This window comes from Lissotriton helveticus, chromosome 3_2, assembly GCF_964261635.1.
Source record: "Lissotriton helveticus chromosome 3_2, aLisHel1.1, whole genome shotgun sequence".
In the NCBI taxonomy this organism is placed as follows: domain Eukaryota; kingdom Metazoa; phylum Chordata; class Amphibia; order Caudata; family Salamandridae; genus Lissotriton; species Lissotriton helveticus.
Window position 1 is genome coordinate 466,208,722 of NC_136062.1, and position 576,716 is coordinate 466,785,437.

Sequence of the window (576,716 nt, forward strand, 5' to 3'; positions counted from 1 at the left end):
AAGAATAATGTTCAGTAGAGTAACCCAATTAGTAAATACAATTCATGGCTGGTACCTGAGTAGCTTCTGTGGTAAATTTGTGGTTAGCTTGGCCTGTTTTTGCTGCAGTTCTAAATCTTCCAGAAAGCATTCTTAAATGAAAAACATAATACAGTACCACGCAATACAATACCACATACCAGAACTGAACACACCTTAGCACACCAAAGCATTTATTTTGCACGCCTCAACTTACCAAAGGTGTAGGTAGCCTGGAAGCCTTTCTTCTGAACTGAACTATCACTGTGGAACTGGAGCAGCAATGAGTTCCCACTGGACACCACTGATTGAACTGGACCGGATCCACAATATCGTCCAATCAGTGGGTCCTTGTTTGTGAGGCCATTGTAGATGATAAGCTTGTCTGAGCGGCAGATGGGCATACTGGGCTCCAAATCAAAGTCAGTGAACTCCAATGTAATCTACAATATGAGACACAGTAGAAAAGAGGAGTCTTATTCAGGAGCAATGTTATGTACTCACAATCTTCTACCACTTGATGTGGTATCATAGTCTCTTCCAGTGCAATAGTAAAGAGTGTGTTATGCTACTGACCTTCATCCCTGATGGGGCCGAGATGTAGTACCCACAGTCCAAACTGGCTGGGTAGTTCTCAGGATAGTTTTCTGAAGTGACAGTCCCTGGGGAAGTGCTGTATGATTGGGCACAAACAACTAGAAAGCAAAGAGAGAGACACTGTCAAAAATACGGAAACCTCTACTTGCAATCACAAACTAGGGTCCAGGAGCACTGGTTTGTTCCAAACACTTTAGCAATATGCAGCGATGATTCACTAATGCTTGTAAGAAGTGCAATTATTAATTCATCCATTCATTTCTTTCAAACCTTATTTTCAACAGGACTACAGGCTGCACAGTGCTGTTTGGTGACAGCAGTGACAGGCATTGGCATCTCACAATAAGGGTAGCATGCCAGAATATCATTGACAAAACTACTGTCTGACTTTTTTATTGTGCCTTGAATATTGTTTACAAACAGTTCATCCAATTGAGTGAAGTCTTCTATTATGAACTCAATGTGGCAATATTTTAAGTCATAGTATTTATGTCAGACGATATTCTGGGAGAGATACTCTGGTATCAGGCCCATGATCAGTAGCATACACATAAAAATTCCATACATGTAAATTGCATCATGTCTCTCAATGATCCCTTATTCCTGGATGGGCACTTTGCCTAGGTGATCATTTCACTTCTCTCCCTTAGTGCTTTTGACCTCTGTCCACTTACGTAGTGTCACACCTGCTTTTAAGTCCCAGTGGCCCATTTCAGGAAGATTTAGGTGCTAGTTTTATATTACATGGATCTTTTCATTCAATGTAAACATTTTTCGTAGCTATAGAACATGCCAATGCTATCACAATGTGTCTTAAAGTGATTCAAATACTATTTATGAAGGTGGTATAAGCTAATTTGCCATTCAAACGCTCAACAACCTAGTGACTATGAGATAAGAAACAGAAAGTCTCCTACTGTTCTGGTAGTAGGCGTTAAACCCGCTGGCAGAGTTGGCTCCATTGGTAACAAACTGCAGCAGCATCACATTTCTTGAAGACACCACTGGGGGCACACTTCCTCTCCCACAGGCTTTGTCCAGTAAGACCGGGGAGTCTTTGGTCATCCCATCATAAACCATGACATAATCAGACTCACAGTTTGGAGAGGATTCAATATCGAAGGCGGTAAATGTGAGCAAAATCTGGAAGAGAAGGTAGAGAAGTACCTTGGCATCAGGACACTGTCCTTGAGTCTTTAATATCAAGGGAGACTTTCATATGAAAGGTGCAATCCACTGCCTGAAAACTTAATGGGCAAGCACTCTTAACCAACAATAAACTTTCTGCAGACTTACCTTTGCGATATTAGCTCGAATCAGGTAAGAACAGTCAGTATTGCTTGGGTACTGTGAAGGGCAATTGGTAGAGCTCAGAAATCCGAAGCCTACCCTTGAGATTGTGCTGTACATATCTGAAAGGGAAATGAAGAAAAGGTACCTTTAATGAACAGGTCTGTTTAGGCGTTATTACTACTGGAAGTTGCAGTAAAGCACGTTGGATTTGAACATTTACATTTTCCGGATGTAGGTATTTTAGATAGAACCCATGACAACACTATCATCAATAACAAGGCAGCAGGAGCACCTACTCTCTGTAGCAACACTGAAGAAGCTCTAATAAAAGTCCTAAGTTGGGGGACGCAGCACTTGCAGCTGTTACAGGAGAGAGTGTTGACCTCACACAGACTGGACATTGATGCGATCAAGTAGTAGGAGAGAATGCTGAGATCACAAGAAGCACATCGCGATAAATCTTATGATAAAAGAGAATACTGCGATAAAATGGAAGGAGAAAATGTTTAGATTACATGAGCAGAGAAAATTATTGGAAACGATTGAGGCATGTATGCTGGGGTAATGTTCAGAGAGGGATGTTGGGATCACCTGGTGAGAAGGATCCTGAGATCACAAGCAGGAGATGGTGCTGGGATAACACAGAGACCAGAAATAACATACATGGTGCTTAGATCACACGTCAAAGAGGATGTTAAGAACACATGAAGACCAGGAAGCTGGAATCACATGAAGGAGAGGAGGTTGGGATCACATGTAGGATGGTAGAAAGGATGCTGGGATCACATGTATAGTGGAATCACAGGGTGGGAAAGATGCTGGGATCAAATGTAGAGCATGATGCTGAGAGGAGAATTTACTGAGGCCACTTAATGAACAATCTGCTGGGATCACTTGGAGGACAGGATAGTGCAATCACATGGAGGAGATGATGCACATTTCATGTGGTGCACAAGGAGAAGAGGCTACTGGAATCACATGGGGAAAGTTTTCTGAAGTAACATTGAAAGGAGGTAGGAGAAGGTGCAAGGATCACTAGAGAAGAGATAACTGTCACTGCTGGGAAGAACGACTGCAAGGATTACACAAGAAGAGAGGAAGGTTAGTTCATGAGGATGGGGGAATGTTAGGGTCAAGTGGAGTGAAGGGTACTGAAATTAGATTATGGGATCACATGGCGTAAAGTTTGCTCACATGACACATTTAAAGAACAGCATGATGTGATTCCACAAAAGAGAGGACAGGCAAAGAGAATTCCTTGATAAAGAGACATCACATGAAGCAGAGGATGCTGGAACCATACATACGGTACAAAAGGGGGTGGTGATGAACGGAGCATCTGAATCAATCAAACACTCACACCCAGTCAAAAGATCTGGGTTTAATCCATCACCGTTCTTTAGCCCACTCTGCCACCCCAGTTCAGACATGGCTATATGCAAATCAGTCTGACCCTGTGCCTCATGGGAACAGCCCAGCCCGAACTGCCAAGCCATGCCTTCCCTGGACCAGAAACAAGCTTCCGAGGACCGGTTTCTGGCATTACAGCCGTCTTCAGCCCGGCTTGCTTGAATCCAGTGGCAAAGTGAGCAAGGGACTCGCGTCTGAGTATACCCTGCCACACTTATGGTGGCCAAAAGCGGTACAAAAGGGGGTGGTAATGGACGGAGCATCTGAACCAATCAAACACTCACACCCAGTCCAAAGATCTGTCCATCAACTTTGTTTTTTGCAATTTTCACCCCTAGTGGGCTGGGTATGCTCAGACGTGAGTCCCAGGCTCTCCACACCACTGAAGTCAAGCTATCCAGGCTGATGAAGGCTGATAGCCAGAAACCGGTCTTTGGATGCTTGATTCCGGTCTGGGAAAGACATGGCTTGGTAGTTCGGACTGAACTGTTCCCATGAGGCACAGGGTCAGAGCTGATTTGCATATAGCCAGTGTCTAACCCAGGGTGGTGTGGAGTGCAAAAAAACGATGGATTTAGGCCCAGATCCTTGTACCGGGGTGAATGTATGACATTGTTCTACATTCTGTCCATCAACTGTGTTTTTTGGAACCATACATACAGCACATCAAGCAGAATGTGTTGGCAGCACTACAACAATGGAATGCTGGGATTGCTCAAAGAATAGAGAATATAGAGGTAATTCACGGAGGAAGTCGGATCATATAAAGGAGGATTCTGCGATCACGTGAAAGGATGTGATGCTAGATCGACTAGAGGAGCGGATGATGAGATCAGATGACAGGATGGGATGCCGAAGCTCCATGAGAGAAGAGGATAATAACCTCACATCGATGACTGAGTACATGATCACATTAAGTGAGAGAATGCTGGGATCACATGAAGTGAGAGGATGCTATGATCGCATGAATGAGAGAATACAGAATCACATGAAAGAAGAGGATGCTAAAATCACATGAAAGAGAATTCTGGGATCACATGAAAGTACAGGATGCTATGGTCACATGAACGAGAAAATATGGGATCATATGAAGTTAGAGGATTCTATGGACACATAAATGAAAGAATGCTGGGATCACATGAAGGGAGAGGATGCTATGATCACATGATTGAGAAAATGCTGGGTTTACATAAATGAGAGAATGCTGGGATCACATGAAGAGAGAGTATTCCAAGACCACGTGAATGAGAGGATGCTGAGATCACATGAAGCAAGAGGATGCTATGATCACATGAATGAGAGAATACTGGGTTCACGTAAAGGGACGGAATGCTTTAATCACGTGAAAGAGAGAATGCTGGGATCACATGAAGGGACAGAATGCTATGATCACATGAACGAGAAAATGCTGAAATCACATGAAGGGAGAGGATGCTTTGATCACATTAATACGTCTATGATGGGATCTTGTGAAGGAGTAGATGCAAGTAAAAGATTCTGATATAAAGTGGGGAAAGTCATACTGGGTTCACCTTGGAGAGGAAATTGTGGACCTACAGGCAAAGACTATATTGGGATCACATGAAAAAGAGGAATTTGGATCACATAGAGGAAGATTCTGCGTTCTCATGAAAGGAAGTGATATTAGATCACATGCAGGAAAGGATGATGAGTTCAGATGAGAGGGCATAGAGAATTTTTAGATAAAGTGTGTTCACAAAGAAGAGAAGATACAGAAATCACATAAAGGTAATGATGCTGATATATGATAGGAATTGTGCAAAGTAAATGAGAATACTGGTATGTATTTAATTGGATCACATGAAAAGAATGCTGGGAACACAAGAAGGGAGGGAATGCTATGATCACAATAATGAGAGAAAACTGTGATTACATGAAAGGAGAGGATAATATGATCACATTAACAAGAGAATGCTGGGAACACATGAAGAGAGACAATGCTACTATCACATGAATGACTCGATGCTGCGAACTTGTGAAGGAGTCAATGCAAGTAAAATATTCTGAAATAAAGTGGAGATGGTGATACTATTTTCACCTTGGAGAGAATAATGTGGACAGACAGGCAAAGAGGAAATAGATGAAGTTGGGATCACATAAAGGAAGATTCTGCGATCAAATGGAAGGAAGACATATTAGATCACATGCGGGAGAGGATAATGAGATCAGAGGAGAGGGCATACAGAATTTTAAGATATAGTTTGATCACAAAGAGGAGAGGATACAGAAATCACATCAATTGAAAGATACTGATCTATGATGGGAGTGCTGCATAGTAAATGAGAATGCTGGTATTTATTTAATCTCCGGGATTGGTGGATGCCACCTCGTAGCAGAAGAAATGACCCTGGGATGCCATAGCAGAGGAGGAATATTGAGCAAATCACAAATATCCAAATTATTCATCGAAAACTGCTACTTACCACAGTTATATAGGTGGTTGATTTTAGCAAGATCCAAGTTGCTGAGACCAACTGTTTGCCCAATTTCTGCATCAGGATTTTTTATGGGGACAATTGTTGCCTGTCCAGTGGTCTTAGTGAATGCATACCTGGGGGGAATAAGGTCACATTCAATATACCTTCAGCATCACATTTCGTAGATTCAGTATGCATGCTGGTGCTCTGCTATAGACTTGAGTCTGGTTTATTGTAATTTATTTAGAAAAATAATAAAATGTAAAATCTTCAATTCTTTACTGACTTGACCACATCCAACCTCACATTCGTCCACTGCCCCTATTGCCCTTCTTGTGTTAGACCATTTTGTTTGAAAAGTGTGGTAGTTATATGTACCTCAGATACTTTGAAACTTAAGTGCCTTACAACAATCCAAAAATCTAACTAATAAAAATGTAATCCTACACTTGTTGTCCTCTTCCTCTCGAGCCCTGGAGTCTGGACCTAATATCCCCTAATAGATCAGTCTTCAAGAAATCCTTGTTCAAAGAAAAACAGATCTGAACTTTCTACCTTTCAATAAATTGGTGCAGAATCTATGGCTCCAACTATCCCAAGTTGTCAAAGGTTTTTATATCACCATATATATTGAGCCTTTGTAAAATACAGAACATTTATAGATAATCCATGTTTCAACAACGTTACTGTTGGGGTGTTTTTACCCTAAACATTGTCTTTTTCACAAATACATTGATTCGGGACATTCATGGATAGCACACAGTCATTTGGCTTCATAGATAGTTGAGTTCACAAACCTGGATTCACTTTAATGTCTGTAAGGTGCTCCATAGACTAATATTTCTTCTACAAATATTTGAATGTGACTCAGAAAAGTTCTCATTGCCCACTGGGGCTGAATTGTTTTGATAATACCATGTCCTTTCTTAAAATGGAGTAACAACTACGTAGGTAGATTTACCATGAATGTACACTATTCAATGTCATGACTCTTTGCAAGGACTTGTCTTGTTGCCCATACATACATCATGGCAATAGTGCACCAGGAGTGTCTCATGTTGGCTTACTTGCACATGATGTCGGCGTTTTTCACTCTATATAAAAGGATAATTTACATTATGTTTTATCAAATGCATTTCCTGTAACATGTGTATGTACTATAACTTTATTGACACACACGAGGGCGACCAGCTGAAGTATGTTTTTCATGTGTATTATTATGCACACGTAATCAGCACTTGTTTATTTAAAAGAAAGTGAAAATGCCCTGAACCCTGCCCATGAGAAAGGAGTGACGCAACTCCGAAACGCGTCGGGACCTAGTGTTGCAATGAACATGTTTTCTTAATTGAGGCCAAGACTCAGGTGTTTTTCTTGCCAAAAGAACCACTTCACTGGATCAGTGTGGATATTTTAGGGGTGGCTACCCTGCCGTGTTGCCCGCCGTGAGAGGAGGCTTGGGTACAGCCGAATGAGGATTGTATATATATATATATATATATGTGTATATATATATTTATACATTTACATATCACCTCCAATCCCCTACCTGCAATAAATAAGACAGCCGGGCACTGACTCACATACATGCTGCGCTTTCAATTAACCTTATTATACATCTCTAAAGTACTTGATAGCTTAAAAACTACAACAACTATGGACATAAAGGAAAGACTAATGTCTCTGTCAGATCAAAAATCATCTTGTGAACTTGCATTATAATTTACTTTATAAAAATGTTTCTATAAATATCATGTACTTGATGAAAGTAGACCAATTAGTCTATATTAAAATACTAATATCCAGTCATTGTTTGTGCAAAAGAATCATCATCTCTTAATATATAGAACATTAATTACCAATTAGATCAACTACATTTTATTTCAGCATTGGTATGGTATATCTGCTAGATAACACTAAATCATAACTTGTATACATTGGATTCAATCTTCCAGTAGGTACCATGTCTCATAATATATCAGATGGTCAACTTAATTGAGCCCTTAGTGGGCTTACTATCCAATGTGTTAGCATTCTCTTCTGTCTATAACTAGTTGGACGGGAAAAATATTGCACATGCTATACTGGATACCACTGTGAACCTGCTATCAAATGACTATATACCGACAGTGTATAAATACAATACATCCAAAATAACAAAAATTACCTGTATACATCAAATGCACATCAATATTACATTCCATAAATATCCACACTGTCAATACTTGATTAAAAGTGCCTAGTGTTTAGAGTGCTTCATTTCAAAGTGCAAGTGCAAAGATCAATAAGCAGCTATTACTGTACATACTCTAGATATTATAAGCAAATCGTTTTTTAAGTATCCAAAGTATTTTATGATGTTAACATCCATTCATTGTTCACGTGATATTTTAGAGTAAAAGACCTATACAACTATAAATAAAACCCATGATGATTATAAAAAGTTGTGCAAATCTTTGCTGGTATTAAGACCATTTGGAGTTTTAGAATCTAGATCTAAAATGTTACTAGTCTCCAACTGGTGCAATATTTTTTCTCGATTGCCACCTCTTCTTAAGACTGGAACAGCATCTATAACAAAATACTTCAAACAATTTAAATGGCGTGTACTAGTTTGAAGTGACGAGGTACTGGATAAGCAAGATCAGATTTTGCAATAGCCCTCAAGTTTTAGAGTATTCTTACGTGCACTTGTAGCTTGGCTTTCCCACATACCTAAGCCCACATGTGCACTCCTCCAGCACGTAAACGGCATATTCTGCTCTACAAGTGTGCAACTTTTCTAAATCCACTGGTCTAGATTTGAATGTTATATCAAATGTGGTTGTCTTAACCCCAAATCAACATGCCCTACAGGAACTGCACTTATAAAATCCCTTTCTAGCCACCCAAGTGGTGGTTGTTGTTACTTCAGAGCTGCTTTTAACAAGTGCATCCTTCATCGAATATGCTTGATGAAACAAAATGTCAGTTTGTTTAGTTAAAATGGAACCTGAAGTAGAAACAGTTAATATTATTGGCCAATGTTTTTTGATGATAGATCGTATCCATTTTTCTTGTTTGCTAAGGGTAGTAATAAGTCGAACTTTCACTTCCTTTTTCTCAAAGACATTTTGGAGATCCTGTTCATGCTTTGTGTCTGTCATTTCCTCAAACAGTATAGATTCTCCAGACTTTTCATTCACTTTTTCAGGTGCTCTATTGATATTTCTCTCCCTATAGTCTCACTCTCTGATTTGTTGTTTAGCCTCTGATTGGCATTGAGCCAAATCTGAGCAACATATTCTACGTAATTGTAACATCTCCCCACAGGGGATGCTCTCAATTAAATGTTTGGGGTGAAAACTGAATGCATAGATGGCGGCTCCCCGGGTCCGGGCTCTCCGGAGGATTTAGCACACCGAGCGATGAGGTGAGACCCGATCTGCGCAGCGCTAGCAGCGAATACCAGGGCATGCCAAGAAGCAGTTAATAAAGTACATTGAATTAAAGCCTCCAGGTCCAATATTAGAAACATCTGGATGCTTGACCCCAAAATGGCGGCCACTCGGCACTAGGCATACCGGAGGAAACGTCCCAACGAGTGCAGTGGCTTAGCCTGATCTGCTCAATACAAGCAGCAGCCACAGAAGGCTCCAATGTATGCCAAGAGACAGGGAACCTAGGAAAAGAATTAACGCCTCGAGCCCCAACAAAAAAATCCTGGATGCCTGACTCCATAATGGCGGCTTCCCGAGCCCAGGCAGACAGTTGATAACGTCCATTTTATCGCTAAGGAGCAGCCTAATCAGACCAGCGCGGGCAGCGGCCACCTTAGGCACCATTGCAGACAAAGATACTGAGATGCAAATGGAAAGAAGTTAACACCCTAAACTTTAAAAACAATACCATGAGAACCTGACCACTAAATGGTGGCGCCCTAAGATCAGGCAATACGGTGGAACAATCTGGGTAGCGCAGACACCAACCACTCAGTACACCTTACATACCTGTACCTCACAGTCCAAAGAAATCATGATCGCTTTCAATTGCAATGAAGAGGGCAGCTAAAGCATTTCTCCAGACATGGAATGCTCTTCTCTAGACCCACACTACAGATTGGAATAAACTAAGGACCGCTTCCAACAGCCAGTGTATCAAAGTCCCCAAGCAAAAGGAAGTAATGCGGGCCCACAGGGGACATATTCTTAGTACCGAACACTAAGCTGGAGGTCAACAAGAACGCAAATCTAGTTGTTTAGCTAACCCCGAGCTCAAGAAACGGATATCATGTTGCTCAGGGAGGTCCGTCACCCAAGGCATCAACCCCCAAAGTTAACTCTAGGAAGATGAGGGGAAGAAAGCACTCTAGAAAGTTAGCATCTGCCTCAGAAGGCACCTACTAATGCTGACTCCCAGCCTTTATCCAAATAACAAGGCACCTACATATCAGAATCAAAATGACACAGGCCAATCTAACCTCCCACCGAGCCCACACAGCGAACGGCTTAAAACCCCATGGCCCGAACTCCTATTCCATCATCTTCCCGACCAACCTCTCACCCAAAGCTAAAAGAAATTTTAAGCACAGGCTGGTAAGACAACACCAGGAAACACTTTTCGCAGACATATACTACTGTTCCGCTAAAGGCCAACAGAAAATGGATCTAATTTTCCACACCTAAAGTCTTGCGGAATGAACACCATTCTCAGATCCCACCTCCACATCTCTAAAACAACTAGCACCCTCTCAGCTGCAAACTAACGTTCCTAATATCAAACCACCAAACATGTAATGGCAAGACCTTTGCGACCATCTATAGCAATGGCACAGTCCTAATCCAAGCCAACAACGACAACCTGGATGCATTTGACTCCCTCTTTCCTGCACTACGCAACGCCTTCACTCTTTTACACCACTCCCACCCAAAGGAAACCCTATCTTCGAGCCAATCGACCCTCCTGGATAACTCCGATCGAAACTATCTCACGACCCAAACCCAAAGCTACACCCTATCCACCTCCAACCCCAACCTCCCCACCGCCTAAAACCCCACCACAAATTCGCACAACACATTCCCCTCAGCCACTTCAAACACAAGACACGCCCCAGAAGAGACACTACAGTCCCCGCCCAGCCCCCTCCTCTCTCACCCCCCCACTCATCGCTAATCCCAGCAAGAGACAAAGGAAACAGACCCACAGACAACAGCTCCGAACTCCCTCCACGCACCAAAGCCAGGGAAGCCGCTGCCCAATTCCCAGAGCAATCCGTCTCAACACACCCCAACAACTCTCAACAAGAACCACTTAGGCATCAGAAACACGGAGAGCCACACCTATACTGACACGCTCTCTCCACCCATAGACACAAACATCAGCAACTCTATGAGCCATTCCTCCTCAGAAAAGCCCCCCATCCACACACTGCCCTACTCAGGCTATCCTGTTAACAAACTCCCCCACTCCGCCCTCTATGAGCACAACCCAAAGACTGGCACGGCTGGAATTCCAGCTAGAAATCGTAATACAGGGCATTAATAAAATCTTATCAAACCGCACAACTCCCTGGGACCCTACATAACGCCCACCCCCCACACACAAAGGAACTTTCAATAAGCACCCAAACCCCCACAAGGCCCAACGACCCAGATGGAACACAACCCCCTTCAGGAACCAACCGCATAGACCCAAAAGAACAAGCGCTGCAATGTCCATGGAAGAGGCGAAAAATCTTGCTGAATCCTATAAAGCATCTTCAGATATCCTCCCCAGCTCCATGACCCAGGTAATCACTGGATTTGGTAGAGACCATATTGTACCGAGAACATTTAGACCTCCAGCCTACTTAACCAATATCCCTATGGCTTCCCCGAATGAGAAACAGAGCATCAAAAGGGTGGCCAACTGCATGCTCACAGACTGCAGATCTGCAACCAAACACGCAACCGAACTGACAGAAACCATCTTAATCCATGACATAAACATCACGTTCATCACAGAAACCTGGTTGAATGAATCCTTGCCCCCCATCATTGATCTGCTTGTACCCCCCGGGTTCTCAATCATCAATAAAGACAGAAAGAACCAGCGAGGTGGGGGACCGCTATCATCCACAAAAGTAACACCTCTATAACAGAAACAAACTCCTTCAAATACAACTCATTTGAATACCTAACTGCTACCATAAAGACGACAGACAACAAACAGCTTTATTGTCACCTCTTCTACCATCCACCAAGAAACATCCCCCCATTTGTAGAACAACTCTCCGACTTGATAACAGACTGATCATTCTCAGACCTGAGGAACCTAATATTAGGTGACAAAAACCTACACTGGATTGATGAAATCAACCCCCTGATCCAATCTTTGAATGAGCTCCTCCGCAATATAATTTGACTTAACACTGCACCGAGCGAACCCACAACAAAGGCGCAATCCTGGATGCCATCATAGCACACGAAGGATCAATCACCATCAACCTTACCCTACCCGTTGACTGGTCAGACCACCATATCATTCTATTTCTTTTTTTTTTAAATATTTTTTATTGTCAACACAAAAGTAGGACATCAAAAGAACCAAATAAAAAAAAAACAAGCAATATATATATAAAAACGAATTCATAATAATTGATACTTATACATTCCGAAAACGAAAAGCAATCCATTAATTAATTGAATTATCTACTCATAAAGAGAAATAAAGTAACAGAACCATATACATTTCAAATATCAGGAATAAATATTTAGAAAAGTGAACCCCAAATCATATTAAATTTACGCATAGATTGAGTACCCTTCGACTTTGCTAGTGTTCCTCCATATCATATATTTGTCTGACTAATATCCACCAATCCATTACTGTGGGAGGTTTCGGTGAAATCCAGACCGGAGCTATTGTCGATGTTGCACAAACGAGCAAGATAGTTAAGAGATCTTCAATATAAGATCTTGTATTTCTTTTTCCAATTAATATTTCCATAATCGTTAAAGGTCTTTTGATTTCTAATTTTTGTGATAAGATTTGTGTCACTTTCTGCCAAAATAAAGAGAGTTCTGAACTTGTGACGAACATATGTTTTATGTCCGCCGCATGCATAACACACCTTGGGCATTTTGTCCGGGTCATTAGCCTGATTGTTAGGTGACCACTTTGCTATTCGATCCGCCGTATAATATAGTAAACAAATTGTACGAAATTGTTGCATTCGTAGATTAGATGAATGTACTGCTCTAACTATTGTGCTGAGTGCATATGATATATTCTTAGCCAAGACTGGCGCCCCCATAACTCCAGTCTAGCGTTCCACTATTCTTGAGCAGTCATCCAACCTGTGAGCACAGAGGCTTTTATAGGCTTTACTAATCGAAGATTTTTCATTAGTATCGGGCAAGCAATCCCATATATCTGAATCAGATATGTTCATCAGATTTAGTTGCTTAATAAAATAGTCACAAATCTGCATATATTTAAATTGCATATTATTTGCTAAATTATACAAAGACTGCATTTTCCCAAAAGTGATGAAATCATTGTGATCGTAAAGATCACCTAAACACGTTACCCTGTGTGTGATGCAGCATTTACCTAAAGGATCATGGAAAATCTCTGGCAGCCCTGGACTATACCAGAGAGGAAATTTGTCATACATTAGTGGCACCTCATATTTAAGTGAAATAGCACGCCATACAATAAAATCTCCCATCACCAGCCATTCCCCCTCCCAATTTAGTAGTTCCAACGTCACTGCCTCTATTGTGGTGGGATCATCTGTGTTAGGGCCATACAGTAAACAAAAGACGTATTTTTTAATCCTCTATCTTCATCTGAGCAATAGCCCATCTACCCTCATTATCAGACAACATCCTACATGTTTCTGCTCTAAACCGCCTATTTTTTAGGATAGCAACTCCTCGAATCGACGCAGTTTGTGCTGAACATACTACCACTTCAAATCCTAGCTGTCTTAAGAAACCTCTGTCTTTATATGAGATGCGTGTTTCAGATTGCATAGCTAACTGAGGAGTGTACATTTTTTATTTTTCAGCTTCCAACCGTCTCTTGATCCTACTGTTGAGACCAGCCACATTCCAAGCTAAACATTTAATCGCCCCCATCTAGATGATGTTTTTCTACTACCTTTCCTAGAATTTGACTAATTGATCTTTTGATTACTTACCTGATTGTACCTGTTCCTTTTATCCCTACAGTTGTGTTGACTTTTTTCCCCTTTTACCCGCCCCCCCTGACCCCGCCACCGCCTACACCATATAGCAATAGCATCTCGGGCTGTCTTAAATTTGACCCTTTTAAAGTAGTCCGGGTCATTAATTCTGAACAAAAACTGACTACTCTCTTCACCCAACATAAATTTATGAAAATAGGTACTTCTCTCAGGGTTAATAAAACAGCATAAACTACGGAAAAATGCAGACCAAAAATAAATTTTAATATCCGGGAAAATCAAGACCGCCTTGAATAAAGGGAAGTTTTAGTAGTGCCAATGCTTTTCTCGCATTCTTATAGCCCCAGATGAAGCTACTAAAGATCCTGTCTAAGCGTTTAAAAAAAGAAAAGGTCACTCGCAGCAGGATAGACCTGAACAAATAAAGACATTTTGGTAGGATCTTCATTTTTATATTTATCCGCCCAATTATGGCTATAGGTAACTTGTGCCAGCTCTTAAGCAGTTTAGCTGCATCTTTCAGCAACGTTTCCTACTTTAGAGATTGTTCTTTCAATTTGTGAAGCCATCTTAACTCCGAGGTATGTAGCAGTCGAGGAAACCCCTTGTATTGTTAGAGTTAATTTAAAATGCAGAAGAACCTGGGTTTTATTTTATATTTAGTTTATATCCGGAAATTAACCTGAACTCTTGTACTTCCTTTGTTATAGTTTGTAGCGCACCTCAAGGATCCGTTGAGAACACTGCTATTTCATCGGCGTATGTGATGACTTTATAAGAATTATCCCCTAACAGAAGGGGGCGAATTAGCTGTTGATTCTGGAGAGTTGAGATAAAAGGCTCTATATAAAGAGCAAATAAAACTGGTGATAAGCGGCACCCTTGCCTAGTGCCCCGAAGAATCGGAAAGATGGCAGACTGTAACCCCGCATACATAATTCAAGCACTAGGTTTATCGTACAAGGCTTTTATCCAAGTTACATATTGACCTTTAATGCTAAAAGCTTCTTATATGGCCCACAAAAAGTCCCACCCCACTCGGTCGAATGCCTTCTCAGCATCTAATAGAATCTTACCGAGTGGGGTCGAACGAACCTTCGCCACATCAAAAGCAGTAACAGGCATCTTCACGTGTGCAGTCGTGTCTCTCCCTTGTATAAAGCCATGTTGTTAAGGCGACACCAAACTGGGTAGCATAGGCGATAAACGATTCGCCAGAATTTTCGCAAAGATTTTTACGTCAGTGATATTGGTTGATACGACATGCACTCATCCTCCAGTTTGCTTTTTTAAGAAAAAAATTTATTTGTGTTACTTTCCATGATTCAGGAGCCTTACCTTCTTCACCAATGAGTCTTATAACCTGATTAAATGGTGTCAGCAAATGCCTCAAGGAAGATCTTATAAAATTCTAAAGGGACTGTATCATCTCCTGCTGCTTTGCCCGCTGGTAAAGAGCTAATTGCCAATTGTATCTCTTCAGCTGTGATATCTATTGCTAGAGAGTTAGATATCTCATCCTCCACCAGTATCAGAGGATTTCCTTGTATATAATTAGATATTTCCTCCTGTTGAAGTTAATTTTCTGGGCTGTACAGTTCTTGATAGTAAGCCACAAACTGTTCGAGAATCTGATTTGGACGTTCATATAATTTATTATCGGCCCCTCTGATCCTCTTCATAGTGGTCTTAGCCCTATCGTCTGCTACTTTAAAAGCTAGGATTTTACCTATTTTCTCACCATTCTAATACTGTAAGAGTGCCACTCACTAGCTCACTTGCTAAAAACTTTGTTGCTGGGACTTACGGAGGACCAGGAATCCTGTTGGTTCTGTTGTTGCTGGGGCTGAGAAAGGACGCCTACAAGCGCCGCACTCGCTCTCCCGGAGTGCCGCTGATTGCTGCTCTACCGCTGCGGGACTGCGAGGCATTAGAAACAGCTGTAGCCTCTTCCCACAGCGGCCACGCCCCCTAGCCTGCCGAGCCCATAACCTTTCGCGGCACCCGCTTCGCGGGTGCCACTCACTAGCTCACTTGCTAAAAACTTTGTTGCTGGGACTTACGGAGGACCAGGAATCCTGTTGGTTCTGTTGTTGCTGGGGCTGAGAAAGGACGCCTACAAGCGCCGCACTCGCTCTCCCGGAGTGCCGCTGATTGCTGCTCTACCGCTGCGGGACTGCGAGGCATTAGAAACAGCTGTAGCCTCTTCCCGCCGCGGCCATGCCCCCTAGCCTGCCGAGCCCATAACCTTTCGCGGCACCCGCTTCGCGGGTGCCACTCACTAGCTCACTTGCTAAAAACTTTGTTGCTGGGACTTACGGAGGACCAGGAATCCTGTTGGTTCTGTTGTTGCTGAGGCTGAGAAAGGACTACTACAAGTGCCGCACTCGCTCTCCCGGAGTGCCGCTGATTGCTGCTCTACCGCTGCGTGACTGCGAGGCATTAGAAACAGCTGTAGCCTCTTCCCACAGCGGCCACGCCCCCTAGCCTGCCGAGCCCATAACCTTTCGCGGCACCCGCTTCGCGGGTGCCACTCACTAGCTCACTTGCTAAAAACTTTGTTGCTGGGACTTGCGGAGGACCAGGAATACTGTTGGTTCTGTTGTTGCTGGGGCTGAGAAAGGACGCCTACAAGCGCCGCACTCGCTCTCCCGGAGTGCCGCTGATTGCTGCTCTACCGCTGCGGGACTGCGAGGCATTAGAAACAGCTGTAGCCTCTTCCCGCCGCGGCCATGCCCCCTAGCCTGCCGAGCCCATAACCTTTCGCGGCACCCGCTTCGCGGGTGCCACTCACTAGCTCACTTGCTAAAAACTTTGTTGCTGGGACTTACGGAGGACCAGGAATCCTGTTGGTTCTGTTGTTGCTGAGGCTGAGAAAGGATGCCTACAAGTGCCGCACTCGCTCTCCCGGAGTGCCGCTGATTGCTGCTCTACCGCTGCGTGACTGCGAGGCATTAGAAACAGCTGCAGCCTCTTCCAGCAGCGGCCACGCCCCCTTGCTTGCTGAGGGCTACAAGAGCAGTCTAGGCTCTCCGCGAATCGGGACGCGTGCGGGACGAGGCACGGGACGAAGCCCGGACAAAGGGCGGACAGTCTTAGACAGTCCGAGACTGGCTGTGACTGGACTGGGCCGACCACTCTGCTATTATCACGTTTGAAGCATCCTCATTTCGTAAGACTATTTTATTTACTCCTATTAATCTACACAAGAGGATTGTCGATCTGCTCGCCCCTCTCCCTTCCCATTTAAGTACTGTTTGTCTGAGGGCATAATACCCCCTATATTCCTGTGGGTGCTAACTAGTAACTGTGTAACATGCCAAAAAAACTAGCTCCAATCGCGTCAAATATGATGGATAATTATATGGTCCAAGTAGTATCTAAAATAAACAGCGAAAGGCGTCAGTCATTAGGACTAAGCCAATCGCCAGTACTCCTTCCTATAAGTCCGTCCCAGCTATTCACTGTGGCCGATACATCTTTACAGGCTGCTGGTAGCGATGCCCCTGAGACCGATCTCCATGCCAGAGGCATGTATGATCAAAGCACACTCCCAGCGGTCGATCTAGAAATTGACCCTGAGGTTATTTTGGAAAGTGATGATGATTTTGATCCAGAGATACATGTTCAGGCCTTAGAAGATGATCTTTCCTCTGTAGAGCAGGAAGCTAGGACAGACAGAAAATGTAAAAAGACCCTACCCAAGCGTGGTGGGTTACGCTCAGGGTTAAGGAAGAAAAGGGCTTCACCTCCTCGGAAAACTAAGGATAAGATTACGGACGCTGGGGAGGCCAGTGCCAAGCACACTATGGATGAGGAGCTATTCCTTAGGATAGCAGACATGATTGAGTGTAAAATTAAAGCCATTATAAAACCAATGGTGGCCAAAATTGATAAGCTCACTGCAGAGGTGAAAAAACTTGGTGGGGTCCAGAATAAGGTAAATGGGGAGGTTGGCAATATAGTGACCCTGGTTTCAAACTTAACAGGTACACCTGGGGAGAATGGTTTGACTGTGGTAGAGGTAGAGAGGAGTATGACAGCAACCATTCCACCTGGTCAGGTGCCAGCAAATGTAGACATTCACACAATAGTAAGAGAGGAGGTTTTGCCAACATCCACCGCTCAACCAGTATTTTGCCATGAAACAGGATCTCCTCAATTCATGGTAGAAGCTTCACCTCTGGTATTGGTATTGGCAAACGTTCCACCGCTGGCACCTGGGCAACCAGAATCCCCAACATCCCTCTCTAGTAAGGCGTTGCACTGGCTGTCAGGTAATATGCAGATGGCCCATGGAAGGAAACAGCAGCTAGCAGGCGAGATTACGTTGGTCAGAAGAACAGCCTGGATAGGGAGCAAACCGAAAAAGGTTAAAGGGGATTGTGTGGTGGTGAACTTTTCCCATTCGGCTGTTCTCCCCAATGTTTTGTCAAATATACTCCCCCTCAACGTAGGAGTGGCACTATTGTTCCCCTCACCTTAAAATTCTTTTATGGTGAGCGGCAAAATGTAACGTATCCCAAAACTCCAAGGCCAAGGTGGGATACCTTGATGAATAGGTGGGGAGTAGGTGCCCAATCTAACAAATGGGGGATTAGTTTAGGAAATAGGTTTGGTATTCTGTCAGGGCTAAATGACTGCGATTGACTCCAGGGGGTCCGTAACACTATATGTATTAAACTACCTCAGGTCTGTGCAACGGATGATATTCTAGCTCATAGTCCCACTCACACAAGTGATACTTGTTTGCCCCGGTCTATCATAGAGGGCATATGTAATACCTTAGAGGTTTTCGAAGGGACCAAGGGCCCAAATCAACGAAATGACTGCATGGTATTAAATACTTTTCAAAATAATATCGATTCGAATCAGGAGGTATTGGACAACAGTCTAGACGGGGGTTTATCACTCAACCAAGGCAGGGGTAGCGCTGACCCTCATCCCAGAGCTGATGGTATGAGTTTTCCTGCTTTATCAACTCTGGTGTCATGGAATGTGGCTGGGCTGAGGAGTAAGGTAACATCTCTGGACTGGCAAGCCTTTTTGGATAATAAGGATATAATCCTCCTTCAGGAAACATGGCAGGTAACTCCGGAATACAAGCAAGGATATTTAAATTTCTATACCTCTGCCATCCCAAGCTTAAGGGGAAGACCGAAGGGTGGCTTGCTGACATGGGTTAAGCAGGACAGTAGATATTCTGTCACTCAGCTGGTCACAAACAGCCCAGACATTTTGTTAGTTAAACTTAAATGTTCAGACTATAAGGATCTCCTTATTTTTAATATTTACTCAAGGGGACTCTCTGGTGGTAAACCTACTGAAGCAGTTGATCAGTTAGATAGTCTCCTTGAGCGATATCGCTTAATAGGTAGTAATATTATTGTGTCAGGAGATTTCAACTGCTGCTTTGAACCGCTAGACAATCATGATATGGATCTCACAGTGGAAGAGGATTATATTTGGAAGATCCCTCAGCTGACAATATCACCTATTAAGAAATGGTCAGAGGCAGCACTACAACTCAAAGTCCTCAGTGTGGAGCATGGTCTACGTGCCACAAATGGAAGAATGGGTTCTGATAAGCAGGGCGCCTCCACTTTTAATAATGGTATATCACATAGTCGTATCGATTACATCCTGACGAATAAGGAAAATTGGTCTACTATGGATGATATGCGGATAGAAGAACGGGTGGAGAGTGATCACAACCCATTAGTCCTTACATTCAGATTATTTGATTTACCAAAATGTGAGGGCCCTGGTGATTGTGTGGAAATAGCCCTCTCAAATAACCTTAGACGGATCAGATGGGCAAACTGTGTTACGAATGAAGAGGGTCTAGCTGCCATGAGGGACCTAACAGTTCAGGCCATAGTAGACCCAAGGAATAATTCCACTGTTGAGGCAATGGTGCTAAATGCCAGTCGGATCCATGATACTCTTTTTACTCAATTGAGACCTTTTTTTATTAAAAAGGTGCCTAAAAAACAGAGTAGGCCAGCTAGGAAGGAGGATCAATGGTATGGAAAATCCTGTAGGGTTGCATACAGGGCCCTATCAGATGCAGTAAAGACCAAAGAGACAGCTAAGATTAAGACTGCCGGAGTCATGTATAAAAAAACACAACTTAAGGTAAAAAGTGACTGGGATAACGAATATTGGAAGGAGCTCCTGAGTGCCAGTAAAGAAAGATCTATGTGCTCTTTTTGGGATATGGTCAAATGGGGTAGGGGGATTAAAAGGGGCGATCCAACCAACTACGTCTCACCAAATGCTTGGGTCGCTTACTTTGCGTCCCAGTTTGCCGCTGTAGACGCAGCGGGAGTAGAGAGCGAGGCTCTTTCAAAAGCAATAGAGGGCACTAACCACCTATCCTTTACTAACGCTGATACTATCAACATTTTGGACAACATCCCTAAAGCCAGGGCACCAGGCATGGACTCCGTCCCAGCAGATCTTTTTATGCATGACAAGGACCTTTGGGCTTCCTACATTCATTGGATAGCTAACGGCATTGCGATGGGCTCACCAATACCTGAGTCCTGGAAGGGAGCCGAGATTATTCCCATCTTTAAAAAGGGGGAGTGCACGGACCCCGGGAACTACAGGCCAATTAGCCTGATTGCCTGTATACAAAAGGTAGTGGCAAGGCTCTTACTGCAGCATATTCAGGGCTGGATAGAGGAAAAGGATATTCTGTCGCCCCTACAGGCAGGGTTTCTTAGTCATACCAGTACCATTGATCAAGTTTTTAGATTTGTTTTAATATATTGGCGTGTAGTGTTATTAGGGGGGGGCATGCTTTTTGCAGTCTTCGTTGATCTTAAATCAGCGTTTGACCTGGTGCCTCGCACTAAGTTGTGGGCAGCCCTACAAGAGCAGGGTATCCCACTTGATATTTTGTCACTTTTAATTAGACTGCATGAAAATAATTATGCCCGGGTACGCTGGAATCAGCAGGGAAGCGTAACAGATACATTCCCTATTGCTAGGGGGGTACGCCAAGGGTGTGTACTCGCCCCTACTCTCTTCTCACTATACATCAACAGGGTGATCGGATATTTTGAGCGGCAACCAACTGATGCCCCTAAGTTGGATGGCAAGCCGATCCCCCTGTTGATGTTTGCTGACGATACGTTATTAATTTCGAGAACACAGCAGGGCCTTCAAAAGGCTTTGAGGTTTTTTGCAAGGAGCATGGTCTTGTCATTAATACATCAAAGACAAAGTTCATGATCCTACATAAAAATAAAATCGTCAGAGGGAAGATGGTTATGGATGGGGTCCAACTGGAGCAGACCCAAGTATTCAATTACCTGGGCATAACCCTATCATCTAAACTAGATTGGAAACAGCATACCAACCAGCTTCTCACAAAACATGCACAATTGACAGGAGCTCTCACTAAGGAGTTTTACTTATCCCACACTAGGCCAATTACCCCGGTTCTAAAGATTTATGACGCCAAAGTAGGTGCATCAGTTCTGTATGGGGCAGAACTGTGGGGATTTAGTAATCTGAAAAGACTGACGGGGGCGAAAAATAAATTTTTCCGTAACATCACAGGCCTACCGGCCTCCACTCCACTAATCCCTCTCCATTATGACCTAGGGTCTCATAGCCTCGAGGATATGGCCAGATATAGATCGGCTGCCTACTGGAGGAGATTATGGGTTACTCCAGAACTCTCCCAGTATGCACGGGCCTTCATCGAGGTAAGAGACCTTGATAAGGCCCATAAAATAGTATGGTTGAGGGAGGTGAAGGCTATCTACAAGGCTATGGGGTTATCTACATTGTGGGATGACCCAGAAGGCAATCTCTTCCCACCAAGGAAAACTTTTCGAGACCTGTACTGGAGTATGCTCGAGACAAAAAGATTTGGCCGCTGTACTGAACCATCTTTTACGGCAGATTTTCTAGAACTCAAGCATTCTCCGGCCTTTGAGGCATATTGGGATTGGATTACCATCCCAGGGGACAGGAAGAAATACCATCAGTTTAGGGTGGGGACATTACCCTTAAATGCTTTTACCGCCAAATGGCGAGGGGGTCAGGGACTGGCCTGTCCCTTTTGTCCTGATCAGCGGGAAGTTATTGGGCATGTCCTCTTTGCCTGTCCTGAGTATAAGGTTCCTAGGAGATCTTGGCTAAAACCAATTTGTCTCCAGCTAGGTCTCAAAACGGGTAGTGAGGCAGTCAGAATTCTACGCTCTGACAATTCTGAAGCTGTAGTTATAGCCACAGCAAAATTTCTTCACTGGATGTGGATAATTCGGGCCCGTAAAATGAGCCTACAGTAATTTTGATTAAACAATATTTGAAACTGTAAAATGTACCTAGTGAATAATGTTCCTGGTGATGAATTCTATTTATTCTGATTTTTTTTATAATTATTGATGTTTTTTTTTAATACAACTTATTTATTGATTGTAATGTATGGATTTTATGTTTGTTAGCTGGCCAATAATAATTGATTATGGAGAGACGAAGGGATGAATTGCGGATTTCACTAGCTATAAATGAGCTTTTTTTCTCCTTTTTTAAACTGTTAAATTCTTGAAAATGTTAAATGTACTGTCTTTTATGATTGAAAAAAATCGAAATAAAGACTTTGAATTGAAAATTGTAGAAGTCGATACTTGTTAAGTTTTGTTATGCTTCTCTCCCTAAATGTCCTCTTCAGCTCTGACCTTAAATTCACTAGAGTATAACCTAGGTATACGATATTTGGGAGATCTCTGGTAACTGCCTCAATATGCTGGGTTGCTGTTGTACGTATGGCTGCTATAGTTGCTTCCATTACCTTTTTCCGCTCTTTATTTTGCCCCCAGATACATTGCTGGGTAAAGCCCCTAGTTACTGCCTTAAATCTATCCCGTACTACTAATGGGGAGGCTGTCCCTATGTTTTTTTTTAAAAATCCTTAAGAAATACCCTAGTTTGAGTCAGAAAGCCATCTTCTGTCATTAAATATCTAGGGAAAGAAAAAGATTGTGGGCTTTTATACTCAGAAGACATCTTGAATGAGAGGAGTATGGGATTATGGTCTGAGGTAACCATTGGGCAAATTTCTATAGTGTTAGACTGTAGAATAAGCCCAGGCCATGTCAATTCTTGAGTGAAGTTTATGAGGATCAGAATAGAACGTATAGCCTGCTACATTAGAGTGAAGGGTCCTCCAGACATCCTTAATTATGTGTAGCCGTCCCATCCCCCCTATTGCTGCCTGTGTCCTCCGCATTCTCTGAAAAGCCACTCTCCTGGTAGTGTCAATCCTATAGTCCATTATACAATTAAAATCTCTCATCACCAGCCGTTCCCCCTCCCAATTTAGTAGTTCCATTGTCACTGCCTCTATTGTGGTGGGATCATCTGTGTTAGGGCCATACAGTGAACAAAAGACATATTTTTTATCCTCTATCTTCATCTGAGCAGTAGCCCATCTACCTCCATTATTAGACAACGTCCTACATGTTTCTGCTCTAAACCACTTATTTTTTTAATATAGCTACTCCTCAAATAGACACAGTTTGCGCTGAAAATACTACCTCTTCAAATCCTAGTTGTTTTAAGAAACCTATGTCTTTATATGAGCTTAGTGTTTCAGATAGCATAGCTATCTGAAGTTTGTACATTTTTAATTCTTCAGCTACCAACCGTCTATTGACCCTGCTGTTCAGACCAGCCACGTTCCAAGCTAAACATTTAATCTCCCCCATCTAGATGATGTTTTTCCACTACCTTTCCTAGAAATTGACTCATTTATCTTTTGATTACTTCCCTGATTGTACCTGTTGCTTTTATCCCTACAGTTGTGTTGACTTTTTCCCCTTTTACCCGCCCCTTCTGACCCCCGCCACCGCCACCGCCTACGCCTACGCCCCTAAACCCCCAACCCACCCACCCGTAATCTAAATCTAAAGGAGGAATCATCCCCTTCTTACTGCTGCTGATGGAATGGCAGCTATCTGGAAGCCTGCAACCACAGTGGCCACCGAGTTATCCCAACCCCCATAATAATTACCAGAGACTAGTTTGCAAATAGGGGAGAGAAAAAGCCCTGTTAAACAGCTATATTTTTCAATCAAAAATTACATATTTAGCACAGAAGGAATGAGTTAGATTGAAAGCCGTGACTGTAAAAGGACATCCCGTTCTCTCTAGCCTATTTAAAGTCCTGACTCAGAAACTCCTAATTTCTTCTCTGCCTTAAACAGTCCCGTCTTTCTGCCATTTTAATAGTGTTCCCTTTGCCTCTAATTCAGAAAAAAAAGAATACGTTTGGCCAGCCCTTATAATCTTCAAGCTAGCTGGTTCCTGTAAGAAAGCTTGTTCCCCAGCAGCTTTTAAAGGGTCGATTAGCTGTTTCAGCAACCATCTACTGTCCATAGTCACCTTACTATAGTCAGAGCAGAGAAAAATTGAAAAAGACCCCAAGGCAACCAGTGTTTGTTGGCCCGCTTTTAGAGAAACTGCTTGTCTCAGCAAAAAGTTCCCAAAGTAGATCAGGAACGGCCTCGGGTATCGATCATCCTTCCGACGTTGCACCAAGGGAAGTCTGTGAGCCCTCTGAATCTGGCGGTCCCAGTCTACCAGGTCCGGGAAGGCCTTCTGCATCAATTGCACAATTAATGTTCTAGAGTCCGATCCCTCTTGCCCTTCAGGGATTCCGAATAATTTTAGATTTTGTCTCCTCTTCCAATTTTCCAATTCTTCGAGTTTAAGTTGCACACTTGCTATCTGATCATCATGCTGATGTGTTAGATTTGCCACTTTAGCAGTAACCTACTCAGTTGTAACCACTCTTTGCTGCAATTCTGTGATCTCACCAGTCATTTCCCCAACTTTCCCTGTTGCCTCTTTCAGGGAATGCTGGATACTATGATTGTCTTCCCTAATTTGAGCAAAGAGTTCTTGTGTCCTTTCTCTCAGCTCTTTTAAGGCTTGCATTATCAGGAAAGTATTGGGGTATCTTTTTCTTCAGAGAATCTTCTTTGCGAATCCTCCCCCGCACTTGACAAACAAGATACTTGAAGAGAGTTGAATGAGGCCATGGGTAATCCATTTTGATCTCTTTGGTGTTATACATGACTCTGACTCTGGGTCAGTTTCTTAGCAGCTTGCCCCCGTACAGTTGCAGCATTCTCAGCGGTGCTAGTGGCAATTGTAGCTTTATCCGTCAGCCCTACATCAGATAGTCTGGACATAACCGTTTTTAGCCCTCCTTTTGATTGAACCCATATCTGCATAGGGCTGTTAGCAGACACTTGTAGCTTCTTCTTACTAAGAGACCCTACCCTACATATACTCAGACTCTTCCTTTTATCTTTGGCGTTTATAATTTTCGGGCTTTTCTTTTTCTTTTTTGATGTTACCGGGAGGCAATTAGGTCTTCCCTTATTTTTGCCTGCAGTTGCTGCTCCGTTCATGTGTCAGCTGGGGCCTGATTTTGAGCTTGGCCTTTCTCTTGAAATGTAGCAGCAATTGTGGCAATTGTAGTGTTAGCAGCATCAGTAATGATAGCTCCTTCTTCCAATTTTTGCATTAAATATATGCTGCTCCAGAGCCATACGCTCTGTATATGGTGTATTGCCAGCGCGCGCCTCATCAAACTGCTTCCCCTTCTCGCTCTTGTTCTCATTCCTTTTATCATGCTGACTGGTTATGGTGAGATGCCCTTTTAAGACAGGATATGAATCTGAGGGCGAGGGAATTTTTTGTGTCTCTGCAGGCTTTACTTTTGTTTAGCGTTTTGCCTGTCACATGGAGGTTATTCATCTTAATAATTTGATCTGTATTATTGCTTGTGGTTCCCCCTATAACTCCTGAAGCGGCCGCACTGTTCATAATTTCAGCCCCCCCAGCTTCAGTCTCATCAGTCTCATCAGACATTATCAAATCCGTAGACCCAGCTGCATTTTGAGGTAGCTCTTCTTTATTAACACCCTTGAGAACTTTATCAGTGTTAACTTGTTCGAAGCCAATTGAATTAATGATTATTTCAACTAGTTTGTTACTAGCCGCACTTTCTGTGTCTATATCAGCCTCTAGTAGCTCCACTGACTTCTTTGATTGCAGATATTGGAGCACCGGCTTGCCGAGACCCCCAGCCTGTTTAGCTCTGTCTGTTCTTATCGCGTCAGACTTCCCAGGTACCCGCTCTCCTCCCGGTGTCTCTGCACTCACCGGCAAGCGGCTTGTGGCTCGAGTCCTTCGAGGCGGGTTCTTCTGCGGGGCCATTCCCAACAGCAAAGTAGACGCCTGTGTCCGCGAGGCTAATCCAGAGCTGAGGCAATTAGAAGAACGTTGGGCTGCAACGTAGGTAAGCAGGAGCTTTGATAAGCACCTGCGTCCAGTTCTTGTTAGCTCCTGCATCCAGCGCCTTGATTGCTAGCGAAGCCGCCGTCAGATGAGTCAGGTGAGCTGGTCATTCAGAGATGTATACCATACCCCGGATAACGGAATCTGCAGCACTCTCTCCTCCAGGATTCTGCTTGTCACTTTACCGCTGCGTCCCCCTCATCCCTCTAGCGTTTTCTCTCCATTAGGCACGCTACTGACAAGAGGCACAGGAGTTACGAGCTCTCGGCAGCTACACCATGCTGCAGCTTCTCAGTGGTGTGTCAGTCCGCCATCTTGCTCCTCCCCCATATCATTCTATTTCATATCAACCAAATAACACAACGACTTCCTCACACCAATGAACTCTTTCACTGGATGAGAAACTTAAGCCAGATCCAACTCGCAGAACTAGAAGAAAAGATAAACACACTCCTCCCCTCCATCACATGCGATAATTCCACAACAGAACTTACCTCACATTACAATGCAACTATGACCTCCATACCTGACCAAATAGCTCCCCTGAAACAAAAAAAAGTCAAGCACATTCCATCGAGATCGCTGTTCAACACAGACTTGAACTTGGAGAGAAGACACCTAAGAGCTGCTGAAAGATGCTGGCATAACAACCCTTCGACAATCCACCTTGAGCAACTCAGAGAGGAATGCAGGAAATAAATACAAAACTACATCAAAATTGAAAAATCCACCTTAAATGTGGTGCACTAAACAATGCTAAAAATCGCCCCAAAGAACTCTTTAATTTCATCAGATAACAAACTTCCGAACCCCCACCCCCCTTCTGCAATTCCAGCTTCGAAAGACTTATGTGACAACTTTTCCAAATTCTTAATGAGAAAATCTCAAACATCGAGCTCTCACTGGTGGACCACCTCCGCCCACCCGATGAAAGCGCGCCCCCCTACAAAGAAACCAATAACCCACCAAGGCAATCCTCAAATAACTGGAAATCATTCAAACCCATCTCTGAAACAGAAATTATGGAGTTGTCTACCGGAACTAAGCCCTCGTCACACATCGAAGACCCCCTCCGTGCGAAACTGGCAAAAAAACTCAAACTATCCCTAGACCCACTCTCGACAAAGATTATTAATAGCTCACTGAAAACTGGAATCATGCCTGATTGCCTCAAAATCGGCCAGGTAACACCACTAATGAAAAAAGCGGGCATCGACCCAAATGATCTCAATAACATCAGGCCTGCCTCCAATCTCCCATTCTTAGCCAAGCTGCTGGAAAAATGTGTTCTCCGTCAACTTACCCAACACATGGACAACAATGATTTTCTAGACCCTCACTAATCAGGCTTTAGAAAAGGCTGCAGCACAGAAACAGCTATCCTGAATGTCATTAATGACGTCCATAATTCACTCGACAAGGACAGCTGCTGTCTACTTATACTCCTGGACCTATCGGCGGCCCTCGACATGGTTGACCACAAGCTACTCATCAATGCACTTCGTGAAAGGGTAGGAGCAGAAGACGTGGTCCTACAGAGGTTCACCTCATTCCTGCAAAAACACTCACAAAGAATACAAATTAGAAACTTCACGTTGGACCTATGCCCAATAGGCAGAGGCGTTCCCCAAGGATCAGTTCTCACTCCCACACTGTTTAACATCTACATGGAGCCCCTCACCACCATACTCAAAAAAGCCAACATACCCTTCCACCTCTATGCTGACGACACCCAGATCTACATATAAACCTCCACCAGGGCTGACATGCAAAGACTTAATGACACCCTAATAGTCCAACAATGGCTCTCCCAAAACCATCTGAAACTCAGCCAGGATAAAACTGAAATCCTCCTCATAGCCAAGAAAGAGCAGGCCCCCAGAATCACAGAATGGCTAAAATCTATTGACGCTATCAACTGCACTCTCATACCGGCCGACTCCGTGAAATCACTGGGAATCACTCTGGATCCTAACCTAGACATGGTCAAACACATCAAGAACACATCATGGTGTGCTTTCTTTAATTTAAAACTATTCAGCAAAATCAAACCCTTCATCCCCCCCAAAAGACCTCAGGCAAGCCACGCTATCTCTTGTGCTATCCAGATTAGATTACGGGAACGTGACCCTCACAGGCACGGCAAAATCACACCTTGCTCCTCTCAGAGCGACCCTAAATGCGGCAGCCAGAATGGTGAACGGAGTAAAGAAATTCGAACACTTCTCCCCACTCTCAGAGAGCTAAACTGGCTCCCAATAGAAATTCACGCCAACTTCAGAACTGCCTGCCTCACCCACAAAGCTCTGCACACTGGCAAACCCACCTATCCCTCTATTGCTCATCCCTCCAAAAACCCGCAAACAAAGAACCTTATCACCCTTCTTCTCTGGAAACGCACCCAAAATTTGGAACAACATCCCTGTCCATATCAGGACTAACCATTCCTTCAAAAAATTCTAAATCCAGCTCAAAACCCTATTCCTCAATCGAACCCTTATGAAGTGAAAGCGGTCACACAAGATGGAATTGCGCCCACCTGAGCATCCAATCACTGTGACAAGAATAACTTCTTACAGCATCTACCTCTTGACGCACACCTATGTCCCCCCCACTGAACAAGACCCGCCACAATTCATTGTGCTTACCAACACTACTCTAAGTACTCGACTGCTACCTGGCAAATCCTGAACATTGACCCCTCAAGAATCACTGTATTTATTATTACTACTCTTTGTACTCAATTGCAACTTTACAAATGTTGTAAAGTGCTCCAATACCCTCTGGTCTGGCCAGCACTATATAAAACGCCAAAATAAAATAAATAAATACATTTGAATAACAACGTTTTGTGCACTTTTTCTGTAGAAGAGAGCAAAGACTGATTTTGCTACTGAAAAACAGCAATGCAATATGCAAAAAGAAGAATATTACACCATCACCATATGTCATATGGTGTTAAATAATACTGTTTATGCAAGGTATATATATATTGTCAGTGAAAATAAATCTGCGCGCTAACACGAGTTATTTAAGACAACTGAGCAAATAAACTTTAATTTTTGGCATTTACTCCGACAGTGCAATACTCAAATTCAAGGTTCATTTGACATTACCACTCCGTCCTACAGTTATGTGTATAGCCCCATATCCCATACATACATTTTCCATACATATATATGTATGTTTGTCACTTATAACAAAGGTTATAGTTTGGGAAGGTAATAAGATTTTATCTGACATTTAAAAAAAAACTAGAAATTCATTGAAAAAAAACCAACCAGTTAAAGTGGCATTATAACTAGGTGTTTTTATATTATAGACTCTAACGTTAATGTTTGGCTGACAATATTGAATAATATCAAGAACATAACTGGGCAGGAGCTGCCTAACACACCACTGGTGGCGCTGCTGGGGGTTGTTCAAGAGGCTTTACCACAGTCGAGACAGTTCATTGTAATGCTACTGCTACTGGCAAAGAGACAAGTAGCCTTGCACTGGGGTGCCGTTTCCCACCGACCACGCGAGAATGGGTCAAAGACGTCACATACTGTAGAGACCAATTGTCTTACTATTGGGAATTATTACCAACACCATACCGCCCCAGGGACATATGGGGCCCATTTACAAGTTAGCTAGGGTCTGCCGCTGTGGATGACCCCTGACACAATAGGTACTGGAAAATGGGCCTTGGTCCGCACTGGGTAGAAGTATGTTGTTAAGACTGCCGGTGCCAAAATGCGATAATGATATGACCTGCATGTCAAGGTGTAAGGGTGCGCACAACTAGACTGTATTTTACCCCTTGAACTGTGGTTGCATTCTAATGTTATATGGAATATGTTCTGTCTCCCTGGCTGGACGCTTGTCCTGGTAGCTAAGTAATGTATTGCAATATTGTGTTATTGTTTAATTTCTTTTGTACGAAATGCCAATAAAAACAATACAAAAAAAACCATCAGGTTTAATTAGAAAAAAATCACTGAAATTCACCACTCATTGTTTACTGAGCCAACTATAACTTGCACTCACCATACACTGCTTCTGACTTCAAATGTTACGTCAATCATGACATGCTAAATGAAATAATTGATGAAATCACTAATGACTTCTCAAATTACATCAAGTCCCACAAGAGTAGCAGGGGACACAAGGCACAAAAACAAAATGGCACCTGGGGGTGGGTGTGAGGAGTTTCCTCTGAGTCCCCTTAGAAGTTCCAGGGGGTGAGGGTGACTCTACCCTGCTCCATCTCTTCCATGCCCTACCTTCTTTTTTTACGCAGTTCAGGACAACGGCACTGAATCCCTGTGTCCCGTAAAGGTGGCTGCAATGTTATTCTTCATCTTCCCTTTCTGCCACATTGCTCTGTTCTGTGGCACTTGTACCGGTCCTGAGAGACCGAAAAGAGCACCAGGAAAAAAAAAATCTTAACCAATCAGATCACTCTGTTTTTCAATGTGGGATTTTATTTTGTAAGTGAGCATGTAGGACCCCTTGGTAAAGCTCACATGGTGTCTTGAACCACTATCTGGCAGTCCAAATTGTGAGACAGTGAACATGCACTACATTTGTAAGGTTGAAAAGTAGGAGGAGACAACCAGCTGACCCTTCCTTTACTGCTAGCAAAAACATCTCCGGCTCCCTTGCAGCTGTCAGCAGTGATATCTCAGACTCACCTTCCGTAGTGCATGATAGAGGAGTAGTCATATTCCAGGCCCAGGTTATTGGTGTTTTCTTTGTTAAAGTTGGCCAGATTTCCTACAGTGAGGAAGAGATAAAAAGAGACAGGGCTGACAAACACAGTACTCCTGCATGCAAGACCACTGAATCACATTTAAAGAGGGCCAACAACCATCTATCCTTAGTGTGTAATACACATCACTTCTGTCTCACTGCTAGGGAAACAGATCCCTAACTTTCTTGCAAAATTTCGTCTCTGAGAACCAGACGGTTTCCTTATCACTTCAGCACTCTGCTTATGCACCCCTCCTCCCCACTCATGTGATCTAACTTGACTCTTTTACCCCAACATCTGCTACAGAACCAGTCTGCAAACTCCAGCCCCAAGGCGTTTAGTGTTGTTATCGGTCTTTCCATACTCTGTAACCATCCCCTCTTCTATGGGCCCTAAGCAGAATAATTTAAATATTTGGTTATTCTATCTCCTCTAAAATCGCCAACACTTGATGCCAACAGCAACCCTTATTTTATCGATAAAACCCTGAGTGACTACCTTGTCTCAGCCATTACCTCTTGTTTTCAACACTGCGTATTACATTGTCCCCTGCTTTCATGAAATTTGCTCCATTGAAACAGCCCTTACACATGTTTCTAACTTCCTTACTTCTCACCATCACAAACACTTTTCCTCCACCCTCATTCTCTTAGTCTTCTCTGCAGTGTTTTACCTGGTCAGCCAGCAATCTTGCTTGTGTACCTATCCCACCTAGGCACCATGGGTATTTACACTGAAATGTGATCTTCCTATTTATGGTTGTTCTCAGTCTCCTGGTGATGTTAGTGTCGCCGCTCTGATCAGTCAGTCTATCTGCATACCCCAAGGTTCAGTCTCTGGACATCTTTTTCCCCTCCATTTGAAATATTATTCTCATACCACTGATATGCTGGTGATGTACACATCTTTAAAAATAGTTGTTAACCCTTTGGGTGCTGGTGACGGAACCACTTCGTCACCAGCCACGGACGAGCTGTGCTAATGACGGAGTGGTTCTGTCACGGCCACGCCTGCGATTTCGCGCCTGCGCTGAGCGTTCTATTGAGCGGGCGGGGCCGTGACGGAACCACTCCATCACAAGCACAGCGCGCCCGAGGCTCGTGACGGAGTGGTTCTGTCACGAGCATGGCGGTGCCACGCGGCCCCCCTTCACCCCTAGCGCTGCGGCAGAATTACCGCCGCAGCCAAGGGGTTAATGTCACAGAGTGTCTCCACAAACTGTAGCACAACTAACAGACCATGGATGCTCTCTACAAATTATCCCTTAATTTACGCTTGATTCAGTCAGAACTTGAGTTCCGCAAGTCTCTCAAAACCTGGATATTTAGCCGACATGATTAGTCGCTGCAATGTCATATGCCTCGCTCCCTGTCTGCTGTAGCGCCGGGACACCCCGTTGGGGTATCTGTGCGCTTAATAATTTCCTTATTATTATTTTTAAATTTCAATTCCTGGCTCATCGGCACCCTTAACGCTCTCCTCTCCTTTCTTCCTGGCTTCCAGAAACCTTTGCACCTTCCCACTTCACCACTGTGTCACTGGAGCATTTTGCTACTTCCAAAACCACAGTGGCTTGGGTTCAGCCCTTCCATATCATAAATATCCACCACCACCTTCCTTTCCAGCCGCTTATGCACAAGTCATTGTGCTGGTTACAAGTAGCTTGGAGAAATGTGAGAGATTATTGCGGAGACTCCTTTAAAGGCTTGAATACAGAAAGATGCAGTTAGGAGCACCAGCATATTCTAATTGATTTGTCACTGTGTATATATACATTTCACAAAACTCTTGATGGAGAAACTATCTTACAATTATCATATCCATTGCACCTGTATCATGGATCTTCTATTATTGATATGCACATCGTGTTTTAACTTGTTTAAAATTGTGAAAAACCAGAATGCTGGGCAATTCTGCTAATCATTTGCATATAGAATGGGGGAATCTTTTGTTTGGTAGCATCCAGTTTTTTCTTTTTAAGAATACCAAGAGGCGCCATTTTGAGCAGTGCTCTCTCTAGTCCCTCAACTCTGGTGCTTAAGGAGAGGTGCTCTGCGGACTCAGTAAAGTCTCCCTGCCTTTTCTCTGCTAAAATCTTTGTTCGTTTCATGCTTGTTTAACTTGTTTTTCAAAACTATGAAGAAATAGAATGCTGGGCACTTCTGCTGATCATTTGCACATAGAGCGGTATTGAATTGAATTTCATGGTATTGGGAGACTTTAAAATTCACATGGATAAACTGGCAGAACCTGAGGAATCTTTCATTACAGATACGATTTCCTTGCTTGGATGTATGCAACAAGTTTTTAAACCCACACATCTGGCTGGCCATACACTAGATAAATTTTTTTCTAATATGATAACTGTAACAAATGACTCACTTCCAATGGGCTGGACTGATCACTACTTCATCAAGTTCAGTTGGCGGAAACTCAAGTATAACCAGCCTTGCTCAAAAGCAACAAAAACTATGAATAGAACCTTTCACAAAATTTCACTGGTAGATTTCCACAATGCTCTAGAAGCAACCCCCCCTGCTTTGTCTGGACATCCAGAATCAGATAAACAGGGCATCGAGGACCGGATTTGCAACCATATAAATGACTTAGTACCCAACACCACCACATCATCCTCTCGAGCCAAACAGTCGGTCCCCTGATTCAGTGAGAGCCTGAGGTCTTGCAAAAAACACTGTAAATGCCTTTAATGGACGAGGTGAAAAAATTATAAAGTGTCGGATAAGCACACCTATAGACAAGCATTAAAGGAATACTATCTCCAGGTACAAATAGAGAAAAATACATTCTTTGGAAGGAAAACTTTACAGTCAGGAAATAAATCCAAAGAAATTATTTCTAAATCTAGAGACGATAAACAATAACCAATCATCTACACGCTTCCGGCGAATGGTGTAACCAGCTGGCAGTGTATTTACATGAGAAAATAAGTCCAATACAAGCTGATCGGCTAAACACCAATCAGCTAGCAGATAGCAGCATCATAGTGGCAGATTCACAAAAATCAGGAAAACTTAGATGACGCCCACGATAGCCACTCTCCCTCCCATTTCGATAGAGGAATCTTTGAGAACCATTAAGAGACTCAAGTCAGGGTCTCCTGTGGATCCGTGCCATCCCACCCTTCTGCCTGAAGTAGCTCTGACCATTAACCCAGTAATTAACAAAGTTTTAAATGAGGCATTAGAGATCGGCACAAAGCCTGCAAGATGGAAACATGCAAAAATTCTTCCCCTACTGAGAAAAGCCCAAGGCTGACCCTAAACTTCATACCAACTATAGGCCGATCTCACTTCTTCCAGTATTCTCTAAAATCTTAGAGAAGCACGGTAACTCACACATTTCGAGTTACCTAGAGAATTATAATCTCCTCCACCCAAGTCAGTTGGTTTTTAGAGCTAACTGTAGCACAGAAACAATCTTACTAGAAATAACTGAACACATTAATGACCGCTAGACAAGAAGGGAAAGGCCGCCCTGATAAAGCTGGATTTATGCACACCTTTCGATACCGTGCCACATGGAAGACTACTGGCCCGCCTTCAAGATATATGAATCGATGGTCTAGTCTTGAAGTGGCTTACCTAATTCCTAAACAACAGGTATGAAGAAGTATGGATCCCTCCATATGCTGCCACTATTCGAGAACTATCTGTAGGAGTGCCTCACGGATCGGCACTGAATCCCACATTATTTTACACATATCTAACTCAATGAGCTGTTCTGGCAGAAGCTCTATGGTTGAAAGTAATATCATATAAAGACCAACTTCAGCTACTTTTTTACCTGTGGATAGGGGAAGGAATTTGATTGAAAGGCCATTAAATACTGTATTTCCAATGTGTTCAACTAGTTATCAGTTCAGCAACTTAAATGTAATCACATTAAAACTGAGATCCTGTTCTTCTGGGACTTCCCCAAAATATGGAGAATGTGCTGGCCACATGATACTCCTCCCCCTGTACACAACAAAAGTAAGTAAATAATTTAGAAATCAACTAGATTGTGCCCTTTCTTTCCAACCACACATCTAGGCATTGGTGAGCTCCTGTTTCGAGATCCTACGCCCCTAAAAAAATGCTTCCCTTTTCTGTCATTTGATACTAGGAAAACAGTGAATCAAGCTCTGATAACCTTGAGGCTTGATTATGGAAAAACTCTCTACTTAGACCTTCCAGATTGTTTGCTCAGTCGTTTTCAAACGGTACAAGATATAGCATCTAGATTGATTCCTAATTTGGCTCCAAGAACTTGTATGACTCCTCAGTTGAAGGCACTACACTGGTTGCCGGTCAAGAAGAGGATTCTTTTCATGACTCTGGTCCTGGCACAGAAAGCTCTTCATGGGAAAGGGGCGGTTTATCTGAGGAGGAGGATATGTGCTTATGGCCCCCTCAGAGAACAGCGTTGCTCACACAGCTTTTTAACCAGGATTCCTAATATTTGGCGGGCAGAACAGATGCAAGATCATTCTCCTTCCTTGGCCCGAAGACCTAGAATAAACTCCCAGAACAAATGTGGCTGTTTCTTCAAAATGAATAACACAATTACTTTTTAAGCAGATGGCATGTTTCCTTTACATGACCAGTGCCGAGACACTCCACGCTATACAAATGCCTTTTTCATTTTCTATTAAAATTTCTTATCAAGATTAATCCAGGGAACTATAAATCGATAATGAATATTGTCGGAATTTGAAGCCCTGCAGATTCCTCATGATGCAATCCATGTTAGCCGTGAAACAAGTGTTGGCATTCCTTCGTTTTAAACATAATGTCGGCCTGTAGGGAGAGTGAACAAGTTCCTTATTGATAGGTAATTTGATAAAACTTCCTCAGGACTTTCATCAGGTGAGCTGCAGCATGTGGGTTGCTTTTCAGGTGAGCCAGTGTGGAGTTGGAGTAACCTCTGAGTAGGGTCTTGCCTCTATCAACGTGGGATACAACATACAAGTAGTATTTATAGTGTTGACTCGATTTTCATTAAAGGTAAGTAGAGTTCCCTTTTATCAGGAGTGAATGCTAATTCCACACTATCCTGGTTTTCTTGGTAATGCATTCATTTAAAGAGAGGTCACTGCCAATGATGAGTTCTAGAGTTTTCCCATCAGCTGTCAGCCGGGGAGGATCTGTCAAGTTTCATCTCTGTTAGCCAGGATTGAACTAGACTTCAGCCTTTGGTTGCTGTCATAGTTGGGGTGACTTCTGGGTAGGTGATGAACATCCTGTTTTCTCAATGAGCTTGAATCAAGATCTGAGTCTTTGCATGTTATCCTGTGATGAGATTATAAAGGAGAGGTTGTGTCATTCAGATGGTTCATTGAGGTTGGGGAGGTAGGGGATGAACCATTGCAATATTGTATTAGTAAAAACCATGTGTGTCTTGAGAGGTGTGAATATTGGTATTAACTTTGCATTGTAGCAGTTTCTGTGCTGAAACAAGATCTGAATCTGGATTAGAAACACTCTAAGAGTCTGTTATTGGTGGTATGCTCTTGAAGTTGGAGGGTGACACCTTTCTGGATGGTCTTTCCAATAAAACAGAAGTGATCCATAGGAAGTATATGGTAAGGTTATGTGGGTCTAGGGTGGGCTTGTTTAGCAGTGCGAGGATGCTTCCTAGTATGAAATTGTCTGGGAAAGTTTATTAGCTGAGGGAGGCATTAACTGTGTTGAGAAGAGGTATGAGGACATCTCGCCGAAGGGATGTTGTCTTCATAGAAGTAGTCTTGAGTGCGCTGAGGTTGTCAGTTAGACTGGCGATCAAGAAGAGATTGAAAGCTTTGCCCTTGGGAATAGAGCAGTATGGGATAGCGGGAGTCATTCATGTCTTTTTTGTATTATTGATCTGGCTTTTCTTATTTTTTCACAGAAAAAGTGGTCTTTGCTGCTGCATTTGATACACTGGCTCCCAACATGTCATTCAGCAAACAGAGATGCACAGAAATCACACTAGCATCTGACACACCATGCAGCAAACAGAAATTCTCAGAGATTACTCAGGTTTGTGGGAGACTCATTTATAGCTTTGGACGACACACACATAGGAGTCAAATACTGCTGATTAGCATACATAGATGTACTTCTATCTCACTGTTGTCGGCCAGTAAATCTAAAAACCCAGTAGTCAGGTTGGTGCCTGATATTCTATTCAAACATTACCGATGCACAGAGTTCACACTGTTGCCTCTTATGCCTTTGTGCTCACACAGATACACAGGAGTGGCCTTGGTTTCGGAGATGCACGTCAGTAAATGCACAAGACCCACACTGGGTGCAAAGGACACTGATTCTTGGGTGTGTTCTGAGATAATAGAGTGCAAACTACACCTCCCCACTCTGCTATGCCATGTACTAAGCAGTCTTCTTTACAGTCATTGAACTCTACGTGAGTTAGGCCAATAATGTCATAATTTCTTAATGTAGGAGAATTGTACTATGTGGTTGGGAGGCATATAGAGCACGGAGGCTCCTGATAAGAGCAAGTACACCAGCCTCACCTTCCCCTTTTACTTTGTTGGCTGTTTGTGATCCTTGCATCACTCTCTAACTGCAAATCATTGTTAATAACAAGATTCAATCAACAACAGAAAACAGTTCTCTCTGGTCAGTAGCAGTGATTGGTCAAAGTGGAGGGTTACTTTACCATCTGAAATATTCTCTGTCATGATCATCACGTACTCATCGCGGTCACTGCGGCTCTGCTCATGGTGAAAGCCCAAGGCATGGTTGAGCTCATGCTGGATGCTACCTCTCGATAGGCAACCACCTATCAATGATAATGGCTGGGGTCCGCCTGCCCTTCCCATGAAAGACCAGCAGCTGTGACAGACATGGAGTAAAAGAGAGACAGTTCTGAGAACACTTGAAACCTGAAAACAGTGACCTCATTAAGAGCAGCCTCAGCAAGACAGAATACTAGATACACCTGAGACAACAGTATCAGAAGAAGGATGAAGTCAGACCCACCACAACAGTTGTGCAATTTCTCGTAGTTTTTTCTTTTGCCCAAAAATATCCCCTGCCTTTTTGTTTATTTGGCACGCTATGAGGTTCCTTAGGGCCTGTCACGATCGCGCTGCGACCGCACTACACTTCCCTGTAGGCCAAGAGCTAAGAACTACCACTCCCATGAGCCTCCACGACGCGACCGGGATCTCGCGAGAGGAAGCATAAATGGAAGTTCCAGCCCAGGCTCGGCGTCGGGACTTCCAGTCCGAACGCCAGGATTGCCTGCTTCACAGATTCGTTTCATCCCCGCGGTGCGGTAAGGGTGCTCTGCACCGATTGGAGTTCTCAGCAGGATCGCTGAGTTTTGATGATCCTGCACCAAGTCTAGGTTGCAAGTTGAACCTTACGCTTGGGGGTTAGTTACTTACAGTTGTTTGATGCTGACTCGGTCGGTATTGCTTGCCGACGGGGAAGTGGATGTTTTGAGATCCACAAGGGCAATTCCCCTATTGTTTTGATATTCGTACTGTCCACAGACACGCCTTGTCTTGCCTCTTTCACCCTGGGAACTACACCTGCCTATATAAGACGTATTATATCGGATTCCATGATCCCTGATCTTTTGGTGTATCTCCTATGAAATATTTACTTTGCACATATCCAGTATTGATGTGACAGTGGTACAGTAGCTTGTGTGTTTTGTGTATTAACCTTCTGTCTATGACTCCTTTATTTAACAGGGGTTCCTCTTGAGTGGTAATGGCTACACTCTACCCCTGTGATTCGATTAGGAGTTTAGACATGGGTATGTTCAATGCTACATAGGGTGATTCTCTCGGGACCTTGTTGTGTCTTGTATGTGTGTAGATATTTATGCTTACATATTGCATTCCTTTTGTATTTATGCAATGATACATCAGAAATCCACAGCACTGTCAGGCAGCTCTGCTCATCAGCAAATACGTATATTCCTTTACAGGTATAAGGAACTTGATAGGTACAATATATGGTGTAAGGAAATGTCTGATGCATATCAAGTGAGTTAGTGTTCTCATAGTCTACTATTTCTTTGTGTCTTTCAGATCTCCCTCCCCGCTGTTCCCTTCCTTTCCTTCTCCTCTGCATTCCTTCTTCCCCCGCTTGATCATCCCAACGCTCTGTGCTATCACGGCAATCCAGGCGTTGGTTAGATCTAGAGGTGGACATACTAATCAACAAACCGATCCTGAGGACAGACTCTTAACAGGGCCACCCTTTGGCATACTCTGACATGAGGAATTCATCTCTCCATTAGTCTCAGCATACTGTATCTTTGCCTTCTCTGTGCATGATCTGGCAAATGTGGGTGCTGTCTCTTCGTTTTGGGGGGCACAGTTCTTCGCAGATTAGCAATCTATTGGTCTCACTGTGTAAAGTAAGTCAAGGGGCTAAGGCTTGAGACTTTTTTTAAGTGTGTGAACATTATGGATATAACTTGTTATAATGATGACTGATCATTGGAATGTGTGAGCCCAGTAAATATTTCACAAACACCACTTGGGCAGCTATAGGTGGGGTGACCCATAGCGATCCACAAATATTTATATTTTAAGAACGTTAGTTTTAACATTGAACCTCACATTCGTACACAGAGGACTCCATCCCAAACTTTCACTTCTTCTTCTTCCTCTGCTGCTCTATATTTAAGAGACTGAAGAGAAATCACAAAGTTTCCCACTAGAGCAGCCCCATGTAAAGTGCAGCAGCCCCCCCACATCTGCGCCTAAACAGTGACCTATACAATGCAGTGTGAGATGATGCCCTTTCCAGACTCCTCTGTTGAACTTTGACCCCCACCTAATTGGCTCGCAGCTTGAACTTGCAAAGATTCACTGTACTGACAAAGACTGTCAGTGGATCTTACTGTGAACAAAAGCCGAAGCTGTCCAGCAGCCCCCGGGACACTTTGTGGACATGGATCCTAGTGGACCTGTATGGTCCTTGCAGATGTGGGTGGAGCTGAGTGTGGCCACCTTCCTCTTGGATGTGTAAAAGTCAGAAGGCCCTGCTGAAGATTTTAACTTCCATGTGGCTGCTGATCTTGCATTCATGGAATGCTATGTATGGAAAAGCAACACTGCTTTCCTCTGTGTGTAAACCTATGGATGTAGGGCAATATTTATGTTCAAGACACGCAGTGCAGTGCAGAAGGTCACCTTGCTGTGCAGCATTGACTGATAGGGAAAGGGCAGGAAGGCATAGTGTTTAAGTTAATATAGCACATTCCCACCTTTTCTCCGGCACTTGCATCCTTTTGAGTGCCTGGCACCAACACAGCAACCATTGTACCGTGGTGCAAGGGTGTCTGTTTTTTAAGGAGGATTGTTTTTGGAAGAAAGGCTTACCTTTTTCAACAAAAACAATCCCCTGAGGCTTTTTCCTCTTTCTATGTGTGATGAGAATGCATATCTACATAGTTCTCCTTGTTACGCCTCAGCTGGGGAGGCATGGTTTTCGGCGCATTCCTGGGTTTACAACTTCTAGTAAAAAGTGTAATGCTTTAAAATCCATGGACGTTGTGTGGGAACACCCTTGCAATGCCCATGGTAACGCCTCCCTCGCACACAGTAATGCAGCACAACAATTTGTTCTGCATTACATTACGTAAGATTTATGAAGTCACCCAGGGCCACGCAAGGTAACATTGCATAGCATCATAAACTTCATTTTTATATAACATCTCTCCTGCACCACACTGCATAGGGCAAGTACGATGAAAAGGGGCCCATAAATATGCCCTCTATACTTTTTTCAAGAATACACACACAAGTGCGCAGGAGTCCGTGTCTTTTTCTTTTTAGAATTACCTGTGACTACCTATTCTCTTTGATATGTATATCAAGAAACATCAATCTAAGCTAGTTACTCCAGAGTTACACCACAGCTTATCCTAAAGACACAGGGTTTGTCATCATGCCGCTGCTTGCTTTGGTGGACCCATAAGAAAACAAGTTACTTACCTGTAACAGTAGTTCTCCTGTATTGGAAGCTTTCATTGATTCACATGCCTGAATCATTCCCCGTCATCGAGACGGGACTCTCCGGGACATAAAAAAGCGATGCTTAGTAGTATAGTAAACTGAAAAGAGGCCCATTAACCTTTTGCAACCCATGACCCTTGTTATGTAAAAGAGACCAAACTTTTCCCTGAACCAATCAGAGCTCCTCACCCTCTAGAACCCTCCTGAGAGAACCTTCTGCTCCACGGACTTTCTACCGCACATTGTGCTAGGGAGTCTCCTTGGAGCTCTGCTCAAACTCTTCAGTATATTTCATTGATATTGGACCGGAGTGTTTTTTCCTTCCCCAGATTTAATTATTTGGAACACTTCGCCGAGGCACCCATGGGTGTTTGCACGCTCAATAAATCTCCCAAATAGATAAACAAACTTCAGACTATTTCTCCTTGCTATTTAGAGCTTGTGCCACCTGCTCTAAGAAAAGGCTCTATACAGACGACCCTCATAAGGACTGCATCTACTGCCTTTATCCAGACCATCAGGCAAAGGATTGAAAGGTATGTCGTACCTTTCCTAATAAAACTTTGAGGGACCGTGAAGGAAGGATTCTACTCTGGCTTCAAAAGGCGAAAGCTAGGAAGGAGATCTTAGCCAGTGACAGTGAGGAGGAGTCCTCTTCTTCCAGGAGATCTTAGAAAAGGAGCAGATCTCCTCAGGCTCATACCTCAGGGGAAAGACCTGAGAAGGCCCTTAAAAAGACCGCCCCAGGGTCTTCAGGGCATAGTCCCTCAAAATCTCCTTCAGGCAAAGAGAAAGAGAAGAAGGGTCATGCTACGGGGGTTAAACATACCAAGAAAACTAGTTCAGAGCCCTCAAAATCTCCCCCCAAGGTCAAGATTTCTGTCAAGAAACAATCCTCTACACCTTCTGAGGAGAAAGTGGAGAAATCTGCGTCGTCGAGGAAAATAACGTCATCATCGCAGAAACCTGAGGTAAAAGCTGTTTCAAGAGCTTAATCGCCGTCGATGACAGTGTCGACACCGAGATCGGCGACGACGGCGACGATGACGATGGAGTCGATGGCTACGAATACAACCACGTAGTCGATGGGATGATCGACGCCAGTGATGACGGGATCGTCGACGGCAACAACGACGATGGTAACGGCAACGTCGACGACGATAATATCGTCTACGGTTTTGACGGCGATCTCGTCGACGGGCTCGTCGACGAGGGAAAAAACCCCAGAAAAGATGTTTTTGGCAAGGAAAAGGACAATTACGCCAGAACTTACCTCTCCACGTAAGGTGTCACCTCTGGTACCATCTCACCTTCTGGAGGAAGAGGATTCGGAAGGGGACGAAGATGATAGCGGCCCTTTTGATTATGCTAGTAGCCCGTCTCAGTTGCCGGTGAAGTACCAAGAGGAGGATTAAGGTGATTATGAAGATAAAGAGCGTCCTCAGCCGCAATACCGCCAGGAACAGCAGGAAGAGATGACGAGTGTACCATCTTCCTTGTTAAAATATCTACAATTCATGATAGAGGATTATAGGAGGAGATATCCTGTACCTCAAGCCTCAAGGGAAATTCCTGAGGCTACGCCTCAACCACGCTCTATACCAAGTACACCAGTGTTTAGGGGGGACATCTTACCAGAACCCCTCCCAAGATCTCCACCACCGAGATCTGGTCAAGACCCAAAGACCACAGATGAGGAGGAAGAAGGAGAGATCACGGACCTTAGCAGAGGTTGGGACAATTATCTCATTCCGTCACCTTCTGCTCCGTCTCCGAAGCCTGTTGATTCTCCACCGGAGGACATAGGTGGGTTTCATAATTTAATGGAGAGAGCCACTAAAAGATTTACACTTACCATGGCAGAGGATAAGGTGGAATGTTTCTTGTATGACTTCAAGGAACCATATCGTAGGACAGTTCGATCCTTACCGATTGTAAGTCATCTTTGGGAGGAAGGCCTGAAGGTCATGGAAGCACTAGCTACAGTGACTCCAGTTCTCGCCAGGTTGGACAAAAAATATAAGGCTCCTTCAGATGCTCCAGCTTGTCTTTTAGGTCATCCTAAGCCAGACTCAGTTATTACCCAAGCAGCTCAGCAAAAATCAAGAAATCCGTCAGCTCCTATTACGGCACCTCCGGACAGGGAGGGTAGAAGGCTGGACAATGCAGGGAAGAGATTTTTCTCTATGTCAGCTCTGTTAGTGAAAGCTGCGAATGCCCTGGCCATTCTAGGGAGGTGCGATAGGCAAATGTAGTGCGACATTTCACCTTACATAGACCATATACCAGAGACGGAGAGACAAGAAGCCTGAAAAATTCTGCAATGAGGGGAGAGGACTTTGGCCAAACTCATAGATTGCGCTATGGACATAGCAACCACGGCATTCAGATCTCTGGGAGGAGCTGCGGTACTAAGCAGGCAAGGATGGTTGAGGGCAACAGCATTTAGACCGGAAGTCCAGAATAAAATCTTGGACCTTCCTTTCAACGGTGAAGATCTATTTGGCAAGCATATAGATGATGCACTACAGAGTATCAAAAAAGATACGGATACGGCTAAGTCATTGGGAACTCTACAATACAGGAAAGCTCCTTTTTGAGGCTCTAGAGGTAGAGGTCAATCATCTTACAAGGAAGGATACCAACAGGGTCTTACTCCACCTCATCTCAGCCCTACCATCAGCAGTATACACAGCGCCAGACAGGAGGCTACACAAAATCGACTCCGAGAGGTAAAGGAGGTCATCAGGGGAAAGACAACACCTGACGACAATGACAACCTTCTAATTCCGGCTACACCGATCCCTCTGAGATCACATGTCCCCTTGGGTGGAAAGATTGCTCATTATTTTCAAAATTGCCAACAGATAACCACGGACCAATGGGTCCTCAACAATATTCAATTCGGTCACACTCTAGAATTTCTACAGAAACCCCCTTGTATGCCGCCGATACATCAGAAGGTCAAGCATTTACATCAAATGCAGGAGGAGATTCGGGCAATGCTCCAAAAGGGAGCAATAGAACCGGTACCGAACTCCGAGAGGGGAAGGGGGTTTTACTCTCGCTTTTTTCTCATCAAGAAAAACATCCTTCAATGGCGGCCAATTCTGGACCTCAGATTCCTAAACACCTATCTCAAAAAGCAATCTTTCAGGGTGGTTTTTCTGCAAGACATCCTTCTACTGTTGAACCCAGGAGACCATATGACCACACTAGACCTACAGGATGCTTACTTTCATATCCCCATCCATCCTTCACACAGGCAGTACCTTCGGTTCATGGTGGCCGGAGAACATTACCAATTCCAGGTACTGCCCTTCGGCCTGTAATCAGCCCCAAGAAATGCCTGGCTCCTGTGGCTGCAATTCTAAGAAGACAGAAACACCAAGTTTTTCCCTACCTCGACGACTGGCTAGTCAAGGCACCATCAGCAGCTTTAGGCCGAACATCAACAGAGGCTTGCGTGGAGTTGTTTGCCAGGCTAGGTCTGCAATGGCGTCAAGCGAAGGGATCCTTCGAGGATGTTGTCCAAGTCACGCCCGTCATGGATCAAGCCGCAGCATGGTGGACCCGAAAACGAAATGTCTTGCAGGGTTTTTTATTTCTCACAATTCCAGCCCCATTGGTAGTGACAACAGATGCATCCCAAGAAGGATGGGGAACGTTCCTTCAAGTCCTTCAAGTCAGCGGTCACTGGAAGTTGCACGAGCAACAACTACACATAAACTTACTAGAACTCAAAGCGGTCCGCTTCGCATTGCTAGCTTTCCTGCCAAGGATAAGAGTATCATCTGTGTTGATAAGAATGGACAACACAACTGCAATGCACTACTTAAACAAGCAGGGAGGAACAAGATCACTCTCCCTCTCTTAGGAAGCCCAGGACATATGGGAATGGGCGCTACGGCACATGATATCCATAACAGCAGAACATCTCCCAGGGGATCAAAACATCAAGGCGGATACTCTCAGCAGGCTCAAATCGTCCTGCCACGAGTGGGAGTTGAACCAAGGAGTCCTGAACAACATTTTTCAAAGATGGGGAGAACCGACAGTAGACCTCTTTGCAACAGCGGAGAACAGGAAATGCCGGTTCTTCGCAAGCTGGCTTCCCCAACGGGGATCTTGGGGGATTGCGTTTTTGATGGCATTGTCAGGCGTCTTTGCCTACGCCTTTCCCCCAATTCCCCTGCTGCCGCGAGTACTTGTGAAGATCAAGAAAGAACCGTGCGGACTAATCCTGATATCCCCATGGTGGCCCAGACAACACTGGTTCACAGAGCTTCTGCTGCTTTCGTAGGTCCATCCGATTCTCCTCCAACCAATGCCATAGCTTCTGGCGATGTCCCAGGGACAAGTGCTCCATCCGGACCCGAGATCCTTGCGCTTGATGGCCTATCTCCTGAGCACTGTGAATTTCAGCATCTAAGCATCTCAGAAGAATGTAAAGATATCCTCTCCAAGGTCAGGGCGGATAGTATGAATAAGACCTACAGAGTGAAGTGGATGAGATGTTGTCTCTGGTGTCAAAGAAGTAACGTTTATCCTTTGAATTCAGCACCTCATGAAATTATTCCATACATCTTGCTTTTAGCTAAGTTGGGTTTGACTCAGGCATCTATAAAAGTACCTTTAGCTGCAATATCAAGCTACAGAAGGACTGCTTCAGGACCATCCTTATGGTCGGCAAGAATTGTTAAACAATTCATGAAGGGATTATTCAGAGTTTTTCCTCCAATAAAGCCTCCTCTACCTCTTTTGCTTTTGATCATAGTCATTTCATAATTAATGAAGCAACCCTTAAAACCTATACACAGGGCAGATCTCAAATTCCTATTGTGGAAGGTGGTGCTTCTCATCGCTCTAACTTCGGCCAGAAGAGTGGGGGAATTGCAGGCTCTCACAATTTAAGACCCTTTTCTACAATTTAAAGAAAACAGGATGATTCTCTGAACTAATCCGAAATGTATTCCAAAAGTACCAACTGACTTTCATTTGAATGAGCCATTCATTTTTAAAACGCTTCTTTCCACAACCGACAACATCAGCGGAAAGCGTTCTACATTCGCTGGACGTCCAGCGATGTCTCAAATTCTATTTGCAAGAGACTAAACACTTTTGCAAGTCTTCACAGCTTTTTGTCGCTTTCAGCGCACCCAGGAAGGGCTTCCCTTTATCGAAACGTGGGATTGCCAGATGGATTTATAGTATATTGTCACCAAGCTGCTGGGAAACCTCAGAACGCACAAATTCGTGCTCATTCAACGAGAGCAGTGTCCACCTCCACTGCGTTATTTGCAGGAGTGCCGATCCAGGATATCTGCAGGGCAGCGACCTGGAGTTCTACGCACACCTTCACCAGGCACTACTGCTTGGAAGCAGCTGCAGAGACAGATGTGGCGGTGGGAGAAGCGGTGCTGAGAAACATTATTCAATAATGGTGAGCCCTCTTGGCATCCCTCCATCCTTTTGTCTTTGTTACAAATGCACATTTTTTCTATTATTATGTTTAGTTACAGTGATTGCAATATTAATATGCTAAATTCTAAAGTAGCTATGTACAGAATGATGCTGTATTCAGTGACTATATGAAAAAAAGAAAAATGTGCTTCATGCTACTGCACGCTATTCTGATTCAGGCATGTGAATCTATGAAAGCTCCAATACTGGAGTAAGAAAACAAGTTACTTACCTGTAACTAGTTCTCCAGTATTGGAAGCTTTCATAGATTCACATGCAATCCACCCTCCTCCGGTGAGAGTCTCACCTTGGATTTAGCACTAAGAGTGTTTTTATTCACAACTGTGCGAAAATCTGAGGCGCAGAAGGTTCTCTAAGGAGGGTTCTAGAGGGTGAGGAGCTCTGATTAGTTCAGGGAAAAGTTTGGTCTCGTTTACATAACGAGGGTTATGGGTTGCAGAAGGGAAATGGGCCTAGGCCTCTTTTCAGTTTGTTATACTACTAAGCATTGCTTTTTTATGTACCGGAGACTCCCGTCTCGACGACGGGGAATGGTTCAGGCATGTGAATCTATGTAGGTTCCAATACTGGAGAACTACAGTTACAGGTAAGTAACTTGTTTTCTTATGGGTCCACCAAAGCAAGCAGAGGCATGATGACCAACCCTGTGTCTATAGGATAAGCTGTGGTGTCAATATCTACCTCCTCACCTATCACTCCTAAACAGCTCACCAACCTAGTTTTGGACCTGCAGACACTGCAAATCTATCCTAGGAACCAGGGCTTGTTTCTATCTGCACTGCTTTCCAGACCTATGTCAATGACTATTCAGTGTATCAATTCTTCGAAGGGCAGTGATAGGATGCAGACATTGGACATTAATGTGAGGGTGGAACGGCAGTGACTTGGGACTTGTGGCATGTGAAAAACACTGCGCTATAACAAGAGTTTGTTGTGAAGAGTGTTTGATTGTGTATGTCCAGGATCACACACTGGTGCCTGCTGGACCAAGGACCCACCACCATCGATTATAATATTGAACATTCATTTTACAGAACATATAGCAACCATGTTAGATTACAGGACAGAGTGCACTGGCTCCACCAAGAGAGGCAAAGGCTACAAACTGATGATGTATTCATGGGGGTGACCCAGAAGCAAGTCCTGTCTTTACCCATCTCCCGGTGCAATCTGGAGGTAGTCCGTTTCCGTGGTGCGGTCCACAAAGCGGATGCAGGTCAATCCTGCAAATTCTGAGATAGCATCAGTGATGCTAGCAACTTCGCTGTCACCTGTAGAAGAATGGAGAGTTTGTAAGAAGGTAGAAATGAGGGCAGATAGATAAAGCAGTTGAACTACTTCTTCCAGGTGCAACCTCCACCACCACATCAGATACTCACTGTAACCGCTGAGAGTGTAGGGAACATTAACCGTCCCTTCACTGGATTTGGGCCAAAAGCAGCTGTCGTCCTTACATATCATGGCACTGCGGCCAAGTTTCACAGCGATGTCTCCACCTTGCAGGAGCTTTTTGCTTTCTGGAATGAGAGTAGATGCACTGAGTGAATGAATTAAAGCTCCTCTAGTTACATCTAGAAGAAGGAAAGAGGTACAGGGCAAGTGGGATGAAGGAAGCTGCAGCCTTCTGGAGAGCAAGTCATCATGCAATAGCAAACAATCTACAGTGAAACAACACACACTGCCTTCCGTGAGTGAAGCATTAGTGCAGCAGGTACAGTGTCATTGGAGCCCGGGGCCTGAGCGGCCCACTATGCTGTAGTTACTGCTATCTTTCACTATGTCACTAGTGCCTTTGTATGGGCCCGCAACTATTTTCCTCAAAAGACTTTGATCCAGAGCAAGAGAGAGAAAAACACAAAAAGGGGAAAGAAGCATGAAGAGAAAGACATAAAAATCAGTTAAAAATAGGAAAGCAGTGATGTTTGTCACTTAAAGAAGGAGGTAAAGAGGTAGAGCGCATATGGAGGGTGGAAGAAAGTCATGAGGTGTAATCAAGACTATGCCTTGGTTTCCTGCACATTGAAATTTGAAGGCGCAAGTGGTGGGCACTGAGCAAATCTTTGGACTCAGGCACTTATTGCCCACAATACCCTTGGCTCAAACCCCTTCCTCCCATTCACCAAAGAACACGTAGTGGTGAGGGCTTTATACAGGGCCCGATTGACAACTATGAGCTACTTGTATGTTGAGCGGAATTTTCTCACATTAGACTAATACACTATCTAGGAAAGTATTCCAAGGTTCTTTGAGGAACAGCTGCAATTCAGACCATTCACCTGGGTAATCAGATCCCAAGATTCCACAACATGGGTTTCTGAATTATACATAATGTTCACAGCAGCTAGAAAATATGGCTCCACTCACATCATACAGGCCTGGGAAGCAGACATCTAAATGGTGCTGAATAATGCAAAATGGAAATATTGTTGGATGCAAACCAAGAAGGTCTCCCAGAATGATAGGCATAAGCAGCTTCCTGTTTGCATCATAAATAATTTACACCTGATCCAGCAGGACACCATACCTGCCTGTGGAGCCAGGCAGTTCATGTAGGGTGTATTCACATGGCCAGGTCCCAAACCCATATCTTGGTATAAGGGTGTAGGATCATGTGAACCTTCTTATCTGTTCTATGAGCCTGTGTTACACTGATTCCACACTGGGCTAAATGATTTACTGTGATTGCTCCATTACTGTCTGAATGCAGAATTGTAGCGAATTGCTATGGGGCACCATTACCAAAGTAGACAACTGGAAGAAAGATGTAGCCACAGGCAGTGATAGAATGAAAACATATGCTTCACTGCACCCTCTAACTCTAGACCCAGAGATGTACGTGTCACACTCAGGGCACAGCTAGTGGAGGACGAGTGAGAGACTCTGCTTGTCTAGGGAGCAGAATCAAACAGAGACAGGCGGTATCCCTGGAGCATAATTGAAAATCTAACCCACTAGACATTCATACACTCACACAGGCACCTGCCCCATACCACAAGCCCTAATAATGAAGGGCAGAAGGGATCTAGCCAATAGTCAGAGCTACGTCTTCAGCGTAATATACACTTACAGGCCTAAATGATGTATGGGAGGGTTAAAGTACTCTCTGGGTACTCATGAAATGTTATGCTAAATGATCACGGGTGTGAAATTTCTATTTGGCTGCCTTTTTTCCTCTCCTTCTCTTGGGAGACCTGGGGCTGCATTTCCCATAGTGACCCTGGAACGGAATGTGCACCCTCATTTTGCACCTCCGGCACAATTGTATTACAGAAGGGGTCGCAGATATCTTTAATACTTATCCCACTGGTCCCTCAGGGCAGTATTAGTTTGCAGCGGCCCCGGGAGCAGCACGTTCATTGTCCTAGGACACAGTGCCCCTGTTTGCATCTGGCACGCCTGCTTCTTTAAGCAGGCGTGCCACCCGTGGTACAAACGCGGATATTATGAGCTATATGTAATACGGGCTGAAGATTAGAGGTGACTGCTGCTGGGATGCAATGTTTTTCTGCTTTTATACATTACTCGAACCCCTCTGACCAAATGGAATTGGTATTGTTATTTTTAAATATCAATTCTGAAAAAGGAGAAGCTTCACTCATGTGGTGTACAGTTAATGGAAGAACCCTTCGAGCACAGTAAAGTTACACTAGGATAGAGGGGATTTTGAACAGTTGTTATTATTGTAAAGAAAGTAGTTCATCAAAAAACGGATGGCCCACAGCAACAGCCAATCATGCTTTAGCATAAACTTCCTAAGCCTAGAGATGTCACGCTTTAAAGTAATGTAGACATTATGTCAGTCACTCGCTTGAACAAACATGAGAATGTAGCACCTGCGTCCTGATTTGATTTTGATTTGATTTATGCGTAGATTGCATGCAGCTACCTCTGTGGCTATTCGATATGGTCCAAGTGGTGAAAAAACTGGGTCTATCCCCTCAACTGAAGGTGTCCGCCAGCGCTGTATCCTAGCCCCTTTTCTGTTTTTAGTATACACAAATGGTTTAGAACAATTTTTATTGTAACAAGGTTTGGACTTTCCTAAAATAAATGGCAAACACATACCTTTATTGTCTTATGCGAACGATACTGTGTTAATGACCCTAACAGCAAATAGTATGCAAAAATGTTTGAATGCTTTTAATGAGTTTATGTTGGGATTAGACCAAAAGGGTAACTTTACTAAATCATTCACAATGGTTTGCGGCCCAAATAGAACTAAAACTTGTACATTTATTGTGGACAACATGGTCATTGAGAAAGTCCCAAATTTTAATTACTTGAGAAATCTTTTTAATAAAACACTGAATTGGGACCCTTTACTAATAACCCGGGCCCAAAAGACAAGTAGATCGATAGAGGCCCTTTTCCGCTTTGCAAGCAAATTAGGTCAAAAACCAATAGCGGAACTCAAGACGCTGTATAAATCTAAATGTTTGCCAGTAGCGACTTATGAGGCAGGGGTATGGGGATACCATAAAAGTGTACAAATACAAATTATGGAGAACACATTTTTAAAACGCCTTTTATCTATTCCAAATAGTTCTCCAAATATTTTCTGTCAATCCAAGGTGGGTTTAAACTTCGTGAGTGATAGAATTAATGTGTCCCCCCTGCTCCTATGGGGGAAAATATGGTCTTCAGAAGGTCTGCTGTTTTCAAAAGAAATTTTAAAAGATTGTGTGAATGTTGATAAGGCCATGCTGATTCCATGGTTGCGTTATGTAAGGGAACCCTTTCATAAAATAGGTCTTGAAAATTTTTATGAAAATCCTGACCCTATTAAATCAGACATGAAAATGGTCATTAGGAATGCATATTATACTACCCTAGGTCTGTCCAGACAAGATAAACATACACCAAACCAAGCGGTTATATCACAGCAACAGTTCTATTTATCTTTTACTACACATACACCATGGCGTTTTTATCTGACTAGATTCCGGTTAAAAGCACTGCACTTTTTAGTTGCCTTTCCTAAGCAAGGAGTCTGGTGTGAGAGGCTACCCCCTTGCCCATGTGATAATGTAGCTCAACAATGCACAATGAACTTTGTGCTTTTTTGTACACTTTATAAAGCCCCAAGAGATTGTTTTATTGTAGCCTTTAGTTGGGGCTGACAGTTGGTGAGACAGGCCGCTGAGGCTCTGTGCGTCTATTAGAAATTTTAAAAACCTTATCTGTGTCATTGTAGTCTGATCGCCGCTTTTCGGCGCAACGCGTAATTTGTTGTGCTTTTAAAAACTATTGTATCTTTCTTGAACGCCGCTCCTCGGCGCAACGTTTTATTATTTGCCAGATACTCACTCTCGCTCTAGGCACCGATCCGCCACGGCTTGTGCCGTTTGTAGCGGCGGGACCACACGAGCGCTACTTCCTGCATCCGGCCCAATTATCCTCACTTCCGCCCTGCTGGTCAATCTTCAGGTTAGCGGTCTAGTGAGTTTCTCTCCATCTTGTACTTAATGAAGCAGTGGCGGAAGCGCAGCGGACGAGCGCAGCGGGAGCGCCGACTTTGCGCCGAAGTCGTGCCAAAGTCCTGCCCGTCTGCGCCCGTCCGCGACAGGACGGGACCAGGGGCCACTTCCTTTGCTCCCGTTCACATAACATACTCCCGCACTGCCTTATTGAGTCTGCAGCCGCCTTCCTGCACTTTTGTTCCCGCACTTCGTTGTCAAGATGCGCCGCTGAGATGTCCAAATTGTGCTCTTACCCTTGATTCTGTCACTCCTGAGGTATGCATTACCTCATCCACATTTTGGGATACTCCCACTGTCACACATTATTCATCTATGGCTTACAAAACTTGCCCTGATTTGTGTTTTATCAGTTTAAACTGCCGGTCTCTCTCCAAACATAAGAGAGACATTTTTGACCTCCTTATGTCTGCAAGCCCTGCAGCCATGTTTGTGACGGAAACATGGCTAAATGAGAGTTCTGGCCCGGACATCGCCATGGCTCTCCCTAATAATTACACCTTTTTGGGGAGAAACCGAGCTCACAAGGAGGGTGGTGGTATTGCTATAATTTTTAAAAGGGATTATTCCTGTAAATGGGAAGATCTTGATTTCCCCAATTGTGAAGCCGGTCTTTTTAAACTTTTACTCTCTCCTAATTTTACTTTGACTGGAACTTTGATTTATCGTCCCCCAGGCTCGGCCTGCGCATGGGCATCCTCCTTTCCAGAGCTCATTGCCCCTTTAATGTTACAATCGACCAACTTTCTAATAGTGGGTGATTTAAATATTCACTTTAACCTCTTATCCTGCCCTATTAGTACTCGTTTGCTACAGGATTTGGCCGCCTTGGACTTACATTTGCATAATTCTGGCCCCACCCATAAAGCTGGTAACTTACTGGACCCCATTTTTTCTAATCTTAATATCATTACTTGCTTTCCCCCTCAGCCTATCGTTTGGTCCGATCATTTCATCATAAATTTTTCTCTAAACATATCGGATTACCACAAACTTTCCACTAGTTTACATCCACATAAAGCCAGTAGAAATTGGAAACGTTTAGATAATGGTAAACTCAACATCTGCCTTGAGAATTCTAGGCCCACGTTTCCCACTATCACTACTAGAGATGTGTCATCTATTAACTCTTGGCTGATATCAGCTTTAGATTCCTGCCTTCCAGCTCAGAGGAATAAGCCTCATATCCATCATCCACCAGCTCCCTGGTTTAATGATTCACTTCGACAAGAAAAATCTCGTTGCAAGAAACTGGAACGCATTTGGCGTTCCAATTATTGCATCAATAATAAAAAAAAATACAAGACTGCTCTTCAAGCATACCATTCCGCCTGCGACACTGCTAGAGCCAATCATGCCAATATCACTATACTTAATGCCCAAAATCGACCTAAGGCACTTTTTAAAGTTGTAAAAGATCTATCAGGCATGTCCTCTGTACCTAAAGACCCATGTCTTGATACAGAACAATGCAATGCTCTTGCCAATTTCTTTCATGAGAAAATAGATAAAATGTATGTAAACTTTAGCTCCTCTTCTGGGGATGCATCTAGCTCTGATCCACAAACATCCAATTCTTGTTCTGTTGCAGCATCTACTATCACTCCCCATGCCCCTCAACTTCACTCCTAGGATCTGATTTCTTTCTCGCTTTTTCGCACATACCTAGCTGAAATAAAATCTGGCTCTCCCCTTGACCCCTTGCCCCCGCAAATACTTGGTACCCTGGACTCATCTACACTTCAGATTATTTTAGATCTTCTGAATGCTTCATTGATTGAAGCCATGGTTCCTAAAGCATGGAAGCATGCGATGGTGGTCCCGTTGATAAAAAAGGCCAATGCTGACCCAAATAATCCATCTAATTTCCGGCCCATCTCTCTGCTTTCATGCTTTTCCAAAATTTTGGAAAAGCACGTTAACTGTCTTCTGACTTCCTACGTTGAATCTTCACACTTTCTTCACCCTTCACAATCCGGGTTCAGGGCTGGCTTCTCCACTGAGACCACTCTTCTTGGAGTATCAGAGACCATCAGACGACAGGTGGACAATGGGGAGACAGTGGCACTCATTCTGTTAGATTTGAGTGCCGCATTTGACACTGTCTCCCATACCATCCTTTTGTCCACCCTGAAATCTATTGGCATTGATGGCCTTGCCCTGGCCTGGATTGATAGCTTTCTTTCTGACCGCACTTTTCAAGTTTTCTCCTCCACTTCTGTCTCCTCAACTCATGTTTCTTCTCACGGTGTTCCCCAGGGTTCTATCCTTAGTCCCCTCTTTTTTAATCTTTATGTGAGACCTCTAGCTTTCCTAGCTGAGCAAGCTGGTCTCACTATTTATTCTTATGCCGACGATACTCAAATCGTCTATTCGCTTTCAACTAATAAGCATTTTCCCACGTCTTCCCTCCGGTCTGGTCTGGAACAAATTTCTAGCTGGATGCACAGACATAAATTAAAACTTAATGGAGATAAAACGGAGCTGCTTCTGTTTGGCCCGAATCCATCGCTCTGGGGCCCACAACATTGGCCTCAGCAGATGGGCCCTATTCCCACCCCTTCAGTAACAGCTCGTAACCTGGGGGTCCTCTTTGACAACCAGTTGTCAATGAAGCAACATGTGGTAAAAGTCTCAGCCACCTGTATTACCATCATCAAGTGGCTGACAAAGATCACGTGGATGCTTCCAGCAGACACCCAGAGGACTGTAGTCCAGGCCCTTGTTACATCACGGATGGACTCTGGGAACATCCTTCTTCTGGGTGCCTGCAAGGAGGTCACCAAGAAATTACAGGTGGTTCAAAATATGGCAGTTCGCCTCATCTGTAATCTGCCCGCTAGGTCCTCGGTCTCAATCCATCTACGCAATTTGCACTGGCTGCGTATTGAGAGCCGAGTGAAATTTAAAGCTCTCTGTTTAATGCAACCATATTAAAACTGGCAAAGCCCCGAAATATTTGTCCTCTTTGGCTCAGCATTATGTACATTGAGATCCTCTACGCAAAATAAGTTTCAGATCCCACGCTTTAATAAAGTCAAAATGGGCGGTCGCTCGTTTGCGTTCCTGGCACCCTCTCTATGGAACTCTATGCCTCAACCCCTGCGATCCGAAATCTGCTACCTTAAATTTCGGAGGGGAATCAAGACCTGGCTTTTTAATGTCTAAATCTATTGCTTAGTCCTTTTTAGCTTATTTCACCTTCTGTTTGTTTACTAGCGCCGGGAAACCTCCGGGTAGCTGTGCGCTCAATAAATGTAATAATAATAATAATAATAATAAGGGATATTCGACCTTGTACATATGAGAAAGGTTTCGAGTATTTGAGATCATTATCAACTGCTGCTATATGTAGTTCCATGCTTAGTTTTATTAGATCTGCTTTTTTAATCAGGAATCACTATGAACTATGAATATGTTCTATTGATTTTATGCTTTTGATATGATATATTGGGTAGTGCACATTACGTTTTCCTGCTCGCTGTATATGGTTCCATGAGAAGTTTCTAAACTTCTCTTGAGGGATATTTGACCTTGAATAATATAAGGAACTTTTTAAGCATTTGAGACTGTTATTAACTGTTCCCATATGTAGTTTTATGTTCAGTTCTATCAGACTCGTTTTTATTTAGGAATCATTATGTATTAATATAATGTTTTATTGATTTTAAGCTTTTGATATACTGTGTATTGTGTTCTTGTGTTCTTGCTTCTGAACCTTTGAATATGAAATACCATTTGTGAATTTGTATGTATGAAATTTTTTCAATTGTATACTTTTATGATTCTTCTGAATCGAATAAAGGTATTTTGATGATGATGAGATTTTGTTTTATATTTGGATAGCGCTGCGTATACCCTAAGGTGTCTTGGCGCTGTGTCCGCTATTCTTACAAATTGGAAAAGACCACATCAGCAGTACAGGAATTGTTTTGGTTCTAAAGAATGAAAGCAGCGTTACCAAAACGCCCGCCTTCCCAGGACGCTCTACGGATCTCAGGAGCAGCCATGGTTTCAGAGTAGATAGAATGCAGGTTTCTTCTGGGGGTATACCATGATATTTTTTCCCTCAGATAGGCCGGGCTCGCTCCATGGAGGGATTTGTGCGCCATAAAGAGTGCTTAAAAAACCACCTTGCTCTATTTCGGCTACTTGTGTGGCTCCTTGAGCAACTTAGCTACAGATTCCTGTGCCTCTCTCGTGGCCTAAGACATCACCTCCTTTATCACATAACTGAAAATTACCTTTATCAAAGCTAATTTTAATTAATTAATTAATTAATTAAAACATTCAACCGAAACTGCTTTAATTGAACTGACCGACACCATCAAAACGCTGCAAGATCAAAGGAAGAAGGCCATTCTGATCCTTCTTGACCTCACGGCAGCATTCGACACCATATCCCATTCCATTCTGATCGACAGATTAAGGGATATCGGAATCTCAGACTCAGCCCTATCATGGTTCAGATCGTTTCTCTGTGACAGGTCCCAAATTGTTGCCCTGGGCCCCTTTCAATCTAAAGAGAAAACAGTCTCCTCCGGAGTGCCCCAAGGGTCCATCCTTAGTCCCCTTCTTTTCAATGTTTATCTCATCCCTCTCCTCACCCTGATTGAATCATTCGGCATAACTGTCACCTCATACGCCGATGATACTCAGTTGATCATCCCCCTAGACGACAACTCCAACATTGCAGAGCTCAATCTTAAACATTGCCTAACTGCTGTATTCCAATGGATGGACTCCAACCACCTCCGCTGTAACTCAAATAAAACAGAGATCCTCCCCATCGGAAAGAACGCCTCTTTCTGTCCTGCTCTCTGGTGGCCTGAAAATTCTGCCGCCCCCCCCCAGACCGTCTCTACTGCTAGAAACCTCGGGGTATTCTTCGACTCTGATCTTTCATTTGACCATCATGTCACGACCGTGGCCGGCAGATGCTTCGGCATAATCAAATCCCTCAGAAAGTTTTTTGACTTTCTCCCCTTAGATTCTAGAAAAACTGTAACAGTAGCCCTCATTCTTTCGCGCGTGGACTACTGCAACGGCCTCCTGGCAGGGACCAAGAAGTCCACCCTCTCCAAACTCCAAAGTGTTCTACATACTGCTGCCCGGCTGGTCTTAAAATTACCTCGCAAATCTTCAATCTCTGCAGCCCTTAAGACCTTGGACTGGCTCCCCCTGCACAAGAGAATACTTTTCAAAATTCTCATTGTTGCCTTTCGGGCCTACAACAAAACAGGCCCTGTTTACCTCACTAGACGCTTCCCACACTACAACCCGAGTCGTTCCCTCCGCTCTGCCCAAGAAAATCTCATGGTCTCTACCAGGTTTAACCTGAAGTCTAAAGGAGGTAAAACCCTAAGCTCCCTGGCTATAAAAGCCTGGAACAGCATGCCCAGACACCTAAGACATCAGACTCTCGAGAAACCGTTTAGAAAACTTCTCAAAACATGGATTTTCAATCTCCCCGACGAATGGTCCAAAGCTTCCATTTAGCCTCCCCCCTTACCCTCTGCGACCTGGCCTCAAGGATTACTCAGCGCCATGATGCTCCTTTCGGAGCGAACGCAGCGCTTTATAAATACCCCTCCAAATATCCAAATAATTCTATACTCCATGAATCTCACTACTATTCTCCCTACACTTCTCTCCAGCCACCCCTCGATGCTCCACTTGATATTCCTTTTTTCCTGCTAATGTCGTTGCCTGTTTCTATTGACACTCATTCATTCCATAAAGCATTTTGAATCAAAACCCTATCCATAGGTGCACAGAAACTGCCCGATTTTGAGAAGATCGCCCAGTCCCAGTGGCCGCAGAAGACAACAAAGAGGTATGTTTGAGCATCAGTTGCAGGATTTGGGGTGGAGGGGGAAGCACGTATCTGCAGATCCTGCAGCACAGGGTGGCCCCCAACCTTTCAAGGGGCCCCCAAACTTTCAGGGGCCACTATTCATCTTAAAGCATATGAATATCTGTGAGATACTGAAGACTCAGAGGCCCCTCATAACGTTCTGTAGGGGCCCCATGATTTTGTGCTATTTCACTATGCAGGATGGGTGGACTATTAGGCTGTGGCTGGGTCAGTAGGAGGCAGCCGCAAGTTGTCTTCCTGACCAAGATACCACTGAGTGGCAGGGGTAGTCGATAGATTTCAAAGGAAGACAGCATTAGGATGGTCCCCTATAAGTTTCAATGCCTATTGCAAAGAGTTTGACCAGAGGTCCAGCTGATTTAAAGTTGGAGGGTCTTCCAGGAGTATGGATCCAGAAGTTACGAGAAATCAAAGACGGAAGTTACAGTAGCCCTTGTGGGGGGAGAGTTTGTGAAGTGTCAGCATTATGACCATGAAGGTGTGGTTATGTCACTTAGGTGAAGAGACACATACATGCCTGCAGGATACTTAGGAAGGACATTGTGACCCTCAGTGAGGCAGCCATGGTGGTTCCAGCAGCAAGAGGGAACAATGGCTCTGAGGAGGTTAAAAGGGTTTAGACTGGGGAGGCTGCAGAACACATGAGGGAATTAGAAGGAGCACCAGGAGAAAGATGATAGCTTTATAAAGCTGATGAGCTTACTCAGCAGCATAGAGTTGAGGACATTGTTCGATACATGGCATGCAAACCTAGATTCGTCTCTACTATTCTGCTGTACCTCTGGCTGAGTGTGTTTGCAGCACTGTACATTTGTGTGGCAAATGTGTGTGTCCTAAGGCTCATTTCGAGCTGGCATCATGTGCATGTATCTCCTACCCTGGCTCCGAGACGGCCCTGTTTTTATCTTACCCACATTCTCTTTGCAGATGATCTCAAAGACATCCAAGCTCTCAGCTGCAAAGACATCCAAGCTCTCAGCTGCAGGTGGGCGGTCCGCATCTGGAAGGCAAGGCACATTTACTTCCCCCATCAGTACTGAACCTGTTGGCCATGTACACTTTTCATACGCAGTAATGAGGAATAAAATGTTACTTACCATAATCTGTCTCTGGATTTTCAAATAATACCTGCAGAACAAAAGGTTTAAAAAATGTATTTTTAGGATATGTTCCAATAATTTCTTGGATGTATCAGAAACAAATCTTCCTTCATCTAATAACTTATATTAATGATCCTAAGCATGTTAGACATTGGGATACTGATTGACTGGGGAGTGAGCCCTGGTCAAGCAGCAAGGACAGTGCTAGTCAAGGTAAGGAACGTGCAAACCTCAAATTAATCTATGCGTATCCCCCTGGCAGCTTGGCACAAAGCAGTCAGGCTTAATTTAGATGCAATGTATTTGTCCCACACTTCAAATAGTAAAATAGTAAAAACACCACATGAAAGGTGTAAGTGGGGCTGTGCCCAGCTCCTCCCTCACATCCTGCCAGTGATGGCCCATCCGGTCACACCTAGTTTCCATTGTGTGTGGCTAATTAGGAGGAATGCACAAGACTCAACTGTTATCCCCATTCATGTGACCCAGAGACACGTTGCAGGTACCAAATGGCTAAGGCAAGAAAATGACAATAAGGTAGCATTTTCAGAATTGTAATTTAAAATATGACTTTCCCATGAGTTAGGATTTTCAATTGTGAGACCCCAAAAATGAACTGTTTATCTCTTCCCATTTGGAAATTACACTAATAAAATGTAAAAAGGCAACTCCAATGTTTTCTAATAGGAGAGATCGGCCGTGCAGTAGTGAAAAACAAATGTAGAAGTTTTTCACTACCATGACATATCACACAAAAAAATACATGCCCTACTTTTTAAATGCTCTGCACCATGCCCTCTGGGCTGTGCTGGGCCTACCCTAGTGTAGGGAGAATAGTAGTGAGATTCATGGAGTATAGCATTATCTTTGATAAAGGTAATTTTCAGTTCTGTGGTAAAGGAGGTGAAGTCTTAGGATGGTTTGGGCCTAACAACAGCTTTAAACCTTTAATGCAACAGCAGGCCTGAAACATGGTTCAAGTGCTACTTAAGTGGGTGGCACCACAAGTGCTTAAGGCCACTATTAGTATTTAATTTACAAGCCCTGGACACACGTAGGGCCACTTTACTATAAGCATGGGCGTAAAATCCGTTCCGTTCACGGAATTTGCGAATTTTCTGCAATTTCGCGGTCCGTGAATCTCGCGAAATTGCAGAAAAATCCGCAAAATCGTGTGCGGGACGGATTTTCAAAAACTGAAGTACATGAAGCACTTACAGGGTTACAGCAGGTGCCGAAGTTGAAGCTAATTTCTTTGTAACCATTTACAAAATGGTTACAAAGAAATTAACTTCAACTTGGGCACCTGCTGTAACCCTGTGTGTGCTTCCTGAGCGGCGCCTCCAGAGTTGTTGCCTACTTGCAACTATTCTCTGACACTGCTCTGACCCTCGAAGCAGGGTCAGAGAATAGTTACAAGTATGGCACAATGCTCCATGCTGTCACAAAAATTAAACCACAACAGGAAGTACTTACAGATAAGGAAGCAGGTGCTGGACTTGAAGCTCAAATTCAGTAACAGATTAACCAGCCCCCGGTTGAGGCTGGGCAGGTGTGCTTTCTCCCCATAATCTACAGTGGTGAATCTGAGGGTGCTGTGATGAACCAGAAGCTGCAGTTGTGAACCAGAGGGTGCTGTGATGAACCTGAGGGTGGCAGTGGTGAACCAGAGGGTGGCAGTGGTGAACCAGAGGGTGCTGTGATGAACCAGAGGGTGGCAGTGATGAACCAGAGGGTGGCAGTGATGAACCAGAGGGTGACAGTGATGAACCAGAGGGTGGCAGTGGTGAACCAGAGGGTGGCAGTGAAAAACCAGAGGGTGGCAGTGGTGAACCAGAGGGTGTCAGTGGTAAACCAGAGGGTGGCAGTGGTGAACCAGAGGGTGCTGTGATGAAACAGAGGGTGGCAGTGATGAACCAGAGAGTGACAGTGATGAACCAGAGGGTGGCAGTGGTGAATCAGAGGGTGACAGTGATGAACCAGAGGGTGGCAGTGGTGAACCAGAGGGTGGCAGTGATGAACCAGAGGGTGGCAGTGGTGAACCAGAGTGTGGCAGTGATGAACCAGAGGGTGGCAGTGATGAACCAGATGGTGGCAGGGGTGAACCAGAGGGTGGCAGGGGTGAACCAGAGGGTGGCAGTGGTGAACCAGAGGGTGCTGTGATGAACCAGAGGGAGGCAGGGGTGAACCAGAGGGTGGCAGTGGTGAACCAGAGGGTGGCAGTGATGAACCAGAGGGTGGCAGTGATGAACCAGAGGGTGACAGGGGTAAACCAGAGGGTGCTGTGATGAATCAGAGGGTGGCAGTGGTGAACCAGAGGGTGGCAGTGATGAACCAGAGGGTGGCAGTGATGAACCAGAGGGTGACAGGGGTAAACCAGAGGGTGCTGTGATGAACCAGAGGGTGGCAGTGGTGAACCAGAGGGTGGCAGTGATGAACCAGAGGGTGACAGTGATGATCCAGAGAGTGGCAGTGGTGAACCAGAGTGTGGCAGTGATGAACCGGAGGGTGGCACTGGTGAACCAGAGGGTGCTGTGATGAACCAGAGGGTGGCAGTGATGAACCAGAGGGGGACAGTGATGATCCAGAGGGTGGCAGTGGCGAACCAGAGGGTGGCAGTGATGATCCAGAGGGTGGCAGTGGCGAACCAGAGGGTGGCAGTGATGAACCAGAGGGTGGCAGTGATGAACCAGAGGGTGGCAGTGGTGAACCAGAGGGTGGCAGTGGTGAACCAGAGGGTGACAGTGATGAACCAGAGGGTGGAAGTGATGAACCATATGGTGGCAGTGATGAACCAGAGGGTGGCAGTGGTGAACCAGAGGGTGGCAGTGATGAACCAGAGGGTGGCAGTGGTGAACCAGAGGGTGCTGTGATGAACCAGAGGGTGGCAGTGATGAACCAGAGGGTGGCAGTGGTGAACCAGAGGGTGGCAGTGAAAAACAGAGGGTGGCAGTGGTGAACCAGAGGGTGTCAGTGGTAAACCAGAGGGTGGCAGTGGTGAACCAGAGGGTGCTGTGATGAAACAGAGGGTGGCAGTGATGAACCAGAGGGTGACAGTGATGAACCAGAGGGTGGCAGTGGTGAACCAGAGGAGGGCAGTGATGAACCAGAGGGTGGCAGTGGTGAATCAGAGGGTGACAGTGATGAACCAGAGGGTGGCAGTGGTGAACCAGAGGGCGGCAGTGATGAACCAGAGGGTGGCAGTGGTGAACCAGAGTGTGGCAGTGATGAACCAGAGGGTGGCAGTGATGGACCAGATGGTGGCAGGGGTGAACCAGAGGGTGCTGTGATGAACCAGAGGGTGGCAGGGGTGAACCAGAGGGTGGCAGTGGTGAACCAGAGGGTGGCAGTGATGAACCAGAGGGTGGCAGTGATGAACCAGAGGGTGGCAGTGGTGAACCAGAGGGTGCTGTGATGAATCAGAGGGTGGCAGTGGTGAACAAGAGGGTGGCAGTGGTGAACCAGAGGGTGGCAGTGATGAACCAGAGGGTGGCAGTGATGAACCAGAGGGTGACAGGGGTAAACCAGAGGGTGCTGTGATGAATCAGAGGGTGGCAGTGGTGAACCAGAGGGTGGCAGTGATGAACCAGAGGGTGGCAGTGATGAACCAGAGGGTGACAGGGGTAAACCAGAGGGTGCTGTAATGAACCAGAGGTTGGCAGTGGTGAACCAGAGGGTGGCAGTGATGAACCAGAGGGTGGCAGTGGTGAACCAGAGGGTGGCAGTGGTGAACCAGAGGGTGACAGTGATGAACCAGAGGGTGGAAGTGATGAACCATATGGTGGCAGTGATGAACCAGAGGGTGGCAGTGGTGAACCAGAGGGTGGCAGTGATGAACCAGAGGTTGGCAGTGGTGAACCAGAGGGTGCTGTGATGAACCAGAGGGTGGCAGTGATGAACCAGAGGGTGACAGTGATGAACCAGAGGCTGGCAGTGGTGAACCAGAAGGTGCTGTGATGAACCAGAGGGTGGCAGTGATGAACCAGAGGGTGACAGTGATGAACCAGAGGGTGACAGTGTTGAACCACAGGGTGGCAGTGGTGAACCAGAGGGTGGCAGTGATGAACCAGAGTGTGGCAGTGGTGAACAAGAGGGTGGCAGTGGTAAACCAGAGGGTGGCAGTGATGAACCAGAGGGTGACAGTGATGAACCAGAGGCTGGCAGTGGTGAACCAGAAGGTGCTGTGATGAACCAGAGGGTGGCAGTGATGAACCAGAGGGTGACAGTGATGAACCAGAGGGTGACAGTGTTGAACCACAGGGTGGCAGTGGTGAACCAGAGGGTGGCAGTGATGAACCAGAGGGTGGTAGTGGTGAACAAGAGGGTGGCAGTGGTGAACCAGAGGGTGGCAGTGATGAACCAGAGGGTGGCAGTGATGAACCAGAGGGTGACAGGGGTAAACCAGAGGGTGCTGTGATGAATCAGAGGGTGGCAGTGGTGAACCAGAGGGTGGCAGTGAGGAACCAGAGGGTGGCAGTGATGAACCAGAGGGTGACAGGGGTAAACCAGAGGGTGCTGTAATGAACCAGAGGGTGGCAGTGGTGAACCAGAGGGTGGCAGTGATGAACCAGAGGGTGGCAGTGGTGAACCAGAGGGTGGCAGTGGTGAACCAGAGGGTGACAGTGATGAACCAGAGGGTGGAAGTGATGAACCATATGGTGGCAGTGATGAACCAGAGGGTGGCAGTGATGAACCAGAGGGTGGCAGTGGTGAACCAGAGGGTGCTGTGATGAACCAGAGGGTGGCAGTGATGAACCAGAGGGTGACAGTGATGAACCAGAGGCTGGCAGTGGTGAACCAGAAGGTGCTGTGATGAACCAGAGGGTGGCAGTGATGAACCAGAGGGTGACAGTGATGAACCAGAGGGTGACAGTGTTGAACCACAGGGTGGCAGTGGTGAACCAGAGGGTGGCAGTGATGAACCAGAGGGTGGCAGTGGTGAACAAGAGGGTGGCAGTGGTGAACCAGAGGGTGGCAGTGATGAACCAGAGGGTGGCAGTGATGAACCATAGGGTGACAGGGGTAAACCAGAGGGTGCTGTGATGAATCAGAGGGTGGCAGTGGTGAACCAGAGGGTGGCAGTGAGGAACCAGAGGGTGGCAGTGATGAACCAGAGGGTGACAGGGGTAAACCAGAGGGTGCTGTAATGAACCAGAGGGTGGCAGTGGTGAACCAGAGGGTGGCAGTGATGAACCAGAGGGTGGCAGTGGTGAACCAGAGGGTGGCAGTGGTGAACCAGAGGGTGACAGTGATGAACCAGAGGGTGGAAGTGATGAACCATATGGTGGCAGTGATGAACCAGAGGGTGGCAGTGATGAACCAGAGGGTGGCAGTGATGAACCAGAGGGTGGCAGTGGTGAACCAGAGGGTGCTGTGATGAACCAGAGGGTGGCAGTGATGAACCAGAGGGTGACAGTGATGAACCAGAGGCTGGCAGTGGTGAACCAGAAGGTGCTGTGATGAACCAGAGGGTGGCAGTGATGAACCAAAGGGTGACAGTGATGAACCAGAGGGTGACAGTGTTGAACCACAGGGTGGCAGTGGTGAACCAGAGGGTGGCAGTGATGAACCAGAGGGTGGCAGTGGTGAACCAGGGGTGGCAGTGATGAACCAGAGGGTGGCGCTGCTAAACTGCCCAGGAGCCCTGTGGGTGTGAGCCCCCGCGCTGCTGAGCTGCCCAGGGGTTGTGAGCCCACGTGCTACTGAACTGCCCTGGGGCCCAGTGGGTGTAAGCCTCCGTGCTGTTGAACTGCCCCGGAGCCCTCTCAGTGTGAAAATCATTTGTGCGCAATTGTCTGGGAGCCCTCTGGGTGTGAGCACACATTGTGCTAAGTGCCCCCCTCCCCCAGTACGTATATACCCGTACCGCACAGCACCTTTATGCTCTTGCACCATGAAGTCTGGTGCCTGGATGCTCCTGATCCGTGTAGGTGGTACCACCATCTGGTGCAGTCAAAATGTAAAGTCATAACTTGCTACACAGCACCAATAAACACACTGTCCCCCCTGGCACCTGTATGCGCATGTACCAGGCGTGGAGCACCCACATGCCACTGCACCCAACTGCCCAGCGCCAACATATGCCTGTACGGGAGAGTTTAGTATGAGATGGGACATTGTCCAGCAGCAGCAGCTGCATGCACCTAAACCCACTGAGCAGGATCAGAATGGCTTTGTACCAACACGCGCAGAAGAGCTATCTTGGACATCTGAAGGATTCTGAGGTCCTGTGCCAAACGTATTTTTGCATCCATGAGTTTCCCGAGCGCCATCCCCGTGTAGCTCCTGTGACCAGGAGGCTGCTTTCTCCTCATCTGCTGCTCTGCTCGGTCTCTGACCCTTTATAAACAAGATGCATGTGAACTCGCATAGAAGCCCCGCCCTTTTGGCCCCGTCCACCACACACTAGCGGTGTGAAACATCTTCCCGCCCGTCTCCACTATAATGGCCAGCTCGCTCAAGGGACCTCGGCGCCTTTTGGCGCGCTGGAAAAGTTACAGGCACACGTGGTCACATATTTGTGCAAATGGCACATAAATCCGCGAGTTCGCGGGAAAATTAGCGATCTCGCGGATTTATTTTGCCATTTCGCACTAATTCGCGGACTGCGAATTCGTAAATTTCGCCCATACTTACTTTACCAGTGACGTACAAGTAAATTAAAAATGCTGATTCATTATAAGCCAATACTACCATGTTTTAGGGAAAGAGCCCAAGAAAAACTGGAGGTCTGCAAGCAAAAATGTTCGGGGGAAACCGTGCCAACGATGCGAGGTCTAACAAAGCATATAAAACGTTAATGCACCTTTTCTATCCACATACTATACAGAATATGTATTTACATATGCACAGTGTAAACAGGTCATTCAATGTGTAAATTCACCAAAACTATCTCCACATTATACACAGATAGTAAGTGCACCAGCACCATCTGCAAACTAAGAAACATGTGTTGACATTAATACACACTGTGCAGAATATGTAACTGCACTTGTGCCACACTGAAGCTACAAGGACAGTTTAACTCTGTATAGTTTCAGTCATTTTGCCCATTCCAGGACACACCAGGTGAACATAGATGTGATTTCCCCCCTGTCTAGAACTCCATCACTGCCACCCTCTTCAACCAAGATGTGTTGCAGGGCTATATAATACAGTTGTTGCACCTCTCACCTGTACACATTGTTATACATGCATGAGAGTATTAATATGTTACATGTCTCCATAAACAGCTACTGTCCCTCACCAGTACAGGTGAACTCACAGTGCAGCTATCCTGAAAGGCTTTACCTGCACACAGACTTATATAATAATATTAATGAGTCTCTCACCTTGAGCCCCTTCTCTCACCTGTATAAGTACACTCACAGTGACGCACTCCTGAGATGTTTTAGCTGTGTCCAGTTCTATAACACACTGAACTACAGTGGTCACCTCTACAGGTGCACACGTAGTGATGCACATCTTGGATTCTTTAACATCACACAGGTATACATAACTCTGTTTAACTTGGTCTCACCTATACAGATGAACAGAGCTCTAAATAACAGCATCACTGCACCTCCCACCTGTACCGGTGTACAGGTCTATATAACACTGATAGTTCACCTCTCACCCATCCAGGTGCATTCACAGTACTAGACACCTGAGAGACTGCACTTGAATACAGGTGAATATGACACTGTTCCCTCCCTTCTCCCCTGTATAAGTGTTCTCACAGAGCAACACACCTGGAAGCCTGCACTTGTACACAGATTAATATAACACTGTTACTTCCCTTCTCATCTATCCCGGTGCATTCCCCAAAAATAGACAAATGAGAGTCTGTGCATGAGCACAGATGAATATAACACTGTTACTTCCATTCTCACCTGCACAGGTGCACTCACAGAGATACACACCTGAGACCCTGCACTCGCGTAAAGGCAAATATAACAATGTGAGTTCCACTCTCACCAGTATAGGTGCGCTCACAGAGATATGGACCTGGGAGTCTGCACTTGACTGTGTGTTCCCTTCTCACCCGCACAAGTGCACACACAGAGATACACACCTGAGAGCCTGCACTTACAAACAGGTGTAAATAACACTGTTCCTTCCCTTCTCATCTGTCCAGGTGCATTCCCAAAAACTAGACATATGAGAGTCTATGCATAAGCACAGATGAATATAACACTGTTACTTCCCTTCTCACCTGCACATATGTACTCATACAGATACACACCTGGGAACCCGAACATGCATGGGGGAGAATAAAATACTGCTACTTTCACTCTTACCTGTACAGGTGCACTCTCAGAGAAATACACCCAGGAGTCTGCACTTGTACAAAGATTAATATAACACTGTTACTTCCCTTCTCGTCTGTCCAAGTGCATTTCCAAAAACTAGACATATGAGAGTCTGTGCATAAACACATGTGAATATAACACTGTTACTTACCTTCTCACCTACACAGGTGCACTCACAGAGATACACACCTGAGAGCCTGCACTTGCATGTGGGTGAGTATAACTCTGCGTTTTCCCTTCTCACCTGTTAAGATGCATTCACAGTGATACACACCTGAGAGTCTGCACTCACACACAGGTTAAAATAAAACTGTTACTTCCCTACTCACCTGCACAGGTGTACTCACGGAGATACACACCTGGGAGGCTGCACTAACACACAGGTGAATATATAACACTGTTGGAGGGGGCGTGGCCAAGTGGTCCGTAAGATGGTGGCAGGTCTTTGAGGCTCCAAACGGCACAAGAGACATGTCTTAGCTGCGGAATCCGGTGTTCGGTGTTGAAGTGTCCACTGCAACGGAATTGGTGCGCGAGCGCCGAGAGACAAGGTATTTTTCATTTTTTGGCTATTTTCTAGCCATTTACCTTGTCATTGCTCCCTCTCGTCACGCACCTCAGAATCGGCCATTGCAGGCGCAATTTTGTCTAATTCAGAGCGCGATGGAGCCAGCTTCGTGTGCCGGGTTGCGTTAGGATACATACGGCTCCCGATGTTAAAATAGAAGCAGGGAAGCCATGGAAATACAATCTTAACATTTATTTGCTGCTTTTAAAGGGACAGTACTGTAATGTGGCATGACAGGTGTACATTACATTCATGGCATTTTCTACAGCTCCTGTTTATTGAAATATTCTAGAGAAAGACATTTTTGACTGCAAGCCTCTCGGAAAACACTGCAATTTCAGAGAAAGCTGATATGCCAGCAATCTAATTATCTAATACACAGGTGGGCACACAGTTTGGATGTTCTTCACAATAATTTATTCGGCTTAGCCTTCAACTATTAGGTGACACACATGATACTTTGAAACAACGCTTACTCTTTAGATAGTCCTCTTCGTGTGGCATTGGGTCTTCTTCACAGCCTTTTTTAAATAATTTTTTGCATGCTTATGGAGTTCTCTCCCCTCTCCAGTCTGAAAGCTGTTACCTCATCTACCATCAAGCCCACTGCTCGCAAAGTCTCAAACGCTCCAAACTAGCGGCAGAAAAAAGACCCTGTTTCTTCTACTAAATCTCCTCTATCTTTGACTTTGGAAGGCCTTATGAAGGAGATCAAACATTTGAAACCCTTTTTCATGGAGACTCATTTTATACTTCAACGTATTGAGGAAAAGTGGTCTACACTTGAGTCATGGGTGTCAAGTGTCGAACAACGGATTAGTGAAGTGCAGGACGTGGCTGTCAAAATTGATGGTATGGCTAAGGAGATAGCGCTCTTGAAGCAACAGACAAAAGATTTAAAAAAACGGAACAGGCATACAATCTTTGAATATATGGTATTCCGGAATGAACGGAGGGGTAGACATGCTTGCTTATCTTGGGATACATATTCCCAAGCTGGTGGGCCTTAAAGAAGGAACTCATCTCAATTTACAATGTGCTTACCGTATTGGCCGTAAATCTGCAAGTGCTTCAAGCTCTGGCCGTCTTAGAGGAATAATAGTTCTCTTTCCAGAGTATACCGAGCTGCTTATGGTGCTAACGGCTGCTAAGCAAAGGAAGCAAATGTTATGGTCTGGTCAGAGGGTCTTTATTTTCCAAGATGGAGCACATAGAACTGCCACTCGTTGGAATTAAGTTTTATCTTTCCAGCCAACTCTACGATTTATGAATGCAAGATATGGACTTGTGCATGCATGCTTCTTCACATATAAGGACCAAACTTTTTCATTTGTCTGTCCTGAAGACCTAAAGGAATGTATTCTCCAACATAAGGGCAAAGCAATGGATCTCGGAAAGTTTGAACTTTTTGTTTGAATGGCACCTCACCTGTCATAGACTTTTTCCTTTGACCCTTGTCTCTGAAATGAATACACATCGTATTTTGTATGACTAATTATATCGTCATTAGTGATACCATGTTCAATTGTTATGGTGTTTGTTATGGTTGTTGTCCTTACCCAATTGGTCTGTTTGGTTAACCTTCTTATTTATTTATTACTCCTTACAGTTGTCTATTGTCTAATCTGGACTCCCTTCTTTGATGTTTTTGTTCCCCACGCACCTTCCTCCTAGACCCACTGTTTCCATACTACCTTCGTGTTTGGTAAGTTGTATTCATAGAACATCTAAGTACTATTCATTCCTATCGCTAATTTATTCGTCTTGTTATCTTACGGGCCATAGTTACGTGGATTGTTGCAGTGCTTTTATCTCCTTTTTCCTTTTATTTTTTCCTTCTCTCTTCATATTCTGTTTCTTCTCCATTATGATGATTGTCTCCATCACTATTGCCATGCAATCTAAATGGACTTTTGCCTGCTTTTCGTCTTTGGTCTTGCGCTTTTCTACCCCTCCATCATATTCTTCTTACTTTGAATGTGTCTTACATTTTTCAAGAATAAAGCTTTTTGTTATCTTTATTGTCTGTATTGTCTCTATCAGAATTACTGTTCCTCTTCCTATTTTCATCTCCTCTACCTCTTTAACTTTCCTTTCTCTTTTTTTACATATTTTCTTTTTTTGGTCTCATTACACATTATAGTTCTTTGTTGAAGCCCTCTTCAAGAGGGTGGCAATACAGTTGGAAATGGAAGGAGTCCCCAGGGGACCGCTTACCCTTTGCAAATGCCAGAGAAAATATTTTCTAGGGGCAGGCAGTGGTCCCATGGACCTGCCCTTACAAAATGAAACAAAAACGTCTCCATTTTTTAAATGCATCCCATTTTCCTTTAAGGAAAACGACAGCTTTATATAAAAGCAGTCCTAGACATGGACGTCTGCTGAGTCCTCATTAATATGCATGAGGCATGCAATTTGCGACCCCATTGGTAATTGCAATCAGTGTCACAGACAGTGTTGTACATACCAATTTGCAACTCACAAATTGCGAGTCGCTATTGAGACGCAATTTGTGAGTTGCAAATTCCTTTGTCATAAATCTGGCCCTAAAAGTGTTTTTTGGTCAATTTTGCTGTGAGTTCACAGTGAACCTGCAAATCTGGCAAAATTTTGAAAAAAATACATACGGTCTTAATGAGGAGGCCCCTCTGTGGGCTAAATCCTGGGGCCATGGCAAAATTATAATTAACTAAAGGAGGGGGATTCATGGGGCCCCCCTCCTATGGTATTTATATATCCAGGAGGCCAGTACTTATTTTACTATAGGGGGCTGTGTGGACCCTCATTAAACAGCAACTTCCATAGGGCCAATTTGTAAAAAATAGTGAGGCTTCATGACCCTCCCAGGACCCAAGAACACCACCTCCCTTGGTCCCTTTTAAATGAATTTGGGGGGCCAAATAGGCCGCCCCTTTCCCTTGCGGATCACCACCTCCTCGGGGCTAAATAACAAAATGGAAGAGGGGCCACTGGGTCACCCCTCCCATGTCTTCAGGGCCCTAAGGGACCACCAGCTCGGTGTGCAGACAGAATATTGAATACAAAATATCGAGTTGCACAAATATTGAGTAAAAAATATAGTGGTTCAGAAATATCGACAGCAATAATATCATGGTCAAGAATATCGACTTAAGGTAAGTAATATCAACTTTAAAAATAAGTGTTTATTATCTTCTGCAAAAATATATTAGGTAAAAATATCGTTTTTTTAATTTATGTTATGTATTTTAGTATATATTTTATATGTATGTGTTGTATGCTTTTTGTATATGAATTGTTAGTATTTTTAATGTGTGTTACATTTTTAGTAGTTATTACTTTTTTTATTTGAATTCTGCGTTTTTAGTTCCATAGAGGGTTGTGGGTTTATAGGGGAATAGGGTGGGAAGTAATTTAATTATATTAAATTAATTGATTCATTTTTATTTATTAATATTAGTTTAATTGCGATTTTATAGTTTTAAATGTTTAAAGTAATTTATTACTAAATAAGGAATACTTGGTTGTTAATTAATTTTAATAAATTAATTGGTATTTAATTATGGTAATTGGGTACTTAGTTTTAGGTGTGTGTTTTGGGGTTCATAGGAGTAAAGGGTGTTAAGTAGTGTATTCATGTTTTATTATTAATTTTTTGTTAATTGATAATAATTAAATTAAATTAAATTATATTATGGTAATTGTTTAATTAATTTTAGGTGTGGGTTGTGGTGTTTATAGAAGTAAAGGGTGGGAAGTAATTTGTGTTTAATTAATATATAGTTCCTAATTAATTTTAATTATTTGATATTTATTTTGAGTAATTGTTTATTTTTTGTGTGTAAAGGGATAAAGTGTGGGTTTTAAATACATTACTTTATTATTAGTTGTTAATAGTAATAGTTTTTAATTGACATATAACTTTTAATTGTGTTTTATTATCTTATTGTTTAGTGTGTGTGGTGTATATCTACACTACTATTATAAAGGAAGAACTTTGAACCTTTGAGGCGGGTAAACTCGGGAACCACAGCGCCAATCCACACACCCGATACATTATTGTAATCGTCAGGGTGTGCAGATGGACATAGGCTATATAAAGTAAAAAAATATACGTTATTTAAAAAATGTAGCGAAAAAAAAGTAGTCCCGTGGAAGAAGCGCCGGCCGCGACCTGCGTGCTGACGTCAGGAGCGCGGGGAGGAGCGGCGCCCAGTAGCGCGAGGAGGAGCGGCGGACAAGCGGGGAGGAGCGGCGGACAGGCGGTAAGGTATGGCGGACAGGCGGGGAGGAGCGGTGACGAGCGGCGAGGAGCGGTGAACTGAGGAGCACGGGGGAGGAGCGGCGGCTGAGGTAAGGCTCCGGGGGACCCACGGACAATGTCGGGGCAGGCGGGGGTCGGGGCAGGCGGGTGTCGGGGCAGGCGGGGGTCAGGGCAGGCAGGGGACGGGGCGGGCGGGGGCCCTGAACACTCATGGCGGGGGGCGGGCGGGAGCCCTGAACACTCATTTCGGGACGGGCTGCTATGTCGGGGCGGGCGGGGGTCGGGGAAGCCTGATTGCTCCCGGACAAGGTCGGGGCGGGCTGCTATTTATAGTAATAAAGTGTGTGGTCAATTAATGTTTATTCATTTTTTTATTACTGATTTTTTTTAATTGTTTATTAATTATTTTAATTATGGAAGTAAATGTAATTTACAATGTTTTGTTTTTGGTGTGGTGTTATATGGTAGGAAAAAAAATAAATACACATATGCATAGATTATTTTTGTTCGTAAATATTTTCTAGTATAAAAGAATTTTACTCATTTAAAATGTTATATAATATTTGTAGGTTGTTATATGTAATTAATATCATAATAGGATTTCTTTTTATATATTTAATATATTATATTTTTCTTTTTTTAAATATTGTTTTATTTATTTATTTTTTAATATTTATTTTTAACTCTTGGTGGTATATGATAATGTCGGACGGATACCCCCATGAGGGCGGTGGCGATCCGCCCGACATTATCTCCCACCCGCCTCCCATTTCCGCAGGCATATTAGGATGGCAGGGGTACCGCGGCGGATGGGAAGATCGTCCGCCGCTCTCCCGCCCGGTCGACGAGGCGACCAGGTAGGAAAAGGGTTGAATATGGTCGGGGTGTCTGCAAAACACCGCCGTCCATATTACTATGCAGGCGGAAAGCAGCCTTTCCGTGGCGGTGAAAGGCATGCAGTGATCGAAGTTGGGGGCCCGTTGTGTGCCCCCAGGATGTTGGGGTGGTGGGGGTGCAAATGGGGCTACCTATGGTACCCCCCTGCATTTGCATGCACAACATGGCAGGCACCGCGCGGAGACCTGCCACGTTGTGCATGCAAAAGCACAATGTGCAGCCACAGCATTGAGGCAGGCGGTGCAGTGTGCACTGCCTGCCACAATGATGTGGATGGGGATGCCACCGTGGCGGGGGCATCCTAATCACCGGTGCGAGACTGCCGCACCACTGGCGTCTGGTCCCAGCACCGCTAGGGTGGCGGGCGGACGTAAGTCTACCCGCTATCCTAATAGGCCCCTTTGAGTGTGAATAGTAATTTTTGTCTCTCTGCTATCCCACACCTTCCTTAATGTTGCACTCACTGGAGTAAGAACAGTAATTGTAACCTCTCCGCTATCCAGCTTTTTCCCTATTGTTGCAATTACTGGATGGGAATAATAAGTTTTATCCCTCCGCAATACAACACTTTTCCTACTGTTGCACTCACTGCAGTTGGAATAATACATTTTAATCATCCACTATCCAACACTTTCCCTACTGTTGCACTCACTGGAGTGGGAATAGTAATTTTTACCCCTGCGCTATCCAATACTTACCCTACTGTTGCACTCACTGGAGTAGGAATAGTTATTTTTACCCTTTTGCTATCCAACATTTTCCCTACTGTTGCATTGATTGTATTTTGAAATATAAGTTTAAATATTTTTTAATAGTTTAATGTGTTAATTTAATACGGATTTTTATTTTTCTGTATTTTAAATCATGAATATATATTTTAATTTGTTATAATATTTTAAACTTTTAACATAAATTAAAAATAATAGTTTATTAATTGTTTTATAGTAAATATATGTGTATACATTTGTATATGTGTGTGTTTATCTTTTTTAAGTTTATTTGTTATATTTTATTAAAATGTACATTACATTTATTTTACTTTGTTAAAATTATATTTAATATTTAATATATTTAATATATATTATTTTATTTAATATTTATATAATAGTCGATATTTTATACATCTATTTTTTTACATCGATATTTTTTAGTCAATATTTTTGTACTTACCTGTTTAAGTATAGGAGTGTACATTTTTGTTGTCTATATTTTTTGCTCGATATTTTTTACAATGGGACTTTTTTACATCGATGTTGTGTCAGTGAAACCACCACCTCCCCAGAGTGGCTGTTCTAAGTAAAACAAGGGGGGTGCTCACCACCCCCCTGCTGGAGCCAATAATAGCCCTGAGGACCGCCACCATCCAGGTTTGGCTCCTACATTGTCCCAGTATACCCACCCCAAAGACATTGCTGTTTGCTACGGCTTGGCAGGAGCATTACCGCTCCCGCAATGCCATAGCAAACTCTTTTCTACTCCGAGTAAGAGTGAGCATGTAAAAGCAATGCTGGCTCCCGCAGGAGGGAGGGGGCCTGGATCCTGGCGGCTCCCCCAGCAGTCCCTAACAGATGAAAGTGGGTGCCTCAGGTGGGACTGGACACCCATAATAAAGGCCTGGCCCCAGGGGATAAAATCGGCCTGGGAGGGGACCCACTCGGCCCCCTCCCTTTTTTAAATAAATAAATAAAACAAGCATTGGTAAAGGCAACAGGTCTCGCCGATGTAAGAGCTCCTGGCTTTTTCAATATATTTTAACCATGTTGTACACCAGCATGGGTGCTGTTCAGCCTGGCTACAAATTAGTGGGGAAAAGGAGAGCAAAATGTTGTAAAGTCAAGTAGAGTGAAGTTTTATGAAGTGGCATCGAGTGATGTAGAGGTGAGTGGTTTTGGACACATGGTAACCCTTCTTTGGCTGTTTTACCGGATGTGTTGATGCACCTACAGAATGAGTATGGGGCAGCACCTGCCCTGGACTTAGAGATGAAACTGATGGAAAAATGTTCTGCAGTGTGCGCCATTATGTTAAGTAACATAAAAGAGGGGGACGCAGCTGCATTGGCTACAGGCCAACATCTGAGGGATTTTACTCCTGCATAGCAGGAATCACCCAAAATTATTGAAGAAACATATGCTATACTGGATAAGGCTAATTTGGGTGCAAAACCTGGGAAACTACAACTTAAGAGTAATTCTGAAAAGGATAACTCTAAGCAAGCACCTGATTCTTCAACAAACAAGAAATGTGATAACAAACAAAAGAATAAAGACAAGCAAAGGTCACGGGATGGGTCTTCTCATCAGCTAACCACTGAAGAAAGATCTAATCCCAGAAAATGTGATAATATTTGGAAGCCTGACAGGTATCAGTCTGCTGGTACACGTTCCTCTCCTTCCTTTCAGAAGTCATCCAATACACAATCAGAGAGAGGTGGACGGTCAGAGCATGATTGGAAGAGAAGTAAAACTGAAGAATCATAATGTTTGTCTGATTACATTGTTAATAAAGAAGAAAAACAAAAGACTCCTAAACCTCAATTCAAGAAGGAAAAAGGTAGCCGGAATTAAAATCAGGCATATCCGGAATACTGAGGACTCTGCTTCAGAACGTGGAATAGAAAGTGACGATGCTGGACAGTGCAGCAGAAGTCACGATAGCTTGCCAGAACCTGTTGGATTGTGTGGTGGCAGCAGCACTGAGTGAGCATATCACGGTGGAAACACCTGATACAAGGGTAAGTGTCCCCCATAATTTATAAGAAATAACACTCCAATTGGAGGGGGACATACCCAGAAACATCAATGCTCTCTTTTGGGAGAAGCTGACATATGGTTACGACATTTTTGTGGCTGAAAAAGATTGGCCACCTGAGTTTGTAATGGAATGCTCATAGGGGGAAACGATAATTTTACCTCCTATTTCTGACCTCAACACAGAATCAGTTAAACATTCATACGGCAAGCAGTGGGGGTTAGGACTAGTTCCTGTATTATACCGCAATCATGTTGGGTTGGATGATGAGTCACTTCATCATGATATCCAATTAAATCAATTCCTCAACCGCACAGACAATAGCCAATAAAACATGAAGGTAAAAAACAAGTTAGGGAAATCCTAGAACAACATGAATACCAGGGTGTAATAGAAAATTGCACTTCATCAAATAATAATCCCTTGTTTCCTGCAATGAAACCAGACAATTCATACAGTCTAGTTTTAGACTACAAGCATTTAAACATATCTACACGCACATTTCCAGTACAAAATGCACACAGTGCTGCGTTAATGAATAACATTGTGTGGAAACAATAAAAAACAATACTAGATATATAATGAAAACAGGAATTTGAGAGCATTTTCAATGCAAGGTTCACAAATACAATTTTGCCATTTACCTCAAAGGTATAAGAATAGCCCTGAGCTGTTTTCAGCCAGAGTGACAGAGTTACTTCCAAATTTTGATGAGAAGGCATTGTTCTATGTAGATGATATCTATCTGATGGACAATGACTTAATGGAACACTTTAACAGAGTAGACCACATATTCCTGGGGTATGCTCACTTGAGATAAAAATGTATGTCCTCATTTATAAAAAGTGTTGCATCGCTCTAGTAAAACAGTGATGCAACACTTTTCAGTGTGCCCTCCTTGCGAAGCCATGGATGTGCCGTATTTACTGTACGGTGCTCCATGTCTCACAGATTGATAGGTAAGTCAGGAATCATGACATATCTGTCGGTGCAAAAATGGCGCATTGCTGGAGTATGTCTGGAAACAGATGCAACTCCAGCAATGTGTCATTTCACATGGGGCAAGCCCGTTGTGAAAAGGGCTGCGTCACCCCTTATGCCTGCTTCAAGCAGGTTTAAGGATTTGACCCAGTAAGGCCGTAGAAGTGTTGCAGTGAAATCTCATAGATTTCACTGCAACACTTCTGTGAGCCTTTTATGCACTGGAATGCTCACTCTGCATGTGTTATACCTGTCACAAGCAGGTATAATGTAGCGCAATGGTTTACAAAGAGACGCATCTGCCTAGATGCGTCACTTCGTAAATATGGCCCAGTGTGTCACATTTTTTACACTACCGCAGCGTCACAAAAGTGACGAAACAGTGGTATAAGAGCTTCATAAATAAGGACCTTAATTTAAAAAAATCAAAAATTGCCCAACTCAATGTCCTGTTTCTGAGATATGAGTGTCAAGTGAAGGCAAAAGCCTAGCAGCACCTTTTTTTGAAGAACGTTCATTGCTCCAAATTCTGAAAAGTCTACAATCCATTTTTGGATTTTTTATATTTGGCACAGCATACATTTTGGATTATGTAGAGCAGGTAAAACCGTTGTACGATTTAATCAGACCTGATTTTTCAATCAACCATTGCAGACAGTAACATTCAAACATTTTACGCTCCGTACAAGCTGATATGATAACTTCCAAACATTTACACACACATGTAAACACGACCAACCTGGTGATCCATGTAGTCACTGGACCAACTGGGTATGCTTATATTACTTTCAAAATAGTTGATACAGTACTAATTGCACAAAAAACACATAGGTTCACAAACGCTGAGATGCATTTTGAATCTTCTGATAAAATTCTCACTGCGGTACAGATTGCTTTGGTTAGAAGGGGAGCGTTACCTTAGGGAAAACGCATAATTTTTGTGACCCCGGTACCAACCTTAGATACCATTAGCTAAGCGAGCATTGCAAATGCCAAAGTATTACATCCACGAAGGATTCAATGGGCTAACTTTTTCACTGCAACAGATGTAGATTACAGATTTGATTCTACAATGTAAACACAACCATTCCTGAAGTACAAACAAGAATATGCTCTACTGAATGAAATATTGCCTCTAGATTTATGTAATTACATTATTTATACTGATTGATCTGATCGGCCTGCCGTATTCTGAGGCTTGTGCAATTGTAAAGGGGTGCATGCATGACGGAAAGTTCAGATCTGAAAAAACAGACATGCAGTCCCCAGGAGACTGTACAGCGCAGCTTGCAGAATTCAATGCCCTGATACTGGTACTACAAAATACAGATCATGAATTCCCCACACTTATAGTGTGTGATTCATAATACTGTGTCTAGTCCTATAATGAATCCTGTCACTAGTGGGCCCAGAATGGATTTCGAGATTCTAATGGTTGCAAAGTAAAGCACAAGTTGCTTTGGGAATAAGTGGCAAAGCTGAAAGAATGCTAGTCATGGGCTCATGTTATTCACACATTGAGTCATCAATGTGTTGGCGTTCACGTTGCAGGGAAATCCATGGGTGCTCAAGCCGCTAAGGCACAAGATTATACAGAGATATCATGGTGGCTGCCAATGCCACCTGCAATGACACACACCTTCCGAAAGGCTTTCCACTCAAGTACTCCTAATAGATAGCGGCACAAAGCATTCTGTATGCTCAGATTTCAGGAGTGGGGAATAGAGTTATACCAAACACTGATCGCATATTGGGTTTAATACTAGCTGCACATGAGGGTCTGGGTGCATCACACACTGGGATTACGGCAATAGTTTCAATACTGAAGCAACACTTCTAGTGGCCAGGACTTACTAAACAGACAAAGGACTTTGACCTCAAGTGCAACATCTGCCAGCAGATGAAGGGCTCCACCGTAGCACCTCCACCACAGACACATCTTGATTTCTGACAAGACTTTGGCTTGCATCTATTTGGATCAATGTGGCCCTTTACACTCATATAGGGCTTACAAGTACATCTTGGTAGCAGTGGATTCATGCTCCAGATTCCTGTGGGTTTGGCCACAGCAGTCAGCTGATGCTCGAAATGTTATAAAGGATTTGCAAGTCTTCATCAGGACATACACAATTGGAACGCTACATTCTGACCAGGGTCAGACGTTAAGCGCTCGGGCTTACAAAGAAGCCATTGGAAGTTTGGGTTTGGCCTTGCAGTACTCCTCCCCCTATCATCCTGAGGGAAATTCCATAGTTCAGAGGAAAAGAACGTGACAAAACATGTCTTAACAGCAAAGGTATTAGGCTCGGATCGCAGTTGGGGCAATCATCTTTATGAGGTGTAGAGGGCACTCAATAATATGCCAAGAAAATCTCTGGGTGGTCATACTCCATATGAAATCCTGCTTAGTGTGAGAATGTTTGCACCAGACCTCGATAATGTAAGCACGGTGGCAGCGGAAACACCGTTTGACATCATTGAGCATTTGGCTATTTTACAGGAACTCAATGAATTCCGGGGCACACAAAACAACATTCATGGAAAATGCACCGCAACTGGGAAAGTGAAGGTTGCACCAGCAAGACCCAACTGGCTCCCGTAAGTCGGGGATCTGGTCAGGGGAAAATTGGGGACAAGAAAGAATTTCGCCCATCTTACAGAGCGCCTGCACCTGTCCTGGCATTCGGAGGTGCCAGAAATGTACTTCTTCTGCCTCTTGCCGGCCGCCAAGACAAAAGGTTTGTCTCAAATGATCTAATCAAACCACACTATGTGGACGATACTCAACAGTAGGCCTCGTGGGCTCCTGCGTAGCTGCTGCACTTCTCTCGCTACCATTCAGGAAGGTCAAACGGAAGCTTTAATAACTACACAAGATTACCCTCTACAAAGAGAAACTGTAAACAACAATGAAGTATTTCATCTTTCTGTTGAAACATCTACAGCTGTACAATCAACAAGCACAGAAAAATTAATCTCAATTCTACAAAACCTGCTGAGTTGCCAAAAATAGACTGGACGGCATCTGGCTACTTCATGCATTCTGACAACTTCTCATCGGATTCAAGTGAATCTGTGATAACAACGCCTCTCCCTTTCAAGTTGCAAGTGCATGCTCTCTATCTACGTCTGTAAAAGACATATTTTGTTACTCCTTGGAGAGACTTTCTACACTTACCTGCTGACGCCGCCACTGCCAGGAGCATTTCTTTGGGGCTGCGGGGGCACCTGGAGACAAGCCGCCACCGCCGAGAGTCATCTGCTAACACCCTACACGCGCCGCCGCTCCGGGACTTCAATTCCCGGCAGCCTACGCGGCGGCGCGCTTTCCAGCGACGCGAGGGCGCCAGGAGGCGCACAAAAGCGCCGCTGACACCGGCGGAGTGGGGGAGACTTTCTACACTTACCTGCTGACGCCACCACTGCCAGGAGCATTTCTTTGGGGCTGCGGGGGCACCTGGAGACAAGCCGCCACCGCCGAGAGTCATCTGCTAACACCCTACACGCGCCGCCGCTCCGGGACTTCAATTCCCGGCAGCCTACGCGGCGGCGCGCTTTCCAGCGACGCGAGGGCGCCAGGAGGCGCACAAAAGCGCCGCTGACACCGGCGGAGTGGGGGAGACTTTCTACACTTACCTGCTGACGCCGCCACTGCCAGGAGCATTTCTTTGGGGCTGCGGGGCACCTGGAGACAAGCCGCCACCGCCGAGAGTCATCTGCTAACACCCTACACGCGCCGCCGCTCCGGGACTTCAATTCCCGGCAGCCTACGCGGTGGCGCGCTTTCCAGCGACGCGAGGGCGCCAGGAGGCGCACAAAAGCGCCGCTGACACCCGCTTCGCGGGACGCCCGGACGAAGCCCGGACAAAGGGCGGGCCGTCTGAGGCCGTCCGAGGTTGGCCACGGTTGGGTTGGGCCAGGGACTTTGCCTCTAGTTTCTTTATCTCCATCGCATAAGGCAGATCAGGCTTACCAAGCTCCAGGTAATCATTAACCCCATTACTTGTGTGTACATATTTTTGTCTCAAGTGCATTTCTGCTGCCAAATGCCTGCAAAAAAGCAACCCACAGTCTCTAATACAATGGAGAACTACCTTGTACAAGTTGTGACAAAAATTAATACTGACAGAAGGACCTCACTGGGATTAGAATCACCTTTACAATCACCACTGGTAGATATAGACAATGAGGACTCATTCGCCTTGTTAAATAACAGCCTCCTGGGTGGGGCACATGCCTCCCTCCAGGATTCAAATTGCATTCTGCCTAGTGGTATTGTTGCAAACATAGAAGAAAATAGTGACACAGATGCACCGACTGTGCTTTCCGTAAATAGCGAGTCTACTATTTCTACCGCTCCCCCCATCCCCGCACCTAGGGTTTCTGGGGGCAAAAGGAAAGCCATTCAAAAGAGAGGAGGCCTAAGGTCATCTAAAAACAAAGTTGCGTCGCCACCAAGGAAATCTACCGATGAGGAGGAGGAGGATTTGACTGGGGAAACTTATGTGACTCTTTCCGACGATTTATTACAAAAACTTTGCTGTCTGATGGATACAAAAATCAAAGGGATGGTAAAACCCCTGATCAGTAAAATCGATAAATTAACTGCTGAGGTAAGCAAACTGGAAGGTCTATTGGGAAAAACTCTGGGGGAGGTGAGAAAACTACCAGAAGTCATTTCAACATGTGTCCAGCCTTTGATGAGTGAAATTCAATCTAACCACTCTAATGGACCGACTCCTGTTGTTGCACCAAATCCCCCGTTGCCCTTAATGGCAAATCTATCTGATAGGCCCCCTGGAGATGCACCTTCTGCTTTACCTCATGGGGAACCAAATATCACGAAAGGATCATCAGAGCTCGTCGTTGAAGCCTCACCATTAGTTCTTGTTCTTGCTAATGTACCCAAATTAGCCCCTGGTGATGCTGAGTCAACTGCGTCATTACTAAATAAATCGTTATCATGGCTAACCAATAACATGGCCATAACACCCTGGGGCAAGGAGCAACTAGCGGAAGAACTGGTGAATGCAAGAAGGGTCGAGTGGATTGGGAACAGGGCAAAGAAATTCAAGGGGGATTGTGTTGTACTTAACTTCTCTGACCCCGAGGTCCTGCCAAATATTTTGCCAAATCTCCACCCGCCTCAGAAAAGATTTACCCCTATTGTTCCTTTGACTTTAGATTTCTTTTATCCCAGGAAAGGTAGAGGTCCTAATTACAGCACTCTCAGAACAAAATGGAACGTTGTAACCAAGAGGGGCAGCAAGAACTCTGATCTTGCTGAGTGGGGTCTAGGAGTGGAAAATAGATTTGCTGCACTTTCCAACCTAGACGCCTGTGATTGACTACCATCCACTTCTACCTCCTTGTTGCAAGTTCCCACGGCTGCAAGCCATACAGTGGTTTCGAGTTGTCCTATACTTTTACAAGATGTGACAGATACTATTGTACCTAGAGTTGGTGTAGCTATTGTAAATACTAATGAAACTGGTAATGTTGATCTACTGCTAACAGGGACGGCTCATTGCACCTGTTCTACAATAGGAAACGCCACTGGGAATTTATTGTCTTGGAACATTGCGGGGCTTTGTTCCAAAATGGATTGCGGTGTATGGTCTTGTTTTGTCAGTCAATACGATGTCTGCATTTTCCAAGAAACTTGGGCTGTAGATCCTGTATTTGCGCTTGGTTATTTGAATTTTTACCTCCCGGCCACCAAGGGTCCAAAAGGGCGACCTATGGGGGGACTTACGATATGGGTGCGCCAGGCTCTCATGGTTGATGTGAGAAACATTGAGCTTCACCAAAAAGATATTCAGCTCATTCGATTAAAGGGTAACTCATTTACCTCCATAGACATTTATAATATATATGCCAGAGGGGGAAATGTAAGAAAATCTGAGGTCCTTTTGTCTTTGTACAATTTATTAGAAACTCACTCATCAGGGAATAATATATTAATAGCTGGCGACCTAAATCGCACTTTTGAACCTTTAGACATTGGTGATGTACAACTGGGTATGGAAGAAGACACGCTATGGGATATTCCCGCTCTCACTACAGTTCCAATAACACGCTGGACTGAGGATATTCTTGGCCTAAACGCTATGTGTCTTGAACACGGGTTAAGGGCCTTGAACGGTCGGACAAAGTCTGACAGAGTACCAGCTATGACTTTCAACAATGGAAGAAACAAGAGCCGTATTGACTACGTAATATGTAGTATGTCTTTATGGCCAAAGGTCATTGATATGGTTGTGTTGGAAAGGTTAGAGAGCGATCATAACCCTTTATGTGTCCTTCATAATTGGTGGAAGTCTGATGCCGTCTTAAGTACCTGTGCTGAACCTCTCCCGCCATTGACTATACCCACAAATGATATGCGCAGGCTGAGGTGGACTAGTGTTAAAACTGACCCGCTGGCTTTGGAAAAAATAAATATGGCAACTGATAAGGCCATAGTGGCCCTTGAGGGTGGGGTCGGGCTACCCCCTACCCAAAACACGGTTACTCAGGTCCACAATGACCTTTTCCAAGAAATAAAATGCCACTTTTTAAAACCGACTAATAATAAAAAGCCTGGGAACCATAGGCCAGCCAAATGGTATAATCAAGACTGCAAGGGGGCCAGGGCCCGCTTATGGGCCGCGATTAAGAATAAAAACAAGGAGGCCATCAGGACATCTAGGACACAATATAAATCTTCCATAGTTAAGGCAAAAAAAGATTGGGACGAAGCCCACTGGAATTTGTTACAGAGTGCCAGTGACCAAAACCATTCCAGGTTATTTTGGCACATAGTTAAATGGGGTCATGACAGAATTGAAGACGCCACCACAAATAACGTCCCCCAGGATGCCTGGGTTAAATTTTTTAGTGAACAATATGCGTCGAGTGACCTGTCTACGGATAGCGTATGTGAACCCTTTGCCATGACAGAAGCTGACACCTTTACGCAGCACGAAATATTGATGGCACTTAAAACTGTCCATCATGGCCGTGCCCCTGGCATTGACGGTGTACCCGCAGACGTTTTTTTTTTAAACGATACTGCAAGGTGGTCTAAATATATTCATCTGTTAATCAATCACATTGCCAGAGGTGCAGATATTCCTGTAACATGGAGGGGTGCTGTTATCATCCCGATATACAAGAAAGGGGATCGTGCTCTGCCTAGTAATTACCGCCCGATTAGTTTGATCGACACTGTTCAAAAAATAGTTGGTCGTGTAATTGTTAATAGGCTGCTTGATTGGGTTGAGGATAATAACATCTTATCCCCCTTTCAGGCTGGCTTTCGCAGGGCAACCAGCACTGTGGACCAAGTCTTCCGTCTTCAGCTGATTCAGTGGAGGACCGTGGTGCTAGGTGGAGGCAGCCTGTATGCAGCATTTGTTGACCTGCGGGCTGCCTTCGACCTGGTTCCAAGGTCAAAACTGTGGGAAGTTCTTGTGACACTTGGGGTCCCCGGGGAATTGTTGTCCTTAATCATGCGGTTGCATGAGGGCAATTATGCCAAAATTCGCTGGGGAGGGTATGGTAATGACACCGCTGAATTCCCAGTTGAGCGTGGGGTTAGGCAGGGTTGTTCAATGGCGCCTACTTTGTTCACCCTTTTTATTAATGGTGTGGTTTCTTCTATGCAGTCTCAGGCAGTGGATGCTCCCTTTCTTGCAGGTGAAAAAGTTCCAATTTTAATGTTCGCCGATGAAACCTTAATTTTATCAAAAACACCAGCTGGGTTGCAAAAAGTATTGGCAATATTTGATGATTTCTGTGTAGCTCATGGACTGGAGGTAAACGGGTCCAAGACAAAACTCATGGCCTTCAATCCCCACAGACATTTTAAATCAAACATTTCGTTGAGTGGTCGTACCCTGGAGGTTGTAAAATCTTTTACCTACCTAGGGATCCACATTTCCAACGATAATAGGTGGCGGTCACACCTTAACATTGCTACATTAAGGCACAAGCAATTAGCTGGCACGATCATCAAAGAGCAAAGGAAATCGCTCACTAAGCCCATCAAACCACCTCTGATAATCTACGAGGCAAAAGCAATAGGGTCTGCCTTGTATGGTGCGGAACTATGGGGGTATGAAAACCTTCAGGAGCTCCAAACCTCTGAAAACAAATTCTATAGGAATCTGATAGGCGTCCCTCAGAGCAGCCCGCAATTGCCTCTACGATATGAATTAGGTAGGAGAGCAATCTCTGATAAGGCCAAACTACGCCCGATTTTATACTGGCGTAGGCTTTGGACCACGCCAGAGCTCTCTCACTATGCGAATGGGTTTAAAGATGTTGTCACAAGCGACTGCTACAACAAAATCAAATGGTTTAAATCATTGAAGATTGCCTTGTTCGATATAGGACTTAAGGCTCTCTGGGCTGACCCAGCTGGGGCCTCATTTCCTTCCAAGTCCACCATAAAAAGCATTTACTGGGATCATGTCGTCAATAAGAGTATGCTTAGTTTAAACAGTGGGTCTATGACCACTAGCTACTTAGAGACCAAGTTGTACCCAATTTATGAAATGTATTGGGATTACATATTAAAGCCCATGGACAGGAAACTGCTCTTCCAACTGAGGGTAGGCTCTCTGCCTCTATCTAACCTAACATCTAAATGGAAAGCAGGAGGTGCGTCAACTTGTCCTGTCTGTGGGGTAGGTAATGAGACTCTTGGTCATTTTCTGTTCTCCTGTTCAAGGTACTCCACTCCTAGGCGAGTTTGGTTGGCTCCAATGTGTAGGAACCTAGGTACAAAAAACAGCATGGTAGCATTGCGGATTTTAAGAACTACATCTGCTAACTGGATTATAATTGCCACTGCAAAGTACCTGGGGTGGGCTTGGATTATAAAACAGAGAACGATTAGAGGATAATAATTTATTGTGTCGTTCATAGGAACTGTTAGATACACGTCTATTCTCTGTAATAATTTATGATATATTCAGAGACTGCTAGGCTACAGTCTATTCTCTGAAAAAATTGATTATTTGGTCAGTGACTGCTAGACTTGTATCTATTTTTTATTCCATTGTAATATATTTAATTTTAACGTATCATCGGTCAGAAACTCTATGATATATTTTTATAAATTGTTCATCTGTGATTACTATTTTGGCACTTTTTCATATCAAACCTGCTTTTGATACTTTTCTTCTCATGTACTGTGTTTTTAAATATTATCTGCGTGCTTAAGTCTAATATGACGTTGTAAATTTAATTGTTTTTTAATATATGTATGTTTGTCTGCTTTTATGAGTAATACTCGAAATAAAGCACTTTTGAAATTGAAATTGAAATTGTTACTCCTTGGTTACATCTTACTATTCCTGGTCCTCTGTATTGGTTTGGTGACTATATTTTTCCCGCTTCAGAACAGGCACTATCTCACAGAACTAATGACCTTGGTTCTGAAATTGCATGCATCACCACACCATGAACTAAGGGGCCTGTCCCTGGTGAACATTACAGTAGTTCCAGTTCTGGAATTAATAGTATATGACAGGGTACCATATGATGTGGATGGTCCTACTGAACCTTTACAAATACCAAAATACTTTAATATTTTCTTAAATTATATCATCACCTATAGTCAGTGGCGGCTGGTGACTTTTGAAAGTGGTGAGGCGTAAAAGTTCTTTCTAATTTTCACGGGATGAGCACGGTAGTCACAAGGTCGCAGGGTCTGAACTGCAAAATGTAAAACAGAAATCCTGAGACCAGTTCTGGCTTCCCCTCTTAACCAAAATGTGTGACCAAAAGACATAAGAAGCTTTAGTGAAAATTAAGGCTCAGGAGTGACTGACAAAGTAAACTGTGCCACTACCATGTATGTTTCTAATCATTCTGGTAAAAAAAGAGAGGAACCCTTGATTTCCCAAAGGACTAGGGTTCAGACAAGAACTATAAAATGGTGTCCTCTGGGAGACATACATTCTTTAGTGTAAATAACTTCTCTCAATTTCACTCACCATACTCATAATACACACTACTCCACAAAACTCCCAATGTCTAATCATTCTAGAACTTGCAATAGTGTACTTCATACAAAATAAGTATTTCCAGAGTTCAAGTCCTTAAATTGCCTAACCTTTGCCCCTCATTTACTCTGATGCTGGCTTGAAACGTAGTTATATCAATGTGAAAACGATGCCCTGCATCTCTACTTTTATCTATTTGGATATTGTGTTTTCTAAAAGTGAGTCCTTTATCCGGATTGCTCCATAACAATATGAAGCATTCTCAATGAAATGAAATGAAATGAAATTTAATTTATAAAGCGCATGGCTGCCCGAGAGCGTCCCAGCGCTACAGAACCAAGGTCAAAACAACTGAAGAGGGTACCGATAATTAGGGCTCCTTGGGAAAAAGAAAAGATTTAAGGAGCTTTCGAAACTTCAGATGGCTAGATTCCATTCGAATGGTTGCGGGAAGAGTATTCCAAAGTGTTGCCGCATTGACCGAGAATTGACGTCCCCCAGAGCGCGCTTTCCTCACTCTGGGGACAGTGGCCAAGTTGCCAAGATCTCAACGAAGAGACCGAGCAGACTTGTAGGGGCGAATAAGATTCCTAAGGATAGGGGGTCCCCTCCCCTGAAGTAACTTGTGGGTTATACAAAGGGATTTGAATTTAATTATTTCACGGAGCGGCAGCCAGTGAAGAGATCTCAGTGCCGGCTTGGCCGAGCATCTTATTGAGGAGCCGGTAAGCAGCCTGGCTGCTGAGTTCTGAACACGTTGGAGCGTGTTGATGGTGGCTTCGGGTGCTGCCAGGAGCAGGGCATTGCTGTAATCCAGCCTAGATAATATTAGCCCCTGGATTAACAGCTTCCTAGACTGGAAAGGCAGGAGTGGAAGGACCTTCCCCACAGACCGAAGTAGGCCATAGCAAATACCTGCTGTTTTCTTTGCTTGCGTCCTGAAGGTCAGGTCTTGTTCAAACCATACCCCTAGGCTTTTAATTTCATCTTTAGGGGCAGGGAGATCACCCATACAGGGAGGCCAGATGGATTTGGGTAGAGATGTTAATTGATGGCCCAGGAGCATTAGCTCTGTTTTTGCTCCATTCAGTTTGAGCCGGGAGTTGGTCATCCAGGAATATATTCCCGAGAGACAGGCAAATAGATTTTCCGAGCACCTCTCTTGTAGGGATAGCGAGACGACTAGTTGGGTGTCGTCTGCGTAAGTGACTATTTTAATCCCGAAGGGATTAAGCACATCCTCCAGAGGGGCCATATAAATGTTGAAAAGAGTAGGGCTCAATGAGGAGCCCTGAGGTACTCCACAATGGAGGGGGGTGGATTTAGAGAGTGCAAAGCCTTCCCAGATCTGAAAAGATCGATTGCTCAGAAAAGATGAGAACCATTGCAGGGCCATGCCTGACACTCCCACTTGGGCGAGGCGCTGAATTAAGATTCCATGGTCCACCGTACCGAAAGCTGCACTTAGATCCAGGAGGATCGCAACTGCTGATCCCCCTGAATCCAAGATGCACCTTGCCTCTTCCGCTACTGCTATCAGGGCAGAGTCAGTGCCCTGACCCGGGCGAAAGCCTGTTTGGGAATTACGTAGCAGTTTGTTATTCTTCAAAAAGGAGGAGAGCTGCTGGTTGACCTTCTTTTCCATGATTTTACTAAGGCCTGGTAACAACAATATTGGGCGGAAGTTTGCCAGATCAGAAGGATCAATCCCTGTTTTTTTTAAAAGGGCCTTTACCCTGGCCAGCTTCCAGCTAGGGGGGACCACACCACAGGTGAGGGAGGCATTTACAAGATCAGTGGCTAAGGGAGCGATTACATTTGAAATCCGCTTGAGAATATACATAGGCACGGGATCGGCCGGGGAGCCACTTTTCATAGAGGACAGGGCTTCGCAAAAGTCTTCCCTGGATATATGGGTAAAATAATCCAGTGAGAGGCCAGGAAAAGGAGCAGCGTAATCATAGGAATCTGGAATTGGCTCACTATGTGGAAGACTGTCTAAGATTTTTTGAATTAGGTATCAAAAAAGTCAGCTAATTGGTTGCATCTTAATTCCGAGCTCTCCTGCCTGATTGGGGGGGGCGGGGTACCTTAAGAAGTTCTTTGACTATTTTGAACGTCTCCCCGGACGAATTGGAGGAAGTTTTAATTCTCTCTTCGAAAAAGGCCACCTGAGCCTTTTTCAGAGCAGCTTTGTAAAGCCTCATAGCGGAACGATACGCCGCTTCATCATTCAACGCCCAGTCTTTACGCCATAAGCGTTCTAGTTTTTTGCATGTTTTTCTAATGTTTCTGAGTTCCATTGTGTACCAAGGTGATTTAAAAACACTACTCTTCTTTGTTAGACTTTTTTTGGGTAGTACCGCATCTAACGAGTTATTCAGCCAACTCCGGAAGTTTGCATCAGCCACTAATGGGTCTGTCTCTGGCAGGGGAGCGGTTTGTTCAAGTGTCCGGGTCAGACTCTCAACAGAAAGCTTGGGCCAGGCCCTCTCTAAGGTGCGAGATAGTGTAACGCGAGGTAGGTCCGAGTGAGTTGTCCATACGAACTGTACTAGTAGATGATTGGACCATGGCAGGGGGAGAGGGGGACTAGACTCCAACTGTAAGATGTTGGAAAATATTGGGTCAAGTAAATGTCCTTTGGAGTGAGTGGCTTCTTTATTTATAAGATTCAGCTCAAAAGATTTACGATCGAGCTTGAGGTTGGCTGCCACCTTATCCTCAAGGTCATCAAAATGTAAATTAAGATCACCTAATATAATAAAATTAGGGGCAGACGCCGCTGCAGTAATTGTAGTATCAAGAAGGGAACCTATAAATTGTTTTATACCTCCCGGAGGACGATAGATAAGAAGGCCTGACAGAGAGTTATTGGGAGTAATTTGAATAGTGAAATGACTGCTTTCTGAGTCAGCAATGCAGCTATTCTCAATCCTGCAGGTGAACCTGTCTTTATAGATTATGGCCAGCCCACCACCCTTACCATGCGACCTATGTTGACATTGAATAAGAAAGCCGTCCGGGGAGTGGCACCCTACTCTGCACCCCAAAAAGGATTAATGGTGAATTAGTATAGGGAGATATAAAATGTATTTGAGTGTTGGGCATTTGGGTTTGTTCTTTGGATTGAAAAGGATAGTAATTTGAGCTCTATGCACAACCTGCATACCTCCTCTATGCACGGAGAACATATGCACTGTGCACCTCTATGCACAACTTACGCACCTCCATGTGCACAACGCAGCACTGTGCGCTTCCTGCACACCTCCTTGTGGGCATATTGCAAATGTGGACGGAGCAGCCCTATGCGCAACCTGCGCACTGTGCCCTCGGGCAGATTCACAAGCCCCTTGCGCCACTTTTAACATGGGAAATCTGCCCCCCATGTGCGCACAGCACACCCATGCACAACTCAGTTCTATGAGCTAGCTGCACATCTCAAGAGAAGTGTGGCTCAATGGTTAGAGCGGCAGACCCTGATGCAGAGGTCTAGCCCGGGAACAGGGTTCAATTCCCCGCCTCGGCGGGTCTTGGGCTCAAAATTCCACAGACCTGATAATTCTCGCCTCGGTGCCTACTCCAATCATGGAGTCCCACTCTGCAACTCTGGGCAATAGCTTGCTTAATCTCCACAACGGCCCCCACAACGCTAAGGATGCCTGGCCTCCACCTTGGGGGTGCCCAGGAGTGGAAACCTCACAGGGAAAGCCAGGATGGGTTCCACAGCGGTATTCGTACAAGCGCCTTGAGACCCTTGCGGGTGAGTAGTGCGCTATACAAGTATCAATTTACATTTTTTACAATGTGCAAGACGCACTACTATGCGCTACCTGCACACCTCCTCGTGTACACAATGCACACGTGCACTGTACAGCTCTATGCGCTACCTGCACACCTTCTCCAGTGCACAATGCACGCATGCACTATACTGCTCTATGCACTACCTGCACACCCCCTTGAGTGCACAATGCACGCATGCACTATACTGCTCTATGCGCTACCTGCACACCTCCTCCAGGGCACAATGCACACGTGCACTATACTGCTCTATGCGCTACCTGCACACCTCCTCCAGGGCACAATGCACACGTGCACTATACTGCTCTATGCGCTATCTGTACACCTCCTCGTGTACACAATGCACATGTGCACTATACTCCTCTATACTCTACTTGCACACCTTCTCGTTTACACAATGCACACATACACTATACTACTCTATGCGCTACCTGCACACCTCCTCGAGTGCACAATGCACAAGTGCACTATACTGCTCTATGCGCTACCTGCACACCTCCTCGAGTGCACAATGCACAAGTGCACTATACTGCTCTATGCGCTACCTGCACACCCCTTTGAGTGCACAATGCACACGTGCACTATATTGCTCTATGCGTTACCTGCACACCTCCTCCAGTGCACAATGCACATGTGCACTATACTGCTCTATAAACTACCTGCACACCTCCTCGAGTGCACAGTGCACAAATGCACTATACCGCTCTATGCGCTACCTGCACACCTCCTCGTGTACACAATGCACACGTGCACTATACAGCTCTATGTGCTACCTGCACACCTCCTCCAGTGCACAATGCACACGTGCACTATACTGCTCCATGCGCTACCTGCACACCTCCTCGTGTACACAATGCACACGTGCACTATACAGCTCTATGCGCTACCTGCACACCTCCTCGAGTGCACAATGCACACATGCACTATACTGCTCCATGCGCTACCTGCACACCTCCTCGTGTACACAATGCACACGTGCACTATACAGCTCTGTGCGCTACCTGCACACCTCCTCGAGTGCACAATGCACACATGCACTATACTGCTCCATGCGCTACCTGCACACCTCCTCGTGTACACAATGCACACGTGCACTATACAGCTCTATGCGCTACCTGCACACCTCCTCGAGTGCACAATGCACACATGCACTATACTGCTCTATGCGCTACCTGCACATCTCCTCGAGTGCACAATGCACACGTGAACTATACAGCTCTATGTGCTACCTGCACATCTCCTCGAGTGCACAATGCACACGTGCACTATACTGCTCCATGCTCTACCTGCACACCTCCTCGTGTACACAATGCACACGTGCACTATACTGCTCTATGCGCTACCTGCACACCTCCTCGTGTACACAATGCACACGTGCACTATACAGCTCTATGCGCTACCTGCACACCTCCACAAGTGCACAATGCACATGTGCACTATACTGCTCTATGCGCTACCTGCACATCTCCTCGAGTGCACAATGCACACGTGAACTATACAGCTCTATGCGCTACCTGCACATCTCCTCTTATGCTTCGCGCACACATTCATGATGAAGGTCTATTGTAATTGTAATTGCATTTAGATAGCGCTTACTACCCCTGACAAGACGCTGAACCGTTTTTCGGGGAGTGGCACCCTACTCTGCACCCCAAAAAGGATTAATGGTGAATTAGTATAGCGAGATATAAAATTAATTTGAGTGTTGGGCATGTGAGTTTGTTCTTTGGAACGATAAGGATAGTGGAGGGATAGACGAGGGAAAGGTTTGCATTTATATAGCGCTTGCTTCCCCTGATGAGGTGTCAAATTGCTTTTCAGTGGTAGCACACTACTCCGGAACCCTTCTACGGAACCCAAACAGGATTAGTGGGGATTTAGTATAGAGAAATCTGAAAGTAGTGTAAGCTCTATGTACAACCTACATAGCTCCTCTGTGCATGGTGAACACATGCACGGCGCACCTCTGTGCACAACCTGCCCATGACTCTTGATGTACACCCATGCCAAAAACACATCTTGCTCATGCCAACAACGCATTAATGTGTGCGCTTTCTCAGTGGCAGCTGCCTCCGTGCACTTCCCACAAGTGTTTCAGGAGGATGCGGAGCGCTGCGCATTGCCCTGGCTCCAATGATGGCCGTGTGCGCCCCTTGAAGTAATTGTGCCCGTGTGCGAGTGATCTCACCGTGTGAAGCAGAACTAACACTATCTTACTTGGTAAATGAACTTGTAAACAACCCACTCCCTGCTGGTAACCCTCCCGGGTGCCCTCGCGCAGCCCTCTCCTATGTTCAGCCCCGGGCACCCCTCCCTCCAGCATTCAACGATTCATCCACACGCTGGAGCCTCAACACTGTCCCTCCCCCATGGGCATAGGAATGGGGGTGCGGTGGATGCGGGTCGCCCCGGGTGTCATCACTGAGGGGGTGACAAAATGGCAACAATATGTATTTTAAACACATATTTTTGCCTTTTTGTCAAGGGGGCTGACAAGAACTGTTCCGCACCGGGTACCACCTGACCGTGCTACTCCCCTGCCCTCCCCTCCGCTCCTTCTTTCCCTTGGAGCGCCCCCTCTTCACTCCCAGCGCCCCCTCTTCACTCCCAGCGCCCCCTCTTCACTCCCGGCGCCCCCCCCCCCCCTCTTCACTCCCAGCGCCCATCTTTTTTCAGGAGCTCTGTTTCTGCCTATTATAAAAAGCACTGTAAGGCCCGCTGCCAGGACCAGGGGGTGCAACTCCAGGCTGCACCATTTCATAGCGCCTTGATTGATCGTTCAGTTATCAGTTCACCAAGCGCTGGTCCCAGGCCCTGGTGGTAGTGGGGGGGGGGGGGGGTGGCACTCATCAGATAGTTGTGATGCAGAGGCAGGTGTGTCTAACAGACCACCCACGACGCTTCAGCCCTCTCTCCACTTCATCAAGTGCGGCTGCTTATCTCGGGGTCGTGAGCTGTCAGATATAAGGGGGGTCCTTACCTCCAGGGGTCTGCCCAGCGTGAGCTGTCAGATACAAGGGGGGTCCTTACCTCCAGGGGTCTGCCCAGCGTGAGCTGTCAGATATAAGGGGGGTCCTTACCTCCAGGGGTCTGCCCAGCGTGAGCTGTCAGATACAAGGGGGGGGGGGGGGGGCTCCTTACCTCCAGGGGTCTGCCCAGCGTGAGCTGTCAGATACAAGGGGGGGGGTCTCCTTACCTCCAGGGGTCTGCCCTGCGTGAGCTGTCAGATACAAGGGGGGGGCTCCTTACCTCCAGGGGTCTGCCCTGCGTGAGCTGTCAGATACAAGGGGGGGGGCTCCTTACCTCCAGGGGTCTGCCCTGCGTGAGCTGTCAGATACAGGGGGGGGGCTCCTTACCTCCAGGGGTCTGCCCAGTGTGAGCTGCAGCACAGACAGCACAATGGCGACGGCTGTGGTGACGTCCATGGCCGACAGTCTCAGGATAATGTCCTCTTCGGAGTCTCTCTTCTCTTCGCCCCCGCACTCCTTCTCCTGCCTCTCATGGGTCTTGGGGTGCCTTATAACAGCAGTCGGAGGAGCGGGGTGGGGGGTCCGTGGGGGGTCAGACGTCAGTCACCTCCCAGAAACGTGTGCAGCTGCACACCCTGCTGAACTCAACCGAGAGCCCCCAGGCCCTGCAGGGGCCATGGGTCAGGGATCATGACCTAAGCAGGCGTCATTCCGAAAGGTGTGCACTAAAGCGAGCGTCATCAGCTGACCTCTGACCTCATAAGTGGTCTTCATTCTTCACAGCCTGGAACTCACCGGCCAGGGCAGTGGAAACTTGGACATGGGGAGAGGCTGAGTTACAGAAACAGGGAGAGGCACGTGAGAGAGTACACGACCCCCCTCTGGGCTGGAAACCAGGGCAGGTTTCAATGAGTATTTGATGCTTCATCACTGCCAGTGTACACCGCACAGGAATGTGCGTGCGTGTGTTGACGCAAAAAGAAAATGAACTTCGAGAAGCTACGTCAGTGTCTGCACGTCTGTCCAGGCCTCACCAAAAGCGATGGTATGGAATGCGCGAAGAGGCACAGAAATTGTATTTTATTGTATTGTAATTGCATTTATATAGCGCTTACTACCCCTGACGAGGCGTCGAAGCGCTTTTTCGGCGAGTAGCACGCTACTCCGGGACCCATAGAGTAGTGGTCCAAAACCTTTGACTCCTGAGGACCCCCATAGAGTCACCACTGGAAGCCCGGAACCCCCAAGTAATTTGTAGGATTTAAATTTGAAACATTAAAACAGTAATTCAGGAAAAATTAACACACATGTGCACACAAAACAAATACTCAAATTACTAATGATTTTAGTGGCATATTTGCAAGCCCCTATCACCATGGGAACATCACTTTCTGAGACGTTCCCTTGGCGATAGGGGCTTTGCCTTATTTACAAGGCAACGTTAAGCCACTTTACGTGGCTTAACGGTTCCTTGTAAATAAGACCCCCTTTGACACAAGGCTTAGCGTGAAAGGGGTGGGCAGTGCGTGTTGTGGTGGGCGTTTCCCCTGCAACACCCATTGGTTTTCATGCTGCCCCTATTTACAAGAGCAGCGTAAATGGGAAGCAGTGCCAAAATTAAGGCCAGGGAAAACCTGGTCTTAACTTGGCGAAACAATGAGAAATGCTTCATTTCTCCTCGTTTTTGAAAAACGCCTTAGATTGTTAATGTTCAGAAAGGCGACCATTCCTGCACATAAACAATCTTTTTAAAAAAAAGACATTTTGTAACTTTCATGTGTGATGCATTAAGCAGTACACATAGAAGTGACAAAATGGCATTTCAAGATTGTTTATGTGCAGGAAGGGGGACCTTCCTGCACATAAACAATCTTCCCCTGTTAAATGTAGCGCCAGCGCAGGGGAAACGCATGGCTGCACTATATTCTTGTAAATATGGTGCAGCCTTGCGTTTCTGAAGTAGTAGAGTGTGTTGTTAAGCCAAGGAGGCTGTTCTGGAGAAGCACAAACTCAAGGAGTGCTGGTCTGGAGAAGCACAAACTCAGGATTCAGAACATAACACAGTGGTTAGCATTGACTTTAACAATAAAAATGTATTTCCACCCAAAGAAACCTTTTTAGAAGCATCAGGATACTGAAAGACTGAGAAAAAACATGTCACTAACTTGTACCTTGCAGTTTGCAAGCAGCTGTTTGATGACAGTTTTTTGGTTACTGTGCTAGATTACGATTGTCACTTACGAACTGCACTGTAACAAAAGAATCTCTCTGACAAAAGCAGTCGATGCATATCAAATACTGTTTTTTAAAATGCATAGTACACTTCTTTGCAGTAGGCATATTAACCCTCTGTGTTACATTAGTTCAGTCACAGCTGCCACTGGACAAAACTCTCATGTCTCTCTGCAGCAGGGAAATTAATCACTCTTAGTTATCTTGACACTTTTATTGTTCTTAGAAAACTGCTAATTAAACAAGATACTTTGCAGTGCTTTCAAAACTGCTGCTTGTGGACCCCCTGGGAATGTGTCGGGGACCCCTGGGGGTCCTCGGACCACAGTTTGGGAAACACTGCCATAGAGGATTAGTGTTGAATTAGTATAGTAAAACATGCAAGTACATTTTAAGTGGTGGATAGGTTAGTCAGTTATTTGGATTTGGAATGATAGCAGAAGGATAGAGGAGGACAAAGGTTTGTATGTATATAGCGCTTGTTGACGCACGCTATTCAGAAAGCCGAATTAATATGGTGAAATATGAAGTAATTTCAGTGGTGGATGTTAGTCATTTACTTGGAGTGAGAAGGATAGCGGAGGGATAAAAGGGGAATGAAAGATTTGCATTCATATAGCACTTGTTACCCCTATTGGGTGTTGAATCGCTTTTGTGGCAAGTAGCACGCCACTCCGGAACCCATAAAGGATTACTGTTGAAAATTAGTACAGTAAAAAAAAAATGAAGTCATTTGAGTAGTGGATACATTATTCAGTTATTTGGGTAGTATATTAGTATAGTTTAATATGGAATTTGAGAAGTGAACATGTTAGTCTGTTAATTTTGATTGAAAAGGATAGTGGAGGGATAAAAGAGTGAAAGTTAAAAAAAATTTTTTTTAGGTCTTAGCAATAGGAGGAGGCTTTTGGATGAGTAAAAATGAGTTTTGGAGGGGAGGACTCAGAGGAAAGAGTTTAGAAAGGTTTGTTGTAGGGCAGTGGTCTCCAAACTTTTTCGTCCTGTGGCTCCCTTGACCTAATTGGCAGTTGGCCGTGGCTCCCCATTGTGTGCGTCTTGTTATACGCATATCGTTTATCACAATGAGGCGAAGCGCGATCTTACACATTAGATTTCATCAACTAAAGTATTTAGAAACAGAATAGTAATTCTTGCAAATGAGGGGACAGATACAGTAGGAATCGAGACAGAGAGCCAGAACTCTATTTTTATTACTTATTAATATGGTCGTTTAGGCTCAAAAAAACATGAAGATGGTTCAGTGGGCCCAAACCAGTCAGACTCAGCACCTTGCTTGGCAACAGTGCAAAAGGTGGGTTAAATCACTGTATTCCTGCTGCTCTCTCTGAACCTTCGATATTTTAGCCATCTCCGTGATTTATTTTACTATCGCTGATTTAGACAAACTTTACACATTCTACGGAGAAGTGCACCCCCATCCCATCGACTTGAAGTGAGTGGCTCAGTGGAGCTTTGGTCATTTTGTCGTGCACCTCCCAAAGACTCAATGGACGGAGCACAAATGGGAGACTGGGGGCGCTTTCCTTATGGCTTCGATGTCCCACCCAAGCCCTACTTTTCAGATACAACAAACAGCAATAAACGCCCATTCACAAAGCCATAATAGCCCCATAAAAAATCACACAGTGGATATATCACATTTTCAACCAGCTGCAACTGCCAGGGTCGAAAACTCACCTTTGAGAATAAATGATAAACTTCCTGCCAATGAGGAAAGGTGATTGCAAAAAATATGTATATATGTTTTTGTAAACTACAGATAAGAACTGAATGCATTCTATGACCGTCGTGGAGGTGAGGCACATTGTAGAAGCAGCTTGCTAATTTTACAGGCTTGTCAAGATGTAGAACAGGGAAAGTCATAAAAGCCTCATTTTACAAGAAATCAATAGCTGGAGCCTGCTTTTGTGAAGAGGTCCGTTTATGTGGCCAGTGTAGTTTTTTAAGATATTTTGCAGTAATTACCCAGTGGTTACTTTGCCCTCTTGGGAGGGGCGGTGGGCTGCTGGCTCCATCTCAGTCTCACTGGGAACTGTTTAAACCCCCTCCCCCTGCGCCGCGGGCGGATGGGTGTTAAATAAGATTCACTTCCTGCCTTCAAGCTGACCGATTCATTTGTTAATTGCGCATATTTTCACAAGTACATTAGAAGCTTCCTCAGCACAGCCACAGGCTGTCTTTCACACATCGTGCGCGGAGCCCCTGGCTACTCCTAACGGTGCACTGGTGTGCCGCGTCGCACAGTTTGGGAACCACTGTTGTAGGGGATCGGTATAATAAAAGAGGTGTCAGATGATGCAAGGAGGGGTAGAGTAGGAGAGAGTCTAGAAATCATAGTAGTGGTATGGGGTTTGGGATAAATGAAAGAGTGGATGTAAAGGATATATTGATAGATGTATAGGATGAGAGATAGGGTAGTGCATTGGAAGGAGTAGAAGACGTTTGAGATGAGTCAGAAGGTTGGGCTAGAAGATATATTGAGGGTAGTGCATTGGAAATGCAAAATTAAAAGAAAGTGATAAATATATAGATCCATAATTACATTGAAATTATATAGATACATAAAGGAGGTAAGTATATGTAGATGAAAGATATTGATAGAGCCACAGGATGAGAAATAGGGTTGTGCATTGGATATGCTTTTTCAGGAGAAAAGTAACAGATACACAGATCCGAGTACATGGAAGATATATAGATGCACAATGGAAGTATGTAAATGTAGACCAAAGTTGATTTTTATTTATTTATTATTATTTTTTTTTCTCTCAACAACATAATTATTTTACATGTTTATACAAAGTTGTTAGAACTGGCTATTTCTGGTAGGCTAAGGCTGACGCCAAAGCCAGGCACAAACCACCATTCTAGTCAGGGCAAGGAAGTCACACGCCAAGATAACCCCTGCTCACCCCCTTGGTAGCTTGGCACAAGCAGTAAGGCTAAACTCGGAGGCAATGTGTAAAGCATTTGCGCCAGCACACAACAGCAACAACATCCAAGGCACACCACAAAAGGAACCCCACACAAGGTTATATAAAAATAACTTCTGTATTGTAAAAACACATCAGATAGAAATCACACATGTACATTGTGCCAACTGGCACGGGCAATATTCACAAGGGATTATGTACAAGACAGGGCCACATGGACCACTGTCAGAATCAACACTTTTAGAAATAGCACTTCTAGAACTTAGAATAAGTATAGCACAAAATAACAGTTCTAAATCACATCCAGTAACTACTGGGAACAGGTAAGTACCACCTACGCAACCCTAAACACCTTAGGAGAATGTCACGCAGGGGACCAGGACCTCCCTAGGACCACCTGTACTGGAAAGAACAACCACCTAAGAATAAAATACATTTAGGGGTATCAGCAAGACCACAGTACACATGATGCATCAAAAACACATTCAGAGGTGTAGGGAAGGAAAAACACATGATGCATAAAAATACATTCAGCGGTGTAATAACAAGGCACATGATGCATCAAAAAGACATTCAGAGGTGCAGGGAAAGAAAAACACATGATGCATCAACCAACACATTCAGAGGTGTAAAATCAAGGAAGACACATGATGCATTAAAAACATTCAGAGGTGCCAGGAAAGAAAACACAACTCAATAGCGCAAAAACACATGATGCCTAAACATTCAGAGGTGCAAGGAAAAACCACACAATTGCGCATAACCTTACATAAGCAACCACTTGTGGCAGTCCCTAGGCCAACTGGCCTTGTTGGGGCTAGGGCGCCCTGTAGTCCAAAAGTCAGGGGCCTAAAAGGTGCAGGTGTCCACTACTTGCTGGGCACCTGTGGACAATCCCAAGCGCCTAAACGGTGCAGCTGCCCACTAATTGCTGGGCAGCTGGGAATCACAAACTGTGATAGGGTCCTCACTGACCCTTAGGCGCAAACTGCGCCACTGCTGGAGCCACACAGGCTCTGAAAAGAATGATGCCCCTCGTTGGAGCCTCGGGGCTCTAAGAAATGCCACGGAGCCCCTCAGGGCTCGGAAACCAACAACAATGCCCCCGGAGCCTTCTCGTGGACTCCACTCCATGTTGGGGCGACCCACTGCCAACCGGGGCCGCCCTACTTACACCAACTATGCCCCCCCCCCCAGACAGAGGGCAGGACACGGGCCATCGCGAGAGCCTACCGGGCTTCTAAAAAAACATCGCAGTGAGGAGCACTTCGCAGAAGGGAGCGGGCACCGGCAATGTGCCCCAACGCTCCCTGCTGCCCCAAACAGTACCGGCCCCACTCACCGGCTCGCAGGCTTCCTCTGCGGGGCTCTCCTCACGCCGCTCGGCTTCCTTCTCTTCCCGGGGCTCCCTCAGCACACGGGAGCCCCGCAACAGGCAACGCTTCCTCTTCTCTTCGGCGGCGGGGCTCTAAGCATATCCCCGGTCGCGGCTCTCATGCCGGCTTCTGCAGACACCCGGGAGCCAGCCAATGGCAGTGCGGCTCCCGGGACGAGCCTCCAATGACGCCGACGCCTCGGCCAATCGCTGCGCGGCTCTGCCGATGACGCGGCGGGGCTGGGGCCAATCCCAGCGCGGCGTCACTGAGGGGGCTCGTCGCTCTCCGCCAATGGGAGCGTAGATGCTTCGATCTTTCTCCGCGATCCCCGGCCAAGGGCTCTGATGATTGTAGGCCCCGGGCAGCGGCAGAGAAAAGCGTAACAAATTAAATAAAGCGCGCCCAAGTGCTAAAAGCAGTTCACAGCGCTCCCCAGCGCTGAAGGTCCAGAAAAAGCGCCCGCAAGCGCTAGGAGTAAAACAAAGCACTCCCAAGCGCTAGAAGAAGAAAATAAAGCGCTCCCAAGCGCTGTAGGCAACCAAAGGTCACCAGCAGTCCTGGAGGAGTAAAAGTGGAGCAAAACAGCTCCCTGCAAACAAGAGTCCTCCAGCATCCAGGAAAGTCCATCAGGTGTCCAGGGGCTGGGCAGGGCCCAGGGATTGCCCTGGGCGCAAGCAGCAGCACGCCCCTGGCAGATTCAAGTCAGAAAACAAGAACATGTTGGAAGGGGACACAGCCCCTTCTTATACAGAGAAAAGTCTTTGAAGTCTTTGTGCAGGCAGTGTGAGAACCAGCTAGAACTGGTTATAGGGAACTCTTTTCAGTGACAGGGACAGAGGTGACAGTCACCCAGCGGGGAGGTGGAGCCAGCATTGTGGCCGGCAGGCACAGCCTCATTCACTCCCAGGTGCTATCTCCTCCCACTTCCCTGGCAGCAGATGCAGCCTTTTAATCCACGGGCTGACTCAGACAACCTCCTGGGGGCTCCCCAGCCCCTGTCATCCTCAAACCAGACAGTCAATCCACAAGCAGGCCCAGGCACTCCTGGGCCAGGCTCACCAGCCAATCACACGCCAGGCACAAATTACACAAATATGCCAACTTCTAAAAGTGGCACTTCTAGACTAGACACAATCATGCCGCATACACCATTACGCAGCATTCAATCTCACGAGTTCGCACATATCAAACTCGACCCTGCACTCCCCACACATCAGGAACTACCATGGGCATACATATTCCCCATTCATTCCTATGGGAGGGCAGGTCACTCACCACACATACACAGAGAGCTCACGCACTTTACACTGTACCACAGTGAAAAAGTGCACAAAGGCCTAAAACCATCAACACTAGGTTCCAGAAACAGGCTAGGCAAAAGCAAAAAAAGTTTAGGGGTGAACCTGCCAAAAAGGGCCAGGTCCAACAAAAGTAATACACAGAGATAGGTACATATCTATAGTGAAAAGAAAATGCTTGTATACACAGGGATATGCTGTAAATGTCTGTTTGCGTATGGTGCTTATGTGGGGAAGAGCCAAATCTTGAGTAGTTTTCCGAAGATAAGGTGGTAGTCGGTGGACCTTTTTTGGGGGGGTAAAGATTTCCATAGTTTGGCTGCTTGAACAGAGAAGGGTGTGCCACCCTTGTTTTTTTTCTTCTATGGTGGGATTTTGAGGCAAGATGCTCCTTTAGAGCGGAGGTTCCTTTGTTGAATGTATTTGGTGATTTTATTCCTGATGAAGAGCATTCCCATTCCATGTATTGCTTTGTGGGTGATACAAAGCAGCTTGAACGTGGATCTTATGGCAACCGGTAGCCAATGCAGGGCTTTCAAGGCAGATGTAGTCTTGCGGTTTGATATGCAAGAGTAGTCTGTCAGCCGAGTTCTGAATCCGTTGTAGTGTTTTCATGGTCGTTAAAGGTGATCTGTGGTAGAGGCTATTGGCGTAATCGAGTTTGGACAGAACAAGGGAGATGGTAGCTGAAACTGCATGAAGCAATAGGTTTAAATGTATTTTTGCAATATAACATATGCAGATGTGAAAGGAAAATATTTGTTTTCACGAATTCTTTGTGTTTAAAGCAATATTTAAATGTGGGCTTCTAGCAGCTCTGTGGTTTTTGGTAAGAATAATGACATATAATGATATATATGCCAAAACACTGGTGTCCCATTTGAAAAGCACTCGGACAAGTAAGAAAAGATTACCAGCCTTTTATTTCAAAGTATGGACAAAGTGTAAACCACTGATAAATGAAGCAGCCAGCCGTCTCGCCAATGCGTTTTGAATAATTTCTTCTTCAAAGGCTCCAGAAGGTACGTGCTTTAATGGTGCTCCTCCTCCGATATTACATATTCCCCCTGTATGGGGCTGCCTTTGCAGTCATCAGCATTCTGGGAGTTGGAGTCCCTTGATTTATGATGAGCAATCTTGTGCACAATTCCTGATAAAATAGGACCTGACAAGGGGCCCAGCGGGTGAATAAGTCCTCAATCTTTCATTACTGTCCCACATTGCATTAGGTGTATCCTCTCCACGCGGCCTCCTCTATATTTTGGGGTGGTGCTTTCTTGCGACGAGGCAGCCGCCTATATATGCCAAAACACTGGTGTCCCATTTGAAAAGCACTCGGACAACTAAGAAAAGGTTACCAGCCTTTTTTTCAAAGTATGGACAAAGTTCAAATCGCTGGTAAATGAAACAGCCTGCCGTGTCGCCCACGCGTTTCGAATAATTTATTTTTCAAAGGCTCCTGACGGGTCTTATTTTAGCACCATGAAAGCACGTATCTTCCGTCAGGAGCCTTTGAAGAAGAAATCAGTATTCCATTTTTCAATGGTTGATAAATGAGTACCATTAATTTGGGCAATAGAAAATCTTCTCAGAAGCACTTTATAAGTGTAGTATGAAGCACTATGTAAAGATCCGAGGAGTTGTATTTAAAGGACCAGAGTAGTGTACTTTGTATTTTGGAAACAAAGTTTGAAATTACTAAGCGGCTCATTATACTCGTGGTGGCGGTCCGACCACCGCCACACTGAGAACCCGCCCGCAGTATTACGAGTAGGGCAATCAGACCGCCACAGAACTGCTGTGTCCGCTAAGATCATGCGGCAGTTACACAGCGGTCAGGGAGCTGCAATATGCTGGCAGTGTTGCAGCGGCACTACCAAGCATATTATGAGTTGGTCTTCCACTGCCCCTTTTATGGCGATGAGCCCACTATTAAAAGGGTGGCAGAGAGACAACTAAGGAGTCCCTACTAGGGCCCCCACCCACACATGGGGGTGCCTGCAAGGGGGCACCTGTTGTGCCCCTGATTTTGCCCCACCCTCCATTTTCTGCACGATGTTGCATGCATGCTACACCGTGCAGGAACATGCAGTCAGAGCACTTATTTCAGCGGTCTGCATGTTAGGCTCTCCCATGAGCCTAACAGACAAAAGTCATCAGAACGCCGTTGTAACACCCACAAAGGATTACAAATGTAATCTGGCAGGAAGTCGCACTACAGCCACGGCTGCCCTCCAGCGGATGGCACTGTGGTGGCGCCGCTGGAGGATGCCAAAGTCGTAATAAGGCCCTGTGAGCGTGGGGTGGGAGCGGACCGGAATAACAAGCGTGGAGGCCGTATGTAGTGGGCTATCTCGTAGCCTGTTTATTATTACAGTATTGTGTTCCAAGGTTGTGGCACAAGGGAGAAGAGGATTCAAAACAAAAAGGATCGCAGGGTCCGGCTCCGGGGTGGTGAGTCTTCCTGTGGTGAAAGTCCAGGGACGTGGTTGGTCTTGACTGGAGCTGTGAGTGGTCCGGTGGGCCAGTAGTCGGTTCAGCTCCCGGACGGTGGATCCTCAGAGGGGGGGAAAGGAGAGAGAACAATGGCCGTTAGTTCTGTCGGTCAGGCTCAGAGGATAAGACCTTTTCCTTCACCGGGTGTGTTGGGACTAGAGCGACCGTGAGGAGAGGGAGGGGTAGGTAAGAGAGGCGAGGATACAGCGCGGTCAGGGCAGAGGGTGAGTCAGTGTTAGAAGGTGGGGGGAGGGGTTTATGTACACTAGTGAACGCGCCACTCTCACACAACAATAAACTCGATTCCCAGTGCGCGGTGAAACGTGAGGGGGGGGACGCTACTGTACACGGATCGTATTTACAGCCTATTATTTACACACACACAGAACTGGTACTCACTTGGCCCGCCGCAACTCCGTCCTTGAGTTGCGGCCGCTCTCCAGCGTCCTCCTCTGGACTCCACCAGTCCTCTGTCCAGACCTCGTCTCCTGGTTCGGGTTCGTCTCTCTTCTCCGGGGGTTCTTCGCACGCCGTCTCCTGCCACGAGTCTTCCTGCTTGAACGCCGCGTTGTCGGTTCTTCCTGCTTTTCTTTGATCCGCCTCCGGATAGGGGGAGGAACTTCCGGGGTCGCGAGGGTGCACTTCCTGTGGTTTCTGCTTCGTGACTGGCTCCTGTAGGGGAAGAGAAAGGGGTGGAGTCCCGTGTGTGATGGTTGTCCGGGTAACAGGGATCTGTTGTTGTGACCGGGAGGGGCGACGGTGTATCAGCGCTGAAGGCGCCGTGGTCCCATCACAGGCCCTTAATCTCAATGACCCAAAAAATTCGAAGAAATATGAAACTGATATTTTTAATGTCATCTAATATCATGTACAGAATTCTAGTGTTCTAGAGTCAACTTAGAACAATATAAAACTACACAAAAAGAAATTATGAAATCATAAATACAAAGTACCACTCCATTAAACATTCCACATCATGCCACAAAATTCAACAGCACACCACATAATTAACTCAACAAAACAAAATGCCAGTACACATAATTACTCTGGCACATAATCCCACTCCCCATATTTCCAGTGCACTCAGTACCACATATTTACTATCTAGATTATTCCAATACACACCATGCCATATAATTCCACTACACAAATCCACTCCACACATTCCAAAACACAATTCCACAACTGACAATTCCAATTCAACCCACATAATTCCACTCCAAAGCACATACATCCTCTCCAAACCAAAACACATGGGTAAAAGTCATTGTCATTTGCTTCGCCAATACGTCTAACTCTCACAAATGCGAGACCAATTTGCATTGCAAATGCTTGTTCTTGCCTTGTAGGAAGGCGCTTTTTCTGAGACGTGCTAGTGGTGGCTAAAATAGTCCTTTCTCTTTTTTTTCTCTCCCAGGTGTCTTGTATTTCCTTCAGGTACCTACAGACATGTATCCCATACACAGCTACATTGTTTTTAATCTATTCATCACTAGGGGTAACCCTTTCTTTGTTTCCTAGCAATCACCTTTCTTTAGTGCCCTTGTCCTGATGAAGACCTCAAATAATGAATGTCAAAACGCCGTTGACTTGTATCAGCCTATTTGGGATTGTCAATTATGCCATGATTTCCTTTTCATTGTTTGTCTTATAAAATACCTGTTCATGCATAATAATTGTTCAAACATCTGCCAAAGAAAACGCTGATTTATACGCTTCACGTGTTTCACTTGCACCGTTTAACCACTTTGTCATGAGCACAATGTGTTCACCTTAAGCATGTTGATGCTGCTTCTTACCCCATGTAAAGTATAAATCTATACTTATATTTTTTTGTTAATATAATTATGTTGAATCAAAAACTTAGGACTATGCGTATTGTGTAATTAATTTACTTGCTAAATTGTACTTCATCATTGACTTCTGTTGAGACATTGTTGAATGATACTGTCTTTACACAGGTGTCCACTGGGGCTATGGGTTTCTCCTGTGTTTTTAGATCTCGCCTATGCAGCGCGCATGCACTGATTTGGCAAAAAATACCTTTTGTTATCGGTAGGGCTTTTCAGCCGTGCACGTGCACATGTTCCATTGCCTTCAATGGAAGCGCGTGCATATCTGGCGATTCACTTGCAGGAGCGTGCTAGTTGCACGCTCCCGCAAGGGTATCGCGCAGGCCCCCTCCCCTTGCTGCCGCGCGGTTGTTCTGAGTTTGCGTCGGCTTCGCACTAATATTGCATGTGTTGGGGCAGCTTCTTCTTTAAATGCAAAAACGTGATATTGGAGCAGCATAACAATGCAGGGGAGAGGATGTATGTAAAGCGCTCCAATACCTTCGGGTTGAGTTCACACTTTTTAAATATGCCCCATAAAAATGCCGCCCATGAGCCAAAAACGATGTGTGTGGAGGAAATATGCTGCCACATAGCAGTGATTTTCCTCAGAATTCTCCAGATTATTATTTCACAGTAGTGGGGTGCGAGCGTTTTGTGTGGAAAGTTATGACGAAAAAATAGTACTTGCCAGGAAGATTTGCCCGAGCTGGTAAACACAGGCGCAGAAACTTGCACACAGGCCCGCGTGCTTGGACGCTGTCCCGTGCGGCTTAGCATGATGGGTGGCAGCTCTTCCTTCAGTTCATGCATATATAGTCAAAGACTGCATCGTACAAATAAATTCTAATGCCATAGCGCCACCAAACTTGTGCGACAATAACATGAAGGCTGGTTTTATCCGATTTCGAAGCAGTGCGCTTTCACTTTCGTCTTCCTCAGGATCGGCTAATGAGGGCAGGGACGCAACACCCAATCAGAAATGGCACCACCTACACATCTATGGAGCCGAAGGTGACTGGGCGGGTGTAGACACCTTCCAATCAAACACGAGTCCATACTTGGAGCTAGGCCAATCAGCGGATGCTTAATCTGATGAAGGGTGTCAGCTGGCTGACAGAAATACAGGAAAAACATAGGTGTTTATACATGTGGATCACTCCGAGCACACAACTTTCAACCCACTTTTGTTGTTCACGGTTTTTGAGGGTGCAATTGCAATTTAAAAAAAATATTTTTATTGATAAACGCCTCTGCTGTCAAACGAGGGCAGCTGGCGGAAACAAGGATCTCGTAGCCGTGTAGTAACGTCTAGAGTTGACATGTAGACACACATGTCTAATCCGGAGTCGAAGAGGGTGAGCATGGCCCTGGAGCCTGGGCTTTTGACATGTTCATCACGCTGTGCTACGTGTACCTGTGGCTGCAGGTTCGAGCCTGTTATGCGGTGCTGAAACATACCACAGTGCACCGGCTGTACTCCACCAACTCTCTATCTGTCTGCACTACCCAGTCCTCCGGGAGAAAGTATGGACAGAGTCACAGGTCCACTCTGTCTGAAGAGAACATCTGTCTGTGGCTGAGCAACAGAGTATTCCTCGTAGACTGCCCTCCACTGTCCTTCCTTCCATCAGGTATTCCTTCCTGACAAGACGCTTCATACCTCTCGCCTTCTCTTCCTTCACTCCTTTCACTTTTATTTACCTCCTTCCCTTCACTTCATAACTTACTTCACCACAGTCCCACTCTCTTCTCATGCTCCCTCTTTCTTGTTCACTAATTCCTTCTTTTGTCTCACAAAGTCCCTGCATTTACTTCTTTCCTTAAAACTCTTTATACACAAACTTCATATTTCTATCATTCTTGTTTAACTCTTGGTAACATCACCGCCGCTTTTTAAATCATCTGTATTAGTGACATCCTTTTTAATTCTTTTGTATGTAAGAAGTACTCCTTTTAATTGTCATGATGTTAAGTAATCAAACAATAAAGTCAAATTGAAATTGACATATATAGTTTATTTGCAGTTAAAAAACACATAAACATTATAAAATCAAAACCTGCCATGTTAACCCATTAGCTGGCACCCTATCTGCCACAGGGCTGCTACTATCAGAAGAATAATGCAGACTTTCCATTGTTCATTTTTAGGTGTTGCCGAAGACGGCGCCCAATCGCTGTTGCTTGCCAGAGATTTTGTTAACTACAAGGTGCTAGGAGCCCTCCCATTTCGTACTATTCGTTGGCTGCATTTCTTCTTCACTTGTCATTCGTTGTTGTCCATGTTGCTTCTTCCGTGTTACTGGCTGTTTAACCATCATAGTGCCGGTTGTCTGTGTAGCTTATTCCCTTCTATCATTGCTCGTGTTGCTTCTTCCTTCCCACCTCTAATGCCATAGCGCTGCTTTTATTCCAGCTCTCGCCACATAATTACACTCTACTGAATACAATATAAATACACTCCACATTACACAACACAGTACCACATAATTACACCACGTACTTACACTCCACTAAATGCACCATACACTCCACATAATACCACTCAGTGCCTCATAATAACAAGCGACACAATTACACTCCTCTCAATGCAACATAAATACAATCCACATAAAATTACTCAGTGCCACATAATAACACCCCACATAATTACACTCTCCTCAATACAATATTAACACACTCTGCATAACACCACTCAGTACCACATAATTACACATCACGTAATTACACTCTACTCAATGCAACATAAGTACACGCCACAAAATACCACTCAGTACCACATAATCACACGTCACAATTACACTTTATTCAATGCAACATAAATACACGCAACGTAATACCACTTAATACAACATAAATATACGTCATAATTACATTCTATTCAATGCAACCCCTACACTCTACATAATACAGCTGTGCCACATAAGTACAAAAAAATAAGACATTTTTACATTAAAATATTTTTTTTATCAGGTTCTCCAGTTGTATATGTTTTTATAAAGGTAACAAAAATGCTTAACACTTTTTATTATAACTTTTAAACACAATGCACATCAGCCACAATGCTCTACAACATAGCCAAAACTCATAAGGTCCCAAAAGCGAGACCTATTGGCAATGCCAATGCTTGTTTTAATAGCTGCCCTATTTAATACTACTGGCAGTATTTAACCCCTTCCATGCTAATGACAAAGCCAGCTCGTCATGCAGTACCACTGGAGCTGTGCTTATGACGAGCTGACCTTGTCATGAATAAGGGTAAATATCGATTTGCAGCACAGGAGAAAAATACCCTGTAGCATTGAAGGTTTTAATACTAAGGCTAGCGACAGCTGCCCCCAGGGCAGTATTCAATACTATGGCTAGCGACAGCTGCCCCCAGGGTAGCATTCAGTATTATGGGGTAGATTAGGATAGCAGTTTTTCCGCATCCTCCGGGCCGGCGGAAGCCGCCGCCGGCCCGGAGGATACGGAAAAACCGCAGCGGACCCACCAAAGACCCACCGCCACATTAGGATGGCTGGTGGGTCCAGGTTTACGTCCGCAGCTTTTCCGCCGCGGTTGGCTTACAACCGCGGCGGAAAAGCACTAATATGGTGACGGTGTCTCTCAGACACCGTCAGCCATATTAGGATGCCCAAAAAGAAATGCTTTTCCACGGCGGGTTTTCCGCCATGGAAAAGCATACGGAGCTTCACTGCGGGGGCCCGTTGCGGGCCCCCTGGGTGAAGGGGGGGATGGGGGGTGCACATGGGGGGTACCTATAGTACCCCCCTGCATTTGTATGCAGTAATCGGCAGGCACCGCGCGGTGCCTGCCGCTTTCTGCATACAAATGCAATGTATGCATTTTTAACATTGCGGCGGGTGCAGCTTGAAGCTCTGCACGGAGGGACCGCCGCAGCCCCTGCGGACGGTCCCTCCTACTCTATGGTGGCGGACGGACTCAGGTCCGTCCGCCATCATAATCGGCCCCTATGTCTGGTGTGGGCTGCCCCCGGGCAGCAACCATCACCATGGATCATGCCAGCTGCCCCAGGAACAAACGAATACCATTTGTATCTACGTTTTGCCGGGCTAGCAAAAAATCAGTAAAATAATCAAAAGAAAAATTTGAAATGGGAAACATCCTTTACAACGCAACTTTTACCACGCAGTGCTGTTACAACGCAGGTTTTACTACGCATACCATTACAACGCATTACACTGGGGGGCGCTCTAGGATAAGGAATAAGTTTAAGTTTAATTTACTATCCAACACCTTCCCTAGTGTCCACGGGGACTGGAGTTGGAATAGTAAATTAAACTATTCACTATCCAGCACCCGAAAGTGTAATGCGTTGTAATGGTATGCGTAGTAAAACCTGCGTTGTAACAGCATGCGTGGTAAAAGCATGCGTTGTAACGTCATACATCCATTTGAAATGGTTTACGTACCCAATCCAGCTTTGTAGACCCACCTTTATTTTCCAAAAAAACAGAGGTAACAACTTGGGTGACCACTTCACCCATGCCGTCACATGGATACCCAAAACCAAAACTAGCCAATCTATCACCGCCTCATGGTGTTTACCACTAATCATGGACCACTACACGTGCCAAAACTGCATGGTGTGCGCACAAACAATCAATACCAAAACATTTACAGTAGGCCCCCACACATGCAAAATCGAAACAGTTGACTAACTGCCTTTCCTACAATGTGATTTATGCGATTAGCTGCCTTTTTAATCTGGTCTACATCGGGCAAACGACCCAGTATGTCACAGATCTTATTATACAACCCAAAAGCGGAATCAGATGTGAGTGGAAATGCCCTCCTCTCTGAAGTCCTACTGTGCTGGCCAAGCTCTTGATTTAAACACCCCAGCGGTTTACAAAAATGAGTGCATTGGCCTTCATCTTTTCTGGGCTTGTAGGTGGGCGCTTCTTCTGAGACATTCTAGTGGTGGCTGACATAGTCCTTTCTCTGTTTCTTCTCTCCCAGGTGCCTTGTATTTCCTTTAGATACCTTCAAACATGTTCCCCATATATACCTACATTGTTCTGAATCTATTCATCACTAGGGGTAACTATTTCTTTGTTTCCTGTTAGGCAGCAATCGACTTTCTTTTGTGACCTTGTCTTGATGATGCCCTGAAGTTATGAAGGTCGAAAAGCCGTTGACTTGTATCAGCCTATTTGGGATTGTCTGTGATGCCATGATTTTCTTTTAATTGTTTGTCTTATAAAATACCTGTTCATGCATAATAATTGTTTTCAAACATTTCCCAAAGAAAACGCTAATTTATACTTTTTACGTGTTTCACATGCGCCATTTAAATAGTTTCTCACAAGCAGAATGTGTTTACCTTGCACCTAGTACACAACTAAATAAGCAAGGTTGATGCTACTTCTTATCCCCTGTAAAGTATAAATCTATTCTTCTATTTTTTTGTTAATATATTACGCTGAATCAAAAAAATTGGGACTACGTTTTTTGTGTAAATAAGAATTGGTGTGTATGTGGCACACCTCTGCCACATGTGGGTGATCAAGCCACATTGGGGCATATTACCAACCAATAGAGATAATTTTTGTCTCTAACTTGTTTAGAGACAAAAATTATCGCCGCACATCGGCGATTTTTATCGCAGATTGCAAATGCGATAAAAAACGGCCGCAATGCATGAATATCGCTGAAAAGTCAGCGATATTCATGCATTATCGAGCAAATGCTCTTAGCCATGTTATCCACCTCCCATTGGATAACATGGTGAAGAACTGCTCAGGGCAGGTGTTAGCTTTTGGAGATATTCGCGCTTAGCGCGAATATCTCCAAAAGTTGGTAATAGGAGATAGCGATGTTAGCGACTGTTTCCAGTCGCTAACATCTTGGCACGCCCACTTTGCATGTCATTAGTGATAAATATCACTGACATGCAAAGCGGGGCCCAAGATGGTTGCTATCTCCTATTAGCTGTCACTAACTGGTGTTAGCGACAGCTTGGTAATAGGGAGATGATTTTATCTCCGCTTTCTTGGCTTTTAAAGCCAAAAAAGCGGAGATAAACCCCCTTGATAATATGCCCCATTGTTTTTCATCATCACCGTGTGTGCCCAGGAACAAAAAGCGCTACACATTGTGCTTCCATATTTTTCTTTGACTCAATGTCGTGTTTTTTTAACTGGTATGCTGTTCCCCGGAAATAAATAAATAAAACAACAATCCACAGCTGCTGTGAGCCCATTTTCGGGGATAAGACCTTTGTGCTTTAATGTCCCTGGCAACCCGTTACAAATTGCAGTTAAACCGCCGTTCTAACAGTTTAAAATATGAATGTGCGCCATGATCAGCGCGCGCTCCCACCTGCTGACAGATTCCGTGAGTGCCGATGACGCATTGCATTCTTTTTCTGCCTCAGCCTCTCGCTGCAGAGATTTGGGGCGCGTGCTTTGCCTCCAACCACCATGCACAGCGTCATCCAACGTGACGTCATATCGTGGTTGCCACCTTCTGTAAGCTTTGCCCAGTTCACGCTCATTTTCGAAGAAAGCTAAAGATTTATTACAGACGTCCTGACACGAAAAGAAGGTTTGGGGATCTCATCACGAACAGGTATTTAACTTAGTTGAATTTTGTGTACAATGGAGCGCATGTCCAGCGTAGAGAGCAAGTTTAATCTTCATTGTGGAGGAAACTCTAACAGCAAGACATTTCTGTATCAATGGGAACAAATTCTTGGAATACTTCTTAACTCGAGCACAACTGCAGCGTGGTGATGTTCAAAATACAGGAATAATGTTCTTCGTTTTTCTCTTCATTCATTACTGTGCAAGTCTGCCATCTAGTGTCTATCATTCACATTTGTTTTGGATGTTTTAATAACTGAACAGTATGCAGCGTTTGTCAAAATGTCATTTCAGTATTACAGTTTTACATATTGAGTATTGCAGGTGTTTTCAGTATAGTTTGGGGTCAATGTTTAACTTGTATGTCTTCTTTTTGAACATGTTATAGTGGGTGTGCTCCACAGCAATTGTTTTCTTATGCCATGCTCATAGCTGCCAAGGTTTCGGATTGCTTATGTGTGACATGTTCTAAATTTCAGTGCAATTACGAGTGACATTTCAATGACTATGAGTGACACTTTCTCACGAGCAAATTCAAGCAATGACGATGAGGGAAACATAGAAATTACAGCCATTTAAGCAATGAGAATCTCTAAGATCATCTTAAAAGTGCTGCAAAGTACCAGAAATGGAAGAGCTTGACATCAGGGTTTTAAGTGGGATGAAAACAGTGTGCGTTTCTGAAAGGGGCATGCATGGCCCATGTAATTAAACGTATGGCTCACACACCAACTACATTTCTCCAGTGGCAGCAACTTGCAGGAAGTATTACTTCTAAAACAATGTTATTGCCAGCTTATATCACACTCCACAACTGGGGCAGAAATGTGCATGGTGCAATCACAAGAGAATGCCCCGTCTTCAAGAAATGCTTACAAATTTGTGCAGTGTTTCAGTGGTAAAAAGGTTCCCCCTTAACTACTATGGGCTGAAACTCTTCCTATCAAAATGAGAGAATGAACGAAAATGTCCAGTTTACTGGGGCTTTAAAGACACTCCTATCTACCATTTGACTCACCTGAGGGCACATTCGGATACCATTGATTGGAATTAAAAAAGACGTGAAGCACTATCCAGGGTAAACATCGAAAAGCAACACATTGTTGTTTATGTCTCAGTGTATGCATCCGAAAGAGTCATTTCAATAAACAATTGCCCAACTTTGGACTGAGAGCGCAACAGACAGCTCGTACCAAAAAGGGTAGTTAGAATGGGGTTTGTCACTCAGTCTAGCGACTGTTAATTGGCTGGTATGAAGGGGAGTAACAATATCACCTCAAGAAAACCATGAGGGCTACGAGAGAAGCGAGAGTGTGTCTGTTACGTTGGTGAAACACAAGATGAGTGTTAAAGAGTCTGTTACACTATGTCAGTGATTGAGAAAGTTACAGGTCTGAGCCAGCCAGTGACATTTTGGGGGGCTTTGCTTAAGGTTGCCTGCTACTACATGAGATCACGGTGCACAATTAAGAATGCATTATTCGTGGAATAAGTTAAAATGCCATTGCTTTTAAATAAACCCCAGAGTCAAACATCGCCTTTCAATTGTGCAAAGTACAGTCCTGGCTAAAATGCATTCATTTCCGATTTTTAAGTAGCAAATTGTAAGCTTTAATTTTCTAAATGGCAGAGTATTTTTCGAAAATAGAAAGCACCACAGGCGGGTGCGATATACTGTGAAGGTAATGCAGCTTTTCTAACGTAATGGTTAAAAATGGAACCATGGGAAGTGTTTCTTACAGGTGGATCGAGCAATAAACATCCGGGTGGATGTAACTCGGGACATCCAATTCCCATCTCTCTGAAAGGACTTGACCCTCGGCAATGTTCACTGCGGTTGTAAAGTGAGAAATCTCACACACACTCACTTTAAATGCACATGGCACAGGCAGACGTCACCCCAGTGTTCATGAGAGGTAGTCTGCTATTAATGACAGAGACAATTAAGTAGAATTAGAAATCACACGCACACTTTATATGCACAGCGCTTGCTGCAGCAGCAGTACTAGAGTAATACGTCACTCGCTCTCTTAACATTACATTATGTGATGATTGATTGTGTTAATTTGACTAAGCTGGTTAACTTACAACGTTAGTTCTGACCTTCTTCTGCCCTGGGGAAGCGTGACTCTGTAACTCTGCACCGGTGATGATCAACCCCAGCCTCTCACCGTCGGCCCTCCGCTCCCGGACTGCCTGCCGGAAATAATCTACCAGCGGGCGGCGTGACCATTTAGCTCCTGGCCTCCCTTGGCCCACATCGCGATCCCAAGTGGGCTGGGCAGTTCTTAGTGTGGTGCGAATAGCAGTATGCTACGGGGCGAGCACCATGATTTCCCGACTGCCTGCCAACCAGTGTAAGTCCTGCTCGCGCCAACATTTTTAATTACTCCCCGCGCTCTCTGGAAGCAGAGCATCCCAGCGCTACCTCTAAAGATGATGACATGCTGCGCCGCCCGCAAACTATCCAGCCGCATCGAGCGCCCAAAATAAACTGCGCGCGCTTCCACCGTGACGTCCCACCGGGGTGACATCAGCCTGCCAATAAGAGTCGAGCCGCAGCAGTTAGATTCAATCATGATAGATTGTAGCACCTGAAATAAAGCTGCCTGCAGCCTAAGTTTAGCTGAACCCCCAAGCTTGCTGGAGCAGCGCGCATAAGCAACAGGCTGGCTGCACGCTGCCACAGACTCTCAGTTTTACTCAGGCTTGACAGTCACGCAGGCTTGACAGTGACAACCTCAAATACTACACTCAGCTTTTAAATACGCCGATTTGCGTGACAATCCTTTCGCATGCGGTAATGCGGTAATGTACCTTAAAATGCGTTAGTGTCACACCGGATGTGTGACACTTGGCAGAGCTGCATGCTTACACATAGCCTGCATTATTTACAATTTATTGTTGTGGAATTGATTTTCTTCCCTTACATGAGGGTTAGGGCCCACTTTATTTCATACTTACATTTTTACCCTTACACGGGGTGAGTGTACCCTTTCATGAGGGTTATTCTTTTGTGTCATGATTGTTGTGTGTAAGTCGCCTTGCGCCTCACATGTTGTCCTGTGTAAGTCGTCCTGCGCTTCAGGTGTTGTTGTGTGTAAGTCGCCCTGCGCGTCACATGTTGTCCTGGGTAAGTCGCTCCGCGCTTCAGATGTTGTTGTGTGTAAGTCGCCCTGGCCTCACTGTGTGTGTACCCTGTATGTGGTCCATATTGTGGTGCACGTGTATTTGTAGTGTTAGTTCACCCTTGTTGTCAGTTTCTGGCCTCGGGTGTTTGTTGTGGGGTGTGTGCATCCTTCACTACATCTCTTTCTTTTGTGTTATTGGAAAAGGATGGGGTTATTGCTAGTTTCAAAAGTAATATTGCTGTTTTTCCTTCCCAATTTGTCATTGTTTGATGGTTTATATCTATTTAATTTTAACAATTTTCATGAGGGAGGATGGGCTATTTTGATGCATGTTTGCATTATGCCCATCTTTTCTTGTTTGCTTTGTTCTCTCTTTGGTGATGTTTTGAATTCATTTTCATCCTCTAGTTATGAACATTATCGCCGTTTGTGTATAGTTCCTTTCTTTAAAATTGTTAGTTTTGTTTTCATTTTAAAAGGAAAGGGATACTGTTATATCCTAAGGTTTACATTCTAATGTGAATCAGGTCCTCCTAGCTGCTCAGCCAGAGTGAGAGATGGTGATGGTATGTTGGTGTGACCGTGATGCGTGGAATGCCCGGGTGCCTGAGTGGATGAGTGGTGACAGTTGGGGATGGGCTGAGCAGCTAGGCAGGCTGCTCCTGGTGGGGCTGGCGTAGGAGATATGGGAGCTGGGTTAAGAGCTGTTACATGGCCGATCCTTATTTGAAACCACTGACATGGATTAATAAAGAAGACTTTAAGAACTTACAACCTGGCTACCAGTGTCTTCCTATACAAAGTACAACAAATTTGCTTGCTAAGTTGTACTCCCTCATTGACTCCTGTTGAGACGTTGTTGCATGATACTGTATTTACCCAAGTCTCCATTGGGGCTACGGGTTTCTCTTCTGGTTTCCAAATTGCTGCCCTAGGGCAGTATTCAATTCTGTGGCTAGCCAATTCTGCCCCAGGGCAGTATTCAATATTGTGACTTGCGACTTCTGCCCCCAGAGCAGCATTTAGTATTATGGCTGGTGACTGCTGTTCCCATGGCTTGGAAGATGCTTAGAAAGATTTTCCCTTTCATCCCAGCCAACTCCCAAAAGACAGGGATCCTGGCATTAGTCATGACCAAAATAGACTATTGTAAAGCCCTGTACCTTACTAAGCATCATCAACACCTAAACAACTTCAAGTCCTACAAAAAGCTGCTCCCAGGCTTTTAATGGTGATCCCAAGCACAGATAAGTTGCACAGCCTATTAAATATCTTCAATGGCTAAAGGCTGGGCAGTGGATTAAGTTTAAGGATCTCTGCCTTTCTCATAAGGCTCTTCTTGGATCTGGCCCAGAGCTCTTGAATCAATCCTTTATATGGTATAATCCAGAGAGAAATCTATGGTCCTGGGGCTTTGTCACTTTTCTGTATAAGATGTAAAAAACAATAAAGTTTTATTTACAAACTTGGAGCTTCTTCTCTCTCTAGCATTACACTGCTGTAGTTTAAAAGTGTGTTTATGTACCTGTGTAAATTAGGCAAAATGGGCCTTCTTGATTTTGAAAATATGCTCAGATTACAATGTCTCAGTCCATATTTTGGGAGTGATGGTTCATTATATTCGTTACATCTTAAACAGAAGAGTGACAAAGCCCCGATGAGAATCCGGGAACTGGTTTTACCTGGATTTGAAACGCGTTGGCACATCTGAAGGAGCGAGTAACGTCATTGATAGTGTAAACTAGCATCTGCTAGTTCTAAAATTGGCTCCCCTTTTGGTGACTTAACTCCTTTTTTGACTTTGTCTTTCATTTTTGGATATGGATTCACTCATTAGAATACAAATGCATAAATATACATTGTTTGTTTGTATAAAGTATTGTTTTTAGGATGTATGATGTTTATTTTTCTTTAGTAATTATGTGGAATGTAAATAAGTGTTTGTAAATTGTATTGTATATTAGTGTAAATGTATAGAATGTACTGTTTTTCCTTTTCATGCACAAATGTGAAAAAGAGAGGACAAAAAGAATTATAAATCTGAAGGGTACAAATAAAAGTACCTGGTCAAACTAAAGGAATTTGTGTTTGATCTACAAGTTGATATTTTGAAATTGAGAATTGTTTAGGCAATTTTTGTGTTTTTTGATACAATAACTCCCAGACTACTCCATGCCCCAGGGACTAACTCCTTAGCTTTTCAAGTCTGGATTTTAGCAGACGTTAAAATCCAGCGTTAATGGGCAGTTAGTGCGATTTTGTGTATTGCTACGGTGGCCGGGGCATTGCTATAAATATCGCGAAACCAGGTTAGCGATATTCTCCCGTGTAGTTTTGTCAGGCACGCCTCCTTTGCATATCATTAGTGTTGGGAGTTTAGAAAATGGGCGCTGAGGCATGGAATCACGCGCTAGTGTGTCCTTGATGATAATGCAATAAAATTATCGCCGCTTTTCGCCCGAAAATGGATGCTAAAGCGGCGATCATTTTATCTCGGTCCCATGATAATATGCCCCCAAGCTGCTTGTAAGTTAAAGTGCAAGGTACTACCTCTTTTGATAAGAGTATGCCTCTGACAAGTTGAATCACTAGGGCTTCCATCTTTTTCTCACACTAAGTTAGCGCCTTGACACCTTCAGGTAATTGTTCACACTAAATACATTCCTATAACATAACATAACATGGCAGCATTCAGTACTGTAGCTGGTGAATGCTCCCCCCAGGGCAGCATTCAATACTATGGCTGGTAAGTGCTGCGCCCAGGGCAGCATTCAGTACTATGACTGGTGGCTGCTGTCCCCAGGGCAGTATTCAATACTATGGCTAATGGCTGCAGCCCCCAGGTCAGTATTCAATGCTATGGCTGGTGAGTGCTGGCCAGCATCGGCCGGCACAGGTAAGTGCGGTGGGGCGGTAAGGAGGAATAGGTATAATTTATTTATTTAATTATATCTATTCCATCGTCTGTCGACCTCCCACCGCCCCTCTCCACACCTTGTTTACCTCTGCCAGCTGCCGCTGTTGCTGCCCCCAGGGCAGCAACCATCACCGTGGCTGGTTTCTGCTAACCCAGGGCAGCATACAGTACTATGGCTGATTCCTGCTAACCCGGGAAATATCCATTACAAAGTGGATGTTACAACGTGTTGACATTACAACGCAGTTGTTATAACTCAACCATTACAAGGCATTGGCATTACAATTCGTATGCTTTTTCCATGCATGCCTTTACAACGAATGTCGTTGTAAAGGCATGAATGGTAAAGGCATATGTGTTTTACATATTAATATAATGTAAATCTTTGAGGATTGCGCCTCGAGTTGTTACTGAGTCCCAGTTGGTTGTAGTGGATTCAGGTGCTCTTGAGCCGGGGATATGGGCAAATTTTACTGTTTGAAGTTCCGTATTAGTAAGATGGTTCAGGGATCGTATATGTTTAAATAATCTTAAAAGATTACCTCTATCCAGGACATCCGCTGGCCCTTTAGAGGTGTAGTGGGGGTAAATACTAGGCCGGCCATGGACTTATCTCCCCCCATTCATTCGGCTCTTTTGGTGCTGCAATGTATTAGTTCTCCTAGTTGCTGGGTAGTCCTGTAGTTTCTCTTTCTGTCGGGCCTGTATAATGAATGTCGTTGGGCGCAGCAGCTCTTGGTGCTTGATTATTGTTGGCCGTCCCTTGTTTGTGTTGCAGGGAGCTGCGGCTGATCTCCCATGTGAGCTACTGCGCCTTAGAAGATTTACTGACTAGAGACAACTTTGGTGTGCCTTATTGTTTAGAGACTATGTCGTGTGAAATGGTTCTTGTGGGATCCCTAAAGATCTTACTCCCCCTTTTCGAGTTATCCTGGGAGCACCCTGTTGGTGTTCAATTTGGTTGACCGTCATAGGTGACTTACCTAAAGGAAAGACAATTCTAGGGTGGACTCCATGTAGAGGGGGCAGGCTTCCTAGATTGGAAATCGGTTTTCCTGGCCTAGACTGTTGTTCTTGTGTCAATCCTCCCAAGGACATTATCGTTTCTGTGGTATGAAGGGAAATCAGCGTGGACTCACCTGAGTTGCCTTTGTTTGTGCTATTAGTAATTGGCATTCTTTGGATCCCCTGTGTTGTTTCTAATTTGGAAGACAATTGTTTTTCCTGGTCCCGGCCCCTAGGTCGTTAACTGGAAATTTAGTTATACTCATATTTTTGCTCATTTTACAACAATGATGAAAAATTGGAAATAGTTTAACTGGCTTTTCTTTTTGTTTGATTGGGCCAATACAGGAACTTGGACCCACTATCCCCAGATGTCATTTTTGAAGGCACTGTTTTTTGGAAAGTTTTTTCAGTTTTTTGTTTGCTCTTCTAGAGAGAAAAGGCTCTCCCAATGTATGAGAGTTTGGAATTTCCTGAGAGGGGCTCACTTGTGTCTGAATTTTGGTTATAGAGTTTGTGAATGCATTGGCATCAGAACTTATTTCGGCATTGCCCTTAGTGCCCATATTTCTACCTCGACTGTGGGTCACCAAGTGGGAAGCTGGTTCCACTGTTATTGGAATTGAACAAGCTACCAAGTGGGATACTGGTTCCTCTGTTAATAGAAAGGAAATAGCTGCCACTGCTATGTTGGCTGGTTGAAAATTATTCAGGGGCAGTTCTTTGTTACGTTGTCAAGTAGAGCCCATAAAACTTCTGGTAATGTGGACAAATTATCAATCAGATGAGTGCATGAGCAAAATTGGCCCGCGTCTATCTGGCCAAATTTGAATTCAATCTGCATTAGTCTGTTTCCTAAGTCCGCAAGCGTTGTTGCTATCAACTGAATTAAATCAATCCGTAGCTCAATTTTTTATTTTTTGATTGCCAAAGTAAAACTTTGGCTATTGTATCCTGTTTGTATCTGCAGATATCCTTCTGGATTATATTTACTGGGCTTACAGGACTCCCTGGACCACTACTCCCTTCATGTGATTGATGCGGGGAGAAGTAGTTGGAGGTAGATCCTCTCATGAACAGTGGCATTTGGGCTAGTGATGCTTCCATTTGAGTGTCTATTTGAGCGTCTAAGGCGGATAGAAATCCCTTTGATAGAGGGACTGATATACAGCGTTGAATTTTCTCCCTTTGAGGGGATTGTGGCTCCAAGGAGGCTAAGGGGCCTGGATGGCTGACAGATTCCCGTGGGAGATGCCCTGCATGAATTTGCACTACTGTTGTGATTTGATTACTTTTCGTGTCCAAACTTGGGATATCACAGACTTGACAGAGTGAGAGGAAGGTGTTTATTCTCCTTGGCTTGCCTCTCATAGGCTTTAGCTGCTCTGAGCTCGTTGTGGCAGGCTTCGTTAAGCGCATCCGAAAATATTTAACATGTACCATTTACCTTGTACCGCACAGGATGGTTACCCATATGAAGATATCCCTGTGCACTGTATGTATATGTATAAATAAAAAGAAAAAAGAAAAAAAGAAAAAGGATAGAGAGCATCTTATTCTTGTATCCTCTGTGCCTATTCCAAGGTTGAGGCAGGGGCACGTTGGTTGCGTGACTTTACAAAAGTAGTTCTGAATTCTCACCCGTGGATGGTGGGGCATTGGCGTGGCGGATGACCTTTCTTTGAGAAGGTGTGTGCTGTGCGGGCTTCAATTTTCCTTTACAGAGTGTGTAAATAATTCCTGTGATTGAATAGACCCCAATGGTTCTGAATGGGGGCTCCCCTGCTCCCCTACTCAAGGCCCCAGGCTCTCTTGCGGGCAATCTGTTTGTCCCTTCCTAGCAGTGCTTCTGGCCAGGCATCTCTTTTTTTTAACCATGATTTTAACCCTACTCTTGGACCTGGAGGGTTATAATATTGTTCTGCGCTACTAGTGATTGTCTGTCATAAGCAGATGGAATCTTTCTCAGGCCCTTAGAGCTGTTAACTGGGCCACCTGGCTTGTCGGGGCTGATTGCGTTATACGCGCAAATGGATGTTCTGTCGGGGTGGCTCGGGGGAGTGGTCAGCTGGAATAAGCAACAGGGTGGGAGGAACACGCAATATGAACTTTATTGTTAAAATGCGACTTAATGTTACTTATATTTATATGGATATTTAATGCTTTTTCATTCCAAAGTAGATAGATTCATATGATACAATAAGATTTTATGTTTCCTTTTTTCTGTTCCCCTACCCCTCATATATGGTATTATAGTGCATCACTTGTTTTCTTAATAAACTTACTTTCTAAACAAAAACAAAAAAAAACTTGGTCAGGCCCTTCACCCTGTTAGAGGCACTTGTTGAGTTGATCCAAATCTATGGCGCAGCGCTCTCCTACCTCCCCTCGTACTGCGATGATTTGAGGGAGTCCTTGGTCCTTGGAACCCGATCTTGCTGTCTGGGATAACCAGAAGTGTCCCGGCCTTTCTGGTCCTGGCCTGCCACTCCTTGCCTTTACTTTGGTTGCCCCTTATGAAGGGGCTACTGTCCTGTGACAGTGCTCAGTTACTCGATCAATTGAGACCGGGACCTGAAAGAGGCAGCAGAGGCGGTGAGTTAGCAGAAAGCTGTTAGACCTGGCACCTTGGCGTGAGTTTCCCTTCCACTTTTTGCTGTTGTGCCTCAGATGTTTTTGCTGGTGTCCGCTACTCAGGGCACTGCGCCACGGCCAACCCGTGCCGCAGTGCAAGTGCTCCCTACTGTAAAGTGTACATGTGATTGATATACCTGATTGGTTCATTGGATTTACTGTCAGTCCCCAGTAAAGTGCACCAGGAGTGCCAGGGCTTGTGAATGCCAATACTGCTAGTGGGCCTGCAGCGCTGGTTGCGCCACCCACAGAAGCAGCCTTAAAATGTGTCTAGGGTCTGCCATTGCAGAACCTGCGTGCAGTCTGGTACTGTCATGCTGGCTGGGCAAGTGCACACACTTGCCAGCCCCTAAACCTTCCCTTAACTTCATATTAGTCACCCCTATGGTAGGCCTAAGGGCAGGGTGCATTGTAAGTGTAAGGTAGAACATGCCCTGATGTGTGTGGCATGTTCTAATAGTGAATTACTGCCAAATTCGTTTTCACTATTGTAAGGCTACCAGTTCCCTTCTAGGCCAGATGGGCTGCTGGAATTATTACACTCTATAATCCCAGCAGGCTCAGGGAACATGGTAGAAATTAATGTTTAGTATGCCTGAACTCAGAATAATAAAATACTTCTTTTAGTAAAGTTTATTTTAATATCCTGTGTTTGCAAATGCTACTTTTAGAAAGTTAGCATTTGCTTGCCTAACCATTTCAGCCCGCCTCTGCTTGGATGTGGATCTGACTGTCTGGTGTGTGTGAGTGACAGGGCTGGGAGTTGACAGGTAGTGAATAGCCAGATGACACCTTAGTGGGTGGTGGGAGTTTCCCCTGAATGATGCATCAGGCTGTGCTCTGCCACCACAATGCTGGCTCCGCCCTCCTGGGGAGCGACTGATGACTCAGCCTGCACCTGGCCCAGGAAAGACCGAAGTTTGTCAACAGAGTGCTCAGGCTGCCCCTGTCTTCACAATGCCGGCTCCGCCCCCCTGGGGAGCGGCTGATGTGCCTGCCCTCACACTGAATGCAGAAGCAGAAGTACCCACCACAAGTGCTCAGGAGCTGAGAGCAGTTATGCAGAGGCCCCCCTGGCCAGTGAGAACAAAAGAAACTGTGTATAAAAGTAGGAGCCCTGCTCCTTGTAAATTAGAATCCTGTTTCACCACGAAGGACCTCTGCCCGACTAGAAGGAGAAGAGACGCTGGGAGAACTGGCCTGCTGCTTGCCTTGCTGAGAAAGGAGAGGAAAAGACTTGATGAGAAAAGACTTTGCTGCTTTGTGCTTAAACATTCTCCAAGGGCTTGACTGAGCTTGCCCCCTGACCTGAGCCACAGGACCATCTGGCTCAACCTGCCTCTGCTCGTCTGCCGGTAATTAACCGGGATATCTACTACTGCCGGAGCTGTGACCTTGGTGCCCCCCAGCCCCTCTCTGAGGCCGTGACCGACTGTGTCTCCTCGTCCCCGCCGAGGAAGAGCTCCGCTCCGTTGAGCCGCTCTCCCCCCGCTGAGGAGGTCGCCGTGTTGACCGCCTGGAAGGCTCGCTGCTGTGGTGCCCCCCAGCCCCTCCCTGAGGCCGTGACCGACTGTGTCTCCTCGTCCCCGCCGAGGAAGAGCTCCGCTCCGTTGAGCCGCTCTTCCCCCGCTGAGGGGATCGCTGTGTCGACCGCCTAAGAGGGCCCGCTGCGGTGCCTCACCCTCCCGCCAGAAATCCCCACCGGACGCAAACAGACCCAGGGGACAGACCTCCGAACTGGACGGACGCCTCGGGTGCCAGCCTCGCTCTGCCTGAGCCGCTGGGCACCTTGCCTTTGTCCCCGGAGGAAAGCCGCCACCGAGACCGTCAACGGGCTCGGGGCCCGCAACGTTTGTTTTCCCCTTGCTGACTGCTCCTGCCTACAAGTGACCAAGGTACTGTACTTGTCCCCCCGCGGTGCGAGCCGTTCCTTTCACCAGACTCGCACCGCTCTGCTCTGTGTGCCTGCCTGCAGCGCCTCTCCGCGAGCGCGCTCCAGCCCCTCCCGCTGGAATCCTCTGAACGTCGGGAAGCTGCAGGCTGCAAGCCGAGCCCCTGCACGACTGACCGGGGCTGCGCTGGGTTCTTTGGCCTTCTTCCCCCCTTGGCAGCTCTGAGGTCGGCGCTCTCCCCCGCGGGGGTCCCGCAGACCAGGGGGGGCCGTACGCTCCCAGAGACCCGGCCGGGCCGACCGCGTCCCACGCGGGAAGCGTGAGACTTGGAAGGGGGTCGGGATTTCCCCTGTCAGAAGCGCCGCGAAGTGCTACAAAGTGCAGGACCGAGTCCCTAAGGTCCTAGAGGGGTGACAAAGTGCACAATCTGGTCAGAAACGACCAAAGAACTAGGAGAACTGTGCAGAAGGAGAAAGAACTATTGTGGGAGCATATAACAAAGATATTCCCATTTGAAACTGCAACTAAGAAGAAAAGTGCCTATTTACAATCTGTGGTGCTACAAAAACGTTATTTGATCTTGTGATAAGTCTGACCTAAGAGATATATATATTTTACATAAAGAAGCGTATTTTTATATACTCACAGCCTGGTGTCCATTTGTGGGGGGATTGGTATATCTTACTGTGTGTGTGTCTACAAATGCTTAACTGACTAACGCCTGGAGAATCGCCTTGGCTGCTCACGCCACGCACCTAGAGGGTGAGCAAGGGTAATTCTAAGGGGTCATCCTTCGCCCTGACTTAGAGGAGAGGGTCCCTGCTTGTCACAAGTGCATACTTGCGCCAACCAGAGACCCCCAATTCTAACATTGGTGACAGCGGTGGGATTTGCGAATTTGCATTTGTAGTTTACATACAGTGAATTACTGATCACCACATAGGGAGAGCAGATCTATAACGCAGCCACAGGTTTCCAGTTCCTTTTTGCTAATTTTGTTGAGACCTCTGCCATTACTGAAGCCATGCCTGGCTCACTTCCTGCCGGAAGAGCGCTCTCTACCTTCTCTGGAGCAGATGACATAGATTGGAGAGAGGGAGCCTTGAGGAGCTTAACCAATGACCAGCTGAAAGATCTCTGCACAAAATGCAGAATTGCCAAAAGTGGATTGAGCAACAAGACCCAACTCGTGACGGCGCTGAGAGCCTGGAGGGAGTCAAGAGATCCACAGACCCCGGTGGATATCATTCCACCAGATGGCGCTGTAGAGCCCCCCAGAGGCCTGTCACCAGAGGAGCTGGCAGACAGAGCCGCAGACAGGGCACATGCAATGGAGATGGCAAGATTAGCTGGGCAAATGGAAATGGAAAAACAAAAACTGGAAATGGACAAGCAAAGATTGGCCATGGAGGCACAGCAACGCCAGCTGGACCATGACCTGAGAATGAAGGAGTTGGATCAAAGAGGTTTGGGAACAGCTCCTTCTGGTGGCAGCACAACGCCGGTGCAGGTAGAGTCCAAGGTGTACATCCCCAAAGATATAGTTAAAGAATTCTTTAGGGGGGATGACATAGGACAGTGGTTTAGGGCATATGAGGTAGCCATGTCCTCCCACCGGGTCCCTGAGAAAGATTGGGGAGCGGGGTTGTGGGGAAGGTTCCTTAGCGAAGGGCGGGACACCCTGCTAGATTTGCCCACTGCAGAACAGATTTCCTATCCCCACATGAAAGAGGCCTTAATGACCAGGTATGGGCTTACCCCTGAATTATATAGACAGAGGTTCAGGGGGTGTGCAAAGCGTCCTGGGACTACGTATGTGGAGTATGTGAATTTTTTTTGCAGAGCCCTGGATGGTTGGGTGAAGGGTAACAAGGTGAATGATTTTCAAAGTCTCTTTGATTTAATTGCATGGGAGCACTTGTCTGATAACTGTTTTCCTGAGTTACGCCAGCACCTGATTGATAGCAAGCTGTCCAACCCGAGGAAGCTTGCTGAGGAGGCGGACCGCTGGCTCAGCACCAGGGTCCACAAGGGTCCAGTGGGAGACTCCGCCAAGGGTGGGCAGGGTCCCCAGCAGAAGAGTGGGGGGGACAGGGGTAAACAGAAAGGGTTCCCTAAAGGCCCCCAAAGTAATCCCCAAGGGAACCAGCAGAAGGGTTCTCAGCCTCCCCCACCCCCAAAGCAGAATGGGGCCCCGACAGGTAGACCTGTTCCAAAGGGGCCCTTCAATTGTTACAAATGTGGTGACCCGGGGCACATAGCCAGTGACCCCAAGTGTCGCCTGTTTGGAAAACCAGCACCCACTGGTGCTCCGCCCCGACAAGTGACCAGTGTTCACTTAGGAGAAGAAGTGATGGTCCCGGGGGGTGGAGATCCTGTTCAGATGACCCTAGTCTCACTAGGAGACAGTGAGATGGTCCCTACAAACTACCTGCCCTCTAACACTAAAAAATATGGGCAGGTGGTTACCATCAATGGTAAGAAAGCTGAGGCTCTTAGAGATACAGGAGCCAGTGTGACTGCAGTGAGGCAGCACCTGGTGTCTCAAGAGCAGGTTGTACCCCATGCCTACTGTAGGGTTGTCAACGCTGACAATTCAGAGAGTCAGTGTCCGATGGCTCAAGTTCCCTTCGAGTGGGGGGGGGTCTCTGGTACTCTGCAGGTCTGTGTGAGGAAAACCATGCCTGTTGACTGTTTGCTAGGGAATGACTTGGAGGACTCCCCTTGGGAAAAGGTGGAGAAAACGACTCACCTGAAGATGGTGGGTCTACCTGACTGGGCGTGCGTGACCACCCGGTCAATGGCAGCCAGTAGGGGTGATCAAGAAGTCCTGGGACCTGAAGGAGAGGCCCAGGAACCGGCCTTAGAGAGAAGGCGCAGGGGGCGCGGGAAACCGGCCCCTGCTGTTCCCACGGTCCAGGAGGAAGCAGACCTTGAGGGGGATGCCCTGGAGCCTACAGGGGAACAGATTGCTGAACTGGGGGACCTGCCTGAGCTGACCCATTGGCAGCAAGAAGGAGGCCCCTCCAGGGAGGAATTCTGCAGGGAGCAGAAAGAATGCCCTTCTCTCGTGGATATGCGGCAGCAGGCTGCAGACCAGGCCAATGGTGTTCAGGCCAAAACACATTATGTGTACTGGGAGAATGACCTCCTGTATTCAGAGCCTAAGACTGCTGAACCTGGGTCAGCCCGTGTGCTGGTGGTACCCCAGAAGTTCAGAGCCTTCCTACTGGGACTGGCTCATGATGTGCCGTTAGCAGGACATTTGGGGATGGACAAGACCTATGACAGGCTTGTCACCCACTTTTACTGGCCCCAAATGCACAAGAGCTCAGATGCTCATTGTAGGACCTGTCCAACTTGCCAGGCAAGTGGGAAGAGTGGAGGGAAGAACAAGGCTCCACTCCAACCATTCCCTGTGGTCAGTACTCCATTCCAACGGGTGGGTATTGACATTGTTGGGCCTCTGGACCCCAAGACAGCCATGGGCAACAGGTTCATCCTGGTCTTGGTGGATCATGCCACCCGGTACCCTGAAGCCATCCCTCTGAGGACAGTGACGGCCCCCGTGGTGGGGCGTGCACTAATGGGAATTTTCTCCAGAGTGGGGTTCCCTCTAGAGGTGGTGAGCGACAGAGGGACCAACTTCATATCCAAGTATATGAAGTCCCTTTGGCAAGAGTGTGGTGTGACCTACAAGTTCACCACACCTTACCATCCCCAAGGAAATGGGTTGGTTGAAAGATTCAACCGAACCCTAAAGGGCATGATCATGGGCCTGGAAGGTCCAATGAGGCGTAAGTGGGACGTCCTCTTACCATGCCTGCTCTTTGCATACCGCGAGGTGCCACAGAAGTCTCTAGGGTTCAGCCCCTTTGAGCTGCTGTATGGTCACCCCGTGAGAGGACCACTGAGTTTGGTAAAGGAAGGCTGGGAGCAATCTCCCAGGAAACCTCCCCAGAATGTATATAGCTACATGCTGGCCTTCAGAAACCAAACCAGGCGCTTCAGACAACTTGCTGAGGCAAATCTGGAAGCTAGCCAGGAGGAGATGAAGCGGTGGTACGACCAGAATGCCACTCTGGTAGAGCTTCAGCCTGGACAAGAGGTGTATGTCTTGGCCCCAGTGGAACCCTGTGCACTTCAGGATAAGTGGACAGGCCCATTTGAGGTTGTGGAGCGCAAGAGCTCAGTGACATACTTGGTGGACATGAAGACGCCCAGGAATCCTTTAAGGGTCTTACATGTCAACCGCCTCAAGCCCCACTTGAAAAGGTCCGAAGTGGGCATGCTGTTGGCCACTGATGATGGAATGGAAGAGGAGTCTGAGCCTCTTCCTGACCTCTTAGTGGCCTGTGAGAAAGATGGGTCAGTGGATGGAGTTAACCTCTCACCCACCCTGACCCCTGAGCAACAGGAAGACTGCCGCCAGTTGCTGGGGCAGTTTCCAGACCTGTTCTCCCTGGTTCCTAGTGTCACAGATTGGTGCGTCCATGATGTGGACACAGGAGACAGCTTACCTGTGAAGCATAAGGCTTACAGGGTAACTGACAGGGTCCGGGCCTGCATCAAGGAGGAGGTCTCCAAGATGCTTGCTCTTAGGGTGGTTGAGTCTTCCAGCAGTCCTTGGTCCAGCCCCGTGGTCTTGGTCCCAAAGGCTGCTGCGCCGGGAGCCACACCTGAACTCCGGTTCTGTGTGGACTACAGAGGACTCAATTCAGTCACCAAGACTGACGCGCACCCTATCCCCAGAGCTGATGAGCTCATTGATCGGCTAGGGGCTGCCCGGTTCCTCAGCACGTTTGATTTAACGTCTGGGTACTGGCAGATCGCCTTGACCGATGGGGCAAAGGAGAGGTCCGCATTCTCCACACCAGATGGGCATTTCCAGTTCCGGGTTATGCCATTTGGGATGAAGAATGCCCCTGCCACCTTTCAGAGGTTGGTCAACCAGGTGTTGGTTGGGCTGGATGAGTTCAGTGCCGCCTACCTGGATGACATCGCAGTGTTCAGTGGCACCTGGCCAGAACACCTGCGGCACCTCTGGGAAGTGTTGATGGCGCTGCGCAAGGCAGGCCTCACAATCAAGGCGAGCAAGTGCCAGATTGGGCAGGGTTCCGTGGTGTACTTGGGACACCAAGTGGGGAGTGGCAAGGTGGCACCCTTGCAACCCAAAATTGAGACCATCCTGGCTTGGGAACCCCCCAAGACCCAGACTGCAGTGAGAGCCTTCCTGGGGCTCACTGGGTATTACAGGAGGTTTGTCAAGGGCTATGGCACTATTGTGACCCCCTTGACAGAGCTGACTTCTAAGAAGCAGCCCAGGAATGTGATTTGGACTGACACCTGTCAGAAGGCTTTTGACACCCTGAAGACTGCCATGTGCACGGCGCCCGTGCTCCTGGCTCCTGATTTCTCCAAGGAATTCATAGTGCAAACAGACGCTTCAGAGCATGGTGTAGGGGCTGTTCTCTCACAGATGACTGAGGAGGGCTGGGACCACCCTGTAGCCTTCATCAGTAGGAGGTTACTTCCACGGGAAAGTAGGTGGAGTGCAATAGAGCGTGAAGCATTTGCTGTGGTCTGGGCACTGAAGAAGCTAAGACCCTACTTGTTTGGGTCTCACTTCCGGGTTCAGACAGACCACAGGCCCCTCAGATGGTTGATGCAAATGAGGGGTGAGAACCCAAAACTGTTGAGGTGGTCCATCTCCCTACAGGGTATGGACTTTACGGTGGAACACCGCCCTGGCACAGATCACGCCAACGCTGACGGTCTGTCCAGGTTTTTCCGCCTTAGTGATGTGGAACTCCCTGGGGAAGGGTAGTTCCCCCCACATTTCAGCTGGAGGGGACACGTGTTAGACCTGGCACCTTGGCGTGAGTTTCCCTTCCACTTTTTGCTGTTGTGCCTCAGATGTTTTTGCTGGTGTCCGCTACTCAGGGCACTGCGCCACGGCCAACCCGTGCCGCAGTGCAAGTGCTCCCTACTGTAAAGTGTACATGTGATTGATATACCTGATTGGTTCATTGGATTTACTGTCAGTCCCCAGTAAAGTGCACCAGGAGTGCCAGGGCTTGTGAATGCCAATACTGCTAGTGGGCCTGCAGCGCTGGTTGCGCCACCCACAGAAGCAGCCTTAAAATGTGTCTAGGGTCTGCCATTGCAGAACCTGCGTGCAGTCTGGTACTGTCATGCTGGCTGGGCAAGTGCACACACTTGCCAGCCCCTAAACCTTCCCTTAACTTCATATTAGTCACCCCTATGGTAGGCCTAAGGGCAGGGTGCATTGTAAGTGTAAGGTAGAACATGCCCTGATGTGTGTGGCATGTTCTAATAGTGAATTACTGCCAAATTCGTTTTCACTATTGTAAGGCTACCAGTTCCCTTCTAGGCCAGATGGGCTGCTGGAATTATTACACTCTATAATCCCAGCAGGCTCAGGGAACATGGTAGAAATTAATGTTTAGTATGCCTGAACTCAGAATAATAAAATACTTCTTTTAGTAAAGTTTATTTTAATATCCTGTGTTTGCAAATGCTACTTTTAGAAAGTTAGCATTTGCTTGCCTAACCATTTCAGCCCGCCTCTGCTTGGATGTGGATCTGACTGTCTGGTGTGTGTGAGTGACAGGGCTGGGAGTTGACAGGTAGTGAATAGCCAGATGACACCTTAGTGGGTGGTGGGAGTTTCCCCTGAATGATGCATCAGGCTGTGCTCTGCCACCACAATGCTGGCTCCGCCCTCCTGGGGAGCGACTGATGACTCAGCCTGCACCTGGCCCAGGAAAGACCGAAGTTTGTCAACAGAGTGCTCAGGCTGCCCCTGTCTTCACAATGCCGGCTCCGCCCCCCTGGGGAGCGGCTGATGTGCCTGCCCTCACACTGAATGCAGAAGCAGAAGTACCCACCACAAGTGCTCAGGAGCTGAGAGCAGTTATGCAGAGGCCCCCCTGGCCAGTGAGAACAAAAGAAACTGTGTATAAAAGTAGGAGCCCTGCTCCTTGTAAATTAGAATCCTGTTTCACCACGAAGGACCTCTGCCCGACTAGAAGGAGAAGAGACGCTGGGAGAACTGGCCTGCTGCTTGCCTTGCTGAGAAAGGAGAGGAAAAGACTTGATGAGAAAAGACTTTGCTGCTTTGTGCTTAAACATTCTCCAAGGGCTTGACTGAGCTTGCCCCCTGACCTGAGCCACAGGACCATCTGGCTCAACCTGCCTCTGCTCGTCTGCCGGTAATTAACCGGGATATCTACTACTGCCGGAGCTGTGACCTTGGTGCCCCCCAGCCCCTCTCTGAGGCCGTGACCGACTGTGTCTCCTCGTCCCCGCCGAGGAAGAGCTCCGCTCCGTTGAGCCGCTCTCCCCCCGCTGAGGAGGTCGCCGTGTTGACCGCCTGGAAGGCTCGCTGCTGTGGTGCCCCCCAGCCCCTCCCTGAGGCCGTGACCGACTGTGTCTCCTCGTCCCCGCCGAGGAAGAGCTCCGCTCCGTTGAGCCGCTCTTCCCCCGCTGAGGGGATCGCTGTGTCGACCGCCTAAGAGGGCCCGCTGCGGTGCCTCACCCTCCCGCCAGAAATCCCCACCGGACGCAAACAGACCCAGGGGACAGACCTCCGAACTGGACGGACGCCTCGGGTGCCAGCCTCGCTCTGCCTGAGCCGCTGGGCACCTTGCCTTTGTCCCCGGAGGAAAGCCGCCACCGAGACCGTCAACGGGCTCGGGGCCCGCAACGTTTGTTTTCCCCTTGCTGACTGCTCCTGCCTACAAGTGACCAAGGTACTGTACTTGTCCCCCCGCGGTGCGAGCCGTTCCTTTCACCAGACTCGCACCGCTCTGCTCTGTGTGCCTGCCTGCAGCGCCTCTCCGCGAGCGCGCTCCAGCCCCTCCCGCTGGAATCCTCTGAACGTCGGGAAGCTGCAGGCTGCAAGCCGAGCCCCTGCACGACTGACCGGGGCTGCGCTGGGTTCTTTGGCCTTCTTCCCCCCTTGGCAGCTCTGAGGTCGGCGCTCTCCCCCGCGGGGGTCCCGCAGACCAGGGGGGGCCGTACGCTCCCAGAGACCCGGCCGGGCCGACCGCGTCCCACGCGGGAAGCGTGAGACTTGGAAGGGGGTCGGGATTTCCCCTGTCAGAAGCGCCGCGAAGTGCTACAAAGTGCAGGACCGAGTCCCTAAGGTCCTAGAGGGGTGACAAAGTGCACAATCTGGTCAGAAACGACCAAAGAACTAGGAGAACTGTGCAGAAGGAGAAAGAACTATTGTGGGAGCATATAACAAAGATATTCCCATTTGAAACTGCAACTAAGAAGAAAAGTGCCTATTTACAATCTGTGGTGCTACAAAAACGTTATTTGATCTTGTGATAAGTCTGACCTAAGAGATATATATATTTTACATAAAGAAGCGTATTTTTATATACTCACAGCCTGGTGTCCATTTGTGGGGGGATTGGTATATCTTACTGTGTGTGTGTCTACAAATGCTTAACTGACTAACGCCTGGAGAATCGCCTTGGCTGCTCACGCCACGCACCTAGAGGGTGAGCAAGGGTAATTCTAAGGGGTCATCCTTCGCCCTGACTTAGAGGAGAGGGTCCCTGCTTGTCACAAGTGCATACTTGCGCCAACCAGAGACCCCCAATTCTAACAAAAGCTAACTGAGGGCACAGCGGTAGCAGAGCGACGGTGCAAAGGGATTGGCAATGGTTAAATTTCCGTTGGCGAGTGGGGCCTCATGACAGACGCAGGCCGCACCCGGAACTAAGCGGGCCACCTCGGCATCTGTCTAGGGCACACTCTCAGCGGCCGCCGTCTGACGACGGCAGCACTCGCAGGGGAGGCCGAGTCGTCACCCGGTCGGGCCACCTCCTGGGGCCTACTGCATGTGCCGTCAGCAGCTATCAGCAGCCTGCTTCTCATATCCGTAAAACTGTACTGTGGTTTCCAAACTTGTTCTGGTCTTTGGCTGCAAGCTATTGAGATCAATAGATTCTAGTTGCAACAGCCATGAATAGTGCTTAATAAGTGTTGTTTATTTCAACTACTAGATTCCCCAAAAGTTGCTCACTAAAAGATGGGACGATATAGATCTGAACAATGTATTCCTAGAGCAGTTCAGAGAAAAGTTTGTATGAAGTGGTGCAGGTTTTCTGAAGAACCGGGTTATTTAAGACCCAGCGGTGCCAGGGGACACACCCAAAGTCTCCGGATTCACCTGTCTCAGAGTTACAGAAACGCGGCAACTTCTTGGTGACGTCAAAGATCAGATTTATTGGCTGCAACCAGTAACAGAGGTCCACGAAGTACATTGGCTGTATATTCGTAGGAGACTGCTCAAACTTACAAAGCACGTCGTCCTTTTATACCAAATATCGTGCTTCAGGCAAACATTCCTTATTTTACAGTAGACCAATCCCATGTGTACACGACAAAAGGCATTGCATAACAAACCCACATCTCATTGTCCAGCCCACCACCAATTACCCGGAAAGGCTCAACACTCTTCATCAGATATCGGACGGACCCCCAATAAAAACGGGCACCTCCTCATCGTAAACAGGTCGTAAAGAAAGGAGCAGAGACAGGTGTGAGTCAGATAAGACATAGTTGTGTGCAATAAAGGGTTTCAGGTGTCCTGTGCCTTAATCCTCAATCTCGACCAGCTACTGGGAAAGGAACTGGCCTAACAGGTTTGGCTTCGGGCAACGGAGTCAGCTTGCCCAGGTCACACAGAAGTCAGCTAAAGGTGTACATGTCCCAAGAACTCGTTCGGCCTTAGTCATCGGCCTATGTGAGGGCAAACACAAAATGGCTGCCGTACACAAAATGGAACCCGAGGGTTCAGAACGGAATCCCTGATTTCATGGTGATCTCGCCGCTCGAACATGACGAAAATGCTCGTACATATTCTACTCGCCATTTTCGTTCTGCTGATACCAAAATCGTCATGGTACGATGACCTTTATAAAACGGGTTCAGAATTCACGGAACCTCAGATGCAAGTGTAGTAAAGTAGTTTTGATTTTGTTAACAACCAGTTAGATAAACTAAGAAATAGAGAAAATGCTCTAAAGGGCATGGGAAGGGTACCATGGAAGGGACCCAGGATGAGGATGCTGCGGGTTTTGGCCCTGACAGTTACTCAGAACAGGCTTTCTCTAGGCATACCACCAGTGTATCCCCTAGGATGCTTTCCAGATATACTCTGAAACTATTCCCATAATCGTAAGGGCTCCCTAGTCGCCAGTCCCAGGGATTGGTCCTTAGCTGGGGTGAGTATAACAGAGACCCTGACTCCGCAGTTGATCCTTCAGAAAGCTATGTCTTTAGAAAAAGTGACGGAAAGGATGTTTGAGAGGTAGAAGCTAAGTTTAGCTTACCAGTAACAGGAGGAGTGGTGAGTGGTGAGACAGGAAATGTGGATCAGTGAAGAGAGACAAAGGGGAAGAGAGGAGATGGAGCAGCAAAAGGAAAGGCAGGATAAAGAAAAGGAAAGACAAGGTCGGGAAAGAAAAATCCAAAAACAAAGAGCAGGAAAGGCATTAGGAAGAAGAGCTGGATCCCTTCACTTAGCTAACAGAAAAACATTATATTTATCTTCTAACTAATGGTTGAGCCAATTCGGCTGATATTAACCTGTCCGAATGGGGGCAAGGTACCTATGATGAAGAATGTCACTAGTACCTTGGGTTTGGTGTCTTCCCTTTATGTTTAATTATGTCTGTGAAGTTATGAGTGAGCCTACACAGTGGTAAGTTAAAGGTTGAGGTACTCTTTTTAGGAGGGAGAGCACCCTTTAGCCAAATCCTCTCTCACTCTCTAATTTGGTGTATTTATATGAAATACTCAGCTAGCCTTAAAATGGTGTTCTTACTTCCCTTATCTGAGACAAAGAGGGAGGGTAGACCATGCCCTTCCAACTATCTGGGGAGTAATTAAAATCCTCACAGATAATGCGTAATCCAACTCAGCTGGAGAAGACGAATGATCATGTACCAAACAGGGAGGGGGTCATCAGAATTTGCACCATAAACAAAGCAAACAGTAAACAAAGTGGACCCTTGTTGCAATTGAACTATAGACCATCTTCCTCTAGTCTGAAATGAGGCACGTAAAACTTGCCTGGAGCCAAGCTGTGCAAGTATAGCGACCCCCCCCCTTCTATGTAAACCAGCTGACCAGTAGAGGTCAACACCAGTAGTATAGCGAAACTTGAGCCCCCCGCCACCCCCCCAACTCACTGTATCCAGTCAGGAGCTCTCAGGCCCACCATGCATAATGCCGGGGTGAGGGGCCCTATAACTGTGGGGGCTATTGTTATGTCACTGGTAATACATGATATCCTACTTGCTTTACAAAACCTTGTCCTTTATAGCATAGATGCATCTCCAGGAGACAAAATATATCAGCCTAAAAGTCCCTATTCTCCTCAGAAACCAACTGGCATATTTACAAGAAAGTGGTGAAGTGTGTCATGAAGCCAAGAAGGCTAACCACATGCTTCATCATTAACCACATTGATGCTGGACATATTCTGCTCCTGTGCTGCATATCCTCATTTCCCATTGTTCATGACGAGCTCAGCTCGTCATGAGCGTGCGAGGAGGCTACCTCATGACGAGCTGAGCTCGTCATGAGCGTCGAAGGGGTTAAAGACACGCAGGGCTGCACCATATTTAATAGAATATGGTGCAGCCCTGCGATTCCCCCTGCGCTAGTTCTAAGTTTAGCTGCCTAGCGCCAATGCAGGCTCTCTTGCACCATGGTGCAAGGGTCCCTGTGGTGAGGGGAAGATTGTTTATCTGCGGGAAGGTCCCACTCCCTGCGCATAAACAATCTTGAAATGCAGTTTTGTTACTTCTACGTGTTCTGCTTAATGCAGCACACGGGAGACAACCTTTACAACGCAACTTTTACTACGCAGTGCCATTACGACGCAACTTTTACAACGCAAACCATTACAACGCATTGCGCTGGGGGGCGCTCTAGGATAGGGAATAGGTTTAATTTACTATCCAACACCTTCCCTACTATCCACGGGGACTGGAGATGGAATAGTAAATTAAACAATTCACTATCCAGCGCCCCAAAGCACTATGCGTTGTAAAGGCATGCGTTGTGAAAACCGCGTTGTAAAGGCATGCGTTGTAAAGGCATGCGTTGTGAAAGCATGCGTTGTGATGTCATACATCCCAGCACACATAGAAGTTGCGAAACAGCATTTTTTAAAAGTGATTGGTTATTGTTTATGTGCAGGAAGTAGAACCTTCCTGCACATAAATGATCATTGTCCGAAGGCAGCACACATGGAAACAGCAAAAACAAGCACAAATAAAGCATTACTCCTTGTTTTGACTGTTAACCTGTTCCATGCTCACGTCGGCGTGCTGTGCACGACCAACAGCCGATGCCGCTCCGCCCACTTTTTAGAACGCCTGCACTGCGGCGGAATGTCCGCCGTGGTAAACTGGTAAAGACCAGGTTTTTCCTGGTCTTAATTTTGGTGCGGCCTCCTATATACGCTGCTATTGTAAATAGGGGACAGCCTCAAAATCAATAAGTGGTGCGGTGGAACGCCCACCCGCAACACCCATTGTCTGCCAGTTTCACGCTAAGTGTAGCATGAAAGGAGGCCTTTTTACAAGGCAGTGTTAAGCCACACTAAATGGCTTAACACTGCCTTGTAAATAAGGAGAAACTTCTAGCGCCACCACAACGTCACTAAAAGAGATGTTGTGGTGGTGGTAGGTGCTTGTATATATGTACCTAAATGTCTCTTCTAGTTTAGTTTAACCCCTTAATACTTTATCTAGGTTAGGCGCTTTAACTCAGCTATTACAGAGAACAAGAGGTCTTTGAAATGCTGCCAATAACATCCTTTGCTTTGCTGACATGTGGCTAGTTGGCTTTCCCTTTTCTTTACCTATTCCCCATATATGCCACATATCCCACCATGACCAACCACAGCAAGCTATATTCCACCTTGGCCAGAAGCCCACCACCCACAGAAATATCACCCTTCATTTAGGCTGTCATACTGCTGATAAATGCCTTGAATATAGTGACAGCCAAGGGGTGTTCAATCGAGGAACACTGATATGTGCCATGTCAGGAGGATTCACATCATTGTAAAGACTAGAGCAGAAGAGTGCTGCCCAAGCTGTCAGTACTGAAGCTATTCAAAACATCTGTGTAGAAACAAAGAGAACCTGTTTATTTATTCATGCTATGATATGATCAAGGTGTCCCATCAGTGTGATGAAGCACTGACTGCTGTTTGCCATGAACACTGTCAGTACCCATGCAATCTCTTCTCTTTTTATCATGTGCTTCCCTGCAGACACTTTTAGCTCTTTCTATTAGTGAGTGTGAAGTCTAGACACATGCAGAAGTGTTAGCATCATGTCCGCCTTCTATTTAGGCTGCCATATTTTATGGTTGCTGCCATGTTTATGGGAATGTTTACAATGAAAGCTAAAAGGTCTAGATGTGAATTGAGATGAAGTATTTATCACCATACTTATTTTGTCTTGTTCAAACTCTAGTTTTACCAAACTTATCAATATGAGATGCAATAGGGAGGCAGGTGGTAGGACAAGGACAAGCCCAGGAGCTGACCATTCGTTGGATAGGCTTCGCAACTGACTTATATAGGTTTAGATATAGGCATACTATATCTAAGCAAGGGGTGATTATACCACCTTGCCCCAGCTGAGTGATCAGCCAGTTGTGTCAATTTTAGATAGCCAGCCAGGGGTGGCAAAAGATATGCTGCAGCTCCTGGTAGGCCTTGGATGCACCTATGCCCTGGGCACCTATAGTGCTCTGTACAGGGGCTGATAAGGTGACCCAAGCCAATCTAGTTATGCACCTAAGGTACATGGAATCCATTTTACAGAGAGAGCAGATGGCCTGGGGCCCTGATTAGCAGGGAACCAGGCCAACTAAGTCGAAAACCAGCTAAACACAAGGCACAAAATCTGGGGTAACCATAGTCAGGTAGCCACCTTCCTACATAACCCCCCCCCCACCGAAAGGAGATAAGGCTATCCTTGGCCAGGTAAGCCTATATTGCCTGAGTGGCCATATAAGGAAGTACCTGCACCAGCATGGGTACCCCCTGTCTCATGGTCCACTAAGCAGTCCCTCACCCTTGGGGTATTAGAGGGTCTCCACCATAGGGATTCACTACCTTGGGTGTGTTTATGCAAAGTCAAAGGCTGGTTTGGATATGGAGTATTGAAGTGAGGCTCCACTAATTTAGGGCTCACCTTCCTCCAATTATCTTCCACCAGGTGTGCCTTTCTTTCTTCAACTGAGTTGCACTGTGCTCTCAGGGTCAGCCTCTGGCTACCTAAAGCTGGAGGCTGGGTCCCTCTGTTTGGCTTGCTGGAGGGACAGTTCAGGTTTGGGCCCTTCGGGTCCCAGGTTTGGCTGTGCCCAACAGAATCCATCCGTGGGAGGTCCCTAACTGTTTTTAAGGGGGTTCCCTCAGGAGTTTTTAAAGTTTTCACCTCACTAGGGCTACTAGTTTTGGTGCCCCTGATCTGTTGATGGGGGTGCTTTATTTGACAGGGGGCCCTCTGGGTCTCACTGTCCTTCTTGTCCTCTGCAGCCCTGGGCTGACTAAGGCAAGGTAGAGAGGGGCAGGTTACCTGCTCCAGACTGGGTCCCACCTGAGAAGGGTCCACTGACATCAGAGGCTCTGTCAAGCTAGGCCTAACCACCTCTGGGGCAGTTCCTTCATCAGGGGTAAGATCAGTTCCCTGAGGTGGCTGATCCTTTCCTAAAGTCTGGTGAGGGGGAGATTTCTCGTCCTCCTCTGTGCTCTCAGTTTGTGTGAAGTTATCCATCATTTCAGGTTTCACAACACACATATCAGTTTGAGTTTGGGCTGTGGCCATCACAGCCCCACCATCCTTTTCAGGAGGAGACTCAGTTTGGGTTTCTGCTGTTATCATAACGGCTTTGCTATTCTGTTCAGGAAGAGCTTTTGCTAAAGATGGGGCAGAGAGTTGCTCAGCCCTACCAACCTTTTCAGGAAGGACATCTTGAATTGGGGCTGTAGCCATCACAGCCCCACTAACCTTCCCATTGGCATTTACCATTCTAGAATGGGTTTCCTGTCCAACCTCAGCCCAGGCTGAGATTTCTAAATCATTACCAAGTAGGCAGTCTACAGGCAAGTTTGATGACACTGACACTCTCTTTGGGCCAGTGACACCTCCCCAGCTGAGACTTACTACTGCCATGGGATGATTTGTTTGGATGCCATCAATGTTTGTTACCTGGTATGTGGCACCAGGTAAAAGTTGCTTAGAGGGGACTATACAGTCAGCCACCATGGTGATGCTAGCCCCTGTGTCTCTAAAAGCTTCAACTTTCAAACCATTGATGATGGGTTCTTGTCTATATTTGCTCAAGGTATTTGGGCAATCAGAGAAGTTGGCAAACCCCATGCCAGTCTCATAAACAAGATCATTTGGGGATGGGGACCTGGATAGGCCAGGGTCCACCTGGGCTCCAAAAGTAAACCCACCCAGATTCCTGGTGCTCTCCCACTTCCTGGGGGATTACTGCTGACTGACAGTAACAGGAGGTGTTGGAACTGGCTTTGGAGGTATATTTTCTTTATTGCCATTATGGGGACAACAGTTGTCTGTTTTGTAGTGCCCAACCTGTTTACAGACATGACAATAAGGCTTTTTCGGAGTTGAAGAAGTGTCTTGGGACCCACCCCCATTCTTGGAGTTTTGGGGCCCTGGGGAAGTCTTTTCCTTACTTTTATCCCCACCCTTTTCTTGAGGCTTGGTAGACTCCTTCTTCTGGTTACTGTCCTGATTCTTAGGCCTAATCCTGGTTCTGACCCATTTATCTGCCCTCTTTCCCAATTCTTGGGGAGAGGTCAAATCTGAGTCCACCAGGTGCTGGTGTAAGAGCTGGTTCTGACAATTACTTAGGATCTGCTCCCTCATAATCAAATTATACAATCCTGTGAAGTCATGTACTTTGCTGCCATCTAGCCAACCCTCCAGAGCCTTAGTAGCACAATCTACAAAATCAGTCCAGTCCTGAGTCTGTGTCTTCTGGGTGTCTCTGAACCTTAACCTGTATTGTTCAGTGGTTAAGCCAAACCCATCTATCAGAACACTCTTCAGGACTTTGTAATTGTTTGCATCCTCAGGTCTGACAGTGAGGAGCTTATCTCTCCCTTTCTCAGAAAAGGAGTACCATAAGATTGCAGCCCACTGTTCCTCAGGAACCTGCTGTACCATGCAGGCTCTCTCAAGAGCAGTTATCCACTTGTGGATGTCATCCCCTTCCTTGTAGGGGGGCACAATCTTTGTCAGGTTTCTACTATCATAGGACCTGGGTTTCTCTCTAGGAATATTGCTGCCACCAGTGGCATCTAAGCCACACATTTCTTTCTCTCTTGCCAAAGCAAGTCTAGCTTGAGCCAGGGCTACCTCCTCCCTCTCTATCTGGAGTTTGACAGCCCTCATCCTGGCCCTATGCTCTATCTTCTGAGTCATTCCTCTCTGAGATTCTCTTGAGGCACTAGAAATATGAGAGTCCCCTGATGGAGATCTCACCCTTCTGTTGCCTGGGAGAATGATATTGTGGGATCTGGGGAGGTGCTGGCCCTCTCCATTCCCAAGTAGGTCTAAGTTGGCCTGGTTAAGCCTGGCAACTACAACCTGGTTACCCCTCTGATCCTCATTTTCAGGATCCTCTATATCTGAGCTCTCCTCCTCTTCTTCCTCCTCTTCTTCTTCCTCCTCTGGAGTGGTCTCAGTTACAGGGGGGTTTACTCCATCTCCTAAGTCTAAGGGAGCTGCACTCGCCTTATCTAAGTCATCCTTTTCCAGAATGGCTATCAGGGTAGGAATGGTGGGACTTCTGCCCCTTTTTAGCCCCCTTGAAATGCACAAGGCAATCAAGTCTTTGTGGCTAAGTTTGTCATAGCTGGAAGTTGCCTTGGTCAGGTCAACTGCCACAGGTAGATAGCTTGGAACTTCACCTGTGCCAGACATGACTCTAGTGTGGTGTAAGTGATGTACCTACCTACACTAAGTGTTTCCCTACTGTACCTTGCTAGTGAGTTATAGTCAGGGTGTGCTAATCCCTTTAATCTACAACTACTAAGTCCAGTAGAACTTAATAAGCTAAGCTTTTGATTTATATGTACCTAAGGTACTTGATGTGATCTATCAATTTGATAAAAAGATTGCAATGGTAAAACAACAGCAAGCTCAAATCCGCACCGCTGCGCACCAATGTGAGAAGTTGGCCTGATATATGATGTTTCCAATTCTGGAACCACCTTGTATCAGTCCAAATAACCCCTTATGGTGTCTGGTTGTAAGTCAACCTTGTAGACAAGCTATCTTAATGGTAGCATAGACTAAGCAGCCTTAAAGGCTTAACTCAAGAGGTCGTGTTAAGCGAGCTGTTTTACCAATCACAGTCCTGTAATATCAAATGAAAGGACACCACACAAGTATATATTATAAAAATATATGTATTTATTACTTACAATAATCCCCAGTACTCTTTATGAATAAAGGGGCCCAAGCGTTAAATCAAAAGCACAGTATACCATACAAAGTTGCACAATTATGGATGAGGGCGGGGGGCCACTCAGACCATATACTAAAAAAATGGTATAAGGGATACCAATCGATCAGTGGTTAGGCCTAGGGCCTAGGGAATCGCTGGGAGCAGTCGGGACAAGCAATGCTGAAGTCGGGAAAAGCCCGCGGGATTCGGGTGCAACGCTGAAAGCGCACGCATGCACCAATGTTAGTCAATGGTGCGTAAAAGTTACACAAAGAGAGTTTTAGAACACTTCCGTTGAACCTAGAAAGACAAAACTTAAGACACAGACCCTAGAGGTGTGTACCAGTGTGGGAACACCGGCGTTGCAATGTTACCTCACCCACAGGAAGCGGGTGCACAGGGTCGAAGTAGTGTCGGGTTTCGTCACGCTGGTTCTTGGTGCTTGAAGCTGAAGAGGCTGCAGGCGCTGTGAAGGAGAAGTGTACGGTGGGATCCAAGGGTGGATCGAAGTCGAGAAGTACCTGAAAGCAGAGGGGACAGAGTCTGGGTCACTCAGCAGTGACCAGGGTGGAACCAGGACAGAACCAGGCAATGTCGGCGCAATCAGGTGGTTGTCGAGGAGCTTCTCTCCGCTGTCACGTGGGCTCTGGGGCATCTGCGACGTCCAGGAGCAGGTCACGATCTGTCCCACGCAGGCTCTCGCCGTCGGCGCTGTCGGCTTCAAGATTGGAGCAAACAACACTTGGCAAAAGCAATCCACGCGGAACTGGAAGATTGCTTCTCACTCGGACCAGGAGGGTCAGAGTGGGGGCTCATTTTCAGGGGAGCTGGTGCAAATCTGGAGCAACCAGAATCACAAGTCGTATTTCAAGTTTCGTCGGCACAGGGGCCACAAGCCGGCTGGCAAGTGATAGGGCCAACGCGTTGAGCCAAAAGAAGCAGAAGGGCCCCACGCAGCACTTGTCGAGTGTAGAGGGGTGAACTTCGGTGCAAGAGTGGCTCAGGGTTGGGGCTTCTCAGACCCCGGTGTACAGCTTCGAGGGTCACTCGTGGGCTGCACGGTCAGCGTCTCGTGGTCTTTCCAAGATGGCGTGCCCCACGCTTCCGATCGCCTCCACGGGTCTCAGCTCTGCAGGGACTGTGGATCGGGCTGTAAGAAGGCAGGCAAGCTTGATCTCGTCAATCTCTGTCGCTCGAGTTTCGGCGGGAACTGCAACAAAGCAGACGTCGAGGGCTGGATGGTGCCTGTTTGCACAGGGTGGTCACTCCTTGACCACAAGGGAGATTCATCAGTCTTCTACGTTGAGTAGGATGTCGAAGGGTCCAGAGTTTCGTTTCTTATGTTTCATCAGGATAATCTGAAGTGCTTTGGCACTGCTCCCATTCTTATACCAATCTAGGGGGCTGGATTACCTGCTAGGTCCCCTCCTATGGGTGGGACCCAGGAAGGGGGTGGTTACACCCCTTTCCTTTGATCCAGGCCGCGCTGGGTCGGGGGCTGGGGTGCCCCAGAACCGGTTTGGCCGGATTATGAAAGGGGCAGCCTTGTGCGCCCCAAGCAGTGTCTGGTTTCTTTCAAACCTCCCTGCTACAATACACTATCTCCTGTCTGGGGGGGTGTGACACCTCCCTGCGACAGGAAACCCTTTGTCCAGGCCCCTTTGGCTGAGTTTCGGTCAGCTTCAGGGGGTCAGACTTGTGTCTGTGGTAGAAGCATCCATTTTGTGGATTTGAGGTCCTTTTAGAAATTAACCGCATTTCAGTAAAGTAACATGTCTTCTCCCTCTAGAGGGGTGGAATGCTATCCCTGTCGCCAGGACTGGCGAGGGGATAGTATTCCAAATCGTATGACACCTTACACGACATGTTTTGATAAAGCCAAACCAAAGTTGCTATATAACCGCGAGGATTATAATGCACTTAAGAGTATATGGTATGGCATTATCCCGGAACAGCTTAGGGAGTTGTTCCCGACAGCTGCAGACAGGCTCAGCTCATGCTAGAGCTCCATCTCACATTAAACCATGCACTCTGCCTCCAGGATTGATACGGCCTTCCATAGGAGTGGCTCACAGGTTTATATGTGTCCAGATAGGTTTAGATATAGGCATACTATATCTAAGCAAGGGGTGATTACACCACCTTGCCCCAGCTGAGTGATCAGCCAGTTGTGTCAATTTTAGATAGCCAGCCAGGGGTGGCAAAAGATATGCTGCAGCTCCTGGTAGGCCTTGGAGGCACCTACGCCCAGGGCACCTATAGTGCCCTGTACAGGGGCTGATAAGGTGACCCAAGCCAATCTAGTTATGCACCTAAGGTACATGGAATCCATTTTACAGAGAGAGCGGATGGCCTGGGGCCCTGATTAGCAGGGAACCAGGCCAACTAAGTCGAAAACCAGCTAAACACAAGGCAAAAAATCTGGGGTAACCATAGTCAGGTAGCCACCTTCCTACACCCATACTACAGGCTTCCTGTATCAAAACCTTTGTGAACTAATCGCCATACATCGTAACCCGTGTGCCCTATGATGGTTTCATATTGTGCGATGTCAAAGAGTGCACATCCCAAATGCCCCACCCACTATGCACATCGAAATATGAGCCTCCATGCTCCTCCGACCGTTCGCCTTTTTCAGAGTGTCAGATGGAGCTCTTTATTGTGGGCACTTGCATCCCAATATTGTGCATACCCACAGATATAGACAGTATGCAACAGAGTACCCATCTGTGTGGCACTATGATCTACTTTAAATGTACAAGGGCCAACTATGTATCAGAGTACCCATTTGCAGCGCATGATTCCCGTAGGTTGCACCTGTGCTACCCTTACACCAGTTTACTCTAGCACAGACTCAGGCCCACTTTACCACAGATAGGACAACACATCCTGAAACTCAAACTGTTCAATGGAATATGTCCCCTTTTGTCCTGGCTGCCTGCCTTGTGCCACAGAGAATCTTATTCCCTGTCCTAAGGCTTTATAGTCAGAGACGTTGTAAGGCATGGAGAAAGTGGGCTCTGGCCCAGGGGGCCCCCTGATAGAGCCAGATCTGTTCTACGTTGAGTCTTGCCCTGATAACCTTGAATAATTCTTAAACAAATTGTTTTAAAAACTCTTTTGCTTTAATTTATTTTTAATGTGGGTGATATGTGAGGGTCTATTACAGACATTTTGCAGTGAAGTGTTGTGTTGTTTCATGCACTATCCATAAAACAAGTGTCTTTTAAATCAAAACAGGACCTCACATCTCGAAAATAGGTGGGCGACACAGAGATTATTTAAAGTAATGTTAGTGAGCTGCTGCTGTGTTACATTGTTGAAAACACACGTCACCATCCATAAATATCAGATAGAAACATATTTAGATATAGGACAGTGTGCCAGTGCACTGTCAGGGACCTGGCCATAGAGGGCATGAAAGTGCTGAAATTGGATCATAAGTTCCATGCTGTTCTGAACAGGGGCCCCCAAAACATGTTTGGCCCAGGGCCCTAAAAATCCTTAAGAAGTCCCTGTATATGGTGCCTTCTATCAGACGGTATAATGCTGTGGCACTGACTGTACCCCAAGATGTGATACCCCGGGACTCCAAAATGTAGGGTGCCCTGTACCAGACTCCTGCACCATTGACTGAATGAACCCTTTATACTGCAGCCCACACCCACAGCAACACCCATGGAATACCCCTTTCATGCAAAGTGCTGCGTGTAAAGGGGCCATATTTACAAGGACAGGAAAAGCCAGGCAGGGTGGCTTTTCCTGTCCTTGTAAATATGAGCAGTAAAATACGCCTCCAGTACGTCGGAAAAAGTGACTCACTGGTGGCGCAGGGGGCTTGTAAATGTGCCACTTTGTTGCACCCTTCCCGCTTCAAACAAACACAAGTTTGGGCCTTATGAGCAGCTGGCATGTGAAAAGTAGCCCAAAGGCTTGAAAACACACAAGAGCCCTTGTTTAACCACCAGCAGCAACTTCCAATATAACCCTCAGAATTCCACTCCACACCCCATACATCCACTACACTCCAGACCAAGCAGACATTAGACAACATAGGCAAAGCTGCAAAATATATGTGAAATAAAAAATGGTGTACAAATTGGCGGTGCTGAAACAAAAATTAATTTGGTCTATTTAAGCGCTCCCCTTGTATTTATTTGTGGCTTTTTGTGCTGTTTAGCAGTGTGGTTCAATTTGTTGTCTAAATTGGACCTGTAGCATATTCATTTGTATGTTTTATTATGTTTTTAATGTAACAATATATTTTGTTTAATGTTGCAGTTGCAAGTTGAAATAATGTTGTGGTTTAAGTAAACATTATTCCCATCCTTCTGTGGAAAAGTAAATTTTGCCATGTTCTGTGTCCCTACGTGTTCCCCATCTTATGTTATATGTGCATGATTAATATGCATATGTATTCCCCATGATCGATTAAAGACGCAATTACAGTTGTGTCCATCTCTAGTATGCCAGTTTCCAGTTCTCGTGAATACTATGAATATCAGGCCTATGTAAAGTTACGTTGCCACGTTTCTCAGTGTGCACGTTATTTCATTGTAAAGTCCCCGTTTCTAGGCCTCAAAAGGGCCTGGACACCAGATTCAGCTCCTGTCTCCTGAGCCCTCGCTGAGGAGCGATACAGCCCCCACCTGTATCCTCGACCCTTCACTTACTTCCTGCCTCACAGTGCCCGGTTCAGCCTGGCTCTGCCTACGAGTCTGCCAAGAGTATGTTATGATTCTAGTTATCAGTCCAGCCCTCCTTCTCTGCATTCCTAAGCTACTGAATCGCATCAATAGTTTCCGTCATCATCTAGCCTTTACGTCTCCATGTAAGAGAAATACTGTATTAATGGTCATTTAATATTCTTCATCACGCACTACATGTAGAATAATGCATGCTCCAGTCTTAGAGTCTGTTAGCCTCTCCCCTCCTGACTCTTAGTTTATATCAACATGTTCTCTAAACATTAGATACTAGATAGGGTTTAGGTACATGTCGCCCTGACTCTCCAGACTTCAGTCTCTACTCCTAGCACAGAGTTCATAGCCCCCAGCTTCTCCTAGTAACACGTCATTGTCAGTTTGTGCGCACCATTAGGTTAGAGGTCCCGGCTCCTTAGGTAGCCCCCTCCATGTTTCCGCCCCCTTTATGACATATTCTGTTACGTTTACATCACATGTCTATGTATACGCCTCTTGTTACACCTACTTTCACCCTTATCTTTCGCGACTGCTATTGACCACACCCACTGCTCCGCCTATTGTATGTATTGCAATTGCAACTGTTTTAGTATATATGCTTGTGCACTGTTATTAAATGTTACGCCAGTCCAATCCTGTCCCAGGCAGCGCTGCCATCCTATTCCTGTGCAGGTTGTCCTGTTCCTGTCCTTTATGCTGTATTAAACCTGCAAACTCCTACTACCTCGAATCTTGACTCTTATTTATTGAGCTATCTGTTATTGCTATGTCCAGTCAAACCTAGATCCGGTATTATTTATTTATATACCACATAATGGCGCCCGAACAGGAACTTGCCCTTTCCCCACGCGCCGGTGAAGCCACGTATGCCCCCTGACCCTCTGCAGCCGTGACGGAACCATACCGGCCACGTGCAGATATTTCTGCTTCAAGTATCCCTCAGGCCCACGGAGGAGACGGAGGTTGCGGTCCAGCATCCAGACGAGGCGGTGGAGGAACGCGGCGAGTCCCGACCAGAGCCCAAGCCGAGAGTCCAAGGTCCGAGGTATCCGGAGGCCCACCCGTAACTGAAGTCCGAAGTTCGTCCGTCCGGCGTCGAAGCAGTCCAGTCCAGTCCGAGGCCTTCCGTTCTTGCTGCCCGGTGAGTACCGTTGCTGGGGTAGTATCTAGACAGGGTCAATCTAATTGTCTCTGGTCCGTGGGGTTTGGTGGTACACAGATCCCAAAACGAAGTGCCCACTTCGGTGGATGCGGGTCCTGACGTGTCTCTTTATGAGACCGGTAAGTTTCGTACTGTTTCAGCAGTGCATCTAGTCTCTGTTCTAGTCAGTTCTGTTCTCAAGAAATTCATGTATTCTGTTTTCAGTATTCCAGGTGGTATTCTGTTCGAACTGTTATTTTAAATGTTCTTCATGTATTTTAATGTCGTGGTATGAGAGTGGTGTAATTATCGTGTTCATTGTGTATTGTAATTGTGTCCAGATTACAGTTCAGTCATGCCGTTATTTTCCAGACTACGTCAGTTAAGAACTAGAAAAGGTCTGTTAGAAGCAGCAGTTCCTGTCCCGCCTAGGGACAGTCCAGGTCACTTTATGTATCAGAAGCATGGCATAAGTGCCATATTATATCTAGATTTATGGGTAGAGTATACCAAACAGTTAGAAGAAAAGTATAGATGGCCTGTATCGGGTACATGGGATACCGAGTGCATCATGCGAGTAGAAGAAGCATTATGGAAAAAGAAAGCCAGACAGTCACAGAAAGATGCCATCGAGTTATGGCGCAAAGAATCTCATAAAAGAACCGAAAAAGAAATCAGAAAGTCAGAATTAAGTAGAGAATCCTTAGAACGAGCCCACGAAAGGGAATTAATCGAGATAGGTGAACGAGTCAGAACCGAACAGTCCGACAGACAGAGGAATGCCCTCATTAAGGGTATGTATCCTCTTCTTGCCGAGGGCTTGCCAAAAGCGACCCCGGAGGCATCCAGTAATTTTCCGCCGGCCTTAGGTCCGACCAAGCTACGTCACAAACCGACCGCTGCTGATATTTTAATCTCGTCCTACTTGGACGACACGGTTCCAGAATATGCAAATCCTGTTCCGCCAGTCCCTGTAAATAATGTAAATCCTGCTCCTCCAGACACCGGAGTACCTGCTACGGTACCCCCGGTCCAGCCTACATTACACTTTCCCACTCTGCCAGCACGAAGAGTATCAGTCGACGATTCCAGTATAGGGGCCGCAGGAGGAGGTCCTCCTGGTACCCCGCCACCACACCAACGTTTAACGTTAGTCGAGTTACATGAAAGTGCGTTACAGCGTACGCCCAAATATAAGTCCGTTGCAGATATCCGACGAGCCCTTACTGAATGCCGCTATGATCCAGTTGCAGGTGATGATAGTACAGTTATATATTCCATCCGTGTAAGACGGGTGACCGGGTATTTGGACACCCTACCGAATATGAAAGAAGATCTAGACAGAATATATCGTTTCATCCGTACTGGGGATGATCCAGAAAGTATAGGTGAAGCCATGTCTCAAAGGAAAGCTGAGATCCAGCTCATGTTATTAAAGTTTCTGATTAATTGTTTAATAAGAGAACAAGATTATCCGACCAAAGATCCGGCCGAAATGAGAATCCTGACAAGGTGGAGTGATAATATAGCCGAGGGTAAGCACAGAACCATCAGTAGTATAGAGAGTATGTACAAGAGAATTCGTAAGGAAATAATAAAGTTACACGAACAACGTAAAGCAGCACAAGTAAGCGAGAAAGAGAATGACTCTTCTACTGAAGAGGTAGAGGACGAGAATCCCGCCAGAATAGCGTATGTAGGTAAATCTAGATTTCCAGACCGACATTTACGCCTAGAACGCAAGAAAACTTTTCATCACCCAGCACCAGAACAAGGTTCTCTAGAACAAGTATTTCAAGCTACCGATCACATTCTGAAATCACGAATCGGTTATAGTAAGTTAAGTACTATGCATGAACAAGAACTAGCCCGATCAGCAGTCCGATGGATTACTGATTCTACCACTTTTCCAGATGAAATAGTGGCACAAATGTTTCTGAAATTGCCCCCAGCCGAGCAACGACTGGTGGGTATGTATATGATCCAACACCTCATTACTCTGTATGAGGGTCAACATTCTGATCCAGGTCCGTTACACGATGTCCTGAACGAGTTACTCCAGTATAGATGGAAAGGTTTAGGTACCGATTTAATTAGTGTCATTCTAGAACAGCGTCACAAATATAGAACGTTCCTGAACCCGCATTTTGTTCATGTTTCACCTCCAGAAAGTAAACCCTTTTACATAGACAGACAGAACCCGCTACGAGAAGTACACCCAGTTAGGACAGCGGATGGTGAAATGCAACGAGTATTTGTTTACACCCCGATTACAAAGATGGAACTCTTAGAAATGAAGAAATTAATTCCCTGTCATGACAAAGATCCAGCAGGGTTCCACCGAGAATTAAAAGACATGCTCCGTATGGGAGAATACACGTATCCAGATATAATTAAAATGTTAAAAGTCCTGTTGCCCGCAGGCATATATGAAAAACTCAAGGAAAAAGAATGGGAGGTGGGAGAGAAAAAGATCGATTGGGCAGTTCTAGAAGCTGAAGATAAGATACGAGTACCAGGTACCGGTCTTGGAGAGAAATGTAAAGAATTACCAGAACTGTTAATACAAGTTTTGCCCAGATTATTAGCAACTAAAAAGGAAGACTGGGATTCAATCTCAGCCTGTAAACAGAAACAAGATGAAGACACTAGTGATTTTTATTCTAGATTTGAGAAATGTTTTATTATAAACAGTGGCTTGAAGACAAGTAGCGAGTCATACCCTCATCTTTTTGTTACTAAATTAGTCGAGAATTCAAGTCCACAAGTTAAGAATCGAGTTTTGAAAGTCGAAAGTACATGGCAAGCTAGTACCCCGTCCCAGATGTTACAGATGCTCTAGTACCACCAGAATAGAATCAGAGAAGAGCAAGAACACGAGAGAAAACGTATGAAAGACACGAAAATGAAAGTACTAGTTGCACAATCTGTTCCTCAAGACAGTCAGAAGAGGGGTACGAATCAAGCCAGTCATTCTGCAGCTCCCGTTAAAGGGACATGCAATTATTGTAAACAGCCAGGTCATTTTATAAACGAGTGTGCAGTTCTGAAACACAACATAGCTACCGGTAAGACTAAAGAAAGACCACGTCCGCCTAGACAAGAACAAGTTTCACAGACTTCTCAGCCACAGAATGCACAACAGACAGTTCCAGCACCGCAGCCTATTGCTGCAACACAGCATGTTACACAGCAGATGTACCAGTATGCACAGTCCGAGTATCCAGAGTATCAACAGTACTCATGAAACAGCCTAGAGAGGGAGGTAGGCTTGCCTCTCATCGAGATTCCTGTAGATCAAGAAGGTCCCTATGTTCATAGTCAAGTACTAGGGAAAGACAGAAAGTTTTTGATTGATACAGGGGCAAGTAGGACCACCATCAGTCACGCCGAAGTTCCAGGGGCTCCGCTCTCAGGCTCTAGAAATGTTTCCCTTGGATTTTCAGGAAAGCCTATTGTAAACGAGATATCTAAGCCAGTTACTCTAGAAGTAGGTCCATTGTCCCGCACTATTGATCTGTTACTTACGAAGTCATGTCCAGAAAATTTGTTAGGCATTAAGACACTGAAAGAATTAGGTGCAGTTATTTGCTGCTCCCCAGAGGGAATACGATTGTTTCTACGTGACTTCAAGGGTCACTATGTATTACGAGATTTTGATCCGAGATTGTCTAATGTTCCGCAGCATCTATGGGCGCAAGGTCCAACTGATGTAGGTTATATGCAAATCACACCCCATCGTGTGACTCTCAAGCCAGGTGTAGTCCTGCCACGAATCAGACAGTACAGATTGCCACCTGAGGCTGTAGCAGCCTTATCCAAACTTATTGACGAGCTCATCGCTCAAGGAGTAGTTGTAGAAACTGACTCCAAAGTATGTAATTCTCCGATCATTCCAGTCATGAAACGTACTGATCCAAATGCACCGCCAGTATATCGATTAGTGATTGACCTTCGAGAACTCAATAAATGTATAATTCCCCAGTATCCAGTTGTTCCAGATATTTCTTCCCTATTGACAGCCATTGACTCTGAGGCAACATTTTTTACAGTCATAGACCTCAAGAACGCGTTTTTCAGTGTCCCCATTCATCCAGACAGTCAGTTTCTTTTCGGATTTTGTTTAAATGGAAGAAGCTATATGTTCACACGAGCTCCTCAAGGTTTCACAGAAAGTCCTAGCATTTACAGTCAAGCACTTAAGAGACAACTAGACAACATTCATATGCCAACAGACACTGCCCTGCTCCAGTATGTTGATGATCTACTGATCACAGCCCGTTCTGAATGTGCTTGCGAGCGAGCATCACTTACAGTCTTGTATTTCCTTGCCGAGATGGGGCACAAGGTGTCCCCTTCGAAGCTTCAATTCTGTGTCCAGCAAGTGATCTACTTAGGCCACTTACTGTCCAAGTGGGGTAGGCAGTTGACACCAGACCGTATCCAGTTAATAGCGAGTCTTCCTCAGCCCAAGACACAGAAGGAGGTACGTGCTTTTATCGGCCTTACTTCTTATTGCAGACAATGGATTCCTCAGTATGCATTTCTAGCCAAGCCACTGATACAGTTAACGACACAGGAGGCAGCCCTATCGACTGTCCTCCCTTGGACATCTGAACATACACTTAGTTTCAATGAGTTAAAGAAAGCTTTATGTCAGGCTCCTGTTCTAGCTACACCGAACTACAGTAAGCCTTTTACACTTTTCGTCACAGAACGCGAAGGTACAGCATTATCTGTTCTCACACAAGATCAAGCAGGACAATACAAGCCCTGTGCTTATTTTTCGAGCACACTAGATCCTGTAGCCCAGGCTCTGCCTGCGTGCCTCAAGTCAGTTGCAGCCACAGCACTAGCTATCAGACAAAGTGATTCCATAGTATTAGGACATTCCTTGACAGTACAAGTTCCACACTCTGTGGAAGTTCTTTTAAACCGAACCCAGACTCAACACTTGACAATTGCACGTTTAACAGGTTATGAACTGACACTGTTCCAGCCACACATAGAAATCAGACGCTGCAACGTTCTAAATCCTGCTACACTGTTACCGTCAGTTATTTCAAATCCTGCCACACACGACTGTGTGGAAGTAGTTAATACTATGACTAAGCCAAGACAAGATCTGACAGATATCCCATTACCAGATCCCGACCTGACACTTTATGTGGATGGTTCATGTATGAGAACAAGTACAGGAGAACTAGTAGCCGCGTATGCAGTGACTACTGACACTGAAGTTATAGAAACACACCGTATTGACACCCTGTCTGCTCAAGCAGCAGAGCTAGTTGCTCTGACCCAAGCCTGCATACACGCTAAGAACCTGAAAGTTAATGTTTATACAGATTCACGTTACGCATTCGGAGTTGTACACGACTTTGGAGTGCTCTGGCAGGAGAGAGGTTTCATGACTTCTCATGGAACCAAGATTCAGCATGGTCTCCTTATTCAAGCTCTGTTAGATGCCATACATTTACCGACATCTATTGCTATCATGAAATGCAAAGCACATACGAAAGTTACTGACACTATTTCTCAAGGTAATGATCTAGCAGATCGCACAGCCAAGCTCACAGCACAGACTCCAGACATTCCAGTTAATCCAACACAGACACATACTCCAGATCCGACTACCTGTATGACAGTTAAGGACCCTACTCAAGATGTCATAGATATCCAGTTACATGCTACTCCCGATGAAATCAAGAAATGGTCCGAACAAGGAGGGGTCCAGACAGATCAGGGATGGGTAACGAAGGGTAGAGCCACATGGTTTCTCCCCGACTCTATGGTTCAAGTCATTATCAATACCGCACATAGTCCAGCCCATTTAGGAGAAAAAGCTATGTTAGACAGTATCCAGAACATTTGGTTCAACAAGCATTTACGAGCTGCAGCCAAGCAGAAAGTCCGTACCTGTATGATATGTTGCCAGTTTAATCCAGGTAAAAGTGTCCCGGTGGAACAAGGTGGATTCCAGCCCCCTGAACACCCTTTTGAAGTCCTCCAGATGGATTATATTCAGATGGAGCGATGTCGAGGCTTCAAGTATGTCCTTGTAGTTGTATGCGCTTTGTCCAGGTGGACAGAAGCATATCCGGTCCCAGATTACACAGCCGCGACCACTGCCAAGCAGTTTGTTCGTGAATTCTTCCCCCGCTACGGACTCCCTAGAGTCGTATATTCTGACAACGGCCAGCCATTCTCATCTGAGCTCATGAAACTTGTTTCCCTTTTGTTAGGGTACCAGTGGAAGTTCCATTGTGTACGCCATCCTGAAGCAGCCGGTCTCGTAGAGAGACATAATCAGACCCTGAAAATCCGCATTGCCAAAACATGTAAAGAGAAAGGTGTGGACTGGCTAGTAGCTCTGCCAGTCGCCTTGTTTTATATGCGCATGGTCGCACATTCCAGATCAGGTCTGTCCCCGTACGAGGTCGTATTCGGCCGCCCCCCTAACATGTGGGGTACACCTAGACCCCGAAGTATTACCGATGTTTCAAGTAATATGCTGACAGATTACCTAGCTTCCTTGATGTCTGCCCTACACTCTTGTCGTTCACAGGTTGCCGCCGCATTTCCAGACAATACCGAGGTGGCACCGCATGAGATCGTTCCCGGAAATCTGGTCCTTGTGAGGAACTTTGATCGTTCAAGTCCGCTGGAGCCCCGCTGGAAAGAGCCCAAGCAGGTCCTCCTGGCCACCCGTACTGCCGTCAAGCTGGAAGGCAGGAAGGGCTGGGTCCACCTGTCACATGTGAAAAAGTTTTATGGATTAAAGACTGTTTTAAAGAACATTTCCCAGGATTTGAAAGATTGCCAAAGTACTATTCTTAAGGACTGTCCCGCAAAAGACAATGATACTAAACCCTCCCTGTTAGAGAAAACTCCGCAACAGGAGTATAAGCTAAAATTAAGGTCTAGTAAAATAAGTCAGCCAGTTTGATTGTCTAAGTCCTCCCCTAGGTGAAACGGTTAGACCGGTTTCTGACATGTATAAAATAGACCCCCATAGTGAGAGAGTTAGTCAAAACTCAATCCGATGTATCGTTTTTCTAAGTTTCATATTGTTTTTCAGCCTCATGATTACCTGCACAGGTTATGCATTTTATTTGTGTTTTCCAGTTTCTCATGTAAATAAGTCTTCTATTGCTACAGTAGAGCACACGTTTAGTGATCTACCTCCTCATGAACTCTCATATCGTCTTGCTATGCGTAATAATTCCTTTATCCGCATGTTACATTATTCACACCAGACCAGCAATGCCACTAATTGTTGGGTGTGTGGTCGACTCCCCCCTTTCCAGACACCGAAGGGAGTTCTGCCACTCTTTCCTTATCCATTTTCACATAATGGTTCGTGTGGAGCATGGTCCACGTTAACGTCATCCTCAACAGATATGTCTTTTCTTAACAGTACATGTTTCCCAGACAAGCAAGGTCTTCCCCACAGAACAGGGTTAGATCTAGAAAATGAAGTTTATAATTTAGGTAATTATTCTTCGAATTTCATGGTCCTGAATGTTCAGTCTGATACTACTCTAGACTTACCTGCTATGTCAGTATTACCAGTCAAAGGTGAATTATGTGTCCGAAAGAATGGTTCCGTACATGTAGGACATAGTGATTGTACTACTATCGTCAAGTATAGTGACAGTGGGAAATCTATTTTCAAAGCTTCACGCCATTCTTATTTTGTTTGTGGTCAGACCGCATATGTTCGTCTGCCCCTCGATTGGGAGGGAACCTGTTACATTGCCTTCCTACTGCCACCAGTTTTTCTAGCCCCACCCGACTACCATAGGAATTCCCACCTAGTACATACTAGACACAAGAGAGATCTCCCGATTGTCGATTATACTGAAACTGCTCTAGAACAATATATAGATATCAATAAAGGTGTCTTCCCTTATTTAGGTACTGTCGTGAATAGTAAACTGATACGTAGATTAACCAGAACCCTTGAAGCAGTAGTGATTGAGACTACTTCTGCTCTAGGTAACTTAACCGAGGAGCAATCCTTTATGAGAATTGTCGTGCTCCAGAATCGTCTCGTCCTTGACGTCATACTGGCCGATAGGGGCGGGGCATGTAGAGTCATCGGATCTAGTTGCTGCATTTTCATTCCTAATAACGCGCCGTCTGTTTATTCAGCTAAACCAGACTCCATAAAATTGCCCATATGTTACATCAAGATCCAGGCACCTGGACATGGTCCGGTTGGTTCTGGAATATAATTTCCGCCTGGGGATGGAAAGTATTGTCATTTCTGGGTATTGCAGTAGCGATCATATTCAGTTGCTGCCTATGTATACAATGTGGCCCTGCGATTTGTGGCATTTGTGCTACCTCTTGTATTCCTAGTCCCAAGTCCCGTTCTAAATCCCGTTCCAAGAAAATTCGAGACGAGCAAATGATACTGTATGAAATGATAGATGGTATCATGAATATTGATGTTTCCTGATGGAAACGTAGTGACAAGGAGGGAATGTGGAAAAGTAAATTTTGCCATGTTCTGTGTCCCTACGTGTTCCCCATCTTATGTTATATGTGCATGATTAATATGCATATGTATTCCCCATGATCGATTAAAGACGCAATTACAGTTGTGTCCATCTCTAGTATGCCAGTTTCCAGTTCTCGTGAATACTATGAATATCAGGCCTATGTAAAGTTACGTTGCCACGTTTCTCAGTGTGCACGTTATTTCATTGTAAAGTCCCCGTTTCTAGGCCTCAAAAGGGCCTGGACACCAGATTCAGCTCCTGTCTCCTGAGCCCTCGCTGAGGAGCGATACAGCCCCCACCTGTATCCTCGACCCTTCACTTACTTCCTGCCTCACAGTGCCCGGTTCAGCCTGGCTCTGCCTACGAGTCTGCCAAGAGTATGTTATGATTCTAGTTATCAGTCCAGCCCTCCTTCTCTGCATTCCTAAGCTACTGAATCGCATCAATAGTTTCCGTCATCATCTAGCCTTTACGTCTCCATGTAAGAGAAATACTGTATTAATGGTCATTTAATATTCTTCATCACGCACTACATGTAGAATAATGCATGCTCCAGTCTTAGAGTCTGTTAGCCTCTCCCCTCCTGACTCTTAGTTTATATCAACATGTTCTCTAAACATTAGATACTAGATAGGGTTTAGGTACATGTCGCCCTGACTCTCCAGACTTCAGTCTCTACTCCTAGCACAGAGTTCATAGCCCCCAGCTTCTCCTAGTAACACGTCATTGTCAGTTTGTGCGCACCATTAGGTTAGAGGTCCCGGCTCCTTAGGTAGCCCCCTCCATGTTTCCGCCCCCTTTATGACATATTCTGTTACGTTTACATCACATGTCTATGTATACGCCTCTTGTTACACCTACTTTCACCCTTATCTTTCGCGACTGCTATTGACCACACCCACTGCTCCGCCTATTGTATGTATTGCAATTGCAACTGTTTTAGTATATATGCTTGTGCACTGTTATTAAATGTTACGCCAGTCCAATCCTGTCCCAGGCAGCGCTGCCATCCTATTCCTGTGCAGGTTGTCCTGTTCCTGTCCTTTATGCTGTATTAAACCTGCAAACTCCTACTACCTCGAATCTTGACTCTTATTTATTGAGCTATCTGTTATTGCTATGTCCAGTCAAACCTAGATCCAGTATTATTTATTTATATACCACACTTCCCACACATTAAACAACATAGGTGACGCTGGAAAACATCTAGTGCTTTCTTTTGAGCTTGCCTTTCAGCACTTAAATGATGTATTGTATAATTTAAAAAATCTCTTAAAAAATATATCCGACAGCGCAACATCACCTCAGAATCAAACAGGCATCTCCGTAAAACAATACCAGCTAAACAGAACTCTGCACCACCTCAACACCACCTCCTCACCATGCCTCACTACCACCATAGCATCACTAAGCACCACTATAGCATCACTCCACACCACCTCAACATCACTAAGCACCATCTCAACTTTAGAACAGCCAGGAAGTAATCACTTCCTAGCATTGCAGAGATAAATAAACAACGACATTATTTATGATAATGCTTTTTTTTAATTGGGTCATTCAGTTGTACATAATATCTTCTTGGTTATATACAAGGTAACAAAAATACTTATATTACTTTTTTATTATTACTTTTTTAAACATGCTGCACAGCAGCTACAGTGCTCTATCCATAGCTTAAAAATATTGGCATAGCTCTGACTGAACACTTATAAGGATCCAAAGGCGATACCTATCGGCTATGCCAACACTGGTTTTTACCTACTCCCCAAATATGCCCTATATCCCACCATGACAAACTACAGGAAGCTATATTCCACCCTGGGCAGAAGCCCACCACCCACAGAAATAACACCCTTCATTTAGGCTGTCAGAGTGCGGATAAATACCTTGAATATACTGACAGACAATCAAGGAACACTGATATGTGCCATGTCAGGAGGATTCACATCATTGTAAAGACTAGCAGAAGAGTGCTGCCCAAGCTGTCAGTACTGAAGCTATTCAAAACATCTGTGTAGAAACAAAGAGAACCTGTTTATTTATTCACGCCATGATATGATCAAGGTGTCCCATCAGTATGATGAAGCACTGACTGCTGCTTGTCATGAGCACTGTGACAGTACCCATGCAATCTCTTCTCTTTTTATCATGTGCTTGCCTGCAGACACATTTAGCTCTTTCGATTAGTGGGTGTGAAGTCTAGACACATGCAGAAGTGTGAGCATCATGCCCTCTCCTATTCAGGCTGACATATTTTATGGCCGTTGCCATGTTTATAGGAATGTTTACAATGAAAGCTAAAAGGTCTACATGTGAATTGAGACGTGGTATTTATGGCCATACTTATTGTGTCTTATTCTGACTCTAGTTTTGCCAAACTTATAAATATGAAATGAAATAGGGAGGCAGATGGTATGACAAACCAGGGAGCTGACCATTCATTGGATAGTCTTCGCAACTGGCCTTTCAGGCCAGAGGTTACGCGGCTGACTGCAGCTCAGTTCCAGTTGCTCCAAGAGTGTTGAAGAGAAGGGGCCTTTGACACAGTACTGCTTATCATTTCTGGGTAAGGACTGTGGTAGAAAATAGCTAAACAGCTGTTTTTTATTGAGGTAGAAGTGAGTGGGTCTGCTACATATCTCGAAATTGCACAACACGATAAGGCTTCGGAAGCAGCCAAAGTTAGTTCATGTCTTATAATGCTTGCATGCACAGTTGTGGAAGACGTTGTCATATCCGCACAAGGATATTGTGCCATGCTAGTGATAGCATGTCCAGGAATAATGTAACTGGGCAAATTATTTAAAACTTTGCTGAGACGCTCTGATGTGTGTTTACTATGTTTAATGTAACTGCTAGGAAAAGATATTTGTTCTTCAAAAACAGCCTCCCGAAGCAAGCACTTCTTTTTTAAAAACAAAGCACTCTGGGATGCTGAGGTCATTGCCTTGGTTTCATATCTGAGGCCTCCAGGCTTTCCAGGCAGTCCGGAACAGGAAAAAAGTTTGTCAGAATGATCACTCTAAACAGAGTGGACAGCTTGAGACACTTTAAGAAATGGCCCATTTTCCATCTGTCCAAGGTTTCTGCTTGGGGAGCCAATGGGTGCTTCGCCAATAGAAGCATGGCAGTTCTGGGACCCTAAATTGAGCCTGGAAAATCAGGTTTGGGGGATTGAATAGCTACTAATTCTTGTGACAGAGTATCCTTTCTAACAAACTCTAAATGAGGGCCTCTATTCACATCACCAGGATGAAAATTCAAAACTTTGTGACGTGTCAGACGATGTAACAAAATGATGTAGGAGCTTCTTCTCTTGAGATGGAGAATCTGGCAGATTCAATCTTCTCTGAGTCAATGTGTGCAGCATCTCTTCTTAGGCTTTCACTGCAATAAAAGAGAGGGAGAGAAATGTCAGTTGTGGAGTTGGTCAGGGGTACACCTTACAGTAGATGGTTGATAGTTGTGGTCAGAGAGATAGCCACGTATGTACATGACAGGTTTAGATCTATTTGATATAAAACATTGTTTCCTTCCAATCAGTTCAGATTTAGTCAACATTCAAGTCATTAGGCTTATGATGATCCACAGTTATTTGACTGATTTCTGCTCAGTGGGTCTATCTGAACACCACAGCTCACATATGAGAATGTTGTGTCAGAAGATTGTCTTCACCCATACCAGCATGCAAAAGGAATACTTACTACCCCTGGAGTAAAGCTGGTCTCTTCAGACCCCCCACTGGTTCTTCCCCTTGCCAGAACCTCACTGATGGGGAACCTGCTTCTTTGCAGCCATGATGTTTCCTGTTCTTTCCCTGAACTTTACATCTGTTCATCTGCATTTTAGGTAAAATGGCTGCACAATGTTCTGCTGCTCTAAGTTGTGTGCAGTTGCGTCAGAGTATGTCAACAAGAGCTGGAGTTTATAAGGGGCTAGTTCCTTGCAAAGACAGGCCCAGAATGAAGATATAAGAAGCTCCTAAATACCAGGCACAGCAAAGACCCTTCTGGAACCGGTAAACACATGCGTGCAGTTAAAACTACTAAGGTGACCCTTACAGGATTTCAGGTTAGACAGCTGAATATGTGAGGTGCAGGGATAGAAAGCAAAGTAGTGTGTCATGTGAATGGTAGTGAGTTTTTGGACTTTAGACTCAATGTAACAGCCATTTCAATGGTAGAATTGGAGCTAAAACTCTAGATTTTTCGATTTCGATCTACAGCCGTCTTATTTGTAGATGTTGTACTATAATCCTCTTATTTTTAGACTGTGCAACGTCCTCAATTCTAGACTTGGTGGTATAACCTTTTTTATTCTCGACTCAGTGCTATGTTGCTCTGAGTTCTAGTATTGGGGCTACAAAAGTCTTAATTCTAGACTCACAGTTTTAACCCTCTTCTAGATTCTATGATATAACCCTCAACTCTACACTCAGTGATGTATACTCTTTTATTACTAAATTCAATGACATACCCTTCTTGATTCTACAGTCAGTGTTATCACCATCCTAGCCTCCGGCTATGATCTTTAGTCATCACTGGCTGGTGTAAGAGGCTTGGACTCATGACAGGTGAAGTGATTTGGCGGATAATTAAATGGCTGATGTAGACTGACTAGAAAGAATGCTCAGTTTATCCAGCTATGGGGAGGTAAAGAAAATAGATAAAATTGGTCAATCCAAGTTACCATTCAATGATCCGGTGAAGGCAGAATTAAAGGGAAACTAAGTGTTGAAGGGTTGATCCTGTCTGTGCACTGTAAGAGCTGGCTTGGTGGAACATTACATGAGAAGCTACGAATGCTCCAAAAACGTGTAAGGGACTAGTACCCAACATCCTCACTCAAGAACCCTGCTAACTGGACCCTGAGACAATATTGCACTTTATCTACAGTAGAACTTCTTCCGTATATTTCATTTTCTGCTATATTATATTGATTTGTATAGAAATCTAACCTGAGAGGGTATCCAGACGCTACCTGATATTGATAGAGCTCAGCATTGGAAATTAAGTACCTCAGGAAACTGAGACTATATCATTTAGCAAATTAGTTTGTGAATCACAATGTCCACAGTGTGAATCCATGTGATTCCTAAGAAGGTAGTGGCATGAAAGAATCATGACGGGAACATGATGGAAGGACATGTATAAATGTTGTGCAAACATAACATGTACTACAAAGGAGTGGTTTCCATTCACAAACTAGAAGCTGACCATGACAAGCAGCTTCGACTTTGTGAATGAGACATGCTAGTGTTGGGGCGAGGGGAGGGGGAGCCATTAGTGAATCAGTAGACTGCTGCCTGCATCCCCTGATGCCAATTTGCATTATGCCAACAACTTTTTTAAAACATACCAGCGCCTGGGTTTTAAGTGATAGAGGACGCCATGCAGTCAGACTCTCGTCTTTGTCTGGTTTATCATTTGTAAGATTAGGTTTTTGTGTTTGTTGTCTTGCTTATGCAACCAATTGTCGGCTTCTCCTATTTAATATGTGTCTGATTAGATTTTGCAAACAGTGCTCTGCTTGCCCACATGGCATGTTTCCTCATTACAGAACCAGCCAACTGTTTGCCTCACGTGTTAAGCCCAGTGTATGAGCTAGGCTGCTCAAGGGTATTGTTAGTCAGAGGAGGACAAATGATAGAGTCCGCTTGTGGGACACAGACAAGCATTCTATGAGATGATTGAAAGGACACATGGTGCAGTTTCTAAGAATACTGAAGAGAAGAGTAAGGCATTGCTAAGGCGTTGCTGCAAAATGTTGTCATTTTTATCGTTTCTGAGACCCAGCACAGTTGAAGACCTCATTTATTTGTTTATTTTATTTATTTCTAGAGCACAACATTCATCCCCAAAGGATGAATAACATCAAATGAGTGAAAGAGTGGCCGCCCATTCTGGTTTTTTGGTTTTTCGGATGCGTTTAGCATTGACCACGCTAAATTAACCAAGGAAAAAGCTTGTTAAGGTTTATAGAAAGCAATTCGACAGCGCAGAATAGTCAGTCCAGTGTCATATAGAGCAGGCATGGGCAGAGTTTGTGGAGTTGCACTACACAGATTTCCGCGGAGTTGCATTTCCCAGAAAAGAAACTTTAGGATGTCCCCAAGATTTTAGCAGCCTCCCTATGTCCCCTGCTCTGCCGGGTGGGATCTTTGGAAATGCCGCTGGCTCGCGCGACGCGAAGGGGAGCTAAGTGAGACAGCATCTTAGTCCCACATTCCGCGCGAGCAAAACGGTGCACGGCAGCTCCTGGCCGCCCCCTTGCATGCGCGTCCAATGGGCGCGGGTCACCTGGTGGGAGGGGCGGCCCTAAGGGGTTTAAAATTAGCGTGGCAGCGAGGCTCGGCCTTTCCTGCCGTCGCGTACCTGGCTGCTCTGCGCTGTTGCGTTGTTGCTGCTCTCGGCTTGCGTCGCGTCGTGTTATCGAGGTATGTTGCTTCCGACTTGCCTCCCTCCGGCCCCGTCCCTGGGCATGACCAGGTGGTATGGGGCCCAGTGATATCGGCCACGGGGGGGGGGGGGTTAGTGGTGGCGGGTCGCGGATAGTTAGAAAGCCAGGGGGTGTGGGGTAACCAGCCGTTCCTTTAAATTGCAACGCAAAGGGATCGGGTTCGGCGGGGGAATAAATTCTATGTAGCCGGAAGTTTAACTAATGGATTTGCCAGCACCGGACCGCCTCCGTGCTTTTCATGAGGAGGTTTCGCTGTGCTTCGATCAACCCGGTCCGCGTAGCGTACACAGGGAGAGTGAACTTCACGAGCATTTAAAGTGGATAGGCTTTTACGGTGACCTATCTCCAAATGTTCCTAGTCGTATTCTTTTGCTGCTAACTGTTAAGTTAATTTACAAATGAAACACACGGTAGCAGCTCGGTGCCACGAGATGTGTGCCGTTACTCAGTGAACAGGTCTTGGGTTGGCGCCATATCCGGCCGTCGCCACCGGTCCTTTGTTCAGGACGCACCTTCACTCCCTGCAAGCCTGCCTCCATACATACGCCTCGGGCGAGGGGAGGGTGGTAAGAGGAAGATAGAGTTTAAAGTAAGTGCAGATAGACTAGCTTCGGCCGTCGTCACCGGTCTTTTGTTCAGGACTCACCTCCACCCCCTGCGAGCATGCCTTCATACATACACCTCGGGGCGAGGGGGGGTTGTAAGAGGAAGACAGCGGTTTTAATTCCTAAGTTACATCGTTGCACCTGAATCACGCCCTTCTGCTTCTAACAGCACCCCCAGGCGGGGGTTAATTCCTTAACTTCACTGCCTGCACTGTGCCCATGAAGGGAGAGTCCCAGCTGTGCTTGCAGCGTCCATGAGACTTCTCACATTGCGGTGCACCATATGGCACTGCGACCACAGCGGTTTTAATTCAAGCGCAGATAGATTAGCTTGACCTAAGTTACATCGTTGCACCTCCTCCGTAAACAGGAAGGAAAGAGGAGAATGCCCTGACGGTATAAGCACGGATTTACAGGGTAGAAAGGGGAAAGTAAACTGACCCTATACAGCCCTCGAACATGAAAAGCTGCCCACGTGCATCACTGCCCCAACTCATTTACCTTACGGTTGGGTGGTGCCTGGACTGCTATAAAACTATTCATGTTACTCCATCTGAAAGAAGACAAGATTTACTTGTAACTGACAAATTTAAGTTTGCACTGGGTTGGGAGGGCAGCGTGTGCCAGCGTGCTGGGTTTGATCAACACGCGAGTCCCGGCCTTCCAAGCACATGAGGTCGCATGTGCTGTGCATTCTGGGATTTGTAGTTCTGTGGCTCGGAACGCGCGCTCGAAACGTGGACTGGGCGACCAGTTGGAACATCAGGCTGCAGTGACTGGTTGCGCAGTCGTGCCATCCAACAGTAGAGTGTAGGCTGTGGGCGGGACTCTAGGTCCCATAAGTACAACGCGGAGTTGCCTCGAAACATGCAGCTGTCCAAGGACCCACATAAATGTAATGTTGCCCGACCACAATGAGCCCGCGGAATGCGGCCCGACCAAGGGCGCACGTAACAGCCAGCAATGTTAGTCAACGAGCCCGCTGCATGCGGCCCGACCGAGGGCGCACATAGCACCCAGGAATTTCAGTTCATTGACTTCCCCAACCATGGCGAGGCGCTTTATCGTTTGACATAATTAATGCACACGAGAATATCCAGCCTATCCCCTGGTACGTCGCGAGTGATTCACGAGCGATGGTCATTACCAAGTCTGTCTATAATGTGCGCGACCCCCTGTTAGCTGATGCGTGCACCAGTAATTTTCCCGAGGTCGCAATTGGAGCGTGAAATCGCGTGGCTCCTGCTTTACAAGTTTTAAGACGAATCATCCCATACTGTAGCAGTCACAATTTTTACCCTAGCGCTGCCAAGGCTTACGTTGGGTTATATATCCCGCGACGTTTAATCTTTTAAAGGCCATCTCTTCCCAGTTTACTGCTGCGCACACACGTCTGGCGCTGGACTTGACTGATAAAAAGCCACGACTGACAGTTGGGTGACGAGGCGCATCGCAGCACTATGTGTCTTTTCTGCTTGTTATTGCGGTCTATTTAGCAATGCTATATTCAGAGCAGGGTCTTTTGCCAAGCACCATGTTCACATGTTTGTATAATACTGTATATGCCATATTGCAGCAGCGTCGAGGCGCTGTGTGGCATATACACTAGAGTAATAGATGCCATGCAGCTATAACACATGGAAGCCTGCAAGAACTGTATAATAACTGTCTGTAATATATGTGTAGCACTCTGGGTGAGACATCACTTCTGATCAGTAAAAAGAAAATAGTATCACTACTGTACGTCAATACTGTATTACAGTGTAGCTGCATTGTGACGTCACAGTACCCACTGCAAAAGCAGCTGGCGGCGAGAGAGACATTTCCCAAATCTTCAGTGGAGCTGCTAGTTAAACTATGAAAAAGAGCGCTAACTTTCCAGCTTAGTACTGAAATCATATATCCCGCTACGTTTAATGTATCAAAAGCCATCTCTTCCCAGTTTCTCTCACTCCGGTGAGCACGCGCCGGCATAGGTTCATTAGAATTCGAAACAAAGCCGGCCATGTAAATAATGACAGGTTGGAGTGGGGAACCCTCTATGCACTTATCCCTGCTGGCCAGAGTGATAGTGCCTGTGTGCCCATACAACATGATGAACCTGGCACACCCCTCAGTGCGTATTTAACTTGCATATAAGTCGCTAAACTATGGTACAAAGGGTAACATGGGCACCGCACAACTATCCAGTGTTATAGAACACCCAGTTTGTGTGTTTACATTATTTAGCTCCGATTGTCCCTCGGGTTGCTACCAGCACGAAGGCACAACTTCATTCAAGCTCGGCCTAAGATTCGGGAGTTTTAATGTATATGTGCCTAACAGTGCTTAGGTTTACAAACACTGAGCTTACAAGCAGTCAGTTTGGGCATGTGTGCGTTTAATAGACGCGCAGCACAAGTCCTGTGAAAAGTGTGCCGGGGCGGTTTCAGAGTATTACGTTTCTGGTGGTTCATACAGGAGGTAGGACACAGGAACGCTGTGGGGTTATGCCAGGTATAAAGGGTCTGGGATCATTCGGAGTGCTGGACAGTTTTGGAAGGGAGCGTAAAAGGCCACGTGACGCGATGCTCAGCCAGATTGTCACACGTGACTGCACTCTGTCTAGGATCAATTTGTCTAGGATAATTTGGCACTGGACTGGTGGTAATCTGTTTAAAGGTCAGATGGCCACGCAAATTAATTTGGGACAGCGGGTGTGCTGATGAATGTTCTTTCAGGGAGGGTCAAGCCTCTGCAGTTCAGACAAACAACTTCCAGCCGGCACATAACGCCCAGATATAAGGTTTCACATCTGGAGATAGCTGTTGCACTTGTATGTGCACCGCTGTGCTCCTCGGGTAGGCGCGTGCGCAGACAGGTCTCGAGCGCTAGCTGTGTACGTGGCTGTGTATTACACGAAGCACCACAAGGACCCCCCCTCAAAGCGAGGCGCGTTTTAAGAACAATACATGTCTCAGCGGGCCACAGATGGGGTTGGGCATAGGGCTTGATTGGGAGTTGGCAAATAAGTCAGGTAGAAACGGAGGGCCATCAATAATTGTATTCTACATATCCCCCAGCGCCGTAGTCTTGTAGTCTTGACACTCTCTCGACTCGAGCTATGCGTCCCTCCAGGTGTCGGCATTCTACCATTCGCTTCTGACATCACTCCGCCCGCTTCGGGGCATCCCTCGTGCCCAGGCTTGATTTAACTCTGGCGGGTCGTGACACAGTCGTATCACTCACAAGCCTGAATATTATCAGAGGGCTGGCTTCTGCGTTCACGGCGTAACAAAGGTTACTGACCATTGCTTAATTACAAGGGACTCAAAGTAGTTCTCAGAATGATGAAAGGCTGAGTTGGCTTTGCGGGGCATAAAACTTATGGCATCAAGGTAATAAAGATAGTAACAGCAGGCGCTTAGCGGGCTTTTGGTTGCTATGCAGCTACGGAAACGGAACGAGTCTCACTTACCCTTGGGAAAATAATTTTGCTGAAACGGGCATTTATACCAGTTGCTTAAACAATGTAAGCACATATCAATAACAAAAACTAAACTGAAATCACCGTCAAGATCCCTTAGTTCTAATGTCTTCTAAATGCGAGATTCTGATCTAGATAATAGCTATATTGGGATAGGGAATGTATGGGAGTGCGGCCGGGCCAGAACTAAATTCTGGCAATGTGTTGAAAAAATGTCATACAGCACCCATTTAGGTGCACAGTGCCATACACACAGCCAGGTCTGCTTGGGGTTCGCGATGTACATTCCCACCCTCTAGGATAGAGATCTAACGGAAGGTATAGTATGCAATTTCAGCGAAGCATACGATGCCCGACTAGCCAGTTGGTGGGAGGGGCTAGAGTAGCTTTTGAAGTTGGGTAGACCCTAGTAAAATGCATTGTACTGGGCTTCCAAGAAGTGACTTCCATGAAGTGATCAATAGCTGTAAGTAGGAAGCAGGCGCGCAACGCCCGAGCGGGCTCAAAGGGCTAGTTTAATGTATCTAACATTTAAGGTAGCTTTTCTACTGGGGTAGTAATAAGTAGTCCCTGGCATGAATCCCATTGCTAAGTGGCTGCCATATCCATGTCAGATATTGGCCGTCTTACAGTAAGGGAGTCACGTGTGCTGTGCCATTGCTGGTTGCCACCGGCAGCACCGTAGTGTATGCTTTAAGAGCCATATTCGTCTCCCGGCGAGGGCAGCAGGGACGAAGGAGTGTGGAATGGGCAGATGGCTGGAACGGATTACTTAAATAAAAGCAATTATTTGCAACTACCACAAGGCTTTGGCACGTGTAATGGGCAGATGGCTGGAACCAATTAATTAAATAAAAGCAATTATCTTGCAATTACCACTAGGCTCTGGCACGAGGTTAAATGCAAGCAGAATTCCAAATGTGTCTAACACACACATGTAATCCTAAAAGGCTCGGCAGGAGTATGCAGTAAACCACAGCACTACAGGTTGTCCATTTCGGATGTTTTGACATATTAAGGCAATATCATTCAACTAAACGTGCAGCACCCTGACATAGCACTCCATCCTTATAGTATATGTTGCCCTATTTAGCCGGGTCCAATGCCACTGAAAGCATTACAACATCTACCTGGCAACCATTATGACGCAAAGGTGTCTTCATGTTTTAAAGCGAAGTGTATATGACAATTCAGGCTAGCTTATGTGTCTTTCTCACTGACTACGTCACACACCTGCTGTAGTTAATTTTAAACGGTTCCATCGTTTGGTCAGAGCGAGTTTATTATACATTGGGAATGCACCCATTGGTAGGAGCGAGCTCCGGTGGTACATAAATGGCGCGTGTGTGGTAGGTGACATGGAGCACTCATTCATTGATAGGTTATATAACAGATTATTAGCTAATTATCTGGTTGTACTAGCAGCGCACAGACAGGCTCAAACAAAGTTGGTATTACGGCAGATTAAAACTGTCTAGGGGCGCCAGTCGAAACCGCTCATGAACTTGTTTTCATCAAGGAAGGAATTCATTCACGACAAGGCTTCGTGAGAAACAACTGTAATAGCTCACTATAGACACCCTCTGGCTACCTGCCTATCAGCCCCTTACGGAGAAGGAATTAGTTCTATGCACATATATTCAAATATGATAGGAAAGATTCTGCACACCAAGTGCTCTAGCAGGTGGCACGGCCCCTTCCTGGCTCTCACGTTAAAAATATATTAGGCAATGCATGGTTGACAAGCACGTCATCCTGTTGAGGCAGTTATTCAATTGCTCGAGGTCAACTTTTGCTATTTGATTTATTATGCGTTTCATGTAGCATGGACGTTACCAGAAGGCGGAGCGCTTCACAATAAGTACAAGTAATAACAGGGAATAATAGTGCAATAGCAGACGTCAAGTTACATAAGGTAAAGTGGCAATTGTTAAGCAAACAAAATACATGAGGAAGCAAACAGTGCATTGCAGAAGGATATGTGATAAGCGTGCGGGTTGCAAGAGAGACTAAGTACAATGGGAGGTAAGTGTGCGGGTTGCAAGAGAGACTAAGTACAAGTGGAGGTAAAATACTGCAATATGGGCTAGATACTCAGGCCTAACAACAAACAGTGTAGAGGACGGTGGCACTTGTGCAAGCAGCAAAGGCAAACCACGGTCACAAGTGAAAGTACAGTATATTTTGAGGTGAAATACTGCAATACAACAGAAAACTGGGAATGACATTTGACGGCTACGGGCACCATGTTAGTGCATGCTCTAACCAATCTCAGATAACGATCTTGCAGTGAATTGCCAGGACAGTCACAGTCATGTATGCAGCACTGGACATGTCCTTCATAAGCCCACTACCTTGCTTTGACGAGTATCACTGGTTTGCCATTTTCAGCAGATACAATTACGCTAATAGTCACCTGCCGATCCCCCGTACAATATGTCCGGACAAAAAACACTAACCGCCAAGGAATCTCTGCAAGAGGTGTGGCTTTGTAACTAAGGGTGTGGCCTACGAACAGTATTTAAGCAATCCCCATCAGAGGTGCGGCTTATGTAACTAGGGCGTGTCCTAAGAACTGTGCCAAGATATATCCATAGTGGTGCGGTGAAGGGTACTATGATAGAGGTGCACCTGAAGGCTTAAGAAAGGAGGAGAGCTGAATAATGGGCTTAAAATTATAGGGTTACAACGGCAATGGTGGGTTCAAGGCGAAGGGTGCCTCGGTAATAGATCACGAATGCGATGTGCGGGGATAAAAAAAAAATAAAATAAAAAAAAATAACGCCAATAGGTAATAAATACATGAGGTAGCTACAGTGCATCAGAAGGGATAAGTGGCCATGCAGAGGGACACTATTGCCACTCGAACAAATTGGGTGCCACCGAGCTAATAGGGTTGGAGATTGTTCCCCGTAGGGCCTGGAAGGGAGCGCGATCAGCTGTTGCCTTAGAGCAAGGCAGGAAGAGGGTCAACAGGGCCATGCAAAAATTCATGGAGAGGAGAGGCCTGGGGTTCATCAGGCATGCGTGTACAGGAAAGGACTGTGGGTTATTACGAAAAGGACGGGGTGCACTTGTCTGGGCTGGGTATGGAGGTCTTCTCCTAGACTTAGAAGAGTGCCTAACAGCAGCAGGGTGCCAGTGATCTTGTTGACAGGTACCAATGCGGCGAGACACAGAGAGATACAAGTGATGAAAGCAGTAACAGAAAGTAGGAGGTGGTGGGGGGCTCTGTCATCGACGGGGGCCTCCTCCAGAGCTGTGGCGGAGTACAGGGCGATCTGGAAGCAGATGGACACGAGGGGTACCTCTGCGGCAGAAGGATACAGTCAATACCTCTGCCTGGCACAGTAGGGGTGCCTGAGCCAAGAACCTGGAGCCGAGGGGGTTCCAGGAAACAGCGTCGGCGCCCCGTTAGTCCTTCGGGCGGTCGGGGGGCCTGAACCGACCGGGGGTGTGCCTCATCGCTCCGCCCTGACAGGGGGGGCGGGAGTGAACGAAAGAAAGTGATAATGGACTGCACCGTCAGAGCATCGACTCGCCGTGCAAGAAGGGCTCATTAGGCATGCGGGTCAGCGAGGGGCTGCCGCATTGGATCGCCCGTAAGATGACCCACCTTATTGCTACTTATTGTGCAAAATAAACCTGCACCACTGCTTTCCCACAAATCTGTCTCATGAGTTTCCTTGGTATGTAAGTGTTATGGTGCGCAAAGTGGAGTAAGCGCTGGGAGTGTGGGCACTATGCCGCTGGCTCGCGCTACGCGAAGGGGAGCTAAGTGAGACAGCATCTTAGTCCCACATTCCGCGCGAGCAAAACGGTGCACGGCAGCTCCTGGCCGCCCCCTTGCATGCGCGTCCAATGGGCGCGGGTCACCTGGTGGGAGGGGCGGCCCTAAGGGGTTTAAAATTAGCGCGGCAGCGAGGCTCGGCCTTTCCTGCCGTCGCGTTCCTGGCTGCTCTGCGCTGTTCCCTCCCTGACCCAGACCCAGCGGCAGAGCGGCAGGCATGTTTTGAACTGTTAATGGTCTGTTTTGTGTTGCAGGCGGAGTCACAGGGCGATCTGGAAGCAGATGGACACGAGGGGTACCTCTGCGGCAGAAGGATACAGTCAATACCTCTGCCTGGCACAGTAGGGGTGCCTGAGCCAAGAACCTGGAGCCGAGGGGGTTCCAGGAAACAGCGTCGGCGCCCCGTTAGTCCTTCGGGCGGTCGGGGGGCCTGAACCGACCGGGGGTGTGCCTCATCGCTCCGCCCTGACAGGGGGGGCGGGAGTGAACGAAAGAAAGTGATAATGGACTGCACCGTCAGAGCATCGACTCGCCGTGCAAGAAGGGCTCATTAGGCATGCGGGTCAGCGAGGGGCTGCCGCATTGGATCGCCCGTAAGATGACCCACCTTATTGCTACTTGTTGTGCAAAATAAACCTGCACCACTGCTTTCCCACAAATCTGTCTCATGAGTTTCCTTGGTATGTAAGTGTTATGGTGCGCAAAGTGGAGTAAGCGCTGGGAGTGTGGGCACTATGGCTGATGCCAGTGGCTGCACGCAGGCTGTGCGCGAGACCTTGGGATAGCGGACGTGAAGCTTAGCTGGGAGACTCCTCCGAGGAGAAGATTCCCACATCGGCACGTGATCTGACACGTCATGCAGCGCTCTAATCCACGGGAATTGTAGTCCATCGTCATCCTCGAGGCAGGGATGGAATAAATGGCGCGGAGTGTGGGTTCAGAATCTCGCTATCAACCAGCAATAGGGCAGAGGTACTGGTCAAGGAGTGGGACGCTACTCCTGGCACAGTCAAATGGGACTTTCAACGTAATCCAACGGTTTCCAAGCGGTTTTATGTTTTCTTCTACTCTGTCAGACCGTTAACAAGGTCGAATTCCCACATAGATGGTCACAGCCACAGTGCGAGGGCGCAGGTGAGCTCAAAATGACAGAATAGAATGCAGGCAGCGTAATAACCAGTGGTTAGGTATTGATTCCTCAGCACTTTGCTGTATAAATGTTTTCCTTTACATGCCTGCCTGTGCTGCCCACTGTCCCAGCCTTGCGCCTCCTGCCCATTGGCAATGGAAACCCTGGAAGGAGACAGATGAGTGGGGCATCCCTGGGGGTCATGCCCCGACGTCCTGGCACTAATTGCTGCCCCACCGCCCAGCACCTCGATGAATATTTCAGGCCTCCATGTTTCCATCAAGTCTCTAAAAATGGCCAGGGCTCCCAGGACATGTGTTATTAATTTGCGCATTTTGTATCTTCATGCTCCGCGTTGCGCGGTGCCAGCCTGGCTGTCAGCCTGTCACATTCAGGGCATGATGAGCAGAGATGGCAGGCCCCGGGAGGGCCTGGGCTCCACCCCATCTGACGCCCAGAGCTGACATGTGCACCCCCAGCGTGACGCAGGGAAACTTAGGGGTGGTGCCAGCCTGGCTGACTTATTCAGGGCATGACTGTAAGGCTGGGCGGCAGGGGCAAACTCCGTCATGGAGTCGTATCAGAGTTTTTGTGGCTGAACTTTGTGCTCCCAGCAGAGCACGAAGTTGGCAAAACTCCGATGGTGGAGCAGAGTCACAGACTCCTTGGTTCTAGTACATTGCTCAGGGGCATCAGCCACCACGAATTGTCCCATATACTACGAGCTCTGCCAAAGAGTAAGATCTCAGTCTTTTCTGTATTAAGCTTTAAACAGTGCGCTTGCATCCAGGTAGCTACTGCTCACAAATATCCAATGAGGTACTCTCAGGACCTAATGAGATATGTTAGGGCAGTGTGAGCTCTCCTGTAACTAAATGCAGAGTACTTTGGAATAGTAGTGTGTGTCCGAAGCACCAGCCATTGCTCGAGATGCAACTGAAATATTGCATCATAGTGTCTTAATATTTGCATTGCATCAAAATAGTAACATTCTTGTTGACATTTCATTTTATTGGTTTGGGAATAAATATTTGTTGCTACAGTGTTGTGTCCAGACAACATTCCGTAGTAGGAGGCGCTTTTTCTTTTCTTTATTCTTGCCTCACTGAACTCAAATCCTTCAAGAGTCTTCAGAGGGATTTGTTGCTCTAAGTATCTGTGGCCAAGTTCAGATAAGAGCATCTCAGTGGTATGTAAATATTCCATTTGCAAGTTGGCTATCTTTCTGACTATAAAGTGGTCTTTAACTTTTAGCGGAGACGTCATAAAGAACATAACAATGGATGGATTAGAACATGATAGGGAGGATGAGTTGAGGTTATGAGAGAAGGAATGCAAACAAGTGCCACATTCACTTCATTGGCGGTTATGCAAGGCTCTCACACTGTTGCACAATCACATCATGGTGCTTCAAGCTTTCACAGAGAAGTAAAGGACAGTTGCCAGAGGTGTGCAGTAGAGGCCAGGAAGGATATGATGGATCTGTGATCATAGCTCCTGGTTCACTTGGATGGTTGAACATGTCCCATTGCCTTGAGCCATGCTCTTTGAAGATTCTGGCCTCCTGCTTTTTTCATCAGTGATCTACTTCAAAGGATTTTTTGTGCAATCACTAAAAGGAGGACCCTTTGTGGTCTATTGTTTGCAGGTATCAATGTCCTTTGTTCTAAAATGTTTTTGTGAGTTGAGGAGTTCTCTGGGTTTGATTTTTAACCGTACTGGAACATGGTATAGTGCCTTTAAGGTGAGTTTCTTTTGCTTATACCTTCTGTTGTAAAGGCAAGTTTAGCTGTGGGATTTTGCACCAGTGATTTTTGTCACATCATCCTCAAAACTACAATCATGTGGTCCTTTATTTTGTGGGTTACCAAAATAAGAAAAATGTTCGGTAGAGTTACCCAATTACTAAATCAAATTCATGGCTGGTACCTGAGTAGCTTCTGTGGTAATTTGTGGTTAGCTTTGCCTGTTTTTGCTGCAGTTCTAAATTTTCCGGAAAGCATTCTTAAATGAAAAATATAATAGTGTATCACGCAATACAATACAACATACCAGAACTGAACACAACTTAACACACCAAAACATTTATTTAGCGCGCCTCCACTTACCGAAGGTGTAGGTAGCCTGGAAGCCTTTCATCTGGTCTGAACTGTCACTGTGGAACTGGAGCAGCAATGAGTTTCCACTGGACACCACTGATAAAACTGGACCGGATCCACAATATCGTCCAATCAGTGGGTCCTTGATTGTGCGACCATTGAAGATGACAAGCTTGTCTGCGCGGCAGGTGGGCATACTGGGCTCCAAGTCAAAGTCAGTGAACGTCAATGAAATCTACAATATGAGACACAGTAGAAAAGAGGAGTCTTATTCAGGAGCAATGCTATGTACTCACAATCTTCTACCACTTGACGTGGTATTATAGTCTCTTCCAGTGCAATAGTAAAGAGTGTGTTGTGCTACTGACCTTCTTCCCTGATGGAGCCGAGATGTAGTACCCACAGTCCAAACTGGCTGGGTAGTTCTGAGGATAGTTTTCTGATGTGACGGTCCCTGGGGAAGTGCTGTATGATTGGGCACAAGCAACTAAAAAGGAAAGAGAGACACGCCGTCACACATCCAGAAATATCTACGTGCCATTACCAGCCATGTTCCAGGAGCACCGGTTTGTTCCAAACACTTTAGCAATATGCAGCGATGATTCACTGGTGCTTGTAAGAAGTACAATTATTAATTCATCCATTCATTTCCTCCAAACCAAATTTTCAACAGGACTACAGGCTGCACAGTGCTGTTTGGTGACAGCAGTGGCAGGCTTTGGCTACTCACACTAAGGGTAGCATGTCAGAATATCATTGACAAAACGACCGTCTGACTTTTGTATTGTGTCTTGAATATTGTTTACAAACAGTTCATCCAATTGAGTGAGGACTTCTATTATGAACTCGCTGTGGCAATATTTTAAGTCACAGTATTTATGTCAGACGATATCCTGGAAGATATACTGTGGTATCAGGCCCATGATCAGTAGCATACACATAAAAATTCCATACATGTAAATTCCATCATGTCTCTCAATGATCCCTTATTCCTGGATGGGCACTTTGCCTAGGTGATCATTTCACTTCTCTCCCTTAGTGCTTTTGACCTCTGTCCACTTACGTAGGGTCACACCTGCTTTTAAGACCCAGAGGCCCATTTCAGGTAGATTTAGGTGCTGGTTTGATATTACATGGATCTTTTCATTCAATGTAAAAAAATGTTTTAGCTATAGAAAAGGCCAATGCTATCACAATGTGTCTTAAAGAGATTAAAATACTATTTATGAAGGTGGTTGTGAAAAGGACACGGTCCCTACCTTAACGGGGAGGCATCCTCGCGCGGGGGCGGGCTCGTCTAACCCAGAATGTGCCTTGTTTCCTCTCCCTAGGAGTTCTTCCGTCTCTCATCCTCTACAGGTACGCCAGGGTTCGAATACGGAAGTCGGGAACCCGGAAGCAGTCCTCCCTGACCCCGGAAGTTCCGGCCCCGGCTACGCCCCGGAAGGTAGAAAAACCATCAAACCTCAAGGAACGGGGTTCCAACCCGCGGACTCGTGGCAGGAGACAGCAAGGACGGAACCGGAGCGGAGAGAGAGAAGCGAGGAGAACGAGAGCCGAACTGAAGAAGAGGAGGAGGACGCCGACGGCGACGTGTGGACTGAGGACTGGTGGAGTCCCCAGGAGGTGGCTGGAGAGCGGCCGCAACTCACCAGGGAGTTGCGGCGGGCCACGTGAGTAACCACCATCCGTTTCCGTGTGCCTCTTGTAGATAGCTGTAAATATTGTAAAGCCACACAACCCTGAGCACCATAACACTATAAATATATATATAGGCCCCGTTCACACAGAGAGCACCCTGTCACCCCTTTTTTCCCCCCTATCCTTCGGTCTCTTCCACCTCCCCATCCTACCCTCCCTCACTATCACCTCTTCCGTAGCTTCACGTCCCGGTGTCGGTGGCAGTTACCACTGCCGAGAGCGACAGACTAACGGCTCTGTGTTTTCTCTCGCCCCAAACCTCCGAGGCCCACCGACGAACATCCCAGACACGACGGAGCAGCTGAGAGGGAAGACGCACACCGCCCGGACGACGTCAGCCCAGCAGTCAGAAGCCGTCCACCACCCTTCCCGACCCAACTTCTTCTCTTCTCCGGAGCCCATCAAGGATCCCCCGTGGCCCCTTCCTGTGACTCTGTTTCCTCTGGACTGTGTCAACAATAAAACCACTTAAACATAGCGCACTATATCAGGCCTCCCCGCTTGTTATTCCAGCCCGCCGAAGCCCACACTCCACAAGTGGTGTCAGAAGTGGGATTTCCTGGAGGCATGGAGGCCGCCGTCAAGAAACTGGCGGACAGCCAGGAACTGCTCGGACAAATGATGGAAAAGTTCCTGAAAACTGCAGAGGACGACCGTGGTCAACTGCACGATGTGCTGAAGGGGCAAGGCATGGCCCAAGATCAGGCCCTCGGGAAGCTCACAGAGGCCATGGGGCAGCAGAGGCCGGTGGCCCCCTTACCTTCAGTCGTCCTACAAAAATACGTAACAGGTGAAGATCCAGACTTTTTCTTCACTAACTTTGAACGACTGGCACAGGCAGCCAATTGGCCTGCGGATCGCTGGGGCCATTACTTGGGCCCTTTGTTGACTGGTGAGCTACAATCCGCCTACCAACAGGCCAACCTGCAAGGGCTGACACCGTATGCGGACATTAAGACCTGCATCCTCGAACGCCTAGGGATTGATGAGGACTCCTACCGGATACGCCTGAGACAAGTGCGAGAAGGGCCACAAGAAACCCCACGGGCTCTCTCTTACCGCATCCAGGACCTGACCACTCGGTGGTTGAAACCCGCTACGGCCACTAAAGAGGAGATAGTGGCAAAAATCAATCTGGAACAGTTCCTCGCTTCTCTTCACCCGGCCACCCAAAAATGGGTGCGCCAGCATGCACACTTGACTCTGGACAGGGCGGTAGAAATAGCCAGTGCCTACAGCAAAGCCCAAGAAGTGCAGAAAATGAAAGAGGAACACCTCCCTCGCGGCCCACATACCTGTCACATACGTTCCCCTCGACCTCTGGTCCCCCGAAAGCCGGATCCGGTCCCTTTTGTGCCCTACCCAGTGATGCCTCGACCCCCCCCTCCCGGACCTCAATGCTATCACTGTGGGGGGTTCAGTCACATCGCTCGTCATTGCCCGCAGAAGGAAGAGCCCATGGAGGTGGGTGTGTCCCGGGCTTATGTATGCCTCACCTCAGGAGCCTCACCCCCACCGTTCAGGTGTCCGGTTAAGATCAACGACCACCCCCTGATGGCTCTAGCGGACACCGGATGTAGACACAGTGTTTTGCGTCCTCAGGACATGCCGACTCCAGTTGGACCTGTCACAGGGTCCGTGGCCATCAAGTGTGTGCACGGAGACACTAAGAGTTACCCCACAGCCCGGGTCTCTGTACGGACCAACACCGACAGTGAAAGGACACTGACCGTGGGACTAATACCGAACCTGCCCGAACAAGCAATCCTGGGCAGCGATTACAGCGGTCTCCCTCTCCTTCTGCGAGACACTACCTGTTCCCTGGAACAATGGTGGAAAGAAGCTCCGTTTGCGCACCAACCCACCCAGAACCCCACAGCAACGAGACCGAATAAAACCAAGAATCAGAAGAAAAAGGAAAGAAGAGGGTACGTGGGAGCGTATCCAGTGCAAGAGGCTCTGCATCCCTGGGAGACAGATCGCGAATTCCGGGCAGCCCAACAGGAGGATCCAGTGCTACAGTATGCCTGGGGGCAGGCCAAAGACAACGAGGACCCGCTACGTGTATGTCCCTACTTCTTTCGTTCTGGAGGCTTGTTGTATCGGAAGGCAGGACCACAACAAAAACCCCAATTACTAATCCCTGGTCCCTTCCGGGACAAGGTGTTATTCCTGGCCCATAGCCATCTCCTGGGAGGCCATTTCGGTGAGGAAAAGACCGGACAGGCCATACTCGAGAAATTCTACTGGCCTGGGGTATATGGCCAAGTGAAACAATACTGCAAGGAATGTGCTATCTGTCAGAAGAACAGCCGCTACAGACCCCCTAAAGTACCCCTCCGTCCTCTTCCCCTCATAGACATACCCTTCAGTCGCATAGGGATGGACCTTATAGGTCCGATGTTGCCGTCCAGGAGCGGCTGTAGGTACGCCTTGGTGGTGGTGGACTATGCTACGCGCTTCCCAGAGGCCGTCGCCCTGAAACAACCCACCACCCAAAATATAGCCAAAGCCCTGCTGTCTATCTTTGCCCGGGTGGGTTTTCCCCGGGAAATCTTAACAGATCAAGGGACCCCGTTTGTATCTTCCTTAATGCGCCAGGTATGCTCCCTGTTAGGCATTAAACAGATAAGAACCTCGGCGTACCACCCACAGACCGATGGCTTGGTCGAACGCTACAACGCCACCCTGAAAGCCACCCTTAAAAAGCTCTTGGGGTTGGAAAGCAAGAGGTGGGAAGAGATGCTGCCTCTGGCTTTATTTGCTATCCGGTGCAAAACCCAAAGCAGCACCGGTTATTCCCCGTACGAGCTGCTGTATGGGAGGCCTCCCCGTACACTGTTGGACATGGCTCGCGAGGCCTGGGAGGCGGAACCCGACCGTACCCGACCCCTGCCCGAGTACGTGGACAATTTGAAAACCCACCTAACCCAGATCCGAGACATCGTACGACAGAACATGGAGAGCGCCCAAACAACCCAAAAACAACAGTACGACAAGAGGGCCAGGACGAGGACCTTGGCGATCGGAGAGCTGGTGTTATTGCTCCTACCGTCCTCGGATCACAAGCTCCTAGGACAATGGCAGGGTCCGTTTCCCGTCATCAGACAGGTGACCCCAGTGACCTACGAGATCGAGACCGAACCAACCCGAGGTGTTCGCCAAATCTACCATATCAACCTCCTGAAAAAATGGGAAGGTCCCCGCCCAGTCCTCTCCAGTGACCAGACGGATACCCCTCTACCCTTTGATGGATGCATTCACTTGGACCTGCTCCCTGCATTACGTAATGAATTAAGACACGTATTGTCCCCTGTACGGAACGTCTTCTCCTCACTTCCCGGACACGCGACGTCAGAGGAACACGCCATCCAGACTGATCCCGGAGTGACCGTGCGACAAAGACCTTATTGTGTCCCGGAGGCCCGTAGAAACATCATAAAGAAGGAGACCGAACAAATGCTGCAGATGGGCATTATCGAGCCATCGGTCAGCAGTTGGAACTCGCCGATAGTCCTGGTCCCCAAACCCGACGGCTCGGTGCGTTTTTGCATTGACTTTCGGGAAGTAAACAAAGTCTCGCGATTTGATACCTATCCCCTTCCACGGGTCGACGAGATGGTGGAACGGATAGGCGCAGCAAAGTACATCAGTACGCTCGATTTATGCAAAGGGTACTGGCAGATACCCCTGAAGGAAGACGACAAGAGGAAGACCGCCTTCTCTACCCCTGATGGCCTGTTTCAATTCCGGGTGATGCTTTTCGGACTGCACGGAGCCCCTGCAACCTTCCAGCGAGCCATGAACCGAGTCCTACAGCCACACTCCAAGTATGCGGGAGCCTATTTGGACGATATAGTCATACACAGCAATTCATGGGAACAGCACCTGGGGCACCTCCGAGCGGTGGTGACTTCTCTGGGTATCAGCGGATTCACCATAAACCCGACTAAAACGACATTAGCCGCTCAAAGTGTCAAGTATCTGGGCTATCTTCTGGGCGCGAAGGTCTTATCTGTCCCCAGGATAACAAGATAGAAGCCATTCGGTCCATACCGTTCCCCACAACCAAGAAAGAACTAAGGGCCTTCCTGGGGCTACTGGGCTATTACAGACGGTTCATTCCTAACTTCTCCCAAACCGCTGTTCCCCTGACGGACCTCTTGAAGAAAAGTAACAAAACCGAAGAAGCCCTACCGCATCCCTCGGTCCCAGTAAAACAAGCCTTTGAACGCCTAAAACAGGCCCTGATATCAAAACCCGTCCTGGTTAGTCCTGACTACAGCCAACCATTCATCCTACAAACGGATGCATCCGACCAAGGGTTGGGGGCCGTCCTATCCCAAAGAGACTCTTGTGGAAACGAAAAACCCATATTGTACATAAGCCGGAAACTCTACCCCCGAGAAATGAACTATGCCTGTGTTGAGAAGGAGGCTCTGGCCATAAAATGGGCCGTGGATAGTCTCCGCTATTACCTCGAGGGAAGGGAATTCGTGTTGTACACAGACCATGCCCCCCTGGCCTGGATGGCCCGAAATCGAGGACACAACGACCGTGTCCTCAGATGGTTCCTTTCCCTTCAGCCCTATAGGTTCAAAACCGAACATAGGAAAGGGGCCGACCAGGGGAATGCGGATTACCTCTCCCGATTTCCATGTTCTCCCCCCCCTCTAGAAAGACAGCTAGGGAAAGGGGATGTGAAAAGGACACGGTCCCTACCTTAACGGGGAGGCATCCTCGCGCGGGGGCGGGCTCGTCTAACCCAGAATGTGCCTTGTTTCCTCTCCCTAGGAGTTCTTCCGTCTCTCATCCTCTACAGGTACGCCAGGGTTCGAATACGGAAGTCGGGAACCCGGAAGCAGTCCTCCCTGACCCCGGAAGTTCCGGCCCCGGCTACGCCCCGGAAGGTAGAAAAACCATCGAACCTCAAGGAACGGGGTTCCAACCCGCGGACTCGTGGCAGGAGACAGCAAGGACGGAACCGGAGCGGAGAGAGAGAAGCGAGGAGAACGAGAGCCGAACTGAAGAAGAGGAGGAGGACGCCGACGGCGACGTGTGGACTGAGGACTGGTGGAGTCCCCAGGAGGTGGCTGGAGAGCGGCCGCAACTCACCAGGGAGTTGCGGCGGGCCACGTGAGTAACCACCATCCGTTTCCGTGTGCCTCTTGTAGATAGCTGTAAATATTGTAAAGCCGCACAACCCTGAGCACCATAACACTATAAATATATATATAGGCCCCGTTCACACAGAGAGCACCCTGTCACCCCTTTTTCCCCCCTATCCTTCGGTCTCTTCCACCTCCCCATCCTACCCTCCCTCACTATCACCTCTTCCGTAGCTTCACGTCCCGGTGTCGGTGGCAGTTACCACTGCCGAGAGCGACAGACTAACGGCTCTGTGTTTTCTCTCGCCCAAACCTCCGAGGCCCACCGACGAACATCCCAGACACGACGGAGCAGCTGAGAGGGAAGACGCACACCGCCCGGACGACGTCAGCCCAGCAGTCAGAAGCCGTCCACCACCCTTCCCGACCCAACTTCTTCTCTTCTCCGGAGCCCATCAAGGATCCCCCGTGGCCCCTTCCTGTGACTCTGTTTCCTCTGGACTGTGTCAACAATAAAACCACTTAAACATAGCGCACTATATCAGGCCTCCCCGCTTGTTATTCCAGCCTGCCGAAGCCCACACTCCACAGTGGTATAAGCTAATTTGCCATTCAAGCGCTCAACAACCTAGTGACTATGAGATCAGAAACAGAAAGTCTCCTACCGTTCTGGTAGTAGGTGTTAAACCCGCTGGCAGAGATGGCTCCATTGGTAACAAACTGCAGCAGCATTACATTTCTTGAAGACACCACTGGTGGCACACTTCCTCTCCCACAGGCTTTGTTCAGTAAGACCGGGGAGTCTTTGGTCATCCCATCATAAACCTTGACATAATCAGACTTACACTTTGGAGAGGATTCAATATCGAAGGCGGTAAATGTGAGCAAAATCTGGAAGAGAAGGTAGAGAAGTACCTTTGCATCAGGACACTGTCCTTGAGACTTCCGCATCAAGGGAGTCTTTCATATTAAAGGTGCAATCCACTGCCTGAAAACTTAATGGGCAAGCACTCTTAACCAACAAGAGACTTACCTTGGCGACATTAGCTTGAATCAGATAAGAAAATTCTGTATTGTTTGGGTACTGTGAAGGGTAATTGATAGAGTTCAGAAATCCAAAGCCCACCCTGGAGATTGTGCTGTGCATATCTGAAAGGGAAATGAAGAAAAGGTACCTTTAATGAGCAGGTCTGTGTAGGCGTTATTACTACTGGAAGGTGCAGAAAAGCATGTTGGATTTGAACATTTACGTTTTCCCGATGTAGGTATTTCAGATAGATACCATGACAACACTATCATCAATAGCAAGGCAGCAGCAGCACCTACACTCTGTAGCAACACTGAGGAAACTCTAATAAAAGTCCTAAGTTGGGGGACGCAGCACTTGCAGCTGTTACAGGAGAGAGTGTTGACCTCACACAGACTGAACGTTGATGCGATCAAGTAGTAGGAGAGAATGCTGAGATCACAAGATGGGAAAGATGCTGGGATCAAATGTAGAACTTGCTGCTGAGAGCAAATGGAGAATATACTGAGGCCACTTAAAGAACAATATGCTGGGATCACTTGGAGGACAGGATAGTGCAATCACATGGAGGAGATGATGCACATCTCATGTGGTGCACAAGGAGAGGGTTCTGGAATCACACGGGGAAAAGTTTCTGCAGTAACATGGAAAGGAGAGAGGAGAAGGTGCAAGGATCACTAGAGAAGAGATAACTCACTGCTGGGAAGAACGACTGCAAGGATGACACAAGAAGAGAGGACGGTTAGTTCATGAGGATGAGGGAATGTTAGGGTCAAGTGGAGTGAAGGATACTGAAATTAGATTATGGGATCACATGGCGTAAAGGTTGCTCACATGGAACACTTAAAGAACAGCATGATGCGATCCCACAAAAGAGAGGACAGGCAAAGAGAATTCCTTGATAAAGAGAGATCACATGAAGTAGAGGATGCTGGAACCATACATACAGCACATCAAGCAGAATGTGTTGGCATAACTTCAACAATGGAATGCTGGGATTGCACAGAGAATAGAGAATATAGAGGTAATTCACGGAGGAAGTGGGATCATATAAAGGAGGATTCTGCGCTCACGTGAAAGGAAGTGATACTAGATCGATTTGAGGAATGGACGATGAGATCAGATGCCAGGATGGGATGCCGAAGCTCCATGAGAAAAGAGGATAATGACCTCACATGAATGACAGAGTATGTGATCACATGAAGCGAGAGAATGCTGGGATCACATGAAGTGAGAGGATGCTAAAATAACATGAAAAAGAATTCTGGGATCACATGAAGGGAGAGGATGCTATGATCACATGATTGAGAAAATGCTGGGTTTACATAAATGAGAGAATGCTGGGATCACATGAAGAGAGAGTATTCCATGACCACGTGAATGAGAGGATGCTGAGATCGCATGAAGCAAGAGAATGCTATGATCACATGAATGAGAGAATACTGGGTTCACATAAAGGGACGGAACGCTATAATCACGTGAACGAGAGAATACTGGGATCACATGAAGGGACAGGAAGCTATGATCACATGAACGAGAAAATGCTGAAATCACATGAAGGAAGAGGATGCTTTGATCACATTAATTAGTCTATGATGGGATTTTGTGAAGGAGTGGATGCAAGTAAAAGATTCTGATATAAAGTGGGGAAAGTCATACTGGGTTCACCTTGGAGAGAAAATTGTGGACCTACAGGCAAAGACTATATTGGGATCACATGAAAAAGAGAAATTTGGGATCACATAGAGGAAGATTCTGCGTTCTCATGAAAAGAAGTGATATTAGCTCACGTGCAGTAAAGGATGATGAGTTCAGATGAGAGGGCAGAGAGCATTTTTAGATAAAGTGTGTTCACAAAGAAGAGAAGATACAGAAATCACATAAAGTTAATGATGCTGATATATGATAGGAATTGTGCAAAGTAAATGAGAATACGGGTATGTATTTAATTGGATCACATGAAAAGAATTCTGGGAACACAAGAAGGGAGGGAATGCTATGATCACATTAATGAGAGAACACTGTGATCGCATGAAGGGAGAGGATAATATGATCACATTAACAGGAAAATGCTGGGAACACATTTAGGAAGACAATGCTACTATCACATGAATGACTCGATGCTGCGATCTTGTGAAGGAGTCAATGCAAGTAAAATATTCTGAAATAAAGTGGAGATGGTGATACTATTTTCACCTTGGAGAAAATAATGTGGACAGACAGGCAAAGAGGAAATAGATGAAGTTGGGATCACATAAAGGAAGATTCTGCGATCACATGGAAGGAAGTGATATTAGATCACATGCGGGAGAGGAAAATGAGATCAGATGAGAGGGCATACAGAATTCTAAGATATAGTTTGATCACAAAGAGGAGAGGATACAGAAATTACATCAATTGAAAGATGCTGATCTATGATGGCAGTGCCGCATAGTAAATGAGAATGCTGGTATTTATATAATCTCCGGGATTGGTGGATGCCACCTCGTAGCAGAAGTAATGACCCTGGGATGCCATAGCAGAGGAGGAATATTGAGCAAATTACAAATATCCAAATTATTCATCGAAAACTGCTACTTACTACAGTCATATAGCCGGTTGATTTTAGCCAGATCCAAGTTGCTGAGACCAACTCTTTGCCCAATTTCTGCATTAGGATTTTTTATGGGGACAATTGTTGCCTGTCCAGTGGTCTTAGTGAATGCATACCTGGGGGGAATAAAGTCACATTCAATATACCTTCAGCATCACATTTCGTAGATTCAGTATGCATGCTGGTGCTCTGCTATAGGCTTGAGTCTGGTTTATTATGATTTATTTAGAAAAATGAAAAAAAATTAAATCTTCAATTCTTTACTGACTTGACCACATCCAACCTCACATTCGCCCACTGTCCCTATTGCCCTTCTTGTGTTAGACCATTTTGTTTGAAAAGTGTGGTAGTTATATATGTTCCTCAGATTGTCGTGTATTTCTATAGGTTCTGATTCGATCCCCCTATTCCTGACCCTATTCTGGTTAAACTTACTAGCTAGTTAACTAACAGTCAGCCCATGAGGCAAGAAATCCCCCATGATGCAGATACCGTTATCTGACGCAGTCACACTACGGCACAGGAACGTGTTATCTGATTAGGTCATAACGCTTGAGATCTAATTAGACAAGCGATATTCCTCCAGCCCCTGATAAGGCATACGACGTTCTCATAACAAATCAAACCTATGACAACCTGGATAATCCGTGCGGCCATTGTTTTGATTTCACAGAGAACTTTAGTAAAGAATGTGCTAACGAGCAAGTCGTATGACATCTTTATTGACGTACCTATGTCCATCCTTACGTCAATCTCGGCACCTTTAAGGTATAAATATTGCCGACCTTGCCCTATGCAAACACACGCGTGGTGACAAGACGGAGCAGCCATACTTGCCGAAGCCGAGAGCAGAAGCAGACCCCGCAGCCAGCAGCCCCGCCTTCCTGACGCGCTGAGAGACGCGCTGCTATCTCAAGCCGAGAGACCCAGCACCGGCGCTTCTGGGCAGCCCTCGCAGGCAGCCTGGAATATCGAGAGCAGAGAAAGAGATACCATTCCTCATTCATCCTAAATTCCAGGTACAGAACTGAATAACCCCTCCTAGAGAATTCTTTAGTTATTCACTTGGCAAAAACAAACTTAACTTAAACTGTAACTTTCTATTCCCGCCCACGCATTAGACTTAGGTCAGGTACACGGGGTAGGCGTATTTAGAAACACCAGTTGAGTACGTTTAGTCAAATGTATATGTGTATGTAAATATATTTTAATCATTTTAAACATCATATGGCTCAGAAACCATATCAATGTTTTTACAGTATTATTTTATACTATTGCTTCTAATGTATGCACTTTACTTAACTATAAGTATTGCAATAATATCGATCCATTTCTCTTGTACGAGAAAAGAGACTGATCAATAAATAACATCTTTTATTGAACACGCCCGTCTCTTCCTTTTCTCTACATTCTGATGAGACTAAGAATGCACGTACTGACTGAGTAAAATAATTGCCTTGTGCTCACACGACTCTTGAGATTGACTCTTGATTAGGGGAGAGCAAAGTTGTCATGTTCTATGGTTGTCAGAAACTAAATCCCTTCTTGTCTAATCAGGGGAGTTAATCCTTCCTTGAACATTCGAGAAAGTTTCTAGCGAACTCTGAGCTTAGCTGGCAAACCCAAAAATTAAGTCTAGTATCGACAGTAGTAGACCTAGTTAACGTCTGGTCTAGGCCTTTACTGCTGTAGGTACTATTCCAATGCGCAGAGCCTATTGGGAAAATAGGAGCTACACTACATGGCGCCCAACGCGTTTGGAAAGGGCGATAAAACTAACGTAAGACATTTAGAGTAACTCAGTCGTGCTTTCTCACTCAGACCCCTTTTCCCAAATACTCCAAAGACGTCTGGAGTGGGTGAAAGGTTATTATATCCTCCAAAACCTCGCAGGAGGGAACTCCTATGTATGGTTCTTGGTCTAGTCAACGTTGAAGGATAAAACAGTTCCAAAATATTGTGCACCTAATCTCTGTTCCCATAAAGAAACCTGATCTGCAAATAAAAATAATACCATCCTGTCAGTAAAATGGGAGACAGTGATGGAGAACGAGAGGCAATTAGATTAGCTACTGAAATAGCAGATGCTGATGCTACCATGCAAACAGCAGACCCGGATATAATACTCATCCAGGTCGCCAAAAGGAGATCTATAACCTTAAAACTTATAGAAAATGGACTGACACCTAGAGGTGGCACAGTCATATTCGTAATTGAGGCACACGAATATCGGCAGACAGAGGTATACTATACATGGATACATTTTCCAGCAGCAAATGCTGTAACAAAGTACTTCCACTATTACAAAGTAGAGGAACCTCCTGAAACGTACACTCCTTTCGAGGAGGTGGAAGTACCACTCAAATTCCAAGAGCATTTGCTCTTATTTGATGGCGCCCTAAAACATAATAATCACATTACAAGGCTCGGTCCTTTAGGAAGACCAGGAGCAACGTGGCCGGTCTTAGCCGGATACACACCACATCCAGACATCGACGAGATGACTGCACCAGAGCTATTAATACAGCTAAAACAACTACTAAAAATTCACAGACAATTAGTTCAGTATGTAATGCGGACTTCAACAATTCAGCCAGCGATTAAAATTCCACAGCTGACCCCTCACCAGGGGAACACAAATAAAATCACACCACAGAACATCCAATCCTGCCTAGGTAAAGTTCCAGCTAAACGGGAACAGATACCATTCTGGTTGGCACAGAAAATCACCCAAATAGAGGCGGTGTTTCCTGACACCACCCCGCTGGAAAAACACAGGATTCTGACTATATGTCTCCCAATGGGAATCGCACCACACATTGAGGACTGTGACACTTGGGGTACAGTCTTTGCTTCCATCTATACAAAAACGCACGGTGTTCCATCCATTTCGGTAATACCAGATGTGCTTAAACAAATTCAAGATGAATACGGTCCAGAACCTGCTTTAACTCTTGGTATGAAATTACTAAAAGACTTCAAACAGGTTTCGGCTATATTACTAGCCAACATAAAGGGTGAAGCAGCAAACGTGGCGATCCGCCAGAGGTTAAAAGAGACAGATATAGCAGACCAACCAGCTGAAATTGCCAGAATCATAGAAAAATCCTATGAAGAACTAGGCAGAGATAGTCTAGGTGGAATACCAGTAAAACCGCAACTGACTACAAGTCCAGAAAAAATATTTTTTAATAATAATTCACCAAAAAAGAACTGGGATGGAAATAAACAATCCAATCCTAAAGAAAAGAAATTCCAGTCCAGAGGAAGGTCTCCTAGGCGAAGAGAGAAATCTCCAAACCCGAGACAAAGGTCACCTCAGAGTGAACCCTCTGGGAATAGATATAACCTTAGAAATAGGGATAATATTAAAAAACCTGATAGATATCAAGACATTGATACACGTCCGTCTCAATCTTTTCAGAATTCCTCGCAGAAATCGGAAAGAAGAGGACGATCAGAAGAGCACGCCAAGTCCAAAGACAAGGAACCTGCTCAACTGAAAAAGAAATCACAATTTCCAAAAAAGAAGGTAGCCAGTATCAAGGTAGTTAACAATGCCGAGAATACTGAGGACACAACTGAAAAACGGAGAATGGGCTCAGACAATGCTAGACAGCGCAGCAGAGGTGAGCATAGCTCGCAAAGTCCTTATGAATCATCTGGAGACAGTGGACACGAATGAATACCTTCAAGTGGAAACTGCAGATACCAGAGTTAGCAAGCCCCACAAAATATACGAGATAACATTACGTATAGAGGGAGATAAGACTAGGAAAATAAGGGGACTATTTTGGGATAACCTATCCAAGGGCTATGACATCCTTCTAGCTGAAAAAGACTGGCCACCAGAGTTTGTCAGGGAGTGCCCTCATGGCGAAGAAGTAATTATGCCTGCCTTCTCGAATCAAATACCGATTCATAAAAAATATACACTTGCTAGAAAGTGGGCAGTGGCCTTAGCACCTGCTTTATATAAAAATCATGTAGGATGGGATGAGGATTCTCCTCCTCACAAAGTCCAGTTAAAATCACAACCTACTGCACAAAGGCAGTACCCAATTAAGCAAGAAGCTAAAAAACAAGTAAATGAAATACTAGATCAGCTAGAATACCAGGGGGTGATTGAAACTTGCACCTCACAAATGAACAATCCTTTGTTTCCGGTCTCCAAACCAGACAATTCGTACCGTCTAGTTTTGGATTACCGACACCTTAACACATGTTGCAAAACTTTTGCAGTGCAAAACTCACACAGTGCTGCACTAATGAATAACATAGTGCGCAAAAAATACAAAACAACCTTGGACATCTCCAATGGATTCTTTTGTCAAAACATAGCACCAGAGAGCAGATATTTAACTGCATTTTCAGTAAATGGCACTCAAAAACAATTCTGTCGGTTAGCCCAGGGGTACAAGAACAGCCCGGGGGTATTCTCAGCGAGAGTAACAGAATTACTACAACTATATGATGATGAAGCATTATCTTATGTCGATGACATTTACTTAACAGATGATGACTTGGAGACTCACTTGAAAAGAGTGAACACCATAATACTTGGTTTCGCTGCAGAGGGTTACAAATTCAACTTCAAAAAGTCCAGAATTGCCCATCTGAAAATCCAGTACGGAGGATATGAATTATCAAGTATTGCCTGGTTAACAGTCTTTTAAGAACTAGAAGAATTAAAAAATCTAAAATATGAAAAAACTTATCCTCTGCCAATCGACATTCTGCCTCTACGACATTACGCCTGTGTAATCTATACAGACGGACATGCTCAACCCTCCGTTTGGGGAGAACATGCATACAATCCCACATGTGAGATTACAAAAGAAGTGTGGCACGGAGGTAAACTAAGACCTCTATTAACAAAATCACACTCAGTAGAAACTAATTCAGAACTACAAACTGAAATATTAGCTTTGAAAATGGCGCTAGATAATGCGGATCGCGAATTCCCGACACTTATAGTGTCAGATTCATATTTCTGCGTCAAAGCATATAACAAGGATTTGCAGACCTGGATTCAGAACGATTACAAAGATGACACGGATGCACCAATAAAGCAGAGACTGCTCTGGGAACAGGTAGCTCTTTTGAAAAAAGAACTACCAAAGACTCACGTGACACACTCACTGAGTCACCAGCGTGATGGCGTTCACGTTGTAGGGAATTCATTGGCTGAAACAGCCGCAGCGGCAGCCAGTAAACCGGCTCCCGTAGATCGAAAAAAGCGTACATTAAAATACATTGACGGCGAAACAGTGCTGGCAGTAAAAACGTCATCAAAAGGCGACTGCTCGGCGTTACCGATCAACTATCCACTCAATTACACATACATCATAGATGCAAACTCCATTCCTTTTGCTCGAATCCCTGGAGTGGGGGATAGAGTGATTCCAAACATGGACAGGAGAAACTTGTTAATCGCAGACGCACACATGGGCGAGGGTCTCAGACACCTTAAATTAAAAGATTCTCTGGAAGAATTACAATCACGGTACTGGTGGCCAGGCATGAGCCTGCACTACACCATGTTTGTAAAAAACTGCCCAAACTGCAACAGAGATCGCAGTGGGGAGAGAAGCAGTTTAATACCTCGTCGTATCAAGGCAGATAACATCACCACTAAAAAGAATGGCTTGCGATTAACATATACAGGCTAGTTCCCACTTATAATGTAGATCCACAGCACTCGGCTGACGTCCGGACTGTTATACAAGATTTGCGAGTCTAAATGGCATATACGCTAAGAGCATGCTACGTTCGACCATTTTTTTTTCTTTTTCTCAGGCAATCCAGCCTGGGGGGGGGAAAGAATGGCCAAATGAGCACAGCCCAGCGGGAATCTTCTCACTTCCTTCCTGAGGGTATGGGATGGTGTAAAGAAAAAACCAAGACAGAAAGCAATCTATAATAGAAAGGATATTAGGTTCGGGAGCTGGGTGGGTCAAACATCTAATAAGTGTCCAACGTAGTCTAAATAACTTGCCAAGAAATTCTCTGAAGGGATTCAGTCCGTACGAATTATTATTCGGAACTAGGATGTTGATCTCTGACCTTGATAGTCAGACTTCAGTGGTAACAGAAAAAAGCTTTGATGTCAAAGACCGTTTGGCTATTTTGCAGGACTTAAACAAAACAAGAAAAGACCTGAGCAACATACAGTTGAAAGAACAGCCAACGACCACTGAAGAATCACCACCTGTCCCAGCAAGACCTGTCTGGATTCCAAAAGTCGGGGATCTAGTCAGGGAGAAGATCGCGGTAAAGAAGGAATTTGGGCCTTCTTACAGAAAAGCAGTTCCTGTATTGTCTGTCAACGGGACAAGATCAGTTGTACTACCGCCACTTGCTGGAAAAAAGGAGAACCGAGTTGTATCCATCGACCTGGTAAAACCACAACATGTGGCCGATAACCAACAGTAGGCCAAGTGGACTCCCAATAAGTAGCAGAACACCAAGGTTTGCTACCAGTACAGAGGTCCTATCAAAGAGGCTCATCACATTCGAAACGCCTACAGAAGAACAACAAGGACTATGCAACAATGCAATAGAACTTAGACCTCTGAAAACCCAAATAAAGACATTTAGCTGAGACACACCAATCTATACAGAAGTACCAAGTGAAAATGCAAGAAACAAAAATCCTGAACCAATTGGAACAATTGACAGAACTGCATCCGGTTACTTCATCAACTTCGATGATTCCTCTGAAGGCTTCAGCGAACAAAAGACACAGCCATCATCAAAATCCTTTAAAGACAAAGCGAAGGAACTTTTGAAACAACTGAAAGAAACATATCTAGTTTCTCCATGGATTGAATTTTGGGTGGGTTTTGGTGCATTTATCCTCATACTTTGGCTCATCATGGTATTTACCTTGGGACGCTTCATTGAGGGAAAATATGCTAAAATGGACACAGCAAGTCAGAACATCAACTTGGTCCTCAAACCACACACATCTTCACACGTCGAGAAAAGAGAACTTTCTTCAGAACTTTCTTCAGCCAACTTCACAGCAATTCCAATATCTGGTGGGGTAGCCTGGGACAACACTGACTATGAAATTTATGGTCCGGTCGAGATCCTGAAATATCCACACCAAATCAAGATCTCCTTGAGTGACTTTGCAAAACCAAACTCATTTGCTGATGATTGGGACTTTGAAAGTATAAACAATATGATGTCTGACTTAGTAATGTCTGCTAAATTTACAAAACATGATTATTTGCAGGGTTCTACAAATTATGACAGCATGTACTGCTATAACCATTATGGTAACCATTTCTTGCATAAATCTGCACAACCTAGAAATGTTTTAAATTATAATCAATGGGAACATTGTGCTACACCTCCAAAAGGGAGCTCTAGAACCGTGTATGGCAAATATTCATATTTTTCAGGTTTTAACATAACTAATGCTGAAACATTTTATTACAAATTGTCAAACAAGACAGGGATGAAAACCATGATAACCAACACAAAATTGATATATTCAGATTCTTTCTTTGAAAAAATGAATACTTTTGGATTTGATTATTGGGACAAACATGTTGATTTGAAAAGTGTTTGGGGTACAAAAGAATGGCAAGTACAGGGTATAGAAGCTTTGTTTAGAGCCTGCATGATCCCAGAACAAATGATATTTTTAAATGACACCGTTCAACAAACCACCTGTCTTGGCTTAGCCAAAATCAAAGATTTAAATAACCTGTCTATTCCAAAGCCAACAATGTTTAGCAATAACTCTGAAACAGATGAAGAAATAGACATAAACCATATACTTAACCAAAACAGAACACATCCTGATTGGAAACAATGGTTGATCTGGCCCACAGATACAAATAACTGTCAAGATAGATTCCTGAATAAAACACAGGGTTTCAAAATGAACAGGCCAGACCCTAGATATCCCCAAAGACATCACCCAGGGATAATAACAACCTACAGTGTGGGCAAATTATGCCTTCAATGGCTACAAACTTCCACACTGCCTGAAATTAAGCAACACCTAACTTTACTTACTGATGGTGCTGACTTGCGTGATTTCATAATGGGACCACGCAAACAGCGTCAAAAGCGTTTCATAGCAGCCTCTGTATATGCAGCATACAATGAGGCCTGGAAGGTTACTCAAATTGAGACAGCAGAAAGAATACGGGAAATTGACCGTATTAATTTGGAAAAATCACTTTCTGTAGTGGACAATGGGTTAATGACTCTGTCCTCCAGAATTTTTTCATTGGACAGCATTGTGTCTTCAGCAATCGATATATTATCGCAAGACTTACTGTTATTACAACATGGTCAGTCACAATTGCGTTCTATTGTACAGCTTGGCTGGACGTTACAAAATCTGCGTTCAGGCTATGTGCCTTGGCGTTTAATCAACACAACGTCACTATTTCAAATCTTTAACCTTACTGATAGACAGATCGGTATGGCGCAGAAGGGTGCTGATTATACAATCTTGAGCATTGAAAAACTAGAAAGATTACCGTTGACAATGTCAGAACGACCTGTCAGTGAATGGATAATCCACGGAATCATAAATATTCCAATCTCAACCTTCAGGTTTCAATACTGCCAAAAATATATACAGGCTGGCATGTACGAGAAATTGGGAAAGGGGTACCTTAAAACAACATGGAACCTGCCCTATTCACATGCATGTGTCAGTAACAAAGGACAGAAAGTGTTTCTTAGTGGCAACAATTGTGCTATGTCACTAAGCGGCACGCTTCTGTGTAACGGTATTAGTTTGCACGGAGCCTGTGAAGGGAATTCATACAACCTTTCATGTCACCAGCAAGGCGCACCTGCAACTGAAATAGAACCATTCTTTCAAAGACTCTATAATGGGAGTTACATTCTTATTGTAGACCGCAGATGCTGTAGTCTTATGCCCGGGACTCCTTATCTCGTCACTACGACGGCGAAGGTCAAGTGCTGTGGACGTTCTTTGTTTCCCAGCTCCTTTCCAGACAGGGAGGCAAGGGCATGGCCCAGTTTGAAAATTACTTCTATTCGAATAGACACTTTAAGCAGAATGAAAACAGTGCTTCTTCAGACGCCTACAAGGCTCACGTCATCTAAAGAAACGTATGATCTACAAGTCGCAAGGACGACTGCAGAGATACATACATTATTATCAACCAATTCCCCCGTACATTTCGCGGAAATCCTGAGCGAAATCTTAAATATTTCTGATACCACAGGGGTCTCAAAGGTATTTAAGACAGTATTTTCGATGGCATTAACACCATTCAAAGCCATACTGGGTATTTTTCCAGACTTCGTCCATTCGATTTTTGGCGGACTTCCCCTGATCCTAGGACTAATTGCGGGAATCCTATTCCTAGTCCTTATTTTTCGTTATGGCAACCCATGTCACAGATCAAACTCTCGCGACAATGGAAGATACGATCCTAGCCATTGGATACCGGGACCGGATATCAAAAATCATGGGACTATCCCGGCTTAGAGACCTAAACATGACTTGGTTTCTATCATTTCGACCAATGTGGCAAAGGTGTGTTTTACCTGTACTAAGGTGTCTGCTATGCGGAGAAGAATGCGTGTTAGACACCTGTCTGACGCTACAATCGGATGCGCCGGTGGATGCAGATACACTGTTGGTTCCTACCAAGGTTCACGCACTGTGCTGCCCTCAAAGGCTGCCAATTCTGATGACGGCATTCCTGGAATCTTCACCACTGCGATTGAAGAGTAGTGAAGTTCAAGATGAAAGCAGCATCGAACAGGTACGACCTTCTGTCAGCAATGCAAATCAGAATGTCAATGGAGACAATCATGCGCATGAATGCATGGTTACCCCTATTTCCGACTTAGAGGAACTTTCCCATGAAGCTGTTGACAGTTTTTTCGAAAGCCTGAATGATATGATGTTCTCTCCGGAACAGAAATAGAGACTTTTGAGTAAACTCGCACACGGCGTTCCCTGAATTCGGCCTTCAACTTTAAAAATAAAGTCACATGAACAATTACAATCCAGTTCACGGACAGCAACTTTTTTCAGCAAGCCCCTAAAATATTTTTCTATATATTTTTTCCCGGGACACTGATCTTCTGCTTAAAGTAAGAAACTATTCCTAGAGAACTAAGATTTCTATTTTTTTAGATACTTTATAGACTTTATAGACTTTAGCTGCCCGCTGGTATGTTCGCAATAGATTTTATGTGATGAAATGGTTTCGACTTTTTTTCTGTATAGCCATATTAAGAGCCATTTCATGTGTATTTCTCATATACCAACAATCAATAATGCATAACAATGCGTGTTCACTTTTGCATCTAATTCATAGCTTAAGTGCATACAATATATATGACTGCAATTTTTCAGTATATTTGAAAATTTCGAAATGCATTTATGTATTTTGGGGTGGTAAGGTATACACTATACTCTATAGTATGTTGTACTATGTTATACTATGCATAGATTAGTAGATATGACCATAGTTAGCGTGGAGTGGGTGTCGTGTATTTCTATAGGTTCTGATTCGATCCCCCTATTCCTGACCCTATTCTGGTTAAACTTACTAGCTAGTTAACTAACAGTCAGCCCATGAGGCAAGAAATCCCCCATGATGCAGATACCGTTATCTGACGCAGTCACACTACGGCACAGGAACGTGTTATCTGATTAGGTCATAACGCTTGAGATCTAATTAGACAAGCGATATTCCTCCAGCCCCTGATAAGGCATACGACGTTCTCATAACAAATCAAACCTATGACAACCTGGATAATCCGTGCGGCCATTGTTTTGATTTCACAGAGAACTTTAGTAAAGAATGTGCTAACGAGCAAGTCGTATGACATCTTTATTGACGTACCTATGTCCATCCTTACGTCAATCTCGGCACCTTTAAGGTATAAATATTGCCGACCTTGCCCTATGCAAACACACGCGTGGTGACAAGACGGAGCAGCCATACTTGCCGAAGCCGAGAGCAGAAGCAGACCCCGCAGCCAGCAGCCCCGCCTTCCTGACGCGCTGAGAGACGCGCTGCTATCTCAAGCCGAGAGACCCAGCACCGGCGCTTCTGGGCAGCCCTCGCAGGCAGCCTGGAATATCGAGAGCAGAGAAAGAGATACCATTCCTCATTCATCCTAAATTCCAGGTACAGAACTGAATAACCCCTCCTAGAGAATTCTTTAGTTATTCACTTGGCAAAAACAAACTTAACTTAAACTGTAACTTTCTATTCCCGCCCACGCATTAGACTTAGGTCAGGTACACGGGGTAGGCGTATTTAGAAACACCAGTTGAGTACGTTTAGTCAAATGTATATGTGTATGTAAATATATTTTAATCATTTTAAACATCATATGGCTCAGAAACCATATCAATGTTTTTACAGTATTATTTTATACTATTGCTTCTAATGTATGCACTTTACTTAACTATAAGTATTGCAATAATATCGATCCATTTCTCTTGTACGAGAAAAGAGACTGATCAATAAATAACATCTTTTATTGAACACGCCCGTCTCTTCCTTTTCTCTACATTCTGATGAGACTAAGAATGCACGTACTGACTGAGTAAAATAATTGCCTTGTGCTCACACGACTCTTGAGATTGACTCTTGATTAGGGGAGAGCAAAGTTGTCATGTTCTATGGTTGTCAGAAACTAAATCCCTTCTTGTCTAATCAGGGGAGTTAATCCTTCCTTGAACATTCGAGAAAGTTTCTAGCGAACTCTGAGCTTAGCTGGCAAACCCAAAAATTAAGTCTAGTATCGACAGTAGTAGACCTAGTTAACGTCTGGTCTAGGCCTTTACTGCTGTAGGTACTATTCCAATGCGCAGAGCCTATTGGGAAAATAGGAGCTACACTACAAGATACTTTGAAACTTGAGTGCCTTACAACAATCCAAAAATCTAACTAAAATAAAAATGTAATCCTACTAGCACCTAGCACACTTGTTGACTTCTTCCTGTCGAGCCCTGGAGTCTGGACCTAATATCCCCTAATAGATCAGTCTTCAAGAAATCCTTGTTCAAAGAAAACGTTTCTGAAATTTCTACCTTTTAATAAATTGGTGCAGAATCTATGGCTCCAACTATCCCAAGTTTTCAAAGGTTGTTATATCACCATATATATTGAGCCTTTGTAAAATACATAACATTTATAGTTAATCCATCAACAACGTTACTGTTGGGGTGTTTTTACCCTAAACATTGTGTTTTTCACAAATACATTGATTTCGGACATTCATGGATAGCACCCAGTCATTTGGCTTCATAGATAGTTGAGTTCACAAACCTGGATCCACTTTAATGTTTGTAAGATGCTCCATAGACTAATATTCCTTCTACAAATATTTGAATGTGACTCACAGAAAAGTTCTCATTGCCCACTGGGGCTGAATTGTTTTGATAATACCATGTCCTTTCTTAAAATGGAGTAACAACTACGTAGGTAGATTTACCATGAATGTACACTATTCAATGTCATGACTCTTTGCAAGGACTTGTCTTGTTGCCCATATATACATTGTGGAAATAGTGCACGAGGAGTGTCTCATGTTGGCTTACTTGCACATGATGTTGGCGTTTTTCACTCTATATAAAAGGACAATTTACATTATAATTTATCAAATGCATTTTCTGCAACATGTGTATGTACTATAACTTTATTGAGACACACGAGGGCTACCAGCTGAAGTATGTTTTCATGTTTATTATTATGCACATGTAATCAGCACTTGTTTCTTTAAAAGAAAGTGAAAATGCCCTGAACCCTGCCCGTGAGAAAGGAGTGACGCAACTCCAAAACGCGTCGGGACCTAGTGTTGCAATAAACATGTTTTGTTAATTGAGGCCACGGCTCAGGTGTTTTTCCTGCCAAAAGAACCACTTCACTGGATCAGTGTGGATATTTTAGGGGTGGCTACCCTGCCGTGTTGCCCGCCCTAAGAAGAGGCTTGGGTACAGCCGAATGAGGATTGTTTATATATATATATATATATATATATATATAATATATATATTGCGGACGCCCTGTTTCCGCGGAGCATTGCGGAGTATCTTTGTTTGCCGTTTGATTCAGCTTCGCGGCTGGGGAGCGAAGTTGTAAGCTAGCTCAGGGAGTCAGCTTGCCTGAGGCTTACTGGCTGGTATTGCCAAAGCGGTCCGGGTGTGGCGTTCGGAGACGCTGGATTGACCCCTCCACGCCCTCACCTAGATCGGATGGACTCCAACACTCGGCTGAGTGTTGACAGAGACAACTTGGTGATTGGGAAGTAGACTGGCTTGAGGTTTGGTCGGGAGACGCCGGATTGCCCCACATCAAGCAGACCGCGCACAATGGTGGTGCTTCTTTGTTTGGGAACTGAGAGTCAGGAGACGCAGGATTGCCCCCTCCTGGAACTCTCGTATCTTTTTATGGTCCGAAGGCATGCACTGATCGCCTTCGGGGAGAGCAGCGAGACAATTATCTAAATTCATGACCCAGCCGGAAAGGCTACCTTTTGCTTTTTTCCTTTTGCTGCCATTCCGTTTTACCGAAGTCTAAGGGGGAGCTGCACTTGGATGGCCATTCTTTAGGGTAGCAGTTTTACCGGCTACCGATGTAATTCCTCTGTTTGGAGCCTTGGAGATTACAAAGGCGTTTATTTTTGTTCACGGAGAACTGAGAGCTTGATGGACCGGAAATCGTTTTAGGATTTTTGAGAGTGTGGTTATGGTACGTATGGTTTGGGATAGAGTATGAGTATGGGGGCCGATGGTAAGTTGTAATAAGAGTAACTCCATTCTCGCTCTTCTCTCGTAGGTCACTCGTCTAGCACATGAGAGAAGGATCTCAGAGAGGGAAGGGTTCATCTCCTGAGCTATTATCAGGTACTGTGTTGAGTTACATTGCCAGTACAAGAGCTAAGGGAAAGAGGGAGTGTGTACTAACAGATGTCCTCTTTTGTTACAGGTGTCCCTTTCCCTGCTGCTGCTACCCCTACCTTACCCTCGCTTGACTGCCTTTGTGCTCTGGGTGTTATAGCTAGTCAGAGTGCAGAGACGTCAGTAGGTGGATCCCTTTTGAGCATCGATCCGACCTCGAGGCGCCAGCAGCCGTAACACAAACAGCTTTATTGTCACCTCTTCTACCATCCACCAAGAAACACCCCCCATTTGTAGAACACCTCCCTGACTTGATAACACACTGATCCTTCTCAGACGTGAAGAACCTAATACTATGCGACATAAACCTACACTGGATTGATGAAAACAACCCCCTGATCCAATCTTTGAATGAGCCCCTCCACAATATTATTTTGACTTAACACTGCTCCGAGCGAACCCACAACAAAGGCGCAATCCTGGATGCCATCATAGCACACGAAGACTCAATCACCATCAAACTTACCCTACCTGTTGACTGGTCAGACCACCATATCATTCTATTTCCTTTTTTTGTTAAATATTTTTTATTGTCAACACAAAAGTAGGAAATAGAAAAAACAAGCAATATATATATAAAAACTAAATCATAATAATTGATATTTATACATTCCGAAAAAACGAAAAGTAATCCATTAATTAATTAAATTATCTACTCATTAAAAGAAATAAAGTAAGTAACAGGACCATATACATTTAAAATATCAAGAATAAATATTTAGAACAGTGAACCCCAAATCGTATTAAATTTACACATAGATTGAGCACCCTTCGACTTTACTAGTGCTTCCTCCATGTCATATATTTGTCTGACTAATATCCACCAATCCATTACTGTGGGTGGTTTTGGTGAAATCCAGACCGGAGCTATTGTCAATGTTGCACAAACGAGCAAGATAGTTAAGAGATCTTCAATATCAGATCTCGTATTTCTTTTTCCAATCCAATCATTATTTCCATAATCGTTAAAGGTCTTTTGATTTCTAGAGAGTTCTGAACATGTGACGAACATATGTTTTATGTACGCCGCATGCATACCACACCTTGGGCATTTTGTCCGGTCATTAGCCTGATTGTTAGGTGACCACTTTGCTATTCGATCCGGCGTATAATATAGTAAACAAATTGTACGAAATTGTTGCATTCGTAGATTAGATTAATATACTGCTGTAACTATTGTGCTGAGTCTATATGATATATTCTTAGTCAAGACTGGCGCCCCCCATAACTCCAGTCCAGCGTTCCACTATTCTTGAGCAGTCATCCAATCTGTGAGCACAGAGGCTTTTATATGCTCTACAAATCGAAGATTTTTCATTAGTATCGTGCAAGCAATCCCATATATCCGAATCAGATATGTTCATCGGATTTAGTTGCTTAATAAAATAGTCACGAATCTGCATACATTTAAATTGCATGTTATCTGCTAAATTATACAAAGACTGCATTTTCCCAAAAATGATAAAACCATTGTGATAGTAAAGATCACCTAAACACGTTACCCTGTGTGTGATCCAGCATTTACCTAAAGGATCATGGAAAATCTCTGGCAGCCCTGGACTATACCAGAGAGGAAATTTGTCATGCATTAGTGGCACCTCATATTTAAGTGAAATAGCACGCCATACATTAAAATCTCCCATCACCAGCCGTTCCCTCTCCCAATTTAGTAGTTCCAACGTCACTACCTCTATTGTGGTGGGATCATCTGTGTTAGGGACATACAGTGAACAAAAGACGTTTTTTGGATCCTCTATATTCATCTGAGCAATAGCCCATCTACCCTCATTATCAGACAACGTCCAACATGTTTCTGCTCCAAACCGCTTATTTTTTAAGATAGCTACTCTTCAAATAGACACAGTTTGCGCTGAACATACTACCACTTCAAATCCTAGCTGTCTTAAGAAACCTCAGTCTTTATATGTTATGTTATGTTATGTTATGTTATTAAATATTTTATAACTTGCTCTGTTACTCGCGAGTATCCTGGCGCGGAGCGTAGAAAGGTGTGCGGTGAGCAGAGAGGGGGACAATAATCGGTAATATTAAACAGACCTTTCTTAAAGCATGAGATGGTCTGGGCTGCCCGCAGGTGGAGAGGGAGTGCATTCCAGGCTCTGGCAACCATCACCGAGATAGACTGACCTCCCAGTCTGATGAACTTAAATCTGGGCACAGCCATCTTGCACTGATTAGCTGATCGAAGGCAGCGATTGGGGACATAAAGAGAAAAGCGTTTTCTCAAGTATAGTGGCCCAAGCTGATGGGTCGCTCGAAAGGAAAGGACCAATGCTTTAAAGGTAATACGCTGTGCCACCGGAAGCCAGTGTAGGCTACGCAGGTGAGGGCGAATACTGGATCTCCTGGGCAGATTAAACAGGAGTCTTGCAACCGCGTTCTGAATCACCTGGAGCCGTTTGATCAGATAGGGGGGTAGGCCACAGAACAGGGCATACGCGTAATCCAGCCTGGAAAGAATGAGGGAGCGCGCCACTGTCTATTTGGCCTCACTTGGCAGAAGAGGAAAGAACCTGCGTAAAGCTTTGAGAGTTCCAAAGCAGGCACCAGTAAGTCTTTTAATATGGTCTTCAAACTTCAGATCATTTCCGAACCAGACCCCCGAATTCTTAGCAGGACCTCCCATAGATTTGGGGCAGGGAATGTCAGGAGGCCACAAAAGATTTTTAAAGTTGTCGGGGAAGAAACCATAGAAAAGGACCTCGGACTTGTCTTCGTTGCACTTAAGTTGGGCAAGCGCTAACCACCGGAAGACAGATGAAAGGCAGTGCTGAACAGCCGATGTGTCCAAATTGTCCCCCGGCCAGGTGAACAAAAGTTGGGTGTCATCGGCGTAGGCCATAATTTTAGCCCCCAGATGTTCGGCCAGGTAGATCAACGGAGTCAAATATACATTAAAGAGTAGGGGGCTGAGGGTAGACCCCTGCGGGACTCCAGTTGTGAGTTTTCTAGGGCGGGAGGCATACGGTGGCAACCACACGTGTTGCGTCCTATCATCAAGAAATGACGCCAGCCAATCAAGAGCAGATCCGGTGATGCCAATAGCAGACAACCTGGCAAGGAGAAGCCCGTGGGGCACCGTATCGAAGGCGGCAGAGAGGTCTAGTAAAATCAGAACCGCTCTGCCGCCTCCATCAAGGCACTCCCGAATCGCTTCTGAGATCTCCACCAGGGCAGTGTCGGTGCTGTAGGCTGCCCGAAACCCTGATTGAACAGGGTGAAGGGCGTGAGATGACTCAACAAAGTGTTCTGAGGTTCTGTGATTTTCGACTTTGCTTCGTAGTCCGCTGCCATTTTGTGTCAGCCGCCATTTTGTGTTGCCCTTACTCAGGCGACATGGCGTACATGATGTTTTTGCCTTTTCAGCTGCTCGCCTCTCCTGTTAAAAAGTAACCCCTTGTCTTTGTTTAAGAAACCGATGTCAGGTACTGGCCAAGTTAGTTAATCCATGTCTAGACTGATTGATCCTTGTCTTAGTTGACTGCTTGGGTCTCACCATTCTTCCTTTATTTTATCTGTTTAACTGGCCTTCACTATTTTCTCTGTGTATTCTCTTGTTACACAACTGTCCTTTGAGGCTCGCAAATACGTCCTGCCACCTGCAAATTGAATTACATGCACTAGCCTTGATTAACTTGCGGGGAGGGGAGAACACGCAGTCTGAAAGAAGGGCGTATACAAGATACTCGATAGCTTGTTTTCGAACCTTTCTCATTTGTCAGTTCTGTATGTTTTGGGAGTGGGTATTGTAAATATGTACTGTATAAAAGATTGTTCGCCACGGAATGAAGTGGCAGTCTCCTGAGAACTTACCATTGGTGTACTTCTAGGACCACTGTGCTTAGCTGCAGCTAATAAACCTGACTTTCTACGCTTAACAGAGTGTCTCGTGTCTCTGTCTGATAAGGCAGGTGAATCCGGAGATATCCGGCGTGCCCTGCGCCGCTAGGCCCATAAGGCCTAGTTCTCCAATTGGCGCCCAACGTCGGCCGACTTCAACGGTAGCGGTTCAGCCCGAAGATCGTGAGGAGCTTCGCAAGAAAATTCTGGAGGATTCGCGAACAACGAGAGCGACCCCTGTATGTCGAAAGTGGACCGAAGGTCTTTTTCAGCGCGGCTTCTCCTTTCCGACGGCTGCTGACGACTGCTGCCCTGACTGTCGCCCTGCCTTGGCCCCCTGGTGATAATTGGTATCACGAGACGTTAGACGAACACCTGTTGGCGTGAGAAAACACTTAGTTAAGTATACGTGGGTAGCTCCCACTCTTTTTGTTTTGGGTTTTTATTCGACAAATGCATTAGTCGAAGCCGAGGGGTAAGTACGTTTGTGCTGTAATAATTATCTTAAACCCCTTGAAGTTTGAGATTAGTCCAGCTCGTTACGAAATGCCTGGACTTAGTAAGTTTAGGAAATTTTGTTGTTTTAGTTGTAACAGGGATTCCCAGCTCGAGGACTCTTGTCCACTTCCTCTGGTTGGAACTCCCACTTATGAGCTCTATTCTAAACATGGTCTTGGTCCTAATATTTTTAATGAAACATGGATTCGATATACAAAGAAAGATGGTGTTCTGCAGTGGCCGCAAAATGGTAGCTTTGAGCCTGACATATTAGACAATTTGGAACTGATTCTGTTTAAAAGAAAAGCCCGGACGGCAATGTTTGACTCTTTCCGCCTCTGGCGTAAGGAAGCCAAACAGAAAGAAATTAAACAAGCGAAAAAAGATAAGAAAGCGCAGGATATGACGATTTAACAAGCTGCCCAACAGTTTAAAGATAATGAAACTGATCAGGTGATTGAAATCTCAGAACGACAGCATCGTATGGCGATAGATAGATGTTATCCAGTGTTGCCTCCTCCCACAAAAAGTAAAGATCTTGATGAAGATCCTTTAATGTCTCATTTATTGAGATTACCTCCACCTTATGTATTAGGTGCTAATGCACCTCCATTACCGCCTGTTGTTTAGCACCCTGTTGTTCAACCAGTTGTTCCAGTTCCTCCGCAATTGCCTCTTCCAGTAATTCCGCCCCGTTTCCTTTGCCACCGACTTCCGTACCTCAGTTTCCTTCACCGTCAGTTTCTTTTACTACTGATAGTTCTTCTCCTGCTGTGCTTAACACAATGTCTGCAGTCTTACTGTCTGCTTCTCCTACAGCTCGTCAACGATTGGTTGAGACCGTTTCCGGTCTTTTGTTACCTTTCTTCGGGTCTCTTAATTTGACTCCTGCTTCGTCCCGAAGACAATCCCGTAGTCAAATTCCGGATACTGACGAACGGATTAGGTTAGATTCTCACGCTCGTAATTGGATCATGAGTGGTCCACAGTATAATGTGCGTGATATTTTAGACACTTTTCTTCAATGGAATGCGCCTACGCAGAGGTATGTCTTTAATGTAATGTGTAATATTCTTATCAAAGCATGGGGAGATATGGATTTGGATTTACCTCCTCAGGGTTTGTTCGAGATACAGGACCAATTTGATAAGGGACTTATTGTGGATTCTGATGTAGAGCATGCTGTCCAAAAACTTGTTACTTTCCGGTCTTCCTTTTTCTCTCAAGCTCCTCTTGAACCTGATCCTGCGGTTCGGCGTAAAATGAAACAATATCCTATGCGAGAAGTACCTCCAGTATGGAGGGAAGCGGATCAGAATGCTGTTCCGCCTGCCCCTGCTCATTTTCAGCATATATGGGTACATGTCCCTTGGAAAAGATCTGAAGTTTTAGCGCTTAAACAGTCTCTACCGGACCCTCGTAAGAATCCTGCTGGGTATTATAAAGAGTTGTCCCAGACTGTTGATGCGTGCGTTATGAATTTGGCAGATATTGATTTACTGATGGGTAATGTAGTCCCTCAAGCATTATGGGCTCGGATTCGTAAGGAAGATCACGATCAAGCTTTGGGTGGTACTTGGGTTGCTTTAGCTGCCGCGGATGCGCTACAAGTAGGTGGTGCTAAACCCGATGCTTTGATCACTGATTTGCCTGGTAGAATAATAGCTCTAATGAAAACGATGATGCCTGCCCTCCGAGTTAATTGGGATAAGTTAGCTGCTTGTAAACAGAAGAAAGATGAGAGTGTCTCTGATTTCTTTACTCGTTTCGAGGAAACATTCCATCGACCATAGTGGTCAAGATACGAGTACAGAGGGTGGACAGCGATTATTTGTGGATACATTTGTGTTTAATTTGCTTCCTGAATTATCACATAAATTGAAAGATTCCGCGAGTTCGTGGGCCGTTTCTTAATCTGCCCAGATATTAGCTACTGCTCAGTATTACGAGAACAGGGATAAGGAAGAAAAGGATAAAGCAGAGAAAAAGACTAAAGAGTTGAAAACGAAGGTTCTTTTGCAACAAGCTTATCCCCCTCGTTCTGCTCAGAATCAATCGCAACAGCCTCCACAGTTTCAGAGATTGTTACAGAAACCTACATCGTTTGTTCCACGAGCCTTGTTGGGTCCTAATCAATGTGCCTATTGTAAAGTGGAAGGTCATTTCAAGAATAGTTGTCTGGTTTTATTGCAACGTAATGGTGGACTATCAGGGCCACGAGGTCGTGGTGGTTTTCAGTCAGCACCCAGGGGTAGAGGACGAGGTGTGCCGTCTCAAGGACAGCCTTCCTTACCCCCACAGAACACTATGAATTATTTTGATCAACAGAATTCTCAGTATGCACAGTATTACAATGATGATTATTGTATTGAGAACGACAATTCTGACTTCTCCACTAGCTAGGACAGCCGTAGACAAAGCAAGGGAGTGGTATCAGTTCCAGTGGATCAGGATGGGCCTTATGTTAACGTTGTTACATTGGGTGTTTCAGAGCCGTTTCCTTTGGATACTGGTGCAATGAGAAGTCCTATTATTCACTCCAAACTCCCTGGGGCACCTTTGTCTGGCTTAACGAATGTTTCTGTAGGATTCTCTGGCGCCCCAGTTAGCCCAGTTTCGTGTCCCTTACCCATTTCTATTAGTCCTTACGATTTGGAAGCCCCGCTCATTTTAACGACTGGTTGCGGTGAGAATTTGTTGGGCTTGGGTTTATTGAAACGTCTATATGCAACGTTGTATTGTTCCCCCTCTGGTGTACATCTTACGTTGGGTGATAAATTGATTTCTCCTATGTATCTGTCTAAAGATCAACTTCCACTTGAATTGCGTTCACTTCCGGTTACGCTTTGGGCCACGGGTCCAAATGATGTTGGTCTGCTCAGAATACCTCCCTACGTGATTACTGTCAAGCCAGATGTTCAGTTGCTACATATTCCTCAATACAAGATTTCTAGCGATGGTGAAAGAGCTCTGTTGGCTATTGTGCATGATTTAGTTCAGAAAGGTGTCATTGAAGAAATGAGAGGAAATGTTTGCAACAGTCCTGTTTTGCCTGTTCTTAAACGTACCGATCCTTCTAAGCCACCTGTGTATCGTTTTGTGATTGATCTTCGAGAGGTCAACGAAATTGTTGTCCCTCAGTTTCCTGTTGTCCCAGATATTACTGCATTGCTCACAATGGTACCTGCTTCGGCTGCTTGGTTCTCAGTTATCGGTCTTAAGAATGCTTTCTTTAGTATTCCTATTGCTGAGGTAAGTAGAGATCTCTTTGGTTTCTGTCTTGGAGGCCGAAGCTTTAGATGTAAACGTGCACCTCAAGGCTACTGTGAGAGTCCCTCCATTTATAGCCAAGCTTTGAAATCCCAATAGGATTTTTTCTCTTTGCCTTCCGGTGCTACTCTTATTCAGTATGTGGATGATTTATTGGTGGCTGCTGATTCGGAAGATGTCTGTAAAGATGCGCTTATTTTGCCTTTGCGCCATTTGTCTGATTTACATCATAAGGTGTCACCCTCTAAATTGCAATATTGCCGCCAAGAGGTTACCTATTTAGGTCATCTCTTGTCGAAGGAGGGAAGGCGATTGACTCCAGAACGTATTCATGCAATTTCACGAATGTCTGTACCATCCACACAAAAGGATTGCGTGCCTTTTTGGGCATCACCTCTTATTGCAGACAGTGGATCCCGAATTTTTCTCTACTAGCTAAACCTTTGTTGGCACTTACTCTGAAAAACACACCCCAACCTCTTCCTTGGACTGACGAATGTCAGAAGAGTTTTTCTGATCTAAGTACTGCTTTGTGTTCTGCTCCTGTGTTGGGTACTCCAGACTATAGTAAGCCTTTTACACTCTATGTGCATGAACGAGATGGTTGTGCATTATCAGTTTTAACACAACAATTTGGAGACAAACAAAGGCCATGTGCCTATTTTTCGGCTACTTTGGATCCAGTAGCCAAGGCATTACCTAGTTGTCTCAGAGCAACAGCAGCAGCGGCGATCTCTATTTGTCAATCTGCTGGATTGGTATTAGATCATACTCTTGTTGTTATGGTACCACATGCAGTAGATACTCTTTTGAACAGAACGAAAACGCAACATCTGACGAGTGCTCGTTTATCTGGGTATGAGTTGACACTTTTAGCAAGTCATATACACATCAAACATTGCAATGTTTTGAATCCAGTAACATTGTTACCTACTCCAGAAGAGGAGGATACACAAAATCAGCATGATTGTCTTCTCCGAACGGAGGAGGAAACTAAAGGCAGACTAGATCTAAAAGATACACCACTCGTGGATCCAGATGGGATCCTATGGGTAGATGGCTCGTGTTTTTAGCTTCCTAATGGTGATACGACTGCAGCCTATGCTGTTACCACTTTGCGTACAGTGGTAGAACCTGCACGTATCACACACAATTCAACACAAGCAGCTGAGTTGATTGCACTGACAAGAGCATGTGTGTTAGCGAAAGGAAAGAGAGTGACTGTTTACACCGATAGCCAATACGCCTTTGGCGTGGCTCATAGTTTCGGTCGCTTGTGGAAGGAAAGAGGATTCTTTACTTCCCATGGGACCAAAATACAGCATGGTCAGTTGGTTACTGACCTTCTTGAATCACTTGATTTACCTATCCAAATAGCAATTGTAAAGTGCAGTGCGCATAAAAGGATCACTGATGATGTAGGTCGAGGGAATGCATTCGCAGATGAAGTAGCGAAGGAAACAGCGAGAAACGTTAAGAGCCATATGTATGTTGCAGGCCCTGCAAATTGGGTTAGAGAAGGAGGTATGTGTGAAGACACAGTGGAAAGTGTGAAAACTATTCAAGCAGAAGCGACTGAGAAGGAATTAAGCAAGTGGAGAGAAAGTACGGGAATGTTGGATGAGACAGGATTTTGGACGGAATTGTCAGAACACCAAAGATGGTTGTTACCAGATGCCTATGTACTACCTGTAGTTACTATGGCACATGGTCCAGCTCATATCAGTGCGAAAGGGATATGCAAGCTTTTGGCTCCAGTATGCCAGAATGAAGGTATTCCTAAATGTGCAGAAAATGTAGTGAAGCATTGTATTGTTTGTTTAATGCATAATCCGGGAAAGGGAAAGCCAACTCCGGCAGGTCATTTTGCTCCCCCTACGTATCCTTTTGAGGTTTTACAAATAGATTACATCCATATGGAACGTTCCAACAACCTCAAGTATGTCCTTGTGGTGGTCTGTGCCTTTTCCAGATGGATAGAGGCTTACCCCCTAAAGGATAATACTGCCTTGTCCACTGCCAAAGTCCTCTTGAAAGAATTCTTCCCAAGGTTTGGTTTGCCGCGCATTGTCTGGAGTGACAATGGAAGTGAATTTGTGGGTCAAATTATGCAGAAGGTGTGTGCGGGTCTTGGGATTAGACAGAAATTCCATGCGGCAAACCATCCTCAGTCAGCGGGTTTGGTAGAGTGCAATAATGGCACTCTCAAGCTCAAATTAGCGAAGATCCAGGCCAGCACAGGCCTTGCTTGGCCTGACGCTTTACCTTTGGCACTTCTTTCTGCGAGAACAACTGTGCATTCTCGTTTAGGACTTAGTCCTTATGAGGTCGTTTTCGGACGCCCAGCTAATGTTTGGAGAGTCCCTCGACCAAAGAAATATTCTGACATTCCATACCCATTGTTGGTTGACTACTTGCATGACCTCACCACTAAATTACGTGTTATTCATCAACAGGTCCAGAACACTTTGCCGGAGGCCTCCACAGATCCAGGTCACTCTATTCGACCTGGGGATTTTATTCTAGTGAAGAATTTTCAGAGGAAAAGGAATCTGGAACCTCGCTGGGGGCCGCCGAGACAAGTCCTTTTAACAACACGTACAGCTGTGAAAGTCGTGGGGAAGAAGAACTGGGTCCCGGGCGTGCACTGTAAGAGGGTACCCCTGCCTTTACCTTATGATCAGTGGGTTCAAGAAGGCATTGGCGATAGTGAATGTGAGAAAGTACCCCGATTTGTACCTTTTAGTAGTGCACGTCTGGATTGGACAAGTTCTGAGAAAGAGGATGATGATGTGCTACAAGAAGCTGTACCATCACGTTTAAGGCTGGATACGACTAACCCAGAGACTCTGTTTAAGGAACAAACGACACCTGGCAAGACACGGTACAACCTAAGACCCAGGTTGTCAAAAGACAATTGAACTGTGTTTTCTTTTTCTTTGATTACTTTTTTTTAAAAAGACATTTCCTTTCCACTATCCATCAAGTTGCAGGGTCACGGTAGGAGTCTTAGGCTGTGACCTGAATAGTGACTAGGTCAACAGGACTTGCAGTGTCATAGGACGGCTAATAATCACAGCCAAGTGATTAAGGAAGATTACCGTGAGCAACGCCTTTAGAGAAATGGATACTGAGATGGAAAAGAATGATGTTATGATTGTAAAAAGAAACAAATACAAGAAATTGCTATTTAGTTGATGTTGCGTAGCGCTATGTATTCTAGTGTGTTTATGTATTTTATTAGCTTTTGTGGGTTGGATTGTCCACACTATGCAGCAAGCACCTGTTCCAACTTCTGTTCCTTTGCTCTCTTCTTCTACTAACTCTCCGCATTAGTTCTACACACTCCCAGACCATGAACAAGTTAGGAGACCAGAATATTTCAACAATTCTTTCCTCCAGTTGTTACATCAGCATCAACTGGCAGTTAACACTACTGATTGTTGGGTTTGTGGGCTTTTGCCCCATAATGCTGAGAAAGGGATGCCATATCTAGTTCTCCCGTTTTCATATGAAGGTTCCGCTTGGGCTTATTTGGCTATGTTTTCCAATGCATATCAGAACCAACTTCGACATCCTTCTGGTGATCTATATGCTGGTGGATCAGACTATAGTCATAGTCCTTTGATAAAAGGAATAGTGACTATGGCTAAAATTGCTGACATTAGTAAGATTCCCGTGGACGAGAAACGAGCATACGATGGTTGGAATGTGACTCGTTACATTACTAGCCTCACTGACCGGGCTAAAGAAAGAAGATCCTTACCAATTTGGACTGTACCTCATTAAGGTATCCTGTGCTTGTAAGTAACTGGTCAAAATAATAAGAATAAGCAGGAAAGGAGTGTTTGTTCCCATACCTATGTCTATTCCCCCTTGATTTCTTCTCCGTTAGTACCATCTCAAGGTACATATTTTGTTTGTCATGATAGGGCTACACGTGGCTTCCTGCCTATTTTTCAGGAACATGTTATATAGCTTTCCTTCTTCCCCCTACATACACTGCTCCTTCAGGACACCACAGGAAAAGATATGGTAGAGGGGTTATTGATTCTGGAGACACAGCTGGACAAGAGGGAGGAGATTTCCTCAAAGGGTTTCTCCCCTTTTGGGGCCCAATGGTCAATAGCAGAAACATTAGACAGTTGGTTCGTATTGTTGAGGCTACGATAAATGTAACTTCCGGAGCCTTGTGTAATTTGACGGCTGAACTTCAGGCGGATCATCTTATGACTTTACAAAACCGAATGGTTTTAGACATTGTCCTTGCTGATAGAGGAGGAGTTTGTAAATTGATTGGGTCTAGTTGCTGCATTTACATTCCGGATAATGCCCCTACAGTATAACAAGCCATTTCGAAGCTACATTTCATTTCCGAGTCTATTCATCAGGACTCAGGAGATTGGTCTGTGATGGGATGGTTTTGGTGACTACTGTCCACATGGAGATGGAAGGTGTTAACTTTCCTTGGAATGATTTTGGCCATCATTTTTTCTTGTTGTCTCTGTTTGCAATGTGGTTCCGCTATCTGCGGTCTTTGTGCCACCTTGTGTGTTCCAAAGCCTGTGTCACAGCAAACAGAAAATATTAAGATGATGTTGCAGCAACAGCTCAATGACTTAATGACCATTGACATTGACTCAGACCAGCGTGAGTCCTTTGTGTTTTGCCTGAGTAATGGCAAAAGGAGGGTCTGAGGTTCTGTGCTTTTCGACTTCGCTTCGTAGTCAGCTGCCATTTTGTGACAGCCGCCATTTTGTGTTGCCCTCACTCAGGCGACATGGTGAACATGATGTTTTTGCCTTTTCAGCTGCTCGCCTCTCCTGTTAAAAAGTAACCCTTTGTCCTTGTTTAAGAAACCGATGTCAGGGACTGGCCGAGTTAGTTAATCCATGTCTAGACTGATTGATCCTTGTCTTAGTTGACTGTTTGGGTCTCACCATTCTTCCTTTATTTTATCTTGTTTAACTGGCCTTCACTATTCTCTCTGTGTATTCTCTTGTTACACAACTGTCCTTTGAGGCTCGCAAATACGTCCTGCCACCTGCAAATTGAATTACATGCACTAGCATTGATTAACTTGCGGGGAGGGGAGAACACGGGGTCTGAAAGAAGGGCGTATACAAGATACCCGATAGCTTGTTTTCCAACCTTTCCCATTTGTCAGTTCTGTATGTTTTGGGAGTGGGTATTGTAAATATGTACTGTATAAAAGATTGTTCGCCACGGAATGAAGTGGCAGTCTCCTGAGAACTTACCATTGGTGTACTTCTAGGACCACTGTGCTTAGCTGCAGCTAATAAACCTGATTTTCTACGCCTAACAGAGTGTCTCGTGTCTCTGTCTGATAAGGCAGGTGAACCAGAGATATCAGGCGTGCCCTGCGCCGCTAGGCCCATATGGCCCAGTTCTCCAGGTCCAGTTGGCGAAAAGCCATTTTTTCGCAGACTTTAGCCAGTGCCGGCAGCAGGGATATCGACCGGTAACTTGAAGGGGCAGCAGGATTCATCCCGGCCTTTTTTAGGAGCGGCAGTAGTTTGGCCTGCTTCCAGTCGGTCGGGACCGTCGCAGTAGAGAGGGAGAGGTTCACAATCTGGGTGACCTCTTTACACACTGTATCAGCCACCCCAACGAGCACCCTGGCTGGGCACGGATCCGTGGGTGACCCTTCAGGGACTTAAGGATTGTCAGGATGTCTGTTTCGCAGGGGGAGAGAGCCGTGAGCTGATCGGCAGGCCTGGGCTCAAGGAGAGAAGGAAACATTGGTGAGGCCCTGTGGGAATCACAAACCACTGCCAGGTCCTCCTGGATTTTGGCAATTTTCTCTATAAAAAAAGAGGATAGCTCTTCACACCATTGTTCAGAAGCAGGCAGCAGAGGTTGCGCAGCGCAGGGGGATAGAAAACTCTGGACGATAGAGAACATTTCTTTATTGTTATTATTTGCTTTTTCAATCCTTCCAGCGTAGTAGCTCCTCTTTGCTGTCCTAATCGCAGCATAGTAATCCTTCTGGGCAGCTCGCAGGGCGATTTTTGCCTCCTGCAGATACGCTTGCCTCCACACCCGCTCAAGTTTCTTACAGCCTAATTTCAATTCCCTGAGATCGTGTGTAAACCATGGTTTCGAGGGAGAAAAACGCATCCTACGGATGCGTCCATGATTAACAGAGGCGGCTGCCCCCTGTTCCACCCATGTGTTGAAATTGCTGACAGCCTCGCCCACCTCCGAAGCCATACGAGGACGGTCTCGGGATAGGAAATCAGCCAGAGTGACTAGGTTGATCCTCCGAGGGTAAGCAGTTGAGAAGGTATCCCCTGCTCCCGTGGGTCTTTCCAAACACCAGGAGAATCTTATCAACTCGTGGTCTGACCACGTCACTCTCTCGGGGTGCGATATCAGGATATCAAAGTTAGAGCATACCAAATCTAGTGCATGCCCTCCTACATGGGTAGAAAATGTAACCCATTGTTTCAGTTGAGCCAAGTTCAGAGCTTCGTCTAGGCGTCTGGTCTCTATGGCATCTAAGACATCTGCATGGATGTTAAAATCCCCTAGGAGGAGAAACTTAGAAAATCTCAAAGCACGGTTCACAAAAAGCTCCTCCAAGGCATTGATAAAGTGACCAGCATAACCTGGTGGCCGGTACACCAGCGTGCCTCCTAAAGTGAAATGCGGGCTAAACCGTATGGAAAAATGAAGCAGCTCCGTGTCCCCTAAATCTCCCTTGGGCTCAAAGGAGAAGATCCATTTATCCCTGTAGATCACAGCAACCCCGCCCCCTCTACCGAGCGGGCGGTCTGCCCTCATTATCTTGAAGCCCCTAGGGACAACTAGCTCCACTACTATATGAGATGTGTGTTTCAGATTGCATAGCTATCTAAGGATTGTACATTTTTAATTCTTCAGCTACCAACCATCTCTTGATCCTGCTGTTGAGACCAGCCACATTCCAAGCTTAACATTTAATCTCCCCCATCTAGATGCTGTTTTTCTACTACCTTTCCTAGAAATTGACTCATTGATCTTTTGATTACTTACCTGATTGTACCTGTAGCTTTTATCCCCACAGTTGTGTTGACTTTTTTTCCCTTTTCCCCGCCCCACCCTTTCCCCGCCACCGCCTACGCCATATAGCAACACCATCTCGGGTTGTCTTAAATATTACCCTTTTAAAGTAGTTTGGGTCATTAATCTGAACAATAACAGACTACTCTCTTCACCCAACATAAATTTATGAAAATAGGTACTTCTTCCAGGGTTATTAAAAGAGTGTAAACTACTTAAAAATGCAGACCAAAAATAAATTTTAATATCCGGAAAATCAAGACCGCCTTGAATAAAGGGAAGTTTCAGTAGTTCCAATGCTTCTCTCGCGTACTTGTAGCCCCTGATGAAGCTACTAAAGATCCTGTCTAAGCATCTAAAAAAAGAAAAGGTCACTCGTAGCGGGATAGACCTGAACAAATAGACATTTTGGTAGGATCTTCATTCTTATAATATTTATCCGCCCAATTATGCCTATAGGTAACTTGTGCCAGCTCTTAAGCAGTTTAGCTGCATCTTTCAGCAACGTTTCATAGTTTAGAGATTATTCTTTCAATTTGTGCCGCCATCTTATCTCCGAGGTATGTAGCAGTCGAGGAAACCCCTTGTATTGGTAGAGTTGATTTAAAATGCAGAAGAACCTGGGTTTGATTTTATATTTAGTTTATATCCGGAAATCAACCCGAACTCTAGTGCTTCCTTTGTTATAGTTTGCAGCGCACCTCAAGGATCCGTTGAGAACACTGCTATTTCATTGGCATATGTGATGACTTTAAGAGAATTATCCCCTAACAGAAGGGGGTGAATTAGCTGTTGATTCTGGAGAGTTGAGACAAAAGGCTCTATATTAAGAGCAAATAAAAGTGGTGATAGGTCGCACCCTTGCCCCGTAGAATCGGAAAGATGGCAGACTGTAACCCCTCATACATAATTCTAGCACTAAGTTCATCGTACAAGGCTTTTATCAAAGTTACATATTGCCCTTTAATGCCAAAAGCTTCTAATATGGCCCCAAAAAGTCCCACCTCTCTCAGTCGAATGCTTTCTCAGCATCTAATAGAATCATACCGAGTGGGGTCGAACACACCTTCGCCACATCAAAAGTAGTAACAGCCATATTTAAGTGTGCAGTTGTGTCTCTCTCTTGTATAAAGCCATGTTGTTAAGGTGACACAAAACTGGGTAGCACAGGCGATAAACGATTCGCTAGAATTTTCGCAAAGATTTTTGCGTGGGTATTGATGAGTGATATTGGTCGATACGACCCGCACTCAACACAACAGTTTGCCTTTTTTAAGCAAAAAAATTATTTGCGTTACCTTCTATGAATCAGGAGCCCTGCCTTCTTCACCAATGAGTCTTATACCTGATTAAATTGTGTCAGTAATTCCTCAAGGAAGATCTTATAAAATTCTAAAGGGACTGTATCATCTCCTGCTGCTTTGCTTGCTGGTAAAGAGCTAATTGCCAATTTTATCTCTTCAGCTGTGATATTTCTTGCTAGAAAGTTAGATATCTCATTCTCCACCCTTATCAGAGGATTTCCTTGTATATAATTAGATATTTCCTCCTGTTGACGTTAATTTTCTGGGCTGTACAGTTCTTGATAGTAAGCCACAAACTGTTCGAGTATCTGATTTGGACGTTCATATAATTTATTATCGGCCCCTCTAATCCTCTTTATAGTGGTCTTAGCCCTATCGTCTGCTACTTTAAAAGCTAGGATTTTACCTATTTTCTCACCATTCTAATATTGTAAGAGTCGATACTTGTTAAGTTTTGTTATGCTTCTCTCCCTAAATGTCCTCTTCAGCTCTGACCTTAAATTCACCAGAGTATAACTTAGGTCTTCGATATTTGGGAGATCTCTGGTAACTGCCTCAATATGCTGGGTTGTTGTTGTACGTATGGCTGCTATAGTTGCTCCCATTACCTTTTTCCGCTCTTTATTTTGCCCCAGATATATTGCTGGGTAAAGCCACTAGTTGCTGCCTTGAATTTATCCTGTACTACTAATGTGAAGGCTGTCCCTATGTTCGTTTTAAAAAACTCCTTACAAAAATACCCTAGTTTGAGTCAGAAAGCCTTCTTCTGTCAATAAATATCTAGGGAAAGAAAAAGAATGGGATTATGGTCTAAGGTAACCATTGGGCAAATTTATATAGTGCTAGACCATAGAATATTATCTTAAGCCCAGGCCATGTCAATTCTTGAGTGAAGTTTATGAAGAGCAGAATAGTACGTATAGCCTTCTACATTAGAGTGAAGGGTCCTCCAGACATCCTTCATTATGTGTAGCCGTCCCATCTCCCCTATTGCTGCCCATGTCCTCCGCATTCTCTGAAAAGTCCCTCTCCTTGTAGTGTCTATCCTATAGTCCATTATACAATTAAAATCTCCCATCACCAGCCGTTCCCCCTCCCAATTTAGTAGTTCCAACGTCACTGCCTCTATTGTGGTGGGATCATCTGTGTTAGGGTCATACAGTGAACAAAAGACGTATTTTTTATCCTCTATCTTCATCTGAGCAATAGCCCATCTACCTCCATTATCAGACAACGTCCTACATGTTTCTGCTCTAAACCTCTTTTTTTTAAGATAGCTACTCCTCAAATAGACACAGTTTGCGCTGAACATACTACCACTTCAAATCCTAGTTGTCTTAAGAAACCTCTGTCTTTATATGAGATGTGTGTTTCAGATAGCATAGCTATCTGAGGATTGTACATTTTTAATTCTTCAGCTACCAACCGTCTATTGATACTGCTGTTCAGATCAGCCACGTTCCAAGCTAAACATTTAATCTCCCCATCTAGATGATGTTTTTCCACTACCTTTCCTAGAAATTGACTCATTGATCTTTTGATTACTTCCCTGATTGTACCGGTTGCCTTTATCCCTACAGTTGTGTTGACTTTTTTCCCCTTTTACCCGCCCCCTCTGACTCCCGCCACCGCCTACGCCCCTAAACCCCCAACCCACCCACCATCTAAATCTAAAGGAGGAATCATCCCCTTCTTACTGCTGCTGATGGAATGGCAGCTATCTGGAAGCCTGCAACCACAGTGGCCACCGAGTTATCCCAACCCCCATATTAATTACCAGAGAGACTAGTTTGCAAATAGGGGAGAAAAAATGCCCTGTTAAACAGCTATATTTCTCAATCAAAAATAACATATTTAGCACAGAAAGAATGAGTTAGATAGAAAGTCGTGACTGTAAAAGGACATCCCGTTCTCTCTAGCTCATTTAAAGTCCTGACTCAGAAACTCCTAATTTGTTCTCTGCCTTAAACAGCCCCGTCTTTCTGCCATTTGCCTCTAATTCAGAAAAAAAAGTAAACGTTTGGCCAGCCCTTATAATCTTCAAGCGAGCTGGTTCCTGTAAGAAAGCTTGTTCCCCTGCAGCTTTTAAAGGGTCGTTTAGCTGTTTTAGCCATCTACTGCAAAAACCAATAAAAAAGGGAGGTACCCTCAGAACCAATAAGGGACAGGGTAAACAAGTTCAAAAGAAAAGGAGTCCCCAAGACTCTTGTTTTGTTTATGCATTTGTGAATATTTTTTGATGAAATGTCTGTATTATGTATTGTTTTTTAAACTGTGATTTGTTACATATTTTTAAGAAATAAATTGATGGTTTTAACTGTTTTACATAGTATATTGTTCTTAATTGTTGCATGAATTCAATGTACCCTTACTTACTGTACAGAGTTCCTAAACTGACGTTAGTTATAATCTTCAAATTTAGAAAGCGAAGACAGTTCTAACTTGATCTCAGGGTCATTTTTGGGTGTACTAAACAATGCTAAAAATCGCCCCAAAGAACTCTTCAATTTCATCAGATAACAAACTTCCGAACCCTCCCCCCCTCCGCCCCCTCCCCCCCCCTCTGCAATTCCGGCTTCCAAAGACTTATGTGACAACTTTTCCAAATTCTTCAATGAGAAAATCTCAAACATCGAGCTCTCACTGGTGGACAACCTCCGCCCACCCGACGAAAGCACGCCCCCCTACAAAGAAACCAATAACCCACCCAGGCAACCCTCAAATAACTGGAAATCATTCAAACCCATCTCTGAAACAGAAATTATGGTTTTGACTACCGGAACTAAGCCCTCGTCACAAATCGAAGACCCCCTCCCTGCCTAACTGGCTAAAAAACTCAAACTATCCCTGGACCCACTCTCGACGAAGATTTTTAATAGCTCACTGAAAACTGGAATCATGCCTGATAGCCTCAAAATCGGCCAGATAACACCACTACTGAAAAAAGCGGGCGCTGACCCAAATTATCTCAATAACATCAGGCCTGACTCCAATCTCCCATTCTTAGCCAAGCTGCTGGCAAAATGTGTTCTCCGTCAACTTACCCAACACATGGACAACAATGATTTTCCAGACCCTCACTAATCATGCTTTAGAAAAGGCTGCAGCACAGAAACAGCTATCCTGAATGTCATTGATGACGTCCATAATTCACTCGACAAGGACCGCTGCTGTCTACTTATACTCCTGGACCTATCGGCAGCCCTCGACATGGTTGACCACAAGCTACTCATCAATGTACTTCGTGAAAGAATAGGAGCAGAAGACGTGGTCCTACAGTGGTTCACCTCCTTCCTGCAAAACCACTCACAAAGAATACAAATTAGAAGCTGCACGTTGGACCTACGCCCCATAAGCAGGGGCGTTCCCCAAGGATCAGTTCTCACTCTCGCACTGTTCAACATCTACATGGAGCCCCTCGCCACCATACTCAAAAAAGTCAACATACCCTTCCACCTCTATGCTGACGACACCCAGATCTACATGGAAACCTCCACCAGGGCTGACATGCAAAGACTTAATGACACCCTAATAGAAGTCCAACAATGGCTCTCCCAAAACCATCTGAAACTCAACCAGGATAAAACTGAAATCCTCCTCATAGCCAACAAAGAGCAGACCCCCCGAATCACAGAATGGCTAAAATCTATTGACGCTATCAACTGCACTCTCATACAGGCCGACTCTGTGAAATCAATGGAAATCACTCTGGATCCTAACCTAGACATGGTCAAACACATCAAGAACACATCAAGGAGTGCTTTCTTTAACTTAAAACTATTCAGCAAAATCAAACCCTTCATCCCCCCAAAAGACCTTAGGTAAGCCACGCTATCTCTTGTGCTATCCAGATTAGATTACGGGAACCCGACCCTCACATGCACAGCACTATCACACCTTGCTCCTCTCAGAGTGACCCTAAATGCGACAGCTAGCATAGTGAACGGAGTAAAGAAATTCGAACACATCTCCCCACTCTCAGAGAGCTAAACTGGCTCCCAATAGAAATGCACACCAACTTCAGAACTGCCTGCCTCACCCACAAAGCTCTGCACACTGGCAAACCCACCTATCACTCTACTGCTCATCCCTCCAAAAACCCGCAAACAAAGAACCTTATCACCCTTCTTCTTTGGAAACGCACCCAAAATTTGGAACAACATCCCTGTCCATAACAGGACTAACCCCTCCTTCAAAAAATTCTAAAGCCAGATCAAAACCCTCTTCCTCAATCGAACCCTTATGAAGTGAAAGCGGTCACACAAGATGGAATTGCGCCCACCTGAGCATCCAATCACTGTGACAAGAATAACTTCTTACAGCATCTATGTCCACCCACTCAACAAGATCCGCCACAATTCATTGTGCTTACCAACACTACTCCCTGTACTCAACTGCTACCTGACAAATCCTGAACATTGACCCCTCAAGAATCACTGTATTTATTATTACTACTCTTTGTACTCAATTGCAACTTTACAAATGTTGTAAAGCGCTCCAATACCCTCTGGTCTGGCCAGCACTATATGAAACACCAAAATAAAATAAATAAATACATTTGAATAACAAAGTTTTCTGCACTTCTTTCTGTCCCCAAACAACAAAGACATTGTCTATACGTCGAAACCAGCATGTTATTTGTTCTTTCCACTACGCATTGTACTCCACCTTGAGTACCTGCTCCTCCTACCAGCCCACGTGCAGACACGCATAACTGGGGGAGAAGCAGACACTGGTATAAAGAAATGTGATGTCCAATGTCATTAGCTTGTAATCTTCTACCCAGGGTAGTTCATACATTTTCTTCAGAAAATCGCCAGTATCTTTAATAGTGAGTGCAATTTGATTACAAATTCTTGAAGGAAGTAATGTACATATTGTGAGATCTTTTCAAATAGCCCATTCCTAGCTGAAATAATCAGATGGCCAGGTACTGGAGCTGTCCCCTTGTGTATTTCAGAACTAAAATACATTACAGGCATCACAAGGAAACTGAAATTTTCCCTTAGAAATAAACTTTCACGTCTCCAGTCATTCACATCAAGTTTCAAGTTACTCTGTGCTTTCCTCACTTCTAGCATATTGGATCTTTTATAACATGTGGCTTCATCCAGATGTCTGTACACTTCTTTGAGGTATTCAGATCTAGGCCATAAAACAATATTTCCACCTTTATCCAATTTATTGATGACCATTTGGTTGTTTTTTTGTAGTTTGCATATCAGATCATGATATTGTTTCTCTTGGTATTTGTATTTTCGCGTTTTTTGTTCGGTCTTATGTTTCAATGATTTTATTTGTTTAACAACCACATCATTAAATGTATCAATTGCATCTCGTGGCATAACTGGCATACAGGTGGAAGACGGTTTGAATGAACTACTAATAGATTTGGTGGTAACAATCTCTTGTTCTTTCTAGATTTTGTTGTGTAGATCTTTTTGGAGTCAAATTATCATCATTATAGATAAGTAGATAGCTAGATAGATAGATAGATAGACAGATCAATAGATATATATGTAGAAAGATAAAGAGAGCAGAGATTGATTTGCTACTGAAAAGCAGCAATGCAATATGCAAAAAGCAGAAAATTACACCGTCACCATATGTCATATGGTGTTTAATAATGCTGTTTATGCAAGGTATATATATATTGTCAGTGAAAATAAATCTGCACGCTAACACGAGTTATTTAAGACTAGTGTGCAAATAAACTTCAATTTTTTGCATTTACTCCGGCAGTGGAATACTCAAATTCAAGGTTCATTTGACATTACCACTCCGTCCTACAGTTTTGTGTATAGCTCCATATCCCATACATACATTTTCCATACATATATATGTATGTTTGTCACTTATAACAAAGGTTATAGTTTGGGAAAATAATAAGATTTTACCTGACATTTAAAAAAAAAAACTAGAAATTCACTGAAAAAAAAAACAACCAGTTAAAGTGGCATTATAACTAGGTTTTTTTATGTTATAGACCCTAACGTTAATGTTTGGCTGACAATATTGAATAATATCAAGAACATAACTGGGCAGGAGCTGCCTAACACACCACTGGTGGCGCTGCTGGGGGTTGTCAAGAGGTTCTACCACAGTCGAGACAGCTCATAGTAATGCTATTGCTACTGGCAAAGAGACAAGTGACCTTGCACTGGGTTGCCACTACCCACCGACCAAGAGAGAATGGGTCAAAGACGTCTGTAGAGACCAATTGTCTTGCTATTGGGAATTATTACCAACACCATACCGCCCCAGGGACATCTGGGGCCCATTTACAAGTTGCCGCTGTGGATGACCGCTGACACAATAGGTACTGGAGAATGGGCCTTGGTCCGCACTGGGTAGAAGTGTGTTGTTAAGACTGCTGGTGCTGCAATGCGATAATGATATGACCTTCATGTCAAGGTGTAAGAGAGCGCACAACTAGACTGTATTTTACCCCTTGAACTGTGGTTGCGTTCCAATGTTATATGGAATATGTTCTGTCTCCCTGGCTGGATGGTTGTCCTGATAGCTAAGTAATGTACTGCAATATTGTGTTATTGTTTAATGTCTTTTGTACAAAATGCTAATAAAAACAATACAAAAAAAACGCTAACGTTTAATTAGAAAAAAATCACTGAAGTTCATCACTCATAGTTTACTGAGCCAACTATAACTTGCACTCACCATACACTGCTTATGACTTCAAATATTACATCAATCATGACATGTTAAATGAAATAAGTGATAAAATCACTAATGACTTCTCAAATTACATCAAAAGTAGCAGGGGACACAAGGCACAAACACAAAATGGCACCTGGGGGTGGGTGTGAGGAGTTTCCTCTGAGTCCCCTTAGAAGTTTCAGGAGGTGAGGGTGTCTCTACCCTGCCCCACCTCTTCCATGCCCTACCTTCTTTTTTTAAGCAGTTCAGGACAACATCACTGAATCCCTGTGTTCCATAAAGGTGGCTGCAATGTTATTCTTCATCTTCCCTTTCTGCCACATTGCTCTGTTCTGTGGCACTTGTACCGGTCCTGAGAGACCGAAAAGACCACCAGGAGAAAGAAATTCTTAACCAATCAGATCACTCTGTTTTTCAATGTGTGATTGTATTTTGTGAGTGAGCATGTAGGACCCCTTGGTAAAGCTCACACGGTGTCTTGAACCACTATCTGGCAGTCCAAATTGTGAGACAGTAGGACATACACTACATTTGTAAGGTTTAAAAGCAGAAGGAAACAGCCAGCTGACCCTTCCTTCAACTGCTAGCAACAACATCTCAGGCTCCCATACAGCTGTCAGTAGTGATATCTCAGACTCACCTTCCATAGTGCATGATAGAGGAGTAGTCATATTCCAGGCCCAGGTTATTGGTGTTCTCTTTGTTAAAGTTGGCCAGATTTCCTGCAGTGAGGAAGAGATCAAAAGAAACAGGGATGACAAACACAGTACTCCTGAATGCAAAACCACTGCATCACATTTAAAGAGGGCCAACTATCTATCCTTAGTGTGTAATACACATCAGTTCTGTCTCACTGCTAGGGAAACAGAACCCTAACTTTCTTGCAAAATTTCGACTATGAGAACCAGACGGTTTCCTTATCACTTCAGCACTCTGCTTATGCACCCCTCCTCCCCGCTCATGTGATCTAACTTGACTCTTTTACCCCAACATCTGCAAACTCCAGCTCCAAGGCGTTTAGGGTTTTTATCAGTCTTTCCATACTCTGTAACCATCCCCTCCTCTATGTGCCCTATGCAGAATAATTTAAATATTTGGTTATTCTATCTCTGCGAAAATCGCCAGCACTTGATGCCAACAGCATCCCCTTTTATTCTATAAAAAACTGAGTGACTGCCTTATCTCAGCCCTTAACTCTTATTTTTAACACTGCATAATACATTGTCCCCTGCTTTCCTCAAATTTGCTCCATTGAAAAAGCCCTTACACATGTTTCTAACTTCCTTACTTCTCACCATCACAAACACTTTTCCTCCACCCTCATTCTCTTAGTCTTCTCTGCAGTGTTCTGTCTGCAGTGTTTTACATGATCAGCCAGCAATCTTGCTTGTGTACCTATCCCACCTAGGCTCCATGGGTAATTACACTGAAATGTGATCTTTCTATCTATGGTTGTTCTCAGTCTCCTGGTGATGTTAGCATGGCCGCTCTGATCAGTCAGTCTATCTGCATACCCCAAGGTTCAGTCTCTGGACATCTTTATTCCCTCCATTTGAAATAATTTTCACATACCACTGATATGCTGGTGATGTACACATCTTTATGACCTGTTGTTAATGTCACAGAGTGTCTCCACAAACTGTAGCACAACTAACAGACCATGGATGGTCTCTACAAACTACCCCTTCATTTACGCTTGATTCAGTCAGAACTTGAGTTCCGCAAGACTCTCAAAACCTGGCTATTTAGCCGACATGATTAGTCGCTGCACTTTCATATGCCTCTCTCTCTGTCTGCTATAGTGCCGGGACACCCCGTTGGAGTAGATGTGCGCCTAATAAATTCCTTATTATTATTATTATTATTATTACATTTCAATTCCTGGCTCCTCTCCTTTACTTCCAGGCTTCTAGACACCTTTGCACCTTCCCACTTCACAACTGTGTCACTGGAGCATTTTACTACTTCCAAAACCACAGTGGCTTGGGTTCAGCCCTTCCATATCATAAATATCCACCACCAACTTCCTTTCCAGCCGCTTACGCACAAGTCATTGTGCTGGTTACAAGTAGGCTGGAGTATCGTGGGAGTTTATTGCGAAGACTCCTTTAAAGGCTTGAATACAGAAAGATGCTGTTAGGAGCTGCGGCATATTCTAATTGATTTGTCACTGTGTATATATACATTTCAGAAAACTCTTGATGGAGAAACTATCTTACAATTATCATAGCCATTGCACCTGTATCATGGCTCTTCCATTATGGATATGCACATCGTGTTTTAACTTGTTTTAAAATTGTGAAAAACCAGAATGCTGGGCAATTCTGCTAACCATTTACATATAGAATGGGGGAATCTTTTGTTTGGTAGCAGCCATTTTTTCTTTTTCAGAATACCAAGAGGCGCCATTTTGGGCAGTGCTCTCTCTAGTCGCTCAACTCTGGTACTTAAGGAGAGGTGCTGTGCGGACTCAGAAAAGTCGCCCTGCCTTTTCTCTGCTAAAATCTTTGTTCGTTTCATGCTTGTTTAACTTGTTTTTCAAAACTGTGAAGAAATAGAATGCTGATCATTTGCACAAAGAGCGGTATTGAAATGAATTTCATGGTATTGGGAGACTTTGATATTCACATGGATAAACTGGCAGAACCTGAGGCATCTTTCATTACAGATACGATTTCCTCGCTTGGATGTATGCAACAAGTTTTTAAACCCATACATCTGGCTGGCCATACGCTAGATCCTTTTTTTTCTAATATGATAACTGTAACAACTGACTCACTTCCAATGGGCTGGACAAATCGCTACTTCATCAAGTTCGGTTGGCAGAAACTCAAGTATAACCAGCCTTGCTCATAAGCAACAAAAACTATGAATAGAACCTTTCACAAAATTTCACCGGGAGATTTACACAATGCCCCCCCACCCCCCTGCTTTGTCTGGACATCCTGAATCAGATAAACAGGGCACCAAGGACCGGATTTGCAACCATATTAATGACTTAGTACCCAACACCACCACATCATCCTCTCGAGCCAAACAGTCGGTCCCCTATTTCAGTGAGAGCCTGAAGACTTGCGAAAAACACTGTAAATGCCTCGAACGGACGAGGTGAAAAAATTATAAAGTGTCGGATAAGGACACCTATAGACAAGCATTAAAGGAATACTATCTCCAGGTACAAATAGAGAAAAATACATTCTTTGGAAGGAAAACTTTACAGTCAGGAAATAAATCCAGAGAAATCATTTCTAAATCTAGAGGCGATAAACAATAACCAATCATCTACACGCTTCCGGCGAATGGTGTAACCAGCTGGCAGTGTATTTCCATGAGAAAATAAGTGCAATACAAGCTGATTGGCTAAACTCCAATCAGCTAGCAGATAGCAGCATCATAGTGGCAGATTCACAAAAATCAGGAAAACTTAAATGACGCCCACGTTAGCCACTCACCCTCCCATTTCGATAGAGGAATCTTTGAGAACCATTAAGAAACTCAAGTCTGGGTCTCCTGTGGATCCGTGCCATCCCACCCTTCTGCCTGAAGTAGCTCTGACCATTAACCCAGTAATTAACAAAGTTTTAAATGAGGCATTAGAGATCGGCACAATGCCTGAAAGATGGAAACATGCAAAAATTATTCCCCTACTGAGAAAAGCCCAAGGCTGGCCCTAAACGTCATACCAACTATAGGCCGATCTCACTTCTTCCAGTATTCTCTAAAATCTTAGAGAAGCTCGTTAACTCACACATTTCGAGTTACCTAGAGAATTATAATCTCCTCCACCCAAGTCAGTAGTTTTTTAGAGCTAACTGTAGCACAGAAACAGCCTTACTAGAAATAACTGAACACATTAATGACCGCTAGACAAGAAGGGCAAGGCTGCCCTGATACAGCTGGATTTATGCGCACCTTTCGATACCGTGCCACATGGAAGACTACTGGCCCGCCTTCAAGATATATGAATCGATGGTTTGGTCTTGTTTTACTCAAATAAATATTCTCTATTTTTTCTAAACTGATGTGGATTCTTCTCTGGTGTTTTCCCTGTCTTACTGTAATTAAAGTGGACACAAATGCTTTATACATTGCTTCTTAACTTAAGCCTGACTGCTCTGTGCCAAGCTACTAGAGGGTGAGTACAGGTTAATTAAGGTTGCGTATATGACTTACCCTGACTAGGATTGTGGCTCCTGTTTGTGCAATGTGTATGCTGTGCAAAATCAGTAAATTCAGTTCTTAATTGCCTTCCAGCAGCAAAACCTTTAAACTATTTAAAAGGCTATGGGGCATATGCTCATGGGACCATCGCCGAGTTAACGGCACTTTATTGCAGCCAAAGTCACGATAAATGTATCTCCTCATTCACAAACTGGTGCTAACAGCCCTTATCACCAGTTTACCCGCTATAGCAGCTGCAAAAAACATTGCAACAGATGACCCCGGCCACTATTGCTAATGAGATGCAGAGTAGGTGTTCCTGTGCCAAAAACTGCGACAACACCACTCTGCAACATTCTCAACGACCAGCCAGATTAGCGATATGAGCACAAAACATGCGAAAAGGTGGGTTAGCAGCAGGAAAGTAACACCTGCTCTGACCTGATGCAAAGTCTAGTATTGACGTGGCTTACCTAATTCCTAAACAACAGGTATGAAGAAGTATGGATCCCTCTGCTGCCCCTATCAGAGAACTATCTGTAGGAGTGCCTCAGAGATCGACACTGAATCCCACAATATTTTACGCATATCTAACTCGCCGAGCTGTTCTGGCAGAAGCTCTAGGGGTGAAAGTAATATCATATGAAGACGAACCTCAGCTACTTTTTACCTGTGGATAGTGGAAGGAATTTGATGGAAAGGCCAATAAATACTGTCTTTCCAATGTGTTCAACTGGTTATCAGTTCAGCAACTTAAATGTAATCACAATAAAACTGAGATCCTGTTCTTCTGGGACTTCTCCCCCAAAATATGGAGAACATGCTGGCCACATGATACTCCTCCCCCCGGTACACAACAAAAGTAAGTAAATAATGTGGAAATCAAATAGATAGTGCGCTTTCTTTCCAACCATACATCTAGGCATTGGTGGGCTCCTGTTTCGGGATCCTACGCTCTCTAAAGAAATGTTTCCCTTTTCTGTCATTTGATACTAGGAAACAGTGAATGAAGCTCTGATAACCTTGAGGCTTGATTATGGAAAAACTCTCTACTTAGACCTTCCAGATTGTTTGCTCAGTCGTTTTCAAATGGTACAAGATATAGCAGCTAGATTGATTCCTAATTTGGCTCCAAGAACGTGCATGACTCCTCAGTTGAAGGCACTACACTGGTTGCCGGTCAAGAAGAGGATTCTTTTCATGACTCTGGTCCTGGCACAGAAAGCTCTTCATGGGAAAGGGGCGGTTTATCTGAGGAGGAGGATACGTGCATATGCCGCCCTTAGAGAACAGCATTCCTCACACAGCTTTTTAGCCAGGATTCTTAATATTTGGCGGGCAGAACAGATGCAAGATCATTCTCCTTCATTGGCCCAAAGACCTAGAATAAACTCCCAGAAGAAATGTGGCTGTTTCTTCAAAATGAGTAACACAATTACTTTTTAAGCAGATGGCATGTTTCCTTTACATGACCCGTGCAGAGACACGCTATACAAATGCCTTTTTCGTTTTCTATTTAAATTTCTTATCAAGATTAATCCAGGGAACTATAAATCACTAATGAATATGGTCGGAATTTGAAGCCCTGCAGATGGGTCATGATGCAATCCATGTTAGCCGTGAAACGTGTTGGCCTTCATTGGTTATAAACATAATGTCAGCCTGCAGGAAGAGTGAACACAGTTCCTTATTTATGGGTGATTTGATCAAACTTCCACAGGACTTTCATTAGGTGAGCTGCAGCATGTGGGATACCTTTCAGGTGAGCCAGTGTGGAGTTGGAGTAACCTCTGAGTAGGTCTTTGCCTCTATCAAAGTGGGATACAACATACAAGTAGTATTTATAGTGTTGACTCGATTTTCATTAAAGGTAAGTAGAGTTCCCTTTTATCAGGAGTGAATGCTAATTCCACACTATCCTGGTTTTCTTGGTAAAGCACTCATTAAAAGAGAGGTCGCTGTCAAGGATGAGTTCTAGAGTTTTCACATCAGCTGTCAGCTGGGGAGGAGCTGTCAACTTTCATCTCTGTTAGCAAGGATTGAACGAGACTTCAGCCTTTGGTTGTTGTCGTAGTTGGGGTGACTTCTGGGTAGATGATGAACATCCTATTTTCTCAATGAGCTTGAATTAAGATCTGAGTCTTTGAATGTTAGCCTGTGATGAGAATATAAAGGAGAGATTGTGTCATTCAGATGGTTCATTGAGGTTTTGTGAGGTAGGGGATGAACCATTGCAAGATTGTATTAGTAAAAACCATGTGTGTCTTGAGAGGTGTGAATATTGGTATTAACTTTGCATTGTAGCAGTTGTTTCTGTGCTGAAACAAGATCTGAATCTGGAATAGAAACATTGTAAGAGTGTTATTGGTGGTATGCTCTTGAAGTTGTAGGGTGACGCCTTTCTGGATGGTCTTTCCAATAAAACGGAAGTGAGCCATAGCAAGTATATGTTACGGTTATGAGGGTCTGGGGTGGGCTTGTTTAGCAGTGCGAGGATGCTTCCTAGTATGAAATTGTCCGTGAAAGTTTATTAGCTGAGGGAGGCATTAACTGTGTTGATGAAGTATGAGGACATCTCCCGGAAGGGATGTTGTCTTCATAGAAGTAGTCTTGAGTGCGCTGAGGTTGTCAGTTAGACTGGCGATCAAGAAGATATTGAAAGCTTTGCCCTTGGGAACAGAGCATTATGGGATAGCGGGAGTCATTCATGTCTTTTTTGTGTTATTGATCTGGCTTTTCTTATTTTTTCACTGAAAAAGTGGTCTTTGCTGCTGCATTTGTCACACTGGTGTCCAACATGTCATTCAGCAAACATGGACAGAAGTCACACTAGCATCTGACACACCATGCAGCAAACAGAAATGCTCAGAGATCACTCTGGTTTGTGGGAGACTCATTCATAGCTTTGGAAGACACTCACATAGGAGTCAAATACTGCTGATTAGCATACATAGATGTACTTCTATCGGATGTATGATGGTACAACGTGGTATAAAACACCGCAGACCATCACAACGCAGGTTTTACAACGCAAGTCGTTACAACGACTTGCGCTGGGGGGCGCTGGACTTAGGAGTAGTGTAATTTACTATTCCATGTCAAGTCAAGTCAAGTCAGAGAATTTATATAGCGCACTACATACCCAGAGGGTCCCAAGGCGCTTAGAAAGGGGAGGAGGGTTACTTGTCAAATATCCACGTTTTAAGTTGCTTTCTGAATGCTAGGTGGTTCTGGGTAAGGCGAAGGTAGGCGGGGAGTGAGTTCCATGTTTTAGCAGCTAGGTATGAGAAGGATCTGCCTCCCATGGTGGTCTTGTTGATGCGAGGTACGGTGGCGAGGGCTTGGCTGGAAGAACGTAGTTGGCGGGAGGGGGTGTAGAAGGACAGTCGTGAGTTGAGGCATTCTGGTCCGATGTCGTAGAGTGATTTGTGTGCGTGGGTTAGCAGTCGGAAAGTGATCCTCTTATTGACGGGTAGCCAGTGGAGGTCTTTAAGGTGACCAGAGATGTGTTCGTTGCGTGGGATGTCTAATATGATCCTGGCTGAGGCGTTTTGGATTCGTTGTAGTTTCTTCTGGAGTTTAGCGGTAGTGCCTGCGTAGAGGTTGTTTCCGTAGTCCAGTCGGCTCGTGACCAGAGCATGGGTGACTGTTTTCCTTGTTTCGGTGGGGATCCAGCGAAATGTTTTTCTAAGCATGCGAAGAATGTTGAAGCATGAAGAGGATACGGCGCTGACTTGTCTATTCATTGAAAGTGAAGAATCCAGGATGACGCCTAAGTTCCGTGCGTGGTCTGTCGGGATGGGTGCTTTTCCGAGGGCTTCCGGCCACCAGGAGTCGTCCCATGCAGAGGGGGATGTACCTAAGATGAGGACTTCTGTTTTGTCTGAGTTTAGTTTCAGACGGCTTTGTTTCATCCATTCGGCAACTTCTTTCATTCCTTCGTGTAGGTTAGTTTTGGCGGTGCTGGGGTCATTGGTGAGAGAAAGGATTAGTTGAGTGTCATCCGCGTAGGAGATGATGTTGAGGTTGTGTTGGCGGGCGATGGCCGCGAGGGGGCTCATGTAAACGTTGAAGAGGGTGGGGCTGAGTGAGGATCCTTGTGGTACGCCACAGATGACTTCAGTGGCCTCGGACTTGAATGGTGGGAGGCGGACTTTCTGAGTTCTTCCGGTGAGGAACGAGGTGATCCATTCAAGTGCCTTTCCTTGGATTCCGATGTTATTGAGGCGTTGTAGAAGGGTGCTGTGGCAGACTGTGTCAAATGCTGCAGAGAGGTCGAGGAGGATGAGGGCGACTGTGTCTCCATTGTCCAGTAGAGTTCGAATGTCGTCTGTTGCTGCGATGAGGGCGGTCTCAGTGCTGTGTTTGGCTCGGAAGCCAGATTGTGAGGAGTCGAGGGATTTGTTGGCTTCGAGGAAGGCGGCGAGCTGGTTGTTGACAGCTTTCTCGATGACTTTGGCCGGGAATGGAAGGAGCGAGATGGGGCGGTAATTTCTGAGTTCGGTGGGGTCCGCTGTGGGTTTCTTCAGTAGGGCGGTGAGTTCAGCGTGTTTCCAGTCTTCCGGGAAGGTGGCGGAGTTGAGGGAGCTGTTAATGACGTCTCGGAGGTGCGGTGCTATGACGGAGTCTGCTTTGTTGAAGATGTGGTGGGGACATGGGTCTGTGGGGGATCCTGAGTGGATGGAATTCATCAGGCGGATTGTGTCCTCAGTGGAGATTGGGTTCCAGTCGTTAAGGGTGTTCACGGGGGGAGGGTGTTGAGCAAATGGTAGGGTGGGTTGGTTTCCGGGTTGGTTGTCGAAGCTGTTGTGGATGTCTGCAATTTTGTTGTGGAAGAATAAAGCCAGGGAGTCGCAGAGGGCTTGAGAAGGGGTGATGTCGTTGGAGTTGGCCGAGGGATTGGAAAATTCCTTGACGATGTTGAAGAGTTCCTTGCTGTTGTGGGCGTTGTTGTCAAGTCGGTCCTTGAATGCTGTTTTCTTGGCCTTTCGGATTAGTTGATGGTGAGTGCGGGTGGCGTTTTTGAAGGCGTCCTTGGTGCTAGTGGTTGGGTCTTTTTTCCAGGCCTTTTCGAGGGAGCGGCAGAGTTTCTTGGACTTCTTAAGATCATCGTTGAACCATGAGGCCTTTTTGCTGGCAGGTTTGTTTTGACGTTTCTTCAGTGGTGCTAAGGTGTGGGCGGTGTTGGATAACCATAGGGTGAGGTTGGCGGCGGCTTCGTTTGCGTTAGAAGAGTGGGCTGGGGTGTTTAGAAGGAGCGATGCGGAGATCTGGTCCGTGGTGATTTTGTTCCAGTTTCTTTGCAGAGTTGGTTGGAGGTGGTTGGTGGGTTTTGGTTTGTTGTAGGTGAAGTGAACGCAGCTGTGGTCAGTCCAGAGGAGATCCGTAGTGTGGCTGAAGGAGACATGATTGCTGGAGGTGAAGTTGGGGTCGAGTGTGTGACCTGCGATGTGGGTGGGGGACGTGACCAGTTGTTTAAGTTCGAGGTTGGCGAGATTGTCCAAGAGGGTGGTGGTGTTGCGGTCGTTGATCTTTTCAAGGTGAAAGTTGAGGTCTCCCAGTAGGATGTAGTCTTTGGAGGGGAGCGAGTGAGGAGTGATGAAGTCCGTGATGTCTTCACTGAATTTAGCGCGGGGTCCTGGTGGTCTGTAGAGGAGGGTGCCTCTGAGTGTGGTTTTGGGGTCGATGTGGATCTGGAAGTGAAGGTGTTCGGAGTTGGTGAGATTGGTGTCAGAGCTGGTTGAGATGCGGATTGACTTCTTATGGACGATAGCGATTCCTCCTCCTGTGTGGTTGGTGCGGTCCTTACGAATGATCTTATAATCTTCAGGGATGGCAATGGTGATGTCTGGGGCTGAGGAGGCGTTCATCCATGTTTCTGTTAGGAAGGCGACGTCCGGAGAGATGGTGTCTAGTAGGTTCCATATGTCAATGGCGTGTCTGTGGACCGATCGAGTGTTGAGAAGGATGCACTGTAGGTGGTTGGGGTCAGGAGTATGTGTTGTGGTCGTAGCGGAGATGTTGTCGGTGCCGATGAATTTGCAGGAGTAGCAGGAGAAAGGTCCATGGGTGTGTCCGGGAGCGGCTTGGACGCAGTTTGGGGCGCGATCGGAGTTAAGGGCTAGGAGGGTGGCGGCATCGTAGGTAATGCGGGAGGGCTGAGCAGTGCGAGGTGCAGGGGGTCTGGCGCTGGGCGCGGTCCAGGCGCGGACGGGCGTAGACGGGCTTACCTTTGGCGCACCTTCGGCGCGGACTGGGCGCGGTCGCTGCGCGTAAACGCTGCGCGCGGGCACTACTGTCATATATGGATAGTGGAGGGGGAGGGGCGAGGGCGTCTCAGCTGGGAGGCGGGTCGGGCACACGAGGAGGACAACAAATAAACAAAATGGAGGCGGGGGGAGGAGCAGAGCGGAGCGCTATTGGCAAACGCGCAGACAATGTAAATAAACAGCCAAATATAATCTCTTCAGCAGAGCAGCGCTACGATACCACGTTCAGCAGAGCAATGTAAATAAACAGCCAAATATAATCTCTTCAGCAGAGCAGCGCTATGATACCACGTTCAGCAGAGCAATGTAAATAAACAGCCAAATATAATCTCTTCAGCAGAGCAGCGCTACAATACCACGTTGCAGCCAGGAGCACAGGGAGCGACCACTCTATCCGTGAGGAGGAGCGAGTCACAGCTTGTACATCAGAGCAGCGCTGTATAAACTTAGTGGGAGGGCGTCTCAGCTGGGAGGCGGGTCGGGCACACGAGGAGGACAACAAATAAACAAAATAGAGGCGGGGGGAGGAGCAGAGCGGAGCGCTATTGGCAAACGCGCAGACAATGTAAATAAACAGCCAAATATAATCTCTTCAGCAGAGCAGCGCTACGATACCACGTTGCAGCCAGGAGCACAGGGAGCGACCACTCTATCCGTGAGGAGGAGCGAGTCACAGCTTGTACATCAGAGCAGCGCTGTATAAACTTAGTGGGAGGGCGTCTCAGCTGGGAGGCGGGTCGGGCACACGAGGAGGACAACAAATAAACAAAATGGAGGCGGGGGAGGAGCAGAGCGGAGCGCTATTGGCAAACGCGCAGACAATGTAAATAAACAGCCAAATATAATCTCTTCAGCAGAGCAGCGCTACGATACCACGTTCAGCAGAGCAATGTAAATAAACAGCCAAATATAATCTCTTCAGCAGAGCAGCGCTATGATACCACGTTCAGCAGAGCAATGTAAATAAACAGCCAAATATAATCTCTTCAGCAGAGCAGCGCTATGATACCACGTTCAGCAGAGCAATGTAAATAAACAGCCAAATATAATCTCTTCAGCAGAGCAGCGCTACGATACCACGTTGCAGCCAGGAGCACAGGGAGCGACCACTCTATCCGTGAGGAGGAGCGAGTCTGCACTCAATGAGGTCACTGTTTTCATTGATGTCCAGTCTACATACAGTAGGGAAGGTGTTGGTTAGTAAATTACACTATTCCTTGTCCTAGAGCGCCCTCCAGCGCAAGTCGTGGTAACAACTTGCATTGTGAATCCCGCGTTGTAATGCACTGCGGTGTCATTACTGCATCGTAAAGGATGTTTCCCCTTCTATCGCCTTGTTGTCTGCCAGTAAATCTAAAAACCCAGTAGTCAGGTTGGTGCCTGATATTCTATTCAAACATTACCGATGCAAAGAGTTCACACTGTTGCCTCTTATGCCTTTGTGCTCACACAGATACAGAGGAGTGGCCCTGGTTTCGGATATTTGCACATCAGTAAATGCACAAGACCCACACTGGGTGCAAAGGACACTGATTCTTGGGTGGGTTTCTTAGATAATAGAGTGCAACCTACACCTCCCCATTCTGCTATGCCATGCACTAAGCAGTCTTCTTTACAGTCATTGAACTCCACGTGATTTAGGCCAATAATGTCATAATTTCTTAATGTAGGAGAATTGTACTATGTGTTTGGGAGGCAGATAGAGCACGAAGGCTCCTGATAAGAGCAAGTGCCCCAGCCTCACCTTCTACTTTGTTGGCTGTTTGTGATCCTTGCATCACTCTCTAACTGCAAATCATTGTTAATAACATGATTCAATCAACAACAGAAAACAGTTCTCTCTGGTCAGTAGCAGTGATTGGTCAAAGTGGAGGGTTACTTTACCATCTGAAATATTCTCTGTCATGATCCTCACGTACTCATCGCGGTCACTGCGGCTCTGCTCATGGTGAAAGCCCAAGGCATGGTTGAGCTCATGCTGGATGCTACCTCTCGATAGGCAACCACCTATCAATGATAATGGCTGGGGTCCGCCTGTCCTTCCCATGAAAGACCAGCAGCTGGGAGAGAAATGGAGTTAAAGAGAGACAGTTCTGAGAACACTTGAAACCTGAAAACAGTTACCTCATTGAGTGCAGCCTCAGCAACACAGAATACTAGATACACCTGAGACAACAGTATCAGAAGAAGGATGAATTCAGACCCACCACAACAGTTGTGCAATTTCTCCTACTTTTTTCTTTTGCCCAAAAATATCCCCTGCCTTTTTGTTTATTTGGCACGCTATGGGGTTCCTTAGGGCCCCCCTTTGGCATACTCTGACATGAGGCAATCATCTCTCCATTAGCCTCAGCATCCTGTATCTTTGCCTTCTCTGTGCATAATCTGGCTTATGTGGGTGCTGTCTCTTCATTTTGGGGGGCACAGTTCTTCGCAGAGTACCAATCTATTGGTCTCGCTGTGTAAAGTAAGTCAAGGGGCTAAAGCTTGAAACTTTTTAAGTGTGTGAACATTATCGAAATAACTTGTTATAATGATGACTGATCATTGGAATGCGTGAGCCCAGTAAATATTTCACAAACACCACTTGGGCAGCTATAGGTAGGGTGACCCATAGCCGTCCACAAATATTTATATTTTAAGAATCTTAGTTTTAAGATTGAACCTAACATTCGTACACAGAGGACTCCATCCCCAACTTCCACTTCTTCTTCCTCTGCTGCTCTATATTTCAGAGACTGAAGAGAAATCACAAAGTTTCCCACTAGAGCAGCCACATGTAAAGTGTAGTAGCCCCCCACATCTGCCCTAAACAGCGACCTATACAATGCAGTGTGAGAGGATGCCCTTTCCAGACTCCTCTCAGAGTAGTTGAACTCTGACCCCCACCTAATTGGCTCGCAGCTTGAACTTGCAAAGATTCACTGTACTGACAAAGACTGTCAGTGGACCTGACTGTGAACAAAAGCCAAAGCTGTCCAGCAGCCCCCGGGACACTTTGTGGACATGGATCCTAGTGGACCTGTATGGTCCTTGCAGATGTGGGTGGAGCTGAGTGTGGCCACCTTCCTCTTGGATGTGTACAAGTCAGAAGGCCCTGCTGCAGCTTTTAACTTCCATGTGGCTGCTGATCTTGCATTCATGGAATGCTATGTATGGAAATGCAACACTGCTTTCCTCTGCGTGTAAACCTATGGCTGTAGGGCAATATTTATGTTCAAGACACGCAGTGCAGTGCAGAAGGTCACCTTGCTGTGCAGCACTGACTGACGGGGAAAGGGCAGGAAGGCATAGTATTTAATTTAATAGAGCACATTCCCACCTTTTCTCTGGCACTCGCGCCCTTTTGGGTGCCTGGCACCAACACAGCAACCCTTGCACCGTGGTGCAAGGGTGTCTGTTTTTTAAGGAGGATTGCTTTTGGAAGAAAGGCGTACCTTTTTCAACAAAAACAATCCCATGAGGTTTTTTCCTCTTTCTATGTGTGATGAGAATGCATATAAACATATTTCTCCTTGTTACGCCTAAGCTGGAGAGGCATGGATTTTCGGCGCATTCCTGGGTTTACAACTTCTAGTAAAAAGTGTGAATGCTTTAAAATCCATGGACGTTGTGTGGGAACACCCTTGCAATGCCCATGGTAACGCCTCCCTCGCACACAGTAATGCAGCACAGCAATTTGTTCTGCATTACATTACGTAAGATGTATGAAGTCACCCAGGGCCACGCAAGGTAACATTGCATAGCATCATAAACTTCATTTTTATATTGCATCTCTCCTGCACCACACTGCATGGGGCAAGTACGATGCAAAGGGGCCCATAAATATGCCCTCTATACTTTTTTCAAGAATACACACTCAAGTGCGCAGGAGTCCGTGTCTTTTTCTTTTTAGAATTACCTGTGACTACCTATTCTCTTTGATATATATATATATCAAGAAGCATCAATCTAAGCTAGTTACTCCAGAGTTACACCACAGCTTATCCTAAAGACACAGGGTTTGTCATCATGCCTCTGCTTGCTTTGGTGGACCCATAAGAAAACAAGTTACTTACCTGTAACAGTAGTTCTCCTGTATTGGAAGCTCTCATAGATTGCTGAAACATGTTGGCCCCTATGCAGATATTTGTTAAACTGCAGTAGTAATATTTTGCGCTGTTCTTGGTTTTTAGTTAGGAAGAGGTCTTGGCTGAATAAAAATATTATAATGAGATTCTCTATCCTATTTTAAAATTTCATGCACTTTTCTTTTCTGCACTGCACTTACCCGTCAGATCAGATTCTTATGGTTGTCCAAGTGTTGGCACATGTGAACTATGAGTCCGTGGAGGGTACTACAGCTGTCTCGGTGATCTAGAGACACAAGACCCAGGACGGAGGACCATATGAGAATATTGATCACACATGATATTGATGGGAATCCAAATATAGTTATTCACTTTGCTAACACAGGGTTAACCATCTTCTGTATGACGCCTTGAGTCAGAATCCTTGTCTCTGATTTCCTTTCAGCATACCAATGTGTTGCTGAGACATAATATGTATTCCTGATTAGATTCTCAGATGATAGACCCATAGGTTTGTTAGGTTGTTCATATATTGGTACAGGGGGATACAACCTATGCAGGTCTCTAAATGTCCCTCAGGCCCTCCCCAATTTGTGTGTTATATAAGCTTTCATAGATTCACATGCCTGAATCCTTCCCTGTCGTCGTTACGGGAGTCTCCGGTACATAAAAAAGCAATGCTAGTAGTATAGTAAACTGAAAAGAGGCCCATTTCCCTTTTGCAACCCATAACCCTGGTTATGTAAAAGAGACCAGACTTTTCCCTGAACTAATCAGAGCTCCGAACCCTCCAGAACCCTCCTGAGAAAACCTTCTGCTCCACGGACTTTCTACCGCACGTTGTGCTAGGGAGTCTCCTTTGAGCTCTGCTCAAACTCTTCAGTATAGTCAATTGATATTGGACCCTGACTTTTTTTTCCTTCTCCAGATTTAATTATTTGGAACACTTCGCCAAGACACCCATGGGTATTTGCGCGCTCAATAAATCCCCCAAATAAATAAATAAACTTCAGACTATTTCTCCTTCTACTACCATGGCTGACAAGGAGAAAAAAGGATTATTTAGGGCTTGTGCCACTTGCTCTAAGAAAATGCTCTATAGAGACGACCCTCATGAGGACTGCATCTACTGCCTTTATCCAGACCATCGGGCAAAGAATTGAAAGGTATGTCATACCTTTTCTAATAAAACTTTGAGGGACCGTGAAGGAAGGCTTCTACTCTGGCTTTAAAAGGTGAAAGCTAGGAAGGAGATCTTCGCCAGTGACAGTGAGGAGGAGTCCTCTTCTTTCAGGAGATCTCAGAAAAGGAGCAAATCTCCTCAGGCTCATACCTCAGGGGAAAGACCTGAGAAGTCACTTCAAAAGACCGCCCCAGGGTCTTCAGAGCATAGTCCCTCAAAATCTCCTTCAGGCAAAGAGAAGAAGAAGGGTCATGCTTCGGGGGTTAAACACACCAAGAAAACTAGTTCAGAGCCCTCAAAATCTCTCTCTAAGGTCAAGATTTCTGTTAAGAACCCATCCTCTACACCATCTGAGGAGAAAGTCAATCAATCAATCAATCAAGACATTTATAGAGCGCACTACTCACCCGTAGGGTCTCAAGGCGCTAGGGGGGGGGGGGGGGGTGCCGCTACTGCTCGAACAGCCAGGTCTTGAGCTTCTTCCTGAAGGAAAGGTGGTCTTGGGTCAGGCGCAGGTCGGTCGGTCGGGAGTTCCAGGTCTTGGCGGCCAGGTAGGAGAAGGACCTTCCTCCTGTTGTCGCTCTTCGGATGCGGGGGACGGCGGCGAGGGCGTGGCTGGTTGATCTGAGGTGGCGCTTGGGAGCGTAGAAGTTGATTCGGTTGTTGAGGTAGCTCGGGCCTTGGTCGTGTAGGGCTTTGTGTGCGTGGGTGAGGAGACGGAAGGTGATTCTTTTGTTGACGGGGAGCCAGTGCAGGTCTTTCAGATGTCCGGAGATGTGGCTGTTTCGTGGGATGTCGAGGATGAGTCTGGCTGAGGCGTTCTGGATCCGCTGGAGTCTCTTCTGGAGCTTGGCGGTGGTTCCGGCGTAGAGGGCGTTGCCGTAGTCCAGTCGGCTGGTGACGAGGGCCTGGGTGACAGTCTTCCTGGTCTCGGTGGGGATCCACCAGAAGATCTTCCGTAGCATGCGTAGGATGTTGAAGCATGACGAGGAGACGGCGTTGACTTGTCTGGTCATGGAGAGGGAGGAGTCCAGGATGAAGCCCAGGTTGCGTGCGTGGTCCGTCGGTCTGGGTGCGTTGCCCAGGGCGGGGGGCCACCAGGAGTCGTCCCAGGCGGAGGGCGAGGAGCCCAGGATGAGGACCTCCGTCTTGTCCGAGTTCAGTTTTAGGCGGCTGGTCGTCATCCACTCAGCTACATCTCTCATCCCTTCGTGCAGGTTGGCTCTGGCGGCGGCGGGGTCGTTGGTCAGGGAGAGGATCAGCTGGGTGTCGTCGTGGAGAAATCTGCGTCATCGACGAGGAAAATAACGTCCTCATCGAAGAAACCTGAGTTAAAAGCTGTTTCAAGAGCTTTATCGCCATCGACGACAGTGTCATCACAGAGATCGGCGACAACAGCTTCGATGACAATGGCGTCGATGGCTACGAATACAACCATGTCGTCGACGGGATCGTCGTCGACGGCAGTGATGACTTGATCGTCGACGGCAACAATGACGATGGTAATGGCAACGTCGACGACGATGATATCGTCTGCGGTTTCGACGGCGATCTCCTCGACGGGCTCGTCGACGAGGGAAAAAACCCCAGAAAAGAGGTTTTTGGCCAGGAAAAGGACAATTACGCCAGAACTTACCTCTCCAAGTAAGGTGTCGCCTCTGGTACCATCTCACCTTCTGGAGGAAGAGGATTCGGAAGGGGATGAAGATGATATGATGGCGGCCCTTTTGGTTATGCTAGTAGCCCGTCTCAGTTGCAGGTGAAGTACCAAGAGGAGGATTCAGATGATTATGAAGATCAAGAGCGTCCTCAGCCGCAATACCGCCAGGAACAGCAGGAAGAGATGACGAGTGTACCATCTTCCTTGTTAAAAGATCTACAATTCATGTTAGAGGATTATAGGAGGAGATATCCTGTACCTCAAGCCTCAAGGGAAATTCCCGAGGCTAAGCCTCAACCACGCTCTATACCAAGTAAAACCAGTGTTTAAGCGGGATATCTTACCGGAACCCCTCCCAAGATCTCCACCACGGAGATCTGGTCAAGACCCAAGGACCACAGATGAAGAGGAAGAAGGAGAGATCACGGACCCTAGCAGAGAGTGGGACGATTATCTCATTCCGTCACCTTCTTCTCCGTCTCCGAAGCCCGTTGATTGATTGATTGATTGATTGTGGGTTTCTAAAGCGCTAGAATCGACTCCCGAAGGAGTATCTCTGCGCTGTTGACCGCTGGGGAACCCGTCCTGGCTTTCCCTGTGAGATGGTCCCTTCTGGGTATCTCCAAGGTGAAACCAGGCATCCCCGGCGTATGTGGGGGGCCGTTGTGGAGAGGAGGCAAGCTAATGCCCAGAGTTGCCGAGTGTGATCCCTAGTTAGAGTAGGCACCGAGGCGAGAATTATTGAGTCCGTTGACCCTTGTCCAAGACCCTGCCGCGTCGGGAATTGAACCCTGGTCCCAGGCCGTCCTCTGCTCCCAGGTCTGCCGCCTCTAACCAGTGAGCCACACCACTCCACACGTTGATTCTCCACCGGAGGACATAAGTGGGTTTCATAATTTAATGGAGAGAGCCACTAAAAGATTCGCACTTACCATGGCAGAGGATAAGGCGGAATGTTTCTTGTATGACTTCAAGGAACCCTATCGTATGACAGTTTGATCCTTACCGATTGTAAGTCATCTTAGGGAGGAAGGCCTGAAGGTCATGGATGTACCAGCTACAGTGACTCCAGTGTTCGCCAGGTTGGACAACAAATATAAGGCTCCTTCAGATGCTCCAGCTTGTCTTTTAGGTCATCCTAAGCCGGACTCAGCAATTACCCAAGCAGCTCAGCAAAAATCAAAAAATCCATCAGCTCCTATTATGGCACCTCCGGACAGGGAGGGTAGAAGGCTGGACAATGCAGGGAAGAGATTTTTCTCTATGTCAGCTCTGTTAGTGAAAGCTGCAAATGCCCTGGCCATTTTAGGGAGGTACGATAGGCAAATGTAGTGCGACCTTTCACCATACATAGACCATATACCAGAGACGGAGAGACAAGAAGCCTGAAAAATTCTGCAAGAAGGGGAGAGGACTTCGGCCAAACTCATAGATTGCGCTATGGACATAGCAACCACGGCAATCAGATCTCTGGGAGGAGCTGTGGTACTAAGCAGGCAAGGATGGTTGAGGGCAACAGCATTTAGACTGGAAGTCCAGAATAAAATCTTGGACCTTCCTTTCAACGGTGAAGATCTATTTGGCAAGCATATAGATGATGCACTGCAGAGTATCAAAAAAGATACAGATACGGCTAAGTCATTGGGAACTCTACAATACAGGAAAGCTCCTTTTTGAGACTCTAGAGGTAGAGGTCAATCATCTTAAAAGGGAGGATACCAACAGGGTCGATATTCCTCTTACTCCACCTCATCTCAGCCCTACCATCAGCTGTATATAGAGCGCCAGATAGGAGGCTACACAAAATCGACTCCAAGAGGTAAAGGAGGTCGTCAGGGGAAAGACAACACCTGACGACAATAACACCCTTCTAATTCCGGCTACACCGATCCCTCTGAGATCACATGTTCCCCTGGGTGGAAAGATTGCTCATTATTTTCAAAATTGCCAACAGATAACCACGGACCAATGGGTCCTCAACATTATTCAATTCGGCCACACTCTAGAATTTCTACAGAAACCCCCTGGTACGCCGCCGATACATCAGAAGGTCAAGCATTTACATCAAATGTGAGAGCAGATTCGGGCAATGCTCCAAAAGGGAGCAATAGAACCGGTTCCGAACTCCCAGAGGGGAAGGGGGTTTTACTCCCTCTTTTTTCTCGTCAAGAAAAACATCCTTCAATGGCGGCCAATTCTGGACCTCCGATTCCTAAACACCTATCTCAAAAAGCAATCTTACAGGATGGTTTCAATGCAAGACATCCTTCTACTGTTGAACCCAGGGGACCATATGACCACACTAGACCTACAGGATGCGTACTTTCATATCCCCACCATCCTTCACACAGGCAGTACCTTCGGTTCATGGTAGCCGGAGAACATTACCAATTCAAGGTACTGCCCTTCGGCCTGAAATCAGCCCAAGAAATGCCTGGCTCCTGTGGCTGCGATTCTAAGAAGACAGAAAAACCAAGTATTTCCCTACCTCGACGACTGGCTAGACAAGGCACCATCGGCAGCGTTAGGCTGAGCATCAACAGAGGCTTGCGTGGAGTTGTTTGCCAGGCTAGGTCTGACTCTACACGAAGAAAAGTCATCCCTTCAACCAACAAAAACATCACTTTTTTTGAGGCAATACTGGATACAGAGAGAAACAAGGCGTTCCCCTCCAAAGAAAGGCAGCTAAAAATTATTTCTCTCTTCCAAGACTTTACAAAAGGAAAGTGTCTTTCAGTTTGCAAGTACAAGTCATTACAGGGAACAATGTCTTCTTGCATTCCCCTTGTACCTTACTGCAGGTTAGGAATGCGTCCGTTGCAAGAGCAACTAGATCTGCAATGGCGTCAAGCAGAGGTATCCTTCGAGGATGTTGTCCAAGTCACGCCCGTCATGGATCAAGCAGCAACATGGTGGACCCGAAAACGAAATGTTTTGCAGGGTCTTTTATTTCTCACAATTCCAGCCTCATTGATAGTGACAACAGATGTATCCCAAGAAGGATGGGGAGCGTACCTTCAAGACCTTCAAGTCAGCGGTCACTGGAAGTTGCACGAGCAACAACTACACATAAATTTACTAGAACTCAGAGCGGTCCGCTTCACATTGCTAGCTTTCCTGCCAAGGATAAGAGGATCATCTGTGTTGATCAGAATGGACAACACAACTGCAATGCACTACTTAAACAAGCAGGGAGGAACAAGATCACTCTCCCTCTCTTAGGAAGCCCAGGACATATTGGAATGGGCGCTACAGCACAGGATATCCATAACAGCAGAACATCTCCCAGGGGATCAAAACATCAAGGCAGATACTCTCAGCAGGCTCAAATCGTCCTGCCAGGAGTGGGAGTTGGACCAAGGAGTTCTGAACAGCATTTTTCAAAGATGGGGAGAACCGACAGTAGACCTCTTTGCAACAGCGGAGAACAGGAAATGCCGGTTCTTCGCAAGCTGGCTTCCCCAACGGGGATCTTGGGGGAATGCGTTTTTGATGGCATGGTCAGGCGTCTTGGCCTACGCCTTTCCCCCAATTCCCCTGCTGCCGCGAGTACTTGTGAAGATCAAGAAAGAACCGTGCAGACTAATCCTGATATCCCCATGGTGGCCCAGACAACACTGGTTCACGGAGCTTCTGCTGCTTTCGGAGGTCCATCCGATTCTCCTCCAACCAATGCCATCGCTTCTGACGATGTCCCAGGGACAAGTGCTCCATCCAGACCCGAGATCCTTTCGTTGGATGGCCTATCTCCTGAGCACTGTGAATTTCAGCATCGAAACATCTCAGAAGAATGTAAAGATATCCTCTCCAAGGTCAGGGCAGATAGTACGAACAAGACCTACAGAATGAAGTGGATGAGATTTTGTCTCTGGTGTCAAAGAAGGAACGTTTATCCTTTGAATTCAGCACCTCATGAAATATTCCATACATCTTAATTTTAGCTAAGTCGGGTTTGACTCACGCATCTATAAAAGTGCATTTAGCTGCAATATCAAGCTACGGAAGGACTGCTTCAGGACCATCCTTATGGTCGGCAAGAATTGTTAAACAATTCATGAAGGGATTATTCCGAGTTTTTCCTCCAATAAAGCCTCCTCCACCTCTTTTGCGTTTGATCATAGTCCTTTCAAAATTAATAAAGCAACCCTTAGAACCTCTACACAGGGCAGATCTCAAATTCCTATTGTGGAAGGTGGCGCTTCTCATCGCTCTAACTTCGGCCAGAAGAGTGGGGGAATTGCAGGCTCTCACAATTCAAGACCCTTTTCTGCAATTTAAAGAAGACAGGATGATTCTCTGAACTAATCCGAAATGTATCCCAAAAGTACCAACTGACTTTCATTTGAATGAGTCATTCGTTTTAAAACGCTTCTTTCCACAACTGACAACAGCAGCGGAAAGAGTTCTACATTCGCTGGACATCCAGGGATGTCTCAAATTCTATGGCAGGACAGGAGGCTCAGATTATGCTTTCTCCATTTCTTTACTACAGACAGCAGCCAATAGGAATACAGTAAAGAAAAAACAGAAACTACAACACCCATGAACACCTGGGCTACCATAGAGACTGTATCCCTATATAAACCGGATAGAGGATATCACTTCCTCTTTCTTTGCTGCTTCGCAGCCGAGTTAAGTTTTCTGTCTATTTCATGCTTCATGTGTGCTTTGTTTATGGCATTTGATGACTGTACCGTTTTAGCGCTTGCTTCATTGCTCGCTTTGTCACTGTTTTTTCACTTGCGCTCGTTCGGCGCTCACCTGTATTTATTACATTGCCGGTACTGTTTTCCTCTTCTGTTCCGCCGCTCCGGTTTGCGGCACTTCTGGTTCTGAGAGCGCGGGTCGCCTCTCATTATACTCGGGCGCTCTGTGCCCGTGTTTTGCTGATTGTGGAGTGGGAACGGGGCTCTGGAGGTCGCGCACTTCAGTCGCGCGACGCTCCTTCCTGATTGTGTGCAGGCGGGCTTCTGCGCATGCGCAGAAGCCCTCTATGACGCTCCGCTTGTAGTGCGGTGACAGACACGCCTGAGGCAGCGCTTTGGAGAAGCCTTTCGCCCACAGCCTGCCAGGGAGCCCCAAACTGACGCCCCTGCCCAGTTTAGAGTGGGGGTTGGAAAATTTGTAGAGGCTTTTGGCCTAGAGTGGCATATTCTTTTGCAAGCCGGTTGCCTCCACATTTTATTCCTTATTTACTTGATTCAGGGCTTGCTTGGGGTTTTTCTGTCACTCCCCCTGTGTGGTTGCATTATATTTTGGGCACTTGCGTTCTCCTCTGTGGGCTTTCAGAGAATATTTACTATTCTTTATTGTTTTTTTGTGCTTATTTCACCATGGCTGAGTATGGTGAAGAGGAGGACGACTATTATGAGGTCGACAATGTCCTTTGAGGACATTTGGTGACCGCCCTTGACCAGGGGGTGCAACAATCTGTTAAAACGGCGCTGGTTCGCGCTATAGGACCTCTCAAGCGTCATTTGACGGATTATGCCACCCAGCAAGGTTGGCTTCCTTTCACCTCATCGAAGAAAACCAGTAAATCACCAAAGAATCCACATACTCAAGATTTTTCAAATTTGGCAAAAACTCTGCAATCGACCAGTATTTCTAAAAAGTCTTCTAAGGCGTCTCATACTCCTGATGACACGGGTGATTCCTCTTCTTCTTCTTCTGACCCTTATGCGCCTCCCCCGGCCAAAAAAGCCCGAAAGGAGCACTATGTAGACGCTCCGTCCAGACCTCAAGTGTTGACTTTTGAACCGGCGGACATTGTCCACCCTAACTCTAAATCTTGGCTTCCTTCCGTTGAAGTTGCTGAATATGTTCAGGATCATATCAGAGAACCATTTGATCAGGAGGTGCGCACTCGTCTGCGCTCAGAATGTCCCCGGCCAGATTTGGCTGACAAGCTAGCTTGTACTCCGGAGGTGGATCCCACAATTCTGACTTACCTCAAAAAGTTTACCAAAGATCCCTCTAAGGGTATTGACCGTTCCTGGCGTATATGCCAGGATAAGCTTCTGGATTTGCTTGGTCCTCTGACCAAATTGCTGGATCTGGGGTATCTCGCAAAAGAGTCTAATTCTTCTATTGACCCTGATGATTTAATTGGTTGGGCTCAGCGAGCAGTATGCATGTTGGGAAACGCCAATTGTGCTCTGTCCACGGAGCGTCGGTGGTCCATTCTTTTAAAGATGGATCCGAAGTTGACAGAATTGGCCTCTTCGGAATCGGGTCATTTGGCTCAGGGTCTGCTGTTCGGACAGCCTTTTCTTAAAGAGCTGACAAAGTTCGTAGCAACTTTCAGTGGCCTGGATAAGGCGAAGAATTCTCTTCGTAGAGCTTTCCGCCCTGTTTTTGGGCGAGCCGGACATTCTAGGGGACGTTCGTTCGGCCGAGGTTCTGGCCAGCAGCGTGGCAACCAGTCCCAACAGGGAGGTAATCAGTCCTTCAACTCAGGTTCAAAGGCTAATTTTTACCCCTCCCGTAAAGGTCGTGGGCAAGGCAATAAAGGAGGATATGGCAGAAATCAAGGAATGAAGACAGGAGTACTCCAATTCAGGTGAGAATAATTCCTTATTCGGAGGTTGTTCTGGGGGGCAGACTGCGTTTTTTTCTAGAGAACTGGCGCATGATCTCCAGCGATGCTTGGGTGTTGCAAACAGTTCAGGGCTACAGAATAGAGTTTTACAGCTCCCCCTGTCAGTCTCGTCTTCCTACTCCCCTTCATTTTTCCCATCAAGATCAAAAGATCCTCTCCGAGGAAATCACATCTCTTCTCGCAAAAGGGGCTGTAGTTCGAACAACACACCATCCTCAGGGGTTTGTGAGCAACGTCTTCCTAGTGCAGAAGAAAGGGGGCGGAGCAAGGTTAGTTCTCAATCTACGGGACTTCAACGGCGGGGTGGTCTATCGCCACTTCAAGATGGAAGGCATCCATCTACTCAGGGATCTTCTTCGCGAGGGCGACTGGATGGTCCGCCTGGATTTGAAGGACGCGTACTTGTCGGTCCCACTGTTTCAACCACATCGCAGGTATCTCCAGTTTCAGTGGTTGGGGATTTGGTACGAGTACACGGTACTCCCATTCGGCCTCTCGTCAGCACCTTGGTGCTTCACGAAGCTTCTTCGGCCGGTTGTGGAATTTCTGAGGGCGCGCGGTGTTCGTCTAATAATTTACCTCGACGACATTCTTCTGATGGCGCAATGTCCAATTCAGTTGCAAACGCACTTGAATTGGACGGTGGACCTTTTGCAATCTCTCGGATTTCTAGTAAATCCTCAAAAATCTCTTTTGCTTCCCACTCAGTCGATCGAGTTCTTGGGATTTCTGGTGGATTCGATCTCTTGTCAGCTCCTTCTGCCGTCCCAGAAGATCAGGTCCATCAAGAGGGAGTTGAAATCACTCTTGTCCGAACAGAGTGTGTCGTTGAGATCGATTGCTCGGATTGTCGGCCTTCTGGCATCCTCCATTCAGGCAATTTTTCCGGGTCCGTTGCATTACCGGGCCCTTCAACAGCTCAAGATCAGACATTTACAGAAAGGACTGAGTTATTCCGATCTGGTTCCTCTTTCGGAGGAGGCCAAATCGGAGATGCTATGGTGGCTTCAACACATGGAAGCTTGGAACGGGAAAGCCCTCTTCTGGTCTACCCCGGATGTTGTTCTGGAATCGGATGCCAGTCTTCGGGGCTGGGGAGCCCGTTGCGGGTCGGTGACGACGGGAGGTCGTTGGTCTCGCGAGGAATTGGATCTTCATATCAACTGTCTGGAGCTCCTGGCGGGCTCCTTTGCGATGCGTTGTCTTGCCCCGCAAGCGACGAATTGTTGCATACTTCTCCGCATGGACAACATTTCTGCGGTTCGGTACGTCAACAAACTAGGGGGGACGAGATCGAGACTCTTGGCGGAGATCGCCAAAGATTTCTGGCATTTTGCCTTCAGCGGAAGATCACTCTTATTGCGGAGTATCTCCAGGGTCGCGACAATCAGGTGGCCGATTGGCATTCTCACCATCTGCTGGATTTCAGCGACTGGAGGCTTCACCCCAGGGTGTTTCGGAGTCTCTCCCGCATTTGGGGTCGTCCGTTGATAGATCTGTTCGCTTCCGGCCTCAATGCTCAACTGCCCAAGTTTTACAGTTGGCGTCCGGATCCGGAGGCTCTGGCCACGGATGCTTTTCTGCAGCACTGGACTCACCACCTCTGTTATGCGTTTCCCCCGTTCGCGATGATTCCGCGGCTGTTGGCTCGGACAAAGCTCTTTCGGTCAGAAATCATTCTGATAACTCCTCTTTGGAGGGCTCAAGCTTGGTTTCCGGTTCTGATGGAGATGAGTTGCTCGACGCCGCTCCTTTTTCCTCAGAAAAAGAACCTGTTGTTGGATCCCCTGCTCAACCCTCATCCTCTCATTCTGTCAGGTCAGCTCCGGTTGGTCGCGTGGCGGATTTCGGGGAACGCTGGCAGGTCACGGGATTATCTGGAGACGCTGCAAAATTTATCGGAGAGGCCTGGGCCCCCAATACCCACAAGCGTTATGTCTCCGCTTGGCGACGATGGGGTAACTGGTGTTCTGAACGGGATTTGGATCCCGCTTCAGCAGATGTTACTGTAGTGGTGAATTTTCTCGCTTCTCTGGCCTCTTCAGGTCTTGCTTACAGGACGGTCAATTCTTTTCGCTCTGCGATTTCTGCGGGCCATGACATGGTTGATGGGAAACCTGTGGGGGAACATCCCTTAATTTCTAAACTTCTACGGGGTGTCAGGCTGGTAAATCCGCCTTGTCCCAAGTATGTGACTCTCTGGGATGTCTCCATTGTTTTACGTTTTCTGGAGTCTTGGCCTGCTAACGCTTCCTTGTCCCGGAAACAGTTATCAGCAAAGTTGACAATGCTTTTATGTTTGGTATCCTGCAAGCGGGTTTCGGATGTTCGGGCCTTAGACTTGGCGGGTAGATCATTCTCTCCGGACGGAGTCACTTTCATCATCTCTAGACGTACTAAATGTAATACCTCCTCTGTCACGTATCCTGCTTTTCCGCAGAATTCAAAATTATGTGTTGTACAATGCATAAAGGATTATGAGGTGAGTACAGCTCCTTTTCGGCAGGACTTGTCTGGTCAGTTATTAATTGCTTTACAAAAGCCCTTTAAGCCTGTGGCGCCTGTTACCTTGGCGCGCTGGGTGCGTTGGCTTATGTCTGAAGCTGGAATTGATGTCTCCATTTTCGGAGCCCATTCTGCTCGGGGAGCCATGGCATCTAAAGCCTTTTCTGTTGGAGTGACTTTGACTGATATTATGAAGGCCGCTGATTGGTCTTCCGATTCTGTTTTCAAAACATTTTATTTCAAGCCAATTTTTGATATTGCTTCTGTTGTGGTGGTGCAGCTTTGAACAAGCATAATCTGAGCCTCCTGTCCTGCCATAGAATTAAAAATTTGCAAACATTCGTGACAAGAATTTTCAATTCTATTAAGGACACGGAGGTGAGGATTATCCCACCCATATGGTTTATCTGCATATTTTACTGTATGCTTGTATATGTTATGACATTGTTCTGGTTTCTTTTATTGCAATGTCTCTTCCCTACCCTTACTTCCTTGGAGTTCCTTGGTTTTGGGATGGTGTGTTACGGCTCTAATTTTTCTTTCAGGATCTGATCAGAAGTGAGATTTTCTGCAGTCCATTCTGTTCTTTGGCCTTCGCTGTTGGTTTCCAGACTTGTAGCTGTTTGCTGCGTCTTCCGACTACTTGGTGCCTGGGATTTCCTTCACCTGTTTCGCCTTCCTTTGGACTTGGGATGTCTCCTGCTGGATGGCTCTGGTTCACTTGAGTTGACTTTTGACTTTTTTCTGATTAACTGTTACGCAAAGAAAGAGGAAGTGATATCCTCTATCCGGTTTATATAGGGATACAGTCTCTATGGTAGCCCAGGTGTTCATGGGTGTTGTAGTTTCTGTTTTTTCTTTACTGTATTCCTATTGGCTGCTGTCTGTAGTAAAGAAATGGAGAAAGCATAATCTGAGCCTCCTGTCCTGCCATAGAATTTGAGACATCCCTGGACGTCCAGCGAATGTAGAACTCTTTCCGCTGCTGTTGTCAGTTGTGGAAAGAAGCGTTTTAAAACGAATGACTCATTCAAATGAAAGTCAGTTGGTACTTTTGGGATACATTTCGGATTAGTTCAGAGAATCATCCTGTCTTCTTTAAATTGCAGAAAAGGGTCTTGAATTGTGAGAGCCTGCAATTCCCCCACTCTTCTGGCCGAAGTTAGAGCGATGAGAAGCGCCACCTTCCACAATAGGAATTTGAGATCTGCCCTGTGTAGAGGTTCTAAGGGTTGCTTTATTAATTTTGAAAGGACTATGATCAAACGCAAAAGAGGTGGAGGAGGCTTTATTGGAGGAAAAACTCGGAATAATCCCTTCATGAATTGTTTAACAATTCTTGCCGACCATAAGGATGGTCCTGAAGCAGTCCTTCCGTAGCTTGATATTGCAGCTAAATGCACTTTTATAGATGCGTGAGTCAAACCCGACTTAGCTAAAATTAAGATGTATGGAATATTTCATGAGGTGCTGAATTCAAAGGATAAACGTTCCTTCTTTGACACCAGAGACAAAATCTCATCCACTTCATTCTGTAGGTCTTGTTCGTACTATCTGCCCTGACCTTGGAGAGGATATCTTTACATTCTTCTGAGATGTTTCGATGCTGAAATTCACAGTGCTCAGGAGATAGGCCATCCAACGAAAGGATCTCGGGTCTGGATGGAGCACTTGTCCCTGGGACATCGTCAGAAGCGATGGCATTGGTTGGAGGAGAATCGGATGGACCTCCGAAAGCAGCAGAAGCTCCGTGAACCAGTGTTGTCTGGGCCACCATGGGGATATCAGGATTAGTCTGCATGGTTCTTTCTTGATCTTCACAAGTACTCGCGGCAGCAGGGGAATTGGGGGAAAGGCGTAGGCCAAGACGCCTGACCATGCCATCAAAAACGCATTCCCCCAAGATCCCTGTTGGGGAAGCCAGCTTGCGAAGAACCGGCATTTCCTGTTCTCCGCTGTTGCAAAGAGGTCTACTGTCGGTTCTCCCCATCTTTGAAAAATGCAGTTCAGAACTCCTTGGTCCAACTCCCACTCCTGGCAGGACGATTTGAGCCTGCTGAGAGTATCTGCCTTAATGTTTTGATCCCCTGGGAGATGTTCTGCTGTTATGGATATCCTGTGCTGTAGCGCCCATTCCAATATGTCCTGGGCTTCCTAAGAGAGGGAGAGTGATCTTGTTCCTCCCTGCTTGTTTAAGTAGTGCATTGCAGTTGTGTTGTCCATTCTGATCAACACAGATGATCCTCTTATCCTTGGCAGGAAAGCTAGCAATGCGAAGCGGACCGCTCTGAGTTCTAGTAAATTTATGTGTAGTTGTTGCTCGTGCAACTTCCAGTGACCGCTGACTTGAAGGTCTTGAAGGTACGCTCCCCATCCTTCTTGGGATACATCTGTTGTCACTATCAATGAGGCTGGAATTGTGAGAAATAAAAGACCCTGCAAAACATTTCGTTTTCGGGTCCACCATGTTGCTGCTTGATCCATGACGGGCGTGACTTGGACAACATCCTCGAAGGATACCTCCGCTTGACGCCATTGCAGATCTAGTTGCTCTTGCAACGGACGCATTCCTAACCTGCAGTAAGGTACAAGGGGAATGCAAGAAGACATTGTTCCCTGTAATGACTTGTACTTGCGTACTGAAAGACACTTTCCTTTTGTAAAGTCTTGGAAGAGAGAAATAATTTTAGCTGCCTTTCTTTGGAGGGGAACGCCTTGTTTCTCTCTGTATCCAGTATTGCCTCAAAAAAAGTGATGTTTTTGTTGGTTGAAGGGATGACTTTTCTTCGTGTAGAGTCAGACCTAGCCTGGCAAACAACTCCACGCAAGCCTCTGTTGATGCTCAGCCTAACGCTGCCGATGGTGCCTTGTCTAGCCAGTCGTCGAGGTAGGGAAATACTTGGTTTTTCTGTCTTCTTAGAATCGCAGCCACAGGAGCCAGGCATTTCTTGGGCTGATTTCAGGCCGAAGGGCAGTACCTTGAATTGGTAATGTTCTCCGGCTACCATGAACCGAAGGTACTGCCTGTGTGAAGGATGGTGGGGATATGAAAGTACGCATCCTGTAGGTCTAGTGTGGTCATATGGTCTCCTGGGTTCAACAGTAGAAGGATGTCTTGCATTGAAAGGTGTTTAGGAATCGGAGGTCCAGAATTGGCCGCCATTGAAGGATGTTTTTCTTGACGAGAAAAAAGAGGGAGTAAAACCCCCTTCCCCTCTGGGAGTTCGGTACCGGTTCTATTGCTCCCTTTTGGAGCATTGCCCGAATCTGCTCTCACATTTGATGTAAATGCTTGACCTTCTGATGTATCGGCGGCGTACCAGGGGGTTTCTGTAGAAATTCTAGAGTGTGGCCGAATTGAATAATGTTGAGGACCCATTGGTCCGTGGTTATCTGTTGGCAATTTAGAAAATAATGAGCAATCTTTCCACCCAGGGGAACATGTGATCTCAGAGGGATCGGTGTAACCGGAATTAGAAGGGTGTCATTGTCGTCAGGTGTTGTCTTTCCCCTGACGACCTCCTTTACCTCTTGGAGTCGATTTTGTGTAGCCTCCTGTCTGGCGCTCTATATACTGCTGATTTTTAATTCTATTTGCAAGAGACTAAACACTTTCGCAAGTCTTCACAGCTTTTTGTCGCTTTCACCGCACCCAGGAAGGACTTCCCTTTATCGAAACGTGGGATTGCCAGATGGATTTCCAGTGCTATAGTATGTTGTCACCAAGCTGCTGGGAAACCTCAGAACGCACAAATTCGTGCTCATTCAACGAGAGCAGTGTCCACCTCCACTGCGTTATTTGCAGGAACGCCGATCCAGGATATCTGCAGGGCAGCGACCTGGAGTTCTACGCACACGTTCACCAGGCACTACTGCTTGGAAGAAGCTGCAGAGACAGATGTGGCGGTGGGAGAAGCGGTGCTGAGAAACATTATCCAATAATGGTGAGCCCTCTTGGCACCCCTCCATCCTTTTGTCTTTTTTACAAATGCACATTTTTTCTATTATTATGTTTAGTTACAGTGATTGCAATATTAATATGCTAAATTCTAAAGTAACTATGTACAGAATGATGCGGTATTAAGTGACTATATGAAAAAAAGAAAAATGTGCTTTATGCTACTGCACGCTATTCTGATTCAGGCATGTGAATCTATGAAAGCTCCAATACTGGAGTAAGAAAACAAGTTACTTACCTGTAACTAGTTCTCCAGTATTGGAAGCTTTCATAGATTCACATGCAACCCACCCTCCTCCGGTGAAAGGCTCACCTAGGATTTAGCACTAAGAGTGTTTTTATGCACAACTGTGCGAAAATCTGAGGAGCGGAAGGTTCTCTAAGGAGGGTTTTAGAGGGTGGGGAGCTCTAATTAGTTCAGGGATAAGTTTGGTCTCTTTTACATAACGAGGGTTATGGGTTACAAAAGGGAAATGGGCCTAGGCCTCTTTTCAGTTTGTTATACTACTAAGCATTGCTTTTTTATGTACCGGAGACTCCCGTCTCGACGACGGGGAAGGATTCAGGCATGTGAATCTATGAAAGCTTCCAATACTGGAGAACTACAGTTACAGGTAAGTAACTTGTTTTCTTATGGGTCCACCAAAGCAAGCAGAGGCATGATGACCAACTCTGTGTCTATAGGATAAGCTGTGGTGTCAATATCTACCACCTCACCTATCACTCCTTAACAGCTCACCAACCTAGCTTTGGACCTGCAGACACTGCAAATCTATCCTAGGAACCAGGGCTTGTTTCTATCTGCACTGCTTTCCAGACCTATGTCAATGACTATTCAGTGTATCAATTCTTCGAAGGGCAGTGATAGGATGCAGACATGGGACATTAATTTGAGGGTGGAACAGCAGTGACTTGAGACTTGTGGCGTGTGAAAAACACTGCACTATAACAAGAGTTTGTTGTGAAGAGTGTTTGATTGTGTATGTCCAGGATCACACACTGGTGCCTGCTGGACCAAGGACCCACCGCCATCGATGATAATATTGAACCTTCATTTTACAGAACATATAGCAACCATGTTAGACTACAGGACAGAGTGCACTGGCTCACCCAAGAGAGGCAAAGGCTACAAACTGATGATGAATTCATGGGGGTGACCCAGAAGCAAGTCCTGTCTTTACCCATCTCCTGGTGCAATCTGGAGGTAGTCCGTTTCCGAGGTGTGGTCCACAAAGCGGATGCAGGTCAATCCTGCAAATTCTGAGATAGCATCAGTGATGCTAGCAACTTCGCTGTCACCTGTAGAAGAATGGAGAGTTTGTAAGAAGCGAGAAATGAGGGCAGATGGACAAAGCAGTTTAACTACGTCTTCGAGATGCAACCTCCACCACCACATCAGATACTCACTGTAACCCCTGAGAGTGTAGGGAACGTTAACCGTCCCATCACTGGATTTGGGCCAAAAGCAGCTGTCGTCCTTACATATCATGGCACTGCGGCCAAGTTTCACAGCGATGTCTCCACCTTGCAGGAGCTGTTTGCTTTCTGGAATGAGAGTAGATGCACTGAGTGAATGAATTAAAGCTCCTCTAGTTACATCTAGAAGAAGGAAAGAGGTACAGGGCAAGTGGTATGAAGGAAGCTGCAGCCTTCTGGAGAGCAAGTCATCATGCAATAGCAAACAATCTACAGTGAAACAACACACACTGCGTTCCGTGAGTGAAGCATTAGTGCAGCAGGTACAGTGTCATTGGAGCCCGGGGCCTGAGCGGACCACTATGCTGTAATTACTGCTATCTTTCACTATGTCACTAGTGCCTTTTGTATGGGCCCACACCTATTTTCCTCAAAAGACTTCGATCCAGAGCAAGAGAGAGAAAAACACAAAAAGGGGAAAGAAGCATCAAGAGAAAGACATAAAAATCAGTGACAAGTAGGAAAGCAGTGAGGTTTGTCTCTTAAAGAAGGAGGTAAAGAGGTAGAGCGCATAAGGAGGGTGGAAGAAAGTCATGAGGTGTAATCAAGACTATGCCTTGGTTTTCTGCACATTGAAATTTGAAGGCGCAGGTGGTGGGCACTGAGCAAATCTTTGGACTCAGGTACTTATTGCCCACAATACCCTTGGCTCAAACCCCTTCCTCCCATTCACCAAGTGGCGTAGTGGCGAGGGCTTTATACAGGGCCCGATTGACAACTATTGTATGTTGAGCGAAATTTTCTCACATTAGACTAATACACTATCAAGGTTCTTTGAGGAACAGCTGCAATTCAGACCATTCACCTGGGTAATCAGATCCCCAGATTCCACAACATGGGTTTCTGAATTATACATAATGTTCACAGCAGCTAGAAAATATGGCTCCACTCACATCATACAGGCCTGGGAAGCAGACATCTAAATGGTGCTGAATAATGCAAAATGGAAATATTGTTGGATGCAAACCAAGAAGGTTTCCCAGAATGATAGGCATAAACAGCTTCCTGTTTGCATCATAACTAATTTACACCTGATACAGCAGGACACCATACACAAATCTGGCTCCACCATTAGGGATAAAGGGCGAGCATCACAGATACCCTGTGCTTTCCATAGAGTGTCACCGGATATGATTGAATAATATCTGTTGAATCACCCCTGCATGTTGTCGGGTGACATAGAGGCAGATATTAATCTCTTTCAAATGTGGCTTGCGTGCTGTTTGAAGGAGCTGGGGCCGCCCGAGCGGTCCTTCAAGATCTCGTCCCGCGCATCTGCTCCATGGTTCACCCCAGCGTTTAATTCCAGCCGTAGGCTATGTAAGAAAGCCGAAAGAGCATGGAGAGTAAGTTATCTGGAGCCTCTGAAGGAGGCGAATAAGCACAGTATCAAGGCCTACCATAGGGAAATCAATCTGGGGAAAAAAGCCTACTTTGCCAGAAGAATTGAGGAGGCCATTAACACCAGCAAAGAAATCTTCCTGGTGGTGAAGGAATTTACTTCTCCGGCTGCCATCACGCCTAAGTGCTCCTTCTCGGAACCTTTTGTGTCCCAACTGGCAAGTTTCTTTGCGAATAAGATCACTAGCATCCAGGAAACTTTCCCAGCTGCCGCGGTAGGGGGTATGCTTAATCCAGGACCCTGTATTCCTACAGCGGCCGATGGAGAGCCCACTCTGGTGACTTTTCCCCCCATTGAGCTTGAATCCTCTCTGGAAGTTCTGTCTAAAATGATATCCTGCTCCCCACTTGATCCATGCCCCGCTAAGTTTCTAGCCAAAATGGCACATGTCGTTAACCCGACTGTCAATCCGATTTTAAATCGGTCGTTGGAAACGGGTATCGTGCCGCTAGCTTGGACACAGGCGATGGTTCTCCCCCTCTTAAAAAAGCCATCCCTGGACCCCAGTATCCATGCCAATTATCGGCCGATATCGTTGCTTCCAGTCCTGGCCAAGGTGGCTGAAAAACACGTGCATTCTGTCTTGGCCGACTTTGTAGAGTCACATGCGATCTTGCACTACACCCAGTCCGGTTTCAGGGCTAACTTGAGCACTGAATCGGCACTGTTGGAGGTGTCAGAGGCCATCAAGGAAGTTCTAGATAATGGAGGGAAAGCACTGTTAGTGTTATTAGATCTCTCGGCGGCGTTTGACACCGTTCCCCATGACCGCCTCCTATCAAGACTCTTGGAGATTGGTGTTCGGGGAACGGTGTTCAGATGGTTTGAGTCGTGTCTATCCAACCGACAACAGACAGTCTGGGCCCCCCGTACTCTGCTGCAGTGCCGCCTTTGGAGGTGGGAGTACCCATGGGGTCGATTTTGAGCCCCACTCTCTTTAATATCTATATGTCCCCTCTCGCGGCACTGGCAGAGTCTTTCGGCGCCCAGATTGTCTCGTACGCTGATGACACCCAGCTTCTCTTCACAAGTGGTAGGAACACGGACTTTGATGGCGAGAGCATTAAGAACTGCTTGGGTGCGGTATTTGCCTGGTTTCAACTTAATCAGCTGAAATGCAACTCCGACAAGTCTGAGCTCCTCTTCTTTGGGTGCCCCCGTGACCCCGGTTGGAAGGCCTGATGGCCCGCGGGGATGTATCCTCCTTCCACTGACTCCACGGTAGCTAAGAATCTTGGAATCAAGTTGGACAACTGAAATTCCTCCCTCTCCTTTACATTTCCCATAGGAAAACAACGGTTCAAGCCCTGGTTGGATCGAGGTTGGATTACGCAAATGTACTCTACCTCGGCCTGCCGGAACATCTTTTGTCTCGTCTACAGGTAGTGCAGAACTCGGCGGCACGTGCAATTTTCGGCCTTGGCCGCAGATCTCATGCCACCGCTCTTTTTTTTTTTTTTTTTGACTTTTTTTTTGTTGTTGACTTTTTCTAGTAGATTTATTAGTCGTTAAACTGATTTATTTTGCTGGGTTACTAAGGCTTTTCTGCCATCTGGTGAAGCTGGTCCTACTTCTCATTGCCCCATTTGGCACTTCGGAAATTGATTGGAGTTTTCATAAAGCGACCCGTTTTCATGTAAGCGTCAATCTTTTCTATGGCCTCAAACTGCTGCATGAAGGCCTTCAGGTTGGGGAAGGAATCAAGACAAGTGGGCTCCAACATCCGATGCTGATCGAGAACATCATACATTAAGAAATCAGCAATGGTGATCTTTTCTCCCGCAAACCACTTCCGTTCTCCAAGGAACTGGGAAAACTGCTTTAGTTTCTCAGGGAGTTTCTCCAGATATGGGCCTTTTAGACTCTCAAAGTTCGGATTATATGCAATAGTGACCAGTCCCATGCGGAAGTCCATGACTTGGCTCACTAGAATATCCACTCGGATAATTTCGGCCTCACTTTCACCACACAAATTGTGTTTGCGTCCGATGTACCGAAGGATGGCGTTGCTCTGAGTGAGTTTGACATCCCCATCGATCAAGTATGGAAGGTTCGGGAAGTCCAGTCCCAGCGTTTCCTTTTCCTTCAACCACTGGCTTCTGTCGTAATCTGGAGCTGGTCCGGGGACATAATGCTTGTCTTCATACGCAGTCCCAGTGTATTCAAAGAGCAGCCTGATGGAGTGCGCCAGCCCCCGGATGTCCCAGTATCCAAGTATCATCGTCATTGCGCCGACGGACTGACTAACTATCTCGGTTCTAGCGCCTGGGGGTGGCGGATGTCTTAGGAACATCGAGGCGTGATGTTCTATAGTGCTTTGCGCGGGAGCACGTGAACACCCGAGGGAGGCGCAAGCAATCTGCAGCGGAAGCCGTATGACAGCTTTTTTTCACCCACTCGAGTCGGACTTGGAACTCCGGTGGAGGGACGGACAGGAGGAAGAAGGCCACCGCTCTTTTGAAGTCCCTTCACTGGCTGCCAATCCGTAAACGCATTCGGTTTAAGGCCCTTACCACTGCGTTTAAAGCCCTTCATGGCAATTTGGGCTATCTATTTGCGGAAGAGAGTTGTCTTTCACCATCCATCCAGAGCCTTACGATCGGCTGCCCTGTCACTGGCCACGGTCCCGTCAATTAGGCGTGCGTGGACCGGGGGTCGTCCTTTAAATATCTGGCGCAGCGGGCCTGGAATGCTCTGCCACTCGTTCTGAGAAAGAGCGAGAATTTAGCATCTTTCAGGAAAGAGCTATAAACGTGGCTGTTCTGTCTCTAATTTCTCCTCCGCTGCTGGGGTTATGCTGTGTTAGGTCTGTTAGCGCCGGGACACTCTGCTTGAGTAGCTGAGCGCTCAATAAAACTCCTGATAACATAACGTAATATAACATAACATACCTGCCTGTGGAGCCAGGCAGTTCATGTAGGGTTTATTCACATGGCCAGGTCCCATACCCACATCTTGGTATAAGGGTGTAGGATCATGTGAACCTTCTTATCTGTTCTATTAGCCTGTGTTAAACTAATTCCACACTGGGCCAAATGATTTACTGTGATTGCTCCATTACTGTCTGAATGCAAAATTGTAGCGAATTGCTATGGGGCACCATTACCAAAGTAGACAACTGGAAGAAAGATGTAGCCACAGGCAGTGATAGAATGAAAACATATGCTTCACTGCACCCTCTACCTCTAGACCCAGAGATTTACGTGTCACACTCATGGCACATCTAGTGGAGGACGAGGCAGACACTCTGCTTGTCCAGGGAGCAGAATCAAACAGAGACAGGCGGTATCCCTGGAGCATAATTGAAAATCTAACCCACTAGACATTCAAACACTCACACAGGCACCTGCCCCATACCACAAGCCCTAGTAATGGAGGGTAAAAGGGATCTGGCCAATAGTCAGAGCTACGTCTTCAGCGTAATATACACTTACAGGCCTAATGATGTATCGGAGGGTTAAAGTACTCTCTGGGTACTCATGAAATGTTATGCTAAATGATCACGGGTGTGAAATTTCTGTTTGGCTGCCTTTTTTCCTCTCTTTCTCTTGGGAGACCTGGGGCTGCATTTCCCATAGTGACCCTGGAACGGACTGTGCACTCTCATTCTGCACCTCCGGCACAATTGTATTACAGAAGGGGTCGCAGATATCTCTAATACTTATCCCACTGGTCCCTCAGGGCAGTATTAGTTTGCAGCGGCCCCGGGGGCAGCACATTCACTGTCCTAGGACACAGTGCCCCTGTTTGCATCTGGCACGTCTGCTTCTTTAATACCCGTGGTACAAACGCGGATATTATGAGCTATATGTAATTCGGGCTCAAGATCAGAGGTGACTACTGCTGGGATGCAATGTTTTTCTGCTATTATGCATTACTCGAACCCCTCTGACCAAATGGAACTGGTATTGTTATTTTCAAATATCAAATCTGAAAAAGGCGAAGCTTCACTCGTGTGGTGTACAGTTCATGGAAGAACCCTTCAAACACAGTAAAGTGACACTAGGATAGAGGGGATTTTGAAGAGTTGTTATTCTTGCAAAGAAAGTAGTTAATCAAAAAACGGATGGCCCACAGCAACAGCCAATCATGCTTTAGCATAAATCTCCTACACCTATATATGTCACGCTTTAAAGTAATGTAGACATTATGTCAGTCACTCGCTTGAACAAACATGAGAATGTAGCACCTGCGTCCTGATTTGATTTTGATTTGATTTATGCGTAGATTGCATGCTGCTACCTCTGTGGCTATTTGATATGGTCCAAGTGGTGAAAAAACTGGGTCTATCCCCTCAACTGGTTTAGAACAATTTTTATTGTAACAAGGTTTGGACTTTCCTAAAATAAATGGCAAACACATACCTTTATTGTCTTATGCGAACGATACTGTGTTAATGACCCTAACAGCAAATAGTATGCAAAAATGTTTGAATGCTTTTAATGAGTTTATGTTAGGATTAGACCAAAAGGTTAACTTTACTAAATCATTCACAATGGTTTGCGGCCCAAATAGAACAAAAACTTGTAAATTTATTGTGGACAACATGGTCATTGAGAAAGTCCCAAATTACTTGGGAAATCTTTTTAATAAAACACTGAATTGAGACCCTTTATTAATAACCCGGGTCCAAAAGACAAGTAGATCGATAGAGGCCCTTTTCCGCTTCGCAAGCAAATTAGGTCAAAAACCAATAGCGGAACTCAAGACGCTGTATAAATCTCTAAATGTTTGCCAGTAGCGACTTATGGGGCAGGGGTGTGGGGATACCATAAAAGTGTACAAATACAAATTATGCAGAACAGATTTTTAAAACGCTTTTTATCTCTTCCAAATAGTTCTCCAAATATTTTCTGTCAATCCGAGGTGGGTTTAAACTTCGTGAGTGATAGAATTTATGTGTCCCCCCTGCTCCTATGGGGGAAAATATGGTCTTCAGAAGATCTGCTGTTTTCAAAAGAAATTTTAAAAGATTGTGTGAATCTTGATAAGGCCATGCTGATTCCATGGGTCAATTCAATAGGTCTTGAAACATTTTATGAAATCCTGACCCTATTAAATCAGACATGAAAATGGTCATTAAGAATGCATATTATACTACCCTAGGTCTGTCCAGACAAGATAAACATACACCAAACCAAGCGGTTATATCACAGCAACAGTTCTATTTATCTTTTACTACACATACACAATGGCGTTTTTATCTGACTAGATTCCGGTTAAAAGCACTGCACTTTTTAGTTGCCTTTCCTAAGCAAGGAGTCTGGTGTGAGAGGCTACCCCCTTGCCCATGTGATAATGTAGCTCAACAATGCACAATGAACTTTGTGCTTTTTTGTACACTTTATAAAGCCCCAAGAGATTGTTTTATTAAACCCCTCTTAAGGGATATTCGACCTTGTACATATGAGAAAGGTTTCGAGTATTTGAGATCGTTATCAACTGCTGCTATATGTAGTTCCATGCTTAGTTTTATTAGATCTGCTTTTTTAATCAGGAATCACTATGAACTATGAATATGTTCTATTGATTTTATGCTTTTGATATGATATATTGTGTAGTGCACTTTACGTTTTCCTGCTCGCTGTATATGGTTCTATGAGAAGTTACTAAACTTCTCTTGAGGGATATTTGACCTTGAATAATATAAGGAACTTTTTAAGCATTTGAGACTGTTATTAACTGTTCCCATATGTAGTTTTATGTTCAGTTCTATCAGACTCGTTTTTATTTAGGAATCCTTATGTATTAATATAATGTTTTATTGATTTTAAGCTTTTGATATACTGTTTATTGTGTTCTTGTGTTCTTGCTTCTGAACCTTTGAATATGAAATACCATTTGTGAATTTGTATGTATGAAATTTTTTACATTGTATACTTTTATGATTCTTATGAATCGAGTAAAGGTATTTTGATGATGATGAGATTTTGTTTTATATTTGGAAAGTGCTGCGTATACCCTAAGGTGTCTTGGCGCTGTGTCCGCTATTCTTACAAATTGGAAAAGACCACATCAGCAGTACAGGAATTGTTTTGGTTCTAAAGAATGAAAGCAGCGTTACCAAAACGTCTGCCTTCCCAGGACGCTCTACGGATCTCAGGAGCAGCCATGGTTTCAGAGTAGATAGAATGCAGGTTTCTTCTGGGGGTATACCATGATATTTTTTCCCCTCAGATAGGCCGGGCTCGCTCCATGGAGGGATTTGTGCGCCATAAAGAGTGCTTTAAAAACCACCTTGCTCTATTTCGGGTACTTGTGTGGCTCCTTGAGCAACTTAGCTACAGATTCCTGTGCCTCTCTCGTGGCCTAAGACTTCCCCTCCTTTACCACAGAACTGAAAATTACCTTTATCAAAGCTAATTCTATGCTCCATAAATATCACTACTATTCTCCCTACACTTCTCTCCAGCCACCTCTCGATGCTCCACTTGATATTCCTTTTTTTCCTGCTAATGTCGTTGCCTGTTTCTATTGACACTCATTCATTCCATAAAGCATTTTGAATCAAAACCTTATCCATAGGTGCACAGAAACTGCCCGATGTTGAGAAGATCGCCCAGTCCCAGTGGCCGCAGAAGACAACAAAGAGGTCTGTTTGAGCATCAGTTGCAGGATTTGAGGTGGAGGGGGAGGCACGCATCTGCAGACCCTGCAGCACAGGGTGGCCCCCAACCTTTCATGGGACCCCCAAACTTTCAGGGGCCACTATTCATCTTAAAGCATATGAATATCTGTGAGATACTGAAGACTCAGAGGCCCCTCATAACGTTCTGTAGGGGCCCCATCATTTTGTGCAATGTCACTATGCAGGATGGGTGGACTATTAGGCTGTGGCTGGGTCAGTAGGAGGCAGCCGCAAGTTGTCTTCCTGACCAAGATACCACTGAGTGGCAGGGGTAGTCGATAGATTTCAAAGGAAGACAGCATAAGGATGGTCCCCTATAAGTTTCAATGCCTATTGCAAAGAGTTTGACCAGAGGTCCAGCTGATTTAAAGTTGGAGGGTCTTCCAGGAGTATGGATCCAGAAGTTACGAGAAATCAAAGACGGAAGTTACACTAGCCCTTGTGTGGGGAGAGTGTGTGAAGTGTCAGCAATATGACCATGACGGTGTGGTTATGTCACTTAGGTGAAGAGACACAATCATGCCTGCAGGATACTTAGGAAGGACATTGTGACCCTCAGTGAGGCAGCCATGGTGGTGCCAGCAGCAAGAGGGAACAATGGCTCTGAGGAGGTTAAAAGGGTTTAGACTGGGGAGGCTGCAGAACACATGAGGGAATTAGAAGGAGCCCCAGGAGAAAGATGATAGCTTTATGAAGCGGATGAGCTTACTCAGCAGCATAGAGTTAAGGACATTGTTCGATACATGGCATGCAAACCTAGATGCGTCTCTACTATTCTGCTGTACCTCTGGCTGAGTGTGTTTGCAGCACTGTACATTTGTGTGGCAAGCTATGGTAAATGTGTGTGTCCTAAGGCTCATTTCGAGCTTACCCACATTCTCTTTGCAGATGATCTCAAAGACATCCAAGCTCTCAGCTGCAAAGACATCCAAGCTCTCAGCTGCAGGTGGGCGGTCCGCATCTGGAAGGCAAGGCACATTTACTTTCCCCATCAGTATTGAACCTGTTAGCCATGTACACTTTTCATACGCAGTAATGAGGAATAAAATGTTACTTACCATAATCTGTCTCCGGATTTTCAAACAATACCTGCAGAACGAAAGGTTTAAAAAATGTATTGTTAGGATATGTTCCAATAATTTCTTGGATGTATCAGAAACAAATCTTCCTTCATCTAATAACTTATATTAATGATCCATGACAGCATTAGTTCTATCTGCAAGTATACAAAGCATGTTAGACATTGGGATAGTGATTGACTGGGGAGTGAGCCCTGGTCAAGCAGCAAGGACAGTGCTAGTCAAGGTAAGGAACGCGCAAACCTCAAATTAATCTATGCGTATCCCCCTGGCAGCTTGGCACAAAGCAGTCAGGCTTAATTTAGATGCAATGTATTTGTCCCACACTTCAAATAGTAAAATAGTCAAACCACCAAATGAAAGGTGTAAGTGGGGCTGCGCCCAGCTCCTCCCTCACATCCTGCCAGTGATGGCCCATCCAGTCACACCTAGTTCCCATTGTGCGTGGCTAATTAGGAGGAATGCACAAGGCTCAACTGTTATCCCCATTCATGTGACCCAGAGACAGGTTGCAGGTACCAAATGGCTAAGGCAAGAAAATGACAATAAGGTAGCATTTTCAGATTTGTAATTTAAAATATGACTTCACCATGAGTTAGGATTTTCAATTGTGATTTCAGAGACCCCAAAAATGAACTGTTTATCTCTTCCCATTTGGAAATTACACTAATAAAATGTAAACAGGCAACTCCAATGTTTTCTAATGGGAGAGATCGGCCGTGCAGTAGTGATAAACAAATGTAGGAGTTTTTCACTACCATGACATATCACACATAAAAATACATGCCCTACTTTTTAAATTCACTGCACCATGCCCTCTGGGCTATGCGGGGCCTACCCTAGGAAGGATGGTTTGGGCCTAACAACAGCTTTAAACCTTTAATACAACGGCAGGCCTGAAACATGGTTCAAGTGCTACTTAAGTGGGTGGCACCACAAGTGCTGAAGGCCACTATTAGTATTTAATTTACAAGCTCTGGGCACATGTAGGGCCCACTTTACTAGTGACGTACAAGTACATTAAAAATGCTGATTCATTATAAGCCAATACTACCATGTTTTAGGGAAAGAGCCTAAGAAAAACTGGAGGTCTGCAAGCAAAAATGTTCGGGGGAAACCGTGCCAACGATGCCAGGTCTAACAAAGCATATAAAACGTGAATGCACCTTTCTATCTACATACTATACAGAATATGTATTTACATATGCACAGTGTACACAGGTCATTCAATGTGTAAATGCACCAAAATTATCTCCACATTATACACAGATAGTATGTGCACCAGCACCTAAGAAACATGTGTTGACATTAATACACACTGTGCAGAATATGTACCTGCACTTGTGCCACACAGAAGCTACAAGGACAGTTTAACCCTGTATAGTTTCAGTCATTTTGCCCATTCCAGGACACACCAGGTGAACATAGGTGTGATTCTAGAACTCCATCACTGCCACCCTCTTCAACCAAGATGTGTTGCAGGGCTATATAATACAGTTGTTGCACCTCTCACCTGTACACATTGTTAAACATGCATGAGAGTATTAATATGTTGCATGTCTCCATAAACAGCTACTGTCCCTCACCAGTACAGGTGCACTCACAGTGCAGCTATCCTGAAAGGCTTTACCTGCACACAGATCTATATAATAATATTAATGAGTCTCTCACCTGTGCAGGTGAACTCAGAGTGAGGCACAATAGAGGCTTTACCTGTGCACATCTATAAATCCCTCTTACTGTAGTGCTCGCTTCTACAAGTGCACCCACAATGAGACACAGCTGTGATTCTTTACTTGCACCCAGGTATGCCTTTTTATTGAGCCCCTTCTCTCACCTGTATAAGTACACTCACAGTGACGCACTCCTGAGATGTTTTAGCTTTGTCTAGTTCTATAACACACTGAACTACAGGGGTCACCTCTACAGGTGCAAACGTAGTGATACACATCTTGGATTCTTTAACATCACACAGGTATACATAACTCTGTTTAACGTGGTCTCACCTATACAGATGAACAGAGCTCTAAATAACAGCATCACTGCACCTCCCACCTGTGCCGGTGCACAGGTCAATATAACACTGATAGTTCACCTCTCACCCATCTAGGTACATTCACAGTACTAGACACCTGAGAGACTGCACTTGAATACAGGTGAATATGACACTGTTCCCTCCCTTCTCACCTGTATAAGTGTTCTCACAGAGCAACACACCTGGATGCCTGCACTTGTACACAGATTAATATAACACTGTTACTTCCCTTCTCATCTTACCCGGTGCATTCCCCAAAAATAGACAAATGAGAGTCTAAGCACAGGTGAATATAACACTGTTACTTCCATTCTCACCTGCACAGGTGCACTCACAGAGATACACACCTGAGACCCTGCACTTGCGTAAAGGCAAATATAACAATGTGAGTTCCATTCTCACCTGTATAGGTGGGCTCACAGAGATATGGACCTGGGAGTCTGCACTTGACTGTGTGTTCCCTTCTCACCTGCACAAGTGCACACACAGAGATACACACCTGAGAGCCTGCACTTACAAACAGGTGTAAATAATACTGTTCTTAACCTTCTCATCTGTCCAAGTGCATTCCCAAAAAATAGACATATGAGAGTCTATGCATAAGCACAGATGAATATAACACTGTTACTTCCCTTCTCACCTGCACATATGTACTCATACAGATACACACCTGGGAACCCGAACATGCATGGGGGAGAATAAAATACTGTTACTTTCACTCTTACCTTTACAGGTGCACTCTTAGAGAAATACACCCAGGAGTCGGCACTTGTACAAAGAATAATATAACACTGTTGCTTCCCTTCTCGTCTGTCCAAGTGCATTCCCAAAAACTAGACATGTGATAGTCTGTGCATAAACACATGTGAAATATAACACTGTTACTTACCTTCTCACCTGCACAGGTGCACTCACAGAGATACACACCTGAGAGCCTGCACTTGCATGTGGGTGAATATAACTCTGCTTTTTCCCTTCTCACCTGTTAAGATGCATTCACAGTGATACACGCCTGAGAGTCTGCACTCACACACAGGTTAAAATAAAATTGTTACTTCCCTACTCACCTGTACAGGTGTACTCACGGAGATACACACCTAGGAGCCTGCACTAACACACAGGTGAATATAACACTGTTGGAGGGGGCGTGGTCAAGTGGTCCGCAAGATGGTGGCAGGTCTTTGAGGCTCCAAACGGCACAAGAGACATGTCTTAGCCTCGGAATCCGGTGTTCGGTGTTGAAGTGTCTACTGCAACGGAATTGGTGCGCGAGTGCCGAGAGACAAGGTATTTTTCAATTTTTGGCTATTTTCTAGCCATTTACCTTGTCATTGCTCCCTCGCGTCACGCACCTCAGAATCGGCCATTGCAGGCACCATTTTGTCTAATTCAGAGCGCGATGTGCCGGGTTGCGTTAGGATACATACGGCTCCCGATGTTAAAATAGAAGCAGGGAAACCATGGAAATACAATGTTAACATTTATTTGCTGCTTTTAAAGGGACAGTACTGTAATGTGGCATGACAGGTGTACATTACATTCATGTCATTGTCTACAGGTCCTGTTTATTAAAATATTCTAGAGAAAGACATTTTTGACTGCAAGCCTCTCGGAAAACACTGCAATTTCAGAGAAAGCTGATATGCCAGCTATCTAATAATCTAATACACAGGTGGGCACACAGTTTGGATTATTTTTGATATCTTCTTCTTTCACAATAATTTATTCGGCTCAGCCTTCAACTATTAGGTGACACACATGATACTTTGAAACAATGCTTACTCTTTAGATATTCCTCTTCGTGTGGCATTGGCTCTTCTTCACAGCCTTTTTTACATTATTTTTTGCATGCTTATGGAGTCCTCTCCCCTCTCCAGTCTGAAAGCTGTTACCTCATCTACCATCAAGCCCACTGCTCGCAAAGTCTCAAACGCTCCGACCAAGCGGCAGAAAAAAGACCCTGGTTCTTCTACTAAATCTCCTCTATCTTTGACTTTGGAAGGCCTTATGAAGGAGATCAAACATTTGAAACTCTTTTTCATGGAGACTAATGTTATACTTCAACGTATTGAGGAAAAGTGGTCTACACTTGAGTCAGGGGTGTCAAGTGTCGAACCACGGATTAGTGAAGTGCAGGATGTGGCTGTCAAAATTGATGGTATGGCTAAGGAGATAGCGCTCTTGAAGCAACAGACAGACGATTTAGAAAAACGGAACAGGCATACAATCTTTGAATATATGGTATTCCGAAATGAAGGGAGGGGTTAGACATGCTTGCTTTTCTTGGGATACATATTCCCAAGCTGGTGGGCCTTAAAGAAGGAACTCATCTCAATTTACAATGTGCTTACCGTATTGGCCGTAAATCTGCAAGTGCTTCAAGCTCTGGCCGTCTTAGAGGAATAATTGTTCTCTTTCCAGAGTATACCGAGCTGCTTATGGTGCTAACGGGTGCTAAGCAAAGGAAGCAAATGTTTTGGTCTGGTCAGAGGGTCTCTATTTTCCAAGATGGAGCACATAGAACTGCCGCTCGTCGGAATGAAGTTTTATCTTTCCAGCCAACTCTACGATTTATGAATGCAAGATATGGACTTGTGCATGCATGCTTCTTCACATATAAGGACCAATCTTTTTTCATTCGTCTGTTCTGAAGACCTAAAGGAATGTATTCTCCAACAAAAGGGAAAAGCAATGGATCTCGGAATGTTTGAACTTTTTGTTTGAATGGCACCTCACCTGTCATAGACTTTTTCCTTTGACCCTTGTCTCTGAAATGAATACACATCGTATTTTGTATGACCAATTATATCGTCATTAGTGATACCATGTTCAATTGTTATGGTATTTGTTATGGTTGTTGTCCTTACCCAATTGGTCTGTTTAGTTAACCTTCTTATTTATTTATTACTCCTTACAGCTGTCTATTGTCTAATCTGGACTCCCTTCTTTGATGTTTTTGTTCCCCACGTACCTTCCTCCTAGACCCACTGTTTCCATACTACCTTCGTGTTTGATAAGTTGTATTCATAGAACATCTAAGTACTATTCATTCCTATAGCTGATTTATTCGTCTTGTTATCTTACTGGTCATAGTTACGTGGATTGTTGCAGTGCTTTTATCTCCTTTTTCCTTCTATTTTTTCCTTCTCTCTTCATATTCTGTTTCTTCTCCATCACTATTGCCATGCAATCTAAATGGACTTTTGCCTGATTTTCGTCTTTGGTCTTGTGCTTTGCTACCCCATCATCATATTCTTCTTACATTGAATGTGTCTTACTTTTTTCACGAATAAAGCTTTTTGTTATCGTCTGTATTGTCTCTATCAGAATTACTGTTCCTCTTCTTATTTGCATCTCCTATACCTCTTTAACTTTCCTTTCTTTATTTTTTTTTACATATTTTCCTTTTTTGGTCTCATTACACATTATAGTTCTTTGTTGAAAATGATGATTGGATCATTTTATCAGTTATATAGATTCAGATGGGTTTTTGTTCTAGTTTCCTCCTTGTTAGAAATGGGATTTCTGGTTGGCTAATGCTTGCCCCAAAGCCAGACAGAAACCACTATTCTAGTCAGGGCAAGGGAGTTACACGCTGAAGATAACCCCTGCTCACCCTCTTGGTAGCTTGGCACGAGCAGTCCGGCTTATCCCAGAGGCAATGTGTAAAGCTTTTTTGCAACACACGCACAGCAGCAACTTACTAGGCACACCACAAAAGGAACTGCACACAAAGGTATAAATAAACATAGCCTTTGTATTATCATAAAAACATCAGAATAGTAATCACACAATATACACTGTACCACCTGGCACTGGGCAATATTTACAGGGGATTATATACACATGACAGGGCCAATTGGTTCACTGTCAGAACCATCACAAAGTGAAAATAGTAGATGTGGAACCAATAATAAATGTAGAACACAATGAGTAATTACTGTACTCAGCATTATCCTGCAACATAAATCATATTATGCACAGTATCACATTAGGCGTGAAATATATTCTGCGCCAACCTCATAAGCCTAAACATATTAGACCATAACCTCCTAATCATAAATCACATTATGCATACATTACAGAAGGAGAATAACCTCACAAGCATAAACCACAGTATGCAAATAAACTCATACATAAACCACTTTAGAGGCATACATCAGGGTACATAAAGCACAGTACGGGAATCATATTTCCTGCGCCCCACATAAATCACATTAGGACCTGCAGCCCTATAGACTTCACAGTCCCCCTGGCCAACTGGCCTTCTCAGAGGACTCAGATGCCCTATGTCCAGAGTGTCAGGGCGCCTGCCAATGCAGCAGGATCCCAAAAGTGTGCAATTGCGTAGGCCTAAACGTAGCAGCTGCCGCTAATTTCCGTGCAGCTGTGATGCAGAACGTGGGCCTGGGTACTCACTGGGCCCTTGGGACAAATATGCAAAAAGAAATTGCAGCTGCCTGCGCTGGTGCAACGCAGCTGGGAATAGAGTAACTGAGCCCTGGCACGACTGGGCACTCGTGGCCCCACTGGGGCTCTCTGAAACAAATGCTGCCCCCATCGGTGCAGTTGGCCACTGTCAAGTGGGGCAACTGTGAAAACATAGCCATGCAGGAGAAGCACAGGCCCCCCTAAGCCTTCTAGACCCCCACGGGGGCCCTAACTACAATGTAGCCATGGAGGGCGGGCAACGACAATATGCCCCAACGCGCCCGACCATAAGGAGCTCTAAGAAGTAATCGCCCGCAACATTGGAGCGGCTCACTATCGGGCCGGCCGCTCATGAAATGGGCACTGTATACTGTTCCAAATGAGCCCCAACTCACCGGGTCTGAAGGCTCTCTTGCAGAACTCCCCTAAACCATCCAGAACTCCACAGCCAGACTCATACTCAGGACTCCACGTCACAAATACATGACTCAACACCTACGAGATCTCCACTGGCTCCCCGTCGAGAAGAGGGTCACCTTCAGACTCCTCACCCACGCCTACAAATCCCTTAACAATATTGGACCTAACACGTTTCATCCAAAACATTGTACTTCTTCAGGGCTGTAGAATAACAAATATATACACATATAAATACATTAAAAGCATTTAAAAAACTCAACTTTACAATATAACCAACAGACAATTACATTGTGACGGGGGCTAAATATACAAATGTTCATTGTGGAAGAGAGTGCTTCACAATAATCTTATTCCATGTAAACATAAAACTTAAATAATGTAATATATAAGTGGCCCACCAAGAAAACACATACAAAAAAGTACATTGAAAATTGAGATCTAAGTTCACGTGAATGACATGAAGTATGAGACACTGAAGCACTCCCTACTTCAGAAAATAGTTTAAGAAGAATCCATGAGGGAGTGTGTTGTCCCCAAACAGGTAAACAGTACTCCAGGAGTGTAAAAGAGAGAGGGAATGAGGAGAAAAAATAAGAGAAATATAATGCACAAAAAAATCGGCGAAACAGCAAAGAGCGGGTGGCGAGTGTATACCCTTAGTTGGATGAAGCAGGGTGAACATAAACGTGGTCCATTCATAACAACAAACAATTGTACAAGGAGAGTGAGAGCCCAGAGAATAACAAATGCCCCAAAAGGGACGATCTCCATTACCCAACATGTACAAGGTCATCTTAACATATGGCGTTATTGTACCAGTGGCAATTATGAATAATCAGCATATGGTCATATAGCTGTAGAATGGACAAATGGATCACTCTGTATATGTTCTGTTAGAAAGAGCAGAAAAGAGAATGGTGTCTCACAATACTCATGAGACATGTGCTGTAGAATTATACAGGAGTATCTAAACCAATACATGATACTCACATAAAATGAATGTAAATAGCTATGTCCTAGTAGCAGATGCAGGACTGCCAAAGTGCCACCAATTATAGTGAGCCGCCTGGTCACACACAACTAAGGTGGGCCAAAGCAGATAAAATCAATAGTTCAGCACCTATTAACAAAGAAGGTGAAAACATCTTAAACAGGGCCCATTCTGTTACCCTATATAAGTTAACCTTTGGGCCTATATTGTAAAGATATGACAGATAGCAGCCTATGAGAGTTATACCCATGCTGCTATTTATGTAGCTACCAGATATATATCTTCAACCTTAGAATGTGCCTTGGCCATTAGGTCGCAAGCTATTCAATGAAATAATACAATCAAAAAGAAGAGAGAAGAAAAAAACACACACCACACCTATAACCGCGGAAGAGAGGGTAGAGAAAAACCCATCCAAAACGCTCCACATTTAATAAAACATCCGATCCCCCCTGCAAAGGACAAACAATTACGGACCACAACATCGTCGGGTACCACAAGGATTAAATTCCAAAAATGGCCAAAAATAAAACCAAGAGACCCCTCTGACTTAACCCCTGTTACCGCCCGCAGCCCCAGTGATTTAACACCATAGTTTCCTTGCTTATTTAAAAGTTAGGAAGTATAGGAGCCCCCTGGGTCGGACGTGAAAACGCTTGTAGTGTAAACTTACCATGAAACGTGCTGAACCGGGAACACAGTGTCGTCTTCTTCCGGTATGTGGTCAGGAAAGATTGACTGCCTGGACCTCGGCAGTATATAAAGCCTGCATTCAATTATGAATGCAGAACAGCTGTGAAGGGGGAGTGTCTCACTCCAGGAGGAGCACAAGCAAATACCATGGAGTATTGCAGTGGCCGCCATATTTAAATGGTTGCCACCGCGTATTTATAATATATGAGCACTTTGAACCTATAAATGCCACAATAAGAACTGGTCAACAATAAATCTTAAAAAGACTCAGAATATCTAGCAGCATATAATATCTAAGTAGACGATACAATAATATGCAAAAGCCAAAATATGACTGGCGAGTAATTCATAGAAACTTCAACGGGCTCCATCTTGGAAAGGTTACCAATGCTATTATGTAGCACCTGAGGTAAAGAATATTTAAGTAAAACAAATGCGATATACTCAGTTGTCGGGGAGAGGGGGTAACCACCTCTATCCACCTGTTAGGAAAACGATCATTCAGAAAATCATCACAGCATTAGCAGTCCATAGGTCACAACCTACAATGCATACAAAATATAATATGTAGAAAAAGGGGGCGGAAAAAAGGGGGAGGAGAACCCCACAGTGAAAAGAGAAGAATATAAAAACATGTATAAAAAATAACAAATGTCATCAGGGAAAGAAGAGTGTCTTCCACCATTGTTGCCTCATGTCTGGTCAGCAGGTATATTTTTGTGAGCATATGCAACCTGTAAATTTCCATCTATCCACAGTAAACACAATAGGGGGGATTAAAACTGGAACGTTACATACACTAGCCATCTTCTACCATTGCAAGATCGCTGACATCCATGACAGCTTCAACACCACGACCGCCCCGACTACGCCAGACTCCACCTCCCCTGTGAACACCACCAGCGCCAACCGCCTGACCTCCTGTTCCAGGGTTAACGAGACACGCAAGTTCATGAACTCCATCGACTCACGATCTCCGTCTGACCCATGCCCACACCACGTATTCAACAAAGCAGATGCAGCCATCGCACCCCAACTACGGAAGGCCATCAACATCTCCAATGAAACAACGACATTCCCGGAAAGCTGGAAGCACGCCGAAATCAAAGCCCTCCTCAAGAAGCCCAAAGCAGACCCCAAGGAACTCAAGAACTTCCGGCCCATCTCCCTGCTCCCATTCCCAGCAAAGGTCATCGAGAAAATCATCCACATGCAACTGGCCCGCCACCTGGAAGACAACAACATCTTGGACCCGTCCCAGTCCGGATTCAGACGAAACCACAGCACCGAGACAGCCCTCATCACCGCCACAGACGACATTAGGCACCAACTAGACAACCGCGAAACATCAGCCCTCATCCTCCTGGACCTGTCAGCCGCCTTCAACACGGTCTGCCATCGCATTCTAAAGACACGCCTACTAGAAGCCGGAATCCAAAAGAAGGCCCTTGACTGGACCACGTCCTTCCTCACCGGCAGAACCCAGAGCGTCCGCCTCCCACCCTTCCGACCGAAGCCACCGACATCATCTGCGGCCTCCCCCAGGGCTCATCCCTCAGCCGAATGCTGTTCAACGTCTACATGGCCCCCCTCGCACTAGTGGCCCGCCATCACAACCTCAACATCATCTCCCACACCGAGGACACCCAGCTCATCCTCTCCCTCACCAAGGACCCACACACTGCCAAAACCACCCGCCACGAGGGAATGAAGGCCGTTGCTGACTGGATGAGGAGCAGCCGTCTGAAGCTGAACTCGGACAAGACGGAGGTCCTTATTCTCGGATCCACCCCCTCAGCCTGGGGCGACTCCTGGTGGCCGACCACACTGGGAACAGCACCAGACCCACCGACCATGCACGCAATCTAGGACTCATCCTCGGCTCCTCCCTCTCCATGTCTAAGCAGGTCAACGCCGTCTCCTCCTCCTGCTACAACACCCTCCGCATGCTCCGCAGGATCTACAAGTTGATCCCGACCGAAACAAGAAGAACGGTGACACAGGCCCTCGTCCGCAGCAGACTGGACTACGGCAACCCACTCTAAGCAGGAATCCCAGTCAAACACCTACAGCGACTACAACGCATCCAAAACAACTCCGCCCAACTGATCGTCAACGTCCCCCGCAGCAGCCACATCACCCCCACCTGAGAAACGTACACTGGCTCCCCGTCGACAAGAGGATCACCTTCAAGCTCCTCACCCACGCACACAAAGCAATCCACAACGCCGGACTAGCCTACCTGAATAGCAGACTCACCTTCCACACCCCCACTGCCAGCTCCGCTCCGCCAGCCTCGCCCTCGCCACTGTCCCCCGCATCCAATGAACGACCTCCAGCGGCAGATCTTTCTCCTACCTCTCCACCAAGACCTGGAACACCCTCCCTACCCATACGGCAGACCCAAGACCTACTCACTTTCAGAAGACTCCTCAAGACCTGGCTCTTCGAGCTGTAGCAGCACCCCCCCTCCCCTCAGCGCCTTGGGACCCTTACGGGTAAGTAGCACGCTTTACAAGTACTGATTGATTGATTGATTGATTGATAAGGCTATATAAAAACCATACAATGGCATCCAAATGAGTTTATAAACCAGAGTTTTACATGCATGAGGATATATATATAACATCCATTTATGACATCCAACACAAAAAAAGAAGAAGTGGCAGTTACTTTAATTATGTATGTAAGAAAGAGGGGGTATCCCCGACTAGAGTTCCTAATACGGGATAAATACAATATTTGAAAGAAAGAAATTAGGAACTAGTGTTTAGAAACCATGGACATAGACGGACTAGTGACAGCACAGACTATAGTGAGACAGAAAGCATGATACAAAATTATTTTATTAAATTTTCATTATAATAAAAAGCACAGTTGTCATTTGAATATACATAATTATTATGTGCATGCCTTCATTATATATGTGACTTATTGTCTACATATACAGACTAATATTGTCAGATCCTATACAGTTTTCATAATGGTGTAGCTAAAGTTGGGATCTATACAAAGGCTAATTGTAGAGATATTTATACATTAAAACATGGCTGAATATATCAACTACGCGCGTTTCGGCTGGAGGCCTTCATCAGGGAGCCATGTAGATATCCAAGTGGACCTGTACATATTTAAAAGATATAAACAATAGTAGTGCTTGTCAATGTCCGTGAAAAGTCCTAGATATATACATTTTCAAAAAAGTACAATACACATTTTATAGTGATACATTTATACAGTGTTAAAGCATAAGATAATAAATGCCTTAAAGAGGGCAAACACAAGAACCCGGCCTAATATTTACAATTATGTACAATATGTTACCAGTTTTGGATTAATACATTTACTGGATAACAGAAACAGACACAGATATGCTGTTTATCTAACAAAGTAGTTTTGGCATATTTGACAGAGGGAGAAAGTGGGGAAGAGAACTGAAGTGGTGACTGAGAAAACACTCAAAGGTAGCATGACTTGTTAGGGGTAGAGATAGAGACTAAGGAGGGGAGGGCCCGTGAGATATGACAAAGGATATAACAGTGGAGGGAGGATACAAGGCAGAGATAGCAGGGGGATAGATAAAATTAGTACCTGGACATGTGATTGGTGTTGGTTCTCACATAGGTGGAGTAGAATTGGTTGTACGGGATGGAGGATGGTCTATCTTGACGATTTAAGCTATGAGTCAATGTTAAATTAAATTAGTAAGGGGGCGTATTTATGAATGACACAAAAGGCGAGAGTGCAGACATTTTCAGTGGCAATGATGACTGTGTACAGATCGCCAAAATGAATAGGGTACCTGTGCAGTGTATCGTTAGTCTGTGTTCTGCACTTCAGTTTTCACATTTGGGAGTGGCCTCTGATGTTTAAGCTATGGAGTAGAAAATGACCACTTTAGAGATTTAAGTAAATTCTGCTATTGATGTCAGAGCTTGTAGGCAAGAGACTGAATTGAAATAATACCTGTGTGGGTGCTCTTATTGGACAAGAGACTACACGCTGTAGGTATTAAGTAGCTGATGAATAAATAACCTGTGTATCAGAATACATATATATTAGGAGGTTAGACAAGTTAGATTCAGGCAGGGAGAAACAGACACGGTATTGTGGAACCAAATAAGTACCTGATGCATCGATCTGGTAGTTCTATGGGTAGGGGTCTGTTGGCGGCTCTGGTTACATAAGCAATCTAAATATTTAGACAGAGCATGAGGAAATTAGAGTATTTAGTGAAGGTTATTGTGGTCAGGATATCATTCACTTATTCGGGGCTAATTGTTTGTTTCTTCATTATTACCTGAGAGGTGCGTCAACGAAGTATCGTGGAGGGGGTCTAGGAGCTACAGAGCGAACGCCGACGGTTGCCGTCCCATTGTTAATAGTACGTCGTCGCACTGGCACTGTTAATGCAGGAGGGCGCATGAAAAGGTAAAATATTTAGTGGGGACTTTTCTTATTGTAATATTATTCCCTACTGTGGGCTAGTTCGTTATGTTGTGCGTATTTACCTTAGTTGTGTGTCAACGCGGTATCATGCGTGGGGTCTGTCGGCTTCACGGTGTTGGCCGATGATTGCCGTCCTCTTATCAGCAGTACGTGGACGTGTGGAATAACTAGAGGGGAGGGAAGAGACAACTGGGCCAGAGGTTGATAATTGGCTGTGTCAGATAGGGCATGTCGAGGCACCCGTTCGTGAAACGTGCGTGTCTGCATCTAAGTTCTTACCTGGTAATTTTATTTTAAACGTGTTTCAATCGTGGGGTCCGGTCGGCGTCCGTCTGCAGGCGATCACGGGAGGGATAGATACAATGGCGCCAACTGAATTTAAGCAGGGCAGGTCACTGTGAGTGGTCAATCCGTATAGGTGTTTGGAGTGACATAAAGGTAGAGGAAGGACTATGCTTGTAGGCGTCCTTATTCCTAGCGGTGAACTCGCCGCCATGTTGGAACGGTGAAGTATATATGCATAGGTTTAGAAGGTCGATGAATAAACATACCTATAGCTTTCAAATGCATGACTCCAGACGTGATAAAGTCAAAGAAATCACTGTCTGAGTGTCTGCTTGGGTATGTAAGGTTTTATGTAATTGTTGCTGTTCGAGATATTGTTACTTGATGTGGCACTAAAAGTCAGCAGACATGTTGGAGTGGCAGGCACGTTGTGGTTCCTGAATAAGTGTATTGGGTGACTATTCTAGGACTGTCCAACTTGTTTCAGGGAGGACAACCAATTAATAATGGTACATGCTGAGCAGTGCACGGATGATCTGGGAATATTGAGGGTTCTAGGGGGTGTCCATACAGTTTAACGGGCAAGGACTTGTTTTAACCATGGTTGTAAGTGAGTACTTTTCATGGACATTGACAAGCACTACTATTGTTTATATCTTTTAAATATGTACAGGTCCACTTGGATATCTACATGGCTCCCTGATGAAGGCCTCCAGCCGAAACGCGCGTAGTTGATATATTCAGCCATGTTTTAATGTATAAATATCTCTACAATTAGCCTTTGTATAGATCCCAACTTTAGCTACACCATTATGAAAACTGTATAGGATCTGACAATATTAGTCTGTATATGTAGACAATAAGTCACATATATAATGAAGGCATGCACATAATAATTATGTATATTCAAATGACAACTGTGCTTTTTATTATAATGAAAATTTAATAAAATAATTTTGTATCATGCTTTCTGTCTCACTAGTTACTTTAATTATAACATAGTCGAGGCAGGTATTGGTCATGTATTTACAAAAAGAAGTGTAACTCCTCATCACTATTATGACCATATTCCACACTGCGTAGTTTACATATCCAGCCCACCTCATTTTGTCTTAAAGACAATTCCTTATATCCCGATCTGGGGTTAGTTGGTGTATGGTCTATTCCCATAAACCATATATCCTTACAGGTTGCTTGATGTTCCTGCATATGGAAGGTGAGGGGATATTTGAGATCACAATTTCTTATTGCACGTGTGTGTTCTTGAATTCTCATTTTAAGTGGCTTAATAGTGCTGCCCATGTAGATCTTGTTATAAGGGCAGCCCAAGATGTAACATATTTTGTCTTACAACTAATCAGGTGGTTAATGTTCTGTACCCTGCCATTGTTTAAGCTGAATGTCTTGGTTGTGTCTTTCCTTAATTTACATACATTATATTCCTTGCAAGTGTAGAAACCCTTTGTCGTGTTAGACAACCAAGTTTCTGCCTCGGTGTGGTGATGTAACGGGGCCAGAGTAAATTTCTCCAATTTATTCCCCTTCTGTATGTCACTCTGGGTCTGGGAGTGATGGTCTCCTTCAAACTAGGAATGTCTGTGAGGAGGTGCCAGTGTTTCCCTAAAACATTGTAAACCATATTACTCCAAATGTTATATTGCATGTTGTAGGATACCGGGACCAACTTGGTTTTTCTGGGATCACTGACTGTCAGGAAAGTCTCTCTGGAAACCTTAACAAGCCTCCTCTCAGCCTTGTCTAAAGTTCCTGGAAGATAGCCCCTTTCCAGAAACCGTTGTCTGGTCTCCTGGATATTTTTGACAAATGTGTCATCAGAGCTACAATTCCTTCTGATGCGCACCATTTCTGTGTATGGGATGTTATCAACCACATGTTTGGGATGTGCACTGCGAGCATGTAAAGTGCTATTGCAGGCAGTGGTCTTATGGTAAATGGTGCTTTGTATGTAGTTGTTTTGGACATAGAAATCATTTTAGAGGAATTCAATGTGATCCCTACTGTAGTTGATGGTAAAAGATACATTGGAGGGATCGTCATTCAAGAATGCATGATATACCAGTAGTTTGGTGACAGGTCCATCTCAGAGCATGATAACATCATCGATATACCTGCCCCAGAAAATAATATGTTCTGTCCAGCTGGCTGCCCAGCGTCCCCAGGCATGCTACTACTCATACCAGCCCATGAACAGCCCGGCATAAGCGGGAGCAAACATGGAACTCATCGCACTGCCCTGCACCTGGTGGTACCATTGATTGTCATGCAGGAAGACATTTTTTGATAGTATGATATTTGTCATTTCCATTAACACCTCATTGTGCATGTAATGCTGAGCAGCTCTTTGTCCCAGAAAAAATTCTAAGGCAGTAACTCTTTCTTGATGCATTTCTATAAACTGGCTACACCCATAGTGACAAAAAGCAGGTTTTCAGACCACACCAGTCCCTCAAATCTATTGAGAATATCCTTGCTGTCCTTGATATAGGCTGGCAAGCTATGAACCGGAGGTTGTAGCAATTTTTCCACATACTCCAACAATCTCTATGTGGGAAAGTTGACCCGTGAGATAATGGGTCGTCCAGGTGGAAGAGGTCCCCCCTTATGTATCCTGGGTAGTACGTATATGCATGGATAGGAAGGTTCTCTAACCATGAGGTAATTACATTCATCCTCACTTATGAGGCAACTTTCTCGCCATTCGACAAGTCTCATGTTAGAATTGCAGCTAAGTGCTTTGATCGGGTTCCCTGATACTTTTGTGTAGCAAGCAGTGTCTGCCAGTTGGCGATCAATTTCCTGCATATACGCCATCCTGTCCATGACCACAACATTACCCCCTTGTCTGCCTTCCTGATGACAATGAAAGGATCAGACCTAAGTTCCTTAAGTGCCTTATTTTCTGCCACAGTCAGATTGTGAGTGGTTTCATTAGGGGAGATGGAGCGTTATAGAAGTTTGTAAAAACCTTTGAGACCTTATCTCTAAATATATCAATGTTAGGGTGCGTTCCCACTGGGGTGAATTTAAGGTGTGTCTTCAAACCACTGTCAATTCCCACATTTTCAAAGATATTTAATTCAGCTCTTAGTATATTTACATCTACTGATATATCATCCTGTAGTGATAGAATCAATTGTAACACATGTAAGTCCGAAACTGTGGGGGTACATGGTGTGAAATCCCCAATATTCTTGCCATATTGGGTCGGACAAAACCCCAAACATTTACTCAATACAGATAAATCAGATTCGGACAAAACTCTGTCTGATAGATTTACAATCGTTAGCTCCTGTGTGGTAGTCTCATTATGTTCCAAGGGATTTGTGTTGACTATAGTTATGAGAATGTGTACGTCTGATGTAGGCTGTTCTGGTTCTTTTTGGACCTGGTCGTCATAGCGGCGGTCTCGTTCCTTAATTTTAATCTCTTGGTCCTTTTTGTGTTTGTATATTTTCCATCTCCCCCTTCTTGTTTTGATATTTTCTCATAGCCTTGACCCCTAGTTTTAATCTCTCCATTTCTACTAAAAAAGTAGATCAATTGTCTGTTTCAGTTGTACCTGGTGTTTCCTCAGTGGGGACTGAGCTTGCCACTGATGACAGGGAGCTAATGTTACTTGCGGATGCCAATTCAGATGTCTCCCCCTGGGTTCTCTTGCCCTGCCCCAGTACTTTTAAGTTGTCATACCTATGTGCCTATAGATCCTCCCTTCTCTATAATCCTTGCCATCCCTTTTAATTTTCGTAACTTTTTTGTCCCGCAGGTAGATTTGGAAATCCTCTAATATATTATCTAATATGTCATAGTTTTTCTTCACTGTTTCTTTCAGTTCTGAGAATGCGATTTCTTTTCCCAATTCCTCAATTTTGGACTGTAATTTGCTGCCTTTCTCCACTGTGTGTTTAATTATTTATTTTTTTCTTTTTGTTATTTCTTAGCCATAAATATGATACATCAATACCAAAGCACATGAGAGCACAGAGCATTAAACATAAATTGCACGAAAGAAACAGAGAATGGGAGAGAAGCACAAAGCATTACTAATTACAGTTGCCACACGTAAAACAGAAAAAGCTAATTACATAAATGTAAACACAAACACAGATATCATGGGTGCAGCAAATTATTAATCCCACTGGAAACTAGACCACACCCTTTTAAATTTTAACCAATAGCGGGGGCCTCTAGCTTTAGCCAACGCTAATTGCATTTAATAAATTTCTCTCATTAAGACCCAAAATTCAATAATTGTTGGGTTCGACCTTTAAATCCATGCTCGAGCAATACATAAACGGGAACACACTATAATAATTGAAACGATTGTTCTTGAAAAAATACCCCGATCTATCATTACCCCTAAAACTATTTCCTTCTCTGTGATCTGGTTATCATGACCGACCAATGTTGTAAGCACCTGGGTTATATCAGTCCAAAATCATCTCAACCTAGGACAGGTGACAAACATTTGACGCAGGTTAGCAGCATATTCTTGACATTTCGGGCAGTATGACCATAGCAGACGATTGAATCATAGCCCACTTAGAAATAACCTCTGGAGTGTAGTAGAGCATAAACATAAACCTATATTGCTGAAGTTTCAGATTAACTGATGTCACTGCATTGTCTGTAGTCTCCAAAGAATCCTTTACATCCTCCTTAATTACATCAATTTAAAAAATCCGGCTTAGCCTAACTGCTATCTGTATGCCATGCCATTGTTGCAAACAGCAGCTAAAAGTTTCTGATATGCAATACCAATAGTTCCACGACCAGAGGTTTGAAAAAAAACTGATAGGTCCTCAGAGGGCACTCCACATTTCTAATAAGCCTTGACCACGTATGAAATAGTCCCTTAATTGCAAATACTTCAACAACATATTCTGTAACAACCCAAACTCTTCTTTCAGGGCTAGAAACGATTGAAATCCTTATCCGTCATACAGCTGACCAGGCTGTACTATGCCCTTACGCTGCCACGCCCTCCCAGCATGATCATGAAATATATCGGGCAGTATAGGATTCCCCAACAGCATTGTGTATCTATGCAACCCTGACAATGTATACACTTCACAAATATCATGCCATATCCTGGTTACCTTAAACCCGACCCGCTTGTAGTATTTATGGTCATCCGTTTTATCAAATAAGAACCCTAGTTGGTATGATAGCCACACCATGCCGGTGTCAGGCCGTTTAAGTAAGCTTTGAATTCGACCTACCAATGCAGCCCAAAAATACAATTTAATGTCTGGGAGCTTAAAGCCACCTTGTTTATATGGTCATTTAATATACCGAATTGCTATACTTGCCCACCGGTAGACCCATATAAAGCTGCCTGCAACACCATCTAAATGTTTACAAAACATCCTTGGCACCCTTAGCATGATAGTATGATATAAATAAAGACATTTTATACGAATATTCATTTTTACGACATTGCACCTCCCAAATATACTAAGTGGAAGCCGGTGCCAACTAGGCAATGTCGCCACCACCTTTTTTAACAATGGTTCATAGTTTAATGTGACAACATCATCAACTTGGCTGCTAAGGCAAACTCCAAGATATGTTGCTGTTTTAGTAATCCCTAATGTTGATGGGGCCACTACAGGTTGAAAAATTAGAATTGTCTGGGTCTTGTTCAAATTTAATTTATAGCCAGAAAAGAGCCAAATTGCTGAGCCTCTTGCTTAATTTCAACTATAGCTTTTACTGGTTTGGAGGAGAACATAGCAATATCGTCTTTATTAGCAGTTTTAATACCAGACCATTAAAAGACACAGGGAAAATCCTAACATTCTGCAGCAAGTGCTTTATAAAGGGCTCAATATAAAGAGCAAATAATAATGGGAACAGCGGACAGCCCTGCCGCGTACCCCTTTGAACAGGAAAGTAAGATGAAGAGAGACCATTAAGTTTCACTGCCGCTGTCGGGTTGCTATAAAGCTTCTGGACTGCCGAGATAAACCTTTGGCCGAGACTGAGTGACGACATTGTCAGCCATAGTGCTCCCATGCCACACGGTCAAAGGCTTTCTCGATGTCCAACATCAACATCCCGATTTGCTGGTTTTAATTGACTAGAGACATCGAATGCAGCTATAGCCGTATTGATATGAGCAGCCATGTCTATACCAGGGACAAATCCATGTAGTTGCTGTAAGACTAAAAGATGAATAAGTGGAGCCAAACAGGAGGCGAGTATTTTTGAGAAAATCTTTGCGTCCGCAATAATCAGCTCATATAGGGTGATATGAGCTAATTTCCTCTACAGACTTCCCCTTTTTTGGGAAGACTATAATATTAGTACTATTCCATGAGGAAGGAGCATCCTCCCTGTGAAAGATTTTTTTACATAAACCAAAAAAGACAGGTTCCAATACTTCTTTAAAGATTTAATACAATTCTAACGGAATAGTGTCTTCACCAACAACCTTACCTGTTGGCAAAGCTCTAACTGCTTCCTCAACTTCTCCAAGATCTACATCCTTTTGTAAAGGCTCTGAAAGCAATGGGATCGGCATTGCAATTTCTTGTATATAGTCCGAAGCAATTTGCTGACAAAAAGGTGTTGAATCGCCATATAAGTTAGCATCAAAGATCCTAAATTGTTCCACTTTATCCATTGATCGAGTACAGTATAAACCTTCTACTCCCTTAATTAATTTTATATGTGATCTAGCCCTTTGGTCAGCAATCTGATTAGCCAACAAACGACCAACCCTTTCCCCATATTCATACTGCTTGGATTTATACTTGTGATAGTTATTGGCTACTTTGTCCCTCAACCGTCTCTTCAATTTGGCTCTTACTTTAATAACCTGTTGATAAAACCGCTGTTTATCTGTGTCCCTTCATGCAATGGCTCTAGCATGTTGTTGCTTCAAGTCTAAATAAAGCCTATGTTCCTGCTCCACCAGTCGAGCATCCTGCCAATTCTGTTTAATGATATATTGCAACATAGCCCCTCTTACATAAGCCTTCAAACAATCCCGAATTGCCGCAATGGACGCTGTCCCCCAATTCTATGTACTCCCCTAGTGTTCTTCTCATAAGTTCCACATAGTCTGAATTACTGAGGAGATGTCTAGGAAAAGAGAATTCCCTGACTGCTTCTTTAACCCCGGGTAGAACCTGTACTGTTAACATCACTAGGTAATGATCTAATGTAATTTTTTGACATACCTCTATGGATGCTTTTTCAAACGTAGTATTTTTAGTAAAAATCATGTCTATTCTAGAATACTGTTTATACAGTGATGAATAAAACGTGTATCCTGGTACCATTGGATATAATCTCCAAGCATCCTTCAGTTGATGCAGATAAAGAAGTTCTAAAATGGCTGACCTAGTTCTACCCATTCTGATACAGGTTGAGCTACTAGTGTTGTCAATCTTCTTATCTAAAATACAATTAAAGTCTCCCATGACAATCAGCTCCCATGCCCACTCCAATAATTCTGAACATAAGTATTTAATAACCTCAGGGCAGTCGGTGTTGGGACCGTATACCATACATACCGTAACCCTATGCCCATAGCTATTGCCCACCTTCCTTTAGGGTCTGTCATCGTTCAAGACCCAGTAACTCTACAATTCTTAGACTTAAGTATAGCCACCCCTCAAATAGATATCAACTGCGAAGTACATACAAGTATTTCAAAGCCAAGCTGTTTTAACTGGGCTCTATCCTTAAAAGCTGAATGCATTTTGGCAAGCCTTAATATATGAGGTTTAAACATACGCAGTTCCTCCAATACTACCTGACGCTTCCCAGCCTAATTGAGCCCTGATATATTCAAGCACATGTACTTAAAGTCTGGCATTCATCAATACTTGTAAACTCAATACACTCACTTCTCCAGTATTAGGGGTGTCTTTCATAGATTCACATGCTTGAATATTCCCCGTCGTCGAAGTGGGAGTCCCACGGTACATAAAAATAGCAATATTGCTAATATAACATAAATGATAATATCATAGAATAATAAAAATAGAGATAATACACTGTAAAACCTCTAAATGGTAACTTCCATAGAAAGACATTACAAGAGAAAAAACTCATTTGTAACATATCAGTGTCCTTATGTTGGTCCAAACTGCAGCCAATCAGGCTCAAGCACCCTCTAGAACCTTCTCCTCAGAAGCTCAAGCCCTCAGATTTTCTACCGCACGTCGTGTGAAGGGAGTCTCCCTGAGCTCTGCTCAGTTTTCTTCAGAGTTTGTCTCTTCAACTTATTTTTTCCAGAATGTCAAGTAAGAAGTCTTTGTTTAGAGCTTGCTCTTCATGTGGGAAACTACGGTTGTTTGAGAAGGACCCCCACCAAAAGTGTATTTACTGCCTGTACCCTGACCACAAGGTGGATGAATGTAAATTCTGTAGAGCTCTTCCTTCTAAGACTCTCAGAGACAGGGAAGGTCGTCTTCTTATATGGTTGAAGCGCCTCCAAGATAAAGAAGATGTTCTGTCAGACGCAGTAAGTCTTCAGTCAGGCTGTTCCACTGTCCCTTCCAAGCGTGGGAGTGTTCAAGACTTGCCTTCTCCTTTTCTTCAGAAAAAGAAAAAGCTGGCTTTGCCTGTGGCACAATCTTCAAGTTCTATGCCTTCTGTGTCAACGCCCACGAGACCTGGCTCTCAGGCGTCTTGTCCAGGCTCTATCAGTATTCTGACAGTCTTGACTCCCAGGTCGTCGACGGGCTCGTCGACGACCGTTCCGTCCACAAGATTGGCTTTGCTGTCGACCTCTGTGACGACGACGTCTGCTTCCTCGTCGTCGACGACGGTGATGTCGACGTCCTCGACGTCGTCGAGAGCTCCTACGATCCCGTCGACGATCCCTATTGTCTCGTCGGCGACGAAGTTGCCGTCGACGAAGAAAACCTCTTCGACGTCGAAGGATTCATCGTCGACGAAGGTCCCGTCGACGTCAGCCTCTCCGTCGACCACCTCATCGACGTCGGCATCGTCGACGAAGAAGGCAACGATGGTTCCGACGACGAGAGCCCCGTCGACGTCGAGTGCTCCGTCGACCAGCTCCACGACGACGGCGTCGTCGTCGAAGAAGGCGACACCGGTTCCATCGACGAAGGTACCGTCGACGAAGGTACCGTCGACGACGATGCCGTCAACGAAAGTATCGTCGACGAAGATACCGTCGACGAAGACACCGTCGACGAGGCTGCCGTCTCCTCAGATCCCAGCAAAGAAGACACCGTCGACGCACGTTCCGTCGACGACGATACCGTCGACGACGAATCCCTCAGTGGGCCCTACCTCGTCGACGATGGCGATTTCCTCAGTGGCAGGTTCAGGATCCTCGTCAGGATTGGGTTCTTTTGCCACCATGCCTCTGGTACCACTGCCTTCCTTGACCTCTGGCAGGGATTCTTCTCTGCAGTTGCCACCTCCTGATCTCCAATTACCCTCACCTTTGATGGCAACTGATCACGAGACTGGCTCTATGGGGGACGATGATGACGATGAAGCTCACAGTCCATCGGAGTTAATCATAAAATGTCAAGACTCCAGTTCTGACCAGGAGGAGGTGGAGGAAGTGATCCAACCGGATGACCAATTTGTCCAGTTTCCTATGGCATCTTTCCCAGTTTCTTTGTTTTCAAACCTCCAGCATATGCTGGATGACTACAACCGAAGGTTTCCGCCTACCCCTCAGGGTACTCCAAGCCACGCTCCTGCGGAGGACTCCGGCCCTGCCACCCATCCGCAGTCTTTGGAGCAGCCTGCTTTGCCAGAGCTTCCCCGCCCTCACCCCCCTCTTATTCCGCAACCTGGTGCGCACGGGGTGGATGAGTCGGACAGTGAAGAAGGAGAATTACACCAGGATACTGACGATGAGCAGGATCCAGATATGGTGGATTACGACGACTATCGGATACAGACACCTTCTCCGCAACAGCCAGAGGCAGGTGATTCGCCTCCCATTGATACAGCAAGCTTCCATGTGCTGATGAATAAAGCGGCGGACCGCTTTAAATTGCCGAGAGAACAGCGGCAAGAAGATTGCTTTCTCTACGATTTCAAAAACAAACCATACAAACAAATTCACACCATACCAATCATAGAATTTGTATGGAAAGAAGGAATGAGGATTATGCATTCTCCTAACTCCTTGCCGGCACAAGTCCCTCGCCTGGAAAGGAAGTACAAGGCTCCTGCAGGTTCTCCTGCTTGTTTGCTGTCGCATCCCAAACCAGACTCGGTTGTCACACAGGCGGCCCAGCGACGATCCCGTAATCCGGCGACTCCTCTCACTACTCCACCTGATAGAGAGGGTCGACGTTTGGACGCCATTGGGAAGAAATTTTCCACCATGTCCTCTACGTCTGTACGCGCTGGAAATGCATTGGCCATTCTAGGTCGTTTCGACAGGCAAATGTGGTCAGACATTTCCGCATTCGTTTCACTAATTCCAGAAGCGTCCAGAGCGGAAGCCCAGCAAGTTCTCCAGGATGGCATGAGGGCGTCAGAGGAAATGATTGACTGTGCGATTGATGTGGCGAGTACGGGATTTTGCATCCTCGCCAGTGCTGCGGCTCTCCGCCGCCAGGGCTGGCTTAAATCCACTTCTTTCCGGCAAGAAGTCCAGTCGAAGATACTCGACATGCCCTATGACGGTGAATCTCTTTTTGGCGCTCACATTGACGAGGCGCTTGAGTCCATTAAAAAGGACACCGATACAGCAAAATCGCTAGTCTCTTTACAATTTAAGAAGCAGCCCTTTCGTGGCGCCCGTGGAAGAGGTTCGTCTTCCACAACTTTTCGAGGAGGACACACTCAGTACCGCCAATTCAACCAAGGCAATCAACGTTACTCCTCCCAGCAGTCTACTCGCCAAAATCAGTCAAGACCCTATAAAGGAAAACCTACTTATAGGGGTGCCAACAACAAACGCCAGTGACTCTCATGTCACACAAGGAGTTGGAGGGAGAATCTCGCATTTTTATTCCCAATGGTCTCTAATAACATCGGACCAATGGGTATTGGACATTGTTCGCAAGGGTCATGCCTTGGAGTTCACAGAGATTCCTCCTCATTCTCCGCCATCAGGCCCGCCACCTCCCCATTTTCTAGAATTGCAACATCAAGTTCGTCTTCTCATACTAAAAGGTGCAGTCGAAGTGGTTCCTATATCACAACAAGGGACAGGTTTCTACTCACGTTTTTTCCTCATTGCCAAGAAGACGGGAGAGTGGCGGCCTATACTGGATTTGAGGGCGCTCAATTTCTTTCTGAAACAGCAGTCTTTCCGCATGCTCACATTGTCAGAAGTCTTGCGGCTTCTCTGCAGCGGAGATTTTCTGTCCACGATAGATCTGCAAGACGCCTATTTTCATGTGCCGATTCTGCAACAACATCGCCAATTTCTGAGGTTCAAGGTGGGCACAGTCCATTACCAATTCAAGGTGCTGCCTTTCGGCCTGCGTTCGGCGCCTCGTGTTTTCACGAAGGTCCTGGCCCCAGTCATGGCTTATCTTCGTCTTCAAGGAGTGCAGATTTTTCCTTATCTGGACGATTGCCTCCTGAAATCTCCGTCTCCTCTTCAGCTGGCTCACGACACAAGTCTCTGCCTGCGGACTTTCGAGTCACTGGAGTTGACCATCAACGTGGACAAGTCACACTTAACACCATCACAAAGGAGGAACTTCCTGGGTGCCATTCTCGACACGGAATTATCAAAAGCCTTCGTTTCCCTAGAACGACAGGTGAAAATAGTACGTCTGGTCACCCTCATCCGTTCAAAACAGTCAGTTTCTGTGCGCATGTTGAAGTCCTTTCTGGGGATGGCGTCGTCCTGCATCGCTCTACTCCCGAACTGCAGGCTCCGCACTCGCCCTATTCAGGAGGAACTAGACCTGCAATGGCGCCAAGTGTCAGGATCCTTCAACGATCTAGTGAGAGTCTCGTCTCGCATGAAAGACAGTCTCCTTTGGTGGAGAGAACCATCCAACCTAAACGAAGGAGTTTCCTTTCTGGCCCTTCCTCCGGATCTAACACTGACCACAGATGCATCCATGGAGGGTTGGGGAGCTCATCTCTTAGACCTTTCAATCAAAGGAAAGTGGACTCCGTCACAACGAACATGGCATATCAACAGATTGGAGCTGCTGGCGATCTTCCTTGCTCTCAGATCTTTTCTGCCAGTAGTGCAAGGAGAGTCCGTGCTGGTTCAAACGGACAACACAACCAGCATGCACTACATGAACAAACAGGGCGGCACAAGATCTCAGCCCTTGTCTCGGCTAGCTCAGAAGATCTGGAACTGGGCTCTTTGCCATCGAATCTCCCTGACGGCGGTCCATCTGCCGGGGGTTTCAAACATACTAGCGGATTCGTTGAGCAGGTCCACATCATCGACCCACGAGTGGGAGCTTCATCAAGAAACTCTGGACATGGTGTTCCGCCGATGGGGTCGTCCACTGATGGACCTTTTTGCCACTCCACTGAATCGGAAGTGCCCCGCCTTTGCGAGCTGGCATCCTCATCCGGGGTCCAGCGGCAACGCCCTTCTCATAGACTGGAGCGGCCTGTTCGCCTATGCATTTCCTCCCATACCATTGGTGCCGAGGACGTTGTTGAAGATGCGCAGGCAACCCTGCCACTTGATACTGATCGCACCTCGTTGGCCCAGACAGGCTTGGTTCTCAGAACTTCTTCTGTTGTCCCAATGCACGCCCATTCGTCTACATCCACGTCCAGACCTTCTGTCCATGGACGAGGGCCAAGTCTGCCATCCAGACCCGACCACTCTTCAGTTATGGGCATGGAACCTGAATACCTCGAATTCGCGAACTTAGAGATGCCCCAAGACTGCAGAGAGATTCTAGCTTCTGCTAGAGCTTCCTCAACTGTTCAAACGTACAAACTAAAGTGGAAACGGTTTTGCCATTGGTGCGCAGAAGCAAATGTCCATCCACTCACTTCTGCCCCGGAACAGCTGTTGCCTTTCTTTCTAAGCCTTGCTCAGTCTGGCCTCTCTCATGCCACCTTGAGAGTCTTTCTGGCAGCTATTTCACGTTTCAGGCATGATGGCTCAACCTCTCTTTGCTCATCCAGAATTATCAGACAATTCTTTAAAGGTCTCTTCAGGAAGTTTCCTCCTATCAGACGCCCGCCGCCGGCATGGCAGCTCAACGTGGTATTGTCACAGCTCATGAAGCCTCCTTTTGAGCCAATCCACAGAGCAGACAACAAATTTCTTACCTGGAAGGTCGTTTTGCTTTTGGCCCTAACATCTTCTCGCCGTGTGAGCGATCTTCATGCTTTCACAATCAAGCCTCCTTATTTGCAATTCAAACCCGATGGAGTATCTCTTCGTACCAATCCTTCTTTTTTGCCAAAAGTGCCTACAGATTTCCATCTGAACGAACCTGTCTTCTTGAAGACTTTCTTCCCGAATCCACAGTCACCGGCAGAACAACGCCTTCATTCCTTATACATCAGCCGTTGTCTAAAGTTTTACATTTCAAGAACTGCCCCTTTCCGCAAATCAGATCAACTTTTTGTAGCATATGGAAGAATGCGAAGGGGACATTCAGTGACAAAACAAACACTTGCAAGATGGCTCTCAGCAGCCATATCCTACTGTCACCAACAAGCTGGCAAGCCTTTACAGTGTCCTGTGAAGGCACATTCGACGAGAGCGATGGCGTCTTCCACCGCCTTGTTTGCCGGAGTGCCTTTACACCAGATTTGCCGGGCGGCAACGTGGTCGAATAGGCACACCTTTACCAGACATTACTGTTTGGATTCCATCAATGAGGCGGATACCGCAGTGGGGCAAGCAGTGCTTCGCCATCTCTTTAAATAAGGTGAGCCTCTGTTCCCTCCTCCTTTTTTCTTCTGTGATTGCTATATGCTTTTAAGCTATGTGTTTACTTCTTGTGAAGATGCTTGCAATCCCAGTGCTAGGAGTTACTGCTATCTATTCTATTCAAGCATGTGAATCTATGAAAGACACCCCTAATACTGGAGAAGAACTATCGTTACTTACCTGTAAACAGGTGGTTCTCCAGTATTGGTGTCTTTCATAGATTCACATGCGACCCACCCTTCCTCCCCTCAGAGGCTCTCTTCTCCTCATACGCTATTATTACTAGTGCTACGAAAATCTGAGGGCTTGAGCTTCTGAGGAGAAGGTTCTAGAGGGTGCTTGAGCCTGATTGGCTGCAGTTTGGACCAACATAAGGACACTGATATGTTACAAATGAGTTTTTTCTCTTGTAATGTCTTCCTATGGAAGTTACCATTTAGAGGTTTTACAGTGTATTATCTCTATTTTTATTATTCTATGATATTATCATTTATGTTATATTAGCAATATTGCTATTTTTATGTACCGTGGGACTCCCACTTCGACGACGGGGAATATTCAAGCATGTGAATCTATGAAAGACACCAATACTGGAGAACCACCTGTTTACAGGTAAGTAACGATAGTTCTTCCCCCCTCATTACGTGCCCTTTCCCTTGTACTCTACTAGTGTTAATTTAGCTAAACTATGGCTACTTAAACCCCACTCTCCCTGACATCCCCCTCCTGTCATTTCACCTGCTTGACTTATGTAGGCCGACTACACTTTCTGACCATCCCTACCAACTCCCACAAAAAGGAATATCCCCCTTTACATGAGCTGATGGACGTGCTTTTAAATAAATTCCTTGGCATATCAAAAAATTGATAAACACCACTAGGTACGGGCTCCCAAGCAGCAAGGCCAAGCCACAGCCTCATATAGAAAGAACAAAAGAATTGCCAATGCTGCCTATCTCAATTTACTATCAATTTTTCATCTCACCCTTGAATTGAACATGGAGTGAGGAGACCTCAGTTTCTTGAATTAATCTTTTTGTTTTATTTTAATTCACTTCATTAGAAATATAATTTTTTTTTACTTCACATAGATTTTTTACATTTCAAAATAATTATGACACACAATATATATACACAATATTCTGTACAAAGAACCTTCACCCTTCAAACGGCATTCACACTCAATATCATACCAAAATCACTACCATGCTTTCCCAGACAATCTCACAATCATACCATTCTTATTTACAACAATAACAGGTTTCTCAAAAAGCAAACGTTTTTTACACAGCCATAGATTACACTGTACACATTAATCAGAAATCCATGAAATTCAGATTTTTGTTTGATTTCTTATGGCTTTAGAAACACAAGGTCTACGCGTTTCAAACTCTTCCTATTGCGGAGTTCTCATCAGGACCACACACTGTGAATGGAGAAGGGAGACCTGTATTAGGTGTATACTCTTATCCACATTAAAGGCTGCTAGTTAGCTCAACAACCACCTCTAAGCACCTACCTCCAAGTTTTTGCACAACTAAATTGTGCTATTCTCTGGAAAAACCGGCGCGGAACCACCTAAATGGAATGAAATAAAATACAAGCATTTACAATGCAATAGGTCTCGGGTTAGTTAAGTTTGAGCTATTGGCATTGCTAAATAGTGCAACACCAACTGCAACAAAAGTCTATAAATTGTACGCCAAAAAAATGTGTGTAGCAATGGCGGCATGCTGCGTTTTATATTAATATTTTTAAAAGTAAAGTGTGCCATACTGCTATTGCTACATGGTTAATTGTGGATGCGTTAACAATTGATGTGTGCACTGATGGCTGGTAGTGTGTGTGTGTGTCTGTAGAAATTGTGCACTGATGGCGGGTGGTGTGTGTGCCTGGTGGAAGTGTTCACTGCGAGCTGGTGGTGTGTGTGCCGGGTGGAAGCGTGCACTGATGGCTGGTGGTGTGTGTGCCTGATGAAAGCGTGCAGTGACAGCTGGTGGTGTGTGTCTGATGAATGCGTGCACTGACAGCTGGTGGTGTGTGTGTGCTTGGTGAAAGCGTGCACTGATGGCTGGTGGTGTATGTGCCCGGTGAAAGCGTGCATTGATGACTGATGGTCTGTGTTTGGTGAAAGTGTGCACTGAAGGTGTGGCGTTGTGTGTGGTTGTGTGTGTGGTTGTGGTTGTGTGTGTGTGTTGTGTGTGTGTTGTGTTTGTGTGTGTGTGGTTGTGGTTGTGTGTGTCGTGTTTGTGGTTATGTGTGTGGTGGTGTGTATGTGTGTGTGGTTGTGTGTATGGTTGTGTGTGTGTGTGGTTGTGTGGCACCTCCTTGCCCTCATTTGGGTCCTGCAGCATCCGCCAGTCTCTTCACCAGAGGGCAGTGGTCCTTTCAGCACCCCCTGTGGTAAATAAATAATTAATTACCGGTACTATTTTTCTATACATTGACTGAAAAGGATAGCTCAATAAATAAGAGGCATAATCCGTGGTATCTGAGTTGTATGGGCTTTAATCAGATGGCTCGAGCCAATGGACCATCGGGTTCCATCACCTGCAAAGGTTCAGGAAGGGACAGACACAGGACAAAGGGAAAAGCCTAAAGCCTTATTAACATCATACAGTATATATAGTAAAACAGTACAATTGCATTGAATACAGTAGGCGTAACAAGTGACAAACGAAAGATAAGGACATATGGGCGTACAAAGAAGGCGTGCACAGGGCGTGCACGGAGACATGTGATGTAAACGTCACAGAAGTGTCATAAATGGGTGGAGACATGGAGGGGGCTACCTGGGCAGCTGGAACCTTTAACCTACTGGTGCGCGCAAACGGGCCATGACGTGTAACTGGGGAGAGCTGGGGGCTCTGACTTCTGGCACTAGAAGAGGAGACTAAAGTCTGGGATGTCAGAACGACCTGTACCTATAGCATATCTGATATCTCGTGTTTGGAGTACATGTTGCTTGAATCTAAAAGTCATCAGGGCACAGGCTACTTGTCACTAAGGCTGGTGCATGTTTATTTTCCTTTGTGTATTGCGTGTGCTATGAATCTTCTATGGATACTAATTCAGTAATTCTCTTGCATGGAGACAGAAAGACTAGACTATAGATGAAGATGTTTATGCGGTTCGTTAGCTAGGAATGTGAAACCGGGGAGCTGAACTGATAACTAGAGGCATAACATATTCTTGGCAGACAGGCAGGCAGGCCAGGCCGGGCACCGCGCTGCTTGGCAGGAAGTAAGTGAAGGGTCAAGGATGCGGGAGGGGCTGCATCGCTCCTCGGAGTGATTCAGGAGACTTGAGGCTTGAATCTGGTGTCCGGGCCCTGTGAGGCCTAGAAACGGGGACAACTCGATGATTTAACGTGCACAATGTAAAGACGTTGGCAACATAGGCCTAAAAGCCTAATTCACGTTGCTTTCACGGGGGACTGGATAACTGACATATTAACGTTGGACACAACTGTAATTGCGTCTTTATTCGGTCAAGGGGGTAAATATGCATATCGATCATGCACATATAACATAAAATGGGGAACACGTAGGGACACATGACAGGGCAAAATTCTATTTTCCTCATTCCCTCCTTGTTCCCTACGTTTCCTTCAGGAAACATCAATATTCATGATACCATCTATGTGTTCATAGAGCATCATTTGCTCGTCTTTAATCTTCTGGGAATGGGGCTTTGGACTTGGAATACAAGAGGTGGCGCACAAGCCGCAAATCGCAGGGCCACATTGTAAACAGAGACAACAACTGAATATGATCATTACTACTATTCCTAGGAATGACAGTACTTTCCATCCCCAGGCAGATATTATACTCCAGAGCCAACCGGACCATGTCCAGGTGCCTGGATTCTGGTGCAGCTGATGGGCTATTTTATGAAGTCTTGTTATAGCTGAATATACAGACGGTGCGTTATTAGGAATGAAAATGCAACAACTAGATCCGATGACTCTACAAGCTCCGCCCCTATCGGCCAGTATGACGTCAAGAACAAGGCGGTTCTGAAGAACGACAAATCTCATAGCAGATTGCTCTTCTGTTAAGTTACCTAGAGCGGAAGTAGTCTCATTCACTACTGCTTCAAGGGTTCTGGTTAACCTACGTATTAATTTACTATTCTGGACAGGTCCTATGAAGAAAAAGAAACCTTTATTGAAGTCTGTATACTGTTCTAATGCAGTTTCAGTTTGATCGACAATTGGGGACTCGATCTCCCTTCTATGTCTGACGTGTACTAGATGTGTATTTCTGTGATAATCGGATGGGGCTAGGAAAACTGGTGGCAGTAGGAAGGCAATGTAACATGTTCCATCCCAATCTAGGGGCAGACGTACATATGCGGTCTGACCACATACAAAATACGAATGACGTGAGGCTTTGAAAGTAGACTTCCCACTGTCACTATACTCGACCACAGTAGTACAATCACTGTGTCCTAGATGTACTGAACCATTCTTTCTAACACATAATTCGCCTTTCACTGGTAGGACTGTAATAGCAGGCAAGTCTGGAGTAGTCTCGGACTGAACATTCAAAACCATGAAATTGGAGGAGTAATTACCTAGATCATATACTTCATTTTCTAGATATAACCCTGTCCTATGGGAAAGACCTTCCTTGTCTGGGAAACATGTTCTATTCAAAAGGGACTTATTGTCTAAGGATGATGTTATCGTAAACCATGCTCCACACGAACCATTGTGTGAAAACGGATAGGGAAAAAGTGGCAGAACTCCCTTCGGTGTCTGGAAAGGGGAGAGTCGACCACACACCCAACAATTAGTGGCATTGCTGGTCTGGTGCGAATAGTGTAACATACGTATAAAAGTATTGTTGCGCATTGCAAGTCGGTAGGATAACTCGTGAGGGGGTAATTCACTAAAAGTGTGCTCTACTGTATCATTAGAGGAAAGATGTACATGCTAACCAAGAGGAGGAAAAAATACATGTAAAACATAACTTATACATGTGATCGTAAGACTCAGAAATAACATAAATAATAAAGTAATCACACATCTGCTGCGCAGATTCTTACAATAACGTATTTTCTTGGAGTTTCGTCTAACTCTCTCACTATGGGGGTCTATCTCATACATGTCAGGAACCTGTCTAACCGCTTCACCCGAGAGGGACTTAAACAATTAAACTGTCTGACTTGCTAGACCTTAGTTTGAGTTTATACTCCTGCTGCGGAGTTTTCTCTAACAGGGGGAGTTTAGAGTCAGTATCGGGGCAGTCCTTGAAAAAAGTCTTTGGACGGAGTCCATGGAAACGCTTGATGTGGCTGGAGTGTAGCCAGCCCTTCCGGCCCTCCAGTTTCACGGCGGTCCTTGTGGTCATCAGAACAAGTTTCGGCTCTTTCCAGCGGGGCTCCAGAGGGCTTGAACGATCAAAGTTCCTTACAAGAACGAGGTCGCCTGGAATGACCTCGTGCGGTTTCACTTGGGTGTTGTCTGGAAAGGCAGCCGCGACCTGTGAACGACAAGAGAGTAGTGCAGACATCAAGGAAGCTAGGTAATCTGTCAGCATATTACTGTCAACATCGGTAATTTTACGTGGCATAGGTGTACCCCACATGTTCGGGGGACGACCAAATACAACTTCAAAAGGTGACAGACCTGAACGGGAGTGAGCGACCACTCTCATGTAAAAAAGGGCGACTGGCAGGGCTACCATCCAATCTACACCTTTCTCGGCACATACCTTCGCTATACGTATTTTCAGAGTTTGATTGTGTCTCTCGACGAGGCCAGCTGCCTCGGGGTGTCGTACGCAGTGGAACTTCCACTGGTACCCTAACAGAAGTGATACTTGTTTCATGAGTTCGGAGGAGAATGGCTGTCCGTTGTCTGAATACACGACCCTGGGCAAACCATAGCGTGGGAAAAACTCACGAACCAACTGCCTGGCAGTGGTCGCGGCAGTGTAATCTGGGACTGGATATGCTTCTGTCCATCTGGACAAAGCGCATACAACTACGAGGACATACTTGAAACCTCGGCATCGATCCATCTGAATATAATCCATCTGGAGGACTTCAAAAGGGTGGTCAGGAGGATGGAATCCACCTTGTTCCACCGGAACACCTTTACCTGGATTGAACTGACAACAGATCATGCAGGTACGCACTTTCTGCTTCGCTGCTGCTCGTAAATGTTTGTTAAACCAGAGGTTCTGGATACTGTCTAACATGGCTTTTTCTCCTAAGTGTGCTGGACTATGTGCTGTATTAATAATGACTTGAACCATAGAGTCGGGGAGAAACCATGTGGCTTTTCCCTTCGTCAACCATCCTTGATCTGTCTGGACCCCTCCTTGTTCAGACCATTTCTTGATTTCGTCTGGGGTAGCATGTGTCTGTATGTCTAGTACGTCTTGTGTAGGGTCCTTAACTATCATACAAGTCGTCTGAACTGGAACATCTGTCTTTGTCGTGTTAACTGGAATGTCTGGAGTCTGAGCTGTAAGCTTGGCTGTTCGATCTGCTAGATCGTTACCTTGGGAAATGGTGTCAGTGGCTTTCGTATGTGCTTTGCACTTCATAATGGCAATGGCTGTCAGTAAATGTATTGCTTCTAACAGAGCTTGAATGAGGGGGCCATGCTGAATCTTGGCTCCATGAGAGGTCATGAAACCTCTTTCTTGCCAGAGTACTCCAAAGTCGTGAACGACTCCGAATGCATAACGTGAGTCTGTATATATGTTTACTTTCAGGTTCTTAGCTCGTATGCAGGCTTGGGTCAGAGCGATGAGCTCTGCTGCTTGAGCAGACAAGGTGTCCATACGAAGTGTTTCTATAACTTCAGTTTCAGTAGTCACTGCATACGCGGCTACTAGTTCTCCTGTACTTGTTCTCATACATGAACCATCCACGTAAAGTGTCAGGTCTGGATCAGGTAATGCAATGTCTGTCAAGTCTTGTCTTGGCTTTGTCATGGTGTTAATAACTTCCACACAGTCATGTGTGGCAGGGTTTGATGTAATCGAGGGTAACAGTGTAGCAGGATTTAAAATGTTGCAGCATCTGATTTCTATGTGTGGCTGAAACAGTGTCAGTTCATATCCTGTTAATCGTGCAATTGTCAAGTGCTGAGTCTGTGTTCGGTTTAAGAGAACTTCCACAGAGTGTGGAACTTGTACTGTCAGGGAGTGTCCTAACACTATGGAATCACTTTGTCTGATAGCTAGAGCTGTGGCTGCAACTGACTTGAGGCACGCAGGCAGTGCCTGGGCTACGTAATCTAATGTGCTAGAAAAATAAGCACAAGGTTTGTGTTGTCCTGCTTGATCTTGCGTGAGAACAGATAATGCTGTACCATCACGTTCAGTGACAAAAAGTGTAAAAGGCTTACTGTAGTTTGGTGTCGCTAACACAGGTGCGTTACATAAAGCTTTCTTTAACTCATTGAAAACAAGTGTATGTTCCTGGGTCCATGGGAGGACAGTCGATGTGGCTGCCTCCTGTGTTGTCAATTGTATCAGTGGTTTAGCTAGATATGCATACTGAGGAATCCATTGTCTGCAGTAAGAAGTGAGGCCGATAAAAGCTCGTACCTCCTTCTGTGTCTTGGGCTGTGGAAGATGTGCTATTAACTGGATACGGTCAGGTGTCAACTGTCTACCCCTCTTGGACAGTAAGTGTCCTTGGTATACCACTTGCTGGACACAGAATTGCAGTTTCGAAGGGGACACCTTGTGCCCCATCTCTGCCAGAAAATACAGGACTGCCAGTGACGCACGTACGCAGTCACGTTCTGTACGGGCTGTGATCAATAGATCATCGACATACTGGAGCAGGGCAGTGTCAGTTGGCATGTGAATACTGTCTAGTTGTCTTTTAAGTGCTTGACTGTAAATACTAGGACTTTCCGTGAAACCTTGGGGTGCTCGTGTGAATTTATAGCTTCTTCCATTTAAACAGAATCCGAAAAGGAACTGGCTGTCTGGATGAATGGGGACACTAAAGAATGCGTTCTTGAGATCAATAACAGTAAAGAACGTAGCTTCAGAATCAATGGCAGTCAATAGGGAAGAGATATCTGGAACCACTGGGTACTGAAGTATGATACATTTATTAAGTTCTCGAAGGTCAATCACTAATCGATAAACTGGAGGTGCATTTGGGTCAGTACGTTTAAGAATCGGAATGATAGGAGAATTACATACATTGGAGTCAGTTTCTACAACTACTCCTTGAGCAATGAGCTCGTCAATGATTTTCGATAAGGCTGCTACAGCCTCAGGTGGCAACTTGTACTGTCGGATTCGTGGTAATACAACTCCTTGTTTCAGAGTGACACGATATGGGGTAATGTGCATACAACCTACATCAGTTGGACCTTGCGCCCATAAATGCTGTGGTACATTCAGTAATCTTGGATCAAAATCACGTAACACATAATGACCTTTAAAATCACGTAAAAACAATCTCACTCCTTTCGGAGAGCAGCATATTACAGCTCCTAACTCTTTCAATGTTTTAATACCTAGTACATTTTCAGGACATGATTTCGTAAGTAACAAGTCTGTAGTTCGGGACAATGGACCAACTTCTAGGGAAACTGGTTTCGATATTTCATTAACAATCGGCTTTCCTGAAAATCCCAGGGAAACATTTCTTGAGCCTGAGAGTGGAGCCCCTGGAACCTCGTCATGACTGATGGTAGTCCTACTTGCCCCTGTATCAATCAGAAACTTTCTGTCTTTCCCTAATACTTGACTGTGTACATAGGGACCCTCTTGATCTACAGGAATCTCGATGAGAGGCAAGCCAACCTCCCTCTCTAGGCTATTTCATGAATACTGCTGATATTCTGGATAATCTCACTGTGCGTACAGGTACATCTGCTGTGTAACGTGTTGTGTGGCAGCTATAGGCTGCGGTACTGTAACTGTCTGTTGTGCGTTCTGCGGTGGTTGCGAATTCTGTGGAACATGTTCCTGTCTAGGAGGACGCGGTCTCTCTTTCGTCTTACCTGTAGCTATGTTGTGTTTCAGAACTGCACATTCGTTTATATAATGACCTGGCTGTTTACAGTAATTGCATGTCCCTTTGACGGGAGCTGCAGAATGAGTAGTCTGATTCGTACCCCTCTTCTGACTATCTACTGGAACAGATTGTGCAACTAGTACTTTAATTTTCGTGTCTTTCATACGTCTCCTTTCGTGTTCTTGCTCTTCCCTGATTCGGTTCTGGTGATACTGTAACATCTGTAGCATTTGGGACGGGGTATTAGCTTGCCATGTACTCTCGACCTTCAATACTCGATTTTTAACTTGTGGTAAAGAATTCTCAACTAGTTTAGTAATCAAAAGATGTGGATACGACTCACTACTTGTTTTCAGACCGCTATTAATAATGAAACATTTCTCAAATCTGGAATAAAAGTCACTAGTGTCTTCGTCTTGTTTCTGTTTACAGGCTGAGATGGCATCCCAGTCTTCCTTTTTCGTGGCTAGTAATCTTGGCAAGACTTGTATTAATAGTTCGGGCAACTCTTTGGCTTTATCCCCAAGACCAGTACCTGGAACTCGTGTGTTATCTTCGTTCTCTAACGCGGTCCAGTCAATCTTTTTCTCTCCCACCTCCCATTCTTTTTCTTTGAGTTTTTCATATATGCCCGCAGGCAACAGGACCTTTAACATTTTGATGATATCAGGATACGTGTATTCTCCCATATGGAGCATATCTTTTAATTCATGGTGGAACCCTGCTGGATCTTTATCGTGACAGGGCACTAACTTTTTCATTTCTAGTAGTTCTATTTTCGTTATAGGGGTGTACACAAATACTCGTTCGAGCTCACCCCCCCGTTCCCTTAACAGGATGTACTTCTCGCAACGGATTCTGTCTATCTATGTAGAATGGGGGTGAAACAGGAACAAAATGTGGAGTCAGGAACGTTCTGTATTTATGGCGCTGTTCTAAAATGACACTAATTAAATCGGTACCTAGACCTTTCCATCTGTTTAGGAGTAACTCGTTCAATACATTATATAAAGGACCTGGATCGGAATGCTGACTCTCGTACAGTGTAATGAGGTGCTGGATCATGTACATACCCACCAGTCGCTGTTCGCCTGGGGGCAGTTTCAGAAACATTTGAGCCACTATTTCGTCTGAAAACGTGGTAGAATCACTAATCCATCGGACTGCTGATCGGGCTAGTTCTTGTTCATGCATGGTACTAAGCTCACTGTAACCTATTCGTAGTTTCAGAATTTTATCGGTAACCTGGAATAATTGTTCAAGAGAACACTGTTCTGGTACGGGAGGAGGAAAAACTTTCTTGTAATCTAGGCGTGTGTGTCTATCGGAAGGTCTCGTCCTACCTACATACGCTATTCTGGTGGGATTCTCGTTGTCTACCTCTTCGTCTGAAGATTCATTCTCTTTCTCGGCTACTCTGCTTGCTTTCTCCCTCTCGTGTATACTTATAATTTCTTTACGAATCTTTCTGTACATGGTTTCTATACTATTTTGTGTCTTGTGTTTTCCGTCTGCTATATTGTCACTCCATCTTATCAGGACTTTCATCTCTTCTGGATTCTTATCAGGACGATCCTGTTCTCTTATTAAACAATTTATTAGAAATTGCAAAATCATGCTTTGAGTCTCGACTTTCCTGTATGCCATAGCTTCTTGAATACTTTCTGGTTTCTCCCCTGTTCGGATGAAATGATATATTCTGTCTAAATGTTCTTTCATATCTGATATGGTAATCAAGAAGTTTGCAACTCGTCGTAAACGTACGGAATACAATATCATATGATCTTCGCCTGGCACTGGGTCATATCTGCAATCATTAAGGAACCGTTTGAGTGCTTCGTACGTAGCCACTTTTGGCGTACGCTGTAATGCTGTGTCTCTCAGCGTCAGGCGCTTTGTTTGAGGCAGGGTGATAGGAATACCTCCCCCTGCTCCTCCTGAACTGTAAATGTAAATGTAAATGTATAGGCATTTATATAGCGCACTACTTACCCGTAGGGTCCCAAGGCGCTTCGACCGCTGCGAAACCCTTCCTGGCTTCCCTGAGAGATGGTCCCTTAATGGGTATCTCCAGGGTGAGACCAGGCATCCCCGGCGGTCTGGTGGGGCCGTTATTGAAGATGAGGCAAGCTAATGCCCAGAGTTGCCGAGTGTGAACGCTGATCAGAGTGGGCACCGAGGCGAGAGAATTATCGAGTCCGCTGACCTTGGTCCAGAAACCTGCCGCGCCGGGAATCGAACCCTGGTCCCGGGCCGTCCTCTGCTCTCGGGTCTGCCGCCTCTAACCAGTGAGCCACACTACTTCACTAGAATCGTCAATTAATACTGAATGTGCGGCTGCTGGTAATGTGACTGGTAAAGTAGGAGTACGTAATGTGGGTTGGTCCTGGGGTACTGGCACATTAACAGGATTCCCGGGACCAACGGCTGGAGGCACAGTAATTACGTTATTAACAGGAGGTTGAACCTGAACTGGCGGAGTAGGATTCGTATTAGCATATTCTGGGACAGTGTCATCTAAATAGGAAGAAAGAAAAATTTCGGCTGCAGTCGGTTTATGACGTAGCTTAGTCGGGACCAAGGGTGGCGGTAAATTACAGGGTGTTTCCGGGGTCGCCTTAAGCAAACCCTCGGCGAGAAGAGGATACATACCTTTAATAAGGGCATTTCTTTGTCTGTCAGATTGTTCTGCTCTAACTCGTTCACCTTCTTCTAGTAATTCCCTTTCTTGGGCTTTTTCGGAGGATTCTCTACTTAGTTCTGCTTTTCTGAATTCCTTCTCTGTTCTTTTATGCGATTCTTTATGCCATAATTCTATGGCATCTTTCTGGGATTGTCTGGCTTTCTTTTTCCATAATGCTTCTTCTACTCTCATGATGCACTCGGCATCCCATGTTCCTGAAACAGGCCATCTATATTTCTCTTCGAGATCTTTGGTGTAGTCCACCCATAAATCTAGATACAATATGGCATCTAAGCCATGCTTATGATACATAAAATGTCCAGGACTGTCCCTGGGAGGAACAGGAACTGATTCTTCGAGTAACCCTTTTCTGGTTTTTATCTGACGTAACTTAGAAAACAGCGGCATATTTGAACCGTACTTGAACTGGAACACAATACACAATGAACACAGTAATAAACAGCAAACAATCACTCATACCACGACATCAAAAACACATTAATAACAGTTCGAACAGGTGCTACCTAATACATTGAAAACACAATACTTCGAAAACATAATACTGGAACTTCTCGAGAAACTATACCAGAGAACAGACTTACTAGAATTACTGGATGCACTGCTAAAACAGTACAGAACATACCGGTCTCCTAAAGAGACACGTCATACCGTATCCACCTAGGTGAACACGTCGGACCGGATCTGTGTACCCAAACCCGTCGGACCGGGCACAAATTAATGAACCCGTCTAGATACGTTCCCAGCAACGGTACTCACCGGGAAGCAAAACTGAAGGCCTCGGACTGGACTGGACTGCTACGACATCTGGTTACTGCTACGCACTATGCATGCGCCTCGGGCTTCGGGCTTCGGAAACAGGTGGGCCTCCGGATACCTCGGACCTTGCTCTCTCGGCTTGGGCTCTGGTCGGGACGATCCGCCTTCCTCACCGCCTCGTCTGGATGCCGGACCGCAGTCTCCGTCTCCTCCGTGGGCCTGAGGGAGACTTGAAGCAGAAATATCTGCACGTGCACGGTAGGGGTCCGTCACGGCTGTAGAAGGGTCAGGGGGCCTGCGTTACATCGCCGGCGCGTGGGGAAGGGGCTCGTCCCTGTTCGGGCGCCATTTATGTGGTAAATAAATAATTAATTACCGGTACTATTTTTCTATACATTGACTGAAAAGGATAGCTCAATAAATAAGAGGCAGAATCCGTGGTATCTGAGTTGTATGGGCTTTAATCAGATGGCTCGAGCCAATGGACCATCGGGTTCCATCACCTGCAAAGGTTCAGGAAGGGACAGACACAGGACAAAGGGAAAAGCCTAAAGCCTTATTAACATCATACAGTATATATAGTAAAACAGTACAATTGCATTGAATACAGTAGGCGTAACAAGTGACAAACGAAAGATAAGGACATATGGGCGTACAAAGAAGGCGTGCACAGGGCGTGCACGGAGACATGTGATGTAAACGTCACAGAAGTGTCATAAATGGGTGGATACATGGAGGGGGCTACCTGGGCAGCTGGAACCTTTAACCTACTGGTGCGCGCAAACGGGCCATGACGTGTACCTGGGGAGAGCTGGGGGCTCTGACTTCTGGCACTAGAAGAGGAGACTAAAGTCTGGGATGTCAGAACGACCTGTACCTATAGCATATCTGATATCTCGTGTTTTGGAGTACATGTTGCTTGAATCTAAAAGTCATCAGGGCAAAGGCTACTTGTCACTAAGGCTGGTGCATGCATATATTTCTTTATGTATTGCGTGTGCTATGAATCTTCTATGGATACTAATTCAGTAATTCTCTTGCATGGAGACAGAAAGACTAGACTATAGATGAAGATGTTTATGCGGTTCGTTAGCTAGGAATGTGAAACCGGGGAGCTGAACTGATAACTAGAGGCATAACATATTCTTGGCAGACAGGCAGGCAGGCCAGGCCGGGCACCGCGCTGCTTGGCAGGAAGTAAGTGAAGGGTCAAGGATGCGGGAGGGGCTGCATCGCTCCTCGGAGTGATTCAGGAGACTTGAGGCTTGAATCTGGTGTCCGGGCCCTGTGAGGCCTAGAAACGGGGACAACTCGATGATTTAACGTGCACAATGTAAAGACGTTGGCAACATAGGCCTAAAAGCCTAATTCAGGTTGCTTTCACGGGGGACTGGATAACTGACATATTAACGTTGGACACAACTGTAATTGCGTCTTTATTCGGTCAAGGGGGTAAATATGCATATCGATCATGCACATATAACATAAAATGGGGAACACGTAGGGACACATGACAGGGCAAAATTCAATTTTCCTCACCCCCACACACACACATGCACACCCATGTACGTGCACAGGTAATGGGTGTGTTCCTGTCCACCCCGCACCTCCCTGCCAGTCTATGACAAGAGGCCAGCGGTCCTCTCAGCCTCCCACCACACACACACACACACACACAAGTGCGTGCGTGTGCATTGGCCCGTGAGGTGCTAGTGCACAGGTAATGGGTGTGTTCCTGTCCACCCTGCGCCTCCCTGCCAGTGTATGACATGGGGCCAGCGGTCCTCTCAGCCTCCCACCACACACACACACACAGACCCAAGTGCGTGCATGCGTGTGCATTGGCCCGTGAGGTGCTAGTGCACACGTAATGGGTGTGTTCCTGCTCATCCCGGTTGTCACTGGCGCCGTGCGCGTGAGAAATGATTGCAATAAACTAGAGATTCCAGCTTCCAAGAAGCCTTCAGCTGTCACGACAAGAAGCGGCCATATTGGAAAATTAAATTGCTATATTTACGACAGGAATTGCAGAAAATGGTTTATATACATAAATACTTAATTGCAATATTTAATTCACTTTTATTATTTCCTTTTTATAATTATGTAGATTTTTTAAATTTCAAAAAGTATAAATATTCACGGAGTTTATAGAACAGTTAGCCCATTATTATACATGTTTAAATTATATCTGTATATGAAAAGGTCTGAATGAGCAAAACTTGTATTCTGCTTTCTCGTACATGGAGATTCCCCGCTTGTTCTAACAACGGCAGGCATTTCAGCGTCTAAAGAGCTGCGCGCAGCTTGCTCGCCCTTCATTTATGTCTATGCTGTTGAAGTCCCTCGAATGAGTGAATCTGTGGATGAGGGCACCAGTGCACGCTGTAGGCTGCGGACATGCCTCCAAAGGGGAAAGGTGGTACCAAAAGCAGCAAAGGTACTGTGAATAAATGTAATCCTCTGTTAACTACTGTATTTTAAGGTTGAACAATAAATACATTTTGGTTAATTCACTTGCTCCGTTCACTAGTTGCGGGGGCGCGCGCGCAGCCGTGGACGGCGGCTGCGTGCGAGCACTGGCACGCGCTACCATCATGAGCTGAGGGCGAGAAGCTCTAGTTACAGGGCGAAGTGAGCGCGCTCGTATGGCCGCGTGAGAGGCAGGGGCGGCACGCGACGCGACTGAGGCAAGCCTGGTGTGTTCGGTTGAGAGAGGGTGCCCCCCCTTAGGCACTTGGTAACTTGTTGGGGGCCTGTAGACTGTGCACCTGCCCGTCCTTGTGCAGGAAGTCTGCCCAGTGCTGAGCGCGAAGACACGCCGAGACGAGGTAGGTGGGGGGGGCTCTGTGTGTGCGTGTGTGTATGCGCGGCGGGGGGGAGGAGGGTGGGTTCTGTATGTGCGAGTGTGTGCATGCGCGGCGGGGGGGGGTCTGTATGTGTGTGTATGCGTGCGTGTGAGTCTGCTTCTCAGGAGCCATGGGAGACAGGAAGCGCGCGCGACCTGATCCCAGTTCCAAGGTTGCGCGTGCACCTCGCTTGTCTCCTGTCTCCCTTGACTCCGTAAAAGCGAGAATGATTACAATAGAGTCTCGGAACGTGTTCGCAGTTCCGAGACCTAAAAAAAGCTCAGCCGAGCTGTCTGATACATTTTCTTTCACACAGTGTGACCAAAAATGCACACTACTCACAGTTATTACGTGGCGTTCATGCACTCTACCCTGTAATGAGATGGAATCACTGTCATTGAAGTGAACTCTTTTTGACTTGTTGTCGTCAATTAGTACACAAAAGTCTTTCTTACCTAACGGTTTGTCGTTTGGGTAGAAAGGGTGTGTTATATTAGAATGGTTGTCGCCCCTGCAAAACACCAAAAAAGGGTTTTTGTGTTACCGTATATAAATACGGGTTCTGTTCCATTCTCTCGCCTAATGTTTTGCAGGGGCGACAACCATTCTAATATAACACACCCTTCCTACCCAAACGACCAAACGACAAACCGTTAGGTAAGAAAGACTTTTGTGTACTAATTGACGACAACAAGTAAAAAAGAGTTCACTTCAATGACAGTGATTCCATCTCATTACAGGGTAAAGTGCATGAACGCCACGTAATAACTGTGAGTAGTGTGCATTTTTGGTCATACTGTGTGAAAGAAAATGTATCAGACAGCTCGGCTGAGCTTTTTTATTTTATTTCATTCCATTTAGGTGGTTCCGCGCCGGTTTTTCCAGAGAATAGCACAATTTAGTTGTGCAAAAACTTGGAGGTAGGTGCTTAGAGGTGGTTGTTGAGCTAACTAGCAGCCTTTAATGTGGATAAGAGTATACACCTAATACAGGTCTCCCTTCTCCATTCACAGTGTGCGGTCCTGATGAGAACTCCGCAATAGGAAGAGTTCGAAACGCGTAGACCTTGTGTTTCTAAAGCCATAAGAAATCAAACAAAAATCTGAATTTCATGGATTTCTGATTAATGTGTACAGTGTAATCTATGGCTGTGTAAAAAACGTTTGCTTTTTGAGAAACCTGTTATTGTTGTAAATAAGAATGGTATGATTGTGAGTTTGTCTGGGAAAGCATGGTAGTGATTTTGGTATGATATTGAGTGTGAATGCCGTTTGAAGGGTGAAGGTTCTTTGTACAGAATATTGTGTATATATATTGTGTGTCATAATTATTTTGAAATGTAAAAAATCTATGTGAAGTAAAAAAAAAAATATTTCTAATGAAGTGAATTAAAATAAAACAAAAAGATTAATTCAAGAAACTGAGGTCTCCTCACTCCATGTTCAATTCAAGGGTGAGATGAAAAATTGATAGTAAATTGAGATAGGCAGCATTGGCAATTCTTTTGTTCTTTCTATATCAAAAAATTGGTCATGCAAAATTAGACCTAGCTTGGTTGCCCTGCAAGGTGGACAAAGGCAATCTGTGCGCGCGCTGAGCCTGGTTGTCCCTATACCAATCGGCTAAGTCAGGCAAAGCTTTCTGAAATAGTCTGACAATGAAGGCCCTCGAGTCCGAGCCTTCCCTTCCTTCCGGAATACTAAAAACCCTAAGAGTCTGACGCCGCTGCCGATTCTCGAGGTCTTCAATCTTGGCTTGCATAAACATAATTTGTGAGTCCTGCATTTTTGCAAAGTTTGCTGCATACGTGTTAGCCTCTTCCACCGCTGCAACACGTTGTTGTAGGTCTGTGACCTCTGAGGAAAGCTGAGTGACCTTAAGTGTGACATCCGTAAATGCTTGCTTAATCTCCCAAATGTCATCCTTAGCCTGCTGATTGTACTCTTGGGCTTCTGCTCGCTGAACAGTTAGCGCTTGCCTAATTCTATACAATGACGGTTCCTCGCTGTCAACTGATTGCTGGTCTCTAGCAGACATCCCTGATTCAGGGGCAGGCGCTGATGGTAATACTAAGCTGTGGGCAGGGTAAAAAATGTTTGAAGGGAAGCAAGCCCAGTTTCTGCTAATACCTCTGGCAGTCCATCAGATGACGGTACAAGGAAACTTGGAGATCCGCTAGTAAATCCGCATAGCATCCAGCCATGGGCTTCAGGACTATTGTGAGACATAGGTACATAACCAAGTGGGGTCGCAAGAGTTGATTGCAAGGCTCCTTCTCCAGACCCTACTCCTGCTGCCGTTGCCATATTGTTGGGGTTTGATAGCCTGAGACAATAGCCTCAATTTCTCGCTTGGAGGGCACCGATTTACTCAGGGGACTCGACCCAGGACCAGTCTTTGCAGTACTTGCCGCCACCTCCTTTAGTCATCCCAGCGCATCGTCATCTTGCAGCTTATTTCCTCCACATCGACCCTTACCGCCTTTGCCTGCCCTGGTAGCTTTAGGGCATTTCGCTTTTGTACCTTTCCCCTACCAGTGGAGCATTGGCTGTAGAGCAGCTGGGAACCCCTGCCTAATTGGTACCACCTATCCCCCCCCCCAGTGGAGCATTGGCTGTAGAGCAGCTGGGAACCCCTGCTTTATTGGTACCACCTACTGAAGTGCATTGCTGATTCACATTTCCTTTTCGTTAACTAGATTGAATGGACTGAGTATTTCCTTCCCCATGAACAGGAATGGGTTGCACCAAGTCTGAAAAATGATCAACTTCAGTTTCCTCTCTAATTCCAGTATCCGTGGGACTACAGACTGATTGATCCATGAAAAAGGCTCTATCACTGTTATGCCAGTCCCCCTTCCTATCCCCTGTATCTATGCTTAAAAGGTGATTTAATGGCTGCATCAGTGCTTCAGCCAAGTCTTCTGGAGTCAGGCCGCCATTTTTCAGAACAGATATTAAATCAGATGCTGAGCCAGATTCTGAAGTGTTGGTGCCACTGGCTGCTGGAGCGATAAACGCCCCCTTACTTACAAAAATGGCTTCCTCAGTTTTATTCATGCCTACAGCTCCAGTAACTTGATCTCTGACAACCAGTTCAGTTCTTTTAGCAGCTTCTTGACAAATAGAAGGATGGGGATTTGAAGGGAAAGCTTGCCGATTCACCAGTCTTCCCGAATCCTCCCGGCCCTCCTGGACTGCCTCGTTTAACATCTCGGCCAACAGGGCCGGAGCAGCTCGGTTGCTCTCCCGGAACGCAGAAGCCTCAATATAGGTTTACCCAGCTGGGGCCCAGTACCGATACCGGGACTGAGAATAGGCACAACACCCACCTCGGCATCACCTGCCACCGGCATAACTTCAGGCGTGGTGTTGCTACTGCCTCCTCCATCATCTACGCTCCCCCCAACTGTCATGGCATTTGTAGGTACCTTAGTCCGACCCCGTCCCTATTCTGGCCTCCTGTGCTTCATGTATTGCCTCCAGCAGCACTTTCGAACTCTGCCTGCTATCTTCTCCGAAGGAAACACTCCTGTAGTCAAAAAGTGATGTTGATGTAAGCCGCAGAGCAAACCACATCACCACACGACCAGCAAGCACTACTTTCTATAGCTGCCCGATCCGGGACATCAGATGTAAGTACTGCTGCTGAATTCGGGTTCTTTTTAAAATAAATTGTAGTTCCCCAGTGCGTCTCTATAGCTGCACCTCATAAATTCGTAAGAGAGGTGAGCGGGCTGTCAGCGCTTCATCTGGGGCCCATGAGGAGTGCAGAGGAGAGCTTCTGCAGAGCGCGGAGTCAATCCGCCATCTTCCTTTTGCTTTTTTATTGAATATACGCATCATAGGAAATGTATATAATGTAGTATTTAAAAAAGAATCTGGGCAGGTTAGTGCAATTATGGGTTGTGTACTAAAATCATGCAATAGTTGCCAGTGGAGCCCTGCATAAGCTAGCACCTAAACTAATATCCCCAAATTATACGCACAAAGGGAAGTACCCTAAATCAGTGTGCACACAGTGTAAGCACCCACTGTCATGGTGCAGTCCTCAACTGAACTTCACAAAGTTTAACAAAAACAGAGCAATAGGTGCACCACCTTATGAACAATGTCACAAAATTACAAAGTCTGCATTCAAAGTTGTTCTTCAAGTCATCCTTTTTTATTTAATTACAATTTAATTTTAACACACCATAAACCGTGTTGAGTAGACCAGCCAACGCATTTCGTCCAAAACATTGGACTTCTTCAGGGCTGTAGAATAACAAATATATACACATATAAATACATTAAAAACACATAAAAAACACAACTTTACAATATAAGGAACAGAAAATGACATCTGTTACAGGGACATAGCTATTTACATTTATTTTATGTGAGTATCATGTATTGGTTTAGATATTCCTGTATGCTCTATAATTCCACAGCACATGTCTCACAAGTACTGTGATACATCATTCTCCTTTCTGCTCTTTCTAACAGAACATATACAGAGTGATCCATTTGTCCGTTCTACATCTATCTGACCATATGCTGATTATTTATGATTTTTATCGGGTACAATGACGCCATATGTTAAGATGACCTCTCATATGGTGGGTAATGGAGATCAAACCCTTTTTGGGCATTTGTTATTCTCTGTGCTCTCACTCTGCTCATGCATTGTGGTTATGCATGGACGACGTTTATGTTCTCTCTGCTTCATCCAACTAAGGGTATGCACATGCCAACCGCTCTTTGCTGTTTCACCAATTGCTTGTGTATTATATTTTTCCTCTATTTTTCTCCTCTTCCTTCTCTATTTTACACTCTTCGAGAACTGTTCACCTGTTTGGGGGGGCACCCCACTCCCTCTTGAATTCTTCTTGAATTATTTTCTGAAGTAGGGAGTGTTACAGTGTCTCATGCTTAATGTCATTCACGTGAACTTAGATCTCAATTTTCAATGTCCTTTTCTGTTTGTATTGACTTGGTGGGTCACTCATATGTTACATTATTTAAGTTTTATGTTTACATGGAATAAGATCATTGTGACGCACTCTCTTCCACAATTGTATAGTTAGTTCTGTCACAATGTAATTGTCTGTTGGTTATATTGTAAAGTTGTGTTTTTTAAATGTTTTTAATGTACTTATATGTGTATATATTTCTTATTCTACAGCCCTGAAGAAGTCAAATTTTTTGGACGAAACGCATTGGCTGGACTACTCAACACATGACAGTGAGTGCTTACACTGCGTCCACACAGATTTGGGGTACTTCCCTTTGTCTATATAATTTGGGGATAGCAGGTTAGGTGCTAGCTTCTGCAGGGTTCCACTGTCCACTATTGCTTGGTTTTAACAATGATATTGTGCTTCAACGTTTAATGAGAACTAAATTTGAACTCAATAAAAGGTCAACAGAGGACGCTGCTGGATAGTTGTTACAAATTAATTCCAAGTTTTATGATGAACATAGTAAGGCATGCAAGTTACTTACCAACTATCTGAAAGTTAAATCTCAAAAATATTAAATATTAAAGATTATAGATGATAATGGGTATCCTCATGTTAAAAACAATGAAATGTTGAAATGTTTTACTGATTTCTCTACAGATCTTTACACACCCGACCACTTCCCCACTGACGTAGCATTAGATTCCTACTTTCACTCTCTCCCACCAAGACAGCAACAGATGCAGTATCTTTCTTTTCTAGAAGAGCCTATTTCAATTTCTGAACTAAAATCTGCTCTTTGTGTGCTACCCAATGATAAAGCACCAGGTCCGGACAGTTTTTCTGTTGAATTTTACTACTGTTTGTCACATCTTTTGCTTCCGCACTTCCTTACTTTATATCATTGTTTTCTCTCACAATTTGAAGCTAGAGGGACTTTTTGGGAGGCTAGGATTTGTTTGATCCCTAAGATGGATAAGGATCCCCTCTTTATGTGCCATCATACGCCCATCTCCCTCATTGATCTAGATTGCAAACTTTTCGCCAATACTTTGTCAATTAGGATCTCTCCCTTAATTCCTGATATGGTTGGATCTAAGCAGACCGGATTTGTTAAGGGTAGACAGATGACTGACAATTATTTGTTGTTTTTGGATATTTTATACATGGCCTCCTTTGATAATACACCTATGGCCGCCGTAACTTTGGAGGCCGAAAAGGCTTTTGACTGTGTCAACTGGAAGTTTATGATGCAGGCTCTAAAATGTCATGGTTTTAGCCCAGCTTTTCTCAAATATTTAGCTATGTTATGTTCCTCCCGGATGACAACTGTTTTTTTTTTAAATGGTTCCAAGTCTTCATATTTTCCCCTTTTATGGGGTACCATACAAGGATGTCCTTTATCTCCTTTGCTTTTTATTTTATCCCATGAACCCTTTTTGCACACGCTACAAAACTCCTCATCCTGGCATGGCTTTTGGCACAAACATACTGAGAATACGTTCTCAGCGTACGCCGATGATGTGATCCTTAATGTCTCTGAACCGGAAACATCACTCCAGGCTTTTACTAATCTATGATCATCATATTCTGGGATATCTGGATATAAATTGAATTTTTCAAAATAGGAGGTACACCCCCTTAAGTATTATCTCTGGGCTATGTTTGATGACATGGACTTAAATGGTCACCACAATTTATCAAGCGTTTGAGAATTAAATATTCTTCTTTCTTGGCAAAGACTATTCAGATAAATTTAGAAGATGTTCATCATAAGATCCTTCATATGTCAGAGAGATTGTCCCCACTATATTCGTCTTGGTGGGGCTGTTGGTGATGTTTTTACTGGTCATTAATTTTTACCTGTCCATGTTGCCTAATAAATTACCTTTAACATGTTTTAAACTTCTTAATAAATTGATTGATACATTTTTATGGAATGTTAAAAAGGCGTGCATCACTTTAGCATCTCTATGTAAACCCAAAGAGTTGGGGGTGTAAGTTTTCTAAATTTTCAGCAATACCATAATGTCTTTGTCTTAAAACAGGTTCTACCATGTTTGGAAAACACTGATTTTCCACCCAATAATATCTGGTGCAGACTGGAAGATTCACTTGTGTTACCTTTTCCTTTTTATTCATTACCATATTTTTCTAACCCTTCTTGAGCCTTCTCCACTCCGTCTACTAAATATTCCAGAATGATATCTTTTCGTATTCTCACGACGCCCTTGTCCCCAAAACAAGCATTTTTGAAATCCTCTATATGGCATAATAAATCTCTCAAAATCTCTAATCAAACTATTTTCTGGAAACAATGGGTTCTGAAAGGTATAATCCAAATAAAACAACTATTTTACGATATGACTTTCCTTCCTTTTTTTGTAATTCAAACCAAATTTTCTCTATTGTCTACTTATGCTACTAAATATGAGTCTCTCAATGATGCTCTTTTACAAGCTGTCTCCTAACTCACTCAATCGCAACCTCATATAAGTTCCTGACCTCCTGATCGAATTGCACATTCGTCATCACTTAGCATCACATATATATATAAATATTTGCATTACATTACTCCTTCCCGTCCCAAGTCTAAAATTGAAGCATTGTGGGAATCTGATCTTCAACATGCCTTATCTTTAAGGGTTTGGGGTTCAATATAGACCAAAATACACCACAATTCACCCAATGCCAGCACTACACAATCCCTTTATTATTTTTATAATATGCTATATAGCTCCCTATTTTCTTTGTAAAAATATAATCCAAGTGTTTCAAATATGTGTTGGTCTTTAGAACCCTTTGTGGTATATATCTACATATGTTTTTTCATTGTCCGCCAACTGCGGCTTTTTGGTCGCAGGTCTGTTGAACTATTTCCAATATATGCTTTATTAATTTCCCCTTTGATTCTAACCATATGTTTCTGACCAGTTCTTCATGCTCTTGGCCAATACGCTCTATATTAGGTAAATTTCTGAATCTGTCACTTGCTATTGCTTTTCAAGTTATCACATCAAACTGGAAGAACGCCAAGAACATCAATGTCACCAGTTGGTGGAATCTTCTTTGTTCTCAGCGTATGCTGGATGGTACAGAGCTAGAATATCAATGTATAAATATAGATATACCTAAATATCGAGGTAAAAATATTGTGGGTCATAAATATCGGTGGATAAAATATCGTGGACAAGAATGTCGATTGTCAGGTAAGTAATATTGATTACAAAAATATCGCAGTGTTAAATATTGTTTACAAAAATGTATTTGTTAAAAATATCGACTTATTATTAATGTTATGCATTTTAGTATTTTGTCTCAGAATTGTTTGTATTTTTATTATATGTGTTACATTTTAGCAGCTAATATATTTTTTTTATGCAATTTTGCGTTTTTTAGTGCCGAAGCGGGTTGTGGGTTTATAGGGGAAGAGGGTGGGAAGTAATTTAATTATATAGATTTTATTTTTTTTACTTATAGTAGTTAATAAATTATTGTAAATGCAATTTTGCGTTTTTAGTTCCTTATCGGGTTGTAGTTTTATAGGGAAATAGGGTGGGAAGTAATTTAATTATATGAAATTAAACAATTAAACAATTTGAGAATTGTTGACCACCACCTCGGCAATCATATCACCCAATAGCTGGTGAAATGTGGGCACATAGTGTGGGAGTCTATAAAATAGGGCAAAGATGAACAGAGAATGATGGCACTCAAATTTTAGTAGAAGTCTATCGACTGTGGGGATACCTAAAGAAACTAATGATGTTAATTTGTGTTTGTGATTAATTATGGCCGCAACCCCTCCTCCTGCTTTGCCAGCAAGTCGATCGCCCTTAAGGATGAAACATTTCCTATAATTCACATGCTATCATGGGTACCCACAATTTCGGAGATGTGCAAATAGCTACTGTTTCTAAAAGTCTTTCATACCGATTCTTCACTATTTATATTTTTCCAAATGAATTGCTATATCCCCGGTACACAATAAAAACCATTGCAAGGCGCTGATCAGTTATTGGCTTTGGGTTCCTTGGGTCCTTGGTGATCCTGCAAGTCCTATATATCCTCACAACCAGAAGGGTCCAGCGGACGTAACAGTATATTATTTTAAGGAATCTGTCATACTTAGAAGAAGTTACAGGTGAAAACGTTGGCACAAATGGCTGTGTTTTCCATTCATTTTCAATTTTTCCTATTTCCAACTTTTAGTTCCTATAAAAAACCCTGGAAGGATCTACAAAAATGACCCCTTTCTGAATTTAGAATTGTCTCTACCTTTCTGAAATGTATAGCTTTCCAGGATCCATTATTGCTTTCATACCCATTTTTACCCTTAACTGGACAGAGGTTGAATGCACAAAAAATAGTAAAATAGGCTATGTCCTAGTAAAATGCCAAAACTGTGTACAAAAATTGGGTTTTCTGACAAATGTTCATCAGTCCCTGAAATCTAGGAAGATGGTGATTTCAGCACCACAAACGCTTTGTTGATGCCATTTGCAGGCAAAAAAACAGACGTTTCATCTGCAGCACTTTTCCCACATTTTTCCAAAACTAAACAAATTGTAGATGCATTTTAGCTAATTTCTCCTCCCGGGGAATCAAAAAACCCTGGGTACCTTTAAAATCCCCATGATCTTGGAAGAAAAGTACACAAATTTGGTGTGGATACCTTATGTGGTCAAAAGGTTACAGGGGCCTTAGTGCGAACTACCCCGAATAGCATAGGCACGGAGGGGAAAGGCCTAGCCGCGAAGGGGTTAAAGAAAATAGTGTTTACAGACTAAGTAAGACACACCGTGTAACAACAGACGTAAAAGGGCCAGTCCTCATGGGAGGTTATAAATGAAGACAAGGCAGTACTAAGGAGGGACTAACAAGCCTATTAACAAGTCAGAAGCCAGCGTTTACAAAAGACAATGACACAAGCCAATGAAAAATATGGGCGGAGAGTGGGTGGAGCTTCAAGTCCATACTCAAATGCAACATGCATCGCAGAGCAGTGCATGCGCTGCCCATGCTCGACCTAAACAGGAGGCACAAATTAAAATAATCCCAAACATACCAGTGGTTATTGAAATACAGGTGTAGGGTGATGACTAGGCCCTTGATAAAAAAGACTCTGCAAATATATTTAAGGTAATTGAACATTTCCTAAATTGCTAAGAATACAAAGTAAACAAAACTAAAATGTGAGACTTTAAATGGAAAGACTGAAAAGAATATGAGAAATGGATTTCCTCCCAAATACTTTAAAAAGATCAGATTTAAGACCACAAGCACACTCTGTGCAATGAACAATGCCCCCCATGCCCATTTAACTGCGTCCCTTTTCCATTTGATATACACCACAGACAACTTGGTTTGGTGCCTTAAAAGGTCACAGTTTATTCACATATAACATGGCTGTACCTTTTCGCACTTTATTGGTCATTCATAACATCCATGATAATGCTTATCACATTGTCCTTGTTAATGTCTTGTGCCTTCCCCTTGGTTATGCACTCCCCAGGCAGCGTCTTTTGCGGCTTGCCCCATTTCAGGGCCTTTGTGTTCACAATTCCAGGCTTCAACTTGCTGTCAAATCTGGTGGGTGTCCGTCAGGACCTGCCCGGGTTGCAAGTGCTGTTCCTCTTCCCCTGGACCCTTCGTGTGCCCCTCGCTTCCTCCTTGAGCCTCTGCTGTGTGGCATCCCAAGGGCCCTGTGTGAGCATCTCATGTAATGTGCCTGTGGCTGTGTCCTGTTATGTTGCTCCCTTGAGGCATCCCAAGAGCCCTGTTGATCATTTCCTCTAATCCGCGGCTGTACGCCGTCCATAGCTCCTTCACTGTGGTAGCCTTCCATCTACCTCTAGTCAACTTTCTCTCTGTTGTCCAACTATCTTGGGTTTCCATCACCTCCCCTCTACTTTGCGGCTGCGACGCCCGCTTCTTTTGGTGAGGGTGGATGAGATTTCCTACCTCTACCTCCAAGGGGGGGATTCTCTGTAATCTGGGGTCCTTCCGCCCCCTTCTTATCCCCTCAGCCACTCACAAAATTGCCCTCTGATTGGGGGGGGGACGATAGGCCTTCCTGGGTCACTCTTTTTTGCGAATTCCGTTCGCGTAGCAGAATCACTTATTAAACTGCATCCACAAATGCTTTGATAAACCAACTTTACATGCTTAAAAGCATATAACCAATTCACAAAAACGAACTATGGAAATGATAAACATCTGACAATGAGAGAGGTGATGATTTTGGGGTCCCCTCTAACCTAGGGGGAGGACCAAGCAGATGCCTTGAGCACAAAGAGCATATCATTCTGAACAATTCAGTGGTGGTCCCATTCTCTTAGAACCACCCCAAGCACAGTTATGGGCAAAAATACAACTAAAAGCCCCTGCAAAGCATTATGGGATAAGATTAGCATCATTATTAGCATTCATGAAAGGGTTTCAATGTTTTTGAATTTTACTCATCAGGGACATCTTGGGACGACGAGGTGAACTGCAGCTTGATGTATAATATTTTAAATGCTATTGCAATTGCCTCATCAGGGACATCTAGGGACGACGAGGTGAACTGCATCTTGATGTATAATATTTTAAATGCTATTACATTTGCCTCATCAGGGACATCTAGGGACGACGAGGTGAACTGCAGCTTGATGTATAATATTTTAAATGCTATTGCATTTGCCTCATCAGGGACATCTAGGGACGACAAGGTGAACTGCAGCTTGATGTATAATATTTTAAATGCTGTTGCATTTGCCTCATCAGGGACATCTAGGGACGACGAAGTGAACTGAAGCTTGATGTATAATATTTTAAATGCTATTGCATTTGCCTCATCAGGGACATCTGGGGATGACGAGGTGAACTGCAGCTCTTTGTAGAATTATTTGGATACTATAATCTTCACTTCCCACTGGTAATCTCGTCCCATAATGCTTTGCAGGGGCTTTTAATTGGGACTGTATTTGTGCCCATAACTGTGCTTGTGGTAGTCCTAGGAAGATGGGACCACCACCGATTCGAATCGTTCAGCAAGATGTGCTCTATGTTTTGAAGGCATATTCTTGGTTCTCCCACTATGTTAGGGAGGATCTCAAAATCATCACCTCTCTCACTGCTTGTTAAAAGTTTAATTTCACTTTCGTGAAATGACTATAGCCATTTTAGCACGTAGAAATACTTGTTATTTCATCTTGAATATATGAGGTTTCTGTTTTAATAATTAGAAATGTGACAGAACACCAATTTTGCCCACCCTTATCTAATACTTGATTCATACCCTTTGTTGAACTGCAGCTATTTCGATGCCATGTAATTACTGACAACGACAGGATTAAAGCTTTCTGGCCAAATAATATGCATTCGCTGGGGTGAATTTGGATAACCACCCCTTTCCTATAAGCTCAAATGTATTAAAACAATCAATGTTTCTCCATACACAGGATGTATTGCATACATGAAAATTTAAATAATGAGTCTGAAAAATAGCGACCAATGCCTAGGATGCAAGAGATGTGTTTGCACCTAGATGCAATTAAAGTGTGAATGCCCCATAACTAGACATTTTTTCTGAACCTGCATTTATATTTATCTGATAAATACATTAGGAACAGATTTAGAATCGGATCCCATCAAACATTAGAAACAAACAGCAAAATAGTCTCCTGGGTAACTCACTTCTCTGGCAGACATAACTCAAAATTAGGTTGCGGTCAGGAGTGGTGGGGCGGGTGGGGGGAATGACAGATGACAATGAAGGAAAAATTATTATGTATTTAATTGTCTCTCGTCGTCGTCTGTTGAAACCCCACCCCACCATGCGCCACCACTCTTACCTGTACAGGCCGCTCCTGGTTGTTGTATGGCTAAAAATTCTTTCACCTTTGAAAAGAATTTGGTCTTCCTAATAACAAAATTACTCCAGCTAGCTACATTTCCCGGAAACCTCCAGGGCCTGAATAAGTACCCATGGATCGTTTCAAATCTAATGCAGACCTGTGAATGCTCATGCTTTATTATGCACTAAATGCTGAAAGTAGTAACACTGGGGCATATTACCAACCAATAGAGATCATTTTTGTCTCTAACTTATTTAGAGACAAACATTATCGCCGCAAATCGGCGATTTTTATCGCAGATAAACCTTGCTATTAGCAAGGTTTATCGCAAATGCGATAAAAAACGGCCGCAATGCATGAATATCGCTGAAAAGTCAGCGATATTCATGCATTATCGAGCAAATGCTCTTAGCCATGTTATCCACCTCCCATTGGATAACATGGCAAAGAACTGCTCCTGGGCAAGTGTTAGCTTTTGGAGATATTCGCGCTTAGCGCGAATATCTCCAAAAGTTGGTAACAGGAGATAGCGATGTTAGCGACTGTTTTCAGTCGCTAACATCTTGGCACGCCCACTTTGCATGTCATTAGTGATAAATATCACTGACATGCAAAGCGGGGCCCAAGATGGTCACTATCTCCTATTAGCTGTCGCTAACTGGTGTTAGCGACAGCTTGGTAATAGGGAGATAATTTTATCTCCGCTTTCTTGGCTTTTAAAGCCAAAAAAGCGGAGATAAAGCCCCTTGATAATATGCCCCCCTATTCCTAATTTCTGGGTCATAGTTCCTATTTTTAAAGAATATTGGGGAAGACTATAATTACTAACTGACCTTGGTGATGAGTTCCATGGTCAAGGTGGTATGTAGAGTTCTGATGAAGAGAACTCAGACCTGGACTCGGGATAAAGGGATATCAGTTGAAACTTAGTACAGGTTTAGGGCAGGTGTGGGAACAGTAAAACATTGCTTTCATCACATGTATTAATCAGATGGACCTCAGTATGGTTTTCAACTGAGTTAACAGAATAAAAATGTTGGAATTTACTGGACTCTAGCGCAAGATATGGCTAAGGTGGTAAGTGTAAGCACAGTTTTGGTTTGAGAGGGGTAAGACTGTGTCCTGCCCCTGCCTCCCCCTCCACCCTTTCCTTTTCACTTTTTTGTACAAGCAGGTTGGAGGAATTTTCTGTTTTCTGAGAGGGTAGGTTAGGATATCTCTCAAACTACTTACTTCATTTCATCTTATTTAACCCTTATTTAAAAGTTAGCATCTCATTGGATTTCCATGTTTGTAGGATTAATGACCTGATGATCAGCGAGGCGATAAACTAAAATTGCTGTTGCTGTACAGTAATATGCCTAGATTGTGGGATCATCCTGAAGAGAGTCCTCTAGGGGTCTGGCAGTAAAGTCTCTTGAAGCTTTTGACTGATGAATTGGAATATGTGACCTAAAAAATGATAAAGAGACGAACATGTAAAACATGTATGCAACCAGTCGACCTTAACATTTCCACAACTTAAACATGGTGCTGAAATCGCAGGATAACTGTAAGCCAAATGCACGACAATCTTTTGATCATAAGGCTAGATGGAATAAAGGAATATGAAACTCTTGCTATATCTTCTCAAACCCAATAGCCAAAATATGGCTTATCATTTGATCGTCTCAACGAAAAATGATTGATGAACTTTAATTAGTGAGGTCCAGCAAATAATAGTAAGGGCCAATGAATGCCAATGACGAAGTAGTTTGCGAACTTTATTCAGAGAGGTGTATAATTTAAATGAAACCGGTCTGCAAAATTAGTTGTAGGGTGGATCCCCAGATATCTCATGGGACAAACCCCTTCCTATGAAAGTAACATCTAACCACCAATACTTACACCATAGTGGAAATAAGAATTGGCTATTATGATAGCCTAACATCTGGTGACCAGGATGCCCCCCGGTCAAGTTACTGGATCTCCTAGAAAAAGAAAGTGTCACTTTAGCCCTCATTGTAACACCTCTCAAATGCAGTATGCCCTGTCCCCCTAAAAGTGAGGCCAATAAATAGCAAAATTGCAACCTCTGCACACTGAAACGCTGGGAAAGTGTACCAACATCCATTCCGTCTTTGCCACTGTTACAAAATGACCTTCAACAGGCATTATTGTAAAATGGCTGTCTTTAAAATAGTACAGTTTCTGACTGAGACAGCACTAATTGTTCCCACCAGGAACTGCGAGCTGTGGCTAGAAAGAGAAGTCAACAGATTCTGCTGGGTCATGCTGGGTCAATCAATCTTTAATTTGTCATTCTAATAAAAAAAAGTTTGTACGACTACTGAAAGCCATGTGGTTAGTCTAGAAAGGCGCTCAATCAGATCCAGGGCAAAAAGCCTGTAACATTTCTAACAATGGTCACAAGCTTGCCATTCACAAATGAAAACAGCTTTTTTTCAGAACAAGATTGCCAGTTCTGACAAAGGGTCACTGGAGATGCTATCCATATTTAGAGAGCTAATACTTCACTTCTCTGGTTCCTTCTAAGAGAAGACAGAATCCCTCTGAGAGAACACTTCCTCACCCACTAGCCCTTAACTGCTGCCAAAAAGTTCAGCCCCCTCTCCAAGTGCTTATCAATGCCTCGAATCTGAAATCTCTAAGTCGATTAAGGGCTTGAAGCCCTCGTTACTCAACCCCAATATATGCAAATATGGTAAAAGTAAAGATTGGTCTCCGATTACTGTCCCCATTCTCATTTGACTCATCAATAAAGCCAGCTCAAAAGCAGTTCTTCAATGTCCATTTAGGCAATGGATTGTGGACAATGATGTCACTATACCAAAATCAATGGATTTGACTAATAGTATGATGAAGGCTGAATCACAAATTCATCTCTTATCTTGAGTTAACAACACGGCCTCTCACTCAAATAACGAACGCTGCCATGACCTAGGCAGAATGCAGGTTGGTCTGAGCCAAGAAGATTGATAGACTCAATGCAGATCTATAGTTGGTGAGTAACCAGTGGCACTATGTAGCAAGAACAGCAACAAACAATAGGGGACGGAAGGAATGCTTGAATTATTCTAAAGTACAGGTGAGCGCTCTGGGCCAAATTCCAGTCCATCATTTTTCCCAACAATGTTAAACCACAAAGAGACCTGCAATATGCAAATCAGTATTTGTCCTGTTTCAACAGCCCAGCCTGCACTGACCAGCCAGGTCCCCTCTGGACAGGAACACAAGGAACCCTGGAACAGATTCTGCCTACTTACACCTCGTCAGTGAGGTACAGCTTGAGTCCAATGGCACAGAGAGCATGGGTCTCAGATATGGGCATTGCTGTCGCGCTTCACAGAGAATGAACAGCAACAAACAACAAGGTGAAGGAAGAAATACTTGAATTAATTCCAGTCCATAGTGTTTCAGCCACTTCAGACAGAGCTCTACAAAACCCAAATCTGTCTTGGCCATGATCTAATAGTAACAGTCAAGTCCGAATCCCATCACATGTGCTCAACTCTTTTAACCCGTTGACCAAGCTGGAATTCCGCGGCGGTGCGGGTGATTTATGACTGGGCGTGGTCAGGACGGCCCCCGGCCGTCCTCCGCACACGGCCACCGTGACATTGGACGGGCACCCAAAGGGTTAAAGCATGTCTGGCATAGTAACCTATTTAATCTCAGATTCTGTTAACTAGTGCAGATGCATAATAATTTGTTGTATCAGAAACTTGAGTAAAATGTGTTTTGTACCATAACCTTTGGATTTCCTAAGCCTCAACACCTTATGTTTCAAACACAGGTTTTCAATAAATGATACATCATATTGTATGCTTTCTAGTGAATTTACTCTGTGTCATATTACATCTGTGTCATATGACAAATGTGCAGTTCAATGCTCGCAGATGCTTGAGAGGTCTAGCATGGCTTTGTTGAATGCAGCGAGGTGAACTGAGTTTCGACCTGGGCTTCCCCTACGATGTGGAAGAGCGACAGATCCAGGCAGAACCAGTTTACAAACAATTACAAGGCTTTTTCAGGACAAAGCAGGACCAGAACTGGGGGGCATATCATCAAGTGCGAAAAGCGGAGATAATTTTAACGCCCTATCAGCAGTGGCGTCACTAGGGGGGTGCAGGGGGTGCGGACCGCACTGGGTGTCACCCCATCATGGGGTGACACCAATCTGGTTAGTTACGGCGTTACGCTAGCTGCTGGCTCGCTCTCGCTCGGCACTGCAGTGCACAGTGGAGTCAGTCAAGTGCAGCCTGACCTCTGCTCTGCTGCCAGTGTGCTTTTTATTTAAAGTGCAACACTGCAAGCCAAGCGCACGCTACGGTGCAACTGCTTACAAAATTCAAATTCTCTGCAGTCAGTGCAGTGAGTGTGCACTGACTGCAGCACGTAGCCACGGACGCACGCACGCACCTTGACCGGTCGTGATGTCGTGATCAGTGATGCTGGTGCGATGCGCGGCGTACCCCAGTTTGTGGGTACCAGGGCCGTCAATCTTCAGCGCCGCTACCAATGACGGCCCTGGGACAGCCCCCGCGTGCTGTGCTCCTCTGACGCGTCACGGTCACGCGCCAGGGAGGAGACGAGACAGCAGCGCAGGGGAGTGCATGCGGTGCGCTAGAATAAAGAATTAATGTGAAGTTAGTCACCACCATCTTCTGTGATATCGTGAGCGGAGTGCCGTCGTCTCCCTCCCCTTCAAATTTGGGTCAGTGGACCGGACTTCTTGGGTCACGGTGAGAGCAGTCCAGTATATCATTTTTATGAATGAACTCAAATTATGTTGCTTTTAACCCCTAGCAACATACACAGCGTTTGTGTAGCCTGAGTGTTAGCAGGCGAGGGGAGGGGGGAGGAGGGGTGTGTAAAGATTTGCAGGTAGTGTCAGGAGGCTTTGGTTTTACGACGGAGGTGAAGGCCTGGTGACCTGGGGTGGAAAGTGGGGATGGATTGAATGGGAGGCAGCGCCATCGAGTGCAGGGTGGGGGCCACGCTCTGTAGGATTTGAAGGATTGTATGGGGTGGGGGGAGTGTTTGTAGTGTTGAGCAGATTGAATAGAAGGCTGAATGTAGGGTGTGACTAGAAACACCTAAACTGTGCTATTAGAAGCACGGTCTTCAGAGCACAGGATGTCCAACCTGGGTGTAAGAGGGCCGCAGTGCGCCCGACGCCTGCTTCTATGTGTCAGACTCTGAACATGTATTCACCCATAGCGCTCGAGTTCCCTCCCGGCTCACAGCCAGGTCTGTGCCCGCATCTCCTCCTCGAGCTGCCCTGCAGCGCACAGCCAGCAGCACTGCAGGCCAGTGCTCCATACCACATGGAACAGAGACATCTCAAATAACACCCAGTCACTGCCCCCACATACAACCTGCATCAGCCACATTACACACACACCAGAGACTGGTTCTGTGAGGAACATTACGTCATAGACAGGGCAGCTAATGCAAATTCCGTTGTTTTTTTTTTTTACGGGTTGTATGTAAAGCGCTCTGATACCTACGGGTCAAGCTAGCTCTATATAAAACTTTAAAAATAAATAAATAAATAAATAATAAATGTACCCCCACGAGTGGGAAAGCGATCCGCTGTGGAGGGACCACGAGACGGGAAGAAGTTATTGCTTGCCGTCTAGAAAAGGGAAGTGGGGAGGGGATGCACATTTTATACCCAGGTGTCAAGCTCAGGCCCTGCATCCACAGAGGCTGCTGCTGCCTCCCAGACATGCTAATAATCCCATCAGGGAGCAGAGTCCCACCCTGCTGCGATCCGGCTCACAACATGGTGCAAGAGCTGCCACTCACACATCAAAAGAGATGCCCCGCCCCTACCCCTCCCGGGCAAAAGGAAACCATGAGAGCACCAAACACACTCTCCTGGCGGGAGGGGCTTCGTCTCGCGGCAATAGAAGGCAACCCCCATAACCAGGTACACGTCCCTTTCAGGGGGTTCACCGTAAAATTCATGCGCGGAAATTATATTGTACAGTTCTGTCAATATGCTGAGGAAAAACAGAGTAACCAGACCTGACTCCCATACGAATTGCCCACTTTTGGACCATTCCTCGTCCAGACGTTTCACTAGCTTCACTAGGAGTGTGTTATTACATGACTTTACTTTCTCTGAAAGTTTGTAGTTGAAAAGCTACTTTCTGATGAAAGGTTTTGCAGAGGAAAGATGGACACTAGCTTTTTATGCTAAAAATAACTTCTGCATAACCATTTACGTATCATTAGCAGATATTAGGCAATAAATTATTGCAAAATACACGATTTCCAGGCAGATATTTCGAAGGCAAAAACTTTGCAAACTTCGGAAAGTTTTGCACTTTTCATATAATGCGGGTGCCGCTCGAGGCGAGTGAAAGGACTTTGTGTTTCCTGCAACTGGTGGATTGTGAGGAGTTCCCCCTTCATTCCTGGGAAGCTATCTGTGCCTCATATCGGCGTGGGGAGACGAGGGACTGCGAGTCCCAGGACCGCCAGCGGCTTGGCTGGCCGACGCACCTGAGACTCTTCTCTCCTGACCCCGCCCTCTCATCCCAGGTGACTTCTAGTTTCATTGGATATAGAAATACTGAGGGCAACGCGGGACGCGTGCGGGCAGGCGCCGGGCTAAGCCCGGGACAAGGGCGGGACCGTCTGGGGCCGTCAGGGGCCTAAGGAGGCTGGGCTGGGCCCACTCTCTTTCATCTGTAGTATTTGTGTTTTATTTGTGACCCTAGTCGGATTGTGATATAGGTCCTGGTCATGCCCTCACCAGCCCCAGGTGGAACTCCTGTGAAGGTGGGGGGAGGTAACACAGGGACTCTGGACGGCTATTTTAAATCGGCGAAGGGTGATGGGGGAAAAGCTAGCTCCTTGGAGAAGCGTAGGGCAGAGCGCCGCCGCTCTATTGAACACATGAAAAATAGGCCCCCTAGTGACATAATTCCCTATTCTATCTCCCAAGAGGAAGGTCCCCTAATTGGTAGCCAGGATTTGCCATCCCAAGAAGGCGTTCCCCTATTATTACGGGATAGCATTTCTAACCCTGGCTCATCACCTGACCAGACCATGGACGGCATCCTACCCTCAATTGCCAGCACTACGGCTGTCGATTTAGTCACCCAAACGCCCCCTGCAGCTAAAAACAGGAAAAATAAGCCAAGGCAAATCGTTGTGGCAGAGGTGCATGGCCCACCTCCAAACAAGCGTAGAAAGGAAGTTGAGGGGTGGGCACGGGAAGACCAAGATCCCCCACTCGGATTTTGGGAAAATACACAAGTCTGTATCTTATCCAGTATTATGGGTATCTTTCATAGATTCACATGCCTGAATCATTCCCCGTCGTCGGGGTGGGAGTCCCCGGTAAATAATTATAGTAATGTCACATGGACATATACTTAGTACTAGACCAGAGGCCTCACATTAGTAGCCTATCTAGGTCCTTATGTAAAAAGGACCAAACTTTGGCCAGTAGCCAATCAGCCCTTATCACCCTCCTGACCTTCCTGGAAGGAGCCCTTGTCCCTCAGATTTTCTACCGCACGTCGTGCTGAAGGGAGTCTCCACTGAGCTCTGCTCAGATTTTTCCTATATCTTTGGATTGTTTCCTTTTATTCTTCAAGTTTCAGATTAGAAGGGAGTTTTGGTAGTTAATATGTCTACTACTCCTAAAAAAGGGCTTTTTAGACCCTGTGCCTCTTGTAGTAAAATGAGGTTACATATAGAGGACAAGCATGAAGATTGCTTGTATTGCCTCTATCCTCAGCATTCTGCCAAGGAATGTAAGATTTGTCGCACTCTCCCGGTCAAGACGTTGAAGGACAGGGAAGGGCGACTGCTACTATGGCTCCAGAGACTAAAGGACAAAGAGCAGGTAGTCTCCTCAGGTGAGAGCGAGTGTTCCTACAGGAGCTTCCACTCCGCTCCTAAAAGGCCTCGACAGACATCTCCAGATCAGTCTGTTGCGCCTCCTCACAAGAAGCCAAAGTCCATGGAGAGTCATCCTAAGGTCAAGCCTCAGAAACCTTCTCTTCAGATGACAGACTTCAAGAAGCCTGCTATAGTGTCGTCTGGCCTGCCTGTGACCTTGTCGACAGTCTCCATTTCGACATCCACGGCGTCTACTTTCTCCATGGCATCGACTACTACCACGTCGTCGACGATGGGTAGGTCAATACCTTCTGTCATTCCTGTCACAAAACCGTCGACGTCGCTTTTGACGGCGCTCCTGTCGTCGTCTGCTTCATCGTCGACGAAGGCGAAGCTTCCAGCGTCGACGAAGATTCCATCGTCGACGAAGACTTCTGTTGTATTCTCTGCACTTATGTATTACAGTACCCCTTTAAGTCATACATTCCATTTTCCTGATGTTAGCTCCCTGCTTTCTGATGGGATCACCAGTTATTCTCTGTAGTGCATAATAAATACCTTATATTCCTTTATTGACCTCTTTGCTTCATTTACAACAACTTCCTCGTCGACGAAGATCCCATCGTCGACGAGGATACAGCCGTCGACGAAGATACAGCCGTCGACGAAGACTTCCTCGTCGGCGAGGATACCGTCGACGAAGTTGTTGACGCCACCGTCGACGACACCACCGTCGACGAGACCATCGACGACGCCATCGTCGACGACGCCACCGTCGTCGACGGCAACAGTGTCGACGCCGCCGTCGACGAAGACATCGTCGTCGTCGTCGACGAGGACTTCAATGACGACAATTCAGTCGAGGAAAACACCTGCTACATCATCAAAAATGGTGGATGCTCCACCGTCGACGGACACCGCGTCAACGGATCTACAATCTAAGGGCTCTCCCTCATTGAAGTATACATATACACGATTTAAAATGTCATCATGTTTGGTTACACCAGAGATGACGTCACCCAGCAAGGTCCAACAGCTGTTGCCAACGCAGTTTTTAGAAACAGAAGATCCTGAAGAACAGACCATGTTTCCCATAGCATCCAGTCCCTCTCATCTCAACATCAAAGTTCATGAGAGTTCGGACTATGAAGATTTTGAGGAAATTACAATTCAGGAGCCAGTTCAACAACATACTACTGTTCAGCCTATGGTGTGCCTTCCAGCTTCAATTGTTTCTGACCTCCAATTTCTTATTTCAGACTATAAACAAAGATTTCCATCGTCTTCTCCTGCCTCTGGAGTACAGGTACCACAGGAAACAACAACTCCTACACATCGACAGCGGCCACCCCCGCGAGATGTGCATCAGGAGCAAGAGACATTTCCTCCTCAAATCTCTACGGATGAGGATGAATATGAGGAAGAAGTGAGAAATGATGAGGCCCAAGATGAAGAAGGTGAAATACATGATGATGATTCTGATGATAATGCGGACCCAGATTCACTATCCCCAGAACAAGTACAGGATGATTCAACCCCTGAAGACTTAGGGGGATTCCATAATATCGTAGGAAGAGCGGCTGCAAGGTTCAACATCCAAATAGCATCGGAAACGCAGGACTGTTTTCTTCATGATTTTAAAGAACTCTTCAAGAGATCAGCTCGCTCCATTCCAGTGATCGATTATATATGGGAGCAAGGATTAAAAATAATGAAAACTCCTTTTTCTCTCATTCCAGTGCCGGCTAGGCTTGAAAAGAAATACAAAGCCCCAGACACTGCACCCGCATGTTTAACTGGCCAAACTAAACCTGATTCAGTTATATCTCAGGCGGCTCAGCAGAAGTCCAGCAATCCGTCAGCGGCAATGACAGCGCCTCCTGATAAAGAAGGAAGAAAACTTGATGCCATTGGCAAGAGATTTTCCTCCATGTCCGCCCTATCAATCAGGGCTGCAAATTCTCTGGCATTAATAGGTCGCTACAATCGACAGATATGGGCAGATATAGCCCCATATCTAGGGGCGATCCCAGAAGACCAGAAAGAAGAGGTTAGGAAGATTTTGCTGGAGGGTGAACGCTCTGCCTCAGAGATGATAGAGGTGGCGTTGGATATCGCCTCCACAGGTTTCCGTCAATTGGCGGGAGCAGCAGTTTTAAGGCGCCAGGGCTGGCTTAAAGCCACCGCATTCCGGCCTGAAGTGCAAGGCAAAGGCCTCGACATGCCTTTTGATGGGGAGAGACTTTTCGGTGAACATATTGATGACATGCTACAAGGTATTAAGAAGGATACCGAAACGGCGAAAGCCCTAGGCACCCTACAATACAAGCATAATTCCTTTCGAGGATCCAGAGGTCGAGGACAACAGAATCGTGGCAACTATCAAGGTTACAAGTCCTCTTATAACTCTTCCCAGCAGTACAAACCTCAATATCAGCAGAGGCAACAACAACAAGGACAATCCTCATACAATAAGTCGTCCTTTCGAGGAAGAGGAGGAAAGAAAGACAATAACAGACGTCAATGACTGCTTTCTCCAGCTGGCCTCCACCTCTTCTCCGCAATTCGTAGTTGGAGGAAAAATTACCAACTTCCTTCACAATTGGAAGCAAATTACATCAGATCGTTGGGTGTTGCAGTTAGTCCGCTTCAGGCACACGTTGGAATTTGTGGAACATCCTCCTCCGAATCCACCATGTCCTGTGCAGCACAAAAATCTAAACATACTTCAACAGGAACTCTCACTAATGCTACAGAAAGGAGCAGTGGAAAGAGTTCCTCGAGAACAGAAGGGGAGAGGATTTTATTCCCGTTTCTTCCTGATCAGAAAAAAGGAGAAGAGGCAGTGGAGACCAATACTGGATTTGAGAAACCTAAACAAATACCTCAAGAAGCAGTCTTTCCGTATGGTTACCCTACAGGAAGTATTACACCTACTCAATTCAAAAGACTATATGGTATCCTTGGACCTCCAGGATGCCTATTTTCATATCCTCATTCACAAGAGTCATCGACAATTCTTGAGGTTTGCAGTAGCAGGCAGGCACTACCAGTTCAGAGTATTACCATTCGGCCTGAAGTCAGCTCCACGCATCTTTACGAAGTGTCTGTCTCCAGTAGCAGCATACCTTCGCCAGCATCATCACCAAGTCTTTCCCTACCTGGACGACTGGCTCATCAAAGCTCCTACTCGGACAGGCGTGGCCAAGTCCTCTACAGCCTGCCTTCATCTCTTCGAGAACCTAGGCCTAACGCTCAACCAGGAAAAATCAAATCTACGACCGTCACAACGTCTCAATTTCCTAGGAGCATCGTTGGATACACAACAGGAGAAAGCCTTCCCTTCCAGGGAACGTCAGGTCAAGCTGAAGACCCTGGCAGTCCAAATACAGACCAAAAGGAGAGTCAAGGTTCGACTCTTCAAGTCGTTGCTAGGAATGATGTCTTCCAACATATTTCTCATTCCGCACTGTCGTCTCCACATGCGACCTCTACAGGAAGCTTTAGCAAATCAGTGGATCCAAAGTACAGGATCCTTCGACGACTGGATCAAGATCACTCAGGTCATGAAGAAGGCTCTGAGATGGTGGCTTCTGGGCGACAACTTGAACAAAGGCCTACCTTTTCTACTCCCAGTCTCCCCTTATGTGATAACCACAGACGCGTCACTGGAAGGATGAGGGGCGTTCCTTCAGGAATTGCAAGTACACGGTCAGTGGTCAGTGGCAGAAAAACAACTCCACATCAATTTGCTAGAGTTACGAGCAGTGCGCTTGGCACTTCGAGTATTTCTACCCCGAATCAGGATCTTCCCAGTGCTTGTGAGGACGGACAACACCACCACAATGCACTACCTAAACAAACAGGGAGGTACCCGATCAAGGACGTTGTCTCGAGAATCTCAGCGAATTTGGATCTGGCTGCTCCAGCAAAACATTTCTCTGCGGGCAGAGTATGTCCCAGGAGTAGACAACACCCTGGCAGACTCACTAAGCAGACAGCGCTCAATTTGCCACGAGTGGGAGCTCGACCAGAAGACGCTCGACTCAGTGTTCTCCCGTTGGGGAAAGCCTCCACTGGATCTCTTTGCGACAGAAACAAATGCGAAATGACAACATTACGCAAGCTGGGTTCCCCAGAAAAGGTCCCTCGGGAATGCCTTTTCGATGACATGGTGCAAAGTCTTTGCTTACGCTTTTCCACCATTTCCATTGATCCCCAGGGTTCTCCGGAAATTGAAAGCAGAGAGCTGTACCATGATCCTGATAGCCCCAGCGTGGCCGGGCCAGCACTGGTATACAGAACTACACCTTCTATCCCTGGAGCCTCCTATTCTATTCAGGATATGCCCACATCTCCTCACAATGAACCAGGGACAAGTCCAACATCCGGATCCAACATCTCTCAAATTATCGGCTTGGCTCCTGAGTTCAGAGAGTTCCAGAATTTAGATCTTCCGCAGGAATGCAGAGTCGTTCTAGCCCGGGCCTGGGCTAAAAGTACTAATAAAACGTATTGTGGAAAAGGTTCTGTTTGTGGTGTAGGGCTCATAAATTACACCCGTTCACTTCTACTCCAGCACAAATTCTGCCCTATCTGCTCCACCTAGCCAATTCAGGGCTGGCACACGCTTCAATAAAGGTCCACCTGGCGGCCATATCCAGGTTCAGACGTTCTTCGTGTGGAGATTCACTATGGACCAACAGACTGGTCAAGCAGTTTCTGAAGGGATTATTCAGAACTTTCCCTCCAGTACGAGTGTCACCACCTACATGGCAACTAAATGTGGTACTAGCTCAGCTAATGAAACACCCTTTTGAGCCAATTCACAAAACAGATCTTAAATATTTGTCATAGAAAACGGCTCTATTACTGGCGCTCACGTCAGCAAGGAGAGTGAGTGAACTGCAGGCTTTTTCTGTGCAAGACCCGTTCATCCAGTTTAAGAACGACACGGTCATTCTACGGACTAATCCTAAATTTATACCAAAGGTTTCGTCCTCTTTCCATCTCAATGAACCTATTGTCCTGAGATCTTTCTTCCCGAATCCATCATCCGCGGCTGAAAGATCTCTACATTCATTGGACCTCAAACGATGTCTCAAATTCTATATACACAGGACAGAGCAATTTCGGAAGTCCAACCAATTGTTTGTGGCATTTAGCAGGCCCAGGAAAGGCCTAGCATTGACAAAACAGAGCATTTCCAGATGGATTTCAGCGGCCATTGCATTCTGTCACCAACAGGCACAAAGGTCAAAGGTTAGGGCACACTCCACTAGAGCGGTAGCCACCTCCATGGCGCTCTTTGCTGGGGTACCCATTGTCGACATCTGCAGAGCGGCGACATGGAAGACGCCGCATACGTTCACCAAGCACTACTGCTTGGATTCTGAACTTATGAAGGATGCAGCAGAAGGACAGGCTGTCCTACGTCATCTATTTCATTAGAGGTGAGCCTTCTTCCTATCATCCCACCTTCCAGGTAATTTATCGCACATTTCTTATCAGGTTGTGAGTATCATGTAAACTGTGTAACAACTTATGATAAGTTTATTATGTCTTTCAAGATGTATGTGAGAAATGTGCTCATTATTGCTTGCTATTCTGATTCAGGCATGTGAATCTATGAAAGATACCCATAATACTGGATAAGAAATGCGTTACTTACCTGTAACAGCAGTTATCCAGTATTGGTATCTTTCATAGATTCACATGCAACCCACCCGCCTCCCCTGGAAGGGCTCACCTAAGTCTTCTCAGTAGGTACTACTTGGCACGGTGCTTACGAAAATCTGAGGGACAAGGGCTCCTTCCAGGAAGGTCAGGAGGGTGATAAGGGCTGATTGGCTACTGGCCAAAGTTTGGTCCTTTTTACATAAGGACCTAGATAGGCTACTAATGTGAGGCCTCTGGCCTAGTACTAAGTATATGTCCATGTGACATTACTATAATTATTTACCGGGGACTCCCACCCCGACGACGGGGAATGATTCAGGCATGTGAATCTATGAAAGATACCAATACTGGATAACTGCTGTTACAGGTAAGCAACGCATTTCTACGTCTGACAGGTCCATAGCCAATGTTCATAAAGTTACTCCCCCTAAGGGTACTAATACTACTATCACTGTTTCCACCAGCGACCTTTGGGGCAATCCACTTAATATATTACCCCCTGTTACTTCCCTGGGGAACATAGAATTTCTACTTAGATCACTCCTACTGCCCATTAGCGAGAGTTTAAAGAAAGTAGAAATCAGGCTTACCATCTTAGAGGCAACCCTAACCAGCCTGAAAACCTCGGCTAGCAAACAGAGTAGAACTTTTGAGTCCAATCCACCATTCGGAACCTTCCCCAACATTCAAAATTTTCCCACCAATGCGGGACCGCTTTGGGTGCCGATGCCGTCCCTCGTTTGCAGCCACTCATGGCCAACCCAGTTGTAAACCCATCTAATAACTCTAACATCGTACCTTCACAGACAGTAGGCCCTGCTTCCCACAGTATAAATCCTGGTATAAACCCTGGGGTCTCACCCAATGCTAGTATTGCTCCCTTATTCCCTGGCAAGCCCGCTCCCAGACCACGGAGGCCCGACTTGCCGCCGGAGGCCAATAGCCTCACGGTGGTTTTGGCGGGTGCTCCCCCTCTCGAAATGGGCGAAAGCGAGAATTTCCAATCACTCAAGAGGAAAATCATTAAATGGTTGAATTGGAACAGACCTCTGCCAGCCCATTTCAACAACGAGATTATTATGGTGAGAAGGGTTCCATGGTTGGGGAAGACGAGAAAAACAATAATAGGGGACTGCATTTTGGTGACCTTCCGAGACCCTGGGACAGTATCACATATTTGCGCTGGGTCAAATAGATCTCTGGATTCCACCATACAGTCTCTCCCAGTCTCTTTCTTCTTTCCCCCCTTTAGCATGCACCATGATTTGCCACAAGGTAATTGGACAAGGGTCGAACGGAGACCCAGATACAGGGGATATCCTCCACGCCCAGTCTACCGACTTCCGGAAACACCTTTTTTGGACTATAATCGTTTTAATTGCCTGAGTGGACTGGAAGGGGTTGATTGACTGTCCTCAAACCCTGACCTTAATCCTATGATCTCGGACAATGTTTCCAGTGAACCTTCTGATCCAACTGGACTTACTATTGACAATGGTCCTGATGTAGTAATTGGAGTAGTATCTGACATTGGTTCCCCTATCACTCCTACCCCTGCAACCTGCCCCGCTGTTGGTCCGGCGCACCTGAGACTAATCTGGTGGAATGTGGCCGGCCATGCTAACAAGCTGGACATTCAAGACTGGGTAACATATATTGAGTCTGGGGATGTTTGCATGTTTCAGGAGACCTGGGCTAGGGAAGAACATAGGCACCAGGGCTACCTGTCATTTTCCATCCCGGCCAGGTGGGAGGGTAAGGGCCGCCCTTCAGGTGGACTTACCACCTGGGTGGCATCCCACCTAGGTTGCCAGGCTTCACGTTTACCGGTGCCATCAGATGACATCTTAGTGGTTCAATTGGTATGGCCGAACCTAGCAAAACTTGTCCTGATAAATATCTACTCCAGGCCAGTGGGAGTTTCGAGAGAATCTTCCACTATAGATGAGCTCTCAGTTTATTTATCTGAAATGCCAAGAGACATACCTTATGTGTTGGGAGGGGACCTAAATTCTCATTTTGAGCCGCTGGCTGGTCTCTCAGAGGGATTCCCAACGGGAGAAGAGTCCATGTGGTCAGTGCCCTCTGTAGTAGCACCTCCCCCGAAGGCTTGGACACCTGTAGCACTGCAGATCACTGCCCTCACCCTAAAGCATGGAATTAGAGCCTGCAATGGGCGTATTAAGTCAGACGTACCAAGTAAAACTACGTATAACAGAGTGGGAAGAGAGTCCCGCTTGGACTACGCCCTGGTACAGATAGTGAATTGGTCTTCTATTCTGGACTTTAGGGTCACTGAGAGACCACAACACCCTTGAACTCGATTTTATCCACCCCGGTCTACAAGCCTCCATTACAACTAAAGAGGAGAACAAACCTGAACTTCTACTGGGTAACAACAGGAGAAGAGTCAGGTGGGAAAAACTAGCCACGAGCCAAGTGAAGCTCCCGAGGCTCTACGCAGGACTAATCCCTATTATTGAAAAAGTGGGAGATCTAGTGAATGGGGTAGGTATTAAAGACTCCCATGATAAACTATATCAGGCTCATGAGGACCTCATAAAGGGAGCGGCCTCTGAGCTCTTTAGCAAGGTTCAGAATTCGAGGAGGGGACAACAACACAAACTGTCATGGTACAACACAGCCTGTAGGAAGGCAAAGGGAGAACTTCTTAAAAGCATCAAGGAGAGACAAGGAGGAGAGAAGATACGAGAAAGTAGACGGGAATACAAAAAGTTAGTCGCCCATGCTAAAATCGAATGGGAGGAGAACCAATGGGCGGAGCTTACTAGTTCCCTCGCAGTAAGAGACCATCGAACGTTTTGGAGAGTAGTAAATGGGGGGTCGGGGAGCCTCCACTCTGCAATAGAGCCAAACATTGCAGCAGGGGTGTGGCAGGCACACTTCAAGTCTCTCTACAGTTCCGAGCTGGGAGAAACCATGAATGATATAGGCAACGGACTGGCTGAGTATGACGGGGATTTGATATCAGTGGGGGAGGTCAAGGTAGCAATAGCAGGACTGGCATCGGGAAAGGCGCCGGGGCTGGATGGCCTCCCTGGGGACCTGTTTAAGCAGGAGCCCGTTGTTTGGGCCCCCTACCTTGCTGCTGTGTTCAATGGAGTTCTGCAAGGCATGGAAATCCCGAGCACTTGGCTGGGGGCAGAGGTGGTTCCTATATTTAAGAAGGGCTCGCCCCTGCTCCCAGCCAACTACAGACCCATCAGCTTAATTGACGTGCCACAAAAGCTGTTTGGCAGGATACTGTTGAACCGGCTCCAGGACTGGGTGGAAGAGATGGGCGCCCTCAGCCCGTACCAGGCGGGCTTTAGGAAGGGAGTCTCCACAGTGGACCAGGTTTTTCGCCTGAACATCATCTACTGGAGGGTAGCGATATTCGAGGGTGGCAGCTTATACACAATATTTGTGGATCTGAGGGCCGCCTTCGACCTAGTGCCGAGAGGGAAACTCTGGAGTGTTCTGACCGAGATGGGGGTTCCCCCGGATATTCTGATAATTTTACAGAGACTGCACCACAACAACTATGCCCGGGTCAGGTGCGGGAAACTTGGGGAACTGACGGACAGATTCTCCGTTGACAGGGGGGTTAGGCAGGGTTGTGTATTGGCACCGACCCTGTTCTGCCTCTTTGTCAACGGGGTAATCGCCCATCTTAATGGCACTGAAAACACTGATGCCCCAAGGTTGGGCGGCAGCAGGGTGCCTGCAATCATGTTTGCTGACGACACCCTGCTGCTGTCCAAAACCCCCATGGGGATACAGAGGATCCTTGACTCTTTTGTGGCCTTCTGCACTGATAGGGGGTTGGAAATCAACGCTGCAAAAACTAAGTTTATGGTTCTGAACCCAACCCCAAGATCACGCCTGAATCCCCTACTGGGATCATCACGTTTAGAGAGAGTCTCCACCTTTAAATACCTTGGTGTAACGTTGAATGAAACCATGTCATGGGGAACACACCAGACTAGGGCCAATCTTAAATTAGTGCAGACCACAGGGAGCATTGCTCGGATGTTGAAAAGCTCCACATATCGTCCGTTGGGGCCACTTATTCAGATCTACAAGGCACAGGCCAGGGGGGCCATTATGTATGGGGCGGAACTGTGGGGTCACATATCCTCCCGCAGTCTGTCTGTCACTGAGAATAACTATATTAGACCCCAAATAAATAATACCGGGACTATTTTTGACTATATTAACAATAACAGATAGCTCAATAAATAAGAGGCAGGATCCGATGTGTCCGAGTTGAACAGGCTTTATTCAGGCAAAAGGGAAGGGACTGGAACGGGACAGCCTGAAATAAAATAGGGAGCAAGGAAGGAAGGAAGGCAGCTGCACCATTTCATCGACAGTGCAGCATATATATAGTAAAACATTACATTACATTACATACAGTAGGCGTAACTTATGACAAACGTAAGATAAGAACACATGGGTGGAAAAAGAAGGCGTGTACAGGGCGTGCATTGAGACATGTGATGTGAACGTCACAGAAGTGTCATGAATGGGGCGGAAACATGGAGGGGGCTACTCGAGCAGCTGGGACCTTTAACCTAGTGGTGCGCACAAACGGGCAATGACGTGTTACCGGGGAGAACTGGGGGCTATGACTTCTGCGCTAGAAGAGGAGACTAAAGTCTGCGGTGTCAGGACGACATGTACCTATAGCATATCTGGTATCTGGTGTTTGGAGTACATGTTGATAGAATCCAAAAGTTATCAGGGCAAAAGGCTACTTGACACTAAGGCTGGTGCATGCATATGTCTACATGTATTGCATGTGCTAGGAATCTTCTATGAATATTAATACAGTATTTCTCTTGCATGGAGACAGAAAGACTAGACCATAGCTGAAACTGTTGATGCGGTTCAGTAGCTTAGGAATGTGAAGGAGGAAAGCTGAACTGATAACTAGAAGCATAACATACTCTTGGCAGACAGGCGGGCAGAGCCAGGCCGGGCCGGGCACCGCGCGGCAGGAAGTAAGTGAAGGGTCAGGGATGCAGGTGGGGGCTGCATCGCTCCTCGGAGAGGGTTCAGAAGACTGGAGCTTGAATCTGATGTCCGGCCCTTTTTGAGGCCTAGAAACGGGGACAATTCAATGAAATAACGTGCACACTGTAAAACGTGGCAACATAGGCCTAATACTCGTTGCTTTCACGAGAACTGGAAACTGGCATACTAGAGTTGGACACAACTATGATTGCGTCTTTAATCGATCATAGGGGGATACATGCATATCGATCATGCACATATAGTATAGGATGGGGAACACGTAGGCACATATGACGTGGCAAAATTCACTTTTCCACATTCCCTCCTTGTGCCCTACGTTTCCATCAGGAAACATCAATATTCATGATACCATCTATCTGTTCATATAGCATCATTTGCTCGTCTCGAATTGTCTTGGAACGGGATTTAGGACTAGGAATACAAGAGGTAGCACACATGCCGCAAATCGCAGGGCCACATTGTAAACAGAGGCAGCAACTGAATATGATCATTACTGCTATACCTAGGAATGACAATACTTTCCATCCCCAGGCAGATATTATACTCCAGAGCCAACCGGACCATGTCCAGGTGCCTGGATTCTGGTGTAACTGATGGGCAATTTTATGAAGTCTGGTTATAGCTGAATAAACAGACGGCGCGTTATTAGGAATGAAAATGCAGCAACTAGATCCGATGACTCTACAAGCTCCTCCTCTATCGGCCAGTATGACGTCAAGAACGAGACGATTTTGGAGCACGACAAAACGCATAGCAGATTGCTCTTCGGTTAAGTTACCTAGAGCGGAAGTAGTCTCATTCACTACTGCTTCAAGGGTTCTGGTTAACCTACGTATTAACTTACTATTCTGGACAGGACCTATAAAGAAAAAGAAACCTTTATTGAAGTCTTGATATTGTTCTAGAGCAGTTTCCGTTTGATCGACAATTGGGGACTCAGTCTCCCTTCTATGCCTAACGTGTACTAGATGTGTGTTTCTGTGATAATCGGATGGGGCTAGAAAAACTGGTGGCAGTAGGAAGGCAATGTAACATGTTCCATCCCAATCGAGGGGCAGACGAACATATGCGGTCTGACCACAAACAAAATAAGAATGACGTGAGGCTTTGAAAATAGATTTCCCACTGTCACTATACTCGACCACAGTAGTACAATCACTATGTCCTACATGTGCGGAACCATTCTTTCTGACACATAATTCGCCTTTGACTGGTAGTACTGAAATAGCAGGCAAATCTGGAGCAGTATCGGACTGGACATTCAAGACCATGAAATTCGAGGAATAATTACCTAAATCATATACTTCATTTTCTAGATCTAACCCTGTTCTATGGGAAAGACCTTGCTTGTCTGGGAAACATGTTCGATTCAGAAGGGACATATCAGTTGAGGATGACGTTAACGTGGACCATGCTCCACACGAACCATTATGTGAAAATGGATAGGGAAAGAGTGGCAGAACTCCCTTCGGTGTCTGGAAAGGGGGGAGTCGACCACACACCCAACAATTAGTGGCATTGCTGGTCTGGTGTGAATAGTGCAACATTCGGATAAAAGTATTATTACGCATGGCAAGACGATAAGATAACTCGTGAGGAGGCAGATCACTAAATGTGTGCTCTACTGTAACATTAGAAAACATATGTACATGTGAAATAGGAAAACATAAATGTAACGCATAACTTATGCATGTAATCATAAGACTCAGGAACAATAAAAATAATAGAATGATGATACATCTCTTAGAGTTTTGACTAACTCTCTCACTGTGTGGGTCTATCTCATACATGTCAGGAACCTGTCTAACCGTTTCACCCAAGAGGGACTTAGACAATTAAACTGGCTGACTTACTAGACCTCAACTTGGATTTATACTCCTGCTGCAGAGTTTTCTCTAACAGGGGAAGTTTAAATTCATTGTCTGGGCAGTCCTTGAGAACGGGGCAGTCCTTGAGAAAAGTTTTAGGTTTAAGTCCATGGAATTTCTTGACGTGGCTCGCGTGTAGCCACCCTTTTCTGTTTTCCACCTTCACCGCAGTCCGGGTGGTGAGGAGGACGAGGCGGGGTTCCTTCCAGCGGGGCTCCAGCGGACTTGAACAATCAAAGTTCCTTATCAATACATAATCACCCGGAACGACTTCATGTGGTTTCACCTCGGTGTTGTCTGGAAATGCAGCGGCAACCTGTGAACGACAAGATTGTAGTGCAGACATCAAGGAGGCAAGGTAATCTGTCAGCATATTACTGTCAATATCGGTAATGGTACGGGGTCTAGGTGTACCCCACATGTTAGGGGGACGACCAAACACTATCTCATAGGGAGATAGACCTGAACGGGAGTGAGCAACCATTCTCATATAAAAAAGGGCAACTGGCAGTGCTACCATCCAATCTACACCTTTCTCTGCACACACTTTGGCAATGCGGATTTTCAGGGTCTGGTTATGTCTCTCTACGAGACCGGCTGCTTCAGGATGGCGTACACAATGGAAATTCCACTGGTACCCTAACAGAAGGGATACTTGTTTCATGAGCTCGGATGAGAATGGCTGGCCGTTATCTGAATACACGACCCTAGGTAATCCATAGCGGGGAAAGAACTCACGAACCAACTGCCTGGCAGTGGTCGCAGCTGTGTAATCTGGAACTGGATATGCTTCTGTCCACCTGGACAAAGCGCATACAACTACGAGGACATACTTGAAACCTCGACATCGCTCCATCTGAATATAATCCATCTGGAGGACTTCAAAAGGGTGGTCAGGAGGATGGAATCCACCTTGTTCCACCGGGACACTTTTACCTGGATTGAACTGACAACATATCATACAGGTACGTACTTTCTGCTTGGCTGCTGCTCGTAAATGCTTGTTGAACCAAAGGTTCTGGATGCTGTCTAACATGGCTTTTTCTCCTAGATGTGCTGGACTATGTGCAGTGTTAATAATGATTTGGACCATAGAGTCGGGGAGAAACCATGTGGCTTTTCCCTTCGTCAACCATCCTTGATCTGTCTGGACCCCTCCTTGTTCGGACCATTTCTTGATTTCATCGGGAGTAGCATGTAACTGTATATCTATGACATCTTGTGTAGGGTCCTTAACTGTCATACAAGTAGTCTGTTCTGGCATGTGTGTCAGTGTCGTGTTAACTGGAATGTCTGGAGTCTGAGCTGTAAGCTTGGCCGTTCGATCTGCTAGATCGTTACCCTGGGAAATGATATCAGTGACTTTCGTATGTGCCTTGCACTTCATGATAGCGATAGCTGTCGGTAAATGTATTGCATCTAACAGAGCTTGAATGAGGAGACCATGCTGAATCTTGGTTCCATGAGAAGTCATAAAACCTCTTTCCTGCCAGAGTACTCCAAAGTCGTGTACGACTCCGAATGCATAACGCGAATCTGTGTATATATTTACTTTCAGGTTCTTGGCACGTATGCAGGCTTGGGTCAGAGCGACAAGCTCTGCTGCCTGAGCAGACAGGGTGTCAATACGATGTGTTTCTATAACTTCGGTTTCAGTAGTCACTGCATACGCGGCTACTAGTTCTCCTGTACTTGTTCTCATACATGAACCATCCACATAAAGTGTCAGGTCGGGATCGGGTAATGCAATGTCTGTCAAGTCTTGTCTAGGCTTTGTCATAGTGTTAACAACTTCCACACAGTCATGTGTGGCAGGATTTGAAGTAACTGACGGTAACATTGTAGCTGGATTTAAAATGTTGCAGCGTCTGATTTCTATGTGTGGCTGGAACAGTGTCAATTCATAACCTGTTAAACGTGCAATTGTCAAGTGCTGAGTCTGTGTTCTGTTTAAAAGAACTTCCACGGAGTGTGGAACTTGTACTGTCAAGGAGTGTCCTAACACTATGGAATCACTTTGTCTGATAGCTAGAGCTGTGGCTGCAACTGACTTGAGGCACGCAGGCAGAGCCTGGGCCACTGGATCTAATGTGCTAGAAAAATAAGCACAGGGCTTGTATTGTCCTGCTTGATCTTGTGTGAGAACAGATAATGCAGTACCATCACGTTCTGTAACAAAAAGTGTAAAAGGCTTACTGTAGTTCGGTGTTGCTAGAACAGGTGCTTTACATAAAGCTTTCTTTAACTCATTAAAAACAAGTGTATGTTCAGATGTCCAAGGGAGGACAGTCGATACGGCTGCCTCCTGTGTCGTTAACTGTATCAGTGGCTTGGCTAGAAATGCATACTGAGGAATCCATTGTCTGCAGTAAGAAGTGAGGCCGATAAAAGCTCGTACCTCCTTCTGTGTCTTGGGCTGTGGAAGACGTGCTATTAACTGGATACGGTCCGGTGTCAACTGCCTACCCCTCTTGGACAGTAAGTGTCCTAAGTAGACCACTTGCTGGACACAGAATTGCAATTTGGAAGGGGACACCTTGTGCCCCATCTCGGCCAGAAAATACAGAACTGTAAGTGACGCACGCTCGCAGTCACGTTCAGACCGGGCTGTGATCAGTAGATCATCGACATACTGGAGCAGGGCAGTGTCAGTTGGCATGTGAATATTGTCTAGTTGTCTCTTAAGTGCTTGACTGTAAATACTAGGACTTTCTGTGAAACCTTGAGGTGCTCGTGTGAATTTATAGCTTCTTCCATTTAAACAGAATCCGAAAAGGAACTGGCTGTCTGGATGAATGGGGACACTGAAAAATGCGTTCTTGAGATCGATAACTGTAAAGAATGTGGCTTCAGAATCAATGGCTGTCAATAGGGAAGAAATATCTGGGACTACTGGGTACTGGGGTATAATACATTTATTAAGTTCTCGAAGGTCAATCACTAATCGATAAACTGGAGATGCATTTGGATCAGTACGTTTCAGAATCGGAATGATAGGAGAATTACATACATTGGAGTCAGTTTCTACAACCACTCCTTGAACAATAAGCTCGTCAATAATTTTGGATAAGGCTGCTACAGCCTCAGGTGGCAATTTGTACTGTCTGATTCGTGGTAAAACAACACCTTGCTTCAGAGTGACACGATGGGGTGTGATGTGCATACAACCTACATTAGTTGGACCTTGCGCCCATAAATGCTGTGGTACATTCAATAATCTTGGATCAAAATCACGTAATACATAATGACCTTTGAAATCACGGAGAAACAGACGGACCCCTTCTGGGGAGCAGCATATGACTGCTCCTAATTCTTTTAAAGTCTTAATGCCTAACAAATTTTCTGGGCAAGATTTCGTGAGTAACAGATCTGTAGTTCGGGACAATGGACCAACCTCTAGAGTAACTGGTTTCGATATTTCATTAACAATGGGCTTTCCTGAAAATCCAAGGGAAACATTTCTAGAGCCTGAGAGCGGAGCCCCTGGAACCTCGTCATGACTGATGGTAGTCCTACTTGCCCCTGTATCAATCAGAAACTTTCTGTCTTTCCCTAATACTTGACTGTGTACATAGGGACCCTCTTGATCTACAGGAATCTCGATGAGAGGCAAGCCTACCTCCCTCTCTAGGCTGTTTCATGAATATGGCTGATAATCTGGATACTCTGACTGTGCATACTGGTACATCTGCTGTGTAACGTGCTGTGTTGCAGCGATAGGCTGCGGTACTGTAACTGTCTGTTGTGCGTTCTGCGGTGGCTGAGAAGTCTGTGGGACTTGTTCTTGTCTAGGCGGACGTGGTCTCTCTTTAGTTTTACCAGTAGCTATGTTGTGTTTCAGAACTGCACATTTGTTTATAAAATGACCTGGCTGTTTACAGTAATTGCATGTCCCTTTAACGGGAACTGCAGGATGACTGGCTTGATTCGGACCCCTCTTCTGACTGTCTTGCGGAACAGACTGTGCAACTAATACTTTAATTTTCGTGTCTTTCATACGTCTCCTTTCGCGTTCCTGCTCCTCCCTGATTCTGTTCTGGTGATACTGAAGCATCTGGAGCATCTGTGACGGAGTATTAGCTTGCCAGGTACTTTCGACTTTCAGGACTCGATTTTTAACTTGTGGACTTGAATTCTCGACTAGTTTGGTGACAAAAAGATGAGGGTACGACTCACTACTTGTTTTCAGACCACTATTAATAATGAAACATTTTTCAAATCTAGAATAGAAATCACTAGTATCTTCGTCTTGTTTCTGTTTACAGGCTGAGATGGCATCCCAATCTTCCTTTTTCGTGGCTAGTAATCTTGGCAAAACTTGTATTAATAACTCGGGCAATTCTTTAGCTTTATCCCCAAGACCGGTACCTGGTACTCGTATATTATCTTCAGTTTCTAATGCTGTCCAATCTATCTTTTTCTCTCCCACCTCCCATTCTTTTTCTTTGAGTTTTTCATATATGCCCGCAGGCAACAGGACCTTTAGCATTTTAATGATATCAGGATACGTGTATTCTCCCATACGGCGCATGTCCTTTAATTCACGGTGGAACCCTGCTGGATCTTTATCATGACAGGGAATTAACTTTTTCATTTCTAAGAGTTCCATTTTCGTGATAGGGGTGTAAACAAATACTCGTTCTAGACCACCCCCCTCTTTCTTGACTGGATGTACTTCTCGTAACGGGTTCTGTCTATCTATGTAGAATGATTTACTTTCTGGGGGTGAGACGTGAACAAAATGCGGATTCAGAAACGTTCGGTATTTGTGACGTTGTTCTAGAATGACACTAATTAAATCGGTACCTAGACCTTTCCATCTGTACTGGAGTAACTCGTTTAATACATCATGTAGAGGACCTGGATCAGAATGTTGTTCCTCATACAGCATAATGAGGTGCTGGATCATATACATACCCACCAGTCGTTGCTCGGCTGGGGGCAGTTTCAGAAACATTTGGGCCACTATTTCGTCTGGAAAAGTGGTAGAATCAGTAGTCCATCGGACTGCTGATCGGGCTAGTTCTTGTTCATGCATTGTACTAAGCTCACTATAACCTACTCGTGATTTCAGAATGTGATCGGTAGCCTGGAATACTTGCTCAAGAGAACACTGTTCTGGTGCTGGAGGGGGAAAAGCTTTCTTGTAATCTAGGCGTGAATGTCGTTCGGAAAGTCTAGTTCTACCTACATACGCTATTCTGTCGGGATTCTCGTTGTCTACCTCTTCGCTAGAAGAGTCATTCTCTTTCTCGGTTGCTTGTTTTGCTTCTCGTTTCTCGTGTATCTTTATGATTTCCCTACGAATTTTCTTGTACATACTCTCTATACAACTTTGTGTCTTGTGTTTTCCCTCGGCTATATTGTCACTCCACCTAATCAGGACTTTCATTTCTTCTTGATCTTTTTCTGGATAATCTTGCTCTCTTATTAAACAGTTAATCAAAAACTTTAAAATCATGAGCTGAGTCTCGACTTTTCTTTGAACCATGGCTTCGTGAATACTTCCTGGATTCACTCCTGTACGGATAAAGCGATATATTCTGTCTAGATGTTCTCCCATATCGGGCAGGGTGTCCAAATAGCTGGCAACCCGTCTTAAACGTAATGAATATATGACCATGTGATCATCGCCTGGAACTGGATCATAACGACATTCAGCAAGTGCTCGCTTGATATCTACGAATGTAGACACTTTTGGCGTACGCTGTAACGCTAGTTCATGTAGCGTCAGACGTCTGGGTTGAGGCGGGGTACGAGGAGAACCTCCCCCCGCGGCTCCTAAACTAGAATCGTCGGTGAATACTGTACGTGCTGGTAGAGTGACTGGTAAAGCGGGTACATGTACTGTAGGCTGGGCCGGGGGTGCTGTAACAGGTGCTGTAACATTAACTGGACCCACGGGACCAGCGGCTGGAGGAGCAGGAATTACATTATTAATGGGAGCAGGCGGAATGGGATTTGCATATTCTGGGACTGTATCGTCCAAATAGGACGAAAGAAAAATATCAGCTGCGGTCGGTTTGTGACGTAGCTTAATCGGGACCAATGGTGGCGGGAAATTACAGGGTGCTTCCGGGGTTGCTTTTGGCAAGCCCTCGGCAAGAAGAGGATACATACCTTTAATAAGGGCATTTCTCTGTCTGTCTGACTGTTCTGCTCTAACTCGTTCACCTTCTTCGATTAATTCCCTTTCTTGGGCTCTTTCTGAGGATTCCCTACTTAATTCTGTTTTTCTGAATTCTTTTTCGGTTCTTTTATGAGATTCTTTGCGCCATAACTCGATGGCATCTTTCTGGGACTGTCTGGCTTTCTTTTTCCATAATGCTTCTTCTACTCGCATGATGCACTCGGCATCCCATGTACCTGACACGGGCCATCTATATTTCTCTTCTAGTTCCTTGGTATAGTCCGCCCATAAGTCTAGATATATTATGGCATCTAAGCCATGCTTGTGATACATAAAATGTCCTGGACTGTCCCTAGGAGGGACAGGAACTGCTTCTTCGAGTAACCCTTTTCTGGTCTTTAACTGGCGTAATTTCGAGAACAAAGGCATTTCCGTAATACACTTGGAACACAATACACAATAATCACAGTAATAAAATAGCGAACAAATCTCTCATACCACGACATAAAAATACATGAATAACAATTCGAACAGAATACTACCTGATACACTGAAAACAGAACACATGAATTTCTCGAAAACGAAACTTACTAGAATTACTGGATGCACTGCTAAAACAGTACAGAACATACCGGTCCCATAAAGAGACACGTCAGGACCCGTATCCACCTAGATGAATACTTCGGACTGGATCTGTGTACCCAAACCCAACGGACCAGGACCAAACTAATGATCCTGTCTAGATACTTCCCCCGCGACGGTACTCACCGGGAAGCAGAAACTGGAAGGCCTCGGACTGGACTGGACTGCTACGACGTCGGACTACGAACTTCGGAAACTTCGGTTACAGGTGGGCCTCCGGATACTTCGGACCTTGCTCTCTCGGCTTGGGCTCTGGTCGGGACGAACCGCATTCCACACCGCTTCGTCTGGATGTCGGACCGCAGTCTCCGTTTCCTCCGTGGGCCTGAGGGAGACTTGAAGCAGAAATATCTGCCGGTGCGCAGTAGAGTTCCGTCACGGCTGCAGAGGGTCAGGGGGCCTGCGTGGCATCGCCAGCGCGCGAGGAAGGGGCTCGTCCCTATTCGGGCGCCATTATGTGGTATATAAATAAATAATACCGGGACTATTTTTGACTATATTAACATAACAGATAGCTCAATAAATAAGAGGCAGGATCCGATGTGTCCGAGTTGAACAGGCTTTATTCAGGCAAAAGGGAAGGGACTGGAACGGGACAGCCTGAAATAAAATAGGGAGCAAGGAAGGAAGGAAGGCAGCTGCACCATTTCATCGACAGTGCAGCATATATATAGTAAAACATTACATTACATTACATTACATACAGTAGGCGTAACTTATGACAAACGTAAGATAAGAACACATGGGTGGAAAAAGAAGGCGTGTACAGGGCGTGCATTGAGACATGTGATGTGAACGTCACAGAAGTGTCATGAATGGGTCGGAAACATGGAGGGGGCTACTCGAGCAGCTGGGACCTTTAACCTAGTGGTGTGCGCAAACGGGCAATGACGTGTTACCGGGGAGAACTGGGGGCTATGACTTCTGCGCTAGAAGAGGAGACTAAAGTCTGCGGTGTCAGGACGACATGTACCTATAGCATATCTGGTATCTGGTGTTTGGAGTACATGTTGATAGAATCCAAAAGTTATCAGGGCAAAAGGCTACTTGACACTAAGGCTGGTGCATGCATATGTCTACATGTATTGCATGTGCTAGGAATCTTCTATGAATATTAATACAGTATTTCTCTTGCATGGAGACAGAAAGACTAGACCATAGCTGAAACTGTTGATGCGGTTCAGTAGCTTAGGAATGTGAAGGAGGAAAGCTGAACTGATAACTAGAAGCATAACATACTCTTGGCAGACAGGCGGGCAGAGCCAGACCGGGCCGGGCACCGCGCGGCAGGAAGTAAGTGAAGGGTCAGGGATGCAGGTGGGGGCTGCATCGCTCCTCGGAGAGGGTTCAGAAGACTGGAGCTTGAATCTGATGTCCGGGCCCTTTTTGAGGCCTAGAAACTGGGACAATTCAATGAAATAACGTGCACACTGTAAAACGTGGCAACATAGGCCTAATATTCGTTGCTTTCACGAGAACTGGAAACTGGCATACTAGAGTTGGACACAACTATGATTGCGTCTTTAATCGATCATAGGGGGATACATGCATATCGATCATGCACATATAGTATAGGATGGGGAACACGTAGGCACATATGACGTGGCAAAATTCACTTTTCCACAGACGACACCCTGCTGCTGTCCAAAACCCCCATGGGGATACAGAGGATCCTTGACTCTTTTGTGGCCTTCTGCACTGATAGGGGGTTGGAAATCAACGCTGCAAAAACTAAGTTTATGGTTCTGAACCCAACCCCAAGATCACGCCTGAATCCCCTACTGGGATCATCACGTTTAGAGAGAGTCTCCACCTTTGAATACCTTGGTGTAACGTTGAATGAAACCATGTCATGGGGAACACACCAGACTAGGGCCAATCTTAAATTAGTGCAGACCACAGGGGGCATTGCTCGGATGTTGAAAAGCTCCACATATCGTCCGTTGGGGCCACTTATTCAGATCTACAAGGCACAGGCCAGGGGGGCCATTATGTATGGGGCGGAACTGTGGGGTCACATATCCTCCCGCAGTCTGTCTGTCACTGAGAATAACTATATTAGACAGATAGTTGCACTCCCGTCTAGTACTCCGCTCCTCCCTTTGAGGATGGATTTGGGACTGAGACCAATAGCAGATGAACTAGGTCTCAGACCCATAGCCTTCTGGCGGAGGCTATGGAGTAGTGAAGAACTCTCTGTTTACAGGGCGGAGCTGAGGGAGTTTTTAACCCACCCCAAACCTTTGCAGATCCCGTGGATAAAATATATTCAAAAGTCTTGTATGAGATTGGGGCTCCCCGATTTGTGGCTTGATCCAGCGAATGCTTCACTTAAGATCCCACGAAAAGCTCTGGCCACTGCTTATCATGAGCAGAAATTAGCTATGGCCTTGGACTCTCAGGGTGAGGGGTCATTAACATCTGCATTTACGCAATGCAAGGATTCATATAGGCTGGAGAGGGTACTGGATGCTATGTCTCCCGTGCAGGCCAGGAAGCTATTTCTCCAATGGAGATATGGCACATTACCTCTGCGATCCTATACTAGCTCCTGGTCAACACCGCCCTCTACCAAGCAATGCCTGGCATGTGCTTGTGAGGAGGAAAGTGATCTACATGTGGTCTTGTTCTGTCCAACTTACAAGGCCACGAGGAAATATTGGCTCCTACCGCTCATTAGAAACCTTGGTTGCCGGGAGTACCTCCCCATGTATAGAATTCTAAAAACTGATCTTTCGGGTCCAATTGTGTTTGCACTGGCTAAATTTCTTGTAAATGTCTGGCATACTCGCACCCGTATTTTAAAGTCGCAGGCTCCCATATAATTTTTAGTTTAAACAATTTTAAAATGTATGGTTTTTTATCCGCTTTCACTCTAGTTGCATTTAATAATTTTTAGGGTGGAACGATTTTACTCTGTACAATATGCATTTGTTGTTTACTTCTGATGATTTTACAAGGTTTCAATTGTGTTCTTATTGTATATCTTTGATGGTCAAATCGGCCGAAATAAAGATTGAGAATTGATATAATGCATGATTGCCGGATAGCTGCTGTCCAAGGCCTACTGACCACATCATCTAACCTTGATTTGTAGCCCAGAGAGGGTGTGGACGCGTCTTCTTACTGCTTCCTGTGCAGAGAACGTCTTCCCTGTTCAGCCCCTCTGGATACATGGGTGTTCAGGCTTCGCTGTCAGGGGAGCTGGTACCTTGTGTGCAGATTCAGAAGCCGAGAGTTTCCCCCTGGTGTATGAAGTCTTCTTTTGAGAGGGGTCTGGGTGCCCCTAAATGGGATGGGTGGGTGCTGTGCCTGGCCAAAGGCCACACCCTGCAGCCAACCCCTGCAGCACATGGACAATGATCATGCACAGCTGGGGTTTGCTGAAATTGAAGGTTTCGGACTTGGTCCACTTTAGAATATGATCAAAGAACCCCCGAAATTCAGTAAAAAATAGCAAAGGTTAAAGTGACATTTTAAGTTTCTAATACCTTTATTTACATAAAAAAAATAAAAACAAAAATTCACGGAAAGATTAAAGTTAAACTGATGTTGTAGTTAGTTGCTGGAATGAGGCATTAGCTAATGTTTAAAAAAATCGAAAACGTTGGAAATTTACCAGTTCTAGTTTAGTCAAAAAGCTATATAACTTCTGCCCAAACATGATCACATATGACCTTAAATAGTACAACACTCATGACATGTGAATTTTCATTTTTAAGAGGACAAGAATATGGATTGGGTGTTTTCCTGTGGGTGGATGCACTGCCTGGCTGAAGGCCAGTGCATAATGGGGTGGAAGTTATAGTTTTTTTACCAAACTATAACTGGTGTATTTCTGTGGTTTTCGGGTTAACGTTATCTTATGGTCCCGTTATTTGCCATCTGTGTCCACTGGCGTACTCGGAGCGGAGGAGGTCCATGCGGTAAGTCGTGAGGGGGTGACACCATGAGTTACCCGCACCGGGTGACACCAACCCTAGTGACGCCACTGCCTATCAGCATGGACACGCTAACGCGTGAATCCATGCCTTAGCGCACATAAACTTATCGCCTCGCATTGCTAATGAGATGCAAGGTAGGCGTTCCCTAGTAAAATACAGCGATTCTCAACGCTAACAGAGGTTTTCCCTATCAGCAAGGCAATCGCTAACCGGCTTAGCAACATTGAAACTAGCTCTAACCCGCTGTATCACAGGTTTCTTACGCCTGCTATTTTCCCGATTTGGCTATGTTCATAATGGGATGTGGATCATTATGCTGAGTCCACATCTCCCTATCAGCAACGTTTATTTCTTACTCTTTTATTTATCGTAGGTATTCCTCCGTTAATGCCCATTATCGCCGATATTGCCTGGATTTCTCTCACCTCGGTGATGCGTGTTGCTGATAGTGCGCTCACCGGGCGATAGAATCCGGCGATAGGCGGCGTTATGATTTCACATACTACAGGCGGTCAGCGATAATTTTTGCTGGCCGTTGATGATATGCCCCTGGGTTTTTACCCCAAACACCGTGTGGCACAAACCAAGTATGGGTTGTTAATGTTGAAATCCAAATGCCTATCTATTGCACAATATATTTATAGAACCTATTTTGTTAAAGCTTACGATATTATTCTATTTCAATATTAGCTCATAAACAAATTAAAGGATAAGCAACCAAACACATGTTCCTTAAACGTAATGTGAATTGTACATCACTAAACACCGCAGAGAAGCGTGGCTATATAACAAGGGCATTGCTGTACATAGCACTATTAACAAAAAAACTGTTCTCTGCCGAAATCACATGAGAAATGGTAGTTTTCATTATTCCTTCAAAAGTTAAAATACTAAATAAGATTGACGACTATAATGGAAACAAGCTCCTCTGTCAACTTTCCCATTTCTTCTGTGGATTCATTTATACTAGAAGCCTCTGGTTGCTAGGCATCCGCCCACCATTTGCTGTTTCCTTCCACCTGGTCCCACCTCCTGTCAGCACAAACCATCTTTTTCGCCCCACTATTTTTGCTGGTCTAATGTTTTTCACCTTAGTGAGGTCGTAGTATAGTAACACTCTCTGCAAAGCTGTCAACCGCGGGGTCTCCAAAGCTCCAATTAGAGCTAAATGTGGCAGCATATTCCCTGAGGTGGGCTCTGTGACCTGCAGAAGCTGCTCTCTCAGAATTAGACTGGCAAAGTTCAAGAAAGCTTCCTTGGCCTATAAAGAGGACACAAGGGATCACTTGCGTGTTTCAAGACAACAGCACTCCTCCATTAAGTCTTCAACTGGTTACCAGAAAGGCGATTTGCGCAATTAATACAGAAAAGATTAGGTTCTCCATTTAGACTAAAAACTCAATTTTTTAGCATGACATTGGCCTCAAAGTACCACAATTGCACTGATTATAGTGCCTCAGTCTCTTTCTTGTGTTTGTTTCAAGTGAACTGCTTCCCCCAGCTCTCACCTTTGGGCAATGATGTCCTGACAGAATGCCTATTGGACATCTGATTAAATATATCTTTGCCTCCAAAATGAGTTTATCGTAAGAACATTTTGAAAAATATTAAGGTGAATACTAATGAAATTTTCAAATGTTTGTAAAATCACAGCGACATGTGTTGTAGTGCAGTTAAGGGCCTTTCCAAAGATTGACTGGTCACCTTTCTGTAGCCTATTGCTGTATTTGGGTGTTAAAGGGGTACTAATGAGGTACAGCAAATGCTCAGAGTCAACAAGCTTAATAATTACAAAATAATGAAGTAAAACTATCACAAAATGTGCCGCATAATACAGCATAATATGTGTTTTCATGCTGCATAAAATACTCAACATGCCGCATAATTTGACCCTCCCCTGCCTATAATTCGAGTGGTCCTGACTATTAAGAAAATACACATAAACAACAGGAGAGAGAGGGAAAGAACAGCTGCCACTCTAGGTCCCCCTGGGGAATACTTAATAAACAACAAAAGAGTGGAGCCAGATTGTGGAGGGCTAACAACAGCAGTCACTCGTTCGTTAGAAGAGCTCTCACTCACCAACCTAGTTGGTGACATGCTTCATCACTGGGTTCCAACCAGAGAGGTGTGCTATGATGCCAGACTATGGCGGAGCAGGATTTTTTTTTTGTGATAAGTGCAAGTGATGGTGCAGAAAAATAAAATTGCCTTTACTAGTCCAAAAGGATTTTTAATGGTGAAATAGTAAGGTAAGATTAAAATGTGTAGTGGATGTTAAGACGATGGATCCTCTGGGTCCTGATAACGGGCTCAAATCAGGTGCCACACGAGCGGCAGACTATGGAGTACGTGTGACTAGAAGCCACCACCAGGATCCATGGTGTAAGGCTCGCCTACATCTAATAGTCATTCACGCATTCAGAAGTCCTGAAGGCGTCAGTTGTGAACCGTGAGTAACTTGGTTCTATTTGAGTCCTCTGGTTAGGGTGCACCTTAGCGAGTGCATACCGCCATGGTCCATGGTCCTGAAGAAAGCCTCATGATAAGCATTTGGAGGCTGAAACATGTAGACCTCACTTTCACTTAGGATGTAACGGACCAATTAACTCAGTCTTAACAGCCCCTACACATTTTAATATGGCTTTACTCTTTTGTTGTTTATTGAGTATTAGTAAAATACAACAGAAAGTGAAATACATGAAAAAGGGATGAATATAATCTTAAGAATATTTTTAGAGGAAGCTCTATTATGAAACCAACAATGTATCGCTAAATAGAGATAATAGTACTCAACTCTTTTCAGCAAACCTCTTTCTAAGAAATATTCATGAATACTATAATGAACTGCAACTGAATCATATTTTAGGGCGAGAATTATTAAGCTTCAGTTACTAAATTAATCCTGCTGAGTGATTATACCATACCTGTGTATTCACACTGAAAAGTCACGTCCACTAGCAAACCAGTATGGTTGTTTACAAAATGGAACAATGTTTCTAACAGGCTGAAATTAGATGACAATTCTGGATTAATTTCCCAACCAGTTGAGCGATGCAGTAGTGCTTTTTAAATATTAACTATTCTGTACATTGTACTGTAATATAGTTGAAGAACAGAATGAATGATTTATTGATAACCTCTGGTAATTCCTGCAAATAGAGCACCTTCTCATCATTCTTGAGCCATCTGTGCCATATCTGAACAGAACCAACCCTAAACGTATCAGTCATGGCCTAGCCACCAGGTGGCAGTCAACCCGAACTACTACTACCAAGCCACATCGCATGACCACATACCGCCCCATATACACTATGCCCATGATTGTGCTCAGAGGTGAAGTGAAGCTTGAGTTCTTCTGGTGTTAAGCTCAAACGCTCCATGTTTTGGCTGAGGTCTGTTTTCATATAGGGAGACAATACCTACAATAGGCAAAACACAGTCCATAGTTCAAGCAGTAATGATAACACTAAAGTTCAACAATCTGCCCCAAGAAGTTATAATAATTAACACATATGTGCATCCCAATCAAAAACAAAAAGCTGTAAAGGAGCTGACATAAGAAATAAAAAGGATGATGAACGAGTATGATACTGTTATAAACAAAAATGGAATCCACAAGGTGGAAGGCGGTTGTTACCACAATGGTGGGGAGCAACCAGTGTTGTTTATAAACAAAAATGGAATCCACAAGGTGGAAGGCGGTTGTTACCACAATGGTGGGGAGCAACCAGTGTTGTTTATAAACAAAAATGGAATCCACAAGGTGGAAGGCGGTTGTTACCACAATGGTGGGGAGCAACCAGTGTTGATTTTAAACAAAAATGGAATGCACAAGGTGGAAGGCGGTTGTTACCACAATGGTGGGGAGCAACCAGTGTTGTGGAATCCACAAGGTGGAAGGCGGTTGTTACCACAATGGTGGCGAGTATGATACTGACCATATAATCCTTGCTGGCGTTTCAATTTACACCTTTTTGGGTCAGGCCAAGATGACGGCCCTGTACAAGAACTCACAGCAAAATGGGGTATACTGATACAGGGCCGAGCAAAAATCAATAAACCGACAAGATGGTCTAAACATCTGCTACAGCAATTAGAACATTTAAATTTAAAAGCTTTGAACGGCCGCTTCTTGGAGGATAATCCACCAGCCGCCACATTCCACTCTTCAAAAACTTCCTCTTACCTAGCTTTTATGTTTACAACATTAGCTATGTTCAACAAAATAGCAACCTTTAAAATTGGTCACAATGCACACAGCGATCACCTACCACAGGAAATGCTGTCGAATGCGAGACCGGCTATTATACTAGATGCTTGGAATCCCATTGTAACTGAAGAGATCTCTAACCTAAGCGTATAAGGTGCAATACTAACAATATTGAAGCACTACTAGCTTCCGCTAAAATCCTACAAAGCCCACAGCTGCTGCATTTTCCGGCTATTTCAATAGACGAATCCTTGTTTTATCTGCAGAGCCTGAAGTCGGGCTCACCTGTGGATGCTTGCCCGGTGAAGTTACTTCCAGCTCTGGCTTCGACCATAAACCCGTTTATTAATAAGGTCCTTAACTCCTCTTTGGCGGGGGAGCAGTGCCTTCTCTTTAAAAAAAAGCGTGGATTCTGCCTCTTCTTAAAAAGCCGAGTATGGATCCCCTTATACCCATTAACTACAGGCCTATATCCCTCCCTCCAGCCCTGACAAAACAATGATGTAGTTTGCGGAACACAATCATCTGATGCATCCCAGTCAGTCGGGTTTCTGGGCTGAATACAGTACTGAAACGGCTCTGCTGGAGATGACAGAAGCTATAAACTAAGTACTGGATTGGGGAGGCTGTGCAATTTTGATTTTGTTGGACCTGTCGGCAGCGTTCGACACGGTGCCACACAGGAGGCTCCTGGATAGGCTGGAAGGTACGGGTTTTGGTGGAACAATCTTAGCCTGGCTAACCTCCTACTTGAATGACAGAGAGCAAGTGATCTGGACACCCCCTTTCTCATCTGCTGTGCCCAGCCTACAAGTCGGGTTACAAGCTAAAGTGCAACTCCAACAAATCTGACATTGTCTTCTTCGGACAACCCACAGTCCATGACTGGGGCCGCTGGTGGCCAGCTGAATACTCACCCCCCAGTGTTGCTCAAATTACAGTGAGAAACATAGGAATTCGAATGGATGATACTCTTTCTCTAAGAACCCAAGTTCAGACTCTGGTGGGGACCTGCATGGGCCTTCTCTGGATGGTGAGGAATTACCTTCCTCTCTTACCTGTAGAATGTAGGAAGACTGTGGTCCAGGCGAGGATTACATCGAGAGTAGACTACGGTAATGTCCTTTATTTAGGTCTGCAAGAAGGTCTTCTAAGACACTTGCAGGTGGTACAGAATGCTGCAGCCAGTGCGATCCTTCGCTTAAAATCAGGGGTCCACATGGCAACGCGTCTTAAATGCCTTCACTGGCTCCCTATGAGAGAAAGGATACTGTTTAAGGCGCGAGTAATATTTTTCAAGGTCCTCCATGGCAGGGGTCCCATCTATCTTAGAAGACTAGTCGACTGGTATTTTCCTAAAAGGGCTTTAAGATCAACTTTGGGGGCCTATGTATGTGTCCCCAATGTATGTATCCCCAAGGACAAGTCTTTTAGCCGATTAGGGGCACAGGCTTGGAACAAGCTGCCGTTGCCGCTCACACTTGTCCAGGACCTTTTGAGTTTCAAGAAGATGGTAAAGACTTAGCTTTTTGGCAACCTATATTCTCTGCTCAGCAGTTTGTGAATCTGTAGCACCGGGACACTGCTTCGGGAGTAGCTGCGCGCTCTATAAACTTTGTCATTCATTCATTCATTCAATAATTTTATCTCGGCTGCACCATTTCAGAAATAGATCAAATATATGCAAATGAGTTGTGGGCCCACTGCCTGTGCAAGAATCTTCATCTGTACCTTTAATGGACTTATTTCCTTAAACATAAGGTGAAATGTGTTAATGTTAAAAGCCAGTGAAGCATACATCTGCCGAGTGTAGAAGGCAGTGACAGAGCACACACCCGCCAGCTCTTCGTAATGTTGTGATTTTCTGCCTGATGTTAGCGCACGAAATTGCTAAAGCTACGAGCTAAATCGGCAGTAAAAAAAAGAAATTCTCTTTCATGTATTGATTCCCTGCTGTGCCCTGTAGCCTTGTGCATTCACTGGGATTCCTGCCTTGGATATAGGCAGGAATCCCAGTGAATGCACGAACAGCAGCAGCACAACCAGCAGTGGCGTAGCAAGGTCAGGTGGTACCCGGTGCGGAAGATTTCTTGTCACCCCCCTGCCCACATTAAAATTATTAAAATAAGGAAAAATAGATAGTTACACATATTTTTGCCATTTTGTCACCCCCCTCAATGCCATTTTGTCACCCACCTCAGTGATGACCCAGGGGCGGCCGACACCCACTGCACCCCCCTTCCTACACCACTGACAACCGGTGCTGTCAGCCCTCGCACCAATCAGCGGCCTGAGCCTCACAAAGCTCCTCAACCTGGCAGTGTAACCATCAAAGCCTGACACTACAGCCTGCATTTATTGGGAATCAATGTTTTGCCACGTGCACCCGGAACTTCAGGTCCCATTGCAGAGCCTAGTTATGCCACCTGGCATGATCCACCACCAGGATGCAGAAGGCCATGAGGCTCAGCAGCCGCAGGGTCAGTCTGACCGAAACCTGGGACAGAGGCTGAAAGATCAGAATCATAGCCCGAATATCCCGGACTCGCTGTTCGGGAGGATAAGCCCAAACTGCGCCGTATCCAGAACCGCTCAGATGAAAAGGAGCTTCTGAGAGGGAATCAGGTGTGACTTCAGCACATTGATAGTGAACCCCAGCGACCTTAGGAGGTCCGCTCTAGTCTGGAGGTGGGAGACGACATTCTGGGGCGAGCCCGACTTCAACAGCCAGTTGTCGAGATAGGGGAAGACTGGAACCCCTGATCTGCACAGCTGAGCTGCCACCACCTCCATCACTTTCGTGAACACAAGAGGGGCACTGGTGATGCAAAAGGGGAGCACGATAAACTGAAAATGCTCGTAGTCTACTGTGAACAATAGGTAGCGCCTGTGGGCCCGCAGAATAGGAATGTGGAAATAGGCGTCCTGCATGTCCAACGCTACCATCCAGTATCCAGGGTAGAGAGCAGACAGAACCTGAGCCAGTGCCAACAACTTGAACTTCTCCTTCCGAAGGGAGTGATTGACGTCCCTGAGTGTAGGTGGCATGGATGGAGGGGTAGTCTTGAAGAGGAGGGAGTAGCCTCTTTGGACTATCTGCAAATCCCACCTGTCCAACGTGATGTTCTGCCAGTGGGGGAGGTGATGGTGAATCCTGCCATCCACTGGCAACTGGCGGATTTGGAGGGTTGGACTAAGAAGGTTTGGAGGCTTCTGCAAAGGGGGCACTGGTGGACTGGCCAGCCCGCTGGCAGCCTGATCCACGACGCTGGGTCCCAAGTCCCCGGCGGTGCAGAGGCTGAACAGTTTGCACTGGCCTGGGGATCTGGGCGGAACGTGGTGGGGCAACCCTTCCGTGGCCACGAAAGAGGCGAAAATCAGACTGCATGGGCGAGAGGTGGTAGCGAGGCCCAATCATCTAGCCGTAGCCCTAGAATCTTTAAAAGGCTCAAGGACATTGTCCACTTTGTCGCTAAACAAGCAACGAGCATCAAAGGGTATGTCCAAAAGAGTCAATTGGACATCGCCCAAAAAGCCAGTGGACCTCAGCCAGGCGTAGCTTCTCAGGGCTGCCGATGTTTAAATCGTCCTGCCTAGCGAGTCGGCAGTGTCCAGCCCACATCATATAACGAACTTGGCTGCATCACTACCCTCAGCAACTGCATGAGAGAGCACGGCCCGGGCCTCCTCCGGGCACTGTGGCAGCACCTGCGCGACCATGTCCCACACAGAGTGGGTGTAACGGCCAAAGAGACATGCCGTGTTCACTGACCACAGTCATAAGCTGGAGGAAGAAAACATCTTCTTTCCAAGGTGATCTAGCTTCTTGGATCGCCTATCAGGTGGAGCGGTAGGGAATGCAGCCTTGGACGTAGAGGCTTGGACTACCAAGCTCTCGGGGGTAGGGTGTCGGGAGATGGAAATGGGGTCACCCGGACCCGGGCATTGGCATTGGGCAATCATCCTATCCACAGGGGCCCCTGTGCTGGACTTGGACCAAGTGCTCCAAAGAAGCTGCTGCCGGTTGAAACACCTCGGTCAGGAGGTTAGTCCTGACCGCCACCGTATGAAGTTTGAGGTTCAAGGCCTTATCCAGCCTATGCAATGGCACTGCATGTGATACACACTCCTCCGTAGCCACGGTAGGGGGAGAAAGCGTGCCAAAGTCTGGAGAGGTGTCCAGACCACTGGCCTCACCCACCTCCTCTCTCCAGTCCAGTTCTTCTAACTGGCCTGCCAGAGGGTCCACAGACCGCTCCCAGTCCTCCTCAACCTCCTCTGGTTGCCACTCAGGGCGATAGGGAACACCAGGGCAGAACAAGGGTACAAAAGTACCTGGTCGGCGCCGGTACTAGCGTCAGTTGACATCGGTCTGGCTCCAGGTCTATGTCGAGAGGGAGGCTGGGGTCGATGTCAGTTTGGGTCACAACCAACGTCGAAAGGGGCGGGTGTGTCACAAATGGATTTGACACCAGAGTAGGTATTGTAAGGTCGACAGGCGCCGATCCAGATCCAGTCCTGGATCCCTGCGGGCCCTATGGCGCTGGGGCCGAAGCCGCCGGCATTGAAGGCCTAGAACCCCCAGCCGAGTCCCTGGGGCCCGAATGCGCGCCGGCAGAGTTGGACTGCCCAAAGATGAAGTGGAGGGTTTCGTAAAAGCTATGATGTTGGGCAGGGGTCGCTCTGGCTCCCGGGAAAGAAGAAATGCTTGGAGTCAACCCAACAGGTTCCAGGGGTGGAGCCGGATGACTACCTTCCGCATCCCGCATTCCATCGGCCGACGGACGGGAAGAACGTGAAGGGTGACGGTACTTCTTCGCCTGCTTTTTGTGCTTCGACTTACCCAAGGACGAAGACTTCGACAAGGAGTGGTGGTGATGGCTGCACGACTGGTTCCGTGACCACCCTCGGGGCCTGGAGCGGCACGGAGCTGACTGACGGTCCTCCTGAAGCTTTCAGGACCATTCCCGCAAATACTTCGGGACCATGGCTCGACACAGTGGGAGCACGACTTCGGGTCGTGATCGCACTCCTGGCACCAGAGGCACACGAGATGTGGTACGTCACTGACATCTTGAAACCCCAGAAGTCAAACGACTCGAAAAAGAAGTAAAAAAAAGACAGTCAAAAAATGACTAGAGGTACCGCTCTCTCCGGATCTGGGCTGACTGTTGCGGAAAAAGAAAGAACTTACGTCAGTGCACAGGAGTGGCATCTAAGTAGTTACCGTGACGTCATCCTGGCAATAACGACGCGGACGACGAAGGCGGAGTGGACCGCCGCCACCTACCGACGTTCAGGGATACTGCTACAGAAAAATTTCTCTGGATTCAGTCTAATGCCTGGGGATAATTCGTAGGTAAGGAATCCATAACTAATAGTCTCTTTTTAGATGGTGTTTTTTTGTCAAGTTTGCTGCAAGTTTACGGTGGATCTGCAAATCCATCAAAATTGGAAAGAAAGACGTGCAGTCTCAATGAAGAGGACCCAGGGTGGGCCAAATCATGGAGGAATGGCAACATTATAATTAACTACATTATAAATAACTCTAGGAGGGGGGCTCATGGGGCCCCCTCCTATAGTATTTATATACCCAGGAGGCCAGTACCTATTTTACTATAGGAGGCCGCGCGGGCCCCCAGGAGACAGCTACTTCCACAGGGCCAATTTGTAAAAAGGTAGTGGGCCTCATGTACCCCCCCGGACCCAAGAACACCGCCTACCTTGGTCCAAGGGCCAAAAATGACCCCCAGTACCTCGCAGACCACCACCTCCCCGGAGCTTAAATATTAGCATTAGGGGGTGCTGCACGGACCCACCTGGGCTTCGGGGACCCACACCTCCCCAGGGCTAAAATAACAAAATGGTAGAGGGGCCGCGCTGCCCCAGTCCCAGGACTTCAAGGCCCTAAGGACCACCACCTCGGTGTGCAGACAGAATATCAAATAAAAAATATCGAGTTGCACAAATATAGAGTAAAAGATTTTCTGGTTCAGAAATATCCACAGCAAGAATATCGTTTTCAAGAATATCAAATTAGGGGAATGTGATATCGACTTAAAAAAAGGTTTTTCATATCGTTTGCAAAAATAGAGTTGTTAAAAATATTGTTTTTTAAAATAATGTTATGTTTTTTGGTATATATTTTATATGTATGTGTTGTATGTTTTTTTGTTTAAGAATTCTTTGTATTTTTTCTATATGTGTTACATTTTTTGTAGTTATTAAAAAGATAAAAAAATTATTAGCATTTTTTGGTTCCGTAGTGGGTTGTGGGTTTATAGTGGAATAGGGTGGGAAGTAGTTTATTTATATCAAATTAATTGATTCATTTTTATTTATTAATATTTGTTTGAGATTTTACAGTTTTCAATGTGCAAAGTAATTTATTATTAATTAATTAATGAATAATTGGTTGTTAATTTTAATTCAGTAATTTGTAATTATTTATGGTAATTGTGTAAATCATTGTAGGTGCGTGTGGTGGTGTTGATAGGTGTAAAGGGTGGAACGCATTTTTTTATTTATGAATTAATAATTGGGTGTTAATTAATTTTTATTAATTAATTGATAGTTAATTATTTAAATTGTGTAATTAATTTTAGATGTGTGTTTTGGGGTTTATAGGATGTATCATCTTTCTTTCCGCATCATGTGCCATAAAAGGTACAGATAACATTGAATGTAAAACAGTTACTATTAAGATATATACAAGCATAAAAACATAAAACACGTTATGCAGATATAGACATTCTCAAACTATCTAACTCAGGATTTTTCGTTATGACAATTTTTTATAAGTCCCCATTTAAAAGATATCTCCTCTTGTGCCAGACAGACCCCAAATATTTGGCTAAAGCAAAGACAATATGACCAGAGAGATCAGTCTTTAAAACCCTGTAAGCTTGCATGCAACGGGAGAAGCCCACGTTTTTGCACAGTGGGACAATCCATTTTCTCCGCGCCTGGACATACGCTTTACAAAAGAACAATATGTGCAGATCAGTTTCTTGGTCGGATTTGCATCCGGGGCAAAAAGACGGGGATGGATCGGCCCATTTACTAGTAAGGGCATGTAGCGGTAAACTACCATACCTCCATTGGAGATACAATTTCCTAATTGATGTTGGGGCTATAATGTCTAGGGCAGTTTCAAACCTATATCTGTCCTTAATTATTAAAAAAGATGACGTTAAGGTGCCGTGGGAAGTTCCTTGCATATGGATAGCAAGTTTGGTTTCCTCGTACTGGATGATAAGCTGCCTCCGTGTAATCCCGGGACAAGATCCTAACGGGTCAGACCAAAGGGTAGGAATCCCCAATTTAATTAGTTCTTTCTTGATAAAATTTAGCCAGGGGATTTTCCCGATGTTTGGGAAAGCGAGAATTTCTTGCAATTCTGCCCTATAGTTGGCTAGCTCAGGAACTGTCCAAATCCTACGCCAGAATAACAGTGGCCGCAGGCCCATGTCTTCGTCCAGAGGTCTCAGGGCCATATCAAGTCTAATAGGCAGCAAGGGTGTGCTAGAAGGAAGTAATAGGAGTTGTCTGATAAAATTGTTCTCTGTTACAACCAGATCACGATTGCACGTGTGGCCCCAGAGTTCACTACCATACATAGCCGCTCCCCTGGCTTATGCTCTGTAAATCTCTAAAGCGGGGCCCACCGGTTTAAAAGTGGATTTATTCTTGGCGACTAGCTTGGTAATTCCGCCTGCTATTTGGGCCAGCTTTAGTTGCGCTTTCTCCCGTTGGTGGACCCATGACATTTTTTCATTTATGGTGATCCCTAAGTAGTCAAAGGTTCGGACCCTCTCCAACTTATTAGACCCAAAACATGGATTAGAGCGAACTCGAGATGGGGGGTTGAAGACCATATATTTGGTCTTCAAGGCATTGATCTCTAGACCATGATCTTTGCAGAATGCCTCAAAACCGCCAAGAACTCGCTGGAGCCCCATTGGAGACTTTGAGAGCAGCAGGGTGTCATCCGCAAACATAATTGCGGGCACCCTGCTGCCTCCAAGTTTGGGAGCATCAGTATTCTCAACACCATTCAAGTGCGCTATTACCCCGTTGACAAAGAGGCAGAACAGGGTCGGTGCAAGCACACAGCCCTGTCTAACCCCCCTGTCAACGGGGATTTTGTTGGAGAGTGTCCCCTCCCGGCCACATCTGACCTGAGCGTAGTTATCAGTATGTAGTCTGATAATCATGGTTAACAGGTATTGTGGGACCCCCAGACCAGAGAGCATGGACCAAAGTTTCATGCGCTGTACTAGGTCAAAGGCTGCTCTTAGGTCAACGAATACAGTATAGAGGCTGCCACCCTCCAACTGTACCTTTTTCCAAAATATCATGGAAAGTCGGAAGACTTGATCTACAGTGGACACTTTGTTCCTGAAACCCGCCTGATATGGGCTCAGGACTGAGTGCTCTTCAGTCCATTCTAGTAAACGGTCCAGGATCAGCCTAGCAAAGATCTTTTGGGGGACGTCTATTAGACTAATAGGCCTGTAGTTGGCTGGGAGCAGAGAAGAGCCCCTCTTAAAGATGGGCACAATCAGGGCGGAGACCCCGTTTTGCCTTAGAGGGTGTGGGGAGGAAGGTACCTTGCTACACACGCTCTGGGACTGTCCGAATATCTCGCCCTACTGGCAGCAGGTCATGCGCACCATTTCCCAGGCCCTTGACACATCACTAACCCCAGACCCTCGTTTGTGTCTTCTGCACATATGGGAGGGGACGGATCTGACACGTCGGAAACAGCAATGGGTCACGATCGGAACTATGGTGGCCAAACGCGACATCGCGCAAAGGTGGGGAGTAGCCGAAACACCTACGTTGGCTTTGTGGTGTAGGACTACGGACAGGCTGATGATGCTTGAACGTGCTGTGTACAAAATGAGGGCTAACCCACGCAAATGGAATGCACTTTGGATGGCGTGGAATAAATATAGAGGGGACCTGTGCGAACCACTATCAGAGGATGAGGGCGACAGCTCGGACGATGACGAAGAGCTGGAGGGTTAGGCCTGTGGGAGGAGGGCGGTTGGCCAGTGGGAATAAGGGGCTTTTGAGTCTTAGTTCCGTTAGAGCATTCCTGGGGCGGGGGTGTGTTTGCATCGTAGGTAACTGGGCATAGGATACGACATAGGGGATGATTAATCTGACAATCTATATCTATCCTTCTCAGCAGGAGTCTAATGTTTGAGTTGTGTACTTTCTATGGTTTAAGAAAAAAAAGAGATATAAGACAATGTACTACTTGCTGATGTATTTTGACTGCCTGATGTCACACTCCAGACGTTTGCTGCCGGACCGGAAGGTTGTCGGCTGAATAGCTGTGTTATATTACGTCACTGTGACTGCTTATAAGTTCATTCTTTTTGCAATGCTTTCAAAATGTTGTGGATCTGGCAACTATCAATAAAGTCTTACCAAAAAAAAAAAAAAAAAAAAAAAGATGGGCACAATCTCTGCCCCCAGCCAAGTAGCAGGCACCGCCATCCCCTCCAGGATTGCGTTGAATAGAACCTGCAGATATGGGGCCCAGATCATGGGTTCACTTTTAAATAGGTCGCCAGGGAGTTTGTCCAACCCAGGAGCTTTTTCAGTGGCAAGTCTAGCAATAGCTACGCCGACTTCTGCCACACTGATTTTATCCGTGTCCAGAAGTGGCGTAGGGGTCGAGCCCGTCATCGGATCTACTTGAGCCTAATTGGGGTCCATGTCGGCCTCAGTGTATAGAGATCTAAAATGATCCTCCCACACACTGGGTGCGATGTTGGCCTCCACTGCAGGGGTAGGGTCAGCCGACCCGTTTTTGACAATCTGCCACCATTTCCTGGCATCTCGGTATTTGAGCGCATCAGTCATGTCTGCCCAATTACCGTGATCCCGTTCACTCTTCGCGTTGGCAATGAGGCATTTGTACTCCCTTCTTTTAGTTCTTACCAGGGAGATATTGTGCTGCTGCTTCATCGCCCCTAGCAAATCAGTTTTGGCCTTTCTACAGGCGGCGTTGAACCATGGGGCACAAGTCCCCCGTCCATTGCCTTTATGTTGCTTCTGCTCCGGGTACAGAACGTCAGCTAAAGTGGTGCACATCTGTATATGTAGTACACCAAGTTCTCAATGGGTCTCCTCAGGCGAGAAAGGGTGGAACATAAGGTTGTCAACTTTTTGCAAAACAGGAACAGCCTTTGCATATAGCCTCTGGATGTCCTGGGGATTTCCTGCAATTTTAGACCAGCGAACTCTGCGCCGGTTTGTAGATAAAATCAATCTCGGGTCCGCACAGTCACCACCACCCTGATTTTGTGTACTTACGCCCGGGGTTGAGATTTTTAGAATCAGCGCATTATGATCGCTGTCGGCTCGAGGCATTACGTGAAAGTCCACAATTCTGTCCCATTCAGAGATTTCCATGAATATATAATCCAATCTTGAATTATACCCGATTTTTTTAAAAGTCGGTTTTGGTGGAACGTCGCCACTCACCCGACCATTCCAGGCCCTTAGGGAATTCGCAAGGGTTAAGCAAGTAATTTGCATGGCTAATGGCGACCAAGACTTCACAGGTGGTCCAGCCAATTTCGGGATTCCCCATTGTTCTTCTTCCTCATTAGATGTTCCTTCTAAAAATGATGGAAGTGGCTCAAATTGGCAATTGAAATCTCCCCCAACCACGTACGGAATGCCCTTGGGGAGTGTATTCAAGAACAGTGCTAGTTCCTCGATAGTGCTAGAAACTTTTGTTATGCCCACAGGTCTTGAATAGACATTTATCAATGCCAATTTGATTATATCAGACCATTCCAAGAGTACGCATTGGACATCTTGTGAGTTAGTTGGTAAAACCCTTGCTTTACAGCCCAGGTGGGAAGCCACCCAAATAAGTAATCCGCCTGACGGGCGGCCCTTCCCATTCCAATTCGCCCCAATTGCAAATGTATCAAAACCTGGACGCCGATGGACCTCTCTTGCCCATGTCTCTTGAAAGAGGCATACATTCTGTAAATCTATTAATGCCCCCCAGTCAGGGGAATCCAGTTTGTTGGCTAAACCAGCCAAGTTCCATGAAAGGAGGGAAATGGAGCCGCTATTGCAATGGTCTGCATTGGGACGATGAGTCACCCAATTAGCATCAGGACCTCCCGAGCCGGACGTAGGATATAGACTATTCTCAAGACTAAAGGTGGAAATTCTTTTGTTGATGCAGGGGCTGGATTCCTTGCTCAGCCTGGGAATAATGGGCTCACGGTGCCCTTCAGTAGCTTCCCTGTTAACTTTTTGGTCCATCCCCCCCCACACTGAAGAATTACTAGATTTTAGCTGTCAGTCCACCATCTCCAGGCAGCTATACCTGTTGGCGATCGGTAGGCCACCCCAATTGCCCCTGTGTGCTTCTTCCCTAGGGCCCTGTACATCCCAGGTGCCCCAAGAGGGACGCCCAACTGTGTGCCAATTGCTATCCATATTCCAGTTGCATGTTGGTCCGCTCCTGGGAGGATAGAAAAAGGAGAGGCGACGTGTTGTGATCCCCTCATCTCTTTCCTGAGTGTTCCAGGTGCATATGTAATCAACAATATGGGGATCCACAAAATTAACCAAAATGCAATCATCCTGTACCATTTTTTTTTTGGGCATTGCACATATCAGCTAACTGTTTTTCAATGCGAGCTAATCTTGTGTCGATGGGGGTGAGGTAGAGTTTGAAAAGTTCAGCAATCCTGGGTAGGAATGTTTACCTCATCATCCCTAACGCTGATCCTATCTGAAATGTCTGCACCTTCTGTGTTGGCACTGAGGGTTGCTTCGTTTGTGGGGGCGGTACCAGGGGGGTCAGTGACTATATCCAGGTTTTGTTCAGAGGCCAGATGGGTCTTTCTACATTGGTTACCCCTATGTTTTTTATTTTTGGGGTTAAGTTTTTGGGGAATAAGTTTTTTTGGAATGGCTCCCTCCCTCCTGGCCTTCAACTGGGTGCTACTCAGATCAGTAGGGGGGGTAATATCAACTAAGTCTTGGGTATTATTCAAATCCACACTTTGTTGTGGGTCCAATGAGAGATGGGAGACTGATAGGTCTACCGTAGCAGGTAGGCTCTGTCTATGGGCGTGGATATCTGCATTGAATGTTGTAGGGGTTGCTAAGATAGCCTGTACCTTGGATTGATTGGGAGTTTTGGCTGTGGCGAACTGACCCATAGAGGATCTTTTTGCAAACACTAGATCCTGGGATACTCTTCTTTCCAAGGAGGTAATTTCCTGATCAATGAAGGAATTAGCCCTTAGAAGAAAGTTATCTAGTGTACCAGATTGTGGCAGACCCCCCGCAGCCGTTTTGCTTCTGGACCCTCTCGTACTCATAATTATTAGTATAGATAGCTAGCCCGCAGAACTCAACGGAGTAGGTGTTTCTTAATATTACAAATAAGTATAGAATCAAGTAAACTAAACACCTACTTACGGGTACGACAGTAAGTTAAGAGTTAGGGGGGTGGCCCAGCCCGGCCTTACACGGCCTCTAACGGGCTACAACGGGCCCGCCCTTGGCCCGGGCTTAGCCCCGCGCTCAGTCCCGCGCGCGTCCCGCGTGCGCGTCCCGCGTGCGCGTTTCAGTTACTCCTTTTGAGGGAGGAGTCGCAGGAGGGGGCGGGAAGAGGACCAGCTGCGGCCGATCAGCGCCGCTGGGCAGGCTGGTCCTCGCAGTCCCGCCTCTGTCCGTGTGTAGAGCAGGCAGTGGAGCCAGAGTCCTCCGGTTCCCAGGCAGTCAGGGCAATCCAAAGTTCCAAAGTCAGCGAGCGGCACCCGCGGAGCGGGGGCCGCAAGAAGTAGCGTGATGGCCAGACAACAGACGAGCGGCAAGGTCAGAGAAAGCAGCAATCCTTCACAGGCACCCACCGGACTCAGACGCTGCAGAATCTTTTTTAAGCAGGAGGGGTGGGAAGAGGACCAGCTGCGGCCGATCAGCGCCGCTGGGCAGGCTGGTCCTCGCAGTCCCGCCTCTGTCCGTGTGTAGAGCAGGCAGTGGAGCCAGAGTCCTCCGGTTCCCATGCAGTCAGGGCAATCCAAAGTCAGCGAGCGGCTCCCGCGGAGCGGGGGCCGCAAGAAGTAGCGTGATGGCCAGACAACAGACGAGCGTCAAGGTCAGAGAAAGCAGCAATCCTTCGGTTCCCAGGCAGTCAGGGCAATCCAAAGTTCCAAAGTCAGCGAGCGGCGCCCGCGGAGCGGGGGCCGCGAGAAGTAGCGTGATGGCCAGACAACAGACGAGCGGCAAGGTCAGAGAAAGCAGAAATCCTTCACAGGCACCCTAGGGGTAAAAGGTGTTAGGTAGTTTCTTTATTTTTATTATTAATTTCTTGTTTATTGATATTATTTAGATAAATTAACATGTTATTATGGTCATTGTATAAATACTTTTAGGTGTGTTGTGGTGTTTATAGGAGCAAAGGGTGGGAAGTAATTTGTGTTTAATTAAAGTGGAGAAGTGTGGCTCACCAATTAGAGTGGCAGACCCAGAGGCAGAGGTCTGGCCCGGGACCAGGGTTCAATCCCCATTGCGGCAGGGTCTTGGGCTCAATGTCCTCGGACCTGATAATTCTCGCCTCAGTGCCTACTCTAATCATGGGTCGCACTCTGCAACTCTGGGCAATAGCTTGCTTAATCTCCACACCGGACCTAACAACGCCAGGATGCCTGGCTTCACCTTGGGGGTGCCCAGGAGTGGACACCTCACAGGAACAGGCCAGGAAGGGTTCCACAGCGGTATTCGTACAGCGCTCAGAGACCCCTGGGTGATAGGCGCTATACAAGTGCAAATTACATTTACATTTACATTACAATTAATATATAGTTGTTAATTAATGTTAATTATTTGATATTTATTTTCGGTAATTGTATATTTTTTGTGTGTTGTTTTTACTTTTATAGAGGTAAAGGGTGGGTATTAAATACATTTTAATTACTTTATTATTCGTTGTTAATAGTAATTTCTTTTTATTTGAATATAACTTTCAATTGTGTTTTATTATCTTACAGATTAATTTAGGTGTGTGCTGTGGATAATATAGTGTTTAAGTGTGTGTAGTCAATTAATGTTTATTCATTTTTTGTTAATAATATTTTTTAATTAATTATTAATTAGGTTAACTATGTAAGTACATTTAATTTACAATGTTGAAGTGTTTTGTTTTTCGTGTAGTGTTGGGTAGGAAATAAAATAAATGGATGTATTTATTGATTATTTTTTGTTTGTAAATATTTTCTAATATAAAATATTTTTTTAATGTATTTATTATTTTGTTTTATATAATATTTGTAGGATTTTGTTATATGTAATTAATATTTTCATAGGTTTTCTTTTTATATTTGTAATATATTTTATTTGTAATTTTTAATTTTTAATTTTTTTATTTAATATATTTTTTTAACTCTTTGAGTGTGAATAGTACCTTTTGTCGCTCCACTATCCAACACTTTTGCTAATGTTGCACTCACTGGAATGGGAACAGTCATTTTTACCTCTCCACTTTCCAGCACTTTCCCTACTGTTGCACTCACTGGAGTGGTAATAGTAAGTTGTATCCCTCTGCTATACAACAGTTTTCCCTACTTTTGTGATCACTGGAGTGGGAATAGTTAATTTTACCCCTCCGCTATCCAACACTTACCCTACTGTTGCACTCACTGGAGTGGGAATAGTAATTTTACCTTTTGCTTTCCAACATTTTCCTTACTGTTTCATTTGTTGTATTTTGAATGTAAGTTTAAGTTTAAATATTCTTTAATAGTTTAATGTTTTAATTTATTATATATTTTTCTTTTTTATATTTTAAATCATTAATATATATTTTTATTTATTATATTATTTTAAACTTAAAAATAATAGTTTATTAATTGTTTTAAAGTAAATATATATGAATAAAATATTATGTTGGTGTGTTCATCTTTTTTATTAAGTTTATTTGTTATTTGTTATTAAAAAATATATTACATTTATTTTATTAAAAGTATATTTAATATATTGAATACATATTATTTTATTTAATATTTATATAATAGTGAATATTTTATACATTTATATTTTGTATATCAATATTTTGAAGTCAATATTTTTGTACTTACCTGTTAAAGTATAGGAGTCGATATTTTTGTTGTCTATATTTTTTACTTGATATTTTTAACATCGATATTCTTTACATCGATGTTGTGTCAGTAAACCCACCACTTTCTCAGAGTGGACCTTCGAAGTAAAACGAGGCGTGGGCTCGCCTCACCCTGGAGCCAATAATGGCCCTGAGGACCGCCACCCCCCCGGGCTGGCTAATGCATTGTCCCGGTATGCCCACCACGAGAACATTGCTGTTTGCCATAGCAAACTCTGTTCTACTTCGAGTAAGCGCAAGCATGTAAAAGCAATGCCAGCTCCCGCAGGAGGAAGATAGCCAGCAGGGACAGTGGGGGCCTGGAGGCACCCGCCGCGGTCCCCAACAGATGAGAGTGGGTGCCCTAGGTGGGACTGGACACCCACAGTAGATGCCTTGTCCTGCGGGATGAAATCGGCCTAGGCGGGTGTAGCGCCCGGGTAATTTCTAGCCCTTTTCGTGCTCAATACGACTATAATATACAACCATTTCAGTCCTAATAACCTTTTCATTCACTAATAGGGCTTAACTATGCGCTTTGACAGGGTTTAGTGCCTTTTTACCGTTAGTTAGGCCTGTAGGCCCAAAAGCCAGAGAGCAGCCATTTTGGATGGCTGTCTCATCCATTTTAGATAGTTGCCTCTGCTCTCTGAGGTGCTTGCAGAGCAGAGGTGATATTTACTGTAGAGCTGTTGTTCGCTAGTTAGAAACCGGCCGAGACCGGCCCTTATCGAAGGAATGTATTTTGTTCACTGGTGGTGGACGTAATACGCAGGTGGCCACTGCTGACGGCGTGGGACGCCAGGGTCTGGTACAGGAATTCGGTGGGAGTCGGCCTATGGCTGGAAATTTCCACAGAGGAAGGGAGAGATATATTATCAAAGAGCAAGTAGCAGACAGAGAGAGAGTTACGTGTGGAGCAGACAGATGAAGTCGTCCTGAGAGCTGGTGATTAATTACTAGCTTGTAACGAAGAGGAGGAGGAGATCAGGAATTCTGTGAGGCCAACATGCAGGAGTGGTAGAAACCGAGACGAAGTCCAGACGAGGGTTCGAGTCCTGAACCAAAGCAGCGTAGACGAGGTGTAGCGGTGCAGACGTGTACCCGTGAGCCATAGTGGGAGAGCAGAGTCCCGAGCGAGTGCAGATCCAGGATACAGAAAGGGATTAGCTCCACTGCTGAGATGGAAAGACACACGTATAAGGTGAGGCGTTCTGAGTTAGTATAGAATAAATATAGATCTAATAATCTACATTTCCTCCCTTTTTAGGTTGTAATGAATAACTGTTTGTAACTGTGATTAACCGACAATAACCGTAATGAGAATAAAAGATTTAAGGTTCCCCATATATATATTTGAGTGTTGTTTCCGTGACAGGACTAACCTTTTTCTGCAACCAGATACTGGCAGGTTAGCAGGGGATTGGACCCTTCTAGCAGGTAGCTGAGAAATGGGGAATGGTGTAGCCCATTGCTGGAAGGAACTCCCAAATGTTCTAATCTAATAACTCTTCTAAATTGTGAGTAGTAAACATCGTTGGCGCATTCTAAGTGTGTGCCACCGACCCTTATAGAACCCCTGCCGGGAGACACAAGGTATCACGTCAGGAAGCATAGATAAACATAATGGTCCCGAGAGTTAGGTAAACAGTCTGGCGACTTTAAATCAGGTAAATAAACAGTCTGGCGACTTTGAATCAGGTAAGTACAGGTAAGTACACCGTCTGGCGACGTTAAATCAGGTAAATAAACAGTCTGGCGACTATAAATCAGGTAAATAAGAATAAGATAAGGGATCCCCTGGATGTTAGTTATTCCTACTTGTACAGGCTTGTAAATAGCTACTAATCGCCTTCTTAGGTGAGTACTCTAAACATCTTGTAAATAGTCTCCTGAGAAGAGTATAATTACGTGACGGCTGAGGCAGCCATTATCGATAGGCCACCTACTCCGAAAACCCAGTCGTTACAGCGGGAAACCACTCGGCCCCCTCCCTTTTTTAAATAAATAAATAAATCCAGCATTGGCAAAGGCAATAGCTCTCGCCTATGCAAGAGCTCCAGGCTTTGTCAATATATTTTAACCATGTTGCTCACCAGTGTGGCTTCTGTTCAGCATGGACACAAATTAGTGGGGTAAAGGAGAGTGGAATGTCGTGAAGTCAAATAAAGTGAAGTTTTATGAAGTGACATTGAGTGTTGTAGAGTTGAGTGGCATGGGACGGAGTGAACCGGATTAGCGTGGAGTGTTGTGGAGTGGCGTAGAGTGGTAGGGAGTAGAGTTGAGTGGTGAAGAGCGTTGTGGAGTGGCGTAGAGGGTGTTGAGTGGAGTGGAGTAGAGTGGTGTAGAGCAAAGTAGATTGTCTTAGAGTGGAGTAGTGTAGGAGAGTAGAATAGCATAAAGTGAAGTAGAGTGTATTGGAGTCGAGTGGGGTAGAGTAGAGTGGCATGGAGTGGAGTGGAGTGACGTGGAGTAGCATGGAGTAGTGTGTTGTAGAATAGAGTGGAGTAAAGTGACATGAAGTGGCATAGAGGGAGTTGCGTAGAGCGTTGCAGAGTGGAATAGTGTTGCAGACTGGAATAAAGTAGAGTATTGTAGAGCCAGTGACATAGAGTAGAGTGTCAGAGTGCAGTAGAGTTTAATAGAATAGAGTGTCATTCAGTGGAGTATCGCAGATCGTGGTGTCGTGTAGGTTTCAACCTAAAAAAACTGTCATTAAGCCCACACCCCCTTTCTCCACCACTCTGCAAACTTGCCTCCTGGCACACTACTGGTTGGGGAATAAAGTTCACTTTACCTTTGAGGGACCTTACAGGCCAAGAAGCTCTCCTGGTACCTGCAGTAAGTCCTACACAGCAGGATTCCTGAGAGATGGTCAAGGCCCAACACCCTTTCTCCACCACTCAGCAAATGCAACTACTACAAAAACACATAGAAATACAGTGAAAAAAAACAAAGGTTACAGGGGCGTTATAGTTAGGATGTAGCATTTGACAATTCATAAAATTCACTGAAAAACCAAAGGTTAGGAGAAAGTTTTGTTAGGAATTGGCATTTAAAAACCTTAGAAATTCACTGAAAAAAACAAAGGTTACTGAAATTTTACAGTGAGGAATTCGCATTTAAAAAAACCTTACAAAGTCACTGAAAAAACAAAGGTTAGAAGGATATTATAGTTTGGAATTAGCATTTTTTCAAACGTAGAAATTTACTGATGCAACCAAAGTTAACAGTGACGTTATAGATTTCACTTGAACAAAACCAGTGAAAATCTGTTGCTAAAGTTAGTGAGCTAACTATGATTCATGCCCCTGCAATGCACTGCTTATGACCTCACATATTACATCACTCATGGCATGGTCAGTGACATAGGGGAAGAGGGCCATGCGCCCTCCACGGCAGTTCAATGTTTACCCCGGGACCCCATCCACTGGGGCCTGGCCAAACGTTGTTGGATACCTTGGCCCCACCCAAGGCACCCAGTATGCACTTCTGGGATCACAGGCGGAGCCTCAAATCCCATGCTGTCCCTGCTGGCTTCTCACCTTCACCAGGAGCTGGCATTCATTCAGCATGCAGGGGGCGACAATACATGCTGCTCCCTATGTTTGGGAGCAATCCTTTGGGGCAGAAAAACAGAAGAAAAGTCTACTCTCAGCAAGCAGGAGCAGTTTTCCTGCTCCTACCTGCTGGGAGCAGACGTACAGTTTGCTGTAGTATGGGTAAGCTGTCATAGCTCCCGCCAAGCAACAACTACTATATCCAGAGGGTGGCCACCTCTAGACATAGGGTGGTGGCCCTGGGAAGAGGCAGTTCCCAGGGCCCTTAATGGCTCAGGGAGGGAGGCAGCTCAACTCCCCTCCTTTGTTTATATAAGGCCAGCCCCAGGGAGGTAGTGTTTCTCAGGTCCAGAAATGGCCCAGAAGGGGGGCTGTATGGCTTCCCTTCCAGTCAGAATTTGGCCATGCCCAGGAGAGGTGGTTGTCCCCGAACCGAATATGGCCCCTTTTTGAAAATTCCCCTCGCCCCAGGGAGGTGGTGGTCCTCTGGGCAATTTAGTAGTAAGGAGAGGGGTCCAAGTGGCTCCCCCTTCAATTTTAAGACCAACCTCCTGTCTGCATTGACCTGTAGAGGAGGGGCTCAACATCATCGTTTCTCAGGTGAGTAGGAAGACCCTATGTATTGGCTGTAGGTTGTTCAAGCTTAACGATAACAATTCCCACATTGTGTTAACCCTCTCAGTACTTCATTTGTTCTATTATGTCTGGAGACAAAGCTCCCCAATCACTGAATATCACAAAGAACTGCAGACATGTGATTACTCTAAAATTATCCAATGTAGGTCACCCGACTATCGCAGGAGGCATAACCTTCGTGGTTGAGGCACATGAAGCATTTAAGACAGAGGCGTTCTATTCCTGGGTTAAATTCCCAGCTGCAAATGCTCAAACAGAATTATTTTATGCCTACATTGAAGATGAAGCAGTGATTGAATACACTCCATATGAGGACATAGAGGTTTGTTTCTCTTACAAGGATTTACATATTGGTGGGTTTAAAGGAGCCCTCCAAACACGCAGCAGCAAACATGTGACTTGGTCTGCTGAGTAAAGAGTGAGTGACATGGCTGATCTTAGCTGTATACACACTACATCCTGATACTGCTAATTTAACTGCTGCAGAAGTGAGTACACTACACAAATATTTCGCAAAAATTTACAGAAATGTCACACAATTCATAATAAGAACACTAACAGTAAACCCTGCGCCGACTGCTCAAGCCGTACAACCACAATTGGCTACTAATGGCATCAGCCCACAAACTCTGAATGCTGTTATGGGAAAGATTCCCACCAATTGGTAGCAAATTCCCTTGTGGATAGCACAAAAAACAAGCCAGTTTTAAGCAGTATTTTCCCATATGGGCCAGCAGGAAAAACACAGAATAATGACTATTTGATTGCCAATGGGTATGGCTCCACCCATGGAAGTCTGCACAACTTGTGGTACAGTCTCCGCTGCCATTTACACCACAACATATGGTAACCCTTCTAAGGCTGCTTTACTGGATGTGTTGATGCAGCTCCAGAATGCGTATGGAACACATAACAGCATCAGTTTTCACAACACTGGCTTCTTCCTAATGCCATGATGCACCGTATTGTAAATACAATGCAGACATGAGGTTTTAATCTGTTTACCGCAGCAGTAATTACACACTGAGCTGCTCTTGCAGAAAGTGTGGGGCACCAAAGCACTGCACACCTTTATAGCGCCATCAGAGCGCCACCTTCTATGATCCTCTGGTGACGCAATGCCCTTCTCCATATTTGTACGGTGGTGCTAAGCCACTTTGCGTGGCTTATCGCCACCTTATACATATTGTATCCTTTAATGCTGGGTTCTGCGTTAAAGAGGCGTGCAAGGATGTTGCTGTGGGCGTTCCCACGCAACACCCATTGCTTTTTGACACTGCCCTAGATTTACAAGAAATGGTAAATCAGAGGCAGCATCCAAAACTAACACCATTGAAAGGGTGGTGTTAGAATGGGTCAACGAGGAGGAATGCTTTTATTTCTCATAGTTTTTTCTCATACTTTCTTTGTGCTCCATTCTACAGCACACATACAATGAGCAAATTGCCATTAATGATTTGCTTATGTACAGGAAGGTGTCTCTTCCTGCACATAAACAATCGCTCGTGCAATGCAGGCACCCTTGCACCATAGCACCATAGCGCCAGGCAGTGTTTTCCTGCGCTGGCAACAGAGAGGTGCGCTGTATTTTTGTAAATACGACGCATCCCTGCATTTTTTAAATGACGTAACGCAGCCCGACGTAGCTAAATTGTAAACAGCGTTCCGTTGTATATATGCCTCACTAATCATGAAATCCTTGCCCTCCTTGAATCTATTTTTTCTTTCTTTGTTCCAAATATTTTATTCTACTTTTAGAGAATAGAGAAAACATTAAGAAAGTTCATTTCGTCTTATTTATCAAATCTTGAACAGTAAGCAAGTGATGAGTAACACATTTTAAGCAACAATCTGCGAAGAGTATTCAGACACATAAACTCACCAACATAAAACAATTTACTATTTCAAAATATATTTAGTTTATTGCACGTGTTATCAGTAAAGCTATGTGGGATTTAAATTCCCATCACCCCAAACACCACAGAAACTTCTGGGAAAGCACTCTAAGAAAGCATCACCCAGAAACAGCTCAAGATACGACACAATGTTCAAAAAGCCTCAACCAGACTGGACCTCGACATCCCTGACAGCCACATCACGCAACACCTCCAACAACTCCACTGGTTCCCAGTCAACAAAAGAACCACCTTCAAGCTCCTCACACATGACTACGAAGCTCTCCACAGCATAGGACCACCGTACCTGAACCACCGCCTCGCATTCCACGTACCCACCAGACAGCTTAATTCCACCCAACGCACGCTAGCCTCCGTCCCCCAGGATCCCCAAGACCAGAAACGGAAGAAGTTAATTCTCCTACCTCGCCGCCAAGTCCTGGAACTCACTGCAACCCCAACTCAGGCAATCTGATTCGCTGACGCAATCCAGGAAGGACCTCAAGACCTGGCTCTTCGAATTATCCTGCACGCCCAGAGGGACCTGCAGCCCCCCTGCCCCCTTCCCACCTATCGCCTTGAGACCCTCACAGGTGAGTAGTGCTTCACAAACCCCTGATTTATTGACTGATTGAATGGGAATAAGGCGTAATAAACTGAAAAGGTAAGTGCCAACAAGAAGAAATCAACTAAATACTACCGCTTTTCCTTCAAAATATAGGTCAGACCGGGAGGCTTCCTTGAAAGACTGCTTCTCAGGGGTCGCTCTCGTCTGATGAGTGCACGAATGAGCAGCAGTCCTGGCTTTTGTGCTGTATGCATGCACTGCCTGCAGCATGCTCGCACACGAGCGTTAGCTCATGGGCCTCCTCCCAGGTCAGGCACGTCACATTTTGTTTTTTAATTCTTACCCGACAATGGTTGATGGAGCTGACCTTTGGCCCACTGCCTGCGTAGTTTGTGATATTTTGGCATGAACAGATTAACCTTCATTCAGTGAAGTTTACAAACAACATCCCAGCACAAAGGGGAGACATAGGATTAACGGTGTAGGGCTACATTGGCATAAACTAGATTGAGAAGTTGGCAGCTATGGTGGTTATCAGCTGTCAAATTGCTTATTTTGAACAAGTAACCATAGGCCTTCAAAGCTGCAGATTGTTCATACAAAATGTGCTTGTGTAGTACCAGCATGTGGACACTGGAGGGCAGAAGGCTCCATTCAAATGTCCGCAATGTTTATTTTGTAGGTCTCCGCCTGCGAAAGACTGCGCACATGCGCAGTCTCGCTGGCGAGTCTTAATGGGGTAGAGTGAACATCACTAGCGACGTTAAGCCCCGCCCCTATTCTCCATTGGCTGACCTCCTAAACGGTGGCCAGCCATTGGAGAAGAGGTCCTAGTGACTTTCTTCTTTCGATCTAAGCCCCATCCTTTTCAGATTGGGGGGCGTGTTTTTGACTTTCTTTCTTACATTCTTTGCAAACAACAGTCACGCCCCCCAGTCTGAAAAGGACGGGGCTTAAAGAAAACTCGCGTCATGCCTGCCGCGGCTACAGACGCGACGCCAGGAAAAGCCTCCCTTCCCCCAGCTGTGGCTGCCGGTGCTCGCGATGCTGCCTCCTTTCTGAAACCCCCGATGCCATTTCAAACGTTTCCCCTGAGCCGCTGCATCTACAGTGCGGTGAGTGCTTAACCCCCCCCCCCTCCCCTCTGTACCCCGTCCGGTCTACCCGGTCTGGGGTAGTACCCAGGGATGGATGGCCCGGCTACGGCTGCACCCACGGGGGGAGGGAATTTTTTTGCAGCTCTCGGCGTCGAGGGTGGAGGAGTTAGAGGCTCTCCCCCTCCGGTTTAGGGGGGCGAGGCGGGGACCCCAACCGGCAGTGCCTGCCTTATAGGGGCTACGGGGTCTCTGCCCACACAGTCAAGGCCCTAGGCTGCCGCACGGCTCAAGACAGGACCCGAACCGGGGGCGAGAAGGCCAGTGAGAGTAGCCTGGCTCCGAGCTGCTTGGGGCACGAGCACTTTTCACGCGATGTGGGATGAGCGCGATGTGCTTGCATCCCCTCCACCTCCACCTCCAGTAGCCTGCCACCAGTGGGGCTGGAGGGGTGGGGGCAGAGATCCATGTGACTCTCACCTCTGTTGTACCACCATGCCAGACACGCTGTTACCGGGCCATGCGGGGTAATATTTTCCCCAGCACGGCCACCTCATGCGAGAGGTAGTGGCCCCCGGCCACAATGCACCACGTAGCATCAGGTGTGATTGGTTGGCGCATGGGGGGAGAGAACATCCTACCCCGGCATCAGCGCCGAGAGTAGGGGTATTCTTATCGGAGTCAGGCCAGCGGGCCTGTGGGACAACTGATGCATGGTGGGGTGGGGGGCGGGTAGTCGTGTTGCCCTGAGGACCCAGCTGTTAGCTGCGAGCAGGCGAGCCCCCTCAGGTAACGCAATGGTAAAATGGCAGCCGACACCCGATATTATAGTGGAGCCAGGCTCACCAGCGTGCTGTGGATTGAGGGAGCGGCGAGTCGTGTCCCTCCCCACAATCCACATTGTGTGCAGTCGGCACTGTTTGCAATGGCGGGGGACCCTGAAACGTGGGCTTGTGGGCTGGGATCCGGCCCCGCAGCTGCTCGGTGGGGGTTATCAGCATCGGGGGATGGCCGAATGTCAGTCATCACGCTCCCTTCGCTGCCTGCAGGCTTTCCTGCTCTGCTGGAGCGAGGGCCAATGCCGCTTGCCACGGCAGGGACCCTGGCACGTGGGACTGTGTTCAGGGGGTGGGGGGCTAGGGAGCGTCACTATGCCTCTCCTCCGCAATCACTGCAGCCGAGGTGGTCGCTTGGTGGGGGTTGTAGGGGCAGCAAGGTTACGTGGTATTTCACACGTATCGGATACTAGCGAGTGGCACAGCCAACCAGGAGAGCCAACCGCATGCCCCACAGCCCCCTCTCTACCCAGTGGGGACCGGCAGTCAGCAAATAGCGGGCCGCTCACCTCCCACTGTTTCCCAGCACTGGCACTGGTCCACAATGAGTTGCTCCAGTCTCCGAATACATTGGTCTTACTCCCTCTGCTGCCAGTAATTTCAGCTAGAAATAGAAATGCAGCTGCTTACGTGTACACGTTGCTGCACGCACATGGACTAACACAATCTTGCAGAGGCAGGCAATGTCATCAAACCCCCTTGGGTTGGCTGCAGTGGGACCATGTGGTTCAGAACAGTAGGTGAAGACACTCTCAAGCGGCACCGCAATCAGTTGCTATGTGTATGTGGGCTCTGTGTGTGTGGGGCTCTGGGTGTGTGGGGCTCGGTGTGTGGGGTTCTGTGTGTGGGGGTCTGTGTGTGTGGGGCTCTCTGTGTGTGGGGCTCTCTGTGTGTGGGGCTCTCTGTGTGTTGTGCTCTGTGTGTGTGGTGCTCTGTGTGTGTGGTGCCCTATGTGTGGTGCTCTGTGTGTGGGGCTCTGTGTGTGTGGGGCTCTGTGTGTGTCGGGCTCTGTGTGTATGTGGGGCTCTGTGTGTGTGGGGCTCTGTGTGTGTGGGGCTCTGTGTGTGTGGGGCTCTGTGTGTGTAGGGCTCTGTGTGTGTGTGGCTCTGTGTGTGTGTGTGTGCAAATGCAATAGGTCTCGCATTTGCGAGAGTTTACGCTATTGGCATTGTAAATGACAATGCCATTTATTTATCTGTTTTCAAAACCAACACATAAATAAAAATGTTGTCATTAACAACGCCAATAGCTCTAACTTTTGCAAAGGCGAGACTGTTCCATTGTAAATGCTTGTTTTAAAACAATCCAACTGCATCCAATGCATTTGTTCATCTCTGACAGGAATTATGCAATGAATGGAAACAAAAGGTCGTGTCACAGGGCTCGAGGGAGTGTACCTCCCCACTTGAGTGCACTTTGACCCTATTTTGCAGTTCTCGAGTAAGTCACAGCAGCACACCTGCATCGCCTTACAGGTATGCAGCTGGAAGGTCATGGGCATGTCCCGGGGTCATAGGTCATGTTCGCTGCTCAGTTTACCCAAAGCCTAACTGTACAGAGCGCACATTTATGCTCCAATGAAATGCAGTTCAATGAGCAAATTTAATATTTTTTATTATTTCTTTTTTTTTTCTCGACAGGTAAAAAATCCTTGCTAACAGAGAAATTTCTTTTTCATAAACCCCCACCCCCAAATTTCAAGGTCATCCGTTTGCCCCCACTTTTGCTGCACCCATACTGCAGTTTTTTTCCAGTGACAATTGTCAATGTTCGGATTTTATAAATGGGGACAAACTCACAAGACTGTAGGCGTTAGTAAACGTTCAAGACACACAACAACTTGTTCCACCTCCCCCCCACTACTTCATTTGCTAGATATTTTTTTTTTATTGAGAGTACACGCTGAGAAAAAATATGAACTGCAGTTTAAATAAACCCGGAGAACATAAAAAGCCTGGGGCTGAGGATCGACGCGGACCTCTCGATGGCCCCTCAAGTTTCAGCTGTGGTTGGCGCTTGCATAGGTGTGTTGAGGCAATTACGAAAGCTAGTCCCCATCTTATCAGCCTCCACCCTGCAATCGATCGTATCTGCCACAGTCATCTCGAGACTTGACTATGGCAACGCCTTATACCACCTTGACCTCTCCTACCACGTAGGAAGCGGCCGCTCCCCTTGCACCCTGCCCGACTGCCACAGCGCTTTGCAGAGACTGTTACTGGTATCGTAGCGCTATACGCCTGCCTGCCATTGCTTTGCCTGCCACTGCTGACGCTTTGTATACCTGCACTTTGTGTGTTTAAAAAATTGCATTGTGTGTGTAATTCCGATTGGGTAAACGTGCATCTCGTAATTTTTCATTTATTATCAGCTAGCGCTCAGCTTGCACTGTTGATTGGCTGTACTACTCACTTTTCTTTTCAGAGTTGCGCCGGTGCCACTGCCCTCAGCGTCTCTCCTCCCGGCGCCCCAACCTCGCCCAGGCTGAATTTCGATCCCCCCACCATTTTGTTTGTTGTGCCTAACCAGCACCTACAGCCCACCTCCCGCCTCCCAGCTGCCCCTCCCCCGCACGGACTCGGAAGGCTTGCCCTGCCTGCTGTTCCTCTGTGACCTCTCCTACCACGTAGGAAGCGGCCGCTCCCCTTGCACCCTGCCCGACTGCCACAGCGCTTTGCAGAGACTGTTACTGGTATCGTAGCGCTATACGCCTGCCTGCCATTGCTTTGCCTGCCACTGCTGACGCTTTGTATACCTGCACTTTGTGTGTTTAAAAAATTGCATTGTGTGTGTAATTCCGATTGGGTAAACGTGCATCTCGTCGGTTTTTCATTTATTATCAGCTAGCGCTCAGCTTGCACTGTTGATTGGCTGTACTGCTCACTTTTCTTTTCAGAGTTGCGCCGGTGCCACTGCCCTCAGCGTCTCTCCTCCCTGCGCCCCAACCTCGCCCAGGCTGAATTTCGATCCCCCCACCATTTTGTTTGTTGTGCCTAACCAGCACCTACAGCCCACCTCCCGCCTCCCAGCTGCCCCTCCCCCGCACGGACTCGGAAGGCTTGCCCTGCCTGCTGTTCCTCTGTGACCTCTCCTACCACGTAGGAAGCGGCCGCTCCCCTTGCACCCTGCCCGACTGCCACAGCGCTTTGCAGAGACTGTTACTGGTATCGTAGCGCTATACGCCTGCCTGCCATTGCTTTGCCTGCCACTGCTGACGCTTTGTATACCTGCACTTTGTGTGTTTAAAAAATTGCATTGTGTGTGTAATTCCGATTGGGTAAACGTGCATCTCGTCATTTTTTCATTTATTATCAGCTAGCGCTCAGCTTGCACTGTTGATTGGCTGTACTACTCACTTTTCTTTTCAGAGTTGCGCCGGTGCCACTGCCCTCAGCGTCTCTCCTCCCTGCGCCCCAACCTCGCCCAGGCTGAATTTCGATCCCCCCACCATTTTGTTTGTTGTGCCTAACCAGCACCTACAGCCCACATCCCGCCTCCCAGCTGCCCCTCCCCCGCTCCGCCCCCTCCACTATCCATATATGACAGATGTCCCATCGCGCTGCGGCCGCGCCGAAGGTGCGCCAAAGGTAAGCCCGTCTACGCCCGTCCGCGCCTGGACCGCGCACAGCGCCAGACCCCCTGGCCCCCGCATCACCCACCCCTCCCGCATTACTTACAATGCCTCCACCCTCCTATCACTGGACCCCGGCCGACTCTCTAACTGCGCCCAAGCAGCACCAGGACACATCCATGGACCCTTCCCCTGCCACTCCTGCAAATTCTCCTGCATCAAGACCCACACCAAACCCTCAAACACCAAACAGAGATCCAACACCAACCACCTTAACTGCATCCTTCTCAACACCCGCTCGGTTCACAAACACACCATCGACCTTTGGAATCTACTCAACACCTTTTCTCCGGACATCGCCTTCCTTACAGAAACATGGATGAATGCCTCCTCAGCTCCAGACATCACCATAGCCATCCCGGACGGCTACAAGATCATCCGTAAGGACCGCACCATCCAAACAGGAGGAGGCATCGCCATTGTCCACAAGAACACCATCCGCGTCTCAACCAGCTCAGAAGACAACCTCACCATCGCCGAACACCTTCACTTCCAGATCCACACCGACCCCAAGACCACACTCAGAGGCACCCTCCTCTACAGGCCTCCAGGACCCCGTACAAAATTCAGCGAAGACATCACTGACTTCATCACCCCACACGCCCTCCCCTCGGAAGAATACATTCTACTGGGAGACCTCAATTTCCACCTGGAAAAGAGCAACGACAGTAACACTACCACCCTTCTGGACAATCTCGCTAATCTCGGACTCAAACAACTTGTCAACACCCCCACACATTACGCAGGACACACACTCGACCCTATCTTTACTTCCAGCAAGCATATCTCCTTCACTCACACCACACCCCTCCACTGGACAGACCACAGCTGCGTCCACTTCATTTACAACAAGACCACGACCCACAACCACCCTCAACCAACTTTGCGAAGAAATTGGAACAAAATCACCATCGACCAGATCTCCACATCGCTTCTTCAAAAACCCCCTGCCTACTCAAGGAACCCTAACCAAGCCGCTATCAACCTCACACAATGGCTAACCCAAACCGCCGACAAACTAGCACCCCTGAAAAAACACCAAATCAAGCAAGGAAGCAAGAACGCCCTCTGGTTTAACGATGACCTTAAGAAATCCAAGAAGCTCTGTCGCTCCCTTGAGAAAACTTGGAAAAAAGACCCAAACTCTACCACCCTAGCCGCCTTCAAAAACGCCACCCGCAAACACCACCAACTAATCCGGACAGCCAAGAAATCAGCACTCAAAGACCGACTAGACAACAACGCTCGCAACAGCAAGGAACTTTTCAACATCATCAAATAATTCACCAACCCCACCGCCAGCTCTAACGACATCACCCCCTCTCAAGTCCTCTGCGACTCCCTCGCCTCATTCTTCCATGACAAAATCGCCGACATTCATAACAGCTTTGACAACCTACCCGTAAACCAGTCCACCCCTCTCACCTCCGAACCTGTGCCTCTTCCGAATAACCTTTCTGACTGGAACCCAATCACCACAGAAGACACCATTCACCTGATGAACTCCATCCAATCAGGATCCCCTACAGACCCATGCCCCCATCACATCTTCAACAAAGCAAACTCCGTTATCGCACCCCATCTCCGAGACGTCATCAACTGCTCCCTCAACTCCGCCACATTCCCAGAAAGCTGGAAACACGCCGAACTCAACGCCCTTCTGAAGAAACCCACAGCCGACCCCACCGAACTCAAAAACTACTGCCCCATCTCGCTCCTCCCATTCCCTGCCAAAGTCATTGAGAAAGCCATCAACAATCAACTCGCTGCCTTCCTCGAAACCAACAAATCACTCGACTCCTCACAGTCTGGCTTCCAAGCCAAACACAGCACCGAGACCGCCCTCATCGCAGCAACAGACGACATCCGAATTCTACTGGACAACGGAGACACAGTCGCCCTCATCCTCCTTGACCTCTCTGCAGCCTTCGATACAGTCTGCCATAGCACCCTGATACAACGCCTCAGAAACATCGGAATTCAAGGAAAAGCATTGGACTGGATCATCTCGTTCCTCGCTGGAAGAACTCAGAGAGTCCGCCTCCCCCCTTTTAAGTCAGAGGCCTCCGAAGTCATCTGCGGCGTCCCGCAAGGATCATCACTCAGCCCCACCCTCTTCAACGTTTACATGAGCCCCCTCGCAACCATCGCACGTCAACACAACCCCAACATCATCTCCTACGCTGATGACACTCAGCTGATCCTCTCACTCACCAAAGACCCAAACACCGCCAAAACCAACCTACATGAAGGAATGAAAGAAGTAGCCGAATGGATGAAGCACAGCCGTCTGAAACTGAACTCGGACAAAACGGAAGTCCTCATCTTAGGTGCATCCCCTTCCGCCTGGGACGACTCTTGGTGGCCAACGGCCCTAGGAAAAGCCCCCATACCGACTGACCACGCACGGAACCTGGGCATCATCCTGGACTCCTCACTCTCGATGACCAGACAAGTCAATGCCGTCTCATCATCATGCTTCAACATCCTACGCATGCTCAAAAAAACATTTCGCTGGATCCCCACCGAAACAAGAAAAACGGTCACCCACGCACTGATTACTAGCCGGCTAGACTACGGAAACACCCTTTACGCCGGTACCACCGCAAAACTGCAGAAAAAACTCCAACGCATCCAAAATGCTTCAGCCAGACTCATACTAGACATCCCTCGCAAAGACCACATCTCCGGTCACCTGAAAGACCTGCACTGGCTCCCCGTCAACAAAAGGATAACGTTCCGTCTCCTCACCCACGCACACAAAGCCCTCTACGAACTTGGACCGGATTGCCTCAACACGCGCCTTTCCTTTTACACCCCCACCCGCCAGCTGCGGTCGTCCAACCAAGCCCTCGCCGCCGTCCCGCGCATCCACAAAGCCACCATGGGGGGAAGATCCTTCTCCTACTTAGCGGCCAAAACCTGGAATTCCCTTCCCATCCACCTTCGCCTCACTCAAAACCACCTAGCCTTCAGAAAACAGCTTAAAACCTGGATATTCGATAAATAAGCCTCCCCCCTTCCTCAAGCGCCTTGAGACCCTCTGGGTATGTAGTGCGCTATATAAATTCTGACTTGACTTGACTTGACTTATAACTCGGCCTGTCACAGAATCTTTTGAGGGAGCTGCAGGTGGTACAGAACGACGCAGCAAGGCTGATCTACTCCCTGCCCAGAAACTCGTACGCAACTCCCCTGCTTCAGAAGCTGCACTGGCTACCAGTGAAATTTCGAGTTCAGTTCAAATGTCTCTGTGTGGCCCATAAGGCACTCTTTGGGAAAGCCCCAGAGTACATTAAGCAACGTCTGAAGAGGTATGTTCCTGGCAGACCTCTGCGCTCAGGAAAAACTTTCAATTTGACCCAACCCAGGTTCAAACCTAAAAACCAGGGGAGGTAGGGCCCTGTCTGTGCTTCTCCCGCAACTGTGGAATGAGCTCCCGGCCTTTGTGAAGGAAGAATCACAGCTACTACCCTTTAGAAAAAAACTGAAAACCGATTTATTGAGAAAGGCACTGACTCTAGTTTAAGTGGTGGAACAGCGAAGGGTTTGGGGGTCCAGTGTGTTATGTTCTTCTGTTAAGCGCTTAGAGACCGGTGGTGATAGGCGCTATATAAACAACCTCTAACATAACATAACATATAAATTATAAAAATCATAGCTGATTCAAAATGCTCAATGAAATCGTTGAACAATAGATAATTAGCGTCCTCAAAATAAGAAGCATCTCCTAGTCTACCCTAAATCGTCTCTCAAGATCCCCCAAATACGGCATAGCTCTCCCACCACGCCTCATATTTTGTCGGAAACGCAGATTTCCAATTCACTGCAATTAATTAATTAATGTATTTATTTATATATGTATTGATTCATTCATTCATTTTTTTGTATTTAATGCGATTTTATATAGCGCATACTTTACCCGAATGTGTCTGAGCGCTTTACAAAAGGACCCATTACGTTAGATGAGGACTTCAGAGTACATGAGTTACACAAAAGATGCAAACAGAAAAACTCTAACAATGTCTAATCTAGCAATAGAGGGCATAGGAAGCCCAGACAGTAGTTCCTGCACCCAGCAGCGTCATTTGTGGACTAATTACCTCTCAGAAGGTTGCACTCAAGATGCCTGCCGCTGTACCGACCCGTGCCCCTTAGATTGCTAAAGTGTAATTATTACCGTAAAAAAGTAATCCTTAGTGAATTTACTATTTGTATATATATATATATATATATATATATATATATATATATATATATATAACTCTAACCACTAGTATATGTAGTAGACTTTTGTATTTACTAGTATTCCTATGTGATTTTAGAGTTTATCCGTTTGTATCTCTTCCTCGAGTGACTTTACAACTTGTACATTTGCAATTTTTTCTGCTTGTATCTCTTCCTTGAGTAACTTCACAACTTGTACTTTGAAATATTTTCGGTTTGTATCTTTTATTGTGACTCATGTAATCCAAAGGCCTTATGTAACACAACTGGTTCTTTTGTAAAGCGCTCTGGCACGTTCAGGTAATGTTCGCGCAATATAAAATCGCATTAAATAAATGAATAAATAAATAAAAGGATGAAGGTCACCAGGTGCCCCCCTGGGGACCGTGGGTAGCTCTACAGGCGCCAGTGCCAACCGTCTCTATGGAAGGACTGCCAGAAATCACCCAGGGTGGCATAACCCAGACCCCTCAGACTCGAAGGACAAAGGACCTTGCAGAATTGCGCAAGAATATAGGTGAGTTCTCGCTCCGTGACCTCCTCGCCAAGACTATAAATCCATTTATCAACCCATATTCCCAAGTCATTAGAAGGAGAATTGATAATACAATTCCACTTTTTCAAGATACAGGATCGCCGTTTATCAAAAATCAATGGTGTAGTGCGGGGCTGGGCGGCGGGGATGTGATGCTCACGTCCCCCCGTCAGAGGAAGGTCTCAATCTGTGAGGCTTTCAAAACATCTCCACGGGGTGCAGCGGATTCCCGAATCTCCCCAGGTACCAAAGTGTCCTTTGGCGCCCACTGCCCGCTTTATTCAGCGCCATCCGCCTTCTCCTCTCCTGTCTGATAAATCACATCCATGGCTCCCCATCAACAATAGGATAACCTTCAAGCTCCTCACCCACGCACAAAAGGCACTCCACGACACCGGACCAGCGCACCTCAACCGACGTCTCACCCGCTACACCCCCACCTGCCAGCTCCGCTCCGCAGACAGCGCCCTCGCCACCGTCCCCCGCATCCAAAGAGTGACCGCCGGCGGCAGATCATTCTCCCACCCCACCGCCAAGACATGGAACACCCTCCCCATCCACCTATTGCAGACCAAAGACCTCTTGATCTTCAGGAGACGCCTCAAGACCTGGCTCTTCGAACAGCAGCAGCGTCCCCATCCCTAGCGTCTTGAGACCCTCACGGGTATGTAGCGCACTTTACAAATGCTATGATTGATTGATTGACTGAATATTCTAAGGAGGTCGAACTGACACACCTTTCACATACTGCTTCCCAAAGGAGTCATTCACAATATTGTCAAGATCTTATCCAACTATTCACTTTTGAGCTTAATATTAATATTACGCAATCGTTGTAGTTTGGTGACGCTGTGCGCTAAGAGCTGTACATGGGTTTTTGTGGTAGCATTTAATATCTGTGCACACGTTGTAAACTCGGAGTGTGTCGGCCATGCCTACAATACACACATGCACGACGCAGCTCTGTGCACAACTTACGCACCTGCACAACGCAGCTTTGTGCGCTTCCTGCACACCTCCTTGTGGGCATATTGCAAATGTGCACGACACTGCCTTATGCGCAACCTGCGCACCGTGCCCTCGGGGCAGATTCACAAGCCCCTTGCCCCACTTTTAACATGAGAATAGTGACTCAAAAGTGGCGCAATGGGCTGGTAAATCTGCCCCCATGTGCGCACAGCACACCCATGCACAACGCAGTGCTATGAGCTAGCTGCACAACTCAATGTGTAAGAAGCACTACTATGCGCTACCTGCACACCTTCTTGTGTACACAATGCACACATGCACTATACAGCTCTATGCGCTACCTGCACACCTCCTCGAGTGCACACTGCACATGTGAACTATACAGCTCTATGCGCTACCTGCAGACCTCCTCGAGTGCACAATACACACATGACCTATACAGCTTTATGCGCTACCTGCACACCTGCTCCAGTGCACAATGCATACGTGCACTATACTCCTCTATGCGCTACCTGCACACCTCCTCCAGTGTACAATGCACAAGTGCACTATGCTGCCCTATGCGCTACTTGCTCACCTCCTCGTGTACACAATGCACATGTGCACTATACTGCTCTATGCGCTACCTGCACACCTCCTCAAGTGCACAATACACACGTGCACTATACTGCTCTATGCGCTACCTGCACACCTCCTTGAGTGTACAATGCACACGTGCACTATACTGCTCTATACTCTACCTGCACACCTCCTCGTGTACACAATGCACAGGTGCACTATACTGCTCTATGCGCTACCTGCACACCTCCACAAGTGCACAATGCACACGTGCACTATACTGCTCTATGCGCTACCTGCACACCTCCTCGTGTACACAATGCACACGTGCACTATACCGCTCTATGCGCTACCTGCACACCTCCACAAGTCCACAATGCACACGTGCACTATACTGCTCTATGCGCTACCTGCACACCTCGTGTACACAATGCACACGTGCACTATACCGCTCTATGCGCTACCTGCACACTTCCTCCAGTGCACAATGTACAAGTGCACTATACTGTTCTATGCGCTACCTGCACACTTCCACAAGTGCACAATGCACACGTGCACTATACTGCTCTATGCGCTACCTGCACATCTCCTCGAGTGCACAATGCACACGTGCACTATACTGCTCTATGCGCTACCTGCACACCTCCACGAGTACACAATGCACACATGCACTATACTGCTCTATGGGTTACCTGCACACCTCCTCGAGTTTACAATGCACACGTGAACTATACAGCTCTATGCGCTACCTGCACATCTCCTCTTATGCTTCTCGCACACATTCATGATGAAGGTCTATTGTAATTGTAATTGCATTTATATAGCGCTTACTACCCCTGACAAGACGTTGAACCGCTTTTCGGGGAGTGGCACCCTACTCTGCACCCCAAAAAGGATTAATGGTGAATTAGTATAGGGAGATATAAAATGAATTTGAGTGTTGGGCATGTGAGTTTGTTCTTTGGATTGAAAAGGATAGTGGAGGGATAGAAGAGGGAAGGGTTTGCATTTATATAGTGCTTGCTTCCCCTGATGAGGTGTCAAATTGTTCAGCGGTGGCACACTACTCCGGAATCCTATTCCGGAACCCAAACAGGATTAGTGGGGATTTAGTATAGAGAAATCTGAAAGTAATGTAAGCTCTATGCACTACCTGCATACCTCCTCTGTGCACGGTGAACACATGCACGGCGCACCCCTATGCACAACCTGCCCATGACTCCTAATGTACACACATGTCAACAACGCATTCATGTGTGCGCTTTCCCAGTGGCAGCTGCCTCTGTGCACTTCCCACAAGTGTTTCACGAGGATGCGGAGCGCTGCGCATTGCCCTGGCTCCAATGATGGCCGTGTGCGCCCCTTGAATTAATTGTGCCCGTGTGTGAGTGAGCCCACCGTGTGAAGCAGAACTAACACTAACTTACTTGGTAAATGGACTTGTGTACAACCCACTCCCTGCTGGTAACCCTCCCGGGTGCCCTCGCGCAGCCCTCTCCTATGTTCAGCCCCGGGCACCCCCTCCCTCCAGCATTCAACGATTCATCCGCACGCTGGAGCCTCAACACTATCCCTCCCCCATGGGCATAGGAATGGGGTGCGGTGGGTGCGGGCCGCCCCGGGTGTCATCACTGAGGGGGGTGACAAACTGGCAACAATATGTATTTTAAACACATATTTTTGCCATTTTCTCAAGGGGCTGGCAAGAACTTTTCCGCACCGGGTACCACCTGACCGTGCTACGCCCCTGCCCTCCCCACCGCTCCTTTCCTTTGGAGCCCCCCCCCTCTTCACTCCCAGCGCCCCCTCTTCACTCCCAGCGCCCCCTCTTCACTCCCAGCGCCCCCCCCCCCTTCACTCCCAGCGCCCATCTTTTTTCAGGAGCTCTGTTTCTGCCTATTATGAAAAGCACTGTAAGGCCCGCTGCCAGGACCAGGGGGTGCAACTCCAGGCTGCACCATTTCATAGCGCCTTGATTGATGGTTCAGGTATCAGTTCACCAAGCGCTGGTCCCAGGCCCTGGTGGTAGTGGGGGGGAGGGTACTCCTCAGATAGTTGTGATGCAGAGGCAGGTGTGTCTAACAGACCACCCGCGACGCTTCAGCCCTCTCTCCACTTCATCAAGTGCTGCTGCTTCTCTGGGGGGGGGGCAGCTGTCAGATACAAGGGTGGGGGGGGGAGGGGGTACTTACAGGCCCGGCTCCAGGAATTTTTATTTGGGTGGGCCAAGGGTGCATTTGGGTGGGCCACTGCGGGCTCGATTTGTTGCATATATTTCTGGGCAGGCCTCCTTCAGGGCCCTCCTTTGTCTCTTCTTAGTCTTGCAAGGCCCAGTAAAACGCACTCTTTTACCAAAACTCTTTCTAAATAGTATCACTCTCAAAAAGTGTTTTTTCCATGTAATGTTCCTTTGATGGGAAGAGGAGGTTTCTGAGGGGGGAGTATCGGGCAAGTGACACTTTTTGGGCTCCCTCTGTGCGAGCCTTCAGGGAGAATCCCTCTTCGTTACTACCTCCACCTGACCCCAGACTCTGCAACACACTCCCTTACAGGCTTGAATATCCACTACTCCTCTCTAGTGCACATTATGTCACAGCTGACCTCGGGCCACAGCCCCATATCATGCACCATTGGGCTCCACTTTCATTTTGCCCGGTAAAAACATTGGAAAAATCACCTTCATACTTAAAACATTGAATATAGCAGTAAATGTAATTAGCACACTCTTTAAAGTATGTTCCACAGTAGCCCTTATGACCTGACTGCTAATTAAATAAACAAAAACAGAAAGGCCATGACAGGCCCGCCTTTATCGCTGATGCAAAAGTCTTATTTGGCGCCACACCAATAACCTCTTTCTCCTTAAATACCTTTACTACCACCTTCCGAAAGTGCCCCTCATCCCTCCATGACCCCCCTATTGACCTCCTCCTCAGATTTCCTCACTGCCTCACGTGCCCCTCATAGCCCCTCCCCCTCATGACCGCCTCCTTGGAGACCAGTACCCCTTATCTCTCTGTAGCCCCTCCCACTCATGACCTCATCGTCTGACTCCCTCACTACCACCCTCCACCAGTGACCCTCATCTCTCCCCCTCTCCCCCTCCACCTCATGACCTCTTCCTCGGATTCCCTCACTGCCACCCTCCAACAGTGCCCCTCATCCCTCCATGGCCCTCCCCATTGACCTCTTCCTCGGATTCCCTCACTGCCACCCTCCACAAGTGCCCCTCATCTCTCCGTAGCAACTCCCCCTCATGACCTCCTCCTCGGACTCCCTCACTGCCACCCTCCAACACTGCCCCTCATCACTCCATAGCCCCTCCCACTACCTCCTCCTCGGATTCCCTTACTGCGACCCTCCAACTGTGCCACTCATCTTTACGCAGCCCCTCTCTCATATGCATTTCATTTGTTGTATAGTGCTACTCATATCAGTGTAGTGTGTCAGTATTTTGCATCACACACACATTATACAGAGACAATGAATCATACAAGTATGCAAATCAGTCTATAGGGAATGTCACATAAACCAATGAGGATTACAAGTTGTATGAATCACATGTCATCCATACTGGTGGGTGGGATATTTTAAGAGGGTTTGCTGGGGAAACAAAACCTTAGGATTTAAAGAGTATTCCATGGGGGTCAGCTTTACTGATAAAAATGTATATCTGTCCAAACATACTCATTTTAGCAACATTAAAATAAGGAACGATTGGGGAAGTTCTAACTATATCACAAAACAAAAAATGCGAAGTACTAACTATACCATTCATGTTTGTAAGTAGCTCTTAGATGACAGTTCATAGGTCACTGTCCTATGATACGATTGTAACTTCTGAACTGCAAGTAACACATGGGTCTCTGTGACAAACGCAGTAACCCACTGAGCTATCAAGATACAATACAGTTCATCTGCATTTAAAAACTACTAACAGACAATTGATTGCTCTCCAGAATGTTCATTAATCACCAGCGTTATCTGGGCATTTTATAATGTCTTATTGTTGTCCTGCACCGGCCATGATCAAGATAAAAACCGTTTAATGAAGCACACACGAAGTATGTGTCCTGCTGGGCCTGTGCAGATTTCAAAAACAAAAAAATGTAGCAACATTTTCTCTTACCTACTCCATTAGTCAAACTGTGTCACAGCAGCCTGATGTGATAAGCCATTGCAGGGGTTAGGAAAGGTGACTAAGAATAAAAAAATTATTTTCGCCTGAGCTGCGTAGAAAAAGAATGCAGCAGGACATAGGCAAAGGTTACCAGTGTCAACGAAAGGATTCGTCACCTTTCCCCCATGCCGAGATGAAGGGGTGAAAAAAGTAAACAAAGCCTCGTTAACATGTTAATGGTCTTCAAAGACCTGTGAAGTACGTGGGTGCAGGGCTGCGATAACCTCTAAATCTGTCTGTGTGTGTGCGCGCCCGGGAAAGCTGTCTCGGCCCGGGCTGACACACACGACTTGCACGTTGCGCGCCTGCCTTCAGCCTTCACTACTGGGGGCCAAGGGTACTGTTTGGGTGGGCCAGGCTTATATTTGGGTGGGCCTGGCCCACCCGGCCCACTCGCTAGAACCGGGTACTTACCTCCAGGGGTCTGCCCAGCGTGAGGTGCAGCACAGACAGCACAATGGCGACGGCTGTGGTGACGTCCATGGCCGACAGTCTCAGGATAATGTCCTCCTCGGAGTCTCTCTTCTCTTCGCCCCTCACACTCCTTCTCCTGTCTCTCAGGGGTCTTGGGGTGCCTTATAACAGCAGTCGGAGGAGCGGGGTGTGGGGTCCGTGGGGGGGCCAGACGTCAATCACCTCCCAGCCCAAGAGCAAGAAATACTTCCCGCTGCCCAGAAGCGTGTGCAGCTGCACGTCTTGCAGACCTCCACCGATAGCCCCCAGGTCCTGCAGGGACAAAGGGTCAGGGGTCATTACTTAAGCAGACGTCAACCCGAAAGTGTGCACTAAAGCGGAGCGTCATCAGCTGACCTCTGAACCTCATAAGTGGTCTCCATTCTTCACAATCTTTAAACTCACCGGTCAGGGCAGTGGAAACTTGGACATGGGGAGAGGCTGAGTTACAGAAACAGGGAGAGGCACGTGAGAGAGTACACGACCCCCCTCTGGCCTGGAAACCAGGGCGGTTTCAATGAGTATTTGATGCTTAATCACCGTCAGTGTACACCGCACAGGAATGTGCGTGCGTGTGTTGACGCAAAAAGAAAATGAACTTCGAGAAGCTACGTCAGTGTCTGCACGTCTGTCCAGGCCTCACCGAAAGCGATGGAATGGAATGCGCGAAGAGGCACAGAAATTGTATATGGTTGTATTGTAATTGCATTTATATAGCGCTTACTACCCCTGACGATGCGTCGAAGCGCTTTTTCGGCGAGTAGCATGCTACTCCTGGACCCATAGAGGATTAGTGTTGAATTAGTATAGTGAAACATGCAAGTACATTTTAAGTGGTGGATAGGTTAGTCAGTTATTCGGATTTGGAATGATAGCAGAAGGATAGAGGAGGACAAAGGTTTGTATTTATATAGCGTTTGGTGACGCACGCTATTCAGGAAGCCGAATTAATATGGTGAAATATGTAGTAATTTCAGTGGTGGATGTTAGTCAGTTACTTGGAGTGAGAAGGATAGCGGAGGGATAAAAGGGGAATGAAAGATTTGCATTCATATAGCACTTGTTACCCCTGATGGGTGTTGAATCGCTTTTGTGGCGAGTAGCACCCCACTCCGGAACCCATAATGGATTTCTGTTGAAAATTAGTATAGTAAAAAAAAATATGAAGTAATTTGAGTAGTGGATATGTTATTCAGTTATTTGGGTAGTATATTAGTATAGTTTAATATGGAATTTGAGAAGTGAACAAGTTAGTCTATTAATTTCGATTGAAAAGGATAGTGAAGGGATAAAAGAGTGATTTTTTAAAGAATTTTTTTTAGGTCTTAGCAATAGGAGGAGGCTTTTAGATGAGTAAAAATGAGTTTTGGAGGGGAGGACTCAGAGGAAAGAGTTTAGAAAGGTTTGTTGTAGGGCAGTGATTCCCAAACTTTTTCGACCTGTGGCTCCCTTGACCTAATTGGCAGTTGGCCATGGCTCCCCATTGTGTGTGTCTTGATATACGCATATCGTTTATCACAATGAGGCGAAGCACGATCTTACACATTAGATATCATCAACTAAAGTATTTAGAAACATAATAGTAACTCTTGCAAATGAGCAAGAGGGGACAGGAATCGAGAGAGACAGCCAGAGCTCTATTTTTATTACTTACTATCAGCCAGTCCCGACGTTGTCCGGGTATGAAATAGAATGTGTGTATTGAGATACGGTCATTCGCGTGTACCCCCGCTTGAGGCCCAGCTGCAGCCCTGGTTCATGTTAGCAGGCACATGCAATTAGTGTAGTGATCCGCCGCCTGAGCCCGGCAACAGCCCTAGCTGATGTTAGCAGGCGCATGTAATTTGGTTTAATGTGATAGTTCAGTAACAGCGTGCATTAGAGGCTGCAGTAATTGTCCCCACAGACACACTCAGTCACATGTGCCCCCGCTTGAGGGCCAGCGGCGACCGTCTAACAATTAGAATTGTGTGAGTCTTGAATGATTGTTTCCCGCTGCTCTTATTTATTTATCACCCACACCGACGCTATTCGGCCGAGTGCTTTTTAGACGCACCTAGGCCAAGCCACATACTGCGTTCGGCCCTTTTAGACGCACCCAGGCCAAGGCACACACTGCATTCGGCACCCCAGTATGTGTGAGACAACGGGCAGTCCCCCAAGTGAGTCTTGCGAATAGTTACTTACCACGCTTCGAGGTGAACGCCTTTGTGACGCCCCCAGCACAAGGCCACAGCAGACGATCTGATTAATGTACGACCCAGATGGCATGAAGTGCGGAACGTAGCACACGCCCCCAGCGTTTGTCACACCCCCAGTGTGCCCCTTGATGCGGCGCAATTGCGTAATTGGCGCTTCATATGGCATGAAGGGCGGACACACGCCCACAGCGCGGACACACGCCCCCAGCGTTTGTCACGGCCCCAGGGATCACGCCCCCCGCATGCCCCTTGATGCGGGGCAATTACGACTCACATGGCATGAAGGGCGAAACGTACCACACGACCCCAGCGTCTGTCACGCCCCCAGCACACGCCCACAGCAGAACGCAGACACGCCCACAGGGGACTACTTTGCTGGCATGGTTCTTTTACCTTTTAAATGTATATGGTGGCCGTCTGCATAGCCTATGTCTTTCTGCTGCAACTGCCCTTTCCAACAATGTATTGGGTGTTGTGATTGGTGATGTGGTTACTGAGATTACCCGCCTCAAAGGTTTGGGCTCTCTCTTTATAATATTAGTAAGGATTAATATGGTCGTTTAGGCTAAAAAAAACATGAAGATGGTTAAGTGGGCCCAAACCAGTCAGAATCAGCACCTAGCTTGGCAACGGTGCAAAAGATGGGTTAAATCACTGTGTTTTCTGCTGCTCTCTCTGAACCTTCGATATGTTAGCCATCCCCGTGATTTATTTTACTATCGCTGATTCAGACAAACTTTACACATTCTATGGAAAAGTACACCCCCATCCCATCGACTTGAAGTGAGTGGCTCAGTGGAGCTTTGGTCATTTTGTCGTGCACCTCCCAAAGACTCAATGGACGCAGCACAAATGGGAGACTGGGGGCGCTTTTCTTATGGCTTCGATGTCCCACCCAAACCCTCCTTTTCAGATACAACACACAGAAATAAACGCCCATTCACAAAGCCATAATAGCTCCATAAAAAAATCACACGGTGGAAATATCACATTTTCAACTAGCTGCAACTGCCAGGGTCGAAAACTGACCTTTGAGAATAAATGATAAACTTCCTGCCAATGAGGAAAGGCGATTGCAAAAAATATGTATATATGTTTTTGTAAACTACAGATAAGAACTGAATGCATTCTATGACCGTTGTGGAGGTGAGGCACATTGTAGAAGCTGCTTGCTAATTTTACAGGCTTGTCAAGATGTAGAACAGGGAAAGTCATAAAAGGCTCATTTTACAAGAAATCAATAGCTGGAGCCTGCTTTTGTGAAGAGGTCCGTTTATGTGGCCGGTTTAGTTTTTTAAGATATTTTGCAGTAATTACCCAGTGGTTACTTTGCCCTCTTGGGAGGGGCGGTGAGCTGCTGGCTCCATCTCAGTCTCACTGGGAACTGTTTAAACCCCCTCCCCCTGCGCCGCGGGCGGATGGGTGTTAAATAAGATTCACTTCCTGCCTTCAAGCTGACCGATTCATTTGTTAATTGCGCATATTTTCACAAGTACATTAGAAGCTTCCTCAGCACAGCCACAGGCTGTCTTTCACACATCGTGCGCGGAGCCCCTGGCTACTCCTAACGGTGCACTGGTGTGCCGCGTCGCACAGTTTGGGAACCACTGTTGTAGGGGATCGGTATAATAAAAGAGGTGTCAGATGATGCAAGGAGGGGTAGAGTAGGAGAGAGTCTAGAAATCATAGTAGTGGTATGGGGTTTGGGATAAATGAAATAGTGGATGTAAAGGATATATTGATAGATGTATACGATGAGAGATAGGGTAGTGCATTGGAAGGAGTAGAAGACGTTTGAGATGAGTCAGAAGGTTGGGCTAGAAGATATATTGAGGGTAGTGCATTGGAAATGCAAAATTAAAAGAATGTGATAAATATATAGATCCATAATTACATTGAAATTATATAGATACATAAAGGAGGTAAGTATATGTAGATGAAAGATATTGATAGAGCCACAGGATGAGAAATAGGGTTGTGCATTGGATATGCTTTTTCAGGAGAAAAGTAACAGATACACAGATCCGAGTACATAGAAGATATATAGCTGCACAATGGAAGTATGTACATGTAGACCAAAGTTGATTTTTATTCATTTATTATAATTTTTTTTCTCTCAACAACATAATTATTTTACATGTTTATACAAAGTAATACACAGAGATAGGTACATATCTATAGTGAAAAGAAAATGCTTGTATACAGAGGGATATGCTGTAAATTTCTGTTTGCGTATGGTGCTTATGTGGGGAAGAGCCAAATCTTGAGTAGTTTTCCAAAGATAAGGTGGTTGTCGGTGGACCTTATTTTGAGGGGGTAAAGATTTCCATAGTTTGGCTGCTTGAACAGAGAAGGATGTGCCACCCATGTTTTTTTTCTTGTATGGTGGGATTTTGAGGCGAGATGCTCCGTTAGAGCGGAGGTTCCTTTGTTGAATGTGTTTTGTGATTTTTATTCCTGATGAAGAGCGGTCCCATTCCACGTATTGCTTTGTGGGTGATACAAAGCAGCTTGAACGTGGATCTTCTGGCAACCGGTAACCAATGCAGGGCTTTCAAGGCAGGGGAGATGTAGTCTCGCGGTTTGATATGCAAGAGTAGTCTGTCAGCCGAGTTCTGAATCCGTTGTAGTCTTTTCATGGTCGTTAAAGGTGATCTGTGGTAGAGGCTATTGGCGTAATCGAGTTTGGACAGAACAAGGGAGATGGTAGCTGAAACTGCATAAAGCAATAGGTTTAAATGTATTTTTGCAATATAGCATATGCAGATGTGAAAGGAAAATAATATTTGTTTTCACGAATTCTTTGTGTTTAAAGCAATATTTAAATGTGGGCTTCTAGCAGCTTTGTGTTTTTTAGTCAGAATAATGACATATAATGATATATATGCCAAAACACTGGTGTCCCATTTGAAAAGCACTCGGACAAGTAAGAAAAGGTTACCAGCCTTTTATTTCAAAGTATGGACAAAGTGTAAACCGCTGGTAAATGAAACAGCCAGCCGTCTCGCCAATGCGTTTTGAATAATTTCTTCTTCAAAGGCTCCAGAAGGTACGTCCTCCGATATTACATATTCCCCCTGTATGGGGCTGCCTTTGCAGTCATCAGCATTCTGGGAGTTGGAGTCCCTTGATTTATGATGAGCAATCTTGTGCACAATTCCTGCTAAAATAAGACCTGACAAGGGCATCAGCGGGTGAATAAGTCCTCAATCTTTCATTACTATCCCACATTGCATTAGGTGTATCCTCTCCACGCGGCCTCCTCTATATATTGGGGTGGTGCTTTCTTGCGACTGGGCAGCCGCCTATATATGCCAAAACACTGGTGTCCCATTTGAAAAGCACTCGGACAACTAAGAAAAGGTTACCAGCCTTTATTTCAAAGTATGGACAAAGTTCAAACCACTGATAAATGAAACAGCCTGCCGTGTCGCCCACGTGTTTCGAATAATTTCTTTTTCAAAGACTCCTGACTGGTCTTATTTTAGCACCATGAAAGCACGTATCTTCCGTCAGGAGCCTTTGAAGAAGAAATCAGTATTCCATTTTTCAATGGTTGATAAATGAGTACCATTAATTTGGGCAATAGAAAATCTTCTTAGAAGCACTTTATAAGTGTAGTATGAAGCACTATGTAAAGATCCGAGGAGTTGTATTTAAAGGACCAGAGTAGTGTGCTTTGTATTTTGGAAACAAAGTTTGAAATTACTAAGCGGCTCATTAAACTCGTGGTGGCGGTCCGACCACCGCCACACTGCGGACCCGCCCGCAGTATTACGAGTAGGGCAATCAGACTGCCACAGAACTGCTGTGTCCGCCAAGATCATGCAGCAGTTACACAGCGGTCCGGTAGCTGCAATATGCTAGCAGTGTTGCAGCGGCACTACCAAGCATATTATGAGTTGGCGTTCCACTGCCCCTTTTATGGCGGTGAGCCCACTATTAAAAGGGTGGCAGAGAGACAACTAAGGAGTCCCTACTAGGACCCCCACCCACACATGGGGGTGCCTGCAAGGGGGCACCTGTTGTGCCCCTGAATTTGTCCCCCATCCATTTTCTGCACGGTCTTGCATGCATGCTACACATTGCAGGAACATGCAGTCAGATCACTTCTTTCAGCGGTCTGCATGTTAGGCTCTCCCATGAGCCTAACAGACCAAAGTTGTCAGACCGCTGTTGTATCACCCACCAAGGATTACAATTGCAATCTGGCAGGAAGTCGCACTGCAGCCTCGACTGCTCTCCAGCGGATGGCGCTGTGGTGGCGCCGCTGAAGGACTGCCAAAGTCGTAATAAGACCCTTAGTCCCAATGACCAAAAAAATTCGAATAAATATGAAACTGATATTTTTAATGTAATCTAATTACTCATGTACAGAATTCTAGTGTTCTAGAGTCAATTTAGAACAATATAAAACTACACAAAAAATAAGATATCATAAATACAAAGTACCACTCCATTAAACATTCCACATCATGCCACAAAATTTAACAGCACACCACTTAATTAAACTCCACAACACAAAATGCCAGTCCACATAATTACTCTGGCACATAATCCCACTCCCCATAATTCCAGTGCACTCAGTACCACATATTTACTATCTAGATTATTCCAATACACACCATGCCATGTAATTCCACTACACAAATCCACTCCACACATTCCATCACACACAGTTCTACAATTGACAATTCCAATTCAACCCACATAATCCACTCCAAAGCACATACATCCACTCCAAACCAAAATACATGGGTAAAAGACATTGTCATTTGCATCGCCAATACGTCTAATTCTCACAAATGCGAGACCAATTTGCATTGCAAATGCTTGTTCTTGCCTTGAAGGAAGGCGCTTTTTCTGAGACGTGCTAGTGGTGGCTAAAATAGTCCTTTCTCTTTTTTTTCTCTCCAGTGTGTCTTGTATTTCCTTCAGGTACCTACAGACATGTATCCCATACGCAGCTACATTGTTTTTAATCTATTCATTTATTTATTTATTTATTTATAGTGTTTTGTATAGCGCGGACAAGACCCGTGGGTATCAGAGCGCTTAACAAGGGAGGAATTACATATAAAGATAATAAAAACAATAAAAAACAACAAGAGGGTAGTGAGGTAGAAGGCAATATACTGAATGGACGAGATTAAATATAAATATATTCATAATGGCTGCACAATTAGCATTATGTGGCGAGCAAGGCTTGGCTAGTGTCCTGGTAACAAACCATGCTCGTTGAGGTAGGGTTAGAAGGCGATCGAGTGCATATCAAGGATAATAAGTATAGATAAATCAAGTGAGGTAGAAGTTATATATAATGACTGTGACATATAGTTACGGTACCACATATAGGGATAAATAAATCCAGTGAGGTAGAAGTTATAAAGTGTGACTGTGAAATATAGTTAAAAAGTTCACACATATAAGAGGTAGTAGTGATGTGTCAAGCCTTGGCTTGGGCACGGCATCAGATCATTGTTCGATAGTGATTTTCCCATTTTCATGGAGAGGGGGGCCCTCAGTTAGCGTACTTGATCATCCCAGTGATCCTTGGTCCTTGATCCTTGATCCTTCTCTAAGTAGGGTATTTACTCATCAAGTGGCTCTTCAGTTCTCGTTTGAATGTTACTGTATTTTGAATCTTCCTGATGTTTGGAGGGAGTGAGTTCCATATTCTGGGGGCAGCTCCAGAGAATGCTCGGTTGTAGGTCTTTTTCTTGTGGAAAAAGGCTGGACGTAATAGCAAGTCTTTTGCGCTTCTAGTTGTTCTGTTACCTCCTGAGATCTTCAGTTTCTTAGCTAAGTATCTAGGTGTGTTGTAGTGAACCGCTTTGTGCGTAATACAGGCCATCTTCATTTGAATTCTGGCCTTGTATGGTAGCCAGTTTAGTGCTTTCAGGTGAGGAGATATGTGATCGAATTTCTTCGTTCCCGTAATGAGTCTCGCCGCTGCGTTGAGGCAGGCTTTCAGAGGTGCTGTGGAAGTTTTTGGTAGGCCCGCTAATGTGGTGCAGCCGTATTCGATCCTCGAGATGACTAGTGATTGGATAGCCAGTTTTAGATCTGCCTCAGTGATAAAGGGTTTCAATTTTCTTAAATAGTTCAGGTGGAAACGGGCGCTCTTGGCCATTGAGTTAATATGGTTTTTCATGTCGAGGTTCTTGTCTAGTGTAATTCCTAGTGATTTGGCTGAGTCAACTAGGGTCGGGGTGCAGTTTAGTGCTGTCACCAATTTAGTCCACTCTTTAACATCAGATTGGTTTCTAGTCGTTGAGATTAGCAGGAATTCAGTTTTCTGGGCGTTTAGTTTCAGGTGGTTCATTGTTAACCATCGCAAAGTACTCTTCAGTGTCTTATTCATTAGGTCAATGTCCTCAAGGGAGGCGATCTTTATGTATAATTGCGTGTCGTCCGCATACATATGATAAGATACCTGTGATTTTTGAAGGATCTCCGTAGGTTCTACATATAAGTTGAATAGATCTGGGGACAGCGAAGAGCCTTGTGGGACCCCTATTGTGTTGGGGCTCGGGGAAGAGATTGCTTGGTTAACCAGGAATCGCTGAGTCCTGTTCTGTAGGAAAGAATTGAACCATTTCAGCACGTTACCAGACAAACCCATCCTGTCTTGTAGTCTGGTCAAAAGCACTTCGTGCTTTACCGTATCAAATGCTGATGATAGGTCAAGGAGGATCAGTAGGCAAGATTGATTTCGGTCTAGTGCTTGAAGGGCGTCATCAACAATGTGTAAGATCGCAGTTTCGGTACTGTGCCCTGTTCTGAAACCTGATTGGCAATCGTCCAGTAGCGAGAATTTAGCGATGTGTTGACTTAGTTGGCCCTGCACACATTTCTCAATGAGTTTAGCCAGTAGCGGGATGTTGGTCACTGGTCGATAGTTGTTTGGATCTGTAGCAACAGCTGTCGGTTTTTTGAGGATGGGCATCACCTGCCCAGTTTTTAGACAGTCAGGGAGGGTTCCTTGTCCAAGTGAGGCGTTTATTATCTCGGTCCAGATCGGAACTAGAGTGTGGCTGATGTCTCTTACACACTTTCCTGGTAATGGGTCTTGAAAGTGGTCGTTCGGTCTAAGTTCTGCCAGCGTTCTGGCTATCTTTTCCTGGTCATACAGTTCAAATGTGAAAATTCATCACTAGGGGTAACGCTTTCTTTGTTTCCTAGCAATCACCTTTCTTTTGTGCCCTTGTACTGATGAAGACCTCAAATAATGAATGTCGAAACGCCGTTGACTTGTATCAGCCTATTTGGGATTGTCAATTATGCCATGATTTCCTTTTCATTACTTGTCTTATAAAATACCTGTTCATGCATAATAATTGTTCAAACATCTCCCAAAGAAAACGCTGATTTATACGCTTCACGTGTTTCACTTGCACCGTTTAACCACTTTGTCATGAGCACAATGTGTTCACCTTAAGCATGGTTGATCCTGCTTCTTACCCCATGTAAAGTATAAATCTATACTTATATTTTTTTGTTAATATAATTATGTTGAATCAAAAACTTAGGACTATGCGTGCGTATTGTGTAATTAATTTACTTGCTAAATTGTACTTCGTCATTGACTCCTGTTGAGACATTGTTGAATGATACTGTCTCTACACAGGTGTCCACTGAGGCTATGGGTTTCTCCTGTGTTTTTAGGTCTCGCCTGCGCAGCGCGCATGCGCTGCTTTGGCAAAAAATACTTTTTGTTATCGGTAGGGCTTTTCAGCCTTGCACGCCTTCCATTGCCTTCAATGGAAGCGCGTGCACGTCTGGCGATTCACTTGCGGGAGCGTGCTAGTTGCACGCTCCCACAAGGGTTTCGCGCAGGCCCCCTCCCCATGCTGCCGCTCGGTTGTTCTGAGTTTGCGTCAGCTTCGCACTAATATTGCATGTGTTGGGGCAGCTTCTTCTTTAAATGCAAAAATGTGATATTGGAGCAGCATAACAATGCAGGGGAGAGGATGTATGTAAAGCGCTCCAATACCTTCGGGTTGAGTTCACACTTTTTAAATATGCCCCATAAAAATGCCGCCCATGAGCCAAAAATGATGTGTGTGGAGGAAATATGCTGCCACATAGCAGTGATTTTCCTCAGAATTCTCCAGATTATTATTTCACAGTAGTGAGGTGCGAGCGGTTTGTGTGGAAAGTTATGACGAAAAAATAGTACGTGCCAGGAAGATTTGCCCAAGCTGGTAAACACAGGCGCAGCAACTTGCACACAGGCCCGCGTGCTTGGACGCTGTCCCGTGCGGCTTAGCATGATGGGTGGCAGCTCTTCCTTCAGTTCATGCATATATAGTCAAAGACTGCATTGTACAAATAAATTCTAATGCCATAGCGCCACCAAAGTTGTGCGACAAAAACATGAAGGCTAGTCGTATCCGATTTCGAAGCAGTGCGCTTTCACTTTCGTCTTCCTCAGGATCGGCTAATGTGGGCAAGGACGCAACACCCAATCAGAAATGGCACCACCGACACAGCTATAGAGCCGAAGGTGACTGAGCGGGTGTAGACACCTTTCAATAAAACACGAGTGCATACTTGGAGCTAGGCCAATCAGCGGATGCTTAATCTGATGAAGGGTGTCAGCTGGCTGACAGTTGGCTGCAGACAGAAATACAGGAAAAACATAGGTGTTTATACATGTGGATCACTCCGAGCACTCAACTTTCAACCCACTCTAGTTATTCACGGTTTTTGAGGGTGCAATTGCAATTAAAAAATATATTTTTATTGATAAACGCCTCTGCTGTCAAACGAGGGCAGCTGGCGGAAACAAGTATCTCGTAGCAGTGTAGTAACGTCTAGAGTTAACATGTGGACACACATGTCTAATCTGGAGTCGAAGAGGGTGAGCATGGCCCTGGAGCCTGGGCTTTTGACATGTTTATCACGCTGGGCTACGTGTACCTGTGGCTGCAGGTTCGAGCCTGTTATGCGGTGCTGATACATACCACAGTGCACCGGCTGCACTCCACTAACTCCCTATCTGTCTGCACTTCCCAGTCCTACGGGAGAAAGTATGGACAGAGTCACAGGCCCACTCTTTCTGAAGAGAACATCTGTCTGTGGCTGGGCAAAAAGAGTATACCTCGTAGACTGCCCTCCACTGTCCTTCCTTCCCCCAGGTATTCCTTCCTAACAAGACGCTTCATACCTCTCGCCTTCTCTTCCTTCACTCCTTTCACTTTTATTTACCTCCTTCCCTTCTCTTCATAACTTACTTCACCACAGCCCCACTCTCTTCTCATGCTCCCTCTTTCTTGTTTACTAATTCCTTCTTTTGTCTCACAAAGTCCCTGCATTTACTTCTTTCCTTAAAACTCTTTATACACAAACTTCATATTTCTATCATTCTTGTTTAACTCTTTGTAACATCACCGCCGCTTTTTTAAATCATCTGTATTAGTGACATGCTTTTTAATTCTTTTGTTTGTAAGAAGTACTCCTTTTAATTGTCATGATGCTAAGTAATCAAACAATAAAGTCAAATTGAAATTGACATATATAGTTTATTTGCAGTTAAAAAACACATACACATCATAAAATCAAAACCTGCCATGTGAACCCATTAGCTGGCACCCTATCTGCCACAGGGCTGCTACTATCTGAATATCAGAAGAATAATGCAGACTTTCCATTGTTCATTTTTAGGTGTTGCCGAAGACGGCGCCCAATCGCTGTTGCTTGCCAGAGATTTTGTTAACTACAAGGTGCTAGGAGCCCTCCCATTTCGTACTATTCGTTGGCTGCATTTCTTCTTCACTTGTCATTCGTTGTTGTCCATTTTGCTTCTTCCGTGTTACTGGCTGTTTAACTATCATAGCGCCGGTTGTCTGTGTTGCTTATTCCCTTTTATCATTGCTCGTGTTGCTTCTTCCTTCCCACCTCCAACTGCCCGTGTCCATGTTACTTCTTTTATTCCAGCTCTGGCCACATAATTACACTCTACTGAATACAATATAAATACACTCCACATAACACAACACAGTAGCACATAATTACACCACATACTTACACTCTACTAAATGCACCATACACTCCACATAATACCACTCAGTGCCTCATAATAACATGAGACACAATTACACTCCACTCAATGCAACATAAATACAATCCACATAATATTACTCAGTGCCACATAATAACACCCCACATAATTACACTCTCCTCAATACAATAGTAATACACTCTGCATAACACCACTCAGTACCACATAATTACACATCACGTAATTACACTCTACTCAATGCAACATAAGTACACGCCACAAAATACCACTCAGTACCACATAATCACACGTCACAATTACACTTTATTCAATGCAACATAAATACACTCCACATAATGCCACTCAGGGCCACATAATTACACACCACGTAATTACACTCTAATCAATGCAACATAAATACACGCACCGTAATACCACTTAATACAACATAAATATACGTCATAATTACATTCTATTCAATGCAACCACTACACTCTACATAATACAGCTGTGCCACATAAGTACAAAAAAAAAAATACATTTTTACATTAAAATATTTTTTTTATCAGGTTCTTCAGTTGTATATAATGTCGTCTTAGTTTTTATAAAGGTAACAAAAATGCTTAACACTTTTTATTATAACTTTTAAACACAATGCACATCAGCCACAATGCTCTACAACATAGCCAAAACTTCAGGATAAACACATAAGGTCCCAAAAGCGAGACCTATTGGCAATGCCAATGCTTGTTTTAATAGCAGCCCTATTTAATACTACTGGCAGTATTTAATACTAAGGCTAGCGACAGCTGCCCCCAGGGCAGTATTCAATACTATGGCTAGCGACAGCTGCCCCCAGGGCAACATTCAGTATTATGTCTGGTGTGGGCTGCCCCCGGGCAGCAACCATCACCATGGATCATGCCAGCTGCCCCAGGAACAAACGAATACCATTTGTATCTACATTTTGCCGGGCTAGCAAAAAATCAGTAAAATAATCAAAAGAAAAAATTGAAATGTTTTACGTACCCAATCCAGCTTTGTAGACCCACCTTTATTTTCCTAAAAAAGAGAGGTAACAACTTGGGTGACCACTTCACCCATGCCATCACATGGATACCCAAAACCAAAACCAGCCAATCTATCACCGCCTCATGGAGTTTACCACTAATCATGGACCACTACACGTGCCAAAACTGCATGGTGTGCGCACAAACAATCAATACCAAAACATTTACAATAGGCCCCCACACATGCAAATTGAAACAGTTGACTAACTGCATTTCCTACAATGTGATTTATGCGATTAGCTGCTTTTTTAATCTGGTGTACATCGGGGAAACGAGCCAGTATGTCACAGATCTTATTATACAACCCAAAAGCGGAATCAGATGCGATTGGAAATGCCCTCCTCTCTGAAGTCCTACTGTGCTGGCCAAGCTCTTGATTTAAACACCCCAGCGGTTTACAAAAATGAGTGCATTGGCCTTCATGGTTTCTAGGCTTGTATGAGGGCGCTTCTTATGAGACATTCTAGTGGTGGCTGACATAGTCCTTTCTCTGTTTCTCCTCTCCCAGGTGCCTTGTATTTCCTTTAGATACCTTCAAACATGTTCCCCATATATACCTACATTGTTCTGAATCTATTCATCACTAGGGGTAACTCTTTCTTTGTTTCCTGTTAGCCAGCAATCGACTTTCTTTTGTGACCTTGTCTAGATGATGCCCTGAAGTTACGAAGGTCGAAATGCCGTTGACTTGTATCAGCCTATTTGGGATTGTCAATTATGCCATGATTTTCTTTTAATTGTTTGTCTTATAAAATACCTGTTCATGCATAATATTTGTTTTCAAACCTTTCCCAAAGAAAACGCTAATTTATACTCTTCACCTGTTTCACATGCGCCATTTAAATACTTTCTCACAAGCAGAATGTGTTTACCTTGCACCTAGTACACAACTAAATAAGCAAGTTTGATGCTACTTCGTATCCCCTGTAAAGTATACATCTGTTCTTCTATTTTTTTGTTAGTATATTTACGCTGAATCAAAAAATTGGGACTACGTTTTTTGTGTAAATAAGGATTGGTGTGTATGTGGCACACCTCTGCCACATGTGGGTGATCAAGCCACATTGTTTTTCATCATCACTGTGTGTGCCCAGGAACACAAAGCGCTACACATTGTGCTTCCATATTTTTCTTTGACTCTGGCAGAGCTGTTTGCTCTGAGCGTGAGGCACAGTGTTTTGTGGTATTGTAGTGTAGTTCCTATATTCCCAATAGGCTCTGCGCATTGGAATAATATCTTCAATAGTATAGACGTAGGACAGAGGTTAACTAGGTCTTCTACTTCGATACTAGACGATATTAGACTTAAGTTTTGTGTGCCAGCTAGCTCAGAGTTCACTAGAAACTTTCTCGAATAGGCGAGGAGGGTTTTAACCTCCCTGGATAGACAAGAAGGGATTTAGTTTCTGACAACCATAGAACATGACAACTTTGCTCTCCCTGATCAAGAGTAAATCTCTAGAGTCGTGTGAAAACAAAAGACAGCTATTTTACTCAGTCAATACGTGCATACTTAGTTTCACCAGATTGTAGAGAAAAGAAGAGACGGGCGTTTTCAATAAAAGGTGTTATTTATTGATCAGTCTCTTTTCTCATACAAGAGAAATGAATCGCCACGATTGCAATACTTATAGTTAAGTAAAGTGCATACAGTAAAAGCAGGATTATAAAATAATACTGTAAAAGCATTGATATGGTTTCTTAGCCATATGATACTTTAAAATGGATAAAAGATATACATACATATATACATTGACTAATCGTACTCAACTGGTGCTTCTAACTACGCCTACCCCGGTGTACCTGACCTAAGCCTAATACATGGGAGGGAGTAAGTAAGTAGCAGTTTAAGTTAAGTTTGTTTTGCCAAGAATCTGACTCAAGAATTCTCTATAAGGGTTTAGTCAGTTAATTACCTGGGATTTAGAAGGCTGGAGGGCTGGTATCTCTTTCTCAGGACTCGGTATCCCAGTCACCCGCGAAGGTGGGCTGGAAACGCTGGAGGCTGGATTTCTCGGCAAGAGAAAAGACAGCGTCTTCCTCAGCACGTCAAAAGGGGAGGGGCAGCGTCCGTGGGCTCTCGCATCAGCTGGGCTCTCCGGCAAGTAGTCACTGCTCCAGGTTCATCACCACCGTGTCTCTGCTTAGGGCAGCGTTGGTATTTTTATACCTGAGAGGTGCCGGGTTTGACGTAAGGATGGACATAAGACGTCAATAAGGATGTCACTAGGAACTGATCATTCCTGCAGTGCTTTACAGGAGTTCTTGGACTAAATCAAAACATAGCAGGCAGGGATTTCCCAGGTTTGCTCGAGGCTTGGATTTGTATAAGAACTCGGTGTGCTTTCTAGGGGGCTGGAGGAATAGTGCTTGCATGCGCTATGACTAATTTATGAACCGGGCAAGGGTCAGAAATAGGAGTATCGATACAGGTCCCTAGATAAACATACTACACCCACTCCACGAATTCATGTCCATATTTACTAACCTAAGCAATAGTAAACATGACTAATAGTGCATGTGTATACCGTACCACCCCAAAATACATTATTTGCATTTGAAAAATGGCATAATCGAAATACACGAAAATGAGAATAGGTACTGTATGCATTCAAGCAGTGTAATCATTCAAAAAGGATGCACATTTTATATCAGCATGAATGATTTGCGAAATTACACATGAAATGGCTCTTAATACAGAAGAAAAAGTGCGAGACCACTCCATCACATATAAATACAGTTACTTGTAAATACGCTAGAGGCTGAGGTAATGTATTGTCTCTAGAGTTCCTAAAAATAGAAGCTCTGTTCTCTAAGAATAGTTCTACCTTAAGCAGAAGATAAGTGCCAAAAAAAAGGTAAAGATTTTGGATTTGGAAAAAAAGTTTTCGTTTTCAGGGGAAGAAGAAAAAATTGTTCTCAGTAGCTTTGTTTTTTAAAGCTGAAGGCCAAATTCAGAGTTCAGGGAACGCTGTGTGCTCGTTTGCTTAAAGTTATTCCTTTTGGTCTGGTGAAAACATCATGTCAGACAGACTTTCAAAAAAACAGTCTACTGCCTCAGGTGAAAGTTCGACTGTAAATGTACAGGAATTTATATAGCGCAAATCACCAAGCGGTTTCTAAGCGCTTGCTTAGGGAACCCGTCCTGGTATTCCCCTGTGAGATAACCCCGGAAGGGTATCCGCAAGGTGAAAGCCAGGCATCCCGCCGCGAGGGGCCGTTGTGGAGATTAAGCAAGCTATTGCCCAGAGTCGCAGAGTGTGAACCCGTGAATCGAGTAGGCACCGGAGCGAGAATTGTCGAGTCCATGGACATTTTAGGACTCAAGACCCTGCTAGGTTGGAGAATGTCGCTACCATGCAGTCGTGGGCATGATCGCTTTCATTGATGTTTCGATCAGCATTGCTTACAGAAGGTCGTACCTGGTTGATGCTGCTGTCATCTTGTACTTCACTACCCTTCAATCGTAGTGGTGAAGTCTCCACGAATGCCGTCATCAGGATAGATAGCCGCTGGGGACAGCACAATGCATGAGCCTTTACTGGACCCAACAAGGTATCTGTATCCAATGGTACTTCTGATTGTAGTGTAAGACAGGTGTCCAACATGCATTCTTCGCCGCATAGCATACATCTTAACACAGGTAAGACACAAGTCTGCCATATGGGTCTGAATGAAAGAAACCAGGTCATAGTCAGATCTCTTAGCCGGGCTAATCCAAGTAAAGTAAAGTAAAGTCCACATTTGTAAAGCGCACAATCACCCGTAAGGGTCTCTAGGCGCTGGGGGGCCGTCGGGAAGATTAAGCGAGCTATTGCCCAGAGTCACATGGTGCTGGGCTAACCTGCCGCCGGAGCCGGGGATCGAACCGTGGTCCCCAGATTCCAGCGTCAGTCGCCCTGGCCGCGGCGCCACACCTCTTCCTTGGACTTTAGTTATGCGGTCCCGGTAGCGTATAGCTAGGATCGTTTCTTCCATTGTTGCTGGAGTCTTGTCTGTGACATGGCTTGCCATAACGAAGCAGGAGTAGCAAAAATAGGATGCCTGCTATGAGTCCCAACAGGAGTGGAAGTCCGCCAAAGACAGAATGGACAAAATTAGGAAAAACACCCAGGACTGCTTTGAATGGGGTTAACAGTCCCGAAAAAACTGGCTTAAATACACTCGCGATACCATTCGTATCAGAAATGTTTAAGATTTCGTTTAGCATTTCTGCGAAGTGTAGGGGGCAATTTGTCGATAACAATGCATGTATCTCTTCCATTGTCCTTGCAACTTGGAGATCATACGTTTCTTTTGACGACGTCAAATGAACTGGTGTCTGTAGGAGCACAGTCTTCATTCTGCTTAAAGTATCAATTCGAATAGAAGAGATTTTCAAATTGGGCCAAATTTTTTCCCTCCCTGTCTGGAGTGTCGTTTGGAAACAATACTCGCTCACAGCAAGTGACCATGGAGCTTAATAGATAAGGTTTTCCTGGCAGCAAGCCACAACATCTGTGATCCACAATTAGAATGTAGCTCCCGTTAGAAAGCCGTCTAAAGAATGGCTCTATTCGCGTTGCAGGTGTGCCGAGCTGGTGACATGAAAGGTTATTTGAAGTCCCCTCACAGGCCCCATGTAAACTTATAACCTGACACAGAAGTATACCACTTAGTGATTTTTCACAATTATTACCACTAAGAAATACACTCTGTCCTTTTTCACTATAACATGTGTGTGTATAAGGTAGGTTCCATGTTGACTTAATGTATCCTTTACCCAACCTTTCATACTGGCCTGCCTGTATATACTTTTGGCAGTATCGAAATTGGAAAGTCGTTATCGGAATAGTTATTAATCCATGTATTATCCATTCAATGACAGGTCGTTCTGACATTGTCAATGGTAATCTCTCAAGTTTTTCAATGCTCAGAATTGTATATTCTGCTCCCTTTTGTGCCAAGCTGATTTGTGTATCAGTAAGGTTAAAGATAGTGAATAATGACGTTGTGTTGATTAAACGCCAAGGCACGTAGCCTGAACGCAGATTTTGTAACGTCCAGCCAAGCTGTACAATAGAACGTAATTGAGACTGACCATGTTGTAACATTAGTAAGTCCTGCTCTATTATATCGATTGCAGAGGATACAATACTGTCCAGTGAATATATTCTGGAAGACAGAGTCATTAACCCATTGTCCACAACAGAAAGTGATTTTTCCAAATTACTATGGTCAATTTCCCGTATTCTCTCTGCTGCTTCAATTTGAGTTACTTTCCAAGCTTCGTTGTAAGCTGCATATATAGAGGCCGCTATGATAAGTTTTTGATGCTCTTTGCGTGGTCCCATAATGAAATCACGCAAGTCAGCACCTTCTTTAAGTAAAGTCAAGTGTTGCTTAATTTCTGCCAGTGTGGATGTTCGTAGCCATTCGAGGCAGAGTTTTCCTACACTGTATGTAGTTACAATCCCTGGATGTTGTCGCTGGGAGTATCTAGGGTCTGGCCTGGTCAATGTGAACCCCTGTATTTTATTCATGAATCTATCTTGACAGTTATTTGTGTCTGTGGGCCAGATCAACCATTTTTTCCAATCAGGATGTGTTCTGTTTTGGTTTAAAATATGGGATACGTCTATCTCAACATCTGTAGTGCTATTACTGTAATGTGTTGGCTTTGGAATAGACGGTTTGTTTAAGTCTTTAATTTTGGCTAGGCCAAGACAGGTTGTCTGTTCAATTGTGTCATTCAAGAATATAATTTGTTTTGGGATCATGCATGCTCTAAATAATGATTCTAAACCTTGCACTTGCCAATCTTTTGTACCCCAGATTGTTTTCGTTTCAATGTTATTGTTCCAGAAATCAAAACCGAATGTATTCATTTTGTCAAAAAATGATTCTGAATAGATTAATTTTGTATTTGTAAGCATGGTTTTCATTCCTGTCTTATTTAACAATTTGAAATAAAACGTTTCTGCATTGCTTGTGTTAAACCCTGAGAAGTATGAACATTTATCATAAAATATTTTTGAACTGCCTTTTGGTGGAGTTGCACAATGTTCCCATTGATTATAATTAAAAACATTTCCAGGCTGAGCAGATTTATGCAGATAGTGGTTACCATAGTGGTTGTAACAGTACATCTGGTCATAATTAGATGAACCCTGTAAATAATCATGTTCTGTAAATTTAGCTGACATAACTAGGTCTGACATCATATCATTAATACTTTCAAAGTCCCAATCATCAGAAAATGTGCTCGATTTTACAAAGTCACTTAATGAAACATTAAATTGATGAGGATACTTCCAAGAGCTCGACCGGGCCATAGATTTCGTAATCAGTTCTGTCCCATGCTACCCCACCGGGTATAGGATTGGCTGTGAAGTTTACTGAAGAAAGTTCTCTTTTCTCGATGTGTGAGAACTTGTGTGGTTTTAGGACCAAGTTGATTTTCTGACTTGCTGTGTCCATTGTAACATATTTTCCCTCAATGAAATGTCCCAAGCATAGTACCATGATGAGCCAAAGTATGAGGACAAATACACCTAGTGCCACCCAAAATTCAATCCATGGAGAAATCCGATAGGTTTCTTTTAGTTGATGAAAGAGTTCCTTTGCTTTGTCTTTAAAAGTATTTGATGCTGTCGGCTGTTCCTCAGGTTCACTCGGATCCTCAGAAAAGTCATCGAAGTTGATGAAGTAGCCTGATGCAGTTCTGTCAATTGTTTCAATAGCTTCTGGATTTCTTTTGGCTTTTGGAATTGTCTTTGTTTCATTAGCATACTCTGTGGTTACATCATTGTAGACTGGTGTTTCTTGATGCATTATTGCAATTTGGGTTTCAAGAGGTTTAAGTTCCATGGCTTTGTTGCATAGTCCTTGTTGATTCACTGTAGGTTTATCAAATGTGATTAGTCTCTCAGTTTGAACCTCTATGTTTGTAGCAAACTTTGGTGTTCTGCTACTTCTTGGGAGTCCACTTGGCCTACTACTTGTTATCGGCCACATGATTGTGGTTTAACCAGGTCGATGGATACAACTCGGTTCTCCTTTTTACCAGCAAGGGGCGGTAGTACAACTGATCTTGTTCCGTTGATAGCTAAGACAGGTACTGCTTTTCTGTAAGAAGGCCCAAATTCCTTCTTCACCGCGATTTTCTCTCTGACCAGATCCCCGATTTTTGGAATCCAGACAGGCCTTGCTGGGACAGGTGGTTTCTCTTCAGTGGTTGTTGGCTGTTGTTTCAACTTTATGTTGCTCAGGTCTTTTCTTGTTTCGTTTAAGTCCTGTAAAATAGCCAAACGATCTTTGATATCAAAGCATTTTTCTTTCACCACTGAAGTTTGACCATCGAGGTCCTGGATTAACATTCTAGTCCCAAACAATAGTTTGTACGGACTGAGACCTCTTAGAAAATTTCTTGGCAGATTATTAAGACTACGTTGGACACTTATTAAATGTTTGACCCACCCAGCCCCCGAACCTAATACCTTTGCCGTTATAGATTGCTCTATGCCTCGGTTTTTTATTTCCACCATCCCGTTTCACTCAGGAAGGAAGTGATAAGAGTCCCGCAATGCAATGCTCATGCTGGCCATTGCCTCCCCCCAAGCTCGAGCTTAGATGCAGCACACTGGTCAGAATGTAGCATGCCCATTGTGTATATGCCGTTTTAGACTCGCAAATCTTTTTATAACAGTTCTGGCGTCAGCCGAGAGCTGGGGTCTACATTTTAAGTGAAGCTAGTCTCTATATGTTAATATGACGCATTTATTTATACTAGGTATTTTTATATTTTATTGCTTAGTTCCAATTTTGAGCGAAACGCCATGGCAATACACCGTCTCGGTCGCCACTGCGATCTCTGTTGCAGTCTGGGCAGTTTTTTGCAAGTATGTGATGTTGCAGGCTCATTCCTGGCCACCAGTATATTGATTGTAATTCTTCCAGAGAATCTTTAAGCTTGAGGTGTCTAAGACCCTCACCCATATGTGCGTCTGCTATTAACAAGACTCTCCTGTTCGTGTTTGGAATTACTCTATCCCCCACTCCAGGGATTTGACCAAAAGGAACGGAGTTTGCATCGATTATGTATATATAATTGAGTGGATAGGTGATGGGTAGCGCTGAGCAGTCGCCTTTTGATGACGTTTTCACCGCCAGCATTGTTTCCCCGTCAATGTATTTTTCCGAACGCTTTTTCGTAGCTACGGAAGCCGATTTAGTTGCTACCGCTGTGGCTGTCTCAGCCAATGAATTCCCTGAAACGTGAACGCCATCACGTTCATGACTCAGTGAATGTATCACGTGAGTCTTTGGTAGTTCTTTCTGTAAAAGAACTACTTGTTCCCAAAGTGATTTTTGCTTAATTGTGGCACCTGTGTCATCTTTGTAACCGTTTTGAACCCATTTCTGCAAGTCGTTATTGTATGATTTGACGCAGTAATATGAATTGCACACTATTAGTGTCGGGAATTCGCAATCCGCATTATCCAGTGCCATTTTTAACGCTATTATTTCAGTTTGTTGTTCTGAATAATTTTCCACTGAATGTGTTTTAGTTACCAGAGGTCTCAATTTACCTCCGCGCCACACATATTTAACAATTTCGCATGTGGCGTTATAGGCATGTTTTCCCCAAACTGAGGGTTGTGCATGTCCGTCTGTATATATTACACAAGCGTACTGTCGTATGGGCCGAATGTCGATTGGCAGAGGGTATTCTCTTTCATATTCTAGATTTTTTAATTTTTTCATTTCTGGGTCAAAATAGTATTTCACTTTGTCTGTAGCAAGAGAATTTTCCCATTGTATCCATTTTGGATTTAATGCCATAGTAGGGAAGTTACATGGGCTTGTTAATGCCTCAAAGGCTGATTCTGCTGTTCTGACTGTAATCCGTCTGCCGTCAGCTTGGTCTCTTTCTCTTGCTACAGCTGTTTGAACCGTATGAACAATGTTTTCCTTAATGCTGAATGTTTTTTCAGCTTCTGTGTACAAATGTGATTTGTATGCTATTGGTACCGTTTCTCCCTCATTAGAGGTCAGGTATGTGAATCCGCATCTTCCTGGGATGACTCGGATTACAAGGTTGCGTGTGTTATCGCGTGTTTGTAATTTTGTTTTAGTTAACATGTCTGTTTGCAATGATCTCAACATTTCTGTGTGCTTTTGAGTCCAATTGATTATTTTAAAATCTGGTTTTATTAGTTCATAGAGAGGTTTAACCCTCTCTGCATAATTTATAATGTAAGTTCTTCCGAAATTCAGGATACCTAGAATTGATTGTAAGTTTTTCAGCATTCTTGGTGCTTGGATTACAGCGCATTTCTCTAAGAAATTGTCAGCCAGGCTTTTGCCTTCACTTGATAATTCATATCCTAAACACAGGACAGTTAGATGGGCAATTCTTGACTTTTTGAAGTTGAATTTGTAACCCTCTGCTGCGAACCCAAGTATTATGGTGTTCACTCTTTTCAAGTGAGTATCCAAGTCATCATCTGTTAGATAGATGTCATCGACATAAGATAATGCCTCATCATCATATATTTGAAGTAACTCTGTTACTCTCGCTGAGAATAATCCTGGGCTGTTCTTGAACCCCTGTGGCAAACGACAGAAATTTTCTGCGAGCCATTTATTGAGAAAGCGGTACAATATCTGCTTTCTGGTGCTATATTTTGACAAAAGAATCCATTAGAGATGTCTAATGTTGTTTTGTATTTTTTGCGCACTATGCTATTCATTAGTGCTGCACTGTGTGAGTTTTGTACTGCAAAAGTTTTGCAACATGAGTTAAGGTGTCTGTAGTCCAAAACTAGACGATATGAATCATCTGGCTTGGAGACAGGAAACAAAGGATTGTTCATTTGTGAGGTGCAAGTTTCAATCACCCCCTGGTATTCAAGTTGATCTAAGATCTCCCTGACCTGTTTTATAGCTTCTTGCTTAATTGGGTACTGCCTCTGTGCAGTTGGTTGAGATTTTAACTGGAGTTTGTGAGGAAAAGAGACCTCATCCCATCCCACATGGTTTTTATATAATGCAGGAGCCTGGGCTACTGCCCACTTTCTTGCAAGTGTATATTTTTTATGTATTGGAATATGATTTGAGAAGGCAGGCATAATCATTTCTTCGCCATGAGGGCACTCCCTGACAAACTCCGGTGGCCAGTCTTTTTCCGCTAAAAGGATGTCATAGCCTTTGGAGAGATTATCCCAAAATAGACCCCTTATTTTCCTAGTCTTATCTCCCTCTATACGTAATGTTATTTCATATATTTTATGAGGTTTGCTAACTCTGGTATCTGCAGTTTCCACTTGAATGTATTCATTCGTGTCCACTGACTCCAAATGATTCATCAGTATCTTGCGAGCTATGCTCACTTCTGCTGCGCTGTCTAGCATTGTCTGAGCCCACTCTCCGTTTTTCAGCTGTGTCCTCAGGATCCTCAGCATGTTTGATTACTTTAATACTGGCTACCTTCTTTTTGGGAAATTGTAATTTTTTACTTTGATGAGCAGGTTCCTTGTCTTTGGACTTGAAGTGCTCTTCCCTGTGTTCTGACCATCCTCTTCTTTCCGATTTCTGCGAGGAAGTCTGAAAAGATCGAGATGGACGTGTATCGATATCTTGATATCTATCAGGTTTCTTCAAATTATCCCTATTTCTAAGGTTGTATTTTTTCTCAGAGGGCTCCCTCTGGGGAGACTTGTGTCCTTGGTCCGGAGATCTTTCTCTCCGCCGAGGAGACCTTACTCTGGACTGGAATCTTTTTTCTTTGGGAGTGGATTGTTTATTTCCATCCCAGCTCTTTTTAGGAGTGTTTACATTATTTTTAATAAATACCTTTTCAGGATTTTCAGTTAGTTGGGGTTTTACTGGTTTCCCACCCAAACTATCTCTTCCCAGTTCTTCATAGGATTTTTCTATGATTCTGGCAAGTTCAAATGGTTGTTCTGCTATATCTGTTTCTTTCAACTTCTGGCGGATCGCTACAGATGCTGCTTCCCCTTTTATGTTGGCTAGTAATATAGCCGAGACCTGCTTGAAGTCTTTCAGTAATTTCATACCCAGAGTTAAATCAGGTTCTGGACCGTATTCATTTTGAATCTGTCTTAATACATCTGGTATTATCGCCATGGACGGAACACCATGTGTTTTTGTGTAAATGGAAGCAAAGACTGTGCCCCAAGTGTCACAGTCCTCCACATGTGGTGCGATACCCATTGGAAGGCAGATAGTCAGAATTCTGTGTTTCTCAGTAGGGGTAGTATCCGGAAATACTGCCTCTATTTGAGTGATTTTTTGTGCTAACCAGAATGGAATTTGTTCCCGTTTTGCGGGTACTTTACCTAGACAGGACTGTATGTTCTGTGGTGTGATTTTATTTGTGTTCCCCTGATGAGGGGTCAGCTGTGGAATTTTAGTAGCTGGTTGGACTGTTGAAGTCCGCATTACATATTGGACTAATTGTCTGTGTATTTTAATCAGTTGTTTTAGCTGTGCTAAAAGTTCTGGTATTGACATTTTTTCAATGTCTGGATGTGGTGTGTATCCGGCTAGAACCGGCCACGTTGCTCCTGGTCTACCTAGTGGACCGAGCCTGGTGATGTGATCATTATGTTTTAGGGCGCCTTTAAACCAGAGCAGGTGCTCTTGGTATTTTAATGGGATTTCCACCTCCTCGAAAGGAGTGTACGCATCCGGAGGTTCCTCTATTTTATAATAGTGGAATTCTTTTGTGACAGCGTTTGCTGCTGGAAAGTTTATCCATGAATAGAATACCTCTGTCTGCCGAAATTCATGTGCCTCAATTACGAATATGACTGTACCACCTCTCGATGTCAGTCCATTTTCTATAAGTTTAAGTGTTATAGTTTTTCTTATGTTGACCGGGATGAGTATTGCGTCCGGGTCTTGCTGTAGGAGACTTGTGTCATCCGCTAGGAGTTGAGCTGCTATTCTACCTGCCTCCCTTTCTTCTTCGGTGTCTGACATTTTACTGACAGGAAGGTTTTTTTGTTACAGATCAAGTTTCAAGGAAACAAAGATTAGGTGCACAATATTTTGGAACACTGTATCCTTCAAAGTTGAATAAACCAAAAACTATACATAGAAATCTCTTTCTACTAAGTTTGGCGGATTTTAACCTTTGACCCACTCCAGACGTCTTTGGAGTATTTACGGGAGAAAGGGTCTGTGTGAAAAAGCACGACTGAGTTACTCTAATGTCTTGCGTTAGATTTATCGCCTTACCAAACCGTTGGGCGCCATGTAGTGTAGTTCCTATATTCCCAATAGGCTCTGCGCATTGGAATAATATCTTCAATAGTATAGACATAGGACAGAGGTTAACTAGGTCTTCTACTGTCGATATTTGACTTAAGTTTTGTGTGCCAGCTGTAGGAGAGTAGGGTCTGCTATCCTATGGTCACCCCAAATTTTGGCTTTTTGCTTCACTGGTTTATGACTTAATGTGGCTGTGGGCCTGCTAATCAGACCCACAGCCTGCTGTTCTCTCTCTAAATTGATACCCATGTACTTTAGGTGCATAACGAAATTGGAACTGGTTCACCTTATTGGCCCCTGTAACAGTGTACCCAGGTACCCAGGGCATAGGTGCTTCCAAGGCCTACCAGGGGCTGCAGCACGTATTGTGCCACCCCTGGACTGGCCTCCATATTTGACACAACTGGCTGATCATTCAGCTGGGGTAAGTCGGTGTAACCACCCCTTACTTAGGTGTAGTATGCCTATACCTAACCTACAATGGACACATATGTTCCTATCAGTCACTCCTATGGAAGGCCTCATCAATCCTGGAGGCAGAGTGCTTGGAAATATGTGAGATGGTGCTCTGGCATGAGCTGAGCCTGTCTGCAGCTTTCGGAACCATGTCCTTTAGCTGTTTCATTATACTGCCATACCATATACTCTTAAGTGCATTATAATCCTTGCGGTTAAATGCTATCTTGGGTTTGGCTTTATCAAAACATGTTGAGTTACGTGTCATACGAATTGGAATACTACCCCCTCGCCAGTTCTGGCGACGGGGGTAGCATTCCACCCTTCTAGAGGGACACGACATGTACCTAACCTGAACCCCGGTTAAAGTTAAACTGAGCCTTAGCATCACAAAATGGATGCTGCCACCACAGACACAAGTCTGACCTCCTGTTGCTGGGAGTCCTTCCAGCGAGGGCAGCTTGGACAAAGGTTTTCCTGCCTTGGGAGGTGCTAGCACCACCCCAGACAGGATTTTGTGTATTGGGTAGGACAGGGCTGAAAAGAATCAGACATGCCTGGGGCACACAAGGTGTCCCTGTGCATAGGCCAGTTCAAACCGGTGCTGGGGCCTTCCAGCCCCAGTCCTGGCGTGAAACTGGACAAAGGAAAGGGGGTGTAACCACTCACCTTCCTGGTCCCACCCAGAGGAGGGACCTAGTAGGTGATCCGGCCCCCCAGATTCGAATAAGAGTGGGAGCTGTGTCCTGAGACTTCAGATCATCCTGAATCAACTTGAAACTAAGAAGACGACTGGACTTCGACATTCTGCTGCACAGAAGACTGAAGAGCATCTCCCTTGTGGCCTAGGAGTGGCCACCCTGTGAACACAGGCACCATCCAGCAACTCGACGTCTGCTATGCCGCCGCCTCCCGCCGGAGCCCGAGCCCAGAGCCTGACAAGACCCAGACTCCCAGACTTCTCACAGCCCGATCCACAGTCCCTGCAAAGAAGGGACCCGTGGAGGCACCGAGAGACGTCGGACCGGACCTCTTGAAAGACCCCCGAGAAGCTGACTGCGCAGCACCCAAGGCACCCTCGACGCTGTGCTTTGGGGATTGAGAAGCCCCAACCTCGAGCAGCCCTTGCACCGAAGATCAGCCCCCCAGCATCTCCACGATCTGCGTGGGGCCCTTTTGCACTGTGCCACTCGACGCGCCATCCCGGCCACTTGCCACGTGGCTAGCGGCCATCTTGGCGACGAAAACGACGAATTACACCGCTGGTCTGGTTGCTCCGGATTGGCCCTTGCTCCCCTAAAAAGGAGCACCCGCTCTGACCTTGCTGGTCCGAGTGAGAAGCTTGAATCACTTCCTGCGTGGCTTGCTTTAGCCAAGGTCTGTTTGCTCCAATCAAGTTGCCGACACCGCCAACAGCGAGAGCCTACGTGGGACAGCTCGTGACCGACTCCTGGACGTCCTTGACCTCTTCGTGTCCACGTGGCTGCAGAGACAATCTTCACAACATCACCTGTATGCACCCGACATCGCCTGGTTCCTTCCTGGTTCCACGGTAGTCACTGGCTAGTGACTTTGAACATTGTACTCTCTGCTTTCAGGTCTTCACCTCTTCAGATCCAGCCTTGGATCCACCGAAACTCTTCACATCGAGCCGCCTGCAGCATTTTCAGCTCCAAGCACCATCGACCGGCATGACGAAACCCGACACTACTTCAACCCTATGCACCCGCTTCCTGTGGGTGAGGTAACTCAGCACCGCTGGTGTTCCCACACTGGTACACACCTCTAGTGTCTGTGTCTAAAGTTTCATCCTTCTAGATCACTCGGAAGGTTCCTTAATAACTAACTTTGTAACTTTTACGCACCATTGACATTGCATTGGTGCGTGCGTGCCCTTTCCGCACTGCACCCGAGTCCCGCGGGCCTTTCCCGACTTCATCACTGCTAGTCTCGAACAGCTCCAGCGATTCCCCAGGCCCTAGGCCTCTTCACTTTCCCCATAGTGGTTCTTATACCACTATTTTTGTATATGGTTTAGGTGGCCCCTAGGGCTCATCCATATTCGTGCAACTTTTGTATATTTAAACTGTGTTTTGTTTTAACGCATTTGCTTCTGTGCTCATAAAGAGTATAGGGGATATTTGTAGAAATAAATCTATATATATTTTCAATATATATCTGTGTGGTGTCCTTTCATTTGGTATTCGAGGAATTGTATATGGTAAAACAGCTTGCTTCACATGCCTTTACAGAGTTTAGCCTAAGACTGCTTAGTCCATGCTACCCCTAGGATAGCTTGTCTATAAGGTTGACTTTACAACCTGCACCAAGGAGGTTGCATGGCATGGTACAAGGTGATCACTAGAACTAGTGAGCATCATATACCAGGCCAACTTCTCACACCAGCTAGCTCAGAGTTCACTAGAAACTTTCTCGAATAGGCGAGGAGGGTTTTAACTTCCCTGGATAGACAAGAAGGGATTTAGTTTCTGACAACCATAGAACATGACAACTTTGCTCTCCCTGATCAAGAGTAAATCTCTAGAGTCGTGTGAAAACAAAAGACAGCTATTTTACTCAGTCAATATGTGCATACTTAGTTTCACCAGATTGTAGAGAAAAGAAGAGACGGGCGTTTTCAATAAAAGGTGTTATTTATTGATCAGTCTCTTTTCTCATACAAGAGAAATGAATCGCCACGATTGCAATACTTATAGTTAAGTAAAGTGCATACAGTAAAAGCAGGATTATAAAATAATACTGTAAAAGCATTGATATGGTTTCTTAGCCATATGATACTTTAAAATGGATAAAAGATATACATACATATATACATTGACTAATCGTACTCAACTGGTGCTTCTAACTACGCCTACCCCGGTGTACCTGACCTAAGCCTAATACATGGGAGGGAGTAAGTAAGTAGCAGTTTAAGTTAAGTTTGTTTTGCCAAGAATCTTACTCAAGAATTCTCTATAAGGGTTTAGTCAGTTCAGTACCTGGGATTTAGAAGGCTGGAGGGCTGGTATCTCTTTCTCAGGACTGGGTATCCCAGTCACCCGCGAAGGTGGGCTGGAAACGCTGGAGGCTGGATTTCTCGGCAAGAGAAAAGACAGCGTCTTCCTCAGCGCGTCAAAAGGGGAGGGGCAGCGTCCGTGGGCTCTCGCATCAGCTGGGCTCTCCGGCAAGTAGTCACTGCTCCAGGTTCATCACCACCATGTCTCTGCTTAGGGCAGCGTTGGTATATTTATACCTGAGGGGTGCCGGGTTTGACGTAAGGATGGACATAAGACGTCAATAAGGATGTCACTAGGAACTGATCGTTCCTGCAGTGCTTTACAGGAGTTCTTGGACTAAATCAAAACATAGCAGGCGGGGATTTCCCAGGTTTGCTCGAGGCTTGGATTTGTTTAAGAACTCGGTGTGCTCTCTAGGGGGCTGGAGGAATAGTGCTTGCATGCGCTATGACTAATTTATGAACCGGGCAAGGGTCAGAAATAGGAGTATCGATACAGGTCCCTAGATAAACATACTACAGTATCTGCCCGGTCCAGCCGGCAAGAGGAGAACTTGTGTGGTGAGGACAATGTCGTTTTTTAGGTCTCGCTGGAGTTAGCATCCGAAGGATGCGTCCAGCTAGGAGACCTATAGCTGCCTGTCTCGGGGGAATTAGGGACAAGAGGGTGTTACGAGCTTCTTTTGCAGATTTGGCTGGATTTGGCTGCGTGCACGCGCTTTTGTTTCCAGCTTTCCGGAGCTGTTGTGTTAGCGTGCTTTCAGTTTCGTTTACTGTCAGAGTTGTGGTTTGCTACAATCTGCAAGCCGACGTTAACTTCCTTTCTTTGACACATATTTTTTCGTGTTTTTTTCGACCACATATTTTTACGCAATTTTCATTCCATTTCACGTTTGTATTCGTTTTATTTCAATACAGCTTTCTTCCAGCCTGCAGCTATTTACTTGCATTTAGGCAGTTCAAGTACGTGCTTTTCAACATGCTAAGAGCATTACACGAAAACTGATGGCAAAAGCAGACGTTGCGTTACATGGCAACGGGGGTACTAACGGGGGTACTATGGCCTCCTGGGCTTCGGTGCACAGCCTTCCCCCAGCTTGCAGCCATTTACGCTGAGACTTCCTTTTTTCGACCACATATTTCTGCGTGCTTTTCACCCCATTCTACGTTTGTATTCGTTTCATTTCAACAAAGCCTTCCGCAGCCTACAGCCATTTCCTTGCATTTAGGCAGTTCAAGTACGTGCTTTTCACCCCATTGCACGCACAAAATGATACACATCAAAACTAATAAAGAAACTATAACTTGCCATGCCAAATGAAACGCATTATTGTATTCTACACTACGTTCTTACATTTAAAATTCCATTTACCCCTATCAAGCCTCTAACAATTCACCATATTTCTACGTGCTTTTTACTCCATTTCACGTTTGTATTCGTGTTATTCGCTTGCACATGGGCAGTTCAACACAGCCTTCCCCCAGCCTGCAGCCATTTACTTGCATTTACGCTGTTCAAGACATCCTTTCCCCCACCCTACAGCCATCACCAAGGGGCGGTGGGTGAGATTTTAAAGTGGTGGGCCGCAAATTAATTAGCATACAGCACCGTAGCGAGCGAGCGCAGCGAGCGAGCCCAAACCCCAAAAGTGGAGTTTGGGGGGTTACCCCCTCCAAGAAAATTTTGAAAAAAAAGAAGAAAAATCGTGCATTTTCAAGCAAATCTGAGAAAGCAGGAAGGTTAATAAAGCAATTGTGAAAGTGCAGTTATTACATTAATAGATGGCATAACATAGGTAGCTGCTTATTCAGTATTAACCACAGAGCCTCATACATTCCGTGCGAGAGAAATCGTGCTATTTCTTACCATGGGTGTAGGGAAGGCCTTGGCTCATGGGAGGCTTTGGGTGGATCATGATACCCCTCTCATCTCTCAAAAATTGTAAAACAAATTGAATATTACTCAAGTCCGATCTGTATATAAACTTATGCCAAGGCGTATTGTCATTTAAGAAAAAGGCTGATTAGTCAGAGCAGGAATTACATAATTATGTAATTTGTTATGTCCAGTAATGCAATTGAGTCAAGGAGAGTATCTATAGCCATGTAATTTTATCATGCTCTGCAATCAAAGCCACTTTGTTTTTATTCACAACTTGGGAGTTTGCAGACTGACTATGTGACCCTCACCTCAGAATCACGTTCAGGCATCCACCTCACTTCCATAATTCATTTACAGACCAAAGCAACATTAAGTTTCTGTTGGCATAGCAGGGCTCGATCTACGATTGGGAAAAGCCTTGGACTGACACCAGAGAGAACGGTAGTACCTGGTTACTGCACTATTGACGTTCACCACGACAACAGTGGCAGGCCGGTCAAACAAAAAACCCAAAGTATCCTGGGCAAAGCGAGAGAAAACTCCCCGTACATTTTGGACATTGGGGTCTGTTTTAAAAAAAATATATGTGCCAAGAGAACCTCAGTGCCAGTTGGCCAGTAGGTGTACAAGACCTCTTCACATTAAACAAGTACAACACAGGTGGCAGCAATACGGTCTCACTCACAAAGTATGCACAGAATAGGAATTCTCTGTGCAAAACTCTCTCACTAAACAGGTGACATGTTTTATCCTTCAGGAGGGAGCTCCCTAACTAAAATCCCAGGACATGCTGCTACATGTTTTGGCTCATAACAAATGCATTTGGAGGTAACACAAACCTTTTTTGAACATATGTAAACTGCACTCATACACCTTAACAAGATGACAGACAACCTAGGGGCTTGCATGCAAATGAATAATAAAATTTCCAACACGCCTCAAGCCTGACCTGCAGTCTTGGGAGCATTACCAGATGCTCCATGTCAACGGGGACAACCTAGTCCAGTTATGTACTATTATAGATACTGTTTTCCAGTGGGTCAGTCCAGTTGAAGTGGACCAGAGATACAGATTCTTGAATGTAGTAAATTGTTAAGTAAAAAGTCCGTGATTGCAATACATGGTCCCATTTGTCACTAAACGTACTATTGCAATAATTCAACCTTAACAAAAAGGTGTTCCAATGCACCTCCGTCTTTACCTGCAGCACCTATACTCTTGCAGAATCAGGGACATAAGCAAATCTGACAATGCTGCGTAAACCTGACCTGCAGCACCATCACCCAGCTTTTCAAAAACAAGGGCCTTTTGAGCAAATCTGCCAATGCATGTCAACCCTAACTTGCGGCACCGTTAGTCCTACTGTCTCAAAATTAAAGCCCTTACAAGCAGCTCTACCAAAGCACCTGAATCCTAATCTACCACAACAGGTACGCTAATGCACGCAAGACCTGAATTACAGCACCACTGCACTGTTGTCCTAAAAACAGGGAACAGATGTACAAAGCTATGTAGCCGTGACAAAGCCTAGGATTTGCTAAATAACGTTTTAAAAAAATAATAATCCCATTTTCAATGAATATTGATGAGATAGAACAGGTTGTGATGCACCATGAGAGGAAAATTTGAGAACCAAACTGTTAGTAGATAGATCGGTTCTCAAAATTCCCAACTTGTTGCAGGAATACTGGTCGCAATATGAGACTAGTATTTTGCGACCAATGTTTTGCTACCAAAGTTTTGTACATCTGGCCCCCGGTTCTTTACAAGTACCTCTGTCAATGTTCCTCATTTCTGAGATGCAGCATCATCAACCTGCTATAAAACTTTCCCGAGCAACGCTCGCAGTTGTAAGACCCTTAAGGCACATTTGATAATAAAACTACATCTTACTACTTTAAGGCTGGTCACCATGTCTCATGCTAGCTTAGCTGATTCCTGAGCACTTGGCCCCATCCTGCTTTCCCATTGTGAAGATATGATCAGTAATATGCCTGTGTCAGCATTAGAAGCAGAAGGAAGGTCGAGCCTTACTAACCAGGAAAATATCAACATCCTCCCCACCACTTTAGGACAGGTCATTGTCTTGGGTTAACCTTGTGTTTTCTGGGTACTTGGTCCCATGAAGTGTGTGCATTACTTTCAGTTTACAAGATTTTAAAAATGTAAACCTGCCAATGCAGTCCCCCCTCGTTAGTTCCATTTCTGCTTCATGCTTTCTATATTTTCTCAGTATTCCGTAACCAAGTGCTACTCTGGATAGAATATTCTGTTTCGAATGTAGGGTGTCCGAAAAGTGAAAGGAAATCTGCGCACAGTACAGTTTGACCTTTTGCCATTAGTGTCCTGTTGTGTCCTATTGTGCTGTATAGTGCACATGGCACACAAGTTGAAGGAGTCGTACAAAACATTGTTTACATAATTATTTTAAACATCTTCATAATAGGTAAAACACATATTGCACCTTCGAAAAGCTAGGTATGGATGGTGCACTTACATCTTAATATGCTCTTTTGAATGCAGTTTGTACAATGCAGCTTCTAAAAAAAAAAAGAATTTCCTTTGATCTAAAACAATCTCTCAGAAAAAATATTTTGCCAAGATATTGAAAAACACATCGCCATTTCCAAAGATAACTGATCAGAAAAGAATTGCGGCTCTACTAAAGTATCTCGTGAAGAGACGGCCTGAAAGTGTATATATATTTAGTAGTCCCAGTAATCCATCCACCTCCGAGGAGAAAATGGCACGCAGGGCCGGACTGGTGCTTTCGGGCACCGGGCAATCCCCCGGTCGGCTGGAGGGGGTGGGGGGCCGATTTTGGATCAGGGGGCCGGTTTTGAAAGTGAGGGGCCGATTTTCGGTCCGTCCCGAGTCTTAGTCTCCGTCTGTGTCCAAGTTCCCTTCAAGCAGCAGGTGTGCGCGCCGCCCATACTGCAGCAGCAACAAGCCTGTGACCGGCGGTGTGTTTGCACACTGTAACTTAGTGCAACCATCTAAAAAAAAGCGGAAGCGTTTCCAGGAGGGAGGAGGGAGGTGCCTGTGCGCAGCGCGCAATCATGCCCTGCCTCCTCCGGCGCGTCTGCGCGCCGCCGCCTAGGGTGCAACTGATGTTCCCGCATGCGCATTGCACTGTGCACAGTGGGTGCGTATTGTACAGTGGGCAATTAAAACTGCGCAGACAGTCAGTGTGCCCTACAGCCAGGTTGCAGGCAGCCATCATCAGAACAGACGTCACGAGAGCCAGCCAGGAGAGAACCGGAGCGGCCACCATAATTTAACTATTGTACTTTGGTGGCTAGGCCGCTCGCTGCCCTGCCACCCGGCTGCCCGCGGCCGCCCGCGGCCGCCCCTGGAAGCAGCCCTCGGCCGCCCTACTCCTGTGGCTGCCAGTGCCACCAGCCGGCGGCGGCCCGACGACCCGCCGTGTCCGTGACCGTGAGTAAGGGTATTTTTTCCGGGCCCCCGTACCGACAATTAATCATTCAAAAGACATTCATTCATAATCAGAATCATTAGCACAAACACTGAAGTTGGCGGGTGGGGCGTCGCGCAGTGGTGGTGGTGGTCTGGAAGGAGGGACCAGGCCTGAGCCAGGCATGTGATGCACTGCACACTTTTAAAGCTCTGGACTGGGGCCCGCGTCGGACTGCAGAGTAGGATGATGTTAGAGGGCCCACGTGTTTACACAGCGCCCGCCCTGCTTTAACTAGTCTGTGAATCAGATCCGGGCCGGCACAGCCAGGCTTTTGAACACGAGACACGAGTTATGCTGCGGAGGTCACTGTGACGTTATTCGCCACATTTTGTTAACGTTTTACTTAATCATTTTGGTATGTTTAAAGTTGTTAACACTGTCTAGGCATTACTTGCAACTTGCACCTCATTAGTACCAGTTTAACACACAACAACCTTTGCAAAGGGCCTTCCACTACCAACACGTGTTGCTGCTGCACCAGGAGGAAGCATTTCGGACCACAGAGACACAGTGCTTGAAGACAATGTCACAGGAGCTTAATTTAGGCCATTCTTCTGAATTGGTGGTGATGGTGTGCTTATGTGGACACACCTGCTGCAGTTGGTGAATAAGACGAACCTCAAAAAGTGGCATATCGTGGGTAGAACAATTTAATCAGGGATGGGTGTGTGTGCTGTTGAAATGTATTTGCATATGTTAAATAAAACCATTGCACTACAATAAAATAAAAATTAAAAAGGAACCATTGTTCGTGACATTTAAAAGTTTATATAAGTGCAATTGTTTTGTGCCGTCATATGACTTGGGGCAGTTGTCGCTCTTGTTTCACTGCGACCAGTCCCATGGGGGAGGGCCACCCATCTGGCTCTTCGCTTTTCCAGATCTTGTTTCCTTTCCGTTCTCCTCGTGGGTACTAGTTCTCTCGTAAAGTGCTTGGGCTTTGCAGCTTTATTGGAAATTATAACAGATTTTTTGTGGGTTATGGTGCAAATGTTATGTGCCGTCATGCGACCCAGTGGCTTGTTCTGATAATTACTTTGCTCTGCTTTCGGCCCCGGAGGAGGATGACACCTGTCTGGCTCGTCGATTTTCAAATCTTCCTTCATTCCTGTCCTCCTCAAACACCACGTTTACTGTCGTTGGTATTAGGGATGGGATTATGTCCTAATATCAAGTTAAGGGCCCAGTCCCGAGTAAAACATTAATCTTGTTTTGGCTGAAAACTCTAAGGGGCGGGATTAAAAGTTTCTAGGTTTTACCTCGCCCATCATTGCAAGTTATGGTAAAACCCAGACAGAGTTCTGCCTTTTAAAATCAGGTTAAATTCATGCTGTGTAAATGGGAAAGTATGAGGAGACACAGGCAGTACTTTAATATTTTTATGTTATTCCTTATTACCAGGTCAAACACAGAACTGCACCGAAATGGTGGAGTCATAACACACTGAAATAGCAAATTGGGATACAGACTTGAGACTTACCATCCCATTATTACTGCTCAAATCGTGGTTAGCCCCTATATGGGAAACGCCTTGTTTAAGTGCGCTAAAAGCTTTCAGAATTGGGCCCACAGGAAACAATATAAATATGTTTTCATCACAGTGACTGTGTATGTGAAACAATCACATATTGTATGCATGCCAGCACCTTTTAATAGATTCCGCATGCTGCATTATTGAAAGTCTCGACTTTCAGGCTGGCGAGTGCCCATGCTGACAAACCAAACTTGAGGCTGGCAGTGGAACACAATTCTGACACAGTATAATCTGCCCTTAATCACTCTCAGTTCATTCATTCACCAGGGCATGACGTTAGAGAGCACTGGTCTGCCTCTTACTGACTGGCATAAGGTCAAGAACTTAAAGCATCTCAGGGCACAGAGCCTTTAATGAGGGTGGCACTCTGCCCCCAAAGAAAAGCCCCTTGTAACTCTTTGGAGTTTATGCACCAAATGCAGCCAGGGACATTCTCTATTTCTGAGGAAACCCTCAGAAATCAACTCGTGATTCTACTGGTTACTCTGTGGGTGGGAAGTAATACCAGGCCGAATAGCAGCCATCTTGGATTTTGTTCCACAGTTTCTGATGCAAAGGCTATTTATTGCAGCGTTTCACTGTGGACTGTGGACTGTGACTGGTTGGGCACCAGGTTAATTAGTTGCTCTTGCTGATGTTAGACGGACCGAGAGTCCCACAAAACGGAGCCGTTCAAACAGAATAGCCCACTAAAAGGTAGAAGATTGCCTATATTTTTGAAGACAAGGGGCCTTATTGAAACACTTGAGAAGGAGGCGTATTACTGTTGCTGTCTCTCCTGGGTCCTGAATAAGAGGTGCTTTACATAATAGGCAGTGTCTGTGATTATTTGACAATTTGTTTTCGCTTCTAAATTGGAAAGGACTATGAAGTGTAGGCTGTTGCTGACCTCAGCAAAGTGAAATGCAGAGTAGTGTTCCAGACTGAAATACAAAGAGTCTCATAGCTTGTCCATGGCGAGCACGGATCTCCGAGCAATAAGGCAGCGCATGCTCAGAGCGGAAAGTCTGTCAGAAACTTTAGGAAGGGCCTTTTTTTACCCACCGCCCATTTCCACCACCACCACCCCTCATAGTCAATGCCAGCCGCGACTGCATACCACAGTACCACACTGAACAGAAGGGAGGACTGGGCAAGGGAAATACCATTACGATAATGTTATAGAATAAAGTGTTGGATTATTTTAAATGACACGTGTGCACAGAAGACAATAAGGACTGTGGCATGTGAGTTAGGATCTTTAAAATGTGCCAGAGCAACATATAGTCTTAGATAGCAGCTTCAAAGACCCATATGTATCTAGATATACAGGCGTAAGCATCGGTGGCTGAGTAGAACGGCAGGCCTTTCAATGGGAGACGTGTGCTCCGTGTTCTATGAAGTACAAATTCTAATTCTTAGAGGTGTGGGACGTATGATGGGATATAACATTCTGTGTTTTGTGATTGTTGTTGGGGGGTTCATTTTTGGAATTAATGGAACTGGTTTTCTGAGGCTAGATTTGGTGGTGGGAGACATTTTAAAAAGAGAGGGCAGGTCATTTTAAGAAGTGACGCTTCCGCTGGGTTCAGCACAAGGTGGCACCGATCAGCTATGAAGGCTTAGAAAGAACTGCTCCAAGGTTTGAAATACTATGTCCAAGCCAGAAGTGGAGGAATGGGCGGTGGAATGTAAAGGTCCAACCAAGATTTGATGTTTAAAAAGAAGAGCGATTCATGTGGCAGCGTTTAAGGTCACAGATAGTTAATAATGTGTGCATGTGAAATGTGCAGTGTCGCAATAACTTAAGATTTAAAAGCACCTGCTGCAGAGTTCCTTGTGTGTCCAGCTTTCGGCAACAATGCAATTGTAAAGATAACTCTTGTGATTAATGTTCCTGCTAGAGAGAGAGATCGATCAGGAGTTGTATCTAGTGACAGTCTTGACTCGCCTCAAAGTAGCGCTGATGGTTAATGTGCCTGCTGGAAAGAACAGATCTGTATTAGATGTTATATCCCTGTATTTATGTCTCTCCTCTCTCTTTCTCCCTCTCCTCTCTCTCTCTCCACCTCCTTCTCTCTTACCTCTCCCCCTCCCTCTCTCTATCTCTTTCCATCCCTCTCTATCTCTTTCCATCCCTCTCCTCATCTTTCTCTCATTCCACTCCTTCCTCTCTCTCATTCTCTTCCTCTGTTTCCCCCTCTACTTCTCCCTTTCTCTTCTTCTGTCTCCCTCTCTCCCCCCCCCCTCCCCACGTAAGAAGCATAGCCAGATCTATTGCTGCAACTCAAGCTAAATCCGGGCAAGACGGAATTAGTCTTGTTCGGCAATAGTCAATCATTTTGGGGCCCTCATTACTGGCCTTCTAAATTAGGTCCTCCACCTGTCCCCTCTAAATCAGTCAAAAGCCTAGGAGTACTCATTGACAGCGAGCTCTCCTTAAAACCTCAGGTCAACTCTGTTGTGTCCACCTGCTTTTTTCTACTGCGGAAAATTTGAAAGATCTGTCAGATCCTCACTCAATCAGCACGGACCCAGGTAGTCAGAGCACTGGTGCTGTCTCAATTAGACTACGCCAACGCCATCTATCTCGGCCTCCCTGTCACACTCAGTAGAAATCTGCAGATGGCACAAAATCAGGCGGCTAGACTGATACACCGCCTCCTGCGATGGCAGTCAGCCAGACCTCTGCTGAGGCAACTTCATTGGCTCCCTATTCAACACCGTGTCACCTTCAAATTGGCCTGCATAGTCTTCAAATCTCTTCACACTCGTAGTCCTAAGTTCATTCAGAAACTTCTTCTTAGATATACCCCCTCCCGTAGCCTCCGGTCTGCTTCTCATACCCTTTTGATCACTCCTCGTTATAAGCTAGCACGCAAGGGAGGCCGCAGGTCCGCCACCCTTGCACCCAAGCTGTGGAATTCTCTTCCCTTGGAAATTCGTTCTTGTACCTCTCTTCTTCCATTCAGGAAGCTATTAAAGACATGGCTGTTTACCCAAGCGACGGCCTAGTGTAGGATGGTCCCCTCAGTAGTGTTTGCGTCCTGTTGGTTAGCGCCATGAAACCCTTGGGTGTGCGAGCGCTTTATAAAACTTTGATAAGATAAGTGCTTGTTCATGCGCCGGACGGGGGCTGGCTAGCTACGCGCCGGACGGGGGCTGGTCTGGCAAAATTTGCCAGGGCTGCTTTCAGTTCCCAGTCCGGCCCTGATGGCACGTACACATGATTGGCATGTATGAGGCTAGTTTATTATATTTAGGTCTCCCTCGACCCCGCAGTACTAGAGAGACGCGTTTCGCCTGCACAGCAGGCTTTATCAATCTACTTTGGCGCCATAAAATAAGCAGTATATATAGCCCTACCCTTGTGTACAGGCACTGATCAACATAGAGAACAGACTACATAGGGTAATTCATGACTGGAAAAAAACATTAAATACGTTTTTCAAAGATAAAGTGCATAGTGCAACAAATCCAAATAAAGCGGCATAATACACAGCCCACCCTATTATTGATAAAAATAAATGCCATCCATATGTTCTCAGCCTGGAGAGTAAGCATATAACAATAGCCTTCCTAAAGCAAATTGGAAGATGGTCGTAATGTGACACCAAAGCTCTCAAATTTATGCAGCCCAACAGTTAATCATAAATAAGCATTAAACGAACTTTAAAAGACATGCTCCTATATGCATACAAAAAGGTCGGAAATCCACATATTGCCACATTAAAAAGAAGCACATTTCCCAAACTATACAAAAGGGTCGAACGTGGCAGGAAATCAAAAAATGGTTACAGATTGCAAATACCATCTAGAACTCGTTAAGGAGATAGCAGTCTTATGATAACCTCCCGGGGCTCAGCTAGCATCAAATGAATGCATTTATGACATGAATGTCGACCTCCGGGCATTCTCTACTGGCTGCTTGCACCACAAGATCCAGAATCCCCTTCGACGGTTTAGCTAATCAAAAACCCGTGCAGGAATTGCTGCTGAAGTTCCAGGTGAAATAAACTTGTAAACAGTTCCATGCTTGAAATGTTAATTCCATTATAATGTCACCACCTTTATCACTGAACGGAAATGTGGGCAAAAGTTTTCCAGACTTCCAGTGCAAAGAGCACGCTACTATGCTGAAATCTTGGACACACATGGGGGGCCGGAGGAGACTGAAATGCATATATTTAGCTACGCCACACCGACCTCACCGCTTTGCTGTTTGCATCCACGGTGCCCAGTCACCAGAGTGCCACGGTATACCAGGTAAGGCTTTTCTTGAAGCGAAGCGCAGATCTGCGAGCTGGCAGTTGGAAAACTGCCCCGCTTCACCCTCCGAGCCTCCACCTCAGTCATCCTAAATCCGCTGCCCGGTGCAATCTCTGGGGGCTCTGCTATATTTGTAGTGCACAGACAGAGAATATATTTACTTTCTCTTTGTTTCCGAAGCAATTTTACGGCTGCTGCTGCATGAATCAATCTGTTTTTCAGCACAAATGTATTCGCTGGCAAAAGCTATGTATCCAACAGGTGAATAACAAACAGGGCCAGGCTACTATTTCTTGAACAGGGTACAACCCCCCCCCCCCATATAAACATTGATTCCCATACACTCACATTCAATGAAGAAAGTACCCGAAGCAATGTCTGGAGACTGGACCGTTACTAACCACCAGCTCGAGTCGAGTGACGTGACGAGTGACGGTCTGAGTCAGTGACGGACGGACATTCTGACAATAACCACGACGAGCCTTACTAGTAGTAGAGAGTGAGTCCAACTCCAAGTCCAGTGAAGAAGAGAGTCAGTGACAGGGACGGTCTGCTGGCTGCTGCCTGGCCCTGCGCTCACGAGGAGACAGAGAGGGAGCCCCCGCCATAAAGAAACTTAAGTACAGCCGCGCAACTAGTAGAAAACGGCGCGCACCGGCGCACCGCACGTCCCCGAATCATGGCCAATCAGTCCACCCACCCACGCGCCGGCATCCAATAATAGATTGCCTGTATTTCGGCACGGTGAACCAGCCAATCCTGGCGCTGCATAAGCGCCAGGATTGGCTAGGGGGTCACACAGTCTACTCACCCTGGCGCCTTCTTAAAGGACGGGGCCCAGCCAAAGACACACCCCCTGGCCCCTTCGGTCCCTCTCAGTCAACTTGACGAAGTTGACGGCTAATTTAGGCTAAAGCGCATGCGCGGGCAAGTTTCCTCCTGATTTACTCATGCGCGGTCGAGTCAGACTGTGTGACATCACACTGATGTTGTAATGTAACCCAGCCCCACCCCCTCCGCACTCCCTATTTGATCGGGTATGTCCCGGTCGGAACACTCGAGTCGATTGAAGCGCCGCTGTATTTTACTTAAATGCTTTACTTTCTAGACTCAATCTGCTGCAGCCGCAGGTGCGTCCACCAGGCTTAGTGGGGCTGCGCCCCTACGCCCCAATGGACGCACCGCGGCTGCCATCGACACTGTTTCCGCTTTCATTAGAAGTAGACTGTTACAAAGCACAGGGACACTTCAAAAAGATACTAAGCAGCGCTGCTACGTGTTATTTCAGTTTAGTGACAAATGGTCACCCCATCACAACATCCGCTGCTTCGGATACAAGAAAACAATCTCAGCTGCGTGATCTCGACTTCCACTAACTTTACTTATGTACTTTTGTATTTATTTAGGCCTTTTAATATAACGCACACTTTACCCGAAGGGTGTTAGAGCGCTTCACAATAGGAACGAAAATAATACATGGTAAGAGCATTACACGAGAACTGATTACAAAAGCAGACGTTGAGTTACATGGCAACGGGGGTACTAACAGGGGTACTATGGACTCCTGGGCGTCGGTGCAACTGCACTTGCTGCATTATCGATGCTCACTGACCGTTTGAGGACTGTTATGCGTGTTTCTGGACCCCCATCATCCCCATGCCCCCTCCCAAGGCCGATCGAACACCCAGAGCGCGTCTGAGGAACATTATAAACTGCCCCCGCTTCAGGTTGAGTAGGCAGGCTGACTTGACGCAATCTTACTCTCGTAGTGAGCTGCCTGCTGTGGCGGTGATAGTGGGCGCGGCAGTAATGAAAAAAAATGTGCGCGCGTTCTCGCACAAACTGCCTCTATCCTACCAAAATCCAGCCCAACCCAGTGTCTTACAGTCTGCCCACCACAAACAAGTGTCTAAGGCTGCCGCAGCACACAATGCAGTACCACAATTAACAATTCTATGAATGCCTAAGACCCCCAGTTCGCATCCTCGCCACCCCACATAGACTTGAGCTCCCACTCCACCTCATGGAAGAGCACACCTTTTACTCCTGGCTCCCTTTGCCCACAATCCCTCCAAACGCTTTCATATTTTCCTTCCCTGCGCCTGCGGCCTCCCGTGGGCCCGCCTTCCTCAGACATTGCACCTAACTTCCGCCTGCTCGTCCTCAACACCCCCCCTCCCCGTCCCACCTACTGTTGTCTCCTAGACACCATGCCCCCTGCCCTGTTCTGACGTGACAGTACAGTACTACTACCAGAGTAAATTAGTACTAAACATACCTGTGGCGAACAGACTGACAAGGGCTCACTTGAGACAGCGGGAGGCGTGGGACGAGAGGCAGGGGCACATTCACACGGGCAGCAACAGCATTCACAGCCTTTTGTTTACTCATTTTTAACCTGCCTCGTGTTACGCATACTAATTACTACGAGTCAGGTTGAGTAGGCAGGCTGACTTGACGCAATCTTACTCTCGTAGTGAGCTGCCTGCTGTGGCGGTGATAGTGGGCGTGGCAGTAATGAAAAAAAATGTGCGCGCGTTCTCGCTCAAACTGCCTCTATCCTACCAAAATCCAGCCCAACCCAGTGTCTTACAGTCCGCCCACCACAAACAAGTGTCTAAGGCTGCTGCAACACACAATGTAGTACCACCATTAACAATTCTATGAATGCCTAAGACCCCTAGCTCGCATCCCCGCCATCCCACATATACTTGAGCCCCCATTCCACCTCATGGAATAGCACACCCTTTACTCCTAACCTCCTTTGACAACAATCCCTCCAAACGCTTTCTTATTTTCCTTCCCTGCGCCTGCAGCCTCCCGTGGGCCCGCCTTCCCCAGACATCGCACCTAACTTCTTCGTGCTCGTCCTCATAGTACTAAACTTACCTGTGGCGAACAGACTGACAAGGGCTCACTTGGGACAGCGGGAGGCAAGGGAAGCGTGGGACGGGAGGCGAGGGGCACATTCACACGGGCTGCAAGAGCATTTGCAGCCTTTTTAGGTTTCGTAACCTGGCGAGGGGCGAAGCCCCTCCCAGATCGAAATCTGTTGTTTTTAATAGTGAGGTTAGGACAGCCTCTGTTTCCAATTGGCTAGCTCCATAAATGGAGGCTAGCCATTGGGAGGCAGAGGCTGTCAATCGCGCTTTCTCACGAAAACGCGATTCGGGGGCGTTTCTGGTGCTTTTTTAAGCCCCGCCCCTTTGTCCCGGGCCGCGCTGCGATTGGCTGCCGGCCCGGGACACCCCCGTGACGTCATTTCCCGGGCCGCGCTGTGATTGGCTGCCGGCCCGGGAGCTGACTTGTTGTTCTTCTCTCTCCCTTCTTTAAATGGTTTGCCGGTATTGCCCTTGGCAGCCTCCTCAGGATTTTACTTCACAGCCGGGCCACTCTCTACCACTTGTAGGCTGTCTACATTACAGCGCCGCTATGCGCACATGCCTGGCCTTCCTTCCTTCTCGATGTGGGAGAGGCTGTAGGGCGTCTCCGTGAGGTCGTGCCGAGGTGCGCTCTGACGCGGGTGAGGCAGCTGCACTTCCTGCTTGCATCCGTTCTTCCTGCAGCGCCCTTCTTCTCAGTGTGTGTCACCGCAGGGCAGCCGACGTCACTCGAGGCGACAGAGGAAACACCGGCCACTAGGTAGAATCAAGGGCTGCTTCGAGGAGCATAGATCATGCCTCCCCTCGTCGCCAGTGTCATGTTCCAGCCTGCACCTTTGGACTGGTCAGAGGACGCCAGGGCCTAATGACAGTAACTGGTAATGAAGGTAGGAAAATAACGAGGCAGACACATGCACTAGTGGTCGGGAGATGAACTTCGTGTGGTTCCTCCCTTTTTATTTTTAACCCTGCGGGCCGCGCCTGGCCCACGGATGTCGTGCACATCATATTCGGCTTACAGGCCAGAACACAAGTCCACTACATGGAGCAGTATTGTTGAGGGATGTGAGTGTAGTATTTATGCTTTGAGTGACCGTGTAAGAGTATGTTGCAGGGAGACGTTTACACCGTGTGAAGGTGACGTGTAGCACTTAAGAGGCTGTCGTTGTCGTGGTCTCAGAAACAGGCGTTGTTGATGGAGGGAGTTGCTGCAGATTTGAAGAGAGTGTCTGTGTTGGAAAACCAGGTAGTTGGTGAGGCAGGACGCCGGGATGAGGCGAAAGTGGATCTCACCGAGATGGCGACCGCTGTCTTGGGACGTTGCCGATGGCCCAGGGGAGAAAGATTAACTCACTGCCAGTCTGGAAAATGAGTTTTTTGTCCTCTGTAGTTCTGTGCGTTGGAAGCGCTGTCAGGATGAGCGAGTTGGACACCTGATAGTAGTGGATGGAGTGCAGAGCTAGCAGTTCATTCGGCGAGCACTCTCGCGGCTAGCTACGCCCCACCTTGTGATGTACTCTTAAGACCAGCTGCCCTGTCCGTCTCCAATTGGTCTGTTCTTGTGAGTTACTTGCTGCTGAAACCCAAGTCTGCTCCAGTACATGTGTATGGGCAACTACGAAATTGGGCAACAGAAGGAATGCGTTCCACTGCTCCTTATGCATGATATTAAAATATTTAATAAGACACGAACAAATATGAATGTAAAATGCAGCGCACTATGCCTCATTCCTCTAAACATTTTTACAAACTTGGGTATAGCCCTCTGGCCCCTCTGCCTGCTCAGTCATCCGTGCTCTCTGCTGCCTGCTTCAGCCACCCTACTCATCCGTGTGGGCTCTCTGCCTGCTTAGTCCTCTGGGCTCTCCCAGCCTGCTCAGGCTTCTGCCCCCCCCCCCCCCCTGTCCGTGTCCCGTTCCCACCTCCCCCCCCCCCCCTGTCCGTGTGCCGTTCCCGCCTCCCCCTCCCGCTGTCCGTGTCTCCAAATGCTTGTTTAATGTTCCTTTGGGTAATGCCCGCGCTGTATAAAAATGCACTTTATAAAAATAAATAAATGTTTGACAGAGCGAAGGGGAACGGAACGCACCGTCCACATCTGGATTTCTGTTTCACAAAATACTTGACACGTAAAAAACATGTATTGATAGGACTTCGGGCTCGCCTATTGTTAACGAGGAGACATCCCTTTTAATCCCCAGTGAACAAGTAGCCCACCTGGGCTCTAAGTGGGTGTGAAGTGCCTCTCGCTGGAAGGGAATTTATCTCGCCGCAAAGTGCTTTTTACCAGACCTGAAAAAGTTGCCTTGGTTTTCATGGCAGCGGCACGCCGAACTTTGCGAGTTTCCTGCCTTCCTTCCTGGGAAGAAAATCAGTAATTTATGTTTTTTAAAATCCTGCTTTTTAGAGTCTGAGAAACCGTGCCCATTGACAGCTGGCAAACGGTCCCACGCCTCTTTGTCCTGTGGGGAGACATTGTTTATAGCAACCGGAAGTCATCAGGGCAATGGAAACAGCTCATAAAAAATACATAGAAAAATGTGCTGTTTTCTCTTTCCCGCTCCTTTACTTCCGTCAGTTCCCTTCACCTATGGTTTCTCACTCTTTGTTCGCGCGCCACACAAACTGCGTCTTCCCCACCTTGAACCAATGCCACCCATGCACTTTTGTATAACAATCTGCCCTGAATGCACCAAGATGTCTGCAATCAGGGGCGTAACAAACATTGGTGCAGCAGGAGCAGTGGTACCGGGGCCCAGAGCCCCCTTGAATACTGCTAATTGCTGTGTTTTACTACCCCAACGGCAGTGAAAGAGGCCTTCTTCCTTGCTTGCACCGGAGTTCATGACATCCAAGCTACGCTACTGTCTGCCATCTTGAATATGCGCTCACTCTGAAGATGCACGGTCCTTGGTGACAAGTGCAGGAGCTCCGCGTCTATCGCATCTGCAGTCCGGTGAGAAGTGCGAGAACGCATCGAGGGTGCTTGTGGTCTGGTGAACAGTGCAGGCACTCACTATCTGGCGGTGTCAGTGCTCCAGTGAGAAGTGCAGACATTGAGGGCGCTCGTTCTCTGGTGAGAACTGCTGTTCTATCTATCTGTAGCCTGGTGAGCAGTGCAAAGACTGTGAGAAGGGCCTGACACCACATATAATCAGAGGGTAAGTGCTGGTGCCTAGTAACAGTGCCTGTGGTCTGACGTGAAGCCACTTTGTCTGATGAGAAGTGCTGGTACACACTACCTGATGGTGCGTTTTCTCTGGTGAGAGCAGGTGCTCAATCAGGATCAGTAGCATGGTGAGAAGTGCAGGGACACACTACCTGACACTACACATAATCTGAGGGTAAGTGCTGGTGCCTACTGACAGTGCGTGTGGTCTGGTTAATAGTGCAGGGACTCACTGGCTGATGGTGCATGTTCTTTGGTGAGAACAGGTGCTCAATCTGTCAGGGTCTGTAGTATGGAGAGAAGTGCAAGGGACTTACTGCCTGATACCACATATAGTTTTTTGAGAAGTGCAAGTACACAGTGCCTGAAAGTGCCTGTAATCCAGAGTGAACTGTAGAATTAGATTGATGTAAACTGAAACGCAAGTGGTCTGGTGACCAATGCAAGTCTCTCTGTCTCACAGTGCCTGTTTTCTGGCGAGAACTGTGGCATGTGGTTTGTTGAGAAGTGCAGGTACTCGCTATCTGTTAGTGCCAGCATTCGTGTATAAAAGTGCTAATATACAGCCTGACAGCGCCTGTAGGCTTGTTATAGGTGCTATCTGCCAGCGCCTAGAACTGCAGAATCCAACTGAGGCAAAGTTCATGCAGGCTGGAGACCCCTGCAGGCACTCTGGCTCTCAGAGTGACAGCAGTGTGCTCACCAGTGACAGCTCCCGTAGTCACCACTAACAGCCCCTGTGGGCTCGTGAGAAGGGCCTGCGACTGTCAGCCAGTCACTGTACTTCATGCACTCGCTGTCTGATGAAATGAACAGATAACCGACACCAGGGAGTGCCTGTACTCGAACGAGAAGTGCTGGTGCCGACTGTCAAAAATTGCATGCAGTCTGATGTGAAGTGCAGGTACCCAATGGTATGTCGTGATTGTAGAGTGAAGTACAGTGTGATGTGCACGTGCTCGTTGTCTGAAAGTGGTATCACCAGGATGAGAAGACGTCCTAGCCCTCTGAAAGTGCCTGCAATAACGAGAAGTGCAGGTCCTGAATGTTATAATGTTTATAGACCAATGAGAACTCTAACCATGTGCTCCCTGAAAGTGTGTGTGTTCTGGTACTTACCGATTGGGAGTTCCTGCAGTCTAATGAGAAGTGCAGGTACTGACTGTACGAAACTGTTTGACTCTGATGAGAAGTGCAGGCACTATGTGTTTAATCATGTTTAGTCTAATGAGGAGTGCAGGTCTCCATGCCCATTCAATACACGGCCTATTTGCTGAGAATGAAGAATACCCAGTGGAGTTAGTATGATAATTGAGGCGTGTTTTGGAGAATTCTGAACCTGTGTCCTCACACTCACAAACCGGGGATTTAGATAGTTTGTAATACTAGAAAGTGTTCAATATACGTATTGTTCTTTTCCTGTTTGCACTGTTCTGTTCTTGTAAGTTGTTAGCACTGAGTGTTTCTCCTGCGGGTACCTTCAGACGCTATACAGCAGGCTATGCCTAGCCAGTCCCCTGCCTTCGCCCTCTTGGGTGCTGTGATAGCATTCTGCGTGGGCAAACCTGCATATCAGTCTGTTGGCGCAAGTTGTGTGTGCGCGTTAAAATACAAGGCTCTAGTTTTTATCTAGGTCTGCTTGCCGAGTCTAGGCGCTGTACAGTGGGCGGGCATGCCTTCTTTATATATGGTTGTCCAAGCGCACCGAGTGTTTGCTGCATGTTGTGTGGCCATGCTGTGTGTTTGCGTGCCCTGCTCCTCAAACACATCATATGCAGGGTTAGCTTTTAAAGCATGTTTTCCAGGGTAGATATTAAGGCAGTTCTAGTTGTGTTCCGAATAGTGTACGCATATGTTTACAGTACGCGGGCGCGCATGAGCACTCTTTGTGTACAGTATAGTTTGTGTGAGCTGTGTATAAGTAAAGTACGTGCATACTTTTCGAGTACACGTATATCCATGTAAACAAGTTGTTTTTTCGTCGTCTCTTGCGTGCATGGTAATTGTGCAGAATAATGTGCTTACATTTTGTGCACCACACCATATAGTGTTTACAAGATGTGTGAGCATTCCATCGGGTTTGCGCCCCTCAACATGTGCACCATAGACATGTAATACAGATCAGTTTATAGTGTGCATCGCATTGCGTGAGTATGTATGCCTTCCATGCACGCAATATTGTGAATATTGCCACTTGGTGGACAGTAGGCTGTGCTCATTGTGTGTGCATTCTGTTGATTTACAAAAGGACGTGGGTGCACGCCGCCTATGCAAGGCACAGATTGTATGCATTCCTCGTCTGCCTGCTGCGTGTTTAGGGTATATTGCGTGTGCATGGCTTATGTGTTTAGCACGTGTCTGTAGGCTGTTTTTAAACAATATAGTCTGCTTGAATTTTATATATGCATGCTATAGGTGTACAGTACTGGGTGTAGATGACGTGTTTTATAGTGTACTGCTTGTGCATGTTTGTGTATGTGTGTGTGTGTGCAAATGCAATAGGTCTCACATTTGCGAGAGATTAAGCTATTGGCAATGTAAATGACAAGGCCATTTATTTATCTGTTTTCAAAACCAACACATAAATAAAATTTTGTCATTTACAATGCCAATAGCTCTAACTTTTGCAAAGGCGAAACCGTTGCATTGTAAATGCTTGTTATTTACTCATTTTAAACCTGCCTCGTGTTAAGAATATTAATTACTACGAGTCAGGTCGAGTAGGCAGGCTGACTTGACGCAATTTTACTCTCATGATGAGCTGCCTGCTGTGGCGGTGATAGTGGGCGTGGCAGTAATGAAACCACCCCTCTAGTGACGCTACCATTGTTATATCAATAGATGCACGTTACATTAATGCAAGACATATTGCATTACTAATGCTATAGGCGTCACATTTCCAAAAGTTAAAAATATTCGCATTTTACATGAATAAACTATTAAGTTAGATATTTTCAAAACTACCACAAAAATAAACAAATTGCTATTTACAATACTAATAACTCTAACTATTCGAATGCGAGACCTATTGCATTGCAAATGCTTGTGTTAACTGGTATGCTGTTCCCCGGAAATAAATAAATAAAACAACAATCCACAGCTGCTGTGAGCCCATTTTCGGGGATAAGACCTTTGTGCTTTAATGTCCCTGGCAACCCCTTACAAATTGCAGTTAAACCGCCGTTCTAACAGTTTAAAATATGAATGTGCGCCATGATCAGCGCGCGCTCCCACCTGCTGACAGATTCCGTGAGTGCCGATGACGCATTGCATTCTTTTTCTGTCTCAGCCTCTCTCCGCAGAGATTTTGGGCGCGTGCTTTGCCTCCAACCACCCTGCACGGCGTCATCCAACGGGCCGTCATATTGTACTTGCCACCTTCTTTAAGCTTTGCCCAGTTCACGCTCATTTTCGAAGAAAGCAAAAGATTTATTACAGACGTCCTGACACGAAAAGAAGGTTTGTGGATCTCATCACGAACAGGTATCTAACTTAGTTGAATTTTGTGTACAATGGAGCGCATGTCCAGCGTAGAGAGCAAGTTTAATCTTCATTGTGGAGGAAACTCTAACAGCAAGACATTTCTGTATCAATGGGAAAAAATTCTTGGAATACTTCTTAACTCGAGCACAACTGCAGCGTGGTGATGTTCAAAATACAGGAATAATGTTCTTCGTTTTTCTCTTCATTCATTACTGTGCAAGTCTGCCATCTAGTGTCTACCATTCGCATTTGTTTTGGATGTTTTATTTCAGTAATTTTTATTGAAAATTATATTACATGGTGCAGAGGATATACATGGTAGATAGGTGAAAAACATAGTCAAGAGAAAAAACAGGGAAAAGGTGCCCCGGAGGGGGCGGGGGGGTGTTAAGCATTGGCTCGCGGCTGTTTGTCCGTCCTTCATTCTTGTTTCTTCTTCTTGTCGTTCCCTTCGGCATCCCCCCTTACCTCCTTCTGACTGCCCGATTGTCTTTTCGCACCCCTGGTGACATGGAGAGAGAGGTGTAGAGATATAGAGAGTAAAGAGAGTAGATAGGCACAGCGTGTTGCAGAGTAGGTGATCTGTGTAGTGCTGCCGTGTCTGGGCTCTGGGGGTTCTTCCCGGTCTTCCCCCTAGCGTTCAGGGTGGCCTGTGTGAGGACAGGTAGTTGTCCAGCGACCGCCACATTTCGCTTTTCTTTCGTGAGTTCGGTAGGCTATTGGTTGTTATGGTGTCCGCTCCCCGCAGGAATATGAACCAGTTGAACCAGGCTTTGAAGGCGGCTTTCGCTGTGTCTTTCCAGTTATTCAATACCATCTTGACCGCCGCTGTGAGCAGGAGGTCAGTCAGGTCCCTGTCTTCTTCTGATGCTATGGAGGGGTCGGTGTACCCCAGTGCCAGATAGTGGAAATCGAGTGTTAGTGTGGCTCCTATTACGTCGTTGATTAGTGTGTTTATTGAGTCCCCGAATTTTCTGACCTTGGCGCAGTGGAAGAGGAGGTGTGCCAGATCCCCTTTTTGCTTATTGCAGTTCCAGCAGGAGTCGTTTTCTCGGATACCCATGGAGGCTAGGCGGGTCACCTTCCTTCTTGTTGTGGAGGACCAGAGGTCGGCCCTCTCGTCCTCGCTGAGCTCCCTCCCTGCCACTGTGCCCCAGTGGGTTGTGATAACTGAACAGTATACAAGGTTTAAGTCAAAATGTAATTTCAGTATTACAGTTTTACATATTGAGTATTGCAGGTGTTTTCAGTATAGTTTGGGGTCAATGTTTAACTTGTATGTCTTCTTTTTGAACATGTTATAGTGGGTGTGCTCCACAGCAATTGTTTTCTTATGCCATGCTTACACATAGCCTGCATTATTTACAATTTATTGTTGTGGAATTGATTTTCTTCCCTTACATGAGGGTTAGGGCCCACTTTATTTCATACTTACATTTTTACCCTTACACGGGGTGAGTGTACCCTTTCATGAGGGTTATTCTTTTGTGTCATGATTGTTGTGTGTAAGTCGCCTTGCGCCTCACATGTTGTCCTGTGTAAGTCGCCCTGCGCTTCAGATGTTGTCCTGTGTAAGTCGTCCTGCGCTTCAGGTGTTGTTGTGTGTAAGTCGCCCTGCGCGTCACATGTTGTCCTGTGTAAGTCGCCCTGCGCCTCACATGTTGTCCTGTGTAAGTCGTCCTGCGCTTCAGGTGTTGTTGTGTGTAAGTCGCCCTGCGCGTCACATGTTGTCCTGTGTAAGGCGCTCCGTGCTTCAGATGTTGTCGTGTGTAAGTCGCCCTGCGCCTCACTGTGTGTGTACCCTGTATGTGGTCCATATTGTGGTGCACGTGTATTTGTAGTGTTGGTTCACCCTTGTTGTCAGTTTCTGGCCTCGGGTGTTTGTTATGGGGTGTGTGCATCCTTCACTACATCTCTTTCTTTTGTGTTATTGGGAAAGGATGGGGTTATTGCTAGTTTCAAATGTAATATTGCTGTTTTTCCTTCCCAATTTGTCATTGTTTGATGGTTTATATCTATTTAATTTTAACAATTTTCATGAGGGAGGATGGGGTATTTTGATGCATGTTTTTAATATGTCGTATTATGCCCATCTTTTCTTGTTTGCTTTGTTCTCTCTTTGGTGATGTTTTGAATTCATTTCCATCCCCTAGTTATGAACATTATCGCCGTTTGTGTATAGTTCCTTTCTTTAAAATTGTTAGTTTTGTTTCATTTTAAAAGGAAAGGGATACTTTTATATCCTAAGGTTTACATTCTAATGTGAATCAGGTCCTCCTAGCTGCTCAGCCAGAGTGAGAGATGGTGATGGTATGTTGGTGTGACTGTGATGCGTGGAATGCCTGGGTGCCTGAGTGGATGAGTGGTGACAGTTGGGGATGGGCTTAGCAGCTAGGCAGGCTGCTCCTGGTTGGGCTGGCGTAGGAGATATGGGAGCTGGGTTAAGAGCTGTTACATGGCTGATCCTTGTTTGATACCGCTTGACATGGATTAATAAAGAAGACTTTAAGAACTTACAACCTGGCTACCAGTGTCTTCCTATACAAAGTACAACAAATTTGCTTGCTAAGTTGTACTCCCTCATTGACTCCTGTTGAGACGTTGTTGCATGATACTGTATTTACCCAAGTCTCCATTGGGGCTATGGGTTTCTCTTCTGGTTTCTAAATAGCTGCCCTAGGGCAGTATTCAATTCTGTGGCTGGCCAATTCTGCCCCAGGGCAGTATTCAATATTGTGACTTGCGACTTCTGCCCCCAGAGCAGCATTTAGTATTATGACTGGTGACTGCTGTTACCATGGCTCGGAAGATGCTTAGAAAGATTTTCCCTTTCATCCCAGCCAACTCCCAAAAGATTGGGATCCTGGCATTAGTCATGACCAAAATAGACTACCTGTACCTTACTAAGCATCATCAACACCTAAACAACTTCAAGTCCTTCAAAAAGCTGCTCCCAGACTTTTAATGGTGATCCCAAGCACAAATAAGTTGCACAGCCTATTAAACATCTTTGATGGCTACCGGCTGGGCAGTGGATTAAGTTTAAAGATCTCTGCCTTTCTCATAAGGCTCTTCTTGGAGCGGGCCCAGAGTTCTTGAATCAATCCTTTATATGGTATAATCCAGAGAGAAATCTATGGTCCTGGGGCGCCCGGAAACTGGAGGTCCAGATGTTTAAATGTGCTAGTTGGGGAGGTAGAGGATTCGTTAGTACTATGGCCATTGAATGGAATCTACTTCCCCACCCAACATCAGGAATATCTCAAACCTTCTCATGTTTAGGAAGGTATTAAAAACATAGGGGCATATTAACAAGAGGCAGCGATAATTATCGCTGACCGCGCTTAGCGCGGTTTTTGTTATCGCCGCCTATCGTTGGAACTTATTGCCAACCTAGCGCTGTATTAACAATGCTCAGCGAAATCCACTGATGTTCACCTAAAAACGACGAAAACCTTGCTGATACGACCCTGTAGTCGAAACCCAAGAATCCACCTCCCATGCAAAGTATGCCCAAGAGAGAAGAAGCTCCAAGTTTGTAAATAAAACTTTATTGTTTTTTACATCTTAAATCGAAAAGTGACAAAGCCCTGATGAGAATCCGGGAACTGGTTTTCCCTGGATTTGAAACGCGTCGGCACATCTGAAGGAGCGAGTAACGTCATTGATAGTGTAAACTAGCATCTGCTAGTTCTAAAATTGGCTCCCCTTTTGGTGACTTAGCTCCTTTTTTGACTTTGTCTTTCATTTTTGGATATAGATTCACTCATTAGAATGCAAATGCATAAATATACATTGTTTGTACTAAGTATTGTTTTTAGGATGTATGATGTTTATTTTTCTTTAGTAATTATGTGGAATGTAAATAAGTGTTTGTAAATTGTATTGTATATTAGTGTAAATGTATAGAATGTACTGTTTTTCCTTTTCATGCACAAATGTGAAAAAGAGAGGACAAAAAGAATTATAAATCTGAAGGGTACAAATAAAAGTACCTGGTCAAACTAAAGGAATTTGTGTTTGATCTACAAGTTGATATTTTGAAATTGAGAATTGTTTAGGCAATTTTTGTGTTTTCTGATAAAATAAGGCCCAGACTACTCCATGCCCCAGGGACTTACTCCTTAGCTTTTCAAGTCTGGATTTTAGCAGACGTTAAAATCCAGCGTTAATGGGCAGTTAGTGCGATTTTGTGTATTGCTACGGTGGCCGGGGCATTGCTGTAAATATCGCGAAACCTGGTAAGCGATATTCTCCCGTGTAGTTTTGTCAGGCACGCCTCCTTTGCATATAATTAGTTTTGGGAGTTTAGAAAATGGGCGCTGAGGCATGGAATTACGCGCTAGTGTGTCCTTGATGATAATACAATAAAATTATCGCCGCTTTTCGCCCGAAAACGGATGCTAAAGCGGCGATCATTTTATCTCGGTCCCATGATAATATGCCCGCAAGCTGCTTGTAAGTTAAAGTGCAAGGTACTACCTCTTTTGATAAGAGTATGCCTCTGACAAGTTAAATCACTAGGGCTTCCATCTTTTTCTCACACTAAGTTACTAAGTTAGCGCCTTGACACCTTCAGGTAATTGTTCACACTCAATACATTCCTATAACATAACATAACATGGCAGCATTCAGTACTATAGCTGGTGAATGCTCCCCCCAGGGCAGCATTCAATACTATGGCTGGTAAGTGCTGCGTTTATAACGCAAAAAACACAGGGGGTCTACCAGCTAGATTCTAAAGCTGCACTGTCACCGAGTCCACAGGATCTCGTAGTGTACATATCACATAAAGACAGCGTATTTCAGAAACAAAGAGAGAAAAGGGTGAACACTAAATGCATAGAATAGACCGGCACATCATGGGTTATTCATACATGGCTGACTCATCCAAAGCAATTTGAAAAAGGTTTCCCATCAAATTGACTCAAGGCAAGGAAATGGAGAAACTTATAAAGAGGCACAACCTATCATTTATAATGGATTTAATAAGGATAGGCAACACAAGGGAACCTAACCCAACTTATAAAGGCAGGGGCTGCCATTCCTACATAGACTTCCTCATGATGTCCCCAATACTTAAAAATTGGATTACAAACTTTGAAATTAAAATTAGCCCCTTTAGCGATCATAATCCTTTGGTATTGGATTTTAAAGGTATGAACCTTAGTACGGCAGAGGGTGTACCCGAGGCCACAGAACAGGTGACAGCTCAAGGTAGAAGGCTGAAGTGGGCTAAGACAAATGGAGAAATGTTTTACTTCAACCTTGTAACGAAGGGCCAAAAACAAATAGAAGTATGCCTGGATGAAAATATGGGTGGACTAACGGTGGTTAGGGCCTTTGAAGAAATCGCCCAACTAGTAGATACCTTACTGAAATCCTCCCCCCGAAAAGGATCTACAGGGCCCCTGACCCCACGTTGGTTTGATCACGACTGCACCAAGGCATTGAAAGACCTTAAGAAATGCCTCACTGATAAACCAAAGGATAAGGCCAAAATAGCAGGGAGCAGATCCAATTACAAAAAAACCCGGAAAATGCGCAAAAAAAGCCATACAAAACCAAGCATGGGAGGATCTAAGGGAAGCAGCAGAAAGGGGCGACATGACGGCTTTCTGGAGAGTCATAAATGACCCAAGTTTTAAAGATCCAAGGGGTCCAGATATAGCGAATACCATTCTCTCCGACCAATGGTACAAACACTATCGTGATCTGTATAACCACATTGGGATAGCATCACAAGAAGAAGGTGCAAAACCAGCAGTATCTGTAAGCCTAGAATTCTCGCTGGGTGAAATAAAATCAGCTATCCAAAGACTCTCAAAAAACAAAGCACCAGGCCCTGACGGTATCCCCCCCGACCTTTACCTGAGTAACACTGACTTATGGGCACCTATTCTTACTAGAGTCCGGAACGAGGCAGTAGTGGCAGGACTGCCCCGCTCTTGGTCCTCTGCAACTATCGATCCAATTCACAAAAAGGGCAGCCGGGACGACCCCCAATGTTACCGCCCCATTTCACTAATAGACGTCACGGCTAAAGTTTTGGGACGAGTGATTTTAAATCGCCTACAAACCTGGGCAGAGGACAATCATATTTTAACAGATGTACAGTATGGGTTCAGAGAAGGGAGATCCACAACTGACCAGTGTCTAAATCTGTATCTCCTTACCACTAAATACACCATTGCCGCTAAGGGGACCATTCACATGGGGTTTATGGATCTCTCTGCGGCCTTTGATCGTGTCAACAGACAGAAGCTATGGGCCCTGATGACCGCCCTCGGGGTGGATCATGGGCTAGTTGACACATTGAAGGCACTACACTGGGAGACCACATCTGCAGTTCGCTATAATAAAGAAGGATTGAAGACAGAGCCTTTCCTCTGCACAAGTGGCGTGCGGCAGGGCTGCATTTTAGCCCCTTTTTTATTTTCCTTATATATTAACAATTTGCATCAAGAACTCATAAAGCTGGGAGTGGATTCCCCCAAGATTGGCCAGCGTTCGGTACCCGTCCTTTTGTACGCGGACGACGCGGTGCTGTTAGCCCGCACTCCATTGGGTTTGCAAAGGTTAATCGATGGCTTTGTTAATTTTATGAACTCATTGGACCTCTCTGCAAATCTGGACAAGTCTTTTGTCATGTCCACAGGCTTAAATCTAAAAAAGCCGTTTCGCATAGCATAGGCTCTCACAGGCTAGGAAGAGTTAAGTCCTTCTCTTACCTAGGCGTTCTCTTTGATGAGAAACTGGAATTTAAGAACCTGGCGGAAAAACACGCAATCAAATTGGTGGCCTCATCGGGCGCCATAATGGCTTATGGAAGGAGGCTAGGTAGATGGTCACCAGAACAGATACTGAACCTGTATAGGGCGGTCTCCTGTGCGAAGGTGTCATATGGAGCAGAAGTCTGGGGTTGCAAAACTAATCAAGTACACCAGATACAAGCTGAGGAAAACACATTTTTCAAAAAACTTTTAAAGGTTCCCCAAAGCACCCCCTCATACATAACACATATGGAACTGGGCGAGCCATATATCGAGGACAAAATCATGATGCGACCCATCATGGCCTGGATTAAGATTTGGTCAAACCCCGAGGCCAGCCTCAGCAGACAGATCATCAAGGATTGCCTGAGCCGGGATAGAGGGGGCAGATCCCATGGCTCAAATACGTAAAGAACACCATGGAATGTATTGGCTGCAAGAACCTGTTCTCAGAGCCGGAGTTGATGACCGCCCAGAGTAAAACTCTGGCCAAATGTGAGAAGTTGGCCTGGTAGGGGATGTTTCCAATTCTGGAACCACCTACTACCTGACCAAACAATCCCTTATGGTGTCTGGTTGTAAGTCAACCTTACTAGACAAGCTATCCTAGGGGTAGCATGGACTAAGCAGCCTAAAGGCTTAACTTAAGAGGTCGTGTTAAGCGAGCTGTTTTACCACATACAATCCTGTAATACCAAATGAAAGGACACCACACAAGTATATATTATAAAAATATATGTGTTTATTACTAAAAACAATCCCCAGTATTCTTTATGAATAAAGGAGCACAAGCGTTAAATCAAAAGCACTGTTTAAACATACAAAGTTGCACAATTATGGATGAGGGCAGGGGGCCACTCAAACCATATACTAAACAAGTGGTATAAGAGATGCCACTCGAGCAGTGGTTAGGCCTAGGGCCTAGGGAATCGCTGGGAGCAGTCAGGACAAGCAATGCTGAAGTCGGGAATGGCCCTCGGGATTCGGGAGATGTGCGGAAAGCGCACGCACGCACCAATGTTAACCAATGGTGCGTAAAAGTTGTAAAGTTAAAGTTAAAGGACACTTCCGCTGAACCTAGAGATACAAAACTTAACACACAGACCCTAGAGGTGTGCACCAGTGTGGGAACACCGGCGGAGCAAAGTTACCTCACCCACAGGAAGTGGGTGCACAGGGTCGAAGTGACGTCGGGTTTTGACTCGCAGGCTCTTGGTGCTTGAAGCTGAAAGGGCTGCAGGCGGGTTAAAGATGAAGTGTCCGGTGGAGTCCAAGGGTGGACTCAAGTTGTAGAGTACCTGAAAGCAGAGGGGACAGAGTCTGGGTCACTCAGCAGTGACCAGGGTGGAACCAGGACGGAACCAGGCAATGTCGGGCGCAATCAGGTGGTCGTCGAGGAGCTTCTCTCCGCTGTCACGTGGGCTCTGGGGCATCTGCGACGTCCAGGAGCAGGTCACGATCTGTCCCACGCAGGCTCTCACCGTCGGTGCAGTCGGCTTCCGGTTTGGAGCAAACAAGCCTTGGTAAGAGCAATCCACGCGGGATCGGAAGATTGCTTCTCACTCGGACCAGGAAGGTCAGAGTCGGGGCTCCTTTTCAGGGGAGCTAGTGTGGATCTGGAGCAACCAGAATCACAAGTCTTCCTATGTAGTTCGTCGGCACAGGGACCACAAGCCAGCTGGCAAGTGACCGGGCCAACGCGTTGAGCCAAATCGTGCCAAAGGGCCCCACGCAGCACTCGTCGAGTGTGGAGGGCTGAACTTCGGCTCAGGAGTAGCTCAGGGTGGGGGCTTCTCAAACCCCGGTGCACAGCTTCGAGGGTCACTCGTGGGCTGCACGGTCAGCGTCTCGTGGTCAATTCAAGATGGCGTGCCCCACGCTTCCGGTCGCCTCCACGGGTCTCAGCTTTGCAGGGACTGTGGATCGGGCTGTTAGAAGCTGGGCAGGCTTGATCTCGTCGATCTCAGTCGCTCGAGTTCCGGCGGGAACTGCAACTAAGTAGACGTCGAGGGCTGGATGGTGCCTGCTGCTGCAGGGTGGTCACTCCTTGACCACAAGGGAGATTCTTCGGGCTTCCAAGTTGAAATGGGAGTCCAAGGGTCCAGAGTTTCGTTTCTAATGTTTCTTCCAGGAAAAATCTGAAGTGCATTGGCACTGCTCCCACTCTTATTCGAATCTGGTGGGCGTGATTACCTGCTAGGTCCCCTCCTATGGGTGGGACCCAGGACACCAAAAATCTATTTAGTGCATGGGTAACAGCCAGAAGGGCGCACTCTGAAAATAGGAAAATATCCGTGGTGGCAGCTTATTAACAACTACAATCTATAGAATGGAACCATACCTAGAGGTAATGTGCAATGCGCAGGAAAGATTCTATATGACCAGGTTCCGCCTAAATCTCCTTCATCACTTATTGGCCGTTCCCGCAGGTTTTACACGTACTGTAGAGCTGAAGGGTACCTGCGGCTGCGACACTAGGTCTCCCTTCACTTTGTTTTATTATGTCCTTTTTACTCAGAACCTAGAAGGAAGTTTTTAGTAAGGATTTTGAAAAACCAAAGACTGAAACATGCGAAAGTAGCCCTTCTCTTTTTACAAAAAGCCCCAGATCCACACACTTTGTTATGTGTTATAAGCTTCATTAAGGTTGCCATTAGACTCAGGAATACCAGGGAAACAAGTGTCCACACCATCACTTCATAAAATGAACAAAAGTCAGCAGGAGACCCCTAATGTGGGACACCCCCGCGCCGCACGGCCACCAGCTGCTGCGTGTGCCCCCTCGCTGTGCCTAGCTGCCTCGCTGCCGACTGACCCTGCTGCCGTCAGTTTGCCTTCCTTTGCCAATCGCTTGTGCCTGTTTTTATTTTCGAATCCCTCTCCCGTGTTTAGCTTGTTTTGTCGATCACTTGTGCTTGTATTCATCTCTTAGGCTTTTTCCCCGTGTTTAGCTTGTTTTGTCGATCACTTGTGCTTGTATTCATCTCTTAGGCTTTTTCCCCGTGTTTAGCTTGTTTTGTCGATCACTTGTGCTTGTATTCATCTCTTAGGCTTCTTCCCCGTGTTTAGCTTGTTTTGACATTCCTGTGTGCTTGTCCATATTCCCTAATCTTCTTCCCGTGTTAGCGCTCTGTTTCCCGCCGCCCCCGCTTCCCGCCACTACCGCCGACCCCGCCCCTTTTCCCTTCTGTTCCCTCCCCGCTCCCGCCTCCCAGCTGCTCCGCCCACCCGCGCACTTCGCCTTATATGGCGACCGTGCGAACGCGCAGCGTTGACGCGCAGCGGGCGCGCCGATTGTGCGCCGAAGGCGCGCCAAAGGTAAGCCCGTCTGCGCCCGTCCGCGACCGGACCGCGACCAGCGCCAGGACCCCTGGCCCCCACCGACGGAAGCCAACCCAACGAACCTACACCGCCGCCGACCTCATCGCACTCAACACCGGCCGCATCCCAGGATGTCACCGCGCCGCCCCGAAGCACACCCACGGACCCTTCAGCTGCCGCGCCTGCAAGTTCACCTGCATCCGGACCTTCCCTGCACCCGCCAAACCGAACACCAGCAGCAACCACCTCAAGTGCATCCTGCTCAACACCCGCTCCGTCCACAGACACGCTGTAGAACTCTGGAACCTCCTCGACACCACCGCCCCGGACGTTGCCTTCCTCACCGAGACCTGGATGAACGCCTCCTCAGCCCCAGACATCGCCATCGCCATCCCGGAGGGCTACAAGATCATCCGGAGGGACCGCACCGCCAACCAGACGGGAGGAGGCATCGCGATCATCCACAGAGACACCATCCGCATCACGACCAACACCGACGACACCCTAACCACCGCCGAACACCTGCACTTCCAGATCCACACCAACCCGAAGACCACCCTCAGAGGCACCCTGATCTACCGACCCCCGGGGCCACGCACACGATTCAGCGAGGACATCGCCGACTTCATCAGCCCGCATGCCCTCCCCTCCGCCGACTACATCCTCCTGGGGGACCTCAACTTCCACCTGGAGAACAACAACGACCGCAACACCACCAGCCTGGTCGACAACCTCGCCAACCTCGGACTCAAGCAACTGGTGTCCACCCCCACCCACCTCGCCGGACACACGCTCGACGCCGTCTTCTCATCCAGCAACGACGTCACCTTCAGCCACGCAACAGGACTCCACTGGACGGACCACAGCTGCGTCCACTTCACCTTCAACAGATCGGCGAGCCACCACCACCAACAACAGGTTGCCCGCAGAAGCTGGAGCAAGATCACAGCCGACCAGCTCGCCGCCTCCCTGAGCCAGCACCCTCCCGCCAGCTCAGCGAGCCCCAGCCTGGCCGCCGACAACCTCACGAAGTGGATCAGCAACTGCGCGGACGAACTCGCCCCACTGAGAACCCCACCCAGCAGGCCCTGCAGCAGAAAAACACCATGGTTCACCGACGAACTAAAGAGCTCCAAGAAGAACTGCCGAGCCCTCGAGAAAGCCTGGAGAAGGGAGCCTACCACGGACAACATGACCACCCTCAAGCTCGCCACCCGGAAACACCACCAACTGATCCGCGCCACCAAGAAAAATACATACAAGGATCGTCTGGACAACAAAGCACACAACTGCAAGGAACTCTTTACCATCGTAAAAGAGCTCTCCAACCCCAGCGCCGGAAGCAATGACATCACCCCGTCGCAAGACCTCTGCAACTCCCTCGCCTCCTACTTCCACAACAAGATCGCGGACATACACAACAGCTTCAGCAACCAACCAACGCAAGCCACAACCGCAACAACGCCACCCACCACCACCCTCCGCACCTGGACTCCAATCAACACAGAAGACACCATCCGCACAATGAACTCCATCCACTCCGGATCTCCAACTGACCCCTGCCCTCACCACGTCTTCAACAAGGCCGACGCTGTCATCGCACCCCACCTGCGGGACATCATCAACACTTCCTTCGACACCGCCACCTTCCCTGAGAGCTGGAAGCACGCCCAACTCAGCGCTCTTCTCAAGAAACCCACAGCAGACCCCACCGACCTCAAGAACTACCGCCCCATCTCGCTCCTCCCGTTCCCGGCCAAAGTCATCGAGAAGACCGTCAACAAACAGCTGGCAACCTTCCTCGAGACGAACGGATCCCTCGACCCCTCACAGTCGGGCTTCCGGGCGAACCACAGCACCGAGACCGCCCTCATCGCTGCCACCGATGACATACGAACTCTGATGGACAACGGAGAAACAGCGGCCCTCATCCTCCTAGACCTCTCCGCGGCGTTCGACACGGTCTGCCACCGCACACTAGCACAGCGCCTTGGCAACATCGGAATCCAGGACAAGGCACTAGAATGGATCATCTCCTTCCTCGACGGAAGAACACAGAGAGTCCGCCTACCACCGTACAAGTCAGAGGCCACCGAAGTCATCTGCGGCGTCCCTCAAGGATCCTCACTGAGCCCCACCCTCTTCAACGTCTACATGAGCCCCCTTGCGGCCATCGTACGCCATCACAACCTCAACATAATCTCCTACGCCGACGACACCCAGCTGATCCTCTCCCTGACCAACAACCCCGCCACCGCCAGAGCCAACCTGCACGAAGGGATGAGAGAGGTAGCCGAATGGATGACGACCAGCCGCCTGAAACTGAACTCGGACAAGACGGAGGTCCTCATCCTGGGCGCCTCGCCCTCCGCCTGGGACGACTCCTGGTGGCCCTCCGCCCTGGGCACCGCACCCAAACCAACGGACCACGCACGTAACCTGGGCTTCATCATGGACTCCTCCCTCTCCATGACCAGACAAGTAAACGCCGTCTCCTCGTCTTGCTTCAACATCCTGCGCATGCTACGCAAGATCTTCCGGTGGATCCCCACCGACACAAGGAAGACGGTCACCCAGGCCCTCGTCACCAGCCGACTGGACTACGGCAACGCCCTCTACGCCGGAACAACTGCCAAGCTCCAGAAGAGACTTCAGCGGATTCAGAACGCCTCGGCCAGGCTCATCCTCGACATCCCCCGACGCAGCCACATCTCCGGACACCTGAGAGATCTGCATTGGCTCCCGGTCAACAAGAGAATCACCTTCCGTCTCCTCACCCACGCACACAAAGCCCTACACGACCAAGGCCCGAGCTACCTCAACAACCGGATCAACTTCTACACTCCTAAGCGCCTCCTCAGATCAACCAGCCACGCCCTCGCCGCCGTCCCCCGCATCCGAAGAACGACAACAGGAGGAAGATCCTTCTCCTACCTGGCCGCCAAGACCTGGAACTCACTCCCGACCGACCTACGCCTGACCCAAGACCACCTCTCCTTCAGGAAGAAGCTCAAGACCTGGCTGTTCGAGCAGTAACGGCACCCCCCCCCCCCACCCAGCGCCTTGAGACCCTACGGGTGAGTAGTGCGCTCTACAAATGTCATGATTGATTGATTGATTAATGATGAACTATGAACGATGTATTGCTCTCCTCTTCTAATTTTTACTTTTTAATTGAATTTTTTTTAAACTGCTATTCAAAATGCTTTTAAACATTGTTTGTATGTATTTTCATGCTCTTTAATGGTATCTTTTTAAGTACCGAATAAAGAAAGAAAATTTGAAATTTGAATTTGACTCCATGATCAGTCATATCATTTGGCCAAACCCGGGTGCATAATAGGCTGGTCCCCTGATCATTGGGACTTCAAACACCGCACTTTATTGCTGTTTCAGGATTTGGTCCACCAAAATACACAAACCGTCCATGATGACTGATCTTTTGATGGTAAAGATGACAAGTGCACCAGAAAAAATTAGTGACTTAAAATAGGATGGAATGTCCTCCTTCTGACAACTTTATTCTGCGGACAAGACACGCCTCCTAATTAAAAACCAGAGCAGTGCAAGAGAGACAGTAACAAATATCTGTCTAGAAATGGGCCAACATGTTTCTGCCTAACGGGTATTAAATCCCTTGGCATTCATCAGGGCCTCTGCTCTTCTAATAGTTGCACTCCTAGTAGTGGAACTGAACAATCACCACCATCACCATCACCATCACCAAAGAAATAAAGTATAATAAAACTGGTTGGATACGGTACAACCTGTAACAACCATGGACATTACCCCTCCATATCACGTTAGCTACCGTGAATTCTGTGGAGGAAAATGTTACATCATTAATGCTATGTTAGATGTGTCAGTCACATATGCAAAGTGTATCACCCAAACAACATTTTTATATGAAAAAGTAATTAAATAGATTGCTCACCCTTACTGGTAGGGGAATGGACATCACCTCACCTGGACCATGCTCAGGTTTTAAGAGGCCCGCACTACAAAGACATAAGGAGGAAAACAGAAATGTAGCACAATAAAGCAACTGATTATGAGCTTTTAATAATGCCCAAATAACATTCCTGTAAAAAGTTTCCCTACATCTAGAGACAAACATGTGAGGAAGGTCAACCTAAGACTAAATGGGCTAGACCTCAAAACAACTCAGAAAATTCACTCTGACACCAAACTGTTAAAGGAACAAAATGTCCTATACCACCCACTTTAAAACAACTTGAAATAAGCGCCAAAGCTGACAACTTAGTATCTGTAATCATACTGTGTAAACTCCTGTTAACTCACCTTTCCGTCGGTACCTCAAGCTACCTTCTGAGGCTTGGGGGAGGCACCGACGTATAGGTGATCTCCTAATTTATAATATTGTGGGGGTTTGTTAGTCTAGTAACCTTCCGCTTAGTTAATCTAATGCCACCTTGCAGTACTGTGTCAATATGTCTTAAATCCTCCCACCCCTTGTATTGTTAGAAAAGGAAGGGGGATATTGAAAAAGCAGCTTTAGAGTAAACTTAAAAAGTGTATTTTAATAAGGGAACCAAGTGCACTACTTTGCGCTTGAAAAACCGCGAGATCACGCGCTAAAAACTACTTGATGATGTCATCGCGGCCATTTTAGTAGTTCGAAAAGCTCAGCCCTGTATTGTTGCTTCACCTGTAGCCACACTCCGCTGGTCTTATAAGTGAGGCACAGGTAATTTATAGAGTATCACAAAGGTCTATCTTATAAGCCTATCCTGAATAGTAATAATCCGAGCATGCCACTCAGCGCTCGAAATAGCGCTTGAAATAGCGCGAGAACAGGCATTCAAAACTACCATATGACCTCATATGGTAGTTTTGAATGCCTGTTCTTGCGCTATTTCAAGCACTATTTTGAGCGCTGAGTGGCACGCTTGGATTAGTATTAGTAGTAGTGCCCACCGCCAACCATAAAAAAGACGTAAAATGGTAATAACTAGAAGTTGTTACCATTTTATGTTTTTGCTTCTCGCACTGCACAGTGAGGCGATGCTCCTCCGCCATAGCGGAAGAGCCACCACTGATGGAAGGACATGTATCAGTGCTGTGCAATCACAATGTGCACTACAAAGGAGAGGTGTCCACTCACAAAGTAGAACCTGACCATACCAGGTGCTTGCACTTTGTGAATGAGACATGCTAATATTGGGGCAAGGAGACGGAGAGCCGACAGTGGTTCAGGAGCCTGCTGCATGTGTCTCCAGTTGGCAATTTGTATTATGTCAATGACTTTTTTAAAACATAACAGCTCCTGGGTTTTAAGTGACAGAGGACACCATGTCTGGTGTGCCTCGAAGCTCTCAACCATTTTGTGGGGTTCACAAGTGGATTCCTGCCTTAATAATAACATTAATAGAACAGAGATTCTTAGATTCCTACTGTATATACGTTTTGCACTCTATTGGATTAATACATCTGATAGTGCAAAAGTTCTGAGTTTTCCATATAGATGCTGCACACAAACAATGCTTAGTACATAGAGAACATGGTACTCCTGTGTTCTCTGTGTTGGTGTGCGCCTTGCGATGCAGCACCTAATACGTTTATGAAGAACAGAAATATGAATAGCTTTATTTTTTTAGTTCAAAGAAAAGTTTATTAAAATAATTGAATAATGGCAACATAATATACAACATAATATACAAAGAAAAAACTATAAGAATAGCATGAATATTAACTGAGAGCATTATAAGAAGTGTGATGAAATAAAATGAGGGGAGGGACAAAAAGGAAAGGGAGGAGAGAAGGGAGATAAATACAGAGAGATAACCATGAGGCTAAAACTTTAAAAGTATAATCATTGAATCTACATAACATTAGAGGCAATGCACAAATATGCAAATAAATAATCAGTAATGAATAAGAAGGAACAAAAGGTTATTCAAGGGGGCTCAAGGGGGTTTCGAAACTTCTTGTTGAACTGGGGATATATGAACGGAGCGTTGGGCACATGCATCTAGGTAAAGGGTAACTGGGAGCCATAATGCAAGTCTTTTCGGAGCCAGGGAGGTGGGGTAAACAAATGCAGTATCTAGTCTGTGGTTGTAACATACATTAAACCACCAAGCTTTAAAAGTAATGCCCTTGGAGTCTTTCCAATTAACAGTAATTTGCTGGAACGCAACAGCCAATAATAAATCAACAATATGAACATTTGCATCAACATCAATCCAAGAAGAGGAAAGTGAACCAAGGAAAATGTCAGTGATAGAAAAGGGGATGGAGGTATGAAAGATAGAGTTAATTTGATTCCAGACTTTAGTCCAGAAAGCATGTGTGGGAGGACACGTGAAAAGCATATGAAAGAGTGAGGCATTGGGGTTAGAGCAAGACCAGCAGATGTCGGGGGTCAGGGGAAAACGTTTGTGGAGGAGAGATGGCGTGTAAAGAAGGCGGTTGTAGAGGAAAAAAAGGGTTTGCGTGAGAGAGGCTGCCCTGGAAGATTTGCGTAGCTTGGTCCATATTTTGTCCCATATGGAAGTGGGCCACGAGACAACGAGATCAGATTCCCATTGCTCCTCAACTTTGGATTTAGGTCTAGGAGATGGAGGATTGTAAAAGGAATGGTATATGGAGGATGCTGAGGGGTGAGAGCGTAGTTGAATGTGTAGAGAAGAGACGGGAGTGATAGGGGGTGTAGTCGAATTAGAGGTAGAGAGAGAGTCATAGGCAGACATAACTGCATTTTTGAGTAGGGTGTATTTATGAACAAAGGAGGCAGGGAGAGAGAAGAGTTGACGAAGAGTTGGAAAAGGGATGAAGGCAGATCCAGTGAAAAGTTGGGAAACCCAGATTAAACCACGCTGCCGCCAAGTTTTCCAGTAAAAGGGTTTCAATTTGATAAGAATGCTATTATTATACCAAATTGTGGTGGCTAGAAGTTCTGTAATAGAGGAGGGAGGGGCCGGAGTCTTGGCTAAAAGTAGTTTCGCTGTATGTTTATGAATTGGACTGGACAGGAATTGGGGCTTGCGCGAGAAGGATAAGTACTCAGCAAAGGTAAAGGGGGAAAGAGAAAGGCGTTCAAGTTCAGCCCACAGAGGAAGAGGGTCATCAGGGTCTGTAAGCCAAACGGCTGCCTGTTTCAGGAGGAAAGCTTTATGATAAGCAGGAAAGTTTGGGAAATTAACCCCACCCTCCGATTTGGGGAGGCGGAGACGCGATAAGGACATACGCGGTTTCTTACCAGACCATAAAAATACAGAGAGTATGGAATTTATTTTAGTGAAAAATTTGGCAGGAATGGAAATCGGTAAATTAGAAATGGTGTAGAGGATAATTGGGGACAGCATCATCTTAATAGTGTCTGTTGAAAGTTGGGCTGAAACCGTCAACATTATCGGCGCCCTCTTGCTCTCCTTAAACCTTTTGTGCGCGTAAAACAGCTGCCATTTTGGGCACCATGGCTTCCCTGCTCTCGCCGAGAGCCAGCGCGCCTCTCTCCCTCCTAGCTTCGCTGACAACCCCCCTGCCTGCACCTGCCGCGAATCATAAAACCCCTCTTCGGCGCTGCTCTGCCCCAGGCCCTCGTCTTGTTCCCAGCGCAACACCTCCCTTCTTCCCATTTATGATCCCCGGCCCTTTGATGCAAACCCCTTTTCCCCGTGTGCCCGTTTGTCTTCCCCGTTCCCAGGCCGACACCCAGCTCTGCCGATACCAATCCCATGCCCCTCCCCGTACAATAGAAAGCTTCCCTCCTCAAAAGACCCCCGAGATGATCAAAGCCCCCCCCCCATCCCACGAGATCCGATCGAACCCCACACACACCGTAAATCGGCGGAATATCCAGCTGCGCGATGATCATCACCTGTTGTGAACGGGGCGGGGACTTCCACTGTAACCTTGCGTGGGAACGGGCTGGGAAGGGGGGGATTCTGAGGATGTCTTTCCGTACATCAAAGTATCGACGAGAATGTGTTACATGCAATAAACAGATAAACGTGTGTATAAGAGGCCAGGCCTCAGGGATGCAGTTAGAGCACCTCAGAACGATACCTTCTGTCCGTTTCGTTGTGTTCTCCTCCGGAGAGAATAAAAACCTTGTTTCCTGCCTTCCAGACTCCAGCGCCTGCCTCTTCAATAGTTTAACTTCTTTGTGGGTTCAAGAGGCGACACCGCCGGGCAATACTTAAGGATCTTATATTCTGGTTGGTAGTGCCCCCCAATTATTGTTCAACAATTGGCGCCCAACGTGGGGCCATCAGCGACTCGTGGATCCAGTGGGAGAGGTCCCGACGACAGAGTGAATGACTGCAACGATCGGGAACGCGTCTGTCCGATAGACCCTCGTCTGACAGCCGATCATCCGAACTTCACTGGTTCCGAACAGACCTCTCTCGAGTGATCTACGGTCCTGACTGGGAACCATCAGGAGTGCCGCGAGGATAACGGAGAAGAGAGGACGATCGGGCGCTGGATTCGGAAGACAGGAAACTGTCCATGCGGTCCGGGTAAGGTCGTGTTACCACGACAAGTTGCGAAAAAATTGCTTGATTGCTTGTTTGTTTAAAAATACTAGTATTGCTCTTTTTATTTATTTGGAGATTCACTGTCTGCAAACGGAGAAACAACGGGCTCTCTCTTTGCAAGCAGTGGAGGATAGGTAGGGAAGCAGCCGCGCTTATTTTTTCTCCCCCACTCAATAATCACTTGAAACTGAACTGTTGTTCGCAAAACTATTGTTTCCTGGAGATTCCCTGTCTGCAAACAGGGAAGAGACCACCCTTTTTGCAGATAGTGAAAAGGGTAGGTAACGCAGATCTTTGCGGACCTACTCATTCTCCCCATTGTTATTTATTGGTCTTTTTGTTATTTTGATCCATGAGGTATTCACTGCCTGCAAACAACGTAGAATAGAAATATTCTGTCCAGTCTTTGCACCTAGTGATAAGATAGGCAGTGCTGACTTTTTAGTCCCTCGTTACGAGCCGTCATGTCTGTCTTCTCCCCACTGATTAGTAGCCTGTTTAGCCCGGACCGCCTATTAGAGATGGACCATCCAGCCCCACTGGAAGGCACCCCTAATAAGGACATGTTCATGAAGCATGGATTGACCGCTATAGCCTATAGTAAACTATGGCATAAATATACAAAAAAGGGTCAAGAAAGTCAATGGCCCCTGATAGGATCCTTCGATGATGATAAAATAAAAACGCTAGAAACTGCCCTGGGTAAAAACAAGACAACACCTACTATGCTTGACAGCTTCGGCATGTGGCGAAAAGAAACTGAACAACGTAAAAAGAAAACTGAGAGTAGGTTGGAAAAAGAGCTGCGAAAAGCAGCCCACCTAGCTGCTCAGAAACTAAAAAAAGAGATAAAGGAAAGAGAGAAAGCTAAACAGAAACTAGAAATGGAAACGCCAAGCCAGTGTCCGGTTAGAACCCCCTCCATGCTCTACCCTGATTTACCCTCGAAACGACAAGCCAATGAGGACCTGCTGTTAGGTCCTCCTATCATCTACATGCCTCCTCCATATGCCCCTTCTCAACCCTTGGCGCAGCACGCGCCACCCCCAGGTACAAACGAAGGTACCGCCACAGCGTCGGCCCCAATGGCCTCTGTGCCAGCCGAACCCCTTGTATTAAAACCCGCATCAACAACAACGTTAGACGACCATGAGACTCGAGGGGCTGGCCCTGCAAGAACAAACAGACTAGACAAAGATGAGCGAGCGGGGATCGACAAAATAGCAAGGACACTGGTAGAAAGGAAGGATGATGAAGAGTACATCACAGATATGTTCAGCTCGTATACAGGGAGTCACAGACGACATTTTACCGTACGACTGTGTCATCATGTCTTGAATGCATACGAGGACCGATATCGAGACAAAGGTCCCGAGAGCCTAAGGACTCTGTACCGGAAGGTCGATATCGGGGACGAGGGCGAGTGTGATGTGTCGGACCTCCTTACGCGTACGCTTGAGGTTTTCCGCCACCTCACTGAACGAAAGCCGGGAGCTAAATCCGCAGCCTCTGTAGTGACCGAACCACCAACCGAGCAATCTAACACCATGATGCCGATACGTGAGGCTGCCCCTTACTGGGTTCCTCCTCGGGGTACAGGGACTCACGATGATGCAAACAACCAAGATGCGAAGGGAAGGGTAGTGTACAACTGGGTCTACCAGCCATGGGACCGGCAAGAGATACTGACATTCCGGAAATCTCTACCCGACCTACGTAAAAACCCCACTGCCTTCTATACTGAATTGGGTACAGCCCTGGGTTCAACGATCATGACCCTGGCTGACATCGACTTGTTCTTCGGGTTATGTCTACCAGCTGATGTGTGGAAGCAAATCCGGAAAGTCGACCACCTTGAGCTGTTTGGACATACCTGGTCACAACTCGATGACCTGGACAAACAACGGGGACCAGGACAAAAGCCGTTGAAATCCATTCTAGACCTCCCAGATAAAATCGTAGAGAAATTAAAAACCCTAATCCCAGAAAAGAAAGTGGACTGGTCGATAGTAACAGCCTGTCGCCAAAAACCCCAGGAGGATGTATCGGAATACTTCTCCCGGTTTGAAACGGTGTTCTCCGATTACAGCGGCCAGGACATGACCACTGCAACCGGACACCATCTGTTTGTCCAGAATTATGTTAAGGGCCTATCATCGGAAATCTCCCAGAAACTACAGGCCAGCGAGAGTAGTTGGGCAGCCTCCAAACCTACAGCGATTCTCCAAATGGCCCAATATTATGAGCATCAGAAAAATGAAAACGATAGGGCGACAGAGAAAAAGAAGAAGGACTTAAAAGAGAGGGTGATGATTGCCAAACTGCAAGGGGTGACTATAGGACGAGACCAATACCGGGGAAACTACCAGACAAACGTCCCTAAGACTACATTTCCCCAGGACCGCACTCTGACTTCCTACAGTGGACGCACAGACCTTAGAGAAGACCAGTGCGCTTTCTGCAAAGGGACTGGCCATTGGAAATCCCAGTGCCCAGTTCTTCTGGAAATGATCAGAAACAAAGACCCCAGGGATGTAGCAAACGGACCGAGACCTAAGGGACAACAACGAGGGCCCCCAAATGACGCGACTAATGACAGATCAAGCAGACCAAATACGTTCGATCGACCCAGGCAGAACCAATATCAACAATCTGACTATGACGACACTCACACCTTCGCATAGGACAGCCAAGGGCGAGGGAGGGATCCAGTCGAGCTCTATGTTGACCAGCAGGGCCCTTATGTCACTGCTAAGGTCCTGGGTACCAAGTTTCCATTTCTGGTAGACACTGGCGCAACACGTAGTGCGTTATCTAAACGACTGATTCCAAGGGCACCCTTGTCTGGCTCACTCATAACATCGACAGGTTTCGATGGAACGCCCTCCACCAACCCTTTGTCTGCCCCGATTCTCTTTGACGTAGAAAACAACACCACCGACACCACGTTCTTGCTTTCCTCCAATAGCCCTGACGCCATTATGGGACTTGACTTACTGAAACACTTCCGAGCGACGATTAGGTGTTCTCAAGATGGAGTTCGAGTGTTTCTTTACGACAACCCCGTTCTGCTTAGACATTGCCCCCCCCGACACATGTTTTCCATCACCGACGTTGACGCGTCCCTGCTTGACACTCTACCTCCGTATCTGTGGGCCAAAGCGGATTCGGACGTAGGGCGTATGTTAATTGACCCAGTGCACATTACTGTCCGACCAGACGCAACACTCCCAAAACTCCCCCAATATCGGATATCGCCAGAGGGCGAGAAGGCATTGGTAATGATTATCCAGTCACTGATAGACGCAGGTGTGGTAGAGGAAGTGGTTAGCAACGTTTGCAACAGCCCTATCTTGCCCATTATCAAGAAGCAGGGAGAGGGAGATGAGAAAGCATACCGTTTCATCATCGACCTCCGAGAGATCAACAAAGTGGTGGTACCCCAGTACCCTGTGGTCTCAGACATCACCACCATCCTGACCTTGATTCCATCCACTGCCACCACCTTTTCCGTCATCGACCTCAAGAACGCATTCTTCTCCATCCCCATCCACCCAGACAGCCGATATCTCTTCGGCTTTACCCTAAAAGCCCGCTCATATAGGTTTTGCCGAGCGCCTCAAGGCTACACGGAAAGCCCTAGCATCTACAGCCAGGCCCTCAAAAGACAACTAGACCAAGTCCAGTTACCCGACGGGGTGGTGTTGGTACAATATGTCGATGACATCCTTTTGGCAGCCGACACCACCCCTCTAGCGGTTACCGCCACCATTCAACTCTTGCACTTCCTTGCGGAAAATGGCCACAAGGTCTCCAAGAAGAAGTTGCAATTCTGCCTACCCCAGGTCACTTACCTAGGCCACCTTTTGTCCAAAGATGGAAGAAAACTCACCCCTGATCGAATCCAAACCATTCTAGATACCCCTGTCCCTAAAACCCAGAAGCAGGTTCGCTCCCTATTAGGCCTCACCTCCTTCTGCCGACAATGGTTACCAAACTTCAGCCTCGTTGTAAAACCACTGCTTTCTCTGCTAAACAAAGACGTCCCTTTCCCACTCCCTTGGACTCCTGAGTGCCAAACTTCCTTCACAGAACTGCGAGATGCCCTTTGCTCAGCCCCTGTCCTGGGTACCCCTGATTACAAAAAGCCCTTCTCCCTTTACACTCACGAAAGGGAGGGGTGCGCTTTATCTGTCCTGACCCAGGCCATCGGCCCTAAGCAACGACCGTGCGCTTACCTCTCTGCCACTCTTGACCCTGTCGCCAGAGCCTTGCCTGCCTGCCTTCGAGCTGTAGCTGCTGCTGCAGTCTCTATCCGACAGAGTGAGGGGATTGTACTCTCGAATTCCCTCACGGTACTGGTACCCCATGCAGTCGACACCCTCCTGAACCAAACCAAGACGCAACATCTGACGAGTGCACGACTGACTGGATACGAACTGACCTTGCTTGCCCCCCATATCACCCTGAAAAGATGCACCACACTGAACCCAGCAACTCTGTTACCCTTGCCAGAGAACGATCCCAATGCGCACCCCGTACATGACTGCGTGACTCTTACGGACGAACAGACCAGGAGTAGGGTCGATCTCAGAGACACAGCTTTCCCTGACCCCGACGGGGAGTTGTGGGTGGACGGTTCTTGCATCAAACTCTCCGATGGTACCACTTCCGCTGCCTATGCAGTCACCACGGCTCGAACTGTAGTAGAAACAGCCCGCATCACCCAGCGATCTGCCCAGGCAGCGGAACTGATTGCTTTGACGCGAGCCTGCATCCTGGCAACAGGAACCACAGCGAACATTTACACCGACAGCCAGTATGCCTTCGGGGTGGTTCACCATTTTGGGCTCCTCTGGAGGGAGAGAGGATACTTGACCTCACACGGCACACCCATTTTGCACGGGGATTTAGTCTCCGCCTTAATCGAAGCTGTCCTCCTCCCCAACAAACTTGCCGTTATCAAATGCCAGGCACACAAGAAAGTGACAGACATTATTGGACAGGGAAATGCACTAGCCGACATCACCGCCCGAACGACAGCTGAAAATAGAACGACAACACATATGTACGTGACCAGGTCGCAAGCAGAAAACTGGACTGACGCAAAGGACACAATTAGAGACATACAAACGACTAGCACACAACACGAATTGACTGAATGGACACGGGTGGGATTGAAAGACGATGAAGGCTGCTGGCGGACAAAAGACACGAACAGATGGTTGCTACCTGATTCGTACTTGATTCCCATATTAACCATGGCACACTCCCCTGCCCACATAGGATCAGCCCCCATGACCGAACTTGTCTCCAGGGTTTGGCACAATGACAAGATCCCAGATTCCGCCAAACGCCTGGTCCAACAATGCTTAATATGCCTGCAACACAACCCCGGGAAAGGAACTGTAGTACCCCGGGGGGGATTTGGGGTCCCAAACCACCCATTTGAAGTCCTGCAGATGGACTACATCCAGCTAGACAGATGCCAAGGCCTGAAATATGTACTCGTCGTGGTGTGCGCATTTAGCAAGTGGGTGGAAGCATATCCAACCCGTGACAACACCGCTATGGCCACTGCAAAGGTTCTGTTAAAGGAGTTTTTTCCCCGTTATGGCCTCTGTCGTGTTTTATGGAGTGATAATGGCCCCCACTTTGTAGCCAAAGTTATCCAGCTCATCCTAAATGGGCTGGGTATTAAACAGAAATTCCACGCAGTCTTCCACCCTCAATCTGCTGGGCTTGTCGAACGACACAATGCCACACTAAAGCTTAAACTGGCCAAAATAGTGGCTACGACGGGCCTGAAATGGCCAGACGCCCTCCCATTGGCATTGCTATCGATGCGCTCTACCCCCACCCGACATCACTTAACCCCTTATGAAGTTGTCTTCGGTCGACCCATGAGCGTCTGGTCTGCCCCGAAACCAACTTCCATTCATGACGTTCCGGATGTCCTAATGTCTGATTATCTGTACAAATTGACTGAAACTTTGTCTGTCCTTCATCAGCAGGTGCAGCAGGCCATCCCCGATGCTTCCAGGGGTCCGGGTCACGCCATCCAGCCGGGGGACTTCGTGCTGATCCGAAATTTTCAGCGATCAAAGAGTTTGGAACCCCGGTGGACGGGCCCCTGGCAAGTGCTGATCACCACTCGGACCGCACTTCGAGTGGAGGGGAAGAAACACTGGCTGCACGCTCATCACTGCAAAAAGGTCTCTCCAGCCCTGGCCACGACAGACACCGTCAACACCCAAGAAGAGCTCCTGAACCAGGACCGACCATCGTTGAACTGCTACCCTGATACTGAGACACTTGAACTTTCAAAACATCCTGACCCCACTGTGCCATCTCGAGAAGGGTATTTCCTGCGTCGAAAGGAGGGAGCTTCGGCTAAGTAGGCCACGGACTAGGTTAAAGGATCTCAGAACGGTGACCCAAACTACCAAGGGTTACCTGGAGAGAAGCTAAAACTAAGTCTGTGGTCCTGCCCACTACCGAGCACCTTGAAGACGAAGATGATGGAAGCGCCAGATAAGAAGATGATGGAAGCGCCAAATAAGAAGCCGACGGAGACAGCAGGAAATACCCACTACAGAAATCCGAGAATAGACAGACTCCATAGCTCAAAGACAATTGCACTCTTCATCGTAATCCTCCTCTGTTTTCTCCTCATGACTACGCTCTGGATTATGGAAGAACACGCACCTGCTCACGAAACATTCCTAACCACTGCTCAGCCTACCACCATGAAGGAACATCATCTAATTTCGCTCTCTCCTCAACTAAGAGAGAGGCGAAAGGAGTTTTGGAACAACTCTTTCGTGCAGCTACTTCACCAGCACAATCTTGCCACCAACACCACCAACTGCTGGATCTGTGGGTTGCTACCCCATGCCACTGGACATTCAATACCATTCATCCCTTCACCCTTCTCCGTCCACGGCTCCTGCCTTGCCTGGCTGATCCTCCTGCAAGAGAGCTATACGGGCAATGCCACCTCCAGCAGAACTGCAGCACATTCTTCTCATGGGGCCGGGCGAAACAAGACAAAGACACACTTCTGCCCGCTGACCCCCAGCGACTCGATCCAAATGGACATCCCGGCCAAAGAACGAATCGAAATGCAGGTGTTCAACAATCCAACCAGACCCACCTTCTCCTATCTGCGGAAACGAACGGCTGCCACTCTGACTGTGGCCCTGTCGGTCATCAACGTCACAGGCCACATGTGTGTAGAAGGACTTGGGACACAGCTGGTGGGTCGCAGCGCTTGCCGCTTTACCAGCACTCTGGATTCCACGGATCCACCTTCCTTTGTGTCATCCCCAAACATGTATTTCATCTGCGGCACGAAGGCCTACACCTGGCTCCCCAAAGGCTGGGGGGGCACTTGCTACATCTCCTTCGTCCTTCCTCCAACTTATGTGGCCCCAGCGAATCACCACAGGCAAAAACGAGCCAAAGACGTTGAGCAAGCCGACTCAACAGGGGCGCAGTTCCTCGATGCTATGAAAGGACTCGTCCCCCTCTGGGGCCCGATGGCAAACAGCCGTGCCATCCGACATTTGACTCAGGCAGTCGAGACAACCATGAACATCACAGCGGGCATCTTTGCCAACAACACTGCCGAGCTCCAAGCGGTCCGTTTGGTGGCTCTTCAGAACCGCCTCGTTCTAGATGTGGTTCTGGCGGACCGTGGAGGAGCATGCCGCATTATTGGGTCCAGCTGTTGTACATACATACCGGACAACTCACCCTCAGTGTACAAAGCCATCGAACATCTTCACAGACTCTCTTCGGAAGTTCACCAAGAGCAAGAAGAATGGTCGCTTGGTGGTTGGTTCTGGGACACCGTCAAAAGCTGGGGCTGGAGACTGCTCACCATTATCCTGATTCCCGTAGTTGTAATATGTGGCCTATGCTTAGGAATTCAATGTTTGCCACCTATGTGTTCTTTATGTGCGAGTTGTATTTTTTCCAAAACTGTGGACATTGGAAGCGAACATATGAGAGCATTATATGATACCGAAGTTAGGAATTTGATGAAAATTGACATTGAGTAAAGCAAGGTGGCTAGATATGTTGAAAAGGGGGGACTGTTGAAAGTTGGGCTGAAACCGTCAACATTATCGGCGCCCTCTTGCTCTCCTTAAACCTTTTGTGCGCGTAAAACAGCTGCCATTTTGGGCACCATGGCTTCCCTGCTCTCGCCGAGAGCCAGCGCGCCTCTCTCCCTCCTAGCTTCGCTGACAACCCCCCTGCCTGCACCTGCCGCGAATCATAAAACCCCTCTTCGGCGCTGCTCTGCCCCAGGCCCTCGTCTTGTTCCCAGCGCAACACCTCCCTTCTTCCCATTTATGATCCCCGGCCCTTTGATGCAAACCCCTTTTCCCCGTGTGCCCGTTTGTCTTCCCCGTTCCCAGGCCGACACCCAGCTCTGCCGATACCAATCCCATGCCCCTCCCCGTACAATAGAAAGCTTCCCTCCTCAAAGGACCCCCGAGATGATCAAAGCCCCCCCCCCATCCCACGAGATCCGATCGAACCCCACACACACCGTAAATCGGCGGAATATCCAGCTGCGCGATGATCATCACCTGTTGTGAACGGGGCGGGGACTTCCACTGTAACCTTGCGTGGGAACGGGCTGGGAAGGGGGGGATTCTGAGGATGTCTTTCCGTACATCAAAGTATCGACGAGAATGTGTTACATGCAATACACAGATAAACGTGTGTATAAGAGGCCAGGCCTCAGGGATGCAGTTAGAGCACCTCAGAACGATACCTTCTGTCCGTTTCGTTGTGTTCTCCTCCGGAGAGAATAAAAACCTTGTTTCCTGCCTTCCAGACTCCAGCGCCTGCCTCTTCAATAGTTTAACTTCTTTGTGGGTTCAAGAGGCGACACCGCCGGGCAATACTTAAGGATCTTATATTCTGGTTGGTAGTGCCCCCCAATTATTGTTCAACAGTCGAGTCGACCCCACCAAGAAAGGTATAGGGGGTGCCATCTAGAAGTGAGGTCAGATAATTTTTGAGAGCATTTAGTAAGGCATAATGAAATAGTATCTGGGACCGAAGGAGTAATGTACAAACCGAGATACTTGATATGAGCCGGACTCCAAGTGAAAGTGGATGCAGCAAAGTCGGGTTTAAAAGTGAATTTGGTGAGAGGCAGGATTTCGCACTTGTCACTGTTGAGCTTATAACCGGATAGATGGGAATAAGTATGGACTTCAGCGAGGAAAGCGGGGATGGAAGCCGACGGATTCGAAAGAAAGAGTAAAATGTCATCTGCATAGGCAGCAAGTTTAACTTGCGATTGGGCAAGAGGGAAGCCATGAATGTTCGGATTTTGACGTATTCTGGATAAGAAAGGTTCCAGGGCAAGGTTAAAAAGAAATGGGGAGAGAGGACAGCCTTGTCGAACTCCTCTACCGAGACGGAAAAATGAAGAAATGAGACCATTAGCACATACCGCTGCTCTAGGGTTCGCATAAAGGAGGGAAATAAGGGAAATGAAGTTGGGGCCAAATCCAAACCATTTTAACACGGAGAAAAGAAAGGACCATTCTACTCTATCGAACGCCTTCTCGGCGTCCAAGGCAATAGCAGCTAAGGAACCATTGAAGCGTGGGGATTTAGATAAGACATTAAAAAGGAGCCTGGTATTGTCGGAGATAAAACGACCCTTAACAAAGCCCGATTGTTCAGGACCAAGGAGATCTGGAAGAAAAGGATCAAGTCTAATGGCCAAAGATTTAGCATATATTTTATAATCAATGTTGACAAGGGAAATCGGTCTATAGTTCTTGCAATGTTGGTGATCCTTGCCTTCCTTCGGTATGATGCATATGTAAGCATCCAAAAAAGTACCTGAGGAGGCATCGTTAGTCTTGAAGGAGTTAAGAAGGTGGAATAGTTTGGGTAGAAGAAGGTTTGCAAAGTGTTGGTAAAATTCGACGGTGAAGCCATCTGGGCCGGGAGCTTTATCCTTTTTAAGTGAGTGAAGTGCAGTGCGGAGTTCGGGAATGGTAAGGGGAGCTTCAAGGGAGGTCAAATCAACAGGAAAGGTGGAAGGAGGACGGATGCTGGATAAGAAAGTGGAAATAGAGTGAGCAGAGGGTTGAGTGCCAGAAGAATAAAGTGCAGAGTAGAAGTGAGAAAATACCTCCAGGATGTCAGCATCTTTATGTTGCAGTACTGAATTGATATCAAAAATAGACTCCACATTTAACTTATTTTGTTTGACTTTCAAATAATTGGCGAGAATTTTCCCCGCCTTATTTTTCCCACCATAAAATTTTGAACTGGATTTCAGTAGGTACAGGGAAGCATCATCAGTGGATTGTTTATTATAATTCATTTTTGCAGTGACGAGAGCTGTCAGAGTCTCCGGAGTATGAGAAGTATAGTAGGAATGCTCTAGGAGTTTAATCTGAGACAGCAGATCTTTAGTGCGCTGACGAGCAATTTTACGTTTTGCCGCAACATGTCTGAGGATGAAATCCCTGGCAGCTGCTTTGAAGGCGTCCCAGACAGTGTGAGCAGGCATGGATGGGGTCTCATTAATAACAAAAAATTCATTGGTGAATTCAATAAAGGAGGTGGTAAATTTGGGATCAGTGAGGAGGGTATTGTTGAAGCGCCATCTTTTAGGACCACTGGATTTCGGTAAAAAATCAATGTTGACCAGGACAGGAGCGTGATCAGAAAAAACTATGGGACCTATCTCCGCTTGGGTAAGGGATTGGGAGAGATGGTGGGAAAGAAATATATAATCAATACGGGATTGGGAGTGATGAACCGGGGAATAGAATGTAAACTCTTCGTCGGTTGGATGACAGAGTCGCCACGCATCAATTAATTTGTGTTGGGAAATAGCGTGGGCAAAAAGTTTATGGGATTTATTAAGAACAAATGAAGATTTGGAGCGCCTATCCAAAAAGGGGTCCAATGGTAGGTTACAATCACCTGCGAAAATGAAGTTGTCATCTATGCAGTCGGTGATACGGGAAGCAAACGCTTTCCAAAAAATAGGATCACCACCTGTGGGGGCATATACATTAAGCAAGGAGAAAGGGACACCTTTAGAGGATAATTTGACAAATAACCACCTGCCCTCAGGGTCAAAGGCAGATTGTAACACTGAATGAGTAAAAGATTTACGAATTAACAAAACAACACCATTTCTCTTGCCATCACCAGGGGCAGAAAAAACCGTACCCACCCAACCTCTTTGGAGTTTAGCAGCCTCATTGTCAGTTAAGTGGGTTTCCTGTAAAAAGGCAATGTCAACATTAAGTTTAGCTAAGTGGGAAAGTATCTTTTGCCTCTTAATGGGCGAATGTAAACCTTTAACGTTCCAAGAGACAATACGAACTGACATTAAGAAAATATGAAAGGGGAAAGTGCAGAGCAAAAGTGAAGGTAAGCCTCAAAAAATGCGAAAAGGAAAAGAGTGAAAAAAGGAATGAAGGTAGGAAAGTATACAGAAGAAAACAGGCAGAGAAGTACTAAAAGGGTAGAGCATGAGAGGAAAAACTGCGATAAGAAAAACATGGGGTAGTACTTACAATAAGTGATGGGGGATGGATGTTCAAGAACAGGAAACAGAAGGGAAGGAGTGGAGACGAGAGACGAGAGGAGGGGGGAAAGGCCAACCAACGGAGGACAAGCAAACGGGGCCACGGGACGTCCCATCGGAGAGACACGACGGCACACAATGAGATGATCTGTGAGAAAAAGAAAACAGTGAGATTAGAACAAGCAAACGACTAAATAACAGAGGAAAAGCGGTAGATTAAACAACTGGAGAACAAAAATAAGCCAGCACAAACTAAGACCGACCAGGTCATGTAATAACTGAGGAACCTGTGGAAGAAATATCTTAACGTTAGAGGAACAACAAAATATCATAAACAGCAGGAAAGACCGGAAATGTTAGCAACAGAGTCATGGCGGGAAGGAAGAGGAAGGGCCAGAGAACTCCATATCAGCCGGACCGCAGGAATTGAGGAAGCTGCGTAGTCGGAGAGGATCTTCAAAAGTCATTGTCTTGTTATTATAAGTAACTTTGAATAAACAAGGATGAAAAAGTCCATATTTGGCGCCAATGGATCGCAGTTCTGGTCTCATGTCGAGAAATTCTTTGCGACGAGAGGCAGTAGCTTTGGCGTAATCCTGAGCAATATACAAGGTGGAGTCCGACCATTTCAAGTGAGGCATTGCTTTAGCCGCAAAAAGAACCTTCAGCAAATCAGTATACTCAAGAAAGTACATTATGACACCTCTTGGCTTCGTCGCAGGAGAAGCATTGGAAGGAGCTCTACCAAGCCTATGTGCGCGTTGAATGTTAAGAGAAGTCCCTTCAGGAAGATGGAGGAGCTTGGGCAAGAAGGATTTGAAGAAGGCAATGGCGTCATTCCCCTCGCAACCTTCCTTCAGGCCGTAAAGACGCAGGTTATTGCGCCTATTCCTATTTTCAAGGTCTTCCACCTGCTTCTGGAGAGTGGAGAGCCTCACATCCATATGTACTGATTTAGTAGCGGCTTCCTGGAGAGAGGATACAGTCTTTTCCACCTGAGAAACTCTGGTATCCATTAACGACCAATTGTCAGTTAGAACTTGCAGCTTTGAGTTGGTCTCCTCCATAAATGGGCGCAGTGCTCGTATTTCCTCAAGAAGGAGTTCCATGGAAATAGCTGTCGGTGATTTTGGGGGCGACGGAGGATTATGTTTCACCCTCTTAGGAGTGGTTTTCGCTCCAGGCTGGGGGAGGGCGTCCATGTTGAGAGAAGAGTCGCAACTGGAGGAGCCTGCAGAGGCTTCTAATTGAGCCAACGCAGTGAATAGCTTTGAGTTTTTAACGAAGTTGCGTTTAGGGGTTTTGCCCGGACCCTCCGCCATGGAAGCGACAATAAAAAGAAATCTCCAAGAATGGGTAGAGCAGCTGTGCAGCGCAAGAATGAGGAAAACCCAGCAAAGTCAATGACAGGAGGAGGTGAGGTGAAATCGAACACAAGTCAGGAGCAATTGAGAAGAAATGGTCGCATTCCGATCAATATGAAGTGAATAGCAGAGGTGGCATGTGAACAAAGCAGTAGAAAGTGCAAGATGGCCACCAAAGCTGAGGAGAATGCTGGAATTCGAATAAAAATGAAATAAAATGATTCCAGAAGGAAAAGAAAGTCACCTGGCCATATATTCATGAAGCGCCGTCATTTCCTGCAATTATGGGATGTTGCCGTGAGCTGTGCACGGTTTTACCGATGACGACGTGTCAGGCGCGCTCCTGAGGCAAGCGCCGGCTTAGGCATCAAGATGGCGGTCGCGGCAGTGGTGGAGCCGCGACCGAAGCAAAACGGAGCCCGCCGTGCAGGGATAAGGAGCTGGTGCACAGCGTGCGATTAATCAGGCGCCAGAAGGGGTCCGCTGCCGTTTGCAGGTGAGCATTGCGGTATAGAGGGGCTGGAGCCGCCGAATTCCTCCGATGTAGACGGAGCCTCACCCCGCTGCTGCCATCCGTCACGGGCGCTTAGCCACGCCCCCCATGAATAGCTTTATAACACATGATTGTACTGCGCTACTTATGATTGTACTGCACTGCCCATGATTGTACTGCGCTGCCTATGATTGTACTGCACTGCCCATGATTGTACTACACTGCCCATGATTGTACTGCACTGCCCATGATTGTACTGCACTGCCCATGATTGTACTGCCCTGCCTATGATTGTACTGCACTGCCTATGATTGTACTGCACTGCCTATGATCGTACTGCATACCTCTGACGCTACTGCACTGCCTATGATTGTACTGCACTGCCTATGATCGTACTGCATACCTCTGACGCTACTGCACTGCCCATGATTGTACTACACTGCCTATGATTGTACTGCACTGCCTATGATTGTACTGTATACCTATGACGGTACTGCACTGCCTATGATCGTACTGCATACCTCTGACACTACTGCACTGCCTATGATTGTACTGCACTGCCCATGATTGTACTGCACTGCCCATGATTGTACTGCACTGCCTATGATCGTACTGCATACCTCTGACGCTACTGAACTGCCTATGATTGTACTGCACTGCCTATGATCGTACTGCATACCTCTGACGCTACTGCACTGCCCATGATTGTACTGCACTGCCTATGATTGTACTGTATACCTATGACGGTACTGCACTGCCTTTGATTCTACTGCACTCCCGATGATTGTTCTGCACTGCCTATATTACTGCACTACCTATCATTGTACTGCGCTACCTATGATTTTACTGCGCTACCTATGATTGTACTGAACTGCTTATGATTGTACGGCACTTCCTGTTGTTTGTAAGAGCAGGTTTCTGCAACCAGTGTTATGCTTGTGCCAACCAATACTCTGCTTGTCCTGTTTTACATTTTTATGGTTGTCATTTGCAGTCAGACTCTCGTCTTTGTCAGGTTTATCATTTGTAAGATTAGGTTTTTGTGTTTGATGTCTTGCTTATTGCAACCAATGGTCAGCTTCTCCTATTTATTATGTGTCTGATTGGATTTTGCAAACAGTGCTCTGCTTTCCCACATGGCATGTCTTCTTATTACAGAACCAGCCAACTGTTTGCCCCACGTTTTAAGCCCAGTGTATGAGCTATGCTACTCAAGGGTATTGCTAGACAGAGGAGGACAAATGAGAGAGTCCACTTGTGGGGCACAGACATGCATGCTGTGAGATGATTGAAAGGACACATGGTGCAGTTTCTAAGAAGACAGAGGGTAAAGCTTTGCTGCAAAATGTTTTTTTTTTTGTCCCACTTAGTCTATGATAATGTGCTTTATCTTTTTTTTTTTTTTTTTTTTTTTGAGTAAAGACTTTTATTGGGTAAAGGACAAGAACACAGCTTGAGGCCTACAACCCAATTATGGGCCGGCCGCTAAGTTTTTCCACAATGCAACACATGTAAAAAGCATATCATCTCCTCCATATAAGAAAGCATTAAGAGTAGTCAAAGAACCCAAAAAACGGAGGCTGAATCTCACAAGTATTCAAACGTATACAATAATCAGTCTTTCTTTTTTTCTTTTTGTTTTTCATAGGTAACTTAACCGCTCTGAACCATAAACAACCCCCCAACCAACAATGCAGGTTTCAGGTCCAAGTCCGGCACGATTCAAGTGCAATTGCGCATCCAGTGAAGCACCCAAATCACCATCTGAGTCACGTGTAACTAACATTCCACGGGTATTGATGAAACAATAAACAGTCTTTGAACCCCACCCTTATCCCTTTCATGGAGGAGTCATTCACATGTCAATTACATTCATCTGATTGTATCAGTCCCATCTAATGTGATCTATGAATTGCCCTCCACCACTTCTCTCGACAACATATACAGTGTGTATGGTCCCCAGATATCCTTAGGCCTTGAGGTTTCCGGTAACTCTTCATAGTAACAGGTGAGTTGGTCACGGCAGTACGCCATATCCCGCAGCCATAATGCGACAGTCGGTGCCTGCCTCCCTCCCCACATCATAGCCACTCTGCGCTTAGCCACTTGCAACGCCAGCACTATCAAACGTCGATAACTTACAGACACACCCGACGCTATCCCCAATAGGCACAATCGTGGCTCCGCAGGCACCACCGTGGAAGTCATTTCTGACAGCGCTCTCGTTACTACAGTCCAGAACTCATATATCTTAGCACAGCCCCACGCCAAATGTATGAAATCAGCATTGTCCTCATTGCATCTCACACACCTGGAGTGTGTGCGTAGCCCATATCTCAACAGTCGCGCAGGGGTGTAGTACCATTGTTGTAGATATTTATAATCTATCAGACGGAAATTCCCATTAGCTGCAAAGCCACCCGTACCAGTACAGCATTCACTCCATTCTTCGTCTGATAATGGTTCAGGCAGACTTGCATCCCATCGCGCTCTTGCCAACTTGCCACCCCCCCCTTCGTCTTCTTGTGAAGCCCGGTACAGCCGTTAGATCAGTTTCACTCCTGTCGTTGACGTGTAAAGTAACTGTAAGGCATTCAACACAGGGGGTTCATCTGGGAAAGATGGATATAAGTCCCGCAGCGCTGCGCGCAGCCTAGCATAGAGGAATGTGGCCATAGTGGGGTTATTTGTATTATCTAGGAGAGTCTGCAGCTGAAGGAAAGTGGCAGCAGGGAACACATGCCCCATGTTTTGTATACCAGCACCTTGGAGGAGTTGCAGCGCACCTATTTCATTAGATACCGAGATCTTGTCATGATACAAGAGGGGCATATCCGGGGCATACAGCGGTAATTTATCCGATCTTTTGCCTAATTCTTGCCAAGCATGATGTGTGCTACGCACCGTATCCACTTCCCCTCTCTCGAATACAGAGTACCTATTAGCTATCATGGCCTGCAATGGTCGTGGTGTCACTGCACTGGCTTCGAGCGCTACATGTGGTGTGTACGGCGGTGCCGATATCCAGTAGGCAGCAAAGTGTGCCTGTGCGCATAGATTGTACAGTTTCATATCCGGCACCGCAAAACCCCCCAGCTCGTATGGCTTCGTCAACACATCCCAACTCACCCGTGCTTTCTTACCGGCCCAGGCCAGCGTGATGAGCAACGATTGGAGTTGTGCAAAAAAGTGCGACGTCAGGAGAATGGGCACATTGACAAAGTAATACAGAAATTTAGGTAGCACCACCATTTTGATGATGGAGATCCTATCGGCAAACAATAGCGGTAACCTTCTCCATTTTTCCACCTGGTCTTCCAATTTCGATATCGCCACTCCGTAATTGGCTCTCAGTACTTCGGTACAATCCCTATGGACCCAGATTCCCAGATAGCGCACCGGTTCCGTCGCCCATTCCAATGGGAAGTCTAGCAGAAACGGTTTGGTGGCATCAGTAAGTGGCAAAAGTATGGATTTGTTCCAATTAATGGAGAGTCCAGAAAAGTGCCCAAATCTTATAAACTCCCTCAGTACTTTCTCCAGATGCGTGGCTGGGTCTCTAATGTATAGTACCATGTCGTCAGCATACATGGACACTGCGAAGGACCTAAGTGGAAAGCGCAGCACTGCATCAGCGTATTTTTGCCGTAAAATGCAGGCCAATGGTTCTAGTACAAGAGCAAATAGCAGGGGTGAAAGAGGGCACCCCTGCCGGGTACCTCTCTGAATACAGAACGGTGACGACACATGGCCATTGATCCTTACCCTGGCCATTGGTTTAGTGTACAGCAAAGTGATCAGTGATGTGAAAAAATATGGCACCCCCATTCGATGCAACACCGCTAGCATGTATCGCCAAGCCACCGAATCGAAAGCTTTGGCAGCGTCCAACAGAACCGCCACCGCAGGGAGCTCTGGTTTGAGAAGATGCAAGACCGCGAACAAGGCCCTCAGATTGTGAGTAGTGGACCGTAGTGGAACAAAACCAGACTGATCCGGCAGCACCATAACCGGTAGAACCAGTCGGAGCCGTGTCGCTAGTACTTTAGCAATAATCTTAATATCCGTGTTTATCAGTGACAACGGTCTATATGACTCGCATAGATTGGGGGGCTTGCCCGGCTTCGGTAGAGCCACCAATAGTGCTTCTCTCATAGTGGCTGGTAGTTGTCCCTGGTCCATGGCGTCTTCGAGTACAGCCGCCAGTCGGGGTACCAACAAATCGGCGTACTCCAATAAAATTCTGACGGCAAACCGTCTGTGCCTGCCGCTTTGCCATTAGGTAGAGCCGAAATCGCATCTCGGAGCTCACCTTCCGTGATATGGTGCATCAAGAAATCTTGTTGCCCTTTAGACAGCCAGACTAATGCTACGTCATCCAAGTATTTTGCAAAGTCCGTTTCATCCGCCGTGTCCACATGTCTATACATCCGCTCATAGTACTGCGCGAAGCAGTCCAGAATACGTGCAGCATCTGTTACTGTATCACCCTCCTGCAGTATTTCCTGAACCCCGCAATGCTTCGCCCATGGTTCTCGAATCCTATCTGCCAGACCTCGCCCCGCTCTCCCTCCCTCGCCATAATATCGCGCCCTAGTGCGTTTAGACAAAAAATTAATCTCTTGATCAGCCAACTCGTTATATTCAGTAACTTTCCTTCTGATCTCAGCCAGCTTAACAGGTGTAGATTCGTGTTCCTGCTGCCTTTCTAATGCCGCCAACTCTTCCTCTAATTTGCTCATCGAGTTCCTTAGCGATTTGAGCACCCCAGACTGCATACCGATACAAGCGCCTCGAACTGTAACCTTAAATGCCTCCCAAACAGTGCACATGCTTTCAACCGATCCCACATTTCTAACAAAAAAGTCCTCAATACAAGTTCGCAAGTCCTCCCGCAGCACCAGGTCGTGTAACACGCCTGGAGTCAGGCGCCATGAGAATGGTGCCGGGGTGTGCGACGGCCAGCCCACCTCCAAGAGCACCGGCGCATGTTCCGATAGGGTCCTAGGTAGATGAGCGCTGCGCTTGACTCACCCACTGACATCCCGGGTAACTAGCCAATAATCTAATCTTGACCAAGTGTCATGTGCGGAGGTGTAGCAAGTGCCCTCTCTAACACCCGGGTGTCTCAGCCTCCACACATCCACCAAACCAAAGTCTCGCATCCCGTCACGGACCACATCCGCAGCTTTCCTGTGCACATTTAATCTCTCATCCTTTTTATCCAACGTAGCATCCAACGTTACATTCCAATCTCCCCCACACAAAATAGCCGACGGTGGAAGAGCATACACCTTGTTCCATAGAGCAATATAGAAATCGGGATCATCCACATTTGGACCATATACATTCACCATGGTTAGGAGCGTGCCATATAATTTCCCTTGCAGAATAACATACCTGCCTTCTTTATCCACTTCTTTGTGTAGCAGTTCAAATTGGACATTTTTTTTGATTAATATCATCACCCCACGTGCATAGGAGGAATAGTCCGTTGCAACTCGCACCCCAGCCCATTGTCGAGCCACAGCATCAACAGCTTTCCCCCGGAGATGTGTCTCCTGAAGAAAGACCACGTGTGCCTCATCCCTAGAGAGAAATGACAGCATCTGTCTAGACTTCTGCGGCCTATTTAGTCCGCGCACATTCCACGATATCCAGCAGAGTTTCCCATTTTTAGCCATCTGGACCACCCACTGTACATCCCAACCACCAGCAAATATATCTCACCCCCTCACCGTAAAAAAGGTCACACAGCAGGTAGGGAATTGCAATCTTCAACCAGCAGTTATTACGTTTCATCAACCCACAGTGCGAAATCATAGTCCTCCCTGTCGCGCACACATCTATTTATGCTCGTATTCATGTGAAACCATAAACCTGCCCACATCCACCCCCCACCCGCTTCAGCACCCCGAACCTGCCAAAGCTGACCCCATCCCTCCCAACTCCCAACCAGATCCCCTATTAGCAGCACACCGTGGGGAACTCCCATAAGTGGGGGCGCAGAGATGCCCTACTACCTCCTACATGTGTAGGAAGAAGGGATCGAATACACAATCAAACTTCCACCCCAGTTTACCCAGCACCGCTGCCCGTCATCAGTTATGCCGGGTCCAGACCACAATGGCAGGCGCAATCCCAAAAGCTATCATACGGCACCAAACAATTAACATAACATCGCTATATCCTACAGTGATCAGTGTCCTATACCACATCTCCGCCAGAGAAGCTAGAATTGCCTACTCCAGCCGATTATCACCAGCAAGTAGCGTAAGCGAACACATGAGTCATATACGTATGATCATACACCCTCCAGGATGGTATAAACAGTCATCAGTGTCTACTTATTCTAGAGCTAGAGCTGCCCGTAACCATCAGATCAAACGTTCCAACCCGTGCCAATATAGACGACAGCATGCATCGACCATGTCTTCTAAAATGCACCATTCACTCAGCATCTTCCTGAAGATCACCATCCCCGCCTCCCGCAGCAGCAGCGTCTCTCTTTCTTTTCTTCAGCTTTTTTGCATAGTCCATAGCTGCCCGTGACGAGGTGAAGATCTTATTATCCGATGGCGATCCTATCCGGAGCCTGGCGGGGTACAACATCGCGTACGGGATGTCCTCGGCCCTAAGGAGTTGTTTCACAGTTTGAAATTCTTTCCTCGCCGTTTGCACCGCCACAGTAAAGTCAGGGTAAAACTCCAATCTACTACCTTGCCAGTCTATCGTGCCTTTTTCACGCGCCAGCCGAAGGATCACATCTCTGTCCTTATAATTCAATATGCGTGCAATAACTGGCCTCGGCGGCGCCCCAGAGACCAGCCTCTTAGCCAGGGAGCGGTGAGCCCGCTCAACGATGAACACTTTAGACAGTTGTTCCGTCCCAAATATGTCGGTGATCAGCCGCTCCATGAAATCTTCCATGCGACCAACATTTGTGGATTCAGGAAGGCCCGTGACGCGGATGTTATTGCGCCTGGACCTCCCTTCCAACTCCTCGTTCTTGGCCTGTATGACTGCCAGGACGCGCTCCATGTTGAACACTTTCGTGGTCACTGTGGTCAAACCTTCCTCCGTGGCCAACACCCTCTGTTCCACCTCACCCATCCGCTCATTTTGCCTGTCAAACTGAGTCGCCATGTGGTCCAACCTGTGGTTAACCGCCTCCATAGTGCCCTCGATCGACTGCAGCGTCTTCTGCATAGCCACCAGGACCACTTCCAAGTTCGGTGTACCCCCCGTCGCACCAGCAGCATCAGTGACCGGTGGCTCCTGTACTGTGGACATGGTGGCCTTCTTTGCCTCAAACACTAACTTAGGCTGATTCCTCTCCGTCCTGCCCATTTCGCAATTCTCTCAGCAGCTGACAACGTAGGGATATCACTGTGGTCTCACGGTACCCCAGCGTCAAAATGGAGGACACGTGTATGAACAGAGCACCACCTCCAAGGCCCAGACACCGCACCTCCAGGATAGTACTCGTGCGAGCAGAGTCTTTTTGTGTCCCACAACGTGCACGCTGTACAGCCAGCAGCCCAGGCACAGCAATTTGCTCACACAGTTTCCGCCTGACCCCTCGTGGTCCCGCGCCGGCACCGTGGTCCGCACTCACAGCTCAGCCCCGGTGAATTTGACTGCCAGTGCCTCAGAGGTGCATCCGCCCAAATTCGTCTCCCCAGTGGTGTCCTCTCGTGCATACACAGGCAAATGCAGCCCCCGCCGGCCCATTCAGACCCGCCCCACCCCCACCAGTCCCGGCTCGCGCGGCGCGGCCTAGCACGGCCCAACACCACCTCCGCAGCCTTGGGCTTTCCCAGGCCGCAACCCCACTCACCGCAACCGGCGGAAGCCGGACAAGGCCCCGCTGTTCCTCGATACCACTGCGGCCTCGCGTCCCCTCCGAGAGTCCGATGGAACAGCACCGCACGCAAGCAGCAACCTCCGCCTCAGCCTCAATCGTCCGAGACGTCCTGGCTACAGGCTCCAGGGAACGTTTTCTCTCCCGCTCTGCACTGCGGCTGGCCTCCCGGCGGCAGTCCACTCGCCGCTATCTCCCGCTGAAACGGCACAAACAGCCAGTTCGTCGGCACCGATCAGGCGCCCAGTTATGCGCTATGTTGGACCGCAATCCCAGGCACTGCACCGGGGCGGAATCAGTAGGATTTATGCAGGATTTTGTTTCGATCCGGCAGAGCCTCACATTCGTGCGGCCATCTTGCTTTGCGCTCTCTACCGCCCCCTCTTTGCTGCAAAATGTTGTCTTCTTTATCTTTGCTGAAACCTAGCACAGTTGCAAACCTCATTTATTTATTTATTTCATGTATTTCTAGAGCGCAACGTTCCTCCCTAAAGGGATATCACAGCGATAGAACGTATGCTACCTTGCAACTTGCCTTACACTCAGTTATAGGGGAAATAGTCAGGTCTTCATCTCTTCCGGAAAGTAGCATGGTCCAAGGTCTGACGTAGATCAACAAGCAGCGAACTCCAGAGTACAGCAGCCAAATGGGTGAAAGAGTGACCACCCAGCCTTTTTTTGTTAATGCGTTTAGCGTTAACCAACACTAAATTAACCAAGAAAAAAGCTAGTAAAGGTTCATGGAAAGCCAGAATAGTCAGTCCAGTGTCATATATAGTTTTGTGGACATGACACACCACCTTGAATTTAGCTCTCTTACGAACAGGTAGCCAATGAAGTGAATGTAGGGAGAGAGAAGCTCAGCCTTTTTGGGCCCTGTTACAGATTAGTCTGGCTGCTGCATTTTGAATGGACTGCAGACAGTTAAATATAAAATCAGCCATTCCAAAAAATAGAGCATTGCCATAGTCCATCTTATTCATAATCTGTGCCTGGATTTATGTCCTTCATCATTCCACTGGAATACAGCAAAATATATTACAAAAATGTGTATGGAGACCAAAACATTTGCCACTGGTAGCATTTACCTGGTCCTGCATGGAAAGGGAAACTCCCAAAGCAAGAGTAAGGAAAATCAAGAATCACAGATTCTTTGCTGCTTTCCTTGGTTCTGGTACAGTGCCCGGGGCAAAGGCTATTACGAATTGTCCCATATACTAGGAGCCACGCCAAACAGTAAGATCTCCGGAGCATATCATCAACGTTCGGCGATAAATATTGCAGAGCGCGCGTAGTGTGATTTTGTTTAACGCCGGCTACCGAAGGAATTAAACGCTGAGATATCGAGTTATTTACAACGCTTATCTCCATGGCGATGAAAAATCCGGCGATAGCGGCGAAATACAGGTTTATCGCTGTGTATCCAGTGATAAACCTGCATCAATAGGGGAATCATTTGTTATGGGGAATGTGGATTTTGCCCTACAATCCACCTCCCATGTGAAAGATAGTCAAGCCAGGATTTTCACAGATGTAAAATACCGGCGATAACCGCAGTTAGAGTGGCTGTTAATATCGCTATATGTGTCCTGTGCGGGCTTGTAAATACCCCGAAGGCCAGATAGCGATATTTCTAATGTTGTTTTGCTAGGGAATGCCTACTTTGCATCTTATTAGAGATGCGATGCAAGGCGTAAGGAAACCAGTGCTAAGACAATGAAACACGCGCTAGCATGTCCTTACTCATACTGCGATGCCTCTATCGCCACTTTTCGGCCGAACGCGGCTGCTAAAGTGGTGATAATAGGCTTGATAATATTCCCCTCCGTCTCGCCTGTATTAAGCTTTAAACAGTGTGTAGTAAAAACGGTCCACACGTGGTAGAATTCAAGAACCTTTATTCAGTTCAATATAACACAAGGTGCTCCCAGCTTGACAGGATCGTTACCCGTAAACATTCTACTGCTGCCTTCAAGTGACAGCACGGGCCATACCAAGTGGGGGAGAAGCGGGAGGGGGTAACAGGGGGGAGTGGGCGGAACCAAGTGCAAGTTTACAACACATCATCCTCCCTAGGGAGACAAAAAAGGAGAAGACAGGGGACAGCTGTAAGGGGAAACGGGGTGGAGAGGAGGAAGGAGAGGGGAAAAGAGAGATAAAGAGAGAGGATAAGAGAGGGAAGGACAGTTGAGCAGGGTGGGAATGAATGACTGCAAAAATGCGCTAACAGAGAGAACAGAAGGTCCTACACAGAAAACCTAAGCCCCAGTGAGAACCTGGGACATCAAGAGGGATGAACCCAAGGCCTCTACCTAAGCTGGCAGAGGACCAAATATAAACGAGATAAACAGTCTCTGTAGGGGCGGGGCGGAGAAATCCAGGAACGGGAGGGTGGAAGCCTGAAACTATGAGAATCCCCTTAATCTCCCGGCCAAATCTGGTAAAGAAGGGCAAAACATGGGCTGGACACCCCAACTTCCCATCCACACTGAACCCCTAAATACTTAACCAGAGTCTGTGAGACATCATGCTCCTAATTATACGGGTGTCTGTGCTCAAGGAAATGATGTAGACACTGGTAAGAAATCACTATACCCTAGTCATAGCCCAAAGGGGCCAACACTTCAGACTTCAAGTTATACGCAGTAAAATGTCTCATATGGTATAACTTTAAACAAGGGTTGTTAGTTCTGTGATGGCCAACCCAAAAATCAAACATCTGGTAGTCCTCAGCTCAAAATTACCCAGGAGGTATTACTGTCAACAAGAGATATTCGTTCTGTGATGGCCAACCAAAGGTCCTGGCCTAAATCCAACGTGGAAGCACAGACTGGCCAGGCGGACGCCGCAGGGTAAATGATTACTAGCACTCCTGCTTTTCCGTTATGCCAGTCATCCCCCAGTCAGTTCCTAGGTTTAGTTCTCTTGTGCTCCCGACTTCTCTCCTTCGTATCATCACCTCCTTCCAGGTGAGCAATAATAACTTTAAGATCTATTCCTTGGGTAGTTTCCTGGACCTGACCGCACTGCGTCTGCGCCTTGTAACACCACAGACCTCATCCACCTTTTCATCCTCGTTGTCTGGTCTAGACCATCCTCCCACTTCGGATCTCTTTCGATACTCAGCACCTGAACCTTCCTTCTCCTTGGCCTCATAGGTGTTTTGTCCCGCATAGTTTCTCTTGTGGCACGCCGTGACTGAGCTTCTCGTACCTCCTCCTGTACATGCCTCCTCAGGGACTGGACTTTCCTCCAACCTCGTCCCCTGGGTTCGCCTTGTGAATCTGGCTTTGTCTCTTGTAAACCCTAACACATCTTCTTTCCAGCCTTCTAGGAGCACCCAGATTCTCCCGGCCTGACCTTTGGGGTGCTGGCTTGGTACGTTTTTGAGTGGATTCTCACACCTCCTCTGACAAACTCCTCTTTCCGGGTCCATGTGGAGGTCAGATTTCTTGCACCACCTGAGTTTGTATTTGACTCGAGCTGTAGAGCTCCATGCTTCCTCCTTCTTGAGGCAGGTTGGTTTGGAAAGTTCCTCCACTACTCTCGTGGAAGGGGTAACCCCACACGTTTCCTCTAAAACCCCTTCTTTTACTTCCAGAACATCAAGTTCACTGATAATTCTTCCAAAAATGTTCCTCATATTGTCTCCAACCACCTTTCCAACTGACGTTTTCTGCTTTCTTTCGCACTTGACCATGACTGTTTCTGTTTTCTTTTTATACCTCCAAACTTTTTTTCTCCTTACTTCAATGTCTAACGATGGATACGTGGTCACCCTCAAACTCTCCAACCTGGTAAATTGACTACTGTCGTTTACAGCCAACACTCTCCTGGACTCAGAACCATTGGGTTTTTCAGTTGTTCTTAATTTCCTTCGTTCCTTCCCTTCCGGTACCGCAACCACTTCTTCTGCATTATAATTCTTATCTTTAGTACTTCTCTTCATGTAGCACCACTCCGTCTCTTCATTTCCTCTCAATATAAAGTTTTCACCCGTATCTGCTGCTTCAACTTCATTTGTTATGTTATGTTATGTTATGTTACGTTGTTTTTGTATAGCGTACGGCTACTCGAACTGGAGTGTCCCGACGCTTATTCCACCAACGGCTGATAAAAGGTAACACAACACAGTAAAAACAGAAACCAAGAGAAAAAAATAAAAGAAACCATTTAATAAAAAACAGACTAAGAGTTAAAAAGCCACGTCTTCAGGCTCCTAGCGTTAATGACAAATTACTCTTCCACCTGTATTTGTCTATTACATTACTTTGTAACTCTGAATCCGCTATAGACCCCTTAAATTCTCCACCTCTATTGATGGTATACATCTGATTTGCTTCACTTTTATTCCTCACCATCTCTCCCTCTTTTCTGCATATTTTGTTCCCTTGTACTTTGGCACTCCCTTCTCGCTTATTGTGTACATTTAAATCATTCAAGACCTTTCGCCGACCGTGTCTGTCGGTTCCCCTAAAGTTTCTTCCTTCTCTGTTAATATTCACTATCCATTCTCCAGCTCCCATACTGTTTGTCCATTCTTCCTCCTTTTCCCAATCCGCAATACTAGTACCTTCTTCATTCATTAGTGGCTCAGGATGCGGTAAATTACACATTTTGCCTCTTCTAATAAATCTCTCTTTAATTGGCCTCTTATATTCCCCAGTGCCGATGACTACTTCCTGTTTGTTTATGCTACTCTCCCAACAAAGTTTACACTCTCACCCTTATTTTTTTTTTTTTTTTTTTAACTTATTAAGGATACAGTCTTCGTGCTCCCCCGCACATGAAGCTCCGTAGATTAATTACCTGCGCCACCCGGTGCGTGAAATGCCCAATTGGATCGTTCCGAAATACCTCTTACATTGATCTCTGGATTTAGACTCGTCTCGAAGTGACTTTCATACTGTATATATTTCTCTACATTCGGAGAATGTGTCCGGGTTACTTCACCTGGTGTTTTTCACTTTAAAGCTGGCCCCACAGTGACTCTTCTTAACTGACGTTGGTTCCTTCAGGCCGTCGGGGTTCTTAATTTGAAGGTCTAGTTTCCTGCTCTGCCTTCTACTTCCCTTCTTGGAACCCTGAGATCACAGAATATGCTGTGCTCACGACGTCTGTAGATTCATGTTCCTTGTCAACCCAGAGTCAATGATCCAAAAAAAAGAAGATTACGTATCTCTCACTAGACGCACTGCCTCAAATCTGTATCAACCACCGTCACTGGGGTTCATTGCACTCCCTGCCCCTCTGAGATTTCCTCACGCTGCTTCAACACGCTGCCTCGGTTCAGTTTACTACACGGACCCCAGAGGTTTTCCACACTCTCTGTTCCTGTGAAATCTCCTCACGCCACTTCAAAGCGTTGCCTCAGTTCCGTTTCACGCGTGGCAACAGGGGTTAACTGCCCTCCCGGACCATCTCAGATATTTCATACAGCTCAAAGTGCTGCCTCAGTTAATTTTCAAACACTGGAACAAAGGCTCGCTACACTCTCTGTTCCTCTGAAATTTCCTCACACAGCTACAACGCGCTGCCACCGTTCAGTTTCATAAGTTTACTACACGCTATGTTCCGCTCACCTCATAGACTTGTACGACTCCCTCTGTTACCGACTTGAGTCTTGCTTCCCAGCACCATAACAATTACACGGAAACACCAGAGGTGATCTGATTTTACTTTCAGCTTTCTTCTTTTTCTCCAATATTCACACTGAAAGTCATATATGCTGCGAAGTCCTCTTTCTACTTCACGATTGCAGGACGGGAACTTCCTGTCGACAACTCTGCTGTTCCTCGGAGCAAGATCTGCTACGTCTTCTCCCTCACGAGTGTTCACTGCTTCTCACGGCCCGCACACCAGTCCTCACAAACCACGGAGGGGACTAAGCTAGGTGCTAAAGGGTGCCAACTCAGTGCCAGGAACGAAACAATGCCTCCATAAGTCGTTCGCTGCGTCACATCAACTTCGACAGCTTCACTCTTCGCCACACGCTTCTCAACGGCAGCCCGTTAGGCTGAAGACTGCGTGAATTCCATTATAAAGCGACCAGAATTATTATTTTTTTTTTTTTCTGGTTTTCACCCGGTGAATCCTAGTCCTTTATGTTCACTGGCAACACTCCTCATGCAGTACTGGCAAAGCTTGAATTTTCAAATTCAAAATGCGGTGACAAAGATTAAAGTTAGTTCCCTTTTCCGCTAAAATTCCTTCAATCAGCTTAGATTGCTCAACTCACGGACTCGCGCTCCTTCCAGTTTTCATCGATTTGGGTCTTACTTCTCATTTATGTCTCAGTCTCCTCAGAACGCCCAAGGTACGTCCCCAATTCATGTCCTTTTATTTTCCTTGTCCAAGCTCATATCACTCCAGGGGAGAGACACCACACTGACCCTGGCTCAGCTCCGTTTCCTCCGTCGCCAAAATTGTAGTAAAAACGGTCCACACGTGGTAGAATTCAAGAACCTTTATTCAGTTCAATATAACACAAGGTGCTCCCAGCTTGACAGGATCGTTACCCGTAAACATTCTACTGCTGCCTTCAAGTGACAGCACGTGCCATACCAAAGTGGGGGAGAAGCGGGAGGGGGTAACAGGGGGGAGTGGGCGGAACCAAGTGCAAGTTTACAACACAGTGCACTTGCATCCAGGTGGCTACTTCTGACTAACATCCAATGAGGTTCTCTCTGGACCTAATGAGATATGTTAGGGCAGTGTGAGCTCTCCTGTGAATAAATGCAAGACATCTTGCTTTGGAATCGGAGTAGAGTGTGTCCGAAGCACCAGCCATTGCTAGAGGTGCAACTTAAGTATTGCATCATAGTGTCTTAATATTTGCATTGCATCAAAAGAGTAAAATTCATATTGCTATTTTATTGGTTTGGGAATAAATATTTAGTTGCTACAGTGTTGTGTCTAGACAACATTCCATAGTGGGAGGTGTTTTTTCTTTCATTTTTTCCCCACCCCAGTAAACTCGAACCCTGCCAGCGTTTTCATAGTGATTTGTAGCTCCAAGTATCTGTGGCCATGTTGAGATTAGAGCATCACAGTTGTAGGTAAACTTTTCACCTGCAAGATGGCTATCTTTGTGACTATAAAGTGGTCTTTAACTCGTGGCAGAGACGTGATAAAGATCACAACCATGGATGGATTGGAACATGATAGTGAGTATGAGTTGAGGGTATGAGAGAAGGACTGCAAAGAAGTGCCACAGTCACGTCGTTGACAGTTATGGTTGGCTCTCACACTGTTGCACAATCATATTATGGTGCTTCAAGCCTTCACTGAGAAGTAACGGACAGTAGCCAGAGGTGTGCAACAGAGTCCAGGAAGGATATGATGGAACCTTGATCATAGTTTATGGTTCTCATGGATAGTTGAAAATGTCCCATTGCCTTGAGCCATACTCCTTGAAGACCCTGGCCTGTGCTTTTGTCATCAGAGATCTAGTTCAAAGTTTTTTTTGTGAGATGCCTAAAAAGGGGTTCCTACGCAGTGGTAGTCCATCGTTTGCAAGTATCATTGTCGTTTGTGCTAAAATATTGTTTGTGAGTGGTGGAGTTCTCTCGATGTGATTTTAAACCCCACTTGGAACATTGTATAGTGACTTTAGGGTGAGTTTCTTTTGCTCAAACCTTCTATTTTAAAGGCAAGTTTAGCTGTGTGATTTTGCACCAGTAATTCTTGTCACATTATTCATCAAACAACAATTGTGTTTTATTTTGTGGGTTACAAAAGTATGAAAATTGTTTTGTAGAGTCACCCAACTAGTAAATTGAACTCATGGCTAGTACCTGAGCAGCTTCTGTGACCATTTGTGGTAAGCTTGGCCTGGTTTTTTTTAAGTTCTAAATGTTCCGGAAAACATCCTTACATGAAACATATAATAAAGTACCACACAATACAATACAACATACTAGAACTCAACAAAACTTAGCACACCAAAGCATTCAGCACGCCTCCTCTTACCGAAGGTGTAGGTAGCCTGGAAGCCTTTCTTCTGGTCTGAACTGTCACTGTGGAACTGGAGCAGCAATGAGTTCCCACTGGACACCACTGATGGGACTAGACCTGATCCACAATATCGTCCAATCAGTGGGTCATTGTTTGTGGGGCCGTTGTAGATGACCAGGTAGTCTGCGCGGCAGGTGGTCACGCTGGGCTCCAAGTCAAAGGAAGTGAAAGTCAATGAAATCTACAATATGAGACACAAAAGAGAAGAGCAGTCTTATTCAGGAGTAATATTGTGTCATCACAATCTTCTACCAATTGACGTGGTATCATAGGCTCTTCCAGTGCAAAAGTAAAGAGTGTGTTGTGCTTCTGACCTTGTTCCCTTATGGGGCCGAGATGTAGTACCCACAGTCCAAACTGGCTGGGTAGTTCTGAGGATAGTTTTCTGATGTGACGGTACCTGGTGAAGTACTGTACGCATGGGCACAAACAACTGGAAAACAAAGAGAGACACACCATCAAACATCCAGAAACTTCTAACTGCAATCACCAGCTATGTTCCAGGTGCACCCCTTTGTTCCAAACACTCTAGCAATAAGCAGAGAGGATTCACTAGTGCTTGTAAGAAGTGACATTTTATATGCATCCATTCATTCCCTCCAAACCAATTTTTGGACAGGACTACAGGCTGCACAGTGCTGCTTGGTGACACCAGTGGCATTGTCTACTCATTAAAAGGGTAGCATGTCAGAATACCATTGACAAAACTACTGTCTGACATATATATTGTGTCTTGAATATTGTTTACAAACATTTCATCCAATTGAGTGAGATTTTCTATTATGAACTCCGAAGTGGCAATATTTATGTAATTCCATTAAGACACAGTATTTCTTACAGATGATATTTTGTGAGAGATACTCTGGTATCATACCCATGATAATAGTATAAACATACAAATCCCATACATGTAATTCCATCATGTCTCATAGTCTCATAGTGATAGCTTATCCTGGATGGGCACTTTGCCTCGATGAACGTTTCACTCCTTTTTTAATACATGTATCTGTATATTCAATGAAAACATTGTATGCAGATCTAGATAGGGCCAATGCTAACACAATGTGTTTTAAAGTAATTCAAATATTAGTCTATGAAGGTGGAATGAGCTAGTTTTCCATTCAAGCACTTGATCACCTAGGGACTAAGATAAAAAACAGAAAGTCTCCTACCGTTCTGGTAGTAGGCGTTAAACCCGCTGGCGGAGATGGCTCCATTGGTAACAAACTGCAGCAGCATGACATTTGTTGAAGACACCACTGGGGGCACACTTCCTCTCCCACAGGCTTTGTTCAGTAGGACAGGGGAGTTTTTGGTCATCCCATCATAAACCCTGACATAATCAGACTCACAGTTTGGAGAGGATTCAATATCGAAGGCGTTAAATGTGAGCAAAATCTGGAAGAGAAGGCAGAGAAGTGGCTTGGCATCAGGACACTGTCCTTGAGTCTTCAATTTCAAGGGAGTCTTTCATATCAAAGCTGCAAAGCTCCATTGTATGACAGTTTAATGGTCGAACACGCTTAACCAAAAAAGGACTTTCTGCAGACTTACCTTTGCAGCATTAGCTCGAATCAGATAAGAACAGTCAGTATTGCTTGGGTACTGTGAAGGGTAATTGGTAGAGTTCACAAATCCAAAGTCCACCCTGGGGATAGTGCTGCACATATCTGAAAAGGCAAATAAAGAAAAAGGGACCTTTAAAGAGCAGGTTTGTACAGGCCTCATAACTACTGGAAGAAGCAGTAGAACACATTGGACAATGAACATTTACATTTTCCTGATGTAGGTATATCAGATAGAGACCATGATAGCACTATCATCAATAACAGGGCAGCAGCACTTGAAGTACTGACAGGACAGAGTGTTGACGTCACACAGAGTGGATGGTCTGCGATCAAGTGGTAGGAGAGAATGCTGAAATCACAAAAAGGGCAAAGCAACAAAGTCTTATGATAAAAAAAATACTACGATAAAATGGAGGGAGAAAATGTTCAGATTACATGAACGGAGAGAATTCTTGGAAACAATCCGAGGCATGTATGCTGAGGTAATGTGCAAATGGGATGTTGGGATCACCTGGTGAGAAGGATCCTAAGATCACAAGCAGGAGATGATACTGGGATAAGACAGAGAAACGAAACAACAGACCGGATGCTTGGATCACACTTCAACAAGGATGTTAAGATCACATGAAAACCAAGAGGCTGGAATCACATGGAAGAGAGGAGGTTGGGATCACATGTAGAATGAGAACTCAAGTAGCATGGTGGAAAGGATGCTGGGATCACATGGAGGACAGGTTGTTGGGATCACTTGTATAGTGGATTCACATGGTGGAAAGAATGCTGAGATCAAATGGAGAACATGATGCTGAGAGCCCATAGAGGAGAATATACTGAGGCCACTTAAACAACATTCTCCTGGGATCACATGGAGAACAGGATGGTGCAATCTCATGGAGGAGATGACGCTCATCTCACATAGTACACAAGGAGAAGAGGGTACTGTAATCACATGGCGAAAAGGATGCTGAAGTAACATGGAACGGAGAGTGAAGAAGGTGCAGGTTCACTAGAAGAGAGATTACTGTCACTGCTGGGAAGGATGACACAAGAAGAGAAGAAGCTTAGTTCACGAGGATGAGAGAATGTCAGGCTCAACTGGAGTGCGGGATACTGAAATTAGATCATGGGATCACATGGAGTAAAGGATGGTCTCTTGACACACATGGAGAACAGCATGATGTGATCCCACAAAAGAGAGGATAGGCAAAGAGAATTCTATGTTAAAGAGAAATCACATGAAGTAGAGGATGCTGGGACCATACGCGAGAAGGGGATAGTGTGATCACATGGAGAAGATACTGGTCTCAGTTGCCCGGACTGGATGCTGGGATCACAAACAGAACATTGAGCAGAATGTGTTGGCATCGCTTCAACTATGTAATGCTGGGATTGCACAGATGAGAGAATACAGAGGTAATTCACAGTAGTAGTGGGATCCCATAAAGGAGGATTCTGCGATCACATGAAAGAAAGTGATACTAGATGGACTGGAGGAGCAGATGATCAGCTCGGATGAAGGGATCCACGATAGACGAGGATGATGACCTCCCATGAATGAGGGAATGCTGGGATCACATGAAGGGAGGAGATGCTATGATCACATGAAAGAGAGTTCTGGGATCACATGAAGAGACAAAATGCTATGATCAAATAAACAAGGGAATATGGGATCATATGAAACGAGAGGATGCTATGATCACATGAATACGTTGATGCTAGAATCTTGTGACGGAGTAGATGCAAGCAAAATATTCTGATACAAAGTGGAGATGGTGATACTGGGTTCACCTTGGAGAGAATAATGTGGACAGACAGGCCAACATGATATTGGGGTCACATGAAATAGTGGAATTTGGGATCACATAAAGGAAGATTATGTGATCACATGAAATGAAGTGATATTAAGTTACATGTAGCAGAGGATGTTTAGATAGGATGAGAAAGCATAGAGAATGTTTAGGTGAAGTGTGATTACAAAGAGAAGATGGTACAGAAATCACATAAAGGGAATGATGCTGATATATGATGGGAGTGATGCATAGTAAATGAGAATGCTGGTATTTATGTAATCTCCGAGAATGGTGGATACCACCTCGGAGCAGTAGGAATGACCCTGGGATGCCATAGGTGAAAATGAATATTGAGCAAATCACAAATATCCAATTTAATCACAGAAAACTGCAACTTACCACAGTTATATAGCCGGTTGATTTTAGCAAGATCCAAGTTGCTGAGACCAACTGTTTGCCCCATGTCTGCATTAGGGTTTGTTAAGGAAACAATTGTTGCCTGATCGCTGGTCTTAGTGAATACATACCTGGGGGAAATAAAGGCACAATCACTATACGCTCAGCGTCACATTTTGTAGATTCAGTATGCATGCTGGTGCTATGCTATAGGCTTGAGTGTAGTTTATTGTGATTTATGTAGAAAAGTCAAGCTTTTTGCAAGCTTCCATTCTTTACTGACTTGAACACATCCAACATGACGTTCGTCTACTGTCTAACTAAAATAAAAACGTAATCCCATCCAACATGACATTCGTCTACTGTCTAACTAAAATAAAAACGTAATCCCACTAGCACCAAGCAGACTTGTTGTCCTCTTCCTGTCCAGGCCTGGAGTCTGGACCTAATGCACCCTAATAGATCAGTCTTTAAGAAATCCTGGTTCAAAGAATACCAGATCTGAACTTTCTACATTTCAGAAATTTCTGCAGAATCTTTGGCCTCAAATATCCTAAGTTTCCAAATAAGGTTATAACACCATATATTTTGAGCCTTGTTAAAATACATAACATTTATAGTTAATCCATGTTATAATCTGCTGCTCTTTGGTTCCATCCCACACGAGGGTTACGTCAACTAAAAATGTTTTAATGTAATTTTAATTCTACATCTGCATTATGACATTTTCATCATGGTGGTATGTTCCACTCTTTTTTATGATTTTATCAGATCCAATAAAAGTATTTTTACAGTTAAAGTGGCATTATAACTAGGTGTTGTAAAACTATAAACCGTAAAGTAAAAAAATAAAAATCACTGAAATTTGCCAGTTGTAGTTTATTGAGCCAATTATAACTTGCAGCCACCATTTACTGGTTGTGACCTCATACATTACATCAATCATGACGTGTTAACTAAAATAATTGATGAAATCACTAATCACATCGCAAATTACATCATTGATGACTTCACTGGGCTGAGGATAAGACCCACAAGAGTAGCAGGGGAAATGCGGCACGAAAACAAAATGGCACCTGGGGCTGGGAGGGAATTTTCTCTGAGTCCCCTCAGAAGTGCCAGGTGGTGAGGGTGTCCCTTCCTTGCCCCCCTTCCATGCTCCCCCTTTTCTTTACACAGTTCAGGACACGCGCACTGAATCCCTGTGTCCTGTAATGGTGGCTACAATGTTATTCTTCATCTTCCCTTTCTGACCGATTGCTCTGTTCTATGGCACTTTTTCCGATCCTGAGAGACCAAATAGAGCAACAGGAAAAAATGTTTCTTAACCCATCAGATCACTCTGTTTTTCAATGTGTGATTGTATTTTGTAAGTGAGCATTTAGGACTCCTTGGGACAGCTCACAGTGTGTCTCGAACCACTAGCTGGCAGTCCAAATTGTGAGACAGAGAACATGAACTAAATTTGGCAGGTTGAAAAGTGGGAGGGAACAGCCAGCAGACCCTTCCTTCAACTGCTGGAAGCAACATCTCAGGCTCCCTTGCGGCTATCAGCAGTGATATCTCAGACTCACCTTCCGTAGTGCATGATAGAGGAGAAGTCATATTCCAGGCCCAGGTTATTGGTGTTCTCTTTATTAAAGTTGGCCAGATTCCCTGCAGTGAGGAAGAGATAAAAAGAGACAGGGCTGATAAACACAGTACTCCTGCAAGACCACTGGATCACATTTAAAGAGAGGATTGCAGCATGCCCTCCATCGCTATGAAGAGTTTTGTCTTCTGAGAGGTCTTAAAATGAATGCCGCTAAGACAAAGTTTATGACATTCAACCAGCAAAGATCGTTCAAGGGGAATATGATGATGGATGGGCTCCCCCTGGAGAAGGTTGATGCTTTTTGTTTCTCTGGGCATCAAACTCCAAAAGGATATGAGGTGAAAGTCACATATTGAAGTTATGGTACTAAAGCACCAGCAGTTAGCTGGCAACCTTGGAAAGGAAGTCAAAACTTCCCTGACAAAGCCTGTTAGCTTGTCACTTGAAATTTACAGCAGCCAAGTGGTGAGCACAGTCCTCTATGAGGCTGAGCTATGGGGTTTAGAAAACCTGAACCAGCAAACACTAGCCGAAAATGCATTTTTGTTCGTGTGATTACTAGTTTGCCACAGAGTACACCCAACTTCCCTAATGAATGACCTAGGTGGGAAAGCCCTGAAGGATTTAGCCAGGTTATGGCCAATTCTATTCTGGCAAAGATTATGGTGCACTCAGGAACGGGCAGTATATACGGAGGGCTTAAGGGATATCATTAATCTTGACTGCTTTCACAAAATTAGGTGGCTGCAAGATCTGAGAAGTTTGATCTATAAAATGGGCTTATTACACTTGTGGGATTCCCCTTCTACCTCAACATTCCCGTAAAAAAACAGCCTTGAAGAAACCTACTGGGAAATTATTGCACATGAAGAATTTAAGCGCTATGACCTCACTTCATTCTCTGGGCTCTTTCTCCAGGCAAAACCATGTCCGAGTCTCGAGCAATAATGGGATATTATTAAAAAGCCTTTGGATCGAAAACTCGACTTCCAATTTAGATCAGGAACTTTGCCCCTGAAGTGTTTTTGATCCAAATGGTTAGCCACCGGGGACAACAAATGTCATGTGTGCGCCAAATATATAGCATCATATTCACATCTGCTTTTTGCCTGCCCTGCAAATGCTAGCCCGTGGAAAGCTTGGCTGGCCCAGTTTTGTAATAATCTGGGCACAAGATCACACAACATAGCCCTGCGAATCCTTTGCTCTGATCCATCACCTAGCAATGCAATCCTGGTGGCAACATTTTTTAGATGGATGTGGTACATTTGTTCTAAACAAATCAGGGCTGGGAAATGCTCATGATGAAATCCTTTAAGACTGAATAGGTGCATGTGGGAACATCAGGACTTGTGGTGCCCAACGCGTCTGCTAAGGTGCACGAGACTGTTTGTACTATCATGTAATGTCTGATAATGAAAGCTCTGATTGCTTCTTTGCCCACATGTTTTAATACAAATTCTAATTTTTGCACTGTTGATCTTTATAAACCTTTTTTAAACTTTTATCTGTATGTGCTTTATGACTTGCATAGTGGAATAACGTTTCTTTGGTGACATTTAAAGAAGGCCATTGAGTAATGCACATCAGTTCAGTCTCACTGCTAGGGAAACAGAACCCTAACTTTCTTGCAAACTTCCTACTATGAGAACCAGGTAGTTTCCTTCTCACTTCCACACTGATGTGCCATTGAGTAATGCACATCAGTTCAGTCTCACTGCTAGGGAAACAGAACCCTAACTTTCTTGCAAACTTCCTACTATGAGAACCAGGTAGTTTCCTTCTCACTTCCACACTCTGCCCATACAGCACTCCTCACCACTCATGTGATCTAACTTGACTCTTTTACCCCAACATCTGCTACAGAACCAATCTGCAAACTCTATTTGGCAAACCTAATGGGTGTTATGGCTAACTTGTTCTCATTCTAACCAAAAGAACCATAGCCCAAAGGTGTGTAGTGTCTTAATCGGTCTTTCCATACTGTTGAACCACCCAAACCTTTATGTGCCCTGTGCGGAATAATTTAAATATTTGGCTTTTATATCTCCTTTAAAATTGCCAAAACTTGATCCCAACAGCATCCCCTTTGTTCCATAAAACCCTGAGGGACTGCCTTGTCTCAGTTAATAACTCTTGTTTTTAACACTACATAATACATTGCCCCCTGCTTTCCTCAACTTTGCTCCCTGGAAACAGCCCTTACACATGTCTCTTACTTCCTTTCTTCTCACCATCATAAACACTTTTCCTCCATCCTCATTCTCTTAGTCTTCTCTGCAGTGTTTTAAATGATCAGCCAGAAATCTTGCTTGTGCCCCTATCTCACCTAGACACCCTGGGTAATTACACTGAGATGTGATCTTCATATCTCTGATTGTTCTCACTCTCCTGGTGTTGTCAGCATCACTGCCCTGATCAGTCAGTCTTTCTGCATACCCAAAGGTTGAGTCTTGGGACATCTTAATTCCCTCCATTTAACATCATCTTCTTATTTAGCTTCTCATACCACTGATATGCTGGTGATGTACACAACTTTATAACCCTTTGTTAACCCTTTGTTCCTCCACAAACTGTAGCAAAACTGTCATACCCTGGATGGTCTCTACTCCCTTAAGGTCAAATCCTGGCTTATCAGCTCCCCTGACACTCTCCACCCCTGTCTTCCATGCCTCCAGACACATTTACACCTTCTCACTTCACCACTGTGTCACTAGAGCATTTTATCACCCCCAACACCACATTGGCTCGGGTTCAGCCCCTAATTATCACAAAAATCCACCACCACCAGAAATTATTGGGGAGACTCCTTTGAAGCGCTGAATGCAGAAAAATCCTGTTAGGAGCTCCGGCATCCCCTAATTGATTCGTTATCGTATATATGTACGTTTCAGAAAACTCTTGATGGAGAAACTATCTTACTATTATCATAGCCATTGCACCCATATCATGGCACTTCTATTATTCATTTGCACATCGTGTTTTAACTTTTTCTAATATTGTGAAAAACCAGAACGCTGGGCAATTCTGCTAATCATTTGCACATAGAACGGTCTTGAATTGAATTTGAAGGGTTTCAGGGACATGGGAGCAGCTAAAAATTCTGGAGAATCTTTTGTTAGTTAGCAGCCATTTTCCTCTTTTGGGATATCAAGAGGTGCCATTTTGAGCAGGGATCTCTCTATTCTCTCGACTCTGGTACTTAAAGAGAGGCGCTGCGTGGACGCAGCAAAGGCTCACCACCTTTCCTCTGCCAAATTCTTTGTTTGTTTCATGCTTTTTCAACCCGTTTTTTAAAACTATGAAGTAATAGGAACCTGGGCCCTTCCATTATACATTAGTGCATCGTGTTTTAACTTGTTTTAAGATTGTGAAAAACCAGAACACTGCGCAATTCTGATAATTATTTGCATGGAACGGTCTTGAATTAAATTGGAAGGGTTCAGGTGGGAGCAGCTACAAACTCTGGGGAATCTTTCGAATGGTAGCAGCCATTTTTCTCTTTTGGAGCATCAACAGGTGTCGTTTTGAGCAGTGCGCGCTGTGGTACCTTGACAGTGGTACTTAAGGAGAAGCACTGCACGGACAAGGAGTGGACGCACACAGCTGGGCACCAAAGGCGCACCTAAGGCAAGCCCATCTGCACCTGTCAGACTGGCGGAAGCGACCAGCGCCTGCCACTGTGCCAGTTTTTCAGCAGAAGACATGCCTCACATCACTCATACCAGCTCTCTTATGCACAGCCTAGCCCCTAACTAACCCTGCAGGCCACACTGTCTGCCCTCCATTTTGAGGAATGATTTCCTCTGCACTATCTGCAATTGGACCACGGAAGCTCCAAACACGAGTCAGTCCACTACCAACATGTCTAGAGGGGGTTAAGAACTGATGAGTATTCAGCGGTTCTTCTGAATGTATGTTCAGTGCAGAAAAACAAATTGTATGTTGCTCTGTTACTTGAGGATAAAAAGCCAGACCTTATGTTTCTTACAGAAAATTGGCTCACTGAGTTCTCGAGCCCAACAATAGCTAATTCCATCCCTAGGGGCTATAAAATTCTCAGGAAAGATTGTGACAAGGGGGAGAAGGAGGGCTAGCCGTTATATATGAGTTACTATGTGTGTGCGTCAATTTCGATAGATGAAGTTGAAGATGCGGAATGTCTAGGCTTCTGCTGTTTGCTATCTCCACAGCAATCAGTAGCAGGGGCCCTTAAATAGAGACCCCCAGGACAAACCAAACAGTTTCTGGGATGCTTGAATAAGGCATTAGCCTCGCATTCCCTGAAATATGCTGACTTCATGGTATTAGGAGATTTTAATATTCAAATGGATAAACCAGCAGAACTTGAGGCATCTTCCGTCACAGATACAATTTCCTCTCTTGGATGCATGCAACCAGAGTTTAAACGGACACATCGGGCTGGTCATACGCTAGTCTCCCTCTTTTCCTCTCTGACCCTACACCAACCACCTGCAGAGTCCCCCAAAGGTCCTCCCTCAGCCCCACGCTCTTCAGCATCTACATGGCTCTGCTCCCCCCCATGGTCAGACCCATGGGCTCAACATTGTTTCATACGCAGACAACACCCAACTCATCCTCTCCCTATCCAATGAACCTGACACAGCCAAACACAGCTTCCAAGAAAGCATGAAAGCTGTCGTCAGCAGCAGACTTGACTACGGAAACACACTCTACGCCGTAATAAACAAAAACCTCACCCCCAAGCTACAAAACATCCAGAATGCCGTCGCAAGACTGTTCCTCAACCTATTAAGAAACTGCCATATCTCCAGCACCTACACATACTCCACCAGCTCCCCATCGAGACTAGAATCACCTTCAAGATTCTCACCCATGCACACAAGGCCCTCTATGACACTGGACCAGCATACCTGAATAGCCGACTCAAATTCCACGCATCCCAAAGAACCCTACGATCAGCCCGGCTCTCCTATGCTATTGTCCCCCGCAACAGAAAGACCAAATCGGAAGGCCTCTTCTCCTTCCTCGCAGCCAGTGCCTGGAATGCCCTACCGCTCCGCCTCAGACAGACAACATCACTCCCCACTTTAACGAGAAGCCACAAAACCTGGCTCTTCGACAGACCCCCTCCTTGATCGACTGGAACCTGCACCACCCACCCCCAGCGGCTTGAGACCCTTATGGGTGACTAGTCACGCTTAAAAAACACCTGATTAATTGATTGACTAGATCACATTTTTTGCGAATATGATAACTGTAAAAACTGACCATTTACTAATAGCCTGGACGGAATACTACTTGATCAAGTTCAGTTGGGAGGAACTCATGAATAGCCAGCTGTGCTTGAAAGCAACAAAAACCACGACTAGACCTTTTCACAAAATTTCACCGGTAGATTTTGCAGTGCTCTAGAAGCGAGCCCCTCTGCTTTGTCTGAAAATCCGGAATCAGATGCAGAGCGCACTGAGGACTGAATCTGCAACAATATTAATGACCAAGGGCCATATGTAGCTAGCTAATTATCGGTCGGTAATGGCCGACAATCAGTAATTATGTCAATGTGACACCCAGCCACCCTTGAATATGCTCCGCCTATTACCCATTCGGTATTACCTAATCGGTAATAGTGAATGGCTTCCCATTCATTCCTATGGGCCTCCAGGCCCATAGGAATGAATGGGAATTACTGAATCGGTAAATACCGAATCGGTAATAACGAATATTAACGAATCAGTAAAATTTACCGAATTTTTATCTACATTCAATTTACCGATTCCTAAATACCTAATCGGTGAAATTTGGTATTAAGGAATCGGTAAAATTAGATTACCTACATATGGCCCTTAGTACCTATCATCACCACACGATCCTCTCTAGCCAAAAATTGACCCCCCTGGTTCAATGAGAACCTGAGGTCTTGCAAAAACACTGTTAATGCCTTGAAAGAAAGTGGCAAAAAAAATTATAAGGTGTTGGATAAGGACACCTAGAGACAAGCATTAAAGGAATGCTATCTCCAGGTAGGAATAGAGAAAAATAATTTCTGTAAAAGGAAAAGAGATTTTGAAAATCGTAAAATCATTTCTTAATTGACAGGCGATAACCAATCATCTACATGCTTCAGGCGAATGGTGTAACCAGCTGGCAGAGTATTTCCCCAAGAAAATAACTACAGTCAAAGCTGATTTGATTAAACACCAATCAGCTAGCAGATAGCAGCATTGTTGTGGCAGATTTACACAGACTCAGGAAAACTCAGATAACGACCACGCTTGCCTTTCTCCCTCGTATTTCGATTTAGGATCTTTGAGAGCCATTAAGGAACTCAAGTCAGGGCTCCTGTGGGTCAGTGGCCTCACAGCCTTCTGGCCGAAGTAGTTCTGACCATTAACAAGGTATTGAACAAAGTTTTAAACGAATCATCAATGATCGGCACAATGCCCGTAAATGGAAACATGCAAATATTCTTTCTCTACTGAAAAAGCCCACGGCCGACCCTAAAGTTCATACTATATACAGGCCAATCTCACTTGCTCCAGTATTCTCTAAAATCTTAGAGAAGCATGTCAGCTAGCAAATTTCGAGTTACCTGGAGAATTAAAATCTCCTCCACCCAAGTTAGTTTTGTTTTAGAGCTAACGGTAGCACAGAAACAGCCTTCCTAGAAATAACTGAACACATTAAAGACATGCTAGACAAGGGGGCAAGGGCGCCCCAATACTGCTGGATTCATACGCAGCCTTTGATATCGTGCAGCAGGGAAGAGTACTGGCCCACCTTCAGGATATAGGATTAGATGGTCTAGTCTTGAAGTGGCTTCCCTCATTCCTAAACAACAGGAGTGAAGAGGTATGGATCCCTCCATATGCTGCCCCTATTCGAGAACTATCTGTAGGAGTGCCTCAGGGATCAGCACTGAGTCCCACATTATTTAACGCATATCTAACTCCCCTAGCTGTTCTGGCAGAAGCTCTGGAGGTGAAAGTAACATCATACGAAGACGACCCTCATCTGCTTTTTACCTGTGAAAAGGGAACGGAATGTGATGGAAAGGCAATCAAATATTATTTTTCTAATGTGTTCATCTGGTTATGACTTCACCAACTTAAATGTAACCCTGATAAAACTGAGATGCTGTGCCTCTGGGACATCTCCGCTGCAATATGGAGAATCTTGTAACCATATGATACTCCTCTCTGGGGCGTACAACAAAAGTAAGTACAAAATTGGTAAATCAACATGTATAGTGCCCTTTCTTTCCAACCACACATCTAGTCATTGGTGGACTCCTGTTTTGGGATCCCACGCCTCCTAAAGAAACGCTTCCTTTTGCTGTCATTAGAGACTAGGAAAACAGTGATTCAAGCTCAGATAACTTTGTGGCTTGATGATGGAAATGCTCTCTACTTGGGCCTTCCAGACTACTTATTCAGTCATTTACAAGTAGTACAAAATGAGGCAGCTAGAGTAATTCGTATTTTAGCTCCTAGAACGCGCATGACTCCTCAGTTGAAGGCACTACACTGGTTGCCTGTCAAAAAGAGATTTTTTTTTTAATCTGGTCCTGGCACATAAAGCTGTCTATGGGAAAGTGGTGGATTATCTGAGGAGGAGGATATGTATGTATGCCCCCCTCAGAGATCTACATTCCTCATACAGCTTTTTAGCCAGGATTCATGAAATTTGCCTAGCAGAAACAGGCGGAAGAATGTCTTTCTTCCTTGGCTCAAAAACCTGGAATCATTTCCTGAAAGAACTCCAGTCCATTACACCCCTTGGGCGTGGCCGCGATTCTGCACCTGTGCGGCACATTCCATTTGTGGGTGCGGTCATGACGGCCGGGAGCCGTCATCAGCACACAAGCACTGTGTGCCATGACGGCTTCCGGCCGTCATCAGCATGGAAGGGGTTAAGAGCTCCCTGTTTTTAGGAAAATGTTTCAAATGTGGCTGTTTCAGAAAAAGAAATAATACAACCACATTTTTTTGCAGATGTCAGATTTCCTTTACACCGCCAGTGCAGAGACACTCCTAGGATTATATGTTTACTATACAAATGCCTTTTTAATTTTTTATTAAATTTGTTATCAAGATTAAGCCATGGAACTATCAATTGTTAATGAATATTGTCAGAATTTGAAGCCCTGCAGATGGGTCATGATGCAAACCATGTTAGCCTTGAAACACTTGCCTAGAGGGGGTTAACACGTTTTGGCATTCCTTGGTTTTAAACAGAATGTAGAACTGTAGAAAGAGCGAGCAAATTTCCTTACTGATGGGTGATTTGATCAAATTTCCTCAGAACTTTGATCAGGTGAGCTGCAGCATGTGGGATGCATTTCAGGTGAGCCAGCCAGTCTGGAGTCACCTCTGAATAGGGCTTTGCTTCCATCAAAGTGGCATACGAATAGTACTTAAAGTGTTTACTTGATTTTCAGTAAGGGTAAGTAGAGTTTCCTTTTTTCAAGAGTGAATGCTAATTCCACACTTTCTTTGTTTTCTTGGCAATACATTAATTTGAAGAAAGGTTACTTTTAAGCTTGAGTTCACATTAGTTATCAGCTGGGGAGGAGATGTCAAGCTACATCTGTGTTAGCCAGGATTGAACCAAGCTTCAGCCTTTGGTTGCTGTCATAGTTGGGGTGACTTCTGGTTAGTTGAGGAACATCTATTTCTGAATGAGCTTGAATCAAGATCTGAGTCTTTGAATGTTATCCTGTGATGAGATTATAAAGGAGAGGTTGTGTCATTCAGATGGTTCCTTGAGGTTGGTGAGGTGGGGGAGGAACCATTGCAAGATTGTATGAGCAGAGACCATGTGTGTCTTGAGAGGTGTGAATATTGATATTAACTTTGCATAGTAGCTGCTTCTGTCCTGCAACGAGATCTGAATCTGGATTAGAAACACTGTAGGAGGCTGTTACTGGTTATCTGCTCTTGAAGTTGTAGGGTGACAACTTTTAGGATGGTCTTTCCAATAAAATGGAAGTGAGTCTTAGGATAGTAGTTGGTAAGGTTGTGTGAGCATAGGATGGGTTTGTTTAGCAGTGAGAAGATGTGTCCTAGTATGAGGCTGTCCGAAAATGTTTATTAGCTGAGGGAGGCATTGACTGTGTTGATAAGAGGTATGAGGAGTTCTCTCTGAAGGGATGCTGCATTAATCGTAGTAGCCCTGAATGCACTGAGGATATCAGTCAGACTGGCGATCAAGAAGAGATTGAAACCTGTGTCCTTGAGAATAGAGGCGTATGGGATAGCTGGAGTCATTCATGTCTTTTTTGTGTTGTTGATCTGGCTTTTCTTATGTTTTCACAGAGAAAGTGGTATTTGATCCTGCATTTTCACACTGGCTCCTAACATGTCATTCAGCAAACAGAGATGCATAGAAGTCACACTAGCATCTGACACACCATGCAGTAAACAGAAATGCTCAGAGATCACTCTGGTTTGTGGGAGACTCATTCATAGCTTTAGACGACACTCACATAGGAGTCAAATCTTGCTCATTAGCATATATAGATGTACTTCTATCTCCGTGTTGTCTGCCAGCAAGTCTAAATACACAGTGGTCAGGTTGGTGCCTGATGTTGTATTCAAACATTACAGATGCACAGGGTTCACACTGTTGCCTCTTATGCCTTTCTGTTCGTACAGATACACAGGATACACATCTGATTTTCAGAGATCAGTAAATGGACAGGACCCACACCGGGTGCACAGGACACTGACGCTTGGGTGGGTTCTGAGATAAAAGAGTGCAACTTGTAACTCACCACTCTATTATGACATGCATTAAGCAGTCTTGTTTACAGTCATTGACCTTTACTTGAGTTAGGCCAATAATGTCATAATTACTTCACATAGGAGAATTTCGCATTGTTGGCTGTTTGTGATCCTTGCATCACTCTCTAACTGAAAATGCTAGTTAGTAACATGATCCAATCAACAACAGAAACAGCTCTCTCTGGTCAGTAGCAGTGATTGGTCAGAGTGGAGGGTTACTTTACCATCTGAAATAAACTCTGTCATGATCTTCACGTAGTCATCGCGGTCACTGCGGCTCTGCTCATGGTGAAAGCCCAAGGCATGGTTGAGCTCATGCTGGATGCTTCCTCTCGATAGGCAACCAACTCCTAGTGATACAGACTGGGGTCCGCGGGTTCTTCCCATGAAAGACCAGCAGCTGTGACAGACATGGAGTAAAAGAGAGACAGTTCTGAGAACTCATGAAAGCTGAGAACAGTGACCTCATTGAGAGAGTGTTTTTAAAGTTTGTGAACATTATGGACATAACTTGTTATAATGATGACTGATCATTGGAATGTGTGACCCCAGTAAATGCTTGATGAACACTACTTGGGTACCCATTGGTAGGGTGACACATAGCCGACCGCAAACATTTCTTCTTTAAGAATGTCAGTTTTAAGATTGAACCTGACATTCTTACACAGAGGACTCCACCCCAACTCCTACTACTTCTTCTTCTGCTGCTCTTTGTTTCAGAGACTGAAGAAAATCACAAAGCTTCCCACTAGAGCAGCCACATGGAAAGTGTAGCAGCCCTCCCCATACACATCTGCACCTAAACAGAGACCTGTACAATGCAGTGTGAGAGGATGGCCTTTGAAGTGACACAGACTGTCAGTGAACAGCATGTCTACTGCCCGACTTTGCGAGTAGAAGCTGGAGCTGTCTTGCAGCCCCCTGGACACTTTGTAGACATGGATCCCAGTGGACTTCTATGGTCCCTGCAGATGTGGGTGGAGCTGAGTGTGGCCACCTTCCTCTTGGATGTGTACAAGTCAGAAGACCCTGCTGAAGCTTTTACTTTTAAATGCTATGTGTGGAAAAATACCATTGCTTTCCTCATCATGAAAACCTATGGATGTAGGGCCATATTTATGACCAAGACACGCAGTGCAGTGCAGCAAATTACCTTGCTGTGCAGCACGGAGTGATGGGGAAAGGGCAGGAAGGCACAGTATTAAAGTTAATACAGCAAAGTCCCACATTTTTTCTGGCACTGGCACCCATTTGGCTGCCTAGCGGCAACACAGGCACCTGTACACCATGGTGCAAGGGCACCTGCACAGTAAGGAGGATTGTTTTCGGAAATAAGCAGCACCTTTTTGCACAAAAAGAATACCCTGAGGTTTTTTCCTCTTTCTATGTATGATGCAGAATGTTTATAAACATATTTCTCCTTCTTACACCTAAGCTGGGGAGGCGTAGATTTTTGGTGCATTACCAGGTTTACAACTTCTGGTAAATTTGTGAATGCTTCAAAATCCATGGACATTGTGTGGGAACACCCAGGCAAGGTCCATTAAAACTCCTCCCTGCTCACAGCAATGCAGCGCAACAATTTTTTCCTTGTTGCATTAGCCAAGATTTATGAACCTACTCATGGCCACTCAACATAGCCTTACTTAGCATCATAAATGTAATGTGTCTATTGCGTCACTCCTGCACCACTCTGCGTAGTACAAGAGCAGCACAAAGGGGCCCATAAATATGCCCCTTATTCTTTTTTCAAGAATCCAGACATAATTTTGCAGGTCTGTGTTTTTCGCTTTTTAGAATTAACTGTGACTACCAATTCTCTTTGATATGTATACCACTAAGCATCAAACTAAGCTACTTATGGGTTCATCAAAGAAAGCAGTGGAATGATGACAAAACCTGTGTCTACAGGATAAGCTGTGGTGTCAATATCTACCACCTTACCTATCACTCTTAAACAGCTCACCAACCTAGTTATGACAGGCAGACACTGCAAATCTATCCTAGGAACAAGGGCTTGTTTCTATCTGCACTGCTTTCCAGATCTATATCTATGATTAATCAATGTATCAATTCTTCCATGGACTGTGATGAGATGCAAACCTTGGGCATCCATGTAATAGTGCAATGGCAACGATTTGGGACTTGTGGTGTGTAAACTAAAACTGCGCTATAACAAGAGTTCATTGTGAAGAGTATTGATTGTGTATGTCCAGAATCACACACTGGTGCCTTCTGGGCCAAGGACCCAACACAATTGATGATACTTTAATATTAGACCTTCATTTTAATGACCCTATGGCAACAATGTCAGATTAAAGGACTGAGAGCGCTGGATCACCCAGGTGAGATAGCGGCTTCAAACTGATGATGTATTCATGGGGGTGACCCAGAAGCAGGTCCTATCTTTACCCATCTCCCGGTGCAATCTGGAGGTAGTCCGTTTTCGTGCTGCGGTCCACAAAGCGGATACAGATCAATGCTGTAAATTCTGAGATAGCATCAGTGATGCTAGTGGCTTCGCTGTCACCTGTAAAAGAATGGAGAGTTTGTAAGAAGGGAGAAATGAGGGCAGATAGACCAAGCAGTGGAACTACTTCTTCCAGATACAACCTCCGCCACCACAGCAGATACTCACTGTAACCGCTGAGAGTGTAAGGCACTTTAACGGTCCCATCGCTGGATTTGGGCCAAAAGCAGCTGTTGTCCTTACATACCATGGCACTGCGGCCAGGTTTCACAGCGATGTCTCCGGGATGCAGGAGCTGTTTGCTTTCTGGAATGAGAGTAGATGCACTGAGTGAATGAATTAAAGCTCCTCTAGTTACATCTAGCAGAAGGAAAGAGGTACAGGGCAAGTGGGATGAAGAAATCTGCTGCATTCTGGAGATCAAGTCATCATGCAATAGCAAACAATCTACAATGAAACAACACACCCAGCCTTCCATGAGTGAAGCATTAGTGCAGCAGGTACCGTGTCATCAGAGCCCGGGGCCTGAGCGGCCCACTATGCTGTAATTACTGCTATCTTTCACTATGTCACTAGTGCCTTTGTACGGGCTGGCAGCTATTTTCCTCAAAGACTTTGATTCAGATCAAGAAAGAGAGAAACACAAAAATGGGAAAGAAGCACAAAGCTAAAGACAGAAAAAACAGTGACCAGTAGGAAAGCAGTGAGGTTTGTCACTTAAAGAAGGAGGTAAAGAGGTAGAGCGCATATGGAGGGTGGAAGAAAGTCATGCGGTGGAATCAAGACTATGCCTGGGTTTTCTGCTCATTGAAAATTCACTAATAAAAAAGGTCAGTGCATATAGTTTATACTGATTTTTTAAGCCGCCTCAAATACTGCTCGTACATTTACTTAAATTCGTTTTTCCCTCCATTTAGACTGTTGTTACGGGCCAGGTTATAAAAGGTTAGTTCGTGCTCAAAAACTGTTTTTGTCTCAAATGTCCAATTGTGAGTCAATTCTTACGTATATCTTCATGTCTTGTTGATGTTTAGAATCTGGTTAACTCATCCTACGAGTCATACATGAGGAGTTGTACCCTGTTAGAATTAAGGTAGGCGGACTGGAATAAGCCGGTGGTGGCATGTCTATTGTATAGCACTACAATTGACTAGGTCTTAAAACGTTATCTCTTACTTTTTGTAGATTGATTTGGGTCCTGTGGAGAACTCCGCAATCAGGGAGTTCGAAACGCGTCGACTGTAGGTGGCTTAGTGTCAATCACTAAGATTAGTTTGAAACCTGTTCCAAATATTTAGAATTTGTTTTCAAATATGTACATTTGCATCTAACACTGTTGGACTGATAAGGCAACTATTGCATTAAATGTTAAGGAAAGTTTTTCTGTTGACACTAAGCTACTTCTGTTTCATAGTATGTGTGAGGAAGGTTTGATTGCGGAATGAATGCAGTAGATTGTAAATACAGAGAGGATGTATTGTAAATATGTATAGGTATGTCATAATTTGTAAAAAGCTTGTATTTTTTCTGTGTATGCACAAAAAAGGTTTTTTCTGAAAAATTTGAAATAAAATAAAACAATTCAATGGACTAAATAAACCATTTAACTAGAGACGTTATATGAAACAGACCAAGTTGCTTTATTCATTTTGGTTGTTTTTTGACTATATAGAACAAGTTACAGTACTGGCACTTGTGTTGTTTTTTTGATTATTGCTGGCTTAGCCTTACTGTGGTAGGAGCCTAGACCCTGTTTCGTTCTACTGCATTGAAAATTGAAGGCACAGGCGGTGGACACTGAGCAAATCTTTGGCCTCAGGTACTTACTGCCTACAATCCCTTGGCTCAAACCCCTTTATCCCATTCACCAAAGAACACATGGTGGTGAGGGCTTTGTACATGGTCTGATTGACAACTCTGCGCTACCTGTATGTTGAGCGGAAATTTCTCACATTAGACTAATGCACTATCTGGGAAAATATTCCAGGGTTCTTGTAGGAACCGCTGCAATTCAGACCATTCGCCCGGGTAATCAGATCCCCAGATTCCACAACATGGGTTTCTGAATTATACACAATGTTCACAACAGCTAGAGAATATGGCTCCATTCACATCAGACAGGCCTGGGAAGCAGACATCTAAATGGTGCTGAACAATGCAAATAGAAATATTGTTGGATGCAAACCAAGAAGGTCTCCCAGAATGACTGACATAAACAGCTTTCAGTTTACATCATGAATAATTTACACCTGACACAACAGGGCCCCATACCTGCCTGCGGTGTCAGGCAGTTCATGCAGGGTTTATTCACATGGCCAGGTCCCATACCGATATCTTAGTATAATAGTGTAGGATCATGTGAACCATCTAACACTATATTTAGCCATTATCAGCTCTATTAGCCTGTGTTAAACTTATTCCACGCTGGGTTAAATGTTTTTACCGTTATTGCTCCATCACTGGCTGAATGCAGAATTGTTGGGAATTGCTATGGGGCACCATTTCCAAAGTAGACAATTGGATAAAAGATGTAGCCAAAGGCAGTGACAGAATGGAAACTTATGCTTCACTGCACCCTGTACAGTTAGACCTAGAGATGAATGTGGAACACTCAGGTACATCTAGTTGAGGATGAGACATACACGCTGCTCATCCAGGGAGCAGAATCAAACAGAAACAGGCGGTATCCCTGGAATATAAATTGAAATCCATCCCCCGACATTTGTACACTCATGCGAGCACCTGCCTCATACCACAAGCCCTAATAATGGAGGGTAGAAAGGATCTGGCCAATAGTCAGAGCTACACCTCCAGCAGAATATACACTTACAGGCAGAAAAGGTTGTATGGGAGGGCTAAAATAGGCTTAGGCTACTCCTGAGATGTACTGCGAATTGAAGAATGGTGTGAAATTTCGGTTTGATCTCCTTTTATCCGCTTCCTCTTGGGAGACCTGGGGCTGCATTGCCCATAGTTACCGTGGAATGCAACGGAATATGCACCCACGTTTTGCAACTACAGGGAACTATGGTATTACAGAAGGGGTTGCAGATATCTGTAATACTGAAACCACTGGTTCAGTTGCTAAAGTGCTATCTTCAGAGGATGTTCCCTCATTTGCATAGAGGCATTGAGGGAATCAATTTGCCTCTGTGCCCGTGCCGTATTACGGATGCGGGCCCAGAGGCAAACATGCCCTTAAGGTGGTGCACTGTCAGTGTGTCCCCTGTACGCAGCCCTGTGGGAGTAAGAAAAGGGGGCCACATGCACCCCCACACCACTCCTGCGGGAGAGTGACTCACTATACTCACCTGCAGGCGGATCTCTAACCCCTCTTCAAAATGCAGGTGGTTGCGTCTGCACAGAGAAACACAGAGCAGTTTTGAACCAGCTGGTCGGGTTGTTACTGAATGTGCTGCAATCAGGGCAACAGTTTGCTGCTGCCCTGGGGGCAGCATATTCATTGTCCTAGGACACAGTGTCCCTGTTTGCATCTGGCATACCTGCTTAAAGGTGCACCATGGTACAAACGAGGACAGTGTGCTCTATATGTAATACAGGCTCAAGATCAGAGGTGATTGCTGCTGTGAGGTAAGGTTTTTTTGATGTTATCTATTACTTGGACCCCTCTGAGCAAATGCAATTGGCATTGTTATGTTCAAATATTAATTCTGAAAAAGGAGAAGCTTCACTCGTGTGGTGTACCGTTCATGGAAGAACCCGTACAAGACAGTAAAGTGACACTAGGATAGAGGGGATTTTGAAGAGTTGTTATTCTTGCATAGAAAGTAGTTTGCCAAAAAAAGGATGGCCTACAGTAACAGCCAATCATGCTTTAGCATAAACCTCCTACACCTAGAGATGTCACATTTTAAAATAATGTGGACACTATGTCAGTCACTTGCTTGAACAAACATGAGAATGTAGCACCTGAGTCCTGATTTGATTTTGATTTGATTTATATTTGGAAAAAGCTGCGTATACCCTAAGGTGTCTTGGCGCTGTGTCCGCTCTTCCTACAAATTGGAAAAGACCACAATAGAAGTACAGGAATTGTTTAATCCAGTGACACAAAAAGCCAAGTTTTTAAATGCTTTATGAAGATCATCAGATTTGCATGTGACCTTAAATAAAAAGATATTTGGTTCCAAAGAATGGAAGCAGCGTGACCAAAACGTCCGCCTTCCCAGGAGCCTCTATGGATCTTAGGAGCAGCCATGGCTTCAGAGTAGATAGAATGCAGGTTTCTGCTGGGGCTGTGCCATATTTTTTCCCTCAGATAGGCCGCACCAAGAGGGAACACTAGCTCCAAGGAGGTTAAATGGGTTTGGACTGGCAGGCTGCAGAAATCAAGGTGGGCAAGAAAGTGCACTGGGGGAAAGATGATAGGTTTAAAAAGCACATGAGCGTACTCAGCAGAGCTATGATGATGTGTTGCGATACATGGCTTTCAAACCTAGATACTTCTCTACTATTCTGCTGCACCTTTGACTGAGTGTGTTTGCAGCACTGTACATTTGTGTGTATGTGTGTGGCGAGTTACGATAAATGTGTGTGTCCTAAGGCTCATTTGGAACTGGCACCATGTGCATGTACCTCCTTCCCCGGCTCCCAGAATGCCCTGTTTTTATCTTACCCTTATTTCCTTTGCTGATGATCTCAAAGATGTCCAAGCTCTCGGCTGCAGGAGGGTGTTCTGCATCTGGAAGGAAAGGCATATTTCCAAGCCCAATCAGTACTGAACCTGTTGGCCATGTAAACTTTTCATGCACACTAATGAGTAATATAATGTTACTTACCATGATGTGACTCTGGTTTTTCAAAAAATAACTGCAGAACGAAAGATTTTAAACGTTTAATTATTAGGATATGTTTAAAAAATGTCTTAGATGTATTAGAAACACATCTTGCATTCATAAAATAACTTATATTATGATCAGATGATAGGCTTAGGTGTGTCTGCAAAGTTTACAAAGCATATTAGAAATTGGGTTACGGATTGACTGGGGAGTGATCCCTGGTTAAGCAGCAATGACAGTCCTAGTTAAGGTAAGGCACAAGCAATCCCCAAATTAATCTGTTCTTATCTCCCTGGTCACTTGGCACAGAGTAGTCAGGCTTATCCAGTCAGGCTTAACTTAGAGGCAATAAGTATTTCTGCCACACTACAAGCAGTGAAATAGTTAAAACACCACACAAAAAGATCCTAGACCAGGTTTAAAAAATAGAGCTTAATTTAAAAATGGAAAACATCAAATCAGTAAAATTGGAGTCATGGATTTTTTAAAGAATAAACTGTAAAATACCATCTTAAGTGCAAAATGCCAACCGTGGCTATGTGGTCACACTAGACCGGTACAAAGTCAAAATTTCAGACCAACCGCAAAGGAGCGCGGGTGGGATACAGACCCAGATCTGTCCACGGAAGTTTTACCATCTCAGGTTTTGTTCAAAGAGTCCTGTTTGTGTTGTTTGTGTTGGAGAGAGTCACAAGGAGCAAAGAGATAGTCTATGTGGTGCTAAGAGCAGGCCGGGTGTCGCACACGAGCGGGCTGGAGCTTCACCATGAATATCCACCCTGGGCTGTCAATGCTGTGTGTGGAGAGACAGGCTGGTGGTGGCTTGCACTGACTTTCTGTAAGAGTGGAGTGGTCCTGGACCATTCGCGGTCTCAAGGACACCAACTGCTTGATTTAAAAGCCCACTGAGCCACTGCAAGGGTCCAGAATCTGAGGGGCACCACTTCGGGGTTACACACTACCTGTAGCTGGGTCCAGGAGCTGGTTCGGGAGCCTTATATGTCCCATAGGCTCAGATCAGAAGGTCACAGACCAGCCCTTTGAGCCACTCCAGGTTCCTGGATTCAAGATGAAGTTGCAAGTCCAGTTCTTCTTTGCCAGGCAACAGGGCTGTCCTTGTAGCAGCACACCAGTCCTTCCTGGCAGAGTATCCATAGGTCCAGAAGTGTACAGAAGAGTTGGTGTCTGGGTTTCTTTTTTTAAACACAGTTGTGCCTTTGAAGTGAGGAGAAGCTTCTAGAGGCATGCTTTTGAAGTGTACACATTCCCTGCCTTCCAGGTCCTGACTCCCAGGGGGTATGCAGCCCTTTCTATGTATACGGGTGTAAGTGGGGCTGTGCAGAGCTCCTCCCTTCCATCCTGCCAGTGATGGCCGATTCAGTCACACCTAAGTTACCATTGTGGGTGGCTGTTTAGAAGGAATACACAAAGCACAACTGTCATCCCATCCAGTTGTGTACCCCCGAGGCAGGCTGCAGGCACCAAATGGCTAAGGCAAGAACATGACAACAAGGTGGCATTTACAGAAATGTTATTTAAAATAAGACTTCACCCTAAGTTAGGATTTTTAATTGTGATTTCAGAAACACCAAACATGAACTAGTGATCTCTTCCCATTTGGAATTACACTAATAAAATGTAAAAGGGTAACTCCAATGTTATCTAATGGAAGAGATAGGCCTTAACGTGGTGAAAAAGAAATGTGTATTTTTTCATTACCATGACTACAAAACATGGAAATACACATCCTACTTTTTTTTAATACATTGCACCTTGCCCTCGGGGCTATGTAGGGCCTACCCAAGGCATGAAGTTTTGGGCCTGGCAAAAGGTTTACACCTTTAATGCAATGTCAGGTCTGAAACATGGTTAAAGTGCTACTTAAGTGGGTGGCACAATAAGTGCTGCAGGCCACTAATGGTATTTAATTTACAAGCCCTGGGCACATGTAGGGACACTTTACTAGGGACGTACAAGCAAACTGAATATGCTGCTTGGTTATAAGCCAATATTACCATGTTTTAGGGAAAGAGCACAAATGCTTTCGCACTGGTTACAGTAGTAAAGTATCCAGAGTTCTAAGGCCAGCAAAACGAAGCATAGTAAAAATAGATCTGTAGGCAAAAATGTTTGTGGGGAAACCACGCCAATGATGCCAGGCCTAACAAAGCATAAAAACATTAATGCACCTTTTTTATCTACATACTATACAGAATATGTATTTACATATGCTCAGTTTACAGAGGTCATGCAAGGTGTAAATGCACGTGTACAGGTGCACTCACAGTGCAGCTCTCCTGAGAGGCTTCACCTGCACATAACCTATATAAAAATATTAATGAGTCTCTCACCTGTGCAGGTGCACACAGGGTGAGGCACGACAGAGGCGTTACCTGCACACATCTATAACTCCCTCTTATTGTAGTGTTTGCATCTACAAGTGCACCTACAATGAGAGACAGCTGGGATTCTTTACCTGCACCCAGGTCTTACTCTTTTATTGAGTCCCTCATCTCACCTATATAGGTAAACACACAGTTACACACACCTGAGTTGCTTTAGCTATGTCCAGGTCTATAACACACTGTACTACAGTGGTCACCTCTACAGGTGCACACGTAGTGATACACACCTTGGATTCTTTAACATCACACAGGTTTACATAACTCTGTTTAACATATGCACAGAGCTCTATATAACAGCATTACTGCACCTGTGCTTGTGCACAGGTCAATGTAACACTGATAGTTCACCTATCACCTGTCCAGGTGCATTCACAGTATTAGACACCTGAGAGGCTGTGCTTGAATACAGGTGAATATAACACTGTTACTTCCCTTCTCCCCTGTACAGGTATATTATCAAAAATAGACATATGAGTGTGTGTGCTTAAATGAAGGTGAATATAACACTATTACTTACCTTCTCACCTGTACAGGTGCACTCACTAAAATACACAGGTGGGAGCCTGCACTCACACACAGGTGAATATACCTGTTTCTTTCCTTCTCACCTGTCCAGATGCATTCACAGTGATACTCACCTGGGAGCTTTCACTTACACACAGGTGATTAAAACACTGTTTCTTCCCTTCTCACCTGTACATGTGCACACACGGAGATACACACTTACGAGTGTGCACTTTCACACAGACAGGTAAAAATAACACTGTTACTTCTCTTCTGACCTGTACAGGTGCACTGACAGTGATACACACCTATGAGCCTGCACTAACACACAGGTGAATATATTATACTGTTACTTCCCCTCTCACCTGTACAGATACAGTCACAGAGACACACCTGGGAGCCTCCACTTGCACACCAGTGAATAAATGACTTGCTTCCCCTCTCACCTGTACAGCTGCACTCACAGTGATACACACCTCACACTATTACTCTCCTTCTCACCTGTACATGTGCACTCACAGAGATACACACATCTAAGCCTGCACTTACACACAGTACATGTGCACACACGGAGATACACACTTAAGAGTGTGCACTTTCACACAGACAGGTAAAAATAACACTGTTACTTCTCTTCTGACCTTTACAGGTGCACTGACAGTGATACACACCTATGAGCCTGCACTTACACACAGGTGAATATATTATACTGTTACTTCCCCTCTCACCTGTACAGATACAGTCACAGATACACACCTCACACTATTACTCTCCTTCTCACCTGTACATGTGCACTCACAGAGATACACACATCTAAGCCTGCACTTACACACAGGTCAATATGACACTGTTAATTTGACCATCGCCTGAACATGCACACAACACTAGTGAAAAGGTCTCACCTGTACAGGTGAGCTCCAGCAGGTGCCCAGCAGACACACTGCGACCAGGGCCCATGCTCTACCGTCCATCCTTAGTTCTGGGCCGTGCTCACGTCACCAGCAGACAATGTTTCGTCCTTCAGGTCGATGCTGTATTGACCTCAGACTGAACCATTACATACCCTGAAGAGGGTGAGCGTCCTCCAATCAGGTCTCAGGACGAATGATGACACAAGCTTCTGCGGATCACAAGGTGTGTCTGTGCTGGAAGAGATGCCCCGGGACCTCGTATGAGGTAGTGAACGCCAATTAAATAATAGGCAGGTTTGTAGTGCGTAAAGTTTTGGTTGTTACAGACCCTGCCCCGTAATAACAGCTTTTATAAAACACACACACATTGTTTATTCCTTCTGTAAAGAGGGCGAGTCTGTGATTGGACACAGACGCCCATCCCAGGGGTTGGTTCCTCAGACAACACCCAAAGTCCTCGAGACATCAAACGACGAGGAGCGGAGAAAATAGCCCGTGAAGCAAGAAGAGCGGCCGATTGACAGGTCCTGCATTTGAGGACGATATTGTATTCATCTAAACAAAATGTAATTCAAATTTCCAATTTCTGCAGCTCGACATGATTTATACAGACAGTTGCCTGGGTTTTTGTGGATAGATGAATAGGGTGTGTGGGTGAATGAATAGCTAGCTACACGGATGGATGGAAGGACGGACACATGGAGTTGAATGGGTAGGTGATTGAGTAGATGAATAGGGTGTCTGGATGGATGGACGGATGGATAGACTGAAGGACGGACACATGGAGTTGGAAGGGTGGGTGAGTAGGGTGTGTGGATGGATAAATGGACACATAGATAAGCAGACAGACAGACTGAGAGATCAGAGAGAGCCAGATATGGGCATCCGAGCAGGTAGAAGAATGAACAAAGAGGGGGTTCGCTTTATCTGCTGAACTGGTCCCTGTCTTCGGCTCCCCATCAATCTACTTCTCTTTCTGCCCATGTCTGTCTGTCTTGCAGTGCTTCTCTCTGTCCATCTGTCCGCTCATTATTTTATCCTTGTGCTTTCCAGGGGAATACACGAAAGAATTCAGAATGTTGTTGATGGAAACGAAGTGTGCTCATTTATACCGTCCTCTAGACTGGGGGGGTTGCATTTGCTAGGGGTTACTTACCTGGTGATGGAACAGGAAGGATGATGCTGCTCATGTTATTTATTAATGTCAGGGATAAGGCATTATGAATCTATTATAAACATACACACTGCCAAGACTAGGGATGAGCATTGTAGGGTATCTTGGCTTCCTACAAGAGTCAAGTAGAGACTGTAACTCATCTTCACAGAGAGAGCAAAGCTATATGGGATTGGTAGTTTTTACACTTAATATACATGTTTACAAGAAAAAAGAAAACATTTGCATTTTCGAGGCTATTTCATATTGTATTTACATATAGACCACATGGTTGTTTAACGCGGCATTTGTAGTGTCATAAATTCAAAGGTACAGTATTATTTCACATTCTTAATAATGTCTTATGTAAACGCAGTTGTTATATCCACTTCATCTGGGTCAATGGTATAGTACCATATTGACCATTGAGACCACTCGTCTACAAATTAGTTTTTTTTAGGTCAGCACGTTATTTCATATATATAATTATTGTATATATATATATGCACATATTGCAATGGGTATAGTACCCCTATGTAAAAGATGACACTATTCTAGTATTGATTATAATGTCAATACACCCCTGGCCCAGTCATCTCATGCTTGAGTCTATGATAATTTGACATTATTATATTACTTGTATTTGTTAAAAGTTCATGTTTTACTCCAGATGTACATAGAGTTCCTCATCGTTATTCTTTCCTCTTGGTGTCTTTGTTTTAAGGCTGAAAATGAAACATGATTCTATTTGTCTCATTCTTTTCATCCTATTAACACCACGTTCTTCTTGTTGTATCATGTGAATCCCATAGTAGTTCATGGCTTTGCAGTCACTTTTCTAGTAGGATGCCATATGTTTAGCTGTTGCATAAGACATATCTTTGTTTTTTACAGCTCTGATATGCCCGAGTATTCGTTTTTTCAGCATACAGACTGTCCTTTCGACATATTGCATCCCACAATTACATTCAATGATGTATACCACATGATTTGAAGTACATAGAATTCATTGTTCAATTCTAATAGGTTTTCCATTGGGTTCATTGATGAAGCTCTAGTTTTTTTTTCCAATTTTACACCCTTTGCAAACATTGCATCTCTTGAATCCTTTCTGTTGACTACTGAGCCAATTTTCCTGTTCAACTTCTTCAAAGTGGCTTGAAACTAGTTGATCTTTAAGAGACTTTGTTTTTCGGTAACCTATTATTGGTCTTTCTCCCAACATTTTTCCAATGTCTTGATCTGGATCCCCAGATACTAGATGCCAATATTTCTTGATTTTAGGTGCAATTAGGCCACTTTCTTTGCTATATGTTGTTACAAAACGTGTTGGGCCTTGTTCTTGTTGTTTAGCATTTTTTAGTATGTTTCAGCTCTTGATTTGCTATAAATTCCTTTCTTGCTTTTGTGAAAAGTTCTCTCATTATACCCTCTTGCTCTTAATCTATTGATTGTTTCTTGAATCTTGTCTTCTGCGTCGATCTCTTTTGAGCAGTTTCGCTACATGCGACTAAAATCCCCATATGGGATACTTGCTAACAAAGATTTTGGATGGAAGCTTGTCCCATGTAGTATACTATTTGTGGTCTTTTTTCGAGACGGAGTAGAGTGGATTTGATTGTTCTCAATATAAACTTTGATGTCCAAAAAATCTATTTCTTTCCTACTTGAGGTACAAGTGAATTCCAGACCAATATCATTATTGCATAATTTGGAACAATACTGATTAAAAGCCTGTGATGTTCCATTCCATATTAGAAAAAGATCGTCTATGTAATGGACCCATAATATTATCTTGTCTAGGTCCTCTTGATTCACTGGGTTCCAAGCATTTGTTTTTTCCCACCATCCCATGGTTATGTTCGCATAGTTCTGTGAAAAAGAAATGCCCGTGGCAGTACGCGTTGTTGTTTAAAAAGTTGATGATTAAAAACAATTACATTATTAGTGAGACATTGATATTCCTTTGTTTTAAGAAAATAACCACATGCTTCCCATCCAATTTTGTGTCTGATTGAAGTGTACAAAGATACTACGTCCATAGTGACCGGCAGATATTGCTGACTCCAAGTGATTCCATTTAGGATCCGGAGAAAATCCCCTGTGTCCTTGATGTATGAGCTCATATTTTTAGCTATGGGCGCCAAGAATTTGTCCACATACTGTGAAACATTCTTGTAGAGTGAGTCACACGACAAAACTATTGGTCTACCGGGTGGATTTACTAAATTTTTATGAATCTGGGGTAAGAAATATATTGTTGGCGTCCCTGGAAAATCTTTGGAGAGGAATTTCAGCTTGTCTTCACTCAGTAGACCTTTCTTGTACCATTCTTGTAGAAACCCATCTAGATGCATTGTCATTTCATTGATGGGATTACTATCTGTTTTACAACAGTTATTTGTGAAGTTGAGTGAAGACGAGCTGAAATTCCTATTCAAAGGCTTTCCAGTGACGCCAACAATATATTTCTTAGAGATAAACAAAGGCGCAAAACAAGCAAAGGGGGCAGGGTAGAAACACCCTGACCCCCTAGGCCTGCTCAGGGGATCCCACAAGGACCCCCAGGGCCAAAATAAATCGGCAAAATCTGCGAAGGATCCGCAGATCCGGCCGAGAAAATAAAAAAAATGAGCTCCTGCGCTTTGTTAATATTTAGCCCCCAGGTGGGCCAGGTCCCAGGGGCAGTGAAAAAAATAAGTGTGGGGGGGGGGGGGTCCCAATTCTCCCCACACTGCCCCGGGGACTGCCACCTCCCTGGGGCTTGATTACATAGTTGGGGGAGCACAGACCCCCCCCAGCCCCAGGGACCGCCACCCCCGGGGCTTTGATTGTTTAATTTTCTGAGGACAGATGGCCCCCCGCTGTTCCGGGGACAGCCACCCACGGGGCTTTAAAACAAATAAATAAAACCTGTGTGGGGGGCTGAAGCCCCCCAACACCCCAGGGACCGCCACGTCCCCAGGGCACAAATATTTTAATTTGGGGTCCGTGGCAGAACACCAGCCCCGGGGACCACCACCTCCCTGGGGCTCCGCATGTATTGGGAGTGAGCCGCGTTTCCCCCTACTGGAGCCAGTGATGGCCCTCAGGACCACCACCCCCCAGGGCCGGCTCCAACGATGTCCCAGGGTGCCCACCCCCGGGACACTGCAGCTTTCTATAGCAGGGCGGAAGCCTCGCGGCTCCCGACCTTCCATTGCTTTTTTTTTTTTTTTTTATATAGCGCGAACTAGACCCAAACTGAATCAGGTATCAGAGCGCTTTACATAGCAACAGTTACGTTACGCATTAATTTTAGGCACGGGGAGATTAAGTGATTTGCCCAGAATCACAGGAGGTTTTTGGCGTTGTTACCGAGACTCGAACCCAGATCCCCAGGTCCGAGATCGAGCGCCCTAGCCGTTAGGCCAACTCCTCTCCCCTTGGTTTGGGTTTTGGAAGAGAGAGCAGCTTTCCCGCTCTCTCTTCTAAAATACAAACCAGATTGCTTTTCCACATTGGGTCTTGAGCCCAAATATCCACCGACTTGATAATTCTCGTTTCGGTGCCTACTCGAGTCACGGGTTCACACTCTGCAGCTCTGGGCATTAGCTTGCTTAATCTCCACTACGGCCCCCCTGCGGCGGGATGCCTGGCTTTCACCTTGGGGATGCCCATTACGGGTATCTCACAGGGAAAAGCCAGGACGGGTTCCCAAGGCAAGCGCCGAGATGCCTACGGGTAATCGAGCGCTATATAAGAACACATAATAATAATAATAATAATAACATTGGGAGCTGCATGTCAGCAGCTCCCCAGGTGGAAAAGCAATACCGGCTCCCGCAGGACGCGGGGACCCGGCAGGGACCGTGGGGGAATTGGGGCTCCCCCCACGGTCCCCAATTTGTTAAAAAAATAAAAATCACGCAAAGGCCGGCCCCAGGGGATGGGTCCCCAGGGCCATAAAGGATGTAGGCCACGCAGCCCCCTCCATAATAATAAAGCACATTTCACCATGCTCTGAAGGATGGGGTCCCTGGGGGCCCCAAATTGGCCATGAGAGTGGGGCCCAAGCGGCCCCCTTCCCATTAATATATATATTACATATATTTTAAATAGGGGTCAGGACTTAGGGGATGAGGTCCCCAGGGCCCACAAATGTAAAAAAGAAGGGGGGGGGGGCACACAGCCCCCCTTTCAAAAAAAGATAATTTAAAAAATCTCCGGATCGTGCCGGAGGCCCCACACCCTCCCAGCAGCACTCTGCAAACGCGCCCCCTGGCCAATTGTAAGATGGGGAAGTAATTCACCTTGAATACTGGGGGTCCCTGGGGGCAAACTAGCCCACCAGGTACCTCCAGTATGCACTAGGGAGCTGCGTTGCAAAGAGGGGTTCAGAGGCCACGCCCCTTTTTACATCTCTCTGCAATGCAGCTCTGTGGCGCTTACTGGAGGTACCTGGTGGGCTAGTTGGGCCCCAGGTACCCGCAGGATTCAAGGGGACTAATCCCCCAACTTAAAACACACCACGGAGTGCGTCTGCACAGTGGTGAAGGGAGGGGGCAGGGCCTGAGGTGACATGTGTTCAAACACGCCCTGCGGCGAGTTTTAAGTTGGGGAATTAATTCCCCTTCAATCATGAGGGCCCCTGGGGGCCAACTAGCCCATCAGGTACCTCCAAAAAGTGCCAGAGGCCTGCGTTGCAGAGAGGTGGTCCAGACCATGCCCCTTTTTACACACTGCAATGCAGCTCTGTGGAGCTTACTGGAGGTACCTGGTGTTCTAGTTGGACTTTATGTCAAAAAGGAATTCCCTTTGGGCACCTTACTTCAATAACGCCAATACTGACACACACCTAGACAGATATCAGTCATCCATACAGACCCATCCCATTGAGCAATACAATGTGCAACAATATAATTCTATAAGAACAAATACATTCAGGGTGTACAGTTTATTTCATAAGATTAAAAACAAATTTAAAAAGCATATAAAAGGAATTTAAAATAGACAATGGGAACACAGATAGTATAAACAAGGAACAACTCATATATAAAAATACAGCCTACACAGTTCCTAAAACAAAACACAAAGGGAGATACACAAAAAAAGGTTGGAATTCTGCAACAGTCAGAATTGTCCTTGATCGGTATAGCTTGTACTTCTCCCTTTGTTTCTCAACGCGTTTCGGCGGACAGTTAGAATATAGCCGCCTTCATCAGGAATATCTGTCTTCCCAAAAATATCACTTATTATTTCGAAAAAATGTGTTTCCTGTTCAGGTAAACTTGAGGTCACGCTAATAAATTCGCCAGTGATAAAAATATGGTAAAATGTCTTGCTATGCAGACAGATGGAGATTCAATAATGTATATAGTATATATAGAGCGGCGAGTTCAATGTCGGAAATAAAATCTCGACTTATGAAAGACAATACGTCCACACGCGGTAAATTAAAAGGGTTTCAGCTGGTGCATCACAGCTTTGACTGATAATCGTGCCACAGTGAGATTTTTATATTTTCGTGAACTGTGGGCATGAGAGCTATATCCAGTCTCTCAGAATAGTTTGTGTTCATAGATGCCGCCCCTTAAAGCATCGGTCAGCAAAACGTCCCGCGTGTCGCCCCGTCAGTTTGGCATATGGAGTTCTAGTTGGACCCCAGGGACCCTCAGGATTCAAGGGGACTTAATCCCCCATCTTAAAACGCTCCACAGGTTTTGTGGATTCACACAGTTTGCACAGTGGTAAAGAGAGGGGGCGGGGCCTAATGTGACATGTGTGCAAACATGCCTTGTGGCACGTTTTAAGTTGAAGAATTAATTCCCCTTCAATCATGAGGGCCCCTTGGGGCCAACTAGCCCATCAGGTACCTCCAAAAAGCGCCAGAGGCCTGCGTTGCAGAGAGGTGGTCCAGACCACGCCCCTTTTTACACACTGCAATGCAGCTCTGTGGCACTTACTGGAGGTACCTGGTGGGCTAGTTGGGCCCCAGGTACCTTCAGGATTTAAGGGGACTTAATCCCCCACCTTAATACGCACCACGGGGCGTGTTTGCACAGTGGTGAAGGGAGGGGGCGGGGTATGAGGTGACAAGTATGCAAACTCGCCCTGTGGCGCGTTTTAAGTTGGGGAATTAATTCCTCTTCAATCATGAGGGCCCCTGGGGCCAACTAGCCCATCGGGTACCTCAAAAAAATGCCAGAGGCCTGCATTGCAGAGAGGTGGTCCAGGCCACACCCCTATTTACACACTGCAATGCAGCTCTGTGGAGCTTACTGGAGGTACCTGGTGGGCTAGTTGGACCCCAGGGACCCTCAGGATGTCAGGGGACTTAATCCCTCAACTTAAAATGAACCACAGGGCGCGTTTGCACAGTGGTGAAGGGAGGGGGCGGGGCCAGAGGCCTGAGGTGACGTGTGCAAACACGCCCTGTGGCACGGTTTACGTTGGGGAATTAATTCCTCTTCAATCCTGAGGGACCCTGGGGGCCAACTAGCCCATCAGGTACCTCCAAAAAGCGCCAGAGGCCTGCGTTGCAGAGAGGTGATCCAGGCAACGCCCCTTTTTACACCTCTCTGTAGCGCTTACTGGAGGTACCTGGTCGGCTAGTTGGACCCCAGGGACCCTCAGGATTCAAGGGGACTTAATCACCCAACTTAAAACGTGCCCCGTCCCCTTTGCACCGTGGTAAAGGGAAGGGGCGGGGCCTGAGGTGATATGTGTGCAAATATGCCCTGTGGCTCGTTTTAAATTGGGGAATTAATTCCCCTTCAATCCTGAGAGCCCCTGGGGGCCAACTAGCCCACCAGGTACCTCCAGTAACTGCCAGAGTCCTGCTTTGCAGAGGAGTGGTCCAGGCCACGCACCTTTTTACACCTCTCTGCAATGTAGCTCTGTGGCGCATACTGAAGGTAACTGGTGGGCTAGTTGGCCCCAGGGACCCTCAGGATTGAAGGGGACTTAATCCCCCAACTTAAAACGCGCCACGGGGTGCGTTTGCACATTGGTGAAGGGAGGGGGCAGGGCCTTTCTGCACCTCTGACTTAGAGGTAGTTTTAATTCCCCTGCCCTATTATGTACTAGGGCCTTACAGAGGAGGTCATGCTAATCACAGGGGTACCCCAACGCATATGTGTTCCCTAGTGTATGTAGGTGTTTTCACTGTATTCTAAGTGTCTTTTAGCATAGCACTGGCTCTAGGACTGATTAGTCAGAGTCAGTTACCACCAGTACCGATCTGAAAAAGTTGGGAGCACAGGATGATTTTTCGACAAGGCCTCTTTCTGCTCCTCTGTTTGTTCTTTCCGCACGTCTTGCTTCTTCCTGCACTTTTCTTAGTCTTTGAGGACTTCTATTGCTTCTTTCTGCATTTTTTTGCTTCTTACTGTGTGTTTTTTCTTCTTTCTTCACATGTCCTACCTCTGAAGTCATAGTTTGAAACAAGCATTTAAAAAAACTTAGAAATTCACTAAAAAAAACATAGGTTTCAGACACATTATAGTTCAAAATTAGCATTTAAAAAAACCTTTGAAATTAACTGGAAAAACCATAGGTTTCAGGCATGTTATAGTTGGAAATTAGCATTCAAAAAACCTTTTCAATTCACAAAAAAAAACATATGTTTCAGGCACGTTATAGTCAGAAATTAGCATTTAAAAAACCTTAGAAATTCACTGAAAAAAACATAGGTTTCAGGGGCGTTATAGTTAGTTGGACATTTCACTCGTACAAAACCATAGAAATTCCCTCGTTATAGTTAGTTCAGCTAATTATAACTTGCGCGCCCGCAATGCACTGCTGTTGACGTCACATATTACATCACTCATGACATGGTCAGTATGGACCCCCAGGATAGACAAGCTTATAAAATAGCCCTGGCCAGCTACCATTAGAATATAAAACCTGCTAGGCGCACCTATATCACAGGTAAAATCGATCAGGCTAACAATTCTGCTGAAGCCCTCTTCAATATAGTTAAAGAGTTTGTTTCACCTGAAGCTTGCAGACAAATTCCAGAAGAATCACAAGTACTTTGTGATGCGATAGCCAGTTACTTTCAAGAAAAAATTATGTCTATCTACATGAACATTCCAACGAGTGCACCCCAAGAATTGGCTATCGTAACCAGAGAAAATGAACCTGATACTTTGTTAGTGAACACGCTGGATCATTTTGAAATACCCACACTTGATGAAGTGTCTAAACTGTTATCTGCATCAAAATCGGGCACGCCAGGTGACTTATGTACTCCAAAAAACATGGCGCTCTTGTTTCCTACCTGTGCCCCAGAAATTCATAAAATGTTTAATAGCTCTATCCAATCCGGTACTATTCCTATTGCCTGGAAAGAAGCGTATGTTCCTCCCATACTGAAGAGACCTGCAGTCGACCCTCAGGTGCCTGGCAACTATCAACCTATATCTCTTCTACAAGCGGGCCCGTTCCAGGTTGACAATAGCGCAGTCACGTTGTTCCCGGACTACACCTTTGAAACCCAAAAGCAACGGGCTTCATTTCTCTCCATTAAAAAGGAACTGAGATCGGAGGGGCTGCAATATTCACTGTTGTTCCCGGCGAGACTCCGGATTTCGGTGGATGGGAAGGCACTGTTCTTCAACACATCAGCGGATGCCTGGGACTGGTGGGACTCCTACAAGGCTGGAACGGATGGGGCCTGCCAAAGAGCGGCCGCGGAGGAATTCCAGCGGGGCTCGGTCAGGAGATCAAGACGGATTCGGAAGAGGGGCCAACATCAGAGGCGACTGACGGTATCGCAGACGACGGTGGAAAGGAAGGCAGCCCTGCAAGCGGTGAAAGAGGTCTCGGGAGCGGAGGCACCACAGCAGGAGGAGGACTCGAAATCGATCTCGGAGGACAAGCAGACAGGGTCCGAAACTGAACTGTCGGAGGTGGACAGTGTGAAGGGCCCGGAGGTAACGCCGCAAACGGCGGAGGAGGTCTTCGGCAGCTAAGTGTTGAACTGGGGGATGTGGGGGCTAGCAGCGTCGACCTGGAGGAATGGCGAACCTGGCTGATGGAGCAGGCTGATGTGAGACTGCTCAATCGTGAGTTTGGATGTACATAGAGGGGTGATTGGGAAAAGGGATGCTAATTTTACTACGGTAGCTAGTACACTTACCCAGAGGCCCCTAAGGCCTCCGCAGTACAGACTGCGGACTAGTGAGTTTTAAGAGCACCTTGCTCAATTGTTTGGACGGGGGTAACTCATCTGCAGTTAGGTCCTGTTCTAGGGGGGGTGGATGTCTGGAGATGTTGGGGTTACTCAGGACGGGGAGGGGGGTCGGGGAAGGGGAGCAGAGCTGGGGAGGGAGTTAGGGCGAACGGGGTGGGGAACGAACCGGTTGGGGAAGGGGGACAGGGGGGCCGTTACTGGTGTCTGGCCACTGTGGAACAGGGCTCTTAGCCTTCAATGCCAAGATTATGGGTAGTGTGGGATCATTAAAATGTGTGTCATGGAACGTGCGGGGTCTGAACTCAATGACTAAACGGCACAAAGTTCATTCTTACCTAGTCCGCAGAGGGGTTCACATCGCCTTCCTGCAAGAAACACATCTGACCAAACAGGAGGGGGTAGCGCTCCAAAGAAGGTGGCGGGGTCACATGTTTTACACCACATATTCGGCGTTTGCCAGGGGGGTGCTACTATGGATTCGGGCTGGGATCCCATTCCAAATCACTAGGAATACTGTGGACCCGGAGGGTCGTTTCGTAGCAGTTGAGGGTTTACTCAGGGGCCGTCCTATAGCGCTATGCAGCGTGTATGCACCCAACACTGAACAGGCGCCTTACTTCACTAAACTTTCCACGCGCTTGGCAACCTACTTCGCAGGTCCAATATTACTAGGGGGGGACTTTAACTCTATAGCGGACACTACACTGGATAGGTCACACCCACCGCTCCACGCTTCCCCGGTGCACAGGCTGGCGAAACATAGGATGCATTGGCAGGGGCAGTGGGAACTCACTGACGTGTGGCGCGCACAACACCCGGCTGAGCGGGACTACTCCTTCTATTCCAGCCTACACGACCTACATGTCCGCATTGACGCATTTCTATGCTCTCCTCAGGTTCTCCCGGAAGTAGCTCACACAGAATACCTCACACGTACAATATCAGATCACAATCCCCTGCTGCTCACACTGGCCTGGATGAACGGGTCCACACCGATTCCAACGTGGCGGCTCAGGCCGGACACGTTGGATGACCCGCCCTTTAGAACGGACTTGGAACTCAGAATCACCCAATATTTTACTGAAAACGAGGGGACCACCTCCTCCAGGGCCGCTGAATGGAACGCATTCAAGGTGGTGGTAAGGGGGCACTGTATAGGGAAGTTTGCGGGGACGAGGCGGACGCTAGTAGAGGACGTGGACAGGGCGGAACGGACGCTGCGAGAAGCCGAGCGATTGCGGCCCGGCCACCCCGAATTGCAGGGTAGAGTTGGTACAGCAAGGGAAGCAGTGGCGGTTGAGGTGGAGCGCCTACGCTGCTTCGACTACAAAGCTTATGTGACCAGGACGCTCGCTGAGGGGGATAAGACGGGGACACTCCTGGCCTGGCTGGCCAACCCTCGCAGAGGATCCACCCCAATACTGTCCCTGGCGGGAGCAAACGGGGAAACCTATCACACGCAACCGGACATAGTGCGGTGCTTCCAAGAATACTACGGCACCTTATACAGACAGGGGTCGGAGACCCGACCCGAGGCGACGGAAGCCCTACTGGCGGAGACCCAACTGCCCCAGTTAGACCCGGAAGACGCTAAGGCTCTCGGGGATCCGATTGGCCTCGAGGAAATCAGAGGGGCCATCAAGAAAATGGCGCGAAACAAAACACCGGGGATGGATGGTCTCCCTATTGAGTTCTATGTGAAGTATATGGAACTACTGGCCCCGAGACTCAGAATGGTGTATAATGAGGCCAGGGAGAAGGGTGAGCTGCCCCAATCGATGCGCGAGGCGATCATGATCCCATTTCTTAAACCGCGCAGAGACAGCGCGAACCCGGCGTCATACCGAACGTTGTCGATGCTGACGACAGACTACAAAATCTTGAGCACGATTCTGGCCGGGAGATTGATCGCTCATATGACAAGTCTGATTCATAGGGACCAGTCGGGCTTTATCCCGACCAGGAACACGACCCACAACATTCGACGGCTGCTCAGGCTGCTGGCGGACCCCCCACAAACGGCGCTGGCCCCGGTGGTGTTGTCAGTTGACATTGAAAAAGCCTTCGATAGCCTGGAATGGGACTACTTATATGCAGTGATGAGGAGATTCGGTCTCGGGGATGGTTATATACAATGGACCACAGTGCTTTATGCGCGAGCGGGTGCGAGGGTGAGAGTGGGAGCTACGATATCGGACCGCTACGAGGTGAACCGGGGGACGAGGCAGGGTTGCGCGCTCTCTCCACTGTTGTTTGCACTGGCCATGGAACCTTTTGCAATGCTGGCTAGACGGGGTGATGCGTACCTCGGACTGGAAATGCGAGGGACCTACCACCATATATCGTTATATGCAGACGACCTTTTGCTGTTCTTGGATAACGCTGATGAGGCAGTTAGGGGTGCAGAGGATCTTCTGCGGAGATTCGGAGCGCTGTCAGGCTTAAAGGTGAACTGGGAGAAAACATGCTTATTTCCGCTCCGGAAAGGGGAGACATGCCCGACGACCAACAACAGAGTGCGCTGGGAACCTGATTGCCTGCACTATCTTGGGACCTACATATATCACGATCCCACCAACTTGTTGGATGGGAACATCGGGCGATGTATCCGAGGATTGAAGGGCAATATGACTTTCTGGGCTACCCTCCCCCTGTCCATGACGGGGCGAGTGTCCCTCCTCAAAATGATCGCCCTACCGCGACTTTTATATTTTTTTAGGACCTTGCCGGTATGGATACCGGGAGAAGTGTTCAGGCGCCTGAAGTCCAGCATAATAGCTTTTCTATGGGGAAGCGGCAGGCGGCGCATAGCACTGACGACCCTCATGCGCCCCAAAGATCAGGGAGGATTAGCGGTCCCGGACTTTGAGCTCTATTATCTGGCAGCACAGCTTCAATTCTTTACGCAGGAAGTGGCGAGAGTGTACCGGGGGCCGGAATACGAGAGGGATGCGGGCACCCCCCGCCATGTGCTAGCCTATGTAGCCCTCCAGCAGAAACTATTACTGAGTGGACTGTCCCAGGAGGAAAGGACGCTAAGGTTATGTTGGAATCGCATGCAGAAGCGTGCGGGCCCTGGTCACCCATATGCCCCAGAGATACCATTGGGGATGCTGACGGCACTTCCACATGGGGGGACTGGTCGAACCTCCAGCTGTGGGAAGAGGCGGGACTTCAGATGGTGGGGGACTTATATTCTGACGGAGTGCTGATGGAGTTCCGTACTCTACAAGAACGCTATGATCTTCCGCGGGGTGACTACTTGGTGCATGCAGCGGTGGTACGGGCGCTTCAGGCGCATTGGGGAGGGGGACTGATGGAACCTGTGACATCATTGGCATGCCAATATACGATGATGTCAGCAGGAACGAGGAAGGCGGTTACGTGTCTTTACTTCAGAATGCATACAGAAAACACACCACCACTGACACGGCTCAAAACACAATGGCAAGAGGACTTGCTGAGAGAAATCCCAGACACTACATGGTCCCAACTGCTTCAGCGAGCAAGGAAAAGCACCAGAAACGCCCGTTTCCAGTTAATACACCTGTATATCCTACACAGGGCCTACCTCACTCCGAATAAGATAGCGAAATATTTTGGCGTAGTTGACGCAGCATGCCCCAGATGCACGCTAGTTGGCGCTGACTTGCAACACATGCTTAGGACCTGCCCGCGCATCCAGGAGTACTGGGAGGGAGTTGGGGACGCCCTCAATGAGGTCACGGATAGAACATTGCACTATGATAGCGCGGTCGTCCTCCTACATTGGTTCCCACACACGCGCAAAACGAAGCTGTCGAGTAAATTTATTGACATGGGCCTTATGATCGCAAAGAGGGAGCTTACTAGGGGTTGGAAATCAAAGACAGCTCCAGCACACCATAAATGGCGGAACGAATTTCTAAAATGGGCAGCGGCAGAAAGTACACTCAGATACCAATTGGCCAGGCGGACAGCAAGTGAAAAGGCTCAGGAAGCGGCACTGGCATGGGAAACCCTGGTCCAGGCGCTCAGGGATAGTGTGGAGGTGAGTGACGAGGAGGAGGGAGTAGCTCCACAGGAGGCCCCGAGGGAGGAGGTATTGAACCCTGCACTGACATCTGACACAAACATCTAAGTATTGTTCCCACTATCCTAATCACACAGATTTGCCCGAGATTTTACACTGGACAGGTAGGCTTAGACACCAGGGGGACGGGGGGGGAATGGGAGGGGGGAAGGGAGAAAAGTTGAACTGTTTATTTAGACGGAGAGAGTCTATACACAACTGTAGTGCGGGGGAGCACGATGGGCGTTGTCACACTAAATGCGGAGAATATTGTAAAGCTGTGCTATTTCTACATGAACCAACTGCACCATGCTACATGATTGATCGCCGCCCAACCTCCGGGATGTGGGCCCAAAGGCTGTGTAAACAACCGATACTCGGACGGTGACTGCAGTTGTACTGGGGTTCATGATGGTGGGTATACTGTATCATTGACATTACCTCTGCAATAAAAATTGTTTTACAAAAAAAATAAAAAAAAAAAACCTATATCTCTTCTACCTTTGTTGGTCAAACACCTGGAAACCATTATAAAGAGGTAGCTGATCTCATTTCTAGAGTCTAATAGGATCTTAGACCCTTCTCAGTCGGGATTTCGGCCAGGCTTCAGCACCGAGACGGCCATTCTTGCAGTCACTGACTCCCTGAGGCAGGATATAGACGGCGGAGGTTCCGTCGTTCTGATCCTTTTAGATCTCTCTGCGACATTTGATACCATCTCTCATACCTTGCTTGCGGAGAGATTACATCTATGTGGCATCCGAGGCTTAGCCTTCAAATGGCTTCGACATTTTCTGTCCAATAGATGTAAAGGATCATGTTAGGGCCTTACCTTTCACAGAAATCTCGTTTGGACAAAGGCGTCCATCAGGGTTCCTGCCTAAGTCCTACATTATTTATTATTTATATGGCCCCTTTAGCTAAAATTGTTGAACCATTTGGATTCAAAATGATCTCTTATGCTGACGACACTCAGCTGATATTTCCAATCGGCTCTGATTTGAAGGATGAAAAAATCCGATTTGCGTCAGGCATGCTTGCAATCTCTAATTCAATCCCAGTAAGACCGAGATCATGCTTATGGGCAAAGCGTCTTCCATCTGGTCACAAGAGTGGTGGCTCGAACATTTGGGAACTGCTCCCATGGCGGCCCAGGTTGTGAAAAACCTTGGACTGAAACTGGATCCAACTCTAACCATATAAGATCACGTAGCAACCACTATCAGCTCTTGCTATTAAGCCTTCTTCCCTACCTTCCAACTGACTATCGGAAAACCCTGGTTCAAGCGATGGTGATGAGCCACTTGGACTATGGGAACACAATGTTGGCGGAAATTGGTGAGACACTGCTTGCTAAACTGCAGGTAATTCAAAATACCGCAGCAAGGATGATCTTAAATCGTCCCCCAGGCTCTTCTTCAGCTCCTCTGTTGAAACAGCTTCATTGGTTGCCAATTAAGAAGCGCTCTTTCTTTAAGATCTGCTGTCTCACCTATTGGGCCGTGAATTGTAAAGGCCCTCTTTACTTTCAGAAGAAATGTATAAAGCAGGCTTCAGGTTGCAATTTAAGATCTAACTCTTTGGCTCGGCTAAAGGTTCCCCGTATCCGTTTAACCCGCACGAGGGGGGGAGAGCTTTTTCATGTCTCGCCCCGCGATACTGGAACCAGCTCCCCATTCCCCTGCGAAAATGTACCTCCTATATTGTCTTCAGAAAACTATTAAAAACTTTCCTCTTCTGACAGATTTTTAACATGACCGGACATCCCCCTCATTTGACTAGGAAAGCGTTAAGATGCCACACGGTGAGTCGTGCGCTATAGAAATTAAATAACATAACACACACATGGTCAGTGACATCACTCATGACATCACTCATGACATCACTGATGACATCATCCTTGTGATAGAGTGGTAGACCTCATTTCGCCCTAATATAACCTTTGATACACACACTCAAAAATAGAAACTAAAATTTTCAAAACAATGGATATACCAATACCAGTTACAACCAACCTATTCAGTAATTCCAAGATCTACACACACATCCACTCATTCACCAATAGTCCTATATAGTCACTCATACATGTACTCACTCATCATATGTACTCATACACCTACCTATCCTGTTACACACCGACACTCATCCATAGAGTTACTTACACACATAGTCGCAAATGCAAACAAAGTATCAAACATCCATTTACTTGCATATACAGTTGTAAACACACCACCACACTTACTTCTACAGAAACTTACACATACTTACTCTCTTAAACAATCATTTATAGAAACACATACTTATTTATACAGGCACTCTTCCAATCTCTCACTCTCACATACAGCAATACTCACATATGTTAGTACTCATAAAGACACTATTGAGACAGTCATTTACTCACTAGCACACCCATACACACACTCATCCACCCATACAGTACTGCACACATGATGTCTTCAACACATACAAACAGTGAGTCACTCATTCATGCATCTATGCACTAAGTAATACCCCCACCCGGACCATACAGACACTCATACTGATACTCAAAAAAACAACTAATAACCCATAAAGACAATCATGTAGCTACTCACGAACCCATGCAACCACTTATACACAGAGTGAGAGACTGATACAGATATATACATAGTTAAACATTACTCACTAACCCATGTATTCACTAAAATACACGTTATCAGTCAGTTATACAATCAATTACAAAACAAAATCATCCATTTAGACACGTATATACCCATTTATTCTTTCATCGACCTTGAGATATACATATATAAAACATGTTTCATTTTCTGAAATCACACATTCAATGGATGATGTCATTTGAGATGTCATCAGTGATGTCATGAGTGATGTTACTGACCATGTCATAAGTGATGTAATATGTGACATCATCAGCAGTACATTGCGGGCGCGCAAGTTATAGTTAGCTGAACTAACTATCACGGGGGAATTTCTATGGTTTTGTACGAGTGAAATGTCCAACTAACTATAACGCCCCTGAAACCTTCGGTAGAGGCCCATAGGAATGAATGTCAATTACCGAATCGGTAAATACCGATTCGGTAAAAGGGGGAAAACATTGAAGGGTGGCAGGGTATCACTTTGACACCCTGTTGCACCTCTCAATTGCAGACATACATGCCCTAAGTATGTCTGCAACATGGCACTGTTGGAGACTTGTAGTTGGTGGTAAATAACGAATCCTTAATTGAGGAATGCACTAACTTGAGTGCTCCCTACAACCTGGATTCGGTAATTTACCGAATCGGTATGTTAAGAATTCTGTATTTTACCGAATCCTTAAATTACCGATTCGGTAAAATACCGAATCCTACAAAAATGCCACCTACATCTAAAAAGCCCAATACCGGTCGGTAATTTCAGCAGTTACCGACCGGTATTGGGTGAGCGACATCTGGCCCTAAATCTTCTACACTGGCAAAGAAATCGTCTACCACAGTAGGTGAAAGTTAGACCACTTCATTAAACAACCGATAGCACAAAAATGTGAAGCATCGCTGTCAGCGTTAGCCGCATTAGCAATGTTCGAAGGAGATGGAGATGGTACCTGTGTGCCTGTCGATCAAGTATCTCACCATCAGCAGATTGCGTCTGTAAGATCTCAATGAATGCTGTCATCAGGATTGTAACGGCCCATGCAGGATGCATGGGCCGTTACTGAACCAAGCAAGGTATCAACATCCGTTGGCAGTGCTGATGGAAGTGTTAGACAGACGTCCAACACGCATTCTTCTCCACAAAGCAGGCATCGTAGAACAGGTAAGATGCAATCTTGCCAGATTGGTCGGAATGATAGGAACCACGTGGTATTCAGGTCTCTTAGACGAGCCATTCCCAGAATCTGTATCATGCGCTCACGACACTTCATTGCCAGGAGAGTGTTCTCTATGGTAATCTGGGTATCGCTGCTGACTAGACTTGCCATATTGGAGCAGAAGGAAAAAGAATAGTATTCCTGCTACGAGTCCCAAAATGAGAGGCAGGCCGCGAACACAGAGTGCACGAAGTTTGGAAAAATGCCGAGGTCTGCTTTAAAGGGTGCTAACAGTCCCCAAAAAACTGTCTTAATTACATGTACAATACCACTGGTATCAGGCATGTTTAAGATACGACCTAATATTTCTACGAAATGTATTGGACAGTTTGTGGCTAAAAGGGCATGTATCTCTGCAGAGGACCTTGCAACTTGTAGTTCATACTTCTCTTTGGACGAGGTCAGTGGCACCGTTTTTTATTAAAGAATGGCTTTCATTCTGCTTAAAGTATCAATTTGAATAGAAGAGATGTTCAGTGAAGGCCATAACGGCGATTCCCCGCCTGTCTTAGCTTTAGGAAACAATACTTGCATACAACAAGTGACCCTGGCTGACACAGTTACGAGGCAGGCTATTCCTGGCCGCATTCCACTACGGCTGTAATCATTCAACATTATATAGCTCCCGTTAGAAAGCTGCCTAAAAATTGGATCTATCACTGCTGCTGGAGAACCTTGCAGGTGGTAGGATAAGATGTTAGAAGAACCTTCACAGGCCCATGTAAATTAATACCCTGACATAAAAGTGTACCACTTAGTGCGCTTTAGCATTGTGTACCACTAGTAAATACCTCTTTTCCCCCACTCCAACATTTGTATGGTAATTCCCAGGTTGACTTCATGTATTCCTTACTCAACCTTTCATGCACGGCAACTGGTATATGTTTCAAACAGTATTGAAATTTGAAAATTGTGACAGGCAGAGTGATTATCCTGTGTATTATCCATTCTGTTGCAGGTTTTTCTGAAACAGTTAATGGTAATCTATCCAGTTTTTCAATGCTCAGCACCGTATAGTCTGCTTCTTATTGTGCCAGAGTGATTTGTTTATCTGTAAGGCTAAATACAGAAAACAGTGACGTGGTGTTGATTAGACTCCATGGCACATATCCAGAACAAAGATTTTGCAACGTCCAGCCTAAAAGCATTATATAATTGCGACTGTCCATGCTGTAGCATGAGTAAGTCCTGTTCCATTATGTCAATGGCAGAGGATACTATGCTGCCCAAAGAATAAATTCTGGATGACAGGGTCGTTAACCCGTTGTCAACTACAGAGAGTGCTTTCTCTAAATTAATACTATCAATTTCTTGTATTCTTTTTGCAGTCTCTGCCTGTGTCGCTTTCCAAGCTTCATTATAAATGGCATAAATACCTGCGTAGATGAAACGTTTATGACGTCGTTTCGCAGGACCTAGTAAGAAGTCCCTTAAATCAACGCCATCTTTATGTAAAGATGGGTGTTGTTTAACCTCTGTAAGTGTAGATTTGTCTAGCCATTCAAGGCACAGTTTTCATACACTGTATGTTGTTACTATCCGTGGATATTGTCTCTGGACATATCTTGGATCTGGCCTAGTTACTGTAAACCCTTGTGTCTTGTTCAGGAATCTATCCTTGATAGTTATTCATGTCTGTGGGCCAGATTAACCATTTTTTCCAATCAGGATCAGTTCTGTTTTTTAGAAAAATAAATTTTACGTCGACCCCTCCCTCTGAAGTGCTTTTACTGTCAGGTGTAGGAATGGACGGTTTGTTCAAATCTTTTATCTTTGCCAGGCCAAGGCTGCTATTCCTTGCACTTGCCAGTCTTTTGAGCCCCAGACCATTTTTGTTTCTATGTCGTCACTCCAAAAGTCAAAACTTAACGAGGACAGCTGGGTATAAAAGGTTGCAGAATAAACTTGCTTTCTATTGGTCAACATACTTTTCATTCCTGTCTTATTAACATTTTTAAAGTAAAATGTTTCTGAATTTGTGACATTAAAACCTGAGAAGTAGTGACATTCATCATAAAGTGTTTTTGAGCTACCCTTTGGTGGCGTTGAACAATGTTCCCATTGATTGAAAGTATAAACATTTCTAGGGTTTGCAGATTTGTGCAAGTAATGAAGACCATAGTAATTATAACAATAGATTTGTGCATAATCTGATGAACCTTCTAAGTATTCATGTTTTGTGAATTTTGCAGACATTTCTCAATCTGACATCATATTATTAACAGTCTCAAAGTCCCAATCATCAGAAAACGTGCTGGGTGAAACAAAGTCACGCAAGGAAACCTTAAATTGATGTGGAATCTTCAGCAGCTCTGACGGACCATAAATGTCATAATCAGTTCTGTCCCATGCTATACCACCAGGTATAGGAACGGCTGTGATGTTCACTGATGTCAAGTCTCTTTGTTCACGATGAGATGAATTGTGTGGCTTCAGGAGAAAGTTGATGTTCTTACTTGCTGTGTCCATTTTACTATATCTTCCATTTATCAGCATTCCCAAAGTTAATACCAGGATTAGCCAAAGTAGGAGAAAAAGTACGCCTAGCACAATCCAAAATTCAACCCATCGTGAAAATAGATACGTTTTTTCAAGTTGTTGAAAAAGTTCTGTAACGTGATCTCTAAAAGTTTTATTTGCTGGCGTTGCTTCAGGCTCACTGGGATGCTCAGAAAACGTGTCAAAGTTGATGAAATATCCAGAGGCAGTTCTGTCAATTATTGCAATTGCATCAGGATTATTTGAAATCACTGGGGCTACCGAATCCTTTCTCATACTAGTGTAGTCCGATGCTACATCATTGTAGACAGGAGTGTCTTGACCCTGTTATATGGGTCTCAAGAGGCACAAGTTCCATTGCTTTATTGCTTAGTCCTTTGGTTTGTGCTGCAGAGTCTTCAAATGTTATCAGTCTCTCAGTCTGAACCTCTTGGATAGTAGAAAGATTTGGTCTTCTGCTACTTCTTTGTAGTCCACTGGGCCTACTACTTATTATCGGCCACGTGATGTGGTTTGACCAGGTCGATGGATACGAACCTGTTCGCTTTTCTTCCAGCAAGGGATGGCAGTAACACTGTTCTTGATCCGTGGATTGCTAGCACAGGTACTGGTTTTCTGGAAGAAGGCCCAAATTCCTTCTTATCCGCAATCTTTTCTCTGACCAGATCTAGACAGGCCTTGCTGGGACGGGTGGTTCTCCTTCAGTGGTTGTTGGCTTCTGTATTGTGTTGCTTTGACTTCTCCTTTTCTCATTTAGGTCCTGCAAAACAGCCAAACGGTCTTTGATATCAAAGGGTTTTTGTTCCACCACTAAAGTGTGACCTTCGAGGTCCTGGACAAGCATTCTAGTACCAAAAAGGATTTCATATGGAGTGATTCCAACCAGAGAGTTTCTTGGCAGATTATTTAAACTACGTTGGACACGTATTAGATGTTTGACCCACCCGTCACCCGAGCCTAATACCCTAGCTGTTATAGATTGCTTTATGTCCCGGTTTTTTCTTTCCACTACAGAATTTCCCTCAGGATGGAATGGACTTGAATGCCGCAATGCAACGCCCAGATTGGCCATATCCGCCTTGTAAGCTTTGTAGCTGAAAGCAGGACCCTGGTCAGAATGTAGCGTGCCGACTGCATATGTTCGGATAAAGACTCGCAAATGTTTTATAACAGTTTGAGCATCAGCCGAACGCTGAGGCTATATCCAAATAAATCTGTCCTACTAGTTGTGGGACCGCATTTGTCCATAGTGACGTCTGCGTGTAGAAAGCCTAATGCTGTCTAACAATGGTGTCTGTACTGGGCTAGCTCCACTGTAGTCAGGTATCTCACGGCGTTCTCTGCTTCGATCTCTGTTGCAGTCATGGCAATTAATTGCAAACTCGTAAATGTGGGCATTCATCCCTGGCCACCAGTACGTCTCTTTTGATTCCAGAATGGATTTAAAGATCCCTTGATGTATCAGACCCTCTCCCATACGTGCTTCTTGTATCAAAGCTCCTCTACGTCTCCTGTTTGGGATTACTCTATCCCCCACACCAGGGATTCGAGCAAAAAGAACGGAGTTGGCATCAATTATGTATGAATATTCGAGTGGATAGTTTAGAGGTAACGCGGTTCCGCTCCCTTTGTTTGTGGCATTGACAGCTAGCATTGTTTCGCTGTCTATTTTCATTTTCGAATGAGTGATTGCAGCTTCGGAAGCCGTTTGCACAGCTGCCTTCGCAGCTTCATCAGCCAATGAATTCCCTGCAACGTGAACGCCATCACCCTGATGACTCAGTGTGTGGATCACATGAGTCTTTTGTAGTTCTTTCTGTAATTGAACTACTTGTTCCCAAAGCACCTTATGCTTGATTGTGCCACCTTTTGCATCTTTGAAACCGTTTTGAACCCAGTTCTGCAAGTATTCATTGTAGGATTGAACGCAGTGATACGAATCGCACACCATGAGTGTGGAGAATTCGCGATTGGTATTTTCAAGCACCATCTTGAAAGCCTGTAGTTCAGCTCGCTGAGCTGTACAGTCTCCGAGAGATTGTGTTTTTGTGCCCATAGGTCAAAATTTACCATCGCGCCAGTGACCTTTAACAATCGCACAAGCAGCTCTATAGGCTTGTTTACCCCAATTGCGAGTTGTGCTGATCCGTCTGTATAAATTATACATTCGTACTGTTCTAGAGGCAGAATCTCAGTGTGCCGAGGACATTCTTGTTCGTATTGTAGAACTTTTTGTGTTTTCAAGTAGGGGTCAAAAACGTATTTCACGTCCGTTGCAGCAAGAGAGTTAACCCATTGTATCCATCTTGGATGTAAAGCCTTGACATTCGGAATGCTTTCTTTTGTAACTGCTTCTAAGGCAGGTACAGGAGTAACGACCATTATGCTTTTACCCTGTGCGAGAGCTCTCTCTTTTGCTACTGCACTTTGAAACGCTGTCAGAATTTTTTCTGTTGAAGTGAATTTCATTTCAGCTTCTGTGTACAAGTGTGATATGTTAGCAATTGGTACTTTTCCATCTTCATTAAAGGTTAAGTACGTAAATCCGCATCTTCCTTTGTGGCGCTTCGGGTTCGCCCCTGCTCAATGGGGTCGGTGTAAGCGTTGCCGATTGCCCCTCAAATAGACTTACGGACACAGGAACTTTACGTAACGCAGACTTTATTAGCTTGAATGTCTTTTTCCTGTGTAACGTCTTTCTGTAGTAGGGCAGGGGGCTTTCGGTCTCCTCAGTCAGTCTTTGCTGGCGCTTCTCCACAGCGGTCCGGCGGTCGTCCCGGTGTCTTCTGGGACTTGTGGTCCGTCCCTCTTCCTCCACGTTGTCGTGAAGGCTCGCCGATCCGAATGGAAGAAAGGATAACACAGCTTTAGATGGGTGTACTGCCGAAAGGCACAGGGAAGGGAGTGAGGGAACACTTGTGCACAAAAATCAGCTATGGACCACAGTGCCGGGGTAGTGAAGGAGGGGTAGTGCACTGGAAGCGTCTCTGATGCCTCTACGGGGGTTTAGCCCACTTGAATCCCGCCCAACCCGAAAGCCTTGATCGTACCTCTGGTAGCCACACTTCCCAAGAAGTGTGGCTTGGCGAAGCGCCTTCCAGTTGGCCTCCTGGCTTGTCGGGTTCGCCTCTTCCGGATCTTCCGATTCCGCCGCCCTTCTCTACGTCCCCTTCTCCGGCCGTCGCCTCCTTAATCCGATGGTCTCGCTCCTCCTCTGGTCTCCACTCTGCTCCGCTTTCGTCTCCTCCCGTCTGCTCCCGCCTCTCCTCCTCTTTCTCCTCTAGTCTCCGCTCTGCTCCGCACTCTTCCTCTTCTCCGCCTCGCCTTCCGTCGCTCTCACCTCCGTCGCCTCCGGGTGTAAAACACACCTGTGTGCTTTCTGGGGCTGTCTTTACCTGTGGTCCGGGGGCGTGCCAGTTGATGTAGTCCTGGTCCAGCTCCGCCCAATTAAAGAAACAGGGCTCACCACTCTCTTCGGGCTCCTTGTCGCCGAGGACATCTGTTTTTCTCCAGGCCCCTGTGTGCTGGTTAGAAAGAGGTGAAACAGGTAAGCCTGGTGGATCCGGGTCCTCCCCGTTACACCCCTCCCCCCTTGGATTCTCCCGATCGGGGAGAGGAAAACGGGAGAGATAGTCAGCGCTAGTGTTGTCCTTCCCTTTTCTGTGAAGCACTTGGAAGGAAAAAGGTTGCAGAGAGAGGAACCACCGCATCACCCTAGGATTGTTAGAGGCTTTGCGGCTCATCCATTGCAGTGGTGCATGATCGGTATACAGCGTAAATGGGTGTCCCTCCAGGTAATACCGTAGTTTGTCTATCGCCCACTTGATGGCGAGGCACTCCTTTTCGATCGTGGGGTACCTCACCTCCCTGGGAAATAGCTTGCGGCTGATAAACAGAATTGGGTGTTCTAACCCCTTTTCAGATACTTGTGACAAGACAGCCCCTATCCCGAAATCAGAGGCGTCCGTGTGGAGGATGAAGGGCTTGGAGAAATCGGGGGAGGAGAGCACCGGGCTAGTGGTGATTACTTCCTTTAGTGTTTTGAAGGCCCTCCACATCTCAGGGGTAGGCTTTTGGAGGTCGGTGTTATGTGTCTGTTTCTTAGGGGTGTCAGTCAGGGGGGCTGCTATGTCCGAGAAGGAGGGTATGAATCTGCGATAATACCCAACCAACCCCAAGAAGGCCCGTATGTCCCTGATGCTGGTGGGAAAAGGGGTGTCTGCAATGGCCCGGACCTTCTCTATTTGTGGTTCAATGACCCCTTGTCCCAACACATACCCCAGGTACTTCACTTTTTGAAAGCCGATCCGTGATTTCTTGGAGTTGATGTGTAAACCCGCGTTTGTTAACTGTAGTAGAATGGTTTCCAGGTGTCCCAGGTGGGTCTCCCAGTTGGGGCTGAAAATGATTATGTCGTCCAGGTAGGCTGAACTGTATTTCTGGTGTTCACGAAGTACTTCGTTCATCAGTCTTTGGAACGTCGCCGGGGCTCCGTGCAAGCCGAAGGGGAGAACCGTGAACTCGTAGAGTCCGTCTGGGGTGGAAAACGCGGTTTTCTTTCGGTCTTCTTCTCGCAGAGGCACCTGCCAGTACCCTTTCGTGAGGTCAAGGGTGCTGATATACTGGGCCTCTCCTAGTTTCTCGATCAATTCGTCAATTCTTGGGATGGGATATGCGTCGAACGATGAGACAGCGTTCAGGGCCCTGAAGTCCATACAGAACCTACTGCTCCCGTCTGGTTTAGGCACCATCACAATTGGCGAGGACCATTCACTTCTGAATGGGCGTATCACTCCTAGTTTGAGCATTTCCGTCACCTCTCGGCTTATGGCTTCTCTTTTTGCGGCAGGGATTCTGTACGGTCGTTGTTTCACGATGGTACCTTTAGGTGTCTCGATTCGATGTTCTGCCAATCTCGTCGAGCCGGGCATATAAGAAAAGATGGAGGAGTAGCCACTTATGACTCTCTGTAGTCCTTCCTGTTGTCCCTGGTACAATTCCTCGTTGATTACGAGACTGTCTACCGTGCTCTCGCTTTTGTTTTCCTTGGGGGTAGTGGAATAGGCCGAGAAGGGAGGTGTTCCTAGCCACTTCTTTAGTAGATTGATGTGGAATATTTGGGTTTTCCTTCCTGTCATTCGTAGCCGGTAGGTGGTTTTGCCGATGGTTTCTATGACCTGGTAGGGGCCCTGCCACTCTGTGTGAAACCTCTTGGTGGTTGATGGTAACAACACCAGGGCCCAGTCGTTCACATCCAGACTTCTCCACTTCTTCCCTTTGTCGTAGTGGGTTCTTTGTTTCGTCTGGCTCCTTTCCAGCTGTGAGTATGCCAATTCACGTATCTTCCCCAACTGGTTCTTGAGATTCTGGCTGTATTCCAGTAGGGTTTTTGTGTCTCGGGATGGTTCCGCCTCCCAGTATTCTTTCGTCATCTCCAGGAGACTCCGTGGTTGTCTTCCGTATAGCATTTCGAATGATGAGCGGCCAAGACTGCTCTGGGTTTGGCCTCTAATGACGTACAGGGCCAGGGGTAGTAACATGTCCCAGTCTGTTCTGTTGGCTGTGAGCATTTTCTTCAAAATGCTCTTTAGCGTACCGTTGTAGCGTTCCACGAGACCGTCGGTCTGTGGGTGATAGATTGAGGTCCGGATCCGGATTTGGTGGAGGTCCAAGAGGAGGCACACTTCCTTCATCACGCGGGACATAAAGGGAGTCCCTTGGTCGGTAAGGACTTCCTTGGGGAAGCCTACTCGGGAGAAGAGTTCCATACATTTTTCAGCGATGTTCTTGGAGGTGGGGGTTTTCAAGGGGAAGGCTTCGGGGAACCTGGTGGCGTAATCCACAACAACCAGGGCATATTGGTTCCCCTCCGAGTCTTCGGGAGAGGTCCGATGAGGTCCATTGCCACCCTCTCAAACGGGGTCCCAATGATTGGCAAGGGTTGCAATGGTACAGCCGGAGGTCTATGTATGTTTTTTCGTTGGCATACATCACAGGTCTGGCAGTGTTTCTTGATGTCCTGATATACTCCCGGCCAATAAAAATTCCTCAGTATATTCTGTGTGGTCTTTTCGCTACCCGTGTGACCTGCGAGGAGGTGGGTGTGGGCGTAGAACATCACCTGGTCCCTGAAACATACAGGAACAAGGAGTTGCGTGGGTTCTTCTTGCTTCCCTTGTCTGTAAAGGAGCTCATCTTGTATCACGAAACGCGGGTACCTGGGGCTTGGGTTATCCTGGTCGGAATGGGCCTGTTCCCATGCGTTGAATAAAGTGGAGTCGTTGGCTTGGGCGAACCTGAAACTACGGTCACCCTCCCATGGATCAGGGGCTGTGAGTACCTTTGCGGGGCCGGGACTCCCTTTGTTAAGGGTTTCGGAGAAGAGGTCTAGGAAGTGGGGATTGTCGGTCCCTATAATAAGCTCTTCGGGGAGGTTATTCAGTATCCCCACCTTAACCACTATGGCTCGTCACCCCTCCAGTTCCAACGGGATATAGGCTACCGGATAGCTCTTTATATCGCCGTGAACACACTTGATATAAACGAGGGCTTCGGGCATTACCTGGGGGACACTTACAAACCGTCCCTGTATCACCGACTGTTTGCACCTTGAGTCTAACAGAGCCTTGACCTTCCTCCCGTTCACCTGGACACTCACGTGGTAAGCCCCTCCTAGTTCCGCTGAGTACATAACGGCACAGGGTAGATACCCGACCTCCATAGGCTCTTCCTGGGTCCTCTTCAGGGGGCACAACCGGGCAATGTGGCCCCAGGCGCCACAGTAGAAGCATTGAGGGCCTCTGAACGTAGCTACCTCGGGGTTTGGGAGCCTAGGACCAGGAAGACCTGGGGGTGGTCGTGGTTTGCGTTCGATCTTGATTGTAGCTCTGCTGCCTCTCTCGGGCTCCGTAGGATGCATGCGGGGTTGAGCCCGCGCGAACGTAGAGGCCATTTCCATTGCCTGAACTGTGGTCAAGTTGGAGTGCTGCCTTAACCACCTCTGGGTTCCGAAGGGCAGCGCCTCAAGGTACTGCTCAAGGTAGATTTTGTCCATTATCTCAGCCTTGGTGCTCTGAGCGGGTGTTAGCCATTTGTCAGCCGCAGATTTCAACCGGAAGAATAATGTCTTCGGGTTCTCTCCTGGGGTCCCTCTCTCCTTACGGAATCGGACGCGGTATGCTTCCGCGTCAAGACCCAAGTGATCCAGGATGATGGTTTTTATTTGTCCATACGGGGTCTGCCCATTGCCGTTGGCAACCTGGTAGGCAGCCTGCGCTTCGCCGGTTAACAGGGGGGCGAGAAAGAAAGGCCATTTCTCCAAGGGCCAGCCACAGGCCAGAGCAACCCTCTCGAAATTGACGAGGAAGGCGTCTGGATCTTCTCCCGCCGTGTACTTCTGTAGTGATATACCGGAGGGGGTGGATATCTGTTGCCTCACTTCACGGACTGGGTTGCCTGCCGGGTCGATTGTTATCGGTTGTATTCCTTCTAACCGCTTCACCACTGTGTCTCGGAAGGTATCTCGGTCTGCCTGAGCTGTGGCTAGCTGTTGTTCCACAGCCAGCCCAACTGCTCCTGCCCCTTGACCAGTCTCCGCAGTAATTCTTCCATCTTTGTTTCCCAGATGGTTATCGTGCTGCCCGCATTCTCCACCACTTGTGGCGCTTCGGGTTCGCCCCTGCTCAATGGGGTCGGTGTAAGCGTTGCCGATTGCCCCTCAAATAGACTTATGGACACAGGAACTTTAGGTAACGCAGGCTTTATTAGCTTGAATGTCTTTTTCCTGTGTAACGTCTTTCTGTAGTAGGGCAGGGGGCTTTCGGTCTCCTCAGTCAGTCTTTGCTGGCGCTTCTCCACAGCGGTCCGGCGGTCGTCCCGGTGTCTTCTGGGACTTGTGGTCTGTCCCTCTTCCTCCACGTTGTCATGAAGGCTCGCCGATCCGAATGGAAGAAAGGATAACACAGCTTTAGACGGGTGTACTGCCGAAAGGCACAGGGAAGGGAGTGAGGGAACACACGTGTACAAAAATCAGCTATGGACCACAGTGCCGGGGTAGTGAAGGAGGGGTAGTGCACTGGAAGCGTCTCTGATGCCTCTACGGGGGTTTAGCCCACTTGAATCCCGCCCAACCCGAAAGCCTTGATCGTACCTCTGGTAGCCACACTTCCCAAGAAGTGTGGCTGGGCGAAGCGCCTTCCAGTTGGCCTCCTGACTTGTCGGGTTCGCCTCTTCCGGATCTTCCGATTCCGCCGCCCTTCTCTACGTCCTTTCTCCGACCGTCGCCTCCTTCCTCAGATGGTCTCGCTCCTCCTCTGGTCTCCACTCTGCTCCGCTTTCGTCTCCTCCCGTCTGCTCCCGCCTCTCCTCCTCTTTCTCCTCTGGTCTCCGCTCTGCTCTGCACTCTTCCTCTTCTCCGCCTCGCCTTCCGTCGCTCTCACCTCCATCGCCTCCGGGTGTAAAACACACCTGTGTGCTTTCTGGGGCTGTCTTTACCTGTGGTCCGGGGGCGTGCCAGTTGACGTAGTCCTGCTCCAGCTCCGCCCAATTAAAGAAACAGGGCTCACCACTCTCTTCGGGCTCCTTGTCGCCGAGGACATCTGTTTTTCTCCAGGCCCCTGTGTGCTGGTTAGAAAGAGGTGAAACAGGTAAGCCTGGCGGATCCGGGTCCTCCCCGTTACATCCTGTGATAATTCTGATTACAAGGTTGCGTACGTTTACGCGTGTCTGTAAATGTGTTGTTGCTAACATGTCTGTTTGCACTGAAGGCACAATTTCTGTGTGTTTTTGAGTTTAATTAGTAGTTTTGAAATCAGGTTTGATTAATTCGTAGAGAGGTTTAACCCTTTCTGCGTGGTTTAGAATGTATGATCTTCCGAAATTCAGGAAACCTAGAATTGACTGTAAGTTTTTCAGCATTTTTGGAGGTTGGAGCAGCGCACACTTTTCTAAAAAGTTGGCTGCCAGGCTTTTGCCTTCACTTGATAACTCGTATCCTAGAAAAAGGACGTTGAGGTAGGCAATTCTTGATTTTTTAAAGTTGAATTTATACCCTTCAGAAGTTAAGCCAAGTATTATGGTATTCACTCTGTTCAAGTGCCTGTCAAAATCATCGTCTGCTAGATAGATGTCATCGACATAAGATAATGTCTCATCATCATACGTTTGTAGTAACTCTGTTACTCTGGCTGAAAATAACCCCGGACTATTCTTGAATCCCTAGGGGAGACGAAAGAAGTAAACCTGTGTCCCCATGATTGAGAAAGCGGTCAAGTTCTGTTTTCAGGTGCTATGTTTTGACAGAAGAAACCGTTATAAATATCTAATGTAGTTTTATATTTTTTGCGCACAATGTTATTCATCAGTGCTGCACTGTGAGCATTTTGTACTGCAAGTTTTGCAACAAGAGTTTAAATGTCTGTAGTCCAAAACAAGACGATATGTATTGTCTGGTTTGGAGACAGGAAACAAAGGATTGTTCATTGACGAGGTGCATGTGTCAATCACCCCATGGTATTCAAGTTGATCTAATATCTCCCTCACCTGTTTTTTAGCTTCTTGCTTGACTGGATACTGCCTTTGTGCAGTTGGTTGTGATTTTAACTGGATTTTGTGGTGAGGAGAATCCTCATACCATCCTACATGATTTTTATATAATGCTGGAGCCTGGGGTACAGCCCATTTTTTGGCATAGGTGTATTTTAAATGAATTTGAATATGATTGGAGAAGGCTGGCATAATCATGTCTTCGTCGTGTGGGCACTCCCTGACAAATTTTGGTGGCCAGTCTTTTTCAGCTAGAAGAATGTCATAACCCTTAGAGAGCTTATCCCAAAAGAGTGTTCTTACTTTCCTAGTTATGTCCCCCTCCACCCAGAGCGTTACTTCATGTAACTTATGGGGTACACTAACCCTGGTATCAGCTGTTTCATCTTGAATGTACTCATTCAAGTCCACTGTCTTCAGATGATCCTTCAAGATCTTGCGAGCTATGTTGACTTCTGCTGCGCTGTCCAGCATTGTCTGGTCCCACTTCCTGTTCTTGAGTTGTGTCCTCAAGATCCTCGGCATGTCTGATCTTTAGACCTGCTACCATATTTTTAGTGAATTGGGTTTTCTTATTTTTTGGAACGTGTTAATCGTCTTTGGACTTCAGGTGTTCTTCCTTGTGTTCTGACCGTTCTCTTCTTTCCGAGGAAAGTGAGGAAGTGTGAAAGGTACGAGAGGAACATGCATCAGTATCTTGATATCTATCAGGTTTTCTCAAATTATCCCCATTCCTGAGTTTATACCTCTTTTCAGAGGGCTCCTTTTAATGACCTGGCATTTCATGACCTGGCAGAATCAGCAAGACCGGTTCCTGAAATTTACTCACACAGCCTCCAAAGAGAACCTTGTGTTTCTAGATTTAAATATCTATCCCACTAACGGTAAATTAGAGACATGCACTCACTTCAAACCCACCGCCAAGAACAGCTTGTTACTCTATAGTAGTTTCCACCCGCGACACCTACGAGAGAATCTACCTTACGGGCAATTCCTCCGTCTGCGGCGCAACTGCAGTAACTTGAAGGAATTCAAAACCCAAGCAGCTGATCTAGAGCATAAATTGCTGAACAGAAACTACCCAAGAACAGTTGTCAACAAAGGCCTCAAAAGAGCCCGCAATAACAATAGAGAGGCTTTGTTAGAACCAACACCGTTAAAAGAACCAGATCCACGCCCAATTTGCATGACAACGTACAATACCAACTCGAACCAAATCACTAAAATTGTGCACAAACATTGGAAAGTGCTAAACTGGGGAAAACTGAACTTCCCAAAACCCATGTTTGCACATAGAAGGGGCAAAAATCTAAAAGATCTGTTGGTCCACACAAGACCAAAGAACATCGACACTAATGAACCTCCAAAACTAGCAGTTGTCAGTGGGCACCACCCATGTGGCTCATGTGCGTCGTGTCAATACACGCAAAAAAGCCGCAGGATCACCTTCTCGAATCAATCTACTTGGGAGCAACGTTCTTTCACTAATTGTAACAGCCGCAACGTGGTCTATTTGATCACCTGTCCCTGCAAAAAGGAATATGTGGGCATGACCACCAGGCCAGTAAAAGTGCGTATGGGAGAACACCGCAGCAACGTGCGTTGCAAAAAAACTACGACCAAAATGGCGACACACTTTGTGACAAAGGGACATAGTATCCATGATCTGAAATGGACAGTCATAGAGGCCTTCAGGAATGACAAGGACCTTCTTTCAAAAGAACAACGTTGGGTGTACCGTTTAGGTACTCACCAGACAGGCCTTAATGACGATATACCTTGGTCCCAACTTAAGATCTAAATGATCTTAACACTTCTCTGTAAGAATAGATTCTGGATGTCACACTTCCTATATCTTTATAGATGGCCCAGACAATAATAGGAAGTTACTCTGCTATTCATGCAGATTTATTGAGAACATAAGTTCCAACTTCACGACTTATGTGAAGATTTTAACACAAAGGAATCCCCTTGTACCATCAACAGGCACCGATATCTATCTATGTAGACCCTCTGTAAATAGCCCAAAGGGGATTAAACGCTCTTTTGCCACACTGGCCGAAATACAGTAACTTGCATTACCACACGCGCATGCGTGCATAAAGGCAACTATGAATGCATGTAATCACACCGTTCCGCGCATGCGCGTAGAAATAACACTATGCAGCGCATGCCCCCTCGAAACCGGGACGCTACCAGCCTACGAGTAAAGAAGCTTTATTCCTCGCCCTCTAAGAATGTTGAAAGGAACAAACTATTTATAGGCGAACCGCTATTGCTACTTGCAAAACATCGGATCTACGAGCAATACAATGACGATACAAGAATCTCTCCATCTAAGAAATGGCCACCGCATAAACTAACAGCTCGGACTCGTTTCCGAAGGCACACCCAACCAGTATTAGCACCGGTAACCACTTAACTCGCATTTATCTAATTAACCCCACTATATATAGACCAGCCCTGTCCTGCTTTCTCATGACCACGGAAGCCACGAACGAAGGAGGAAGCACAGACTTGCTGGGGGTTGAGTAAGTACGGCATAGCCGATAGGGACACTCGATTGAGAACTCATTTGCTGTAAAAATACACAATGCAGCCAGACCACTTAAGCTGCTACAAAAAATCAAGGAACAAAGTATACATTCCTCCTCTTTGTTCTCTTATTTTCCCCTCTACAGTTGGACCCTCAAATACCCTTTGTCCTGACCTGGCTCATGGGGCACTGACTCCTATTGTCCTAAGTATGTATCTTTTACAGAATACATACTTTTTCAAGCTCACAGTCTGCTTTTAAGTTCTACTATGTGTGTGTGTTACTGTATGTGAGTTAGCACTTCACTGCCCTAAGATTACGTACTTATCTATTCATCTGGATTATCCAGTATCACAATTCATATTTGTGTTAGTTATATCTTTCCTCCCTTACAGGTGACCATTTGTCTAGCGCAATGGGATCGGTGCACTAATTATTGCGTGCTCTTGTGTTTCAGGCTTACAACATCAGAAATTCTGATATAGCTAGGATCTGTGTAAATATAAATTATATCTATACACATTGATACAAAACTATTCTTCACTTTTTTCTGTACATACACTTTTTTAAATTTATTTTTTTCCTTATTGTGGTAAGACATTAGTGAGTGACAGGGGGATCTGACCCTGGTCCTGACGAAGGGGCATGGCGCCCGAAACATGTTGACCCGCACAGGAGAGCAAGCACATTAACCAGCTTCATCTCTCCGCATCACTTTTTTTAATAATACCAGCCAGTGTCTATTAAATAATTTTTTTTACCACTAGGCCAGGTATTTTTTAACATCACTTACTTATATCACCCCTGACCCTACTGACACTCACTTCATTTCACTCACATAGCACCCACATTAAAAGGTGCTCCTGCGTAGTCGCTAGTTCAGCACTGCCCCGTCCCGCAGCGGGGCGGGGAGACCCCAATGATGAAGCATGACACCAAGGGCCCTTTTGGTGTGTGAGGGGTATTTTAACACACAGTGTGTATTCCACCAACATCAGGATACACACTACATTCCACGTGAGGTGGACCCTGTTGATTAAATGTACAGTTCATTTGGTTGCTCAGTTATATCAATTTGCCTTATTTTTTGGCGGATCGCCACAGATGCTGCCTCACCTTTAATATTAGCTCTGCCCTGTATTCATTTTGAATCTATTTCAGGACGTCTGGTATCCCAGCCACAGGTGGAACACCATGTGTTTTTGTGTAGATTGCAGCAAAGACTGTACCCCAAGTGTCGCAGTCCTCCAGGTGTGTTGCGATCCCTATTGGTAAACAGATTGTTAAAATTCTGTGTTTCTCATGAGGTGTACTGTCAGGAAATACTGCCTCGATTTGAGTAATTTTTTGAGATATCCAGAATGGAATTTGTTCCCTTTTTGCAGGCAATTTACCAATGACTGATTGTATATTCTGTGGTGTAATTTCATTTGTGTTCCCCTGGTGAGGGGTTTGTTGTGGAATCCTTATAGGAGGTTGGACTGTTAGAGTCCGCATGACATATTGAACCAATTGTCTATGTATATTTATTAGTTGTCTTAGTTGAACTAATAATTCTGCACCTGACATTTCTTCAATGTCAGGGTGTGTTGTATAGCTTGCTAGTACCGGCCATGTTGCTCCTGGTATACCTAGTGGACCGAGCCTGGTAATGTGATTTTGATGTTGTAGGGCGCCTTTAAACCAGAGCTGATTCTCTTGATAAGTTAGTGGAATTTCAATGTCCTCGAAAGGAACGTATTCCGTTGGATTATCCTCTGCTTAGTAGAAGTGAAACACATGCGATACTGCATTTGCTTCAGGGAAGACTATCCATGATTAGAACACCTCTGTCTGCCGATATTCGTGTGCCTCTATGACAAAAATTACCCTACCACCTCTTGATGATAGGCCGTTTGTTATAAGCTTTATAGTGATGGTTTTCCTTAGGTTTTCCGGGATGATTATAGCATCTGGGTCGTTTTCTTGAAAACCTGTAATTTCTAAACCCGGTCGGGCTGCAGCTCCACCGTTCTCGGGGTCACTCATTTTGTTGACCGAAAGTTTGTAGAGCAAGTTTCAAGGAAACAAAGATAAGGTGTACAATATTTTGGAACACTATCCTTCAACGTTAAATCAAACCAAAAACTAATACATAGGATTTCCGTCCTACTCAGTAATGGCGGATATTTTATCCTTTTATCCACTCCAGACGTCTATTCGAGTATTTTACGGGAAAAAGGGGTCTCTGTTAAAAGCACGTCTGAGTTACTCTAGTATCTAGCGTGAAATTAGTGCCTTACCAAACGTTGGGCACCATGTAGTGTAGTTCCTATATTCCCAATAGGCTCTGCGCATTGGAATAACATCTCCTATAGATTTGACGTAGGACTTAGGTCGACTAGGTCTCTATCGAATATATTAGACATAATTGTGAGTGCCAGCTAGCTCAGAGGTCACTAGAAACTTTCTCGAATAAACAAGAAGGGATTAGTTTCTGACAACCGCATAAACATGACAACTTTGTTTCCCCAAGAATAAAACTGATCTTCAGAGTTGTGGAAACAATAGATAGATATTTTACTCAGTCAATCGTGCATGCTTCGTTTCATCAGAAGTGCAGAGAAATAGAGAGATGGGAGTTTTCAATAAAAGGGTTTATTGAACAGTCTTCTTTCTCAAGCAAGTAAAGTGAACTGCTACAATCGTAATACTGGTTGCAAAGTATAATGCGTACAGTAAGAAGAGTTTTTTAAAACAATACTTTAAAAGCATTGTATGGTTCCCAGACCATGGATAAATACATACATAAATAACAAAGTCTAAAAAGTACTCAACTGGTGCTTCTAAAATACGCCTACCCCAATGTACCTAACCTAAGTCTAGTACGAGGGAAGAAGTAAGTGAGGTGTAGCATAGGTTTAGTTTTCTTTGCCAAGAATCTATCCAAGATTTCTCTTAGGGTCTAATCAGCTCCGTACCTTGGTTTTAGAATGAGGGAGGTCTGGTATCTGTGTCTCGGGACTCGATTTCCCAACACCCCGCGAGGGGAGCTTGGAAACACTGGGGCGGAATTCTCAGCGAGAGAAAGGCAGCCTCTCTGTCAGTGCGTCAGCTGGAGGGTCGGCTTCTTTCGGCACTTGCTGTAGCGAGCTGCGTCGGGCAAGTAGATAGTCTAGCTGCTCCAAACCACCGTGTGTTTGATAGGGCAAGTATAGTCATATTTATAACTTGAAGGTGCCTAGTTTGACGTAAAGTCGGACATAAAAACGTCATCAAAGAACCTCAAGGGAATGGTAGTTCTTTGAAAACTCCATGATTTCTACGACAAATCAATATGCAAGCAAGGTGTTGTCCCTGACTGCTGAAGCCGAGTTTTCCAAGAAATCGTTGTGGCTTTTTGGGACAAGTGGAGTTAGCCATGCCTGTATTTGGACTGAGTGGGTTATGTCTAAATATGGGTACGATGTCTATATAAGGGCATGAATCGGTAAATTACGCTTGGATTCTAAAATGCTACACAACACTAGCAATTACTGAGTGGGTTTTTAGAAACTTGTATTGATGTGTCAATGGATTCAAATATGGTACTCTGTATTTTACAGTGAGTGATGAAAGGTTATACTACTGTTTGATGAGGTGTATCTGATTGTCACGTGGATGATGTCATCAGTGATGTCATCAGTGATGTCATTTGAGATGTCATCAGTGATGTCATTGACCATGTCATGAATGATGTAATATGTGACATCATCAGCAGTGGATTGCAGGAGCGCGAGTTATAGTTAGCAGGACTAACTATAACAGAGGAATTTCAATGGTTTTGTACAAGTGAAATGGCCAGCTAACTATAACAGTCCTGAAACCTATGGTTTTTTCAGTGAATTTCTAAGGTTTTTTAAATTATAATTTTTAGATGTAATAATAGTTATATGTATTTTTTATACTGATTTTCTACAGTTTACAATTTACATTTTCTACTGTTTATTTTTAAATATTTTATTTTTTAAATTACATTTTATATTTTTAATTTAAATGGAGAAAAATGTTTTTTAAAATATTGAAACTGATTTTTTTTTGTTTTAAATTTTTATTTTAATATATATATGTTATTTTCTTAATTTTGTTTCATTTGGAATTGCCAATGTTCTCCTATGGAAGGAAATTCAATTTGCAGATAAAGTATGTTCACCTTACTTGTGTAATCCAGTGCTGGACTCCTAGGTTCAGCTCTGGTACCTCTATCTAAAACAGGCAAGTAATTACATTTTTATTGTTGGCACGATTTTTAGAGAGTATTTGTAAGTTTAAAAAATTAACACTTGGAAACTTTTTCAGCAAAAAGCAGGCAATGATATCCTATGGAAGGAAATTCAAGTTACTGGTAAGTACGGTTAGAATGACTTTTCAGGATCAGTACTGGGCTCAAAGATGCAGCACTGAGGTCTCTCCTGATAACAGGTGAGTAAATCGGAATTCGTAGTTCGGCTGATTTTAGAGGAATATTTGTAAGTTCCAAAACTACACACTTAGAAGAATTTCCAAGTGAAACCAGTCAATGTTAGCCTATGGAAGGAAATTCAAGTTACTGGTAAGTACAGTTAGAATTATTTTTCAGAATCAGTACTGGGCTCAAAGATGCAGCACTGAGGTCTCTCCTGATAACAGGTGAGTAAATCGGAATTCGTAGTTCAGCTGATGTTAGAGGAATATTTGTAAGTTTCAAAAATCGACACTTAGAAACTTTTTCAGCAAAAAGCAGGCAATGATATCCTATGGAAGAAGGTTCAAGTTACTGGTAATTACGCTTAGAATTACTTTTCAGGATCAGATCCGGGCTCAAAGTTGCAGCACCGAGGTCTCTCCTGATAACAGGTGAGTAAATCGGAATTCGCAGTTCGGCTGATTTTAGAGGAATATTTGTAAGTTTAAAAAATCGACACTTAGAAACTTTTTCAGCAAAAAGCAGGCAATGATATCCTATGGAAGGAAGTTCAAGTTACTGGTAAGTATTATTAGAATTACTTTTCAGGATCAATACTGGGCTCAAAGATGCAGCACTGAGGTCTCTCCTGATAACAAGTGAGTAAATCGAAATTCGTAGTGCTGCTGATTTTAGAGGAATATTTGCACAATGGTAAAGGAAGGGGGCGGAGCCTGAGGTGACATGTCTGCAAACACACCCTGTGGCGTGTTTTAGGTTGTAGAATTTATTCCTCCTTAATCCCGAGGGTCCCTAGGGGCCAATTAGCCCACCATGTACCTCTAGTATGTGCCAGAGAGCTGCGTTGCAGAGAGGTGTTCAGAGGCCACGCCTCTTTTTACAACACTCTGCAACGCAGCTCGTGGGGCTTACTGGAGGTACCTGGTGGGCTAGTTGGCCCCTAGGGACCCTCAGGATTGTAGAGGAGTGAATTCCTGAACTTAAAATGTGCCACAGGGTGTGTTTGCGCACATATCACTTCAGGCCCCGCCCCCTCCCTTCACCACTGTCCAAACGCACCCGTGGCGCGTTTTAAGTTGAGAGATTACCTCCCCTTGAATCTGAAGGTCCTTGGGTTGCAATTAGCCCACCAGCTACCTCCATTAAGCGCCACAGAGCTGCATTGTTGGGAGGTGTAAAAAGGGGCGTGACCTCAGAACACCTCTCTGCAATGCAGCCCCCTGGCTCATCCTGGAGGTTCCTGGTGGGCTAGTTGCCCTCCAGGGACCCCCATTGTTCAAGGGGATGCCGGTCATTTTTTTTTCTAAGAAGGGGGCTGTGTAGCCCCCCTTCTTTTTCTATTTTTTGGGCCAAGGGGACCCCATCCCTCAGGGCCTGCCCCCTAATTTATTTATTTTTAAATCAAAAAAAATGTGGAAGAGGACCGCGTGCCCCCCTCCCGAGTCCTTAATCGGCCCCGGGCACTCCATCCCCCAGGGCATAGGCTTTGGAGAACTTTGAGCCTCCCATCCAGTTTAGTTAAAAGCCCCGTGAGGTGGTGGTCCCCGGGCCCCCCACCTAAATTCTTTTAGGTGGGGGGCAGCCATCTTGGGACTTGGTTTAAAGCAAGTTCTAGAAGAATTGTAAATAAAGAAAGGGGGCACGGTAGGAATACCCTTAACCCTGGGGAGAGGAGTTGGCCTAACGGCTAGGGCGCTCGACCTCGGACCAGGGGACCTGGGTTCGAGTCTCGGTAACGATGCCAAAACCTCCTGTGATTCCGGGCAAATCACTTAATCTCCCCGTGCCTAAAATTAATGTGTGTCCGTCCTCATGTAACGTAACTGGTGCTATGTAAAGCGCTCTGATACCTGATTCGGTTCGGGTCTAGTTCGCGCTATATAAAACTCAAAAAAAAAACCCTTGGACTGCTGGTGGGATCTCTGAGGGACCAAGCTAGGAATTAAAAGCATTTTGTTTGCCAATTTTGCTGTGAGTTCACAGTGGATCTGCAAACCAGCAAAATTGAAAAAAAACACATCCAAGCTTAATGAGAAGGCCACCAGGTGGGCCAAATACTGGGGGCATGTCACGCAGGCTTCGACCTAAAAAAGCAGTCACTAATCCACAAACTTTTTGCAAACATAGAATTAATTGAATAGGTGGCAAATACATGTTCATGCCAGGGATTTAATCTGCACATGAACATAAAGTTTAAATTATTGTTGGTGCCACTTATAAGATTTAGACTTTTTGACCCCAGTCCACTGCACCATCTATGCACTGTACTTGGTTTCACTGTTTTAGAAAAACATATTTTCTCTCAATATACCGTAAATTGTAACGCCAGATTTGGCATGTCACATATAGAGTTTTGCTATGACGGTTATCGCACTGTAGGACTCTAATAAAGTTTTATAGAGAATTCATTGAGAGAAGCAGTTATTGCTTTAACGATTGTGTAATCAGGTACTGCTCACCCATTGGGTTGCCCTGTCTTTATCTATATTAGCCAGTTTAATGACACTTAGGTTATTTCTCTTGGAAGGATGGGAGGCTGAAGTGGTCTTGACGTGATTACAATTCCTGCTGATTTCCACATATGTCAGTGGTAAGCATACAAGTCACTAGACTATTCTGCTGTCTCAGAGCACCTGGTGCTAACAGATGGAGAGTCACAGTATATAGTATATGAGAAGTAAGTGCTCTGCCGATCATAGCATGCTGTAAACCCCTCTATCTCATGTAGGTGTAGGGGGTTACAAAAACAAAATCAGTAGTAACGCTCAGCGGTGCTTGCAGAGTAGTACTCTGCTGAATCTCACAGAGTTAGTGGAAAACTCCATGAAATTCTGCAGATTCTGTACCCCCATACGCCCCTTGCATCCCTGCACCCTCACATAGTAAAGCCTGACCTTAACTGTCCTGGACCTCCTCCTGTCCTTGGTGGGTGGGTATGGTGGCATCGGCTTCCTTCTTTGTTCCTTTCTTTCTTCTCCCCTGCTGCTGGCTGCACTTGTCTTCCACCGCGCCTGCTGGCTCCTAAAATTTAATTAACAGGAAAAACTGCACTGCACATGTGTGAAGGCACACCTTATCCACTTCTGAAACGCTGGTCAGCACCTTATTTACAACAATTCCCCCTGCGCTGGCGCCAAATTTAGCAATCTACCGTCAATGCAGGCACCCTTCCACATAAACGATCTTTAAAAGGTATTTTGAAAATTCTATGTGTGCTGCTTGCACACATAGATGTTGCAAAACGTAGTTTTTTTTAATTGATATATGAAGGAAGGTACACCTTCCTGCACATAAACAATCAAAGGCCTTTTGCTGTTTCTATGTGTGCTGCACAATGCAGCATATATGGAAACAGCAAAAAACGAGGAGAAATTTAGATTTTTCACAGGCTGGTGAGCATAAAATCTGGATTTTATTAAAACAAGGAGGCTAGGATTATACAAATCTCCTTTATTGCCACAGCTCATCAGTAACAATGAAGAGAATATAGAACTTCAAACAACATTCCGTTAGAGAGTGTAGTCCATTAGCAGGCAGCCATCTTCCTTCTTTGCCAAGAGCTGTAAACAAGGAATAAACTCACTGAAACATAACTCCAATTTGACGTGGAATGATTCAGTCCTTTCATTATCAATTCATAGACGTCTTATTCTGAAAGAAAAAGGATACAATAGGTCAAAATGTAAAAACCCCTACAAATGGTTAGTAAGAAGAGGGATAATCTCAGCCTCCGCATCTTTAATAAAATCCAGGTTTTCTGCCCACCAAGCTGTGAAAAATCTGAATATTATGGCATGACATGCAAGTTTAAAGTGAACTGAGTAAGTTGTTAATCAAGTTATTGATTGGTCTAATGTAACATTTTTTAAACATACTCTCATTCGACCAGTCAGCGGCTGTAAGAATATCTTAGAGCCCTGATGGAGCAAGGTTTCACTCGTAAAGAAACTTGCTTGTACTCAGCCCCCTCGAAATAAGCTGTAATACACTAATAAACATGTTTTGTCTTATAAACAATGCAAAACACAACATTTCTAGTAAGCTGAGGAAGCTTGACAATGTGCTTCTTACTAATTGTTACTCAAGTAACCTAATATGGCCGCTGCAATGCAGGAACTTTACTGCGCATGCGTCTGTCACACTCAGGTGACATGGCCTATTCTTAGCTTGGTGAGAAAAACTTTGCTTCTGTGCACTAGAACTAAAGATGGCTGCTTTATGTTTTCATGTGCTAACGCTTGCATTGCAGCTTTTACTAAGTTGTTCGTTCTGCCTAAATCCTAAAGCTGTAGTTAAAATAAAGTATTGGGAATAGAGTGGGGATAAGTGGTATACAGTGTATTCATTTATTCTTTGTTCTAAAACTGTTCTTCTTTGACTTTGCTATAAGCTCGTGTTTGGACCAATCAAGAACAATGTTGCTCCATCTTGGGTCCCACGAATGCGCATGAACTGCATTTTCAAGAGTCCAAAAGCCATGGCATTGAATTCATGCCAACGCGTCTTGCCTGAAGATGCACCTGGGAAACTCACCCCGTGACCTCACAATAGGAAGACATGTTGATAATTTGTTTAACATTGTATTTACTATCAGAACATTAATTGTTGGGTGGAATAAAATGCATGGGAAAATTAAATTTATGGGCAGGAAGATCATTTGCATTATTGAATCAAGTGACCTCAGAACTGGTATGGTGTGATGACCTCTCCTCGTCCTTTGACCGATCAAATTGAGGCAATCCACACATTTGCAACATTGGGGGGTGGTACACTGCCCTGGCAAATAGTATAACTAAGGAAGGCTTAGCTAGTTAGATTGTCCGACTTGTCCGAATAGATGACCTGTCACTGACCCAACGCACTCAATAGGCGATCGAGAGCAGTGGTGCTGGCGGAGCACTCTGTCAGAAGAATTGATAACTCAATAGGGGTTCCTGAGGGAGAAGATTCGCTAACCCAATCGGGGTCCAACTGTTGGCCGCAGTGAGGGGTGTAACGCTGGCCTTGCACTTAGCTGAGGGTACCTGGTTCCAACCTGAATCCATCCTAATTTGGTCATCACTGGTCCTGATCTACATCTCTGCTGTCTTACTGGCATCTGAACTACTAGCAGTCCTGCTCTTTATCCCAGTCTGTGGCTAGGGTTGGTCTTCTAGGTAAATATAAAATTCATGTGGGTATGCCATTATACTGTTTCCCTTTTCTTACCCTTCTTATGTTTCAATGCTTATAGAAAGTCTCATAATATTTTTGCATCATCTTGCTTTGATTATATTCTTCTTAATTGAACAAACTTTGACTAATTTAGGGGTCGATTAGGATCGCGGTTTTTCCGCATCCTCGGGGCCGGCGGAAGGCACCGCCGGCCCAGAGGATGCGGAAAAACCGCAGCGGACTGACCAAAGACCCACCGCCACATTAGGATGGCTGGTGGGTCCTGGTTTCCGTCCGCAGCTTTTCCGCCGCGGCTGGCTTACAACCGCGGCGGAAAAGCTCTAATATGGTGATGGTGTCTGTCAGACACCGTCCACCATATTAGGATGGCCTGTAAAGTATGCCTTTCCGCGGCGGGTTTTCCGCCGTGGAAAAACATACGGAACTTCACTGCGGGGGCCCGTTGCGGGCCCCCTAGGTGAAGGGGGGGTGGGGGGTGCACATGGGGGTTACCTATGGTACCCCCCTGCATTTGCATGCAGAAAGCGGCAGGCACCGCGCGGTGCCTGCCTCTTACTGCATGCAAATGCAATGCGTGCATTTTTAACATTGCGGCGGGTGCAGCTTGAAGCTCCACCCGCCGCAATGTTAAAAATAGAGGATGTGACCGCAACCCTTGCGGTCACATCCTAATTGCACAGGAGGGAACTCCGCATGCCATGCGGAGGTTCCCTCCTGCTCTGGGGTCGCGGACGGACGCAAGTCCGTCCGCGATCCTAATGACCCCCTAAGTATGGACGCTGACATTTAAGACTTTTCTTAGATAAAGTGAGAACATCTTTCCTGAGTCAGTGGTTATTTTAATGAGTGCAAATGTTTATTTACTGCCTATTATGCTAACTCCCTTGATCCCTTAGGACTCTAGTTACTGGTGACTACGATTGGTAGGTCAATGGCATAGGTCCTAACTGGTCAATTAAAAATCCTGATTTAGTGTAGGTTTACCTGTTCAAAGTGTGTATGTTTTATGGGCCCTGCTGAGTATGGTAAAATCCCGAGCAGGTGAGCCCGCGCTCTATCAGTATTCTTTTGGTAGCAGATAGGTGGTTAGGGTTTAGTTAAGATAGGTAGTTAGTTGTGTATTGATCAATTGATTGAATTTGATTTTATGTATTAACCAAAACCCTTACTCTGTACTCTGGGAAGCTCTGCAAAATGATTCAAAATCATATTATGCAAGGTACTTTAATTCCTCACTGAAAATAACTAAGATGAAGGCCCTCTGGCAAAGGAAGTTGCCATGGACATCTTTTCAGAAGATTATAAAAAGAGCGGCAAAAGCTCACTCATTAATTGAAGATAACGCAATCTTAAGCCGACGTGAGCACGCATGGATGGTCTTACAAGCATACACAAGGTCTGAGCCAGCAGCATATCTGGCCTTAACATTCTTGCCGCATCTGAAAACTAAGTATATGGAGCTGCGCATGGGGAACTTGCCGTCCAATGCCGATCAACCGATCTGGAGGACCCCAGGCCGAAAAGATTGCGATCTATGTGAAGCAGCAGTACAGGATTTTATGCACCTGATATGCATCTGCCTAGGCCTAGGGCACAGCCGCCAGGATTTGCTTAAGAGAAAGTTGAATGAAAAATGCATTTGTACCTGCAGATTGGCAGTATGGACTCAAAGGACCCACAATTAATTTGTTATATAATCATATTTTTAACCCATTTTGAGAAAGTGAAGAGAGAATAATGTAGCAACACTAGCGGAATTTGTAAAATTGCAAAATGTTTCTTAAACTTGATATTAATCGTTTACATCTAATCTTTTTTAATAGTCCGTGAAGGCAATATGTACTATATTTTATGTTATGGAACATTGTAATGGTTTTAATTAACTACATAATAAACTATTTAGTTATTAACCAAAACCCGTTTGTATTGTTCTGTGTTTGTTTGGAATCCCCGGGGGCAGAATAGCAGGTGGTAAATGGAAGCCACTTTGCAGTGAGGTCACTTGCCTAAGGAAGTAGGTGCATGGTTAGGTAAAACTGGAAGCACTGATTAGGGATTTTCTGTATAGATGTGTGAATAAATGATAGCAAAGGAGTTCACTGGTGAAACTTTGGCCTTATATCACCTAGAAAGGGTAAGCCTGAGGGAGTAACAGGTTCTCTACTGCTTGAATGAAGAGTAGGCGGAAGAGATCTACTTGCAGTGTATGAAGAGTAAGCGGAAAGTATCTACTCGCAGTGAGAGAAATTATTATTTTCTTTGAATTTAGTCACTTAGGCACAGTTGTGAATGTTTTACATTGTTAATTAATGAATATTGCATTTAAAAGTGAAATAAGTTTACGTATTACTTGCAAAGGAGGGAGTCCGTTGCGGAGCTGCGCTGACGTCACCCAGAGCCGCGCTGGTATTGGTTGAGACAGCAGGTGCGTAGCTCAGGTAATTGTAAAGGAGGGGTGAGTACAGGAGCGTGAGAAATTGTCTCTCGAGAAAAGCCGCGCAATTATTGGTCGACATTTATTTGAATTCTAAACACTGATTGGTTCTCGAAAGTAAGAAACACGCTGGTATTGGAGAAACATTTAGTAAACAATTGAGTGTAGCTGCATACTAAATGTAACTGTTCAAAATATATGTACCATTTAGATCCAACAGTTATAGGAAATAGACCCAATAGGAGGTACTTAGGTTTTGCGTAAGAACAATACATAAGAGTAAGACCTCATATCATGTAAGGAGGAGAGAGAAAAATGTCGCTATTTAAGAAAATTAAAAATTTCTTTAAGAAGGATAGAACGATTAAAACTAGCGAAGGAATTATTATTCCTCCGCCAAATACGCCCGCATGATACATGATGGTAGAAAGGGGCTACCACATCTGTGTGTGGTTAGAGAACTGGACCGAGTACACAAAAGATGATGGTGTTTTGGCATTTCCAGAACATGGTACTTTTAATGGTAGAATTTTGTACAATTTGAGAACACACATGAATGAATTAGATCCCAGACCTAGATTAACTCAGTACAAAGCAATAGAAGAATGGGAAACTGAGGCTTTTGAGCAAGATAGAACCAGAAGCGAAAGAAATTGGAGTACATTTTATCCCAGATTTCCAAAAGAGATATGAGATAAACAAATGAAGAAATGGAGACAGTCTATGTTAGTAGAAGGATCATATCCTGTACTGACTTTAGAGGAACCGTCAGGAAGCAAATGCACAGAGAAAACGAGAAATTTAATGACTAGTGGTGAATCAGATGATGAATACTAGGAGGATTTGTTAATGAAAAGTCCGCCACCTTACCATGAAGAAGCAAATAGAGTTAACCCTAGCGCCCTGTTCTTAAAACCACCTTTGGTTCTACAAGTAGTGCATGAAACTTCATTAGAAAAAGTGCTAGAGGAGAGTGAACGAGAAGCCATAAATAAAAGGAGAAGTGAATTAATATAGAAAATTTCATAGTTGAATATGAGTCCTGAAGCCTTGACCATTCCGGTAACCCATAGTTCCATTATATGGAGAAAAACAGTCCTGTCCTAAACCTCACGTTATGACTAAACCTGTAGTGCAATCTAGAAAAGAACCCTTGATAGTGGATGATCAAGCAAGTGAATGCTTGTCATGATTTCCCTGATGTATTTACCTATAAGGGAACTGGTGGGTGACTCGATCAGGGAAAACACTTCTGGAAGCTCTAGAGCGGTACGGATGTAAACATCCTCAGGTACAAGAAGTGCTACTGTAGTATCCCAAGAAGAAATAGAGATGGACCAGAGATATAGAAAAACAAAAATCACAGCCAAAGGTATTGGATATTTTTAAATTAAGAGGTGAATTAGAAGAAATGATTGCTGGAAATGTGGGAGTGGACAGGTTAAACACTTTCAGAGAGGATGAATTGTTGTTTATATGGCGAAGTATCACTCGAAATACTAAAACAGTTCATGAAAAGTTAATGAGTTTGGCTTCTGAAATGGAAATTGATATTGGAAAATCTAAAGTTTTACAGAATCCTTACCAAGCTGAATTTTCTGACAAAGATTTAGAAAACATGAATGTGTCAGGACGTAGAGTGCAAATCAAGGAGCTACTGTCCCTATTTCAAAAGTGGGGTGATTTAGACAAATGGAAAGCTAGATGGGCAAAGAAAAAGAAGGAAGCCCAGGCAAAAAATACTACAAATGAATATTTATTAAAAGAACCAGAAAAGGTAGAAAGATTGTGTCCAATGTGAGTAGTACCAGGAGGAGGTTATGTGCATGTCCCATGGTCCCGACAGGGTATTTTATCATTTACAAATGATTTCCCAATAATCAGTGAGAAACCGTAAGAGTGGTAAAGGCAAGTCGAAAGGTTTGTGAAAGTCTCAAAAGTATTGTTGAAAGATTTAGATGGGTTGTTTGATATTGTAGTCCCCGCCGATTTATGGACAGAATGTAAGATCACTAATGATTGGCCTTACGACGAGTACCCAAGAGACCCAAAGACAGGAGCACCATCAGATGACATGATGAAAAAGTATCATCAAGTAATAACATTTCTGAAAGGGAAAGTACCTCAGAAAGAAACAGATTGGACAAGAATAGACAGAACTACTCAAAATAAAGCTGAATCAGTGCATGCATATTATGAACGCCATTTACAGGTATTCAAGCAGTACAGTGGTTTGGAAAGCATTGATACGAAAGACATGACACATTTTATTTATCGATTTGTGTCAGGGTTAAAGAAATTTTGCAAATGATTAAAGATCATAAAATCTGCTTGCAGGCCAAGCCGGTAGATGAAATGCTTAAGTATGCAAAATATTGTGGGGATGAAATTTACATTAAACGAAAGAATTTAGAAGAAAAAGTAATGTGGGCACAGGTAAAATTTTCAGAGCAGCAGGAACTTCAGTTAAATCAATTAAAAAATAATCTGAATCAAGGAGATGGAAATGGGGAAAAACCAAGAGGTAGAATGAACAGAGAGGAGGCCAAGAAAAAGTTTCCTTGTCATTGGTGCGGAAAAATGGGGCATTGGAGGCACAAGTGTAAGGCTGTATTGAGTAACAATGTGCAAAATGATCACTTGAATCCACAGACGCAGAATTGGGTGTAAAGGAAACCACAGCAACAGGTAATACAGAACCATTTTCCACTTGCACCTCTTCCAGATTCTTAGAGCCACGCAAATTACAAGGTGGGTACCACAAATTGGGAGGGAAGTGGTAGGAGAGACGCAGTGACATCACAATTTTTGAGCTACTCATTTTTCAAGGAAGATAGTTACTGACGGTGCCTGAGAGGGGAGGACGAGGAGTGCGTGCTTGGCCCATCTTGCCAGTAGATCAGTCAGGTCCATACATTGAGGGAAAAGTTGTGGGAAATGATGTTACCTTTTTGTTGGATACTGGCACTACCTGTTCTACTGTGAGAACAGCAGACGTTCCAAACCTACTCCTCTCGGGAGAAGCGATCCAAGTAGTGAGCCTTTCTAATAAACAAATTAGTACTCTAGTTACAGAACCTATGGGAATCAGAATAGGTAATTTCAAAGAAATGCACAAATTTGTAGTGTGCAACTCAAGTCCAGTAAACCTATTCGGTAGGGACTTACTGTGCAAAATGAATTGCACAATCTTTTTTACCCCAAGTGGTGTTGAAATTCAAACACCAGACAAAAATGGAGTTTATAAATCAATGTTAGCTCAACAAGAACCTGAAAATAAAAAGATGCTAGTGGAAGATCTCCCAAAAGATTTACTGCATACGGTGAATCCTGAAGTGTGGGATTTCACTGGGAAAGAAGTAAGATTAATGGCAAATGTTGACCCAGTAAAAGGTGCAGTTTATCCAAATACTCGCAATACAAAATGAGCCCAGAAATAAAAGCCAGCGTTGCAGCAGAAATAAAGCGTTTGGTTAAACAAGGCATTTTACAGGAAATAATGAGCAGTCCATGTAATTCATCTATAATTGGCATAAAGAAACCGAGTGGGAAATATAGGGTCGTACAAGACCTCCGCAAGGTAATAAAATTGTTGTTCCATGTTGTCCAGTTGTGCCAAATCCTGCCGTGATTCTGTATCAGATACCGTGGGGAGCCGGATGGTTCACAGTAATTGATTTGTGCCATGTTTTTTTCTCCATATTATTACATCCAGATAGCAAATATCTTTTCTCGTTCAAATTTGACGACCATGTCTACGTTTGGAACCGTGTCTCTCAGGGGTACACAGAAAGTCCATCGATTTTTAATCAGATATTGAAAAAATTTCTGGAATCATTGTTCCTGCCCGGACAGTCTGTCCTGGTGCAATACATAGACGACGTGTTGGTGGCGTCTAAGACTTGAAATGACTGTTTTGTTGATACCATTGCATTGCTGAATCATTTGGCAGAAGGAGGGCATAAAGTGTCACCTGAGAAGTTGCAATTCTGCACCACATCGGTAAAATATCTGGAGCACCAGACAAAGAGAAGTGTCAAACGAGTTACCTCTGAAAGAAACAAAATATTCATAAACATAAATCTACCTCAAACGCAGAAAGAAATCAGAATGTTCCTTGGGGTAGTAGGTTACTGCAGGCAGTGGATTGTGGGATTTGCAGTCCTAGCTAAACCTCTGATACAAATGACACCAAAAAGAGCAAAAGACCCAGTAGAGTGGGATGACGAAAGCATGACAGCCTTTTTGAAGCTGTGAGACTGTCTCTGCTCTGCTCCAGCACTAGGAATGCCTGACTATTCAAAGGAGTTTGCATTGTTCTATGATGCACGCGACAATTGTGCATTGTCAGTTCTGACCCAAACTCATGGTTTAATGAGACGTCCTGTGGCATATTTTTCATCCACATTAGATCCAGTGGCATCTGCATTGTCAGGATGTCTGAAAGCAGTAGCTGCAAATTGCATGAGTCTTGAGCAAAGTGAATCCATATTTATGGGACACCCTGTAACTGTGTATGTCCCACACTCAGTGGTGATTCTGTTAACCTGAACACTACTCAGTATTTGACTCCTAGTCGGCTGATTAAGTATGAGCGAATTCTTCTAGGTGCAGGAAATGTGACTATTGCTAGATGCACTGTCTTAAATCCAGCTACACTGTTACCTAATTCATACTTCGCAGAAGTGAAAGGGGAAGTCAAGCATGATTGTATCGACCTCACAGAACACAGTACTAAGCCCCGTCCAGACATAAAAGAAGAGCCATTGTTGACTTTTGAATATGAACTGTTTGAGAATGGCTCATGAATGAGACATGAGGAAGGAGGATTAAGTGCTGCCTATGCTGTGTGCACTTTGTGGGGTCCAGTTGAAGCATCCTATTAACCTGGAGTCAAGTCTGCACAAGTAGCTGTATTAGTTGCATTGAAAAGAGCCTGCAAATTTGGGAAAAATTTGAAAGTAACCATATACACTGACAGTCAGTTTGGTTACGGAGTTGTGCATGACTTAGGCCAACTTTGGATGCAAAGGTAGTTTCTGACTTCTTCAGGTACTCCTATTAAAAATAGGCATTATGTAAAAGACTTACTGGAAGCAATTTAATTACCAAAAGAAGTGGCTGTGGTCAAGTGTGCTGCTCACCAATCTGGAAATGACAGAGTGACAGCAGGTAACCGATATGCTGACCAACTAGCCCAGCATTGTGCCAAACATAAGATGGCAATAAATAAGAAAGTCGATGCACATGGAAACAGCTGCCAACTTATGTTGCTTGAGAGAGTGAAAACATGGGAAGAAGTTAGAGATTTGCAAAATGAGGCGCAAATTAAGGAAAAGGAAGAGTGGGAGAAAATGAGATGTCGGAGAAGGGCTGAGGATGGTGTTATTGTTTACCTTGATGGGAGACCTGTGTTACCAGATTGTATGCTTGCTCCTATGGCTAGGATGTATCATGGAAGTTCACACATAGGTAGTGACGCGATGATTAGGCAGTTCAGACAGAGTTGGTTCAATGCGAGATTCAGAAATGTGGCAGAGAGTCTTTGCCAGAGGTGCATAACATGCCAAAGAATGAATCCTGGTAAGAGAACTGTAGTATTACCAGGAAAGATTGGAAAGGCTGAAGGTCCCTTCATACGATTACAGATTGATTTCATCCAGTTGCCCCCTTGCCGAGGATTGAAGTACGTCCTCGTCATTGTCTGCCTGTTTTCAAAATGGGTGGAAGCCTACCCTACCCGCAGTAATTAGAGCATTACTGTGGCTAAACTACTACTGAGGGAACTCATGCCACGTTTTGTTTTTTCAGTAACGATTTAATCAGATCTAGGGTCTCATTTTAATAATGAAATAATTTGTCTGATCTGTGAAGCATTCTTAATTGAGCAAAGGCTGCACTGTGCATACTGCCCAGAGGGTTCTGGAGTGGTAGAACAACTGAATGGCACAATCAAATCACGGTTGGGATAGATGTATGAATCTACCCGATTGGAGTTTCCTTATGCTTTACCTCTTGTATTGATGGGACTCAGAGCATCCCAGACAGAAATATAGGCTTGAGTCCCCATGAGATACTCATGGGAAGAGCAATGAGGCAAGCATGGGTACCAGGAAACAAGCTGATAAATATTTCTGATGAGTTAGTACTCGAGTACTGCAAAGAACTGGCTGACCAAGTGGATTCTATCTCTCACCAGGTTAGGGAAGACGCTGTTGCCAGACAATCAACTTTTGTACCACTTTGTTCGCCATAAGTTGGCAGGGTATGCTCAGACGTGAATCCCTTGCTCACTTTGCCACTGTATTCAAGCAAGCCGGGCTGAAGACGGCTGTAATGCCAGAAACCAGTCCGCGGAAGCTTGTTTCCGGTCCAGGGAAGGCATGGCTTGGCAGTTCGGGCTGGACTGTTCCCATGAGGCACAGGCTCAGACTGATTTGCATATGGCCATGTCTGAACTGGGGTAGCCGAGTGGGCTAAAGAACGGTGATGGATTAAACCCATATCTGTTGACTGAGTGTGAGTGTTTGATTGGTTCAGATGCTCCGTCCCTCACCACCCCCTTTTGTACCACTTTGTTGGTCATAAGTTGGCAGGGTATGCTCAGACGTGAGTCCCTTGCTCACTTTGCCACTAGATTCAAGCAAGCCGGGCTGAAGACGGCTGTAATGCCAGAAACCGGTCCTCGGAAGCTTGTTTCCGGTCCAGGGAAGGCATGGCTTGGCAGTTCGGGCTGGACTGTTCCCATGATGCACAGGGTCAGACTGATTTGCATATGGCCATGTCTGAACTGGGGTAGCCGAGTGGGATATAGAACGGTGATGGATTAAACCCAGATCTGTTGACTGGGTGTGAGTGTTTGATTGGTTCAGATGCTCCGTCCCTCACCACCCCCTTTTGTACCACTTTGTTGGCCATAAGTTGGCAGGGTATGCTCAGACGTGAGTCCCTTGCTCACTTTGCCACTGCATTCAAGCAAGCCGGGCTGAAGACAGCAGTAATACCAGAAACCGGTCCTCGGAAGCTTGTTTCCCGTCCAGGTGTGTGCCTGCTCTCTCTCTTTGATCTACCATGACCACCTGCTTCCGGTGTTTCTTATTACACACTTACGGCGAGGAGGGGGGCTTCTCCTTAATGACTTCTAAAGTGCGGAATTCTCGGTTTCTCCCTCTGCGCCAAATCTCTCGTCATAACTACTTCCGCAAAGATTTGGGATTTACTTTTTCAGCTGTGAAATGAATCTCCACATTTTAGCGCAGTATACCTCAGTGAGGTGATAGTTTGCACTCTGTACTCTTTCATTCATTCGCTGTTCCCTCTTATCCACATCTGATTTTAGCTGTAGATCTGTTTTCCCTCTTCCTCCTCTATAGGTTCTAGAAAAATGCAGACTCAATGCAAAACTTTTCATATATTTTGGAAAGTAGTTCCCTCTTCAGCTTGTATTAATTGATGTGATGAGTTTGTTCTAGAGTTCAGCTCTGCGCACCGTCAGGGAATGACCCCAAAGCGCCCCTTCATCAGTCCTGCTGCTGTCAGGAGGAGAGTCGAGCCAGCCAAAGGAGAGGGGGGTTTGTAGCCACGGTTTGACAATCTAGATTTCCAATTTGTGGTTTTATGATACCGCAGTAAAATGATCTGGAAAATGGCATTTGTTTACATTCCCCAAGGAAACTCAAGAGTTTGGGGAACAGAGCACTGGTCAAACGAAAAGTCTGCAAACTGTCCTACCTTAATGTATTTCTCAAATTCCTTCTTGTAGCTTCTACACCCTCTCTTGCTTCAGAAGTTATAAAACATTATGGAAGAGGGAAAAATCGATGTGTAAAAATATGTGCAAGTAAGAGCCGAGTGTATGTGAAACTGGGAGCAGCAAGGCCATTCATAGGCGGAGGGGTCTTTGTCGCCCTAGACAAAATAACATTTTACTTCCCTATCACTGACACGTGGGTCAGATCTGATGGCTGCGGACTTTTATTGGCCTCGCAAGATGTCTGCGATATAAAGAGGATTTTACAAAAACCAAGAAGGTATGCAGAAGAAGGCAAACAAATAAGTTGCACTGCATCCACTTATTTTTAGGTCTCGACCTGCCATGAATGCGCAAGCGCATTGTAGCTCGAGACATATAGAGGTGGATCAGGAAGGCTGATCAAGGGGCTTTGGCCGGCGGATTACACACAGTGCATGTGCCCGTGCACGCGCTTGCCATTTGCTCCTCGAGCCGCCTCGCATCCGCGCGCTTGCCATTTGCACGCCAGCCACGTCACACACACCCTTTGTCTGAGCCTCAAGGCATCAGACTTTAAAGGCTACCGCTCCCCCCCCCTGCGTGCATATCGTGCACCACCATTTGTCTGTGCCTAGCCCTAGGCATCAGTCTTCAAAGGCTGCAGCTCCCCCACCTCTCCCCCCCTCCCCCGCCACAGCCATGCCGCAGGCTTTTTGTTTTTTTAGAGTTACGAGCCGTTAAGTGTTTTCACGCGCACTACTGCCGAATACACCATGACTGCACAGACTTGCATGCAGAAGACCGCATTATACTGGCCTGGGTTCTCATCAAGTATTTTACCAGAAAAGTCCCAGCAATGGCTCCCTTTTTCACCGTACTCCTCTCCTCTGTGCACATCGGACGCATTATTTCACCGTACTCGACCCCTTCAGAATACATAAACCCGTTATTTCACCAACCTCTTCCCCTTCAGCACTCACAGAACACATTATTTCACCAACCAGTACATTACAGATGGGACACGCTATTTCCCGTCCCTTCAGCACCCTCACACACCCTCTCACACCCGCTCACACCCTCACACACCCTCAGCCCCCTCACCCTCACACACCCTCACTCACCCACACACCCTCACTCACCCTCACAACCCTCACACACCCCACCCTCACACACCCTCACACCACCTCAACCTCACACCCCCTCAACCTCACACCCCCTCACCCTCACATACCCTCACACCCCCTCACACCCTCACACACCCCCTCACCCTCACACCCCCTCACCCTTACCCTCACCCTCACACACCCTCACTCACACTCTCTCACCCTCACACACACTCTCACCCCCCTCACCCTCAAACGCCCTCTCACCCTCACACCCCCTCTCACCCTCACACCCCCTCTCACCCTCACACACCCCCTCACACACCCTCACCCTCACACACCCTCACACACCCTCTAACCCTCACACACCCTCAAACCCCCTCACCCTCACAGCCCCTCACCCTCACATACCCTCACCCACACACCCCCTCAAACTCACACCCCCTCACCATCACATACCCTCACCCTCACAACCCCTCACCCTTACCCTCACTCACCCTCTCACCCTCACACACACTCTCACCCCCTCTCACCCTCAAACCCCCTCTCACCCTCACAACCCCTCTCACCCTCATACCCTCTCTCACCCTCACACCCCCTCTAATCCCTCACAGCCCCTCTCACCCTCACACACACCCTCACACACCCTCACACACCCTCATACACCCTCTCACCCTCACACACCCTCTCACCCCCTCACCCTCGCACCCCCTCATCCTCACCCTCACACCCCTCACCCTCACACCACCTCATCCTCACACCACCTCAACCTCACACCCCCTCACCCTCACATACCCTCACCCACACACCCCCTCAACCTCACCCCCCCTCACCCTCACACACCCTCACACCCCCTCACACCCTCACACACCCTCACACACACCCTCACCCTCACACCCCCTCACCCCTACCCTCAACCTCACACACCCTCACACACACTCTCTCACCCTCTCATCCTCACACACACTCACCCCCTCTCATCATCAAACCCCCTCTCACCCTCACACCCCCTCTCACTCTCACACCCCCTCTCACCCTCACAGCCCCTCACCCTCACACATCCCCTCACACACCCACTCACCCTCACCCACCCTCTCACACACCCTCACGCACCCTCTCACCCTCACACACCCTCTCACCATCTAAACCCCTCACCCTCACACCCCTCATCCTCACCCTCACATCCCCTCACCCTCACACCCCCTCACCCTCACACCCTCACACCCTCTCACCCTCACCCTCACATACCCTCACCCACACACCCCCTCAACATCACACCCCCTCACCCTCACATACCCTCACCCACTCACCCCCGCAAACCCCCTCACCCTTACCCTCACCCTCACACCCCCCACCCTTACCCTCACCCTCACACACCCTCATACACCCTCACTCACACTCTCTCACCCTCTCACCCTCACACACACTCTCACCCTCAAACCCCCTCTCACCCTCACACCCCCTCTCACTCTCACACCCCCTCTCACCCCCACACCCCCTCTCACCCTCACACACCCTCTCACCCTCACACACCCTCTCACCCTCACCCACCCTCTCACCCTCACTTACCCCCTCACCCTGACCCACCCTCTCACCCTCACACACCCTCTCACCCTCACACACCCTCTCACCCACTCACCCACTCACCCTCCTACCCCCTCATCCTCACCCTCACACCCCCTCACCCACACACCCCCTCACCCTCACATCCCCTCACCCTCCCCCACACCCCCTCACTCTCACACCCCCTCACACCCCACACCCTCGCATCCCCCACACACCCTCACACCCCCACACACCTCCACATACTCACACCCCCACACCCTCACACCCCTCACCCTCACACCCCTCACCCTCACACACCCCCTCACCCACCCTCACCCACCCTCACACCCCCTCACCCTCACACACCCTCACACACCCTCACTCACCCCCTCACCCCCCTCACTCACCCTCATACCCCACACACCCTCACCCCCACTCCCCCTCACCCCCTCACCCTCCTTCTTTAACTCCCTGTTCTCTTTTGCTGATCTGCTGCTCTCTTCCACGCCGCCTCCTTCTTTAACTCATGTTCTCTTCTCCTGTGCTAATCTGCTGCTCTCTTCCACCGCCTCCTTTTTTAACTCTCTGGTCTCTTCTCCTGTGCTGATCTGCTGCTCTCATCCACCCCACCTCCTTCGTTAACTCCCTGGTCTCTTCTCTTCTCCTGTGTTGAACTGCTGTTCTCTTCCACCCGCCTCCTTCTTTAACTCCCTTTTATCTTCTCCTGTGCTGATCTGCTGCTCTCGTCCACTCCAACTCCTTCTTAAACTCCCTGTTCGCTTCTCTTCTCGTGTGATGATCTGCTGTTCTTTCAGCCCGCCTCGTTCTCTAACTCCCTGTTCTCTTCTCCTGTGCTAATATGTTGTCCTTTTCCACCCGCTTCCTTCCTTAACTCCTTGTTCTCTTCTCCTGTGCTGAACTGCCGTTCTCTTCCACCGCCTCCTTCTTTAACTCCCTGTTCTGTTCTCCTGTGCTGATCTGCTGCTCTCTTCCACCCGCCCCCTTCTCTAACTCCCTGTTATCTTCTCCTGTGCTGATCTGCTGCTCTCGTCCACCCCAACTCCTTCTTTAACTCCCTGTTTGCTTCTCTTCTCCTGTTCTGATCTGCTGTTCTCTTTCACCCGGTCTCTTCTCTAACTCCCTGTTCTCTTCTCCTGTGCGAATATGTTGTTCTCCTACACCCGCTTCCTTCCTTAACTCCCTGTTCTGTTCTCCTGTGCTGAAGTGCTGCTCTCTTCCACCCCACCTCCTTTATATCCATGTTCTCTTCACCTGTGCTGATCTGCTGCTCTCTTCCACCCTGCCTCCTTCTCTAACTCCCTGTTCTCTTCTCTTCTCCTGTGCTGATCTGCTGCTCTCTTCCAACCTGCCTCCTTCTTTAACTCCCTGTTTTCTTCTCCTGCGCTAATCTGCTGTTCTCTTCCACTCGCCTCTTTCTCTAACTCCATGTTCTCTTCTGCTGCGCTGTTATGCTGCTCTCTTCCACCCACCTCCCTCTCCAACTCCCTGTTCTCTTATCTTCTCCCAAGCTGATCTGTTGCTCTCTTCCACCTGCCTTCTTCTCTAGCTCCCTGTTCTCTTCTCTTCTCCTGTGCTGATCTGCTGCTCTCTCCACCCACCTCCTTCTTTAACTCCCTGGTCTCTTCTCCTGTGCTGATTTGCTGCTCTCATCCACCTCACCTCCTTCTTTGACTCCCTGGTCTCTTCTCTTCTCCTGTGCTGAACTGATGTTCTATTCCACCCGCCTCCTTCTTTAACTCCCTGTTATATTCTCCTGAGCTGATCTGCTGCTCTCGTCCACCCCAACTACTTCTTTAACTCCCTGTTCGCTTCTCTTCTCCTGTGCTGATCTGCTGTTCTCTTCCACTCGCCTCTTTCTCTAACTGCCTGTTCTCTTCTCCTGTGCAGATCTGCTGCTCTCTACCACCCGCCTCCTTCTTTAACTCCATGTTCTCTTCTGCTGCGCTGTTATGCTGCTCTCTTCCACCCACCTCCCTCTCCAACTCCCTGTTCTCTTCTCTTCTCCCAAGCTGATCTGCTGCTCTCTTCCACCCGCCGCCTTCTCTAGCTCCCTGTTCTCTTCTCCTGTGCTGATCTGCTGCTCTCTTCCACCCGCCTCCTTCTTTAACTCCCTGTTCCCTTTTGCTGTGCTAATCTGCTGCTCTCTTCCACGCCGCCTCCTTCTTTAACTCCCTGTTCTCTTCTGCTGTGCTAATCTGCTGTTCTCTTCCACCCGCCTCCTTCTTTAACTCCCTGGTCTCTTCTCCTGTGCTGATCTGCTGCTCTTATCCACCCCACCTCCTTCTTTAACTCCCTGGTCTCTTCTCTTCTCCTGTGCTGATCTGCTGTTCTCTTCCATCCGCTTCCTTCTTTAACTCCCTGTTCTCTTCTCATGCGTTGATCTGCTGCTCTCATCCACCCCACCATCTTCTTTAACTCCCGGTTCTCTTCTCTTCTCCTGTGCTGATCTGCTGCTCTCTTTCACCCGCCTCCTTCTTTAACTCCCTGTTCTGTTCTCCCATGCTGATCTGCTGCTCTCTTCCACCCGCCCCCTTCTCCAACTCCCTGTTCTCTTCTACCGTGCTGATCTGCTGTTCCCTTCCACCACCTCAATCTCTAACTCCCTGTTCTCTTCTCCTGTGCTGATCTGCTGCTCTCTTCCACCCGCCTCCTTCTTTAACTCCCTGTTCTCTTCTGCTGTGCTGATCTGCTGCTCTCTTCCACATACATCCTTCTGTAACCGCACACACACATACATACAACTACGCACACACACACACATACAACCACACACACAACCATACAAACACATGCAACCACACAAACACACGCAACCACACACACAACCCCACACACAAACATCACCCCACACGCAAACACGCATCACCCCACACATCACCCCACGCACAACCCCATGTACAACCACACGAACAACCATACGCACAACCACACACTCGACCACACACTTGACCACACACTCAACCACACACTCAACCACACACTCAACCACACACTTAACCACACACACACACAACCACACACACATACAACCACACACACAACCATACACACACAACCACACACAACTACACACACAACCACACACACAACCACACACACAACCACACACACAACCACACACATACAACCACACACACACACAACCACACACACACACAACCACACACACACAACCACACACATCTATCTATCGCCCTCAATCTCTCTATCTATCACCCTCACTCTATCTATCTATCTATCGCCCTCACTCTATCTATCTATAGCCCTCACTCTATCTATCGCCCTCACTCTTATCTATCGCCCTCACTCTATCTATCGCCCTCACTCTATATATCTATCACGCTCACTTTATCTATCTATCACCCTCACTCTAGCTCTCTTCCACCCCCCCTCCTTCTTTATATCCATATTCTCTTCACCTGTGCTGATCTGCTGATCTCTTCCACCCCGCCTCCTTCTTTAACTCTGTTCTTTTCTCCTGTGCTGATCTGCTGTTCCCTTCCACCACCTGCTTCTCTAACTCCCTGTTCTCTTCTCCCATGCTGATCGGCTGTTCTCTTCCTCCCGCCTCCTTTTCTAACTCCCTGTTCTCTTCTCCTGTGCTGATCTGCTGCTCTCTACCACACCGCCTCCTTCTTTAACTCTGTTCTCTTCTCCTGTGCTGATCTGCTGCTCTCTTCCACTCCACCTCCTTCTTTAACTCCCTGTGCTCTTCTCTTCTCCTGTGCTGATCTGCTACTCTCTTCCACATTCCTCCTACTTTAACTCCCTGTTCTGTTCTCCCGTGCTGATCTACTGCCCTCTTCCACTCGCCTCCTTCTCTAACTCCCTTTTCTCTTCTCCGGTGCTGACCTGCTGTTCCCTATTACCCCGCCTCCTTCTCTAACTCCCTGTTCTCTTCTCCTTGTACTGATCTGCTGTTCTTTTCCACCGCCTCCTTCCGTAACTCCTGGTTCTCTTCTCCTGTGCCGATCTGCTCTTCTCTTCCACCCCGCCTCCTTCTTTAACTCCGTGTTCTCTTCTCCTGTGCTGATCTGCTGATCTCATCCACCCATCTCCTTCTTTAACTCCCTGTTCTCTTCTCTCGTGCTGATCTGCTGTTCTCTTCCACCCCACCTCCTTCTCAACCTCCCTCTTCTCTTCTCCTGTGCTATTCTGCTGCTCTCTTCCACCGCACCTCCTGATCTAACTCCCTGTTCTGTTCTCTTCTCCTGTGCTGATCTGCTGCTCTCTTCCACCCCACCTCCTTCGTTAACTCCCTGTTCTCTTCTCCCGTGCTGATCTGTTCCTCTCTTCCACCCACCTCCTTCTCTAACTCCCTGTTCTTTTCTCTTCTCTCGTGCTGATATGCTGCTGTCGTCCACCGTGCCTCCTTCTTTAACTCCCTGTTCTTTTCTCCCGTGCTGATCTGCTGCTCTCTGCCACCGCCTCCTTCTTTAACTCCCTGTTCTTTTCTCCCGTGCTGATCTGCTGCTCTCTGCCACCTGCCTCCTTCTTTAACTCCAGGTTCTCTTCTCTTCTCCTGTGCTGATCTGCTGCTCTCTTCCACCCGCCCCTTCTCCAACTCCCTGGTCTCTTCTCCCGTGCTGATCTGCTGTTCCCTTCCACCGCCTCCATCTCTAACTCCGTGTTCTCTTCTCCTGTGCTGATCTGCTGCTCTCTTCCACCCGCCTCCTTCTTTAACTCCCTGTTCTCTTCTGCTGTGCTGATCTGCTGCTCTCTTCCACATATATCCTTCTGTAACCGCACATACACATACATACAACCACGCACACACAAACATACCACCACACACACAACCACACACACACACACAACCACACACACAACCACACACACAACCCCACACACAAACACACATCACCCCACACATCACCCCACACATCACCCCACGCACAACCCTACGTATAACCACACGCACAACCCCACGCACAACCACACGCACAACCACACGCACAACCACACACTCGACCACACACTCGACCACACACTCGGCCACACACTCGACCACACACTCGACCACACACTCGACCACACACTCGACCACACACTCGACCACACACTCGACCACACACTCGACCACACACTCGACCACACACTCGACCACACACTCGACCACACACTCAACCTCACACTCAACCTCACACACAACCACACACACAACCACACCCAACCACACACCCAGCCACATATACAACCACACACACAACCATACACACACACAACCACACCCAACCACACACACAACCACACACACAACCACACCCAACCACACACACACACAACCACACACATCTATCTATCGCCCTCACTCTATCTATCTATCTATCGCCCTCACTCTATCTATATGTCGCCCTCACTCTATCGCCCTCACTCTATCTATCTATAGGTCTCACTCTATCTATCGCCCTCACTCTATCTATCGCCCTCACTCTATCTATCACCCTCACTCTTATCTATCACCCTCACTCTTATCTATCGCCCTCACTCTTATCTATCGCCCTCACTCTTATCTATCGCCCTCACTCTATCTATCTATTGCCCTCACTCTATCTATCTATCGCCCTCACTCTGTCTATCGCCCTCACTTTTGCTTTCTTTCACCTCACCTCCTTCTTTATATCCATGTTCTCTTCACCCTGTGCTGATCTGCTGCTCTCTTTCACCCTGCCTCCTTCTCAACCTCCCTCTTCTCTTCTCCTGTGCTGCTGCTCTCTTCCACCCGCCTCCTTCTTTAACTCCCTGTTCTCTTCTGCTGTGCTGATCTGCTGCTCTCTTCCACATACATCCTTCTGTAACCGCACACACACATACATACAACTACGCACACACACACACATACAACCACACACACAACCATACAAACACACGCAACCACACAAACACACACAACCACACACACAACCCCACACACAAACATCACCCCACACGCAAACACACATCACCCCACGCACAACCCCATGTACAACCACACGCAAAACCCCACGCACAACCATACGCACAACCACACACTCAACCACACACTTGACCACACACTCAACAACACACTCAACCACACACACACACAACCACACACACACACAACCACACACACATACAACCACACACACATACAACCACACACACAACCATACACACACAACCACACACAACTACACACACAACCACACACACAACCACACACACAACCACACACAACCACACACACATACAACCACACACACAACCACACACACACACACAACCACACACACACAACCACACACATCTATCTATCGCCCTCAATCTCTCTATCTATCTATCTATCGCCCTCACTCTATCTATCTATAGCCCTCACTCTATCTATCGCCCTCACTCTTATCTATCGCCCTCACTCTATCTATCGCCCTCACTCCATATATCTATCACGCTCACTCTATCTATCTATCACCCTCACTCTAGCTCTCTTCCACCCCCCCTCCTTCTTTATATCCATATTCTCTTCACCTGTGCTGATCTGCTGATCTCTTCCACCCCGCCTCCTTCTTTAACTCTGTTCTTTTCTCCTGTGCTGAACTGCTGTTCCCTTCCACCACCTGCTTCTCTAACTCCCTGTTCTCTTCTCCCATGCTGATCGGCTGTTCTCTTCCTCCCGCCTCCTTTTCTAACTCCCTGTTCTCTTCTCCTGTGCTGATCTGCTGCTCTCTACCACACCGCCTCCTTCTTTAACTCTGTTCTATTCTCCTGTGCTGATCTGCTGCTCTCTTCCACCCACCTCCTTCTTTAACTCCCTGTTCTCTTCTCCTGTGCTGATCTGCTGCTCTCTTCCACCCCACCTCCTTCTTTAACTCCCTTTGCTCTTCTCTTCTCCTGTGCTGATCTGCTACTCTCTTCCACATTCCTCCTACTTTAACTCCCTGTTCTGTTCTCCCGTGCTGATCTACTGCCCTCTTCCACTCGCCTCCTTCTCTAACTCCCTTTTCTCTTCTCCGGTGCTGACCTGCTGTTCTCTATTACCCCGCCTCCTTCTCTAACTCCCTGTTCTCTTCTCCTTGTACTGATCTGCTGTTCTTTTCCACCGCCTCCTTCCGTAACTCCTGGTTCTCTTCTCCTGTGCCGATCTGCTCTTCTCTTCCACCCCACCTCCTTCTTTAACTCCGTGTTCTCTTCTCCTGTGCTGATCTGCTGATCTCATCCACCCATCTCCTTCTTTAACTCCCTGTTCTCTTCTCCCGTGCTGATCTGCTGCTCTCTGCCACCGCCTCCTTCTTTAACTCCCTGTTCTTTTCTCCCGTGCTGATCTGATGCTCTCTGCCACCTGCCTCCTTCTTTAACTCCAGGCTCTCTTCTCTTCTCCTGTGCTGATCTGCTGCTCTCTTCCATCCGCCCCTTCTCCAACTCCCTGGTCTCTTCTCCCGTGCTGATCTGCTGTTCCCTTCCACCGCCTCCATCTCTAAC

General features: G+C 45.7%; 2 protein-coding genes and 2 pseudogenes across 2 annotated transcripts; all 4 read right to left on the reverse strand.

Annotated features, from left to right (window-relative positions):
- Positions 1-212: 212 nt before the first annotated feature.
- Positions 213-174,350, reverse strand: LOC144826405 (astacin-like metalloendopeptidase). Its single transcript, XM_078684717.1, has 15 exons — positions 174,314-174,350; positions 173,619-173,737; positions 173,260-173,485; positions 173,081-173,155; positions 58,919-59,002; positions 58,732-58,821; positions 47,846-47,983; positions 47,620-47,737; positions 37,658-37,833; positions 30,936-31,017; positions 5,763-5,890; positions 1,912-2,027; positions 1,533-1,758; positions 595-713; positions 213-461 (listed from the first exon to the last, which is right to left on the reverse strand). Exons 1-15 carry the CDS (start codon positions 174,348-174,350, stop codon positions 213-215), a joined length of 1,983 nt encoding a protein of 660 aa, XP_078540843.1.
- On the reverse strand, positions 158,981-305,785 carry LOC144826406 (embryonic protein UVS.2-like). The gene is made up of 14 exons (XM_078684718.1): positions 305,364-305,785; positions 304,204-304,259; positions 261,073-261,162; positions 252,103-252,240; positions 251,877-251,994; positions 232,603-232,778; positions 220,929-221,010; positions 183,668-183,795; positions 181,093-181,208; positions 180,725-180,950; positions 173,619-173,737; positions 173,260-173,485; positions 173,050-173,155; positions 158,981-159,089 (listed from the first exon to the last, which is right to left on the reverse strand). The coding sequence occupies exons 1-14, from the start codon at positions 305,783-305,785 to the stop codon at positions 158,981-158,983; spliced, it is 2,112 nt and encodes a 703-aa protein (XP_078540844.1).
- On the reverse strand, positions 255,059-255,888 carry LOC144826367 (glutathione S-transferase Mu 1 pseudogene; annotated as a pseudogene).
- A 181,946-nt stretch (positions 305,786-487,731) lies between the features above and the next one.
- On the reverse strand, positions 487,732-514,093 carry LOC144826408 (astacin-like metalloendopeptidase; annotated as a pseudogene).
- Positions 514,094-576,716: the final 62,623 nt, after the last annotated feature.

What these genes read in the sequence shown, in the direction of transcription:
- LOC144826406 (XM_078684718.1), bottom strand. Translation starts at nt 305,785, where the DNA reads ATGTCTGCTAGAGACCAGCAATCAGTTGACAGCGAGGAACCGTCATTG. An exon ending in CATCTGCAAAGAGAATGTGG is followed by an intron (nt 252,241 to 261,072) that starts GTAAGCTCGAAA and finishes CTCTCATTCCAG; the next exon opens with AAAGCAAACAGCTCCTGCAA. An exon ending in CAACCGGCTATATGACTGTA is followed by an intron (nt 181,209 to 183,667) that starts GTAAGTAGCAGT and finishes TTTCCCTTTCAG; the next exon opens with ATATGCACAGCACAATCTCC.
- LOC144826405 (XM_078684717.1), bottom strand. Translation starts at nt 174,350, where the DNA reads ATGGGCCTCTGGGTCTTAAAAGCAGGTGTGACCCTAC. An exon ending in AAAAGCAGGTGTGACCCTAC is followed by an intron (nt 173,738 to 174,313) that starts GTAAGTGGACAG and finishes TTTCCTTTTTAG; the next exon opens with TTGCTTGTGCCCAATCATAC. An exon ending in CATCTGCAAAGAGAATGTGG is followed by an intron (nt 47,984 to 58,731) that starts GTAAGATAAAAA and finishes CTCTCATTCCAG; the next exon opens with AAAGCAAAAAGCTCCTGCAA.